Consider the following 473,340-nt stretch of genomic DNA (forward strand, 5'->3'; position numbering starts at 1 on the left):
AGGAAACAGGAGTTCTCCAACTTTGTTCTTTTTCATAACTGTTTAGGCTGTTTGGGGATCCTTACGATTCCACATGAATTTTAGGATGGACTTTTCTATTTCTGCAAAAAAATCATTGGGATTTTTAACAGGAATTGCATCAAATCTGTAGACGACTTTGGTTAATATTGTCACCTCAACAATATTAAGTCTTCCAATCCATGAACACAAGATGCCTTCATTTATTTACATCCTCTTTGATTTATTTTAACAATGCTTTATATTTTTCAGTATATAAGACTTTCACACTGGGTGCAGTGGCTCACGCCTGTAACCCCAGCACTTTGGGAGGCCAAGGTAGGCGGATCACAAGGTCAGGAAATCGAGACCATCCTGGCTAACACAGTGAAACTCCGTTTCTACTAAAAATACAAAAAATTAGCCAGGCACGGTGGTGGGCGCCTGTTGTCCCAGCTACTTGGGAGGCTGAGGCAGGAGAATGGCATGAACCCAGGAGGTGGGGCTTGTAGTGAGCCGAGATCGCACCACTGCACTCCAGCCTGGGTGACAGAGCAAGGCTGTCACTTCCTTGAAGTGAAAAAGACTTTCACTTCCTTGAATAAATTTCTTCCTAAGTATTTTATTCTTTGATGCTTTTGTAAATTGAATTATTTTCTTAATTTCCTTATCAATTGCCAATTATTAATGTATAAAATGCAACTTATTTTTTGTGTTGCTTTTGTATCCTACAATTTTGCTGAATTCATTGTTTGGTTCTAACAATGTGTGTGTGTGTATGTATATGTGTGTGTGCACACATGCACATGTATCTTAAGAATTTTCTACATATAAGATCATGTCATCTGTGAACAGAGATTCTTTCACTTCTTTTTTTCCAATTTAGATGCCTTTTGTTGCTTTATTTTTTCCTAATTGCTGTGGTTAGAACTTACAATACTATGGCGAACAAAAGTGATATAAGCTGGTATTATCGTCTTATTCCTGATCTTAGGGAAAAAGCTCTCAGTCTTTCACCATCGAGTATGATGTTAACTGTGGGTTCTTCACACATGGCCTCTATCACATTAAGAAGATTTCTGTCTATTCCTAGTGTGTTGAGTGTTTTTATCATGAAAAGGTATTGAAATTTGCCCGATGCATTTTGTATATAAAGTGAGATGATTGTGTGGGTTTTTTCCCCTCCATTCTATTAATGTGAGGTTTACATTATTATTATTTTTTTTCCCCAAGACGGAGTCTTGTTCTGTCGCCCAGGCTTGAGTGCAGTGGCACCGTCTCAGCTCACTGCAACCTCCACCTCCTGGACTCAAGCAATTCTCCTGCCTCAGCCTCCCTAGTGGCTGGGATTACAGGTGCCTGCCACCATGTCCAGCTAATTTTTGTATTTTGGTAGAGACAGGGTTTCGCCATGTTGGCCAGGCTGGTCTTGAACTCCTGACCTCAAGCAATACACCCACCTTGGCCTCCCAAAGTGCTGAGATTACAGGTGTGAGCCACCACACCCAGCCTTAATTGATTTTTTAATACATTGAACCATCCTTGTATTTCAGGAATAAATCTCAGTTGATCAAGATGTATAATCCTTTAAAATTTATTATTGATTTTGATATGCTAGTATTTTTTGAGTCTTGGCTGGGCACAGTGGCTCATGCCTGTAATCTCAGCACTTTAGGAGGCCAAAACAAGAACATCACCTGATACCAGCAGTTTGAGACCAGCCTGGAAAATAGGCAACATAGCAAGACTCCACCTCTATAAAAAAATTTTAAAATAGCTGGATGAAGTGGATGCGTCTATATTCCCAGCTACTTAGGAGGCTGAGGCAGGAGGATCACTTGAGTCCAGGAGGTCAAGGCTGCAGTGAGCCATGACCATGCCACTGCACTCCGGCCTGGGTGACAGTAAGACCTTGTTTCAAAACAAAAAAAAAAATTTTTAAACCGGTGGCTCAAGCCTGTAATCCCAGCACTTTGGGAGGCCGAGACAGGTGGATCACGAGGTCAGGAGATCGAGACCATCCTGGCTAACACGGTGAAACCCCGTCTCTACTAAAAAAATACAAAAACAAACTAGCCGGGCGAGGTGGCGGGTGCCTGTAGTCCCAGCTACTCGGGAGGCTGAGGCGGGAGAATGGCGTGAACCCGGGAGGCGGAGCTTGCAGTGAGCTGAGATCCGGTCACCGCACTCCAGCCTGGGTGACAGAGCGAGACTCCGTCTCAAAAAAAAAAAAAAAAAAAAAAAAAATACAAAAACAAAACAAAAATAATAAAAAAACAGAATCTCATTATGTTGCCCAGGCTGGAGTGCAGTGGCTATTCAGAGGCATGATTGTGTATACTACAGCTTCTAACTTCTAGGCACACAGATGTGTGCCACTGAGCCTGGCAATTCACTAGTACTGTTTGTTTGTTTATAGACATAGGGTATCACTCTTGCCCAAGCTGGAGTATGGTGGCATGATCATAACTCACTGCAGCCTCAAACTCCTGGGCTCAAGTGATCTTCCTGCCTCAGCCTCCCAAGTACCTAGGACTACAGGCTCACACCTGGCTAATTTATTTTTATTTTTATTTTTTATTTTTTAAGAGAAGAGGTCTTACACTATGTTGTCCAGGCTTGTCTCAAACTCCTGACTTTAAGCAATCCTCCTGCCTTAGTCTACCAATGTCCTGAGATTACAGATGTGAGCCACTATACCCAGACTTGCTAGTATTTTGATGAGGATATTTGTATCTTTATTTGTGAGGGATGTTGGTCTGTAGTTTTCTTGTAGTGTGTGCCTGGCTTTAGGATTCGAATTTTGCTGGGTTCTTAGAATAAGTGAGAAAGTTACTTTTGGAGGCCGAGGTAGGTGGATCATCTGAGGTCAGGAGTTCGAGACCAGCCTGGCCAATATGGTGAAACCTTGTCTCTACTTCAAAAAAAAAAAAAAATTAGCCAGGCGTGGTGGCAGGCACCTGTAATCCTAGCTACTTGGGAGGCTGAGGCAGGAGAATTGCTTGAACCCAGGAGGCGGAGGTTGCAGTGGGCCAAGGTCATGCCATTGTACTCTAGACTGGGTGACAGAGCAAGACTCTGTCTCAAGAATAAGTGAGAAAGTGTTCTCCTCTCTTTAGTTTTTTGAAAAATTTGAGAAGGTTTGGTGTTAATTCTTTAAATGTTTTGTAGAATTCACCAGTGAAGCCATCTGGTCCAGGGCTTTTCTTTATTGGTAAATTTTTGATTACTGATTCAATCCCATACTCTGTTCCTATTTCTTCATTAGTCTGTTCCTATTTCATAAGTCTGTTCCTATTTCTTCATTATTCAGTTTTGGCAGATCATGCATTTTTAAGGAAGTTGTATATTTCATGTAGGTTATCCAACTTGCTTGGGTACAGTTGTTCACAGTATTCCCTTATAACCCTTTTTATTTCTGTAAAATTAGTAGTAATGTCCCTACTTTCATTTCTGATTTTAGTGATTTGAGTCTTCTTTTTTACTAAGTCATTCTAACTAAAGGTTTGTCAATTTTGTTGATCTTTTAATAGACCCATCTTTGGTTTTGTTGATTTTTCTCCATTGTTTTACTATTCTCTATTTTTTTTTTTTTTGTTCAAATCTTTATTATTTCCTTCCCCCTTAGACTTTTGGGTTTAGTTTGCTCTTCTTTTTCTTTTCTTTTCTTTAATTTTTGTTTCTGAGAAGGGGTCTCACTCTGTCGCCCAGGCTGGAGAGCAGTGGCATGATCTCATCTCACTGTAACCTCCACCTCCCAGGTTCAAGTGATTTTCTTGCCTCAGCCTCCAGAGTAGCTGGGACTACAGGTGTGTGCCACCATGCCTGGCTAATTTTTAGATTTTTAATAGAGACACGGTTTCACCATGTTGACCAGGATGGTCTCAAACTCCTGACCTCAAGTGATCCACCTGCTTCAGCCTCCCAGAGTGCTGAGATTACAGGCACAAGCCACCGCACACAGCCTGCTCTCCTTTTTTTTCTTTTTTGAGATGGAGTTTCAATCTTGTTGCCCAGACTGGAGTGTAGTGGCATGATCTTGGCTCACTACAACCTCTGCCTCCTGGGTTCAAGCGATTCTCCTCCCTCAGCCTCCCAAGTAGCAGGGATTACAGGCATGTGCCACGACACCTGACTAATTTTTGTATTTTTAGTAGAGACAGGGTTTCACCACATTGGCCAGGCTGGTCTTGAACTCCTGACCTCAGGTGATGCCCCCTCCTTGGCCTCCCAAAGTACTGGGATTACAGGCATAAGCCACTCACTGTGCCTGGCCTTTTCTATTTCTTTAAGGTATAAAGTTAGGTTATTTACTTAGCTCTTCCCTCTTTTTTAATACATTTACTTACAACTATAAATCTCTCTCTCAGCACTGTTTTTACTGTATCCCATAAGTTTTAATATATTTATGTTTTCATTTGTCTCAAGGTATTTCCTAATTTCTCTTGTGATTGCTTCTTTGACCCATTGGTTGTTTAAGACTACATTGTTTAATTTCCATATATTTATGAAGTTTCCAGTTTTTCTTCTGTTGATTTCAAATTTAATTCCATTTTGGTTGGAAAGATACTTTGTATGATTTCAATATTTTAAAATTCTTTAATTTTCTTTATTTTAAATTGACAAATAATAGGCCAGGCTTGGTGGCCCATGCTTGTGGTCTCAGCTACTCAGGAGGCTGAGGACTGCTTAAGGCCATGAGTTTGAAAGCAGCCTAGGCAACAGAGCAAGACCCCACACCCCATCTAAAAATAAATAAATAAATAAACAAATACAAATTAGCTGGATGTGGTAGCATGCACCTGTAGTCTCAGCTACTTGGGAGACTGAGGCAGGAGGATCACTGGGGCCCAGGAGTTCAAGGCTACAGTGAGTTATGGTTGTTCCACTGCACTCCAGCCTGGGCAAAAGAATGAGACCTCCATCTCTAAAAATAATTATTATTATTGTATATATACATGGGGGCTACATAGTGATGTTTCAATACATATATAGTGATTAGATCAGGGTAATTAGCATATCAATCATCAAACATTTATCATTTCTTTGTGCTGAAAACATTCAATATCCTCCTCCTAGCTATTTGAAACTATATATTATTAACTAGAGTCATCCTACAGTGATATAGAACACTAGAACTTCGTCCTCCTGTTTAGCTGTAATTTTGTATCTTTCAACAAAACTCTCCCTTCCTCCCACCCTTCCCAGTCTCTAGTATCCTCTCTTCTAGTTTTTACTTCTGTGAGATAAACATTTATTAGCTTTCACATAAAAGTGTGAACATATTCATTTATTATACTTAATAGAAAGTATTTAACTTTCTGTTCCTGGCTTGTTTCACTTAGCAAAAGGTCCTCCAGTTCCATCCATGTTGCCACCAATGACAAGATTTTGTTCTTTTTTATGGCTGAATAGTAGATACATATATATATATATCTCACATTTTCTGTACCTATTCATCTGTTGTTGGACACCTAAGTTGATTCTATCTCTTGGCTATTGTGGATAGTGCTGAAATAAACATGGGAATGAAGACGTCTCTTTGATATACTGATTTCCTTTCCTGTGGATAAATGCTCAGTGGTGAGATTGCTGGATCACTTGGTAGTTCTATTTGTAGTTTTTTGAGGAATCTCCATACTATTCTCCAAAACTAGTTTAAATTCCCACCAACAATGTATAAGAGTTCCATTTTCTCTACATCCTTGACAGTATTTGCTATTTTTCAGTCTTTTTGATAGTAGACATTCTAACTGGGGAAAAATGATATCTCATTGCAGTTCTGATTTGCATTTATCTGATGATTAGTGATGCTGAGTATTTTTTCATATATTTGTAGCCATTTGTGCGTCTTCTTTGGAAAAATGTCTATTCGGATCATTTGCTCATTTAATCATAGTGAGTTTTTTTTTTTTTTTTTTTTCTGTTGAGCTCTTTGGGTCCTTCACATATTCTGGATATTAATCTCCTATCAGATGAGTAGTTTGAAAACATTTTATCTCGTTCTGTAGGTTGTCTTTTCACTCTGTTGATTGTTTTGTTTTGTGGTTTTCTGTGCAGAAGCCTTGTAGTTTGATATAATCCAATTTGTTTATTTTTGCTCTTGTTGCCTGTGCATTTGAGGTTTTATTTATGTTTTCCTAGATGAATGTCCTGAAATGTTTCCCCTGTTTTCTTCTAGCAGTTTGATAGTTTTGGGTCTTATGTTTATGTCTTTGATCCATTTTTATTATTAAACAGATTTGCCTATAGAGTGATAGGTGGGGTTCCAGTTCCATTCTTCTGCATGTAGATATCCAGTTTTCCCAGCACCATTTATTAAAGAGACTGTCCTTCACCCATGAGTATTCTTGGCACCTTTATCAAAAATCAGTTAGCTGTAATATGGATTAATTTCTGGGATTCCCTATTCTGTTCTGTTGATCTGTTTGTCTCTTTGGGTACCATGCTGTTTGGGTTACTACAGCTTTGTAATATATTTTGATATCAGATAATGTGATTTCTCCAGCTTTCTTCTTTTTGCTCAGAATTGCATTGGCTATTTGGGATCTGTTGGAGTTCCAAACGCTTTTTAAGATTATTTTTTCTATTTCTGTGAGGATGCAATTGGTATTTTGATATGGATTGCATTGGATCTGTAGATTTCTTTGAATGGTATTGTCATTTTAACAATATTCTGCAATCTATAAGCATGAGATGTCTTTCTATTTGTATCCTCTTTAATTTCTTTCATCAGTGTTTTTCAGTTTTCCTTGTAAAGAGAGATCTTTTATTTCCCTGGTTAAATGTATTCCTAGGTGTTTATTTTTTGTAGCTATTGCAAATGAGTTTGCCTTCTTGATATCTTTTTCAGCTAGTTTGTTGTTGGTGTATAGAAACACTACTGATTTTTGTATATTGATTTTGTAACCTGCAAATTTACTGAATTTTTTCCCAGTTCCAAGAGTTTTTTAGTAGTCTTTAGGTTTTTCTGTATATAAGATCATGTCCTCTGCAAAAGACAATTTGACTTCTTCCTTTCAAATCTGGATGTCCTTTATTTCCTTCTCTTGTCTAATTGTTCTAGCTAGGACTTCTAGTACTATGTTGAATAAGAGTGGTGAGAGTGGACCGGGCATGGTAGCTCACACCGGTAATCCCAGCACTTTGGGAGGCTGATGTGGGTGGATCATTTGAGCCCAGGAGTTCAAGATCAGCATGGGCAACGTGGTGTGACCCTATCTCTACAAATAATAATAATAATAATAATACAAAAAATAAATTGCTAGGTGTGGTGACATGTGCCTGTAGTCCCAGCTACTCAGGAGGCTGAGGTGGGAGGATCACTTGAGCCCAAAAGTTCAAGGCTGCAATGAACTATAATCATGCCACTGCACTCTAGCCTGGGTGACAGAATAAGACCCTGTCTCAAAAAAAGAGAAAAAAAAAAGATGGTGAGAGTGGACATCCTTGTCTTGTTCAAGTTCTTAGAGAAAAATCTTTTAGCTTTTCTCCATTCAGTAAGATGTTAGCCATGGGTTTGTCACATATGGCCTTTATTATGTTGAGATAATATCCTTGTATATCTAATTTCCTAAGAGTTTTTATTGTGGGCCAGGCACGGTAGCTCACAGCTATAATCCTAGCACTTTGGGAGGCTGAAGCAGGCGGATCCCTTGAGCCTAGGAGTTTGAGACCAGCCTGGAAAACGTGGCAAAACCCTGTCTCTACAAAAAATACCAAAAAAAAAAAAAAAAAAAATAGCCAGGTGTGGTGGCAAGTGCCCATAGTCCCAGCTACTTGGGGGGCTGAGGCAGGAGGATCGCTTGAACCTGGAAGGTCAAAGCTTCAGTAAGCCAAGATCATGCCACTGCACTCCAGCCTGGGTGACAAAGTGAGACACTGTCTCAAAAAAAAAAAGGGGGGTTTTATTGTGAAGGGATGTCTATCAGATGCTTTTTCTGCATCTATTGAGATGATTATACAACTTTTGTCTTTCATTCTATTGATGTATAATGTTTATTGAGTTGTGTATGTTGAACCATCCTTGCATTGCTAGGATAAATCCTACTTGATCATGGTGTGTTATCTTTTTGATGTACTGTTGAATTTGCTTGCTAGTATTTTGTGGAGGATTTTTGTGTCTGTTCACTAAGGATATTGGCCTGTAGTATTCTTTTTTGTTGTGTTCTTTCTGGTTTTGTTATCAGGGTTATCCTGACCTCATAGAAGGAGTCAGGAAGAATTCCCTCTGTTTCAATTTTTTAAAATAGTTTGACAAAATTGGTTTTAATTCTTTAAAACTTCAGTAGAATTTAGCAGTGAGGCATTCTGTTCCTGTGTTTTCTTTTGCTTGGAGACTTTTTATTATTGATTCAATCTCATTACTTGTTACTGGTTTGTGCAGATTTTATATTTCTTCTTGGTTCAATCTTGATAGGTTGTATCTGTCCAGGAATGTACCCATTTTCTCTAGGTTTTTAAATGTATTAGAATAGTTGTTCATATTAGTCTCTAATGATCCTTTATATTTCTGTGGTATCTGTTGTGTTGTGACAACTCCTTTTTCGTTTCTTTTCTTTTCTTTTTCCTTTTTTTTTTTGATATAGAGTCTCACTCTGTTTCCCAGGCTGGAGTGCAGTGGCATAGTCTCAGCTCACTGCAACCTCCGCCTCCCAGGTTCAAGCAGTTCTCCTGCCTCGGCCTCCTGAGTAGCTGGGATCATAGGCTCATGCCACCATGCCTGACTGATTTTTATATTTTTAGTAGAGACAGGGTTTCACCATGTTGACCAGGCTGGTCTCAAACTCCTGACCTCAGGTGATCTACCTGCCTTGGCCTCCCAAAGTGCTGGGATTACAGGTATGAGCCACCATGCTAGTCCTGTTTCTAATTATTTTATTTATTTGGGTCTTCTCTCCCTCATTTTTTTGTTTTTGTTTTTGTTTTTTTTCAGTCTAGTTAATGGTTTGTTGATTTTAGTTTTTAAAAAAAAAAAAACTTTTTGTTTAACTGATCTTTTGTATTTTTAGTCTCAATTTTGTTTATTTCTGGTCTGATTTTTTTTTCTTCTATTGATATTGGGCTTGGTTTGTTCTTACTTTTCTAGTTCCTTGAGGTATATTGCTAAGTTGTTTATTGGAAACCTTTTTACTTTTTTGATGTAGGCATTTATCTCTATAAACTTGCCTCTTAATACTGCTTTTGTTGTATCCCATAGATTTTGGTGTGTTTCTATTTTCATTTGTTTCAAGGAATTTTAAATTTTCATTCTTAATTTCTTCCTTTACCCCTTGGTCATTCAGAGGCATGTTGTTTAATTTTTGTGCATTTATATAGTTTCAAGTGTACCTCTTGTTATGTCTACTTTTATTCAATTGTGATCAGATAAGATACTTGATATATTTTGATTTTAAAAAAAATTTTGAGAACTATTTTGTGTCCTAACATATGGTCAGTCTTGGAAAATCCAATCCATGTCCTGATGAGAAGAATGTATATTTTGCTGCTGTTGGGTGAAATGTTCTATAACTGTCTGTTAGGTCTATTTGGTTTATGGTACAGTTTAAATCTGATGTTTCTTTGTTGATTTTCTGTCTAGATGATTCATCTAATGCTGAACATGGGGTGTTGAAGTCCCCAATTATTATTGTTTTGGGGTCTATCTCTTCTTTGGTGTTGGGTGCATATTTATTTACAATATTCTCTTGCTATATTGATCCCTTTAGTACTATATAATGTCCTTCTCTCTCTGTCTTTTTCTTTTAACAGATTTTGACTTGAAGTTGTTTTGTCTGATGTAAGTGTAGCTATTCCTGCTTGAGTTTTGTTTCTAATTGCATGGAATATCTTTTTCCATTCCTTCCCATTCAATCTATGTGTGTCTTTAAAGGTGAGATTAATTTCTTGTAGGCAGCATAGAGTTAAGTCTTGTTTTTTTTTTTAATCCATTCAGCCAGTCTATATCTTTTAAATGGGGGAATTTAATCAATTTATATTCAAGGTTACTATTGACAGGTGAGGACTTATTCTTATAATTTTATTGATTGTCTTCTTTTGTTTCATATATCCTTTGGTCCTTACTTCCTCTGTTATTTTAGTGATTGAGTGGTTTTTTGTAGTGATAGTTTGATTCCTTCTCCTTTTTTCTTGGTATATCAGCACTACCAGTGAGTCTTATATTTTTCATGTTTTCATTATGGCGATTATCATATTTTCATTTCCAGATGTAGGACTATTTTGAGCACTTCTTGTAAGCTGGTCTAGTGATGAATTCACTTTGTTTTTGCTTGTCTGTGAATGACTATTTCTCCCTCATTTTTGAAAGATAGTCTTGCTGGGTATAATATTCTTGGCCAACAGGGTTTTTTTGTTTGTTTGTTTCCTTTCAGTCCTTTGAATATATCCTCCCATTCTCTCCTTGCCTATAAGGTTTCTGTCAAGAAATCCACTTTTAGCCTAATGGGGACTCTCTTGTACATGATCTGCTGCTTTTCTCTTGCTGCTTTTAGAATTCTTTCTTTGGCTTTGACTTTTGATATTTGACTAGAGTGTGCCTCAGAGATTATCTGTTTGGGGTGAAATATATTATTTTTTGAGATGCCTGGACCTGGATGTCCATCTCTCTCCCAAGACTTGGAAAAAGTTTTCTGCTATCATTTCATTAAATATGTTATCCTCACCTTTCCCCTTCTCTTCTAGAATGCCCATAATACAAATATTTGTTTACTTAATGGTGTCCCACAAATCCTGTAAGCTTTCTTCATTTTTTTTTCTTTTCTTGTCTATTTTTGTTATTTCAAAAGACTTGTCTTCAACTTCAGCAATTCTTTCTACTGGTTGGTCTAGTCTACTGTTGATGCTCTTAATTGTATTTTTATGTCATTCATTAAATTATCTAGGATATCTGCTTCATTCTTTTTTATAACTGTCCATCTCTTTGGTGAATTTGCCCTTCAAATCATGAATTGTTTTCCTGATTTCATTGAATTGTCTCTCTGTATTATCATGTAGCTCAGTGAGTTTCCTTAATATTATTATTTCGAATTCCTTTTCTGGCATTTCATATATTTTCCTATGATTGGAGTCTGTTGCTGGAGAATTATTGTTTTCCTTTGGAGGTGTCATGTTTCCTTGCTTTTTCATGGTTTATATATCCCTACATTGATTTCTACGCCTCTGATACAGAAGTTGCCTCTTCCATTTTTATGGAGTTGGTGTTGTAGGGAAAGATTTATTTGTATGAATGAATCTTGGGCTGTTGGTTTGGTGGGGTGCATTGATTTCTAGGTGGATGCAGTAGTAGTATAGTCTCCATGTAGTTGCTTCAGCTGTAATCCATACTAATGATGCTTGTGTGTTTCTTAGTGGCCTAGGCTGAGAGAGTTTGTGGTGATTGTGGTGCAGCTTTGCCAAGTATGGGCTTGCCAGGCTGTTTCTCAGGTTGGAGGCATGTGCATGCACACAGTGGGTCAGCCAACTTGGAGTCTGACTCATTGGGATTGGGGGTATGGGGCTGTTACACTGGCCAGAAACACAGGCACAAAGTTGGTTGGCTGGCCTGGGGTCTGTTTCTCAGGCCTGGGACATAGCATGGCAGCTTGGTTGGCCTGGGGTGTGTTTGCCCAGAGTAATCCGCAGGGTTGTTTTGTAGGCTTGGGACATGATCACAGGGCTGCTCAGCTAACCTGGGTGCAGGTCTGCTGGGCTGGCCCACAGGGCTATTTCTCAGGTCCAGGACATGAGCCCTTGGCTGATTGGCCAGTCTAGGGATATGTCTGTCAGGGGTGGCCCATAAGGCTGCTTCTCAGGGGTGGGCATATGACTATTTGGCTGGCCTGGGTGCATGTTTGCTGAGGGTGGCCCACAGGGCTGTTTCTCTGATCCAGGACTTTGGTGCTGCTTGGCTGCCCTGGGAATATGTCTTACAAGGGTGGCCTACAAGGCTACTTCTCAGGCCTGGGATGTAGGCACAAGGCTGCTTGGCTGATCTGGTGGTGTCTGTTGAGGGTGGCCCATGTTACTGTTTTCTTGTCCAGGACTTGAGTGCATGGCTGCTTGGCTGGCCTGAGGGCGTATTTGTCAGGAGCAGGTACAGGACTGTTTCTAAGTCTCATGACACAGCTGCACAGCTGCTCAGCTAGCCTGGGGGCATTTTTGCAGGGGATGGTCCGCAGGGCTGTTTTGTAGGCCTGGGATGCGGGCACAGAGCTACTTGGCTGGCTTAGGGGTGAGTCCACTGAAGGTGTCCTGTGAAGCTGCTTCTCAAATCTGGAATACTGGTGCAAGGCTGCTAGGCTGGCTCAGGGATGTGCCTAACTAGGATGGCCTGTAGGGCTTTTTCTTAGGCCACAGACACAGCTGCATGGCAGCTCAGTTGGTCTGCAGATGTGTTTGCTAGGGACAGTCCATGGGGCTACTTCAAAGGCCTCAATCACAGGCACACATACAGCTGTTTGGCCAGCCTGGGGTCATGCCTTCTAGGAACACCCCATAGGACTGTTTCTCAGGCCTTGATTGTGAGAATAAGGCCTTTGGGCAGGCTAGGGGTGTGTCTGTGGGGATGGGAGCTCTGCAGGGCTGTTTCTTGGGTCCTGAGTGTGCGTATATATGCATAGCTCCTCTGCTGGCCTAGGGGTGTATCAGCTGCTCAGGAGCCTCTCCTGCTTGGGGGAGAGCATGCCACAGTTTGGGCAGGTCAAGGGAAGGTTTGCCCTGCATGAGACTGCCAGGCTGATCCTCCAACTGGAAGTACATTGGCAGGGGTCGGTTTCCCTGCTATGCAGGGTCAGAGTCACAGCCAATCCTGGGCCCAGGCTCCACACAGCTGGGGTTGTGGCATTCAGCTACCATTGTGGGCTTGGTGGAATGAAGAGGGAGTCACAGTGCTGGAGAGGTGCAGTGGCTACTGGTGCCCCCAGGGCAGGAAGCACACCAGAGGTGACTCTCATCTCAAGATGGTGCCATGCTGCAGCAGCTTGGTTCACAGAGGGTTGGGGTGGGGAGTGCACACATTGTGTCCCTAATCTGGGGCAATGCAGCTGCATGAATTCCTGGCAGTTCTCCAAACTGGACTCAGGGCTGTGAGGCCTATGGGATTCTCCTGTTGTAAGGACTGTAGGTGTTTCTGGTGGCAAAGGGGGCTGGTGGAGATCTTCTGCTTACCTTCTCCCCACAACACCAAGTCCCTAGTGACTCTGAGCAGATCCCATCTGGGGAATGGTTGCCATGTGGAGTAGGGGACAAGGTTGCAGTGGCCGGGTGCCTCCATGCTGTCCTCCTGAACTTCCAGTCACCAAAGCTGCATCTCCCCTCCCCTGCTGCACTCTAGTGCTCTCCTGTCAACACTCCAGTCAAATCTCAGCTCTCAAATCTTGTTTTGTAGCCTAAAATGTGGTCTATTCTGGAGAATGTTCTGTGTACACTTGAGGAAAATGTGTATTCTGTTAGGTGGAGCGTTCTGTATGTGTATTTAGGTCCGTTGTTTTATAGTATTGTTCGAGTCCTCTATTTCCTTAGTAACTTTCTGTCTGGTTGTCCTATCCATTATTAAAAGAGGGATACTGAATTCTATACCTCTTACTGTAGAACTGTATACTTCTCCCTTCGATTCTGTCAATATTTACTTTTTTTTGCATTCTGGTGTTAGGTGCATATATGTTTATACTTGTTATATCTTTTTGATGAATTGACCCTTTTATCAATATATACTGTCCTTTGTCTCTTGTAACAGTTTTTTTTTCACTTGAAGTCTACTTTGTCTAAAATTAGGACAGTCACCTCAAATCACTTTTGGTTACTTGCTGTTTGCATGGAATATCTTTTTCTATCCTTTCATTTTCAGCCTCTTTATCTTAAAACTACAGGGAGTCTCTTATAGATAACATGCACTTGGATCATGTTTTTTTTTTAATCCATATTTGCTAATCTCTGCCTTTTAGTTGGAGAGTTTATTTACATTTAAAGTAATTATTGATAAGGATTTACTCTTGCCATTTCGCTATTTGTTCTGTATATATTTGATAACATTTTTGTTCCTTATTTCCTCCATACTGCCTGCTTTTGTGTTTTTGTTTTTGTTTTGTTTTTCGTTTTTTGTTTTTTTGTAGTGACACATTTCTATTCCGTTCTCATTTAATTTGTGTATATTCTATAGATATTTTTTTGTGGTTACCACGGGGATTACATATAACACATTAAAGTTACAACAATATAACTTAAATTGATACCAAGTTAATCATATACAAAAAACCCTATTCCTATTTAGCTCTACCCATCCATTTATGAATGTCACAAATTATATCTTTATGCACTGTATGCCCAATAACATAGATTTGTAATTACTTTTCAGGTGTTTATCTTTTAAATCCCTTAGAAAATAAAAAGTAGAGTTCCAAAACAAAATTATAATAATATTTTATAGTAATCTTTTGTATTTGCCCATGCATTTACCTTTCATAAAAATCCTTCTGTCTTCATGTGGCTTTGAGTTGTTGTCTAGCATTTATTCATTTCAACCTGAAGAATTCCCTTTAGCATTTCTTGTAGGGCAGGTGTAGTGGCAATGTACTCCCTCCATTTTTATTGATCTGGGAATGTCTTAATCTCTCAATTTTGAAGAACAGCTTTGCTGGATAATTCTCAGTTGATGTTTTTAAATTTATAAATTTTAAAATATATATATATATATATATATATATATATATATTTTTTTTTTTTTAACAAGAAAATCAAAGATGCCATCAGTTGATTTTTTTTTTTCCTCTTTCTTTCAGCACTTTAAATGTATCATCCTAGGCTGGGTGTGGTGGCTTACACCTATAATCCTAACACTTTGGGAGGCCGAGGCAGGCGGATCACTTGAGGTCAGGAGTTTGAGAACAACCTGGCCAACATGGTGAAACCCTGTCTCTACTAAAAATAAAAAAATTGGCCAGGCATGGTGGCATTCACCTGTAATCCCGGCTACCAAGGAGGCTAAGGCAGGAGAATCGCCTGAACCTGGGAGGCAGAGGTTGCAGTGAGCCGAGATTGCACTGCTGCACTCCAGGCCTGAGGAACAGAGCAACACTTTGTCTCAAATAAGTAAATAAATAAAAATCAGTCAATCAATCATCCCACTGCTTCTGGCCTGTAAGATTTCTGCTGAGAAATTGGCAAGACGATCTTATTGAGGCTTATCCCAGCTGCCTCAAGTTCCTGCAGCGACCCGAACAGCCCTGAGGCATGTAGAGTAGACATACCAGGGGGACCTGAGCTTCCTCCTGTGCCCACAGGTCCGATTGTGTCTCCACTGCTCACCTACATGCTCTATTCTCCCATTACATTTCATGTACAGAACACGAGTTCAAAGATAAAAATTTTAAGAACTTCAAGACAGTAACAGCAGAACATTAAACCAACCACGGGGCTTTTCTGGGGGGGATGGCACCCATGAAGCTGACCCTGGCTGGGACTAAAACTCAGCTATCCCAATTCACAGCCCCACATACTCTCTATTCCAGAAGCAGCAGAGCCGCTCTTCAATTGAAATCTTAAGTGGGACACATGATAACCACATGCTTATCTCAATAGATGCAGAAAAGCCCTTAACAAAATTCAACAGCCCTTCATGCTAAAAACTAAACAAACTAGGTATTGATGGAACATATCTCAAAATAATAAGAGCTATTTATGACAGACCCACAGCCAATATCATACTGAATGGGCAAAAACTGGAAGCATTCCCTTTCAAAACTGGCACAAGACAAGGATGCCCTCCCTCACCACTCCTATTCAACATAGTGTTAGAAGTTCTGGCCAGGACAATCAGGCAAGAGAAAGAAATAAAGGGTATTCAATTAGGAAATGAAGTCAAATTGTCCCTGTTTGCAGATGACATGATTGTATATTTAGAAAACCCCATTGTCTCAGCCCAAACCTCCTTAAGCTGATAAGCAACTTCAGCAGTTTCAGGATACAAAATCAATGTGCAAAAATCACAAGCATTCCTATACACCATTAACAGACAAAAAGAGAGCCAAATCGTGAGTGAACTCCCATTCACAACTGCTTCAAAGAGAATAAAATACCTAGGAATCCAACTTACAAGGGATGTGAAGGACCTCTTCAAGGAGAACTACAAACCACTGCTCAATGAAATAAAGGAGGACACAAACAAATGGAAGAACATTCCATGCTCATGGATAGGAAGAATCAATATCTTGAAAATGCCATACTGCCCAAAGTAATTTATAGATTCAATGCCATCCCCATCAATCTACCAATGACTTTCTTCACATAATTGGAAAAAACTACTTTAAAGCTCATATGGAACCAAAAAAGAGCCCACATAGCCAAGACAATCCTAAGCAAAAAGAACAAAGCTAGAGGCATCACACTACCTGCCTTCAAATTATACTACAAGGCTACAGTAACCAAAATAGCGTGGTACTGGTACCAAGACAGATATATAGACCAATGAAACAGAACAGAGCCCTCAAAAATATCACCACACATCTACAACCATCTGATCTCTGACAAACCTGACAAAAACAAGAAATGGGGAAAGGATTCCCTATTTAATAAATGGTGCTGGGAAAACTGGCTAGCCATAGGTAGAAAGCTGAAACTGGATCTCTTCCTTACACCTTATACAAAAATTAATTCAAGATGGATTAAAGACTTAAATGTTAGACCTAAAACCATAAAAACCCTAGAATACCTAGGTAATACCATTCAGGACATAGGCATGGGCAAGGACTTCATGACTAAAACACCAAAAGCAATGGCAATGAAAGTCAAAATACACAAATGGAATCTAATTAAACTAAAGAGCTTCTGCACAGCAAAAGAAACTACCAGCAGAGTGAACAGGCAACCTACAGAATGGGAGAAAATTTTTGCAGTCTACCCATCTGACAAACGGCTAATATCCAGAATCTACAAAGAACTTAAACAAATTTACAAGAAAAAAACAACCCCATCAAAAAGTGGGCAAAGGATATGAACAGACACTTCTCAAAAGAAGACATTTATGCAGCCAACAGACACGTGAAAAAATGCTCATCATCACTGGTCATCAGAGAAATGCAAATCAAAACCACAATGAGATACCATCTCATGCCAGTTAGAATAGCAATCATTAAAAAGTGAGGAAACAGATGCTGGAAAGGATGTGGAGAAATAGGAATGCTTTTACAATGTTGGTGGGAGTGTAAATTAGTTCAACCATTGTGGAAGACAGTGTGGTGATTCCTCAAGGATCTAAAACTAGAATTACCATTTGACCCAGCAATCCCATTACGGGGTATATACCCAAAAGATTATAAATCATGCTACTATAAAGACACATGCACACGTATGTTTATTGCAGCACCATTCACAACAGCAAAGACTTGGAACCAACCCAAATGTCCATCAATGATAGACTGGATTAAGAAAATGTAGCACATATACACCATGGAATACTATGCAGCCATAAAAATGGATGACTTCCTGTCCTTTGTAGGGACATGGATGAAGCTGGAAACCATTATTCTCAGCAAACTATCACAAGGACAGAAAACCAAACACTGCGTGTTCTCACTCAGGTGGGAAATGAACAATGAGATCACTTGGACACAGGGCTGGGAACATCACACACCGGGGCCTATCAGGGATAGCATTAGGAGAAATACCTAATGTAAATGATGAGTTGATGGGTGCAGCAAACCAACAGGGCACCTGCTTGCCTATGTATCAAACCTGCACATTGTGTACATGTACCCTAGAACTTAAAGTATAATTTAAAAAAAAAAAGAACAATATTGAATTTTGTCAAATACTTTATCTGCCTCTATTGAAGTAATCATGTGTTTTTTTTTCCTCTTTTTTTCTGGTACTATGGTAAATTACATAGATTTAATTTTGAATGTTAAACCAATTTTGTATGCCTGAGATAAATACAACTTAGTCATTTGTTTATTGTTGGGCTAGACTTGCTAATATTTTATTTTATTTTATTATTTATTTATTTACTTATTGTTGTTGAGATAGGGTCTCTTCCTGTCGCCCAGGCTGGAGTGCAGTGGTGCAATCTCGGCTCACCGCAAACTCCACCTCTTGGGTTCAAGCAGTTCTCCTGCCTCAGCCTCCCGAGTAGTTGGGATTACAGGCACCCACCATCACGCCTGGCTAATTTTTGTAATGTTTTAGTAGAGATGGGGTTTCACCTTGTTGGCCAGGTTGGTCTCAAACTCCTAACCTCAGGTGATCTGCCCGCCTCAGCCTCCCAAAGTGCTGGGATTACAAGCATGAGCCACCATGCCCTGCTGCTAATATTTTTTTAAGGTATTTTGCGTCTGTGATCATGAGAAATATTGATGGGTAGTTTTTTTTTTTCCTTTGAATGTCTTTGGTTTTGGTATTGGTGTAATGCTCATCTCTTAAAACGAGTGGGAAGCTTTCCATTCTGTATTTTCTGAAGCAGTTTCTATAGAATGGGTATTCAACATGTTTGATAGAATTCACCAGTAAAGTTATCTGGACCTCCGCTTTGCTCTGTGGTAATATTTTAAATTATTAATTCAATTTCTTTACTTGATGCAAGGCTTATTCAGACTTTGTTTCTTTGTGAGTAAATTTGTATATGGACTTTGTAATTAGTTTCTTTCAGTAACTGTACATTTAAATACATTGTCAAATTTATTGGCATAAATATGGTAATAATATTCCATTATTGCCCAGGTACAGTGGCTCACACCTGTAATCCCAGCACTTTGGGAGGTGGAGGTGGGCAGATCTCTTTAAGCCCAGGAATTTGAGACGAGCCTAGGCAACACAGCAAAACTCCATCTCTACAAAAAAATAAAATAAAGAAGTGCTCTTATTTTTTAAAAATTCCATTATCATCCTTTTAATGTCTGTAGACTCTGTAGTAATGTCTCTTTTCCCATGCCAGATACTGGCAATTTGTTTCTTCTCTCTGTTCCTTACCAGTTTAGAAGTTTGTCTATTACATTAATCTATTTATGAAATCAACTTTTATTGTAGTCCTAGCTACTCAGGAGGCTGAGACATGGGGACCACTTGAGCCCAGAAAGTTCGAGGCTAGACTGGGCAACATAGCAAGACCCTGTCTTGAAAAAAAAATAAATCAACTTTTGGTTTCATTTCTCTATGGTTTGTCCATTTTCAATTTCTTTCATTTCTGTTCTTTGTCACCATGCTTCTGCTTACTTTGAGTTTAATTTGATCTTTTTCTAGCTTTTAAAAAATAGCTTTATTTAGATATAATTCACATACCATACAACTTACCAACTTAATGTATACAATTCAATGGCTTTTAGTATATTCACAGAACTGTGCATCTACCATCATAATTTTAAAACATCTTCATTACCCTAAAAAGAAACCTTATACCCCTTAGCTATTATCTCCCAATTTCTCTCCTCCATTCCAAGGCTACCATTAACTACTTTCTGTTTCTATAGATTTGCCTTTTCTAGACATCTCACATATAAGGAATCATTCACTGCATGGTCCATGATGACTACCTTATTTCTTCACTTCTTTTTATTAGTCAAACAACATTCCATTATATGGTTTTTCTAGCTTCATAAGGTGGAAACTTAAATAATTTTGAATGTTTCTTCTAACATGGATATTTAGTATTGTAAACTTTCAGCAAAGCACTACTTATTTTCAACCTACTTTGGGTTTTTCTATTAGAATGCACAAATTTTAAATCTTTTTTTTTTACTATGCCATAAACATTAAGTTTATGTTAAGTAGTGTTTATGGTATAATACCAAAAACATTGATTTGATAACTAGTGAATGCTCTCATTGTCTTTCACATCTATTTCATAATTTCCATTTGAGTGCCTGAAGCTCATTCTTTAGTAGATTCCTTTTCAAGGGATTATAGAAAGAATATTTTCTGAATTCCTGCATGTTAATAGATTTGTCTGTATGCTTTATACTTAAAGGTTAGTTATGCTGGATATAAAATTCTTTGTTCACATTTTCTTTCCTTGACTATCTTAAACATACCTGTTTTTCTTCTGGAATAAAGTGTTGCTGTCAATATCTGATAATCTAATTTTCTCTTCCTTGTAAGTCATGTGCTTTTTTTTTTTTTAAAGACAGAGTCTCACTCTGTCCAGGCTGGAGTGCAGTGGTGTGATCTCAGCTCACTGCAACCTCTGTCTCCTGGGTTCAACACATTCTCCTGCCTCAGCCTCCTGAGTAGCTAGGATTACAGGTGTCTGCCACCATGCTTGACTAATTTTTTGTATTTTCAGTAGAGACAGGGTTTCACCATGTTGGCCAGGCTGGTCTTGAACTCCTGACCTCAAGTGATCCACCCACCTCGGCCTCCCAAAGTGCTGGGATTACAGGTGCGAGCCACTGTGCCTGGCCCAGTCACATGCTTTTACTGCCTAAATCCCCACAGGATTTTCCTCCTCTTTAAAATCTGGTAATTTTGTAAGAATCAATTCGTGTTGGTCATTCTGACTCAATATTCTTACATATATAATATGCTCTTCAATATGTGGTTTTTAAATGCTGTTGTTTATGAAAGTTTTCTTAAAATAAAATTTTTAAGCTTTGTTCTTTTCCTTGGTTTTGTTTTGGACTTCCTATTATCTATATGTTAAATCTTTTTTGAGACCCATTGGAGGCTCTCACTCCTTCAACCAGCCTGGGGCTGGAGTGCAGTGGTGTGATCATGGCTCACTGCAGCCTCAATCTCCTCAGCTCAGGTGATTCCCCCACCTCAGCCTTCCAAGTAGCTGGGACTACAGGCATGTGCCACCCACACCCAGCTAGTTTTTTGTAGAGATGGGGTTTCACCATGTTGCCCAGCCTGCCTTTGCTTATTTTCAATGTCTGTCTCTTTGAGGTCTTTTACTTCTATTTTTTCTCTTAATTATCCTGTTTTTCACCTTTAAGATTTTTGCTAATCTCTTCATCTGTAGATGGACACTTGGGTGACTTCCACTTTTTGGCTATTGTGAATAATGCTGCTACAAACATGGATGTACAAATATATTTTCAAGTTCCTGCTTTCAGTTATGTAGGGTATAAATCAAAAAGCAGAATTGCAGGACCACATTGTAATTCTGATTAATTTTTTATTGTGATTATGTATGTATTTTTATTGTGATTATGTTTGGATACATATTTTATTGGGATTATATGTATCCATACATAATCACAATAAAATTATACATAATCACCATAAAAAAATCCGAATTTATGTATGTACATGTTATACATACATAATCACAATAAAATATGTATAATGTAAAACTTATCAATTTAACCATTTTAAAGTGTACCATTTTGTGGCTTTTAGTACATTTACATTGTTATGCAACCATCACCACCATCCATCTTCAGAACTTTTTCATTTTCCCCAACTGAAACTCTGTACCCATTAAATACTCACAATTCCCCTCCCCCAAGGTAAACATCATTCTTCTGTTTCTATGAATTCAATTACTTTAGGTACATCATATAAGTGGAATCATACAGTATTTGTCCTTTTGTGTTTGGCTTATTTCACTTACTATGTCTTTAAGGTTCATGCATGTTAAAGAAACTTTAGAATTTCCTTCCTCTTTTAGCTGAATAACATTGTATTATGTATGTGTATATATCACATTTATCCATTCACCTATGTACAACTTAATTGCATCCACTTACAGTTATTGTGAATAATGCTACTATGAACATGATGTACAAGTACTTCTTTGAGTCCCTGTTTTCATTTCTTTGGGGTATACGATTCCGGAGGTGGAACTGCTGGATATGTTAACTGTATAATTTTTTGAGAAGCTGTCAGGCCACTTTCCACAGTGCCTGCACCATTTTACATTCCGCCTAGTAATGCAAAGGTTCCAATTTTTCCACATTCTAGCCAACACCTGTTATTATCTATTTTTTAATAGTAATAATCTGAACGTGGTATTATAGTTTTGATTTGCATTTCCCTAATGACTAGTGATACTGAGCATCTTTTCATGTGTTTACTGGATGTTTGTATATTTTCTTTGGGGAAATGTCCATTCAAGTCCTTTGCCCATTTTTGAGTTGTTTTCCTATTGAATTACAAGGATTTCTGGGCTGTCTATATGTGTCTTTATGCCAGTACCAGTTTTGATTACTGTAGCTTTGTAGTAAGTTTTGAAATCAGGACTTGTGAGACTTCCAATATTATTCTTTACCAAGATTGTTGGCTGTTCAGAATGCCTTGAGATTCCTTATTTTAGGATGGATTTTCCTATTTCTGCAAAAATCTTCTTAGTCTTTTCTGTAGCTGTAACAGAATACCTACCACTTGGTAATTTATAAGGAAATTTACTGGGCTTACAATTCTGGAAGCTGGGAGGGCATGGTGGTGGCATCTGGTGAGGGCCTCATGGTGCTTCATAACAGGGTGGAAAAGTGGAAGGGGAAAGAAGTGTATATAAAAGAGACAGGACACAGGAAGATGAACCACTTCATGACAACATGCTCTTGGAAGAGTCTCAACTAACCGTCTTCTCATGGGAAAGATGTTAATCCATCTTAATTATCTCTTAAGACCCAGGCTCCCAAAACGATTACATTGGCAATTAAATGTAAACATGAGTTTTGGTGGGGACAAACCACATGCAAACCATAGCACCCTCATTGGGGTTTCCACAGGGAATGTTTTTCCATCCCCTTACATTGTACCTGTGTCTCTAGATCTAAAGTGAGTCTTACAGACAGCAGGTAGTTAGCTCCTGGGTTTTTTTTTTTTTTTTTTTTCTCGATCCATTATGCCAATCTATATCTTTTGATCAGAGGGTTTAATCCATTTAGTCACTGATGGGGAAGAACTTCTCTGCCATTTTGTTTTCATGTCTTAAGATTTTTTTTTCAGACAGGATCTTGCTGTTGCCCAGGCTGGTGTGCAGTGGCACAAGCACAGCTCACTGCAGCCTTGACCTCCCAGGTTCAAGCAATTCTCCCACACCAGCCTCCAGAGTAGCTGTGACTATAGGCATGTACCACCAAACCTGGCTAATTTTTTGAAAAGATGGCGTCTATGTTGCCCAGGCTAGTCTTGAACTCCTGGTCTCAAGCAATCTTCCTGCCTCAGCCCAAAGTGTTGATATCAGGTGTAAGCCACTGCCCCTGGCAGTTTTTTTTTTTTGGCCTCTATTACTGGCTTCCCCCACCCTTTTTTGTAGTAAACACATTTTTGATACCCTTTTGTCTATATTCAATACATATTTTCTTTGCAGTTATGAGGATTACATCTTAATGTCGTAACAATCTAATTTGAATTCTAGCCTGATGTTGAAGTGAATTTTTCAATTCAGGTACTGTATATTTCAGCTCCAGATTTCGTTTTGTTCCTTTTCTGTCTCTTTGTTGATATTCTACATATCATTTCCCTAACTTCTTCTGGCTCTCTGTCCATGCTTTTCCTTTAGCTTGTTGAGCTTATTTAAGACAGGTGTTTTAAGTATTTGTCTAATATCTGTGTTTCTTCAGAGACAGTTTCTGTCACCTTTTCTCCCTTTGAATGGGCCACATTTTCCTGTTTTTGCCTTGTGGTTTTCTGCTGGAAAAATGGGAATTACAAAAAAAAAAATCATCTCTCCCAGTTTTTGCAGACTGGTTCCATGATGAGGACAACCCTCCTTCACTAATTAGCAGGCATGTTCTGAGCCTTGGGAGCAGCCTGGGGTGACAGCTTCAAGTCCTGCAGCTTTTCCCAGACATGTTGCCTTTCCCCATGTGAGCGCTCTGTTAAGTGAAACAGACACTCCTTCAGAAGCCCCCAGATGAGTTAGAATGCTGGAAATAAGTTCTGCTCCATTCCCTCCAGTTCAAGGGAGGGAACTGAGCAACACTACTGAAAAGTTCTGGTTTTCACTGAGATTAGAAGTTTATACTATAATGTAAATAACACTGCTTTCTTTATCTAGAAAGACTTGCTACAAAGTCAACTGAATTAAATGAAGGAGGTACTTACTGATGTAGTTTATTTTGATGTAAACGCCTTTGTGGAGAAGAAACCCCATGGCAGCTCATCTAGAAGCCACACTGACTAGCACTGTTTCAGAGCACTTTCAATATTCCCTTACTTGAACTTTTCATGGACTATTTTCCCCATAGTTGCAGAAATAAGAAAAGAATGTGGGAAAGATAGCACTGATTATTTTTAGTACGGACTACTTTTTTTCTCTTACAAGTCAAAAGGTGTTTCACGTAACAGAACCTCACTTTTTTGCCTTTTAAAAGCAAAGTAAAAATAGAACTAAATTCAACTGTTATGTAAGTTATTTCGTTTTCTCAGACTTAATGATTTAACCATGCATGTATCAAAAGATGACATTAATATTTCTTATAAGTTAACCATTATGTAATTATTATATATATGACTCATGATATATCGAAACCTGTGTAAAACCTACATTGGAATGGAGTTCAACTATACTTATTACTTTAAAGTAGGTATTACAATAATTCTGACTCTTTTTTGGACTTATGTGAATGCCTTTTCTAACTTGAAACACAATCCTTCTCCCTAAAAAGCACTGAAATGTAAAAGTGTACATCAATCTATATTTAAAATGTTCTATTCTGAATTTGAAGTGCTTAGCCTAAAACAGGTTTTAGAAATAAGCCTATTATGAATTGAAAAGACCAACTGACAAAATTGGAGACATTTTCCTTTTTCAGATTTTAGAGCTTATTTCATATGTGATTATCTTGCTCTGTATAACACTACAGTCAGGTGCCACCTAACCTTTCAGTCAGTGACAGACTGCTTATCTGGTGGTGGTCCTATAAGATTAAAATACTCTATACTGTATCTTTTTCTACTTTTAGATACATACATTGTTAGCTCTGTTATAATTGGTTACAGTATTCAGTGCAGTAACATGCTGTATAGGTTTGCAGCCTAAGAGCAATAAGCTGTATCACATAGCCTAGGTATGTAGCAGACTATACCATCTAAGTTTGTGTAAGTACACTCTATGATGTTCCCACAACAACAATCTTCTAATGATGAGGCATTTTCCTCTCATTAAGCAACATATAACTAATTTCAACAGAATAGTGCTACAATGAAAGTTCAACAAGACCTCAAAAGCAGATGATGGAGGACTTCCACTCCTTTTGGTTGCTCCTTTTACTTAACATCTGCTTGTATATAAGTTAGAGTAAGGCATTCTTACCAGTTTTCCTGAGTCGAAATTTGTATTTAACTTAAGGCTACATTTACACAGAAAGTAAACTTTAAAGTCCTCAAATTTAAGAAAGTAGGCAACCAAAAGAACTTTACTGGTCTACTACAGTTAATTTTGCAAAACATCATTAAAGTGATTGAATAATATCCAAGGACATTAGGAACACAGGATTATGAAATTTTATTCTGATAAATCTGCTAACTTATGGTTCTCTATTAACTCATTCCTTTTTGTCTAAGTTACCCAATATTGTTCCCTCTAAAACACTAACTTTTACTATAGTAAAAATAAGCACTGCCAAGAGAAGAGATTGGTCCTTGTGTTGCTGGCTATCTGGATTAAGATGTCATTTTTTCCATTCTGCTTTCTCCTAGCAATCTTTATTTCATACTTCTGTCTGTTCAAGTGATTTATAATTACTTAATCATGATTTGGTGTGTGTATGTGTTTTAGTATCACACTGTTTTTTCAGGGTCTTGCTCTGTTGCCCAGGCTTGAGTACAGTGGCACAAGCATAGCTCACTGCAGCCTTGACCTCCCAGGCTCAAGGGATCCTGCCACCTCAGCCTGCCCAGTAGCTTGGGACCACAGGCATATGCCACCACAGCTGGGTAACTTGATTGTTAGTAAGAGACAGGGTCTTACTATGTTGCCCAGGCAGGTCTCAAATTCCTGGGTTCAAGAGACCCTCCCACCTTGGCCTCCCAGTGTGCTGACATTGTAGGCATGCACCACTGTGCCCAGCCTATATATTTAACAGCAATCCAGTCATTCAATGGTTTAGTCCATTGGGCTCTGCATACAACCTGTTCGTTTTTCAGCTATATGGACTTAAGTGGTATGGAAGTTACATATAGCAGTCAACACATGGCTATGTAAAGATATTTAGATTCTTTTAAGCAGCAAGATTTTTTATACACACACATATTAGTTTATAAATTATATACATATATATGTGTGTGTTGGTTTACTATTTGTAACTTCTCTACACTCTCACACCGTAATAACCATTTTATTTTTATTTTTTCAGATGGAGTCTCGCTCTGTTACCCAGGCTGGAGTGCAGTGGCGTGATCTCTGCTCACGGCAACCTCTGCCTCCCACATTCAAGCGATTCTCCCACCTCAGCTTCCCAAGTAGCTGGGATTATGGGCGCCTGCCACCATGCCCGGCTAATTTTTTGTATTTTCAGTAAAGATGGGGTTTCAACATGTTGGCCAGCTGGTCTCAAACTCCTGACCTCAGGTGATCCACCTGCCTCGGCCTCCCAAAGTGCTGGGATTACAGGCATGAGCCACCATGCCCGGCCAATAACCATTTTATTATAATTTCACTGAAGTAGATGATTGATCACTTCTTTCATTTATTGCATTTACCATTCAGCTTTCCAAAGAATCCTAAAGTCAGTTCATTGTTCTTTTTATAATCTTACTAGGTTATTACCACCTAGTTACCACATTTGCTTACCCCACTGTTAAGATGTTCTGGTGGATACTTCAGTTAACTCCATATTTGTGATAACTCCCTAAAGTTAATGAGAATAAAATTAATGAATGATGAAACTTCCAATATGGAAGAAAAGGCTTAGGGTTGGTGGGGAAACCAGTTTCCACATTTTCCACATTATCCAAGGTAGTTCCAGCCCTCCTTTGTGTGAAAGTTCAGCATTAAAAGAAATACAGAATTGTAGTAATGGAACTAAAAGCTTCATACTGGATTTTTCCCTCTCTTTTCATTTGGAAAGAAGAATAATTGGTAATTATAAAACTTTAAAGGTTACTGTATGATCTAATTCTGAAAGAATTTACTAATTCCCACGTGGGGTTCCAAGTTGAATATAATGAAATTTGTAAGATTATGGAATATGTAATTTCCTTCTGAAAGATACTTGTATTCTACTTTCTATAACACACATGGCAATAAACGGTATTTTACATCCTTTGAACCCCTATATTCTACATTTTTGAGTTTTTTGCTTCCATTTACTTTACTAAAAAAGTTTTTAAAAAACCATCAATGGTCACAAAATCTGAGTGGATGAAAGTGCTGAACTTAATTCTCCATATTTCTAAAATACTTATGTTGGAACAAAGGCTAGTCAGAAGAAAGGAACTTCAGAGTTCACTTTTAAAATGGGTAAAAACACCCACTTTCCCAGAGAATCAAACCAAATTCTTCCTTCAGTATTTAAATACTACATAAAGGATAAGGATAAAGAACCCTTGTGTGAACTAGGATTCACAGTAAGTAATGTAAATAGTCTAAAGCATCAATTAACATACTTCATTAAGCTCACAGCTTTGTATCACCACACATTTTTTAATTGGAGAAAGTCTTAAGTACCATTATTGTAATAACTTTTCTTTTTTGAGACTGAGTCGTTCTGTCACTTAAGCTGGAGTGCAGTGGTGCAGTCTCAGCTCACTGCAACCTCTGCCTCTTGGGTTCAAGCTATTTCCCTGCCTCAGCCTCCCAAGTAGCTGGGACTACAGGTATGCACCACCACACCCAGCTAATTTTGGTATTTTTAGTAGAGATGGGATTTCACAATGTTGGCCAGGCTGGTCTCGAACTCCTGGCCTCGGGTGATCTGCCTGTGTCAGCCTCCCAAAGTGCTGGGATTGAAGGCATGAGTCACTGTGCCTGGCCGGTAATAATTTCATAACCACAGTAAAGTATTTTAGAGCTCTGTTTGAAGGAAACACATTTGGACTCATGAAATATCTGAAACTTCAGAGAGCCCAAATTTTTCTTCCTTAACCATATGACATTAGTGTGAGTGGAAACCAACAGTATAAACCTAAGCCCTATGTGTGCTAAAGAAATAACATAAGTTAACCTGTTACTGCCACATCATACATTTGGATTTAAATACAAAAAACACCACACAGAAAACAAACATTTTTTTAAAAAAGATTTAAGATCATAAATAGGTCATTGTTGTCACAACACATTTCAGAATCTTAAAAAAACAAACATTTTGGCTTCCTAAGAAAAAGACTTTTAAAAAAAATCAATTCCCTCATCACTGAAAGGACTTGTACATTTTTAAACTTCCATTCTCCTAAGGCACAGTATTTAATCAGAATGCCAATATTACCACCCTGCTGTAGCAGGAATAAGAGGCAAGGTATTAGCACTAAGAAAAACAGCAAAATTTCTAGACAAAATCATCTGTCATTTTAAAAAAGGGATTAAAAAACAGACTAAGTGGTGAGTATTTTAGTTAAGAAGGCCCAGTGTTGTTATGCAGGACTTTGTTTAAAAAAAAAAAAAAAAAGGCCGGGCGCGGTGGCTCAAGCCTGTAATTCCAGCACTTTGGGAGGCCGAGGCGGGCGGATCACAAGGTCAGGAGATCGAGACCACAGTGAAACCCCGTCTCTACTAAAAATACAAAAAATTAGCCGGGCGCGGTGGCGGGCGCCTGTAGTCCCAGCTACTCAGGAGGCTGAGGCAGGAGAATGGCGGGAACCCGGGAGGCGGAGCTTGCAGTGAGCCGAGATCGCGCCACTGCACTCCAGCCTGGGCAACAGCGTGAGACTCCGTCTCAAAAAAAAAAAAGCGAAATATTTTAACTCAAGTAGGTTTAATTCACCACAGAAGAGCTATGAGAAAAGAGAGGGGGCTGGTAAAATACAGTATACTTTCTTTAAAAAGGACTCGGGAGGAAAAAAATCAACTTAGAAGATCATATGAAACATCACATGGAACCCAGTTAGTGTCCTAGTTTATTACTAGTCTTCAGATCCAGAAAATAGAGTAAGACACTAGGTAAACAGAACACCTAGACACATCTGTAAGGCATTTGTTTCCTCTCACACGGCCCATTCTAGCTTAACACCCACCGACTGAGATGTAATAAAACAGTAAAATTGGATGCTCAAATTATATTTTTATCTAACCAAAAAGTTCTTTAAATATAAAATTCCTCACTTTAAACTCTCTTGTCTTCTGTGATACCAACAGAACTTTAAGGTTGTACATATGCAATATGGTGATTTAGTGTTACTTTTAAAAGAACCCACAAAGTAAGCGATTGTCCACAGATGAAACACGGGATGAGGTTCATGACTGAATCAATCATGGAGTGTTAGTCAATTGTAAACTCCTGAAAGTTAAGACTAGGAAATGTGTATATCAGACACATAAGAGTACAACAATAGGAGAGGAAGGGAAGCCTGTTGGTCATTCCAATTCTGACAAGGTGCAAGGTCTTCGAAATTCTTGTCCACGTTCATGGAGCCATTTATTGGATACTGTGAGAGAAAAGTAATATATTAATTTCCCCCCTTAATCTAATCAGTATTTAATTAGTGTTTTTTTTTTTTTTGGAGACGGAGTCTCGCTCTGTCGCCCAGGCTGGAGTGCAGTGGCCGGATCTCAGCTCACTGCAAGCTCCGCCTCCCGGGTTTACGCCATTCTCCTGCCTCAGCCTCCCGAGTAGCTGGGACTACAGGCACCCGCCACCTCGCCCAGCTAGTTTTTTTGTATTTTTTAGTAGAGACGGGGTTTCACCGTGTTAGCCAGGATGGTCTCGATCTCCTGACCTCGTGATCCACCCGTCTCGGCCTCCCAAAGTGCTGGGATTACAGGCTTGAGCCACCGCGCCCGGCCTATTTAATTGGTTTCTAAAAGCTAGGTCTATAACAAAGTTTCAACATGGGATAAAAGTTCAACACCAAAACTGGATAAAGGCAGATGCTACTTAAAAACTTGGCTAAATGCTGAAAACACAGATTTTATATACCTATATACATATGTGTACACACTTGTGTTTATGTACATACATGTATGTATACACATATGTTTATATTTGCAAGTCTATGTACATCTCCTAAAGTTTCCAATGTTCAATGTGAGGCTTGAAATGAGACACAAATGGACTTAAGATACAGGTACAGATAGAGTAGAATATTGCTTTATGTACTGTTTTCAAAGTACAACCTCCAAAATACAAAGACATTTTAATAATGAACACAAACTTTCCACTCTAAAGGAACAACCCTCTAATCAACCATTGCTATTGTATGCTCATTAAGTTTCCAAAATACCTTTAAAAAATGTATACCATGTAAAAATGTATCCCAAAAGGAGTTAATTTTCTATTTTTTTTTGTCTCCAGTACCATAGAACCCAATCAAAATATCTGAAGCAGAAACTTTAATTCTTAACTCCTTTTTCCTTTTTCAACCCTTGTATCTACTCTTTATTCATCAAACCCTGACAATTTTCCTTATGTCTCTCTCGAATCTATTTGCTCTCCAACCCTTTCACGGATGCTTTAATCCAGGCTGTTGTCATCTCCCACTTAGACAACAGAAAACAACTTTCTAAACTCTCTCTCACCAACTAGCCTTTCCTCATTCTAGTCCAGTGGTTCTTAAACACTATAATCATGAAGGGAGATTTTAAAATCCTGATCAGGCCTCACTCCTTAACTTTGTTATGTCTTTATGTAACCACTAAACAGGTGGCTAGTAACACAGACTGAAATGGCTACATGGGGCTAATTAATAGATATTAAAGCTAATTTCACCTGTTTCTTTTTTTTTTTTTAAATGTAACCATTCCTGCACTTGCATGTCCCTGAAAGTGAGTGCGTCTTTAAATTTTGCACATTAGGTGCTACTTGAGCCTCATATTAGAACCTGGTGTCTAACATGTTTGGAAAACTGCTGTTCTATCTTTTGGACCAAATTTAAAGAATAAGCTTTGAAGAAGGCTCCCCAAACTTAGGCAGTCACCATCTTCTGTTTACGTTTTTGTAATAATATGTACTACATTATAATCCATTAGTATGTCTCAATCATATTATTAACCCTTTGAGGGGAAGATATTGTCTTATTCAATTTTGAGTTAGACAATGTTTCTTAGGATAAGTGAAAATAGAGTTAAAAATAAAATCTGTCATCAAAATTCTGATTACAAATTTATATTAAGATTAGGCACTTGTTTGGTTGAATCCTGTACAATGCTAAAATCATATTAAGCAAACATTGTGGGGGCTTTTGTTTTTAAGACACAGATAATAGTTTCAAAATAGAAAACAAAAATTACATTCTCTTCACAGAATATATGAAATATTTACCCCATTTGTTGCCAACTAGCACTGGACAGGCTGCATGCCGTGTACTATAATCTCCTTCTCCACTGGCAAACAGATTATACCAGAAAACAGCAGTTCCCTATGGAGAACAATTCACAATTATCCCCAAGTATACAATGCCAGGTAATCGCTTTCGGCAGTGATTACTTTTTTTTTTTTTTTTTTTGAGACGGAATCTTGCTCTATCACCCAGGCTGGAGTGCAACCTCTGCCTCCTGGGTTCAAGTGATTCTCCTGCCTCAGCCTCCCAAGTAGCTGGGATTACAGGCGTGCACCACCAGGCCTGACTAATTTTGTATTTTTAGTAGAGACGGGCTTTCACCATGTTGGTCAGGCTGGTCTCAAACTCCGGACCTCAGGTGATCTGCCCATCTCGGCCTCCCAGAGTGTTGGGATTACAGGCGTGAGCCACTATGCCCAGGCGCTTTCTTAATTTTTCCTTTGTTCCTGTGGAAGAACTCCTCTAAAGCAGCATTTTATCTTCCTCTAATATAATTCTGAAAATATGGTTATATCACTTTAAAAACTGTTTTTGATCATATGAAAAATACCATAAAAATGCTTGACAACAAAAGTATTTGCCAAAACAAAGCTAACATATCTTATACATAGCAAGATGGAGGGGAAAACAATACAGAACCCATTTTAGAAATGAAAAAATTAAATACTAATTCCTGGTCATTCATTACCTCTACACACTTGTGGCAAAGACCATAAAAATACCTCTAAAAATGTAATTTGGCCAGGTGCAGGGGTTCAGGATCACTTGAGCCCAAGAGTTCAAGACCAGCCTGGGCAATACAGGGAGACACTGTCTCTACAGAAAATTGAAACATTAGCTGGGCATGGTGACATGCACCTGTAGTCCCAGCTATTTGGGAGGCTGAGACTTGAACCCAGGTGAGCCATATTTGTGCTGCTGCACTCCAGCCTGGGCAACAGAGCGAGAACATGTCTCAAAAAAAGAAAAGAAAAAGAAAAAAAAATGTAATTCATTAATTAGACCATGAATACTAGTGCATCTCTTCCTTAGGGAAAAAATTAATAAACCAAAAACAAACCAAACAGGCTTACTTTTTTGGGCCAAACACTAGCTCCAACTTCAGGAAAAACAGTGGCTCCTCCTGCAGACACATCACTCATCTATAAGAAACAAGAGGGTGTTATCGAAAGCGCTGGTAGAATAAAGTAAAACACGCCATTATAAAGACTTGATATTGGATACTAGAATATTGGGAACATATGGACTTGTTCTTATATAGCGGGGTTGGTACATGCTACTCAGTTTTTAATGAATAAAATGCCATTTAGGTTTATACACATAAGTAAAAAAACTAAAAGCAAAGGAATGATTAACAAAAAACCGTCAGATGGGAGAGTGGGGATATAATTTGAGATAGGAATTTATTTATAGCCAGAGGGAAAAAGAAATGACTTAAAACTAATAAATCAATACAGAGATATAAATATGTATTTTATTGTATTAGAATGTAATCTCCATGGAGGCAGGAATTTTCGTCTGTTTTGTTCATTGCTGATCATTAGTGTCTAGAACAGTAGTACCTCAAGAACAGTAGGTGCTCAAGAAATATTTAAATAAATGTAAAAAATAACGAGAAAAATAAACTAAAATCAGTTTTGCCATTTCTTATGGTAGGGAATCAAACATATTAAATAAAAGTGAGAAAGTTAAAGGATTATATAAAGATAACCTAGAAAAATATGGAAACCTTTTAAATTAACCAAAGAATCACATAAAACAAGGCAAAGGAAACATGGATCATAAATATTTTTTTTAAAGCAACATAAGTAGAATGCATAGACTGATTAGATCACACAGCAAAACCCAACTATATGTTGTATCAGAGCTGCATCTAAAACAAGTGACTTAGAAACAGAGAACACAAAAACGTAAGATTTGGGGCAAATGCTATCCAAGGAAAACAGGGTATGATCTTAGTATGAGACACAGTTTAAATCAAGGTAAAAAGCATTAAATGAGATAAAAGGTATTTTACAATGATAAATATATAACTAATAATAAAGAACTAAGAACACTTAACCAATGAAAAAATTAACTTTGGCTGGGCGTGGTGGCTCACGCCTATAATCCCAGAACTTTGAAAGGCCAAGGCAGGCGGATCACGAGGTCAGGAGATCAAGACCATCCTGGCTAACACGGTGAAACCCCATCTCTACTAAAAATACAAAAAACAAAATTAGCCAGGCATGGTGACAGGCGCCTGTAGTCCCAGCTACCTGGGAGGCTGAAGTAGGAGAATGGCCTGGGAGGCGGAGCTTGCAGTGAGCTGAGATAGTACCTACCACCACTGCACTCCAGCATGGGCAACAGAGACTCTGTCTCAAAAAAAAAAAAAAAAAAGAAAAGAAAAGAAAAAACTGACTTTGAGGAAATTAAAAAGTTGTGCATGAGAGAAAAGTAATTTGAGATATTCTATGTGCCCCTCTGGGGAGGTATTTAAATAACGGGAAAAATGATAATCAATTAAAATGCTATGTAACTGTTTTAGAAAAACAGGAAGGCTGTTTACATTAAGAGGGAGAAATGGATAGTGGGCCAAATAATACAGCATCAATATTCATAAAACAAAGAAATACAAGGAGAACCAGGAACACATAAACACTAATGGCTTTTAAACATCTGAAAAGATGCTCAACTTCTATAATAAAAGAATGCAAATTAAAGCCACAATAACTGCTAATTTGATAAGTGAAAGACACACAGATCAAAAAGTCTGACAAACATACTTCACAAATATATCCCACTTAAAATTGGGATATAAATTGGTACAACCTCTAAGGAGACTCACCTCTAGAAAATATGCAAGCCTTCACAGCATGAATTTGTGCACTGTACTAACCCTCTCCTGGTTTTCCCTTTGTGATATTTCTCTTTTCTATAATGTACCTTGCCTCCTTTTGGAAACAAGATGGAATTGTGAGAGGAATACAAATTGGGAATTGGGGAGAAAAGGAGGCATATGGAGAGGAAGGAAACAGGGAAGGTGGCAGGGAGAGAAGAAGAAAATAGACTGAACAGAGAGAGATTTTGGCAGGGAGTGAGATACTACAGACAGCAAAAAAATGTAATTCAAATAGGGCTAAGGAATGGAAAGAGCAATGAAATAACCAAAATTAAGTATAGATATATATATAGGTGTTTTTTTTTTTTTTTTTTTTTTTTTGAGATGGAGCCTCACTCTGTTATCCAGGCTGGAGAGTACAGTGGCGTGATCTTGGCTCACTGCAACCTCTGCCTCCCAGATTCAAGCGATTCTCGTGCCTCAGCCTCCTGAGTAGCTGGGACTACAGGAGTGTGCCACCACGCCCAGCTAATTTTTATATTTTCAGTGGAGACGGGGTTTCACCATGTTGGCCAGGCTGGTCTTGAACTCCTGACCTCAAATGATCTGCCCACATTGGCCTCTCAAAGTGCTGGAATTACAGGCATGTGTCACTGTGCCTGGCCTAAAATATCTTTAAGTTAACAAAGGTTATGACATTATGGCAGATTGCATTTTCCAAATATAATACATCCCAATATGTCCCATCCTACATGCTATTCTTATGTGACACTGACATTTGTCTGCAGTGGTAGGGTCTATGTGCCCTCTCCTTGAAGCTGGGCAGACCTTTGTAATTGCTGTAACAGAATACAGCAGGATGACATCTGTGACTTCTGAGGGTAGGTCATAACAATACCATGTACTTTTGCATTGTTCTTTTGGGATGCTTCGTCTTGTAATCCAGTCACTATGCTGTGAAGAAGCTCAGCCGCATGTATTGGCCAGAATTTAGGCATTCTGGCTGACAGCCAGCCTCAACCTTAGCCTTCAAGATACCCCAGTGCCAGACATTTGATGGCAAATGCATGTCAGATTTGGAGCAGGAACCATGAGTTAAGCCCAGTCAACCTCATAACTGTTAGAGATACATTAAGAAAATCATTGTTATTTTAAACCACTCAGAAAAGAGAGTTTTGGAGTGATTTATTTGGGGTAACTAGAACAAACACTATAAACAATTTTAAAAATTGAATTATGACCATACTGTTTTAAAAGTTTGAGGTAGGGCTTCTGGGGACTGTAATGTGCTATTTCTTCACCTTAGTACTGAATACACCAGAAGTGTTCACTTTGTGAAAATTAATCAAGTTACAATACTTAATTTGTGCACTCTTCTGATATACTTCAATAAAAAAATGGAATTCAGAAGTTTACTGAAATAATGTGTATGTACAGAAATTCAAATATAGAGAGATTCTTATATGCACATATTATATGTGACTAAACAGAGAGCCTATATGTCAAATTATTAATGATTATCTGCACGTAGTGGCACTATAAATTTTAAGTTTGTCCAAAAGTTTCTATAATGAACATCTATCTTACAGCCTGAAAAAGTTGCAAATGCAAAAAAATTCTTAACTCCCTTTACTCAGTTATAAAAATGTTAAACTAGGATGGTGAATCAGAGCTACACAGAACAAACTTAACACATTAAAATGAATCATGTGATCAAATCCCAACTTAACCTAAAAATTTTAGTGACAACTTACATAAAACAGCCATGTAGCAATTCTATTTCCTGTCCCCAGCTCTTTGAAAGCATCTGGCTCATCTTTCTGTGAATAAAAACACAGCAAATTCAATGGTATAAAAATTCAGTAATACAAATACTCTAGTGGCAACTAAACATCAGTAGTAACATCCTGAAGATTATGCCAACAACCCCAAAAGTTTCCCTTGTAATGTCCAGTGCACTATAAACATCAGGCACTCTTTTTGTAAAGATGGAGTCTTGCTATATGGACCAGGGTGATCTTGAACTCCCGGCCTCAAGCAATCCTCCTGCCTTGGCCTCCCAAAGTGCTAGGATTACAGGTGTGAGCCACTGTACCTGGCCTCAAATACTTGCTCACTGAACTTGTATACTGGATACTTTAGACAAGATTACAGGATAAAAGGCAGACTTATTAGCCTAAATGACAGCCATTATTTGCTGACTACATATTATTTTAAAAATCAATACCCACAATTTTGGCTTCCAAAAAAATACGATGTGACAGCCATCTCTTAGCTACATTCCTGAAGCTTAATGTACCTTGAGACTTACTTTGAACTCATGACCTACTGAAATATTTCCTAGTATTATTTTTCTTTTTTTATTTTTTGAGACAGTCTTGCCCTGTCACCCAGGCTGGAGTGCAATGCCATGATCTCAGCTCACTGCAACCTCCACCTCCCGGGTTTAAGCAATTCTTCTGCCTCAGCCTCTCAAGTAGCTGGGACTACAGGCATGCACCACCATGTCTGGCTAATTTTTTTGTATTTTTAGTAGAAATGAAGTTTTGCCATATTGGCCAGGCTGGTCTTGAACTCTTGACCTCAGGTGATCCACCCACCTTGGCCTCCCAAAGGGCTGGGATTACAGGCATGAGCCACCACGCCTGGCCCCTAGTATTATTTTTCTAATAATGCTAGTAAAGTGACTTTCAGTACTATAATCAAGCTAGATAATTAATATCTAAATATTTATATCTAAATTAAAATACAATACAACCTCTTGGCATTTCTCCCAGAAAAATAAAAATGTATTTTTCATACAGAAACATATACACATCTTTATTTGTAATAGTCAAAAACTAAAAACTATCCAAATATCCTTCGATGGGCGAATGGCTAAACTGTGGTATATCCATAACATGGAATACAGGTTGAGCATACCAAAAGTCCAAAATTCAAAATGCTCTGAAGTTCAAAACTTTTAGTGCTAACATGACATATGTGGAAAATTCCACACATAGTACTCCCTGAAGTAGCTCCCCTATCATACACACTATGCCCTAGCCAGGATGGAAACACACAGTTCCCCATAAGGCTCCTGCATCACAAGAGATTTATTTTCAAACCCATTCTTTCTTTACTGAAGGTGTAATCTTTGTGGAGATTTAGATTTTATGCTGGGGTCTCAAATTCAGCAGCCTACACTGTGGCAGATCTTCCTCTTACAGAGCTGTTTATTCCCAAAGCTCTAATTCCTGCAGGCACAGACCTCCAGCCTCTGTGCTTTGTCCCCCCCTCTTTAATTCTCTAGGTTTGGGATCACCTTTGTTCAGTTTCCCTTTTGGAATACCCTTTACTTTCTTCCAGGTTTGCCAATGCATTTAAAAGTATCTTAAGTGATTTTATTGGGTATCTAGGTGTTTTTGTTTTTGTTTTTTTAAACTGCTAAAAAGGTTTCACAGAATATCTGCCACACCATATTTCCATAAATTCCAAATAGGCTATGAATTTTTAATGTTAAAAGAACAGAATTAACATGTTGACAAAGAATCTCTCCTTGGCCAAACTACTCAGGCTCCTCTGAACTTTCTTCTCAAGTAGGCCCTGACTTTGGGCTTCTAGTATTTATCTCTGCATTGTCCAATTTGAGCAAGAACCCTGCTAAGTCAAGTGAGCCAGAATCCCCCATCCTTGCCATGTGATCACCCTCAAAATCTAACTGGGTTCTTCATCTTCCACTATCCCCTGGGTGATGATCACTCTGCCCTGACTTCAGCAAGGATCTCGTTAGGACAGTTTAGCCTGAATCCTCCCTTACCTCTTAGTAATTTTCCATCTACTAACACCCACTCTTGCTCATTGGCTATAAATTCCAACTCTTCCTTGTTGTATTTGGAGTTGGGCTTAATCGCTCTCCCTTACTGAGAAATCCCACTGCAACTGCCGTGGTCCCTATACCTATCGCAATGGTCCCCTCTTGAATGAAGTCTGGTTACCATCTTTAACAAGTGTGAAGAATAATTTTTTCTTTAACAATGTAATGCGGCCAGGCAGAGTGGCTCACGCCTGTAATCCCAGCACTCTGGGAGGCCGAGGTGGGTGGATCACCTGAGCTCAGGAGTTCAAGACCAGCCTGGCCAACATGGTGAAACCCCGTTGCTACTAAAAATACAAAAATTAGCTGGGTGTGGTGGTGCGCATGCCTGTGATCCCAGCTACTCGGGAGGCTGAGGCAGGAGAACTGCTCCAACCCAGGAGGCAGAGGTTGCAGTGAGCCAAGATCACGCCACTGCACTCCAGCCTGGATGACAGAGTGAGACTCTGTTTTTTTGTTTTGTTTTGTTTTGTTTTGAGACAAACAATGTAATGCATAAGCCTCAGTGAATTTCTCCATTTCTTTTTTACTTACCCGTGCAAAGTCAAAATGGGGTTCATACTGTCCTCCAACTCCATAATTTGCTACCTGAAGGAAAGACACAAAGCATGAAAGAAAAGAACTATAAAGATTACTATTCAAAAAAATCTATGAACCTCATTTTTTGGACTTTTATAGACCATGGTCAGGTATTTACAGAGAAATGAAAACTATTTAAAATCAATGAGAGTTCCTATGAAAACAGGGATGAAAAACAAAAGACAGCTACTGTATATCTATAGATATAGATCTTTATAGCTATAGATCTATATATATTTATATCTATATATATGTACCCCTCCCCACCCCCCCGCCAGAGACAGGCTGAAGTGCAGTGATGAAATCAGAGCGCACTGCAGCCTCAACCTTTGGGGGCACAAGTGATCCTCCCACTTCAGCCTCCTGAGTAGCTGGGACTACAGGTGCATGCTACCACACCCAGCTAATGTTTAAAAATTTAATACATAAGCTAAAATTTGAGATTTCTATTATTTTGTTTCACTAAACACTTTCCTTTGGAACTTAAATAAAAAAAATGTTTTCCAAAGCCCCAAATGCTGGCGAACTTGCAATCTACTTTAATAAAATATCTTTTCTTACATATTTTTTCCCTGCTAAAAAAGGAAAGAAGTTAACACCAATTTAATTATTCCTGCCGAGGGGCCCTAACAACTTCAGTTGCTTATGACAATGTCCCAGTGTGACGCAGCAAAATGTAAGAAAAATATTTGGTCTGAGTTCAAGTTCCAGCTCTCTTAATTACAATGTAACTTTGGATATGATCTCAGTTTTCTTATTTGTTAAAATGAGAATGATACTTAACTCTTTCCCTCAATCACACAACACAATAAAGTGCTGACAAAATCAAAGGAGAACATAAGTAAGAGTGTCAATGGTGAAACTGGAACTACTGCTGGAGTGTGTCTTGCTCTGGGGGCCAGCAGCCACAGCACCCCTTCATCCCTGAAGCTAAGCCAGGAATGAAGGCCTAAGGCCTATTTGGAAGCCTGACATTCCCAAGCAGAGATGCCAGCAGCTGTTATACCCTTTCCGGTGGGGTCAAGGGAGATGGAACTGCTCTACCCACCCCTCCTCCAACTCCCTGAGGCAGGAGCTGGAGCCGTGTACTCCCTCCCAAGAAAACAGTACTTTGGCAGAACACTGCATCCCAGGGAAATGATGCCTGGGCCACCCAGAGCAGTCATGTCCCCTCAGCCTGAGCTGAAACAGCACATCGCCCTTGTGGAATTGTTGCACTGGCCAAGCTGAGCAGCTGTACATCCCAGGGCTGAAGTAGTACCCAAGGACCCAGGGAAACAGAGCAGTGGCTAAGCTGAGAGATGTGCCCTGCAGGACAAATAACTCTAGTACCCTGCTTCCCTGGAGAGTCTGCGCTGCTGAGACAATTCTCTTTCTGGTGAGTGAAGTCATTGCTGTGCTGCTCTCTGCCCCACAGGGCCCAAACAACAGGCATGGTTGGCCATTCAGGGGTGCTTGTTCCTGCTGTACCTGGCCTCAGAGTCTGGGATCCATCTGAGCCCACCAATCCAGGTTCTGGAGTGACTACTACATGGTGCCTCATCCCCAGGGATAGGAGTTGCCACTAACCCTATTGGCTCAGGCTCCTAAATCATAGCCAAACCCTGCATCCCAGACTCAAACCTCCAGAGCATCCTCTCTTCCCTAGAGTTGGGCCAGGGCTGTGCCCAGTCCTCCAGGGGTAGACTCACAGCTACATACTGACACTCTTTTCCCAAGCAGCTAGAGGGTGCCTCAGAGTCACAGATCCTGGCACTATAGGCAACCTACATCCAACCCTGCCATGAGAGTGACCCTATACCCTAAGACCCAGGTGTTACAATAGTATGTGAGACCCTGAGACCAAGATCCTAGCCCCACAGCCACTCCAAACGCTAGAACCTGGATTGCAGCACTATGGCAGCTGCTTGAAGGATATGTCAGACCTGCCACAAGAAGACTCCCACTGGCTAAAACTCCCTACTGTGCAGAAAACAAGAATGGAAGGATTCCAAAAGCTCTTGCCACTGAAGATACTAACAATGTACTCCACAGCGACCACCACCACAAACTTCTCCAGCCTAGGCTGCTGAGGCACCCACAGTTATTGTTGACAATGAATACAGCTGAAGAAGCTACAAGAGACTACACTACTGAACCTACCTGGAAACACAGTCACCACACCCTTCCCAAACAGTCCAACTGAAGCGGAAAGTTTAAAAGAGCCAGTTGTTCCACTAGATGCAAAGACATCAATGCAGGAAACAAGAAACATTAAAAAGCAATGAAATATGACACTGCTGAGAATGCAACTCTCTAGTTACAGGCCCAAATGAAAAGGAAAACACCTAGCTAGAAAAAAATTCAAATAATGATCTTAAGGAAACTCAAACAGATAAAAGAAAATACAGATATATAATTCAATGAAATCAGGAAAACAATTCATGATATGAATCAGAATTTCAAAAAAGAAAGATATCATAAAAAGAACCAAACAAAATTCTTGCAGCTGAAGAATTCAATGAATGCAGGAGGCTGAGACAGGAGAATAGCTTGAACCTGGGAGGCGGAGGTTGCAGTGAACTGAGATCTCGCCACTACACTCCAGCCTGGTGATAGAGCGAGACTCCATCTCAAAAAAAAAAAAAAAAAAAAAAAAAAAAAAAAAAAAAGCTGCACCAGCACACTTGATTAAGCAAAACGATGTCTGAACCTGAAGATACATTGTTTGGTATTACTCAGGGGGAAAAAAGGAAACATAATGAAAAAGGACAAAGAGCGCTTACAAGACTTATGGGACACCATTAAACACTTGTATTACAGGAGTTCCAGAAGAAAAGATGGTAAAAGGCATAGAAAACCTATTTAATAACAGCTGAAAACTACCCAAGTCTGGGGAAGAGAGAAGGGTATCCAACTCCAGGAAGTTCAAAAGTCCCTAAATAGATTCAACCCAAAAAAGTCCTCTCTGAAGCACATTTTAGTCAGATTGTCAAACATCAAAGAATTCTAAAAACAGCAAGATAGCTAGATTAACAAAGAAAAAGAAAGATCCAAATAAGCACAATCAGAAATAACAAAGGTGACATTACAACTGACCCCAAAGAAATATAAAAAGTCCTTAGAGATGATTATTAACACCTCTATGCACACAAACTTTTATAAAAAGCCTAGAAGAAATGGATAAATTCCTGGAAATGTACAACCTCCCAAGACTGAACCAGAAAAAAACTGAAACCCTTAACAGACCAATAAGGAGTTATGAAATTGAATTGTAATTAAACAAAACAAAACAAAACAAAAAACCTACTGACCAAAAAAAGCCCTGGACTGGATGGATTCACAGCCGAATTTTACCAGACATACAAAGAAGAGCTAGTATCAATCCTACTGAAACTATTCCAAAAAACTGAGAAGGAAAGACTCCTCCTTAACTCATTTTATTAAGCCAGCATCATTCTGATACCAAAACTCATCAGAGACATGATGAAAAAAGAAAACTTCAGGCTGATATTCCTGATGAACATAGACACAAAATACTAAAAAAAAATTAGAAAACAAAACCTAGCAGCACATCAAAAAGTTAATTTACTACAATCAAGTAGGCTTTATTTGTGGGGTGCAAGGTTGGTTCAATAAATATAATTCACCACATAAACAGAATTAAAAACCATATGATCATCTCTGCAGATGCAGAAAGAGCTTTCAAAAAAATTCAACATCCTGGCCGGGCACAGTGGCTCACACCTACAATTCTAGCACTTTGGGAGGAAGAAGTGGGTGGATCACCTGAGGTCAGGAGTTCAACACCAGCCTGGCCAACATGGTAAAACCCTGTCTCTACTAAAAATACAAAAATTAGCTGGGCATGGTGGCAGGGGCCTGTAATCCCAGCTACACAGGAGGCTGAGGCAGGAGAACTGCATTAACCCAGGAGGTGGAGGTTGCAGTGAGCCAAGATCACACACTGCACTCCAGCCTGGGCAACAGAGTAAGACTCCATCTCAAGAAAAAACAAACAAACAAAACCAGAAATAACAGATACTGGGCAAGGATGAAGAGAAAGGGGCATGCTCATACACTGCTGGTGGGAATGTAAATTAGTACAATCACTATGGAGAACACTGTAGAGGTTCCTCAAAAAACTAAAAATAGATCTACCATATGATCCAGCAATCCCAATGCCAAGTATATATCCAAAAGAAAGGAAATTAGCATGATGAAGAGATACCCGCATTCTCATGTTTATTCACAATAGCTAACGTATGGAATCAACCTAAGTGTCCATCAACAGATGAATGGATAAAGAAAATGTGGTGCTTATATATAATGAAACACTATTCAGCCATAAGAATGTAATCTTGTCACAGGGATGGAACTGGAGTTCATTATATTAAATAAGCCCAGCACAGAAAGACAAATATCACATGTTCTCACTTACATGTGGGATTTCTGCATTTCCAACTGAGGTACATGGTTCATCTCATTGGAACTGGTTGGACAGTGGGTGCAGCCTATGGAGAATGAGCCAAAGCAGGGCGGGGCATTGCCTCACCTGGGAAGCACAAGGGGTCACGGAATTTCCCTTTCCTAGCAAAGGGAAGCCATGACAGATTGTACCTGGAAAAATGGGACACTCCCGCCCACATACTGTGCTTTTCCCATGGTCTTAGCAACTGGCAGACCAGGATATTCTCTCCTGTGCCTGGCTCAGTGGGTCCCACACACATGGAGTCTTGCTCACTGCTAGTGCAGCAGTCTGCTGGCTGCAGGAGGGGCGTCTACCATTGCTGAGGCTTGATTAGGTAAACAAAGCAGCCAGAAAGCTCAAACTAGGCGGAGCCCACCACAACTCAGCAAGGCCTACTGCCTCTATAGACTTCACCTCTGTGGGCAGGGCAAAGCTGAACAAAAGCCAGCAGAAATTTCAGCAGACTTAAACATCCCTGTCTGACAGCTGTGAAGAGAGCAGTGGTTTTCCCAGAATGGCATCTGAGCTCTGAGAACAGAAGACTGCTTCCTCAAGAGGGTCCCTGACCTCCACGTAGCCTAACTGTGAGACACCTCCCAGTAGGGGCCAACAGACACCTCATACAGGTGGGTGCCCCTCTGGGACGAAGCTTTCAGAGGAAGGATCGGGCAGCAATATTTGCTGTTCTGCAGCCTCTGCTGGTGATACTCAGGCAAACAGGGTCTGGAGTGGACCTCCAGCAAACTCCAACAGACCTGCAGCTGAGGGACCTGACAGTTAGAAGGAAAACTAACAGAAAGGAATATGTCAACATCAACAAAAAGGTCATCTACACCCAAACCCCATCTGTAGGTCACCAACATCAAAGACCAAAGGTAGATAAAACCACAAAGATGGGGAGAAACCAGAGCAGAAAAGCTGAAAATCCTAAAAATCAGAGCACCTCTTCTCCTCCAAAGGATCACAGCTCCTCGCCAGCAACAGAACAAAGCTGGATGGAGAATGACTTCAATGAGTTGACAGAAGTAGGCTTCAGAAGGTCGGTAATAACAAACCTTCTCCCCACTAAAGGAGCATGTTCTAAGTCATTGCAAGGAAGCTAAAACCCTTGAAAAAAGGATTAGACAAATGGCTAACTAGAACCAACAGTGTAGAGAAGACCTTAAATGATGGAGCTGAAAACCATGTCACAAGAACTTTGTGACGCATGCACAAGCTTCAATAGCCGATTGGATCAAGTGGAACAAAGGGCATCAGTGACTGAAGATGGAATTAATGAAATAAAGTGAGAACACAAGTTTAGAGAAAAAAGAGTAAAAAGAAACTAATAAAGCTTCCAAGAAATATGGAACTATCTAAGAAGACCAAATCTACATTTGATTGGTGTACCTGAAAGTGACAGGGAGAATGGAACCAGGTTGGAAAACACTCTTCAGGAAATTATCCAGGAGAATTTCCCCAACCTAGCAAGGCAGGCCAACATTCAAATTCAGGAAATACAGAGAACACCACAAAGATACTCCGTGAGAAGAGCAACTCCAAGACACGTAATTGTCAGATTCACCAAGGTTGAAATGAGGAAAAAGTGTTAAGGGCAGCCAGAGAGAAAGGTCAGGTTACCCACACAAAGGGAGGCCCATCAAATTAACAGCGGATCTCTCGGCAGAAACCCTACAGGCTAGAAGAGAGTGAGGCCCAATATTCAACAATCTTTTGTTGTTGTTGTTGTTGTTGTTGAGACGGAGTCTCGCTCTGTCACCCAGGCTGGAGTGCAGTAGCCGGATCTCAGCTCACTGCAAGCTCCGCCTCCCGGATTTACACCACTCTCCTGCCTCAGCCTCCCAAGTAGCTGGGACTACAGGCGCCCGCCACCTCACCCGGCTAGATTTTTGTATTTTTTTAGTAGAGACGGGGTTTCACCGCGTTAGCCAGGATGGTCTCGATCTCCTGACGTTGTGATCCACCCATCTCGGCCTCCCAAAGTGCTGAGATTACAGGCTTGAGCCACCGCGCCCGGCCTCAACATTCTTAAAGAAAAGAATTTTCAACCCAGAATTTCATACCCAGCCAAACTAAGCTTTGTAAGTAAAGGAAAAACAAAATCGTTTGCAGAGAAGCAAATGCTGAGAGATTTTGTCACTACCAGGCCTGCCTTACAAGAGCTCCTAAAGAGAGCACTAAACATGGAAAGAAGCAACCAGTACCAGCCACTGCAAAAACATGCCAAATTGTAAAGACCATCGATGTTATAAAGAAACTGCATCAATTAACGGGCAAAATAACCAGCTAACATCATAATGACAGGTTCAAATTCACACATAACAATATTAACCTTAAATGTAAATGGGCTAAATGCCCCAATGAAAAGGCACAGACTGGCAAACTGGATAGAGTCAAGACCCATCAGGAGACCCATGTCATGTGCAAGACACACACAGGCTCAAAATAAAGGGATGGAGGAAGATCTACCAAGCAAATGGAAAGAAAAAAAAAAAAAAAAAAAGCAGGGGTTGCAATCCTAGTCTCTGACAAAACAGACTTTAAACCAACACAGATCAAAAGAGACAAAGGAGGCCATTACATAATGGTAAAGGGATCAATTCAACAGGAAGTGCTAACTATCCCAAATATATATGCACCCAATACAGGGGCACCCAGATTCATAAAGCAAGTCCTTAGAGCCCTAAAAAGAGACTCAGACTCTCACACAATAATAATGAGAGACTTTAACACCCCACTGTCAATATTAGATCAACAAGACAGAAGGTTAACAAGGATATCCAGGACTTGAACTCAGCTCTGCACTAAGCAGACCATTATAATAGACATCTACAGAACTCTCTCCACCCCAAATCAACAGAATATACATTCTTCTCAGCACCACATCATACTTACTCTAAAACTGACCACATAACTGGAAGTAAAGCACTCCTCAGCAAATGTAAAAGAACAGAAATTACAATAAACTGTCTCCCAGACCACAGTGTAATCAAATTAGAACTCAGGATTAAGAAACTCACTCAAAACCATACAACTACATGGAAACTGAACAACCTGCTCCTGAATGACTACTGGGTACATAACAAAATGAAGGCAAAAATAGATGTTCTTTGAAACCAATGAGAACAAAGACACAACGTACCAGAATCTCTGGGACACATTTAAAGCAGTGTGTAGAGGAAAATTTATAGCACTAAATGCCCACAAAAGAAAGCAAGAAAGATCTAAAATCGACACCCTAACATCACAATTAAAAGAACTAGAGAAGCAAGAGCAAACGCATTCAAAAGCTAGCAGAAGGCAAGAAATAACAAAGATCAGAGCAGAACTAAAAGAGATAGAGACACAAAAAACCCTTCAAAAAAAATCAATGAATCCAGGAGCTGGGTTTTTGAAAAGATCAACAAAATTGATAGACCGCTAGCAAGACAAAGAAGAGAGAAGAATCAAATAAATGCAATAAAAAATGATAAAGGGGATATCACCACTGATCCCACAGAAATACAAACTACCATCAGATAATACTATAAACACCTCTACGCAAATAAACTAGGAAATCTAGAAGAAATGGATAAATTCCTGGACACATACACCCTCCCAAGACTAAACCAGGAAGAAGGTGAATCTCTGAATAGACCAATACCAGGCTCTGAAATTGAGGCAATAATTAATAGCCTACCAACAAAAAAAAGTCCAGGACAAGATGGATTCACAGCCGAATTCTACCAGAGATACAAAGAGGAGCTGGTACCATTCCTTCTGAAACTATTTCAATCAACAGAAAAAGAGAGAATCCTCCCTAACTCCTTTTATGAGGCCAACATCATCCTGATACCAAAGCCTGGCAGAGATACAACAAAAAAAGAGAATTTTAGACCAATATCCCTGATGAACATCGATGCAAAAATCCTCAATAAAATACTGGGAAACTGAATCCAGTAGCACATCGAAAAGCTTATCCACTGCAATCAAGTTGGCTTCATCCCTGGGATGCAAGGCTGGTTCAACATACACAAATCAATAAACGTAATCCATCACATAAACAGAACCATCACAAAAACCATATGATTATCTCAATAGATGCAGAAAAGGCCTTTGATAAAATTCAACAGCGCTTCATGCTAAAAGCTTTAAATAAACTAGGTATTGATGGAACATATCTCAAACTAATAAGAGCTACTTATGACAAACCCACAGCCAATATCATACTGAATGGGCAAAAACTGGAAGCATTCCCTTTGAAAACTGGCACAAGACAAAGATGGCCTCCCTCACCACTCCTATTCAACATAGTGTTGGAAGTTCTGGCCATGGCAATCAGGCAAGAGAAATAAAGGGTATTCAACTAGGAAATGAAATCAAATTGTCCCTGTTTGCAGATGACATAATTGTATATTTAGAAAACCCCATTGTCTCAGCCCAAAATCTCCTTAAATTGATAGGCAACTTCAGCAAACTCTCAGGATACAAAATCAATGTGCAGAAATCACAAGTATTCCTATCCACCAATAACAGACAAACAGAGAGCCAAATCATGAGTGAACTCCCATTCACAATTGCTTCAAAGAGAATAAAATACCCAGGAATCCAACTTAAAAGGATGTGAAGAACCTCTTCAAGGAGAACTACAAACTACTGTTCAACAAAATAAAAGAGGATACAAACAAATGGAAGAACATTCCATGCTCATGGATAGGAAGAATCAATATTGTGAAAATGGTCATACTGCCCAAGGTAATTTATAGATTCAATGCCAATGCCATCCCCATCAAGCTACCAATGACTTTCTTCACAGAATTGGAGAAAACTACTTTAAAGTTCATATGGAACCAAAAAAGAGCCCATACTGCCAAGACAATCCACTTCTTCTTTTTGGCCAGACCTGGATGACAGTTTATTACTTAAAATTGAAAAGAGGCCAGGCATAGTGGCTCATGCCTGTAATCCCAACACTTCGGGATGCCAAGGCAGGCAGATCACTTGAGGCCAGGAGTTCGAGAACAGCCTGGCCAACATGGTGAAATTCCATTGCTACTGAAAACACAAAAATTAGCTAGGCATGGCGGCATGTGCCTGTGGTCCCAGCTACTTGGGAGGCTGAGGCAGGAGAATCACTTGATCCCAGGGAGCGGAGGTCACACTGAACCAAGATTGCACCACTGCACTCCAGTGAGACTGTCTCAAAAACAAAAAACAAAAAACAAAAAAGGTTGAAAAGAAGCAAAAGCAAAAGTATCACCTTTCTAATGAATTTATGAGCTGCATATTGACTGCATCTGTCTTAGAATTTTGCAACCAGGCCAGGCACAGTGCCTCACGCCTGTAATCCCAGCACTTTGGGAGGTCAAGGCAAGTGGTCCGGAGTTCTTGAACTCTTTGAGGTCAGGAGTTCAAGACCAGCCTGACCAACATGGTGAAACCCCGTCTCTACTAAAAATACAAAATTAGCTTGGTGTAGGGGTGCATGCCTGTAATCCCAGCTACTTGGGAGGCTGAGGCAGGAGAATCGCTTGAACCAGGAGACGGGTTGTAGTGAGCCGAGATCATGCCACTGCACTCCAGCCTGGGCCACTCCATCACAAAAAAAAAAAAAAATTGCAACCAGAAAGGCTATAATAAAGGCATTGGTTTCTTTAGTGCATATTTTGATAATTAAAAAAAAAAAAACTAATACGGAAAAGGGAACTCAAATATTTTTTAAAGTATTTTTCTATAGGAAAAGACTAAGGAATAGACATAATGCTGACAAAGGGGAAGACTAAGCTGTTTCTTTTCTCTGGTTTATAGGCCTATGCTTATTTATTTATTTATTTTTTACTATTGAAACCAAATGAGATTATTATACATTGATTTTATGTTTATTCTCTATAACTAACATTCCTATATATACCTGTTTACTACAGATATTCTGAGTCAAGTTGTGATTATGACAGAGTGAAGAAGAATTATTTTGAGACAGCTGCTTTTGATGACAAATGATTTATAGACATAAAAGTAACAGTAGAAAAAGAGAAGTGATAAAGTCAGTCCTATGTTTCACTATTACAAATAAAGGAAAAGTATTTGCTTAAAAATAAATAAATGAATAAAAAGAAAAAAAAAATTATTTCTTAAAACCCACCCTGGCCACTTGACAGGCAAACTGAGGTCTGGGGGATAGAAAAAAAAATTACAGTGTACTTAATATTAGTGATATGTATTTTTCATTTCCCTAGACATCTATACTCAACAGGGAGAGTTTTCATGTTTTAATAAGAAATTTAAAAGTCACAGAACAATCATAATTTTTCCCATTATTAAAATCACTTTGCATGGTTGCAGCTTGCAGGTCACTTTTTAAGGTCCCAAACTATCATGCAAATTGAGGACTACCTGTTCAGTGTAAAGGAAATCTCCTCTGAAGCATCTCTTGAAGAGTAAAAATGACTTAAGGATAATGTGATTACCTACCTGTAATTCCTCTGCTGTGGAAACATCTAGTCCTGTTAGATCCTGTATTCTCATATTAATTCGAGACACCACAGGGTTTTCATAGCCAGAGAGCCAGGCACTAAGAATAAGAATAATACTAGTTTTATTGATAATGTTTCATTACATGGAGACTAATAGCTGTTATTTTGAAAGCCATAATATTTAATAAATAGGACAATAAACCTTTACTGACAGCATTTAGTTCATTTTCTTGCTTACTATCATCTTTATGAATGGATAATGTAATTTTTTTTAATGTCACATTCTACTGTTAGAGGTTGGGAAGGAAAAAACTAATTAAATTTATCATAACACTTCTATGAAAACAGTTGGATTAATGTAAGGAGGCTACATTGAAAGCCACCTACATTGAGAACTTCAAAAAATTCTTCAAAAAACCATACCAAACAAAACAATGTTCCTTCCAGGTAAGGTATAGGAACTGACTATGGTGGAAGTCATGGGGTCTTTAGCTTGATCTACATAATGCTAATATTTTGTAAGAAAAAAATTCTGCTTACTGCCTAAATTTTGAAAAGGTACCCAAACACACCTACTGAAGGATGGACAATTATAGCCGTTGGTAAGGATGTGAAGAAACTGGAACCCTCATACATTGCTGATGGGAATGTAAAAGGTGCAGCCACTTTGGAAAACAGTTTGGTACTTGCTCAAAATGCTAAACACAGCTACCAAATGACCCAGCAATTTACTTCTAGGTATATATCCAAGAGAAATTAAATCTTATGTCCATACAATAACTTGTACAGAATTTTTTATGGCATCATTACATATAATAGCCAAAAAGTAGAAATAACCCAAATATCAATTTATCAATGGACACATAAAATATGGTATATCTATAAACTGGAATATTATTGTGTCACAAAAAGGAATAAAGGTACTGGTGAGGCACAGTGGCTCATGCCTGTAATCCCAGCACTTTGGGAGGCCGAGGTGGAAAGGTCACTTGAGGCCAGGAGTTTGAGACCAGCCTGGGCAACACAGTGAGACCTCAACTCTACAAAACATTTTAAAAATTAGCTGGGCATGGTGGTATGCACCTGTAGTTCCAGCTACTCTGGCAGCTGAGGCAAGAGAGCCGCTTGAGCATAGAAGTTTGAGGCTGCAGTGAATTATGATCACACCTCTGCACTCCAACCTGGGCAACACAGTGAGACCCTGTCTCTACATACCTGGATGGAACATCATATTAGGTCAAGCCAGATAAAAAGGCCACATGTTATATAATGCCACTTCTATGAAGTATACAGAAGAGGCAAATCCATAGATAATAGAAAATAGATTACTGGTTGCCAGGGGATGGGGCTGGGGGGAATGGGAAATGACTCCTAATGGGTACAGGGATTTTTGACAAAAATGTTCTGGAATTAGACATTGGTTATAGTTGCACAAGGCTAAAAACCACTGAAATGCATACTTTAAAAGCGTGGATTTTATGATATGGGAACTACATCTCAATTTTAAATGGTACCTCCAAATTCAACTATATCCCTTTTTCACATATGCTTTTAACCAGTCAATCAGTCCTTCGCTTTCTTCACTTCTCCTCTCACTGAGCTTTGATTCCATAGCTCATCATTTATAACAACATTCTTTCTAAATGCCTAAACTCAACTGTCTGGCAAAAACAATCCTGGATAAATCTCTTTTCTCCAAGCTTATATCTGTGTCACCAAACCCTACTGGAGAAAGTCATGAAATAGGGCAGATATGTCCCACTAAAAATTCACGAATACCACCTTCAAATGGGCTCTTCACTTTTACTTCCTCTTCCACTCTGTACCCTAACTCACTTCAGCCTCTCCCGTCACTCAGTAGATAATGTATCTCCTACTTCAGAGGAAATAAACACCTTTACAATTAAAAATTATTTCTCCAACTCTGTATATCCCTCCAGTGACCAATCTTTCTTTTCCCTCTTCAAGCTAACTTTGTCAGATTCCTAATCTCTGAACTCACTGTACTCTAGCTTTAGTCACTTATATCACTCCCTCAAAATTGCTCTTGCTAATGTTACCCATAGCCCTATTGTGCTTCTCAATCTAATGACATTTTTTCAATTCTCATTGTATTTGTTCCTTTGGTAACATTTGTGACAACACTCATCCTTTTGGAAACTCTCTCAAACAATCATTCTCCAGGCATTCCTCCAGTGTCTCAGGCTGGTTTGTCTTGGTCTCCTAATTTACAGCCTCCAACACTATATTCTGCCTCCCTCTCAGGACCGCAGCAACATTTCCTCAAGAATGTATTTCCTCTAGCCCTAAGGCTAGTGAGTATGCTCTTCTCTCTGCCCAGAATATTCTTTTTCATTTTTGCAAAATTAAGACTTTGGATATCACCTTAGTTACCACTTGTTTAGAGGAGCTTTCCTTTACTTCTCCCCCCCTGCCAGACGAAGCCAAAGCTTCCAGAGGCAGACAAAGGAAGCGAGCAAGCGTGAGAGAGCGAGCAAAAGACAGTGTGTGCGCGTTTCTTTAACAAGAGGAAGACATGGAGAAGAAAGAAGTTTTTACTAATCCAACATGAAACTAACACGACAAACAGGGTGGATTCTTAGATGAATCTAAGGTTTATCCCATATTACTAAAATTACTTGCTTGGTGATCTCTTGCAAATTTTTTGGGACTGGCTGAGTATTACAGAATTCCTCAGTGTAGCAAAAATGGGACGAATCAGTGTTACTGTTGTAAAGAATACAGCTGCTTAAGTATATTAAAAATTTTTGGCCGGGCGCGGTGGCTCAAGCCTGTAATCCCAGCACTTTGGGAGGCCGAGACGGGCAGATCACGAGGTCAGGAGATCGAGACCATCCTGGCTAACACGGTGAAACCCCGTCTCTATTAAGAAATACAAAAAACTAGCCGGGCGAGGTGGCGGGCGCCTGTAGTCCCAGCTACTCGGGAGGCTGAGGCCGGAGAATGGCGTAAACCCGGGAGGCGGAGCTTGCAGTGAGCTGAGATCCGGCCACTGCACTCCAGCCTGGGTGACAGAGCGAGACTCCGTCTCAAAAAAAAAAAAAAAAAAAAAAAGAATTTTTTTCTTCTAATTCTGCCCCAAGTTCCTGGTAGCACTAATCTGGTGTATGTCAATGTACCTGTCTTTCCTGCCTGGCACTTTTTGATGGATGTCTGAACTTTATAAGGAACCAACCAACTACTGACTTGATTTTTACAGGTAATTGCAATGCTAAATTGGCAAGTATTCTAATAAAGCTTCGAACTAAATGCCTCATGAACAAATTGTTCCTATTCCGTCCTAGAACCTATCACCCACAGAGAACCTGTCTTCTGATATCTTTAACTTCCCTCCCTGCTACCAACAACTTTTAAATATCTAGTCTTACCATTTCCTCTTGTACTTTGGTGGAATCATCGTCCTTCAGCCTTATAGAGGCAGACTTTCTATCTAGGCTTTTGATACTATCCTTTCTAACTCTAGATGCCTTACTCCAGCAGTTATTGCCTCCCTTTTATCTTTAATCTCCTCCTTGTCAATGCTTGCTTATTGAAGTCTCCTGCTACCAAAAAAAAAATACCTTCACTTTAGCCATTCTAGCAAATTACCACTCCGGTCTTTCACTTTACTCCTTTAAAACTGCAAAAGCAAGAAATGCTTATTACATTCCACAAATGGTCATGGGACACTGGTTATCTACACGCAAAGAAAGAAGCTGGACTTCTGCTTCACATTATATTAAAAAGAATTACTCAAGATGGATCAAAGACCTAAATGTAAAAGCTAAAATTATAAAAACTGTGGGAAGAAAACACAGGAGCAATCTTTGTGACGTTGGACTAAGCAATGGTTTAGCTATGACATCAAAAGTACAGGCAACAAAAGGAATAAACAGGACATTATCCAAATAAAAACCTTTTGTGCTTCAAAGAATAACATCAGGAAAGTTAAACAGGATAGGCATGGTGGCTCAAATCTGTAATCCCAGCACTTTGGAAAGCCGAGGCAGGAAAATCGCTTGAGTTCAAGACCAGTCTGGGCAATCTAGCAAGACCCTGTCTCCACAAACAAAGTTTAAAAATTAGCCAGGCATGGTAGTGTGTGCCTGTAGTCCTAGCTACTCATGATGCTGAAGCGGAAGGATTACTTAAGCCCAGGAGTTCAAGGATGCAGGGAGCACAATCACACCACTGCACTCCAGCCTGGGCCCCAGAATGAGAACCTGTCTCTAAAAAAATAAAAATAAAAGTTTGTGGTAAAATATATGTAACATAAAATTAGCCATTTAGACTATTTTTTAAATTATGGTAAATATATATAATAGAAATTTTACCATTTTAATTATTTTAAGTGTACAATTCACTGGTGTTAAGTACATTTACAATACCTTGCAACCATCAGCACTATCCATTTTCAGAACTTTTTCATCAAAACCAAATAGAAAACTGTACCCATTGAATAACAACTCCCATCTCTCCCTCCCCAAAACCCCTGGTAACCCTCTATTCTACGTTCCGTCTGTATGGATTTGCCTATTCTAGGTCTCTCCTATAATAAGAATCATATAATGTTTGTCAATTCTAGCTTATTTCACTTAACATGTGCTTTCTTTTTTTTCTTTTTTCTTTTTTGGAGACAGGGTCTCACTCCAGTTGCCCAGGCTGGAGTGCAGTGATGCAATCTTGGCTCACTGCAGCCTCAACCTTCCAGGCTCAGATGACTCTTCCACCTCAGCCTCCCAAGTAGCTGGGACTATAGGCGTGCACCACCAAAATTTTTTGTATTTTTAGTAGAGACAGGGTTTCATCATGGTGACCAGGCTGGTGTCAAACTCCTGGACTAAGGCAATCTGCTTGCCTCAGCCTCCCAAAGTGCTGAGATTACAGGTGTGAGCCACCACACCCAGCCAACATGATTTTTTCAAGGTTCATCCATGTTATAAGCAGGGTATCAGAATTTCGTTTCCTTTTTTAAGGCTGAATAATATTCTGCTATCTATATATACCACATGTTTATCCATTCATTTGTTGATAGACATTTGGGTTGCTTCTAACTTTGGGCTATAGTGAATAAATGCTGTTATGAAGATTGGTGTGTATCTGACTCTTTGCTTTAAATTCTTCTGGGTATGTACCTAGAAATAGAATTGCTGGATCACGTGGTAACCCTAAACTTTTTGAGGAGCTGGCAGACTATATTCCACAGCAGTGACACCACTTTATATTCCCATTCCTCACTGCCTTTTAAACTACTGCTTTTAGGAAAAAAAAAAAAAAAAAATCTAATAACCTCCCAGCACTTTGGGAAGCCAAGGCAGGAGGATCGCTTGAGAACAGGAATTCAAGACCAGTCTGGGAAACATAGTGAGACCCTGTCTTTACAAAAAAATAAAAATAAAAAATGAACAAAGTGTGGTGGCACATGCCTATAGTTTCAGCTACTTAAAGGCTGAGGCAGGAAGATTGCTTGAGCCCAGGAGTTCGAGGTTGCTATGCCCATACCACTATACTCCAGCCTTGGCAACAGAACGAGACCTCATCTCTTAAAAAAACAATGGAACAACAACACAAACCTTTAATTCCAGGAGTGGCCATGAAAGTCTACCAATTAAGTACTGGTTAAATAATAGGTTATTTCTAATTTTTCTCTATTATAAACAATATTGTAACAAAAATGCTGTGTCTATATCTTTGCACACTTGTGGGAGTATCTCTGTAGGATAAATTCCTAGATGTGGAATTGCTAAATGACTTTTACATTTTGATAAATGTCAAACTTCCCTCCAAAACAGTTGCAATGATTTACACCTACCCATTTCATAAAACCCTTGCCAGTTTCAATCCTTGTATTCTCTGACAATCTTAGCAAGGCAAAAATATTTTAATGGTTTAAATTTTTTAAGTTTTTATTTGCACTTCTTGTTATATCATAACATATCTCGGCCAGGCGCAGTGGCTCACGCCTGTAATCCCAGCACTTTGGGAGGCTGAGGCGGGTGGATCTCTTGAGGTCAGGAGTTCGAGACCAGCCTGACCAATATGGTGAAATCCCATCTCTACTAAAAATACAAAATTAGCTAGGTGTGATGGTGCATGCCTGTAACCACAACTACTTGGGAGCCTGAGGCAGGAGAATTGCTTGAACCCGGAGGCGGAGGTTGCAGTGAGCCGAGAGCACGCCACTGCACTTGAGTCTGGGCAACAAGAGCAAAACTCCATCTCAAAAAAAAAAAAAAAAAAAAAAAAACCCTCAATGAAGGGTTTGAGTCTTAGCAGTTAAAGCCAATGTTGATTGTAGGTTAAAAAACAAAAAACTGTCAACCTGTCATCTTAATTGTAGTTCTGTTGTAATCACTACAGAGGAAAATGAATTCTTGATGCATGGGAAGTTATTTAATTTGGCTTTCATGTAAAATCCCCTCCAAAACATAGTAACACTCCCTTTTTTTTGAGATGGGGTCTGGTTCTGTCACCCAGGCTAAAGAGCAGTGACCCTATCTTGGCTCACCTTCCACCTCCAGGGCTCAAGCAATCCTCCCACCTCAGGCCTCCCAAGTAACTGGAACTACAGGCATGCACCACCATGCCCGGCTAATTTTTGTATTTTTTGTAGAGATGAGGTTTCACCATATTGCCCAGGCTGGTCTCAAACTCCTGAGCTCAAGCAATCTACCTGCCTTGACCTCCCAAAGTACTAGAATTACAGGCGTGAGCCATCACACCTTGCCCAAAATATATTAAGACTTTCCTTAGTTTAAGAACTATCTTCGGCCGGGCACGGTGGCTCAAGCCTGTAATTCCAGCACTTTGGGAGGCCAAGACGGGCGGATCACGAGGTCAGGAGATCGAGACCATCCTGGCTAACACGGTGAAACCCCGTCTCTACTAAAAAAAATACAAAAAAACTAGCCGGGCGAGGTGGCAGGCGCCTGTAGTCCCAGCTACTCGGGAGGCTGAAGCAGGAGAATGGCGTGAACCCGGGAGGCGGAGCTTGCAGTGAGCTGAGATCCGGCCACTGCACTCCAGCCTGGGCGACAGAGCAAGGCTCCGTCTCAAAAAAAAAAAGAAAAAAAAAAAAAAGAACTATTTCAAGTTATTCATCTGGATCCCATCCTTAACAAACCATTACTGCTAATCTGTCTTCATTATTATAGACATATCAGGTTATCTAAAAACTCAGCTCTGAATTTACATTGTAACATTACTAAAAATTCAGTGGAGATCATTATACTGTAATGTATTTTAACTGTCCATTCTTCTAGGACCTGGAAGTCTTACTCCTGTGTTAGATTAAGTCTTAAGAAATCCAGAGGTTTTTCTTTCTAGTACTCAGTGCTTTAAAACCATTTGAAGATCATTTATCTTTCCTATAACTGTAATTGAAAATGTAAACTAATTATACAGTGTTTTTCCCCATAAAACACAATTTAGTGCCAGGAGAAAAAAGAACTATTTCTTCAGATAACTTTATATGTGTCCTTTTTTTTCCATTAAAAATTAGATAGCCCAAAGTATCTTCCTTTTGGCTTTAATGACAGGACCTGAGGCCAAAGCTGCACGTTCAATTAGAGTAACATTTCTATGCTTTTTTCCTTTCTATTGAGTTTCTGCTGTAAAAAAAAAAAAAAAAAAAAAACTTTATGCTTTTGTAAAATATCACTAGAATGCACACAGTAAGGGAGCAACATTCTTACACAGCAAGACTACACTTCTAATATGTGAGTAAGGAAGGCACACTGAAGTAGACAAGACCGTTTTGGAGGTTTTGGAGATTGTTACAAAACCTCCAAAGAAAAATGTCAGTAATATAATTTGAACATGATCACTACCCTTCTTCTTCTAACCCGACACATCCATAAAAATATTCTATGATTAGCTAATCTAAAACCACTATATTTTATTTTTTTTACAAAGGCAAAAGATAAGTCACACCCTAAAATGCCAGTAACAGAGTACAAAATTTCCAATAATTCTTCTCTAGGTGCTTGGTTAACAAAGGCTAATAATCTAGACTGGGAATTCATCCAGTCCCTTTGCTTCTTAGTGGGAAAATTATACTATAACACTGTACATCCACCCATTTCAGTTATCTCAGTCTGAGTACCACAGTTCAACCCATTAGAGGGCAGTGTTGTTAAAAGTTATGCCGTTAAAAAAAAAAAAAAGCTGAATAACTCAAAACTTTTTGTATTTGTTTATATATATAATACTCTAACACTAATTTGCTCCTTAGTAACGAGGTAAACAAAATCATAAGCCAAAATATCATATTTATGATATATTTAAGGCCAGGCATGGTGGCTCATGCCTGTAATCCTAGCACTTTGGGAGGCCAAGGTGAGAGGATCACTTGAGCCCAGCCAGGAATTCAAAACCAGCCTGGGCAACAAAGCAAAACCACATCTCTACAAAAATACAAAAATTAGCTGGACATGGTGGTGTGCACCTGTAGCCCCAGCTACTCAGGAGGCTGAGGTGGGAGGATTGCTTGAGCCCAGGAGGTGGCGGCTGTAGTGAGCCATGATTGTGCCACTGCACTCCAGCCTAGGTGACAGAGTGAGACCCTGTCTCCGAAAGAAAATAAAGTAAAATTATTTTTTATGTTACATTTATGATATCATAAATACCATATTGTAGGAAATAATTACTTCAGAGAAAAAAAATGAAAATCACTTCCCCACCAGAATCAAAAAAGTTTTTCTACCACTCTAAATAGATTATTGTTTATTTGCATAGGTTGTTATTTATATTACTTTAACTAGACTTTATGAGTTCACTTAACTATCTTTTCAGGGCACAAAACTGAATGTTTACATTTCAAAAACTTCAAATTCCATTTCTCTGCTCTAGTCAAAATTATTAGCTTTTCCATTTACAAGCTGTAGTAAATTCTTAGAGTTTTTGTTTTTTAATACCGGAAAAGACAGAGATGATTTGCCAAAAGTTAACAGATGGTCAGTAACATAAGTAAAGCCTTTTTTGGCTGGATACAATGACTCGCGCCTGTAATACCAATACTCTGGGAGGCTGATGTGGGAGGATCACTTGAGCCCAGGAGTTTGAGAACAGCCTAGGCAATATAGTGAAACCCTGTCTCTACAAAAAAAAATTTAAAAATTATCCAAGCATGGTAGTGTGCACCTGTATTCCCAGCTACTCAGGAGGCTGAGGTGGGAAGATCACTTCTGCCCAGGAGTTGGAGGGAGCAGTGAGCTATGATCATGCCACTGGACTTAGGCCCAGATGACAGAGCGAGACCCTGCCTCTATTTAAAAAAAAAAAAAAAAAAAAAAAGCGTTTTGTTTTATGGGGTTTTTTGTTTGTGTTTTGAGATGGAGTCTCGCTCTGTTGCCCCGGCTGGCGTGCAGTGGCACAATCTCAGCTCACTGCAAGCTCCACCTCCTGGGTTCATGCCGTACTCCTGCTTCAGCCTCCCGAGTAGCTGGGACCACAGGCACCCACCACCACACCTGGCTAATTTTTTGTATTTTTAGTAGAGACGGGGTTTCACTGTGTTAGCCAGAATGGTCTCGATCTCCTGACCTCGTGATCTGCCCACCTCGGCCTCCCAAAGTGCTGGGATTACAGGCATGAGCCACCGTGCCTGGCCTGTTTTATGTTTTTTAAATAGCAAAGGAGTTCCAAAAATATCTTGCCAAAAAAATTCTATTTGCTAAAATGCTGGAACAAATTATTACTTCCACTGAAGGTGATGTCATCGCTTAGACAGTTCTCTAAATACAGATATTTGAAATTCCTTTCTAAATCATTCAAAATACAGATGTTCCCAGGCTACAAGGGATTAAACTGACTGACATCAGAACACAAATTTTCTTCCATTTGGCAACTGAGATACCTTTTTTCCTTTTTTTGAGACAGAGTTTTGCTCTGTCACCCAAGCTGGAGTGCAGTGGTGCAATCTCAGCTCACTGCAATCTCTGCTTCCCAGGCTCCAGTGATCTTCCCATCTAAGCCTCCTGGGTAGCTGGGACTACAGACATGCAGCACCACTCTCGGCTAATTTTTTTCTTTTTAATTTTTTGTAAATAAAGACAAGGTCTAGCTATACTGTTCAGACTGGTCTCAAGCTCCTGGGCTCAAACCATCCTCTCACCTCAGCCTCCCAAAGTGCTGATATTACAGGCATGAGCCACCATGCCTGGCCTTCTAATGCTAGTAGCTAAATACCTTCTGCTGTGATTTATAATATGTAAGAATGGTTGTACCTTTCTCAAAAATTCAATAAAACTGCTTGAGCCACAAAACTAGAATATTTAAAAAATAGGTTTGAAATGTTTAGAAATATTTAGTTTTTTTTTTTTTTTTTTTTTAAGTGTATAGATCACTTTCCTACAGTGATTTATTTTGACTTATTGGCAACAGTCCATTGACTGTGGGCTGGATATTTCTTCAAAAGGGCCATTGTATATATAGAAAATTTCCAAAAAACAGTCTCCCAAAACATTGAATTCATGAAATTTTTTTTTTTTTTTGAGAGGGAGTCTCACTCTGCCGCCAGGCTGGAGTGCAGTGGCACGATCTTGGCTTACTGCAATCTCTTCTCCCGGGTTCAAGCCATTCTCCTGCCTCAGCCTCTTGAGTAGCTGGGATTACAGGTGCGCCACCACACCCAGCAAATTTTTGTATTTTTAGTAGAGATGGGGTTTTACCATGTTTGCCAGGATGGTCTTGATCTCCTGACCTCGTGATCCACCTACCTTGGCCTCCCAAAGTGCTGGGATTACAGGTATGAGCCACCACTCCCAGCTGTAATTTTGTTTTATATGCTTCCTAGAAGCATGCAAATCTAGAGAATTTAGCTATTTACAAACTTTATGACAAAAAATGTGTAAAACCATGCAATAATCTGATAAAATCTGTAACCATTTATTTTTTATTTTTTTAAAGGGATTTTTGTAGATATGAATTAGGTTCTGTAACAGAATGGCAAATTAGCTTAATGTAAAAATCGGGTTAATTACAATGTTCAGAAGCACTGTAAGTCACATATCAAAACATGTCTATGCAAATTAGTTTCTGCAAATCCTTACTATTAGTGTTCCTTAAGGATAACTGCTCCTGTGATTAAAATGAAAGCATATTATGGCAAATTTAAATTTTCTTCATGTCTTCTAACGGGGTTCAGGACACTCTACCCTAAAATACGGCACTGTATCATTTGAGCAGAAGCAGAAGGTCTCTCTGACCTTCTCCTATTCTTTTCCCCTTAAGCAGACCACAAAAGAATTCTCTGGGCTGGGCGTGGTGGCTCACACCTGTAATCTCATCACTTTGGGAGGCTGAGGTGGGTGGATCACGAGGTCAGGAGATCGAGACCATCCTGGCTAACATGGTGAAACCCATCTCTACTAAAAATACAAAAAATTAGCCAGGCAGCGGCGGGCACCTGTAGTCCCAGCTACTCGGGAGGCTGAGGCAGGAGAATGGCGTGAACCCGAGAGGTGGAGCTTGCAGTGAGCCAAGATCGCGCCACTGCACTCCAGCCTGGGAGACAGAGTGAGACTCCGTCTCAAAAAAAAAAAAAAAGAATTATCTGACTTTCCTCTCGAGCAGTATAAGACTTTCAATCCAGAAGTATCCTCTCTCCACCTGGAGGAAAGGAACATCCTTATCCTGAGACACAGAGATACCAAGAAGTATCTGAACAAACAGGCTTTGCTAATTTCCCCCTAGTTTATTACCATTAGATCATATCCTCTTTGTTCGTCATACTTCTGCATGACTATCCACTCATCAAACCTAGCATAAAAATACACAGGTTTCCTCCTCTGGGGAGAGGGCATTGCTAAACAGAAAGCAGCAGAAACCTTGGCAGAGGTAAATGCCCCTGTCTGACAGCTTTGAAGAGAGCAGTGGATCTCCCAGCACAGAGGTTGAGATCTGACAACAGACAGACTGCCTGCTCAAGTGAGTCCCTGACCCCTGAGTAGCCTGAGAGACAACCCCTACTAGGTGCGGACCGACACCTCACACCTCACACGGCGGGGTACACCCCTGAGACGAAGCTTCAAGAGCGAGAATCAGACAGCAACACTCGCTGTTCCGCAATATTCTATCTTCTGCAGCCTCCACTGCTGATACCCAGGCAAACAGGGTCTGGAGTGGACCTCAAGCAAACTCCAACAGACCTAAAGCTGAGGGTCCTGACTGTTAGAAGGAAAACTAACAAACAGAAAGGACACCCACACCAAAACCCCGTCAGTACGACACCATCATCAAAGACGAAAGGCAGATAAACCACAAAGATGGGGAAAAAGCAGTGTAGAAAAGCTGGAAATTCAAAAAATCAGAGTGCATCTCCCCCTCCAAACGAACACAGCTCATCACCAGCAAGAGAACAAAGCTGGACGGAGAATGACTTTGACAAGTCAAGAGAAGCAGGCGTCAGTCGATCAAACTTCTCAGAGCTAAAAAAGGAACTACGTAATCAGCACAAAGAAACTAAAAACCTTGAAACAAGATTTGACCAATGGCTAACTAGAATAACCAATGTAGAGAAGTCCTTAAAAGAACTGACAGAGATGAAAACCGTAACATGAGAACTACGTGACAAAAGCACAAGCTTCAGTAACCAACTCGATCAACTGGAAGAAAGAGTATCAGCGACTGAAGATCAAATGAATGAAATAAAGCAAGAAGAGAAGTGTAGAGAAAAAAGAGTAAAAAGAAATGAACAAAGCCTCCAAGAAATATGGGATTATGTGAAAAGACCAAATCTAAGTCTGATTGGAGTGCCTGAAAGTGACAGGGAAAATGGAACCAAGTTGGAAAACACTCTGCAGGATGTCATCCAGGAGAACTTCCCTAACCTCGTAAGGCAGGCCAACATTCAAATTCAGGAAATACAGAGACCACCACAAAGATATTCCTTGAGAAGAGCAACTCCAAGACACATAATTTGTCAGATTCACCAAAGTTGAAATGAAGGAAAAACTGTTAAGGGCAGCCAGAGACAAAAGTCGGGTTACACACAAAGGGAAGCCCATCAGACTAACAGCAGATCTCTCGGCAGAAACTCTACAAGCCAGAAGAGAGTGGAAGCCAATATTCAACATTCTTAAAGAAAAGAATTTTCAACCCAGAATTTCATATCCAGCCAAACTAAGTTTCATAAGTGAAGGAGAAATAAAATCCTTTACAGACAAGCAAATGCCTAGAGATTTTGTCACCACCAGGCCTGCCCTACAAGAGATCCTGAAAGAAGCACTAAACATGGAAAGGAACAACAGGTACCAGCCATTGCAAAAACATGTCAAAATGTAAAGTCCATCGATGCTAGGAAGAAACTGCATCAACTAGCGAGCAAAATAACCAGCTAATATCATAATGACAGGATCAAGTTCACACATAACAATATTAACCTGGCCGGGCGCGGTGGCTCAAGCCTGTAATCCCAGCACTTTGGGAGGCCGAGACGGGCAGATCACGAGGTCAGGAGATCGAGACCATCCTGGCTAACATGGTGAAACCCCGTCTCTACTAAAAAATACAAAAAAAACTAGCCGGGCGAGGTGGCGGGCGCCTGTAGTCCCAGCTACTCGGGAGGCTGAGGCAGGAGAATGGCGTCAACCCGGGAGGCGGAGCTTGCAGTGAGCTGAGATCTGGCCACTGCACTCCAGCCTGGGAGACAGAGCAAAACTCCGCCTCAAAAAAAAAAAAAAAAAAAAAAAAACAATATTAACCTTAAATGTAAATGGACTAAATGGTCCAATTAAAAGACACAGACTGGCAAACTGGATAGAGTCAAGACCCATCAGTTTGCTGTATTCAGGAGACCCATCTCACATGCAGAGACACAGATAGGCTCATAATGAAGGGATGGAGGAAGATCTACCAAGCAAACGGAAAAACAAAAAAAAGCAGGGGTTGCAATTCTAGTCTCTGATAAAACAGACTTTAAACCATCAAAGATCAAAAGAGACAAGGCCATTACATAATGGTAAAAGGATCAATTCAACAAGAAGATCTAACTATCCTAAATATATATGCACCCAATACAGGGGCACCCAGATTCATAAAGCAAGTCCTTAGAGACCTACAAAGAGACCTAGACTCCCACACAATAATAATGGGAGACTTTAACACCCCACTGTCAATATTAGACAGATCAACGAGACAGAAAGTTAACAAGGATATCCAGGAATTGAACTCAACTCTGCACCAAGCGGACCTAATAGACATCTACAGAACTCTCCACCCCAAATCAACAGAATATACATTCTTCTCGGCACCACATCACACTTATTCCAAAATTGACCACATAGTTGAAAGTAAAGCACTCCTCAGCAAATGTAAAAGAACAGAAATTATAACAAACTGTCTCTCAGACCACAGTGCAATCAAACTAGAACTCAGGACTAAGAAACTCAATCAAAACCACTCAACTACATGGAAACTGAACAACCTGCTCCTGAATGACTACTGGGTACATAACAAAATGAAGGCAGAAATAAAGATGTTCTTTGAAACCAATGAGAACAAAAATACAATATACCAGAATCTCTGGGACACATTTAAAGCAGTGTGTAGAGGGAAATTTATAGCACTAAATGCCCACAAGAGAAAGCAGGAAAGATCTAAAATGGACACCCTAACATCACAATTAAAAGAACTAGAGAGGCAAGAGCAAACACATTCAAAAGCTAGCAGAAAGCAAGAAATAACAAAGATCAGAGCAGAACTGAAGGAGATAGAGACACAAAAAAAAAACCCTTCAAAAAATCAATGAATCCAGGAGCTGGTTTTTTGTAAAGATCAACAAAATTGATAGACCGCTAGCAAGACTAATAAAGAAGAAAAGAGAGAAGAATCAAATAGACACAATAAAAAACGATAAAGGGGATATCACCACCGACCCCACAGAAATACAAACTACCATCAGAGAATACTATAAACATCTCTACGCAAATAAACTAGAAAATCTAGAAGAAATGGATAATTTACTGGACACTTACACTCTCCCAAGACTAAACCAGGAAGAAGCTGAATCCCTGAATAGACCAATAGCAGGCTCTGAAATTCAGGCAATAATTAATAGCCTACCAACAAAAAAAAGTCCAGGAGCAGACGGATTCACAGCCGAATTCTACCAGAGGTACAAGGAGAAGTTGGTACCATTCCTTCTGAAACTATTCCAATCAATAGAAAAAGAGGGAATCCTCCCTAACTCATTTTATGAGCCATCATCATCCTGATACCAAAGCCTGGCAGAGACACAACAAAAAAAGAGAATTTTAGACCAATATCCCTGATGAATATCGATGCAAAAATCCTTAATAAAATACTGGCAAACCGGCCGGGCGCGGTGGCTCAAGCCTGTAATCCCAGCACTTTGGGAGGCCGAGACGGGCGGATCACAAGGTCAGGAGATCGAGACCAGCCTGGCTAAATACGGTGAAACCCCATCTCTACTAAAAAATACAAAAAACTAGCCGGGTGAGGTGGCGGACACCTGTAGTCCCAGCTACTCGGGAGGCTGAGGCAGGAGAATGGCATAGACCCGGGAGGCGGAGCTTGCAGTGAGCTGAGATGCGGCCACTGCACTCCAGCCTGGGCGACAGAGCGAGACTCCGTCTCAAAAAAAAAAAAAAAAATACTGGCAAACCGAATCCAGCAGCACATCAAAAAGCTTATCTACCATGATCAAGTGGGCTTCATCGCTGGGATGCAAGGCTGGTTCAACATATGCAAATCAATAAACATAATCCAGCATATAAACAGAACCAAAGACAAAAACCACATGATTATCTCAACAGATGCAGAAAAGGCCTTTGACAAAACTCAACAGCCCTTCATGCTAAAAACTCTCTAAAAATTCGGTATTGATAGAACGTATCTCAAAATAATAAGAGCTATTTATGACAAACCCACAGCCAATATCATACTGAATGGGCAAAAGCTGGAAGCATTCCCTTTCAAAACTGGCACAAGACAGGGATGCCCTCTCTCACCACTCCTATTCAACATAGTGTTGGAAGTTCTGGCCAGGGCAATCAGGCAAGAGAAAGAAATAAAGGGTATTCAATTAGGAAAAGAGGAAGTCAGATTGTCCCTGTTTGCAGATGACATGATTGTATATTTAGAATACCCCACTGTCTCAGCCCAAAATCTCCTTAAGCTGATAAGCAACTTCAGCAAAGTCTCAGGATACAAAATCAATGTGCAAAAATCACAAGCATTCTTATACACCAGTAACAGACAAACAGAGCCAAATCATGAATGAACTCCCATTCACAATAGCTTCAAAGAGAATAAAATACCTAGGAATCCAACTTACAAGGGATGTAAAGGACCTCTTCAAGAAGAACTACAAACCACTGCTCAGTGAAATAAAAGAGGACACAAACAAATGGAAGAACATTCCATGCTCATGGATAGGAAGAATCAATATTGTGAAAATGGCCATACTGCCCAAGGTAATTTATAGATTCAATGCCATCCCCATTAAGCTACCAATGACTTTCTTCATATAATTGGAAAAAACTGCTTTAAAGTTCATATGGAAGCAAAAAAGACCCTGCATTGCCAAGACAATCCTAAGCCAAAAGAACAAAGCTGGAGGCATCACACTACCTCACTTCAAACTATACTACAAGGCTACAGTAACCAAAACAGCGTAGTACTGGTACCAAAACAGAGATATAGACCAATGGAACAGAACAGAGCCCTCAGAAATAATACCACACATCTACAGCCATCTGATCTTTGACAAACTTGACAAAAACAAGAAATGGGGAAAGGATTCCCTATTTAATAAATGGTGCTGGGAAAATTGGCTAGCCATAAGTAGAAAGCTGAAACTGGATCCTTTCCTTACTCCTTATACGAAAATTAATTCGAGATGGATTAGAGACTTAAATGTTAGACCTAAAACCATAAAAACCCGAGAAGAAAACCTAGGTAATACCATTCAGGACATAGGCATGGGCAAGGACTTCATGACTAAAACACCAAAAGCAATGGCAATGAAAGTCAAAATACACAAATGGAATCTAATTAAACTAAAGAGCTTCTGCACAGCAAAAGAAACTACCATCAGCTTCTGCACAGCAAAAGAAACTACAATCAGGCAATCTAGAGAATGGGAGAAAATTTTTGCAATCTACTCATCTGACAAAGGGCTAATATCCAGAACCTATAAAGAACTCAATCAAATTTACAAGAAAAAAAAAAAAACATCAAAAAGTGGGCAAAGGATATGAACAGACACTTCTCAAAAGAAGACATTCATACAGCCAACACACACATGAAAAAATGCTCATCATCACTGGTCATCAGAGAAATGCAAATCAAAACCACAATGAGATACCATCTCACACCAGTTAGAATGGCAATCATTAAAAAATCAGGAAACAACAGGTGCTGGAGAGGATGTGGAGAAATAGAAACACTTTTACACTGTTGGTGGGACTGTAAACTAGTTCAACCATTGTGGAAAACAGTGTAGCAATTCCTCAAGGATCTAGAACTAGAAATACCATTTGACCCAGCCATCCCATTACTGGGGATATACCCAAAGGATTATAAGTCATGCTGCTATAAAGACACATGCACACGTAAGTTTATTGCAGCACTATTCACAATAGCAAAGACTTGGAATCAACCCAGATGTCCATCAGTGACAGACTAGATTAAGAAAATGTGGCACATACACACCATGGAATACTACGCAGCCATAAAAAAGGATGAGTTTGTGTCCTTTGTAGGGACATGGATGCAGCTGGAAACCATCATTCTCAGCAAACTATCACAAGAACAGAAAACCAAATACCGCATGTCCTCACTCATAGGTGGGAATTGAACAATGAGATCACTTGGACACAGGAAGGGGAATATCACACACCGGGTCCTATTGTGGGGTTGGGGGAGGGGGAAGGAATAGCATTAGGAGATATACCTAACGTAAATGACAAGTTAATGGGTGCAGCACACCAACATGGCACATGTATACATATGTAACAAACCTGCACGTTGTACACATGTACCCTAGAACTTAAAGTATAATAATAATTTTTTTAAAAAGTTAGAAAAAATGAATAAGACCTACTGTTTGATAGCACAACAGGGTGACTACAGTCAATAGCAAGTTAACTCTAAAATAACTTAGAGTTTGCAACTCAATGGATAAATGCTTGAGGGGATGGATACCCCGTTCTCCATGATGTGATTATTTCACATTGCATGCCTGTATCAAAACATTTTCTGTACCCCATAAATATATACATCTACTATGTACCCATAAAAATTAAAATTTTAAAAAAAGTTTAAAACTAAACTGTCATCTACTTGTTATTTTTCTTACAGATGTAAATTTGATTCTTGTTAGTTCAATTTGTTTTTTTTCTTTTTTTTTTTTTTTTTTTTTTTTTCTTTTTTTTTTTTGAGACGGAGTCTCGCTCTGTCGCCCAGGCTAGAGTGCAGTGGCCGGATCTCAGCTCACTGCAAGCTCCGCCTCCCAGGTTCGGGCCATTCTCCTGTCTCAGCCTCCTGAGTAGCTGGGACCACAGGCGCCCGCCACCTCGCCCGGCTAGTTTTTTGTATTTTTTAGTAGAGACGGGGTTTCACCGTGTTAGCCAGGATGGTCTCGATCTCCTGACCTAGTGATCCGCCCATCTCGGCCTCCCAAAGTGCTGGGATTACAGGCTTGAGCCACCGCGCCCGGCCTAGTTCAATTTGTGTTGAGCTAAAACTAGAAACTATCTTTTATTTGTAGAAATGAAAGAAAAATGAAAGTTTATATTCATCCTGGTTTTTAAAAAGTTAGAAATGTTCATTACAAATACCTCCCCAAAGTGTTCTAGAGAGGATTTAATGGGATAATCTAAAGTTTTCAACATAATTCTTGAATAATATGAGTTTCTCAATAAACGTTTAAAAAAAAAAAAAAACGGTTTCCCTGTTTCTTTGGGTTCTTATTTTTTTCCTATGTCTTTTCTTTTTTTGAGACAGGGTCTTACTCTGTCACCCTGGCTGGAATGCAGTGTTGTGCTCGTGGCTCACTGTATCCTCAACCTCCTCAGGCTCAGGTGATCCTCCGCCCACCTCAGTCTCCCAAGTAACTGGGTCTACAGGTACATGCCACAACACCTGGCTAATTTTTTTATATTTTTTGTAGAGATGGAGTTTTACCATGTTGCTCAGGCTGGGGTATTTCTAAAGGCTTCTTGTCATGTCAATTTTGTATTAAATAAATTTGTATGCTTTTCTCTTGTTAATCTGTCTTTTGATATAGGGGTCTCAGGTACGAAGCTAGTGATAGGCAAGAAAAAAACTTTTTCTCTCTTACTGGGGCAAAAGGGCAGGTGGTGTTATACAGCAGAGACAAGAAACCAAGACATATGTATAGTAATGTTTAAGGTTAATATATAAAAGGCATGTGGTTCTGCCCAAAAAAGAAAAAGGAAATGCTCAATCAATGCATTTGGTCCAGCCTCATCTTTCTGTCTTTTTGAAGACAGCAGTAATCTTCAAAATTTCTCTGAGTACCTCCTAAAATGCTTGTTAAACATCTATGTTCGCCTTTGCATAATTTTTTTAGTTGACAACTAAAATTTTTCATAATTTAGTTTCAAATGATTTAATTGTCATATTGAAAATGTCAGTAATTTCTAAAAAATGATTACTTTAAAAATGTATCCACTGCAATCTAAATACCATAATGATTTGCTATCCATCATCATCCACTTAAAATATGTGAACAAAATTTTTTTTAAATACTTGGACATTTTACATCTTTTTTTTCCTTGATGGTACATTTTCATTCCATTCTTATCCTAGAACAGTGATTCTCAACAGGGGTGGAGTCACTAGAGGTAGTGGGAGGTATTTTACCTATCAGGGGACATTTGACAATGTCTGGAGACATTTTTGATTGTCACAAATTAAGGAAGGGTGCTACAGGCATCTAGTGAACCACAGATGCTATTAAACATCCTACAAAGCTGAAGATAGCCCCCAACAACAAGAATTATCTGACTCAAAATGTCAATAGTACTATTGAAAAGGTTAAACCTTGTCCTACAGTGACACATTTTTATGCCTGAAAATCTTTTATCACATTATACTTCTCTATATTAAAAATATTTATACAATTAACAAAGATATGAATTTCCTAAAACAAAAAGCCTGTGTTAAAGTCCTATAACAAGGCTGTGTTAAAGATAGCATCTTCTGGATTGTTACTATAATTATTATTCACATGTTAATCTAAATAACATGACTAAACAATCAATATCAAATATACATAAGTGAAAATATATTAAGATGTTCCTAATGCGATGGATGGGGTTTATGTTTGTTGTATTTCATTAGTTATTGTGTCTGTGGATAAATACTCTAATTGTTAGAATAAAAATTCAGCACAAAGATATTTCTATTTTCATGAGAGCCGAGAAACCTTCACATGTAGATGGAAAAGGAGTTCTATTGTAATAATGTCACTCAATTCTGTGAGCTCTAAGTTACACAGTGAGCTCTTTTTAAAAAATTATTTTAGTGATCAATCAACTAACAACCCAATAAGATTCTCTTTAAACATTGTTAAAAGCAAGGAACTTGCAAAGGCTTTGTTATATAGTCATTCAAGGCACTTACTTACACAATACCTGCAGCTACTGGGTGACCCTGAGATTTTTAAACCCCTGCTTTACTACAGAGTCCAAAAGAGGCCTTGTTTAATGAAGGGTATTTGGGAACTTCTCTTAGTTCAATATGAGAACACATTTCATTTATCAAAGTTTGGGGAGCCTCAACATTTTGTAAGTTAATGTTACTTTGGAAAACCTCTATTAACTGCCCATAACCATGTTTATTAGTCCATCATGAAAACTCCAGCACAGATATTATCAAGTATCTATGCTTAATCGCCTACGTTAGAAACGATATCATGGGTTTTCAGAAAATTAGATTCCCAAGAAAGAAATGGTCCAAATATGACTGAAGTTCTCTCCATTACTCCCTTACCTCTTAGACACTCTGTACTGTGCTGTGGTCAATTTTCCAGTCTCAGGGTCATGTACTGTAGCTCGGCTCAGCTACAAAAAAAGAGAAAGGACAAGGACTTACTCCAGTAGCAGGCAATTTTGGGCTTTTTGTTTGTTTTGTTTTGCCAAGCCACAGGTGATTGGAAGGGTTCAGATTGGTCTGGATGGTGGGTAATGGTCTCAAATCCACAAAAACATTTAGAAAGGTGGCAGTAAGAACAGCCACTTCCAAATCAAGAGAAAATGAGTTGACAGATTTTTGTTGTAGATTTATTGTCCTTTCACTTTTTTTTTTTTTTAAATCATTTGAAGCTGTATGTAAATGATTTATAGCACTGGGTTTCACAGAAACTTTCTCAGATCTAGAAGTTATTTAAATATTTTGAAAAAAAAATAGTAGACTCCTTAAATTCATTTTTTAAAACTCTCACTGAGATAAAACTGTTTTCAAATCTCTCTGGCAAAGTAAAAGGCAACTAAGTTTACAACTAATTTCTGGAAGACTGAGCTCAGAAGTGTAATTCTGTTTTTCCTACTGCCAACTTTTGAGTCAGCGGATTTTTTTAAATAAAAAACTCCAATGGGAGGAATACAGATTACTACATAATGACAATGGTATTTTACAAGATGTATGAACAAATGCCAACACAATCACCATGAAGGAGGATGTGAATCACTGCAGTATTTATGAATGAGAGAAAACTGCATAGGTGAAGACTACCACTCCCAGATGCAGGAGGCTGCTGCTTTATTTCCCCTTTTGGCAACAAAAGGGAAAAAGAAAACAAGTATCAGGCCACTTCCTGGATATTTGACACCTGATCTGAAGAAAGATAAAAAGCATATTAATTCCCGAAAAATAACATACCAATTAAAGATTAAAAACAGAACTTCTAGTGAAGGAGAAAGACCTGTGAAACACAAAGCAGTTTACCCATGCGTATCCTGTGGTGGTAACTTGAGCTGGTGACTGAAAATGACCTACTTCCCTTAAATGAATAATTCCTGTAGGATGTACAAAACACTCATTAGAGGGCAAAATATGCAGCATACACATCTCTTACCTTTTGCTAATTCTGTAATGTACCGTCTCCAAGTCTCCTGTTATTGGGTTTGAAATGGTGGCTCGCCTCAGCTGTGAAGCCAACCATCAAAATAGTTGCATTACAAGACAAAAAACTGAATCACATTTACCCAACCAGTCAGAATTCTGGGGTTTTTACAAAGGAGGCTAAAAAGAGAAAATAACTCCATACACTTCCAGTCACCTTGTGCTGAGCCTTGAAAGACGGTTAGTTTTTTAGGTTTTGGGGTTTTTTTTCCTCAATTTTTTGTTTGTTTTGCATAGATGGAGGACATACAAACAAAAGAGATTGGAAATTAAATTTCTTTCAATGGTGAAAGGACATGACAGTGAGAAAAAGAGACATTTCTGAAATTTGAAGTCTAATTTACAGTTAAAAGAATGACCATCTGGGGGTGGGGAGAGAAGGGGAAAAAAAAGAAGAATGGCTATTTGCAATTAATGATCCATTCCAAAATCTCTGACTTTAATTTTTTTTAGTGATGAAACTGTTTGCAAAGGTTAATGTTTTAAATTCATTTTAAGGTCAATCTTTTGTCCCTTCCAGATATCCACTTATTAACATATATAGTGAAATAATCTTGGACTGAGAAAAAAGGCAGAGGAAAAGAACTCACAAATGTTAAAAACAGTAAGAGGAGACAGCCTAGATAATAATTTCAATTTTTTTTTAATGGAAGGATGATTCTGAGGTTGTAAGAGCATGAAATTTTATTGCCATTAAATTTATTGACCAAAAACAATCCAAATTGAGGAATCTCCAGAATATAACTTGATCTCCAAGCTGAAATGAATTAATTACCTTGGATGGCATCAATAATACATATTAATGTTAGACCAATGTTTTGCATTTATAATGTAATCTTTGGCCAAAAAAAAAAAAAAAAAGAAAAACCACCAATTTGGAGAAGGAGTAAAACTCTAAAAGAAATTCTAAGTTCATTTTGTAGTATAGATATCCCAGATAATTCAAACCTTTGATATAATAAGGGTTAACAAACTATGGCCACAGACCAAATTCAGCCTGCTGCCTGTCACTGGAAATATAATTTTACTGTAATATAGCCACACTCTTTCATTTACATATTTTCTTTGGCTGCTTTTGCACTATAATGGCAGAACTAAATAGTCACAACAGAGATCACATGGCCTCCAAAGCCTAAAAAATATCTAACATTGACCTTTATGGAAAAAATCTGCCAACTCCTTTGTAGCAAGAGAGCAAGGCATGCCTAGAATTTATTCAACAATCTCTTTATGAAAGTGATGGCAGCTTGTACTTTACTATCAAGAAGACCAAATATGTTTTAAGAACAAGCTGATGGGGGAAAAGGCAAGAGCATAAAGGGTAGTCTTTTCCACATTCTCACTAAAGAAGAGTTTTCATGCTAAGCACTAAGCTTACAGATTGGGTTTACATTAGATTCTTTTTCTTTTAAGATAAATTATGTGGGTTAAAGTCAGAAAACTATCACCATTTCAAATTAACATAATGCTTGTGCCCAATTATATCCTGTTATAATAGTAATAATGGTGCCTAAAAGGGAATAAAAATACTTCCACGGTATTCTTTCAATAAAAATATAGAAGTTATGAAGAAGCTGGGCTTTAAGTAGCCTCTGAGATTAGAACTCCAAAATATATAGAAAAGTTTATCAGGAAGACAGTGAAACACAAATTTGTTAACGGTGAATAAAAATCTCATCAATAATTTTCATAATTCAGTGCTTAAAAACCAGCTGAAGGGTACATTACTTGTGTTTATAACAAATGGAAAAACTGGCATAAACAGAGCATCATTAGTAACTCCATTATGCTGAGGCAACAATATCTTTACAAAATCTGTGGCGTTATTAGTATATCAATTATCCTATTTTCTTACAAAGAAAAATTGATACAAAGGTACAGTATATTGAGGAGAAATTAAAAAAAAACATTATTTACCCTTGGTTTTGCTAGGTCTTTGACGATTTCAATTTCTGCATCAGAAATAATATCATGGAAGCGAATAATACGAGGCTTGTCCCATTCATCCTCCTGTTTAGCTGGAGCTAGAATAAATTTAGGATTCCGGTTTCCATCATGGTAGCGGCAAAAGAGTTTTTTCTGTCTCCGAGGGGTCTAAAGTTAAGAATATGATGAATATATTAGAATAATAATACTTTTAATATCTATTCCTATGCAGATAAGAGACAATAATCATGCTTGCATATACAGAGTATCTTTGGAAAAATATACAAGAAGCAGTACTCTGCAAATATTTTGCCTCAAACAGGATGTTCAGAATTTTAAATACAGTATTAATGATGATTTTCTGGGTGAGAGAGGCAAAGTCTTAAATAAGTTCAAATGTTTAAATATGAAAAAAATAATGCCATGTTTCTGAAAATATTAAATGCCCGGCATTGCTCTAAATGGCACAAAGTAACTGGCAAGCCCCCAGAGACAAAAAGTTTCTAGAAGAAAAAAAAAACTAGGTTTTCCTAAATACTTTACAGTTAAATGCTTGTGGCAAAAAAAAAAAAAAGGAAAATTTTAAGTGCAAAATCAAAAATTGACAGCTCTGAAAAAGAAAAAATTAAACAAAGATCCCAGATGCTTTTATTAGGCAGTATAAAAATAGAGCAGTCAACAAAACAAATTCCCTTCAATCATCTATGTATTATATTAATAAGTTATTTTGTTGCCTACTTCTCTTAATTAAACAAGTATGTCAGGCCTGGCATGGTGGCTCATGCCTATAACCCCAGTACTTTGGGAAGCTGAGGTAGGAGGATCACTTGAGCCCAATGAGACCAAGACCAGCCTAGGTCACACAGCGAAATCTCATCTCTACAAAAAATTTAAAAAATTAGCCGGACATGAGGGCACTTGCCTGTAGTCCCACATACTTGAGGGGCTGAAATGGGAGGACTGCGTAAGCCCAGGAAGTAGAGGTTGCAGTGAGCCATGATCATGCCACTACACTCCAGCCTGGGTGACAGAGCAAGATGCTGTCTCAAAAATAAAACAAAACAAAACAAGTATGTCACATAAGCAGGAATATGAGTAGTTTGTTTCAATTATTATACTAATAATATACTAAAACAAATAATGATTTATGTTTATTCTCCATGCACTTTACCTAGAGTCAAAATCCAAGGCTTTAATTTTTACTAAGTCTTTTATATAATGATGAGATGAATTCAGCTATTCTGAGAAAAAGAATTTTTTGTTTTTGTTTTTGTTTAGACAGAGTCTTGCTCTGTCACCCAGACTGGATTGCAATGCCTTGATCTTGGCTCACTGCAGCCTCTGCCTCCTGGGTTCAAGCAATTCTCCTGCCTCAGCCTCCCAAATAGCTGAGATTACAGGTCCCTTCTACCATGCCTGGCTAACTTTTTGTATTTTTAGTAGAGATGGGGTTTCGCCATGTTGGCCAGGCTGGTCTTGAACTCCTGACCTCAGGTGATCCACCCGCCTTGGCCTCCCAAAGTGCTGGGATTACAGGCATGTGCCATCGTGCCCAGCAAGAATGTTCTTTTGATCTTAGGCAAAGTTGAGTACGTGTTACATTAACAGACTGGCAAATTAGCAGACTCTTGTTTTATATCTACAGTTTTGTTCCCTAAGAGTTATTAAGAGCAATAAAAATTTCTGCTTATTATGGAAATTTGAACACTAGATATTTGACATTACAAAACTTGTGAATTTTTAGGTGACAATGGTATTGTAGTTATTTTGAATTTGTATCTTTAAAAGATACATACTAAAATATTTAGTAATAAAACAGAAGAGAAAATGTTTAATGAGTGGACGGGCACGGTGGCTCACGCTTGTAATCCCAGCACTTTGGGAGGCCGAGGCGGGCAGATCACGAGATCAGGAGATCGAGACCATCCTGGCTAACACGGTGAAACCCCATCTCTACTAAAAATACAAAAAATTAGCTGGGTGTGGTGGCAGGCGCCTGTAATCCTAGCTACTCAGGAGGTTAAGGCAGGAGAATGGCATGAACCTGGGAGGTGGAGCTTGCAGTGAGCCGAGATCACACCACTGCGCTCTAGCCTGGGCAACTGAGTGAGACTCCATCTCAAAAAAAAAAAAAAAAAAAAGAAAAGAAAGAAAGAAAAGAAAAGAAAATACTTAATGAGTCTAACAGTGTCACTATCTTTGTATTTACTCATTAGCTGAAGCATATCCTCCTAGGACTCCATGAACCTAGCTATCAAAAGTGTCCCATAGGTATTGTATACTTTGCTGTTAGTGGTTAAGCTGTCAACAGTCATCAATATCAAAATGTAAAGCCCCGCTTGAGTTTACTAGTAGTAAAGAAAAGGTTAAACGCTTTTCAAATGTTTACACTTAAAAGTACTTACTCCGAAAATTCATTAACTCTTTCTATGCATGCCTGCGTTCAATTGAAAACTAATACCACATGAAATTCCTTTTCAAAAGGTTCCATAATCAATTAATATTGAGAAAGAATGTATATCATATCACAATGCACATTATCATAAAAAGGTTCTGAGAAGTCTTGAGGCTAAACAAAAACCTACGTTCAACTTTAACAAATGTTCCCCAGACTTTGTTCTTTTTTGCTTTTGACCTAATATTTATTAAGATCTTTGGAACTGGAATTCTGAGTTATAAATACATAAATATAAATATACAATAAACAAAGAAATATTAAAGATTTATTTAATATTTTATTCATTTAAAGATAAAGATAAAGACAAAATCTGTTAAAAACTTTCTGCATTTTGAGTATTAAATAGACTAAAGCATTTCACTAAGCAATCTTGTCAAGGTTAACTAGGAGCAAAACTACAAGGGATTCTTGTATAGATGAATCTGTTGTATCTCATAAGATGCATAGAGTAGTGTCATTATCTCTAAGACTGCTGAACAGAAGGGTGCAGTGGCTCACGCCTGTAATCCCAGCACTTTGGAAGGCTAAGGTGGGAGGATCACCTGAGGTCAGGAGTTTGAGACCAGCCTGGCCAACATGACAAAACCCCGTCTTTACTAAAAATACAAAAAAATCAACCAGGCTTGGTGGCGAATGCCTGTAGTCCCAGCTACTCGGGAGGCTGAAGTACAAGAATTGCTCGAACCCAGGAGGCGGAGGTTGCAGTGAGCCAGGACTGCGCCACTGCATTCCAGCCTGGGTGATAGGGTTTCTGTCTCAAAAAATAAATAAATACATACATACATACATACATACATACTACTAAAATCTCTCTTGCATTAAATGTAAGAAAAACTATCACTTCCTTTAAACTTATTTGATCCTTCACCCTTACCTGATCCTTCCAGGGTGAAGGATCAAATGAAAAAGGTAATACTGCACAAACATATGTAATAGTATATGATTCACAAGCTTTATTTCAAAGCTATTTTACTAATAATTGGAACATATTAAATGTGGCACCCACAGAGAGATAATGGTATACCATAATTTTCTTAAAAAAGTTTTTTAGGCCGGGCGCAGTGGCTAACACCTGTAATTCCAGCACTTTGGGAGACAGAGGCAGGTGGCTCACAAGGTCAGGAGTTTGAGGCCAGCCTAGCCAACATGGTGAAACCCCATCTCTACTAAAAATACAAAAATGAGCTGGGTGTGGTGGCAGGCACCTGTAAACCCAGCTACTCGGGAGGCTGAGGCAGGTTAATCACTTGAACCCAAGAGGCAGAGTTTGCAGTGAGCCAAGATCACGCCACTGCACTCTAGCCTGGGCGACAGGGCGAGACTCTGTCCCCCAAAAAAAAAAAAAAAACTTTTTTAGAGACAGGGTCTTATTCTGTAGCTCAGGCTGGAGTGCAGTGGTGTAATCATAACTCACTGTACCCCTGAACTCCTGGATTCAAGTGATCCTCCCACCTCAGACTCCTGAGTAGCTAAGACTACAAGTGTGCACCAGCATGCCCAGCTAATTTTTAAATTTTTTTGTAATGGGGTCTATGTTGCCTAAGCTGACATACTGTAGTATTTTATGCAGCCATTCTGATTTTTATCACATAGGCTTAAATATAAAATGACTGATTCTCTCCAGAACTGTGTACAAACACATACACACACACATTCACATACACACAATTGGCTTTTCCACTTTACCATTTTGATACCCTCCCCACGGCACAGCATTTCGTACTTCTGTCTCTCTGGCAGGTAATCCACAGCAACCCCTTTTTTCTTTGGTGTAGTTTTCTGATCAGATTGGTCATCTGAAGCAGACTTATTGACATCTTTTTCTTTAGCCATTATATACTCAAAATATTTTAAGTTACCATTAGCTCTCTGATGTTCAGGATCTATTAGAAGAAAAACAAAGCATGTCCACGGGTAAGTTCACACTTGTTCAAGCATCAGAATACAGTAATATAAAAATAGGAGACATTATAATTTATCTTCCAAACCAGGTTGCTTCTGTGAGTGAAAGGAGGCACTAATGAAAATTATTATACCAAAATAATAGGTATTAAGTTACTAATGCCCCCAAGTAAATCAGGACATACAGTCACCTATATAAAAACAGTTCCGGGCCGGGCCTGGTGGCTCACGCCTGTAATCCCAGCATTTTGGGAGACTGAGGTGGGTGGATCACCTGAGGTCAGGAGTTCGAGACCAGCCTGACCAACATAGCGAAACCCCATCCCCCCTAAAAATACAAAATTAGCCGGGCATGGTGGTGGGTGACTGTAATCCCAGCGAGTCAGGAGGCTGAGGCAGGAGAATCACGTGAACCCGGGAGGCAGGGGTTGCAGTGAGCCAAGATCGTGCCATTGCACTCCAGCCTGGGCAAAAAGAGTGGAACTCTGTCTGAAAAAAGAGTTCTGGAGACAGAAACAGTCACTTATTTAAAGGTGGCAACTGGTGCTTTTACTTTGAGAATTTACTAATCAGCTAAAGGAACTAAGTTCAATTTGATGTCAAATGAATTTTAAAATCTTACTCATCCTACTTATTTTAAGCAATGAAAATGATTTTTCTAAGACTGAAAATAATCACATGAGGAAGACAGGGGATAAGCAATTCAAAAGCAACCTTTACCACAGATACATTATAAATGTAGCCTACTTCTAAGGGCCGAATGAAGTTCAGTCCCAAATTTCTAAGTAAGAAGGAAAAGGGAAACTAAAGATATAATTTTCAAATAAGCTAGAATCCACTAACTGCCTCAGAATTGCTAGTCATAATTTTCAACTACCTTTTAGTAGGAGAAAAGAAGACTAAGCTGCCCATCTGAGAGGGAAAAAAAAAACTAAAGAACCACACACATAAAAATAAAAAGGCAGAAGAATATATAGAGACTTCCATTGTGACAGTAAGTGTTTAGGCTACATAGGCTTAGATTGTAAAATATTTCTTGTCCTTCAGAAACTGCTCACAATAAATGTTACGATATTCAATATTAACCTGATTTTGTAAAAGCAAAGGAAACGTGTGTGCAGGGAAGAGGAGTATACACTAAAAGGAAATAAATTTGTAGTAGGTGTCTTTGAGTGACTGGCTTATAGATGACTCTTCTGTATCTTTTTCTGTTTTAACAAATTTTCTATAATGAGTACAAAGCATATTTTAAATCAAGAGGAAATATCACTGGAAAATACTGAAAGGAAAAAAGATTACTCAAACCAATATCTTAATTTATTATCACCCAACTAAGAAATAACCCAATTATCCAAAGTTCATTTTCAGCACATCAATCCTTTTGAGCTGTTTGATTCTAACATACGCATATTTTCGTATTTTGTAAAAATAATTTTTAAAGTTTTAAAACTTCATTATATACCAAAGGCCACCTAAACTTACTGTCATACAAATTCTGGACTCCATCTCCAGAGATTACAATTTAGTACATCTAGGGTAGAGATCAAGAAATTTTCATTTCTAACAAGTATCCAAGTAATTCTGATGCATGTGGTGCTTGGGCCATACTTGAAGAAACACTACATCTTTGTTCAAAGTACTACTGATAAAATTCTCCTAAGATATATTTTTCCAACATTTGAATTTGATAAATACATTTTGAGCCCATCTATTTTAAATCACTTTATTTTAAAATATGAAATGCAATAAAACAAAACACCCTTCAAAGGAAACTGATTAACATTTAAAATGGCAACATGGTAAACAAATATTTTTGACTGAGTTAGTTACATTAGCTTCAATTTTGAAATTCCTGGAGAATATAGAGCAGAGAAACACAACCACTGTTGCAGCACTATTAGGTGAGAAAAATCAGTCATCATTTACTTTGAGAAAAAAGAAAAAGAGGATAATGTATGTTTAACAAGTAAAGCTCCCGACTTATAACAAATGAGAAAATACCAGAAGTATATAAATGGGGAGACACACATAGAAAATATATCTCTCTCAATATAACTATAACCTTAAATTAGGCCCAGATAACATACCTAGTTCAAGAAGCTTCTTTGTGAGCACAAGTGCCTTATCCAGGTCTCCCTGCTGATATACCGCATAGCTCAAATAATCTAGAACAGATACTTTATCTATGGTAGAAATCTCGCCTTCGTCCAGTTGCCTTAGGGCTTGTTCCATCCACAGTTCTGTATGGTAATAATCTGCTTCTGTATAGGCCACTTTGCCCAACTCAAAGCAGTCCTCAGCTGTTAGAAAAGATTTGTGTTTCACTCCTATGAAAAGAAAATACAGAGAACTTTAGGAATCTTAACACTACTGTCTTTATTTAGGACTACACAGCTTTCAAAATGCTGTCTCACTTCCATTTGAAGTTCACAATAATCCTCTGGATAAGCAAAAATTACCCTAATTTCATAAACAAAGGAACAATCTATAATATAACGTAGACTGACAAGAATCACACAGCTGGTAATAGGGGACACGGAACCTACAGAACCCAAGACTGAAGTTATCAGCCATCATACCAAAATGAAACATCCATTAAGTTGAAACATACTATTTTCTAACGGTAGGAATTACCATATGAGAGAGAGAGAGATATATATATATATTTTTTGAGACGGAGTCTTGCTCTGTTGCCCAGGCTGGGATGCAATGACACAATCTCAGCTCACTACAACCTCCGCCTCCCGGGTTCAAGTGATTCTCCTGTCTCAGCCTCCTGAGTAGCTGGGATTACAGGCATGTGCCACCATGCCCAGCTAATTTTGTATTTTTCGTGGAGACGGAGTTTCTCCATGTTGATCAGGTTGGTCTCGAACTCCTGATCTCAGGTAATCTACCCACCTCAGCCTCCCAAAGTGCTGGGATTACAGGCGTGAGCCACCACGCCCGGCCACCATATGAGATATATCTATCGGGCCGGGCGCGGTGGCTCAAGCCTGTAATCCCAGCACTTTGGGAGGCCGAGGCGGGCGGATCACAAGGTCAGGAGATCGAGACCACAGTGAAACCCCGTCTCTACTAAAAATACAAAAAAATTAGCCGGGCGTGGTGGCGGGCGCCTGTAGTCCTAGCTACTCAGGAGGCTGAGGCAGGAGAATGGCGTGAACCCAGGAGGCGGAGCTTGCAGTGAGCCGAGATCGCGCCACTGCACTCCAGCCTGGGCAACAGCGTGAGACTCTGTCTCAAAAAAAAAAAAAAAAAAAAAAAAAAAGAGATATATCTATCTCACTCCTAACCAACAATCTGGGCAAGAGATGAATGTACGGAAGGAGAGGTAAATATATCAACTAGATTCTTTCTTTTAAACAGCATTAATATGTCATTTGAATACCAGAAATTCACTCATTGAAAAATTACAGTAGTTCTTAGTATATTTACAGAGTAGAGCAACCATCACAACAATCTAATTTTAGAACATTTTCATCACTCCAAAACGAAACCCTGTAACCATTAACAGTCACTACCCATTACCTTCCCCACCCTGCCCCAGCCCTAGACGACCACTAATCTACTTTCTGTCTCTACAAATTTGCCTATTCTGGACATAATGCTACTGTGAACATTTGTGTATAAGTATCTATGTGAACATGTTTTCATTTCTTGAGTATATATATATGAGTGGAACTGATTGGTCCTATAGCAACTCTATGCTTAATGTTTTGAAGAACTGCCAAACTGTTTTCCAAAGTGGCTACAACGTTTTACATTCCCACCAACAAGATATGAAATTCCAATTTCTCCACATCCTTGCTAATACTTGTTATTGGCCTTCTTTTTTATTATAGATGTTCTGGTGAGTATGAAGAGGCATTTCATTGTGGTTTTGATTTGCATTTCCCTGGTGACTGATGATGTTGGGCCTATTATCGTGTGCTTACTTCCATTTGTGTATCTTCTTTGGAAAAAATATCTTTTCAAAGCTTTTGCCCATTTAAAAAATTTGGTGGCTAGGCATGATGGTTTCACACCTGTAATCCAGTGTTTGGGAGGCCAAGGAAGGAGAACTGCTTAAGGCTAGGAGTTTGAGATGAACCTGGACAACGTAATGAGATGCTCATATCTAACAAAAAAAATTTTAGAAATTAGCCAGACATTGTGGTACATACCTGTAGTCCTGGCTAGCTGGGAGGCTAAGGCAGGAAGACTGCTTAAGCCCAAGAGTTCAAGGTTACAGTGAGCTATTACTGCACCACTGCTTGCACTCTGTTAGAGTTCTTTATCAAGACAGAGTCTCGCTCTGTCACCCAGGCTGGAGTGCAGTGACGCGATCTGAGCTCACTGCAATCTCTGTCCCCAGGTTCAAGTAATTCTCCTGCCTCAGCCTCCCAAGTAGCTGGGATTACAGGCGTGTCCTACCATGCTGGCTAATTTTTGTATTTTTAGTAAAGATGGGGTTTCACCATGTTGGCCAAGCTGGTCTTGAACTCCTGACCTCATGTGATCCACCTACCTAAGCCTCCCAAACTGCTGGGATTACAGTTGTGAGCCACTGTGGGTGCCTGGCTCAGCTATATGACTTTTAAATATTTTTCCCATTCTATGTGTTGTCTTTTCAACTCTCTTGATGGTGCACTTTTGAAACTGTGATGATGAAGTCCAACTTATTAATCTTTCAGCACTTGTGCTTTTGGTGTTATTTTGTCAACTTGCTTCTGCAGTGAAACTTCCATTTTAAGAAAAGGAGGTATTTGATAGTTCACACGAGATAAAATATAAATAGAAAACACTTCAGAAAATACTTAGTCTCATTCATCACTGAAGAAATAAAAATTAAAACCACCACAAATAAAAATATTTTAAAATAATGGCCTAGATTTATTGAGGTCTTACTATCTGCCAAGTATTTGTCACTTATTTAATCCTCAAAGCCATCTTACTACAGATGAGGAACTAAAATAGAGGTTAACTAATATGCCCAAGGTCACATGTTTAAAAGCAAGAAATGGAATCGGTTCAATACAACTCCAGAAGTTTGTGCTCCTGATGTTGTAACATTAAACAGCAAAACCTAATAGTGGATGGAAGCAGCAATATAAACTGGCAACTTTGCTTTTAAGAAATTCAGCAATATGAGGAAAGAAGAATTTAAACTCTGTGACTTAATACTACTATTTTTCAGTTATTTCATTGAGATTTAGTACTAGGGATTGGGGACCTTCCTGTATAACAGATTTTTGTGGCTGAACCATATTATAGCTAAAAACTGTAATAAGCTAAAAACAAGGAAATAAGGAAACATATAGGCAGATATATCAATTTAATGGGATAGCATTTTTCATTAAGAAAGATAATTTCAATGATATAGAGAAAATGATAAGACATTTAAAAATAGAAAATATGAACAAATAAGATACCCCAGGCCAGTTGTGGTGGCTCACACCTGCAATCCCAGCACTTTGACAGGCCGAGGCAGGTGGATCACCTGAGGTCAGGAATTTGAGACCAGCCTGGCCAACATGGTGAAACCTTGTCTCTACTAAAAATACAAAAAAATTAGCCGGGAGTGGTGGCAGGCACCTGTAGTCCCAGCTACTCGGGAGGCTGAGGCAGGAGAATGGCGTGAACCCTGGAGGTGGAGCTTGCAGTGAGCCGAGATCGCGCCACTGCACTCTAGACCTGGGCGACAGAATGAGACTACATCTCTTAAAAAATAACAACAACAACAACAAACCACACACAAAGACAAAAAAACTAAAGTCTAACTATGTCTACTTGGAATTCTAGAAGAAGAGAATAGAAAGAATATAGATAAGATAGTATTTAAAGAGATAATGGTAGAAAAATTTCCAAAATTAAAATGCATGAAAGTTCAGATTCAGGAAACAAAGAATTCCAAGCCAAACAAAGCTCATTTGAGGGCGTCTTAAGAATGTGTTTCAAGGAGGAAAATTCCAAAAGGAAAGTCTAATGAGGTACAATAAACAATGATGAACAATGAAAATGGTATACATAAATGCCAGTCTAAATTAAAGAAAGGGCCAGGCACAGTGGCTCACACCGGTAAATCTGAGCACTTTGGGAGGCAGGTGGACTACTTGAGCTCAGGAGTTCGAGACCAGCCTGGGCAATATGGCAAAAGGCCATCTTTACTGAAAATACAAAAAATTAGCCAGGCATGGTAGCGCACGCCTGTAATCCCAACTACTGGGGAGGCTGAGGCATGAGAATTGCTTGAACCCGGGAGGCAGAAGTTGCCGTGGGCCAAGATTGCACCACTGCACTCCAGTCTGGACAACAGAGCGAGACTCTGTCTAGGGAAAAAAAAAAAAGGTGAATAAAGACAACATTGATGGGGTGAAACTAAGGGAAAAAAGAAAGGGGATGGTCACGGGACGCGCTGCAGCATGGTGGCAATCTTTAGGTGGCTATTAAGAAATAGGATGAATACGGCCAGGCGCGGTGGCTCAAGCCTGTAATCCCAGCACTTTGGGAGGCCGAGACAGGCGGATCATGAGGTCAGGAGATCGAGACCATCCTGGCTAACCCGGTGAAACCCCGTCTCTACAAAAAATACAAAAAAACTAGCCGGGCGAAGTGGCGGGCGCCTGTAGTCCCAGCTACTCGGGAGGCTGAGGCAGGAGAATGGCGTAAACCCGGGAGGCGGAGCTTGCAGTGAGCTGAGATCTGGCCACTGCACTCCAGCCCAGGTGACAGAGCAAGACTCCGTCTCAAAAAAAAAAAAAGAAATAGGATGAATAAAGTAGAAACTGACGGGTGTGAAGACAACAGTGACTCCATCTTGCATGCTAATCTACCATGTTTACTTTTGATTAACCTCAGTCCCACAAATGCCTGCTGATTTCTACTTTACTTGCTGTCCTTAGTGTAAGAACATGTACTTACTATAAATCCTGCCTTTAGAGCAAAGCAACCTTGATGTTATCACAAAAATTATAGGCTATGACACACATAGCATTCTTGCCTGTTCTGGAGCTTGCCTTTGTCCCTATAGAGCATGTACACCCTTTCCCTATGGCATTTAAGTCATGGGTCTGGGGACTAATGGTGCAGAGATCTACCTGTCTTGCTGCTGCCCAAGACCATGCTTCCATCTATAAGTTTCCCAATAAATCATCCTTTACTGACAATAAGTAAAAAAAAAAAACTGTAGAAACTCCACAAAATAGAGTAATAACATGTACCTATAAAAAGAAATGAGGATTTCTATACATGATATGAAGTAATGACTAGGGCATATCAATATCAATAAATTAAAGCACCAAAGTACATAACAGTATTTACAGTATGCTTTTTGTTTTTTTTTTTTGAGACGGAGTCTCACTCTGTTGCCCAGGCTGAAAGTGCAGTGGTGCAATGGCTCACTGCAACCTCCATGCCCCCGCTGGGTTCAAGCAATTCTCCTGCCTCAGTCTCCCGAGTAGCTGGGATTACAGGCGCCCACCGCCATGCTCAGGTAATTTTTGTATTTTTAGTAGAGATGGGGTTTCACTATATTGGCCAGGCTGGTCTCAAACTCCTAACCTCAGGTGATCCACCCACCTTGGCCTCCCAAAGTGCTGGGATTACAGGTGTGAGCCACCACACCTGGCCAGTATGCTATCTTTTGTTTATGTTGACAGAACATAGGAGTAGACATACATTTGCTTATATTTTAAAAAACTGGAAATAGTAAAACTAACAAAATGGTCACATAGAAAAAAGAAGGGAATAGGTTGAAAAGTACAGGAATGAAAGTGAGATTTCTGTTAATGTATCTTACTAGTCTAGTTTGGACTGTCAAAGAATTTAAAAGTTTTACATAATTTAAAACAATAAATTGGCTGGGCATGGTGGCTACAGCCTATAATCCCGACACTTTGGGAGGCCAAAGCAGGACGATCTCTTGAGCCAGGGAGTTCAAGACAAGCCTGGGCAAAAGAATGAGACAATGTCTTCATTTAAAAAAAAAGAAAAGAAAAGAAAAAAAAGCCTGGGCGCTATGACTCACACCTGTAATCCCAGCACTTTGGGAGGCCAAGGTGGGCGGATCACGAGGTCAGGAGATCAAGACCGCTAACATGGTGAAACCCCGTCTCTACTAAAAATACAAAAAATTAGCTGGGCATGGTGGCGGGTGCCTGTAGTCCCAGCTACTCTGGAGGCTGAGGCAGGAGAATGGCGTGAACCCGGGAGGCGGAGCTTACAGTAAGCTGAGATCACACCACTGCACTCCAGCCTGGCGACAGACCAAGACTCCATCTCAAAAAAATAGTAATAAAATAAAAAATAAAATTAAAAAATTTTTAAAATTAAAAAAATTTAAAAATTAGCCAGGTATGGTGGCACATGCATGCCTGTAGGTCTAGCTTTTTGGGAGGCTGTGGCAGGAGGATCCTTTGAGCCCAGGAGTTCAAGGCTGCACTGAGCTACAATCATGCCCCTGCACTCCAGGCTGGGCAATAGAGCAAGATATTCTTTCTAAAACGAGCAAACAAATGAAAATAATGAATCAAAAGAAAAAACGAGGACAATCCCTAAAAATCTGAGGAAATGAAATAAATGAACCCAACTGTGTAACATTTTAAGGGCATAGCCACAAAGAGAAATGAATTACCTCAGACGTCTTTAAAACAAGATTTTGACTGATCATATCTAGAGTCATGTATTTTAAGGATATAAAGTGCAAAAAAACTGTATTCAGTAGTCTTAATGTTATTAATAGTATGACTAAAATAGTATGAGTTAATAGTATGAATAAAAGAATAATCATGTTAATATCCTTAGGAACCAAATTTTCAAAAGAGATAGAAATATAAACCCTGTGGTTTTCAATTTGAATTAAACAATATAAACTTCATATTTCCCGACTCTGTTTATGACAAACTTGACAGCAATAATCACCCCTAGAACCTAGCCAGACTCTGCAGCTTAAATATCATCCCTGTTCAAAGGAATCAAGCCTTGCCAGGCAAGGGGTGGCACACCTGTAGTCCTAGCTACTCAAGAGGCTGAAGCACAAAGATCACTTGAGCCCAGGAGTTCCAGGCTGCAGTGCACCACGATCACATCTATGAAGAGCCACTATACTCCAGCCTGAGCAACATGGCAAGACCCTATCTCTTAAGGGGCGGTGGCGGGGGAAGGACCAAGGCTCATTAAAGAAATGCCTGGTTGCTACTCTGGAGTAGAAAAGAAACCTGGAAAAAAACTGTGCTAGAAAGCAAGGAAGTTTCCTCTCTATCAAAGATTAATAACATAGTCAATTCAAAGAAACAAGCCTATCTAAAGATGCTCTCCACTGGCCTAAAATGGGATAATCTGAGATCGAAGTAATACTGAATAGGCTGAAATACAAAAAAATAAAATAAAATCCATGGGTTCATGGTATGTCGTGAAAATTATATATCACTATTAAAAATGGCTAGGACACTAACTCATTACTCGGAAAACTGATAAAGAAGACTAATTATAGACTTATCCTGCCTTTCCTATATACAGTTCAGGGTAACCAAGAGGTTCATGAAGGAACGTTCGTTCCTGTTTATAGACTTCCAGTTAATAAAAGTAAAAGGAATAATGGAATGAAAAAAATCACCATTTTGTAAACCCTAATGAAATAGTGGTTCTAGGCAATGATCATCAAAGGTTGCCAAAACCAGTAGATAAAACTTAAGGAGAACTTTATATGGAGGGATCAGGCTCTCATCACCTGAACTCCACTCATCAATCAGCATCATAAAAAGTGGGACAGGACATTAGGTGTTGGTTCATGCAGTTCAACAGAAAGTCCATAGCACCACCTATGGAGTTAATTTTAAAATTTAACTTGAATCTAATCGAGCCTCAAGTTCTAACCAATGTGTAGGAAACATAGACATTAAAGGAACATGTTAACCACCAAGTAGTCAACTCCAGAATGTGGAACATTCCACGTAACATATGACTAGGCTTCCTCAGCTAACCAATATCATAAAGAGAAAGAAAAAAGAGAAAAGGGGATAAAAGGGACTTAACAGACATCATAAAAAAAAATACAACTGTAAAAAGACAACTTTGAGATCACCAGAGGAACAGTATTGACTGGGTATTAAATTATATTAAGGAAATATTGTCAATTTGTTAAGCAGGGTGACAGTAAGTGGTTATGTTACTTTTTTAAAAAGACCAGCTGGGCGCAGGTGTTTTATACCTACAGTCCCAGCTACTTGGGAGGCTAAGGCAGGAGGATCACTTGAGCCCAAGAGTTCAAGGCTGCAGTGAGCCATAATGGTACCACCACTGCACTCTAGCCTGAGCAATAAAGTGAGACCCTGTCTCTAAAAAAAATTAAAAATAAATTACAAAGACCTACTTGAGGCCAGGAGTTCAAGACCAGACTGGGCAACATAGCAAGAGCCCATCTCTACAAAAAATTTAAAAATTAGCCAGGTGTGGTGGCACGCACCTATAGTCCCAGCTGTTGAGAAGGCTAAGAGAGCAGGATGGCTTGAGTCCAAAAGTCCAAGGCTGCAGTGAGCTATGATCATGCCAATGCACTCCAGCCTGGGTGACAGAGTGAAATCTTGCCTCGAAAAAAAAAATTTTTAATAAAGACATGATCAGTTAGATACGCGTGTTGAATTATTTATGGATAAAATGACATGATGTCTAGGATTTGCTCTTAAAATACTCCAACAAAAACAAAAAGAAAGGGTGGAAGGAGTAGATAAACCAAGAATGACAAAATGTTTAAAACATCTGGAGCTTGGTGATGGCATAGGTTCATTATGTTATTACCTTTATTTTTGTGTGTGATATTTGATATTTTCCATAATAAAAGAAGTTTTATAAATAATGAAAAAAGGAGAAAGTCATGTCCTACAGGGCTCTTTTTATGTTATTATACAGAAAATCACATAGTTCCCTGACACTATAAAAAAAAAAATGACAGGTATGTGAAAAAATAACAACAAGCCTAGACAAGAAAATACTACTTATCCAAAAACATTTCTCTCAGAATATACAGTTCTGAGACTAAGTCAATATTATACTAGTAGTCATGATTCCAGAAGAGTAGTTTTTAAAAGAAACTACTGGTCAAAGACAGACTAGCCTACATTTTCTCTGATAAAACAGATAAAACTGTATACATTTTTTAAGTGTCTGATAACATCACAAAGAAAACTGGTAGAGAAACAAACACATTGGTGGCTTCTTTAATAAATTTTGATTGAATACACTTCAAAGAGTCACTAAAATGGCCAGAACCAGACTTAGCTATAACCTATCCAGTGGTGGTCACATATGTTTTTAAAAAGATGCTAACAGAAAAGGAATTCATGAGAAATAAATCAAAAGGAAGTAAAGTTATGGGCACGTTTTGTTAATGATCAGACATTTGTAAACTACAGAAAAGCATGCCCTCGTCTGACAATGAGCTGTTGAATTCCAGTATCAAACAGAGTCCAAGCTTGGAGGTGTAGGCACTGGAGGATCACATGACCCAATATAATCAAATATTCAAATCAATCACCTCCATTTGCATTTTTTTCTGGCCTCCCATTAGTCACTTACAGACAGTAACTGATTATCAGTATACTGCTAAAATGAAGATGAAGACCCACATTTTGATGTTTTTCCCTTAAATAAGTCTCTATCCCGCCTTCCACTCTAGGAAAGGATACTATCTTAGTGCATTTGTGCTCCCATAACAAAGTAACAGAGGACTGGATAATTTATTAAAAAAAAAAAAATGTATTTCACACAGTTCTAGAGGCTGGGTAGTCCAAGATTCAAGGCACCAGCGAGTTCAATTGTCTAGTGAGGGCTGCTCTCCTCTTCCAAGATGGCACCTTGTTGCTGCATCCTCCAGAGGGAAAGAATGCTATGTCCTCACATGGTGAAGGTGGAAGGGCAAGAGAGCTAGGGGTTGCATAAAGCCTCTTTCATAAGGGCCTTAAATCCCATTCCTGTAGGCCCCACCTCTTAATACTATCACACTGGCCATTAAATTTCACCACCTAAATTTTGGAGGGACACATTCCAATAATAGCAGATGCTAAGAAACTAACTTCTTAATAGTTTAACATGACTTAGTTCCAGAAACGAAAGATGCATATTAAATTTTGACAATGCTATTATTTTTTCAGTTACGAGAACCAGTAAACTGAGAAGATGAGCTCATAATGCAGCAATTATAAATGTTTCTCTTAGGGACATGCAAAACACATGAGACAATAGTATGCCATTAATCCATTCAGATAACACCAGTAATATTTTTTTACATAACCGGGTATTCTGGTAACATTATTTGAACAAACATGGCAGAGATAGTAGAATATCTTTAGCTATTCTGCTTTGGTAAAGTATTTCTGCTTGTCTTACCTACTGCTGTATTAACAACATTAAAGGCAGACTGCCTGGGAATCTGATTTTTAAAATAAATGAAAAGTAATGCAGTATTTGAAAAGGAAGACTGTTTCCAAAGTAGAGAACATGAGAATAAGAAGTAAATAGGCAAGAAAACAAAGAAGAAAGTGAAATAAGGAAAGTGGTATGGGCAGAAAGAGACTGTAAAAAGCTTCATATAAAAAGCAAACCGGGCCAGGCACGGTGGCTCACGCCTGTAATCCCAGCACTTTGGGAGGCCAAGGCGGGCGGATCATGAGGTCAGGGGATTGAGACCATCCTGGCTAACATGGTGAAACCCCGTCTCTACTAAAAATACAAAAAAAATTAGCTGGGCATGATGGTGGGCGCCTGTAGTCCCAGCTACACGGGAGGCTGAGGCAGGAGAACGGCGTGAACCTGGGAGGCAGAGCTTGCAGTAAGCCGAGACTGTGCTACTGCACCCCAGCCTGGGCGACAGAGCAAGACTCCGCCTCAAAAAAAAAAAAAGCAAACTGAATTTGATGAGAAACAAGTTGTAAATTCCTTTAGTTCAAAGGAAGAGGTAGGGATGACAGACACGAACATACCAAATTGAATATAATAAATCAAACTGAAAGTAACACTAAAAACAGTCCTTTAATTTACTGTCACAGTAGAAACTATAATATCAGGCCAGGTACAGTGGCTCTTGCCTGTAACCCCACCACTTTGGGAGGCTGAGGGGGGTGGATTGCTTGAGCTCAGGAGGTCGAAACCAGCCTGGGCAACATGGCAAAACCGTGTCTCTACAAAAAATGCAAAAATTAGCTGCTTGTGGTGGCACGTGCCTGTAGTCCCAGCTACCCGGGAGACTGAGGTAGGAGGATCACCTTAGCTTGGGAGGTTGAGGCTGTAGTAAGCTGTGACTGTGCCACTGCACTCCAGCCTGGGCAACAGCAGAGTGAGATCCTGTCACAAAAAAAATTTTTTAAATAAAGAAAAGAAAAGAAAGAAAAAGGAAACTATAATATCACAGGCACTATAGGAAAAACATTACTTAGAAATACATTTTTAGCCAGACGTAATGGCTCATGCCTGTAATTCTAGCACTTCCGGAGGCTGAGGTGGACAGATCACTTGAGGTCAAGCGCTGGAAACCAGCCTGGCTGACATGGTGAAACCTCATCTCTACTAAAAATACAAAAATTAGCCAGGCATGGTGGTAGGCACCTGTAATCGCAGCTACTTGGGAGGCTGAGGCAGGAGAATCACTTGAACCCAGGAGGCAGAGGTTGCAGTGAGCCGAGTTGCGCCACTGCACTCCAGCCTGGGTAACAGAGTGAGACTCCATGTCAAAAAAAGAGAAAAAAAGAAAAAGAAATACATTTTTATGGTTCATCCGTTAAACTGAGAGAGACATGTAATTCAAAAATTCTTGCACTTCACAAGAACACTCAATGGATCAAAACTTAATTTGTAAGGGAGAATTATGTTTAAAATGCATATACTTAGAAGTTAATGTCCCACCTCTGAGGCAGTGTGGTACACTCATAGCTGAGTGAGCTCCAGAGATGTCTGGAGAATCTGCTGCTTGCTGCAGTTACCTTATTAACTTACCAGGACAGTGATGCAAGTGACCAGAAGGGTGAACATTCAACTTTCACATGAAGCAAATTGAATTTTATATGTAAGACATTTTCTATTACTGACCCCCACCCCCTAAAAAAAAAAAAATCACAGCTTTAAAAAAAAGCATGATATCTTTGGCAGATACGGATCTATTCAACAAATCAGGGTTGGGAACAAACAATCTGAAAACTAAAGGAAGTCCTTAAGAACTATAAGGACAACACTGATGTCGAAATGTATATAACCTATCAGATTTTACATGAAAATATCAACAAAGCATTTCAACAGGTAGGCTCAAAGCGGCAAAAGAAACAGATGAAACTAATCAAGCAGTGATGTGGCATCAATATAAATCCACTAAGCATTTCTCTTTTTTGTTTGAAGAAAATTTAAAATACATGCCATCCTTCCTCCCTCACCCCCACCATTTCACACCCAAATTGCTAAAATTTTTAAAGTCTGACAAAACCAAGAGCTGGCAAGGATATGAAGAAATGGGAACTCTCGTACAATGCTGGTGAGAGTATAAATACACGCTCTGGAAAACAATCTGGCCACATCTGGTAAGCATGATGAAAAACCAAATACCCTATGATTTCTTATACCCTAAGAGAAACTCTTGCACATAAGTACATGGTCACAAAAAAATCAACAAGGATGTATCAAACCTCATTTGATAAAGCAAAAAATTGGATAAAATATAAATGTACATCCATCCCCAGAAGAATGAATAAATAATGTTATACAATACCATATAAGCAGTAAGATGAATGTGATCAACATAGATAAATTTACTAAACATATTAGGTTAAAAAAAGGTTGTAGAAAGATACATAGGGTGTGATGCACTATTCACGTAAAATTTAAAAACACAATACAATGGACAATATATGTGATAGTTTATAAAAAGATGACAGGATACACACCAAGTTCAGAACAGTCATCAGTTCTAAAGAAGGGAAGGTGCACAAGAAAGCCTTTGAACACATCTGTGATATTTGACTATTAACAATAGAAAATAATCTGGGTTGGGGGAGCCTAAAAACTCTTATGCTAGCATTCATGCTATTATTTTTACCACTTATAGGATATAATGTGATTAAGAAATTTCAGTCATTTTACTTATAAGTAATTTGCATGAAAGGAAAAGTCAGTAAGAACTAGCCCAAAACTGTGATAAAAGAGGGAAAAAAGTTAACAAGGAGGTAAAAAGTAGCTGAGAAAGAATGAATATTGCCCCTAAGACTAAACACAGTGAAATCAGGGTTAAATAATATTCAAGACCATTTTGATGAGAATATAATCATGTTTTAAACAAAACACAGAGAGTAATCTAAATAACGTTTATTACCCACCACCACACATTTGGGAGGCTAAGGTGGGATGTTTTCTTTTTTGCTTTTTGTTTTTTGAAATGGGGGTCTCACTCTGTTGCCCAGGTTACAGTGCAGTGGCGTGATCACAGCTCACTCCAGCCTTGACTCCTGGGCTCAAGTGATCCTCCCATGATATGGTTTGGCTCTGTGTTCACACTCAAATATCACCTTGAATTGTAATAATCTCCACCTATCAAGGGCGGGACAAGGAAAAGATAACTGAATCATGGGGGCAGTTCCCCCATGCTGTTCTTGTGATAGTGAGTTCTCATGAGATAGGATGGTTTTATAAGCACCCGGCATTTCCCCTGCTGGCACTCATTCTCTCTCCTGCCACCCTGTGAAGAAGTGCTTTCCACCATGATTGTGAGTTTCCTAAGACATCCCTAGCTATGCGGAACTGTGAGTCAATTAAACCTCTTTTTTAAAATAAATTACCCAGTCTTGGCTATTTCTTTATAGCAGTGTGAGTACGTCCCACTTCAGCCTCCCAAATAAGGACTGCAAGCAAGCGCCACCACACCCAGCTAAGTTTTCATTTTTTTGTAGAGTCAGGGACTTGCTATGCTGCCCAGGCTGGTCTTGAACTCCTAGCCTCAAGGGATCCTTTCCACCTTAGCCTCCTAAAGTGCTGGGAATATAGGCATGAGCCACCATGCCAGCCCTAGTTTGTTAAATGGAACCTATCCAGTTGATGAAGCCAGAAATTCCGATCAAGCACATCATCAAATTCTACTATTCTACTCCAATAAGTAGCTTGATAATCTATCCACTATCACCTCTTACTTAAATATTTGCAACAGCCTCCTCCCTGGTTCTTTGTCCCTTGGCCCCAACCCAATCTCCATTCGGCAGCCAGAATGGTATTTCTAAAAGGAAAAATCATAAATTCCCTTTACAAACTTTTTAATAGCTCCGCACTGCACTCAGGACAGTTCAGTCTCTTCCACATGGCTTACAAAGCTCTCCAAGAGATGGCTTCTGCTTACCTCTCTAGTCTCAGCTCTCACTACTCTCACAAACCCAAACCCCCATATCCACCTGGTGCATTCACCTCTTGCACTCTACATTAAGCCATACAAACTACATGTTAGTTATCTGAATATGATATGCTCTCTCCTTTTGACCTTTCTACATGTTGCCTCTGTCTGGAACACTTCTCCCACACCCATTACGCATTCCTCTCTCCCTCTCCCCCATTTTTCTGGCTAATTCCTTATCCATTGGATCTCAATTTTTTTTTTTTTTTGAGACGGAGCCTCGCTCTGTCGCCCAGGCTGGAGTGCAGTGGCCGGATCTCAGCTCACTGCAAGCTCCGCCTCCCGGGTTTACGCCATTCTCCTGCCTCAGCCTCCCGAGTAGCTGGGACTACAGGCGCCCGCCACCACGCCCGGCTAGTTTTTTATATTTTTTTAGTAGAGACGGGGTTTCACCATGTTAGCCAGGATGGTCTCGACTGCCGGACCTCGTGATCCGCCGACCTCGTGATCTGCCCATCTCAGCCTCCCAAAGTGCTGGGATTACAGGCTTGAGCCACTGTGCCCGGCCGGATCTCAATTTTTTTAACGTCATATTTTCCAGGAATTCTTCCTTTACCATGTCTTACGAGGTTCAGCAATAGGTTTCTTTTGACGTGCTCACATGGTGGTATCCTGAATTTCTCTCATCCAAGCACTCATCTTACATCTGTAAGAACGTTAAATACCCTAATGGCAAGGATAGTGTATGTCTTGTTCATTATGTGTGCTCAGTACCTAACATAATAGCTGGCACATATTATTTAATATCTATTAAATGTTTTAAACCTGAAGCCAATTTTAAAAATAAGGTTATAATCTTATCAAAAGTGTTATAATGTATAATATTAGTAGAAACTGAAAATAAAATTTGCAAATTTGTACATTTTTGGAAGTTCAAATTAATGGAATTATATTCCAGCTTAACATAAATTTTATTTACTATTATAACATGTTTAGTTTTTACCAATAGATACCTTCATCTCAAATAAAGGGAGATGAGCAAGAAAATATTTTGATAAACTGATTTTTCTTGCTGAGAAAATCAATTACAGCCGGGCGCGGTGGCTCAAGCCTGTAATCCCAGCACTTTGGGAGGCCGAGACAGGTGGATCACTAGGTCAGGAGATCGAGACCATCCTGGCTAACACGGTGAAACCCCGTCTCTACTAAAAAACACAAAAAACTAGCTGGGCGAGGTGGCGGGCGTCTGTAGTCCCAGCTACTTGGGAGGCTGAGGCTGGAGAATGGCGTAAACCCAGGAGGCGGAGCTTGCAGTGAGCTGAGATCCGGCCACTGCACTCCAACCTGGGCAACAGAGCGAGACTCCGTCTTAAAAAAAAAAAAAAAAGAAAGAAAGAAAATCAATTACAGTATGAAGACAGAGACAACATATTTTATTTCTGCAGCTGACAATGACAGGAGATACTAGTGTTAATAAGTCACAAACTTTGAAAAAGTGAGGGATGGCAGAAGTAAATTATCATGAAAGTAACTAACTTAAAAAGAGGACTTTGCCAAAAAATAGGTAAGAAAGTAGGATGTTCCACACTATGGAACACTTTAAACATATGTGGATACCCAAAACATCTTGGCTTTTAATTATTTAACATATAAACTTTGACTATCAATTCCCTTATAGCTTTACATACAAAGCTTACGAATAGTATTAGGTGTTCTGAATAAAAACATTTGGTAAAATGATAGTTTCTTTACACACTAAAATTGCCTACTTAAGTTAGCCTCTATCAATACAAGTTTTCAGAGTAACAAGCTGGAAGCCTACCTATAACTATTAAGCCCTAAGAGAAAGGGAAGGTGATTCTTTAGTCTTCAAAGGCTATGAAACAAACTACAACTTAAAATCTTAAAATGCAAAAGTCTTTTTTATACTAACATTGTCTTAATGGACTCAACAGAGAAGCTAGGTGATGGTATTTTATAGAATGGAAGAATGATCTTACCTGGAAGATTACCCTTTGAGATGGTATCTGTATCCAAATTGTAGGTATCCTGGAGACGTAACAGAGCTTTGGCTGCCCCAACCTGATCTTCATCATTAGGAAAGTACTGTCTCTGAATGGTTAGGTTAGAGATAAAGCCTTGAAATAGATAAATAAAAGAAAAAAAGAATGTAAAATCTCATTAATTTCCCATAAAGAGACTTAATAAGGACTGTTCAAAATCTATTTTATTATTTTCTACCATACCATGAAAAGTTCTACATACTCAACAAGAAAAACTTAAATACACTGAATGAGACTTGGCACACTTCTAACTTGTTTAATCTTCCAAAAGCCTAGTATTGTTTAAGAACTGTAACGCTGTTATATAAATTATATCTGTATTACCAGGTAAAGATCACCTAACATAATAGTTATGAGTTTTTAGTTATACCAAGAAAACAAAAGTGCATCCACTAAGTTTGGGAAATGAACACATTTATGGGTTTGAAAATAACATTCACTGACAATCATATTTCCAGATAACAGATGGTAAGTAAAATGTGTGCTCTTAAAGTTGTTTTCTTCTTCCATGTATTACACATTATATAAATATGTAAATATATAAAGTTTGGTGGAATTCTTCAAGGACAAGGAGGCGATATTAATTATATATTTAAGATCAACAGCTAAGCTAGTTTACTAAAATATATTTAGATCAGTTTAATTATTAAACATGGTGTTGATCCACCAAAATTTACAATATATAAAGCTAATCTTAAAGAGGATTTACATAAACTACAGCAAAAATCAAACTAACAAACCAATTACTGATAACTATATAACCTCAAGGAGAATGGATGCTAAACACTCCTTAAGAAACAAAGTAGTTTAAAATTTTAATATAAGTATCATTACTTGTGAATAAAAATTAGGTATGAGACTTCCCTCTCGTACTGATTAACTTATAAGCAACTATATGGTTTTTCTGTGAGACAGAGTCTCACTCTGTCATCCAGGCTGGAGTGCAGTGGCACGATCTCAGCTCACTGCAACCTCCACCTCCCAGGTTCAAGCAATTATCATGCCTCAGCCTCCCAAGGAGCTGGGATTACAGGCATGTGCCACCACACCCGGTTAATTTTTGTATTTTTAGTAGAGATGGGGTTTCACCATGTTGCCCAGACTGGTCTCCAACTCCTGGCCTCAAACGATCCACCTGCCTTGGCCTCCCAAAGTGCTGGGATTACAGGCGTGAGCAACTGTGTCCAGCTGACTAAGTATTTTGAACAGCAAGACACCAGGCTTTTTTTTTTTTTTTTTTTGAGATGCAGTCTTGCTCTGTCACCCAGGCTGGAGTGCAGTAGCACAATCTCGGCTCACGGCAACTTCTGACTCCCGGGTTCAAGCGATTCTCCTGCCTCAGTCTCCCGAGTAGCTGGGATTAAAGGTGCCCACCACCATGCCCAGCTAACTTTTATATTTTCAGTAGAGACGGGGTTTCACCATGTTGGCTGAGCTGCTCTCGAATTCCCAACCTCAAGTGATGTGCCAGCCTCAGCCTCCCCAACTACTAGGATTACAGGCCTGAGCCACCGTGCCTGGTTGAGACCTGGCATTTTTATGTAAATGAAAATGTACAAATGAACAAATAACTAGAAGAGGGCTAGAGTTTATATCAAGCATATTTTTATGCTGTTTTGTCTCTTTTTAGAGACAGAGTCTTGCCATGTTGCCCAAGCTGACGTGCAGTGGCTTTTTATTGGTGTAATTCCATTATTAGATCAGCATGGGAGTTTTGACCTGCTCTGTTTCCAACAATATTTTTAGTTTTATGACCAACTCTCAGTCACAATTTCTATAGGGAATTTCACTAGCAAGTTTTACAAATTTTATAAAAGGCTGTAATATTTCTTATGCTACAAACAAAATTCTAAGAAAAATTAAAAATATATAGCATTATAGCATTATAGAAATGACTACTACAGATTAAAACAACGAAGTCCCAAGGTTCACATTATAAAACAACTTAGTTCATTACTTGAGAATAAATATGTGGATTTCCTTTAAAAAATGTGTTCAGGGGCCAGGAACCAGGGCTCACATGTGTAATCCCAAGCACTGTGCGAGGCTGAGGTGGAAGGATCACATGAGGCCGAGAGTTTGAGATCAGCCTGGGCAACATAGCAAGACCTTGTTTCTACGAAAGAAAAATTTTTTAATTGGCCCAGCGTGGTGGTCTATGCCTGAAGTGCCAGCTACTGAGGAGGCTGAGGTGGGAGGATTGCTTGAGCCCAGGAGTTCAAAGCTGCAGTGAACCATGATTGTGCCACTGTATTCCAGCCTGGGCAACAGTGAGACCCTATCTCCCAAAAAAAAAAAAAAAGGTTCCCAAGGTATTATATAGTACAGAAAATAATCACGGACACTTCCCTCTCACAGTAAAGAAGTATTCACAAGTACTTGCCATATTTTTTGTTTCAAGGCTTCCTGACCCCTGTGCATAACAGTCACCGCTTACAAACACTGGTAAGTACCCTTGGCGTATTTTATCTACATAAGTAGCTCAGCTCTTTTCCGTCTCTTTTTCTTTTTTTTTGGGGGGGGGTATAATTCCCTTTACCTCCTTACTGAAGTCCAGATTTAGTCTTCTACGTCTGTTATTAAAGTATCTAAAACATTTCAACACTCCAACTACAATTGCATCACTTATTCACTATTACGGTTTGCAGCCTCAGTTTGATTGTCTACATTGAGCAAACTACTTCTAAACTTCAAAATACTAGATAGAACACAGCTAATATTTCTCTTTATAGTAACACTCCCAACATTTTTAAAAATTGCAGATACATACTTTTTTAAAATTTGAAGGTAATCCTAAAATAAAAATGATTACCCTCAGAAACGAAGCTATATGCCAAATAATCTATTCACTTTTGCAGATTTCAAAACAAAAGTCAACAATAAATGAAATTACTTCTTTTTTAGTCAAAGAATTCAGGATTTTGACTAAATTAACTCTATTCAAACCAAATGCATCCAGGCAAAATCCAGTTATAACACTGAACACTTGGTTTCCTGGGAACTGAATTTATCACTAATTTTATTATTTCTACAGATGGTGGCAATATTGCCTTACTCAGGAATCTCTTCAGACTTACCATCTGACATATCCTTAAGGACCAGATTCTCCAACTCACTCCACTCAGTATTCAGACGTTTCATTAATTTGAATGCATTTACTGGATGACCAACAAATCCTTCTGGATCTTTTGTCGCTGTACTAGTTAGCCGATCTAACTTCTCTGCCCATCTACAGATGTAAAACATAAAAACTGAGAATAGGTATATTTCATAGGGAAAAACACAATTTAGTGAAATGCTCAGAAAAAATAATGACTAGAAGTTTTTGAGTTAAACTATACCTATAGTTTCTTTTTAAAGTAAAATTAAAAGGTCTCTTTAAAAAGCAAGAGCCTCTTGGCAGAATCAATACAACTATAGGACTTTTTGTTTTAATTTTGTTTCTCCCAAATGGTTACAGTAAATGGAACCTCCCTGTCTTAGTAAAAGTTGTGACCGAATCCCTCTAGTAAAAGTCTAAAAATTCATTTCCTCATAGGTTCCAGGGCCAAATAACTGATTATTACAAACTACAAATTAGCCCAACCCAAATTCAGTTACATGTTCATTTAAATCAACTTATACTAAGTCTTTACATCCAGTTTCTAGAAACTGTATCTTAAAACAAAAAAACTGAACACTCAGCTTAAACAAAAGACAGGAATTCTCAGGTCAGGATTAACTATGAACATGAGTCAATTAAATTCATATTTGAGAAAAACTGTATCGGCCGGGTGCGGTGGCTCAAGCCTGTAATCCCACTTTGGGAGGCCGAGACGGGCGGATCACGAGGTCAGGAGATCGAGACCATCCTGGCTAACATGGTGAAACCCCGTCTCTACTAAAAATACAAAAACTAGCCGGGCGAGGTGGCGGGCGCCTGTAGTCCCAGCTGCTCGGGAGGCTGAGGCCGGAGAATGGCGTGAACCCGGGAAGCGGAGCTTGCAGTGAGCTGAGATCCGGCCACTGCACTCCACCCTGGGCGACAGAGCGAGACTCCGTCTCAAAAAAAAAAAAAAAGAGAGAGAAAAACTGTATCAATTAAATAACACTAACCATACTTATCACTATAATCTCTACAGTGGAACCATGGAAGTAAAGGATAAGGAGAATTGGAAAATTGCAGCAGCAGGTGGGTTGACTAAGAGGTTAGAGGAGGATAGAAGATATTAGCAATACTTTTAAAATTATCAGTCAGGCTGGGTACAGTGGCTCACACCTGTAATCCCAGTACTTTGGGAGGCCAAGGCGGGCATATCACCTGAGGTCAGGAGTTCGAGACCAGCCTGGCCAACATGGCAAAACCCCGTCTCTACTAAAAATACAAAAATTACCCAGGCATGGTGGCGCACACCTGTAGTCCCAGCTACTCGGGAGGCTGAGGCAGGAGAATCACTTGAACCTGGAAGGTGGAGGTTGCAGTGAGCCGAGATCATGTCACTGCACTCCAGCCTGGGCAACAGAGCAAGACTCTGTCTCAAAAAAAAAAAAAAAAAATTATTAGTTAACTTCCCATATCCATCCTTTTTTTTTTTTTTTTTTTTTTGAGATAGTCTCTTGCTCTGTAGCCCAGGCTGGAGTGCAGTGGCACAATCCTGGCTCACCGTAGCCTCCACCTCCCGGGTTCAAGTGATTCTCCTACCTTAGCCTCCCAAGCAGCTGGGATTACAGGCATGTGCTACCACACCCAGCTAGTTTTGTATTTTTAGTAGAGACAGGGTTTCACCACGTTGGCCAGGCTGGTCTCAAACTCCTGGCCTCAAGTGATCCACCCTCCTCGGCCTCCCAAAGTGCTGGATTACAGGCATGAGCCACCGCACCTAGCCAATATCTATCCATATTCTTATCTCAACCCATATTCTTCCATGTGAAAGTTGGCCCAAGTCTAACTTGTTCTCTATACTCCTATTTTAGCCACTTCAACTGGCTTTGTAAGGTTCAAAAATGGGTTTCATTTGTACTTAAAGAATATTTTAGCTCGAGAAAGAAAACATCCAGGTTTAGTCAGAGTCATAATAAGTAAACATTTTGCTTACTTTTTTATTTGTTCTAACTTGTCCTCTTCTGCCTTAATATAATCTTTCAGGGAAGTCACCAGATCTTTCTCAGTATGAATCAAATCAGTCATCTGACCTAGTAGAAGGGGAAGAAGGTTATCAAATACTCATATCCTTAACAGGTATGTTAAGAATAAGAATGATTAAGACTGTTTCATGCTATGAGACAATTTAACTGGCATGAATCAGATATGCTGGAGACGATCTTTTCTTCCTTTTTTACCAGATAAACCAAAATAAAGCCAAAAACTTCTAATCAAGAGTTCCAGTTCTGATTTTCAAGCCACTTAATTTTGCAAGCTTTAGACTGTGCTGGCAAATTGTCTTTACATCTACAAATGTATTTTTAAATTGCAAATCAACACTACTTTCCAAAAATTAATGTTTCTTCACCTTTACTTCTTTATTTCTCGAACCCTTTACCTTTGTTTTTGAGACTAATTAGAATTAAATTTTTATTTAATAAATAAAAGCCACACTAAAAAAGCTTCAAATAATCTGTTTATGTATAACAGGATGCAAGAACCCATCATTTTATATACTGGAATCAAGAGTCATAAGTATATACTTATGGGCCAGGCGTGGCGGCTCACGCCTGTTGTAATCCCAGCACTTTGGAGGCCCAGCCAGGAGAATTCCTTGAGACCAGGAGTTGTCTGGCCAACATGGGAAGACCCTGTCTCTATTCAAAATAATAATGATAAAATATTTTTTAAGTTATAATACAAAAAATACTGGTGTTCACAGTAGATTCTTAAGTGGAAAAAGCAGATTAGATACATATGCAGTATATTACTTGTATATCTGTGCATTAAGAATAAGTATATGCATTAAATTATTTTAACCTGAATATGTATCATTTTTATAATTAAAAAATTAAAGAAAATATCAAATTATTTTAAAAGGACCTTTTAAAGGGGCAGCAAATAAACCTATACTCTGGGAATACACTGTGTTTGTTTTTGCTGATTTTAAAACACTAAAAAATGGAAATTAAAAAATGCAAAACCAAAAAAATCAACAAGTAGTAAGACTTACCAATTGAAGTAAAAAAGCCTGGATGAGCCAAAGACTGGGGAAGCAGAATTCCTATAATTAATATATACCAGATCATCTTGGAAGACTTAATTTTACAGGATCACACACCTACAACAGAAATAGAGAAATGCAGCCATTACTTAAAAAATACAAAAGGAGGGAAGGAAAAGTTCCTTATCTATTATTTCTATGAAAAAGTAAAAGATTCCAAGGTTGCCCATAAAATTGATGTTATTATCAATTGTGTAATAATTTAATAATAGCTACTATCTTGTTTTTCATATAATTAGAGTACTGCCATGACATTTCTTTTTTGTGGTTTTATTCTGTTTTTTTTCTTTTTTTTTGAGATAGAGTCTCTGTCGCCCAGGCTGGAGTCCAGTGGTGCGATCTTGGCTCACTGCAACCTCCGCCTCCCAGGTTCAAGCAATTCTTATGCCTCAGCCTCCCAAGTAGTTGGGACCAAAGGTGTGTGCCACCATACCTCGCTAACTTTTTGTCTTTTTAGCAGAGACAAGGTTTTGCTATGTTGGCCAGGTTGGTCTTGAACTCCTGGCCTCAAGTGATACACTCGCCTCAGCCTCCCAAAGCGCTAGGATTATAAGCATGAGCCACTGCACCCATATTAGAAAAGAATGTATGTTTGTTATCACCTGATAATTTGTGCTTAAAAATTCATGCTGAGTTTGTTCTCCTTAGTCACTATTACAATTAGAGTAAATGAATAGCAGGTGGCTTTTTTGTATAGCCTGAAAAATAAGTTTTCTCTGTGATTTGGACCTATCCCATGAATTTCCCATAAAAATATACCAACTTATCTATTTAAATATTAAATATTACCAATACATTTTCAAAATGTTAAGACTATATTTTAAAGGAAAAAGATGTCAGAGCTGATTAATCCTTAAAATTCCTAATTTGTTTCATCTTTTTCATATATATATATATATAAAATATATGTATTTTTTAGACAGTCTCAAACTCCTGACCTCAGGTGATCCGCCCGCCTTGTCCTCCCAAAGTTTTGGGTGGATGGGCTGGTGCGTGAGCCATAGCACCCAGCCCATCTTTTTCCTATAACTTAACTTTTTAGAATAAATTCAATCAAAAGTTGTAGATTTGGGGGCAATAAAATGTTCTAAAATTGACTGGCCAGGCACAGTGGCAGGTGCCTGAAGTCCCAGCTACTTGGGAGACTGAGGCAGGAGGATCACTTGAACCCAGGAGTACAAAGCCAGCTTGGGCAAGATAGTAGGACCCCATCTCTAAAAAACAAATGAATAAATGAAATAAAATTGACTGTGGTGACTGACTGATGGTGGAATGACTCTGTGAAAGTACTAAAAACCATTGAATCATGAATACTAAATGGGTGAATTATAAGGTATATGAATTATATTGCAATGACACTGTTCTCTTGGTTTGGTTTTTTAAGAGACAGGGGTCTTGCTACGTTGTCCAAGTTGAACTCAAACTCCTGGGCTCAAATGATCCTCCCACCTCAGCCTCCTGAGTAGCTGGAAATACAGGTCTGCACCACTGTGCATGTCTTTTTTTTTTTTTAAAGTTATAGAGAATCCAAAATGAATAAATAGCCATGTCCATTTAAACAAGTATTTTCTCTCAAAGGACCCAGACTTTAGTTTTGTTTCTCTTATCAACTGTGTTCTATGTAAAAAAAACAAAAACAAAAACAAAAACAACTTAGCCTAAGACATCTCTGTGGCCTCTATTCTTTCTTTTTTAAAACCTGGCAGCAAAGCCCATTTGTGTTTTTGCTCTATATCCATGGTAGCACTATCTTTTCTAGTGAGGATTCTTCACGGCAAATGAGGATATAAACTAACCAACAGAAAGGCTTTACCTCACTTTCCCAGATGCCCTGCTAGCACTCTTCTCTTCACCTTCTCCCCTACAAACATGAACTTTGTCTTTCTTATTACTTTACAGGAGAATAAGTTACCATTACAATATAGTTTGCTCCAGTAACAGGCTCCCATTGGTTAAACTGACTTGTCAACCTGTTCCTCTTTGTGCAGGCCCCTCTGACTCGTCTTCCTGTGTGACATGAGCTAAACCAAAAGGCTCAAGTTCAAACTGAAAGCTCCCCATTCTACAAGAGCTAAAAAATAACCCCACTGTCCCCCTAACTTGAATCTCAATAAAAACAGATCACCACAAAAACTGGAAGTACTCCTTAGTCTCCTCCCTCGAGTTTGCGGCAAACTTCCAGATATTTCCAGAACCACAAAGTAATGAAATACACTGCTCTTTTGGCTACGTTACAGTGATTTGGGGAAGGCTTCTAGAATGTAGCAGATGTAGACACTTCCTATCCTGGGCTCCTGCCAAAGCACAAGGCTTTTTGAAAAGCCTGAGCTGTCTGAAGAGTCTAGAATTTTCCATTTAAACAGATTTTTATTCTAATTTTCTTCATGGATAAATGCTATTTGCAGAAAATACAAATGTTTTCACTGTACTAACAGAAGGCTAATCACAAATGTTATCTAAACTTTTAACTCTGATAAGAGAGTTTAGATTTGTCAGAAAACAGGTTATTTTGCCATTGTTAAAATATATTGTCACTAAAGTTTTTTGTCATCTCTCATTGTCCTTAAATCTCACAAGGAATTAAAAACCATTAGCCTACAGAAATAACTAAAAATAACCAGCTTAAGATAGTATTTTTCTTCACATAGCATGAAAATATTTTAAGAATGACAGAGCCTATGTAAAAATTCAAAACAATCATAGAAAGAATAAGTATCTTTACCGTACATCATGTTTCAAAATAAATTCTAGATGGATTACATAGTTATAATCAACAAAACAAAGTAAAACAAACAGCAACAACAGAATAGTTATCAGATCTCTAAAAGCAGAGAATTTCTAAACTTAAAAATAAGAAAATGCCCGGGCACAGTGGTTCACACCTGTAATCCCTGTACTTTGGGAGGCCAAAGCAAGAGGATCGCTTGAGCTCAGGAGTTTTGAGACCAGACTGGGCAACATAGCAAGACCTCATCTCTACAAAAAAAAAAAATCAAAAAATTAGCTGGGCATGGTGGCATACACCTGTGGTCCCAGCTACTTGGGAGGCTGACGCAGGAGGATCACTTGAGACCAGGAGGTTGAGGCTGCAGTGAGCCATGATCTTGTCACTGCTCTCCAGCCTGGACAACAAAGTGAGACCTCATCTCAGGAAAAAAAAAAAAAAAAAGAGAGAGAAAGAAAACAACCTATCAAAAGCCAGATGGAATTTGAATACACAAAATAAGCTTATGTGTGGGAAAAAAAAAAAAAAAACACTTTAAAACTCAAACTAGAAAATCATTTAAAGAAAATAGAGCACTTTTAAGGAGCTCATACAAATCAATAAGAAAACCACTAAGATGTTAATAGACAAGTGGATAAAGAACTTGGAACTCACAAAAAGGAAAAGTTGTTAGCTCAACAAAAAATGCTCAAACTTATTAGTAATTAATGACATAAAATAAGACACCATTTTTGCCCATCAAGTGAACAATTAACAAGCAAAATTATTTAATGTTGTTATATGCCAAGAAACTTAAAATGAACACATCCTTTAACTTGTAGAGTTAAATGAAAAACCAAGATTTAAAAATTATCATACAACCCTGGTGGAATCTATACTGACTAAGATTATGTTTTCATTACCACAACACAAAGTTATAAATTAACATTGGTCAAAACAAAGAAAAAATTAACATCATAATATGGTCAAAACTATGCAAGAACATATGCAGAGGAAATTCACCAAAGTGTAATTGTCTCTGGTTAGCAAAACAGTAGATAATTTTCTTTTTTTTTTTTTTTTTGAGACAAGAGTCTCATTCTGTTGCCCAGGCTGGAGTGTAGTAGCGCAGTCTACTCACTCTGGCTCACTGCCACCTCTGTGTCCCGGGTTAAAGCGATTCTCCTGCTTCAGCCTCCCAAGTAGCTGGGATTATAGGCATCTGCCAACACGCCCGGCTAATTTTTGTATTTTTAGTACAGACGGGGTTTTGCCATGTTGGCCAGGCTGGTCTCGAACTCCTGACCTCACGTGATCTGCCCGCCTCAGCCTCCCAAAGTGCTGGGATTACAGACGTGAGCCACCACGCCCAGCTGATAATTTTCTTTTATATCTCTGTATTTTCCAGACCTCCTGTGATACATTTTTATAGTAACAAAAAAATTAACTTCGTACAAAATAATAAACCTAAAGCCTTAACTCTTATATTAAGATACCCTAAACCTTTTAAGAAGTAGTTAATTACTCTCTAACAAAAGAGTAACTAACAAATAATATAAGGTTTTGAGCATATTCCATTTTCTAGTTCTATAAGCCTCTACATTTCACTTTCTTTTTCAAAGATACTTAAGCCTAAACTGGGTGCAGTGGCTCATGCCTGTAATCCCAACATATTGGGAGGCTAAGGCGGGAGGATCACTGGAGGCCAGGAGTTTGAAACCAGCCTGGACAACACAAGGAAACCCCAATTCTATTAAAAAAATTTTTTTTAAATAGCCAGGTGTGGTGGTAGTCCCAGCTACTCAGTAGGTTGAGGCTGGAGGATCACTTGAGCCTGGGAGGTAGAGGCTGCAGTGGGCCATGAATGGGCTACTGCACTCTAGCCTGGGTGACAGAGACTCTGTACCCATAAAAATAACAGCAAGGACAGGTGTGGTGGCTCACGCCTGTAATCCCAGCACTTTGGGAGGCCAAGGTGGATGGATCACCTGAGATGAGGAGTTCAAGGACTAGCCTGGCCAACATGGTCCCTGTCTCTACCAAAAATACAAAAATTAGCCGGGCGTGGTAGCAGGCGCCCGTAATCCCAGCTACTCAGGAGGCTGAGGCAGGAGAATCACTTGAACCCAGGAGGCAGAGGTTGCAGTGAGCCGAGATCGCGCCACTGTACTCCAGCCTGGGTGACAGAGCGAGACTCCGTCTCAAAAAAAAAAAAAAAAAAAAAGTATTGTTTGTACAATATGCATTTTAGATTTCTTAAACTTAAATATAAATTATTAAGTGAAGTAAGGCAAACAATTCCAAATTCAGCAGTTTTCATGAAACTTCATTCAAGACTAATTGTGTTGTTTCGGAGACAGGGTCTGGCTCTGTTGCCCAGTCTGGAGTGCAGTGGAGCAATCACAGTTCACTGCAGCCTTGACCTCCAGGGCTCAAGTGATCCTTCCACCTCAGCTTCCTGAGTGGCTTGGACTACAGGCTTGTGCCACCATGACCGGTCAATTTTTTAAATTTTCTTTTATTTCTTGTAGAGTTGGGATCTCCTTATGTTGCCCAGGCTGGTCTCCAACTCCTGGACTCAAGCAGTCTTCCCACCTGAGCCTCCCAATGTGCTGGGATTACAGGTATAAGCCACCGTGCCCAACCCAAGAATGAATTTTATACAGCAGTTATACTACTTGAAAAATGATTATTTGAGGGAAAAAACTGGCATTCTCTTTAGAAAATGACCGTTATATACAAAGAATAACCAATCACAGGAAAAAATTTTAAAAAGTTCATTTGCAACAGCAACACTTAATTACCTGGGAATAAACAAGAAAACTTTAAATTTGCCCTAAAATTAACACATTAAGACCATTTTGAAGTTTAAGACAATAAACTGGCCAGGCTTGGTGGTTCATGCCACCGAGGTGTATGTAATCCCAGCACTTTGGGAGGCCAAGATGGAAGGATCACTTGAGTTCAAGAGTTCAAGACCAGCCTTGGCAACATGGTGAAACTCAATCTTTACAAAAAAATACAAATATCAGCCAGGCATGGTGGCATGCTCCTGCAGTCCCAGCAACTCAGGAGGCTGAGGTGGAAGGATTGCTTGAGCCCAGGAGGCAGAGGGTACTATAAGCCATGATTGTGCCACTGCACTCCAGTCTGGGCGACAGAGTGAGTCCATCTCATTAAAAAAAAGAAATTATCTTCATAACTTTGGATTAGGCAATTAATCATAACGCTTAGGCAACAGTTTCTTAGATATGACACCTAAAGCACAAGAAGCCAAAGAAATAAACAAATTGAACTTTGCCAAAATCTAAAACTGCTGTGCTTCAAGAAAGTGAAGACAACATAAAAAAGTATTTGCAAATCACATTTCCGATAGTATCAGGTTTAGTATCCAAATATATAAAGAACTCAGAACTCAATAATTTTTTTTTTTTTGAGACAGAGTTTTGCTCTTGTTGCCCAGGCTGGAGTGCAATGGCACAATCTCAGCTCACTGCAACTTCCACCTCCTGGGTTCAAGCAATTCTCCTGCCTCAGCCTCCCGAGTAGCTGGGATTACAGGCACAAGCCACCACGCCTGGCTAATTTTGTATTTTTAGTAGAGACGGGGTTTCTCCATGTTGGTCGGGCTGGTCTTGAACTCCCGACCTCAGGTGATCTGCCCGCCTTGGCCTCCCAAAGTGCTGGGATTACAGTTGTGAGCCACCGCACCCGGCCAGTAATTTTTTTTAATGGGCAAAAGATTTGAATAGACATTTCTCCAAAGAGGCAAGTACATGAGAAGATGTTCAACATCATTCATCACTATGAAAATGCAAATCAATTCCACAATGAGATACCACTTCACTGCCACTTTGATAGCTACAGTAAAAAATGACTAGTGGGTACAGTGGCATACACCTATAGTTCCATCTACTTGGGAGACTGAGGCAGGAGGATCACTGGAGTCTAGGAGTTTGAGCATGTAAGTGCACTATGATTGCACCTGAGAATGGCCACTGTACTCCAACCTGGGCAACACAGTGAGACTTCATCTCTTTAAAACAAAAAGTGACACACAATTACAAGTATTGACAAGGACAGGGAGAAACTGGAACTCTGATACATTGCTGGTAGAAATGTAAAATGAGGCAGTTGGTCTGGAAAACAGTTTAGTTCCTCAAAAAAGCTAAACAGAGTAACCATATGGCCCAGCTATTTCACTCATAGGTCTATACCCAAAAGAAATGAGAACACATGTCCACACAAAAACTTGTGCATGAATGTTCATGGCAGCAGCATTATTCATAATAGCCAAAAGGGTGGAAATAACCTAAATATCCATTAGTGGGTAAACAAAGTGTGGTTCTATCCATACAATGGAATATTATTTGGCTATAAACGGAAATGAAGTACTGATATATGTTATAACACAAATGAAACTTGAAAATATTAAGTAAAATAATCTCTAGAGACAAAAAGTAGATTAGTGGTTGCCCAGGGCTAGGCAAGGGACAATCGGAGTGACTGCTATTGGGTCTGGGGTTTCTCTTTGGAGTGAAATAAATGTTTTAAAATTGATTGTTGTGGTAACACAACTGTGAATATATTAAAAGTCACTGAAATGCATACTTCAAAGGGAAAATTGTATGGTACAAGAATTATTACTCAATAAAGCTGTTTTTAAAAAATTAAAAAGAGCCGGGCGCGGTGGCTCACGCCTGTAATCCCAGCACTTTGGGAGGCCGAGGCGGGCGGATCACAAGGTCAGGAGATCGAGACCACGGTGAAACCCCGTCTCTACTAAAAATACAAAAAATTAGCCGGGCGCGGTTGTGGGCGCCTGTAGTCCCAGCTACTCGGGAGGCTGAGGCAGGAGAATGGCGTGAACCCGGGAGGCGGAGCTTGCAGTGAGCCGAGATCGCGCCACTGCACTCCAGCCTGGGCGACAGAGCGAGACTCCGTCTCAAAAAAAAAAAAAAAAAAATTAAAAAGAAAACAGGCTAGGAGCGGTGGCTCATGCCTGTAATCCTGGCACTCTGGGAGGCCGAGGCAGGCAGATCACTTGAGGTCAGGAGTTCAAGACCAACCTGGCCAACATGGTGAAACCCCATCTCTACTAAAAATACAAAAATTAGCCAGGCATGGTGGCATGTGCCTGTAAATCCCAGCTAATTGGGAGGCTGAGGCAGGAGAACTGCTTGAACCCAGGAGGCAGAGGTTGCAGTGAGCCGATATTGTGTCACTGCACTCCAGCCTGGGCAAGAGAGTGAGACTCCATCTCAAAAAAAAAAGGAAGTCAACCTAAGTTCTCATTTCACTTGGGTAAATACCTAGGAGTGGGAATGTTGGGTCATATTACAAGTGTATATTTACCTTCATAAAAAACTGCCAAACATTTCTCCACAGTAGCTATACTATTTGCCCTCCCAACAGCAAAGGAAGAAAGTTTCCATTGCTCCACATTCTTACCAGCATTTTGTATTGCCGTTTTTCCTTACTTTCTCTTAATATCTTAATTTTCACAATAGGCATATAGTGGTATCTCATTATGGGTTTAATTTGCAATTCCACATTACTAATGATGTTTAATGCCTTTTTTTTTATTTTTGAGACAGAGTCTCACTCTGTCACCCAAGCTGGAATGCAGTGGCACAACCTTGTCTCACTGCAACCTCCGCCTCCTGGGTTCAAGTGATTCTCATGTCTCAGTCTCCCAGGTAGCTGGGATTACAGGCACGTGCCACCACATCTAATTTAATCTTGTACTTTAGTAGAGACAGGGTTTCGCTATGTTGGCCGGGCTGGTCTTGAACTCCTAACCTCAGGTGATCCGCCCACCTCAGCCTCCCAAAGTTCTGGGATTACAGGCATGAGCCACCATGTCCGGCCTATGTTTAACACCTTTTGGGGTGTTTATCTGCTGTTCATACACCTTCCTGCATAGTGTCAACTCAAATCTTTTGCTCTTTTAAATTAAGTTGTTTACTTACTGAATTTTTTTTTAATAGAGATGGGGTCTGTGTTGCCCAGGCTGGTCTCAAACTCCTGGACTTTCAAGCAATTCTCCAGTCTTGGCCTCCCAAAGTTCTGAGATTACAGAAGTGAGCCACCATGCCCAGCTTTGAGTTCCTTATACAGTCTATTTTTGGTCAAATATGTGATGGGGAATATTTTCTCCTAGTCTGTGAAGTCTTTTTATTCTCTCAACAGAGTGTTTGGAAGAACAGAAGTTCTTAATTTTGATGAAGTCTAATTTATCAGTTCACTCATTTATGAATCATGTTCTCGGTATCATGTTCAAGAAATCTCCGCCTGACCCATGGTCAAAAAGTTTTGTCCGGCCGGGCACGGTGGCTCATGCCTGTAATCCCAGCACTTTGGGAGGCCAAGGCGGGCGGATCACGAGGTCAGGAGATCGAGACCATCCTGGCTAACACAGTGAAACCCCGTCTCTACTAAAAATACAAAAAATTAGCCGGGCGTGGTGGCGGATGCCTGTAGTCCCAGCTACTCGGGAGGCTGAGGCAGGAGAATGGTGTGAGCCTGGGAGGCAGAGTTTGCAGTAAGCCAAGATCCTGCCACTGCACTCCAGCCTGGACGACAAAGCAAGACTCTGTCTCAAAAATATATATATATATTTTTTTCCTATGTTTTCTTTCAAATATTTTATAGCCGTACATTTTACTTCACAATCTATGAACCTTTTAAAATAGAAATGGGTCTCACTCTATTGCCAAGGCTAGTCTCAAACTCCTGTGCTCAAGCAATCCTCCTGCCTCAACCTCCCAAAATGCTGGGATTACAAATGTGAGCGACCAGACCCAGCCTATGAACCATTTTGAACTAATTTTTGCATAGAGTGTGAAGTACAGATTGAGGCTCTAATAAAGAAAAAGATTTCATTTTGATGTTTGAGTGCGGATTGCTTTTAAGTCCCACACCTCTCTCCCTTTTGTCCCACATCTGGGTAAGTCTGTAAGAAAGCCCAGGTATTCCCTCCCTTGGTATTGGTGTGAAGTTGAAACCATGTAAATACCACACATAGGAACCATCAAACAATTTCCACCTTTTGGTCACAATGAAAACCAAAGCCACCCACCCTGTTTCACTTTTGCTTCATTCTGGACTAAACCTAAGTCCCTGACCTTGAGGAATCCTTTTGCTGTTTACTGTGTAAGTAAACTTTATTTCATATCCATTGGTGGATTCATGTCATTTGTCCCCATATTCATATGAATTCCTGGGCAAGGGACTGCCCAGTGTCCAACAGTGGATACTTGGTGTCCAAATAAAACAAAGATTCTTTTTTTTCTTTGCATATGAATATTCAACTGTTCCATACTATCCTCTATTGAATTGCCCTTACACTGTTTCAAAATTAACTGACAATTTTTGTGTGACTGAATTCTCTATTTTGTTCAATTGATCCGTATGTCTATCTTTTCTCCAATGATAGTTCTCGGCTATTCATTCTTGGGTTTTACTGAAGTTCCAAAAATCAAAGAACTTTGATTCCTGTAATGGAAATATCTGGAGAAACTTGTGTTTAACTGACTCTGCAGAGATGAAGGCCAAATTCTCATATGTACCTATAGCATTACTCAAATACTATTCTTAGTACAAAAAAGTTAAATATATTCTTATCTCTGAATATGAGCTATTCAGACCAAGGCCACTCAGGTCAAAGTAAAATACTCAAAAGCTAGCTTTAGCAGTCCCTTTCCTCCTAACAAATGGATTATTGCTCTGAGGCCCAGGTATACTCAGCTTCATCCCTCCCAAGGCTATTCTGCCAAAATTCCACTTTTATTTACCCCAGTCTACCCCTTCTCTTTCTAGCCTTCAATTCTCTCTCTATTCTAATGCCAGATCCAAATTTCTCAAGTTAAGGTAAAGACAGACAAAATAAGACCATATATACTACAATAGGGATAAATGAATTAGTGGTTGTAGAGGATGTGAATCTAGATATGCATTGCCATTCAGTGCTACAGATTTAATATCTAGTAAAATGTTAGCCACATGATGATACATCATGTACTTTTTATGACCTACTTCTCCTATGAAACAGTTCTCATCATTCTTGATTCTCCTACAGTCTACTGGGCATATTGTAAATGCTTTTTTTTTTTTTTTTAAAGAGACAGGGTCTTGCGCCATTACCAGGCTAGAGTGCAATGGTGCTATCATAGCTCACTGCAGCTTCCAACTCTTGGGCTCATGCGATCCTCCCACCTCAGTCTCCCAAGTAGTTACACTACAGATGTCTGCAACCTCATGCCCCATTAATTAAAAAAAATTATTTTTGTAGAGAGATGGGGTCTCACTATGCTGACCAGGCTGGTCTTGAACTCCTGGCCTCAAGTGATCCTCCTGCCTCAGCCTTCCAAAGTGCTGGGATTACAGGCATTAGCCACCATGCCTGAGCAACATAGTAAGACCCTGTCTCTAAAAAAAAATTTAAATATAAATTTAAAAATTAAAAAATTGGTTCAAGTTTACTGTAGTTATACAGGTTGATAAAAATAAACCACTAAATTACAGTCCTCTCTTTGCACTACTTATAATGGAGAAACAGCTCAAGTGTCCAACAAGAGAGTAAGGATGACCAGGCATGGTGGCTCACGCCTATAATCCCAACACTTTGTGGGGCAGATGGGAGAATCACTTGAGGCCAGGAGTTCAAGACTAGCCTGGTCAACAGAGCAAGATCCCATCTCTACAAAAAATTTAAAAATTAGCTAGTCATGGTGGTGTGCACCTGTACCCCGAGCTACACCCGGAGGCTGAGGCAGAAGAAGGATTGCTTGAGCCCAGGAGTTCAAGGCTGCAGTGAGCTATGATCACGCCACTGCACTCCATCCTGGGCAACAGAGCAAGATCCTCTCTCTTTAAAAAAAAAAAAAAAGAAAGAAAGGTTGAGTGTACTAATTCCACATAATATTACTATTTAAGAAAGAAATGAATAAACAAAAAAAATATGGACACATTTTTATGAAACACTAAACATGAGGAAGAGGAAGTCCCAATATAGTCCCCATTCACTAATGACAACTAGGTAAGAAGTCTGAATCTCTATAATGTATTTTTAGCAAATATCAAACCAAATATACTAACAGTCATACTGATCATCCAAAGGAAGACAAGGAAAAAGAATGTTTTTCATCACACAGAGTTTAAAAACTGCTGAAGTAACCTAAATGAGAGTCCTTTTGAATTGACGAAGCTTTTGTTTAGGTACAATACTTATTCAGCTAGAGAAAAACTAATGACAGGGCAGCTTCATAAATACAAATAAATTTTGTTGAATAGAAACACAAAGCTTTGGCCGGGCACGGTGGCGTGATCACACCTGTAATCCCAGCACTTTGGGAGGCCGAGGCGGGCGGATCACAAGGTCAAGAGATTGATACCATCCTGGCTAACACGGTGAAACCCCATCTCTACTAAAAATACAAAAAATTAGCTGGGCGTGGTGGCGGGCAACTCTAGTCCCAGCTACTCAGGAGGCTTAGGAGAATGGCGTGAACCCAGGAGGCAGAGCTTGCAGTGGGCCGAGATTGCGCCACTGCACTCCAGCCTGGGTGACAGAGCGAGACTCCGTCTCAAAAAAAAAAAAAAAAAAAATATATATATATATATGCACACACACATATACTCATTTTATTTGGATTTTTTATATATATTCATATATTTATACACACACAACACATTATGGTTTAATTACAAGATTCAAGATCTCACTGCAAGAAAAGCAATAAAGCTTAATGCCAAGAGCCTGTGCAATTTATTTTTGTTTACTTCCAAGCCTGTTCCACTTTCAGAATGGAAAACCAAAGATAAGTTACCATATATAGGAGGGAGCATACAATGTGATGATATACTTTCACAGACTACACAATTTAGCAGTTTAACAATTCTAACAACCTATTAACTTTTGCTAAAACCCTTTTGGCAAAAATGTATTAGGGTCACCCACATATACAAGTCCAGTCAGACTTACCCGCCCAAATCAATTTTCAGAAATATTCAATACTGCCTCAAGACACCTAGATACCCTTAAAGAGTAGCTTCACATCTCTTACTTTTTAGGGGTTCTTGTAAGAGAGTTCATGGATGGACTTGAGTGGGGGAGCAGGAAGTGACATATAACATTCCATGAAGGGTGTATTTGCATTATCTGACCTAGGACCACAGATTCCATCAGATTCTAAAAGGATTTCATGACCTTAAAATAGTTTGAGAACCACTATTATGTATCTCACAGGTCAATCAAAGAGCAATAATTATATCCTAGTTGATAACTGGTTACTAAGTAAAATAAAGCATTCCTTCCACAGAAAGGCAGGCTCACAAGCTTTATGGCTGTCCCAGCTCTTGCTGCATCCCTGGAATAAATGCCGTCTGAACTTAATTGCCCTACTGAAAAATACTGCTTTTCAGTATACAACTTCCTCTGCAGTAATAGAAAAAGTTAACGACTGCTTGCCGAAAAGCCAAGATTCATCCCCAACAACCCAGACCACACAGGCAATATAAAACTTTTTTTTTAAATTGTCTTTTGCACTAATTTTTTTTGGCATAATTAAAAGTTGTACACATTTTTCATCTGTTTTACCATCTAAGTTACCAAAACACAAAATGGTCAATGTAATTATCCTTCTACCAAAGTCCTGGTTTTCAGTACTTCAAAATGAAACTCATTTCAAAATGTCAATAAAAACAGCACTACCCATTTAAAAGAGAAATGATCCTTTTCCTAGTTAGTCTATGTAAATCTAAGAGGCATTTGCCATCAGCTATCAAAAACAATGGCAGGACTTAAGGCACAACGTCTCAAAACCAAAACTGACTATGACTTTTATTAAAGGTAAGTGATAAAATCTCTGTTTCCCACATAAAGAAAAAGGCAAAATTTGAAGTTCACGTTTCAGATTCTTAAATTACGCTCACAAGATTAAAAAAAAATCACGGGGTATGTATTCACATTTCAAATCAAAACAAAATATAGTTGAGGTTGTTCACGTTCAGCTTCTTGAATACATCCTCTTAGGATACCCATTTTCTCCATAGAAACTTGATTTTAAAAATCCCTTTAAATGTTTAAATTAACTTCCAATGTTCCTGCTTTGCAGACTGAATTTTTCATCTGATTATTTTAGGAAAAGACAAGCCTCATTCATAAGCTATGTCTAAACCTAAAAGGGGAAATACGTTTCTAACCAGAACTTTAAAAAAAGGAGAGTAAAAAATTGATGAAAGAACACTGCTGCCACGTCTTTGCCCCTCCCCCACTTCACGTAGTGGCTATTTCATCCCCTCCGAGTGCATTCCAAGGGAAAGTCCAAGAACCACCGCTCTCGGAGAAACCAGAAACAGTTAAGTGGAAATTGGCAAGTCTCTTTGGCCTTTTAGATCAATTCCTACAAGAGGATCTAGCTGCTTCTTTAACCCTTTTTTTAAAGAAAACAGTGCAAAATTCCAAGAGTCTTCACTCAATCCGGAACGCATAAGATGTTAGCATCTAAACATTGAATTTGTATTCAACAGATTAGATTATTTAGGAGAAAGAGACTCATAGTTATCATACCATCCTTCCTCCCCATTGAAACATACATCCGGGGGCCAGCCATGTAATCCAACTCAAAATCCTCACACAACCATGTAATTTGTTGGACTGATGTGGACTTTTAAAAGCTGCAAATTCTCGGGAGACAGAGCCAGAGAGACACAGAGACAGAGACTGAGAGAAGAGCTCTTATCTCTTTTTTTAAAAAGTTGTGGGGAAGAAGAGGGAAGGAAGCTTCCCTGACGACGAGGTGACCCGAGAGCCTACTTCCTCGGTGCTAGGAGCACAAAACTCGGCGCCCCGGGCTACGTCTGGCTGCTAATACTGCACCGCTGCGCGCAACAGATGAGTTCAGCCGGAACTTTCTGGGGAGGTCCCCCCAGCTCCCGGCGACTTTCGATAGGGCAAAAATGCCTGGCGCGTTTCGGATTCAGCTCCAAGCCTTAAAATCCGCTCTCCACCGCCACTTGCGAACCATCTCCGGCTGTGGCGGTCAAAAACCCACGCCCCGCGCTCGCATTCCCCTTAGCCTCGTTAGGGAGGACCAGGTGCAGGGAAACTTGGAAAAAAAAAAAAAAAATCAACAGGGTGATTCCTCCCCGGGAAGGAAAATTCAAGAAAGTCCTGGTCCCTGGGGCGGGGACTGAGGCTGCAGCAGCCCAAGCGGTCCGAGGCGCACTGAGGACGGAGGTGGAAAGGGGGGCACGAAGGAGCAAGGTCGCTGGGAGTCGCGTGGCGCAGGGAGAGGGGCCGAGTCTCCCGAGGGGAAGGTACCGAGGCTGCTGTGGTAACCTGAGGAACCCCCGGCCCAGAAGTCCCACCACAGCTGGGAGGAATGGATCGCCGCAGCTGTCCAAAAAGGTCCACGGCTGCCCAGTGGCCTCAGCCTCAGTCTCCCGGGTCGAGGGAGCGTCTCACCTGGAAAGTGGGACAGGAGGGCGGCGCGCTCTTCAGTCCCCTGTTGCCTCCACTCGGAGCGGCTACTTCCTGCCCTCAGCCCGCTGGCGGCGCAACTGGGCAGCAGAGGGAGCCCGTTAGCCCTTTTATAACCTCTAGGCCGCGACAGCAGCGCCAGGGAGGAGGCGACTGCAGCCCTCGCTACGTGAGCTCGATCACACCGGCGCTCCGGCGACTGCGCAGGCGCCAAGCTCGGGCCTCCCTGCTGCCCCCACCCGTGGCCGGCCCGTGGAGTCTGAGGCTGAGAGGAGTGGGTGGGACCGGCCGCCGTGGTGTGGGTCAGCGGGCCTGGGATGTAACGCGCCTGCGCAGGGTTCTCGCCCCGCCAGCGTTACCGTAGTTACCACGGGGTTTCCCCGCTCCTGTTCAGTTTGCCTCTTTGATTTCAGGGTCCGCGTCAGGCCTAAGCGACGAGGCCACCAGCCATAAAGTATCTTAAAATTGAGAAGAGGAACGTGGGAGTGTAGAAACTAAAGAAGAATTTTTATAGGGTGGAAAATTGAGATTCTGTCTTGGTAGCTCAGCTGTCTTGTCCCTAAAGGCTTTTTGCTTTGCTAAACTCCCTCTCACATCTCAGCACTCATTTTATACTAACCTTGCTCTATCTCCTACCTTTATACCTTATCAGTAGATAATAGACTGAGAGCTCCAGGGTCAGGTTATCTGAATTCAAATCCTGCCTCAGTCCTGTGTGTAACACTAGGCGTTAACAACGTCTCCGTATCCGTTTACTCATCTGTAAAATAGGAATGACGATACTATCCATCTCGTAAGCTTCTTGTGAGAATAAAATGAGGTACGTGCCTCACACACAGAAATGACTTGGTAAATATTAGATTCTCCAGTAACATTAATTTATATAAGGCACCCAATGTTGCGTTTGATCTTAGTCTAACATTTGCCTTAGTTATAAAGTAACCCCAAACCAAGGGTTTCTTTATATCTCCCTGTACTATGAGGGAGAATACAATGAAGGAGATAATTTTTCCCTTGTCAGTGAAACAGAAAAATGAGTTGCTAAGACTTGTTATTCATTAAGAATTGTGGTTTCTAAAGTTTTCCATGTATGCTAAAAAGTATAGCAATAATTAACATTTGACTCAAATGCAGGAGGTGAGGTTGATTACGTAGCTACAGAAAGAGAGAGAGGGTACTTCGGGAGCACGAGGCAACTAAAAAGTAGATATAATGATGTCTAAATCATTATATCTGAATCATTACTTCTGAAAGTATAGTCAGGGAATCCATAAGGTCAAAATTATTTTCATACTAAGACTTCATTTGCCTTTTTCACTCTAGTAACAATACAGTGAGGTCTTCCAGAGACTACATGTCTGTGATATTGCAACAGATTGAATGCAGACGTGGATATGAGAATCTTCTATTAGCCCACTGAGGAGATTTGCAGAAATGTAAAATAATGCCATTCTTCTCACTAAATTCTTTTGCTTTGGAAAATAGTTATTTTTCATTAAAAATATGTTATTAGGCCAAGTGAAGTAGCTCACACCTGTAATCCCAGCACTTTGGGAGGCCGAGGCGGGAAGATACCTGAGCCCAGGAGTTCAAAATCAGCCTGGGCAACATGGCCAGACCCTGTCTCAAAAAAAAAGTTATTTATTTTATGTTAACATATATCAGGTTTATTGTTGTTTTAAATGAATATTTTACGTTTGTTTTAATTCCTAATATAGTAAATGTTGATAAACGTGATCCACATAAAAGCTTTTTGGAGTCCTCAATACTTTTTAGGAGTGTAGAGTAATTATGAGACCAAAGAGGCAGGGCGCGTGGTGGCTCACGCCTGTAATCGCTGCACTTTGGGAGGCCGAGGCAGACGGATCACAAGGTCAAGAGATTGAGACCATCCTGGCCAACATGGTGAAACCCCGTCTCTACTAAAAATACAAAAATTAGGCTGGGCGCGGTGGCTCGAGCCTGTAATCCCAGCACTTTGGGAGGCCGAGACGGTCGGATCACGAGGTCAGGAGATCGAGACCATCCTGGCTAACACGGTGAAACCCCGTCTCTACTAAAAAAATACAAAAAACTAGCCGGGCGAGGTGGCGGGCACCTGTAGTCCCAGCTACTCGGGAGGCTGAGGCAGGAGAATGGCGTGAACCCGGGAGGCGGAGCTTGCAGTGAGCTGAGATCCAGCCACTGCACTCCAGCCTGGGCGACAGAGCGAGACTCCGTCTCAAAAAAAAAAAAAAAAAATACAAAAATTAGCTGGGCGTGGTGGCACACACCTGTAATTCCAGCTACTCAGGAGGCTGAGGCAGGAGAATCATTTGGACCCAGGAGGCAGAGGTTGCAGTGAGCTCAGATCGCACCATTGCACTCCAGCCTGGGGACAGAGTCAGACTCCATCTCAAAAAAAAAAAAAAAAAAACCTGCCTCAAATGGAGCTGTAATGAACATATTCACTGGCTCTACATGGAGCTGACTCTGAAAGTTGACAGTTTACTCAGTAATTAAAATGGCCGTAGACTCTGCAGCAGATTTACTGTGAAGCTAAGGAGGCTTCAACTTTAGGGGCCGTCATTTGCACTAGCCCTTTCCAAGTCCCTGGAAGGGTCCCTAGTAATATGTTTACACTGTCCTATGCTTTTGTAAAATTTGTAAAAGTAATGTATTTTAAACCACAATCTTTAGTCCTTAGTGACTTTCCTCCACCATGTTTCCCTTTGTCTAGTGTTGGAGTGGCAAGCAAACATTTTTGAAATTTAGCTAAAGGGAAGTTGAGTTAGGAATACATTTGGTTCGAATTTACTGGGATATATTTTTATAACCCACAGTCACTTCCATGTGTAGTTAAGATATTGCCAGCTGTCCCAGTGGCTTCTAAGAATACTCCAATTGCCCATTGTGCTGATCCACCCAGCATTATAAAACAAAGGTGCAGGGCCAGAACTCTTAAAGTTATTTTAATGTGTCCAATGTTCTAGCATCAAAAGCTATGTGGATAGTAGAAGAGAAGCAGGGTTGAAATTTTGGGAACCTGAAGCTAATCTGTGGGAAATTATTCCAATTATTGGATGTATAGAATTGTAAAGATTTAGCATTTATCAGCACCTAGCCAAAAAAGTTTTTTTTTTTTTTTTAAGAGACAGGGTTTCACTCTGTCACCCAGGCTGGAGTGGAGTTGCATGATCATAGCTCACTGTAACCTCCAACTACTGGGCTCCAGCAATCCTCCCACCTCCCAAGTAGCTAGGACTACAGGCATGCACGACCACGTCTGGGTTTTCTGTGGGGTTTTGTTTTGTTTGCAGAGACAGGGTCTCACCATGTGTCCAGGATGGTCTTGAACTCCTGGGTTCAAGCAATCCTTCCGCCTAGGCCTCCTAAAGTGCTGAAATAACAGGCGTGAGCTGTGGGGCCCTGCCCAAAAAAGAAATTTATATTTTTTTCTCAGAACTTGATGAGGACATCCACAACAAACTGTAGTTTAAAGAAATCTGATGGGTCCTGAACTCTTTAAGTCATATATAAAATAATCTATTGGAAGCGGATGTGGTGGCTCTCCCAGGTAATTCCAGAACTTTGGGAGGCCCAGGTGGGAGAATCCATTAAGGCCAGAAGTTTGAGACCAGCCAGGGCAAGATGGTGAGACCTTATCTCTACAAAGAAAGTTTTTTTAATCAATTGGGTGATACGTGTCTGTAGTCCCAGCTATTCAGGAGGCTGAGGCTAGATGATCAGGATATAGGATGCAGCAAGCTGTGGTCTCACTACTGCACTCCAGCCTGGGCAAAAGAAAGAGACCCTGTGTCTAAATAAATAAATAGCTTATTGGAGATTTTTCCAAACTGGACAACAAGCCTAATAATGTATATGACATTACCAAGAATGAGTTGTGAACTTTAATCAATCACATATGCTATGTGAATTAGAAGAGAAAGAGAGTCTGGGTTAGTAATCCAAGATTCATAGAATAAATATTTATAGAGCCGGGCGTGGTGGCTCACGCCTGTAATCCCAGCACTTTGGGAGGCCGAGGTGGGCGGATCACAAGGTCAGGAGATCGAGACCATCCTGGCTAACACAGTGAAACCCTATCTCTACTAAAAATACAAAAAATTAGCCGGGCGCGGTGGCGGGCGCCTGTAGTCTCAGCTACTCAAGAGGCTGAGGCAGGAGAATGGCGTGAACCCGGGAGGTGAAGCTTGCAGTGAGCCGAGATCGCGCCACTGCACTCCAGCCTGGGCGACAGAGCGAGACTCTGTCTCAAAAAAAAAAAAAAAAAAAAAAAAATTTATAGAACACCTACCTTCTGTGTCAAAGGCACTACCTACTGAGCTGTGGAAGATCAAACTTTAATTAGACAATCTCCACTTTTAAGGAGCTTATAATCTTTGTTGAAAAGAATTAAAACCTGTACTGTGGCAACAGAAATTCACTCATCCATAAATAATTGCCTGCCCATATAAGCCAGACTATGCTAAGTGCTGGGTACATCATTCCTGCTGTTGTAGAATTTGGAGTCCTTTGAAGGAAACTTACAACATAAAAATGTATGTTTCAGCTGGGCACCGTGGCTTACGCCTGTAATCCAAGCACTTTCGGAGGCTGAGGCAGGTGGATCACCTGAGGTCAGGAGTTTGAGACCAGCCTGACTAATATGGTGAAACCCCACCTTTACTAAAAATACAAAAATTAGCCAGGCATGGTGGTGTGCACCTGTAATCCCAGCTACTCCAGAGGCTGAGATAGGAGAATTGCTTGAACCTGGGAGGCAGAGGTTGCAGTAAGCTGAGATCACACCACTGCACTCCAACCTGGGCAACAGAGCAAAAAAGAAAAAAAAATGTATGTATGTATGTATGTACAACATTAAAAAACGCACACACACAAATATACATACATACACATTTGACAAGTGAAAATAATAAGGAAACCAGGCGTGGCTCATACCTATAATCCCAGTACTTTGGGAGGCCAAGGTGGGTGGATCACCTGAGGTCAGGAGTTCGAGACCAGCCTGGCCAAATGGCGAAACCCCCGTCTCTATTAAATAAATAAATAAATATATACATATACACAAAGAAAAATTAGATGGACATGGTTGCGCATGTCTGTAGTTCCAGCTACTTGGGAGGCTGAGGTGTAAGAACCACTTGAAACCGGGAGGTGGAGGTTGCAGTGAGCTGAGATCATGCAGCTGCCCTCCAGCCTGGGTAACACAGTGAGATTCCATCTTTTAAAAAAAAAAAAAAAAGGCTTGGCATGGTGGCTCACGACCGTAATCCCAGCACTTTGGGAGGCCAAGGCGGGTGGATCATGAGGTCAAGAGATTGAGACCAGCCTGGCCAACATGGTGAAACCCCGTGTCTACTAAAAATACGAAAATTAGCTGGGTGTCGTGGGCTCGTGCCTGCAGTCCCAGGTACTTGGGAGGCTGAGGCAGGAGAATCACTTGAACCCGGGAGGCAGAGGTTGCAGTGAGCCAAGATCATGCCACTGCACTCCAGCCTGACAACAGAATGAGACTCCCTCTCAAAAAAAAAAAAAATATATATATATATATGTATATATATGGCCAATAAGCATGTTTGGTGGGGCACAGTGGCTCACACCTGTAATCCCTGCACTTTGGGAGGCCAAGATGGGCGGATCGCCTGAGGTCAGGAGTTCGAGATCAATCTCGGTGAAACCCGGTCTCTACTAAAAATACAAAAACAAAAAACAAAAAAAATAGCTGAGTGTAGTGTGATCATACTAATCGTATGATAGGAGAATCACTTGAACCCTGGAGGCGGAGGTTACAGTGAGCTGAGATCGTGCCATTGCACTCCAGCCTGGGCAACGAGAGCGAAACTCCGTCTCAAAAAAAAAAAAAAAAAATGAAACCATCAGGGTGCTATGGGAAAGAATAATGCAAGGGACATGGCTTAGATTGATATCACAAGAAAAGTATCACTATAGAAATGACATTTAAACTGAGAACTGAATTAGCTAGATGAAGTGTGTGAATTTAGAGAGAGAGAATATTACTGTGTATCTTTATATGTGAGGTCCATGTAGCCACACACACACACACACACACACACACACACACACACAACTTGGTGCATTTGAGGAGCTAAAGAAACTCAACGTGGCTGCAATGCAGTAAGGAAGGAAGGAACCCATATGAGAGGAGATTGGAGAGGTATGCAAAAGCTAGGTCATGCCGACCTGTTAAGTACTGTAACAAGTACAATGGGAAAGCATTAAAGTATTTCAAGCAATGGAGTAACCTTATGTTGTTTACCTTTAACAGAGAAGAAACTCAATGTAAGAGGATGGATTTACCTGTGAATGCCATGTCAGCGGACATGTGGATGGGCCTTGGGAGTAGAAGTGATAAAGACTTCTTCCTTGCTTATGAACAGGAACATGACAATCAAGACATAAGGGATTCTAGAATGTAGCTGAAACCGGAAACGATTCTAGTCATTAACAAGCTGGCACTCTGGCATTGAGGGAGATGGCGGCAGTGAGGTAGCCAGACCACCTACGTCATGTGGCCTCAATGGGGATGCTCACTGTGGTAGGCAGAATAATGGCCCCTCAAAGATGTCCACATCCTAATTTCGAAAACCTATGAATATGTTACCATACATGGCAAAAGAACTTTGCAGATGTAATTAAAACTGGCAAAATAATGGTATCGACAACCAAAATAAGAATACTGGGACTGAGCACAGTGGCTCATGCCTGTAACACCAGCGGCTTGGGAGACCAAGGTAGGAGGATCACTTGAGCCGAGGAATTTGAGACCAGCCTTAGCAACTTGGCGAGACTCTGTCTCTACAAAAAAAATAGAAAAATTATCTAGGCATGGTGGCGCCCACTTGCAGTCTCAGTTGCTGGGGAGGTTGAGGTGGTAGGGTTGCCTGAGGCTGGGAGGTAAAGGCTGCAGTTAGCTGTGATTGCACCACTGCACTCCAACCTGGGCTACAGAGCAAGATCCTGTCTCAAAAAAAATTAAAATAAAAATTGGGAAATTGAGCTGAGTCTGTAGAGAAGCTAAAAAGTTTGATTTTGAATCTTACTGGGTTTGAAATGACAGATGCTCTCACAGGGTTGAAACACAATCTTCCAATTGACAGGTTTGTCCATATGAAGCAGATTTCCATATCACATTGTTCATTCACTCAAGAAATATTTGTTGAGCACTTGCAATGTGCCAGGAATTGTATTAGGTATTAGAATTATATTGGTTAATTTTAGTTTGTGAAAAGTTATGAATACCATGACAGGTGTAGCAGATTCCATTTTCTCCTTTTCCATTTTCTAGTATCTTTCCTTAGTAATATATTCACTATACATTATTCTTTCAATATCAATAGTTTGAGCCCTGAATAGTAAATATTTTCTAGTTCTATAATTTATTGTGGGATATCTAACAGCTATTCTATCAACCATAGAAAATATTTATAAATTTTAAGAATATTTTACTCAAAACAATAGGCTACATTTCAGAAGAATGCTTCTGCTTCTAAACAAACAGAATCTGAGTTGGCTATATGAAAGATTTGTAGACCTTGGCTGGTCCATGCATTCTTCCACCCAAATGAACTTATCAAGAGCTCAAACAAACCAGGCAAGAATGCCAGGAATCTCAGTTTTCTTTGGTGAAGCAAAACTCAGAGTTTAGAACCTAGAGTTCATTCAGTCACAAAATTACAGAAGTTGGTAGAAAGTATAACTTCTTATTTGGAAGGAACAGTAGTTGAATCAGTGAACCCAGATTCTAGTCCACCATTAACGGCATCTGAGTGAATTCTTTTAACTTTTATGCAAAAATTTCTTCATTCACCAAATGGCCATAATAATATTTGCCTCACCATCCACACAAAGACATTATAAAAGTCAATTGATGTTATTTTGAAATTTCTTGGAAAAGTGTGAAGTACCAGATTAATATGAGTAATCATCATTGGATACTGTATGATATACGATTGTGTGGTATTTTATTTTGTTGTTGTTTGTTAATCATAGAGCCAAAGCTGGTAAATTTTAGACCTGTTTCAGTGACTTTGAGAAAATAATGAAATGAAAAAATAATTATAACCAATCTTAATGCAAAGAGTAAAGGAGAGAGAGATATACTTGTGGTATCTATAATTAGTCTAAGGTTAATGTTTGTTCTTAAGTCAATCCAGAAGTGAAACATCACTGCTTCATATCCTGTATCAATTTAAGAAATACTTTGTTGTTGTTGTTGAGTCAGAGTCTCCCTTTGTCACACAGGCAGTGGCACCATCTCAGTTCACTACAACCTCTGCCTCCCAGGTTCAAGCGATTTTCCTGCCTCAGCCTCCCAAGTAGCTGGGATTACAGGCACGTGCCACCAAGCCCAGCTAATTTTTGTAATTTTAGTAGAGACAGTTACAACATGTTGGCCAGGCTACTCTCAAACTCCTGACCTCAAATGATCCACCTCCCTAGGCCTCCCAGAATGCTGGGATTACAGGCGTGAGCTACCGAGCCTGGCCAATTTAAGGAATACTTTTAATGGAACTACTGTGGCAGATTGGTTGCATTAATAAATCCAATTCTTCTCCACTTTCTGTATTCATGTCTGTGTAGTAAAAAATAAACCTTGCCCCAACAGTTATATAAAAAGATGCTCAACATCATTATCATCAGAGAAATGCACATCAAAACTACAAGATATCAGTTCACCCCAGTTAAAATAGCTTTTATCCAAAAGACAGTCAATAATGAATGCTGGTGAAGATACAGAGAAAGAATTCTCATACACCATTGGTAGGAATGTAAATTAGTATAGCTGGATCACTTGAGCCTGGGAGGTTAAGGCCGCAGTGAGCCGTGATTGCGCCATTGCACTCCAGCCTGGGCCACACAGCGAGACCCTGTCTTTTTTTTTTTTTTGAGACAGAGTCTCACTCTGTTGCCCAGGCTGGAGTGCAGTGCAGTGGCACAATATCGGCTCACTGATACCTCTGCTTCCCGGGTCCCAGTTCAAGCAATTCTCCTTCCTCAGCCTCCCGAGTAGCTGGGATTACAGGCACGCGCCACTATACCCAGCTAGTTTTTGTATTTTTAGTAGTGATGGGGTTTCTTCATATTGACCAAGATGGTCTTGAACTCCTGACCTCGTGATTCCACCTGCCTTGACCTCCCAAAGTGCTGGGATTATAGGCGTTAGCCACTGCGCCCGGCCAAGATCCTGTCTTAAAAAAAAAATCCCATAAAAACCAAAATCCTGTTTCCATTATCAGTTACTCCTCATTATCTTTGAACACTACCTCGTCCCCATCCCTAGGCACTTTTTATCTCATAGATTTGCCTATTCTGAATATTTCACGTAAGTGCAATCACAACCCTAGGTATATTTCATATAAATTGCCCCCATTCCTAGCCGATCACTAATGTGCTGTCTCTATATATTTGCCTATTATGAACATTTCATATGATTACAATATGTACTCTTTTGTGCCTGGATTATTTCACTTAGCATAATGTTTTCAAGCTTTATCCATATTGTAGTATATATAATTCCTCTTTGTTGCCAGAAAAATGTCATTGTATGGTTGGATATGCCACCTTTTCCTTCTCCATTTATCAGTTGATAGTTATTTGGGTTATTTGTACTTTTTTTGGTTATGGTGAATAATGCTGTCACCAAAATTAATTTACAAGTTTGTGTGGACGTTTGTTTTCAATTCTCTTGGGAATATAAACCCAGCAGTTAAATTGCTGGGTCATTTGGTAACTCTATATTTAACTTTACGAGGAACCACCAAACTGTTTTCAAAAGCAACAGCACCATTTACAGTCTTACCATCTGTGTATGAGGATTCCAATTCCACCACATCCTCACCACTTCTTGTCATTATCTGCATTTTGATTGTAGCTATCCATTGGGTATAAAATGATATCTCATTATGATTTGATTTGCATTTCCCATGCAAATCTTTTCATGTGCTTATGGGTCATTTTTTATCTTCCTTGAAGATATATCTATTCAGATCCTTTGCTCATTTTTAAATTTGGTTGTTTATCCTTTTATTACTGTGTTGTTTAAGTGTTCTTTAGATATTCTAGATACAAGTCCCTTATCAGATACATGTCTTGCAATAATTTTTTCCCAATTCTATGAGTTGTCTTCTATATTCTTCATGGTATTGTTTGTAGCACAAGAGTTCCTAAAATTTTGATAATGTCTTATTTTTCCCTTTGTTGCTTGTGCAAAAGAAGCCAAATGAGGTTTTAATAGAAATTGCATTGAATCTGTAGATCAATTAGGGGAATATGCCATTTTAACCAAATTAGGCCTTCCTATTTATGAACATGGGATTTTTTCCATCATTCCAATATTTTCCAATATTTATATTCAATTTCCCTACCTCACACCCAGACAGAGATACAATCCAGATCTAGAGTATGGTGGTCAAAAGCACAGATTATTTCTTAAGACAGATTTAGGTTAATATACCATCCCTTCTACTGATTAGCTGTGTAAATATGGACAAATTACTTATCTTTTTTATTTTTTTTTTAGATGGAGTTTCGCTCTTTTACCCAGGCTGCAGTCTAGTGGTACAATCTTGGCTCACTGCAACCTCCGCCTCCTGGGTTCAAGTGATTCTCCTGTCTCAGCCTCGCGAGTAGCTGGGACTACAAGAGCATGCCACCACACTCGGCTCATTTTTGTATTTTTAGTAGAGATGGGGTTTCACCATATAGGCCAGGCTGGTCTCAAACTCCTGACCTTGTGATCTATCTGCCTTGGCCTCCCAAAGTGCTGGGATTACAGGCATGAGCTACTGCGCCTGGCCTACTTAATTTTTCTAAGCCGTATTTTCTCATCTGTAATGTGCAATTTTTTTTTTTTTTTTTTTTTTTTTTTTTTTTTTTTTTTTTTTTTTTTTTTAGACAGGGTCTCTCTGTCACCAAGCTGGATGGAGTGCAGCGGCATGATCTCGGCTCACTCCTGGGCTCAAGCAATCTTCCTATCTCAGCCTCCTGGGTAGCTGTGACCACAGGCTTGTGCCACCATGCCCGGCTAATTTTTGTATTTTTTGTAGAGATGGTGTTTTGTCATGTTGCTCAGGCTGGTTTCTTGAACTCATGAACTCAAGCAATCTTCCCACCTCAGACCCCAAAGTGCTGAGATTACAGGCGTGTGCCACCACACGCATCCTAAAGTACAAATTTTAATGCGGATTTCATAGGATGTGAGGATTAATGACAAATGTGGGACACTTAGCATAGTGCCTGGAACACAGCAAATGCTCAGTCTGAGCTATTTTTATTATTATAGCACTTAACAATTACTACAAAAAATAGTTATTTTGACTTTTAAAATTATTAGAGCCCCAGTTTCCCCTTAAGTGTGTTTCTCCATCTCCTTAGAATCCATTGACTTTATATCTTGTTTCCCTACAATCTTCTGTGTCTTCTTTAAGGATAATGAACCAATCTGATTTATTTATTTATTTATTTATTTTTTTGAGACAACGTCTCGTTGTGTCACCCAGGCTGGAGTGCAGTGGCGCAATCTCAGCTCACTGCAACCTCTGTCTCTTGGGTTCAAGCGATTCTTGTGCCTTAGCCTCCCAGGTAGCTGGGACTACAGGTATGCGACACCACACCTGGCTTAATTTTTGTATTTTTAGTAGGGTTTCTCCATGTTGGCCAGGCTGGTCTAAAACTCCTGACCTCAAATGATGTGCCCGCCTCAGCCTCCCAAAGTGCTGGGATTACAGGCATAAGCCACCGTGCCCGGCCTAATCCGATCTCATCTTTGATCACCATGCTCTTTCCTAACCTTTCCTAAAACGTGCAAGGCACACTCCCACCCCAGTGCCTTTGCATATGCTCCTTTTGCTCTGTCTACAAATCTCTTTCCATAGCTATAAACTTGGTTTATTTATCACCTTCTTCAGGGTCTTTGTTTAAATATTATCTTAACAGTGAGGCTGACCATCCTATATAAAATAGCAAAATAATCCCTCTACTTACCTTGCTTTATTTTTCTTCGTAAGCTTTATAGCCACATGACACATTGTATATTTACTTGTTTGTTTCCCCTTCTAGAATGTAAGTTACACGAGGACAGAGATTTTCATGTTTTGTTCCCTGCTGTATCCTATCTCTATATCTCTATATCTCTCTAACAGTCCTAGGCACATTGGGTACTCATTAAGCACATGTTGAATGAATGGACTTCTTCTCTTGGCTAAGTGCGGTGGCTCACACCTGTAATCCCAGCACTTTGGGAGGCCGAGGCGAGTGGATCACTTGAGGTCAGAAGTTTGAGACAGCCTGGCCAACATGGCAAAACTCTGGCTTTACTGAAAATACAAAAATTAGCCGGGCATGGTGGCATGCACCTATAATCCCAGCTACTCGGGAGGCTGAGGCAGGAGAATCACTTGAATCCTGGAGGAGGAGGTTTCAGTAAGCCAACATTGCACCACTTCTCTCCAGCCTGAGCAACAGAGTGACTCTGTCTCAAAAAAAAACAGTGTTTTCTCTCATAGGCAAGTAACCTTAGTAGTAAAATGAGAAGAGAGCAGCACCCAAGTAGTTCTGCTGAGAGGTGAAGCCAGCTGGACTTCCTGGGTCGAGTGGGGACTTGGAGAACTTTTCTGTCTAGCTAGAGGATTGTAAACGCACCAATCAGCACTCTGTAAAAACACACCAATCAGCACTCTGTGTCTAACTAAAGGATTGTAAATGCGCCAATCAGCACTGTGTCTAGCTAAAAGATTGTAAATGCACCAATCAGCACTCTGTAAAAATGCACCAATTAGCACTCTGTGTCTAGCTAAAGGATTGTAAATGCACAAATCAGCACTCTGTAAAATGGACCAATCAGTACTCTGTAAAATGGACCAGTCAGCAGGATGTGGGCAGGGACAAATAAGGGAATAATAGCTGCACCCCAGACAGTAGTGGCAACCTGCTCAGGTCCCCTTCCACGCTGTGGAAACTTTGTTCTGTTGCTCTTCACAATAAATCTTGCTGCTGCTCACTCTTCGGGTCCATGCCACGTTTAAGAGCTGTAACACTCACCACAAAGCTCTGCAGCTTCATTCTTGAAGTCAGCGAGACCAAGATCCCACCAGAAGGAACCAATTCCGGACACACTGCTAGGAGACTGCTTCCAGTCAAATGGAATGTTCTTCCTCTGATCAAGAAATGAATCCTACCATAAATTCAAACATATCTATACATACCTATACAGAGTCCCATCCTTTTAAATTGGAAGAACTTTATGAAATTTTAGAGCTAGTTCTAAAGTGTGCAGAGAGAGAACTAAGACATACTAAGGTTGAAAGGTATTTAATTCCCACCCCTACTTCATCCTCTCTCCAGCCTCATAATATATGCCTTCTGTGTACGAGGGTGGACTTAATGACTTTATCTTTTTTAAATTAAAAAACGGATCTAATACTAGTTTACTTTCTCCAAGGATACAGTAGTTCTCTTGGTAATAAGATCTTAGATGTTCATGCTTTTGACAATCATGGTTAACTTGCAGTTGGAGAACACGGCGGCATGCCTGGTAACTGAACTACAAGTCCCAGAGTGCATCTCTACGAGGATTCTGGGAAGTGTGGCAGAAGCTGCAATGGTCCTTCTGGGGAACGGAAGCCGTTGAACGTGAACATTTGGTTTCCTCCTTTGTGCTGATTCCTGAGGAATAGGAAGGTGCCCCGAAAAGAATTCAGAGTGAGTACAGTGAAACAGAAACCTGCTCAGCTTCTAAGTGCAGGAAGGACTTCACAGGGAGGCATGATCAGAACTTGAAAAAAGGTCGTGGTCACAGCATTTTAACATTTTAGCTTAATCTCTTCCTTTTTGCAAAAACCACGGATATAACCATAGTTTTGCCTCATAAGTGTGGAGCTACCTCAGTAACCACAGCTAATAATTTTCTGATACTTTTTTGGAGAGTCATTTAAAAATGCAACTTGCTAACTTCTCACATTGTGCCTTAATTTTTATTTTTTTTTTAAAGGGAGGAAAAAATATTCTTTAGAAAGCAAACTATAAAGCAGGTCAGTGAGACCTTCAAAGTTGTTTCCCCGTGGTTCCTCAGTTCTCCATATTTCCCCATCCCATGGAGGTCCACAGTCGTGGAGAAATGGACTCTAAAAAGAGCTCTTTTTTTTTGAGGCGGAGTCTCACTCTGTCGCCTAGACTGGAGTGCAGTGAGGCGATCTCCGCTCTCTGCAAGCTCCGCTTCCCGGGTTCACGCCATTCTCCTGCCTCAGCCTCCCGATTAGCCGGGACTACAGGCGCCCGCCACCACGCCCGGCTAATTTTTTTGTGTTTTTAACGGAGATGGGTTTTCATCGTGTTAGCCAGGATGGTTTCGATCCCCTGACTTCGTGATCCGCGCGCCTCGGCCTCTCAAAAGTGCTGGGATTACAGGCGTGAGCCATCGCGCCCGGCCTAAAAGAGCTCTCTTAAATACTAGGGAACCTGGCCTCTTCTCGGTGGAAGTAACCACTAGATTCAAGATGAGCTTTTTTGTCACGCTCTAGTGCTTAATTAATCTTTCTTCTGGAAAGATGAACAGGATAAGAAACATGTGTGAATCATTTGTTATGGGGGGTTCAGAGAAACTATTAATGTTAAAGCACCTTGCCTCATCATTTAGTAGCTGGGTAAGACTGCTATTACCTTTCATCTCTATCAAACATTGTACTTTTAACAACATGAATAGCTCTGTGACCATCAGCTCATGAATCAGCAGGCCATGATAATCTACAACTGGCTAAGCTTAATTTAGTAGCAGAAACTAGGCAAAACATCTGGCAACAGTTCCCAGGGTCCAAGAAACTCACCAAATGAATTCCCTTTGGCTCACGGAATATGGTGAGGTGTTTTGGGGTAACAGTGGCATGGAGGTAGCCCCATTAACCAGTTAGTCTCAGGAACTACTATTTTATTAGGCTTTTCTTTTGTCTTAAAAGGAGTAAGTACACATGGCTTTTTTTTTTTTTTTTTTTTTTCAGTACAGAAAAATGAATAAAGCAAAAATTACCGGCACCGTTTTCAATCTTTATCGTCATCCCACTCCCCCAAATTAGTCACTCTTAACAGTTTGGTATGTATACTTCTAGTCATTTGAAAAATATAAATAAGGCCAGGGGTGGTGGCTCATGCCTGTAATCCCAGCACTTTGGGAGGCCGAGGCAGGCAGATCACCGGAGGTCAGGAGTTCGAGACCAGCCTGACCAACATGGAGAAACCCTGTCTCTACTAAAAAATTACAAAATTAGCTGGGCGTGGTGGTGCATGCCTGTAATCCCAGCTACCTGGGAGGCTGAGGCAGGAGAATCGCTTGAACCCGGGAGGTGGAGGTTGCAGTGAGTCGAGATTGTCCCATTGCACTCCAGCCTGGGCAACAAGAGCAAAACTCGGTCTCAAAAAAAAAAAAAAAAAAAGAAAAGAAAGAAAAATATAATTAAATACATATAATTTATGTATATTGGTATGTCTGTGTCCTTTTCTTTATAAATTAATTAGGTCATGTTAACCAACTGTTCTTGTTTTTTCTCCAGCTTTATTAAGGTATAATTGACCAAAAAATGTATATATTTATAGTTTACAATGTGATATTTTGATACAGGTATGCATTGTGAAATGATTAAATCTAGCAAATTAATATATCCATCACCTCACATAGTTTGTGTTGAGAACATTTAATATCTACTTTCTTAGTAATTTCCAAGTATACAATACATTATGAACTATAGTTACCACACCAGCACAATAGATATCCAGAATTTATTCATCCTCACTGAAACTTTGTACACTTTGACTAGTATCTCCTCCATGTCCTCCTTGCTTTTTTTGTTTACTTAATAATATATTCTAAGTATCTCTCCCTGTTACTATATATATTTTTTCACTGTTATATTATTTTCTATTTGTTCTTTTTCTTTTTTTTTTTTTTTTGAGACAATGTTTTGCTCTTGTCATCCAGGCTGGAGTGCAATGGTACGATCTCGACTCACTGCAACCTCTGCCTTCTAGGTTCAAGCAATTCTCCTGCCTCAGCCTCCCGAGTAGCTGGAATTACAGGCATGTGCCATCACGCCCACCTAATTTTGTATTTTTAGTAGAGACAGAGTTTCTCCATGTTGGTCAGGCTGGTCTTGAACTCCTGACGTCAGGTGATCTGCCCGCCTCGGCCTCCCAAAGTGCTGGAATTACAGGCGTGAGGGACCGCACCCAGCCCTTCTATTTGTTCTTAAGTCACGTATTAATCCATTTTATCATAATTTTCAGCTAACATTCTTGTACATATCCTTTCCTTCCTAGGGTAAATTTCCTAAACATGGAATTGCTGAGGAAAAAGGCTTATGATTTGACACTTTAATAGATATTTCCAAATCAACCTGTAAAAAATCATACGAGTTTACATTCTGAGTGGTGTATGAACCAGAAATAATGACTTTAAATACATTTTTTCTAGTATATCACACTAGTTTTGGGGTTATTAAAGTAGGAATAATACTTTTAACAACCTCCTAGAGTGCTTTGCAACCCACATATTGCATACTGCCTTCTGTGAAAGCTGGCTATCTATTTGTTTTCTCTCTCCTGCTAGAGTTCCTTGAGGGCAGGGATTTCCATCCTTTATATTTTTGTGTTCTTTAAGGGACCCTGAATAAAGTCAGTACTCAATAAATACTTTGTTGAATGTCATTTGCTAAATATATTTTACTCATGGCTAGGACATAGATTGTAGCCAAAACTGTCCAAGGATTCATCATCAGTGATTCATAATTATGCAACCAAGAAGCAGGACTAAATTTTAGATGTTCTTCAGTCATTTAGTGTCAAAGCTTGCTTTCCTCAGACACAGTGAAAAGGGTGGTTGGTTATTTAACTGTAATGAATTCTTGACTTTTTTTTACTGCCAATGTGAAAGGTACTTTTCATGGGGAATAAAATACTGATACACAATTTAAAGGGACCATCTCTGCCAGAATGGATTCTTTAGTTACCGTTTTTTTTTTCTTTCCCAATGAGCTACAGAAAAATAGAAAATATCTTGGATCCATGTGAATTTGCATAGCTGCCTTCTGTAAAAATGTCCTAATGCTGTGACTTTATATATTCTTATCTTTTTTTTTTTTTTTTTTGAGACAGAGTCTTGCTCTGTCGCCCAGGCTGGAGGGCAGTGGTGCTATCCCAGCTCACTGCAACCTCCGCCTCCCAGGTTCAAGCAATTCTCCTGCCTTAGCCTCCTGAGTAGCTGGGATTAGCGGGCGCCACCACGCCCAGCTAATTTTTGTATTTTTAGTAGAGACGGGGGTTTCACCATGTTAGTCAGGCTGGTCTTGAACCCCTGACCTCGTGATCTACCCACCTTGGCCTCCTAAAGTGCTGGGATTACAGAAGTGAACCACTGTGCCCAGCCCTATATATTCTTGTCTACAGGATTCCTTCTACTTCATTCTTATTCTAGGTGGGTAGAACAGGTTTCAGTTTTCTAGATGACGAAAGAAGTACTGAAATGTTGAGATCCCATAGCTACTTAGGGGTAGAAATGCAATTTAGAAACAAGATCACCTGACTCCTATTGAGTTTGTCTTTCCTTAATATTACAAAGTGATCCCATCCTGGCATAAAATATAACCCTCTTGGCAATTCATTACTTTAAATTTCATATTATGACTTTTTTTTAAAACTCCTGTTTTTTTTCCTAAGGACCTGACAATGTTCCTGTATTGTGGAATAGCTTGCAGGAGAAAATTTTTTTGGTGCTATAGGCTGCTGTCAACCTATGTTACTAAGACACGGTGAGTTTTAGCCAACCTGAGCTTTGATTATTCTGTATGGCCCATTAAATTATTGTGATATTATGATTTTACATATATAATTAGGTTTATGATTATTATATATACATTATATATTATGTTTGTGTGTGTGTATGTGTGTATATATATGTGTGTATATATATATTCATCTGTGTTTTCTGGCTCATAATTCCTATGGCCCTTATTACAGTCTTTTGTTATAATGTGGGGCACTTTAGACCTCAGGGGCAGGCCTCAGGAAACAAAATCTCTTGTACCTTCTCCTGTCCTCCTTTTACCTGCCCATGGCAGGACTCTAAATCTGATTGTGGGTCCAAAGACCCTAATTCCAGAGAGGGTTGTGCCCCATACTCTGGAGGAAGGAAGGCTGCACAGAGAGGCCAAGGAGAACCTGAAGAGACAGACATTGCTGGGTTTCCGGTCAGTCTGTTAGTATGAAATCATAACCATTTTGTCCAATCACATTTCTACATGGTTGTCAATCATGCCTATGTAATGAAGCCTCCATAAAAACCCAAAAGGACAGGGTTCAGAGAGCCTCTGGATAGCTGAACACATGGAAGTTCCTGGAGGGTGGCGCACCCAGGGAGGCATGGAAGCTCCACACCCTCCCCCCACATACCTGGCCTAAATGCATCTCTTTATTTGTATCCTTTGTAATATCCTTTATAATAAACCAGTAAACATAAAAAAAGTATTTTTTAAATTTTTTTAGAGATGGAGTCTCACTCTGTCAGGCTGAAGTGCAGTGGTACGATCTTGGCTCACTGCAGCCTTGATCTCCTGGGGTCAAGTGATCCTCCCACCTCAAACCCCAAGTAGCTGGGACTACAGGCACATGCCACCATGCCTGGCTAATTTTTGTATCTTTGTGTAGAGACAGAGTTTTGCCATGTTGTCCATGCTGGTCTGAACTCCTGAACTCTGGCAATCCACCTGCCTTGACCTCCCAAAGTGTTGGGATTACAGGCATGAGACACCACACCTGGCCAAAAAATTTTAAACTAAATATCCAATGATATCTAAAATATCTCACACACTTGAATATAAGTTCTATTAAGATCAGACTTTGTCTTTCCACTGTGGTACCCCTACTTCATAAAACAGTGCCTGGCACATGGTAGGCACTAAAGTACTGTTGAATGAATGAACAGTAAGGGAGAAATTAAGTAAATTAAGGTACTATAATAGAATAATAAACATGTTAAAACTATATTGTTCTATACCTGTCACTTCAGATGAGAAAAACTGTATGGAATAATATTTCATGAAGTTTCCTGTAAATAAGGTAGATAACCCCACCCCCTCTCCCCAAGAACTAAACTTCAGTGAAAGGTAGAGTAGGAAATAAAAATCTACAATAGCACATGAAGATGATAAAGACTTTTTTGTCTCAGCCTGGAGAAATTAGAAATCTGTGAATTTGAAATCACTAGACTGCTTTCATACACTTTTGGGGGTTAAATTTATACTATCTGTGTGGTGTGGTCCTAGAACCCTTAACCTAAGAAATAATTTTTTTTTTCTTTTTTTTCTTTTTGAGACAGGATCTTGCTCTGTCACACAGGCTGGAGTGCAGTGGTATGATCATAGCTCACTGCAGCGTCAACCTCCCAGGCTGAATCAATTCTCCCACCAAGTAGCTAGGATCACATGCGAAGCTACTTGTGCACCACCATGCCTGGCATGCGCATATATATATATATATATTTTTTTTTTTTTTTGAGGCGGAGTCTTGCTCTGTTGCCCAAGCTGGAGTGCAGTGGCACGATCTCGGCTCACTGCAAGCTCCGTCTCCTGGGTTCACACCATTCTCCTGCCTCAGCCTCCCGAGTAGCTGGGACTACAGGTACCCACCAGCACACCCGGCTAATTTTTTGTATTTTTAGTAGAGACAGGGTTTCACCCTGTTAGCCAGGATGGTCTCAATCTCCTGACCTCGTGATCTGCCTGCCTCAGCCTCCCAAAGTGCTGGGATTACAGGCGTGAGCCACTGCGCCCGGCCAATATTTTTTTTATTGTTTGTAAGCTAGGGTCTTGCTATGTTGCCCAGGCTAGTCTTAAACTCCTGGGCTCAAGCAATCCTCCTGCCTCTACCTCCCAAAGTGCTGGGATTATAGGCATGAGCCACCATGCCCAGCCTAAGAAATGAATTTAAGTAGTAACCTTGGACTGAAAATACCCCTGGGGCACCATGTAAACACAAATATAAAACTCCTTAGGAAGTATATACTCACAACCAGTGATTCCTACATATAAAGCCCTACCAAGCATGAGTGCCCAGTCCAAAATTTAGAGGCATATAAAGGCTGGGTGCAGTGGCTCACACCTGTAATCCCAGCACTTTGGGAAGCCAAGGTGGGCAGATCACTTGAGGTCAGGAATTTGAGACCAGGTTGGCCAACATGGTGAAACCCTATCTCTACTAAAAATAGAAAAATTAGCCAGGTATGGTGGCGTGTACCTGTAGTTACAGCTACTCAGGAGGCTGAGGTGGGAGAGTCACTTGAACCTGGGAGGTGGAGGTTGCAATGAGCCGAGATCATGTCACTGCACTCCAGCCTGCGTGATAGAGTGTCTCAAAAAAAAAAAAAAAAAATTAGAAGCACATAAGCATAAAATCCTACATGAACAAGGGTGAACAAACAACAAAATTGTGACACTTGTTTCAGATGTTGGATGTTTAGGTTGCTTGTACTCCTTTAACAAACTACAAGAATTTTTTTTTTTTTTTTTTTGAGACGGAGTCCTGTTATGTTGCCAGGCTGGACTGCAGTGACATGATCTTGGCTCACTGCAACCTCTGCCTCACCAGTTGAAGTGATTCTCCTGCCTCAACCTCCCGAGTAGCTGGGACTACAGATGCATGCCACCACACCCAGCTAATTTTTGTATTTTTAGTTGAGACAGGGTTTCACCATGTTGGCCAGGATGGTCTCTATCTCTTGACCTTGTGATCCACCCGCCTTGGCCTCCCAAAGTGCTGGGATTACAGGAGTATGCCACAGCGCCCAGCCAAGAATAGTAACATGATTATTGAATAGAGTTTAAGTATGTTAAAGTGATTAAATAGGCCGGGCGCAGTGGCTCAAGCCTGTAATCCCAGCACTTTGGGAGGCCGAGACGGGCGGATCATGAGGTCAGGAGATGGAGACCATCCTGGCTAACACGGTGAAACCCCATCTCTACTAAAAAAAAAACAAAAACAAAAACAAAAAACTAGCCGGGCGAGGTGGCGGGTGCCTGTAGTCCCAGCTACTCAGGAGGCTGAGGCAGGAGAATGGTGTGAACCCGGGAGGCGGAGCTTGCAGTGAGCTGAGATCCGGCCACTGCACTCCAGCCTGGGCGACAGAGCAAGACTCTGTCTCAAAAAAAAAAAAAGTGATTAAATAAATCTATTTAAGAATGAATAGGCTGGGCGCGGTGGCTCAAGCCTGTAATCCCAGCACTTTGGGAGGCCGAGACGGGCGGATCACTAGGTCAGGAGATCGAGACCATCCTGGCGAACACGGTGAAACCCCGTCTCTACTAAAAAATACAAAAAACTAGCCGGGCGAGGCGGCGGGCGCCTGTAGTCCTAGCTACTCGGGAGGCTGAGGCAGGAGAATGGCGTAAACCCGGGGGGCGGAGCTTGCAGTGAGCTGAGATCCGGCCACTGCACTCTAGCCCGGGCGACAGAGCCAGACTCCGTCTCAAAAAAAAAAAAAAAAAAAAAAAAAAGAATGAATAAAAATAATGAGGCCAGGCACGGTAGCTCACACCTGTAATCCCAGCACTTTGGAGGCCAAAATGGGTGGATCACCTGAGGTCAGGAGTTCGAGACCAGCCTGGCCAACATAGCAAAACCCCATCTCTACTAAAAATACAAAAATTAGCTAGGTGTGGTGGCGGACACCTGTAATCCCAGCTACTTGGGAGGCTGAGGCAAGGGAATCACTTGAACCCGGGAGGCAGAGTTTGCAGTGAGCCGAGATCACGCCACTGCACTCCAGCCTGGAAAACAAGAGCGAAATTCTGTCTCAAAACAAAAACAGAGAAAAGAATAAAAGTCTATCAATAAAGAATATGATGTGAAAATGTTTACATATGTTTAAGAAAAAAGGCTACAAATTAGTAGGTTTGATGGATTCTAAATATATATGTATTGATATGTAATATTAATCACTTAAGAGAATTCCAAGGTGTAAACAGTGATTATCCCTGAGTGGTGGGATTTTGATGATTTCCTTTTAAAAAAATTGACAACTGTATATTCTGATTATTAAAGACTATTTTTTACTGTTAAAATAAGGAAAAACTTTGTTTTAAAATAATCTAAATATTTTCAGCTTTGATCATCGTAGCAATTTCCATACTATTATAACTGAAAAGGGAAAATAAATTTTTGAAAATAAGAGTTCCTGATCCAGAGGAGTGTAAGGAACTTTTGGATCTCAATTCCAGTTCCAGTAAGGCCTTGGGTCTAAGACCTTAACCTGGGTGTTTTTGTAGGTGTTTTGCTTTTTAGGGTCATCAGGGCAAGTACAGGTTGTACCACTCTTTCTGTTCTTTTACGATGGCAGCAGTGTTTGTTCTATTGTTTATATTTGGTAACTTCTGAGTGACACATGTCTCTCCTTTGACATGCATTGAGTCTTTGCCCCAGGAGGCTACAGTGACTCATAATAAGTTTAAAAATATCACAAGTCTTAAAAGATCAGGTTTCTTTTGTCTTCTATTTATAAAGAGCTCATTGTAACCCCTTTTATCACAGTCAGAATAGGTTCTGAAAGATACCACTAGGTGCATTTGTCTTTTTGCTTTTTATTTTCATGTTGAGCCAGCTCTGCCTACTAGTATTACAAGAGTTCTCAGATCCCACAGGAAATATCTGCAAACTATTTTTCCAACTTGACAAAAGCAGCCAGTTTTTACCTGAGTGTCTGTTTTAGGGCTTTTGACAGGCAAAAATGGCTAACCCCAAGGCCCCAGGGGAATCTGCATTCTGTCCCTGCTATTCACAAGGATTTGAAGGGAGAGACTCAGCCCACCCTTAATGAAGGTACTGGAAAAGCCTGGTACTTACCCCATTACTATTGCCTTTTTTTGAGAAACCAAGAATAGGAGGATGTTCCCTTTTTCCACATTTTCATTTTGGCTACTGAAAATACTATGGCTGGGCACGGTGGCACACGCCTGTAAATCCCAGCACTTTGGGAGGCCGAGGGCAGATCACTTGAGGTCAGGAGTTCGAAACCAGCCTGGCCAACATGATGAAACCCCACCTCTACTAAAATACGAAAATTAGCTGGAGCATGCCTGTAATCCCAGGTATTCGGGAGGCTGAGGCACGAGAATTGGCTGAACCTGAGAGGCAGAAGCTGCAGTCAGCCGAGATCATGCCACTGCACTCCAGCCTGGGTGACAGAGTGAGACTCTGTCTCAAAAAAAAAAAAAAAAAAGAAAATGAAAATACTATCCTTATTAAATAGGTTAAGTATAGGTTTCATCAGTGCTCCCTTTGTCTTTTTTTTTTTTTTTTTTTGAGACGGAGTCTTGCTCTGTCACCCAGCCTGGAGTGCAGTGGCGTGATCTCTGCTCACTGCAACCTTCGCCTCCCAGGTTCAAATGATTCTTCTGTCTCAGCCTCCTGAGTAGCTGGGACTACAGGCGTGTGCCACCATGCTCAGCTAATTATTGTATTTTTAGTAGAGACAGGGTTTCACCATATTGGCCAGGCTGGTCTTGAACTCCTGACTTCGTGATCCACCTGCCTTGGCCTCCCAAAGTGCTGGGATTACAGGTGTGAGCCACTGCGCCCGGCCAGGTGCTCTCTGTGCTAGAGATAAGGAGTTAATGGTATCTACTTTGGGATCTAGATGTTTGAAATAAGGGTACATTGAAGGTAAAATTTGTTCTTTATCTTCCCTAGATTGAATGAGGGTCACTGAAGATACAGTGTTTACTCTTTGTCTGCTGTGAAAGTCTGTTCCCATCTCTAGGTATTTTGTGGTTGATGTTTTATCACTGTACTTGTTTTCCTTTCACTCCACTGCATGTAAATTCTTGCCTCACAGTGTAATATTGGCAGAGTACCTTGAAGGTCAATTCAGTAAATATTTATTACCCTTGAAGTTCAATTCAATAAATATTTATTGAATCGAGCCATTCAATATGCTAACTACAGAGATACAGAGCTGAGTAAAGCATACATTCCCCTTAAGGAGATCATAGTCTCTCAGAGGAGACAGACAAATGAACAAATAAACCAATAGTGCAACCACAGAAGCATAGGTGAGGTACACAGTAAGACAAAGGAGGGAATGAATGATTACCTATAGCCACCTCAAACCCTTTTTGGAGCAAATTAGGTTGTAAATAAATAAAGGGAAATAACCATGGTAGGAGAGGGATGCAGCGGCAGCATTCTCAAAGATGAACGCTATACAGGTAACTAAGGGTGGTTTTGTAATGGTTTATTTCCCAAATACAGGTATTTATTTGAACTGAAGGAAGATGATGATGCATGTAAAAAAGCCCAGCAAACAGGAGCGTTTTACCTCTTTCATGGTCTGGCTCCTCTGCTTCAGACTTCAGCACATCAATACCTGGCCCCCCGACATAGCCTGTTAGGTAAGTCCAGAGTGGACCAGTGATGTTGACCAGCCTGTGGCCACTAAGCAGAATTCAGCCCATAATGAATTCTAAGAAAGATCCTTGAACTTTGGAGTCTAGATTTTTCAAAAAGCTTTTGAGTCTCGTGCTTGTATAACTGCTTCTGCCAACTAATAATTTATTTTATGAACTCTAGTTGTCCAGTCAAATATTATTTGTTGATGAAATGAACCACTAATGCCTTAAACCAGGGGTTGGTAAAACTGCTGTCCAAATTGTACCTGCTACCTGTTTTGTAAATTAATTTTTATTGGAACATAGCCATACTCATTCATTGACATATTGTTTATAGCTACTTTTGCACTACAATGCAGAGTTGTGACAGAGACTGTATGACTCACAAAGCCTAAAATATTTAGTATCTCTTTCCAGAAAGTTTGCCTGTCTTTGCCTTAGAGCAGTGAATTCCAGCCTCCACTGAGGTATACACTGTTATGCTAATTAAGAGTTCTATCATGGCCGGGCAAGGTGACTCACACTTGTAATCCCAGCACTTTGGGAGGCTGAGGCAGGAGGATCACGAGGTCAAGACATTGAGACCAACCTGGCTAACAAGTCTCTACTAAAAGATACAAAAAAATTAGCCGGGCGTGGTGGCAGGCACCTGTAGACCCAGCTACTCAGGAGGCTGAGGCAGGAGAATGGCATGAACCTGGGAGGTGGAGCTTGCAGTGAGCCGAGATCGTGCCACTGCACTCCAGCCTGGGCAACAGAGAGAGACTCTGTCTCAAAAAAAAAAAAGAGTTCCATCATAACTTCATTTTTATTAGAAGGGTCAAGATTAAACGTGAATTAAAATAAATTTGCTTTTAGAACTCTTTTAACATATATAACTAAAGATATCTAAGCCACTGGGATTTGTCATTCAAAATGCAAACTTTGGCTGGGTTGGGTGGCTCATGCCTGTGTAACCCCAGCACTTTGGGAGGCTAAGGTCGGTGGATTGCTCAAGCCCAGGAGTTCAAAACGAGCCTGGGCAACATAGTGAGACCCTATCTCTACCCAGGAACAAAAAATTAGTCGAGCCTGGTGGTGTCTCAAAGACAAAACAAAATGTGAACTTTCAGTTTTATAGGAGTCACTATATACTGACTAACTTCTGTATTGCCAGTGAATTTCCCCCATAGGTTAGAAGTTGGAGTACTTGGATAGGTAGTTTCTAGCAGTGCAGAAGAATCTGAGGACTCCATCAGAAGGCACTATACATTATTTAGAGATTTAGCAATGTTTATGTTGTATTATGATTTTTTTTTGTGTTATGTTGTATTATGAACAAATAAATATGAGTCCATCATGAACAAGTGTATAGGATTTCTCCCTACACAGCACTCATCTCTTAGAGATTGGCATCTCAGATGAGTATTTTACTCTACTTTGGTCTACAAAAGTAGCACATTCTGGAGGTTAATTACAGAACTGGTTTGGTCTTTAACTGCAGCCTTGAACTCCTGGGCTCAAGAGATCCTCCCACCTCTGCCTTCCAAGTTTTTGGAACTACAGGTGTGCACTTCACTGCACCCGGCTGATTTTATTTTTTGTAGAGACAAGGTCTTGCTGTGTTGCCCAGGCTGGTCTCAAACTCCTGGCTTCAAGCGATCCTCCCTGCCCCCCAGCCTTGGTCTCTACCATTTTAAGTGTGACACTTATTTTTTTTTCAATGACTTAATAAGTTAACTATCATGCATCTTACTACTAGGGGATATTTTCCTTTCATGATACAGTCATAGAGTAACACAATGTTATACAAGAATTCCTTCTTTGGTCTAAAGTCCTCAGATTGCTAAGGAGAAAACAGGCCTGGAAAGGTTAAACGGTTAGACCAAGGTTACATAGCTAATTAGCTGCAGCTGGAAGCCAAGTATACCTACTTTAAGCTGAAGCAGACGATTTTCAGTGAGTCTAATATGGCTGTGGTGATTTAATAGAAACCTTTGTGTTTTGCTTTTCTCCTTTCTGTTTCTTAGAGTTGGAAAGGCTCCTGGGTAAATTTGGACAGGATGCACAAAGAATAGAAGATTCTGTGTTGATTGGATGCTCTGAGCAGCAGGAGGCATGGTTTGCTCTGGATCTAGGTCTGGATAGCTCCTTTTCCATAAGAGGTACATAACATTATTCCTAATGGGTACTTCCCAGTGGTCTTCAGAATTTGGGATTTCACGTAATGGTAAAATTTAAAGGAAAATTTGGGGAATACGAAAGGCTATCAACTTTCTATTTTTTTAAAAAGGACATTAAAAATACTGTCATCTGCTATCATCATTTAAATGAAAATAAAGGATATTTTAATACCTTCTAAGTTAGGTGATGGGTACATGAATGTTTATGGTATTAGTCTCTGTACCATTATACATTTTATTTATTGAGACAATGTCTTGCTGTCGCCCAGGCTGGAGTGCAGTGGTACAATCACAACTCACTGCAGCCTTGCCCCCCTGGGCTCAAGTAATCCTCCCACCTCAGCCTCCTGAGTAGCTGGGACCATAGGCATGTACTACCATGCCTGGCTAATTTTTAATTTTTTTTTAAATAGAGATGGGGGTCTCCTTATGTTGCTCAGGCTGTTCTCAAATTCCTGGGCGCAAGCAATCCTCCCTCCTTGGCCTCCCAAAATGCTAAGATTATAGGTATGAGCCACCACACCTGGCCTATACATTTTATATATATATATATTTTATATATATATATATATATATATATTTTTTTTTTTTTTTTTTTTTTTTTTTTTGAGGCAGAGTTTCACTCCTGTTGCCCAGGCTGGAATGCAATGGCACAATCTCGGCTCACCGCAGCCTCTACCTCCCGGGTTCAAGCGATTCTCCTGCCTCAGCCTCCCTAGTAGCTGGGATTACAGGCATGTGCCACCATACCTGGCTAATTTTGTATTTTTAGTAGAGACTGGGTTTCTCCATGTTGGTCAGGCTGGTCTCGAACTCCTGACCTCAGGTGATTTGTCTGCCTCAGCCTCCCAAAGTGCTGGGATTACGGGCAGGAGCCACGGCGCCCGGTCACATTTTGTATATTTCAATATTTCATAAGAAATGTTAAAAAAAACTTATGACGTCATTCTTATTTCTTTTATGAATACAGGTGAATAAAAATGTTTCCATAGAGTAGCTCTGGGTCCACAGACCTGCAGTTGGGAACCACTTTGCTATTGGCTCATGGCTCCTGTCAGGCTTTCCTTCTGTCTTTAATGGTCTAGGTATAAATGTAGTGATGCTGGGATGAGGTTCAGATAGGAGCCATGAGGTCCCACTTCATCTCTTTTCCAAGGATAAGCTAATGCAAATGTTCTTGTTGCCGCGAAGAAGATCTTGAGACATACTATGTGCTAATGTTTCCCAAACTAGCCTGAATATAAGAATCACCTGGTGCTTGTTAAAAAATAGAGATTGCTGGGCCTCACTCCATGCCAGCTGCTTTAAAATCTCCAGGTAGGGGCCTGAGAATCTTGCTTTTTAAAAAAATTTTATGTATATATTTATTTATTTTGAGATGGAGTTTTGCTGTCACCCAGGATGGAGTGCAATGGTGCAATCTCGGTTCACTGCAACCTCTGTCTCCTGGGTTCAAGTGATTCTCCTGCCTCAGCCTCCCGAGTAGCTGGGATTACAGGCACCCGCCACCAAGCCTGGCTAAGTTTTGTGTTTTTAGTACAGACAGAGTTTCATCATGTTGGCCAGGCTGGTCTCGAACTCCCGACTTCACGTGATTCACCCTGCTCGGCTTCCCAAAGTGCCGTGCCTGGCCTTTTTTAAATTTTAGAGATGGGGTCTTGCTGGAGTGCAGTGGCTATTCACAGGTGTGATCATAGTGCACTGTATGTAGCCTGGAACTCCTAATGGCCTCAAGCCATCCTCCTGCCCCCACCTCCTGAGTAGCTGGGACTACAGGCACACACCCCCACACCCAGCTGAGAACCTGGATATATTTTACTTTCTCCAGTTCAATCTCAAGAGGCAAGTTTGGGAAACACTATTTTAACAGGACAGACTGGAGAGAGGCCCTGAAGCAAAGTTTGTCATTGTTTAATTTCATTATCTTTTCTGATTTTCTAGCCTCCTTACACAAACCTGAAATGGAGACAGAGCTCAAGGGGTCTTTCATTGAGCTGAGAAAGGCTCTCTTTCAACTCAATGCAAGGGATGCCTCCCTGCTGTCCACGGTAGATTCTGGTTTCTCATTCTGCAGGAAATTTAGTAGGGCACTATGTGTGGGTAAATCCACGTGTAAATCCAAGGCTACAGTGACGTTTGATTTCTTCTTTTGCAGATTCTAGTCCTTTCTACAAACACTGGCAGGACAATGTGTTGTAGGAAGACTGCTTATTCTCCCTTCTTTTGCCCTTGTTTTTGGCAGAACCACTGTCAAGATCATTGTCTCCTAAAGACATGCAGATCTATGGCAATAGGATCTGACAGCCTCATAAACATTTTTAATGACCCACACAGCATGACATACAGCATCATGTTTTCCCTAAGAGAAATTACTTTACATTGCTTTAATGACTTGCCCTCACAGGTTTAGATTTCACTTGCTAAAGTATTTTGATTGTGCATTTAATTTAAAAAGAAACTTCTAAATATTTTTTTAGTTGCAAAAAATTCCAACTTTACTGGGGAGGAAAACATTTTAGGATGTTCAACTATACTGGGAATGTTTTATTTTTAAGCTGGTTAGTGAATACATGGGTGTTCATTTTATTACCTTATATACTTTATATGTTTTAAATCATAATACATTTAAAAATATGCTTTCTTTTATTCAGATTTCTGATGCTACAGGAATATATTCAGTTAGTTTACTTGTCCTAAAATTTAAACAGTAACCATTTAAATTACGTGGGCTGGAAAGAGATTGGCATTTCCCTGTGAGTTGTTCCAGATAGTAGGCCCAGTGCTGTTAAAGATGAGCCCCGCATTCTCTACAAATGAAACCAGGCCCATATTTGTGTCCCTAGGCTCAAGCTCTTCTCCGCTGGCATGATGCTCATCAGTTCTGCAGCAGAAGTGGGCAGCCCACCAAGAAGAACGTGGCTGGCAGCAAGCGTGTGTGCCCTTCCAATAATATCATCTATTATCCACAGGTAAGTATTGCTGTAAGAGGACAGTAATCCAAGAAGACTGTGCACTGCTTTGTCCTGGGGAAGAAAGCCTGTGCAGTTCCTTAATTATACATTGCTTTAGCTCATTGGCAGGCCCCCAAGTGCCAGCATCTCAGTTTCCATTCCCCTTTCCTAGATGGCTCCTGTGGTAATCACACTGGTGTCAGATGGGACCCGATGCCTGCTTGCCCGCCAAAGCTCCTTTCCCAAGGGAATGTATTCTGCCTTGGCAGGTTTTTGTGATATAGGTAAGGAGTTAAAGGGATATACAGGTGACACTGGAAGATACACAATCTTACTAATACAATCTTCTCTGTCTTGTTGCTATGGAGTTTGGATTCCCAAGCACATTCTTTTCTATCATGTCAAGAAAACTGCCTTCTGGCATTATATATATATATAAAATTTCTGGCATTATAAACACACACACACACACATATAAAATTTTTTCCTTTCCTTTTTTTTTGAGACAGAGTCTCACCCTGTTGTTCAAGCTAGAGTGCAGTGGCACAATCATGGCTCATTGCAGCCTCAACCTTCTGGGCTCAAGCAATGCTCCCACCTCAGCCTCCTGAATAGCTAGGACTACAGACGCAGGCTATCATGCCCGGCTAATTTTTAAAAATTTTTGTAGACACAGCATCTCGCTGTGTTGCCTAGGCCAGTCCTGAACTCCTGGCTTCAAGTGACCTGCCTGCCTTGACCTCCCAATGTGTTGGGATTACAGGTGTGAGCCACACTATTTTTTTAAGCAAATTTTCAAACATAGGAGATTGTTGAAAGAATTATACAGTGAACACCCATACACCTACTACCCAGATTCTATAATTTTTTTTCCTCTTCACATGTAGGCATTTGTTTGTAGGGAGGCCACAAGCTTCGTGCCTCTCATCACAATGACCCCAGATTCCTGTTGGGTGTGTTATAAACAGAGGAGCCATTCTTTAGGCCCCCTGCTCTGAGCACACCCCTAGATTCCATAAATTTTTACTACACTTTATCACAAAGCTATTCATCTATCCATTAATTAATCTATCTTATTTTTTGATGCACAGATTTAAGATATTAGTACACTTCTTCCTATTTCAGCAGGCATAACATTAGCTAAAATTCAGTATTTATTTACAGGTTGGTTTTTTTCTCTAGTCTATTGGGGTCAAATTTGCAAATGGTGAAAAGTGGAATTTTATGAAAGCTGAGGGCAGTAGTCCCTCCTACTGTCACCCTTACTTTGCATTATAATAACTAACCTAGCAGGCTTAAGCACTGTGGTTCAACACACAGCTCTGGACCTGATTCTTATTGTTGGAATGACTGGGAGTTTTAGGACACTCCCAAGAGCATTTCATTGAAACTTTGGAGCCAGTGTTGTGTGCCTTTCTCAAATGGGCTGTCTGTATCACCCTTCTAGCTACAGGGCTGTCCTGAATTAATCTGAGTGCTTGTAGGTGAAAGTGTGGAAGAGACCATCCGTCGAGAAGTTGCAGAAGAGGTGGGATTGGAGGTGGAAAGCCTGCAGTACTGTGCATCCCAGCACTGGCCCTTTCCTAGCGGCTCACTCATGATTGCTTGCCATGCAACTGTGAAACCAGGGCAAACAGAAGTAAGTTCTTATGTTTCCCTTATGCTGTGATAGTTCTTTTGCTTCGTCTAATCTGCTCATCAGCAAGTACTTATTAAGCACTTGTCTAGTCCAGCATCATCTAGATTATATAAACATTTGTAAAATATGATTTAGGGCTGAGCATGGTGGCTCATGCCGGTAATCCCAACACTTTGGGAGACTGACGTGGGCGGATCACTTGAGGTCAGGAGTTCAAGACCAGCCTGGCCAACATGGCAAAACCCCATCTCTACTGAAAATACAAAAATTAAGGCTGGGCGCGGGTGGCTCATGCCTGTAATCTGAGCACTTTGGGAGGCTGAGGTAGGTGGATCACAAGGTCAGGTGTTCAAGACCAGCCTGGCCAAGATAGTGAAACCTCATCTCAACTAAAAATACAAAAATTGGCTGGGCGTGGTGGCAGGCGCCTGTAGTCCCAGCTACTTGGGAGGCTGAGGCAGGAGAATTGCTTGAACCCAGGAGGTGGAGATTGCGGTGAGCTGAGGTCGAGCCATTGCCCTCCAGCCTGGGCAGTGGCAAGAATGCATCTCGAAAATAAATAAATTAATTAAATTAAATATGATTTATGCCCTCAAGGAATTTGCAGCCTATTAAAGGAAGCAAATAATCTCCATTCTTCCTTGCATATATGTCAGTCATGAGATAATTTCTTTTCTTTTTTTTTTTTTTTTTGAGACTGAGTCTTACTCTGTCACCCAGCCTGAGTGCAGTGGCACAATCTCAGCTCACTGCAACCTCCGCCTCCTGGGTTCAAGTGATTCTCCTGCTTCAGCAGAGAAGTATATACCCTTGAAATTATCAAACCATCATCACTATCAATGCCATAAACTTATCACCTACAAAAGTGTCCTTCCACCTTTTATTTTTCTCCCACCCCACTATTGTTTTTTTTATTTTGTGGTAAAAGCACTTGACGTGAGATCTATTTTCTTAGCAAATTTTTATGTGTATAATATAGTATTATTAATTGTAGACCTTATGGTATACAGATCTTCAAAACTTATTTTGCATGACTGACACCTTGTACCCTTTGACCAGTGGCCACCCCCGCCATTTTCCCCTCTCTTCAGCCCCTGGCAACCACCACTCTACTCTCTGCTTCTATAAGTTTGCCTATTTTAGATTCCACATATAAGTGAGATCATACAATATTTGTCTTTCTGTGTCTGGCTTATTTCACTTAGCATGTCCTTTGGACCCATCTATCTTGTTGCAAATGCAGGATTTCCTTCCTTTTTAAGGCTGAATAATATTCTATTCTATGTATATACCACATTTTCTTTATCTATTCATCCATTGTGAATAATGCTGCAGTGAACATGGGAGTGCAGATACCTCTTCAAGATCCAGATTTCAGTCCCTTTGGACATATATCCAGAAGTTGGTTGCTAGATCAAAGGGTCATTCTATTTTTAATTTTTTGAGGAACCTCCATATCTTTTTCCATAGTAGGTGCACCAACTTACATTCCCCCCAACAGTATACATGGGTTTCCTTTTCTCTACATCCTTACCAATACCTGCTGTCCTTTGTACTTTTTTAATAGTAGCCATTAAAGAAGGTATAATAGTAGCCATCAAAGAAGGTATGAGGTTTTCATTTGCATTTCCCTGATTATTAGTGATGTTGAGCACCTTTTCACACACCTGTTGGCCATTTGAATATCTTCTTTGGAGAAATGTCTATTTAGATCCTTTGCCCATTTTTAAGTTGGCTTATTTATTTTTTGGTATTAAGTTGTAGGAGTTCCTTATATATTTTGGATATTAACTCCTTATTAGATATAGGGTCTGCAAATATTTTCTCCCATTCTGCAGGTTGTCTCTTCACTCTGTTGATAGATTCCCTGACTCTGCAGAAGCTTTAGTTTGATAGAATCCCTATTTGTCTATCTTTGCTTTTCTTGCCTGCGCTTTTGGTGTCATATCTAAGAGACTGCTGCCCAGTCTAATGTCTAGAAATTTATTCCTTTATGTTTTCTTCTAAGAGTTTTATTGTTTCAAGTTTTACATTTAAGTCTTTAATCCATTTTAAGTTGGTTTTTGTATATGGTGTAAGATAAGGGTCCAATTTTGCATGTGGATATCCGATGTTCCCAACACAGTTTTTTTTTTTTTTTGAGACGGAGTCTGGCTCTGTTGCCCAGGCTGGAGTGCAGTGGCCGGATCTCAGCTCACTGCAAGCCCCGCCTCCCGGGTTCACGCCATTCTCCTGCCTCAGCCTCCCGAGTAGCTGGGAGTACTGGCGCCCGCCACCTCGCCCGGCTAATTTTTTTTGTATTTTTAGTAGAGACGGGGTTTCACCATGTTAGCCAGGATGGTCTCGATCTCCTGACCTCGTGATCCGCCCGTCTCGGCCTCCCAAAGTGCTGGGAATACAGGCTTGAGCCACCGCGCCCGGCCCCAACACAGTTTTTATGAGACAATTTATCTTTTATTGTCAGGACTTAAAGAGTGTCTTACATATAGTAGGCACACAATCAGGCATCATTTAATGACTGACTGCAGGATTGGTCTTACTGCTCAAGTCAGTTAGGATGCTGGGAACTAAAAATAGAGTCTCACTCTTGTCGCCCAGGCTGGAGTGCAGTGGCACAATCTCAGCTCAGTGCAACCTTTGCCTCCCGGGTTCAAGCAATTCTCCTGCTCAGCCACCTGAGTAGCTAGGATTACAGGTGCCTGCCAGCATGCCTGGCTAATTTTTGTATTTTTATTAGAAATGGGGTTCCACCATGCTGGCCAGGCTGGTCTCAAACTCCTGACCTCAGGTGATCCTTCCACCTCAGCCTCCCAAAGTGCTGGGATTATGGGCATAAGCCACCATGCCTGGCTAGACATTGTCTTATCCAATGTCATCTTGCACTTCCCTGACCGATGGTCTCTGCCTGCCAAAGTTTGCCTATTGTATGTTTTGGTTTTTATAGAATCTTTTATAGAATATCTAATCTATTTCAGCTTCCTCAGCATGAAGTTCACGTTACTTTGCTTCTTGCAAAGATGAGACTATGCTTTTGACTATCGTTAACCCTTATCCTTTAAAAAAAAAAACAGTGGCTGGGCACGGTGGCTCACGCCTGTAATCCCAGCACTTTGGGAGGCAGGTGGATCACCTGAGGTCAGGAGTTCTAAACCAGCCTGTCCAACACAGTGAAACCCCGTCTCTGCTAAAAATACAAAGAAATTAGCCGGGTATGTTGGTGGGTGCCTGTAATCCCAACTATTCGGGAGGCTGAGGCAGGAGAATCATTTGAACCTGGGAGACGGAGGTTGCAGTGAGCCAAGATCACATCATTGCCCTCCAGCCTGGGCAAAAAGAGCAAAACTCCATATCAAAAAAAATTAAAAAAAAAGTAATATTTGTATGTTCTTTTTTAATTGAAAAATTTATACAATCAATAGAGACACAAGGAAAAATAGGTATTATTCATAATTTATTCTCAATGTTAACCACTCTCAACATTTTAGTATTTGTACTTCCAGGATTTATTTAATATATCTTATCTTTTTTTTTTTTTTACTATGTTAAAAATATATTTAACTCTCATTTCTTAATTATGCCTCTTTTGCTTCTGGGCAGTATCTAGAACTGACTTTCATCTAACCTGGAGATCCCAGGTATTATCTTCTAAGATTGCTTAGTTCTAGAATCATTTTCTGACCTTTGGCTATAGTATTCTAAATTTTGTAGCTCCTGATCTTACATCCTTTTCTTCCTTATGTCTTTCAGATCCAGGTGAACTTGAGAGAATTAGAGACAGCTGCCTGGTTCAGTCATGATGAGGTAGCCACAGCCCTGAAGAGAAAGGGCCCCTATACTCAGCAACAGAATGGGACTTTCCCATTCTGGCTGCCCCCTAAGTTAGCCATCTCCCACCAACTGATTAAGGAGTGGGTGGAAAAACAGACCTGTTCTTCCCTGCCTGCTTAGCCCAGACCAAGTAACTTAGATCGCTCCTTGGTATTCCTGAGGGACAAACTAGAGATCAGTTGACAAAGAAGTGACAAAAGACAAGCTACAGGACCTCAGAAGGGCAGGGCAGAGGGTGAGCCTACAGTAAGACACTTCTATCAGCAGTGTTAATGGAAGAAATTCCTACCAATGGGCAATCAAAAAAGCCAGTGTGAGAAGAAAACTGATGAGCTGTCAACTGTCAAAACTCAGGGGGAAGGCGGAAGCATTAGTTTGGATGTAGGCCCTTGTTCAGTCATTTTCTCCAAGGCCTTGGAAACAAACATCTTTTGGCATATGGCTTGTTAATGTTGTGTTTACACTAACTGCCAAAATGTGCCTGTTGTAAGTTTGGTTAAAACTTTTATCTTAGTATTGAAAATATATAGCAAGTTTCAAGTCATTACTGAGTTACTTGTTACCCTTACAGAATTAAGAAAAATAGCACAGTATAACATATTTAAATTCATGTACAGGTGCATTCTAGTTACATGTACATGGTAGTTAAATAAAAGTCATAATTAAGTCATTATGACTCAGAGTACTTTATAATAAACCAGATGCCATGAGGCTCTGTTGAGGTAGTAGAATCTCAATGGGACTCCAGAGAGTAAGTCTTTTTTGCTGTTTTCAGCTCTGTCACATGCTCAGTTCGTGACCCAGGGAAAAGACTCTCGCTTTGCCATGCCTGTTTTCCTAAATAAAACAGTTGCTGGCATTTGCACATCCACAATGTGTTGATTAACTTTAACAAAGGGATTGGTGGAGATAAACAGATGCCAAACCTGACCTATTTCTTAAACTTTATGGAATAAACTAAATTTAGGATTTCTCATCATTCATATATGATGCCATAAGGGAGAAGAGATTATTTGGGGAAAATAAAATGTCCACACCTTTGTTCTGATGTCTTTTTCTGTTCTATGAATTGAGAAAATTTTACAAGGTGAGAATTTGGGGGTAGGGGAAAGGATCCCTATTGGTGACAATTAAACAATTAAGTCCAGGTTTCAAGTCAGTGGAACAACTGAAGCAATGTGCAGGAGAAATGTTAGAGGTCTTGCTGAAAAGAGGAAATAATCATATCTTCAGAAGATTCTAGGCACTAATTTGTGATTAAAGACACAAGCTCCAGAGACCCTAAGGTTATTTACACGTCAAAGTCCCATAGGACTAAGTTCCAAAGTCCCATAGGACTAAAGAGATTCTAGAACTAGAAAAGTTAAAGCACTGAATTTCCTTTTGATCTCAAAAGGTCATTGCTCTCTCCACAGCCAGCAAACCATCACTGCTTTGGGGAAATCAAAGTGCCTTCATCAGGAAATGTTGAGGGATGATATGTGATGGGACTTGATTGTCTTGTTAGATTGGCAGCTTGCCTTTACCTGGGCTGAACCCAGCATGCAGAAGGGTAAAGCACTCACAAAAGAGAGGTTCTGAGATTTCTTCATATCTTGCAGTTAGAAGAAAACAGTTCAGGGTCCATGTGTATTACCATCTCCCAATCTTTTCTATCTCTATGTGGGTGTGTTTGTGAGCACATGTGTACACATCCCCAATCTGAAAATACTGATAGAAAGGGGAGTGTGCGGAGTTCCTGGTTATGAGTTTCCCAAACTTACCATGGAGTAACTGTTTGTTTTTTGATTAATGTGTTTTTGGGAAAGAAAAGATGAGAGTGGCTAGCAGCAGGAGCTGCAACATTGAACTTTGCTTCTCAGTAGTGAGTAGGAAAAGAACTTTGCTGTAGAACTCCAAGGATATCTGAAAGCTGAGGCAGAAAAGAACAGGCTTGGGATACTGAAAATGGCAGATAAATAAAAGAAACTTTGGTATAGGGCCTACCTGACCTGAGAATATATATGTGGGCAATGAATTATGACGGTGCTAAGGATAAATATAACTCATCTGGGTCCATGATGCAGAATAGAAAAACAGGTGAAAGTCAGTCAGCCCTGGTAACCAGAATTTTAAAAATTTTCATTTATATTTTTGCCTGTCTGTTACCCCTTCTCTACCCAATATTTAATCCTCAATGAAGATAAACCTAATGTACCACAAGTGCAATGGGGGGAAACCTTTTTCTCATAGTTGAGCTGGGATGGCATTCTGGACCCCATTTTTAACATGAGAAATGTAGCTTCAAAACAAACAATAAAAATATATTTTAAATAATTATTATTTAAAATGTTAAAATGTTGCACAATATCATCTGATGTGTTACTTTAGTCAATGTGTAACACTTACCCTCTTCCTTAGTTCACTTCAGTGAACACTAGGAAGAGAAAGGATTGGAGTGGGGTATGGTATATTTAGTATTTATTTATTTATTTATTTTTGAGACGGAGTTTCGCTCTTGTCGCTTGGGCTGGAGTGCAATGGTGCAATCTTGGTTCACTGCAACCCCCGGCTCCCGGATTCAAGCTATTCTCCTGCCTCAGCCTCCCAAGTAGCTGGGATTACAGGCACCCACCACCACGCCCAGCCATATTTAGTTTTTATTAGTTTGTGATAGTAAGTTCTCAAATGAGAACTCTACTACACCATTCTCCTAATTCTTCCCTTGGTCACTGGAGAGGGAACAGTATGAATCTATTTCCATTGTTTTTACTTGGATAGGGTAAGATATAGTAAGGGCATCTCTCTGCTGCATGCGATAATAAAGAAGAATCCAGAGACCTAGATTATAAAAACATGGTCAATATATGGAGCTGTCTGTAGAGAAGACTTTTTTTTTTGCTTTTAATGGTGAATTTTATGATATATAGATAATGATTTATTTTAGGAGGAATATGAGAATCATTTTAAGAAACATTTCATCTTAGCAATAGATATATCAGCTATATTAAATATCAAACCAATTAATTAATTAAAACAATTAAGTACAGTATCAGGTATGAAATGTCCAAAATAGGCAAATCCATAGAGACAGAAAGTAGACTAGTGGTTTCTAGGGGCTGGGAGTAGAAGGGAATGAGAGACTATTAGTGAGTATGGGGTTTCTAATATTCTAGAATTAGATGGTGGTGATGGTTGCACAATTTTGTAAATATACTAAAAACCCCTGAATTGTATAAAGGGTAAATTTTTTGGTATGTGACTTATATCTCAATATAGCTGTTATTTACAAGTAAATAAGTTCTATATCTTGCTTCAGGTACATACATACATGTAAAAATTCACTGACTGTACACTCAAGATTTGTGCACTTAACCATATGCATGTTATGCCACATTAAAAAAATTGAAAAGAAAAAGTGAATGAGTTATCAAATCCAAATCTGTCAGCTTGAAATTTTGATCTGAGGATGAATAGCAGTAAGGGAGAAATTTAAATATTTAGAATTACTCCAAGGGTATATTGTGGTAGGCCATGTCCTTAGCACAAAGTGTGTGAATTTCATCTCAAAGTTGTCTAGGGGTTAGATTCTACCCTGCCGAGTTCAAAACCTGTGTGTAACCCACAGCTGAGATCACAAAGACTTGTGCCAAGAGGGCCACAATTCTCATGTAGGAGAAGTCAATCTGTAAAACTTGTAATGAAGAAACATTTTTACTAAATGAGTAATCTAAACTAGAAATGAACAGAATCATATTCAATATTTATTTAAAAAGAGAAAAGAGAAGCTAAATGTGCTGGTTAATTTTTCATTGGCTTACTTGTTGGTCTGTGATCGGTGTTGTCAGGCAGCTGCACTCCCATGCTTTGTAAAAGATTGGAAGCGGGTCCTGCCAGTCCAGCTTGGGAGCTATAGGATTCCAATATATTTGAAACCAGGTTCAGGTCCACATCTACTGGTGCCATAACAGATTCTCCTGTATCAGAATCTTCCTGATCTGAATTGTTGTCAGTAGTCTGGGATACAGGTTCCTTATTCATGGAGGGAAAAGAAAATTATGGGATAATATATCATTAGGTTGCATGGTGGTTACAATAAAAAGATAACTAAGCCACAATGTAAATTTGCATTCCAAATTAAAAAGGAAACTTCTTATCCTTGGTGATATAAACTGAAAATGAAGTCTAATAAGTTATATGGCTTAGCACAGATATTAACACTTGGTTCTAAAGATTATAAGACACTTCTCTCCAGGAAAGATTCCTGCAAATCAAATAAATCGCATGTCTATTTTGAAATAGCTCAAGGGCTAACAGAATTAAGAAGGTACATTTATAACTTGTCTAAGAGTCTTAAAAGAAAGAAACATAAAAGTGAGTATTAAATGAAACAATAATGTAAATTTTCTTCAAAATGAAAGAAGCGAGTGTTCCTTTCTTTCCCAGTGAAAAAGCTTAAAAATGAAAACACAAGGCTTTGTGTTTGCAACCACAAAGACTCTAAATTGTTAGTTGGGCCTCTGATTCCACAAGCTGGGGAAAGGATTTGAAAGATTACAGCTCGATAGACTTTTATGTCCTTGCTACCCAAAGTGTAGTCCATGGAGCAGCAGAATCTCCATCGCTTGGGGCTTATTAGAAATGGAAAATCTCAGCTGGGAGCGGTGGCTCACACCTGTAATCCCAGCACTTTGGGAGGCTGAGGTGGGTGGATCACTTGAGGTCAGGAGTTTGAGAGACCAGCCTGGCCAACTGTCTCTACTAAAAATACAAAAATTAGCCAGGCATGGCGGTGCACACCTGTAGTCCCAGCTACTTCAGAGGCTGAGGCAGGAGAATCGCTTAAACCCAGGAGGCAGAGGGTGCAGTGAGCCAAGATCGCACCACTGCACTCCAGCCTGGGTGATAGAGGGAGACTTCCATCTCAAATTAAAAAAAATAATAATAATAAAATAAAACAAAGTGATTTTAAAAAAAAAAAGGAAAATCTCAGGCTTCATCCCAGGCCTACTTAATCAGAATCTATGTTGTAACATGATCCTTTGGTTTATATTCACATTAAAATTTAAGAAATACTGCTGCTTTAGATAAATCTAATGTATAGTTTCTACTAGATTTTGACAATTCTGGAAGTGATTATAGTTTTAAAAGTGGTTTAGATGACCAAAGCAAGGGGAATTAACATTAATTAAAGGCCTATTGTAGGTTTTTCTGCTGTCTAATTTGGTTCTCATGTTAATTCTATGACGAGGATTACTGGTTTATAGACACATTGACAGTGGACAGCTGAGGTAGACTTCAAACCCTCACCCATAAGACTCCAGGGTCCTTGCTCTTTCCATAATGCCTCTGTTTAGGATTAGACAGTGGTGGCATTAAAAACTAGGATGAAAACATAAATGGAAGGTGAATTCTAAATTTGGCTCTAAATTAGGGAAACATACAAAATAAACTGTCAAAACTGGAAAGTTATTTGGATGTTTAAGATCCTTTCTATTTATTTACTTATGTTATTTTGTTTTAATCCACTGTGGCCCAAGGCACAGTCTCAAAAGGTCTTGAGAACATGTGCCCTCTCTTTTTTAAAATCCATTTAAGCTGTAGTTTTTTAAAACTACTTTTGAAGAAAAATCTATTTAAGAAGTTGTAGTGTACAATCGCATTCTAATTTGAGCATATTATATGACCTTTTATTTTAAATCCTGATAGATAACATAGAATAAGTAATATAATGAAGCTTATGTTTAGGCAAATTAAGTCTATGATCCTTTATCCTACCAGAGTTAGGAAAACAATTAACATTCTTATTTATTTCAAATCTCACACACCAAAAAAAGAAAAACTATGATAAAATATGGTTTTAGCTATCTGACATACTAGACTCAGAAAGAGAAAAAGGTTAAAAATACACATACCACTTGCTTTCTAGTGGTGAAACTTTTGCCGATGCAGGTGTGTGCTAGTTCCTGGTCCATCTGGGCCATATATGACTTGAGATTATCAAGAGTTCCTTTCAGAGAAGCCTCTTCGCCAGGTTCGTGTGTTTCGAAGTCCAAGTCATCATCACTATCTAAACATTCAAATTCTTCCTCATCCAGATCATCAGAATCTGACTCATGAGGCCTTGGCCCTACATAGCCCCCAAGAAAGAAAGAGCCACTTGGTAATTATTATTATTATTACTTTTTAGTTACTACACATCTCAAAATAATTAGAATGTTACCCACAGAAAAAGACACATAGTCTACTTCACAAAAATCCCTTTTACAAATGGTAATGCTGTGCATTTAATGTTGTAGAATATGTGTGCATTTAATGTTGTAGAAAAGCGTACAGGCTGAGTCAAAAGATTTAGCTTTAAAAAAAGTGAATTCAATTAATTAAAGTATTTTTCTTAAAACATTTAAAAACTACCTAATAAATGAATACATTTTGATGTAAACATTCAAGCCATACAAATATTGTCTCAAATCTCACACTCTCCCCAGAGGTAAGCATCTTTTAGCAGTTTCTGGGTATCCCGATCTTCATCTCTGCAGTTCTGTATATATATACATATTATAATGATTTTTTAATTGAGTTATCTTTTTCTTATTGATTTGTAAGTACAGTAATTCCAAAAAAGAACAATATAATATGGGAGCCAAGGTAAAACCCTATTTAAACACACAGCATTCAGTCACTCTCAAATATTTAATGAGGCCAGGCGCAGTGGCTCACACCTGTAATCCCAGCACTTTGGGAGGCCGAGGCGGGCGGATCACGAGGTCAGGAGATCGAGACCACCCTGGCTAACACGGTGAAACCCTGTCTCTACTAAAAATACAAAAAAATTAGCTGGGTGTGGTGGCGGGCACCTGTAGTCCCAGCTACTCAGGAGGCTGAGGCAGGAGAATGGCGTGAACCCGGGAGGCAGAGCTTGCAGTGAGCCGAGATCGTGCCACTGCACTCCAGCCTGGGTGACAGAGCGAGACTCTGTCTCAAATAAAAAAAAAAAAAATTTAATGAGCAGCTACTATATATGTCAAGCACTGAGCTAGGCAGCCTCTACAAAATTATTCATGGGTAGTAATTCATGGTTGAAAGCAACTCAAAACCAGGAAGAGAAAGCAAATATTTTGGCTTCTGAGATATCTAATAACCCAATGCTCTAGCAACAGCTATACGACTTACAGTTTCAAAATGAAAGTCAACATCACACCATTACTTACCTAAAATCTTATCAAAATAATTAAGAAAAGAATCTGCATCAAAAGTTATTGGAGCTTCAGAAGGTTCTCTGCAATATTAAAGGACAAAGACAATTTATTCTAAATACAACTGTTTGAAACTTTTCTAAAGTAGTGTCATTCTTAGGAAAGCTACCAAAGATAGAATTTCTAAGGAGGCACAGCAAGAAAAATTGTAGTTTAAGTTTTAAAAATTCTTGAGTTTATTGGCCTTGAAGGACAACAGAAATGGGAAAGTCTGATAAATGAAAAGTAAAAATAGCATCTTGTTTATGTACATTTAGCTTATGCTGATTTAGGGACCTACCCACTCTCTAGCCCCAATAAGATATCTAGCATTAGCAAAACCATTATTTATTTGAGTTACTTTAAATAAAGCCTGTTCTTTTAAGAACTAAAGCTTAAAAAATAAACAAGAACATATCTTCCCTTATCCCTGCTTTCTTAAAGAGAGAATACCAAATATAAATTTAGATCTTTCATCAGGTTCAAGAGTATCAACACTAATAGTGATATATGTGATACACAAGTAACAATTATTATTATTATTATTATTTTTTTTTTTTTTGCTCTCTCTGTAGCCCAGGCTGCAGTGCAGTGGCGCGATCTCAGCTCACTGCCAGCTCCGCCTCCCAGGTTCACGCCATTCTCCTGCCTCAGCCTCCCAAGTAGCTGCGATTACAGTCGTGCGCTACCATGCCCAGCTAATTTTTGTATTTTTAGTAGAGTTGGGGTTTCACCATGCTGGCCAGGCTGGTTTTGAACTCCTGACCTCGTGATCCACCCGCCTTGGCCTCGTAAAGTACGGGGATTACAGGTGTGAGCCACCGCGCCCAGCCTACAAGTAATAATTCTATCTACCTGTTTTTCCTGTTACTTGCCAAATGTAATTTCACATTTCTGTTATTATTTCTGCCTTTGAGTTTTCAATATCCAATCTGTTTGCAGGGCGGGAGATCAGAGGTCTGAACTTGTTGAAAGCTAAATGTTGAGCCCATAAAGCTACTAAAGAGTAAAGTATATGGTTTCCCTGTGTGGTTCTGGATGATGGTTTTTAGGGTGATCTTTCTGGCTTATTTCAAGGATTGCAAAGGATGAGACTTCTAGAAATCTGACTTCAGATAAGTAAGTTATCACCATACTAGGCACAAAAAAGAAAGAAATCTGTACAACTCATTTACTCAAAAAAAAAAAAAAAAGTGGAAATGGCAATGACTATGACTTCAACATTTGGGTTCTAACTATTTATATATTTATACTTTAACACAAATTACCGAGGCAGCTCTGCTCCCTTGTGGGTTGAGACTTTGGATATGAAAGCTTTCATGCTCTCTGAGACTTGAGTTAAGTCATAGTTCTGCTCCTTCTCCTCCTTGGAAATAGACTCTGATTCTTTTTTGCCAGCAGCTTCCTGCAGCAGCTGGTCCAGCTGATCTGGTGAGAGATCTAACCACTGGTCATCTGAAAAAGAAGAAAGCATGATATTGCCATTCTACATTCACATGATAAGTCCTCTTAGGAGAGGATCCTGTGAGACTTAGTAGAACATTTTAATTTTTTTTTTTTTAACCCTTCCACTGTATCCTGGTCCATCACTTACCATCCTCTGGAGGAAGATTAGCTGCTTCTTTCTTAAGGTCTTCTATATCAAATGGTATTGTCTGTAATAAGGTTAAGATTTCTTCACCAGGGCTCATAGCAAGAGAACTATGAAAAATAAAAAACATGAGTATTTCTTCATAAGAGAACCTAGAATAGTAATCATAAATACATAGTATTTTAAAGTTGGAAGGGATTAGCTAGTCTAATTTGGGGAGTTTTTTTTTTTTTTTTTTAAAGAGATGGGGGCCGGGCGCGGTGGCTCATGCTTGTAATCCCAGCACTTTGGGAGGCCGAGGTGGGCGGATCACGAGGTCAGGAGATCGAGACCATCCTGGCGAACATGGTGAAACCCCGTCTCTACTAAAAATACAAAAAATTAGCCAGACGCGGTGGTGGGCGCCTGTAGTCCCAGCTACTTGGGAGGCTGAGGCAGGAGAATGGCGTAAACCCGGGAGGCGGAGCTTGCAGTGAGCCGAGATCGCGTCACTGCACTCCAGCCTGGGCGACAGAGCGAGACTCCATCTCAAAAAAAATAAAAATAAAAATAAAAATAAAAAAAATAAAGAGATGGGGTTTCATTGTTGCCCAGAATGGACTTGAACTCCTGGGTTCAAGTGATCCTCCTACTTCAGCCTCCCAAGTAGCCGGCACTACAAGTACATGCCAAAACACCTGGCTCTAATTTGTTTGTTTGTTTGTTTTTGACAGAGTCTCACTCTGCCACCCAGGGTGGAGTGCAGTGGCACGACCTCGGCTCACCACAACCTCTGCCTCCTGGGTTGAAGCAGTTACCATGCCTCAACCTCCCAAGTAGCTGAAACTACAGGCATGCGCCACCACGCCTGGCTAATTTTTGTATTTTCAGTAAAGATGGGGTTTCACCATATTGGCCAAGTTGGTCTCGAACTCCTGACCTCGTGATCCCCCTGCCTCGGCCTCCCAAAGTGCTGGGATTACAGACATGAGCCACCATGCCCAACCTTCTAATTTGTTTTTAAGCATATTTTTAGGTTACAGATCCCTTTTTCTCAAAAAAAAAACTTTCACCAGGAATTCTAAAATATAGAAGAGCTCAAAGAAAAATGGCCTTAATTAAAGTGGAGGATAGGCCAGGCACGATGGCTCATGCCTGTAATCCCAGCACTCTGGGAGGCCAAGGAGGGGAGATCACTTGAGGTCAGGAGTTCACTTGGCCAACATGGTGAAACTCCGTCTCTACTAAAAATACAAAAATTAGCTGGGCATTGTGGCACACGCTTGTAATCCCAGCTACTCGGGAGGCTGAGGCAGGAGAATTGCTTGAACCCGGGAGGTAGAAGTTGCAGTGAGCCACCCCAGCATGGGCAATAGAGCAAGACTCCGTCTCAATAAATAAATAAAATAAAATAAAAATAAATCAAGTGGAGGATAGAGGCTCAGAGATCTACACAATGTGCCTTCCCTTTTGGCTCTGAAGCAGGCTCCATGGAACATCATTATGAAGCCACTGATCTCGTATAATTCTTTCTATACATATATGTATAGACAGGGTCTATATGTATATATATGTACATAGAAAGAGTTGTATTATATTAATAGTACATATACATATAAAAGACGTACTAAAAATACATAAAGACATACATATAACATATGTATTTTATATATAAAGAAAAGAAGATCCAGAAGGAAAGTATCAATTAAAATTTATCTAGCATGTATTAAATGCTATGCTAACACTTTAAATACATTTTCTTATTGAGTCCTCTCCTCATTATTATAGAAGGTAATAATCCTGTTTTACAGATGAGAAAACCAGAGCCCAGGGAAGTTCTATAACTTTTGCAAAGTCTGTACTACCCAGGAGGCAGAGGTTGCAGTGAGCCAAGATCATGCCATTGCACTCCAAGCTGGGCGACAAGAGAAAGACTCCATTGGGTGGGGGCCGTGGCTCACGCCTGTAATCCCAGTACTTTGGGAGGCCGAGGCGGGCGGATCATGAGGTCAGGAGATCGAGACCATCCTGTCTAACACAGTGAAACCCCATCTCTACTAAAAAAAAAAAAAAAAAGCCAGGCGTGGTGGCGGGCGCCTGTAGTCCCAGCTACTTGGGAGGCTGAGGCAGGAGAATGGCATGAACCTGGGAGGTGGAGCTTGCAGTGAGCTGGGATCACGCCACTGCATTCCAGCCTGGGCTACAGAGCGAGACTCCATCTCAAAAAAAAAAAAAAAAAAAAAGAGCAAGACACAGTCAAAAAAAAAAAAATCCTCATTCTTTAAGACTTAACTGAAATACCTCCTCCCTGAAGCCTTCCATTATCTTTCTTTTTTTAACTTCTCTGCTTCAACCTTTGTGAAAGTTTATTACCTTCTCACTATGACTCTCTTTAGCATTTGATATTCCACAGTGATTTTTATTTTGCCTTTTGTTATGATTATTTGGGTTATTCTTTTCTCTCTCCTAGTAATGTTTACATATTAATAATACAGAGTAGAGACAGTTCCCCATCACCTATGTGATTTTGCAAGATATGCAAATGTTTATTCAATTAAAGCAAGTCCTTTATACAACTTGATCTGGTCCATTCTTAATAGACAGGGTGCCATCAATTTATGTAACAAATCATGTCAGCATTATGTCACTCACTCAACACATAAGTATCTCTGTGCATAGTTTCTTTTTTTTCTTTTTTTTTTTTTTTTTTTTTTTTGAGACGGAGTCTCGCTCTGTTGCCCAGGCTGGAGTGCAGTGGCCGGATCTCGGCTCACTGCAAGCTCTGCCTCCCGGGTTCACGCCATTCTCCTGCCTCAGCCTCCCCAGTAGCTGGGACTACAGGCGCCCACCACCTCGCCCGGCTAGTTTTTTGTATTTTTTAGTAGAGACGGGGTTTCACCGTGTCAGCCAGGATGGTCTCGATCTCCTGACCCCGTGATCCGCCCGCCTCGGCCTCCCAAAGTGCTGGGATTACAGGCTTGAGCCACCGCGCCCGGCCTCTTTTTTTTCTTTTTCTAAGACAGGGTCTCACTCTGTCGCCTAGGCTAGAGTGCGTGGCATGATCACAGCTCACTGCAGCCTTGACTCTTGGGCTCAAGCAATCTTCCTACCTCAGCAAGTAGCTGGGATTACAGGCATGAGCCACTGTGCCTGGCTATTTGTTTGTGTATTTTTAATTTGAGTAGCTGGGATTACAGGTGCCCACCACCTCATCCGGCTAATTTTTTGTACTTGTAGTAGAGATGGGGTTTCACCATGTTGGCCAGGTTGGTCTCAAACTCCTGACCTCAGGTGATTCGCCCACCTCGGTCTCCCAAAGTGCTGGGATTACAGGCGTGAGCCAATGCGCCTGGCCTATTTATTTATTTTTAATTGACAAAAAAGGGTATAGGTTTATCATGTAACTTAAAAATATTGTAGAGATGTAATCCCAGCACTTTGGGAGGCTGAGGAGGGCAGATCACAAGGCCAGGAGATTGAGACCATCCTGGCCAACATGGTGAAACCCTGTCTCTGCTAAAATACAAAAAGATTAGCCGGGCGTGGTGGCATGCGCCTATAGTCCCAGCTACTCGGGAGGCTGAGGCAGGGGCATCGCTTGAACTGGGGAGGCAGAGGCTGCGGTGAGCCGAGATCGCGCCACTAAACTTCAGCCTGGCGACAGAAAGAGACTCCGTCTTAAAAAAAAAAAAAATACTGTAGAGAAAGCTAATGTTTCCTTTGATGACCACTGCCACCCATCCCAATCCATTGTCTTGTTCCCCAGAGGTGACTGCTTTCTCAAGTACTCTTCGGCGCTTTTCTTTCTCTCTGTGTGTGTGTGTATATATATATGTTTCTATTTATTGTATTTGCTGTCTGTCCTTTTGCTGGAATGTTATTCCCCTAAATACCTGAATGCCTCACTTCTTCACTTCATTCAGGTCCCTTCTCAAAGAAAACTTCCTTAGAAAGGCCTAAGGAAGTTTAATCTTCTAGAAGAGCAGTCTCTACCCCTGTATCCCCACTCACTGCTTTTTCTTCATAGCACTTACTACCATCTAACATTGTATAATGGCTTGCGGTCTTTCTCCTACGTTAGCATGTGAGCTCCATAAGGACGAGGACACTTTGGGTTCATTTATTATATTCCCAATGCCTGGAATAGGACCTGGCACATAGGAGGCACTCGATAAATATTTGTTGAATAAATGAATATATATGTATCTATAAATAATGTATAGTTTTGTTTTGTTTTGAGACAGAGTCTTGCTCTGTCACCTAGGCTGGAGTGCAGCGGCACGATGTCGGCTCACTGCAACTTCCGCCTCCAGGGTTCATGCGATTCTCCTGCCTCAGCCTCCCGAGCAGCTGGGACTACAGGTGCATGCCACCACGCCCAGCTAATTTTTGAATTTTTAGTAGAGACAGGGTTTCACCATATTGGCCAGGCTGGTCTTGAACTCCTGACCTCGTGATCCACCTGTCTTGGCCTCCCAAAATGCTGGCATTACAGGTGTGAGCCACTGCGCCCAGATTGTATAGTATTTTGTGTATTTAAAATTTTTATATGTGTAACATCCACATGGTATATATTTTATTCTTTTTCATTTTAATTTTTAATTTTTGTGGGTACATAGTAGGTGTATATATTTACAGGATATATATTTTGATACAGGCATGTAATGTGAAATAAGCACATCATGGAGAATGGAGTATACATCCTCTCAAGCATTTATCCTTCAAGTTACAAACAATCCAATTACACTCTATGTTAAATGTATAATTAAGTTATTATTGACTAGAGCCACCCTGTTGTGCTATCAAATAGTAGGTCTTACTCATTCATTCTGTTTTTTTTGGTACCCATTACCGTACGTATTTATAACTTGCTTTTTTTTTTTTTTTTCACTGACATTGTTTTTGAAATCTATTCATTTAGATCAGGGGTTCCCAACCAGGGAAAATTTTGCCCCCTAGGTACATCTGGCAATGTCTGGAGACATTTTTGGTTGTCATTATTGGGGGATGAGGGAGAAGTGCTATTGATATTTACTGGATAGAGGCCAGGGATGCTGTTAAATGTCCTATGAAGCGCAAGCCAGTCCCTCACAACAAATTATCAGATTTAAAATGTCAGTAGCACTAAGGTTGAAAAATCCTGGCCGGGCGCGGCGGCTCAAGCCTGTAATCCCAGCACTTTGGGAGGCCGAGGCGGGTGGATCACGAGGTCAGGAGATCGAGACTATCCTGGCTAACATGGTGAAACCCCATCTCTACTAAAAATACAAAAAACTAGCCGGGCGTGGTGGCGGGCGCCTGTAGTCTCAGCTACTTGGGAGGCTGAGGCGGGAGAATGGCGTGAACCCGGGAGGCGGAGCTTGCAGTGAGCCGAGATCACGCCACTGCACTCCAGCCTGGGAGACACAGCGAGACTCCGTCTCAAAAAAAAAAAAAAAAAGAAAAATCCTAAATCAGATATATGTAAATATAGTTAATCTCTGGTTAACTACTAGATAGGCTATCATATAAATAAACTGCAATTCATTTATCCATTATTGATGGATACTTCGGTTGCTTGTAATTTTTCACTATTACAATCTCTAATAAATTGGGAGAAAGTCTATGATATTATGTGTAGGAGCTAAAAACAATTCTGAACTGAGAGATAGAGAGCAGAATAATGGTTGGCTGGGTTCTGTGGCTCACACTTGTAATCTCAGAACTTTGAGAAGCCAAGGCAGGAGGATCTCTTAAATCTAGGAGGTCAAGATTGCAATGAGCTATGACTGTACCACTGTACTCCAGCCTGGGCAACAGAGTGAGACTCTGTAAAAATAATAATAATGAAATAAAAAAGGTAGAATGATGGTTACCAGAGGCTGGGAAGGGTAGCAGAGAGCGGGGGGAAAAGAGGGAATAGTTAATGGTTACAAAAATTAGTTAAATAGAAGGAATAAGAGCTAGTGTTTGCTGCTCTGCCTATGGAATAGCCATTCTTTATTTCTTTACTTTCTTAATAAACGTACTTTCACTTTACTCTATGGACTCGCCCCAAATTCTTTCTCGCACGAGATCCAAGAACCCTCTCGTGGGGTCTGCATCTGGACTCCTCTTTAGTAACATCTTCCTGGCAAATCCCAAAAAATATTTTTAAAAAAATTAAAAAGAGCTAGTGTTTGGTAGCACAAGAGGGTGACTACAGTTAATAATAATTTATTATACAGTTCCAAATACCTTTAAAAAATTGAATAACTAAGAATTTTCCCAACACAAAGAAATAAATGCTTGAGGTGATGGAAAGCTTAATTACCCCGATTTGATCATTATACATTGTATGCCACATGGACATTATACATGTAATCACGTGTACCCCATAAATATGTACAACTAGTATGTAGCCACAATAATTAAAAATAAAAAATTAATGACTGGGTGCATTGGCTCACGCCTGCAATCCCGCACTTTGGGAGGCCAAGGTGGGTGGATCACCTGAGGTTAGGAGTTTGAGACCAGTCTGGCCAACATGGTGAAACCCTGTCTCTACTAAAAATACAAAAATTAGCCAGACATGGTGGTACGTGCCTATAGTCCTAGTTACTTGGGAGGCTGAGGCAGGAGAATCACTTCAACCCGGGAGACGGAGGACTGCACTCCAGCCTGGGCGATTAAGTGAGGCTCTGTCTAAAAAAATAAAAATAAAAAATAATAACAATAAATGAAAAAAAGTGAAAATGAAAGGTAAATCTAAAATAAAAGTCTACGATATTAATTCAGCTATTTTTTAAAAACCACAAACATTGGAAATTCAACAACAGGTCTGGAGGGAGATGGAAGTTTGGTTTTAAATTGTTTAAAATTTATCCTGGTGTGCAGAATGGGAGCCTCTCCTGCAACATAAATTAAAATGTTGGAGGACATTTAAGCTACTTGTAATTTTTTCCCCAACAGTAAAAAACAGTTGAGTAAATTATGGGGGTACATCCATTTGCTGGAATATTGTGCAGCTTTTTTTTTTTTTCTTTTTTTTTGAGACGGAGTCTTGCTCTGTCACCAGGTGCAGTCTCAGCTCACAGCAACCTCTGCCTCCTGAGTTCAAGCAATTCTGCCTCAGCCTCCCAAGTAGCTGGGACTACTGGCGTGCGCCGTCGTGCCCGGCTAATTTTTGTATTTTTAGTAGATACAAGGTTTCACCATGTTGACCAGGATGGTCTCAATCTCTTGACCTCGTGATCCGCCTGCCTTGGCCTCCCAAAGTGCTGGGACTACAGGCGTCAGCCACTGTGCCTGGCCATATTGTGCAGCTTTTAAAAATGATGTTTATAAAGACATAATTTTTCCATAATTGCCATGGAAAATGTGATATCATAATGAGTAAAATTACACTGAGGAGGATGCAAAATTTCTTTCGTTGTTTTTTTTTTTCTTTTTTGAGGCAGAGTCTCAGTCTGTCATCCAGGCTACAGTGCAGTGGTGTGATCACTTGAGTCCAGGAGGTGGAGGCTGCCAGCCTGTGTGGCAGAGTGAGACTCCATTTCAAAACAATAAACAAGTAAGAATAATAAATAAACAATAAATAAAAAATAAAAAGAACTACCTAAATACCAATCTTTGTAGTAGGAGTCTTATCAATAACTCACCTTTCTGGCCGGTTTACTGAGAGCTGGAAGTAATTCTCTGCCATTTCTAGCCTTTCCCGGTACTGAACAGAACCTTCTATCAGTCCCTTAAAAAAAAAATGGTCTTCAGAACATTGCTCACAAGTCGTCATGAAAAAAATGTGTTCACCAGCAACTTTCAGGCAGGCAGCAAATAGTCTACTACTCAGGAATCACGTGTCCCAAGTCCTAGGCCCTGATTTGTCATTAATGGGCCTGTTTGAGCTCCAATTTCTTCAAATGAGGGGACTCGGCTAGATGTAGTGATTCCTAATCTTTTTCACCATTAAGGGCCTATTTCCAGTTTGGAGAGTTTTCTACCATTTTCTTTTAAGATATAATTGGTTGGGTGTGATGGTTCACACCTATAATCCCAACACTTTGGGAGGATGAGGTGGGCAGACTGCTTGAACTCAGGAGTTCAAGACCAGCCTGGGCAACATGGTAAGACCCTGCCTCTACGGGAAAAAAAAAAAAAAAGTTAAAGATATAACTGATTAACTAGTAATTCACAAAACAAAGTACAGAAAGTTTGCCAAGTAGAATAAAAAATGGCAAAATCCCACCACTACTATCATTTGTGTTTTCTAAATGCATATTTATAGTGATAGTCATACTTAGTATTTTACATTTTTTAAGAATATACTGGCTGGGCACTGTGGCTCATGCCTATAATCCCAGTACTTTGGTAGGCGAGCTGGAAGGATCACTTGAGGACATGAGTTTGAGACCAGCCTGGGCAACATAGCAAGACTTCGACTCTACTAAAAAGAAGAAAAAAAAAATCATTAGCTAGGCATGGTGGCACATGCCTATAGTCTCAGCTCTTTGACAGGCAGAGGCAGGAGGATCACTTGAGCCCAGGAGTTCAAGGCTGCAGTGAGCTATGATCCTACCACAACAATCTGGCTTGCATGACAGAGCAAGACCCTATATAACAACAATAACAACAACAACAGTAATAGCCGGGCATGGTGGCTCATGCCTGTAATTCCAGCACTTTGGGAGGCCAAGGCGGATGGATCACCTGAGGTCAGGAGTTTGAGACCAGCCTGGCCAACATGGTGAAACCCCATCTCTACTAAAAATACAAAAATTGGCTAGATGTGGTGGTATGTGCCTGTAATCCCAGCTACTCAGGAGGCTGAGGCTGAGGAGAATCCCTTGAACCTAGGAGGCAGAGGTTGTAGTGAGCCGAGATTGTGCCTTTGCACTCCAGCCTGGGAGGCAAGAGCAAAACTCCGTCTCAAAAAAAGAAAAAAACAAAAACAAAAACAAAAACCACCATATATATGCTACAGTATCTTAAGTACTTTTTGTATTGCTATGACATCTTTATCATCATCATATTCTTAGGGACTTTTCTACTTCTTGGATATTTCCTTTAAAAAGATTATTCAAAGTGAAGGTTCCAAGTCTGAACCTTTCTATACCTCTTGGAAGACACTACCAAATTACTTTCCAATTAAGATTCTACCAATTTGCAATGTTACCAGCAAGGTATAGGAGTATTATTTTTACCATACTCTTGACAGCACAGAATATCATTCATATCCTTTTGTACATACATGAAAGACATTCTTCATTACTATGTTCATATGTGTATCTTTACTACTTGTGAAGTTGAATATTTTAAGAGAAATTTACTAGATATCTTTTAATAATTTTTAAAATCCACACCTTTGCTAATTTTCCTATCTGGTGTTTTTGTGTTTGCATTATCAAGTTTTTGCAAGTTGTTTTATCTGGTACAAATAATCACTTTCATCATTTAGTACCAACAGTATTAATTCTCCTCTAATACTGGAAACAGTTCATAGACACCTCCTTCATTAGCACCTGAATACCACTGAACTAGAAAGGTCTGCTTTAACTCTAGCTTCCATAATTATGTCACACATTTAAATATGGACTATAGGACTTTAAGTCACTGGCTTGATTTTCCCTGGATTGTATACTTACAAACAAATACTTTCCAAGTCCTACCTTAAAGTAATCATTCTTTTTCAGACTTGCAAGGAAACTGGCCCAGAGTGGTGAGGCAGTCACAGGGGATTTCTTGCAATCAGAAAAATGTGGGCTACATTTGGAGCATAAGATCTCAAATCCATGAGCCTAGATGAGACAGGTAGAATTTTTGTTACTAAGTTCCTTTTTTTCCCATATCTTATTATAACACATTACTTTCTTTCCACTGAGCCACACTCTAGAACTAGGTGACTGGATACATGGGCATTTGGACAATTATAACACTTTTTGAATTTTATGAAAAATATAAACTTATTCCCAAGTTTCTCAATCATTATAGATTACTAAAAAATAAAAGGAAAGAAAATGATATGCAACAAAGATTCCTGTTCTCTTCAAAGAGATTCCTTTTCCTGCTGATTACAAAACCAGAAATTTACATTTATTGTTTGATTATGAAAAGGGTTACAAAAGGTTTCTTGTCCAATAGAAATTATACATAAATTGAACATGATCTCAGACATAGTAAAGGGAGGAAATCACTTCATTCTAAAAGTCTTTTGATTAAAAAAATATAATAGATGCACATGGCTAAATGTGATGATCAGGGAGCTTCCCTGATCAAGCTAGACAACACCGTTACCAACTTCTTGCACATCCTTTCAGAAGTAACCTACACACTGAAGTAGGTATGTGTGTGCCTCTCTGTATGCATAGCTTTCTACTCCACCCCTTTTATTGCTCAATGGACACATACACACTATTTGACACCTTGCTTTTGACACTTAACCATATACCTTGGAGATCACTTACATGAGCACACACAAATTCATCCATCTTACTTCATGGCTAAAGCATAATTTATTCCCCTACTAATGGACATTTAAGTAGTTTCTAATCTCTTGCTACTATGAACAATGCTGTCATGAGTATGCTCCATATATGTCCTTGTATATATGTAAAATACATAGAGAATCATTTCCTAGAAGTGAAAATGCTGATCAAAAGGGTTTGTGCATTTTAAATGTTGATGGATACAGATGGTCCCCAACTTATGATGGTTTGACTTAACACTTTTTTGACTTTATGATGATGTGAAAGCAATATGCATTAGGTAGAAACCTTACTTAAAATTTTTATCTTTCGCAGGCTAGCAATATGCATACTCTGTCATGATGCTGGATACACAGTGGCAGCAAGCTGCAGTTGGCAATGTGATCACAAAGGCAATCAACCAATACTGTACTCTACACTATACTGTATTCAATAAATTACAAGACATATTCCACAGTTTATTATAAAATAGGCTTTGTGTTAGATGATTTTGCCCAACTGTATGCTAATGTAAGTATTCTGAGCCCATTTAAGGTAGGCTAGGCGAAGCTATGATGTTTGGTGGGTTGGATGTATTAAACATATTTTTGACTTATGATATTTTCCATTTTTGATGGGTTTATCAGGAATTAACCCCATTGTAAGTCAAGGAACATCTGTTTTGCCAAAATGTTCTCCTAAGGGATACAATCAACTTATATTCCTATCAACAATGTCTGAGAGTGTTTTTCTCTGTATATTCTCAACAACCCAGTATGTATTATCAAGTCATTTGATACTTGCTAATAAATGATGAAAAACACTATTTTGTAGCTTTAAAGTACATTTCTTTTATTATGAGTAAGATTAAATATTTTTCGTGTGTTTAACTTAAAGGTCACCTGTATTTCCTTTCCTGTGGACTATGTTCATAGTTCCTGAACATTTTAAAATTAATTGGCTAGTATTATCTTTTTCATATTGACTTAAAGGAACACTTTATATATTAGAGAAGTCAGCTTTTTTTCATTTAGATTGCAAATATAACACTTTTTCCAGATTTGCTAACTTTTGACTTTATTTATGGAGTTTTTCTTTCCCGTGCAGAAATGCTTAATTTTTGCAAAATCAAATTTATCAGTCTTCCCTTCATAGCTTCTGGTTTCAAGTCATGCATAGAAAGGCCTTTCCTATTCAAATTATAAAAGGCTCTTTTTTTTTTTCAAATTTTATACTTTTAATTTTTATGTTCAAATATTTGATCCAATTGGAATTTATTTTGGTATAGGTGTTAGGGAATCAACTTCAATTTTTCAGGTGACTTTACACTTGTCCCATCATCACTTACTAAGTAATCCATTTTTTTCATTCTAAATTGAAATGCCACATTTTACTGCATTCTTACATAAACGGTGTATTTCCGGACTTTTTATATTGTGCCACTGTTCTATTAAAAGCCCATTTACATAAAAAAAGAAAACAACATGTTCTGGCTCAATATTACCAATTTCATGCCCAATTCATGGGCTCGGTACTGGGGATCAGATGGAGGGGGCAGCCTGTATCCACTCCGCCGGTCCGGCACAAACCTTTGTTGCACCAACTGTGCATATAGACATTTAGTGAATGTGACCTGGGCATCAAGACACAAAATACATGAGTCTTTTCCTGAAATTAAAATTGTGAATATCACTTCACAGTTAAATATAATAAGAAGTCCATTTATAAGCTTCATCTTCATATGAAATGCAAAGAAAATTCAACCTATTCACTGCCTACTTGTTTTTCGTAACAGCTTTATTGAGATACAACTCACATACCATAAAATTTACCCTACTGCTGGCCAGGCATGGTGGCTCACACCTGTAATCCCAACACTTTGGGAGGCCAAGGTGGGCAGATCACCTGAGGTCAGGAGTTTTGAGACCAGCCTGGCCCATGGTGAAACCCCATCTCTACTAAAAATACAAAAATTACCCAGGCATGGTGGCGCATGCCTATATAATTCCAGCTACTCGGGAGGCTGAAGCAGGAGAATCACTTGAACCCATGAGGTGGAGGTTGCAGTGAGCCGAGATTGCTCCACTGCTCTCTGGCCTGGGCAACACAGCAAGATTCCATTGAAAAAAAAAAAAAAAAATGTACTCTACTGCCTACTTTTTAGTAATCACTAGTAAAATTCTTATCATTAGTTATATTATACAGCAATTAAATGGGTGGAAGATAAAGATAATTCATTTTTTTTTTCTTTTTCTGAGACAGGGTCTTGTTCTGTTGCAGAGGCTGGAGTGCAGTGGAGCAATCATGGCTCACTGAAGCCTCAGGGATGGGGTTTCACCATGTTGGCCATGCTGGTCTCAAACTACTGACCTCAGGTGATCTGCCCACCTCGGCCTCCCAAACCTCCTGGGGTCAAGTAATTCTCCTGCTTCAGCCTCCCAAGTAGTGGGGATTACAGGTGCCCACCACCACAGCTGGCTAATTTTTTTATTTTTTGTAGAGATGGGGTTCATTATGTTGCCCAGTCTGGTCTCAAACACCTGGGTTCAAGTGATCTACCTGCCTTGGTCGCCCAAAGTGCTGGGATTACAGGTGTGAGCCACCATGCCTGGCCAAGAATAATTCTTAATTCCCTGGAAGAGATGAAATGTTTTATTGTCAAGAAGGAAATAATTAGGCCGGGCATAGTGGCTCATGCCTGTAACCCCAGCACTTTGGGAGGCTGAGATGGCTGAATCACTTGAGGTCAGGAGTTCGAGACCAGCCTGGCCAACATGGTAAACACTGTCTCTACTAAAAATATAAAAATCAGCTGGGCGTGTTGGGAGGTGCCTGTAATCCCAGCTACTCAGAAGGCAGGAGAATCACTTGAGCCCAGGAAGCAGAGGTTGCAGTAAGCTAAGATTGCTCTACTACATTCCATCCTGGGTGAGAAAGTGAGACTCTGTCTCAAAAAAAAAAAAAAAAAAAAAGGAAATAATTACAGAAATAGAAAAATATGGTCAAAAATAGCTATGAAACATTGAGTATAAAATGGGGAGGCAGGTCTCTTGAAAATTTCCTTCACTGGGTGCAAGAAAAGAAAAAAATGTGTATAGTTTGAGCATCCCAAATGTAAATATCTGAAATCTAAAATGTTCCAAAATCCAAAACTTTTTGAGTCCCAATGATATGCTCAAAGTTTTGAGATTTCAGAATTTTCAGATTTGGAATGCTCAACTAGTAAGTATAATGCAAATATTCCAAAATCCAAATAAATCTGAAATCTGAAATACTTCTGGTCCCAAGCATTTCAGATAAGGAATATTCAACCTATATTAACACGCTATGAAGAAACAGAATATTTCCTTTTTCTTTCTAGAGAACAATTAAAGTAATGTTTCATTCACTGAGCACTGAGAAATGTAAAAAGAGAAAAATAATAATGTTTCAACTCTGTTTCCAGTAAGAGAAACTAAATGACCAAGATAGAAATCTTACCGATGTCATTATTCGTGTTTCAGGCAAGAATGTCTTGAAAACACGACAGGCTCGCAGGTCAATAGGGTCTCGTAGGTAAAATGCCTGGACTGCTGCAGACACCAATCTGGGGCGCTGCTTTAGCACTGCCACAATGCCAGCTGGAAGGAAGCAGTGTGCTCGATGAAGGGAGACCTGAATTTTTTCTGGGTACCTGGGACAGGTAACATAATTACTTTCATTTTACAGTATATAAATACCTAGAATTCTTATACCATTCACATTCTTTTTGACATCTTCTCTTTGTTCATCGAGAGCAGTATGTAGAGAGTGACAAGAGAGATGAAAAAAGATACTGTATATACACTTAATACTATAAGAAAGAAGAGAGGGAAAGAAAAAAGTAGGAAGAAATGGAAAATAAAGAAAAGGGATTATGGTAGCTCAATAAAAACAAAACAACTTTGGGAGGCCGAGGCGGGTGGATCACTAGGTCAGGAGATTGAGACCATCCTGGCTAACATGGTGAAACCCCGTCTCTACTAAAAATATAAAAAATTGGCTGGGTGTGGTGGGACATGCCTGTAGTCCCAGCTACTCAGGAGGCTGACGCAGGAGAATTGCGTGAACCCAGGAGGCGGAGGTTGCAGTGAGCCGAGATCACACCACTGCACTCCAGCCTGGGTGACAAGAGCAAAATTCCACCCCAAAAGCAAAACAAAACAAAACAAAACAAAAAAACCAATTATACTTTGGAATAAACATAAAATCAGAGTTTATTTTTCTAAAATAATGGTGCAAAGTATGCTGAAGCTAAAAGAGATTTTTATTTTTTATTTATTATTATTTTTGAGACAGAGTCTTACTCTGTCGCCAGGCTGGAATGCAGTGGTGCAACCTCGGCTCACTGCAACCTCCGCCTCCCTGCAACCTCCACCTCCTGGGTTCAAGTGATTCTCTTGCCTCAGCCTCTCCAGTAGCTGGGACTACAGGGGCCTGCCACCATGCCCGGCTAATTTTTTGTATTTTTAGTAGAGATCACGTTTCACCATGTTGGCCAGGATGGTCTCGATCTCTTGACCTCGTGATCCACCCGCCTTGGCCTCCCAAAGTGGTGGGATTACAGGCGTGAGCCACTGCACCCGGCCAAAAAGATTTTTAGTATTGTTAATACCTGAATGGTGCTTACTATTTAATAGGCACCCAAATTTGAATGGATGAACTAATATGTTATTAAGCTAAGACTTTCTTTTCTGAATAAAACTTCAGCTTTAAATAAAGCTGACATAGGTCAAAGAATTCTGACATAGGTCAAAGAATCCCATATATAGACCCAAAACAACAGAAAAAACCTGAGCACCTTGTTTGGGCTCCATTAGGTTTCTACTTTTTATTTATTTATTTATTTATTTATTTTTTTGAGACGGAGTCTAGTGGTGCGATCTTAGCTCACTGCAACCTCCGCCTCCCGAGTTCAAGCGATTCTCTTTGCCTCAGCCTCCAAGGTAGCTGGGATTACAGGAACCTGCTATCACGTCCCGCCTTTTTTTTTTTTTTTTTTTTTTTTGTATTTTTAGTAGAGATGGGATTTCATTATGTTGGCCAGGCTGGTCTTGAACTCCTGATCTCATGATCTGCCCTCCACTTAGCCTCCCAAAGTGCTGGGATTACAGGCGTGAGCCACCGCTCCAGGTCCAGGAAGTTTCTATTTTTAAAGGTCTCAAATTTTTTACCCATGGATATAGCTAATACTTAGCCACAATATCTAAGGTGTATAAATGCAAAAATATTGGGACAAGATTGTAACACTTCTGAATGGGAATTTAAAGATGTATCTATTGCCCCCGTTTAAAATCTCTAAGTTTAATGTATTAGTCTATTCCATAAAGAAGAATGAAGACAAAATGAAAATTAGCATTAATCTAGGTGAAAGATATTTTACAGTCAAAGAAAGACTGATCAACTCCAACAGAGCTTTAAGGAAAACAAACAAAAATCAAAGAAAGACTGAACTACACAAAACCAAAAGGTTCCTTAATTAGCAATGTAAGTGATATTTTTCTTACCCTCTGATGCGCCTACTCACAGCAGCTCGTATAGATTCTGAAGCAAGTATTTTTTCTGGATGTGCTGCGATTATATTCAATGCTTGTGGAATTGTTGGGGGTGTGGTGGGTAACCAAGATTCCGCTCCAGGTTTTCTTGGTGCAGGAATAATACACAATTCTCCATGGTGGAAAAATACCTGCGAATGGTACATTTTAATTTTCATAGTGGGCACTGGCAAACTGTAGGTACATATGAATGTAATGCAGCATGATTTCATCTCTACAAATTTTCTAAACTTGCATATACTTACCCTATTGGTGCTATTATCAGGATCCAACCATTTAGGGAGAAAGTCAGCAGCTTCTATTAACAAGAATTCACCATCATTGTCTTCAATCCTAATGCAAGAAAATTTCCAATTTTGCATTCAAAAAGCACATATCTGCTAGTAACCAGAACAGTTTTATTCTAATACATTTTCCTCTTCATCTTAGTAAATATTTGAATAGGTACTATGTGCAGATGGCTATAAGAAAGCAAAATGTTTAAGATAACATTAAGCACTGAAGGAGACAATAAGATTGTAAGGAGGAGTTGAAGGTAGAGATAAGGAGAGAAGATAAGCAATTTACATAAAGAAATATTAGACAAAAATATGAAAATATACAAAGTACTATAGGGTTCCAAAAGCAAAAAAAACATATAGCTGAGATTAGAAAAGCCTTCATGTAGGAGGTGTTATTTGGGCCTGAAAAGTTTATTATTTCTGACTCATTTGCATTACTTTTTTTCTTATTTTTGAGACGGAGTCTCGCTCTGTCACCCAGGCTAGAGTGCAGTGGTGTGATCTCGGCTCACTGCAACCTCCACCTCCTGTGTTCAGGCGATTCTCCTGCCTCAGCCTCCCGAATAGCTGGGATTACAAGTGCCCACCACCATGCCCAGCTAATTTTTGTATTTTTAGTAGAGACAGGGTTTTGCCATGTTGCCCAGGCTGGTCTCAAACTCCTGACCTCAAGTGATCCGTTCGCCTCAGCCTCCCAAAGTGCTGGGGTTACAGGTGTGAGCCACCATGCCCGGCCTGCAACACTTTTTAAAATTTTACTTTTAAAAATAGGTTATACATTCACATGGTTAAATTTTTTAAAAAATATATTAAAATTTACATGGCCAGGCATGGTGGCTCACGCCTGTAATCCCAGCACTTTGGGAGGCCAAGGTGGGCGGATCACCTAAGGTCAGGAGTTCAAGACCAGCTTGACCAACATGAAGAAATCCCGTCTCTACTAAAAATACGAAAAAAAATCAGCCAGGCATGGTGGCGCATGCCTGTAATCTCACTTACTCGGGAGGCTGAGGCAGGAGAATTGCTTGAACCTGGGAGGCGGAGGTTGCGGTGAGCCGACATCGCACCATTGCACTCCAGCCTGGGCAACAAGAGCAAAACTCCGTCTAAAAAAAAAAAAAAAAAAAAAGTTGCAAAATGAAAAAGTTTTCCTCCTACTTTTGTCCCTATCTGCTCAACCCTACATGCATCACTGCTGTTTCTTGTATATCCTTCTAGAGTTTGCTTACACATAATCTAGCTATATAAATATATATTTATATTTTCTCCCTGTTTTACACAAGACATAGCATGTTTTCTATACTGTTATATACCGTTCTAGCTCTATACTTCTATTTTTATTATTTTATTTTATTTTTGAGACAGAGTCTCACCCTGTCGTCCAGGCTGGAATTAGTGGTGCAATCACACTCACTGCAACCTCTACTTCCTGGGCTCAAGCGATTCTCCTGCCTCAGCCTCCCGAGTAGCTGGGACCACAGGTATGGGCCACCACACCTGGCTAATATTTTGTATTTTTAGTAGAGATGGGGTTTCACCATGTTGGCCAGGCTCGTCTGGAACTTCTGACCTCATGTGATGCTTCTGCTTCAACCTCCCAAAGTGTTGGGATTACAGGCGTGAGCCACCGCCCCAGGCCTACAATGTATTGTGTTCTTGAAACTTGCTAAGGCAGTAGATTTTAAATGTTCTCACCATACACAAAACAATAAGTATGTGAAGTAATGTATGTTATGAGCTCAATTCAGCCATCCTACAATATATATATATATTTCTTTTTTTTTTGAGATGGGAGTCTCGCTCTGTTGCCCAGGCTGGAGTGCAGTGGCCGGATCTCAGCTCACTGCAAGCTCCGCCTCCCGGGTTTATGCCATTCTCCTGCCTCAGCCTCCCGAGTAGCTGGGACTACAGGCGCCCGCCACCTCGCCCGGCTAGTTTTTTGTATTTTTTGTTGTTGTTGTTAGCCAGGATGGTCTCGATCTCCTGACCTCGTGATCCTCCCGCCTCGGCCTCCCAAAGTGCTGGGATTACAGGTGTGAGGCACCGTGCCCGGCCAATATATATGTATTTCAAGACAACATGTTATACATAATAAATATACACAATTTTTATTTGTCAATTTTAAAAATAGCCTTCATGCAGTGGTTCACACTTGTAATCCCAGCACTTTGGGAGGCTGAGGCGGGTGGATCACTTGAGGTCAGGAGGTTGAGACCAGCCTGGTCAACATGGTGAAAACTTGTCTCTACAAAAAATACAAAAATTAGCCAGGTGTCGTAGTGCACGCCTATAGCCCCAGCTACTCAGGAGGATGAGGTATGAGAATCGCTTGAGCCCAGGAGGCAGAGGTTGCAGTGAGCCGAGATTGTTCCACTGCAGTCCAGTATGGGCAACAGAGTGAGACGCTGTCTCAAAAAAATAAAATAAAATGAAATAAAATAAAGCACAGTGGCATGTGCCTGTAGTACCAGCTACTCGGGCGACTGAAGCAGGGGGATGGCTTGAGCCCAGGAGTTCAAGTCCAGCCCGGGCAAAACAGTGAGACCCTGTCTTTAAAAAACTAAATAAATAATAAGTAAACTTAAAATTTTTAAAATTTTAAATAAATGTATTTAAAGATAAAGATAAAATGAGTTATCACTTAGATTTACATCCTGAAGTATTTAAGGATCAAATGAGAGCCACAGATCAAATAATGATGACCATGAGTTGGTAATTGTTGAAGCTGGATAATGGGAACATGTGGGTTCATTCTCTCTACTTTAATGTATGCTTAAAATTTAAATACTAAGTTTTCAAAGGTTTTTTTTTCCCCCTTCTCTTTTGTTCTGTTGGGAAAGAGGTTGGTTGGGTAAAAAAAGATCAGAATTTGGGTGCTGACTAGGAAAACTAGGATAAAATATAAGTGGGCGGAACGCCCTCTGCTGGCAATACGTGGTAATTACAGAAAACTCGGGTCCCATTTTTAACGGTGTTACCTACTTAGCTTCCTATACGATTGTTCACTGACTTCTCTTTAAATTGTTTCTGTGTATGAGTTCTCAAAAAATATAGCTATGGTCTAGTACAGGAATACACATTTAAAAATATGTGAAATATGTATGTATGTGTATGAATGGAATTTTATTTTTCAAAGATTCATAAGGAATTTAATGGTGATTACTTCTGGGAAGCAGAGCAGTAGAACCCTTTGTATCATCTGAATTTTGTTTACCACATGTATTTGTTTTTTCATAATTAGAATTTTAAAAAGAAAACCTAAAATAAGTAGGTTTTATTTGAAATCTTTTGGAAGTTGAACTCTTTGATACTACCTTAATTCTTTCTCAAGAAAAGGAAGTCACAAGAGAAGAGAAAGAAAATACAGATAAGGCTGGGCATGGTGGCTTATGCCTGTAATCCCAGCACTTTGGGAGGCCGAGGTGGGTTGATCACCTGAGGTCAGGAGTTTAAGACCAGCCCGGCCAACATGGTAAAACCTTGTCTGTACTAAAAACACAAAATTAGCCAGGCATGGTGGCACGTGCCTGTAATCCCAGCTACTTGAGAGGCTGAGGCAGGAGAATCGCTTGAACCCGGAAGGTGGAGGCTGCAGTGAGCCAAGATCACACCACTGCACTCTAGCCTGGGCGACAGAGCAAGACTCTGTCTCAAAAAAAAAAAAAAAAGCACAGATACTTTTCAAATCTGTACAATTTCCAGCAGACTACAGGAGAAAAATAAATTACTAAATATATAAAAATGTAGTCACACTGTTTCAGTAATAGAATTCTTTTAGAATAATTAAAATAACTACAATACCTTGCTACTAACTCTGGAAATTCCTTTGTGATCTGCTTTATTACATAAACAATAAACCATTCATCCTCAATATTATCCCCAAACTTTGTCACGCCAAACATATGAGCAGGAACACTTCCTAAAAACAAGAGAAAAGCAACCATGTAACCAGATAAATTTGTTACTGCAAATAAAATGCACATAATCATTCAATTGAATAAACATTCATTGACTGATTGCTCTAAGTACTAGGGAGCAGGGGTTGCACTCCTGAAGAAGAAGCCTACTCCTGAGGAGCTCAGGGTAAAACAAGACAACCAAATGATCTCAAAACAAGATAATGAACTCTAGAACAGGGGTATGCAGTAAGGCCTATGTGAGTATAAAGGAGGGGATATCTGTGCTATGCTTGCCTGGAGGAATGACAAGAGGTGAGCTTTCCAGAAAAATAGAAAAGCATGTACAAAGGCACAAAGGCATGCTGTACAAAGTATGTATGTATAGAGTATTCTGGGAATACCACGACGCTAGATTTGGATGGAGCACAAGTTTTCAAACATGTGCACTATTCACAAATACATGGAAACTAAACAACACACTCTTGGAATAAAGCACAGGGAAATTAGAAAATATCTTGGGACGAATGAAAATGAATGCACATCATACCAAAACTTTAAGGAATTCAGTGAAAGCAGTGCTAAAAAGGAAGTTTGTAGGTGTGAAAGACCTCAAATCAACAACCTATACCTCAAAAAAACCAAAACAAAACAAAAAATAAAAACTAAACCCAAACCTAGCATACGGAAAATAATAAACATTACAGCAGAGATAAATAAAATAGAGACCAGAAAAAATAACAGAAAAACAAAACAACTGAGTTGGGTTTTTTTGAAAAGATTGACAAACTATTAACTTGATTAACCAGGAATAAGAGCAAATACTCAAAAAACTAAAATCAGAAATCAAAGAGGAGACAGTACAACTTATGTCATAGAAACAAGAAAGATATAATTCTATGAACAATGGTATACCAGTAAGTTGGATAATGTAGAAGAAATCGACAAGTTCCTAAAAATACACAACCTGTCAAGACTGGATCATGAGAAATACAAAAATCTGAACAGATCTATAACTAGTAAGGAGATTGAATCAATAATCCAAAAGCTCCTAACAAAGAAAAGCTGGCTTCACTGCGGACCTCTTCCAAACATTTAAAGAATTTGACATCAATCCTCAAAATCTTCCAAAAAAAATAAAGGGGAGGGAATTCCCAAATCCCTTCTGAGGCCAGCATTACCCTAACACCAAAGCCAGACAAAGACAATATAAGAAAACTGTAGATCAATATCCTTGATGAATATCAATGCAGAAATTCTTAACAAAATATCAGCAATCTGAATTCAACAGCACATTAAATAGATTATTCACCATGACCAAGTGAGATTTATTCCTGAGATGCAAGGATGGTTCAACACATGAAAATCAATGTACAGTAATATCCCACATTAACAGAATGAAGGTCAAACAAGTGCATTACAGAGTGTCTCAAGAGTTGCCATGGCAAACAATAGGTAGAAGAACAGCCCAACCAACTCTTCTTCTCCCCACCCCAGATCTCAAGTTTCTTCAACTAGAGAATACAATTAAAGTAACTGTTTTTGTCTATATTAGACTTCGATTTAAATTTCATCTTGAAGCAATGGGAACTACTGAAGGATATTAAGCAGGAGAGTGACACAATCAAGTTTGTTTTACAAACGTAATTGGCAACAGTGTGAGGAACTAGAAAGACAGGAACCAGAGAGGTAAGTTAGGAGGCTGTTGTTTTTTAGATGTAGAGATAAAGAGGGCCTACATTGAAGCCAAATAGATGTAGAGAAGGGGTCATATTTTAGAAGCATTCAGGATTTAGCATCTGACTGAACATGGTGAAGTGAGGAACTGATTATGATTTTGAATTACTGACTAGCTTGGATAACTGGGTGGATGGCAATGCCATTAAACAAGATAAGAAAACAGTAAAAATGGTTTTCTAGAGACAGAGAAAGGGTTGGTTTTAGATGTGCTGCACCAATGTGACAGTGTTCTTGTCAATAAATATCATATGTATGTCAATGAATAAGAGTTCAATAAAATTAACAGTAGGGAAGAGATGTAGCAATTGCTAGCCAAAAGATAAGAGATAAGCACTAAACTGAGAGTATCACAGTGATGTATACTTGTGATGTATACATGGGGGTATCTTGTGATGGTATCACAAGATGCCAGGCTCCTGATCCTAAATAAGACCTCACATAAGTCACTGTGTAAAGAGAGACTTGGTCACCTACCCATGATTTATTTTCATAAAACTATAAGAAATGACAGAACTGTAGTGTGACCAGTTCCCCACCAGGCTACTTAAGGGTATATGTCTGCTGCTTAAACTTCGAAGGCCAGCTGGCAAGCCAAAGCCATCATGCCCAGCAGAGGAGCAGGTCCTGAGAACCCAAACATTGCAGGGCATAGCTGGGAACATACCAAGGAAAACGGTATCATTGCATATACGCAGTAGGCAAAGAGCCAAAAAATTAGCTTACAAGCAGCTTAAAGATGGGAGGTGGGGCAGATTTCTGGAGCTGTCCTGATGCTGCCCAGGAGTGTCCTGTCTGTAAGTCCTAATAAACTCATCTACTTGCTAAGACAGACCTGTCCGAGTGATTCTTTGGTCTCTCCGCTCCCTCCTACTTTAATTCTGGGTTTTTCTCATAACAGGACAGAGTGCCGTATTTTGCCAGAGGTCAGATCTCAAGCACCAACAACACAGGGAAGCAATGAAGAAACCTCAAAATGCTTATAAGTGGCAAATATTGGCCATAAAGCCCAATTATTTATCTTTATAAGCCGGGCAGAGCCACTCAGATCCTCCCCAAAATGGCTATATGAAACAAGGCAGCCTACTCAACACATCAACATAAGGAATACTGAGTAACAGCAAAAAAGGAACCATAATTAAAGCCAGATACCTGAAACTGTTTAGTATAGATACTTAGATACATTATGCATAGTATAGCAACTAAAGTTCAAAAGAATAGCCATGAGTTTAATAATGTTTAGTATATGCTAATTCCTAAGGCAGATTTAGAAAGTTTTCATTAATATGATTTTTTTTAAAAACAAAGCTTTATGGCTAACTGATTATAGACAAGTATTACTTACCTAAAAAGTTTAGTGCATTAATCTCTTCCTGCCAACACTGAATGAAGTGTGGACTATTACACATACACATCACTGTTGTCAGGATAACATTAAAAGTCACACTAATCCACACAAGTAAAAGAGCCTTACCTTTCCCAGGTTTATATTTGAGATTGAAAGGCTGATTCTGCCAGATGTAGGGGACCAGCATAGGTGCAAACCGAGTCATTATTCTCTCAATATACTTCTGAAGAACCTCTTCGTGTTTATCTGAGTCCCTTGATTCATCTGGTATCAGGAACAGGCAGTACTCCACTGTGTCTTCCATTGTAGCAAGCTTCATGGTTTCTTCCATTCTTCTTTGAAAACTACATTTAAAGTTCCAAAATATAAACCACATAGAACAATGCAGAAGTAACATCTGAACTCTTTTAGATGACTCTATGAACACTGTTTTCTAAAATTTAGTTAGGCCGGGCACAGTGGTTCATGCATGTAATCCTAACACTTTGGGAGGCTGAGGCAGGCAGATCATTGGAGGTCAGGGGTTTCAGACCAGCCTGGTTGACACGGTGAAACCTCGTCTCTACTAAAAATACAAAAATTAGCTGGGTGTGGCGGCAGGCACCTGTGATCCTAGCTACTCAGGAGGCTAAAGCAGGAGAATCGCTTGAACCTAGGAAGCAGAGGTTGCAATGAGCCGAGATCATGCCATTGCACTCCAGCTTGGGTGACAGAGCAAGACTCCATCTAAAATAAATAAATAAATAAATAAATAAATAAATAATAAATAAAATTTAGTTAGCCACATACCATCATCATGGTTTTTGCCTTGACCACACACCACCTACAGTAATATTTATTTAATGTTTTAAACTTCATTTATGTATTTATTTGAGTTGGAGTTTCACTCTTGTTGCCCAGGCTGGAGTGCAGTGGCATGATCACAGCTCACTGCAACCTCCACCTCTTAGGCTCAAGCCATCCTCCTACCTCAGCCTCCCAAGTAGCTGGGACCACAGGTGTGTGCCACCATGCCCAGCTAATTTTTTTGTGTATTTTCAGTAGAGGCAAGGTTTTGCCATGTTGTCCAGGCTGGTCTAGAACTCCTGAGCTCAAGCAGTTCTTCCGCCTTGGTCTCCCAAAGTGCTGGGATTACAGGCATGAGCCACTGCACCTGGCCTAATATTATTTTTAGTGACACTTTACACTTAAAACTTTATCTTTAAAATTACGTTACAAGGAAACCTTGATATAATACAGTGAATAGAAATCCAGTATCACATTCCCCAATTAATACGTATGTAAGAATAAAATCTTTATTTTTTATATTTTTCCTATTTTGGAAGTAAAGAATGAAATTTTTAATGTTTGCCCTTGTACTAGCAGTGGTATGTGTAACATATTTCGAGAAACACTGCACTAATATCCACTGTTTACATACTATATCAAAAACCCCAGTTCTGCCACTAATTAGCTGTGCCACTGTGGACACTTCACTTTCTCTTTCTGGGTTTTTTTCTTTAATTTAGGATAAGTTATCTACCATCTCTAAAATCTCTCCCTGCTTTAAAATTTTGTTACTTAAACTCTAAAGCATAATCTATCTTGCTCTGCAGAATGTACATTTCTCTCTTTTATGAACATTGTATGGTGTAGAGAACTACAAAACATTCGTGTCCTGTCATCTTACCTCTGTCCTAAATTTGCCCCTTTTTCAAGTCTCATGGGATGGTAGGTATATCTTTCTTTTCTGCTTTTTTTTTTTTTTTTTCCTGAGATGGAGTCTCGCTCTGTCACCCAGGCTGGAGTGCAGTGGTGAGATCTCAGCTCACTGCAACCTCTGCCTCCCAGGTTCAAGCGATTCTTTTGCCCCAGCCTCCCGAGTAGCTGGGACTGTAGGTGCCTGCTACCACGCCAGGCTAATTTTTGTATTTTTAGTAGGAATGGGGTTTTACCATATTGGCCAGGCTGGTCTCGAACTCCTGACCTTGTGATCCGCCTGCCTCGGCCTCCCACAGTGCTGTTTTTTTTCTTTTTTAATTTTGAAGAGTACATAGTAGGTGTATGTATTTGTGGGGTACATGAGATATTTTGATACAGGTATAAAATGCATTATAAGCACCTCAAGGTAAATGAGATATCCATCGCCTTAAGCATTTATCCTTTGTGTTACAAACAATCTAATTATACTCTTTTAGTTATTTTTATTAAAAAAAATTTTTTTGTAGCTAGGACGTGCTCTCATCTGAACTTTTAGTTATTTTAAAATGTACAATTAAATATTATTTACTACAGTTACCCTGTTGTGCTACCAAATACTAGTTTTCATTTGCTCTATTTTTTTGTACGCTTTAACCATCCCACTCCCCCACCAACCCTCTGCAACCCTTCCCAGCCTCTGGTAACCATCCTTCTAGTTGCTATCTCCATAAGTTCAACTGTTTTCATTTTTAGCTCCTACAAATTAGTGAGAACATTTAAAGTTTATCTTTCTGTGCCAGCCTTATTTCACTTAACATAATGATCTCCAGTTCCATCCATGTTGTTACAAATAACAGAATCTCATTTTTTCTTTTTAATGGCTGAAAAGTACTCCACTGTGTGTATGTACCACATTTTCTTCATTCATTTATCTGTTGATGGACACAGGTTGCTTCCAAATCTTGGCTACTGAGAATAGTGCTGCAATAAACATGGGAGTGCAGATATCTCTTTAATATACTGATTTCCTTTCTTTTGGGTAAACACCCAGCAGTGGGATTGCTGGATCACATAGTAGCTCTATTTTTAGTTTCTTGAGGAATCTCCAAAACTGTTCTCCATAGTGACTGCACTAATTTACATTCTCATCAACAGTGTTTTCTCCAAATCCTTGCCAGCATTTGTTATTGCCTGTCTTATGGATAACAGCCATTTTAACTGGGGTGAGATGCTATCTTACTGTAGCTTTGACTTGCATTTCTCTGATGATCAATGATATTGAGAACTTTTTCATAAACCTGTTTGACATTTGTATGTCTTTTTTGAGAAATGTCTATTCAGAGCTTTTGTCCAATTTTTAATCAATTATTAGACTGCTTCCTAGAGAGTTGTTTGAGCTCCTTATATATTTTGGTTATTAATTCCTTGTCAGATGGGTAATTTGCAAATATGTTCTCCCATTCTGTGGGTTCTCTCTTCACTTTGTCGATTAATTCCTTTGCTGTGTAGAAGCTTTTTAACTTGATGTGCTCCCATTTGTCCATTTTTGTTTTGGTTGCCTCTGTTTGTGGGGTATTACTCAGGAAATCTTTGCCCACTCCAATGTCCTAGAGAGTTTCCCCAATATTTCCTTTTAGTAGTTTCATAGTTTTAGGGCTTAGATTTAAGTCTCTAATCCATTTTGACTTGATTTTTGTATATGGTGGGAGGTAGTGGGTCTGGTTTCATTCTTCTGCATATGGGTATCAGTTTTCCCAGTACCATTTATTGAAGAGACTATCTTTTCACCAATGTATGTTTTTGGTACCTTTGTTGAAAATGAATTCACTGCAGACATATGGATTTGTTTCTGGGTTCTCTATTCTGTTCCTCTTTTTATGCCAGTGCCCTGCTGTTTTAGTTACTATAACTCTGTTGTATAATCTGAAGTCAGGTAATGTGATTCTTCCAGTTTTGTTCTTTTTGCTCAGGATAGCTTTGGCTATTCTGGGTCTTTTGTGGTTCCATATAAATTTTAGGATCTTTTTTCTATGACTGTGAAGAATGTCATTGGTATTTTGACGGAGGTCGCATTGATATTTCTTAATTTCCTAGGGGTTTTCCTTACTTATCTCTTAATTTTCTAAGGGTTTTCCTAAATAAGAGTACTAGTTTATTCTTGCTGCCAGGTGATGCTTGGTAAAGGAAGGAACCGCAGTGGATGCACCACCCTAACTCCACGATTCCAATCTTACTCAGCTTTCTAAGAGATTCATAAGGAACCTACTTCTTCTGTCCAGACACCCACTCACCACAGTCTGGCCAAATCATCATTTTGCCTTTCAACGCAGAGGGACAGACAGTAATTTTACCCATTCACCCCATAACGCCAAACACACCTCATCATGCAGAATTTGGTGTCAGAACTTGAAGGGACTCTATGATCACTACTCAGGTGAATGCCTCACTGTACATATGAGAAAACCCAGAGCACAGAAAGAGAAGCGACTAAGCAGCAGGGGCTTGACTTGGAGTCTAGTGCTCCTTATCCAGTCTAGGCTCCCTCCTGCCATCTAACAAAATGAAGCCAATTTATCTTACGGTTCCAGGGCCTCTCCTGCGCGTCTCTGCTGTGGCACCTTTCCTTAGCCGCCTCTCCGACTCCGAGAGCTGATCGAGAGCTGATCGAGAGCTGCCACAGGCCGCCGAAGCCTGGATCAGGCTCTGTCCCGACGCCTGCCCGGGACCTGTGGCCAGCAGAAATCCTGAAAGCCTGAAACCCGCTCAGTCCCCGGAACCTTGTGTGTCGTCACTGCTGTGCGTCGGTGAGAGCATTCTGCGGGTGCCCGGGTGCCTTCGTCACTTCCGCCCCCGCGGCAAGGCGGGGAGGTCGGAGAACTGGAGAGGTGGGGACACTGGGGAGGTGGCGGCTCGGAGTCTAGGCGACGGGGCAAGACGGGGCCGGTAGGTGGCGGGAGGGGGCCGGGCCGGAGCTGGCGGGAGGGCCAGGCCCGGAGGCCCCCACCCTGGCGTGCCCGCCCCGGCCGCGGCTGAGGAGGAGGAGGAGGAGGAGGATGATCTCCAGATACAGTAGGAAGACGGTGCCACAGAGCTTGGAGCTGTGAGTGGACTGCTCAGCCACCCCAGCCGGGGCGGGCCGCGGGCGCTCTGGGGACCCTCCTTGACCAGTCCTTCGTTCCTTTCCTTTCCCAGGGCTAGGGAGAGATTTTTCTTCGGAATTCTCTCCTCTCTGCCCTGCTGGACGCTGCCCCTTCTTCCTCCATCTCCAGCTGAGGGCGTGTCGCCCTTGGTCTGTAATTCCTGAACTCAGGCACTGGGTCCGCTGAAGCATTTGTAGCATCCGCAGTGCTTCAGGTCCCATTGTTAATGGCCACGATAGCTCGAGAAGTTATTAATAGCTTAATAACTAAGCTATTAAGGCTTAGTTCCTGAGGGCTCCAGGAAAGTGCTCACTTGACACTGTGCAAAGCTATTTACATACATTTGCTCACTCCTATCAATGATATCAGTTTGGGAACATTATTTTGCACATTCTACAGATAAAGATCCCAGAATTAAAGGTTGTAGCATGCCAAAGATCACACAGCTTGAAGGTGGTAGAGCTGAGAGGTACAAACCTGATGTCGATCTGATGCTGAAGCCTGTGGTCATAACCATCACACATACTGCCTCCCCACCTCTGCAATTAAGCACCAGAATCCATAAAGATCAGTTTTGCTTTTGAGACTTTAGAGAGCAAATATTTCTGGCTTTAAAAAGATCCACCCCCACGGCCGGGCGCTGTGGCTCACACTTGTAATCCCAGCACCTTGGGAGGCTGAGGCGGGCGGATCAGTTGAGGCCAGGAGTTCGAGACCACCCTGGCCAACATGGCGAAACCCCATCTCTACTAAAAATACAAAAAAAAATTGGCCAGGCGTGGTGGCAAGCGCCTGTAATCCCAGCTACTTAGGAGGCTGAGGCAGGAGAATCACTTGAACCTGAGAGGCAGAGGTTGCAGTGAGCGGAGATCACGCCATCGCACTCCAGCCTGGGTGACGAGTGAAACTCTGTCTCTAAATAAATAAATAAATAAATAATAAAAAAGATCCATCCCCTACCCTGATTAAAGTGTTGTATAATAATTTAGAAAGTAATAATAGTGTCAAACATTTATTAATGCTCTACACTTCCAAAAGGGCCTTCACTAATAATTTTTTTTTTTTTGGAGACATGGTCTTGCTCTGTTGTCCAGGCTGGAGGGCAGTGGTGCAATCCTTGCTCACTGCAGCCTCCACCTATAGGCTCAGGTGATCCTCACAATGTAGCCTCCCGAGTAGTTGGGACTACAGGTGCACACCACCACAACTGGCTAATTTAAACAAAATTTTTTTTTGGTAGAGACAGGGTCTCACTATGTTGCCCAGGCTGGTCTCAAACTCCTGGACTCGAACAATTCTCACACCTTGGCCCCCCAAAGTGCTGGCTTGAGCCACCATGCCCAGCTGACTTCACTTTTTGATCTTCTTAACAACTCTGTAAAATGAGTATGATTATCTTCAGCCTCTCAGGAGGTGAAATTATATCAGAAATGTTACACATTTTAAGATTATATAGCCAAAAAACTCAGGAGTTGAGCTTGGGTTTTAACCCCAAATTTCAATTTTTTTTCCTTCATGGAACTATATAATTTTAGCAACCATAAATATATTAATTACATATTAACTATAAGTGAATTTATTAATTAAATATTAACTTTTTCTCTTCATTTAGCTATGTAATTTTAGCAACCATAAATATATTAATTATTAAGCGTTAATATGTATTAAATATTAACTAATTAAATTTAATTAAATGTATTGATTAAATATTGTTAATTATCATACACATACATGATAATTGCAAGCATGATATTTTGAGTCATTCTTGAGTTTGTGACCAGGCTCTCTTCCAGCCACGTGACTTAGGCAAATTACTACATCACTGAGCCTTCATTTCTGTAATATAGGAATAAGACCTTATCCAAAAGCTTATTTAAAATGATGGTGTGGGCTCCCACGCCTGTAATCCTAGCACTTTGGGAGACCAAGGCGAGTGATTGCCTGAGCTTAGGAGTTCAAAACCAGCCTGGGCAACACGGTGAAACCCCGTGTCTACTAAAAATGCAAAATATTAGCTGGGCATGGTGGCACATGCCTGTAATCTCAGCTACTTGGGAGGCTGAGGCACGAGAATCACTTGAACCTGGGAGGCAGAGGTTGCAGTGAGCCGAGATCACGCCACTGCACTCCAATCTGGGTGACAGAGCAAGACTCTGTCTCAAAAAAATAAATAAAAATAAAATAAGAATAAAATGATGGTGTGGAGCTTGACACACATACATTCTCAATAAATGGTATTTTCCTTGTCCCTTCCCACTTTTACTTGGGATACAATAGGCATACAAAGAAAATAAGTCTGAAACCTCTCTTTGCCTTTTAGAAGCTTATTATTTATTAAGGAACAAGATATCTACATGGTAGCAGTTTAGTTCCTAGTAAACTCTTTGGGAACTAGGAAGAAGAAACAGTCATCTCTTAGATTTGGAATGTGTTGTTTCTACTTAAACAGTCGTTTCTCAATAAAGTGACTGAGGTTTAGCTGAAAATCTGCTTTTATGATTAATTCCAACCATTCTGAAAGTTTAAAAAAAATCTTGTATGGAAAAAAATGATAGGCACTTATTGGGCCAGAATTATTATTAACTAGGATAGTTATACCAGTTTTCTTTCTGTTTTTTTTGCTTTTTGTTTCTTGTTTTTTGAGACAGAGTTCTCTGCCACACAGGTTGGAGTGCAGTGGTGCCATCTTGGCTCAGTTGCAACCTCCACCTCCTAGGTTCAAGTGATTCTCCCACCTCAGCTTCCCAAGCTGCAGGACTACATGCTCAGCTAATTTTTGTATTTTTTAGTAGAGATGTGGTTTTGCCCCAGGCTGGTCTTGAACTCCTGAACTCTAGCGATCTGCCTGCCTTGGCCTCCCAAACATCTGGGATTATAGATGTGGAGCCACCGCACCTGGCCTACTTGTTCTTGATTGTTGATTTGATACTCCCTATAAGGCCCAAAAGATGATTCTGTAACTGGAGTCAAGATGAAGTGAATAATGAAGATAATGAAGATAAAATGTATCTGAATGGGAGCAAATTCAAAGCAATTTTTACTTTAGATGTTATAATAATGATAACTTGCTTTGAAGCAGTAACTTTAGTTTTCTACCTAACCATTAAAAATTATAATTGTTGAAGAGAGTTTGGGAAAGGAATGATTTTCAACATACAGCTTAACATTTTTTAATGAAAAATTTCAAACATAAACATATAGAGAATAGTATCATGAACTACCTGTCACCCCACATTCAACAGTTAACAAAGTTAAAATGTTTGCTTCATCTATCTTCCTTATCCTTTTGTCTTTTCTTTTTTTTTTTTTTTTTGAGAGGGAGTCTTGCTCTATTGCCCGGGCTGGAGTGTAGTGGCGCCATCTCGGCTCACTGCAAGCTCCGCCTCCCGGGTTCACACCATTCTCCTGCCTCAGCCTCCCAAGTAGCTGGGACTACAGGTGCCCGCCACAACACCCGGCTAATTTTTCATATTTTTAGTAGAGACAGGATTTCACTGTGTTAACCAGGATGGTCTCGATCTCCTGACCTCGTGATCTGCCCGCCTCAGCCTCCCAAAGTGCTGGGATTACAGGCGTGAGCCACCGTGCCCGGCCTCCTTATCCCTTTCTTAACTTCTCTGTGCCTGTCTGTGAAATAAGGAAAGCAAAACCGCAGATACTGCCATTTCACCCCTATATATGTCATTATGTATCTCTAAAAATTATGGACATTTTTGTATGTAGTCATAGTGCTATTATTAAATTTAATGATATTTCTTTATCATCTAATTGTCAATTCATAGATTTCCCTGGCAGACTAAAAAAATGTCTTAAGTCTCTATTTCATAGCTTGAATTTGTATTTATGATCCTTTCCACTTTTTCAAAGACACACTCTTGGTTGTAGGATCACTGAATGAGAGACATACAGATGACTCTGCACAAATTGATCTCCACTATTTGAGAAATAATTTAAAGTGCGAGCTCCACTGACTGGACTCTTAGCTTTATCTTTATATAGAACAATGGTACAATTCACTAAAATCTCCAACTCTTCATTTCCTTCTAGAGGCCTTCCTCTGAGAGCCAGACTACTAGGATTTGAATCTTGGCTTCATCACTTACTAACCATGTGACCTTAAGCAGGTTACTTAATCTTTCTGTGCCTTAGTTTCCTTTGAAATAAGAGTATTTGAGATTTATGACATACATTTGCATATTAAAGACCTGGAAGACCTCTTGTAAAGACCTGTGTAACTTTGTTTAACCTATTACAGTTGCTAAATTTATTTGACTACAGAATTTTGTGAGGAAAGTCTACCGTAGATTACTAGGAACATATATTGATTGACCCCATAGATTACAGGAACATATAATGATTGACCCCATAGCTTAATCCAGTGCACACATTGGAGTCTCTAGAGCAGCAATATTCAATACGAATATGATAAAAGCCACATATGAAATTTAAAATTTTCAGGTGGTCACATTAAAAAAGAAAGGTGAAATTGGCCAAGTGCAGTGGCTCATGTCTTGAATCCCAGAACTTTGGGAGGCGGAGGTAGGAGGATCATTTGAGGCCAGGAGTTAGAGACCAGCCTGAGCAACATAGCAAGATCCCCAGCTCAAAAAAAAATTAAAAATTAAATAATTGGCCAAGTGTGGTGATGAGCACCTGTAGTCTCAGCTACACAGGAGGCTGAGACAGAAGAATCCTTTGAGCCCAGGAAGTCAAGGCTGCAGTGAGCTATGACCACACCACTGTACTCCAGTTTGGACAACACAGCAAGACCCCATCTCAAAAAATAAAATAAAAGTGAAATTTTTTTACCTTTTTAATTTGAAATAATTATAGACTCACAGGAAGTTGTAAAAATAGTACTAAGAGTCCCATGAACCCTTCACTCATCTTCCCCCAATGATGACATCTTATGTAACTGTGGTATAATTTCAAAGCCAGGAAACTGACATTGGTACAATACTGTTAACTAGACCTACAGACCTTATCCAGTTTTTACATCCGCTCCTATGCATGGGTATATGTGTACATAGTTCTTTCTATGCAAGTTGGTCCCATTTACAGATTACTGCAAATATGACTATAAATCAAGATAGCTGTTTCATCACCACCAAGGAACTTCACTGGGTATCCCTATCCCTTTATAGTTATATCCACTCTTGTCTTCATCCATGGCAACTATTAATCTGTTCTCTACCACTATAGTGTTGTCCAATATACCATTATATAAATGGCCCTTAAACAATGCAGGGGTTAGGGGTATCAACCCCCTGTACAGTAAAACATCCACGTTTAACTTTTGACTCCCCCAGAACTTAACTACTAATAGCCTACTGTTAACTAGAAGCCTTACCAATAACATAGTCAACACAAAAATAGACTGGTAGTTACGCATATTTTACACATTCATGACATACCTTTTTCTGAAATGTTTTCAATATTTCTAGGTTACATGGTTCATCTGTTGAGTTTCTTCAAATTGTTGCAAATCTCCAAAAAATTTTCCAATATATTTATTGAAAAATTCTGCATATAAATGGGCTCACACAGTTTAAACGTGTGTTGTTCAAGGTAAACTGTAGTATTTAATGGTTTTTTGTATTGGCTTTGGCTTTTTGCACTAAAAAGCATGGTGCTCTTGAGATCCATCCAAGTTGTTGCATGTATCAATAGTTTATTTCTTTTTATTGCTGAATAATATTCCATTATGTGGAAATATCAATGTTAAAGGACATTTGAGTTGTTTCCAGTTATTTTTTTCAATTGTAAATAAAGCTGTTGTGAACATTTGTATACAGATTTTTGTATGAATGTAAGTTTTCATTTCTCTAGGCATAATGCCCAAGAGTGCAACTGCTAGGGCTCTGGGTAAATGCATATGTTTAGTTTTATTAGAAACTGTCAAACTATTCCAGAATGGCGATACCATTTGACATTCCTGCCAGCAATGTATGAGACATCTGGTTTCTCCACATCCATGCCTGCATTTTTTGTTATCATTATTTTTAATTTTAGCTGTTCTAATTGGTGTGTGGTGATATCTACTACATTTTCAACTTGTAGTGACATTAATTTTAAGAATATATTTTGTTTAACCCAATATATCCAAAATATTATCATTTTAATATGTAATCAAGATAATATAATTAGGCCGGGCGCGGTGGCTCATGCCTGTAATCCCAGCACTTTGGGAGGTCGAGGTGGGCGGATCACGAGGTCAGGAGATCGAGACCATCCTGGTTAACACGGTGAAACCCCATCTCTGCTAAAAATACAAAAAATTAGCCGGGCGTGATGGTGGGCGCCTGTAGTCCCAGCTACTCGGGAGGCTGAGGCAGGAGAATGGTGTGAACCCAGGAGGCAGAGCTTGCAGTGAGCCGAGATCACGCCACTGCACTCTAGCCTGGGCGACAGAGCAAGACTGTCTCAAAAAAAATAAAAAATAAAAAAGATAATATAATTAATGAGGTATTGCAAATTCTTCTTGAAATCCAATATGTTTTACACTTAAAACACAATTCTCACTAGCCACATTTTAACCACTGGTGGCTACCATATCAAACAGTACAGTTCCAGAGCAGAGGAAGTAGGTGACTCTAACATCTAGATTAAATTATTGAATTGTATGTTTTTTTTTATAGAGGAAATATAATTTTGTTTTGTGTTTCATAGGAAAGGAATAACAAAACATGCTCTTAACCATCGTCCCCCTCCTGAGAAACTGGAGGACGTTTCCCCCACCAGTGACAGTCATGAGAAAGACACAAGTTCCCAAAGGTAATAACACTTTTGCATTTGCTCATGGCAACGGTTTTGTTTTTTGGCTTAGGATTGGTGTCAAGCCTGGTGCTACTGAAAACAAAGCAAGAATTTTTGTCATGTTTTCAGTACCATTTAGTTTTCATTCTGAAACAGCTAATGAGAACATCATACATATTTTCATAACCTTTGAGAGGTAGTATTATAAAGTAGTTAAGAACATGGATAATCTGCCATGGGATTAGAGTGAAAAAACAAACAAACAAACAAAAAATAGAACATGGAGCGCGGTACTTATAATCCCAGCACTATGGGAGGCCAAAAGGTGGGAGGATCATTTGAGCCTAGGAGTTTAAGACCAGCATGGGCAACATGGCAAACCCCATCTCTACAAAAACAACAACAACAACAAAAAAAACATAGCCAAGTGTGGGGATGTGCACTTGTGGTCCCAGCTACTACGGAAGCTGATGTGGGAGGATTGCTTGAGTCCAGAAGGTCAAGGCTGTGTTTACACATATAATTAGGCTGGGCGCAGTGGCTCATGCCTGTAATCCCAGCATTTTGGGAGGCTGAGGTGGGCGGATCATGAGGTCAGGCCTCTGTCTTGGTTCACTGCAAGCTCTGCCTCCCGGGTTACACTTAGTGGTGTAAACACTGTGTTTACTTACTATACTCCAGCCTAGGTGAAAGAGCGAGACCTTGTTTCAAGAAAAAACATAAATTGGTCCAGTGCAGTGGCTCACACCTGTAATCCCAGCAGTTTGGGAGGCCGAGGCAGGTGGATCACAAGGTCAGGAGATCGAGACCATCCTGGCTAACATGGTGAAACCCCGTCTCTACTAAAAATACAAAAAAATTAGCCGGGCATGGTGGTGGGTGCCTGTAGTCCCAGCTACTCGGGAGGCTGAGGCAGGAGAATGGTGTGAACCTGGGAGGCAGAGCTTGCAGTGAGCCGAAATCACGCCACTGCACTCCAGCCTGGGCTACAGAGCAAGGCTCCATCTCAAAAAAAAAAAAAGAAAGAAAAAATACAAATTAAATAAATATTAGAGCAAGATTATAAAAAACAAACAATAAAATAGCATAACATAAATAAAAAAGAACATGGACTCAGGAGGAGTCCAACATCTGATTTTTAATCCTGGTCCTGTAAATTATTAGCTGAGTAACATTGGGCAAATTACTTACCTGATAATAGTATATCTTATAGCAGCAGTCCCCAACATTTTTGGCACCAGGGACCGGTTTTGTGGAAGATAGTTTTTCCATGGACTGTGTGGTGGGGTGAGGGATGGTTTCAGGATGATTCAAGTGCATTACATTTATTATATACTTTATTTCTATTATGTTTACATTGTAATATATGATGAAATAATTATACAACTCACCATAATGTAGAATCAGTGGGAGCCTTACAGCTTGTTTTCCTGCAACTAGACAGTTCCATCTGGGGATGATGGGAGACAGTGACAGATGATCAGGCATTAGATTCATTAGATTCCCATAAGGAATGCACAACCTAGATCCCTTGCATGAGCAGTTCATGCTCCTGTGAGAATCTAATGCCACCACTGATCTGACAGAAGGCAGAGCTCAGGTGGTAATGTGAGCCATGGGGAACTGCTGTAAATACAGATGAAGCTTCATGCACTCACCCCCTACTCACCTCCTACTCTGCAACCCAGTTCCTAACAGGCCACAGACCAGCATTGGTCTGTGGCCTCAGGGTTCGGGACCCCGTCTTATAGGATGTTGCAAATATTAATGAGATAATGTATGTAAAACTTGGCACAATGCTTGGCATGTAATAAACGCTGAGTAAATATTAGCTGTAGTTATTTTAAGTAATAGAACAGGGAAGATGGTTCTTCAGTCTCTCAGAACTTCATTAGTGTCTGAGATGCAATGTGTGATAAAAAAAAAATTGTATAATCATAGGCTGGGTGTAATGGCTCACACCTGTAGTTTCAGCACTTTGTGAGCCCAAGGCGGGTGGATTGCTTGAACTCAGGAGATCAAGACCAGCCTGGGCAATATGGCAAAACTCTGTCTCTAACAAAAATACAAAAAAAAAAAAAAGAGCTGGTCACGGTGGCTCACACCTGTAGTCCCAGCACTTTGGGAGGCCGAGGTAGGCAGATCACTTGAGGTCAGGAGTTCAAGACCAGCCTGGCCAACATGGCAAAACCCAGTCTCTACTAAAAATACAAAAATTGGCTGGGCATGGTGGCTCACACCTGTAGTCCCAGCTACCCGGGAGGCTGAGGCAGGAGAATCACTTGAACCCAGGAGGAGGGGGTTGCAGTGAGCCGAGATCATGCCACTGCACTCCAGCCTGGGCAACAGAGTGAGACTCCATCTCAAAAAAAACAAAAACAAAAGTACAAACAAAATTAGCCAGCCATGGTGGCACGCACCTGTAGTCCCAGCTACTTGGGAAGCTAAAGAGGGAGAATCACTTGAACCCAGGAGGCAGAGGTTGCAGTGAGCTGAGTTTGCACCACTGCATTCCAGCCTGAGTGACAGAGCGAGACCCTGTCTCAAAAAATAAAAAATAAAAAGTGCCATACAAGATCAGATACTACTATTAGCATTTTTGAAATGTCTTTAGTTGTCAAGAGTATGTTATAAGCTGGGTACGGTGGCTCACGCCTGTAAATCCAAGTACTTTGGGAGGCTGAAGTGGGCAGATTGCCTGAGCTTAGGAGTTCAAGACCAGTCAGGGCAACATGGTGAAACCCCTTCTCTACTAAAATGCAAAAATAAGCTGGATGTGGTGGTGCACACCTATAGTCCCAGCTATTTGGAGGCTAAGGCAAGAGAATCATTTGAATCCAGGAGGCTGAGGTTGCAGTGAGTCAGTATCGTGCCACTGCACTCTAGCCTGGGTGACAGCATGAGATTCTGTCTCAAAAAAAAAAAAAAGAGTATGTCATAGGTGAGATGAAGTATTCATTGTAAACTATGACTAGAATTATTTGGAATGACGCCATCAATTCTATAGGAATTAGGACTTTTCCATGATGCTCGAATTTCAAGCTCTTCATTTATTTTTGCCTATGTGGATATATTTGTACACATGTTTATCACCTAGTAAGTTACTGAGTAGTTAATGCTACAGAAACTTGAGGACATATGAAAAATTTTCTTTTTTCTCTCCTTTTGTGCCTTTAGCAAGTCTGACATCACAAGAGAATCATCTTTTACATCAGCCAACACTGGGAATTCACTGTCTGCTTTTCCAAGTTATTCAGGCGCAGGGATATCTACTGAAGGAAGCTCGGACTTCTCCTGGGGATATGGTGTGAGTTGTATGTTATCAGTCTGATGGAGTGCTTGGGAGACGATTCTGGGAGTTAGGATTTGTCAGTATATTTCATTCTTTCACTCTCCTGCATTGTTTCTTTACATTTATCATACTTCATAATAGCTGTAAAGAAGCATCATTCCTCATCTTCTTTCAGTATTTGCTTTGTTTTATTTTTTTTTTTTTTTTTTTTTTTTTTTTTTTTTTTTTTTGAGACGGAGTCTGGCTCTGTCGCCCGGGCTAGAGTGCAGTGGCCGGATCTCAGCTCACTGCAAGCTCCGCCCTCCGGGTTTACGCCATTCTCCTGCCTCAGCCTCCCGAGTAGCTGGGACTACAGGCGCCCGCCGCCTCGCCCGGCTAGTTTTTTTTTTTGTATTTTTTTAGTAGAGACGGGGTTTCACTGTGTTCGCCAGGATGGTCTCGATCTCCTGACCTCGTGATCCGCCCGTCTCGGCCTCCCAAAGTGCTGGGATTACAGGCTTGAGCCACCGCGCCCGGCCTTGCTTTGTTTTATTGATATAGTAGTTGAGCCTTAGACATGCTAAGTGTTCAACTTAAACAGTTGCAGGTTGGTGGGGCGCGGTGGCTCACGCCTGTAATCCCAGCACTTTGGGAGGCCAAGGCGGGCGGATCACCTGAGGTGGGGAGTTTGAGACCAGACTGACCAACATGGAGAAACCCCGTCTCTACTAAAAATACAAAATTAGCCGGGTGTGGTAGCGCATGCCTGTAATCCCAGCTACTCTGGAGGCTGAGGCAGGAGAATGGCTTGAACCCGGGAGGCGGAGGTTGCTGTGAGCCGAGATCGCACCATTGCGCTCCAGCCTGGGCAACAAGAGCAAAACTCCCATCTCAAAAAAAAAAAAGAAAACAGTTGCAGGTTAATATGGATTTGGGCTCTGGGTCTATTCCTTTTGCCATGCTCAGTCCACTAATGTATGTCTTTACCACTAATGTTACCTTGTTGTTTAAAATGTTTTTGAAAGTTTATTATTAAGCCATTATAGCCTGGGAAAATATTTATGATATATTGGTAATGAAAACAAACAGGTTATAAATCATATGTGTAGTGTCACTCTAATTTTGTTTTATGTATATTCTTGCCTATATTAGTGAAAAGGACGAAGAATATTTACTCAAAATATTGTTCAGTTATTAATTAGGTGATGAGATGAGTGATTTTTACTTCTTTACTTATTTTTGGCTATTTCCCATTATAAAATGTTATTTTTAAAAGACCAACAACCCTAAAAAATTTTTAAACACAATTTTTATGCATAATTTTATCACCTTGATGCAAGATGCAATAGACATTTTTATTTCTTGTGGTTTTTCTTTTGGAACCTAGTCTCGCTCTGTTGCCAGGCTGGAGTACAGTGGTACGATCTTGGCTCAGTGCAACCTCTGCCTCCCGGGTTCAAGCCATTCTCCTGCCTCACTCTCCTGAGTAGCTAGTACTACAGGCATGCATCACCATGCCCAGCTAATTTTTGTCTTTTTAGTAGAGACGAGGTTTCATCATGTTGGCCAGGATGGTCTCTATCTCTCGACCTTGTGATCTGCCCGCCTCAGCCTGTCAAAGTACTGGGATTACAGGTGTGAGCCACCACTCCCAGCCAACATTTTTATTTCTATATCTTTTTTTCAATCTGTGTTTACTTTGGCTTAGTTATAATCATGATGTACATGTAGTATTATGCTGTATTTTTTCACCTAATATTTTATAAACACTTTTCCACAATACTGATTTTATACAATATTATTGTTAGGATCTTTCTTTCTTTCTTTTCTTTCTTTCTTCTTTCTCTGTCACCCAGGCTGGAGGATAGTGGCACTATCATAGCTCACTGCAGCCTCAAACTCCTGGGCTCAAGCCATCCTTCTGCCTCAGCTTCCTGAGTAGCTGGGACCACAGGTGCATGCCACCACACCCTGCTATTTTTTTTAAGAGGTGGGATCTGGAACTCCTAGCCTCAAGCAGTTCTCCCACCTCAGCCTCCCAATGTGCTGAGGTTATAGGCATGAGCCACTGCACCCAGCCAGAAACCTGCTTTATTTTTTTTTTTAAACAAAAAGCCTGCTAATTGTTAAAACCTATTTACATTACACCGAGTTATTTTCTAATCATTTTGAATGTATATATACTTTCCTTATATAGTTGTATGATACATGTACATACTATTTTGTGGCCTATTTTTTTCATTTACCGTCATTTCATATAGACATTTACTACCTCCACACTGGTCAATCTGAATGTTATATAATATTTTCCTGTCTTAATATATCATAATTGGATCTTTCCCTTATTATCTGATGCTTGGGTTTTCACGGTTTTTTTTTTTTTCCATTCAATAAATATTTATTGAGCATGGTTGTTTTCCCTGTACTTGGCCTTGGGAATATGGGGTGAGTGAGACTTACATTATTCAATGGTCTAATGAGGGAGATTTTCAAAAGTAAGTACAAAAGGTGATAAGCGCTCTAAGGAAGATGATAAGGTGCTGAAATAGAACATTATCAGGGGGATTCACTTTAGATAGGGATCTCAGGTAAGGTAGACCTGAGACTTGAAGACAGAAGAGCTAGCCATGTGAAGAGTGAGGAAAAGACTTTTTCAGACAGGTAACCAGCAGCATATGCAAAAGCCCAAGGAGAAGAGCTTCATGTTTCCAAGGGAAAGTTTTTGGTGTATTCTTGGAAGTGATAAAAGGTCAGGATGGTTGGATGATGGAAAACCAGGGGGAGGAAAGCACAAACGAGATCAGAGAGGTAGGCGGGACTAGATCATCAGGGCCCTGCAGGCCAAAGAATTTAAACTGTATTCTAATAATTAGATGCCTCATCCGGAAGATTTAGTGTACTGACTATATATTTCCATTAGGTCTCTCTATATTATTATTAGTATCTCTTTATAACTTATAAATGTCATACAGATGTTTCCCATATCCTTGCTTTCCTTTTGGCATTTATAGACTAACAAGTTTTTAAAATATATTCACATGTAACCATCTTACTTTTCATCTTCATTTCTTCACTAGTCAGGATTTTATCTTTAGAAAAATTGAATGTTGGCCGGGCGCGGTGGCTCAAGCCTGTAATCCCAGCACTTTGGGAGGCCGAGACGGGCGAATCACGAGGTCAGGAGATCAAGACCATCCTGGCTAACACGGTGAAACCCCGTTTCTACTAAAAAGTACAAAAAACTAGCCGGGCGAGGTGGCAGGCGCCTGTAGTGCCAGCTACTCCAGAGGCTGAGGCAGGAGAATGGCTTAAACCCGGGAGGCGGAGCTTGCAGTGAGCTGAGATCCAGCCACTGCACTCCAGCCTGGGCAACAGAGCCAGACTCCGTCTCAAAAAAAAAAAAAAAAGAAAAATTGAATGTTATGATATTCTTTTTTATGGCTTAAAACAAAATCCATCACTTCAGGCATTTATCCTTTGAATTACAAACAATCCAATTGCACTCTTTTAGTTATTTTTAAATGTACAATTAAGTTATTATTGACTATAGTCACCCTTTGTGCTATTAAATAGTAGGTCTTATTCATTCTATTATTTTTGTACCTAATAACCACCCCATCTCCCCAATTCTCACCCCCCACTACCCTTCCCAGCCTCTGGTAATCATAAATTTCATTAATTTCTACCCTGATCTTTATTATTTATTTTGAGTTTGGTTTGCTCTTGCTTTGCTTTTCTAGTTCTTTTTTTTTTTTTTTTTTTTTTTAGATGGAGTCTCGCATTCGTCACCCAGGCTAGAGTGCAGTGGTGTGATCTCGACTCACTGCAAGCTCCACCTCCTGGGTTCATTCATTCTGCCTCAGCCTCCCAAGTAGGTGGGACTACAGGCACCCGCTACCACGCCCAGCTAATTTTTTGTATTTTTTTTAGAAGAGATAGGGTTTTACTGTGTTAGCCAGGATGGTCTCGATCTCCTGACCTCATGATCCTCCTGTCTTGGCCTCCCAAAGTGCTGGGATTACAGGCATGAGCCATTACACCCAGCTGCTTTTCTAGTTCTTTAAGATGTATCATTAGATTTTTCATTTGAAGTTTTTTCTCTTTTTTGATGTAGGCACTTACAGCTATAAATTTCCCTCCTAGTATTGCTTTTGCTGTTTCCTATAGGTTTGGATATGTTGTGTTTCTAGTATCTTTTGTTTCAAAAATTTTTCCGTCTCCTTAATTTCTTCATTGACCCACTGGTCATTCAGGAGGATCTTGTGTAATTTCCATGTAGGTTTGGATATGTTGTGTTTCTAGTATCTTTTGTTTCAAAAAATTTTTCAGTCTCCTTAATTTCTTCATTGACCCACTGGTCATTCAGGAGGATCTTGTGTAATTTCCGTGTGTTTATAAGTTTTCAAAATTCCTCTTATTATTATTATTATTATTTTTTTTTTTTTTTGAGACGGAGTCTTGCTCTGTCACCCAGGCTGGAGTGCAGTGGCCGGATCTCAGCTCACTGCAAGCTCCGCCTTCCAGGTTTACGCCATTCTCCTGCCTCAGCCTCCCGAGTAGCTGGGACTACAGGCGCCCGCCACCTCGCCCGGCTATTTTTTTGTATTTTTTAGTAGAGACGGGGTTTCACCGTGTTAGCCAGGATGGTCTCAAACTCCTGACCTCGTGATCCGCCCGTCTCGGCCTCCCAAAGTGCTGGGATTACAGGCTTGAGCCACCGCGCCCGGCCAATTCCTCTTATTATTAATTTCTAGTTTTGTTCCATTGTGAGCAGAGAAGATACTTGATATTATTTCAGTTTTTTTGGTCTTAAGACTTGTGTCGTGACCTAACATGTGGTCCATCCTTGAGAATGATCCATGTGCTGAGGAAAAGAATGTGTATTCTACAGCTGTTAGACGAAATGTTCTGTAAATATGTTAGATCCATTTGGCCTATAGTGCAGATTAAGTATGATGTTTCTTTTTTTTTTTTTTTTTTTTTTGTCTCGCTCTGTCACCCAGGCTGGAGTGCAGTGGCGCGATCTCCGCTCACTGCAAGCTCTGCCGCCTCCCAGGTTCACGCCATTCTCCTGCCTTGGCGTCCCAAGAAGCTGGGACTACAGGCGCCTGCCACCACGCTCGGCTAATTTTTTTGTAGTTTTTAGTAGAGATGGGGTTTTACTGTGTTCGCCAGGATGGTCTTAATCTCCTGACCTCGTGATCCACCCACCTCAGCCTCCCAAAGTGCTGGGATTACAGGCGTGAGCCACCACGCCCGGCCAAGTATGATGTTTCTTTGTTGATTTTGTCTGGAAAATCTGTGCAATGCTGAAAGTGGGGTGTTGAAGTCTCCAACTCTTATTGTATTGGTACCTATCTCTCTCTCTAGCTCTCATAATATTTCCTTTATATATCTGGGTGCTCCAGTGTTGGGTTCATATATATTTAAAATTGTTATATCTTCTTACTGAATTGATCTCCCTTTATCATTATATAGTGACCTTCTTTATCTCTTCTTATAGTTTCTGTCTTGAAATCAATTTTGTCTGATACAAGTATAGCTACTTGTGCTCTTTTTTGGTTTCCATGAGCATGCAATATCTTTTTCCATCCCTTTATTTTCAGTCTGTGTGTGTCTTTATAGGTGAAGTGTGTTTCTTGTAAGCAACAGATCAATGGGTCTTGTTTTTTCATCCGTTTCCCCAGTCTGTGTCTTTTTTTTTTTTTTTTTTTTAATGGAGTTTAGCTCTTGTAGCCCAGGCTGGAGCACAATGGCACAATCTCGGCTCACTGCAACCTCTGCCTCCTAGGTTCAAGTGATTCTCCTGCCTCAGCCTCCTCAGTAGCTGGGATTACAGTTTTGCACCACCATGCCTGGTTAATTCTTGTATTTTTAGTAGACACGGGATTTTGCCTTGTTGGCCAGGCTGGTCTCAAACTCCTGACCTCAAGTGATCCACCCACCTTAGCCTCCCAAAGTGTTAAGATTACAGGGGTAAGCCACTGCACCCAGCCTTGCTGCATGACTTTCTAGGTTAGAAAGCAACACAGCTTCTGGCTGGCTCTTTCCATCTCTCTCTTCTGAATGGTGGACTTCAGAATCCAGCCATCATATTGCAAGGAAGTTCAGACCACATGAAAAGGCTCATATAGAGAGGAATTAAAGCCCCAGTTGAGAGCCAGCATCAGCTGCCAGACATGTGAGTAAATGAGCATTAAGATGTTTTCAGCTCCCAGCCTTTGAGTCTTCTGACTAAGGCCTCAGATATTGTGGAGCAGAGATAAGCCATTCCTGCTGTGATCTATATAAATTTCTGACCCATATAAATCCAGAGAGATAATACATGATTATTGTTGTTTTAAGCCGTTAAGTTTTGCAGTAATTTGTTACACTGCCAGAGTAACTGAAGCACTCCTCTCATGCTGCTTAAGGTCATAAAAACTGCTTAGGCACTCTCTTACCTCTCTTGGGCTCCTGTCGCACACCAGGCCTTCCTCCTGTACAGATACCCACCTGTTGTCTCTAGCTCCCTGCCTGGGGACAATTTTCTGACTGTGTAAAAGTGAACTAGAGTCCAAGCAAAGCAATGGTGGTCCCACTGTGCTGAGGAGCAGAGACCACAGTTCAGGGCAGAAGAAGAGAAGAGAACCAGAAATTAATTAACGGGTGAATATAAAAGTCTATATTTTTTGTCTGATTTCTTTAAAGGACAACTGACTGATTAAAGCAAAATATATGCTTGTATTTCATATGTGTGTGATATATAAAGTGTGTGCTGAAATGTGTCTAAAATGTATAAAGAGGGAGTTTATATTTGTAAAAGTAAATATAGCTCAAATAATGGGTGACTATAAGTGGAATTATACTTCTATAAGGTTATTACATTTGTGGATTATTGTAAAATTATTCAAGAAATTAAATGGGCCAGGCACGGTGGCTCAAGCCTGTAATCCCAGCACTTTGGGAGGCCGAGACGGGCGGATCACGAGGTCAGAAGATCGAGACCATCCTGGCTAACACGGTGAAACCCCGTCTCTACTAAAAAAATACAAAAAACTAGCCGGGCAAGGTGGTGGGCGCCTGTAGTCCCAGCTACTTGGGAGGCTGAGGCAGGAGAATGGCGTAAACCCGGGAGGCGGAGCTTGCAGTGAGCTGAGATCCGGCCACTGCACTCCAGCCTGGGTGACAGAGCCAGACTCCGTCTCAAAAAAAAAAAAAAAAGAAATTAAATGATATAATTTTTACACAGAGAAAGCTCTAGGCCCAAGTGAATTCTCTTATCCATTTGTGGAAGAAATAACATGATGCAAACTTTTTTCCAAAAAGTATAAGGAATACTTCTCAATTCAGTTTATAATAAGGTCAGCAGAGTCTTGATGCTAAAACCTGAGAAAGACAATGTAATAACAGAAAATTATGAAGTGGGACTTTTAGTATCAGAGTAAGTAGCTCGGCAAATACTCCTCCCCAAAAGCAACAATGAAACTGGATAAAATGGTAAGGTGCAACTATTTAAAGGGTTTGCAAATTGACAAAAAGCATATAATAAATAAATAAGCAATTATTCATGAAAACCAGTAGAACTTTGGGTTAAGAACAGTGAGAGTCTATTCAACTACAGAGGGACAAGCTGTGAAAATTAGCAGCTTCACTGTTGGAGAAGGCTCAGTAGGTTTGGAGTGAACCTGGAGAGACCCTAGGCCCAACAGCATGTAGGTAACAGTAGTAAACTTGATGGGAAGAACAGTTGCTCAGATAGCTTGAGGTTTTAGTCCTGGCTGGGACAAACAATGGATTGGCAAACTATCCAGGAATTTATTAAGGATATCTGGGAAATAAGACGGTCACAGGAGGCCTTGATAAGCTTTCCATACATCCACGCAGGACTGACCAAGCTATCTACATATCCCTAGCTGAACGTGAGTCAGCTTGCAAGTGCAGAGAAGCAAGAGGGCATCCAGAAACTAAAAGCAGATGCAAAAACTGCTTGAATTTGAACTAAGACAAAATAAACTTTAAAAGAAAAAATACTATTAGAAACAAAGAGGGACATTTTATAATGATAAAAGGGTCAATTCAGGAAAATAGAGCAGTTATATATGTAACATCTAATAACCAAGTCTTAAAGTTCCTGAAGCAAAAAAATAACTGAATGGAAAGGAGAAACACTGTAGCAATTATAGCTGGAAACTTTAATACCCAACTCTCAATACTTGTAGACCACCTAGACAAAAAATCAGCAAGGATATTAAATACCTGAACAATACTATCAACCAACCTGACCTAACTCACATCCTACCTAGTGACAGCAGTATAGATACTCTTCAAGCACACATAAAACAAGTTTTTTTAACTATAAAAAGATGTAAATTATACAAGGTATGTTCTCCAACCACCTTGGAATTAAATTATAAATCAACAACATACATTTGGGATATCCTCAAATATTTGGCAATTAAACATCACTCTTCTAAATAACACGGGTTGAAAAAGGAATCTATAAGAGAAATTAGAAAATATTTTGAACTGAATGAAAAGGGAAAAGCAAAATATCAAAATTTATGGGATGCAGCTAGGAGGAAATGAATAGCTTTAAATGCCTACAGAAAAACAGGGAGGTCTCAATAATATAAGTTTCTACCATAACAAACTAAAGAAAACAAACTAAATCCAAAGCAAAGCAGAAAGAAGGAAATAATACAGATAAGATAAAAATTAATAAAACAAAAAAGAGAAAATAAAGTCAAAAGTTGTTTCTTTGGAAAGAAGTCAGTAAATTGACAAATCTTTAGTTTGTTTGATCAAGAAAGAAGAGAGATTGACATGATCAGGAATGAAAGAGAGGGCATAACTCTACAGAAAGTACTAAGAGAATTCAGTAAACAACTTAATGCTAACAAATTAGATAACTTAGATGTAATGGACAAATCCCTACAAAGACATAAATTAACAAATTGACTTACACAGAAATTTAAAATTTAGATAGAGCCATACCAATGTAATTGGGTTATTTCTATCTATGTAATTTCTATTTAAATAAACTAAATTAATAATTAAAAATCTTTCGACTGATCACAGTGGCTCCTACCTGTAATCTCAGCACTTTGGGAGGCAAGGAGGGAGGATCACTTGAACCCAGGAGTTCAAGACCAGCCTGAGCAATATAGTGAGACCCCCATCTCTACAAAAACTAAAAAATTAGCCAAGTATGGTGGCACGTGCCTTTAGTCCCGGCTACTTGCGAGGCTGAGATGGGAGAATCGCTTGAGCCTGGGAGGTCAAGGCTGCAGTGAGCCATGGTCACACCACTGCACTACACTGGGCAACAGAGTGAGTCTGTCTCAACAAACAAACAAACAAAAAATCTTCCCACAAAGAAATCCAGGCACAGATGGGCTAGTAAATTCTATCAAATATTTAAATTCTAGTAAACTCTATCAAATATTTAAAGAAGAAATAATAACAATATTTCAGACTCAGAAAATCAAGGAACATTTTCCAATTCATTCTATGAGACCAGTAATACCCTGATACCAAAACCAGACAAAGACAAAAAAAGAATTCTTTATATAAGAGATTCTAAGGAATAGAAAGAAAAAAAGAAAAAAATTAGAACTGATATATGAATTTAACAAGGCCACAAGGTCCAAGGTCAATATGTAAAAATCAATTTATTTCTATATACACTTAAATATTTAAGAAGAAATAATACCAATCCCTCACAAACTCTTTCAGGAAAGAAAGAACAGTTCCTACCTAATTCATTCTATGAAGCCAGTATGACCTTGATATCAAAGTCAGTCATCACAAGAACACTACAAACCAGATGCCTCTTGAAATTAGACACAAAAACTTTATTAGCCAACCAAATCCAATTACATAAAAGGATTATTTACCCTGACCAAGTGGGTAAATAGGATTTATCCCAGGAATGCACGACTGGTTCAACATTAGAAAAACAACTCTTCATCTGGGTAGACAGACGTTGAAAAAAAGAAAAACAACTAATTTAATACATTATATTAATAGAATAAAGGACAAAAATGACATGATCATCTTAATAGTAACATAGAAAAAAAACATTTGACAAAATCTAACACCCATTCATAATAAAAAAAACACTCAACATACAAGAAATAAAAGAGAATTTAATCAACCTGAAAGGCTGGGCATCTACAAAAAACTTAGAACTAACGTTATTATATGTAGCAGGAAAAGACTGGATACTTCCCCTTAAGATTTAGAACAAGGGAGGCCGGGCGCGGTGGCTCAAGCCTGTAATCCCAGCACTTTGGGAGGCCGAGACGGGTGGATCACGAGGTCAGGAGATCGAGACCATCCTGGCTAACACGGTGAAACCCCGTCTCTACTAAAAAAAAACAAAAACTAGCCGGGCGAGGCGGCGGGCGCCTGTAGTCCCAGCTACTCGGGAGGCTGAGGCAGGAGAATGGCGTAAACCCGAGAGGCGGAGCTTGCAGTGAGTTGAGATCCAGCCACTGCACTCCAGCCTGGGTGAAAGAGCGAGACTCCGTCTCCAAAAAAAAAAAAAAAAAAAGATTTAGAACAAGGTAAGGATGTCCACTCTTGCCACTTCTATTCAGCATTGTATTACAGGTTCTAGCCAGTGTAAGACAAAGAGGCATTCAAATTGAAGAGGAGGAAATAAAAATGTCTTTATTCACAGATGTCATGATGTAAAAAAAAATCCAGAAAATTTACATTCCCTCTATTACCACCCCCCAAATCTAGTAGAACTAATAAATGAGTTCAGTTAGGTCACAGTATACAAGAGCAATTTACAAAAATATGGTTTTCATACAATGCGATATTTTTCAGCTGGAAAAATGAAAGAAGTTCTGATATATGTTACAACTTGGGTGAACCTTCAAAACATGCTAAGTGAAAGAAGCCAGACATGACACATCACATCTTGTTTGATTCCATTTATATGAATTGCTCAGAAGAGCAATTCCATAGAGACAGAAAGTAGATTATTGGTGGCCAGGGACTGGGCTGAGAGAGGAATGGGGAATGACTGCTAATGGAAACAGTTTCTTTTGAGGGTGATGAAATATTCTAGAATTAAGATATTGGTGATAGTTGCACAACTGCGAATATACTAAAAACACTGAATTTGACAATTTAAAAGGGTGAATTTCATGGTGTGTGAATTCTATCTAAATTTAAAAATTTGTATTTCTACACATTGGCAGTGAACAATCTGAAAATGAAAATTTAAAAATCACAATAGAATAAAAAAAGTTCTTAGCAATTAATTTAACAAAAGCAACACAAGACTTGTACATTGGAAATTTCAAAACATTGCTGAGAGAAATTAAAGAAAATCTAAATAAATGAAGAGACTTCCATGTTCATAAATTGGAAGACAAAATAATAATATGGCATTTCTCCCCAAATTAATCTATGTATCAGTGCACTCTCTATCAAAATCCTAGGAGACATTGTTATAGAAATTGATAAGCTAATCCTAAAATGTATATGAAATTGTAAAGGATCCAGATTAGTAAAAAAAAAAAAAAAAAAAATTGAAACAAATAGAAAATTAGAGGACATATATTACCACATCTCAAAACGTAATATCAAAACATTAGTCAAAACAGTGTGGGCAGGGCGTGGTAGCTCACGCCTGTAATCCCAGCACTTTGGGAAGCCAAGGCGGGTGGATCACCAGAGGTCAGGAGTTCGAGACCAGCCTAGCCAACATGGCGAAACCATGACTCTATTAAAAACACAAAAATTAGCTGGGCACGGTGGTGCAGGCCTGTAGTCCCAGCTACTCTGGAGGCTGAGGCAGGAGAATCACTTGAACCCAGGAGGCGGAGGTTGCAGTGAGCCAGGATTATGCCACTGCACTCCAGCCTAGGCGATAGAGCAAGACTCCATCTCAAAACAACAACAACAACAAAAACAGTGTGGTACTGACAAAAATATGGTCATATAGTCAATAGAACAGAATTGAGAATTCAGAAATAAACTCTTACATTTAGGATCCATTGATTTCTGACAAAGGTACAAAGGCAATTCAATAGAGAAAGGATTTCTTTTTCCTAACAAATGTTGCTGGGACAATTGGATGTCCATGTGCAAAAAGATGAATTCACATCATATAAAAATTTTACTCAAAATGAATTATAAACTTAAATATAAGAACAAAAACTATAAATCGTTTAGAAGAAAATGTATAACCAAATCAAGACCTTGGATTAGGCAACAAGTTCATAAATAGGACACACCAAAAGCATAAGCTATGAAAATGGATAAATTTAACTCCTTCAAAATTTACATATTTTTTGCTTTCACATACCTCATTAAGAAATGGAAGGACACTAGCCTGGCCAAGATGGTGAAGCCCTGTCTCTACCAAAAATACTAAAAATTAGCCAGGTGTGGTGACGGGCACCTATAATCCCAGCTACTCTGGAGGCTGAGGCAGAGAATCGCTTGAACCTGGGAGGTGGAGGTTGCAGTGAGCCAAGATCACACCACTGCACTCCAGCCTGGGTGACAGAGAGAGACTCCGTCTCAGAGAAAAAAAAAAAAGAAAGAAAGAAATGAAAGGACAGATCACAGATTGGGAGATTCCAATATCTGACTTGTATCCAAAGTATATAAAGAGCTCTTAAAACTGCATATTAAAAAGAAAAAAAGAAAAAAGGCTAGGCACAGTGGCTCATGCCTATAACCCCAACACTTTGAGAGGCTGAGGCCAGCAGATCATTTGAGCCCAAGCATTTGAGACCAGCCTAAGCAACAAAATGAGACCCCCATCTCTAAAAAGTAAATAATAAATAAATAGATAAATAAAAAGGAAAAATAAAAGCTGAAATAATGGGCAAAAGACTTGAAAAGACATTCCATGAAAGAAAAATACATAAATGGCCAAGTAGCATGTAGAAAGATGCTCCATATGATGAATTATAGAGAAAATGCAAATAGAAAACTGGGAAGATAGACCACTCCACATTCACAAAAATTGCTAAAATTAAAAAGACTGACCATACCTAGTACCGGAAAGGATGTGGAGCAGGTTTAACGCTCACACATTTCTGATAGGAGTGCTAAATTGTATATCTATCCTATAAAATAGTTTAGTAATTTCTTTAAACATACATTTATTATGTGACAGCAATTTCACTGCTAGGTATTATCCAAGAAAAATGAAAACATGTCTAGAAAAAGACTTGTACATGAATGTTTATATCAACTTTATTCATAACAAACAATATAAACAAATACTGAAAATAACATAAATGTCCCTTAACAGAGGAATGAATAAACAAATTGCAGCATAGTCTTAAAACAAAATACTTTTCAGCAATAGAATGTAATGAATAATTAATATATGCAATAACATGAATGAACCTCAAAAAGATTCTCCTGAATGAAGACAAACACAAAAAAGTGCATCCTGCACAATCCCAATTATATGAAGTTCTATACCAGACAAAACTAACTTACAGTGATAAAAATAACTCAACATTTTGGAAAACTTCAGCTGCAAAGGAATGTGAGGAGAAATGTTTTATATCTGGAAAGGAATGGTAGTTACTAGGTGAATATTTTGTCAAATCTCATTGTGCTGTACCCTTAAATGTGCGTTTTGCTGAATGTAAATTATTCCTCAGTAAAGTTGATTAAAATTTTAAAGTCCTCAAAGAGTTAAAGGACAAGATAACATCTATTTAAATTATTAGAGGTTTTTAAACAGAGCAGGTAAAGCTATTAACAGGCAAATATGAAGAACCAGTTAAACATCTTCAAAGTGAATAGCATTTGAAATATCTCAACATATAAAGTAAGCTGGACCCAGTGAAGCAGATAGTAGCGAATTGAATGCTAGAACTAAGAAAATCACCTAGAACCGGGGAACTAAAGACAGAATTTGAAGAGTAGTTAGGAGATATGGAGGATGGATTAAGAAACTACAATATATTTCTGACAGAAATTTTAGAGAATAAGAAAGAGGCAGTATTCAAAGAAGTAGTCACTGATTTTTTTTTTTTTTTCAGACCTGAAGAAAGATATGTTTGAAAAGCCTATCAGGTGAAAGACAATTTTTTAGAGAGGGGTCTTGCTATATGATCCAGATTGGAACACAATGGCTAGCCACAAGTGCCACCATGGCCCAGTACAACCTCAAACTTTTGGGCTCAAGCAATCCTCCTAACTCTGCTTCCTGATTGATTCACTGGGACTACAGGTGTAGGCCACCATCCCCAGCTTTGGACAAATTAAAAAAAAAAAAACTCCCAGATAGATAGATACAATTTTTATTGGGTAGGGGTTGACTTTCATGTTTAGGGTGAAAATACATTATTTTCATCTTATACTTTTAAAAGAAGATACGATTTTTCTCCCACTGGAACACTGGAATGTAAAAGGATGTGTAAATTTAGATGTAGTAGAGGGTAAGCAAGGAATCTGAAAAAATGATCAGATTTGCATTTTGTAACCATCCCTCTGACTGCTTTTTTTTTTTTTTTTTTAAGAGATGAGGTCTCACTTGGTTACCCAGGCTGGAATGCAGTGGCACAATCATGGCTCACTGCAGCCTCGAACTCCAGGGCTCAAGTAATCCTCCCACCTCAGCCTCCTAAGTTGCTGGGACTATAGGCACAGACCACCATGCCTGGCTAATTTTTTATTTTTGTTAGAGATGGCTGTCTTGTGATGTTGCCCAGGCTGGTCTCAAACTTCTGACCTCAAGTGATCGTCCCCACTTAGCCTCCTGAGTTGCTGAGATTACAGGTGTGAACCTCCATGCCCAGCCCTCTGACTATTCTGGGTTTTTTTGTTTGTTTGTTTTGAGACAGAGTTTCGCTCTTGTTGCCCAGGCTGGAGTGCAATGACACGATCTTGGCTCACCGCAACCTCTGCCTCCCGGGTTCAAGAGATTCTCCTGCCTCAGCCTCCCAAGTAGCTGGGATTACTGGCATGCGCCATCATGCCCAGCTAATTTTGTATTTTTAGTAGAGGCAGGGTTTCTCTATGTTGGTCAGCCTGGTCTCGCACTCCTGACCTCAGGATCTGCCCATCTCGGCCTCCCAAATTGCTGGGATTACAGGTGTGAGCCATCCCCCATCCCCGACTTTTTTTTTTGAGACGGAATTTCGTTCTTGTTGCCCAGGCTGGAGTGCCATGGCGCAATCTGGGCTCACTGCAACCTGTGCCTCCCAGGTTCAGGCGATTCTCCTGCCTCAGCCTCCCGAGTAGCTAGGATTACAGGCGCCTGCCATCACGCCCAGCTAATTATTTGTATTTTTTGTATTTTTGTAATTTTTGTATTTTAGTAGAGACAGGATTTCACCATGTAGGCCAGGCTGGTCTGGAACTTCTGACCTCAGGAGATCCACCCACCTTGGCCTCCCAAAGTGCTGGGATTATAGGTGTGAGCCACTGTGCCTGGCCTGACTATTCTTTTTTTTTTTTAATTATACTTTAAGTTCTAGGGTACATATGCACAACATGCAGGTTTGTTACATATGTATACATGTGCCATGTTGATGTGCTGCACCCATTAACTCGTCATTTACATTAGGTATATCTCCTAATGCTATCCCTTCCCCCCACCCAAAACAGGAACTGGTGTGTGATGTTCCCCTTCCTGTGTCCAAGTGATCTCATTGTTCAATTCCCACCTATGAGTGAGAACATGCGGTATTTGGTTTTCTGTTCTTGAAATAGTTTGCTGAGAATGATGGTTTCCAGCTGCATCCATGTCCCTACAAAGGACACGAACTCATCCTTTTTTATGACTGCATAGTATTCCATGGTGTATATGTGCCACATTTTCTTAATCCAGGGCCTGACTATTCTTAAAGGGTGGACTACAGAGGGCAAGGACATAACATAAGTTGTCAATTGCCAAGTGAAAGATGCAGTATACAAAGTAATATACACAGGATTTTCTGTCTACCTTTTCTTAAAAATGGTAGAACCAGGCCAGGTGTGGTGGCTCATGCCTATAATCCCAGCACTTTAGGAGGCCAAGGCGGGTGGATCATGAGGTCAGGAAATTGAGACCATCTGGCTAACATGGTGAAATCGTATCTCTACTAAAAATGGGAAAAAAAAAAAAAAAAATTAGCCGGGTATGGTGGTGGGTACTTAGGAGGCTGAGGCAGGAGAATGGCGTGAACCTGGGAGGCGGAGCTTGCAGTGAGCAGAGATCGCTCCACTGCACTCCAGCCTGAGCAACAGAGCAAGATTCCATCTCAAAAATAAATAAATAAATGAAAATATATAGAGACTTTTTTTTTTTTTTTGAGACACAGTCTCACTCTGTCACCCAGGCTAGAGTGCAGTGGCACAATCTTGGCTTGCTACAGCCTGTACCTCCCAAGTCAAGTGATTCTTGTGCCTTAGCCTCCCAAGTAGCTGGGATTACCGGTGTGTACCACCACGCCCGGCTAATTTTTGTGTTTTTAGTAGAGACGGGGTTTCACTATGTTGGCCAGGCTGGTCTTGAACTCCTGGCCTCAAGTAATCCACCCATCTCAGTCTCCCAGAGTGCTGGGATTACAGGCCTGAGCTACCATGCCTGGTCTTTTTTTTTTTTTTTTTTTTTTTTTTAAGGCTAGTCAAGTGAAGCAATAGGAGTGGAGAGGAAACAAAGAAATCCGTAAGTGGTTGTGATCAATTAGCTGTAAACACCACTGTACTTGGACCAGCCTAAAAAACAGACATTTATCTAAATTTTCTTTAAATATGAATGGAGAAGATACCTGAAAATTCCAAGATCTGAAAACTCACTAATTTAATTTTTCTTTCATGGAAACACAGCAGTATTTCAAGTAGACTAAACATTTAAACAAAACAAGTCTTACTGCTTTCAATCTTTACAATTTTTTTTTTTTTTTTTTTTTTGAGGCGGAGTCTCGCTCTGTCGCCCAGGCTGGAGTGCAGTGGCGCGATCTCGGCTCACTGCAAGCTCCGCCTCCCGGGTTCCCGCCATTCTCCTGCCTCAGCCTCCCGAGTAGCTGGGACTACAGGCGCCGCCACCACACCCGGCTAATTTTTTTGTATTTTTTTTTAGTGGAGACGGGGTTTCATTGTGTTAGCCAGGATGGTCTCGATCTCCTGACCTCGTGATCCACCCGCCTCGGCCTCCCAAAGTGCTGGGATTACAGGCTTGAGCCACCGCGCCCGGCCAATCTTTACAATTTTTAACAGAGAGTGAAGCTCACCTAAATATTTGGGGGGAATATTTTCTTTTAGGAACTTGATCAAAATGCCACTGAAAAAGTCCAGGCAATGTTCACAGCCATTGATGAACTCTTGTATGAGCAGAAGTTGAGTGTGCATACCAAGAGTCTACAAGAAGAGTGCCAACAGTGGACAGCCAGCTTTCCTCACCTCAGGTACTGAAGCCCTCCAGTGGACTTGTATTCATGGATAATACTAAAATTTTAAAAGTAGATTTTTTTTAAAAAAAGCTTGTATTCTAAAATCTTTCTGAGCATGACTTTAATGAATATAAATAAGGCCATGTGGTATAAAGCCTCAGCTAAGAGAAAACTTAAGTTGGTAGAAGTTTCTTAGAGTTTCCATAACTAACAATATGTGATCCTAATGAAGTAAAACTATTTCTACAACAGCAGCTGAGGTCTAGTATCTGGGTACCAAAAAGCCCTTCTTTTGAACAGGATGGTCAGAAAATGTAACTGTTGTATACAATTAAATTCTTACATATACTTGAAACTAGACAGAGGCTGTTCAAGAGCTTCCTTCAGAAACTGCAATAGTACCACTTATTGCACATACTCAAAATTTATAAAGCTTCATGTTCTTAAGAATGTAATTCATAGTTTTCACTAATTTGACTGGGCCTTCATCCCATTTTGGCTGATTTAATGAGGACTATTATGAAGCATGAAGGGCAGATTACAGATGTTTGCTTAGATTTCTTGGATTTTTTTTTTTTTTTTTTTTTTTTGAGACGGAGTCTTGCTCTGTCACCCCGGCTGGAGTGCAGTGGCCGGATCTCAGCTCACTGCAAGCTCCTCCTCTCAGGTTCACGCCATTCTCCTGCCTCAGCCTCCCGAGTAGCTGGGACTACAGGCACCCGCCACTTCGCCCGGCTAGTTTTTTGTATTTTTTAGTAGAGACGGGGTTTCACCGTATTAGCCAGGATGGTCTCGATCTCCTGACCTCATGATCCGCCTGTCTCGGCCTCCCAAAGTGCTGGGATTACAGGCTTGAGCCACCGCGCCCGGCCTTTTTTTTTTTTTTTTTAACACCAGGCTATAGGTTTATCTTTTCCATCTCCATTCTATGGAAGAGATATACCTGTAGTAAGGCTCTGGATTTACATTTTCTCATTCTTAATCAGTATCAGACTGTATACTGGACTTTTTATGTAGAGCCATCAAATATGTTCAAAATATATCTAGATTTTGTATGTATGCCAGTGAAAGTGCTTAATTGTGTGTGTGTTTCTTCATTTTGAAGGATTCTAGGTAGGCAGATAATCACTCCAAGTGAAGGTTATAGATTGTATCCTAGATCCCCTTCTGCTGTTTCTGCTTCATATGAAACAACCTTGTCTCAAGAAAGAGATTCTACTATGTGAGTATTCCATTATGTAAGTATTTCAATGTGCCCTAATATGCAAGTATTATATCCTACCAGTTGTATTAAGGGATTAAAATACTTCTTCCTACTTACTGGTATTTAGTAAAGCATAGCAAATTCTGTAAGATGGTCCGTAGTCTTTGTGTATATTAAAATTTTATTATGTAATTTTGTTCAAAAAGTTATACCTTTCTTGGAGTGTATTAATCTGTTTTCTGTTGCTTATAACAGAATACCTGAAACTGGGCAATTTATAAGGAAAAGGAAGTTATTTCTTACAGTTCTGGAGGCTGAGAAGTCCAAGGTCAAGGGGCAGGATCTGGGAGGACCTTCTTGCTGGTGGGACTCTCTGCAGGGTCCCAAGGCAGTGCAGGGACTCACATGGCAAGGGGGCTGTTCATGCTAATATGCCAACTCAGGTTTCTCTTTTTTTTTTTTATAAAGCTACCAGTTCCCCTTCCACGATAATCCAATAATCCATACATGGATTAAACCATTCACGAGGACAGAACCCCCGAGATCCAATTACCCTTAAAGGCTCCACTTCTCAACACTGCCAAATTAGGGACTAAATTTCAACATGAATTTTGGAGGGGACAAATATTCAAACCATATAATAGTGCTTAAGGATATTCTTGTTATTCAGGTCTCTATATCTATATATATTTACATACATCTATAAATATGGACACTTCCTTCTTGACATACATGTGTAAATAGAATGGTTTTTTAAAAATGTTGAAGTCTAAGAAAAAGACTTTTAAAACTTTTTAGAAAAAATGTTGAAACTGATTTTTTAATAACATGTAATATTAATTACAATTTAATATCTTTAAAGAAATTAAACTTCAAAGTACTTTATTTTTTTTTTTTTGAGATGGAATCTCCCTCTGTCACCCAGGCTGGAACAGTCTTGGCTCACTGCAACCTCTACCTCCCAGTTTCAAGCATTTCTTCTGTCTCAGCCTCTCGAGTAGCTGGGACTGCAGGTGCACACCACAACGCCCGGGGTTTCACCATACTGGCCAGGCTGGTCTCGAACTCCTGACCTCGTGATCCACCCGCCTCAGCCTCCCCAAAGTGCTGGGATTACAGACATGAGCCACCACACCCAGCCTTTTTTTTTGAGATGGAATCTTGCTCTGTCACTGAGGCTGGAGTGCAGTGTGCAATGGCACAATCTCAGCTCACTGCAACCTCCGCCTCCCAGGTTCGAGCAATTCTCCTGCCTCAGCCTCCCAAGTAGCTGGGATTACAGGCGCCCACCACCATGCCCGGCTAATTTTTGTATTGTTGGTAGAGATGGGGTTTCACCATGTTGGCCAGGCTGGTCTTGAACTCCTGACCTCAGGTGATCTGCCTGCCTCAGCGTTCCAAAGTGCTGGGATTACAGGTGTGAGCCACCATGCCCAGCCCAAAGTAATTTTTTAATGGCAAGATCTTTTGAACACCTCAGACTTTTTAAATAGTAGCAAAATAAACCTAAATAGGATTACTTTGAAACCTATACATATACTTAAATCTACTGTAAAATATAATATCATAGTTTTAATTCATTTAAAAAATTATTCGTATACTTTTTCCCATGGCTGCAGTTTTACTTATTCGATACCTTCCAATAGTTGTAGTAATACTTACTTTTGGAGCCTCCTTGAGTCTGTGGTAATCTCACCAGACCATAAAGTAAAACATTACTGTTAGGGTTATGGGATCTGGGTTATCAACTGATTTTTGGTCAGATAATGATATTTGTTTGCTGTTCCTCAAGTGATCTAAACTCAAGCTGCTGGTCATTAGGCATTCTTTTTAAATTAAATCTCATGCATTATATCGATAAGTTTACTCCTTTAATATAATATAAAAAATTTTACAGCCTAATGTCACCCACAGAAATGATGTATTCTTTCATTTTCTCTGATCAAAATTATATAACTCATATTCTGTTATTAGGATATACCGACCTGATCTGTTAATGTAAAGTTTATATGTGCCTTATTTTATAATTATCAATGGTAAGTTCATTTAGAAATTTAATCTTCAAGGAAATAAGAAATCAAGTCTGAGCAGTTAGTCATCCTTTTTAGGACATCTGACTATATCACCATTCTGCGACATATTGCTAATACCCTTTCCTTTTTACTTGCTACCACCAGTGTTGATTAGTCTTCCTATTTTTGGTTCTCCTTTTTGCTGGGATATTTGACTTACAGTTCTCAATACTTTTCTTTACTTACACAAGTAAAACAAATACCTATTTACACTTTACACACAGACATATACTTAGAAGAAACAAATTATCCAGGTATATTAGCACACCACTACTTATTGGAAGCCATAAAAAATTAAACAAAATCCATGATATTTACTTCTTTCATGTAACAGCTACTTTGTTCATACTTTATATTTTTATTCTTGAGTACCATTATGAACTCATAGCATTTCAAAATATTTATATATTTACTTAGCAATAATTAGTATTGATGCTGTAATTGTTACAAGTTAGCCACTTAAAGCTAGTACTTTTGGTTTTGTTTTGACTGTATCTTTGCTTTCTGGTACAGTAGGATGTGCCAGGCCCATCCTTAACTTTTTCTTCCTTTAACATCTAGAATCAGCTGAACTTCAAGGAGACTTACTCCTTTGAGAGGCTAATACAGTTGTATTAAAGAACCAAGTTGGGTGGTGAGGGTATGTAAGTTGTGCTACTGCTATTTTGCCACTTTATTTTATTTATTTATTTATTTTTCAAGAGATAGGGTCTTGCTCTGTCACCCAGGCTGGAGTGCAGTGGCACAATCATAGCTCACAGCAGCCTTGAGCTCCTGGCCTCAAGCAGTCCTCCCACCTCAGCCTTCTGAGTGGCCAGGCTATTTTGCCACTTTTTGCTGTGAGAGGTATGAAGAAAATGTGTCATTAATTCATTTTGATTTTTCAGTTTAACAAATCAGGTTATCATAAAATATAAGGTTTATCAACTGTTAAGACTTTCTATAAAAATAACATTTCAGATTATATCCATTCTTGCCCTCTCCAGCATATTCTCCACATTAAATCAGATTTTTTTTTTTAATTCAGGGTTGATCCTTTCTGTCTCCCACTTAAAAACTTTCAGTAGCTTTCCACTGAATTTAAGATAAAAATCTAAAATCGTATCATCAGCTGGCCCCTGCCTACTTCTCTAAGACATCTATCAGTCTCTCTCTCTCATTCATTAATCCTTCCAACACTGGCTTTCTTTCAGACCTCAAATGCACGAAACTAGGTATTTGGTTCAGTTCTCTAGGAGTTCTTGGCCAGAAGAAAGTGGTAGAGTAAATAATATAGTAATACAGCATCTTCCTGTTTGTATCTCTAATACCTAGGACAGTGCCTGTAACATGGTTAGCAGTCAACTTGCTGCTTCCTCTTCTTTTTGGTTTTGTTTTTTGTTTTTTGAGACAGGGTCTTACTCACTTGTACAGGCTGGAGTGCAGTGGTGCAATCACAGGTGACTACAGCCTTGACCTCCTGGGCTAAAGCAATCCTCCTGCCTCAGCCTCCTGAGTAGCTGGGACCACAGGCGTGCTCTACCACATCTGGCTAATTTTTGTATTTTCAGTAGAGATGGGGTTTCACCATGTTGCCCCGGCTGGTCTTGAACTCCTGAGCTCAAGTGATTTGCCCACCTTGGCCTCCCAAAGTGCTGGGATTACAGGCATGATGCGCCATGCCTGGCCACTCTTTTTTCTTAACTAAGTAAAAGCAGATCATATTTACATTTTTAGAAAAACTACACAAAAATGAACTAATGTATACATTGACATTATGGTTGCAAAACAAAGTAATTAATGTCTAGGTCAAAATGAAGTTCCTCAGCACTGTAAGACAGGGTGAGAGAAACAAACACACAAAAAGAAGAAATTCCAGCCAGGCACAGTGGCTCACGCCTGTAATCCTGGCACTCTGGGAGGTTGAGGCAGGTGGATCACTTGAGGTCAGGAGTTTGAGACCAGCCTGGCCAACATAGTGAAACCCTGTCTCTACTAAAAATAAAAAAAATTAGCCAGGTGTGGTGGCACACGCCTGTAATCCCGGCTGCTTGGGAGGCTGAGGCAGGAGAATCCCTTGAACTTGGGAGGCAGAGGTTGCAGTAAGCTGAGATCACATCACTGCACTCCAGCCTGGGCGACAGAGCGAGACTCTGTCTCAAAAAAAAAGGAAAATCCAGGAACTTGTGGCAACATACAGGGGAAATACAGGCCAAAAAAGGATCCCGAAAAGATGAGTTTGAAGACATTTCCACTTGAGAAAAACTATGCATTCTGCTACTTCAAGTTAGCTAAGGGGCTTATTTATACTTAGATATATATCCCAACAAAAAATAACTAACTATAATATCTAATGAGTTGCTAAAGTACATGACTACATGCTGAATTATAACCCTTTGAAAATCATTAAAAGAATGGAGAACCCAAAAATAAACCCTTGCAATTATGGCCAAATGATTTTCGACAAGAGTGCCAAGACTTCCTGGGTAAAGGACAGTCTCTTTAACAGATGGTGTTAGGAAAACTGGACACCCACATGCAGAACAACGAAGTTGGACCCTTACTTATGCCATATACAAAAATTAACTCAAAATGGATCGAAGACCTAAATGTAAGATGTAAAACTGTGCCAGGCACGGTGGCTCAAGCCTGTAATCCTAGCACTTTGGGAGGCCGAGACGGGCGGATCACGAGGTCAGGAGATCGAGACCATCCTGGCTAACACGGTGAAACCCCGTCTCTACTAAAAAAATACAAAAAACTAGCCGGGCGAGGTGGCGGGCGCCTGTAGTCCCAGCTACTCAGGAGGCTGAGGCAGGAGAATGGCGTAAACCCAGGAGGCGGAGCTTGCAGTGAACTGAGATCTGGCCACTACACTCCAGCCTGGGTGACAGAGCGAGACTCCGTCTCAAAAAAAAAAAAAAGATGTAAAACTGTAAAACTCCTAGAATAAAACATAGGGGCAAGGCTTCAGGCCATTGGATTTGGCATTGATTTCTTGAATATAACACTAAAAGCACAGGCAACAAAAGCAATAACAGACAAATGGAACTACATCAAATATAAACACTTCTGAACATCAAAAGAATGAAAAGTCAATATATGGAATGGGAGAAAAGATTTGCAAATCATATCTGATGAGGAGTTAATATCCAGAATATATAAGAATCATCTATAACCCAACAACAACAAAAAATAGTAATCCAGGCTGGGCATGGTGGCTCACGCCTGTAATCCCAACACTTTTGAGAGGCCGAGGCGGGTGGATCACCTGAGGTCAAGTGTTCAAGACCAGCCTGGCTATACATAGTGAAACCCCATCTCTACTAAAAATACAAAAATTAGCTGGGAGTGGCAGTGTGCACTTGTAATTCCAGCTACTCAGGAGGCTGAGGCAGGAGAATTGCTTGAACCCAGGAGGCAGAGGTTGCAGTGAGTTGAGATCGCACCATTGCACTCCAGCCTGGGCGGCAACAGTGAAACTCCATCTCAAAAAATAATAATAATAATTCAATTGAAAAAATGGACAAAGGACTTGAATAGACAATTCTACAAAGATATGCAAATGGCCAATAAGCACCTGAAAAGATGCTAGGCAGGAAGGATAGCTCTTGGCCACTTGTTCCTTCCAATCATCCCAGAGGGCCTTGGCAGTAATCACTTTTTTAGAGATGCGGAACTGTACTTCCTAATGCCTACACCTGGAAGGACTGGTTCCAAATTAAACTCTTTGTGTAAATAAAAAACCTAGCAGTCATTTTATCCTCCATGAATGTGGGAGAAGAATAAAGTTATGTCACACAAGAAAACACATCTCTATTTAAATATAACTACCAGGGCAACACAGTATTAGGTAAGATAACTGTTATTCTTTTTGTTTGGTTGTTTGTTTTAGGAGACAGGGTCCCACTATGTTGCCCAGGCTGGCCTCAAACTCCTGAGTTCAAGAGATCCTCCTGCCTTGGCCTCCCAAATAGCTGGGACTGTAGGCACATGCCACTGTATCCAGCCTATTCCTTTGTTAAATAAATGAATTACAGACATTATATAAATTAAAGGTTATTTTCCAGATATAGTAATCTCCAAAGTCCAATGATTTAAAAGATTCCTTTGTTAAAAATAACATATGCAGTTTTTCAGTCAGATGCTAAGTAGTTTTTCACATCATGTCTGGTGGCTTCGTGGATTATAACAGCAGAGAACATGGCGGCCCACAGAGAATGGACCCTGATGGTGTCATCGAGAGCAACTGGAAGGAGGTTGTTGATAACTTTGATGATACAAACTTAAAGGAGTCTCTTCTTTGGGGTATCTGTGCTTATGATTTGAGAAGCCTTCCGCTATTCAGCAGAGACCTATTATTCCCTGTATTAAAGATCCAAAAGATGGCCGGGCACAGTGGTTCACACCTGTAATCCCAGCACTTTGGGAGGCCGAGGCGGGTAGATCACCTGAGGTCAGGAGTTCGAGACCAGCCTGGCCAACATGGTGAAACCCCATCTCTACTAAAAATACAAAAATTAGCTAGGCATGTTGGTGGGTACCTGCAATCCCAGCTACTCGGGAGGTTGAGGCAGGAGAATCAACCCTTGAACTTGGGAGGCGGAGGTTGCAGTGAGCCAAGATTGCGCCATTGTACTCCATCCTGGGTGACAAGAGCAAAACTCCATCTCAAAAACAAAACAAAACCAAAAGTACCCGAAAGTTATTTCTGGCACTTGGAGACTATACGGGAGCAACATGTCATGCCTGCATTGGTGGAACAGATGTTCAAAATGAATGCAAAAACTGCAGGCTGAAGCACCACATATTGTTGGTACACCAGGGAGAGTATGTGATATGTTAAACAGAAGATACCTTTTTCCAAAATGGATCAAAATGTTAGTTTTGGGCCGGGCGCGGTGGCTCAAGCCTGTAATCCCAGCACTTTGGGAGGCCGAGACGGGCGGATCACGAGGTCAGGAGATCGAGACCATCCTGGCTAACACGGTGAAACCCCGTCTCTACTAAAAAATACAAAAAACTAGCCGGGCGAGGTGGCGGGCGCCTGTAGTCCCAGCTACTCGGGAGGCTGAGGCAGGAGAATGGTCTAAACCCGGGAGGCGGAGCTTGCAGTGAGCTGAGATCCGGCCACTGCACCCCAGCCTGGGCGACAGAGCAAGACTCTGTCTCAAAAAAAAAAAAAAAATGTTAGTTTTGGATGAAGCAGATGAAATGTTCAGCCAAGGGTTTAATGATCAAATCTATGAGATTTTCCCAAAAATTAAATATAAGTATTTAGGTTGTGTTGCTTTCTGCCACGATGCCAACTGATGTGTTGGAAGTGACCAAAAAATTCACTAAAGATCCAATTCAAATTCTGGTGAAAAAGGAAGAATTGAACCTTGAAGGAATCAAACAGTTTTATATCAATGTTGAGCGAGAGGAATGGAAGTTGGATACACTTTGTGATTTGTACAAAACACCATTAAACAGGCTGTTATTTTTCTCAATACAAGGTGCAAGGTGGACTGGCTGGCTGAGAAAATTCATGCCAGGGACTTCACAGTTTTTGCTCTGCATGGTGACGTGGACCAGAAGGAGAGAGATATTATCATGAGGGAATTCCGATCAGGGTCAAGCCCTGTTCCGATCACTACTGACTTGTTGGCACGTGGGACTGATGTCCAAGTGTCTTTGGTTATAAACTATGATCTACCTACCAGTCATGAAAACTATATTCACAGAATTGGCAGAAGGGGTCGATTTAGTAGAAAAGGTGTGGCTATAAACTTTGCTACTGAAGAAGACAAGAAGATTCTTCGTGACACTGAGATTTTTCTACAATACTACAGTGAAGGAAATGCCCATAAATGTAGCTGATTGTATTTAATTCCTGGGATGAGAGAGTTTTATATGCAATGCTCCCTGTTGTCGAATAGACAATTACAATGTGCATTGTGCTTCTTTCTTTAGGAATATTTGAATCTTGTCTCAATTCTTATAACAGATCAGAAATACAGATTTTGATAGCAAAGCAACATTAGTCGTGAGCTCTGGTGAGGAAAGTCATTGGCTTTATCCTCTTTAAACTGTTAGGATAGGTATAAAAGAAAAAAAATTTTCTTTCTTCGAAATTTATTTCCTAGTTCTGTAGAAATAGTTGTATTAGATGTTCTGTATTATTTAATAATATATTTGGGGACTAAAATATATAAGTGCTGTATAAAGTCAGCCAATTATATTAAAGTAGTATATCTGCCCTTATTGTGTTTGTCATTAGCCTGAGTAGGAAGGCCTTTAAAATTGATTTTTTTAGAAAGCATTCAAATGCATTTTATTTGGTATTGTATTTATTGCAATCAAGTATTTAATTAGTGCTAAGTGTGAACTGGACCCTGTTGCTAAGCACAAGCAAGCAATCATATCCTAAGTAGGGTTAGATTCACAGTAAAATTGCCATATTGCACATGTCTTAATGACGTTTGAGTGTTAAATAAACTGTATATTCACTTAAAAAAAAAAGAAAAAAAAAGGAAATAACGGCCAGGCGTGGTGGCTCACGCCTATAATCCTGGCACTTTGGGAGTGTGAGGTGGGCAGATAACCTGAGGTCAGGAGTTTCAGACCAGTCTAGCCAACACGTTGAAACCCCATCTCTACTAAAAAGACAAAAATTAGCCAGGCGTGGTGGCGCACTCCTGTAATCCCAGCTACTGGGGAGGCTGAGACAGGAGAGTCGCTTGAACCCTGGAGGCAGATCTTGCAGTGAGCCAAGATCATGCACTGCACTCCAGCCTGGGTGACAGAGCAAGACTCTGTCTCAAAAAAAAAAAAAAGAAAGAAAAGAAAAGAAAAAAAAGAAATAACATTTACAAAGACAACTTTATGGTTGTAGAATACTATCTTATTTTTTGCTGCAGCTTTAGGGGAAATGGGAATATTTTTCCTTCTTATCTAGCTAAAATTTCTTCTAATAGCAGTTATAAAGGCCTATAGTTGTTAGAAATTCCTATTTGTTTTTCAACACAAAGAATTCCATTAGTTACCACTGACTAAAAATATAATTGGTTATTAGTATAAATGGAATAATACAATAGCAGAATAACATAATGGAATGTTGGGTATACATTCCATATGTTTGATAGCTTTTTTTTTGTCACCCAGGCTGGAGTGCAATGGCGTGATCTCTGCTCACTGCAACCTTTGCCTCCCAGGTTCAAGGGATTCTCCTTCCTCAGCCTCCCAAGTAGCTGGGATTACAGGCGTGAGCCACCATACCCGGCTAATTTTTTATATTATTATTATTTTTTTTTTTTAAAGGAGAGACGGGGTTTCGCTGTGTTAGCCAGGATGGTCTCAATCTCCTGACCTCGTGATCCGCCCACCTTGGCCTCCCAAAGTGCTGGGATTACGGGTGTGAGCCACTGCCCCTGGCCTAATTTTTGTATTTTTTAAGTAGAGACAGGGTTTCACCATGTTGGCCAGGCTGGTCTCAAACTCCTGACCTCAGGTGATCTGCCTGCCTCAGCCTCCCAAAGTGTTGGGATTAGAAGCATGAGCCACTGTGCCCAGGCTGTTTGATAGCTTTTAATTTTATTATAGTAAAAAAAAAATTACTGTCACCACTATTTTATACAAGAAAAATATTAACACAAAAAAGCATGAAGTACATAATCTCAAAATAATGATAATCCTTTTTAAGAAAAGATTTGGCAATATTACTAGGTATTATCACTAATATTACTAAGTATTTCACTAATTTTGGTGTGGAACAGTAAAAATTTTGTCATGGATTGGCATAAATCTGCTGACTGGAATTTGGGAACCATTGTTTTAGAATTTTAGAACAGAGACTTAAAGAATCTTAAATCGGCCGGGCGCGGTGGCTCAAGCCTGTAATCCCAGCACTTTGGGAGGCCGAGACGGGCGGATCACGAGGTCAGGAGATCGAGACCATCCTGGCTAACATGGTGAAACCCTGTCTCTACTAAAAAATACAAAAAAACTAGCCAGACGAGGTGGCGGGCGCCTGTAGTCCCAGCTACTTGGGAGGCTGAGGCAGGAGAATGGACTGAATCCGGGAGGCGGAACTTGCAGTGAGCTGAGATCTGGCCACTGCACTCCAACCTGGGCGACAGAGCAAGATTCTGTCTCAAAAAAAAAAAAAAAAAGAATCTTAAATCTCCAACTTAAAGATTTTTAGAAACAGTAGTATCAGCTGATTTAGACATATTGGATCTCCAAATCGATTCCCTCCCTCCCTCCCTCCCGCCCTTCATCCCTTCCTTCCTTTTTTTTTTTTTTTTTTTTTGTGAGAGAGGGCCTCACTTTGTCACCCAGACTGGAGTACAGTGGCGCAATCTGAGCTCATTACAGCCTTGATCTCCTGGGCTCGGGTGATCCTCCCACCTCAGCCTCCTGAGTAGCTGGGACTACAGGTGTGCACCACCACATCTGGCTAATTTTGTATTTCTTGTAGAGACAGGATTTCGCCTTTTGCCCAGGCTGAGCTTCTCTTATCTCTTACCATCTCCATCCCAGTGCCACCTGCCATGGTCAAGGATCTTATCTGCTTACCAACTCTTGCCTAAGAGAAGTTTACTTCTTTTTATGTTAAAGAAGTCTGGAGGAAGGCAATGTAAAGTGGTGGCATGGTGTTTTCAGGGACTAAGACGCTTCATCTTTCTGTCATATCATGTTAGCCCACTATGTTTTTTCTGAAGTTTTCTTCATGGTTCAAAATAGCTGATAGAGCTCCAAACGTGATATTCACTTTCCAGGTAGCAGAAAGGAGGAAAGACAGCAGGGCCAAATGGTATTCCTTGCAGTCACACCAGTTCCCTTTAAACAGCCTTCCCAGAGTCCTACAAAATAATTCTGCTCATATTGCATTGACTATGTCTGGCTGCAAGGTGACTGGGAGATGCAGTCTTTGAGATGGATATGTTGTTTCCATGAATTGGGATGATTTTACTAGGAAAGAAGGAGAGAATGGATATTGAGGGGCATGTAGCATTCTCTACCATGTATGTATATGGTTTTTATGAAATTATATATTTTGTAATCTATACTTAATATTTTATTGTGGACATCTTCCATTTTTCCCAATATTAACGTAAGGACTTTATTCCATTGCATGAATATATCACTATTTAAGAAACTCATCCCCAAATCCTCTATTTTGAAACAGTTTGGCTAGTTTCTATTTTTGGCAATTATAAACAATTCTATGATCATAATTCTTTTTTTTTTTTTTTTTTTTTTTTTTTTTTTTTTAGATAGGGTCTCCCTCTGTTGCCTAGGCTGAAGTGCAGTGGCACAGTCATGGCTCATTGCAACTTCTGCCTCCCAGGCTCAAGTAATTCTTCTACTTCAGCCTCCTGAGTAGCTGGGACTATAGGTGCATGCCACCATACCTGGCTAATTTTTGTACTTTTTTGCAGAAATCAAGTTTTACCATGTTGCACAGGCTGGTGTTAAACTCCTGGGCTCAAGCGATCCACTCGCCTCAGCCTCCCAAAGTGTTGAGATGACAGGAATGAACCACTGTGCCCCACCAATCATAATTCTTATAGCTAAATCTTACAGGTCATATCCTTAAAGGAAATCCCTACAAATGAAACCATTGAATCAGAGAAAATGTGTATTCTAAAGCTCCTAATACATATTTCCAAAACGTCTTCCAGTAAGATTTTCCCACCAGCCTTGTTTAAAAGTGCCATGGGTTTATTTTATGTATGTATGTAGGTATGTAGGTATGTATGTATGTAGGTATGTATGTATTTTGTGACAGTGTCTTGCTCTGTCGCCCAGGCTGGAGTGCAGTAGTGTAATCTCAGCTCACTGCAACCTCCACCTCCCAGGTTCAAGCAGTTATCCTGTCTTAGCCTCCCAGGTAGGGATTACAGGCATATGCCACCACACCTGGCTAATTTTTGTACTTTTAGTAGAAATGGGGTTTCACCATGTTGACCAGGCTGGTCTTAAACTCCTGATCTCAAGTGATCCGCCTGCCTTGGCCTCCCAAAGTGCTGGGATTACAGGCATGAGCCATGGGCCCAGCTGCCATGGGTTTATTCTGTTTTCCTAGTTAAAAAAAAAATACTTAAGGCACAAAAAAATATAAAGAGCAATACAAAGTGTAAATTGGTTATATTTAACATTTGATTAAACTGAGATCCATTTTTTAAGATTTTTTTTTTTTTTTTTTTTTTTTTTTTTGAGACGGAGTCTCGCTCTGTCGCCCAGGCTGGAGTGCAGTGGCCAGATCTCAGCTCACTGCAAGCTCCGCCTCCCGGGTTCACGCCATTCTCCTGCCTCAGCCTCCCGAGTAGCTGGGACTACAGGCGCCCGCCACCTCGCCCGGCTAGTTTTTTTTGTATTTTTAGTAGAGACGGGGTTTCACCATGTTAGCCAGGATGGTCTCGATCTCCTGACCTCGTGATCCGCCCGTCTCGGCCTCCCAAAGTGCTGGGATTACAGGCTTGAGCCACCGCGCCCGGCCCATTTTTTAAGATTTTATTTCTCAGATTCGATTGACTTTCTCCAAAGTAAACCCACTGAAACAAATGAGTCATCACATATTTATTGAATGCCTAGGAAGGAAGAGAAATTTAAATATTAATAAGATAAGATCCCTGCCCTTAAGGAGCATATATTTTGGGCAATGATGGAGTTACTGAAATAAGGATATAACCTCCTGAGATATCTTAAGATGTAATTAGGAATGTGATTATTCTTAGTTTTTAAAAAACTTGTTTGTTAGCTTGTTATCGTTTAGATATTTGTCCTTGCCTAAATCTCTTGTAGAATTATAATCCCCAGTGCTGGGAGGTGGGGCCTAGTGGGAGGTGTCTGAGTCATGGGGACAAATCCCTCATGACTTGGTACGATCTTTGCAATAGTGAATGAGTTCTCATGAGATCTAGTTATTTAGAAGTGTGTGGCACCACTCCACACACACACTCTCCTTCTCCTGCTCTGGCCACGTGATATGCCTACTCCTGCTTCACTTTCTACCATAAGTTAAAGCTTCCTGCAGCCTCTCTCAAAGCAGATGCTAGCACTATTAGCACCATCCTTCCTGTACAACCTGCAGAGCTATAGGCCAATTAAGACTCTTTTCCTATAAACTACCCAGTCTCAGGTATTTGTTGTTGTTGTTGTTGTTTGAGATGGAGTCTTACTCTGTTGCCCAGGCTGAGGTGCAGTGGTGTGATCTCGACTCACCACAACCTCTGCCTCCTGGGTTCAAGCAATTCTCCTGCCTTAGCCTCCTGAGTAGCTGGGACTACAGGTGCGTGCCACCGTGCCCAGCTGATTTTTGTATTTTTAGTAGAGATGGGGTTTCACTGTGTTGGCCAGGCTGGTCTCAAACTCCTGACCTCGTGATCAGCCCGCCTTGTCTTCCCAAAGTGCTAGGATTATAGGCGTGAGCCACCACACCTGGTTAGGTATTTCTTTATAGCAATGCAAGAATGACTTCATACAGAACACTGATACCAAGGAATGGGGTATTGCTATAAGGATACCTGACAATGTGGGAGTGACTTTGAAACTGGGTAATGGGCAGAGGTTGAAAGATTGGAGGGCTCAGAAGACAACAGGAACATGAGGGAAAGTTTAGAATTTCTTAGAGACCAGTTAAATGATTGTGACCAAAATGCGAATAGTGAAATGGACGATAAAGTCCAGGCTGACAAGGTCTCAGAAGGAAATGAGGAACTTATTGGGGATTGGAGCAAAGGGCATGCATGTTATGCCTTAGCAAAGAACTTGGCTGTATTGTGTCCATGCCCTAGAGATCTGTGGAATTTTGATCTTGAGAGTCATGATGTAGGGTACTGGGTAGCAGAAATTTCTAAGTTGCAGAGTGTTCAAGAAGTAACATGGCTGCTTCTAACACCTGTGCTTAGATGTGGGAGCAAAGAAATGACTTAAAGTTGGAATTTATATTTAAAAGGGGAGCAGAGCATAAAAGGTTGGAAAATTTGCAGCCTAGCCGCGTGACAAAGAAAGAAAAAGCTTTTTGGCATGAGGAATTCAAGCAGGCTGTGGAGCAACAATTTGATAGAGATATTTGCATAACTAAAAAGCAGCAAAGTGCTAATAGCCAAGACAATGGGAAAAAGGCATTTCAGAGACCTTCATAGCAGCCCCTCCCATCACAGGCCCAGAGGCCTAGGAGGGAAGAATGGTTTTGTGGGGCAGACCCAGGACCTTGTTGCCTTGAGCAGCCTTGGGACACTGCTTTTTGCTGGGGCTCAGCAGGGCCCAGTTACAGCTTGACTTGCCACTTTAGAGAATGCAAGCTGTCCTGATCTCAAGTGATCCATGGTGAAACCTGTCTCTACTAAAAATACAAAAATTAGCCAAGTGTGGTGGCGGATGCCTGTAATCCCAGCTACTTGGGAGGCTGAGGCATGAGAATCCCTTGAGCTCAGGAGGCAGAAGTTGCAGTGAGCCGAGATCATGCCACTGCAGTCCAGTTTGGGTGATTCAGTGAGACTCTGTATCAAAAAAAAAAAAAAAAAAAAAAAAAGGGTTGCAGGCAAGCTGTAAGCCTTGGCAGCTTCCATGTGGTGTTAAGCTTGCAGGCACTCAGAGGGCAAAGAGTGAAGGCTTGGCAGTATCTGTATAGATTTCAGAGGATGTATGAGAAAGCCTGGGTGCCCAGGCAGAAGCCAGATGCAGGGGTGGAGTCCTCACAGAGAACCTCTACTGGAGCAGTGCAGAGGGGAAATAGGGGGTTGGAGGCCCCACACACAGTTCCCACTGGGGCACTGTCTAGTGGAGCTGTGGGAAGTGCGTCACCATCCTCCAGACCCCAGAAGGATAGATTCACCTTGCACCCTCTACCTAGAAAGCTGCAGGCATTCAGGACAGGTGCTCACGCCTGTAATCCCAACACTTTGGGAGGCTAAGGTGGGCAGATCACTGGAGGCCAGGAGTTTGAGACCAGCCTGGCCAAAATGGTGAAACCCCGTCTCTACTAAAGTACAAAAATTAACTGGGTGTAGTGGCGCTCACCTGTAATCCCAGCTACTCAGGAGGCTGAGGCAGGAGAACTGCTTGAACCCAGGAGGTGGAGGGTACAGTGGGCCAAGATCCCACCACTGCACTCCAGCCTGAGCGTAAGAACAAGACTTTGTCTCTCAAAAAAAAAAAAAAAAGAAAAAGGAAGCTGCAGGCATTCAACTCCACCCCGTGAGAGCAACCTTGGTGGCTGAACCCTGCAAAGCCATGGGGTAGAGCTCCCTAAGGTCTTGGAAGCCTACCCCTTGTACCTCCTTGTGGGACATCAAGGGGCTCTAAGAGTTAATGACTCCCCTACTGGGTTTTGAACTTGCATGGGACCTGTAGCCCCTTTCTTTTGGAACAAAAATGTTTAACGCCTATACTCCCATTGTATCTTGGAAGTAAATAACTTGTTTTTGATTTACAGGCTCATAGGTGGCAGGGATGTGCCTTGTCTCAGATGAGACTTGGGACTTTGGACTTTTGAATTAACACTGGAATGAGTCAAGACTTTTGAGACTTTTCGGAAGGCATGATTGTATTTTGCAATGTTAGAAGGATATGAGATTTGAGAGGAACCAAGGGCAGAATGCCCGCATCTCATATTGAATTGTAATCCCCCATGCTAGAGGTGGGGCCTGGTGGGAAGTGTTTGGGTCATGGGGGAGGATCCCTCATGGCTTTGTACTGTCTTTGCGATAGTGAGTTCCCATGACATCTGGTCATTTAAAAGTGTGTGACACCTCCCCTCCCACACACATTCTCTCTTGCTCCTGCTCCCACTTAACATTCCACCATGAGTAAAAGCTTTGTAAGTCCTCTGCAGAAGCAGATGCCAGCACTATGCTTCCTATACAGCCTCCAGAACTGTGAGCCAATGACATCTCTTTTCTTATAAATTACCCAGTCTCAGATATTTCTTTATAGCAAGGCAAGGATGACCTAATACACAGCTATAGCTGTTTGCATCTAAAAAGACAGCAAGCAGCATCAGATAGTCCATAGTACATGTAGGCAGAATAGTTCTATGACCAGAATTTAATCTTCCTGTTCTGAGAAATGGTAGGTTATTGAGGCTTAGAATAGGTATTGCCAGGGCAAGGGGTGTTTGAGCCAAAACTCATGTAACTGTGTTGCCATAAGAAATGTTTATGTTTAGATAATTAATATTTACTTCTTCTTTCCTCTCCAAGATTTGGTATAAGGGGAAAGAAGTTACATTTTTCATCTTCTTATGCTCATAAAGCATCTTCCATTGCCAAATCCTCCAGCTTTTGTTCTATGGAAAGAGACGAGGAAGACTCTATAATCTTCTCGGAAGGAATAATTGAGGAATACCTAGCATTCGATCACACAGATATGTGAGTATTGTGTCTTTTAAGCTTTTTACTCCCCTCTTATTTTGTGTATTAATACCTATTTTTTCTAAATGATGCTACCAATGTATACAATTAAATATATGCCAGTTTCTGTTATTTATTTTCTCAGGTATCCAGAATTTATATTCTTATTGCTTCCATATACTAGACTTCCTTGTGTATTTTATACCTTCACACATCATTTACCTGTTCCTGAGATTAGAGATTTTAAAATAAGTTTATTTTTTCCCCACATAGTTTGATTTTACCCTTTTGCAAATTACCACCAGTGGGAACTTTTAAAACCTTTTAAAAAAGCAGTTGAAGAGAAATGAACTTTGTTTACATAAATCCTGTTTGAAAAAGGTATATACAGGCCAGGCACGGTGGCTCACACCTGTAATCCCAGCACATTGGGAGGCCGAGGTGGGCAGATCACTTCAGGTCAGGAGTTCGAGACCAGCCCGACCAACCTGGTGAAACCCCATCTCTACTAAAAATACAAAAATTAGCTGGGTGTGGTGGTGCATGCCTCTAATGTCAGCTACTTGGGAGGCTGAGGCCAGAGAATCGCTTGAACCTGGGAGGCAGAGGTTGCAGTGAGCTGAGATCACGCCACTGCACTCCAGCCTACGCAACAGAGCAAGACTCCATCTCCAAAAAACAAAAAAGAAAAAGTTACAAACAGTTTGTTTAAAACCTTATGGTTGGCACAGATTTTATAATTAATGTCTATTTATATCTATTCTTACTATATTCTAATAGTTGTCCTATCACATAGATATGATTTATCTTCTTTACAGGATAGGTGAGAATCAGAGTAGTTAATGATCTGTCTAAAGTAAAGCTAAAACCAAAATCTTACTCATCTGATTCTCAATCCAGTCTTCGCTTCACTATTCCTTGCTACCTTTCTGAAACATTAACCTGTTAAACTATTCCTGTAAGCCTTTAAAAGTCCCAGATTTGATAGTCACAGCAGCATATTTGAAAATAAGTGAGAATTTCTCTTTAGGATGTGCGGCTGTGGTTAGGTCTAGTAGTTAGTATTGCGTCACATGATTCTGGATGCATTTTTTTTTTCCCATTGTATTTTTTCCCATTGTATTTCCTGCTGAGCCATGTTCATTCACGTATCACTCATGTGCACACAGCCCTAGGGCCAGCTAAATATAAGCCAGGCTTCTATACGTAATACCACTGAGCTAGAATTGGAAGCAGGTTCTTTTGGTTTTTTCCAAAGACTGCCCCCTTCCCTTTCACTTCTCCTGTATCAAATTACTTCTATTTTCTATTTATTACTTCTAGTTGGCTTGTTTCACATTACTTCTATTTTCCATTTTTCCTCAAATCAAAATGAATTTTCAGGTAATACACGGATGATTTTAGAAAGGCAGCCTTCCCTTTAGAAATACCTCTAAGATGTTTTATAAAGTGACAGAGTAGTTGAATGTTTAGAATGTTCCTAATTGAAAAGATTGAGGGTTGAAAAATAAACCAAAACACTTATGGGAAATTAGAGTATACAGTAATTTCAGCAAATGATTTTAGTACAAATGGAAAAACCATCTGGAAAAAAATATAAGGTTCCAAATTTATTCTTTCCATAAAAATAAACTTCACACATTAAAAAAATTAAATGTGGCAAATGAAATCATATACATTTAGAAGAAAATATAACATGGAAGACTGTTTTTAAAAAATATAATTTGAGAATGAAGGCCTTTTTAACCATAACACAAAACCTACAAGTCACATAAGAAATTCTTAAATAACTACACAATATGAAATTTCTGCCTAGACAAAAACCTCATTTCTATGATACAATGCTGCTGTGAAAAACAAATTTAAAAAAATAGAAAAAAACTAATTTCTGCAGTAGGAATTGAAAAAATAAACTCAAAGTCAAAAAACAAATGACACACTAGGCAAAAATGTTTGTTGTTCATTCACGGATAAAGAGTTAATTTCTTTAATATGTACGTCAATAAGGAAAAGACTAAGGACAAAACAAGCAAATAATATCAATATAAAAATAAAATGGATTTTAAACATAAATGAAATTCAACTTCGAAATTAGAGATATAAATTAAAACTATAATTAGGTACTTTTATCTTTTAGATTGGCAGAGAACAAAAGATAAAGAAGTTTCATCATTCCTTGAGTAGGTAAACAGGCATATTCTTTCACCATTGGGCCATCTGACCTCTTTAGAGGAAATTTGGCAGTATCTTTTAAATTGAAATGCACATACCCTTTAACCCAATAAGTTTATTTATAGGAATTTATCCTACACACATAATCACTTGTGAAGCCAAAGAACTGTGCATAAGGATATTAATTACAGCATTGACTATAAGAGCAAAAGATTGGTTGGTTGATCAATAAGAGGCAAGTTAAGATACAGTACATACAATGGAATATTCCGCAGCTGTTTTTTAAGAGGCAGATTAATATGTTTTGTTTTGTTTTGTGTTTTTGAGACAGAGTCTCACTCTGTCACCCAGGCTGGAGTGTAGTGGCGCGATCTCACTCACTGTAAACTCCACCTCCTTGGTTCAAGCAATTCTCCTGCCCCAGCCTCCTGAGTAGCTGGGATTACAGGCGCCCGCCACCTCGCCCGGTTAATTTTTGTATTTTTAGTAGAGACGGAGTTTTGCCATGTTGGCCAGCCTTGTCTCAACTCCTGACTTCAAGTGACCCACCTGTCTTGGCCTCCCAAAGTGCTAGGATTACAGGCGTGAACCACCGAGCCCAGCCTGGATTAGTATGTATTGATAGGGATCAAGGACCAAGACACATTGTTAAATAGAGAACAAGGGGCAGTAGAGTGTATAATGTAACTTTCTCTGGAACAATGTATAATATTTGCTTCTGGGGATGGGGACTGGGGGACAGAAATGTAGGAGACATCTTTTTCACTATATATCCCTCTGTACAATTTGAATTTTTCTCATCACATGGATGTTATCTCCTCTAAAAAGAAATATAAATTTAAACACAATTAATACTGCTCACCATACTCCCCCACCTAATGCCAGGCCAACTCTTCTTAGGGAAGGCAGAGATGAGAGTCTGTAGCTAGGCTGCATAAGCCTTGTTGCACCCTTCTTTCCTGCCTACATTTTCCTAATACTTGAGATCTCTGTTTCCCTAGGGGTAACTTTCACTGTAGAGACCTGGAGTTATTTATTCCTCTTCTAAGCCAGCTTCAGAATATGTTTTGTCTTAGTTTATATAATACATCTAACTTAGGTGAGCACAACTACCAGCTAGATTTTTTCCCCCAGAACTCCAGGGCTATTGGTATTCCTGTCTGGAGAAGCAAAGATAACTTGGCTAACTGAGACTTTCTGGGCTACAGACACAACTGTCCCCAGAAGAGCCTCAAGAGAAGCTCCTGTGCTGTTTTGCTCCCCTCCTTTTCCTTTCTAACCAATTACCAAATGTTTATTTGGCTTAGTAAAAGTATACTAATTTTAATCATTTAGGTGGAATGTTTCTCTAATGAATCATCGCCTCAAGTATAATAATTACACAGCATCATGACACTGCCATGCACATCATTAAATATCACATTAATATTAATCTAAGGGCCAGGTGCAGTGGCTCATGCCTGTAATCCCAGCACTTTGGGAGGCCGAGGCAGGTGGATTGAGGTCAGGAGTTTGAGACCAGCCTAGCCAACATGGCGAAACCCCATCTCTACCAAAAGTACAAAAATTAGCTGGGCATGGTGGCAGGCTCCTGTAATCCCAGCTACTTGGGAGGCTGAGGCAGGAGAATTACTTGAACCCAGAAGATGGAGGTCACAGTGAGCCAAGATCGCGCCACTGCACTCCAGCCTGGGCGACAGAGTGAGACTCCATCTCAAAAACAAACAAACAAACAAAAATTAATCTAAGTTTTCTCCTGTTACAACAAAAATTATTTCCGGGTGCTTAATCATCATAACTGCGCAATTAACAATGCTCATTCATTTAAAGCTAAAAAACACAAAATCAGTAGTTGGACCTTTGGAATGTTCCTAATTGAAAAGATTGAGGGTTGAAAAATAAACCAAAACACATATGGGAAATTAGTGTATACAATAATGTTGCGGGAAGTCAGGGACCCCAGAGGGACCGGTTGAAGCTGTGGCAGAAGAACATAAATTGTGAAGATTTCATGGACATTTATTAGTTCCCCAAATTAATACTTTTATAATTTCTTATGCCTGTCTTTACTGCAGTCTCTGAATATAAATTGTGAAGATTTCATGGACACTTATCACTTCCCCAGTCAATACCCTTGTGATTTCCTATGCCTGTCTTTACTTCAATCTCTTAATCCCGTCATCTTCTTCGTAAGCTGAGGACGATGAATGTCGCCTCAGGACCCTGTGATGATTTGTGCAGTGTCAGCTGCACAAATTGTTTATAGAGCATGTGTGTTTGAACAGTATGAAATCTGGGCATCTTGGGAAAAAAAACAGGATAACAGCAATGTTCAGGGAACACCAGAGATAAGACTTCTGGCCACCGGACGCAACAGAGCCATATTTCTCCTCTTTCAAAAGCAAATGGGAGAAATATCGCTGAATTCTTTTTCTCAGCAAGGAACATCCCTGGGAAAGAGAATGCGCCCTGAGGGTAGGTTTATAGGCTCTTCTAGAGACACTTGTGTCTGTAGCCCAGAAAGTCTGTTAGCCAAGTTAACTCTGCTTCGCCAGACAGGAACACCAATAGCCCTGGAGTTCTGGGGGAAAAAATCTGGCTGGTAGTTGTGCTCACCTAAGATAGATGTATTATATAAACTAAGACAAAACAAATTCTGAAGCTGGCTTAGAAGAGACGCCTTAAGGCGTGCTGTCTTTTATGGTCCAAGCCGAAGGGATGAAATAAGCCCTGGTCTCCTGTAGCGCTCCCAGGCTTATTAGGACGAGAAAAATTCCCGCCTAATAAATTTTGGTCAGACAGGTTGTCTGCTCTCAAACCCTGTTTCCTGATGAGATGTTATCAATGACAATGCGTGCCCGAAGCTTCATTAGCAATTTTAATTTCGCCCCATACTGTGGTCCTGTGATCTCGCCCTGCCTCCACTTGCTTTGTGGTATTTTATTACCTTGTGAAGTATGTGATCTCTGTGACTCACACCCTATTCCTGCACTCCCTCCCCTTTTGAAAACTGCTAATAAAAACTTGCTGGTTTTACGGTTCGGAGAGCATCACGGATCCTGCAGACATGTGATGTCTCCCCGGGACACCCAGCTTTAAATTTCTCTCTCTTGTGCTCTTTCCCTCTATTTCTCAAAGCAGCTGAGACACCTAGGAAATAGAACCCACGTAACTATCGGGAGCGGGTTCTCCCAATACAATAATGATTCTCAGCCTTCTTTTTCTTGTTCTAGTTTTTGGCAGAATAGTGGGATAGAGTCGGGATAAAAGGGGAAATGCAATCTCTTATGTTGAGAACTGCCTTAGTTCCCAAGACAGCTTCATACATGTGCTCCACATGCTGGGCAGGCAGCAGGGCAGGCAGGGTGGGAGCACCAGTCATTCCTAAGAAGCACAAAGGACAGTGGTGAACACTCAGTGAAGAATCATCATGAAGTTTTTCCCTCTTGCTTCTGTTACAGGAAAGAGGGATTTCATGGGAAGAAATCAGAAGCAGCTACAGAGAAACCGAAATTAGGGTATCCTCCCATTGCTCCATTTTACTGCATAAAAGAAGATGTCCTTGCTTATGTGTTTGACAATGTATGGAGCAAGGTTGTGAGCTGTATGGAGGAGTTGACACGTAGTCACTGGGAAGGATTTGCCTCTGGTAAGGATCTTTGTGAAAACAATGTAAAGATCAATTGTTTATGATTTCTAAACCCTAACCAGTCTATTAGATGATATGCTTCATAGTGCAAAAGGTGGGTATGGGCCAGGCACAGTGGCTCATGCCTATAATTCCAACACTTTGGGAGGCCAAGGGGAATGATCACTTGAGCCCAGGAGTTTGAGACCAGCCTGGGCAACACAGTGAGATCCCATCTCTCTAAAAAAATTAAAAATTAGCCAGGCATGGTGGCATATACCTGTAGTTCCAGCTATGCAAGAGGCTGAGGTGGGAGCATCACCTGAGCCCAGGATGTCAAGGCTGCAGTGAGCTATGATTGTACCACTGCACTCTAGCCTGGGCATAAGATGAGAGACTCTGTCCTCTCACATACCACAACATGTCTGACACCAGTGGGTGGGATTTTTCCCCCACAACCCAAGCAATTCTGACACCACATTCTCCAGCAGACACCAATGGAGTGTCCTGTAATTCAATTCAGTTCTGACACAATCTACCAGGAGATACTGTCAGATCCCACAAATTAAGGGCCCAGTCCCACAAGACTACCCCCAACTTCAGATGCCAGTTGCAGGCTCCAAGTTGTGACCGGAATTTCTGACCTACCGCTATTTAGGGCTCTCTGAACCTAGTCCTTTAGGGTTTTTATGGAGGTTTCATTTTGTAGGCATGATTAAATTGTTGGCTATCGCTGATTAACTCGACCTTCAGCCCCTGTCTTCTCCCTAGAGGACAAGGGTTGGGGCTGAAAAAGTGAAAATGTTCCAACCTTCTAATAACATGGTTGGTTCCCCTGCCAACCACTATCTCCCTACCCAATCCTCAGACTATCCAGGAGTCCCTAACCACCAGTCATATGATTAGCATACAAAAAAACACTTACCACTTTGGGTATTATAAGAGTTTTAGGGCTGGTGTGGTGGCTCACGCCTGTAATCCCAGCACTTTGGGAGGCTGAGACGGGCGGATCATGAGGTCAGGAGATCAAGACCATCCTGACTAACACGGTGAAATCCCATCTCTACTAAAAATACAAAAAAAATTAGCCTGGCGTGGTGGCGGGTGCCTGTAGTCCCAGCTACTTGGGAAGCTGAAGCAGGAGAATGGCGTGCACCTTGGAGGCGGAGCTTGCCATGAGCCGAGATTGCGCCACTGCACTCCACCCTGGGTTGACAGAGTGAGACTCCATTTCAAATAAAAAAAAAGGGCAGAGACCAAATGTATGTTTATTATCATCTCATGATATGGTATGATATGACCATATATTTAGTCTCTGCCCCGATTTCAGATCACAGTAGGTCTGACTTATGTTTGTATTTCCCACAGAAACTAACAGGTATTCAGCAAATATTTGAGAATAAGTAGATAAATAAAAAGGCCTAGTCTATGATGATTAGACAGAGCTTGCAGTTTCTCTTTGAATATAATGATTTACGAAGAAAAATCATGTGCAAGTAGCATGTTTTTTAAACTGTTTTATTAAAGCATAATAGATATATAATAAACTACACTATTTTTTTCTTTTCATTTTATTTTTATGTATTTGAAGGGTCCAAGTGCAGGTTTCTTATGTGCATGTATTTCTTAGTGTACCCATCACTCTCAAATCGTGAATATTGTACTCAACAGGTACTTTTTCAACCGTTGCCTCCCTCCCACCTTCCCACCTTTCGGAGTCTCCAGGGTTTCTTATTCCACTCTGTACGTCCATGTGTACCCATTTAGCTCTCACTTATAAGTGAGAACATGTGGTATTTGACTTTCTGTTTCTGAGTTAGTTTGCTAGGATAATGGCCTCCAGTTCCATCTATGTTGCTGCAAAAGACATGATTCATTATTTTGTATGGTCAAGTAGTAGTCCATTTTATTTATCCAGTCCTCTGTTGATGGACACTTATGCTGATTCCATATCTTTGCTACTGTCAATAATGGAGCGATAAACATATGAGTGTGAATAAATATGTATTTTTTGAGACGGAGTTTCACTTGTCACCCAGGCTGGAGCTCTGTGGCGTGATCTTGGCCCACTGCAACCTCTGCCTCCTGGGTTCAAGCGATTCTCCTGCCTCAGCCTCCCAAGTAGCTGGGATTACAGGTGCACACCACCACACCCAACTAATTTTTTGTACTTTTATTAGAGATGGGGTTTTGCCTTGTTGGCCAGGTTGGTCTTGAACTCCTGACCTCAAGTGATCCTCCTGCTTCAGCCTCCCAAAGTGCTGGGATTACAGGCATGAGCTACTGCACCTGGCTGTAAATATTTTTTGATAATTTCTTTCTCTTTGTGTATATACTCAAGAGTGGGATTGCTGGATCAAATGGTAGTTCTATTTTTAGTTCTTTGAGAAATCTCCATGCTTCTTTCCATAAAGGCTGTACTAATTTACTTTCCCACAAACAGTGTATAAGTGTTCCCTTTTCTCCGCGTCCTTGCCAACATCTGTCATTCTTCATATGGTCGTTGGATACTTATATGTCTTCTTTTGAAAATGTCTGTTCACGTCTTGTTTCTCTCTCTGTTTCTGTCCCCCTTCCCCCGCACCTCTCTGTCACCCAGGCTGGAGTGCAGTGGCACAATCACAGCTCACTGCAGCCTTGACCTTCTGGGCTCAAGTGATCCTCCTACCTCAGCCTCCTGAGTAGCTGGGACCACAGGTATGCACCACCACAACTGGCTAATCTTTTGTATTTTTTTTGTAGAGACAGGGTTTAACCATGTTGCCCAGGCTGGTCTCAAACTCCTGGGCTCAAGCCATCTGCCCATCTTGGCCTCCCAAAGTGCTGGGATTACAGGCGTGAGCCACCATGCCCAGCCTGTTCATGTTCTTTTTCCCCTTTTAAATAGGGTTATTGTTTTCTTATTGAGTTGAAATCCTTGTAGATTCTGGATATTAGTCATTTGTCAGATGCATAGTTTGCAAATATTTTTTGCCATTCTGTAGGTTGTCTGCTTATTTTGTTATTTCTTCTGCTATGCAGAAGCTTTTTAGTTTAATTGAATCATTTGTCTACTTTTGTTTTTGTTGCTTTTGCTTTTAAAGACTTGGTCTTAAATTCTTTGCCTGGACAATGTCCAGAAGACTTTTTCCTAGGTTTTTTTCTAGGATTGTTATAGTTTCAGGTCTTGGGTTTAAGTCTCTAATCCATCTTGAGTTAATTTTTGTATATGGTGAGAGGTATGGGTCCAGTTTCATTTTTCTGCATATGGCTAACCAGTTTTCCCAGCACCACTTATTTAATAGAATCCTTTCCCCAGTGTAGATTTTTGTTGACTTTGTCAAAGATCAGTTGATTGTAGGTATATGGCTTTATTTCTTGGTTTTCTATTCTGTTCCATCGGTCTGTGTGTCTATTTTTATACCAGTACCATGCTGTTTTGATTACTATACTCTTGTATAATTTGAAGTGAGGTAATGTGATTCCTCCAGCTTTGTTCTTTTTACTTATGATTATTTTAGCTATTTGGGCTCTTTTTTGGTTCCATATGAATTTTAGGATTTTTTTTTCTAATTCTGTGAAAAATGGCATTGGTAATTTGATAGGGATTGTGTGGAATCTGTAGACTGCTTGATCTGTACAGTCATTTTAACAATATGGATTTTTTCAATGAGCATGGGACGTTTTTCCATTTGTTTGTATCATCTATGAATTCTTTAGTCAGTGTTTTGTAGTTCTCCTTATAGAGATCTTTCACCTCCATGCTTAAATGTAATCCTGGATAGTTTACTTTCTTATAGGTATTATAAATTGAGTTGCCTTCTTGATTTGGTCCTTGGCTAGATCATTATTGGTGTATTGAAACCCTACTGACTTTTGGATCTTCATTTTGTATCCTGAAACTACTAAATTTTTTTTTTTTTTTTTTTTTTTTTTTTTTTTTTTTTTTTTTTGAGACGGAGTCTCGCTCTGTCGCCCGGGCTGGAGTGCAGTGGCCGGATCTCAGCTCACTGCAAGCTCCGCCTCCCGGGTTTATGCCATTCTCCTGCCTCAGCCTCCAGAGTAGCTGGGACTACAGGCGCCCGCCATCTCGCCCGGCTAGTTTTTGTATTTTTTAGTAGAGACGGGGTTTCACCGTGTTAGCCAGGATGGTCTCGATCTCCTGACCTCGTGATCCGCCCGTCTCGGCCTCCCAAAGTGCTGGGATTACAGGCTTGAGCCACCGCGCCCGGCAAAGTTCTAACTAAGCATCCCTGGGTGGGCACGAATAAATTTATTTATCAAATATAAGTTTTTTGGTAGAGTCTTTCAGGTTTTCCAGATATAAGATCATACCATCAGCAAACAGGGCAATTTGACTTCCTCTTTTCCAGTTTGGATGCCTTTTGTTATTTTCTCTTGCCTGATTGCTCTGACAAGGACTTGTTGAATAAGAGTGGTGCAAGTGGGCATCCTTGTCTTGCTCTAGCTTTAGGGAATGCTTTCAGTTTTTCCCTGTTAAGTATAATGCTAGCTATGGGTTTGTTGTATATGGCCTTTATTATGTTGAGGTATGTTTCTTCTATGCCTAGTGTGTTGAGGACCTTTATCATGAAGTAATGTTGAATTTTATCCAGTGCCTTTTGTGCATCTATTGAGATGATCATTTTTTTGTCCTTAATTCTGTTTATATGATGTATCACATTTATTGATTTGCATATGTTGAATCATCCTTTCAACTCTGGGATAAATCCCACTTGGTCATGTTGTAGTGTCTTTTCGATGTGCTGTTGGATACAGTTTGCTAGTATTTTGTTGAGGATTCTTGTCTGTATGTTCATAAGGGATATTGGTCTTTTCTTTTTTCATTGTGTCCTTGTCTGATTTTGGTATCAGCTGTACTGGCCTCATAGGGGCCATAAGCAAGAAGATGTGAGGAGTACAGTCCACTTAAGTCTTGGTCTCACAGCAGCCTATACCAGGGAATCAGGTATTGTCCTAGGTATGCATAGGAGAGCATGGCTTCCCTGTCCCTCCTCTACCAGGTGGCAGCTACAGCAACATCAACTCAAACTTGCTCAAGGATAGGGTGCAGCCCAGTATTAAATTCTCAAAATGTACCTTGGGCCTGCCACCAGGGAGGGTAGAGCCCCTCAAACTACATATTTAAAGTGTGTTATAAGTTCTGACCTATGTATATACCCATAAAACCGTCACCACAATCAATATAGTGAACATATCCATCACCCCCAAAAGTTTATGCCTTTTGTAATCCCTTCCTCCTGCCCTTGCCTATCTCTGCATCTCCAAAGTGATTATCACAAAAAGAGTGATCTGCTTTCTGCCACTGTAGATTAGTTTGCATTTTGTAGAGTTTCATGTGGGTGGAATCACATGTACTCTTTGTCTGGCTTCTTTCACTCAGGATAATGATTTTGAGATTCATCACTGTCATTATGAGTATCAAGAGTTTATTCCTTTTTATTGCTGAGTAGTATTCCATTGTATCACAATTTGTTTATCTGTTGATGGCCAATTGTATTCTTTTCAGCTTTGGGCCATTACATGTAAAGGTGTTATAAGCGCTATTGTACAAGAAATTGGGGGCATACATATTTTTTTTACTGGGTAAATTCTTCATAGTAGAATGGCTGGCTTATAGTTAGATATACATTTCACTTGTTAAGAATTGTTTATGTAGGTTTTCTGTGCTGCTTAACAAACTGTCACAAACAGTGGCTTCAAACAACATACCTCATATATTTGTGAGTCTGAAGTCCAGAAACAGCTTAGCTAGTTCTCTGTTTAGGGTTTCACCTGGCTGCGATCAAGCTGTTGGCCAGGGCTGGGCTCTCATGTGGAGACTCAACCAGAGAAGAAGCCACTTACACTTTTGTGCATTCTTAGAAGCATACAGTTCCTTATAGCTGTAGTATTTATGTCAGCTTTATTCTTCAAAGCCAGGAAGAAAGACTGAGAGCTAGTGGACTAACAAGACAAAAGCCTATATAATATAATGTGATCATGGGAATGACATCCCATTACCTTTACCATTATCTATTGGTCTGAAGCAAGTCACAAGTCTTGCCCACACTCAGAGTGAGGAGATTACACGTAGGCATGAACACCAAGAGGTAGGAATCATGCATGGGCCACCTTAGTGTCTGTCTACTACATGCCTCAATGATTCATGTTCTTCCACATACTAAATACATTCACCTCACTCCCAAGGTTTTCAAGAGTCCCATCCCATTGTAGCATCAGCTCAAAGGTCTGGAATTTTATCATCTAAATCAGGTCCTGGTGTGGATGATGTTCCTAGATGTAATCCATTCAGTACAGGTTCTATACACAATTTCTCTCCATTTGTAGATCTGTGAAACTAAAGAGACAAGTTGTCTGACCCCAACACACCCAGCATACAAGAGTGGGACAGGCAAAGGATAACAGTTATAGACAGTACAGTTAAAAGGAGCAGGGAATGGAAGGTTAAAAAAAGGGTTCACAGCAATTCTGAAATCCAGCTGGGTAAATATTGGAAGTTCCATGACTAAGTTTCAAGGGACTAATCCTCTGCAGTTCTTTGCTCCATTCTCAGGGTGCCTGGTTTCACCCTCTGAATCATCTTTCCTTTTTTCATGAATGGCAACATGTGTTTATAGCTAAGTGGTTTTATCAGTCTGTTTCTTGCCAGTAGAATTTTGGGGGTCTGACAACTTTATTCCACTTTGTAGTGACTCTGTCCCTTTAGTCCAAATTGGCAGTTTTTCTGTTGAAATAATTTTCTCAAAAACTTTCTGGCTCTTCATGGTATCAGTGGGGTTTACCAAATTAGACAAGAGCCACATCTGTATCTTTTCAGATCATTTCTTCCCTATCTTAGGGTCCTGCTTGAACGGCTGGCTGAGAGACAAAGCCCTTATCTGTGGTTTAAGAGGATTTTCGAGATCAACCCTTGATCTCTTGAAGGGACCCTTTGTGTGGGCGAATACTCTAACCTTTTGATCTTTCTGAGATGTTAGTAAAAGGCTGTCTACTCGCACCTTTTTTTCTCTAGATCACTCTGGCCAGTATTAGCATCTTTTACCCTCTAGAGAAACCGAGAATTTTCAAAATCATCAAGTCCTGGTTACTTTTTGTTGATCAGCTTTCCCCTCAATTTTTCTCTCTCATCTTACATTTTATTATAAGCACCAAGAAAAAACTTGGGCCTCACCTTCAACACATGGATTGGATCATCACTTAGAAGTTATGCTTTCTACAAGACCACAGGAGACCATTTCACTAAGCTTTTTGCCACTAAATAACAAGTGTCTCCCTCCAGTGACCAATAACATGTTCCAGGTCTAGACTTCTGCTCTCAGTCTGTTCAGAGCAATTTATGCATTTTTTATCATGCTTCTCAAAATTCTATCAACCTCTATCAATAAATAGTCAAAAAGGAAATTAAGAAATGAATTCATTTACAATAGTATCAAGAAGAATAAAAGAAATAAATGTAACCAAGGGAGTACAAGACTTCCACACTGAAAATTATGTAATATTATAGAAATAAATTAGAGGAGACCTAAAGAAATGGAAAGACATCGCATGTTTTAGGAGTGGAAGGCTTAATATTGTTAAGATGTTATTACTCCCCAAATAGATCTACAGTTTCAGTACAATCCCTATCAAAATTCCAGCTGCCTTTTTTGTAGAAATGGGCAAGCTGATCCTGAAGTTCATATGGAAATGCAAGAGACTTTGAATAGTCAAAACTGTATTTATAAAGAATAAAGTTAGAGGATTCACACTTCCTGATTTAAAAAGTCACGACAAAACTGCAGTAATCAAAACTGGTTGTGTGAAACTGGCATAAGGACAGACAAATAGATCAATGGAATAGAATCAAAAGTTCAGAAATACACCCACACATATGTGGCCAATTAGTTTTCAAGGGTACCAAGATCATTCAATGGGTGAAGAATAGTCTTTTCAACAGATGATGCTGGAACAACTGTATATTCACATGGAAAAGAATGAAGTTGAATCCTGACTTCATACCATATACAAAAATCAACTCACAATGGATCAAGAACCTAAATTTAAGAGCCAAAATCATAAAACTCTCAGAACAAAGGAGTAACTCTTCATGACCTTGAATTTGACATGACATTGTTAGATATGACACCAAAAGCATGAGCAGCAAAAGAAAAAATGATAATTTGGACTTCATCAAAATGTAAAACTTTGTGCTATAAAAGACATTATCAAGAAAGCAAAAGACAACCTGTAAAATGAGAGAAAATATTTAGAAATCATATAACTGATAAGGATCTAGTTAAAGAACTGCAACTCAATAATAAAAGCAATTTTATTTTAAAATGAGCAACTAGTTTGGATAGATGTTTCTCCAAAGAAGATATACCAATGGTCAATAAGCACATGAAAGATGTTGTCTTTGTTCCCTAATGACATCGTTAGTCATTAGGGAAGTGCAAATAAAAACGCAATGAGATACCACCTCAATGCCACTAGGATGGCTATGTGTATATATATTTTTAATTACATTTTATTTCTTAAAAGAAAAATAACAAGTGTTAGTAAAGATATGGAGAAATTGGAACCCTCATACATTGCAATGGGAATATAAAATGCTGCAGCTATTGTGGAAACAATTTGGCAGCTCCTCAGCATGTTAAACACAAAATTGTCAAAAGACCAAGAAAATTCCACTCCTAGGTATATAAAAAAGAGAACTGAAAACAAATGTCCATACAAAAACTTGAACATGAATGCTTATAGCAGCATTATTCATAATAGCTAAAAAGTGGAAACAACCCAAATGTCCATCAGCTGCTGAATGAACAAAGTTTGGTTTATCCATGTGTCATGGGATGAATTATTTCCCCCCTGAAATTCGTATGTGGAAACCCTAACCCCCAAAGTGACTGTATTTGGAGACAGGGCTTTTAGGGAGGTAATTCAGGTTCTGAGGTCATAAAAGTGGGCTCCTAATCCAATAGGGCTGGTGTCCTTATTAGAAGAGGAAGGGACACCAGAGATCTCTTTGTACACACACGTGGAGAAAAGGCCATATGAGGACAGAGAAAGAAGGTGGCCACCTGAAGGCCAGGACAGCACCTTGATCTTGGACTTCTGGCCTCCAGAACTGTGAGAAAATAGATGTCCATTGTGTAATCCATCCAATCAGTGCTATTTTGTTATGGCAGCCCTAGCAGACTAGTACACCATGCAATGGAATATTATTCAGCCATAAAAAGGAATTAAGTACTGATACATGTTACAACATGGATGAACCTTGAAAATATGCTAAATGAAGGAAGCCAATCACAAAGCATGATGTATACAGTATGATTCCATTCATATGAAATGTCCAGAATAGGCAGAGCCATAGAGACAGAGTTTAGTGGTTGCTGGGGGATGGATGAAGAGGGACATTGAGAGGTACCGTGTTTCTTTTTTTTTTTTTTTTTTTTTTTTTTTTTTTTGAGACAGAGTCTCGCTTAGTCGCCCAGGCTGGAGTGCAGTGGCGCGATCTCGGCTCACTGCAAGCTCCGCCTCCCGGGTTCACGCCATTCTCCTGCCTCAGCCTCCCGAGTAGCTGGGACTACAGGCGCCCGCCGCCTCGCCTGGCTAATTTTTTGCATTTTTAGTAGAGACGGGGTTTCACAGTGTTAGCCAGGATGGTCTCGATCTCCTGACCTTGTGATCCGCCCGCCTCGGCCTCCCAAAGTGCTGGGATTACAGGCGTGAGCCACCGCGCCCGGCTGGTACCGTGTTTCTTTTTGGAGTGATAGAAATTTTTTGAAATTACATAGTGGTAGTGATTGCACAACATTGTGACTATATTAAAAACCACTGAACTGTATACTTTAAAATGGTTAAAATGATGAATTTTATGTTATATGAATCTTAAAAAAATTTTTTTTAATTCTTTCAGCCTGAAAAATGTCCATTAACATTTCTTGTATGTGGGTCTGCTAGTGATGAACTGTTTCTTTTGTAGATGTGAAAATTTCTTTATTTTGCTTTCATTTTTGCAATGAAATTTTATGAACTCTATGTGAATAGTTTGCCTTCTAGTACTTTTAAAATGCTGTCCATTTCTTCTCGCTTGCATTGTTTCTGAAAAGAAATTTGTTGTCATCCTTATCTTTGTTCCTGTGTGCATGTATTTTTTTTTTTTTTTTTTTTTCTGGCTGCTGTTAAGATTTTCTCTTTATCACTGATTTTGAACAATTTGTTTTTTTTTGTTTTTTTTGTTTTTTTTTTGAGACAGAGTCTCACTCTGTCGCCCAGGCTGGAGTGCAGTGGCCGGATCTCAGCTCACTGCAAGCTCCACCTCCCGGGTTCATGCCATTCTCCTGCCTCAGCCTCCCGAGTAGCTGGGACTACAGACGCCCGCCACCTCGCCCGGCTAGTTTTTTTGTATTTTTTAGTAGAGACGGGGTTTCAACTTGTTAGCCAGGATGGTCTCGATCTCCTGACCTCGTGATCCACCCGTCTCGGCCTCCCAAAGTGCTGGGATTACAGGCTTGAGCTACCGCACCCGGCCGATTTTGAACAATTTGATTATGATGTGCTTTAATGTAGTTTTCCTCATGTTTCTTCTGCCTGGAGTCTGTTGAACTTCATAGATCTATAGGTTTCTTTTCATTGTTTGGAAAGCTTTTGGCCATTATTTCTTCAGATTTTTTTTTTTCTGTCCCTCATCATCCATCAGGACTTCGGTCACTCATAAATTAGTCCATTTGATCATTGATCCCTCAGGTAACTCATGCTTTATTTTATTTATTTATTTATTTATTTTTGAGGCGGAGTCTCGCTCTGTCGCCCAGGCTGGAGTGCAGTGGCGCGATCTCGGCTCACTGCAAGCTCCGCCTCCCGGGTTCCCGCCATTCTCCTGCCTCAGCCTCCCGAGTAGCTGGGACTACAGGCGCCGCCACCACGCCCGGCTAATTTTTTTGTATTTTTAGTGGAGACAGGGTTTCATTGTGTTAGCCAGGATGGTCTCGATCTCCTGACCTCGTGATCCGCCCGTCTCGGCCTCCCAAAGTGCTGGGATTACAGGCTTGAGCCACCGCGCCCGGCCAACTCATGCTTTAAAAAATTTTTTTTGTATTCTTTTTTTTTCTGTGTGTATTTCATTCTGGGCAATTTCGATTGTTATGCCATCAAGTTCATTAATCTTCTATAATGTTGAATCTGCTCATTTAGTGTATTTCATGTGAGATATTGTCATTTTCATCTCAGAGTATGATTTGAGAGAGACATATATATTTTCCATGTCTCTATTTGATGTTTTGAAAATGTGGAATAACTTGAATATCTGTATTAATTCTAGGTTGGTTTCAGTTGATACTCTCTTCATTATGGCTTGTATTTTCCTGCCTAGTGATCTTTGATTAGATTTCAGACATTGTGAATTTTACCTTACTAAGGGATGAATTTCTTTTTATTACTGCTTCTTTTCTTTTTTTTTTTTTTTTTTTTGAGACGGAGTCTCACTCTGTCGCCCGGGCTGGAGTACAGTGGCCGGATCTCGGCTCACTGCAAGCTCCGCCTCCCGGGTTCACGCCATTCTCCTGCCTCAGCCTCCCGAGTAGCTGGGACTACAGGCGCCCGCCACCTTGCCCGGCTAGTTTTTTGTATTTCTTAGTACAGACGGGGTTTCACCGTGTTAGCCAGGATGGTCTCAATCTCCTGACCTCGTGATCCGCCTGTCTCGGCCTCCCGAAGTGCTGGGATTACAGGCTTGAGCCACCGCGCCCGGCCCTATTACTGCTTATTTTCTTGAGCTTTGTTCTGAAATGCAATTAAGTTACTTGCAAACAGTTTGATCCATTCTGGTCTTTCTTTTATGATTTGTTAGGTCTGGAGCAATGTTCAGTCTGGAGCTAATTATTACTCACCTGCTCAGGCAAGATCTTATTCTGCCCAGTGCTCCATGAATTGAGTTTTTCTGGTCTGGTGGGTAGGAACAGGCAGTATTCCTTGTTTCATGTGAGTAGCAGGTACTGTTCCTGTCTTTCAGGTTTTTGTTTTGTTTTTGTTTTGCTAGCCTCAGGTGGCTTCTTCTCATACGTGCACTGATCAGTACCTTTTGAATGCTCAAACAATGCCCCACCCTCTGCAGATATCATGGGTTCTCTTCCTGTGTATTTCTCTTCTCTAAGATACTCTGTTCTATGAATCCGAGCTGCCTTGGTCTCTGGACTCTCAACTCAGGGGAGTCCACCAGGCTTGTGCCTCAGTTCCCACTCTTTATGCCATATCTTGGAAACTTTTTCAAGGCAATTGCAGGTCCAGTCTCATTTATCATCTCAGGGTTTACTAACTTTCATTATCTGATGTACAGTGTCTTGAAAGCCATTGTTTCATTGTTTTATTGGTTGTTTTAAGCAGGAGAGTAAACCCAGTTCATGTTACTCCATCTTGGCTGGAAGCAGAAGTCCAACATTTTTAAACTTCTTATTTAATCACAGCTTGCCAGGAGTAAAAGGGAAAAAAAAGTTTTTATTGAAGTGTAATATACACATAGAAAATTATAAAGTAAGTTTACATCAAGTAAGCTTGAGGATTTTTTTGTCTCTACAAAAAATAAAAATAATTATCCAGGGTGTGGTGGTGCATGCCTGTAGTCCTAGCTACTCAGGGGACTAAGGCAGGAGGATCCCTTAATCCCAGGAGTTTGAGGCTGCAGTAAGCTATGACTGTGCCAATATACTCCAGCCTGGATGACAGAGCAAGACCCTGTCTCTAAAAAGAAAAACAGTATACTTGTATGACCAGCACCTAGATCAAGAACAGACTGTTGCCAGTACTCCAGAAGCCCTTCTCATGCTTTCTCTCAGTCAGCTACTTAATCCTGCCCCCACAAGAGTAACCTCATCCTGACTTCCGACAACACAGATTAATTTTGCCTGTTTTAAAATTTTGTAAGAATGGATTCATACAGTATATACCCTTATGCATCTGGTTTCTTTTATTCAATATTATGTTTGTTAGATTCAGTTACATTTTGTTCGCAACAAGTTTATTCCCATTGCTTATAGTGTTCCATTGTATGACTATATCACTCCCTACTGTTGATGGATATGTGGGTGGTTTGTCTAGAATATAATACTATTATGAATATTTTTGTATATGTCTTTTGATGAACTTAAGTACTAGATACATATGGGTAGAATTGCTAGGTCAGAGGATATGCTATTCTAACTTCAGTGGATACGGCCAAAAGAATTTTCAAAGTGGTTATACCTACTTACAGCCTCTCCAGTATTGTGTGAATTCCAGTTGCTCCACATTTGCCACCCTTGATGTGTGGTCTTCGTGGGTTTATTTTTAAGCCACTATGTTGTATGTGTGTTAGGTTTTGTTTTTGTTTTCTAAAGCTTGTATTAGAGAACAGGACTAGCATTCTCTTTAAAATGAACCAGTTTATATTATATGAGGTTAATTTTTTTGAGACACGGGACAGGTAGTAATTAAAAGTCCAGAGTAGGCCGGGCGTGGTAGCTCAAGCCTGTAATCCCAGCACTTTGGGAGGCCGAGATGGGCAGATCACGAGGTCAGGAGATCGAGACCATCTTGGCTAACGTGGTGAAACCCCGTCTCTACTAAAAAATACAAAAAACTAGCCGGGCGAGGTGGCGGGCGCCTGTAGTCCCAGCTACTTGGGAGGCTGAGGCAGGAGAATGGCGTGAACCCGGGAGGCGGAGCTTGCAGTGAACTGAGATCCGGCCACTGCACTCCAGCCTGGGCGACAGAGTGAGACTCCGTCTAAAAAAAAAAAAAAAAAGTCCAGAGTCATACCCAGACTCCCATAATAAACAACCCTGGTAATAAACAAAGGAACTCCTGGTTTCAGTATATCAACCACCGTGTACCAGATAAAATCTTATTTCACCTTTCACAATTTACCAGTGTTGGGCTGTGAATTAATATTCTTTTATTTTTCTGTGCATTCATAAAGATTATTTTATTGTATTATAACTGTAATTTTGAGACTAAAGTCTAAAAACAAGACATTATGAAATGGAGCTGGAGGATCTCTAATTGGCCTTTAGTAGGTTGACTGAAATACCTTAAAACAGGGGTCAGGAAACTACTGTCTATACAGAGGCCGGTGTATAGTCTTTGACTATACAAGACTATGGTTCGTCTTTGACAACCATACAGTCTCTGTTGCAACTACTCAACTCTGCCCTTGTAGCATGAAAGCAGTCATAAATAAGATGTAAATGATTGGGCTTGGCTGTGTACAGTAGTATATACTCAGTACATATGTTCGCCAAAAGATATGTGCAAGAATGTTCATAAATATCACTATATGCTAGAAAACATACATCAGAAACTACCCACATGTCCATCAACAGTAGAACGTGATATATTCATACAATGGAATATTATACCACTATGAGAATAAACAAATGATTATTACTTTTTTTTATTCTTTTTTTTTTGAGACAGAGTCTAGCTCTGTTGCCCAGGTTGGAGTGCAGTGGTGTGATCTTGACTCACTGCAACCTCTGCCTCCTGAGTTCAAGTGGTTCTCCTGCCTCAGCCTCCCGCATAGCTCTGATTACAGAAGCCCGCCACCACCCCCAGCTAATTTTTGTATTTTTAGTAGAGATGGGGTTTCACCATGTTGGTCAGGCTGGTCTCAAACTCCCGATCTCAGGTGATCCACCCACCTCGGCCTCCCAAAGTGCTGGGATTACAGGTGTGAGCCACCGCGCCCAGCCACAACGTTATTTTCAAAAACAGGCATTCGTATGGGTTTTTTTTTTGGGGTGATAAAAAGTTATTTAACTAGAGGTAAGAGTTGCACATCATGATGAATGTAACTAATGCTGCTGAATTGTATACAGTCATGTGTGGCATAATGACATTTTGGTCAACGTTGGACCACATATATGATGGTCTCGTAAGATTATAATGGAGCTGAAAAACTCCTATCACCTAATGACATTGTAGCTGTCATAAAGTCAAAGCACAACTCATTACTGATGTGTTGATGTGTTTGTGGTGATGCTAATATAAACAAACCTACTGCACTGCCAGTCATATAAACATACAGTGTAAACAATTATGTACAGTACATATACTTCATAATAAACGATTATATTACTGGTTTATGTATATACTATATTTTTATCATTATTTTAGAGTGTTCTCCTACCATGTTTTTTAAAGTTAACTGTAAAATAGCCTCAGGTAGGTCCTTCAGGAGGTATTCCAGAAGAAGGCATTGTTATCACAGGAGATGACAGCTCCATGTGTATTACACACCCTTTGAAGATCTTCCGGTGGGACAGGATCGGTAGGTGGAAGACAGTGATATTGATGATCCTGACCCTATATAGGCCTAGGCTAATGTGTGTGTTTGTGTCTTAGATTTTAACAAAAAGATTAAACAGTAAAAATTAATTTAAAAATAGGCAAACCTCATAGAATAAGGAAATAAAAATATTTTTGTACAGTTGTACAGTGTTTTGTGTCTTAAGCTGTTATTTCAAAAGGATCAAAAAGTTAAAAAAATAAATTTATAAAGTCAAAAAGTACAACTAAAGGTAATTTATTGAAGAAAAAGAAATTTTAAAAATTGTAGTATAACCAAAGTGTACAGTGTTTATAGACAGTACAGTAATGACCTAGGCCTTCACATTCACTCACCACTCACTCAGTGACTCACTCAGAGCAACTTTCATTCCTGTGAGCTCCATTCATGGTTAAGTGACCTATACCAGTGTACCATTTTTGTCTTTTGTACCATAATTTTATTGTACTCTTTCTATGTTCAGGCTTGTTTAAATATACAAATACTTACCATTGTGTTATAGTTGCCTCCAGTAATCAGTACAGTAACATGCTGTACAGGCCTGTGCCTAGGAGCAGCAGGCTAAACCATTTAGCTTAGGTGTGTAATAGGCTGTACCACCTAGGTTTGTGTGAATACACTCCGACATTCACACAACAACAAAATCATCTAATAATGCCATTCTCAGAAGGTATCCCTGTTGTCAAGTAACATGAGTGTAAAATGGTAAAATGGTAAGTTATGTGTATTTTACCATAATAATTTTTTTTTAAGTAGTAGGCCCGATTTGACCCATGGGCTATAGTTTGCCAACCCTGCTCTACAACATGATCCCCATGAGAAGCAGTGTCATATAATGATTGAAAGTACAGACTTTGGGCCGGGCGCGGTGGTTCACGCCTGTAATCCCAGCATTTTGGGAGGCCAAAGTGGGTGGATCACGAGGTCAGGAGATCAAGACCATCCTGGCTAACATGGTGAAACCCCGTCTCTACTAAAAATACAAAAATTAGCCGGGCGTGGCATTGGGCACCTGTAGTCCAAGCTACTTGGGAGGCTGAGGCAGGAGAATGGCGTGAACACGGGAGGTGGAGCTTGCAGTGAGCAGAGCTTGCGCCACCACATTCCAGCCTGGGTGACAGAGCGAGACTCCGTCTCAAAAAAAAAAAAAAAAAAAAGATACCGACTTTGTTGCCAGACAACCTGGGCTTGACCACTGGCTCTGACACTAACTTTATTTAGATTCTTGGCTAGTTGCTTAACTTCTTTGAGCCTCAGTTTATCTATAAAATGAGTATAAATACTAATATATATTTCATAGGATTGTTTAAGAAATAAACCAGTTACATGAAAGTATATAGAGTAGTTCCTGGAATATTTAAGAGCTCAATAAATGTTAGCTATTGTCATTACTTTTTATTATAATAACTGGAATTATAGGAAGAGAACACTTGCAGTTTTGGCTTTGTTACAGACCAGTTGGTTCATTGTTGTTAGAACAAACTGACAGGTGCTGGTACAAACCTATCTCTTTTTTTTTTTTTTTTTTTTTTTGAGGCGGAGTCTCGCTCTGTCCCCCTGGCTGGAGTGCAGTGGCGCGATCTCGGCTCACTGCAAGCTCCGCCTCCCGGGTTCCCGCCATTCTCCTACTTCAGCCTCCTGAGTAGCTGGGACTACAGGCGCCCGCCACCGTGCCCGGCTAATTTTTTGTATTCTTAGTAGAGACAGGGTTTCACTGTGGTCTCGATCTCCTGACCTTGTGATCCACCCGCCTCAGCCTCCCAAAGTGCTGGGATTACAGGCGTGAGCCACCGCGCCCGGCCCCTGTCTCTATTATTAGAGCAACTTTCCCAACCGTTGTGTGAGGAGAAAAGCCTAACTGCATGCAGGTTTGCAATATATACAATAGGGCTACACGGTCTGTGAACTGTAACCTCAAAGTGTATAAAACTCTGGTGAAATGTAATCATATATTTATAACTTGTTTTTATAATCATTTTAACTTTTAATCAAGATAGTTTTACAGTCTACATTAATGAAGAAAAATATTTTGTATTTTTATTTATTGAAACACGGTTTCACTCTGTTGCCCAGGCTGGAGCGCAGTGGGGCCATCAGAGCTCACTACAGCCTCAATCACTTGGGCTGAAGCTGTCCTCCCACCTCAGCTTCCCAAGTAGCTGGGACCAAGGGCATATGCCACCATGCCCAGCTAATTTTAATTTTTTTTTTGTAGAGATGGGGGTCTCCTTATGTTGCCCAAGCTGGTCTTGAACTACTGGCCTCAAGCAATCTGCCTCAGCCTCCCAAAGTGCTGGGATTACAGATGTCAGCCACCATGCCCAGCCTGCTTGGTCATTTTTATGGTGTCTTGTTCTTAGTCGTATTTTCTATTTCTGCTTTTGTTTTACATTCTACATCTGTCAATTCCAATTTCTGAAGTCCTTACTGATCTGATTATGTTGTTTCTGCTTGCTTTTTTTCAAGATGCCTTGTTTCTTCGTGGATGTGATTCTTAACAGTGTAAATGGATGGAGGTTTCTAATCTCATAACTTTACCTGTGGGAATTGAGATCTGGATTAATGAAGGTTTCCCTAGAGCTACGCTGTCCAATAGAGTAGACACCAGCCACGTTTGGCTGTAAGTTAATCAGTTCCTCACTCCCTAGCCACATTCTAAATGCTCTATAGCTACAGGAGGGTGGTGGCTGCTGCCACACTGGACAGCACAGTTGTAAAACATTTCCGTCAGCTCCAAAGGTGTGTGGGACAACTGTGCCCTAGAGATCTTTTTCTCCTTCCACCAGGTACCAGTAGGCATCATCAGCCTGGGAAACCACTTTCAACTAGTCTTGGGTGGAGGGGTTTTTTGAACCATGCAGGTGGTATAAAATTGGGCTGCAAAGGTAAGTGAAGCCTTGTTTGAGATTATGAATTCTCAGGAGAATTGAGAGGAGAGATCTTTTTTCACAATACTGTTGCTGTGGGCCAGAAGATTATCCATGGATAATATATTCTGTTCCTTTGCCCAGATGATGAGAGTGATGTTGCAATTACCAGACCCGATTCAGAAAGTTCATGTGTGCTGAGTGAACCACATCCTTTGGTGTTACCACGAGTGCCACAGTCTAAGGTGCTGTCCATTACCTCAAATCCGGTAAGCCTCGGAGGGATCAGTTGGAGACCACAGGGCTACTCTCACCAGAGGAAATTTGCTCAGAGTTGTTTGCCTTACTTGTATGATTTCTGACTCAATATGTTTTAGTAGAGTTATGTGTTTATCATAATAATCCAGTGACTCTTTGCATTGGTCAGTTTCAGTTTAAAATATTAATAGCAAATTAGAGTTGATAAATACTTCTCAGTCAGCTCTTCTGAGGAGGCATCCATAAGTTGTGCAACCTAGAATCAACCACGTGGTCAGCCTAAGTCTGTTTTGGGAAGAGTGGAGGATACCCTTATGATAAAAATGACTCATCTTAGATTCTCACAGCCTTGACATTGTCCTTGGAATGTCTCCTTCCTTTTGAGTTTTTCCTTCCTTTTTCCATCAACTTGGCCCACCCTGTTTTTTTGTTTTTTGTTTTTTTTTCCCCCCAGTTTTTTGAGAGAGAGTCTTGCTCTGTCACCCAGGCTGGAGTGCAGTGGCGTGATCTCGGTTCACTGCAACCTCCACCTCCCAGGTTCAAGCAGTTCTCATGCCTCAGCCTCCTGAGTACCTGGGATTACAGATGTGCACCACCACACTCGGCTGATTTCTGTATTTTTAGTAGAGACAGAGTTTCACCATGTTGGCCAGGCCCGACTCAAACTCCTGGCCTCATGTGATCCGCCTACCTCAGCCTCCCAAAGTGCTGGGATTAAAGGCATGAGCCACCGCACCCTGTCCCTGTTTGTTTTTTAGAGACAGGAGTCTCACTGTGTTGCCCAGGCTGGTCTCAAATTCCTGGGCTCAAGCCACCTTCCCACCTCAGCCTCCTGATTAGCCACCATACCCAGCCTGTTTTTGTTTTTTAATATTTAAATCTGTTAACTTTTTTGCCTTTTGGATGTTTAGTACTCATAAACCAGGTATAAACATCAAACAAAAACAAAGAGAAAAGCTATTTCAAGTGAGTCTGAACAAGCACAAAGATAGTATTTCTTGCAGGAGGCAGATGAGGTTGGTCTTATCCCTGTGTAATGATTTATGTATCTCAGTTCCTACACAACAGTTTCCTGGTGTTACTTTTGGGGGAAAAAAAAAAAGAGAAAGGTGTTGGTATATTGGCCAGATGTTGTGCAGCTGGATTTACAAAACAGGTATTTAAAAAGAAAATTAGGCCAAGGTTGGCGGGTCACTTGAGGCCAGGAGTTCAAGACCAGCCTGGCCAATATGGTGAAACCTTATCTATACTAAAAATACAAAAATTAGCTGGGCATGGTGGCAGGCACCTGTAGTGCCAGCTACTCTGGAGGCTGAGGCAGGAGAATCACTTGAACCTGGGAGGCAGAGGTAGCAGTGAGCCGAGATTACGCCACTGCACTCCAACCTGGGTGACAAAGCAAGACTCCGTCTCAAAAAAAAAAAAAAAAAAAAGAAGAAGAGAAAATTAGGAGGGCTCGTAAGTCATCACACCAGGGATGAACCAGGTAAATTAATGTTCCCTTCGTGGTAGTAAAGCACTTCTGCATGTTGAACTGTTGTGGCTGTGGTTTAGTAACTTAAGCCCTGAATAGTTAGACATTCTGGTCACTGATGACCTACGGAAGGAGAAGAGTTAACTCAAACATTCTGAAGAGAAAGAGGAAGGAAAATACATTCTGTGGCAGCGGAGATTGCCAGAAAAGGCAATGAGCTGATGACCTGAGAAAACAAGCAGGGCTCTAGGGGGGCAATGCCAGTCAAAGAAACATTACATCCTGCTAAAATTAGAACAGATAAGCTTACCTCCTAGTACAGAGTCTTTAGGATTTAGATTTTCATTGAGGGGTGACCTGCCCCACAGGTAGTGAAAGAGAAGGACTAGTTTGCAGAGTGCAGGATTATGTGATGATGAAAGAGATTAAGTTAGAGTTTCCCCTTATTATTTTCTATTATTGTTCCATATTTTGTCTGAGTTTTCTCTTATATTTTAATGTAAACAATAACAACAACAAAGGTCCTCACTCCCCATGAGAGGGCTACTGTTTTCATCCAGATTGATCAGGCTTCCCCTACCTGCTGTCATTTAGGAATGGAGAGGAAAGGAGGGACCCTATCACATGGACAGTTGACTTGGGGCCCCAGCTAAGGGCCCCAAGATGTTACAAAAATTAAAGCATGGGGAAAAAGTATAACCAAATTGGAAATATTAACTTTTGGCAAAGTTGGAAAACCAAACAGGTGTCTTCTCCAACCGATCATGAGTACTGTCTTCTTTCAACATGTAGATGAGTCTCTGTCAAGCAAGCAGTCATCAGCCAAATGTGAATGGTCTTTTGGTTCATGGGATGCCTCTACAGCCAAGAAATCTCTCCCTAATGGACAAGCTCCTGTAAGAAGTTCAACATTTTCAGACTATACAGTGTAAAAGGGAAATAGAGGGAAAGCAAAATCAGTTTCAGTATGCATGTACTGAGTGCCGACCAAGCAACCACAAAAACTCCTGTGGAGTAAAACATCCAAGGGACATGTTCTCCACCATCAGGGGGCTGATAATATAACTGGAAAGAGAAGACATACATGGGTAAAAAGACCCCTAACCATATGCGGCACTTTTGTAACTGAGTGCCATGTGTGTGCTGTCCAGAATGAGTGCTATGACAGCCCCAAAGCATTCTGGTGTAAGTGTAGGTTTTGAACTTGTCCTTGAAAGATGGGGCTTCAGATAAGCAAAGGAGAGCAGCAAGGGAATTCTAGGAAGGAGGAATGATATGGGGAAAGGTTTGGAGATAAGAAAATACAAAATACTTTGGAAAGATCATTTTTGAGATAGAAGAATGGAAGATAGGTCAGAACTTTAATGCTTGTGATCAAAGATAGCTGACAATCTTCTAAAATTAATAGGCCATGGTGTGGTTAGCGGGAAAGAAGTGACTATGGAACTAATAATGAATGTTAGGACCAGATTGTGGAGGGTTTTGAGTGCCGTGGTTTTGGGATCATCCATGTTATGTATGACCTCCTCCCTTGCTGAGGAGTATTCTTTTTTTTTTTTTTTTTTTTTTGTGAGACGGAGTCTCGCTCTGTCGCCCGGGCTGGAGTGCAGTGGCCGGATCTCGGCTCACTGCAAGCTCTGCCTCCCGGGTTTACGCCATTCTCCTGCCTCAGCCTCCCGTGTAGCTGGGACTACAGGCGCCCGCCACCTCGCCCGGCTAGTTTTTTGTATTTTTTAGTAGAGACGGGGTTTCACCGTGTTAGCCAGGATGGTCTTGATCTCCTGACCTCGTGATCCGCCCGTCTCGGCCTCCCAAAGTGCTGGGATTACAGGCTTGAGGCTGAGGAGTATTCTGTTGTAAGAATACACACGATTTATCTACCTGCTCTCCTGTTAATTAACACAGGTCATTTCCAGGTTAGAGGTATTACGCATAAAGGTACTCTAAATATTCTTGTATAGGTCTTTTTTGTGGTTTTACAGTTTCGTTTCTCTTGAGTTGATACCTAGAAATGAAAGGGTCCTAGGACAGGTATATGTTCAGTTTCATAGGAAACTGCCATATGGTTTCCCAAAGGAGTTGTACCATTTTACACTCCTTCCAACAATGTATGAGTTTTGGTTTGGGAGCACATATATTTAAATCAGGAATCTGAAAGATCGATTTCACAGCAGTGTAAATGGATGGAGTGGAAGGAACTGAAGGTAAGGGGTCAATGCAGGAATCCACGCGCGAGCTACTAAGGGTCTGCACTTGTGCAGCCACACAGGGTGAGAAAGGAATGAGCTATTTTGGGAGATATCGTCAAATAAGTGAAATTCTATAGAAATAGAGGAATCAAAGTTATCTCAGATTTCAAGCTTGAGAGAAGCCTGTGTTAGAAAAGATGGGTTTCTTTTGGGGTGTGTTTTCAGTGATGGGCCATCTCACTGGAAATGTGGAAGAGGTCGGATCTGGAGACTGATCTAAAAGTCACCTAGCTAGAGATGACAATCAAATCCAGAAGTTCATAGAACAAAATAAAGGTGAACATAGGGCAGCTAAAGCCTAAACCTTTTGTAATTAGAAAGCAGTTAGGGTGTGTTTAAAAAAAAAAAGAAGGCATAAGTGAATTGCTACAGAGGCAGGAAGACCAGAACAGTCTCCAGGTTTAGCCCTATTCCTTGATGGGGAGCATCCCTTCATAGTCCTCCAAGCACGGTGCCATGTTTTGCACTAGAGGACACCAAAGTGGACTGAAAGGTTGAGGAACTTGCTGAAAGCTGTAGGAGCAAACGGCAGAGCTTAGCTGCTTTATTCACTTTTCTTCCATTTAATTGTGCAGATACTCTTAGATGTCTTAAAATAGTCACTTGCTTTAAAAAAAAAAAACACAAAATACACCTGAATCTGTAGGCCAGTATTTAAGCTACTGAACTGTTTAGGTATGGTATTTTATTTATTGGATGACTTACAGAAGAGGGTTGTAGTTCAGTTATTGATGCAGATGGGGCTACTGTGGTCCCACAGCTCTGGCTCTGGGCAGCACAAGACCCTTTGCCCACTCCCAGCTTTCCAAGGAACCCAAACTCAAATCCCTGCCAGCTCCAACTTGCTCAGCACTTCAGTCTCTACAGTGGGAGCCACACTGGTGCCACAACTGCTCCCAAGCAGCAATATCTGTCTTTCAGTTGTCTTTCTGGTGACAATCTTTCAGCACAAAAGAATGCCTCAGACAGAGTAAGAATCAGCCTGTGGCAATTTTTGGGAAGCATTTTGTAGTAGGTGTCCTTCAGGCTTGCCTTCACTGGTGACTAAAAGTGACTGTGATGACAGGTGGATAACGGACTTGCTTTCCCAAATGTCCATTCTAGTAAATTATGATTGAAATAATGAATAGATTCTCACACCTTAGCTAGAGTACCATCTGGAAACTAGTGTTACTTATTGAAAGGTTTTAATTTTTGCTTTATTTCCCCCTAAATGTAGTTTCTAGTCTAAGGCTTTTTACCCCGTGAGTCTTGTCTTCCTGACATAGTGATCTTTACTTCATTGTGGGTTTCTGATTTGGCTACTAGAGATCTTGATGACAAACTACTTATGAGGCCTGGGTCCAGTACCATCCTTTCAACTCGAAATTGGCCAAATCGAGCTGTGGAGTTTAGTACATCATCTCTGTCATACACAGCGCAGTCCACCAGGAGACGCAATCCACCGCCACGAACCCTTCATCCGATCAGCACGAGCCATTCACGTGCTGGAACACCAAGACCTATGGAAGAAATCCTCAGAGGAGCCCGAGTGTAGGTTTCAAAAGCAGAACTTCTGGAAACCGTGGTAAAACTAATTCAGTTTACATACAGAGTTAATTTAAACATAAGACTGAAATCTGTGCCTAGAAACTAATCATTAAGTAGTCTTATGACAGATTGCCCATGGGTTTAGATCCAATAGAAAATTTTTTAGTGGGGTTAAAATTTATTTTATTTTTTAAGGTAGAGTCTCACTCCTGTCGCCCAGGCTGGAGTGCAGTGGCATGATCATGGCTCACTGCAGCCTCAACTTCTGAGCTCAAGTGGTTCTCCCACCCCAGCCTGCCAAGTAGCCGGGACCACAGGCGCGTGGTGCCACCATGCCAGGTTTATTTATTGTGTTATTAGTAGAGACAGGGGTCTTGTCATGTTGCCCAAGCTGGTTTCAAACTCCTGAGCTCAAGCAATCTGCCTGCCTCAGTCTCCCAAAGTGCCGAGATTACAGGCGTGAGCCACTGCACCCAGCAGGGGTTAAATTTTAATGAAATAGATACTGAATCTTTCTGTTGATCTAGCTAAAGAGTTCTATGTCTATTTGTAAAAATAAAATGTTGGCTAGAATACTATATTGGGGTTACAAAAGGAATAAAGAACCTATTTATTTAATCAAACATTTTCCGTGGTGGGAACATATTTAGTGAAATTCACTCCAAAATAAGTTAATTCCCCTTTAAGGTTTTTCTGCACCATTGGGATCCGTTTATTCCATTGACAATGAAAACTTTATAAACCTCAGATAAGAAGTTGCTTACATACCAGGAAAAATATCCCTTACCACTTCCTAGGAAGTGACACTAAAATTAATCTCCTTTCCCACCCTTCATTCACTACACACTCTGAGCCTCATCATGCAAAAAATACCTAGGAACCAATTTTAAACATATAATTCTTTTAGCTGTTGATTCACAAAATGTCTTAGGATGATTAGTTTCTAAAAATATCCTCAAAGGTATGAAATAATAAGGCCACAGCAGTGTTTTCAATTCAGCTTCCAAGTTAAGCATTATTATGTGGATGTAGATATATCTATACCAACAGAGCTATAAATTCATTCATTTGGGGATGAGTAGTCTTGATGTATGATTAATCTCTCATTCCTTCTTACAGTACTTTTTTTCAAAGTTGAAAAGTAAGTTGCTTTATTACTTCTGGGGCATGAAATTATCATTCAGTTTCAATTACTGTCTTAAGGATGAGGAATACTGCAAGCTGCTCCAGATCCTACTGAAGGGAATGAAGGTTTAGGAACTCTACCCGAGAACTATGGTTATTAGGGAGAAGGATAACCAGAAGGTCCAGAACTGTCAAGAATTCCATCATCAGCTGGGAATTTACAAATCTAAATCAGCAGAGAAGTGCAATACCAGATAAGGACAAATGTTTTATTCCAGTTCTGTGGGAGAGAAAAGGTCAGCTTCTGTTGTATACCCAGAGTATAGAGCTTCAAAACAAAATCAGAAAACACTATTTTAAAAACTAATTTTCCAAAAATCCTGAGATCTCTACTTAAAAACATAGGCAGCCTAAAGCTTTCTGTGCACATTAAACTCATCTGCTTCATTTATCTGATTTCTAATCAATTTGCTGGTATTGTTATAACTTCATGGTTTCATACCTTGGTGTTTGTTGGTGGTATCTGCAGCCCAGTGGCAGCCGACTCGCTCTCCTCTCCCTCACCAATGCCCCTGAGTCGAAATAACCTGCTACCACCTATTGGCACAGCTGAAGTGGAACATGTGAGCACTGTGGGGCCACAAAGACAGACGGTATGTTTCTTTCTTATTGCCTCTCCATGTACTTACCATACAACCTCATGGGCAGTAATTCTGCAGGATCTGTGCCCTGGATCTTGATTTATATTGTGTTTTGTCAAAAGTACAAACAGTGTGATAATTTATGACATGGAATTGGAGCTGTTTGGCCTGCACTTATCATATCTGCCATGGTCAATAGGGTTTTTAACTACATACCACACTACGGATAGTTTTCACTGTTTCTGTAACTTCTGTCTCCTCTGCAGAAACCCCATGGCGACTCTACTCGAGCTCAAAGTGCGGTGGTGGATGAACCTAACTATCAGCAGCCACAAGAAAGGCTCCTTTTGCCCGACTTTTTCTCCAGGCCCAACACAACTCAATCATTTTTGGTAGAGTGACATACTTCCTAGAATGGTCTTGATAGTTGGGGAAAGAAAACGTGGGGGAATACTAGTTTGGCAGACTTAAGACTTTATCTAGAGGCTTAACTCAGAATAAAAGTTGAGTTTCCAACAATAAAAACAGTGTTATAAATACATTTTGTTCAAATTCTCACTAGTCCCTGATGCCTATTCTTTAATGTCTTATACAGAAATCACAAATTCTAAGCAATTTAACACTTAGATATGTCTGACCACAAGCAAGAATATTAAATCCCAGTGCATATCAGATAAGCATAACTTCATTGTGTAACCCTTTTCTTCTGGAATTACATCAAAAGTGGTCTCAGATTATGATGAATCCTGATGGATGAGTGGGTTGGGACTTTTAATAAAAAATTTTTTTCAGAAGCAGGCTCTTGCCATGTTGGCCAGACTAGACTTGGAACTCCTGCACTCAAGCAATCCTGCCTTAGCCTCCCAAGTAGCTGGGACTACAAGTGCACACCACTGCACCCAGTTTAGGACTTTTTCTTTCTACTGGTGTTTTAAATGCTGATACTACCTACCATTTATTGTGCATTTACTAGTCTTATCAGCAATGGGGTCATGCACTGACCTTCCCCATTTGTAGGCTGGGAGCTCGACCCCACATAATCTGCTTTGTGGCAAGAGCGCTTGGAGAGCCTGGGGAAGTAACCAGGGACCCCACATCCTGGAAGTTTTTGGGATGGTGGTGTTTACAGCACACTTGTCCCAACTCATGACCCCTGAACCACAGCAGGCTAAAGCACTACAAAATTTTTCTTCTATGAGAAGAGTGGTAAGGATAATCAATACCAAGACCTCTGTATTCGTTTCTTAGGACTTAAGAAATGACCAACAACTAGGTGCCTTAAAACAGCAGAAATTTTTTCCTCACAGTTCCAGAGACGAAAAGTTCAAAAATCAAGGTGTCAGCAGAGCTATGCTCCCTTTGCAGGGTCTAGGGAAGAATCTTTTTGTCTCTTCCTGGATTCTGGTGACCACCTGTGATCCCTGGTGTTCCTTGGCTTGCAGCTGCATCACTCCCAATTTCTGTTTTTTTTTTTTGAGACAGAGTCTCGCTCCGTCACCTAGGGTGGAGTGCGATGGCGCGATCTCAGCTCACTGCAACCCCTGCCTACTGGGTTCAAGCAATCCTCCTGCCTCAGCCTCCCCAGTAGCTGGGACTACAGATGCCCAACACCACGCCCAGCTAATTTTTGTATTTTTAGTAGAGACGGGGTATCGCCATCTTGGCCAGGCTGGTCTTGAACTCCTGACCTCAAGTGATCTGCCCACCTCAGCCTCCCAAAGTGCTGTGATTACGGGCGTGAGCCACTGCACCTGGCCTTTTTTTTTTTTTTTTTAAGACAGGGTCTCACTCTGTTGCCCAGGCTGGAGTGCAGAGCACAGCTCACTGCAGCCTCAACAGCCTGGGCTTAAGTGATCATCTCACCTCAGCCTCCTGAGCAGCTGCGACTACAGGCGCATGCCACTACGCCCTGCTGAATCTTTTATTTTGTAGAGATAGGGTGTTACTATGTTGGCCAGACTGGTCTCAAACCCTGAGGCTCAAGTGATCCTCCCACCTCAGCCTCCCCAAGTGCTGGGACTACAGGCATGAGCCACACACCCAGCCTGCCTCTGTCTTTACATGGCTTTCCTCCCTGTGTGTCTGTGTCCAGGGTTCCCTCTTCTTATAAAGATACTAGCTGCTGAATTTAGGGCCCACCCTAATCTAGTGTGACTTTACCTTGATTCATCTGTGAAGACCCTATTTCCAAACTTGGTCACATTCACAAGTTCCAGGTGGGCATAAATTTTGAGGGAACACTGTTCAACCTAGTAGACCCCATAAGGTTGACTTAGGGAGAAACTCACCAAAAACAAGAACAAAAAGGAAACATGAGCATTTCTGATTCTTGGGGTTCAGTGTGAACCCCAGAAAGTTTGAGAACTACTGAATTTGCCTTCTCATAATCTGATATAGGACATTTATTAAGTAGTACTTAATGATTGTATTACACAGCTAGATTCTCTCAAACTTTTTTTTTCTTGAGACGAAGTCTCCCACTGTCGCCCAGGCTAGAGTGCTGTGGTGCAGTCTCAGCTCACTGCAGCCTCTACCTCCTGGGTTCAGTCGACTCTCCTGCCTCAGCCTCCTGAGTAACTGGGACTACAGGCATCTGCCACCACACCCAACTATTTTTTGTATTTTTTTAGTAGACAGTGTTTCTCCAAGTTGCCCAGGCTGGTCTTCAACTTCTGACCTCAAGTGATCCCCCTACCTTGGCCTCCCAAAGTGCTGGGATTACAGGTGTGAGCCACCACTCCATTCTCAGCCAAACATTTCATTTTTTTAAGAGACAAGTGTCTCACTACATCACCTAGGCTGGAGTGTAGTGGTGCAATCAGCAGCCTCAAACTCCTGGGCTCAAGTGATCCTCCCACCTCAGCCTCCCAAGTAGCTGGGATTACAGGTGTGCACCTCTGCACATGGCTAAAAATGTTTAATTTTTTATTGCTTTAGGAATAAAACCGAGCAGATGAAAACATTTCAGTCTTCTCTTTAGGTTTATAACAAAAAACAAAGTAAAAATTACTTACCATTTCTCTCCCCATTTGCTGTCATAAAAAAGGAGATAGTTGCTCAGTTTATTAAGAATGCTAGCTGTGAGACAGGCACAGTGGCTCACACCTGTAATCCCAGCATTTTGGGAGGGTGAGGTGGGCAGATCACCTGAAGTCGGGAGTTTGAGACCAGCCTGGCTAACGTGGTGAAACCCATTTCTATTAAAAATACAAGAAAATTAGCCAGGCATGGTGGTGCACACCTATAATCCCAGCTACTCAGGAGGCTAAGCCGGGGAGGCGGAGGTTGCAGTGAGCCGAGATTGCGCCATTGCACTCCAGCCTGGGCAACAGACCGAGAAGACTCTGTCTCCAAAAAAAAGGAATGCTAGCTGTGAGTCCTGGGCCTGGCACTACAGACTAGCACTTCGCTCCTTGCTGTTTTCATCTAGAATAGGGGCCAGTAAACTACAGTTCCTGGGCTACTCACTCGGCCTACCACCTTGTTTTGTAAATAAACTTTTATTGGAACAGTGCCACCAAGCTCATGTGTTTTTTTTTTTTTTTTTTTTGAGACTGAGTCTGGCTCTGTCGCCCAGGCTGGAGTGCAGTGGCCGGATCTCAGCTCACTGCAAGCTCCGCCTCCCGGGTTTACGCCATTCTCCTGCCTCAGCCTCCGGAGTAGCTGGGACCACAGGCGCCCGCCACCTCACCCGGCTAGTTTTTTGTATTTTTTAGTAGAGACGGGGTTTCACCGTGTTAGCCAGGATGGTCTCGATCTCCTGACCTTGTGATCCGCCCGTCTCAGCCTCCCAAAGTGCTGGGATTACAGGCTTGAGCCACCGCGCCCGGCAAGCTCATGTGTTTATGTGCTGTCTATAGCTGCCTTCATACCATAACAGCAAGGCTGAGTAGTTGCAACAACCACCCTATGGTCCACAAAGCCTAATATAATAACTATCTGGCCCTTTACAAAAAATAAGTTTGCTGACCCTTGATCTCAAAAATACAGGGGCTTCACCAGAAAAAAACTTCCTGAAATCTCTTGATTTCAGTGCTCTCTCAAGGGAACTACTGGGGGATGTTTTTAATCCATAAGCCCCAGCAGGATGTCATATATAGCTTTATCTGATATTTGTATTTTAATATTTTAGTCATATCTCTACAATTTTTAATTCCTTGAGGTAACTCTGAAATGTCTGCATTTCATAACGCTAAAAAGTAAATGTAAAGTTAAATTTCAGTATGGTGGTAAAGTCATAAGTATTTCAATGTTGCTGAAAAGGCTGGTTCTGTTTTAAATGAAGGCATTCATTTAAAATATATGCAGCAGCCAACAAAAAGAAATCAGACAAACTCCCTTAGAAGCTAACTGAAATATTAAACCATACGGATTATTTATAAATGCTGATTTTCTTAACGGCATAGTAATAACATTGAAGAATATGCAATTTTTACGATAAATGGCTTTGTGGGCATCTGGCTTGGGATTTTCTACTTGAAATTCAACACAGTGCACTCAGCTGACTTTTCCCTCAGGTTGGTAGTCTATGCCTTTTACACTGTTGATTTCAAGGTTTTCCTGTGAACCTGATAAATATTATCCTTTGTGAGAAGCTGCATCCTAAGAAGTGTCTCCTCTTTTTCTCTTTTAGCTGGATACACAGTATCGTCGCTCGTGTGCAGTTGAGTATCCACATCAGGCCAGACCTGGCAGGGGATCTGCAGGTACAGGTGGAGCCACGGCCCTTATTTACTACTGTGTGGTTAAGACCCAGCCTTTGTCTTTTTTCCTACATCTGTTTCCCCTTCTTTCAGATTTTCTTGGATTTATTGTTTTCTCACATCTTCGTAAATCACCTAAAATTCATTTTGGAACATGAGGTATAATAAAAAGCTAGGAGGGTTCTATTGCTCAGAGCCAAAAAGTTTCAATTCTTGTTTTCTTCACACCATGTAAATTAACTTCTCACTACTTTCGTAAACTGCTTTGTTTTTTTGTTTTTTTTTTTTTTGAGACGGAGTCTCGCTCTGTGGCCCAGGCTGGAGTGCAGTGGCGCGATCTCGGCTCACTGCAAGCTCCGCCTCCCGGGTTCACGCCATTCTCCTGCCTCAGCCTCCCGAGTAGCTGGGACTACAGGCGCCCACAACTGCGCCCGGCTAATTTTTTGTATTTTTAGTAGAGACGGGGTTTCACCGTGGTCTCGATCTCCTGACCTTGTGATCCACCCGCCTCGGCCTCCCAAAGTGCTGGGATTACAGGCGTGAGCCACCGCGCCCGGCACTGCTTTGTTTTTTAATCTAAAAAGTTTAACCCAAATTAGTCCTTATTATAACGTTCAAAATATTCTTTGAGAACATGGCATGGCTTTTGTTATGTAAGCAAAAGTCATATTCCTATGGATTAAACTGCTTTGATTAGTTAATCTGTTAGGCCAAGGTAAGAAAAGAAATTCTAAACCATCAGGATATGCTAAGTCTGATTCTATCCCATTAACTCTTTTTATCTTTAAACTATACTCTGTAGATATACTAACAAAGAAGTGATGGGAGAAAATTGAGGGATTTTTTTTTTGGGACAGTCTCACTCTGTTGATCGGGCCAGAATGCAGTGGCACGATCATGGCTCACTGTAGCCTTGAACTCCTGGGCTCAAGGGATCCTCCCACCTAAGCCTACCACAAGGGGCTATAAGCAGTGCCACCATGCCCAGCTAATTTATTTTTTGTACAGACAGGGTCTCACTATGTTGCCCAGGCTGCAGGATGTCTTAATTCTTCCTGTGACAGTCTTACCACCATCAGGGTCATTCTTATATATGCTTAAGGTAAATTTATAAGTAATGAACAGTTGAGATGTTTCCTGTTAATAAGATTAATCAGCAACTACAGTAAAAAACTAGTCTGCCTCAAACCATCTTTGTAGTCCAAGTGATTTCCCAGCTCAGTTCCCGGTAGCACTGTCTGGTAGAGTCTTTGAATGCTTTCGTCAGATTCTGCTTTCAGATCTGCATTTGAACTATCATTTCAGCTACATTGAAAGTCAGGTATAACTGGCCGGGTGTGGTGGCTCACACCTGTAATCCCAGCACTTTGGGTGGCTGAGGCGGGCAGATCACGAGGTCAGCAGATCGAGATGATCCTAACACAGTGAAACCCCATCTCTACTAAAAATACAAAAACTTAGCCAGGTGTGGTGGTGGACACCTGTAGTCCCAGCAACTTGGGAGGATGAGGCAGGAGAATGGTGTGAACCCAGGAGGCAGAGCTTGCAGTGAGCTGAGACAGTGCCACTGCACTCCAGCCTGGGCCACAGAGCGAGACTCCATCTCAAAAAAATAAAGAAAGGTGTAACTAATGTTAACACTGAAGTGAGTAAATCAGACATCTTGGTTCTTTTTAATTAGTGGGCTCTTCTGCAAAACTAGTTCACTGCTTTCATACCTTAAGAAAGTCCAATTCATAACTGGAGCAAAAAAGCCCTTAGCTATAAACTTGAGAGTTATTATCAAACCTAGACTGCCTACTAATGTTACTCTATGTCATCTGACAGGTCCTCAGTTACATGGGTCTACAAAATCTCAAAGCAGAGGCGGACCAGTCTCTCGAACCAGGCAGGGACCATAAGGCAAATGAGAAGAACCTGTCAGGCTGCAGGAAACACGAGATTTCATGAAGCCATATTCAGTCATCAAGTGATGTAGAGCTTGTATAGAAGATTGACTAGAAACCATCTTCATGAAGGGTGATTTTGGCACAAGTGACTGAAGAACAAAACAGCACAGCCACCAAAAATGACATGCGTGTTTTTTCTATCTCCAGTTACTGTCTCTTTCAGCAGAAATTAACCTATTCCATTGGAAAGAAAAGTTTGTACCCAAAGATGCAACAATGAGTAATAGCCAAATCACTGCTCATGTTGTCTCTTAACAATGATCAGTTCAATCATATAGGATTTGATGAGCTCACACATACATAAAAAGCAGCAAATGGTCAGTGACAATATCACTGGCTTCAGAATACTTCAGCTTGTGTTCATTTCTGGAGAGGTATACTCAGTTTTAAGTCATTTTGCTAGCAAAAATCTGACCTCATCCAACAGACGTCATTCCTAAAACTCTCTTTAGATGTCCTACCCTATTAACAGATTAAAATGGAAGGGGTGTGTAACTAAAGACATAAATGTTAAGCATTAAAGTAACTTCTGTAATAAAGTATATTGCATATTTTTTTAGATAGGACAGTTCAACCTTATGATGCCTACCTGATGCCGGGTTATGCTTATTTTCTTCCTAAAGTAGGTTACTGGTCATATCTTTTTTCCAAATATTAAATGCACCTTGCCAGATATTCTCCTGCAACTCTAAGGAAAGGAAGTCAAAAAATAATTTGTAGAATCTACTATTGGGCCAAAGTATAATTCCCTAAAAGTTTAAGAAACCCTGGCAATTAATTCAGCATAAACATATCCTATAAACAGCAGGAGAGGTTCAGCTTTCTGACTTTACTGTGGACCTAAGGGCATTCATGAAAGCAGCAACAGTTTTAACTATGGCTTAAATTTATTTTAAATTTCACTAAATACAAATCTTGATTGTCATGCCAGTTTTAGATCTTATTAATTTTCAGAATGGATAAATTCAATAATCATAAATTACAATAACTTTTTTTTTATACCAAGGTGTTCTAATGCCATCATATGAAGACAGATGCTTCAAAGAACCTGCACTAAATTATATTTTTAATACAATTAAAAACTATTTTTAACCTATTTGTAGTCACAAACTGAAAATGTGTCTTTACCTTAGAGCTAAAGGCTTACTTTATGCATATGGCATATTTAATAGTCTAAAAATAAAACATTTAAACAGTTCCTAAAAAAGTTCCATATATTCTCATACCAACTCATCTAAATAGAAATGAAAATCTCTGTATTGTTCTCACAAACCATTACCAAAAGTTCACTATAACAATTAGATCGCCCGGGCGCGGTGGCTCAAGCCTGTAATCCCAGCACTTTGGGAGGCCAAGACGGGCGGATCACGAGGTCAGGAGATTGAGACCATCCTGGCTAACACAGTGAAACCCCGTCTCTACTAAAAAATACAAAAAACTAGACAGGCGAGATGGCGGGCGCCTGTAGTCCCAGCTACTCGGGAGGCTGAGGCAGGAGAATGGCGTGAACCCGGGAGGCGGAGCTTGCAGTGAGCTGAGATCTGGCCACTGCACTCCAGCTTGGGTGACAGAGCCAGACTCCGCCTCAAAAAAAAAAAAAAAAAAAAAACAATTAGATCAATATGGCTTGCCTTTCAAAGTTAAAGAGTCAGAAAGGGGCCTCTAAGAAGTCATTTAGCCCAATTCCCTCACCTTGTTTTCCCTCAAAGCCGGTGCAATTTTTTTTAAACCAAAAAACTGGACATATTTAATACATACAGTTTGACAAGTTTGTATTTCACTCTTTGTTTTGATGTAATAACTTTTATAAAAGGAGACAGATGTTCAGACAAGCTCAGTGAAAGACATTCAGCAATCAGTGGCAGGACTACAACACACATCTCTCTATGCTAGGGAAACCAAGCTCTCTATTATAAAGCTGACAGGGGCTATTGTTTTCCACTTTTCTCTCATCCTAAACACCATTCGCATTTATTCTAGGTCACATTTTTACTGGGATCATTTACAAAGCCCCCAGAACTTAATCATCATGTTTTACTTTTTTTATTTAATCATATACAACTCTTACAAAAATGCTTGAAGTAATTTAACACCCGTACATCAGTACAAAACCTGGCTGAGTAAAATGAAGAGAGGGTCTATTCAAGATCATTAAGACCAAATGTAAACTGGGAAGTATGTGGAAGACAGCTGTCCAGCAAGTATTTGGAAGATGTTCTAGCTGGGTAGAGAGCCTAATCTAACAGACACGCACACTGCAGAAAACAGCATGAACAGAACCACATCTTAGATAAGAGTTCTGTGTACCGAAGATCTATGGAGGCAAGTGCTGTCAGGAAGGACACTACCTCCCTCCGCCCTCCCAACCGTCACCACCAAGTTCCTTCTGGTAAGACCTCACACAATGTCAAGTGCTTTCTAGGAAATACTAAGATGCTTGGTCTAGTCAATCTGAAAAATTCAGGCTGGAAAGACACCTTTTCTCAAGAGTTGACTTTTGCCTTCAAATCTTGCCTGCACCTTGCCTACGATGGCATCAATTTACACCTAAGGACCTTTGAAGAGAAAAATTCCATTATTTCTTTTCTTTCTTGAGAGATTTTTTCCCTCCTCCTTTGGAAGATTTGCAGTACTTTGCTTCCATCTGAGCCAGAAAATTGTCCATTTCCTTTTGCCGATCCTTTTGTCTGCTCTGTTTGAGAAGTTAAAACACAAGCTTTCACAACATTATCCATAGACAGAAGGTACTTAGTGGATGCCAGGCGCTGGAAAAGTGGAGTAACTACTAATGGGTAGGAGTTTTTTTGGAATGGTGAAAATGTCCTACACAATTGGTGTTAATAATTGTAAAACTTTGTAAATACATTAAAAACCACCAAACTGTACACTTTAAAAGGACAAACGGATGGTATGCGACTTATGTCTTAAAAGAAGAAAACAAAATACAACATTCCAAAGAAAATATTAGCAATAGGAATCAGATCATTAAAGATGTGGCAACAAACTGCCAAGTTTACCTGAATGGCTGCCTTCAGGCTATCCACGCCTTCATCAAGCCCCAACTCCTTTCTGCTCATTTCTGCTTCTTTCGCCTCTTCCTGAGCCTGAAACAGAAACTCACATGAGACTCAGGGCCACCAGAAAATGCTTAAAATACATTCTCTTTCCCAAAAACAAATCTATAATACTGTTTCAATTTGAGGATTATATGAATAGACAAAATGAACAGAATTACATAACTATGTCATTCATTAAAAGGCAACAATGCTGATAGCAAGCATAGATCCTCCGATTCCAATTACCATTTGTTTTTTCCCCAATTCTACTTACTAGAGGTAGGAAGTACTTTGGCACTCATAAATCACATGGTGATAAAAGGGAACATGAGGCCAGATATGGTGGCTCACACCTGTAATCTCCATACCTTGGGAGGCCAAGGTGGGAGGATTACTGGAACTCAAGTGTTTGAGACCTGCCTGGTTAACACAGCAAGACCTCATCTCTACAAAAAATAAAAGAAATGAGCCTGGTGTGGTGGTATGTGCTTGTAGTCCCAGCTACTAGGGAGGCTGAGGTGGGAAGATGGCTTCAGCCTGGGAGTTCGAGGCTGCACTGAGCTGTGATCATGCCTCTGCACTCCAGCCTGGATGATAGAGTGAGATGCCATCTCTTAGAAAAAAGAAGGAAAAAAAAAAAAAAAGAAAGAAAGAAAATGATGCAATTGCCAGGATACAGGTACTTCCAATTCCTCCCCTGGAAACCCAATTTACTACATGGGACTGGTGGTGCCTTGTGAACAACCCCAGTTTAAAATGACTTCTGGGTAGTCAGAAGAAACAACATCAATAAACTCAGTTTTAACATTTACTTACCTGATTTCAAAACAGCCTTCCTTTGCCAAGTGTTCCTAGAGCATTGTTTACAAAATACCACAAGCACACCTTAGGGTAACAACTATAAGATGCCCCAACACCCCTTGTGAATTTTCTAACTAGCAATTAATGCTATTAATACTGAGGATGATGATACATTAGAATCCCCATCCCAATAAGACACCCATTTCCTTGTATTCAAATTATCTCTTTAAATTCAGCATCCCCCTAAGGTTTGTTGAACAGTCTCTCAAAACTATGCCATTTTTCTCCTCAAACTCTAGGGAAGTTTCTCAAGTTAACAGTCTACTGTGAATGCAGCTGTGCTCAGTTTCATCTCAGGAAATGAACAACTTAAGATTTGACTGTCAGCTTGAGTCTTAGCAGGTGTAGCCTATGAACCAAAATGCTCTTGATATACACTCCACTGCTCCCCTCAGCTCACCAGAAAGGTCAGCCTCTTATTTAGGCAAAACAGGCCCTTTGAATTTTCACCGGAATCAAAAACGTCAGCTTTCTCTCCGCATGCATCTCCTATGTAAAAGCTGCAGAAAAGTTCCTGAGGGCACTCATGAGGGCAGCAATGGTTCTAAAAGTTGTGAGCTCCTTAAGAGAATCTAATGCCTGATGATCTAAGGTTTCATCCTGAACTACCCCCCCCAACTCTCCTCACCCCCACTGTCACTGAAAAAACTGTCTTCCACAAAACAGGTCCCTGGTACCAAAATGGTTGGGGACGGCTGAAGTTTTTCTTTAAAAAAAATAAAAGAAATTCTGTGTTCAACTCAAGAATCAAACTCTGGGCAAAGGCCCAAAAATCTGCACTTTTAACAAGACAGTCTCTGTCATTCTCTTTTTACCCCCTCAACCGAGTAAGGATCACTGCCCATCCTGTGTACCTGGGTTCCACTAACTTTATCTCCTGAGAAATGCCTCAGCAATGCTATAAGAATTGGCCCAGAAGAAAAAAGATTTCAGCGCTACTTTACTATGGTAATTTTAAACAATCTATGCAATAAAAATCATCTTAAGCACAACATACTAGAAAAAGGTTTCTCTTGATGAACTGGTAATGCCCATTTTATTAGATCAGAACTGTTATCAAGTTAACCCTAGTCCTTACTTCTGGAGTTTTATATTTACTTCCACTGCTGTAAATACCCTCAAATCCTTTTTGGAAGCAGTCAAAATATAAATCAACAGTATTCAAAATCTTACCCTTCTTTTCCTTGCATTCATCTTTTGTTTCGATTCTTTGACAAAGGCATTATAGGATGGGATCTCTCCGGCGTCAATAGCCTGCTGAATGATACTCCTTATCCTAGGTTCCTCTGTGTACTGCACGCAAAGCACAGACTCCATGATCTGATCCATGTCACCCTTGAAGTCCAGATAGGCCTGTTTAATATCGGCCAGCTCTTCTTCCGAACCTTTGTATGTCTTTTCAAAAGCTTGAATGTCCTCTAAAGATATCTGATAACAAAGGAGATTTGCTTTAACTTTGAGGATTTTACTTTAAATAAAAGATACATTAGTAAAACTAGAGTTAGGTGTTGAATTGCTGCAATGCAACAGTTGCTTGAGTTGAAATTATTGAACCAAATTTTCTATGCTTTAAGCTTTTCCGGAGTCCTCCTTTTTAAATCCAATCTTCGTATCTGCTAACTAGGGACCAGAGAAGTTTCCAACGGTGAAAGGAGATCCAGAATCAGGACTTACATTTGGATATGTAAAATAAAGAACATCCTGCAAAAAAAAATAAATCTGCCCTTTTCAGTGCAACAATCACATTAACAGGAAATTTAAAGCCTGTTTCAGTAAGTGTGCGTGTATTTATATTTCAAGGCCAAACTCAAAAATTCTAATTCCTACAAAATTAACACAAAATACAAGATCTTAGAGGCAGTCAATAAAGGTTTGTTGATGGATGGTAATAGCCATAAAGAAATCTCCAGAGTCCTTTACCTTTTTAAAGAGTAGCCGCCAATACGCCTCCCAGTCTCGGTCTTGGGTGAGCACAGGAGAGTCCTCGTCCACTGTTCCCTGCTCATCGTACACTGCTCTCTGTTCTCTGTCACTGAGAACGGAATAGACTTTTCCCAGGATCTGAGGGAAGAGAGTATCCGTAAATCGCCCCTGCTCCTCCTACCGAAACCGCGGCGCGAGAAATAAAGATCAGAAGGCGGCGCCAAGCGGAGCTCAGCGCGCTCCCCCGGGACGGGGCCCGGCGGCCAAAAGGCTGGAGACATCCTGGCGGCCCGTCGGCCTCGGGGCGTGACCCTGCATACCTGGAAGCGACGGGTGGCGTCCTCTTTGTCGCCCTCGCCCACCCGGTCCGGGTGTACCTGCAGGGACACCTTGTGGTAGCCTCGTCGGACCTCGCCGTCGGAAGCCTCGCGTCGCACACCCAGCACCCGGTAAAGGTCGGCGGTGCCGAACACTTCCTCGCAAAGCTCCAGCAGCCCCATGCCGGGCAGGGATACGACCTCAGAGGGAGCAGCTGCTGCCAACCGTGCCGGGTACAACCCAGGACTGCTTCTTTTTCCCGCCCAAAATGCCCAGGGCGCCTGCGTCACAAGCACTGAAGGGGCGTGACCACCCCCCCCCGCCCGCGCGCATCCGCGCTTTACGGCGGCCGCAAAACGAGCCGTGACGAGGCAGGCGCAGGCCCGAGTAAATAACACTGGCGCGTGGAGTCGGAGTCCTAGGCCGGCCGCGCGCAGGAGCCAGGTCTTCAAGGAAGTGATGTTGCTCGGTTCTCTCCTCCCCTTGCTCTGGAAATCTGGCGTCCGTCTTACCTTTTAGTGTCCCAGAACAGCTTTTTCAAAAAGTTCATATATTAGCTTGAATTTACAAACTGCTGGCCTATTTTTTAAGTAGAAAATGGCCAAACATCAGCATTCAGCAATTTCACATGGTTCAACAGATTTTTTTTCAAAAATGTTCCCGAAAGGAACAGGTAAAGCTGTAGGCCCAAATAATTTTGCACCCCACTGGTTGGAAATGCTGGGGTACTTTCCCTCTAGCCCTGCAGGAAAAACTCTATACTGAAACCCAAAAAGCACAAAACACAAAAACTCTTACCTAACAGGACTTTCACCTTACACATTGGTGGAGGTAACATGACCCAAGCCCCCGTCTTAATAACAAACTGCTGAAGCAAAGGCGCTTTCTTTTAATAATCTGTGAAGTTCACAGCTGGGTTTGAACATGTTGGATCCCAGGTGGCAGCAGGGTAGGCTGGAGCAATCATCCAAGAGATGGTGAGAAACTTGGGCCTGGAGACCCAAAGCAAGGCTGAAGCTGGGGATAAAACTTTGGAAGTAGGAGAAGCTCACAAAGGAAGTATGCGTATACATGTATTAGACAAAGGATAAACAATGCTAAGTGAATACCCGAGTTGGCAGAAAAATACCTTATCAAATCTTATCCTGACTGATTTAGCATTTTTCAGAATCATTCTGCTCTGCCAATAAGTTTCTGCAAAGCCTCAAACTCTCCAGGATACATTAATATCTTTTAAACCTCCCAGGGTTGCCATGATTTTCAAAGCATTTCTCTTTCCCACATCCAAGATCAAACTCAGCTGAAGTCAGTTCCTCTCAACCTGCCCTGGCATCAAAGTCTCAAAGCAAGCAGGGGCCAACCAGCAACAACCCCGGGGGGGGGGGGGGTTGCCAACCACAGAATTTAAGATGGCTGGTAATCGTTCTCAGAACATAAAACACAAAATAAGTGGGCACATTGACAGAACCTCCTCTATAAATTTCCTGTATCTTAGTCACATAACAGAGTTAAGACATCTGTCTTTGCTCATTTTTTTCCCCTCTATGGACAACATAATATGTTGGGAAGGGCTTTCCAGGAGGGCACAACTGGGGTATGAATCTTACAACATAATATGTTGGGAAGGGCTTTCCAGGAGGGCACAACTGGGGTATGAATCTTACATCACTGGGCAAGTTTCCACCTCTAGGCCTCAGCTTCCCTATCTGTAAAACAGAGATAATCCTACCTGCCTTCATGCCTTACAATCGTCACGAATAATCTTGTACACAAAAGGCCTAGGACATATGTAGGTGCTTTACGATATTATCTTTCTTCCAGTTTCTCATATTTTTTAAGGTACTCAAATACATCAATTTTAACATTTTTCTATATACACATTTGCTACTGAAAATTGAAATACCACATTGAAATACTCTTTTATTGCAACTAAAATTTTCAAAAAACCAGAAAATCAAATTAATTATTATGCTGTAGTCAAATTATGTAATGTTTTCTTTTCTTTTTGAGACAGGGTCTTACTCTGTCACCCAGGCTGGACTGTGGCGGAACAATCACAGTTAAGTATCGGCCTCCTGGGCTCAAGTGATCTTAACTGCCTCAGCTTCCCGAGTAGCTGGAACTATGTGTGAGCACCACCACACCCAGCTAATTTTTAAATTTTTTGTAGAGATGGGGTCTTGCTGTGTTGCCCAGGCTGGTCTCAAACTGGTCTCAAGTGATCCTTCCACCTCAGCCTCCCAAAGTGCTGAGATCACAGGTGTGAGCCATTGCCCCAATGGTATCTTTATATTATTTCCTCACAAGTTACTTCAAATTCTTGATGTTGAATTTCATCTCACTGACTTCAGGCTTTTAAAACACATGGGAATGCTTGAGACCTATGGATAGTTGTGAGTCAAATAAAAAAGTAGAGCTAAAGTATACTAAAGTTATTCAAATACATTCAAACTGTAAGATCCCTTATAAATTACTGGCATCAAGGTAGGAAGGAAAAGATACAGGAAGTAAAATGCATCACTCATCACAGGTTGTCAAAATTATTGGTATACAGTTTATCCTAACACAGAGCAAGTTTCTTAACCGTCTCCATAAAACTACCAGCAAGAAAGAAAAGTACAAGAATAAGGTTCACAGCTGAATTGGCTTGGTGTCCTAATTCCCTATTCCAGTATTCTCAGAAGGATCCCATCTATGATATATGCAGAAATCACAGCCACATTTGAATGGTTCAATCTTGATTCATTCTGAACTCCCTTAAGCCCAGCAGTTTCTCATTCTTAAAAGGTAGGTTATTAAACCCCAAAAGCAATTTTCATAACAAATTTACATTTGTATATTTAAGAATATGCATTAAGGCCGGGAGTGCTGGCTCACGCCAGTAATCCCAGCACTTTGGGAGGCCAAGGTGAGCGGATCACAAGGTCAGGACATCAAGACCATTCTGGCCAACATGGTGAAACCGCATCTCTACTAAAAATAAAAAAGTTAGCTGGGTGTGGTGGCACACACCTGTAGCTCCCCAGCAACTCGGAAGGGTGAGGCAGGAGAATCACTTGAACCCAGGAGGTGGAGAGTACAGTAAGCTGAGATTGCACCACCGCACTCCAGCCTGGCAACAAAGCGAGACTCCATCTCAAAAAAAAAAAAAAAAAAGAATATGCATTAAGCAAGACAATATAAATCTCCAATTACAAAATCAGTAAGAAAGGTAACTGTTCTTACACTTGCAAGATGAACATGAAGATTTGAACAAGCCGTGAATAGTCTGGCTGGGGGTTTTGAAGCAGGATGTCTTGGAAGCCAGTAGATTGTAAAGTTGTCCAAGAGACCCAGAGCCCCACTCAAAAGTCCAATCCTCCCACAGTCACTGTCTATCCCAAGACAAAGTCCAAAAAAGCTAATTAGTACCCACATCCAGCGCTAAGTCACACAAGAATAAATCTCTCCATGGGCCCTGTGCAGGTCAGGCCAGAAGAGCAAGGACAACTCAGGATACTCCATTTATTGAACTCCAAATCTAACAAAATTAAGATCTCTGCAGACTGTTTCAAGAGAACCTTGACTTTGTTCCCACTGCTATGCTCACTAAAGTCAGCTCACTTATGTTTCTGTAGCCTCTGTATCTGTAGCTTCTGCATCTGTTTTCTGAGAAGCTAAGAGGACTTCACATGCCCGTTTCCTTCGCAGTCTCTCAGCATTTGTGATCATCATAGGATGCAGAGGGAAAAAGCCAGCAAGACCTAAAAGCAACAGATTTTTCACTTATTATAACACCGTATAAGCCAATACTTCCCTAGGAACTCTGTCTCACAGAACTGAGGTCTGAGATCTGACCCAGTGCATGGATGCAAACCATGCTCCTCACTTGCCAAACTCTGTACTGCTTCTCCCCGGCAAGGAGACAGTGGATGTCTACTTCCTAATAATATTCCCCTTACTTTAAAAAAGATAAACTGACAGATGACCATTCAAAACATACTATTCCCATTTTTAGCATAAAATACCAGTCACCCAAAAAGTCTTACAAAGGAGTCCACAAAAGGGGCCTCCAGATTCAAAATGCCAATTAGATCACAACTTCAGCTTCCACTTCAGTCCTGAGCAGTGTAGAGGGAATGAAAATAATTCTTTTTTTTTGAGATGGAATCTCCCTCTGTTGCCCAGACTGGAGAGCAGTGATGCGCTCTTGGCTCACTGCAACCTCCGACTCCTGGGTTCAAGTGATTCTCCTGCCTCAGCCTCCCCAACAGCTGGGACTACAGGCGTGTGCCACCACGCCCAGCTAATTTTTTTTTTTTTGTAGAGACGAGGTTTCACCACGTTGGCCAGGCTGGTCTCGAACTCTTGACCTTAAGTGATCCACCCGCCTCAGCCTCCCAAAATGCTGAGATTACACGCATGAGCCACCATGCCCCGCCAAAAATCATTCTTATACCCACTGTCCTGGAGCTGACTTCAGTTTAAAATCCCCTTAATAAGGTAAGACCAGAACTGAGTTACCCAGAAGCTTTTCCATAGGCTTAGTGAGGTGGGCCCCGCAGCCAATCCAATGACAGATCCTGTCTAGGTTGAGGGCAACGATTTTTTCTCCATGACTGTTGGGCAATGGATCATAGGATCCCAGCTGCTCTACGAAACGGCCATCCCTGGGACACTTGTTGTGAGCAACCACAATGCGGTAGAAGGGCCGGTTGGTGCAGCCACCCAGGGCAAGGCGGATGGTTAAGTGGCCCCCACGGTAGGACTTGTAGAGGAGAGGACCTGTAGAAAAGCAGGTGGTTAGGATACACAAAAAAAAAAAACAGCACAGAAAGGGCAAAATGACACAGACAGCACAGTTCCCTTTTTCCACTGAAATGTCTCACTTCCAATCTATTCCTGTCAATTCAGTTTAGATGCTATTCTTCTTTGTGAAACCCCTCTTGGCCACTCCAGCCAGCAATGACCTCCTCCTCATACCCAAACCCACTCGGCATGGGCTTCCCATTCACTAGGCTCTGTGACCTTGTGCGAACCTTAGCTGCTTCAGTGGGGTGGAAATTTTTCACCGGTGATTAAGTGGGGAAAAAACTGAGAGGAGGATCAAATGTAAGGCAGTGTGGCTGCTTCAGGTTCGGGTTGCCTCCATCGCGCCTGGGAGAGCACCGCCCGACCCGGCCCCGAACTCCCGAGCCCCGTGACCGCCCGCTACGTCTCGCGGGGACCCGATGACTCACTGAGGTGGACCATGGCGCCGCCGGCATACGGCTCCTCGGAGCGCCCCGCTACCCGCACGCACCAGCTCTACGGCCTTAGCAAGGCAGAAGACAGATAGAAACAAACTGCAGGCCGCACCGCCAAGACGTCCAAAGCCCGAAAACCTTGACTCCGGAAGCGGATGGTCCACTCGCCCCGCCTCTTCCGCTTGCCGCCCTACACTTCCCACAATGCAACACGGTGACCCCTAACGTACCTTAAACTGCTGCAAAAGAGACGTTTCTCGTGGTGTCTTGTGGGCGTGACGGTGCGATCCCTCTCAGGCTTCTGAGTCTCTGCTGGAGTCAGAAGTTTTGGGCGAATCCCAGGCGCTCCAAGAGAAATGCTACACCATCCATCCATCTTGCAGGCGTTGCTGCCCAGGCGCAACGCTGAGAAGGCAAATACTAAAGGGCGCTGTCCTTTCCTCGTGGAGCTCACAGTCCGCTGGGGAGACCGTGAGATGACAGCGGAGAAACTAGGGCGATCAATAGTACTCGGTGCAAGGAGAGCGAGCAGAGAAGGCAGACTTAATGCTTGCTGAGGAAGACTTCACAGAGGAGGTAGTGTCAGAGCTGAGACTAGAAGAAGGATTATAAGTGACTAGAGTTTACTTTATCCTTCTCGTTAACTAAAACTAATTTACCTCTCACCTTTCCTCCTATTGTCATCCCACCCCTGTCGAGGCAATCACACCTTAAAAAATAAAGGAGAGGTTATTCCTGCTTTTGCCGTGCTGTGATCCAGGGCAGAGGTGAAGTATAATTTTTTTTTTTTTTTAAACATCTGTAGCCCTAGAATATGGTCTCAGTGATGAGGGTAATGGTGTCTCCTTGGAGCCCTAGTGGTTTAGATCCATGAAGATGCCTGTGAGAACGTGTCAGTAGTGAGAAGGTGTCAATAGCTCCACCTTCAGCAAAGACCTCTCTATTCAGCTTTTTTCGTTTATTGTTAGTTCCAAAGGGCTAACATGCTCTTTGCCCTAATACAGTGACCCAGCATAGCAGTCTTCCTCCAGGGCCACCTTTGAAAATGATGCCTTAATTCTTGTATTTCAGTTAACTGAACCTGGCCAGAGACCTTAGCACCAGACTTCCTCCAGGAGTGATCCAATAAGCTTTCATCAGAAACCCTAATAATGACCCCACTATACCTTAATTTTATTATATGTATATATATGCCATATAATTATAGCAATTACACTATAGTTATTTATATAACTAAATACCTACATATAATTCAGTATACGTTAACTCCAGAACCACACTGATGAATTTTGAGTTTCATATCTTCATTTTTTATTGTGACCCAGTTTCTTGTCAACCAGTAAAACATCCAGTAACACAGCCAATGGAAATAAATGAATGGGTCTCTGTTTATGGTGAAGATTCTTTCGTTCTCCAGCTCCAGACTTGATATGGTGAAACTCTCTGGGAAGGAAAGGAACTCAAGAGTCCCATACAGAAAATTGTTCAGCTGGAGGGGTATCAGAAAGATGGATTTCCAAAGCCAACTGTTTCCTGTAGTGTGTGGATCTCTGCAAGCAGAGCCTCATCTTTCAATTTCAGCTACATGAAAGAGAAAGAAATGGAAATATATATGTCATACGTGATATACTTTATGTGGCTTTGAAGACCCCGCTTTTGTGGGGCTACAGCTAAAGAACATAGTTCCCGGGGATGGAATTGGCTCTTCCTCTTTCCCTACTTCGTGAAAACTCCAGTAGAAGACCTTAGAACCTTGTCCTGGTTACATGGATATGTTTACTTTGTGAAAATTCATCAAGCACTTTGAACAGTCATGATTTGTACATTTTTTTGTAAGATAACTTCATTAAAGTCTACTTTTTTATTTTTAAAAAGTGTTCACATTATTACCAGCATCTCTTGGCTAATGCATAGTATTCCCATCTGGCAAGTGATATCAGGGAATCAGAGACAGAAATCATAGGCTTATATTAGATCTGGTTTTAGTGTTAGAATCTAGAAATGTAGTAGAGGCATCTAGGAGCCTACTGAATACCGATTTTTTCTTAGTAACAAAATCTTAATTTCTTTTCAAGGCAGCAATGCAATCAGCTAAAAAGCCACATTTTCCTGCTTCCCATGCAGCTAGAGGTAGTCATGACCAATTGTGGCCCAATTAAATGTAAACTAAAGTCATTGGGTAGGACACCTGGAGAAGCCCTTTATTTAGGGAAAGTCCTTTAAAGGGAAGTGAAGTAGCATGGCCTCTTTTTCCTTTTTCCCTTATTGTTCTTTAGCTTGCCTGAGACATGGATATGATAGCAAGTTACACTGGCTGTCTTGCAACTATGAGGGATAGAAACTGCATGCTACAATTAGTGCAGCACAAAGATAGATGTTGGGTTCCTTGATGACATTGTGGAGCTGTGGTATGAGCCCTGGACTTTTCATTAGATGAGAAAAAACTAACTTGTTTAAACCACTGTCTTTCAAGTCAAGTTACTTGGAATTCATAACTAATAGAACAGGCCAGGCATGGTGGCCCCCACCTGTAATTCCAACACTTTGGGAGGCTGAAGTGGGTAGATCACTTGAGACCAGGAGTTTGAGACCAGCCTGGCCAACATAGCAAAGCCCTGTCTCTATTAAAAATACAAAAATTAGCTGGACATGGTGGCACATACCTGTAATCCCAACTACTTGGGAGGCTGAGGCACAAGAATCGCTTGAACCGGGAGGTGGGGGTTGCAGTGAGCTAAGATCGTGCTACTGCACTCCAGCCTGGGCAACAGTGCAAGACTCTGTCTCAAAATATATATGTATATGTAACTGATAGAACAGACCAGGGGTTGTTCATGAGCCAAATCCAGCTCATTACCTGTTTTTTATTTGTTTGTTTTTGAGACGGAGTCTTGCTCTGTCGCCCAGGCTGGAGTGCAGTGGCATGATCTCGGCTCACTGCAAGCTCCACCTCCCGGGTTCACACCATTCTCTTGCCTCAGCCTCCTGAGTAGCTGGGACCACAGGTGCCAGCCACCACACCCTGCTAATTTTTTTGTGTTTTTAGTAGAGACGGGTTTTCACCGTTAGCCAGGATGGTCTCCACTTCCTGACATTGTGATCCAGCCACCTCAGCCTCCCAAAGTGCTGGGATTACAGGCGTGAGCCACCATGCCCAGCCACTACCCGTTTTTTTGTAAGTAAAATTGTACTGGAATACAGCCATTCACTTATGTATTATCTATAGCTGCTTTTGTACTACAAGTGCAGAGTTCAGTAGTTGCAACAGACTATTTGGCCTACAAATCCCCCAAAATTTCCTATTTTGCCCTTTACAGAAAATGTTTGCTGACCCCCTAGACTAGACCAACCCCTACATATTACACGAGGAAAATGAAGCCCACAATATTAACACAGTAAGTTAATGGCAAAACCAGAATCATAATTCAGGTTGACTGACTCCCAGGCTACCTTTCTATTAACTATTATATATTCTCTCTAAAGAGTTGGAAGAAAGATCACCCATGATAATACATAGGTTATTATTACAAACCCAGCAGCCCCACAACAATGGCAAAGATGCTAAGAAAAGCCTCTAGAAAAATATTCACATTATGAAAATCCTGAATTAAGCCAGTACCTCCCTCCTAATTTCCCACCCTCAACATGGGGCAGGCAAATGACAGAGGCATCTGTGTCATACCTTAATCATGTACTTGTAGGCCTGCTCAGCTTCTAATTGCCGCCCAACCTGAAAAAAAGGACAGCAGCTGGTGATGATGACAGGTCATAAACATTATGGTAAGGAAAATACATTGCCTCAGTTAAGGCAGAGGCACCTACACCTAAGGCAGAGGCTTCTACACCTTCCAGTTAAAACTTCTGAATTCAGAGGGAAAGCTAGCAAATGAAAGATGGTAGGGAGAAAAAGGTTTTTAAAAAAAAAAAAAAAAATCCTCCTGGCTGGGCACAGTGGCTCATGCCTGTAATCCTAGCACTTTGGGAGGCCGAGGCGGGTGAATCATGAGGTCAGGAGATTGAGATCATCTTGGCTAACACGGTGAAACCGCATCTCTACTAAAAATACACAAAATTAGCTGAGTGTGGTGGCACGTGCCTATAGTCCCAGCTACTCGCAAGGCTGAGACAGGAGAATCGCTTGAACCCAGGAGGTGGAGGTTGCAGTGAGTTGAGATTGTGCCACTGCACTCCAGCGTGGGTGACAGAGTGAGACTCCATCTCAAAAAAAAAAAAAAAAAGGAAAAAAAATTCCTCCTTCATTTTGAAAAGCTTAAAGATAACCTGGCCTCTCACCTTTTTGAAAGCACCATGAGTCATTTGTTCCTCTTACGATTGAAGCCATTCTGTTAATAATAATTAACACTTACCAGTCCATACTATGTGATTTACATTGTTTTCATTATTGATATTGTTTTTAGTGCTTTAAGTTCATTCTTAATCCTCAAGACCTAGGAGATAACTACTGTTATTTATTATTCCCAGTTTACAGAGAGGATAAGTAACTTGTGAGGGTTATGAAGCTAGTAAGTAGAGGAGCCAGGTTTAAAACAATGCAGTTTGACTCCAGAGTCCAAGTTTTTAACTACTACATTACTCTGTCTCTAGGAATTAGAAAAAGTAGGTATCAGAATTACTTCTATGAAGATCTGGATATGAGATAAGAACACTACTCCCCCCAGTTGATATTATTCTTTGCATGAAGCACTCCTCCAGAAGTTAAATGAGATAATATGAATCCACTATTCTACTTATTGAGTTTGTCACATAGTAACTAACTTAGAGTATCCAAAGTCACTTAGTAAAGCTTAAATATGTAAGAACCACAGAATGTTCAGGTCTGAAGGGGACCTGGGGAATATCTAGTCCAATTTTCTGACTAATGCTAGTCCATATGAAAGTTTTACTAGTTCACAAAACTTTCATACCCTAAACCCTTACTTCCTACAAATCAATACTTTGAAATGTTCCCACCTGAAGTTCACTGAATTGCCAGCAGCATTTTCCAGCACACCTTCCCTTCCTACCACTATTACTTTGTTTCCCTCCTGCCACAAGGAGGCAGAGGCCCAAATGATGTGAAGATCCAGAATAGCCAAAACAATTTTGAAAAATAATTTTTCTGCTATCATGAACACTGCTGCAGTAAACATACTTGTACTTATCTTCTTCTTCTTCTCCTTCCTCTTTTTGTTTTGAGACAAAGTCTCACTGTCACCCAAGCTGGAGTGCAATGGCACGATCTCAGCACTCTCGCGATCTCAACACTGCAACCTCTGCCCCCTGGGTTCAAGCGATTCTCCTGCCTCAGCCTCCTGAGTAGCTGGGATTACAGATGTTATACATATCTTCTTGTATTTTTCTTAGGATTATATCTAGCTATTGCATTGCCAAATTGTAGATACTAATATAACTAAATGATGCCACATTGTACTTAAAAGTGGTTGTGCCAATTTACATCCAATTGCAATTATGAGAATCTTCATCAGTGCTTGTTGCAGGAAGTCAGGGACCCTGAATGGAGGGACCAGCTGGAGCCATGGCAGAAGAACATAAATCGTGAAGATTTCATGGACATTTATTAGTTCCCCAAATTAATACTTTTATAATTTCTTACACCTGTCTTTAGTGCAGTCTGTGAACATAAATTGTGAAGATTTCATGGACATATATCACTTCCCCAATCAATACTCTTATAATTTCCTATGCCTGTCTTTACTTTAATCTCTTAATCCCGTCATCTTCATAAACTGAGGATGTATGTCGCCTCAGGATCCTGTGATGATTGCAGGGATTCACAAATTGTTTGTAGAGCATGTGTGTTTGAACAATATGAAATCTGGGCATCCAAAAGGAACAGGATGGCTGCAATTTTCAGGGAACAAGGGAGATAACTATTGGTCCTCACTGCCTGTGGGGCCAGAGAGAACAGAGTCATATTTCTCTTCTTACAAAGGCGAATAGGAGAAATATCGCTAAATTCTTTTTCTCAGGAGGGAACAGCCCTGAGAAAGAGAATGCATTCCCAGGGGTATGTCTCTAAAATGGCTGCTCTGGGAGTGTCTGTCTTATACGGTTGCAGAAAAGGGATGAAATAAGTCCCGGTCTCCTGTAGCGCCCCCAGGCTAATTAGGATTAGGAAATTCCTGCCTAGTAAATTTTAGTCAGACCAGTTGTCTGCTCTCAAACCCTGTCTCCTGATAAGATGTTATCAATGATAATGCGTGCCCAGTGGAACATGAAATTTCATCAGCAATTCTAATTTCGCCCTGGTCTTGTGATCTCGCTCTGCCCCCATTTGCCTTGTGATATTTTATTCCCCTTGAAGAATGTGATCTCTGTGACCCACACCCTATTTGTACAGCCCTCCACTTTTGAAATCCATAATAAAAACTTGCTGGTTTTGCAGCTCATGGGGCATCACGGAACCTGCCGACATGGGAGGTCTCCCCCGAACACCCAGCTTTAAAATTTCTCCTTTTGTACTCTTTCCCTTTATTTCTCAGACCGACCGACACTTAGGGAAAATAGAAAAGAACCTACATTGAAATACTGGGGGCTGGTTCCCCCGATAAGTGCTAATACCATACTTAAATTTTTGCCAATCTGATGGCTGTGAATTTCTGCCACATCATTATTCTAAGTTGCATTCTTATGCTTACTAGTGACACAGAGCTTCTTCTCATACATGTATAACTTTTACAATCTCCACATTAGCAAACTGCATATTCCTATGTTGTCCCCCATGCCCCTCCCCCTCCTTTTTTTTTTTTCTTTTTTGAGACAGGGTCTGGCTCTGTCATTTAGGCTGGAGTGCAGTGGCACAATCACAGCTCACTGCAGCCTCAACCTTCCCGGCTCAAGTGATTTTCCCACAGTTTTAAAGTTGGAAACTCAGGTATAAAAAATGACACTAAAATAAAGTTTAAGGACTTTATTATAAATATTTGCAGAATTTATAACAGAGGATTAGCAGCCAGGTTATATAAACAGCTGCTACAATAAGGAAAATCTCTACAATCTGATTTTAAAATGGGCACAGGGCTGGGTGCAGTGGTTCATGCCTGTAATCCCTGCACTTTGAGAGGCTGAGGGGGAAAGATTGCATGAGCCCAGGTGTTTAAGACCAGCCTGGGCAACATGGTGAGACTCTGTCTCTATAAAAAATAAAAAAAGTAGGCGTGGTGGCACACATCTGTTGTCCCAGCTACTTGGGGGGCTGAGGCAGTAGGATCACTTGAGCCCAGTAGGTCGAGGCAGCAAGTGAGCTGTGTTCCTGCCACTGCACTCCAGCCTGGGTACCAGAGCAAGAGCCTGTCTCAAGAAAAAAGAAAAAAAAAGGACTCAGATCTTAGATCTTTAGGGTTGGGCACAGAGGCTCATGCCTGTAATCACAGCTCTTCGGAAAGCTGAGGCATGAGGATTACTTGAGGCCAGGAGTTCAAGACTAGCCTGGGCAACATAGTGAGACTCTGTCTCTACACAAAATAAAATAAAATAAATTATCCAGGAGTGGTGGTGCATGCCTGTAGTCCCAGCTACTCTGGAGGCTGAAGCAGGAGGATCCCTTGAGCCCAGGATCATCCCACAGCACTGCACTCCAGCCTCAGCAACAGAGCAAGACCCTATCTCTTAAGAAAAAAAACTTAGGTCTTTAAACCAGTTGGAATTGTGTGTGGTGTGTGAGGTAAGGAACTAATTTTTTTTTTAATGTGGATAGTAGCCAGTTGTCCTATCACCATTTAGTGAAGAATCCATCTGTTTCTCATTTTGCAGGTGCTATATAGTGTCTTTATAAAAAATAGCTATATTAAGGCATAACTTACATGCCATAAAATTCACTAATTTTAATGTTATGTTGTGCAAGCATCAACACAATCCAGTGTTAGAAGACTCCTACTACTCCAAAAAGTTCTTTCATGCCTGTTTGCACTTACTCTCCATCCTCACCTTTGGCTCCAGGCAACCATTGATCTATTTTCCTTATTTCAAGTAAATAGAATCAAATAATATATAGTCTTCTGTGCCTTGCTTTTTTCACTTACCATAATATTTTTGAGGTTTATCCATATTATTACATGAATCAGAATTTCATTTTAACTGCTGAGTAGTACTCCATTGTGTAAATATTCCTCATTTTGTTTACCCATTCACTGATGGACATGTAAAATGTTCCCAGTTTTGTGCTATTATTAAATGCTGTGATAAAAATTCGTATACAAATTTTTGTGTGGACATATGTGTTTGTTTCTCTTAGCTAGATATAGAGAAGTAGAATGGCTGGGACATATGGTAAATATATGTAACTTTTTTAGAATCTGACAAACTGTTTACCAAAGTGTTGTACCAATTTACAACCCTATCAGTAATGTATGAGGATTCCAGTTTATCACATCCTTGTTACTACTTGGCATTGTCTATCTTTTTTTTGTTGAGACAAGATCTCATTCTGTCACCCAGGCTGGAGTGCAGTGGTGCCATCACAGGGGCTCACTGCAGCCTCAACCTTCCAGGATCAGGTGATTCTCTCATCTCAGCCTCCCAAGCACCTGGGACTACAGTCACCCGCCACCACACCTGGCTAATCTTTGTATTTTTTTAATTTTTTTAATTTTTTATTTACTGTATTAGTCAGTTTTCATGCTGCTGATAAAAACATACCAGAGACTGGGCAATTTACAAAGGAAAGAGGTTTAACTGGACTCACAATTCCAAGTGGCTGGGGAGGCCTCACAATCATGGTGGAAGGCAAAGAGGAGCAAGTCACGTCTTACGTGGATGGCAGCAGGCAAAAAGAAGCTTGTGTAGGGAAACTCCCGTTTTTAAAACCATCAATCTTGTGAGACTCATTCACTCCAGGAGAGCAGTGCAGAAAAGAGCCACCCCCATAATTCAATCACCTCCCACCTGGTTCCTTCCACAACAAGTGGGAATTGTGGGGGTTACAATTCAAGATGAGATTCGGGTAGGGACACAGCCAAATCATATCAGATGGGGTTTCACCATGCTGTCCAAACTGGTCTCAAACCCCTGGGCTCAAGCAATTTGCCTGCCTTGGCCTCCCAAAGTGCTGGGATTACAGGCATGAGCCACCATGCCTGGCTTATCTTTTTGATTTAAGCTATTCTAGTGGGTGTGTAGTGTGTTGTCAATCTGCATTATTTTAAGGGGTATTTAAAATTTTTTCTGACAATTTCAGATTAAATAAAAGTTACAAAAACAGTTCTCTCTTCCTTCTCTCAGGAAGGAATACATGTACTGTATACATATACAAAATATATGTAAACATATACAAAATATATGTATACAGTAGTCCCCCTTATCTGAGGTTTTGCTTTCCACACCTTCACTCACCCAAGGTCAACCTCAGCCCACCAAGATCTGAAAATATTACATAGAAAATTCCAGAAATAAACAACTCATAGGTTTTAAAATGCACACTGCTGTTATGAGGAGCGTGATGAAATCTTGTGCCATCCCTCCCAGGACATGAGTCATCCCTTTGTCCAGTATATCCCCACGTAGACGCTACCTGCCAGTTAGTCACTTCATAACTCTCTCCATTATCAGTTCAGCTGTCACGATCTCACAGTGCTTGTATTCAAGCCACCCTTATTTTACTTAATAACGGACTCAAAGCACAAAAGTAGTGATGCTGGCAATTTGGATATGCCAAAGAGAAGCCATAAAGTACTTCCTTTTCATGAAAAGGTGAAAGCTCTTGACTTAATCAGGAAAGAAAAAAAATTGTGTGCTAAGGTTGCTGAGATCTGTGGTATGAACTTATCTTTTATCCATGAAATTGTGAAGAAGGAAAAATAAATTGTGAATATTTAGTAGCACCTGTGGGCTATTAGAAAAAAAATTTAATAATTATTTTTGAAAATAAATTCATGCATAGTATATATAGGATTCAGTACTATCCTTTGTTATAAGTATCCACTGGGGGGGTCTTGGAACATATCCCTGGGGTACAAGGAGTGATTACTGTATGTGTGTGTGTATAAAAGTTAGAAAAATATAGAAAAGTTAAAAATAAGGCCGGGCGCGGTGGCTCAAGCCTGTAATCCCAGTACTTTGGGAGGCCGAGGCGGGTGGATCACGAAGTCAGGAGATCGAGACCATCCTGGCTAACATGGTGAAACCCCGTCTCTACTAAAAATACAAAAAACTAGCCGGGCGTGGTGGCGGGCGCCTGTAGTCCCAGCTACTCGGAGGCTGAGGCAGGAGAATGGCGTAAACCCGGGAGGCGGAGCTTGCAGTGAGCCGAGATCGCGCCACTGCACTCCAGCCTGGGTGACACAGCAAGACTCCGTCTCAAAAAAAAAAAAAAAGAAAAGTTAAAAAAAAATAGAAAAGTTAAAGTATATATGTGTGTGTATATCTATATAAACACACACCTAACTTTTCCTGAACATTTGCAAGTAAATTAGAGATATGATTTAATTTTAGTACTTTAGGGTGTGTTTTCTAAAATCAAGGATATTCTCCTATATAACCACAGTACCATTATCACAATCAGGAAGTTAGTATAGATAGAATACTATTATCTAATCTACAGACCTTATCAAGATTTTTCCAATTGTTCCAATAATATCATTCATTCATTTCTTCATTCACTCATTCACTTCTTTGAGACAGGATCTTGCTGTATCGCCCAGACTGGAGTGCAGTGGTGTGAACATAGCTCACTGCTGCCTCGACCTCCTGGGCTCAAGCAATCCTCCTCCCACCTCAGCCTCCCAAGTAGCTGGGACTACATGGTGCCGTCATGCCCAGCTAGTTTTTTTTAATGTTTTGTAGAGATAAGGTCTCACTATGTCACCCAGGCTGTTCTTAAATTCCAGGGCTCAACTGGCCTCCCAAAGTGCCAGGAATACAGGCATGAGCTACTACGCCCAACCCAATAATGTCCTTTACAAGAAAATAAAATCCAAGATCACGCATTGTATTCATTATTTATGTCTCCAGTTTCTTTTAATCTGGAATAGTTCTTGAGTCTTTGTGTTTCATGATATTGGCATTTTTGTTTTAAAAATACAGAGCGCTATTTTGTAAACTATTCCTCAATTCATGTTTGTCTGATGTTCCCTCATAATCATATCAGGTTATGAACATTTAACAGGAATACCATAAAAATGCTGTGTTCTCAGTGCACCATATGAGGAAGCACAAGATGCTTATCTCAATACTTGTGATGTTAACTTTATTACATTGCTATCTGCCAGGTTTTTCTACTTTAATGTTACTATTGTCCCCTTTGTAATTAGTAAGTATTTTGTGAGGAGATACTTTGAGACTATGAAATAGTCTCTTACTCCTTGAACTTTTCAACCATAATTTTAGCATACACTGATGACTGTCCACTGAATCTATTGTGATGGTTTCCAAATTGCGATTTTCCAATTCCATCATTCTTCATACATTTAGCAGTTGGCCTTTGACCGTAAGCTTTCCTTTCTCTCACCACTTATTTGTTTAATTATATCACAGTGGGCTCATAGATTCTTATTTGTAATCCTTTTCTACAATTATATATTTGGATGCTCAAATTATCCTTGTTTTAGCCAGCGGGAGTCCCCACTTTAAGCTAGTTCCTGTTTCTTTTATTTTTTCCCTATGCCATTTTGATATGTGCCAGTCTTTCTTTCAACATTTTTTATTTTCTGACTCAACAAGACATCTCAGACTCATCTTTCACTTTCCGGGCACTAGTTCTGGAATTTTTGGCCATCTTCCAAGAAGCCTCTGGTTCCCTGACAAACCCTTTCCTTCTAAAGTGGACAAATGCCCTATTTCTTAAATGGATTTAGAAACCAAGACCTGAGCATTAGATGTGCTTATGGCCCCTGCCACCACTATTTATTTTTGAGACATAGGTATTTAGACACATATGAATATATTTCTATAAATACACATATATTTCTACCTATTTATACCTGTATCTATTTAATCTATCAAACAAGGAGCTCTTATCAGTATCTCCCATTCTAATTCACCACTACAAGGTTATTCTATCCTTCTTGTTTCCACATTTGTAACTTCCTTTGAAGCACAGTGAAAAATGTGGCTCCCATTATCCACAACATAATTATTTGTTAAATCATAGAATACCTAGTAATTTCAGAACTGCTAACTCATGCCTCTGCAAAAATGAAGCCTAAAACTATACTTTATATGTGTATAAAGGTTTTTTTTTCTCTTTAGCCTGATACATAGTATGTATTAGTCTACATTGCAAAGAATGTTTTCAAAAGTACCACGAGTTAATTATTTTTCTGCATTGTCAGTGTAATTACGTTATTCACTTGAAATACAATTTTATTTGGTTTTGTTTGTACGTAATTATGTGGTCTCCCCATTTCTTGCTGATTTTCTTTTTTAAAAAATACATGAAATATTAGCATGGTCCCAAAAGTCAGAACTCTACAAATAGGGACAATCACAGTGTCATTCCCCTCATTTCCTCCCTCCTCTACCCATGCCCACTCATGTCCTGTAGAATCTACTCTCATTAATCTCTGGTTTATCCTTCCTGTGCTTCTTTTGGCACTAAAGAAGAGATTCGTGTATATTTTCTTCTTTTTCCTTCTTTCTTTCTTTTTTTTTTTTTTTTTTGAGATGAGTCTCGCTCTGTCGCCCAGGCTGGAGTGCAGTGGCCGGATCTCGCTCACTGCAAGCTCCGCCTCCCGGGCTTATGCCATTCTCCTGCCTCAGCCTCCCAAGTAGCTGGGACTACAGGCACCCACCACCTCGCCCGGCTAGTTTTTTGTATTTTTTAGTAGAGACGGGGTTTCACCGGGTTAGCCAGGATGGTCTCGATCTCCTGACCTCGTGATCCGCCTGTCTTGGCCTCCCAAAGTGCTGGGATTACAGGCTTGAGCTACCGCGCCCAGCCGACATTGATTTTTATATTGATCTTTTATCCAGCAGCTTTGTCCATCCACTTCTTTGTGTTAATCTTCATTGACTACATTTATATTATTCAAAAGTCAAAAGGATATAATAAAGCATACATTGAGTTTTGCTTCCACCTGTCTCCTTATACACCCTGTTCCCCAATGACTGCCCTGTGTAGTAACCATCATTGTTAGTTTATTATCTACCATTTCAGTACTGAACTCTTTTATTACATATTTCGGTTTGCTTGTAGATTTTCTTGGGTTCCTACCTAATCCTTTTACCTTCAATTTCTTTTATGTGTGTATGTATGTGTGTTATTGCCTTAATGGAACCTCCAGTATAGTTTCAAGTAGAAGTGACAATAACATTTTCCTTATCTTGTTCCTGACGTCAAAAGGAATGCTTCTAACTTTTCACCATTTCATATAATAGTTTAGATTTTGGGACATGTAGTTTCAGATTTTAAAAAAGCTAGTTTGTTTTTATAAAAAGTCATGAATGGGTATTAACTTTAGCCAATGATTTAGTTTTTTTAATAATTAATAGAATAAGAATAGCCAATGATTTTAATTTAGTTTCCATTTTGCTGCTAATATTATTTGTGTCTTCCCATTTTAAACAAAATTCTTAGTCATGCAAGAGGTTTGTCTGTTCACTAGTCTCTGCAAAAAACAGCTCATAATTTTGTTAATCCTATTATGTCTTTGTTGAAATTTTCATTTATTTCTACTCCTTATCATTTTCTCAATTATTTCTTTGGGTTTCCTTACTTTCCCTTTACTACTTTATTTATTTAAATAATTAATTCATTGATTTTCAATCTTTGTTCTAACATATGTATTTAATGCTATAAATTATCCTCTATTTATTGCTTTAATTTTATCCCATAATTCTAATATATATTGGCTTTGCTTTTATTCAGCCTCATTTCAGTTACTTACTGAAGTATAATAAACCAATCCAAAACTTAATGGCTTAAAATACAATATGTTATTTCTCAAAATTCTACAGGTAATTTGGACTGTTTTGCTGGTTTTCCCGGAGATCACTCATGCAGCTGAGGTCATATGACAATTTGGCTAGGACTTAAGGATCCAAGAAAACCTTACTCAAATAGCAGTTAATGTTGGCTGTTGGCTGGAGTGATTCAGTTCTCTTCCATGTGGACTCCTATAGCCTTCTATAGGCTAAACTGGGCTTCTTCACAGCACAGTGGTCCCACAGTTTCAAGAGAGCAAGAGTGGTAGCTGAAGGCTTCTAAAAGCCTAACCTCTGATAATTCACACAATGTCACTTCCATCTTATTCTACTGGTCAGGGAAAATCACAAGTTTAGCTTAGATTCAAGGGGGTGGAGAAATGAGAGACTCCGTCTCTTGACGGGAGTGAGTGGCAATATAACATTGCAAAAGATGTGGACATGACAGCATAATTAAATGGGGACCATTATTATAAAAATCTACTACAAGGCCTAATTTTCTACTGCTGTGTATAACACCCATTTATCATATCACATTTTCCATAGATCAGAAGCCTGACATTATTCAACTAGTTCTTTGCTTAGGGTCTCACAAGGCCAAAATGAAGGTGTCATCTGTGCTGGGTTCTCATCTGCAGGCTCTGGAGAAGACTGTACTCCCAAGCTTATTCAGGTTGTTAGTAGAATTCAGTTCTTTGTGCTTATAGGTTCCTATAAGGTCCCTATTTCCCTGCTGGCTCTCAGCAGGGGCTGCTGTTAGCTTCTGGATGCCACCCACATTCCTTGACATGTGGTCCTTCTCCATATTCAAGCCAGGGATGCTATACTGAATGATTCTTATGTTTCAAATCTGACTTCCTTTCTGCCCCCATCACCAGAGAAAACTCTGCTTTTAGAAGATTTACCTGACTGGGTCAGGTCCACCCAGATAATATCTGTATTTTAAGGTCAACTGATTTGGTATTTTACTTACATCTGCAAAATCATTTCACAGCAGTACCTACATTAGTGTTTAATAGATTAATCTTACGGGAGGGGGCCATCTTTAGACTTCTGCCTAGCACAGAAGACTTCATATTTGAAGTGTCACAAGGTTTCTTCATTGACTTATTAATTACAAGCATGTTTTCAGTTTCCAAAGGTATATGAGTCCTTTTTTTTTTGTTTTTTTTTGAGACGGAGTCTCGCTCTGTCGCCCAGGCTGGAGTGCAATGGCCGGATCTCAGCTCACTGCAAGCTCCGCCTCCTGGGTTCATGCCATTCTCCTGCCTCAGCCTCCCCAGTAGCTGGGATTACAGGTGCCCGCCACCTCGCCCGGCTAATTTTTTTTGTATTTTTAGTAGAGATGGGGGGGTTTCACCATGTTAGCCAGGATGGTCTCGGTCTCCTGACCTCGTGATCCACCCGTCTCGGCCTCCCAAAGTGCTGGGATTACAGGCTTGAGCCACCGCGCCCAGCCCAAGTATATGAGTCTTTTGGGCTTTATTTTAGTTGTTGATTTATCATTTCACTGCCATGTGATCTGTATGTATTTGTTGAACTCCTCTTTCTGGTTTTGCATGTGGTCAACTTTTATAAATAACTCATTTGAACTTGAAAAGAATATGTGTCCTCTCATTGTTAAGTGAAGAGTTCTGTATTGGTGTTTGAACTCAAACCTGTTGAATGGGTTATACATCTGTGTATATATATATCCTATTTTTTTCCTATTTGACTTATCAATTTCTAAGAGAAGCATATTATGGTCTTCCATACTGGCCCTTTTAGTTTAAAGATGAGAAAATTGAGGCCCAATAAAGTAAGGTGACTTGCCTCAGATCCTAGAGCTAGTTAGGGGAGAGCTGGGGTAAGAACTCTTTTTATTTTCTTTTATTTATTTATTTATTTATTTATTTATTTATTTATTTATTTGAGATGAGGTCTCACTCTATCACCCAGGTTGGAGTGTAGTGGCACAATCTCAGCACCCTGCAACTTCTGCCTCCCAGGCTCAAGCGATCATCCCACCCCAACCCTTGAAAGTAGCTGGGACCACAAGCTCTCCACACCATCCCTGGCTAATTTTTTGTAGAGGCAGGGTTTTGCCATGTTCCCCAGGTTGGTCTCAAACCCTGAGCTCAAGTGATCCACCTGCCTCAGCCTCCCAAATTGCTGGGGTTACAAGTGTGAGCCACTACACCCGGCCAGACCTCAGGTATTTTTAAAATATTGATATTTGGAATATTTACACTAAACAGAAAATCTAGTAATTTTTGTTTTGTTCATTTCACTTATAATAATACTCCCCATCAATTTGGTGTCATATTGGCCAGTGGAAAACTGAGGGCTGCTCTCATTATTCCCAATGTGGTCTTAGACTGATATGCAAGTTATTTAAGTCTAACTATGGGAGAGTTACTTTTAATAGGTAAAGCACCTACCATGAACTCCCACATTACCCTCCACCCAATATCCCCTCTAAATCAAGGACAAGCACCCTCAGCCAGCATTTCAATGGGAAGAAATGATTCAGAAACACTAGTAGAACATCTCCTTCATCAATCTTTGACCTAGTTTATGTTGTGATACAAGATTGCTCCTATTTTTAGAACTTCCTTTCCAGAGAAACACACCTAACTATATTATTTTTAAGCATGTTTCAAGTAGATCCTGCTCAGACTTGGCCCTTCCTTTGTCATCAGCATAATCATTACACCTAGAGCTTATCAGATTTCAGCTACCATGCATTAATAGCCATCTGCTGCCCCTTGCTTACTTGACCCCTCACCTCTGTGCTCTAAAAGGGCATTGTGTAAGGATAATAAACACTCACTTTCAGGCAGACCAGAGCCAGATATGCCCATACTTCAGCATTGTAGTTGTTCAGTGCATTGGCTTCAGAGAGAGCATCCTCAGCCTCTGTGAGCTCCTCCAGCTTGGCAGAAAAATGAGACATGTGAGTTAGCTTAGCTGAAACCACTATGTCCCAATAATACTGGTGTACACGACCTATAACAATGGTTTTCAACTTTTTAATATTTTTAGCATCAGAACTCTTTTCTGCAAATGAAATCTTATGTGGTGGTTCAATATACGAACCAATTAAAAGTAGAAGAGCTCTGATTAAAAAGCCAGGTTGGGGATTCTGGAACCCTGCCTAGTAAGCTCTTAACTTATACCCCTTTCATCCTTCCCTCTACAGCGGTCCCATCAGGACATCTATAAACCATGGAGCTTCAGGTGCAAGGTTGGAAATTCACAGGAACTCAACTCTCATGTGTGCATCATTCAGTGATTTATCCACATACTGTGGGCTCTCAGATACATTTATAGCTTTTTAAATTTACATTGTGCATCCTTTTCCTGAGGTAAAAGTCTGATTTGCCTGTTGAAATACTATTGTCCAGAAAGCTTTCTTTCCCCTAATATCAGTTATTAACAGCCCAATCCCGACCAATCAGTGCAGTATTCAGAGACTCTAGGGTGCACTCTGAGCTCTGGGCACATGGAAATTGTTGCTGCTTCCTAACTGTGAGTTTGCTTTGTTGCTTTGTAAAACATTCCAAAAGGTTCTCCCTTCTCCAATGAAGTAGCTCTTCTCTTTTCTTTTCTTTTCTTTTTTCTTTTCTCTTTTCTTTTTTCTTTCCTCCCCTCTCCTCTTTCCTTTCCTCTCCTCTCTCTCCCCTCCCCTCCCCACCATTCCCCTCTCTTTTCTTTGTTCTTTTTTCTTTTCTTTTCTCTTTTCCGCCTCGCCTCACCCTGCCCCGCCCTGCCTCATCTCACCTCTCCTCTTTGACAGAGTCTCGCTGTGCTGCCCAGGCTGGAGTGCAATGGCGTGATTTCGGCTCACTGCAACTTCTGCCTCTCAGGTTTAACGGATTCTCCTCCCTGAGCCTCCTGAGTAGCTAGAATTACAGGTGCCTGCCACCACAGCCGGCTAATTTTTGTATTTTTAGTACGGATGGTGTTTCACCATGTTGGCCAGATGGTCTTAAACCCCTGGCCTCAAGTGATCTGCCCACCTTGGCCTCCCAAAGTGTTGGGATTACAGGTGTGAGCCACTGTGCCCAGCCCACTTTTTCTGCTTTAAAATAATTAAATAATGGGTTTCTAGGCTGAAGACAAGATGAAGAATGGCCTTTCACCCACGTCCACACTTTGAAGTCTCTAAGACATTGATTTACTATTTAATCAACCTACATTTGCCAAGGATTTGCTCTGTGTCAGGCAGTATGCTAGATGCTGGGAATAAAAAAATAAAATCCTGTAGTCCCAGGTACTCAGGAGGCTGAGGCAGGAGGATCAACCAAGCCCTGGAGGCAGGGATTGCAATGAGCTGAGATTAAGCCACTGTACACCAGCCTGGGTGACAGAGCAAGACCCTGTCTCAAGTAAATAAATAAAATACAGTATCTGCCCTCAAAGAGCTCACTGACGGATGTGTGAAAAACAAAACACAGGCCGGGTGCGGTGGCTCATGCCTGTAATCCCAGCACTTTGGGAGGCTGAGGTGGGAGGATCACCTGAGGTTAGGAGTTTGAGACCAGCCTAGCCAACATGGTGAGACCCCGTCTCTACTAAAAACACAAAAATCAGCTGGGTGTGGTGGCACACACCTGTAATCCCAGCTATTCAGGAGGCTGAGGCAGAAGAATCACTTGAACCCAGAAGGCGGAGGTTGCAGTGAGTCGAGATGGCGCCACTGCATTCCAGCCTGGGTGACAGAGCTGTAAGAAGATACCAATACTATACTGTTAAGTAGAAAAAAAGGTTACAAAGGAGTAAATATTTACATTTTATACATTAAAATTGCTTTCATATATATGAAAAAAAGACGGGAGAAAAATGCATTCAATGTTAACAGTAGTTATCACCAACTTGTGGAGTTATGGATACTTTAATGTTTTCTTCATATTTTGTATCTATTTGCTTCATATTTTGTATCTGTATATGTTTTCTTCATATTTTGTATCTGTCTATTTACTTTTAGAGATGAGGTTTTGCTCTGTCACTCAGGCTGGAGTGCAGTGGCACGATCATGGCTCACTGCAGCTTCTAACTTCTGTGTTCCCACCAAGCAATCCTCCCAACTCAGCCTCCCAAGTATCTGGGACTACAGGCACATGCCACCATGCCTGGTTAATTTTTAATGTTTTAGTAGAGATGGGGTCTTGCTCTGTTGCCCAGGTTGGTTTCTCTCAAACTCCTAGGTGCAAGAGATCCTTCTGCCTCAGCCTCCCAAAGTGCTGGAATTACAGGTGTGAGCCACTGCTCCTGGCTTCTTCTAAAGTTTCTATAATGAACACATATTATCTTTATGGTTGAAAAATAGCAATGAGGGGCTAAGTGAGGTGGCTCATGCCTGTAATCCCTGCACTTTGGGAGGCTAAGGCAGGTGGATCACTTGAGGTCAGGAGTTCAAAACCAGCCTGGCCAATATGGTGAAACCCCATCTCTACTAAAAATACAAAAATTAGCCTGGCATGGTGGTGGGCACCTGTAATCCCAGCTACTCAGGAGGCTGAGGCAGGAGGATCACTTGAACCCAGGAGGCAGAGATTGCAGTGAGCTGAGGCAACACCATTGCACCACTGCACTCTAGCCTGGGAGACAGAGCGAGACTCCCTCTCAAATAAATAAATAAATAAGTGAGTAAGGTATTCAAAGAAAAGGAGAGGCATGGAATCAATAATATACCTGAAGAAATTAGGCAGGAACAAGACGATGTTTGCCTCTTTGAAGACTGGAGGAAATGAGAGAAGGTTAAGTAAAGAGTTTTTAGGAGAAGCAGAGCAAAAGCTTCTACCAGAAGCTACAGCAACTCCTCCTCCATATTGAAGGGTCACAGTGCTTAGTGTCAATCAATTTCTTTAATTGACTTGAATAGATTCTTCATCTCCCATATCACCTTTTTCTTACAGATAATATCACAAAAGAGTGTCTATACCAAATAACATGAATTTTTTTTATTATATAGCTTCTTGGTTCAGGTTTTTCTGGGATTTTTTTAAAAGATCTTTTATTTTTCTAGTTAGAGTTAAGTGACCTTCAGTTCACTGAACACCTGTGAAGAACAACTTTTCATTACAGCAGACAGCCCTGATGGCTATTCCAACGTCATTACAAACTTCCAGGAGGCTTGGAAGGCCAAGGAATCAAGGTCAGCTGTATGCACAGCCCTAGTCTCAAGCCTTCATCCTCTTACCCGATAGCAGGCGATTCCCAGTCCTAGCCAGGTAAGGCATGAAGGTGATCTCTTACAGGCTTGCATGTAGGTTTTCTTTGCCTTTTCATACTGTAGAAAGAAAGCACCACTAAGCTACTGTTCCAGAAGCTTCAAACCCCGTATTGCTGGGATGATCACAGGATCTCTGAAGTTGCTCTCCAGAACAATCTAAGTTAAGTAAGACCTTTAATTGTACTTTTACATCTACCTTAAGGGAGTTATTGCAAGAAGATTGGTGAGAGGAGATGGATAGATCACATGAAAGGGCAGACTTTCACTTGGAAGTAGTTCCAAAGACATTTATAGTCTCTGTAAGAGTTGAAGCAAGGAGTTACACTGCGGGGGAAACCATCATGATTATCTGAATTCCACCTCGACTTCATGGATTACCCTCTTTCACTTAAATGCAACATCATGTGGTGGCATGACAAACATACAATCTCTGGACTAAAAGGTGTACTTGATATAGCCTCATCATTCTGGAAATCTATTCCCTTTGTTGTAAAGGATCTTAGAATTTTAGAAAAACTCAAAAGACAAACTTTCAAAGGACATATCCCTGAAGGGACAATTTCTTGTCCTGTATCTCCAACATGAGATGCATCTATAGCTGAGCCTCAGCAAACAGCCTAAGACCTGCTTGCCCAGGTTCTGCCTAAGTCAGCAGTGCTCTGAAGATGCAGCTTTCAACGACAACAGAAAGAGAACTTTTCCTTATATACTTCACTACAGTGGGATAGGGATTTCTGTCAAGCCTATGTGAGCTTTCCACTACGTCATACAGCACTGTAATTTCTTGTTGCTGTTGCTGTTTAATATTAAATAAAAGGACAACTGGGTGTTCTGACAGGAAAAATACAATAAAGTCAAAACAAAAGCAGGGGAGTCAAAAGGCCTTTGGCAGAATGTTAACTGTTATAGTGAGATGATGGGTCCATGGTGGTTCATTCTACTATTCTGTTTGCTTTGTATGTATTGAAATTTTCCATAAAAGAAAGGTTTTTTTTTTTTTTTTTTTTTCAAAGAACTCGGAATATTTCCCAAAATATGGGGAGGGGCTGCTTCCATGGTCAGGTCAGAGTGCCCTATGGAATGGGGTTAGCTTCAGCTAGATTAAATAGAACCCTTTGTGTTAAGGAGAAAGTTTGGAGATAAGTCCTTTTGAAGCCCATGATACCTTCTGTTAGGTAAGTCAAGCTAAGGATGTTTCGACTACTGAGAATACAATTTTAGCTAACATAACATTTACTGAGTTCTTAACTGTTTAGTAGCATAACGGTTAAAATCACAAACTCTGGTTTCAGCCTGCCTGAGTTTGAATGCTGCTTCCACTAATTACTGGTTGTCTGATGTTGGGCAAGTCACTTTACCTTTGGATGTAAAAGTGTCATTATTATAATACTATTTTAGTCCACACAGACGGATATTAATGTTTGAATTACAATCAAGTCCCAGACCATGGGGTTACTCCCCATCCTCTACCCCTCACCTCTTTCTCTTCCAGATAGATGAGCCCCAGCCGCAGGAAGATGAAGTGCATCTCAGAAGCATCCACTACAAAGCTAATGGTTCGTTCATAGCATGCTTTGGCCTCAGAATGATTTCCATTCAGAAAATAGAGATGGCCCTTCAGGCCCCAGACATTGGGGTTCTGGGAAAGTGAAAAACAAAGAGTACATGGGATAAGGTAGCATTTAAAAGTACCTTGATGATCTTTGTTTAACATTTAAATTTAGATAGATTAAGTCCATTTCCTTTCTCTTTTCTTTTTCAGATCAACTGTTTTCTTTTTCTAAGAGCATTCAGAAACATAACCATTTAATTGTACTGGAAGACATTTTTCTAGGTCTGCCCTCAGATTTCTTTCTTGCAGTCTTCAAAGCCATTTTGGGTGTGGAGTAAATATTAAGAAAAACATTCAAGCATAACCCCGATACTGTTCACATGAGAAAAGAGAAGAAATATAGAAAAACTGAAATAAACACTATCAGCTAAATATATCCTTTTCTCTGCCCTTTGCAAAACTCATGATTACTTTATTTTTATTTTTTTGAGACAGAGTCTTACACTGTCACCCGGGCTGGAGTGCAGTGGTGCAATATCCACTCACTGCAACCTCCGCCTCCCAGGTTCAAGCGATTCTCCTGCCTCACCCTCCCGAGTAACTGGGAGGCATCACCACCTTTAAATAAAGCCCCTTCTCCAGACTCAAGAGGCTTTAGCAAAAGTCATTACCAGGTAGTCCATCTGGGCTGCTTGTTGAAGGTATTCCTCTGCCTTGGCAAAGTCCTTCTTAAGAATGTGTGTCTGGGCCAGCACCAAGTAATATTCACAGCTGGGGCCTCCTTGAGGGCATAACAGCTCATGTGCAAGCACTCTGTGCACATACTGCAAGGAAAATCAGATTATAAGGAGCATATAAATGGCTGCATTGTGTCTTTTTTCGGTTGAAGGATTCTGCCTCTAATAATAAACAACAAGAAATGTATTACAGAATGAAATAATTATCCTCAACTTCAAAAGGTAAAGGGTGAATTACAAACATTCTGCACTTCATAGTTTCATTACCAGCTATTCACCTAGTCACCAAATGAAGACATTTCCAAGTGAATAACCTGCAATACTGTATAACTCTGGTCTTGCTAGTCATCATACTAGGTGAGTGTTAGACTGTATGTATTATGCAGCAGACAAAGGCACATCATCAACCACCCCATTTACAAAGGAGGTAATATTTTCAGGCAGTTGACATTGTAAGGAAACTTAAGTGAGGTAAAACTGCCTTTCTAACAATCTAAACTTGAAATCTTAGAAACATAAATGTGTGTTTTGGATCTACCTCCAAACATTAGTTATGTTTACCAGTTTTGTACTTTGGATCAATTTTTTTTTTTTTTTTTTTTTAGAGACAGGGTCTTGCTCTGTCACCCAGAGCTGCTTACTGCAGCCTCCTGGCCTCAAGCAATCCTCCTGCCTTGGCATCTCAAAAGTGCTGGAATCATGGGGGTGAGCCACCATGCCTGGCCAAATCTTTGCTTTTTACACTTTGTAAGACCTACAAATTTAACAAAGTTAGATATACTTCTTAAGTCGAAGGTAAATCCTTCTTTTTATCTCCCACTGTTCCCATCTCAGTCTATAATGTAGAAAATTCTACATTACACTTACACCTTTTTAGGAGAATACTAGAGGGAACGCAGCTATTTTTTCTACCTGCCTTCTGGGTCTCTGACCCAGGGGTGCTAATGACTTATTTAGCTGTGGAAGAAGAGAGTCTGTTTCTATTTTGGGGAGGGTTAATGTGTTAAAGGCTCCTGCTTAATGTGGCTCAATCCCACCCAGTTGATAATTCTTGTCCTTTCTTGAGTTTGCCTGCCCTCGAGTAGGGCATGCACTTGGCAGGATCAAAACCAAACACCCTTGGCTCCTGCATCTTGCTCTCTCCTACTGCTTGCTCATGAATATGTTTCTTGCTTCCCATGTGATAGGCAGACCTCCTAGGATGCTCTTCTTCTCTGAGAGGAGACTTCAGTTCTTCAGCTGCTGTACCTGTGACTGCATGGGTAAGTCAATTGTGGGACCAGTTACGTTCTCCAGCCCAGTTTTACCCATAAAAATAAGCTAATATTTTTATTCCCTGATATAGTACTATGTATGTTTCTACTTGGATCAAACCTAGAAGGGAAGAAGGGAATTATTTGGCTCCTGTGAACCCCCAACACTCACAAAATGAATTCCCATAATAAAGTGATATCAGGCAACATATGCCTTAGAGTCTGATTTAGCTCTGTTGGTATTCTACAGGGAGCAGAACTTGCAGTGAGGTCTTCTGCTGCCATGTGCAAAGAGTGGTTCATGTTTGGATGTTCTTCCCGTTGGGCTTAAAGTATGCTCTCAAAAGCATATTTGATTTCTGTTTCACAAATATCTAAGCTTGAAAGATACCATTATGGATAGAATAAGGAGTTTGCTAAAATCTTTCCATCTACTTGCCCTTTTCCAAATATTCTGACCTGCACAGCCTTGACTTTCATCAAGAAATGTATGGTCTCCATGAAGATGGTGGTAGTTTGAGAAACACCATAATGAAGGCCGGGATGCAGAAAAGCTGATGAATCTTGACATTTTGATGCTTCTGAAAATATTACATTAAAAGGATTGAAGATTGGATATAATAGAAAAAGTGTCAGAAATTCAGACACACTCTTCCAGGCGTGGTGGCTCATGCCTGTAATCCCAGCACTTTGGGAGGCCAAGGCAGGTTGATCATGAGGTCAGGAGTTCGAGACCATCCTGGCCAACACAGTGAAACCCCATCTCTACTAAAAATACAAAGATTATCTGGGCATGGTGGCACGTGCCTGTAATCCCAGCTACTTGCGAGGCTGAGGCAGGAGAATCCCTTGAACCAAGAAGTCGGAGGTTGCAGTGAGCCAAGATCGCGCCACAGCACTCCAGCCTGGCGACAGAGCAAGACTCCATCTCAAAAAAAAAACAAAAAAAGAAATTCAGATACACTCACGTAGCAGAGAGTCTTCTTATCTAATACATGAGAGGGATCATAATCTAGAAAGCAATTGACTGCTCTCTAGCAATGGTCCCCAAAAAGGAGAACTCAAAGGTTCTCAAGGTAAATCTACTTGTGGTTCCAAATGCAAGAACAACTAAATAAAAAGGTTTTAAAAAGTATTCAGATCTTCTTGAATGTGAAACACAGTTTGTAGATGTTTTTTAAAAATGAAGAACTGTTAGGAAATCATAGGTCTGTAGTTGGCTACTTCTGTGAGCTAAATATAAAATCCTTGCTGGCCGGGCGCGGTGGCTCAAGCCTGTAATCCCAGCACTTTGGGAGGCCGAGACGGGTGGATCACGAGGTCAGGAGATCGAGACCATCCTGGCTAACCCAGTGAAACCCCGTCTCTACTAAAAAATACAAAAAACTAGCCAGGCAAGGTGGCAGGCGCCTGTAGTCCCAGCTACTCAGGAGGCTGAGGCAGGAGAATGGCATGAACCCGGGAGGTGGAGCTTGCAGTGAGCTGAGATCCGGCCACTGCACTCTAGCCTGGGCGACACGGCAAGACCCCGTCTCAAAAAAAAAAAAAAAAAAAATCCTTGCTTACTGAGAGAGTTACACCATTGAGTTTGGATTTCAGAGCCTAGTTATCAACTTCAAACAAGTCAGGATTGCCATTTCATCATAAGAGTCTTCATTTTTGTCTAGCTTATGCCCCTCTTCCAAGTGGAAATCTTTATTTCTAGTTACCTTTCTTTGTTGGTATCTCCTTGATAAATGTGTTAGATGGTTTTTGGTTTATACTTGGATCCCAAGTTTGTGTAGTCAAAATGGGTTCTTGTGAATCAGACTGCAGTTTGGAGGATTCTTCAAGAAATTTGTCTAGAATAGATAATGCAGCTCCTGGTCCTAAACAGATTAAATTTTAACAAAAAATAAAACTTCTTACATTGGGTATTTAAAGGTTATTGTAAGAGATACATTTTGCAAAGCATAAGAAACATATTCCCTAAATATTTCATGAAGGACAGACTTGTTTGGTAGACTTGTTTATATTTTTGAATAATTTAAAGAGTACAAACTAAACTGACAAAACAGTTTTGTCACTGTGACCCCCCAGTACAACTGTGCTGCTAGTCCAAGTCATGATAGTATCAAACAGATCCCTATTTTAAGTTATTTAAATAAATAAATCTTTTTATTTAAACATTTGCATACAGATCTTTGCAAGGATATGTTTGTTTCAGTTGGGTTAAGATCTAGGAGTGAAACTGCTGGCATGTGTATGTATGTTTAAGCTTATTTCAAAACTTGGCAATTTTGTCCTCACTTTAGTAGCACATATACTAAAATTGGAACAGCACAGAGAATAGCATGGCCCCTGCACAAGGATGACTCACAGACTTCTGAAGCAATCCACATTTTAAATGGATGTAACAAAATATCACTCCACAAATACATACAAATACTATACATCAATAAAAAAAATAAGGGGTTGGGGCCAGGTGCGGTGGCTCACACCTGGAATCCCAGCATTTTGGGAGGCCAGGTGGGTGGATCAGGAGGTCAGGAGATCGAGACCATCTTAGCTAACATGGTGAAACCCCATCTCTACTAAAAATACAAAAAATTAGCCGAGCATGTTGGCGGGCGCCTGTAGTCCCAGCTACTCGGGAGGCTGAGGCAGGAGAATGGCGTGAACCCAGGAGGCGGAGCTTGCAGTGAGCCCAGATTGTGCCACTGCACTCCAGCCTGGGCGAAAGAGCAAGACTCTGTCTCAAAAAAAATAAATAAATAAAAATAAGAGGTTGGGCAAGGTGACTCACGCCTGTGATCCCAGCACTTTGGGAGGCTGAGGTAAGAGCACTGCTTGAGCTCAGGAGTTCAAGACCGGCCTGAGAAACATGGTGAGACCTCATCTCTACTAAAACAAAAATTAGCCAGGTATGGTGTTGCACACCTGTAGTCCCACGCTTGAGGGACTGAGGTGAGAGGACTGCTTGAGCCTTGGAGATAGAAGTTGCAGTGAGCCATGATTTTGCCACTGCACTCTGGCCTGGGTAACACAGAGAGACTCTGTCTTAAAAAAAAAGAGAAAAGAAAAATAACCTTTTAAAATTGCCATTTATTGGAAGGCCATGTAAGTATATGAAAAAAAAAAGAAAAAAATTACCAGTTTTCTCAAGTGGTTGCACCATTTTGCATTCTTACCAGGAATGTTTGAGAGTTCCAGTTACTCCACATCCTTGTTATAAATTTATCTTATCAATCATTTTAATTTTAGCTATCCCAGTGGTAAATTACATTGATTTTCAAATGTGAAACTGATCTTACAACCTGCTTAAATATATTATCTTTTCTATATGTTGCTGAAATTGAGTGGCTATTTGTTAAGAATTATTGTGTCTAACCTGGTGTGGTGCCTCATGCCTATAATCCCAGCTATTTGGGAAGCTGAGGTGGGAGGATCGCTTGAGGCTAGGAGTTTGAGACCAGCCTGGGCAACATAACAAAACCTTGTCTCTTAAAAAATAATAATAATAATAAAATTAAATAAATAAAGAAGTATTGTATCTAGGCTTATGAAAGTTATTTGTATGTACTCTTCTTTCTTTGGGATGACTTTGTCTGGTTTGATACCAGGGTGATTACTGTTCTCAAATTATGAGTTTGGACGTGTTCTCTTTTTCTCTATTTTTTGAACATGTGGTATGATTGAAATTATTTCTTCCTTATTTAATAAAATACACTAATAAAGCCTTTTGGGCCTGAAGTTTTCTTTGTGAGAGGTTTTTATTACGCACTTAACCTCCTTAGGAGATACAGGGCTATTCAGATTGTTTCTTCCTGAGTATGCTTTGTTAGTTTATGTCTGTCAAGGTATTCATACATTTCATTTAGGTTGTTAAATTTGTTGGCATTAAGTTGTTAATAACTTCTCCTTATTATCTTTTTAATATTTATAATATTTTCAGTGATGTCCTCTCTCTCATTTGTGATATTGGTAATGTGACTTCTTTTTTTCCTGATCAGATTTATCTGTTTCATTGATCTTCTGAAAGAAACAGCTGTTGGTCTCATTGATTGTCTCTATTTTTGTCTGTTTTCTATTTCATTGATTTCTATTCTGGGCTATTATTTATTTCCTTTTACTTATTTTGGGTTTAATTGGATTTTCTTGTTCTAGCTTCTTAAGGTAGAATCTTAGATCATTGATTTTAGACGTCTCTTATTTTCCAATATAAGCATTTATAGCTATAAACTTTTCTCTAGAAAATAATTTAGCTAATCCCACACATTTTGATTTGTTTTGCCATCATTACGATTAAGTTCAAACTATTTTCTTTTTTTTTTTTTTCTTTGAGACACAGTCTCGCTCTATCGCCCAGGCTGGAGTGCAGTGGCGCAATCTCCATTCACTGCAAGCTCCACCGCCTCCCAGGTTCACGCCATTCTCCTGCCTCAGCCTCCTGAGAAGCTGGGACTACAGGCGCCCACCACCACACCTGGCTAATTTTTTTGTATTTTTAGTAGAGACGGGGCTTCACCGTGTTTGCCAGGATGGTCTCGATCTCCTGACCTCGTGATCCGCCCGCCTTGGCCTCCCAAAGTGCTGGGATTACAGGCATGAGCCACCGCGCCCGGCAAGTTCAAACTATTTTCTAATTTCCTTTGTGATTTATTCTTCGACCTGTGGGTTGATTATTTATTTATTTAGATCCGTATGTATTTATTTATTGAGACAGACTCTCACTGTCACCCAGGCTGGAGTGCAGTGGCACAATCACAGCTCACTGCAGCCTCGACCTCCCATGCTCACATGATCCTCCCATCTGAGCCTCCCTAGTAGCCAGGACTACAGACACGCCACCACACCGGGCTATATATATATATTTTTAACTTTTGTAGAGACGGAGTTTTGCCATTTTGTGCAGGCTGGTCTCGAACTCCTGGCCTCAAGTGATCTGCCTGCCTTGGTGACCTGTGGGTTATTTAGAAGGGCATATTTCCAAAAACTTGAAGTTTTCCTATATGTCCAGTGATGAGATGGTAAATGTTTAACTATTGGCTGTCAGGGGTGTGTGTGGAGCCTGGTTTGCTGATTTCCATGATGTAAATTTTCCTACCATGGCCAATATCAAGCTACCGATGTCATGTCATTGAATATAGAGTTTCAATCCCATTACTGGGTATATATCCAAAATAAAATAAATCTTTCTACCAAAAGGACACGTGCTTGCAATATTCACAATAGTAAAGACATAGAATCTAGCTAAGGTGCCCATCAATGGTGGTCTGGATAAAGAAAATGCAGTACATATACACCATGGAGTACTGCACAGCACAAAAAAGAACAAAATCATGTCTTTTGCAGCAACATGGATGCAGCTGGAGGCCATTATCCTAAGCAAATTAATGCAGGAACAGAAAACCAAATACTGCAAGTTCTCACTTATAAATGGAAGCTAAACACTGGGTACTTGTGGATATACAGACACGATTCTAGCGAAAGAAAAGGTGGGGAAAAGGGGCTGACTGGGTTCTCCCCCAGCTCCTCCTAATGAAGAGAACAAAAAGGCCAGGGATCCCCCAAAGCCAAACAAGCTCATGGATCAACTGATCCTTGCTGAGGCTGGGGAAGGCTGAGGAAGGCTGGAGAACGAAGCAGCCATGTAGATGGTCTGAGCCACATGCAGAGAGGAGGAGCAGAGGGGAGGATTGGGCAGCTGGCCTGGCTAGCTATCAGTGTGGAGGGGCGAGGCCAGGGCCAGCTTACCCTGAAAATCCCCCTCACACGTATCCAAAACTGCACCACTCATATTACACAGCTGTAAGAACACAATGATAGGATTCGGAGAAAGGAATGAACATGACAAAACATGTATGTCACACACACACACACACACACAAACTATGCCAATATTACAGTCCCAGGCGGGCCACACCAAACCATGATGGATTCCACACTGGCTCACAGACCTGAATGTATGGGACAGAACAACAGTCTACTACCAAAAGGATGTTAAAACAGGGCTTGCATGGGCCTCCCTGTAACTGGGATTACAGGCGCGCACCACCACACTTGGCTAATTTTTAAATTTTCAGTAGAGACGGGGTTTCACCATGTTGACCAGGCTGGTCTTGAACTCCTGACCTCAGGTGATCTGCCTCCCTCAGCCTCCCAAAGTGCTGGGATTACAGGTATGAGCCACTGTGCCCAGCTAATAAGTTATATTTTTATTTGCATTCAGTTCAATATATTTTCAAATTTCCCTGTGACTTCATCTTTCATTAGAGGAATATTTAGTAATGTATTGATCATTTCTAAGTGTTGAGAAATTTTCCTGTTATCTTTCCTTTTTTTTTTTTTGAGACAGAGTCTTGCTCTGTTGCCCAGGCTGTAGTGCAGTGGCCCAGTCTCAGCTCACTGCAACCTCCGCCTCTGCTGTCCAAGCGATTCTCCTCTTTCAGCCTCCCAAGTAGCTCAGATTATAGGTGTGCACCACCACACCCAGCTAATTTTTGTGTTTTTAGTAGAGACAGGGTTTTGCCATGTTGGCCAGGCTGGTGTCAAAACTACTGACTTCAAGTGATTTGTCAGCCTTGGCTTCCCAAAGTGCTGGGATTATAGGAGTGAGCCAAGAGCCACCACAACTGGCCAGATTTTCCTGTTATCTTTCTATTGATATGACATAGGGGTGAGACACACCCAAATGTAAGTATGAATTTGTCTGCATCTCCCTTCGGCTCTGATAGTTTTTGCTTCATTATCTTGCAAAGCTGTGTTGTTTAGTGTAAACACACTTAGAACTGGTATATGTCTCCTTGGTGAATTAACCCTGTTATTGTTATTTAATGTTTCTCTTTGTCTCAACTTATTTTCTTTGCTCTGGAGTCTTCTTTGTCTAATATTAACATAGCTACTCCAGCTTACTCTTATTGGTTCATAAGCTCTTATTGTTTATCCTTTTATGCTTAATTCATATATATTACTATGTTTGAGGATTTTTGGGGACAGGGTCTCACTATGTTTTCCAGGGTGGTCTCAAACTCCTGGCCTCAAGCGATCCTCCCACCTCAGCCTCCCAAAGCACTGGGATTACAAGCATAAGCCACTACATTCAGCCTATATCATTATATTTGAAATGAGGTTCCTGTACACAACATATAGTTGAGGTTTTTAAAATTGCTATTTAAAGCCAGTCTCTGTCTTTTAATTTGTATGTTTAGACAATTTCCATTGAATGTAATTATGTTAGTTTCTTATTGCTGCTGTAACAAATTACTACAAACTTAGTGGCTTAAAACAACACAAACATATTATCTTATAGTTCTCAAGGCCAGAAGTCTGAAATCAGTTTCACTGGATTAAGGTCAAGATTTGGCAGGGCTAGCTCCTTCTGGAGGCTCTAAGGGATAATTTATTTCCTTGTCTTTTCAGCTTGTAGAGGCTACCTATATATCTTGGTTTGTAGCCCCTTTCCTCCAACTTCAAAGCCAGAAGCATAGCATCTTCAAATATCTTTCTCTGGCCCTCTGATTCCGTTATCACATTGTCTTTTTTTTTGTCTGTGACTTCTCTCACATCTCTCATATAAGGACCCTTGTGATTACATTGGACCTACCCAGACAATCCAAGATAATCTCCCCGTTTCAAGATTCTTGACCACATTTGCAAAGTCTCTTTTGCTATATAAGGTAACATTCCCCGGTCCCAGGGATTAGGACATGAACATCTTTTAGGGAGCCATTGTTCAGCCTACCATAGTATTTATCTATATTAGGGTTTAAGTTTGCCATTTTATTATTTGTTTTCTATTTGTTCTCTCTGCTTTTTATTCTACTATTTTCCTTTTTCTGCCTTCTGTGAATTATGTGAACATTTTTTAGTATCCCATTTTGACTTATCTATAGTGTATTAGAGTATATCTGTCAGGCCTCTGAGCCCAAGCTAATCCATCATATCCCCAGTGACCTGCACGTATACATCCAGATGGCCTGAAGCAACTGAAGATCCACAGAAGTGAAAATAGCCTTAACTGATGACATTCCACCATTGTGATTTGTTTCTGCTCCACCCTAACTGATCAATGTACTTTGTAATCTCCCCTACCCTTAAGAGGGTTCTTTATAATTCTCCCCACCCTTGAGAATGTACTTTGTACGATCCACCCCCTGCCCCCAAAACCTATAAGAACCAATGATAATCCCACCACCCTTTGCTGACTCCTTTTTCGGACTCAGCCCGCTTGCACCCAGGTGAAATAAACAGCCATGTTGCTCACACAAAGCCTGTTTGGTGATCTCTTCACACGGACGTGTGAAACATTTGGTGCCGAAGACCGGGTCAGCCGGACTCGCTGTCCTCATCCTCACTCCGTGAAGAGATCCACCTACGACCTCGGGTCCTCAGACCAACCAGCCCAAGGAACATCTCACCAATTTTAAATCGGGTAAGCGGCCTCTTTTTACTCTTCTCCAACCTCTCTCACTATCCCTCAACCTCTTTCTCCTTTCAATCTTGGTGCCACCCTTCAATCTCTCTCTCCTGTTAATTTCAATTCCTTTCATTTTCTGGTAGAGACAAAGGAGACATGTTTTATCCGTGGACCCAAAACTCCGGCGCTGGTCACGGACTCGGGAAGGCAGCCTTCCCTTGGTGTTAAATCATTGCGGGACGCCTCTCTGATTATTCACCCATGTTCCATTGGTGTCTGATCTCCACGGGGACGCCTGCCTTGATCATTCACCCACATTCCGTTGGTGGCAAGTGAATTGCGGGGATGCCTGCTTTGGCCGCTCACCCACGTTGCAGCCCAGGGCTGCTCCCCACCCCCTTTTCCGTGTCTCTACCCTTCCCTTAAAACTTGCATCCTTCACTATGGGCAACCTTCCACCCTCCATTCCTCCTTCTTCTCCCTTACCCTGTGTTCTTAAGAACTTAAAACCTCTTCAACTCTCGCCTGACCTAAAATCTAACCATCTTATTTTCTTCTGCAATACCGCTTGGCCCCAGCACAAACTCGACAGTTGTTCCAAGTGGCCAGAGAATGGCACTTTGAATTTGTCTATACCAAATTATTTTGCCTATCCACCCTGTGGCGCCCAACCCATGTACTCTTTTGTCCTCAATACCTTCCTCCACAACTCACTACTCCATTCTTGATCTTAAAGATGCTTTTTTCACTATTCCCCTGCACCCCTCGTCCCAGCCTCTCTTTGCTTTCACTTGGAGACTGACCTTTACACCCATCAGGCTCAGCAAATTACCTGGGCTGTACTGCTGAAAGGCTTCATGGACAGCCCCCATTACTTCAGTCAAGCCCAAATTTCTTCCTCATCCATTACCTAGCTTGACATAATTCTTCGTGAAAACACACATGTTCTCCCTGCTGACTGTGTCCGGTGCATCTCCCAAACCCGAACCCCTTCTACGAAACAACAGGATTTAAATCTTAATTACCATACAATGTCGACCAGACCTAGGAGGAGCTCCCTTCAGGACAGGATGATAGATGGTTCCTCCCAGGTGATTGAGAAAAAACCCCAATGGGTATTTAGTAATTGATATGGAGACTCCTGTGGAAGCAGAGTTAAAAAAATTGCCTAATAATTGGTCTTCTCAAATGTGCGAGCTGTTTGCATTCAGCCAAGCCTTAAAGCACTTATAGAATCAAAAGACTATCTCAATCCTGACTCAAAAGGTTAGCTACACCCTCTCTGAAATGAATTTGCATAAGAACTGTTGTTTATAGGAATGCATCTTGATGGGGCAGTTGGTTTGTTATGAAATACTCAGGAGCCCAGTTCAGCTCTAGGAGTCACCCTGAGTGCACAGGCAATATTGGACACGCTGGTAAGGGACCACCAGAATCCAGCAGCCCAGACCCCTTTCTTTGTGGTCAAGGCGGGAAAACAGGTGCAGGATTGCTATATCGGGAAGCGTAACTAATCCGATAAGCAGAGGTCCATGGGTGGTTACGCACCCTGGAAAGGAACTCACCCCTGAGTGCAATGGCAATGTTGGCCACGCTGGTAAAGGACCACTAGAATCCAGCAGCCTGAACCCCTTTTTTTGTGGTTAAGAGAGGCGAGAAAACAGGTGCAGGACTGCTACATCGGTGAGCATAACTAATCCGATAACCAGAGGTCCCTGGGTGGTTATGCACCCTGGAAAGGAATAAGCATTAGGACCATAGAGGACGCTCTATGGCTAATGCTCATCGGAAAATGACTAGGGGTGCTGGCATCCCTATGTTCTTTTTTCAGATGGGAAATGTTCCCCCCAAGGCAAAAACGCCCCTAAGATGTATTCTGGAGAATTGGGACCAACTTGACCCTCAGACGCTAAGAAAGAAATGACTTATATTCTTCTGCAGTACCGCCTGGCCACAATATCCTCTTCAAGGGGGAGAAACCTGGCCACCTGAGGGAAGTATAAATTATAACACCATCTTACAGTTAGATCTCTTTTGTAGAAAAGACGACACATGGAGTGAAGTGCCATATGTTCAAACTTTCTTTTCATTAAGAGAAAATTCGCAATTATGTAAAAAGTGTGATTTATGCCCTACAGGAAGCCCGCAGAGTCTACCTCCCTTCCCCAGGGCCCCCCTGACTCCTTCCCCAACTAATAAGGACCCCTCTTCAACCCATTCGGTCAAAAAGGGGTAAATAATGAGGGGATAGACAAAGGGGTAAACAATGAACCAGAGTTCCAATATTCCCCGATTATGCCCCCTCCAAGCAGTGGGAGGAGGAGAATTCGGCCCAGCCAGAGTGCACGTATGGTTTTCTCTCTCAGACTTAAAACAAATTACAATAGACCTAGGTAAATACTCAGACAACCCTGATGGACTCCTTTCCTTCCTAGGCATGGTTAGGTATTTCCACCTTTGGATACCTAGTTTTACCATCCTGACTAAACCATTATGTAAACTCACAAAAGCAAACCTAGCTGACCCTATAGATCCTAAATCCTTTCCGCACTCTTCTTTCCGTTCCTTAAAAACAGCCCTAGAGGCTGCCCCAACACTAGCTCTCCCTAACTCATCCCAACCCCTTTTCATTACACATAGCCAAAGTGCAGGGCTGTGTGGTTGAAGTTCTTACACAAGAGCCAGGACCGTGCCCTGTAGCCTTTCTGTCCAAACAACTTGATCTTACTGTTTTAGCCTAGCCCGCATGTCTGCATGTGATGGCTGCTGCCACCCTAATACTTTAGAGGCCCTCAAAATCACAAACTATGCTCAACTCACTCTCTACAGTTCTCATAACTTCCTCACACCTGACACATACTTTCTGCTCCCCGGCTCCTTCAGCTATACTCAATCCTTGTTGAGTCTCCCACAATTACCATTGTTCCTGGCCCGGACTTCAATCCAGCCTCCCACATTATTCCTAATACCACACCTGACCTCCATGACTGTATCTCTCTGATCCACCTGGCATTGACTCCATTTCCCCATATTTCCTTCTTTCCTGTTCCTCACCTGATCACACTTGGTTTATTGATGGCAGTTCCACCAGGCCTAATCGCCACATACCAGCAAAGGCAGGCTATGCTATAATATCTTCCACATCTATCATTGAGGCTACTGCTCTATCCCCCTCCACTACCTCTCAACAAGCCGAACTCATTGCCTTAATTTGGGCCCCCACTCTTGTAAAAGGACTACGCGTCAATGTTTATACTGACCCCATATCCTGCACCACCATGCTGTTTCATGGGCTGAAAGGTTTCCTCACTTCGCAAGGGTCCTCCATCATTAATGCCTCTTTAACAAAAACTCTTCTCCAGGCCTCTTTACTTCCAAAGGTCTATACACAGCAAGGGCCATCAAAAGGCATCAGATCCCATCTCTCAGGGAAACGCTTATGCTGATAAGGTAGCTAAAAAAGCAGCTAGCGTTCCAACTTCTATCCCTCATGGCAGTTTTTCTCCTTCTCATCCAGCCACTCCCACCAACTCCCCCGCTGAAACTTCCACCCATCTCTTCCCATACAAGGCAAATGGTTCTTGGGCCAAGGAAAATATCTCCTTCCATTCTATTCTGTCGTCATTTCATAACCTCTTCCATGTAGGTTACAAGCCGGTAGCCTGCCTCTTAGAACCTCTCATTTCCTTTCCATCATGGAAATCTGTCCTCAAGGAAATCACTTCTCAGTGTTCCATCTGCTATTCTACTACTCCTCAGGGATTATTCAGGCCCCCTCCCTTCCCTACACATCAAGCTCAGGGATTTGCCCCTGCCCAGGACTGGCAAATTGGTTCTACTCACATGCCCAGAGTCAGGAAACTAAAATACTTGGTCTGGGTAGACACTTTCACTGGATAGGTAGAGGCCTTTCCCACAGGGTCTGAGAAGGCCATCGTGGTCATTTCTTCCCTTCTGTCAGACATAATTCCTTGGTTTGACCTTCCCACCTCTATACAGTCCGATAACGGACTGGACTGTATCAGTCAAATCACCCAAGCAGTTTTTCAGGCTCTTGGTATTTAGCAGCCCCTGGTTTTACCTCAAACTGCCACCCTTAAGTCTCTCTTTAAGTGGATAGAAGATCTTCAGTAACAAAGTACACTCCAATACTTTCAACCTGATGAAGTCCTATTCTTTACTTTTTTTTTTTTTTTTTTTTTTTTTTTGAGATGCAGTCTCACTCCGTCACCCAGGCTAGAGTGCAATGGCCCAATCTTGGCTCGCTGCAAGCTCCACCTCCCAGATTCACACCATTCTCCTGCCTCAGCCTCCTGAGTAGCTGGGACTACAGGCGCCCACCACCATGCCCAGCTAATTTTTTGTATTTTTAGTAGAGACGGGGTTTCACCGTGTTAGCCAGAATGGTCTTGATCTCCTGACCTCGTGATTCGCCCGCCTCGGCCTCCCAGAGTGCTGGGATTACAGGCGTGAGCCACCGTGCCTGGCTATTCTTTACTTTTATACTTACCCTTATTCTCATTCCTGTTCTTATGCCACCATCTACCTCTCCCCAGCTGTCTCCACCACACTATCAATCTCAGTTACTCTCTCCTAGCCATTTCTAATCCTTTAACAAACAATTGCTGGCTTTGCATTTCTCTTTCCTCCAAAATCATCGAGGCCTTGACTTACTTACTGCTAAAAAAAAGAGGACTCTATATATTTTTAAATGAAGAGTGTTGTTTTTACCTAAATCAGTCTGGCCTGGTATATGACAACATTAAAAAAAAAAAAAAAAACTCAAGGATAGAGCCCCAAAACTCGCCAACCAAGCAAATAATTACACTGAACCCCCTTTGACACTCTGTAATTAGATGTCCTGGGTACTCCCAATTCTTAGTCCTTTAATACCTGTTTTTCTCCTTATTCAGACCTTGTCTTTTGTTTAGTTTTTCAATTCATACAAAAACTGCATCCAGGCCATCACCAATAATTCTATATGACAAATGCTCCTTCTAACAACCCCACAATATCACTCCTTAACCTCAAAATCTTCAGTTGAATCTCTCCCACTGTAGGTACCCATGCCGCCCCAATCCCACTCGAAGCAGCCCTGAGAAACATCGCCCATTATCTCTCCGTACCACCCCCAAAAATTTTCGCTGCCCCAACACTTTACCACTATTTTGTTTTATTTTTCTTATTAATATAAGAAGACAGGAATGTCAGGCCTCTGAACCCAAGCTAATCCATTATATCCCCAGTGACCTGCACGTATACATCCAGATGGCCTGAAGCAACTGAAGATCCACAGAAGTGAAAATAGCCTTAACTGATGACATTCCACCATTGTGATTTGTTTCTGCCCCACCCTAACTGATCAATGTACTTTGTAATCTCCCCGTACTTTGTAATCTCCCCTACTCGTAAAAGGGTTCTTTATAATTCTCCCCACCCTTGAGAATGTACTTTGTGAGATCCACCCCCTGCCCCAAAAACATTGCTCTTAACTTCACTGCCTAACCCAAAACCTATAAGAACCAATGATAATCCCACCACCCTTTGCTGACTCCTTTTTTGGACTCAGTCCGCTTGCACCCAGGTGCAACAAACAGCCATGTTGCTCACACAAAGCCTGTTTGGTGATCTCCTCACACGGACACGTGAAACAATATCTAACTGTGGTTTGTTTTTTAGTGGTTCCTGTTAAGACAGAGCTGCAAACTATAGCCTACGGGCCATATTTGGCCTGCCACCTATATGTATAAAAAAAAGTTGTTTTAGGACACAATCACATCCATTTTTAAATGCATTGTCTATGACTGCTTTCACATTACAGTAGCAGAGTTGATTACTTATGACAGAGACCAGATGGCCCACTTTCAAATTACTGTTTTAAAAAATATTTTATACTTGCACCTTGTAAGAGAGTTTGCCACACCACTTCATGCTGCTTCCATTACTGCAAATAGAACATTAGTTTTATAAATGTGACTTCCGCTGATAGAATGGAAACTAAATTACAAGAGGTAGGTAAATTAGATACATAAGAAACTGAGACAAATTAAATGGAACACATGTACATTGCTCCATTAGTGATATATGGAAGTAGAGAAATACAATATTGGGTTAAATGAAGGCAGGCAAGAGATTGGGCTATTTTGAATTACCAACAGAAGAATGTGTTGGACATGGGCTATGAGTCTAGATGAAGAAGATGGAGACTTACGGTTAAACAGGGTAGATAGGTTACATATATATATTTCCTTATTCTTATTTCGAAAATCTCACTAAAATGAGAATTTAAAATGTATAAACTACAAAGATGAAGAAAACAGCAGAGGAAAAATCAACTACAAGAAATATCAAAAAACCTTTGAAGGACAGAAAAGTAGATGGGAAGGACTTCTGCTTCTGGCAATTATTGACTGGGTCATTCAGACCAATTTCCCACTGAGGGCAACCAGAAAAGGTGAACAAAATATATGTTTTAAAAACATGCTTGAATATACCAGAGAGCTAACAAGATAGACTCTCTAAGCTCAAATCTAGGAAATGCAGAAACCCAGGGTTTCAGCTCATCATTTGAAACTACACTTTTTTTTTTCTTTTTGAGATGGAGTCTCACTCTGTCGCTGAGGCTGAGTGCAGTGGCACTGTGTTGGCTCACTGCAACCTCCATCTCCTGGGTTCAAGCAATTCTCCTGCCTCAGACTCCCAAGTATCTGGGATTACAGGCGCCCACCACCATGCCTGGCTAGTTTTTATATTTTTAGTAGAGATGGGGTTTCCCCCAGTCTGGTATCGAACTCCTGACCTCAGGTGATTCACCCATCTCAGCCTCCGAAAGTGCTGGGATTACAGGCATAAGCCACTGCGCCCGGCCTGAAACTATATTTTCTTGCAGGGGTATACGAGTCTCAAGCATGACACTGGGAGTCTGGCAGGCTCCACTTTACTTTTGATTGACTCTCAAGGATGTGTATGGCAGACACTGGTAGACAATGACCACCAAAAGGAATTTGAGTTGAGACACCAAAGAGCTACACTCTAAAGGATGAAACTGAAATAGGCCTTCACAGGAATTATAAGTCATCTTCAAATCCTCTTGATCCCTCAAACTGAATTAGTTTACCAACAGAGTGTCCTATATATGATTTAAAAATAACGAGACACACAAGGATACCTGACAATACGAACCAAAACAAATAAAAAGGAGAGAAAATATAAGTAGTGCCACAGGAGGTGGTGACACAAACTTTACAGTTGCCAAGGCCAGCTTGGTCATGGAGACCCTAACCCAGCGGCACTAGACGAATTAAAGACACACACACACAGAGATATTGAGTATGGAGTGGGAAATTGGGGCTGACAGCCTTCAGAGCTGAGAGCCTTGAATAAAGTTTTACCCACATATATATTGACAGCAAGCCAGTGATAAGCATTGTTTCTATAGATTATGGATTCACTAAAAGTATGCCTTAGGGGAAACAAAGGCATGGGCTCTGGCTAGTTATCTGCAGCAGAAACATGTCCTTAAGGCACAGATCACTCATGCTATTGTTTGTGGTTTAAGAATGCCTTAAGTGGTTTTCCACCTTGGGTGGGCCAGGTGTTCCTTGCCCTCATTCTGGTAAACCCACAGCCTTCAGGGTGGGGCGTCATGGCCATCACAAACATTTTACAGTGCTGCAGAGATTTTGTTTATGGCCAGTTTTGGGGCCAGTTTATGGCCAGATTTGGAGGCCTGTTCCCAACAATAGTCACTGTGGTCAAGAAAATAAAGATCAGATTAAGAATTTAATCAGAACAGTAAACTATAATAAAAGTGATGAAATGGGAATTTCAGAGCCTATTGCTCCTACACTACAAACCTGTACAGGCTGTTACTGTACTGAATACTGGAGGCAACTATAATACAATGGTAAGTATTTGTGTATCTAAACATAGAAAAGGTACAGTAAAAATACAGTATTATAATATCACAGGACCACTGTCACACACGTGATTCATCATTGACTGAAACGTTATGTGGTACATGACTACATTTTTATGTGTATGAAAAAAAGATCCTTTGATTATGTAAGAAAATATTGTTAATCCTAGGTGATAGAGGCAAATATATTTTTTCTATTTTACTATTTATTAATGTGTATTGTAGAATAAACTTATTTTATGCATGCATGGCCTCAATATGTTTATTACTCATACTTTTCTTAGGAAGCTACTGGAGGATGTGCTCCACCAAAATGAGGAAGCAAAGTATGAAAGAGGAAGGCACAGAATCCAAGAAACGATGCATCTTGAAGTTAAAGGAGATTTTCAGAATCATAGCAAAGGAACGTCCCAGGAGAAGAGTTACCCATCAGGCCTAGAGGGTAAGCACTGAGAACTGAAGAAGGAAGATAGAAGGCTTTGGAGGAAGAAGTATCTCTAGGGGGGAAAAATGGACTGATGCATTTTAACGTATCTCTCTCTCTCTCTATCTATCTATTTTTTTGAGACGGAGTCTTGCTCTGTTACCCAGGCTGGAGTGTAGTGGTGCAATCTCAGCTCACTGTAACCTCCGCCTCCCAGGTTCAAGCGATTCTCCTGCCTCAGCAGGAGTTGCTGGGACTACAGGTGCTCACCACTACACCCAGCTAATTTTTGTTTTTTTAGTAGAGATGGGTTTCGCCATATCGGCCAAGCTGGTCTTGAACCCCTGACCTCAGGTGATCCACCCGCCTCGGCCTCCCAAAGTGCTGGGATTATAGGTGTGAGCCACCGTGCCCGGCCAAACATATCGAAAATATGGATGGGCACTTGACAATGCTTTTGAAGCATGTGGGGAAGAAGGCAAAAGGAACACAGAACTCTTAAGTTTTCTGAATAAATTAGGCAATTATTAGTTCTTGGAAAAATAAAGTTATAAAAGAACAAAAAAATACAGAAAGTGGATCAGCAGAGAACAGTATGTTTATAGAAATAATAATATAAACATTGATATTGATGTGTCTTACCTGTCTAATATATCTCAGGTTCTGTCAATGCCATAGTCTTCTGGACCCTCAGGTACATGCTCTGTATCAGGCACTTTGGCAACTGCTTCTCTATGAGAGGCCCAGTCACAGTCCTGCTGATAAGGCTGACTGCCAGCACTTGGGTTCATGGAGGCCTACTACCTAGGAGCTACTTATTTCTTCACCAAAGAGAGCCAGGCCCTCCCCGACCCCTTGGTTGGACAGTTAGTTCAACCAGTCACATAATCTGAGTTCCTGGCTCTTCTCACCACTTCTGGATGGGAAAAAATTCTATACTTTAGGGTATGGCATATGACTTCCCAAGCAGGTACCAAGAGGACCAGACTATAAAACTTAGAAGTATGGGTGCAATTAACTCCACAGTTGATTAATTTTGACCAACGGAAGAGAAGAGACAAAAGAACAGATTCTCCTTCCTTCTTCCCTCCCATATTATTCAGATTCATGGTTTCCCTGTATAGCCTGAATGCTTGGAGATGTCCCATAAGACTGAGCAAGTTTACCTGCAAAGCAACCAGTTGCATTCTTTGCAGTTTATCATAATGAAATGGCTAATGTAGACATAAGGTGTCACCTTATATTGGTTCATAGCCTTTGTTGCCTCTCATACCATTTTTTCTTCACCCTGCCTGTACAGAAATTAACTCTTCTAATTAAAGTATTAGCATTAAATTCTTGACTCAGGCTCTATTTTACATTAAATTCAGGCTAATAGAATTGATTTTACAACAAAAAATTGATATGAGTACGTAAAGATGATGAACATAAACTGAAAAAGAGTAACATTTCAAACTCAAAAAAATAAAGAGAAACATTTAAACTTTAGAAGCATAAATCAATGATTTAAAGAACATATATAGAGAAGAGTAACAAAACCAAAGCTGGTTCTTTGAAAAGATTATGTTAGGCCTTTGTCAAGACTTACCAAGAGAAAAAGGCAGAGGATGCAAATAAACAAAATGCAAGTTGAATGGGGTAAATAATTACTAACAAAATCCATATTAAAAATAACAAGAGGCTGGGCGTGGTGGCTCATGCCTATAATCCCAGCACTTAGGGAGGCCAAGGCAGGCAGATCGCCTGAGGTCAGGCATTTGAGGCCAGCCTGGGCAACATGGTGAAACCCTGTCTCTATTAAAAACACAAAATGAGCCAGGTGTGGCAGCACATATCTGTAGTTCCAGCGACTTGGGAGGCTGAGGCAGGAGGATTGGTTGAACCTGGGAGGCAGAGGTTGCAGTGAGCCAAGACTGCAACACAGCACTCCAGCCTGGGTGACAGAGCAAGACTCCATCCCAAAAAAAAAAAAAGACTTGTAGATGAATGTCCATAGTACTTTTATTTTAATAGTTCCCAACTAAAAACAACACAGATATCTATCAACAGGTGAATGGATGAACTAATTGTGGTATATCCATACAACGGAATACTACTTAGCAATAAAAAGGTATGAAGTATTGATATAAGCAACAACATGTTTAAATCTCAAAGTAATTATGCTTAGATAAAAAAAGAGTACATACTGTGTGATTCTATTTAATTCTGGAAATTCTAGAAAATTCCAGGTGTTTTCTAGAATTCAAAAATTTTAGAAAATGCAAACTTATCTATGGTAATAGAAAGCACATCAGTAGTTGTTTGGAAATGGGAGCAGGAGAAAGAGATGCCCACAACTGGGCATGAGGAAAGTTTCAGGGACAATGAATATGTTCACTATGTTGATTGTGGTGATGTTTTCTTGATTGTGCACATATGTCAAATTTTATCAAATTGTACATATTAAATATGTGCAATTTTTGAAATGTCAGTTACACCTCAAACTGTTAAAAAACGTAGGCACACAAAATAATAATGCACACATGCAAGGAACACACAAACAAAAACACACATACCACACATTAGAATGGCTGATATCCTAAAGTGGAAGAAAAGAGAATCACAGAACAGTGGGGGAAAGGGAGTACATAAATACATTTGAGAATCGTAAGAGAGGGACTTCATGTGGTAGAGAGAAAAGTGAGGGGGGGAAAATTAAATATACTCTGTTAGAATGGTACTCCTTTTAAAGACAGTAAATTTTCTAAGATTAAAACAATTGAATCTCAACAGTAGAAACTTCAGATCACTAATTATATGAATGAGGAAATATTTAGAAGTTAAGAGTTTTTCCTGGTATCCCTGAAATAACTTAAACTCCATGTATTCATTCATTTGACAAATATTTACGGAGTGCCTACCATGTGCCAGCTTCTGTTCTTAAGGCCAGTACTTTTCTTTTTATTTTTTAAATTTTGTTTTAGAGATGGGATCTTGGTCACTCAAGTTAGAGTGCAGTGGCATGATCACAGCTCACTGCAACCTTGAACTCCTGGGTTCAAGTGATCCTCCCATCTTAGCCTCCCAGGTTGCTAGGACTACAGGTGTGAGCCACCACACCTGGCAGTAATTTTTCTAATAGCCACTCATCACCTCTATTCCCTGGCCCTACCTGCTGGGGCTTCCACCTTGATTGCTGTTGCAGAACCATTTGTGATTCCCCAAGGACCTAAACTAGATTCTCTCTTCCCTCTTTCCTCAATGTCTTCTACAACACCAGCGCTCTTTTGCTTTGTTACTTGTGCCTGAAGCATCTGTGCCTGAAGCTGTTTGGAGGCCTCATGAAATGCCATTTCCATTCGAATATCATTGTTTTGAATTTCATAGTACAAACCTGGGGAAAGAAAAATGTTGAAATAAATATGACTATTTCCCCACTATCATATACTAAAGAATTGTATTTCACTTACTTTTTCCATATTTTACCAAAGTTTAAGAACTACATGATGAGCCATTGAAGAAGAGAAAGGAAAAAGGGAGAATCTTATAATGGGGAGAAAACACATTCAGATTACAGGAAAATATCTACCAAGTAAAGTCCAGGCTACAACATTAGTTGGTTCCAAGCAAGTAGCATCCTCAAAGAAAATTTCTGCTTGCTCATAGTTCTCCAACAGGACAGCCAGGACACCACACAGCAACAAGCTGAGAAAAGATCACCAACATGATTAACAACATGGTCCCATGTCACATTTATGGAACCAAGACAATTTCATGTAGAAACTTATCTGTTCCTTCCCACTGATTCCTCATCTCCTTTCCACCTATACCTGTGGATATGACTCTGGTTGAGGGAAAGGGCTTTCCGAAAACACTCTTGTGCTTTGATGTTGTCTTCAGTTAGGAGGCAGAAGGCACCATAGTCCAACCAGTGATCCAGATTCTGGGGCTCACGGACCAATCTCTATGCATCAGGAGAGCCAAGATTATTTGTGATACTATGTCCTATTTTTATGCATACAACATCACATGGTAAACATGATAAATACTGTAAGTTCTATGAAAGCAGAGATTGTGACTTCTTTTTTGCTTATCACTGAATCTCAAACGCCTAGCGCAATCACTGTTCTGGCCTTTAGTAGGTGGTTGAAAAAAGTATTAATATAATTAAAAATTTGAATCATCAAGCTATTTATTCCTAGTGTCAGTATTCTGGTCACTTTAAACTCACCTTGGGAGCCTAAAGATTCATTGTATTGTATATCAACCATATATAATAATTTCTGCAGTAATCTTCAAATGGCAAATATAAGTTTATCTACAAATCTGAAAAATTCACTTCATGATGAGTGAAAACTATAAAAATTGCTTAAAGAAATTTAAAAAGACATAAATAAATGTAAAGACATTCCATGTTCATGGATTGGATGACTTAATATTGTTAAGATGCCAATCCTATCCAAAGCAAGCTGCAGATACAAGGCAATCCCTATAAAAATCCCAGTGAAATGCCTCAAAATTCTCAAAAAGTTAAACACAGAATTACTGTATGTCCCAGCAATTTCATTCGTAAGTATATAGCCAAAATAATTAAAAATAGGTACTCATACGAACGCTTATGTACAAATATTTTTGAGTTTTGAGAGTGCTTTATATTCTGGATACAAATCCTTTGTGATACATATGTTTTATAAATATTTTCTCCTAATCTGGACTTTTTCTTTTCTTTCTCTTATGACCTCCATAGAGCAAACATTTTCAACTTTGATGAAATTCCATTTTATCACATTTTTCTTTGATCGATCATGTTTCGGTGTCATGTCTAAGAACTCTTCCTGATTCCAGGTCAAGATTCTGTCCTATGTTTCTTCTAAAAGTGTTATAGTTTTATGTTTTACATTTAGATATATGTTCCATTTGGAGTTGATTTTTGTAAAATGTTTAAGGTTGAGGTTTATTTTATTTTTTGCAATTGTTCTAACACTATTTACTGAAAAGACTATCCTTTCTCCATTGAATTTCTTTTGTCAAAAGTTGAATGACCTTATTTGCGGGGGCCTATTTTTGGACTCTATTTTATTGTTCTATGTGTCTACACTTTCACCCATCAAGTTGGATTTTAAACAATCAAAAACAACTATTTATTATGCCCATATTTCACAAATAATACTAGCAATCACTGTGAAGATGTTTAATTACCTCTTTATAATATGCTGCTGCCATCTCAAAGTTCTCATTGACTTCTGCTTCAAATGCAAAGAGTCGAAGCTGTTCACTGCTTGTAAAAATGGTTGCAATAGTGCCTTGGACATCATCTGGCATGGTCTTGTCAACGTCAAGATGTTAGGTAGACAAAAATGAAACAATTACAAGTACAGAGATTTCATAAGCATAAATCCAATATGAGATCCAGTCATGACAACTAAAATGATACTGATTGACATCTATAATGACAGTCTTGCCAAAAAAGTAAAAGAATAAGAGTGAACCAGGAGAGAAATGTCAAGGGTGAAAGAGAAGCTCAGGTATCTGAATACCAACAGTCTGAACTCATGGAAGTAAGTAAAAATTGCTTAGGGCAGAAATGACTGCCTCAACCCTCAGGGCATTCATAGTCCCTGTGCAGGTCACCTCTGAACTCAAACAGCTTCCTTCATTTTCTCTAGTGTATATGACAAATATTATCTTTTTTTTTTTTGCATCATGACATGAAAAAGGTTGGCAAGCCCTGGCTAGGGTCTTTAAATGTGAAGAAAACAGGATATTAAGGGTAAAGCTTTAGAAGACAAATCTATAGTTTTATTAAGAAATATGGACTGATAGATCCTTCAAAGGAAACAAAAAGGTAGGAGGAAAACCAGAAAAAGAATATATCCTACACACACAGATTGGGAGAGCAGGTCTGGTGTAATTAGGAATCTCCTGAGTCAGAAGCTATGGTCAAGAAAGAGTCCACAAAATTATTTAATTAGAAGTCAAAATAACATCAGTGACTTTAATAAGGACAACTGCTAAGAAATGTGGACAGTAAAGCCAAATTTGAGATAGGCCAAAGAGAGTTTCCGACCATTGATTAATGCTTTTGTCCTGTTCTTTTTAGTTTTGATTATCTTGAGCCCCAAATCCCTGCAGCAATGCACTTCTGCACCCAAAACAGAATACTCTAATATCCCACTCCCAGATCCAACATTCCACGTCTTGTCTTCCACCTTTTTGTTACTTAGTGCACTGAAAACTGCTGACTTTATTTCCTTCAGTTCCAATAAGCTCATCACTTCCCAAATGGATCAGTCTGAACCTCATGATTACCCACTCAGGCTACTCTCTCACCAGCATACTTTCATCTCAGGCATCCTTGTCCCTCTCCTGCATTTGTCCTGAAAATTCTCAAATTAAAACAATCATACAATCTGACTTCTTCATTCTAAAACAAGAGCAGCTAACTGGTCCTAAGGAAAACTGCATAGACACAGAGACTGGTATCTAAGCTGCCACAAACTCTTGTGGCATTCAGTCTTAGCTGGAGACCTTTAATACCCTTAGTAATCTATGTATTTGTCTTTGCTTAGCAGCATATTCCATAATGCTACGCAGTATCTAAGTTTTCTTCTCTTTCTTCAAGTTTTTCATTCAATCCTCATCCCCTTCACTTTCAGTAAAGACCTTACTTCACAGAGATAATAGAAATCATTAAGTAAGAAATCCCTCAACTATTACACTCCCTAGCTAAATTATTTATTTCTGGATCTATTGTATCACTTTCTTTTCAGTCTCAGAGAAAGAAGTGTTGCAGCCTTCTCTGTTTCTTTTTTTTTTTTTTTTTTTTTGAGACGGAGTCTCGCTGTGTCTCCCAGGCTGGAGTGCAGTGGCGTGATCTCGGCTCACTGCAAGCTCCGCCTCCCGGGTTCACGCCATTCTCCCGCCTCAGCCTCCCAAGTAGCTGAGACTACAGGCGCCCGCCACCACGCCCGGCTAGTTTTTTGTATTTTTAGTAGAGACGGGGTTTCACCATGTTAGCCAGGATAGTCTCGATCTCCTGACCTCGTGATCCACCCGCATCGGCCTCCCAAAGTGCTGGGATTACAGGCTTGAGCCACCGCGCCCGGCCGCCTTCTCTGTTTCAAAGTTAATCCTTCCATTTAAAGTCTTGGCCCTTTCCCAGGTGTATACCCTGAGCCTGCCATCAATTATCCCCTCTTTCCTCAATTTTCAGCTTCTCCCACTCTGCTGACTTTTTCCCAAACCTGTGCATGTGCTCAAGTCTTTTTCATCTTAAAAAGAAAATCCCAGGCCAGGAGCAGGTGGCTCATGCCTATAATCCCAGCACTTTGGAAGGCCATGGCTGGTGGATCGCTTGAGTCCAAGAGTTCGAGACCAGCCTGGGCAACACGGTGAAACCCCATTTCTACAAAAAAAAATAGAAAAATTAGCTAGGCATGGTGTGCACCTATAGTCCCAGCTACTTGAGGGGCTGAGGTGGCAGGATTGCTTGAGCCTGGAAAGTTGAGGCTATAGTGAGCCACAATTGCACTGCTGCACTCCAGCCTGGGCGAGAAAGAGAGAAAAGGAGAAAGAGAGGGAGGGAGGGAGGGAGGGAGGAAGGGAGGAGAGGGAGGGAGGAAGGGAGGAAGGGAGGAAGGAAGGGAGGAAGGGAAGAAAATCCCTATAACTTCTAGCTACTACTTTTCCACTTTTTTCCTTCATCATCCAACTTGAATTTATATTCATCTGTTTCTTGATTGCTCATTTACTCCTCAATTCATTATAATTTGAATCCCCCCATTAGCCCAATAATACTGCTATGTAAAGGTTAACAATAACTTCCTTATTGTCAAATCCAATGAAGACTTCAGATTTGTTTTTCTTGAATTCCTAGGAGGATTTGACAATGTTGACTACTTTTCTTTAAAATTCTTTTCCTTTGGCTTCTGTGACACCATTGTCTCTGGCTCTTTGCCTCTTTAACAATCCCACTTGTCTCCTTCAATTTTTCATTCATTCCTTAAATGTTGTTATTTCCTAGGGTTCTACTGCCAGCTGTCTTCTCTCATGTTTTTCTCAGGCAGCTCATCTATGACCATAGCATCCATATATCATGGCTCCCCAAATCTGATCTCTAGCTCAGATCTCTATCTTGGGCAAAACCCCACTAGAGCCTATGTTCAAAAGTGAATTCAGTACCATCTGCCTCCCACCAAATTTACTCATAATTGCTTTCCATGTCCTGGTTAATGTTTTTCTTTTCTTTTTAGTATCAACCAAGGACTGAATGGTATCAATCACCCATTGAAACTTAACTTAAACTTTTTCCTCCTTATTATGCAATAATCAACTAATATCACAGTTTTGTCACCTCTAACTCATCCTCCATAGTGCTATCAGAGTGTTTTAGCAAATGTAAACCCGATCGTATTATACCTCAGTGTAAAATAATTCAATGTATTGTTCCTAACTACTAGTGAGGAAAAAGTCAAAACTTCTTTTTCTCAAGCTCTACTCTCAATTGCTTTTCAAATCAAATCATCCATGCCCAAGGCAGGACTGTTCTCTTAATCCTTTGATGCTGGACACTCCTGTCCTACCCTCCTCCAGGAAGACAGAACAAAGTGAAATAAGAGGTGATGGTGGTAGAGAAGAAAAACAAGGAAGAAAAAAGTAAATAGAATAAAGAATTTGAGGAGGCGGCCGGGCGCGGTGGCTCAAGCCTGTAATCCCAGCACTTTGGGAGGCCGAGACGGGCGGATCACGAGGTCAGGAGATCGAGACCATCCTGGCTAACACCGTGAAACCCCGTCTCTACTAAAAATACAAAAAACTAGCCGGGCGAGGTGGCGGGCGCCTGTAGTCCCAGCTACTCCGGAGGCTGAGGCAGGAGAATGGCGTAAACCCGGGAGGCGGAGCTTGCAGTGAGCTGAGATCCGGCCACTGCACTCCAGCCCGGGCTACAGAGCAAGACTCCGTCTCAAAAAAAAAAAAAAAAAAAAAAAAAAAAAAAAGAATTTGAGGAGGCACAGATGGTTAGACACTACCAGGGGACAAAAAGACTCCAACTTTGTCACTGGTTTCAAATAAACTACCCCTGAATACATACAAAAATAAGCAAATTAAGGCAAGATGCAAGACTTACAAATATAAACAGAAAAGTGGGTGGGACAGCAGACCACCAAACAGAAAAGCCATGTTTGAAGTGTCACTGTCATTTGGGTATAATATCTGAAAACTCATAATTTTTCTTGCTTTTATGATCTTCAATAAAAAATTAAGAATTGTACCTGTTCACAGAATAAACAGAATGGTAATTTTCATTTCACAATTTATGCAACCTATTTTATCTGCTTTTGACAATTCCATCACATTTTTTAAAGTTGTGAAATTTATTTTTCTAGGAAAGTGAAAGAGCATATCTCCTTGTTTTTTTCCAAAATTAGTCTTAAACTAATGAGGCTTAGGCAGTTTCTTACTCATCCTTGTGTTTTCAGTGCCTAGCACAGAGCAGACACTTCAATAAATATTTGTTGAATAAACAAAGGAAGGAATCATTCATAGAAGACTCTGATGCTCTACAGAGAAAAGAAAGTGCTCTCAGTTCTTGACACTTACCTGGTTTAGGGCTACATGCATCTGATCTACTAAGAACACATAGAGCTCACTGATAAATGTCTGGAGTTCCTCCTGACTTTCAAATGATGTTGTCTTCAAGTATTTCTCTCTCACAATCTTTACCACAGCATGCTGCAAGACATAGATCACCCATCTGATAATACAGTCCAGCACTATGCTGATAGCATGGGTCTCTCTAGGGCTTTCTGGTCTAAAGCTGATCAAAATTTCAGAAGGCGATTGATTTCTCCCTTGGTGGGTGGTATTGGCTCTCCAAATTCCCCCCAATCAATATACTCTGTATGATTTCTTCTTTCCTTAACATCACCATCATCACTAATTGAAGTAACACAAAGTTCATACTATATGAAGAGCATCATAAAGCTGAAGAAAATCTGAGCATTAGGTTTAGGCATTATGTCTCTCATGGTGACCATATGGTTCAAAGGGGAAAGGGAGAAAGGGCTGGGCTGAGAATCCAGAGAATGGAATTCTGGTTCTAATGCTGCCACTGTACAACTTCATAAATTATTTTATGCTTTGGTACCTCAGCTTTCTATTTATTAAGAGGATATGTAGTTCTGGTATTATTATTTTACTTTAGAAGATGATTGAGAAGCCAAAGAGAGATAACAAGTATAGAAGCTTAAAATGCTGTACAAATATAAACACAGCATGTTGCTATAGCCAGGACAGCTTCTTTTTTCCCCACTAAGGTAACATTATTGCCAGGTTTTATAATCCATGCATTATATTATTTAATTATCATAATGACCTTATGTGATAATATTAACCTCATCCTTGTTGCTAGGTAAAGAAACTGAGGCACAGAGAGATAAAGTCACATTTCAAGGTCACCCAACTAGTAAATATGGAACCAAGAGTCAAACTGAGACATGAGTACACCACCTGCTGAGAATACCCTCTTGCTTCCATGAACATTTGTTGTTTTTCGCTCTATGACTTCCGTGTTCTTTCTTTATATCTGTTTAGTACAGTGCAGGACACATAGTAAATGTGTGTACAAAGGCACTGTAGTGTAGCAGTTAAGAATGTGAGTTCTGGAGCCAGACTGCCTGAATTTAAATCACAACATTGATCTTTACTATCTCTGTGACTTTGGACAAATTCCTTAGCCAAATAATATTGCATTTTCCCATCTATAAAATGAGCAACACCTACTTTATAGGATTGTTATAAGGATTAAATTAGTAAAATATGAAGCATTGATAAATATGCCTGGAAAACAGCAAACATGTAATAAATGTTAGCCATTATTATTCAATAAATGATTATTAAGTTAACTATTTCTCAAATCTTAGTGATTCTATAAATTAGGGAAAGATTTGGAGTTTTTTGTTTTTGTTTATACATTCTGAATTTTAAAAAGTAAAATGTAATGCCAGTAATTAAATGTATCCTAACTCAAGACATGCTACTGTAGTCCTAATGATTAAGGCCTCCTTTCTGATAACTGTCTCATCTTCAATTTTAAAACTAAAATTAATTTTTTTAGAGAGATTTGAATGGGAAGCAAGAAGAATTAATTATGGAGTCAGTACCAGACAGAGTTCCTGCCTCCTATAGTGACAATGAAATCTGGTCCAAAATCTGGCCCAGCCTCAAGTAAATAATTAGTTTCTTAAAAGCCCTCATTCAGGATATTTGTAATAATTTATTCCAAGACTGCAGGAATGGAGCTTCTCCTGACACTCTATCATAGAGAACTTAGCTCTTTGCCCCAACCAAGAAAGGTAAGAGTATAGCTGAACATAATCAGAGGAGAAAATGTGAACTGAGTATGTGGAGAAGTTGCTCCATAAAAACCCATGGAGTAATTAAACAAGTGAATGTTTTACCTTGAGTTGTTCTTTGAAAGCAAAGTATTTTCCAGAGCAATTAAGTTCATAGCTGAGCTGGCACTTCTGCTCCTCCAAGGTTTCACTATCCATATCACTCTCCAGTTTGGCCACCTGTTTTCCAAACATTCTGTAGTACTCATCTAGAATGGCTCTAGAAATATTCTTGATCTGTGTGTGGTAGTCACTCACTGCCTAAGAAAACACAAAACATCTGGTAGACACCTCAGAGAGGTCAAGAGCATGGATTGGAAGTCTAAAACTGAATTTGGTTTTGTGTCCCATGATACTTTGTTTGTTTGTTTGTTTTAGAGACAAAGTCTTGCTCTGTCACCCAGGCTGGAGTGCAGTGGTATGATCGAGGGAATTCCCCCTTGAACTCCTGGCCTCAAGCGACCCTCCTGCCTCAGCCTCCCTAGTAGCTGAGACTACAGGTGCGTGCCAGCACACCCAGTAATACTTTAAATGTAAAATGCCCTTTTCTTCCCAGCTTAGAGACTACCAGCCAAAGATTAAACACTGTATGCTATATGCCATCGATCACAAATGCAACCAGCAATGAAAATACGTAAGGCTTCAAACAAGTTTTCACCCCTTCTGGAAGACATATGAAAGAGTCCATGCAATTATCAAGTGCATGCACTCAATATCTTATTACTTATCGTTTCATCTTGGCTTTGGCACTTGCCTTCTGAGCTCCTCCTGTCCGACGGGTAAGAGGAGGCCTTGGAGGAATCATTTCCTTGACCCTGTTATCAGGAAAGAATAAAAATAAAAAACAAAAAACATTTTATTATCTACAGATGTATATTTTCTTACATCTTACCCTCAAAGTGTCTGGGTCGGGGAGATCTGAGGTCTCTTCCCCCACTGCACTTGAGCACTGTGCTATTTTATAATGTAAAACCCTAGATGTGAACCACAGCAAAGTATATGGCTATGGATCATACAGGAGGGAGGTCAGGAAGCAGCTACTCAGGGAGTATCTAAGTTGTATTTTTGGTTAATTTGAGCCCTGGCTTTACCCTTACATATTTAAAAACTTGTGGCATATAAGGGCTGTTTGGGGTTTTGGAAAGAAATGGGTATCAACATTTTAGAGGCACTCAGTAGCATCTCTGAAAACAGAATGATTTGGAAATCCGAGTGGAACAGGCAAATAAAACCTCTTCTTTCCTCCCCGTCTACAATAAAAGTGTACTCTTGGCATAATTTATAGGACTGCATTAAATTACAATAATGCTATCAAACCTTAAGGTGAGTAAAAAACCACATTTTGTCAATGTCAATCTACTTATGCCAAAACCTCTACCTTCTGTTTTCAGAAGCCCTTATAAGAACCTAGAAGGAATTAAGTTATAGCTCTTCTCCCTTTTAGTTTCAAGTTCTTGCTAAATATATTACACTACCTTGAAGTTCACAATTAAACTCACAAAATCTATTTTTCTTACTAGGTCCTATGTAATGATACACCTCTGTTCATAATTACTAATATTAATTCTATTTATTTAAATAGGTAATCCATTTATATTATTCAAAATCTAGAAGGTATGAAACTGTATAGCAAAATATCTCCTTCCAACCTTATTGCCCAGCCTCCTAGTTTCCTCTCCAGAGACAATGTTATTCATTCATTCAAAATAGATACTGACAGGCCAGGCGTGGTGGCTCATGCCTGTAATCCTAGCCCTTTGAGAGGCCGAGGCAGGTGGATTGCCTGAGCTTAGGAGTTCGAGACCAGCCTGAAATCCTGTCTATACTAAAATACAAAAAATTAGCTGGGTGTAGTGGTGTACTCGGGAGGCTGAGACTTGAGAATTTCTTGAACCTGGGAGGAGGAAGTTGCAGTGAGCTGAGATCGCACCAGTGCATTCCAGCCTGGGCCACAGGGCAAGACTCTGTCTCCCAAAAAATAAAAAAATAAAAATAGATACTGAGTGCTTACTGTCCATCAGGTAGTTTTCTAGGTTTGGGAATAGAGCATTAAACAAAATAGACAAAAACTCTTACTCTCATGGAGCTTACATTCTAGTAGGGAAAGAAAGACAATAAATAAGATAAACAAACAAGATAAATATGCTAGTAATATGTCCCATAGAGAAAAATAATGCAGGAAGGCAGACAGACTCTATTGGGGATTGAGGGTGGTGGAATGCAGGAGCATATTTCACCAGGAAGGCCTCGCTGAGATGATAACATTTGAGTAAAGACCTGAGGGAAATGAGGAAGCAACTGATGTAGTTTGGGTATTTGTCCCCATCCAAATCTCATGTTGAATTATAATCCCCAATGTTGGAGGTGGGGCCTGGTGGGAGATGTCTGGGTCATGGAGGTGGATGCCTCATGGCTTGGTGCTGTCTTCATGATAGTGAGTAAGTCCCTGCAAGATCTGGTCATTTAAAAATGTGTGGCACCTCCCCCAACTCCCTCCCTGCTCTCTCTCTTTTGCTCCTGTTTTGACAATGAAATATTATTTGGTAATAAAGATATTAAGTATCAATATATGCCACAATATGAATAAACCTTAACAACATTAGATTAAATGAAAGAAGCCAGTCACCACATATTTTATGACTCCAGAGTTGGCAAATCGATAGAGAAAAAAAGCAGATAAACGGTTGCTTAGGCTTGGGGGTTCAGGGTGGAGGAGTTGGCACAATGGTTGAGAGAAAAAGGAGAATGACTGCTAATATACATGGAATTTCAATTTTTGGGGTAATGATAGTATTTATAAAGTTGATTATGGAATGGCTGCACAATTCTGTGAGTATACTAAAAGCCACTGAATTGTACACTTTATTTTATTTTTATTTTTCTAAGTTCACATCAGACAGCTAATATGATGATGTCACAACAAGGCTTGAGGGAGGCACAGCTCATGCATGAGCATAAACACCCAATCATCACGCTTATGAACTACAAAGGGATCAGAATTGGATACTTTAAATGGGTGAACAAAATGAAAGAAGAGATGATGGTGGTAGAAAAGTATATGGTATGTGAATAGTATCTCGATAAAGCTATCATTAGAAAATAAAAAGGAAGAAATTGAAGGGTAGAATGGTAGATGTAAGGAAACTTACATCTAAGTACATATTACATCTTACATGTAAGTCCCAGATGAGGGACTACTATGGCTTGGACCAGAGAGTATGTGAGAATTAGGAGAGGTTCAGCTTGAAATATAAATGTGGGAGCCATCAGTGTACTGATGTTATTTAGAGCCGTGAGACTAGATAGAAACCAAGGAAGTAAGTATAGATAGATAAGGTGTTCAAGCACTGAGCTCTGGGGGACTCCAACATTTAGATGCTGGAGAGATAAAGAAGGCCAGGGAGGGAGGAATAAAGCCAGGAGAGTATAGCATCCTCACAACCAAGTGAAGAAAGTTCCTCAAGGAGGGTTGGGTAGTTAAATGTTGATGACAGATCAAAATGACCCCAAGAACAGACCGCTGGATTTAACAATGTGGTGATCAATGATGACCTTAATAACAACATTTATCTGAAGACAAATTATTGGAAGTGAGTTACCTGATCAAAGAGTTAAAAGATCCATGAATTTGTATTTAGATAGCATTACCAAATTGCCCTCCACTGGAATTTTACCAGTTTATACTTGAACCAGCTTATATGAGAGGACCTGTTTCCAAACATCCTCAACAACAAAATAAATTATCAAGCTTTTTTTATTTTCAGCAATTAAAAAACAAAGTACTTCAGCATAGTTTTGAGTTTCTTTTATTGTGGAAATAGTTGAGCTTCTTTTCATATGTTGAAGACTGCTTTAAATTTAGGCATATTCTTTTTTTTTTTTTTTTTTTCTTTTTTTTTAGACGAGTCTTGCTCCGTTGCCCAGACTGGAGTGCAGTGGCGTGATCTTGGCTCACTGCAAGCTCCGCCTCACAGGTTCATGCCATTCTCCTGCCTCAGCCTCCCGAGTAGCTGGGATTACAGGCACCCGCCACCGCGCCCAGCTAATTTTTTGTATTTTTAGTAGAGACGGGGTTTCACCGTGGTCTCAATCTCCCGACCTCATGATGTGCCCGCCTTGGCCTCCCAAAGTGCTGGGATTACAGGCGTGAGCCACCGCATCCAGCAATTTAGGTACATTCATATACAGTGACATAGATTTAGCAGTTTGGTATAACATGCCTCAGGCTCAGCCTGCAACCAAAGGCAAATAATCTTTCATAAGTATTGAGTATAATTTTATTTTTTATTTTTTTTTTTTTTTCTTTTTGAGACAGGGTCTCGCTCTGTTGCCCAGGCTGGAGTACAGTGGCATGATCATAGCTCACTGCAGCCTGGGTCTCTAGGCTCAAGCAATCCTCCTGCCTTAGCACCCCCACCGCCCCCCACCACTGGGTAGCTCAGACTACAGGTGTGCACTACCACACCCAACTAATTTTTTTATTTTTAATAGAGATGAGGTCTTGCTATGTTCCCCAGGCTGGTCTCAAACTTCTGAGGTCAAGCAATCTTCCTGCCTCAGCCTCCCAAAGTGCTGGGATTACAGGTGTGAGCCACCATACCCAGCCTAAGTACAATTTTCCATTGTTGCCATTCTTTTTTTTTTTTTTTTTTTTGAGATGGAGTCTCACTCTGTCACCCAAGCTGGAGTGCAGTGGTGCAACCTTGGCTCACTGCAAGCTCTGCCTCCTGGGTTCATGCTATTCTCCTGCCTCAGCCTCCTGAGTAGCTGGGACTACACACACCCACCACCAGGCCTGGCTAATGTTTTTGTATTTTTAGTAGAGATGGTGTTTCACTGTGTTAGCCAGGATGGTCTCGATCTTTTGACCTCATGATCCACCCACCTTGGCCTCCCAAAGTGCTGGGACTACAGGCGTGAGCCACCACGCCCGACCTATTGCTGCCATCCTAATTAGCTCTTGCTCTATAATTTTATCACTTGGCCTAGCTTGGAGAAGAAATGCCTTCCAATTCCCTACAGACAAAAAAAACCCTTATTGCTAATAAATGTTTCTCACAAAAAAGTCCAAGAACATTTAAACATTGATAAACCACAGTTTTTAAAGTACTATATAGAGTACTTTATATGCTATAAATGGATAAAAAGTTTCAGGATGTAAAAGTCATAAAAATTGCCGGGCGCGGTGGCTCAAGCCTGTAATCCTAGCACTTTGGGAGGCCGAGACGGGCAGATCACGAGGTCAGGAGATCGAGACCATCTTGGCTAACACGGTGAAACCCCGTCTCTACTAAAAAATACAAAAAACTAGCCAGGCAAGGTGGCGGGTGCCTGTAGTCCCAGCTACTGGGAGGCTGAGGCAGGAGAATGGTGTAAACCCGGGAGGCGGAGCTTGCAGTGAGCTGAGATCCGGCCACTGCACTCCAGTCTGGGCGACAGAGCAAGACTCTGTCTCAAAAAAAAAAAAAAAAAAAGTCATAAAAATTGCTTCTGCATTTGTTGTAAAACTGTCATTAAGGATACTGTTATACTGTCACTCTGTATTCCCCTATGTAAGAGCCCAAATTAGAAACCTGTTTTAGAATTTAATGCCAGGAATAAATGTGGTCTTTTTTGTGACTAACATGCTTCTCCCTTTATGATTAGAATTATAGAACTTATAGGGCTTCCCTTTTTGTTAGACAGCTCAGATTTGATGCTTATTTATGAGAGCTGTATTTAATGAGGGCTTCCTTTTCCATCATTTTGAGTTTTTGACTATTTCTAGATTATCAGTTTTATTTTGTATGTCATTTATGATAAATATTATCAGATTATTTTTGGAAGGGCACTATGCAAAGTTTTTAAAAACTCAAGAACACTCAGGTATAAAAGATGAATGTTCCATTATTAGCAGGTAATTCTCAAAGCAAACTTCCAAATTATTAATAATTATGTGTAAAAATGTTTCACTACACAATTTACAATGTGGATTAAAATTAAAATGAGAAACTTTTCTCCCCATCAAAATAGCAAAAATAAAAAAGTATTGTGTTGGTGAATATGTGAAGAAACAGTAGTCTCATATATCACTTATAGAACTGTAAATTTTTTGGAAGGCAATTTGAGGATATTTATCTAAAGTCTTAAAAATACATGTAATAAATAGTCTCCAAGGTAGAAGCCGCTATTTCCTTTCAACATTCTCTGAGTATAATGCTTCTCACATCAAGAGGTAAAGTCTAGATGTCAGCAAAAATGACAGGGCAGGTAACTCTAAACTCCCACCCCTCCAGATAAACTTAATTTTTAAAAAAACCCAGAAATTGAAACTGTCAGAACCAACTTGTTAGAATGTTGGGAAAAAAAGGTTTACAGTAATGAAGAGAATGCTGAATCCAGAAAAAGGCAATTCTAAATCAGCAGGAAAGTTTTGTGACATTTTTACTTGCTCTTGCCCCACTGCACACTGCATCCCCAGCTCAGCAGCACTCTCAAAGGTGGCAGCCTGGATTTCCAGTGTGGCACACTGGTCCCTGATTCTGGAGGGAGCGGAGCAGACCTTATTCTCAAATTACTATGTTTGTTCTAACTTTTCTGGGACTGCCTGAGAGACCGGTGCAAGGCACTCATCTCTGTTTCTCCTAACTCAGTGTGGAAAAGCACTGAAACCTATACAGGGTAGAAAAGTATTGTTCAAAAACATTGTAAGGTTATCGAATCCCCACAGCTGTTTGGGGCAAAGCATTATGGTTGAGACATACAATAGACCACCTAAAGTCTGAGAAGAAAAGCTGGAGAGTTTCTTTGGAAATTAGAACATTCAAAAGTACTTGGGTGTACTGGGGAATTCAGAAAGCCACATGTATGCCCAGGACAGGATGTATGCTTAAAGTTGACCAGAGAAGACCCTATGCTTTCACCACTGATTGATCTACAGGTTCAGTATAAGCAGGAAGTAAAGGCTGAGGCAGAAATATAAATGGCCTGGTTAAGTGTTAAAAGAATGCCTCAGCACAGAGCCATCTGTAAAGATTGGCACAAAAAATTTTTTGTTTTGTTTTTGTTTGTATTTAGATCCTGGCATTCAAGGAAATCTGTCAAAACACTGGCTGAACACAAGTTATACCTTAAACAGTAAAAAGCAGCCAAACCTAATGAAGGGAAAAGTTTGATTTCCAAAATTCCCATATGATAGTATCCACATGTCCAGTTTTCAACAATGATAAAATACAAATAGTACAAATAAATAAAAGTATGACTCTTTCAAAGAAAAAACTATAGCAATTCTCCCTAAAGAAGCCCAGCCATCAAACTTACTACACAAATACATTAAATCAACTTTCTTATACACACTCAAAAAGCTCAAGGAAGCCATGGAGAAAACAAAGAGAAAAAAGGAAAGCAATGTATGAACAAAATATCAGTAGAAATAGAAATTATTTTTTAAAAAACACAAGAAGTCTAGAGCTGAAGAGTACAATATTTGGAATAAAAAATTCACTAAAGGGTTCAACAGCAGATTTGATCAGGCAGAAGAAAGAATCAGTAAACCTGAAGACAAAACAATTGAAATAATTCAGTCTGAGGAACAGAAAGAAAAAGAATGAAGAAAAGTGAACAGAATTTAAGACCTATAGGATGCCATCAAGCTGACCAGCTACACATCATGGAAGTTCTGGAAGAAACTTCCCCCTTTCTAGAGAAGAAAGGGGGAAGAAATAATTTTGAAGAAATAATGGCCCAAAACTTCCCAAATTTGGTGAAAGACATGAATCAACACATCCAAGAAACTTAATAAACTCCAAGCATGAAAAATTCATATATCCACACTAAAACACACCATAGTCAAATTGTCGAAACACAAAGACAAAGAAAAAATATCAAAAACAGCAAGAGAAGTGTGACTTGTCACATACAAGTGATGCTCAATAAGATTAACAGCTGATTTCTTATCAAAACCATGGAGGCCAGAAGTCACTGAGATGACATATTTAAAGTCTGAAAGAAAAAAAAAATTGATAACTAAGAATTCTATATCCAGGTGTCTCATGCCTATAATCCCAGCACTTTGGGAGACTGAGAAGGAATGACCACTCGAGGCCAGGAGATTGAGACCAGCCTGGGAAACATAGTGAGACTATGTCTCTACGGAAATTACAGAAAAAAAAGGTAAAAGAATTCTATATCCAGTAAATTATCCTTCAAAAGTGAAGAAGACATTAAGACAATCCCAGGTTAACAAAATTAAGACAGTTGATAACAGGACCTACCTCATAAGGAATGCTAAAGGGAGTCCTTCAGGCTGAAATGACAAGACACTAGTCACTAACCTGAAGCCAGATGAAGAAATAAAGAACACTAGTAAAGGTAAATATGAAAGCCAGTGTTAATGTATTTTCAACTTGTAACTCCTCTTTCTCTTCTTTTTTGATGACAAATGCATAAAATAATAATGATAAGTCTATGTTAATAGGCACACAATAGATAAATATGTAATCTGTGACAGTAACAATGTAACCGGGGAGGGACAGGAGATGTATAGGAGCAGAGTGTACAGTACTGAAATTAAGTTTGTATTCAAACTAAGCTGTTACAGGTTTAAGATGCTAATTGTTGTCTCCAAGTTAACCACTAAGACGACAACTAAAAAATATATACAGAAAAGGAAAGAAGAGGGAAATCCAAATGGTATACTGCAAAAAATCAGCTAAATATAAAAAGGCAGCAATAAAGGAACTGAAGAACAACAACAAAAAAGACATGCAGACAACAAACAGATAAATGACAGAAGTAAATCCTTCTTTATCAGTAATCACATTAAATGTAAATGGATTAAACTTTCCTATTAAAAAGCAGACACTGGCAGATTAGATTAGAAAAACTCACACAGAATCCATCTATCTGCTGTCTACAGATACTCCCTTTAGATATAAGGACAGAAGGAAGTCAAAGGTAGGATAAAATCAGATATTCCATACAAATAGTAAAAAAGAGCTGAGATAGCTATATTATTGTCAGACAAAATAAACCACAAATAAAAAGAAGGTACAAGAGACAAATAAGGACATTAAATATTGATAAAAGTTTCAATATAGCAATACAATACAACATTTATAAATATATACAACAGAACCCCAAAATTTATAAAGCAAAAACTGACAGAATTGAAGGGAGAAACTGATAGTCCTACAATAATAGAGACTTCAACACTCTACTTTCAATAATGGATAAAACAACCGGACACGAGATTAATAAAAAAATAAATGATTTAAGCTGGGCATGGTGATTCACGCCTGTAATCCTAGCACTTTGGGAGGCTGAGGCAGGCAGATTGCCTTAGCTCAGGAGTTCGAGACCAGCCTGGGCAACACAGTGAAACTCCATCTCTACTAAAATACAAAAAAAAAAAAAATGCTATAGTCCCAGCTGCTTGGGAGGCTGAGGCAGGAGAATTGCTTGAACCTGGGAGGCAGAGGTTGCAGTGAGCTGAGATCATGCCACTGCACTCCAGCCTGGGTGACAGAGTGAGACAAAACAGAAGAGAAGAGAAGAGAAAAGACAGGAAGACAAAAAGACGGAAGTGATTTGAACTACCCTATAAACCAATTAGATCTAACAGACATATAGAGAACATTCCACTCAGTAACAACAGATTACACATTCTTCTCAAGTGCACATAGAACATTCTGCAGGGTATACCATATGTCAGGCCACAAAACAAGTATCAATAAATTTTAAAAGATTGAAATCATGGCGAGCATCATGGCTCATGCTTGTAATTCCAGCAATTTGGGAGGCCAATGCGGGCAGATCACCTGAGGTCTGGAGTTCGAGACCAGCCTGACCAATATGGAGAAACCCTGTCTCTATTAAAGATACAAAATTAGCCAGGTGTGATGGCACATGCCTGTAATTCTAGTTACTCAGGAGACTGAGGCAGGAGAATCGCTTAAACCCAGGAGGCAGAGGTTGCCATGAGCTGAGATCACACCATTGCACTTGAGCCTGGGCAACAAGAGTGAAACTCTGTCTCAAAAAAAAAAATAAAAGATTGAAATCATATGAAGCATATTTTCTGATCACAAAGAAATAAAACTAAAATTGAGTAACAGAAGACTTAAAATTAAGAAAATAAGAATATTAAATAACTGAAATAAGAAAATTTAAGCAACACACTCAACCAATGGTTCAAAGAAGAAACCACGAGGGAAATTAAAAAAAAATAAAATCCTTTAGACAAATGAAAACAAAAACCAAATAAAAAGTTATGAAATGCAGTGAAAGCAGTGCTCAGAGGGAAATATATAGTTCTCTACACATACACTAAAGAAGAAGAAAACTCAAAATCAATGACATAACTGTATACCTTAAGGAACTAGCAAAAGCGGGGCACACTATGCCCAAAGCTAGCAGAAGACATAATAAAAGAAAGAATGAATATTAGAGTAAAAACAAATTAGTGGATAGAAAAATAATGGAGAAAATCAATAAGCTTTAAAAGTTGGTTTTTCAAAAAGATCAACAAGATTGACAAACTTTTAGCAAGATTGACTAAGAGAGAAGACATGAAAGTGGAAACATTACTACCAATTTTAGAGGGATAAAAAGGAGTATTAGAGAATACTATGAACAATTGTATGCCAACAAGTTGAATAACCCAGATGAATGCACAGCTTCCTAGTAACACACAAGCAAAACACTATGGTACAATATAAACAGTTCTTTAAAATTACATATATGTATATGTAACGTGCATGTGTGTGTTTATGTATGTGTAACATGGGGGGCTTTAAAATAACTCCAGAAGGATAACACCAAGGTGTTAAAAGCAGTTATCACTAGGTGAGTAGAGATCTGGATGTTTTTATTTTTTAATTTTTTAAAATTTTAATTTAATTATTACAATTTTTTATAGAGTTGGGGTCTCACTATGTTGCCCAAACTGGTCTCAAACCTCTGGGCTCAAGTGATCCTCTCGTCTTGGCCTTTCAAAGTGCTGGGATTGGACTTTCAAAGTGCTGGGATTGGCCGGGCACGGTGGCACAAGCCTGTAATCCCAGCACTTTGGGAGGCCGAGACGGGTGGATCACGTGGTCAGGAGATCGAGCCCATCCTGGCTAACACGATGAAACCCCTTCTCTACTAAAAATACAAAAAATTAGCCGGGCGCAGTGGCAGGCGCCTGTAGTCCCAGCTACTTGGGAGGCTGAGGCAGGAGAATGGCGTGAGCCTGGGAGGCAGAGCTTGCAGTGAGCCGAGATTGTGCCACTGCACTCCAACCTGGGCGACTGAGCGAGACTCCATCTCAAAAACAAACAAACAAACAAAAAAACAAAACAAAAAAACACAAAGTGCTGGGATTACATGAATGAGCTACCACACTTGACTTTGGGTATCTTTATATACTTTCTTGTTCATCCGTATTTCCTATAATTTTTTTTTTGGAGACAGAGTCTTTCTCTGTCTCCCAGGTCGGAGTACAGTGGCGCAATCTCGGCTCACTGCAACCTCCGCCTCCCAGGTTCAAGCAATTCTCCTACCTCGGCCTCCCGAGTAGCTGGGATTACAGGTGCATGCTGCCATGCCCAGCTAATTTTTTGTATTTTAGTAGAGATGGGGTTTCACCGTGTTGCCCAGGCTGGTCTCAAACTCCTGAGCTCGGGCAATCTCCCCGCCTCGGCCTCCCAAAGTGCTAGGATTACAGGCATGAGCCACCACACCCAGCTTCCTAAAAATTTTTATAATAAGTATGCAATGCTTTTGTGATAAGGTAACAACAATAACAACAACAACAAAAACTTCATCTAGAAAAAAACCAGATAACTCCTGCTTAGCCCAAGGGAAATTACAATCATGGGGACAATCTGACTTTCTCTTATTTACACCCAAATTGTACAAAACTAGTATAAGCACCATAGCTACAAACCTTCTGGCTAGCTCCTCTGGCATTCGCTTTGGAACCAAAGCTTTGTCCAGCTGAATTTCCAACACAATGTATGTCCCTGCTTCTACATATTGCTGTAAAGACATTATTTTCTTATTATTTCCAGAAAAAAAATATATTTATGAAAAATTTAGTAACATAAGATGATGCTCACAATAAGTGAGAAAACTGCATATATAACTACATATACAGTGTGATCTCAACTGTTTTTTTTTTTTTTTTTTTTTTTTTTTTTTTTTTTTTTGAGACGGAGTCTCACGCTGTTGCCCAGGCTGGAGTGCAGTGGCGCGATCTCGGCTCACTGCAAGCTCCGCCTCCCGGGTTCCCGCCATTCTCCTGCCTCAGCCTCCTGAGTAGCTGGGACTACAGGCGCCCGCCACCGCGCCCGGCTAATTTTTTGTCTTTTTAGTAGAGACGGGGTTTCACTGTGGTCTCGATCTCCTGACCTTGTGATCCGCCCGCCTCGGCCTCCCAAAGTGCTGGGATTACAGGCTTGAGCCACCGCGCCCGGCCTGATCTCAACTGTTAAAATACTTTTCACACAGAAAAATAACTGGAAAGAAATAGAGCAACAGTGGTTATCTCTTAGAGGAAAGGATTTTCAATTTTATTCTTGGAAGCTTCTACAGTGTAACAGTGCTTCAGCCCTGTTTAACTTGTTCTCAATACTTTCCCAGGAACTGTTTTAAGTGAATGCCATCCTCTCTGCCAGCAACTTTCTTTCAGGTGGGTCCTGCAGAAAAATTCTCTTCATAAACTTCTTACATTCCCACTCACAGTCTCCTCATTACCATCTACCAACTCCAGCTGCTGGACAGCTCTACCCAGATTTTTGCCAGCATCCTAAATACATGTCCAAAATTTAATTTATTATTTCCCCAATGTCAATCTCTCTTGATTTTTCTCTCAATGGTGTTGCATCCTTCCAGAAAGTGAGGCTTGCAACCTGAGTTATCCTTAACTTTTCTCATCAATACCCCCAAAGCTTCCCAATTGCAAATTCCTTGCCTCTGCAGGTTTCTGACTTTCTTTACTGCAACCCCTGCCCTAAATAAAACTGTCATCAACACTCATCTATACTACAAGAAAAGCCTGCAGCTCTACCCCACCTTCAATCTCTTTTTTTCATACCCTTGCAAGAATTCTGACCTGAAACACACATGAGGTCTTATTTCTATCTGACTTTAAAACCTTTGATGTGAATCTCCTAGAAGAGGTTCAAGAATCTGTCATCAGCTATACAATAAAGTCCAAACTTTTAAATAAGCCTTTCAAGTCTTTCCATTACCTGATTCAGCCTCTTTCTTCTTTCCTAACTCTTTATAGAATCTTTCCTTTAATTTATCTATATACCATACACTGTAACTAACTGACACACCCTAAATTCTGCTCTTGCAAATTCTCTGTGTTGTTCTCTCTCAAGCTGCTCCCTGTCTCTGAAATGCCTCTCCCTCCATCTTCTTATGGCAAACAGGTCTCTTCATCTTTCACTACTTAGTATGGATATCACCTCCTCCATGAAGCCTTCCCTTAGACTTCCCCATCCCAATATTTGCCTCCTCAGAGCCCACACAGAACTTTTATTTGTACCCTTATTATAGCACTTATCAAAATTATATACTATGGTTATCAAAATTATATACTATATACCAGTCTGTTTCTCCTACCAGATGCTGAGTTTCCTGAAGGCAGATGAATAAATGCTGCAGAAGATGCATCTCTGCATCCCTTATAATGTTTAACATAGTAGAATTAATAAAAGATATAATATTTTAATGCTGGAAAGGACCTTAAAATTAACCTGGCACCAGTTCATTTTACAGAATTTCAACAAGACAAAGAAATTTGCCCAAAGTCACAGACAACTAGTCATGGGCAAATATGGAATGATAACTAACATCCTGCCCGAGCATTTTCCACTGAAAATGCCTTGCTTAATAAAGGTCTGGTTAACTTAAACTTAATTTTCCAAACTTTATGCACAATTACCTGTCCTTCAGGATTGTGACTTAGAGGGGGTTCACCTTCCAAAGGAGTATCTGAGCTCTGAGATTTTATACTAGGTGCCTGCTGAAAGAAAATGAACACACTTCAAAAACTGAATTCCTACATGGTCTTCATAGTGACAAGAACAACGATCTCTACATTGCATCAAAATGCAAACTAACTGCAGCCATAAAAAAGAATGAGTTATTGTCCTTTGCAGGGATGGATGAAGCTGGAAACCATCATTCTCAGCAACTAACACAGGAACAGAAAACCAAACACCGCATGTTCTCACTTATAAGTGGGAGTTGAACCATGAAAACACATGGACACAGGGAGGGGAACATCACAAACCCGGGCCTGTCAGGAGGGCCAAGGGGAAGGGACAGCATCAAGAACAAATACCTAACACATGCGGGGCTTAAAACCTAGATGGCAGATTAACAGGTGCAGCAAACCACCATGGCACATGTATACCTATGTAACAAACCTGCACATTCTGCACATGTATCCCAGAACTTAAAGTAAAATTTTTTTTTAAAAAAGCAAACTAACATTGATACAAGTCACCAAGTGAGTAATCAGTGAAGTCTCTGGAATGTAATCTAACAGGCAAAATCATCACCTTCCCAACAACCTACCACATCCCCAGGCCTAGGCCTTCCATCTATATCCTTTTCTTTCACTGGTTTATCTTCTTTCAGATTCTTAGAAACAGCTTGCTTGGACAGCAGAGAATTAATTCCTCCTATTTTATTATTATGAATCAAGTGATGGCCAATATCCCGGAACAAGCTCAGTAAACATTTGGTCTGAAAACGAACAAAAAAAGCAATACATGAGACAAACCTGAAAGAAGTACACGTTATTTTTTTACCATTTAGTTTTCCAAACAATTTCAACATTTAACATCAGAGAGAAAGAAGGGACTTGAAAGACTTCATTGTATTTCCCTCCTTCTAGAACAGGTAAAAACACCACAGAAAGTTAGTTGCCTACTATAGCATTTAAAGGATTTAGAGGAGACCTTACGACCTGGTTTGATTCTGGCATCTCATAACTCTTGTAATCAGAATGCTTTTAATCTTTGACACAGAATTTCAAACCAGGCTGGACATGGTGGCTCACACCTGTAATCCCAGCACTTTGGCAAGAGGATTGTGTGAGATCAGGAGTTCAAGACCAGCCTGGGTAACATAGTGAGACTTCATCTCTACTAAAAACAAAACAAAAAAATCAGCAAGGTGGGGCCGGGCATGGTGGCTCACGCCTATAATCTCAGCACTTTGGGAGGCCAAGGCGGGTGGATCATGAGGTCAGGAGATCGAGACTATCCTGGCTAACACGGTGAAACCCTGTCTCTACTAAAAATACAAAACATTAGCCAGGCGTGGTGGTGGGTGCCTGTAGTGCCAGCTACTCGGGAGGCTGAGGCAGAAGAATGGTGTGAACCTGGGAAGCGGAGCTTGCAGTGAGCCAAGATCACGCCACTGCACTCCAGCTTGGGCGATAGAGCAAGACTCTCTCAAAAAAATAAAAATAAAAAATAAACAATAAAAAAATCAGCGAGGTATGGTGGCACATTCCTGGTAGTCCTAGCTACTAGGGTGGCTGAGGTGGGAGAATCACTTGAACCCGAGCAGTCAAGGCTACAGTGAGCCATGACTGCACCACTGCATTCCAGCCCAGGCTACAGAGCAAGACTCTGTCTCAAAAAAGAAAAAAAAAAAGGCCATGTGCGGTGGCTCACACCTGTAATCCCAGCACTGTAGGAGGCTGAGGCAGGTGGATCATTTGAGACCAGAAGTTCAAGACCAGCCTACCCAACATGGTGAAACCCTGTCTCTACTAAAAATATAAAAATGAGCTGGGTGTGGTGGCATGCACCTGCAATCCCAGCTACTGGGAAGGCTGAGGCAGGAGAATCACTTGAACCCAGGAGGCGGAGGTTGCAGTGACCTGAGATGGTGCACTGCACAGCAGCCTGGGCAATAGAGTGAGACTCTGTCTCAAAAAAAGAAAAAAAATTAAAATTAAATTAACATTAACAGGTTGAATTCACTTCTATACAAGAAATAGTATCTATTTAGTTACCACAGCCCTATCAGTTATAATTGGAAGGATAAGGCAAGTTTAAAGTTCAAAGCAAACTCTTTGTATGGAAAAATTCAAACTATAGACAAATCACCAGAAAAGGATTTTACAACAATTTTTCCCTAAAAATTCTTTTTTGAAATAAACAATTTTTAAATTAAATAACATGGATGATTCTCAAAATAATTCATGTTGAACAAAAAGAACCAGACCAAAGGAGGCCAGGTGAGACGGGAGGGGTAGACAGAGGTGGGCAAAGGAATAATAGAAGACACAAAAATCTTTGGGGGGTAATGTGTGTATGTTCATTATCTTGATTGTTGTGATAGTTTCACAGATGTACAGATATGTCAAAACTTTAATATTGTACAATTTAAATATATGCAGTTTATTTATCAATTATACCTCAATAAAGCTGTTTGAAAACAATCCAACAATATTAATTGTAAATACTAAAAATCACTCACAATCCTGCCACCTCTGTGATAAATACTGTATTTCATAGATTCAAAGACACAAGCTTTCTCAAATTTTAACATCGCTGGGGTATGTTCTATAAAAAGAGTATTTCATATAAGTGGTATCATACAATACATAGTCTTTTGCATCTGCCTTCTTTTACTTAGCATGTTTTTGAGGTACGTCCATGCTATAGCATGTGTCAGTTGGTTCATTACTTTTTTATTTTTTATTTTAGTTATTTATTTGAGACAGAGTCTCACTCTGTCACCTAGACTGGAGTGCAGTGGCACAATCACAGCTCACTGCAACCTCTGCCTTCTGGGCTCAAGCCATTAGCTCACCTTAGCCTCCTGAGTAGCTGGGACTACAGGCACATGCCACCACCCCAGCTAATTTTTGTATTTTTTGTAAAGATGGGGTCTCACCATGTTGCCCAGGCTTGTCTCAAACTCCTGGCCTCACTGATCTGCCCACCTAGCCCTCCCAAAGTGCTGGGATTACAGGTGTGAGCCACCACACCTAGCCCAAGTTTACTACTTTTTTAAAAAAACAGGTTGGGCACGGTGGTTCACACCTGTAATCCCAGCACTTTGGGAGGCCGAGGCAGGAGATTGCTTGAGCCCAGGAGTTTGATACCAGCCTGGGCAAACACAATGAGACTCTGTCTCTACAAAAAAAAATTTTTTTGTTTTAATTAGCTGGATGTGGTGGCCTATGCCTGTAGTCCCAGTTACTCAGGAGGCTAAGGCAAAGGATCACTTGAACCCAGTAGTTCGAGGCTGCAGTGAGCTATGACAGCACCACTGCACTCTAGCCTGGGTGACAGAGAGAGACCCCATCTCAAAAAAAAAAAAAAATTGAGATATTCACATATACACAACATACCCACTTAAAGTGCATGATTCAGTGATTTGGGGATTTTATATCATTAGTAGTTCATTCCTTTTCACTGCAAAATAGTATTCTCTTGTATAGATATACCACATTTTGTTTATCTGTTCACTATCTGCGGACATTTGTATTATTGTGAGCTTTTAGCTACTACAAATAATGCTGCAATAAACATTCACATATATGTCTTCGTGTGAATATAGGTTTTCTTTTTTCTTAGAAATTCCTAGAAATGATTTGTTGGGTTCTATGGTAAGTTTATACTTACTAAAGATATTCTTTTTTGTTGTCGTTGTTATGAGGCAGGGTCTCACTCTTGTCACCCAAGCTGGAGTGCAGTGGCATGATCACAGCTCATTGCAGCCTTGATTGCCTGCTAGACTCAAGTGATCCACCTACCTCAGCCTCCCAAGTAGTGGGACCACAGGCATGCACAAACAACATACCCAGCCAATTTTTTTTATTTTTTGTAGAGATTAGAGATGGGGTTTTGCCATTTTGCCAGGCTGGTCTCCAACTTCTGAGCTCAAGCAATCCACCCATTTCAGCCTTTTAAAGTCCTGGGATTACAGGCTTGAACCACTGCACCTGGCCAGATTTTCTATACAGTTGTCTTTTCCAGTATTGAGAGCTGAATACTAAAATTTCTAAATACTATTGCCAAATTGCCTATTTCTCCTTTCAATTCTGTTGGGTTTTGCTTCAAGTATTATGAGATGATTGTGTTGTACTGCTAAGGGTGTATACACTTATAATTGTCCTGTCTTCCTGATGAATTGATGCTTTAATCATTGTGACATCCATTCTGTCTTCAGTAATATGTATTTCTAGTCTTAAAACTATTTTGTCTGGTATTATTGTAGTTACTCAGCTATTACCCTTTCTGTTTCCATAGTATATCTTTTGTACCTTTTTACTTCAACCTTTTGTGTATTTGAACCTAAGGTGTGTCTACTTTAAACAGTATATAGTTGAATCTTGATTTTTTTGTAAATCCAATTCAATAATTTCTATCCTTTTATCGGTGTGTTTAGACCATTTACATACAATAATATTGTTGAAATACTTAGATTTTTATTTTCCATGCTATTTGCTTTCTATATATCATCTGTTTTTTGTTGTTCTGTTCTTCCTTTAACTACCTTATGTTAAGCAAATATTTGTGATATCCCACTTAATTCCTTTGTTGAGATATATATATGATATACACATAAATATATGTCCAGAGCTGCGTGGCCCGGCCATAGCGATTAATAACTGACGATTGATGCCTGAGCTCTATACATTTCCACTCTATACCTCCTCCCTAGATTTACCTTCTTCCCTGTACTGATATCTCATACAAAATGGCGCTCTTCCTGGTTCTTCATCACCCATTTTCCCGCGCCCAGGAAAATGAACAACTTACAGCACAGGCGCCATCCCGCGCCCGGGAAAATTACCAACTGACGGCGCAGGCACAACATGACGTCCGACCGAAGAAACCGAAACCTACCTGGCCACGCCCACCGCAGGGCCACCATCATCGCCCTGGCCCAACCTCCGCCCCTGCCGGTCTATATAAGGCATTACACTGCCACCAATAAACGAGACTTGATCAGGATACTGTCTTGTCTCCATTTCTCGTGTCTCTTGTTCCCCCAAGTTCCCACTCCCTCTTCTAGGGCCTACATTGACGATCCCGCGGGTCGGGACACGTGGCGCCTCAACGTGGAGCCTGGAAACAAGGGATTCCGTGAGGAAGAGGACGCAAAAGAACAGTCGACCGTCAAGGTGAAACTAAACTCCTCCGATCACCGCGGGAACCTGCCGCGTCAGAATCGAAGGTAAGTGACGCGTCCGAAATGGGACAAGAATTAAGCCAACATCAAATCTATGTAGGACAATTAAAAGAGGCTTTAAAGATACGAGGAGTAAAGGTTAAAGGTAATGATTTGTTTAAATTTTTTGATTTTGTAAAAGACACTTGCCGTTGGTTCCCACAGGAAGGAACTATTGATATTAAAAGATGGCGTAGAGTAGGAGATTGTTTTCAAGATTATTATAATACTTTTGGGCCAGAAAAAATTCCTGTGACCGCCTTCTCTTATTGGAATCTCATTAAAGATTTGATAGATAAAAAGGAGGTCGATCCACAAGTCATGGCCGCGGTTGCTCAAACAGAACATATTCTAAAGGTTAGTTCCCGCTCTAACCTCACAAAGCCTCCGCAAGATACGGAGGAGGATCTCATTTCCCTTGAGAGCGATGATGAGGAAATCAAGTCTCCTTCTGTAACAGATAAAGAAATGTTACACAAAAACAAACAGAAAAAATATCCAGTTTTACAAACACCTCAAAAAGAGGAAGAAACTAATAAGCCTGATCAATCAGACATAAATTGGGATGATTTAGAGGAAGAGGCGGCTAAATATCATAACCCCGACTGGCCTCCCTTTACTCCACGCCCGCCCCCATATAATGGGACACGTAATGGGGCTTCTGCGCCCATTGCTATGGCAGTAGTAGATCCCAAAGAAGAATTAAAACAAAAAATTGCTCAACTAGAAGAACAAATTAAACTTGAGGAGTTGCATCAATCATTGATTAGGCTCCAAAAATTAAAAACAGGAAATGAAAAGATACCTAACCCAAATGTTATGGAGGGTTCCCTGCGCCCACCTCAGCGGCCTGGACAGCATGTTCCAAGAGAGGGGTTAGTTGCTAGCTGACATAGAGAAGACTCCTCCCCCAAAGACATCTTCCCAGTTACTGAAACCACAGATGGGCAAGGACAAGCTTGGAGACATCATACTGGGTTTGATTTCACTATCATAAAAGAGTTAAAAACTGCTGCTTCTCAATATGGGGCTACTGCTCCATATACTCTTGCAATAGTGGAATCTGTAGCTGATAACTGGCTCACCCCTACAGATTGGAATACCTTAGTCAGGGCAGTTCTCTCTGGGGGAGATCATTTAATTTGGAAGTCAGAGTTTTTTGAAAATTGTAGGGACACAGCTAAAAGAAACCAACAGGCAGGAAACGGCTGGGATTTTGATATGCTAACTGGTTCAGGTAACTATGCAGACACTCAGGCCCAAATGCAATATGATCCTGGCTTGTTTTCACAAATCCAGGCAGCCGCTACAAAAGCCTGGAGGAAACTCCCTGTTAAAGGAGACCCCGGGGCCTCACTCACGGCAGTCAAACAAGGACCAGATGAGCCATTCTCAGATTTTGTACATAGACTCATGACCATGGCAGGTAGAATTTTTGGAAATGCAGAAACGGGTGTAGATTATGTTAAACAGTTGGCATATGAAAACGCCAACCCCGCCTGCCAAGCGGCAATCAGACCTTATCGAAAGAAAACAGATTTAACAGGATATATTCGCCTTTGTTCAGATATTGGGCCCTCATATCAACAGGGTCTAGCAATGGCCGCCGCCTTTAGTGGTCAAACAGTAAGAGACTTCCTCAATAACAAAGGTAAAGATAAAGGGGGATGCTTTAAATGCGGTAAAAAAGGACACTTTGCAAAAGGTTGCCATGAAAACCAAAATAAAAATCCAGAAACAAAAATTCCAGGCCTTTGCCCAAGGTGTAAAAAGAGGAAGGCACTGGGCCAACGAATGTAAATCTAAAACTGATAGTCAAGGAAATCCTTTATCATCTCAGCAGGGAAATGGGGTGAGGGGCCAGCCCCAGGCCCCAAAACAAGCATATGGGGCAGTCAGCTTTGTTCCAGCCAGCAGCAACAATCCATTTCAAAACTTAGTAGAGCAACCCCAGGAAGTGCAGGACTGGACCTCAGTTCCACCTCCCACACAGTATTAACACCTGAGATGGGACCACAAACCTTAAATACAGGAATATATGGGCCTTTACCACCTGACACTTTTGGGCTACTCTTGGGAAGAAGTAGTGTCACCATGAAAGATTTACAAGTCCTCCCTGGAGTTATCGATAATGATTATGAAGGAGAAATTAAAATTATGGCCAGAGCTATTAACAACATTATTACTGTCCCTCAAGGGGTTAGAATAGCACAGTTAGTTTTGCTACCCTTAGTTAAAACATAATAATATCCAACACTCCAACAGGAATACAAAAGGTTTTGGATCATCAGATATATATTGGGTGCAACCAATTATAAATCAAAAACCCTCTCTAACCTTATGGTTAGATGGTAAGGCATTTACTGGGCTAATAGACACAGGGGCCGATGTAACCATCATTAAACAAGAAGATTGGCCCTCTCATTGGCCTACCACAGAGACTTTAACTCACCTGAGAGGAATTGGACAAAGCAGTAATCCTAAACAAAGTTCTAAATACCTAACATGGACAGATAAAGAAAACAATTCAGGCCTCATTAAGCCATTTATCATCCCTCACTTACCTGTTAATCTTTGGGGACGAGACCTGCTCTCCCAAATGAAAATTATAATGTGCAGCCCAAATGATATAGTTACTGCACAAATGCTAACTCAGGGATACACCCCTGGTAAAGGTCTTGGAAAAAAGGAAAACGGTATTCCACAGCCTATGCCGGTCTCAGGACAACTTGATAAAAAAGGGTTTGGAAATTTTTAGCCCAGGCCACTGACATACCTGCACCCCAAAAGTGCGCTGACCCCATTACTTGGAAGTCAGATGAGCCCGTTTGGGTAGATCAGTGGCCTTTACTTAATGATAAGCTAAGTGCTGCCCAACAGTTAGTGCAGGAACAACTGCTAGCAGGACATATTACAGAAAGTAATTCCCCTTGGAATACACCCATCTTTGTCATTAAGAAAAAGTCTGGCAAATGGAGACTCTTACAACATTTAAGAGCAGTAAATATCACTATGGTCCTTATGGGTGCCTTACAACCGGGACTGCCCTCACCAGTTGTGATTCCTCAAAAATATTTTAAAATCATTATTGACCTTAAAGATTGCTTCTTTACAATCCCCCTTCATCCTGCTGATCAGAAAAGGTTTGCCTTTAGTCTTCCATCTATAAATTTTAAACAACCAATGAAACGTTACCAATGGAAAGTCTTACCTCAGGGTATGGCCAATAGTCCTACCTTGTGTCAAAAATATGTAGCCGCTGCTATAGAACCAGTCAGAAAAATATGGACACAAATGTATATTATACATTATATGGATGATATTTTAATAGCAGGAGAGATTGGTGAACAAGTCTTACAGTGCTTTGCCCAACTCAAACAAGAGTTGACAACAGCCGGACTGCAAATAGCCCCAGAAAAAATACAACTACAAAATCCATATACCTATCTTGGTTTTCAAATTAATGGACCCAAAATCATTAATCAAAAGGCCGTTATACGTCGTGACCATCTAAAAACTTTAAATGATTTCCAAAAATTACTGGGAGACATAAATTGGCTTCGACCATACTTAAAACTTACCACAGGAGAGTTAAAACCTCTTTTCGATATATTAAAAGGAGACTCTAATCCGAAATCCCCCAGGTCCATTTCAAAAGAAGCATTAACGGCACTCCAACGGGTAGAAAATGCCATTACAACACAATTTGTTACCAGTATTGATTATTCTCAGCCATTAATACTCATTATTATTATTTTTTTTTTTTTTTTTTTTTTTTGAGACGGAGTCTCGCTCTGTCGCCCAGGCTGGAGTGCAGTGGCGCCATCTCGGCTCACTGCAAGCTCCGCCTCCCGGGTTCACGCCATTCTCCTGCCTCAGCCTCCCGAGTAGCTGGGACTACAGGCGCCCACAACCGCGCCCGGCTAATTTTTTATATTTTTAGTAGAGACGGGGTTTCACCGTGGTCTCGATCTCCTGACCTTGTGATCCGCCCGCCTTGGCCTCCCAAAGCACTGGGATTACAGGCGTAAGCCACCGCGCCTGGCCATATTCATTATTTTTAACACAGCAATAACCCCTACTGGTTTATTCTGGCAAAACAATCTCATTATGTGGGTACACCTGCCCTCCTCCCCCAAAAAGGTTTTGTTGCCTTATTATGATGCCATAGCTGATCTAATTATCTTAGGAAGACAAAACAGTAGAAAATACTTTGGAGGCCGGGCGCGGTGGCTCAAGCCTGTAATCCCAGCACTTTGGGAGGCCGAGACGGGCGGATCACGAGGTCGGGAGATCGAGACCATCCTGGCTAACACGGTGAAACCCCGTCTCTACTAAAAAAATACAAAAAACTAGCCGGGCGAGGTGGCGGGCGCCTGTAGTCCCAGCTACTCGGGAGGCTGAGGCAGGAGAATGGCGTGAACCCGGGAGGCGGAGCTTGCAGTGAGCTGAGATCTGGCCACTGCACTCCAGCCTGGGCGACAGAGCGAGACTCTGTCTCAAAAAAAAAAAAAAAAAAAAAAAAAAAAAGAAAATACTTTGGAATAGAACCCTCTACCATTATACAGCCCTACACTCAATCACACATCCATTGGCTGTTACAAAATACAGAAGCCTGGCCAATTGCTTGCGCTTCTTACACTGGCACAATTGACAACCATTACCCACCTAACAAACTCATTCAATTTTGCAAACTTCATGCGTTTGTATTTCCTCATATTACCAGTAAGGAACCTCTCAATGACGCATTACTAATTTTCACTGATGGATCTTCCACAGGACTCGCTGCTTACACCTACAATAATACAATTGTCAAATTCCAAACCACTTATACATCAGCTCAGCTAGTCGAATTACAAGCCATAATTGCAGTATTATCAGCTTTCCCTTGTCAGCCACTTAATATTTACACAGACAGCGCCTACCTGGCTCGTTCAATACCCCTCTTAGAGACCGTGCCTCAAATTAAACATATTTCAGACACAGCTAACCTATTTCTACAATGTCAACAACTTATTCAAAAAAGGACTACTCCTTTTTTCCTTGGACATATTAGAGCACATTCAGGATTACCGGGACCTTTAGCACAAGGTAATTCAACAGCTGACATGGCAACAAAAACCATAGCCACAGTCACTACAGACAATTTACAACAAGCACAAAAAGCACATGCCCTACATCATTTAAACGCCCAGACCTTAAGACTTATGTTTAAAATTACTAGAGAACAAGCCTGACAAATAGTTAAACAATGTGCCAACTGCATAACTTATTTACCTGTTCCTCATCTAGGAGTTAACCCTCGAGGACTCATCCCCAACGAAATTTGGCAAATGGACGTTACACATCACTCAGAATTTGGCCAACTAAAATATATTCATGTATGCATAGACACCTATAGTGGGTTCATTATTGCAACTCTCCAGACAGGAGAGGCCACCAAACATGTCATAACTCATTTATTACATTGCTTTTCCATCTTAGGTATACCCAAACAAATTAAGACAGATAACGGTCCTGGTTACATAGCCAAAACTTTCTTACAATTCTGCAGCACCCTACAAATTAAACATATCACAGGCATTCCCTACAATCCCCAAGGACAAGGTATAGTAGAAAAGGCCCATCTGTCATTAAAAACTACTATCGAAAAAATAAAAGGGGGGAGCTGGTACCCCGTGAAGGGTACCCCCAGAAACATACTTAATCATGCCCTCTTTATCCTTAATTTTTTAAATTTGGACAGTCACGGAAAATCTGCTGCCGACCGTTTCTGGCATCCTGAATCTCAAAAACAGTTTGCAATGGTTAAATGGAAAGATCCACTTGATAATTCATGGCATGGCCCTGACCCAGTTTTAGTTTGGGGAAGAGGCTCAGTATGTATTTTCTCACAAAAAAATGATGCAGCCAGATGGCTGCCCGAAAGATTGGTAAGACAAATGAATCATAACCATTGTCAATCCAGGGAAAACAATCCTCCCTGAGAAGTTTCTTCCCTTTTGTTTTTCAGAAAATGAAGCCCAACATGAGATTCTTTTGGAAAATAATCATTTTATATAACATAGTGACAGTCTATGCAGGTTTTGATGACCCTCGTAAAGCAATAGAACTAATACGAAAGCAACACGGCCAGCCTTGTGACTGCAGTGGGGGACAAGTATCTGAACCTCTGTCAGACAGAATCTTCCAAGTGACTTGCTCGGGCAAGACAGCTTACTTAATGCCAAACCAGCTATGGAAATGTAAGTCAACCCCAAGAGACACCTCCCCTAGCGGGCCGCTCCAAGAATGCCCCTGTAGTTCTTTCCAGTCCTCTGTACATAGTTCTTGCTACACCTCATATCAACAATGCAAATCAGGCAATAAAACATACTATACGGCTACGTTACTAAAAACACAAACTGGAGGTACCAGTGATGTACAAGTACTAGGATCCACCAATAAACTTGTACAATCTCCTTGTAACGGCCAAAAAGGACAGCCTGTTTGCTGGAGCACTACAGCCCCTATCCACATCTCTGATGGGGGAGGTCCATTAGACACCGCAAGAATTAAAACTGTTCAGAAAAAAACTAGAAGAAATTCATAAAGCCCTGTATCCTGAACTTCAATATCACCCTTTGGCCCTGCCTAAAGTTAGAGATAACCTTATGATCGATGCTCAAACTTTTGATATCCTTAATGCCACTTACAACTTACTCCAAATGTCCAATACAAGCCTTGCCCACGATTGTTGGCTTTGTCTAAAAATGGGTCCCCCTACTCCTCTAGCTATACCTAACTTTTCATTATCCTATGTCAATTACTCGGGTGAGTCCTTGGTCAATAACTCCTGTCCAATTATCTCTCCCCTCTTAGTTCAACCAATGAAGTTTTCTAATTCTTCTTGCCTCTTTTCACCGTCTTACAATAGCACTGAAGAAATCCATCTAGGCTACGTTGTATTCAACAACTGTACCTCCATAATCAATGTCACCAGCCCCTTGTGTGCTATAAATGGCTCGGTTTTCCTCTGTGGAAACAACATGGCATATACTTATCTACCCACAAATTGGACAGGGCTTTGTGTTCTAGCCACTCTTCTCCCCGACATTGATATCATCCCTGGAGATGAACCTATCCCCATCCCCGCTATTGAGCATTTTATATATAGACCAAAGCAGGCCATACAATTTATTCCCTTGTTGGCCGGACTGGGAATCACCACTGCATTTACAACAGGAGCTACAGGCCTAGGAGTCTCACTAACCCAATATACTAAATTATCCAATCAATTAATTTCCGATGTACAAACCTTATCCAGTACTATACAAGATCTACAAAATCAGGTAGACTCATTAGCTGAAGTAGTTCTCCAAAATAGAAGAGGTCTAGACTTACTAACAGCAGAACAGGGAGGGATCTGTTTGGCTCTACAGGAAAGATGCTGTTTTTATGCTAACAAATCCGGGATCGTCAGAGATAAAATAAAGACCTTACAAGAAGAGCTAGAAAAACGCAGAAAAGACCTGGCTGCCAATCCGCTTTGGACTGGACTCCACGGACTTCTCCCTTATCTCCTACCATTTTTGGGTCCTTTACTTACCCTTCTACTCTTTCTCACTCTTGGGCCTATAATCCTTAATAAGCTTTTGGCATTCGTCAGAAGACAAATCAAGGCCTTCCAGGCCAAGCCTATACAGGTCCATTATCATCGCCTTGAGATGTCTGAACATGGTGAGTCTTATCTGCCTTTATAAGACCACCGCCCCTGTGAGCTGAACTGGACAGTCAATGACGGGTAAGAGGACACCACCCCCAACTGAGCCTAAAACAGGAGGGCCGCCCTTGCTGCTGCCTAATCCCATGACGGGCTTAAAAGGTGGGGATGAGTTGACCCAACCTAAGACAGGCGCAGTTCCCGAGGGGTTATCTCTCATCATGAAATAATAAAAAAGGGGGACCTGTCCGGAGCTGCGTGGCCCGGCCATAGCGATTAATAACTGACGATTGACGCCTGAGCTCTATACATTTCCACTCTATACCTCCTCCCTAGATTTACCTTCTTCCCTGTACTGATATCTCATACAAAATGGCGCTCTTTCTGGTTCTTCATCACCCATTTTCCCGCGCCCGGGAAAATGATCAACTTACAGCGCAGGCGCCATCCCGCGCCCGGGAAAATTACCAACTGACGGCGCAGGCACAACATGACGTCCGACCGAAGAAACCGAAACCTACCTGGCCACGCCCACCGCAGAGCCACCATCATCGCCCTGGCCCAACCTCCGCCCCTGCCGGTCTATATAAGGCATTACACTGCCACCAATAAACGAGACTTGATCAGGATACTGTCTTGTCTCCATTTCTCGTGTCTCTTGTTCCCCCAAGTTCCCACTCCCTCTTCTAGGGCCTACATTGATGAGCCCGCGGGTCGGGACAAATATATATGTATATATAATATGTATGGACATACACACATATATATGTGCATATGTATATGTATACACACACAATTTTCTTAGTGGTTACTTAGGGATTACAACATACATCCTAACTAATCACAATCTATTTCACATCAATACTATCTTAATTCTGGTAAAATACTGAAACTTTGCTCCACTATAGCTCCATTCTATCCTCCTTCCTTTATGCTATTATCATATAAATTAAATCTATATGTTAACCCAACAATATAACGAATACTTTATCCAATCATGTGTTCTAAAGAAGTTAAGAGTAAAAATGAAAAAGATCTATTTCTAAACTCCTTTATATTAACTTATATTTAACCATTTCAAGTATTCCTCATTTCTTCTTATGGATTCAAGTTAGCAACTGGTATCACTTCCTTTCAAGCTGAAAGACTTCCTTTAGTATTTCCTGCAAGGCATGTTTCCTAGCAACAAATTCTTTCAGCATTTATCTGGGGATGTCTTTATTTTGCCTTTGTTGTTTTTGTTTCTTTTACTGAGACAGAGTCTCACTCTGTCATCTAGGCTGGAGTGCAGTGGCATGATCTTGGCTCACTATAACCTCCTGCCTCAGGAGTTCTCCCGCCTCAGCCTCTTGAGCAGCTGGGATTACAGGGGCACACCACCATGCCCAGGTAACTTTTGTATTTTTAGTAGATACAGGGTCTCATCATGTTGGCCAGGCTGGTCTCAAATGCCTGACCTCAGGTGATCCACCCACCTCTACCTCCCAAAGTGCTGGGATTACAGGCATGAGCCACCGCACCCAGCCCTGCCCTTGTTTTCGGTTGGTAGTTTTTGTGTATGTGTGTTTTTCTTTCAGAATTTCACATATGTTATTCTACTGCCTTCTGGTTTCCATTGTTTCAGATGAAAAAATCAGCGGTTAACCATATTGATTCTCCCCTGTAAGTGATGAATTGTTTTTCTCCTGTTGCATTTGTGATGTTCTCTTTGTCTCTCTCCTTCATTTGACTATATATAATGTGTATATTTTGGGTCTCTGTGTGCTGATCCTAACTGGGATTTTCTAAACTCCTTGGATCTGTAAATTAATGTTTTCATCAAATGTGGGATATTTTCAGACATTATGTCTTTATACTCTTCCCTGTTGGGACTCTTATTACATATTTGTTGGTTGCCTTCCACCAAGATTGCCATTTTGATGTAGTTTGGCTCTTTATCCTCTAGAAATCTCATGTTAAAATGTGATCCCCCTCCAGTGGGTGACAGCGTGAGAAGACCATGTCTCAAAAAAAAAGGAAGAAAGAAAAAAAGAAAAGAAATGTGATCCCCAATGTTCTAGGTAGGGCGTGGTAGGAGGTGTTAGGGTCATGGGGTAGATCCCTCATAAATGGCTTGGTGCTATTCTTGAAGTAATGAGTTCTCACTCTGTTAGTTACAAAGAGATCTGCTTGCTAAAAAATAATCTGGCACCGCTCTCCTCTCTTTTATGCTATTTCTCTCACTATGTGACATCCCTGCTTCCCCTTTGCCTTCCATCATGATCGTAATGAGACAGAGTAGGGATGGGACTTGGCATTCAGCTCACCCCCAATGGATAATTCTTTCATGCATTCTTGAGCTAAAGGTAAGGGTGGGGAAGGCAGAGCAGCCCCAAACAAGAAGGCCTCAAACTCCTTAGTTTTTCATGCATTAGTACTTCTCAGCTTGTTGATGCTTTTGGTCAATATCAAGGATGGTGAAATGACTTTTTGTCCATTTGTCTAGCTTTATGGTTGCTTTTGTGGGGAGATGATTTGTCAACCTCCTCACTTGGCCATAGCCAGAGATATTTCCTTTCCAATGTTTTCTATATATTTTAAAAATTACTGTAAAAAAATGTGAATATATTTATATTTTGACTTTCATTTAACAGACTATCATTTACATTCTCTCATGTTTTAAAATTTTTCATGAGGATAATTTTTAATATATGCACAATATTCCCCTATCATATGTGTATAATAAAAGTGACAGCTAAAATTTTCTGTGTGCCAACTACATTCCTAGTACTTTATATATTTCATCTCATTTAATAGGTAAAACAATTCTAGGAAACAAGTATTGCCTCCATTTTACTGATGAATACAGTAAATGTGAGACAAATTTAGTCACTTGCCTGAAGTCATCCAGCTAGTAAATGGCAGTTCCAGAATTCAAACTCTAGGGTGCCTGAGTGGGTTATCAAACCTCATAACTTTTCTATTATGATTCACTGTTTCCTTCAGATTCACCAAGAGTATCTTCATGTAGAAAGGTTTGGATACATTTCCAATTATTCCCTTGAAATAGTTTCCTAGAAGTAGAAGTCCTATTGGAAAGGATATAAGTATTTCAAGCTTTTGAATACATATGGACAATAAATTTTTTTGCAAAAAGTTTTTACCAATTTACGCTCCTACTAGCTCCTACTAGCAGTGAATGAAAGTTGTTTTACTGAGATTGAGCAAGGATTCTCTTTTTAGAGGCCTGTGCTCCCCAAGCATGGAAATAATGGAAAATTCTGAAGTTCCTTCAAGAGACATTCTAGGCACCCAGCTAGCCCCAGAAATAAATAAGTAACTTAAACAAGAAGGTAATAGTAGCCTAAAACAATAGCCAAGGAAGTTAAAGTTCAAAAGATGTTTGCTTTATAGAAACTAAACATAACGTCTTAACATATGTCCCTGAGTTGTCTTTCTGAGCCTCAGAAAGAACCACTGAAGGAACCACTGAAAGGATCAGATGGCCCTCAGATCAGCTAATGGATCAGCCCCCAGCTAAGAGGGAAGTGAAGACTGAACTATATGGTCCTTTGTTCTAAATTTCTTTCTGGGGTGCTTGGAGAAAGTCACTCCCCTTAGCCAGTTAACATTTTTCTACTGACCCCACATTTTTAAACAAAGCCTCTCTTCCTTAACAACTGCAAATCAGAAAATCTTTGAATCTATCTACCACTCTCAAGCCTCCCTACCCCTGCCTCAACATATCCTGCCCTTTTAAGCTTAAACCAATGTGTAACTTGCATATATTGAATTATGACTTTGCCTGTAGCTTCTGCTTTCCTGAAATTTACCTCTGCCTTTAAAAATCATTGCCTGCAAGCCATCAGGGAGCTCAGGATTTGATAATTTAGCTGCCTGGTCCTCCTTGCTTGACACCCTGCAATGAAAGCCTTTCTTTCTGTCACTGCAAACCTTGGTGCATATATGTGGTTTTACTGTACTAGGTGAGCAAACATCAGTTTGGTTCTATAACATTATCACACCTTTGCCACCAATGGGCATTATCATATTTTAAAGAATTGTTGAACTTTTCAAGTAAAATGATAACTATTGTTATTTAAATTAATAATTCCTTGATTAATAAATAAGGCCAGATGTCTCTTCTTATATCTATTGGCCACTGACACTTCTTTTGTGAACTGCTATTTCATGTATCTTGCCCATTAAGAAAAAGTTTGTTATTCTTCTAGATTGAAAAAACTACTATATTTCAGGAATAGTAGCTATCTTTCAGGAAACTACTGTATTTCAGAAACAGTAGCTATCTTTCTGATGTGTATTCAAATATTTTCCCTAGTTCTTCAGTTACATTGTAATTTTATTTATGAAGGTTTATTTTATATATAGAAACTTGACGTTTTTGGTAAACAAAATACTTTATTTCATACTTTTCACTGCTTTCAAGCCTAGGAAGTTTTCTCTTACTTCATATCTTTAATACTCATTTTTATAGTCTTCACATTTAACTTTATTTAATAAATTCATTTGAAATTTATTTTGATCTATGTTATATGCAACACTTGCATTCTTTTCTCCCATTTTTTTATTTTTAATTTTTTTTGAGACAAGGTCTCACTCTGTCACTCAGGCAGAGTACAGTAGCACGATCACAGCTCACTGCAGCCTTGACCTCCTCGGCTCAATCGATCTTCCTACCTTAGCCTCTGGAGTAGCTGGGACTACAGGAATGTGCCACCATGTTCTGCTAATTTAAAAAAATATTTTTTTTTTTTTTAGAGATGGGGTCTCACTATTTTGTCCTGGTTGGTCTTGAACTCCTGGGCTGAAGTGATACTCCCACCTCAGCCTCCTGAAGTTCTGGGATTACAGGTGTGAGCCACCATGCCCAGCCTTCTTTCCCACTTAACTATCTATAAAGCATTAATAATTATCCTTTTTTGTGGGGAAAAGAAAGAGATCAGCCTGTTACTGTGTCTATATAGAAAGAAGTAGACATAAGAGACTCCATTTTGTTCTGTATTTGTGATGCTGTTAATCTGTGACCCTACCCCCAACCTTGTCCTTTGCAAGAGACATGTGTTGCGGTGACTCAAGGTTTAATGGATTTTGGGCTATGCAGGATGTGTCTTTGTTAAACAAAATGCCTGAAGGTAGCTTGCTGGTTAAAAGTTATCACCATTCTCTTAATTTCAACTACCCAGAGACACGTACACGGCCAAAGGTCGCAGGGACCTCTGCCTAGGAAAGCTAGGTATTGTCTAAGGTTTCTCCCCATGTGATAGACTGAAACTATGCTGCCAAAAGGTTTATGGAGATGTTTGCATATGCATCTCAAGGCACAGCATTGTCCTTTGAACTTATTCATGTCACAGAGGTTTTTGTTCATATGTCTTACTGCCGATTTCCTCTTTTTTCTTTGATCCTATTGTCCTGCCACTCCCCTGTCTTTAAGATGGTAAAGATAATTATCAATAAATACTAAGGGAACTCAGAGACCGGCGCCGGCCTGGGTCCTCTGTAAGCTGAGCGCCGGTCCCATGGGCCCCGCTTTTCTTTCTCTATACTTTGTCTCTGTGTCTTATTTCTTTTCTCAAGTCTCTCGTTCCACCTTATGAGAAACACCCACAGGTGTGGAGGGGCAGGCCACCCCTTCATCTGGTGCCCAACGTGGAAGCTTTTCTCTAAGGTGAAGGTACGCTGGAGCGTGGTCATTGAGGACAAGTCGACGAGAGACTCCCGAGTACGTCTATAGTCAGCCTTGCGGTAAGCTTGTGCGCTCGGAAGAACCTAGGGTAACAATGGGGCAAACTAAGAGTAAATATGCCTCTTATCGCAGCTTTATTAAAATTCTCTTAAAAAGAGGGGGAGTTAAAGTCTCTACCAAAAATCTAATTACGCTATTTCAAACAATAGAGCAGTTTTGTCCATGGTTTCCGGAACAGGGAACTTTAGATCTAAAAGATTGGGAAAAAATTGGCAAAGAATTAAAACAAGCAAGTAGGGAAGGTAAAAACATTCCGCTCACAGTATGGAATGATTGGGTCATTATTAAAGTAGCTTTAGAACCATTTCAAACAGAAGAAGATAGCGTTCCAATTTCTGATGTCCCTAAAAGCTGTGCAGTAGATTGTGAAAAAGAGGCAGGGATAGAATCCCGGAAAGGAAAGGAAAGTTCACACTGTGAATGTGTATCAGAGCCGGCTATGGCTCGGTCAACGCAAAATGTTGACAATAATCAATTACAGGAGGTAGTATATCCTGAAACGTTAAAATTAGAAGAAAAAGATCCAGAATTAGCAGGGCCATCAGAGTCTAGACCACGATGGCCAACTGCTCTTCCAGCAGCTCAGATGCCTGTAACTTTACAACCTCAAATGCAGGTTAAACAAGTACAAACTCCAAAAGAAGATCAAATAGAAAAAGATAGAGTCTCTGTCATGGCAATGCCAATCCAAATACAGTGTCCACAATATCAGCCGGTAGAAAATAAGACCCAGCCGCCAGTAGCCTATCAATACTGGCCGCCAGCTGAACTACAGTATCAGCAGCCCCCAGAAAATCCGTATGGACAGCCAGGAACATTTCCAGTGCCACAGGGCAGGGTGCCATATCCTCAACCGCCCACCATGAAACTTAATCCTACAGCACCGCCTAGTACACAGGGTAGTGCGTTACATAAAATTATTGATGAGGCAAGAAAACAAGGAGATATTGAGGCGTGGCAATTCCCAGTAATATTAGAAGCAAGACCACCTGGAGAAGGGGCCCAAGAGGGAGAGCTTCCTGTAGCTGAAGCCAGATATAAGTCCTTTTCTATAAAAATGCTAAAAGAAATGAAAGAAGGAGTAAAACAGTATGGACCCAACTCTCCTTACATGAGAACATTATTAGATTCCATTGCTCATGGACATAGACTCATTCCTTATGATTGGGAGATTCTGGCAAAATCCTCACTCTCACCCTCTCAATTTTTACAATTTAAGACTTGGTGGATTAATGGGGCACAAGTACAGGTCCGAAAAAATAGGACTGCCAATCCTCCAATTGACAAAGATGCAAATCAACTATTAGGAATAGGTCAAAATTGGAGCACTGTTGACCAACAAGTAATAATGCCAAATGAGGCCATTGAGCAAATTAGGGCTATCTGCCTTAGGGCCTGGGAGAAAATCCAAGACCCAGGAACCGCCTGCCCCTCCTTTAATACAATAAGACAAGGCTCTAAAGAGCCCTACCCTGATTTTGTAGCAAGACTTCAAGATGCTGCTCAAAAGTCAATTACCGATGAGAATGCCCGTAAGGTCATAGTGGAGTTGATGGCATATGAAAACGCCAATCCTGATTGTCAATCAGCCATTAAGCCATTAAAAGGAAGGGTTCCCGCAGGATCAGATGTAATCTCAGAGTATGTTAAGGCCTGCGATGGAATTGGAGGAGCTATGCATAAAGCTATGCTTATGGCTCAAGCAATCACAGGAGTTGCTTTAGGAGGACAGGTTAGAACATTTGGGGGAAAATGTTATAATTGTGGTCAAATTGGTCATCTAAAAAAGAATTGCCTAGTCTCAAATAAACAAAATGTAACTATTCAAGCTACTACAAGAACAGATAAAGAGCCACCTGGCCTATGTCCAAGATGTAAAAAGGGAAAACATTGGGGTGATCAATGTCGTTCTAAATTTGATAAAAATGGGCAACCACTGTCGGGAAACGAGAGGAGGGGCCAGCCTCAGGCCCCGAAACAAACTGGGGCATTCCAAATTCAGCCCTTTGTTCCTCAGGGTTTTCAGGAACAACAACCCCCACTGCCACAAGTATCTCAGGGAATAAGCCAGTTATCACAATACAGCAATTATCCCCCGCCACAAGCGGCAGTGCAGCAGTAGATTTATGCACCATACAAGCAGTCTCTCTGCTTCCAGGGGAGCCTCCTCGAAAAATCCCCACAGGGGTATATGGCCCATTGCCTGAGGGGACTGTAGGACTAATCTTAGGAAGATCAAGTTTAAATCTAAAAGGAGTTCAAATTCATACTGGTGTGGTTGATTCAGACTGTAAAGGCGAAATTCAATTGGTTATTAGTTCCTCAGTTCCTTGGAGTGCCAGTCCAGGAGACAGGATTGCTCAATTATTACTCCTACCTTATATTAAAGTTGAAAACAGTGAGATAAAAAGAACAGGAGGGTTCGGAAGCACTGATCCGGCAGGAAAGGCTGCATATTGGGCAAATCTGGTCTCTGAGAGCAGACCTGTGTGTAAGGCCATTATTCAAGGAAAACAGTTTGAAGGGTTGGTAGACACTGGAGCAGATATCTCTGTCATTGCTTTAAATCAATGGCCAAAAAATTGGCCTAAACAAAAGGCTGTTACAAGACTTGTCGGCGTAGGCACAGCTTCAGAAGTGTACGAAAGTACAATGATTTTACATTGTTTAGGACCAGATAATCAAGAAAGTACTGTTCAGCCAATGATTACTTCAATTCCTGTTAATCTATGGGGTCAAGATTTATTACAGCAATGGGGTGCGGAAATCATTATGCCCGCTCCATTATACAGCCCCACGAGTCAAAAAATCATGACTAAGATGGGATATATACCAGGAAAGGGGTTAGGAAAAAATGAAAATGGCATTAAAGTCCCAATTGAGACTAAGAAAAATCAAGAAAGAAAAGGAATAGGGTATCCTTTTTAGGGGCGGCCACTGTAGCGCCTCCTAAACCCATTCCATTAACTTGGAAAACAGAAAAACCGGTATGGGTAAATCAGTGGCCGCTACCGAAGCAAAAACTGGAGGCTTTACATTCATTAGCAAAGGAACAATTTAAAAAAGGACACATTGAGCCTTCATTCTCACCCTGGAATTCTCCTGTATTTGTAATTCAGAAAAAATCAGGCAAATGGCGTATGTTAATGGACTTAAGAGCCGTAAATGCTGTAATTCAACCCATAGGGCCTCTTCAACCCGGGTTGCCCTCTCCGGCCATGATCCCAAAAGACTGGCCTTTAATTATAATTGATCTTAAGGATTGCTTTTTTACCATTCCTCTGGCAGAGCAAGATTGTGAAAAATTTGCCTTTACTATACCAGCCATAAATAATAAAGAACCAGCCACCAGGTTTCAGGAGAAAGTACTTCCCATGTTAAAAAACATTTATTATCTTGTTTTGCTGTAATGGGAGTTCCAGAAAAAATTAAAACTAACAATGGACCAGGTTATTGTAGTAAAGCTTTCCAAAAATTCTTAAATCAGTGGAATATTACACATACAACAGGAATTCCTTATAATTCCCAAGGACAGGCCATAGTTGAAAGAACTAATAGAACACTCAAAACTCAGTTAGTTAAACAAAAAAAAGGGGGAGACAGTAAGGAGTGTACCACTCCTCAGATGCAGCTTAATCTAGCACTCTATACTTTAAATTTTTTAAACATTTATAAAAATCAGACTACTACTTCTGCAGAACAACATCTTACTGGTAAAAAGAACAGTCCACATGAAGGAAAACTGATTTGGTGGAAAGACAACAAAAATAAGACATGGGAAATAGGGAAGGTGATAACCTGGGGAAGAGGTTTTGCTTGTGTTTCACCAGGAGAAAATCAGCTTCCTGTTTGGATACCCACTAAACATTTGAAGTTCTACAATGAACCCATCGGAGATGCAAAGAAAAGCGCCTCCACGGAGACAGAAACACCGCAATCGAGCACCATTGACTCGCATGATGAACCAAGTGATGATATCAGAAGAACAGATGAAGTCACCACGCACCGAGAAGGCGGAGCTGCCGACCTGGGCACAGTTAAAGAAGCTGACACCGTTAGCTGGAAAAAGCCTAGCTAGCACAAAGGTGACACAAACCCCAGAAAAAATGCTGCTTACAGCTTTAATGATTGTATCAACGGTGGTAAGTCTCCCCATGCCTGCAGGAGCAGCTGCAGCTAATTATACCTACTGGGCCTATGTGCCTTTCCCGCCCTTAATTCGGGCAGTTACATGGATGGATAATCCTATTGAAGTATATGTTAATAATAGTGTGTGGGTACCTGGTCCCACAGATGATCGTTGCCCTGCAAAACCGGAGGAAGAAGGAATGATGATAAATATTTCCATTGGGTATCCTTATCCTCCTATTTGCCTAGGGAGAGCACCAGGATGTTTAATGCCTGCTATTCAAAATTGGTTGGTAGAAGTACCTACTGTCAGTCCCACCAGTAGATTTACTTATCACATGGTAAGCGGAATGTCACTCAAACCACAGGTAAACTGTTTACAAGACTTTTCTTATCAAAGATCATTAAAATTTAGGCCAAAAGGGAAACCTTGCCCCAAAGAGATTTCCAGAGAATCAAAAGATTTAGTTTGGGAAGAATGTGTGGCCGATAGTGCAGTGATATTAAAAAACAATACATTCGGAACTGTTATAGATTGGGCACCTAGAGGTCAATTTTACCACAATTGCGCAGGACAAACTCAATTCTGTCCCAGTGCACTAGTGAGTCCAACTGTTGATAGTGACTTAACGGAAAATTTAGACAAACAGAAGCACAAAAAATTACAGTCTTTCTACCCTTGGATATGGGGAGAAAAGGGAATCTCTACTCCAAGACCAAAAATGATAAGTCCTGTTTTTGGTCCTGAACATCCAGAATTATGGAGACTTACTGTGGCTTCATACCGCCTTAGAATTTGGTCTGGAAATCAAACTATAGAAACAAGAGATTATAAGCCATTTTACTCTATCAACCTAAATTCCAGTCTAACAGTTCCTTTACAAAGTTGTGTAAAGCCCCCTTATATGTTAGTCATAGGAAATATAGTTATTAAACCAGACTCCCAAACTATAACTTGTGAAAATTGCAGATTGTTTACTTGCATTGATTCAACTTTTGATTGGCAGCACCGTATTCTGCTGGTGAGAGCAAGAGAAGGCGTGTGGATCCCTGTGTCCATGGACCGACCATGGGAGGCCTCACCATCCATCCATATTTTGACTGAAGTATTAAAAGGCGTTTTAAGTAGATCCAAAAGATTCATTTTTACTTTAATTGCAGTGATTATGGGATTAATTGCAGTCACAGCTACAGCCACTGTGGCAGGAGTTGCATTGCACTCTTCTGTTCAGACAGTAAGCTTTGTTGACAATTGGCAAAAGAATTCCACAAGGTTGTGGAATTCACAATCTGGTATCGATCAAAAATTGGCAAATCAAATTAATGATCTTAGACAAACCGTCATTTGGATGGGAGATAGACTCATGAGCTTGGAACATCGTTTCCAGTTACAGTGTGACTGGAATACGTCAGATTTTTGTATTACACCCCAAGTTTATAATGAGTCTAAACATCACTGGGACATGGTTAGACGCCATCTACAGGGAAGAGAAGATAATCTCACTTTAGACATTTCTAAATTAAAAGAACAAATTTTTTTTTTTTTTTTTTTTTTTTTTTTTTTTTCTGAGACAGAGTCTCGCTCTGTCGCCCAGGCTGGAGTGCAGTGGCGCAATCTCGGCTCACTGCAAGCTCCGCCTCCCGGGTTCACGCCATTCTCCTGCCTCAGCCTCCTGAGTAGCTGGGACTACAGGCGCCCGCCACCTCGCCCGGCTAATTTTTTTTGTATTTTTAGTAGAAACGGGGTTTCACCGTGGTCTCGATCTCCTGACCTTGTGATCCGCCCGCCTCGGCCTCCCAAAGTGCTGGGATTACAGGCGTGAGCCACAGCGCCCGGCCAAAAGAACAAATTTTTGAAGCCTCTCAAAGTCACTTAAATATTGTGCCTGGAGCTGAGGCATTAGATCAAGTGGCAAAAAATCTTTATGAATTAAACCCCACGACTTGGATTAAGTCTATTGGAAACTCTACTGCAGTAAATTTTGGAATTATGTGTCTCTGTTTAATCGGCTTGTTTTTAGTGTGCCGGACCAGTCGAAGAATCCTGCGTCAAAATCGAGAGAACGAACAAGCCTTCATCGCCATGGCACATTTATATAGAGGAAAAGGGAGGGAGAACGTTGCGGGAAGTCAGGGACCTTGAACGCAGGGACTGGCTGAAGCCACGGCAGAAAAACATAAAATGTGAAGATTCCATGGACATTTATTAGTTCTCCAAAATTAATACTTTTGTAATTTCTTATGTCTGTCTTTACTTTAATCTCTTAATTCTATCATCTTCTTTGTAAACTGAGGAGGATATATGTCACCTCAGGACCCTGTGATGATTGCCTTAAACTGCACAAATTGTTTGTGGAGCATGTGTGTTTGAACAATATGAAATCTGGGCATCTTGAAGAAAGAATAAGATAACAGCAATGTTCAGGGAACAAGGGAGGCAACCTTGAACTGGCCGCCGGTGAGCCGGACGGAACAGAGCCATATTTCTTCTCTTTTCTTATGCAAATAGGAGAAATATCACTGAATTCTTTTTCTCAGCAAGGAACACCCCTGAGAAAGAGAATGCGCTCTGAGGGTAGGCCTATAAACGACCCCCTTGGAGGCGTGCCGCCTTTTACGGTTGAAGCCGAAGGGATGAAATAAGCCCCGGCCTCCTGTAGCGCTCCCAGGCTTATTAGGACGAGGAAATTCCCACCTAATAAATTTTGGTCAGACAGGTTGTCTGCTCTCAAACCCTGTTTTCTGATAAGATGTTATCAATGACAATGCGTGCCCAAAATTTCATTTAAATTTAACACCATCCTGTGATCTCATCCTGCCTCCACTTGCTTTGTGATATTCTATTACTTGGTGAAGTATGTAATCTCGGTGTCATGATGACAATGGTGGTTTTGTTGAAAAGAAAAGGGGGAAATGTGGGGAAAAGAAAGATCAGCCTGTTACTGTGTCTATATAGAAAGAAGTGGCCGGGCGCGGTGGCTCACGCCTGTAATCCCAGCACTTTGGGAGGCCGAGACGGGCGGATCACGAGGTCAGGAGATCGAGACCATCCTGGCTAACACGGTGAAACCCCGTCTCTACTAAAAAATACAAAAAACTAGCCGGGCGAGGTGGCGGGCGCCTATAGTCCCAGCTACTCGGGAGGCTGAGGCAGGAGAATGGCGTGAACCCGGGAGGCGGAGCTTGCAGTGAGCTGAGATCCGGCCACCGCACTCCAGCCTGGGTGACAGAGCGAGACTCCGTCTCAAAAAAAAAAAAAAAAAAAGGCCGGGCGCGGTGGCTCACGCCTGTAATCCCAGCACTTTGGGAGGCCGAGGCGGGCGGATCACAAGGTCAGGAGATTGAGACCACGGTGAAACCCCGTCTCTACTAAAAATACAAAAAATTAGCCGGGCGCGGTTGTGGGCGCCTGTAGTCCCAGCTACTCGGGAGGCTGAGGCAGGAGAATGGCGTGAACCCGGGAGGCGGAGCTTGCAGTGAGCCGAGATCGCGCCACTGCACTCCAGCCTGGGCGACAGAGCGAGACTCCGTCTCAAAAAAAAAAAAAAGAAAGAAGTAGACATAAGAGACTCCATTTTGTTCTGTATTTGTGATGCTGTTAATCTGTGACCCTACCCCCAACCTTGTCCTTTGCAAGAGACATGTGTTGCGGTGACTCAAGGTTTAATGGATTTTGGGCTATGCAGGATGTGTCTTTGTTAAACAAAATGCCTGAAGGTAGCTTGCTGGTTAAAAGTTATCACCATTCTCTTAATTTCAACTACCCAGAGACACGTACACGGCCAAAGGTCGCAGGGACCTCTGCCTAGGAAAGCTAGGTATTGTCTAAGGTTTCTCCCCATGTGATAGACTGAAACTATGCTGCCAAAAGGTTTATGGAGATGTTTGCATATGCATCTCAAGGCACAGCATTGTCCTTTGAACTTATTCATGTCACAGAGGTTTTTGTTCATATGTCTTACTGCCGATTTCCTCTTTTTTCTTTGATCCTATTGTCCTGCCACTCCCCTGTCTTTAAGATGGTAAAGATAATTATCAATAAATACTAAGGGAACTCAGAGACCGGCGCCGGTGTGGGTCCTCTGTAAGCTGAGCGCCAGTCCCCTGGGCCCCGCTTTTCTTTCTCTATACTTTGTCTCTGTGTCTTATTTCTTTTCTCAAGTCTCTCGTTCCACCTTATGACAAACACCCACAGGTGTGGAGGGGCAGGCCACCCCTTAACTTTTTGTTTTTTCTTGAGATGGAGTCTCGCTCTGTCTCCAGGCTGGAGTGCAATGGCACAATCTTGGCTCACTGCAACCTCTGCTTCCCAGGTTCAAGCGATTCTCCTGCCTCAGCCTCCTGAGAAGCTGGGACTACAGGCGCACCACATCATGCCCAGCAAATTTTTGTATTTTTAGTAGAAACAGGGTTTCACCATGTTGGCCAGAATGGTCTCAAGCTCTTGACCTCGGCCTCCCAAAATGCTGGGATTATAAGTGTGGCCTATAAAGTATTAATATTTTTAATGGCTACATATTTCATCATTTTTATTTACTATGATTTACTAAACATTCCTCTATTAGTAAACATTTAATCTCATTTTTAGTTTTTGCTATTATAGGTTTCAAAAAGTTTTCATGAATATGAGATGTTTGAACCTATTAAATTATGTCCTTAAAATAAATTTCTGGCCGGGCACAGTGGCTCATGCCTGTAATCCCAGCACTTTGGGAGGCCAAGGTGGGTGGATCACCTGAGGTCAGGAGTTCGAGACCAGCCTGTCTAACATGGTGAAACCCCGTTTCTACTAAAAATACAAAAAATTAGCCGGGCATATTAGCGTGCACCTGTAATCCCAGCTACTTGGGAAGCTGAGACAGGAGAATTGCTTGAACCTAGGAGGCGGAGGTTGCAGTGAGCCGAGATCGCGCCATTGCACTCTAGCTTGGGCAACAGAGCAAGACTCCATCTCAAAAAATAAAAATGATAAATAAATAAATTCCTATAAATGTGGCTTCTAGTTCAAAAGATACTGATGTAGAAACAGTTTATTACTCAGTTAGTGTACAACTAGATGACGGGGTTTTCATAAATTTATTATTGAAAAATAGCTGTCCTAATAACAGTGACATAATAATACACTTTTGTTATTGTTGTGTTTTACAAAGCCTCATTTTCTCTTAGGAAGCAACATGATAAAACTGACTTCTTGCTTTAATATATGATTTTAACATTTTTACACCTAATAATGGAAAAAAAACATATTCTAGTTTATTAATTACCACATGGATTTCAGTTTTTCCATATTTAACAACAATAGACTTTTTTTTTTTTCTTTTTCTTATATATATATTTTTAAGACAGAGTCTTGCTCTGTCGCCCAGGCTGGAGTGCAGTGGTGCAATTTGGGCTCACTGTAACCTCCGCCTCCGAGGTTCATGCAATTTTCCTGCCTCAGCCTTCCGAGTGGCTGGGATTACAGGCAGCTCCAGCCACCACACTCTGCAAATTTTTGTATTTTTAGTAGAGACGGGTTTTAGCCACGTTGGCCAGGCTGGTCTCCAACTCTCAGCTGCCTGCCTCAGCCCCCCACAGTGCTGGGATTATAGGTGTGAGCCATCACACCCAGTCACACTTATAATGCTGAAAGTTTTTTTTTTTTTGAGACGGAGTCTCGCTCTGTCGCCCAGTGCACTGGAGCAATCTCGGCTCACTGCAAGCTCCGCGTCCCATGTTCACGCCATTCTCCTGCCTCAGCCTCCAGAGTGGCTAGGACTATAGGTGCCTGCCACCACACCCGGCTAATTTTTTGGATTTTTAGTAGAGATGGGGTTTCACCATGTTAGCCAGGATGGTCTCGATCTCCTGACCTCGTGATCCGCCCACCTCAGCCTCCCAAAGTGCTGGGATTACAGGCGTGAGCCACCGTGCCCGGCCTATGCTAAAAGTTTTATACCCAAATTTATTGAGGTAAAATTTAAGTACAATAAAAATAAACCATACATATTTAAAGTATATAATTTCATCAATTTTGACATATGTGTATACCTATGAAACCATCACCACAATCAAGATAACCATCATTTCCATATCCCTAATATTTTCCTTTCATTCCTTTGTAATCCATCTCTCCTTCTATCCCTGTTCCCAGGTAACCATAATCTGCTTTTTATCAATATAGATAAATTACTTTCCCAGAATTGCATATAAATGTAATTATATAGAATGAACTTTTCAAGACCCTGTCTCTATATAAAAATTTTTTTTTTTTTTTTTTTTGAGACGGAGTCTTGCTGTGTCCCCCAGGCTGGAGTGCAGTGGCGCGATCTCGGCTCACTGCAAGCTCCGCCTCCCGGATTCACGCCATTCTCCTGCCTCAGCCTCCTGAGTAGCTGGGACTACAGGCGCCCACTACCGCGCCTGGCTAATTTTTTGTATTTTTAGTAGAGACGGTGTTTCACCGTGGTCTCGATCTCCTGACCTTGAGATCCGCCCGCCTCGGCCTCCCAAAGTGCTAGGATTACAGGCGTGAGCCACCGCGCCAGGCCAAAAAATTTTTTTTAAATAGCCAGCCACAGTGGTGCACATCTGTAGTCCCAGCTATTCAAAAGGCTGAGGCAGGAGGATCCCTTGAGCCCAGGAATTTGAGGCAGTAGTGAGCTATGATTGCACCACTGCACTCCAAAGCGAGACCCACATCTCTTAAAAAAAAAAAAAAAAAGTACTCTCTTTTCTCCCTTTTGTCTAGCTTCTTCTATTTGGCATAATGCATTTGAGATTCATCCGTGCTGTTGCATGTATCATTAGCTCATTTCTTTTTATTGTTGAGTAGTATTCCATTGTACAGAGGTACCACACAATTTGTTTTTCTATGTTCTCTGTTAACCTGTTGATAGAGATCTAGGTTTTCAGTTTTTGCCTTTTCGTTATCCTAAATTTTTTAAGGTCCAATGCAGAGTGACTATAAAGCTATATATTTAATATCCTAGTATACCAACTGGTTCTAAATATCAGTTGTAAAGATGTATATGCTAAAGATGTAAGTAAACAGATATATAAAGGATAAATTACCATGATGCTTTTTATGCAATTTTTTCTTACCTTTTCATGGACTACACTGTCCAGGTAAGGGTAAACATGAAAAGCTCCCCGAATTCTCTTCACACCTGGATACAACAATGGGACCATATTAACATAAGCCACACCATGAAATGAAAGCTGACCTTCTTCATCAGTCTAAAGGAATAAAACCAGAGAGTTATTAGTGCTATAAGCAATATAATATAAGGTACGGAGCTCTGACTCAGCAGTTCAAAGGCCTGGTTTTAGAAACTAACTCTACTACTTAGCCAGTTACGTGACTTTGGATCAGTTACATAAGACATTTTGGGCCTTCTTTATCATGAAAATGGGTTCAATAATACCATAATCACTGAGAAAATGCATATAAACAGTGTTAATAGTAAAGGCAGTAGTTGCATCAATACAAACTCAAATTAATTGATAATATATATATTCAACCAAAAAGTCAATTTCACCATGTGGCTTCCTAGGAGAAAGTGAAGCTTTATAAAAACAACAACAATAACAATAACAAAAAACTTAAAAGGAATCAGAAGCTATGGCTTTTAGCTTTAGTTCACAGACTCATACAAATAAAAGGGACCTTACAAATTATCTGGACCAGTGATGACAAATAGGCTTTAACTTATATCTAAATTCTCATTAATTGGTGGAGGTGTTTTAGCATAGTTGGTTGAGAAAAATTATCTGCATTTATCTTGGTTCAAAAGGAAAGAGTGCTTTGATTGATCAGCATTATCCACCATGGATGAAGGCGGATGAATGACAGTCTCCTGTCATGCATTTACCATACTTGATTTCATCTAAACTTTCATTGCAAAGATGAAGAACATGTTAATAAATATATTTTAACAGCGTTTTTTAATGGTTGTATGGTTTGCCACAGAAAATTTTTATAGGGAAAAAAATCAATTTTGTGAAAGAAAATAAATTCCAAGCATAAAAGTAACCTCTTTGATTTCACCTATTATAATAATTGGCAACTAGATTAAAAAGTCCTATGCTCGGCTGGGCGCAGTGGCTCACGCCTGTAATCCCAGCACTTTGGGAGACTGAGGCAGGTGGATCATGAGGTCAGGAGTTCGAGACCAGCCTGATCAACATGGTGAAGCTCTGTCTCTGCTAAAAATACAAAAATTAGCCGGGCGTGGTGGTGTGTGCCTGTAATCGCAGCTACTCAGGAGGCTGAAGCAGGGGAATCACTTGAACCCAGGAGGCGGAGGTTGCAGTGAGCCGAGATTGCACCACTGCCCTCCAGCCTAGGCAACAGAGTAAGACTCCATCTCAAAAAAATAAAAAAAAAGTCCTATGTTCATGTGATAACAGATAGTTTAGAAATCTAAGGAAAGTTTGCCAATACTTATATACAACAAAGGGAGAAATGGTTACATAGTGATAGTATTTTTATTATGTGAAAAGTCTATGTTTAAAGTCAGCCAAACAATTTAGATACTTATTAAATGTCTGCTATTTGCCATACATCATGCTAGGTACCATGGAGGATACACATCAGCCTACTACATGACCCCTACTCTCAGGGAGTTTATGAACAAGCAGAAAAGACCAGACATGCACAGGTAAAACAATAGATAACATGTACTAGGCTCATCAAAGCTAAGCCTTTTAAAAATAGTAGTATATCTAAGATTCCTATTACACTAATTAGCAGGCTAAAACATTTTAAGTAGGCAAGTTTAACCTATGGTAAAACTATTGTGAAGGGCTAAAGAGAAATAGGATATCTGGTAATAAAGCCTAGAGAGTTTTTAGTGAACAACGGGGAACTAGGGTGGCCAATAATCCTGGTTTTTCCCAGGACAGAGGAGTTTCCTGGGACATGAGACTTCCAGTGCTAAAACAAGTGAAGTTCAGGGCAAATCAGGATGAGCTAGTCACCCTTGGGAGAACAGCTATATTAATTCACATTTTCTTTTGGTATCAGAATTGAAGCAGAATAACAGGTCGAGTCTGATTCCACATTTCTTATATAAATAGTTTTGAGGGGGCATATTTACCTTTTCAGTTTTGCCAGCTTTCCCTTTGGGTACAGTGACCAGAGGAACTCTTGTGATCTCTACAGGCCAAAGCCGGCAATCGGCAATTCGCTTCTGAAAACTGCAAATCAAGAATCAGTCCATTAGCATTATATGTAAAAATAAAGTCAGTATAATTTAGGTTAAAGGGAAATATTCTCTTTTATTAGGTAATATAGAGTATACATATATAAAAATAGCAGGGCTGGGCTCAGTGGCTCATGCCTGTAAATGCCAGCACTTTGAGAGACCAAGGCAGGCAGATGGCTTGAGCCCAGGTGTTCAAGATGGTCTGAGCAACATGGCAAAATTCCATCTCTATGAAAAATACAAAACATTAGCTGGGCATCGCAGTGAATACCTGTGGTTCCAGCTACTTGAGGAGGCTGAGGTGGGAGGATGGCTTCAGCCCAGCAGGTCAAGGCTACAGTGAGCCGTGATGGCGCTACTGCACTCTCACCTGGGCCACAGTGAGACCCTATCTCAAAAAAAAAAAAAAAAAAAAAATTTAAATAAAATAAATAAAAATTTCTTACTGGGTTGGTGGTTTTTAAAACTTTCCCAAACCTATAACATTCCAAAAATAATTCTGCTCAACTTCTAGTGAGGCAAATTGAACACTTTTAGAGCAATTTAGCAATATGAATCAAAAACCTTCAAAAATCCATAATCATTCACTATAAATTCTACTTGTAGTGATTTATTCTAAAGAAATAATCAGACAAGTTTACAAATGGTATAAAATTGGTTATTTCTACTATGAAAATACTATCCAGTTTCAGCTCCAACACAGTTTTGAAGTAATCCCACCAGTCCTCGCAACAAGAAAAATGTTGACCGAATTGAAATAAATAACATTTCTTAGATCCATCATAGAATTGAGGTCACAAGGCTTTTGCCTTCTGCCATCCTGAAATTGAGAAAGACAGGAAAATACAGAGGATCACAGCTGCAGTCAGCTTAAAGACAGCAGAAGCCAGTGGTGCCAGCAACCAGTAGAAATAGTTTAATGATAATTTTGACAAATTGTTGGAGACTGAATGTAGACTAGCTGGGAGTGAAAAACTCCAGGGGGCCCACTGTTAAGGGTCCCCATACTTACATAAGTTTTAAATCCAGGAGCCCCACCAAGTTCTCACAGTGAAGATGGAAGAAAAATACCCTCATATTTCAGGCAGGGAGAGAAGAAAAGTAACCATTTTGAAATATGGCCGCAGCATTCTCCCTATCAAAGGGTTGATCTTTAAGGGAAACTACTTTACCAGATCCTTATCTGATCTCAGGGAAGGGCATTTAGACAACTCCAACCTATCTAGCTTCCACAGGGATAGGAGGAAAAAAATTATGAAACACTTCTGAAAGTCACAGCCCAGGGACCCAAACCTATTTACTGAGACTTCATCACAGGTAATAGAATACTTCTCCCCAACAATTTGCCACTACATCAACAGAGTTTCAATATAATAACAATGAATTACAACTGAGAGGGCTACACACCACTCTATTAGAGAAGTTCTTGGGCAAATCCAAAGACAACAGGGGAGGTGGGCGGGGAAAGGAAACTGAAGCCTCTGGCACTTACAACTATAGCAAACAAGAAACACAACCCAGCTCCTAACCAGATTAACATAATACCTCACACTAAAAATACTAGTTACCTCAATTCCTATTACCCAATATATAATGGCTAGCTTCCAAATTAAAAGGCTATAAAGAATGCTAAAATGCAGAAAAAATATAGTCCAAATAGACAAAGCTACTATAAGACCTAGACTAAGATATGACATAGATTTTGGAATTATCAGATAGGAAATTTAAGTAAATATAATTATATTAAAGACTCTTAAGGAAAAAGTAGGCAACATGCAAGAACAGATGGGTAATGTAAGCAGAGATGGAAACTCTAAGAAAGAATCAAAAGGAAATGCTAGATATCAAAAACACAAACAAAAATGAATAATTCATTTGATGGGCTTCTAAGTTGACTGGACATGGCTAAGGAAAATAAAATCAGTGAACGTGAGTATATGCGAATAGAAACTCCCCAAACTGAAATGCAAAGGAAAAAAAATGAAAACAAAAAATCATAACAGAATATCCAAGACTTGTGGAACAATTTAAAAAGGTGTAATTAGGCATAACGGAAGAAGAAAGAAAAGAGCAGAAGAAATATTTGCAGTAATAATAGCTAAGAATTTTCCAAAATTAGCTGACAGACACCAAACCACAGATCCAGGAATCTCAGAGAACACCAAGCAGAATAAGGACAAAAACAAACAAACAACTATATCTAGGCATATCGTTTTCAAACTGCAAAAAAGAAAATCTTGAAAAAAAACCAGAGGAAAAAACACTTTACCTATGGAAGAACAAGGGTTAGAAATACATTGGACTTCTCTTCAGAAACCATGCCAGCAAGAAGAGAGTAGGGCAAAATATTTAAAGTTGTGAAAGAAAAAACCACCAACTTAGAATTCTGTACCTACTAAAATTATCCTTCAAATGTGAAGGAGAAATAAACCCTTTCTCAAACAAACAAAAATGAGAGGAGTTTCTGGCCACTAGACCTGCCTTACAAGAAATGTTAAAAGTTTTTAGAGATAAGGAAAATGACATGGGTCAAAAAACTTGTATCAACATAAGAAAGAGCATCAGGAAAAGTCATAAATGAAGGTAAAATAAATTTGTTTTTTTATTCTTAATTGATCTGATAACTATTTGTTCAAAGGAATAATGACAACAATGTATCCTCAATAAAATATTAGCAAATCAAATCTAACAATGTGTAAAAAGAGTTATACACCATGACCAAGTGGGGGACCAGGGGTATATAAAAACTCTCTAAAACATCTGCTCAATTTTTCTGCTCGATTTTTCTATAAATCTTAAGCCGTCCTAAAAAATCAGATATTCTTTTTTTTTTTTTTAAGTCAGAGTTGTTCATTCAGATTGTATATATATTGGTAATCCCTCAATTGTCATCTCTAAAGACCAGGTCATTGTGACAAAGACTGATAGTTACCTACACAATATGTGTACCTGTTCTTTACTAATTAAATCTTGATTTAGCCTGGGTGACAATGTGTTCAACTAAAACATTTTATTGTCTAGCCTTCTTGCATCTAAAGGTTGGCTAATGAGACATAAACAGAAGTTGCCAGATTCCAGGAAGGTTCCACAAGAGGGGTTAAGACAGCCAGCATGTGTCCTTTTTTATAACCATTCTCCTCTTCCAAATTTCTGCCAGAAATGTGAGTGTGCAAGCTGGAGCTCCAGCAGCCACCTTTGCACCATGACACAACCTTGTGGATGGAAGTCACATAGTAAAGAAGGTAGAGCAAAAGGAAAGATGGAGCCTGGATATCTAATAACACTGTGTAATCATCATACATACCAATTCTGGACTTTTTTTTTTTTTTTTTTTTGAGATGGAGTCTTGCTCTGTCACCAGGCTGGAGTGCAGTGGCGTGATCTCAGCTCACTATAACCTCCGCCTCCTGGGTTCAAGCGATTCTCCTGCCTCAGCCTCTCGAGTAGCTGGGACTACAGGCAAGCACCACCATGCCCAGCTAATTTATGCCCAGCTAATTTATGCCCAGCTAATTTTTCTATTTTTAGTAGAGACAGGGTTTCACCATGTTGGCCAGGATGGTCTCAATCTCTTGACCTTATGATCCGCCCGCCTTGGACTTTCAAAGTGCTGGGATTGCAGGTGTGAGCCATTGCACTCAGTCGACTTTTTTTTTTAAGAGACAAGGTGTCACTCCATTGCCCAGGCTGGAGTGCAGTGACTCAATCACAGCTCACTGCAGCCTCAATCTCCTGGGCTCAAGCAATCCTATCACCTCAGCCTCACAAGTAGAGACTACAGGTGTGTATCTGCACCAAACTAATTTTGTGTGCGCATGTGTGTGTGTGTGAGCCAGGGTCTTACTTTGTTGCCCAGGCTGGTCTTGAACTCTTGGCTTCAAGAGATCATCCTGCCTCCCAAAGTGCTGGCATTATAGGCATGAGCCACCAGGCCCAGCTCAGACTTCTTTTATACAAAAGAGGAATAAGCATTCACCTTGCTTAAACCACATTATTAGCTGTTTCTGTTATTAGCAGATGAACACAACGTCACTCTAATATATAGATGTGATAAATGAAAGTCTCAATCTAAAATCACCTTAACTCAAATATAAATAAAATTAACAAAAGTAACATTTCTTCCCACCTACAAGCCTTTGTGGGTTAGACATATTTCCTTCCTCTTCTTACCTGACCACTGCAGAAGGATCAAGGTAGCAGCGACTTTCCAAGTCCCAAATAATCCTTTTCTTTATGCACTCTGCTTGATTCCTAAATTCACTGTCCTGTAAAATATAAGATAAAGACTTCTGTTCTCTCTATCTGTGCCATGATTTCATTCTGCTCCATCTATAGGGCATTCTTTTAATGGATTTGTTCACAATACTTTTCTTACGACTACTATTACTACTATAAGTATGACTACTATTGCAACTACTACCACCACCTTAAAATTATGAGTACTTTATTAATAAAGTATATAAGATAAATTACATATATAATAGTTACATTGATCCGGTACTAAGATCCAAATACTGACTAAGATAACCCTAATCAATGATTCTCAAATCTAGATGTACATTAAAATCATCTGGATTTTTTTTTTTTTTTTTTTTTTTTGAGACGGAGTCTCGCTCTGTCACCCAGGCTGGAGTGCAGTGGCCGGATCTCAGCTCACTGCAAGCTCCGCCTCCCGGGTTCACGCCATTCTCCTGCCTCAGCCTCCCGAGTAGCTGGGACTACAGGCGCCTGCCACCTCGCCCGGCTAAGTTTTTGTATTTTTAGTAGAGACAGGGTTTCACTGTGTTACCCAGGATGGTCTCGATCTCCTGACCTCGTGATCCGCCCGTCTCGGCCTCCCAAAGTGCTGGGATTACAGGCTTGAGCCACCGCGCCCGGCCCTTTTTTTTTTTTTAAATAACACCTGGACCCGGTGCAGTATCTCACACCTGTAATCCCAACACTTTAGGAGGCCAAGGCAGGAGTACTGCTTGAGGCCAGGAGTTTAAGACCAGGCTGGGCAACAAAGTGAGACCTCCATCTCTAAAAAAATTTAAAAATTAGCCGAGTGTGGTGGCATGAGCCTGTGGTCCCAGCTACTCACGAGGCTGAGGCAGGAGAACTGCTTGAGCCTAGGAGGTTGAGGCTACAATGAGCCTCAATAATCACACCACTGCATTCCAGCCTGGGTAACAGAGTGAGACCCTGTCTCAAAAAAATAAAAAACCAAAAAAGCAAAAAACACCTGGCATTGGTACTATTTTAAAAGTAAATTCTTACATAGTTTACCTGGGTTAAGGCTTGGCCATTGTCATTGTTTTCAATACTTTCCTGGTGACTGTAATGTGCAGCCAGGACTGAGAATTAACAATCTAATCTAAAACATAAAATATAATCTGAATGTCTAAAATAAAATGTCTGATCTAAATTCAAATAGAAATCTAAGAAAAGTATGAATTTTCACTAATCACAATGATGAGAAAAGATACTGCGCAGTGTTTTTCCAATATTCCTAGCCTCATCTCTACTATTTTATATATTTAGAGTCAGACAATGAAAAATAATTCAACCATCCTTATTTTACAAATTATTTTATTAAATGTTTCCATCAGTGGATTATCAGCTCATTCAAGAAACATCTGCAAGTGTGTTATACTATTTTCTATGCCCTTGACAAATTTGTGGTAATTTATATAATTAATAATAAGTATATTAAAGTATGTCCATACAATGTCACATTATACAGCAAGTACAAATAAAGAAAAAGAATGAGACTGCTTTTTATGTAATGTGCAAAAATCTCAAAAATACACAACAAAGTAAAACAAAGCAAGTGCATATAGTGTGTTTAAGTATGTACTCTTTACATTTGTGTAATAAAAATGATGGGGAAAGAATATATGTATGTATTAGTGTATGCATATATATATGATTAAACACAACTCAGTTTTAAAAAATGAAAAACCGGCAGGGTGCAGTGGCTTGCGCCTGTAATCCCAGCACTTTGGGAGTTGGAGGTGGGCAGATCACTTGAGGTCAGGAGTTTGAGACCAGCCTGGCCAATATGGTGAAGCCCTGTCTCTACTAAAAATACAAAAATCAGCAGGGCATGGTGGCATGCACCTGTAATCCCAGCTACTCAGGTGGTTGAGGCAATGAGAATAGCTTGAACCCAAGAGGCAGAGGTTGCAATGAGCTAAGATAGCACCACTGCACTCCAGCCTGGGCGACAGAGTGAGACTCTGTCGCAAACAAACAAACAAACAATAATACCTTGAGATAAAGGAAAAATAGCAGTGTCTTCCCAACAGATTCTAGTTCTGAAAATAACAAGACTTTGAATACTTCCTGAAAATCTGGACTTCTAAAGATAAGAACTTTTATCGGCCGGGCACAGTGGTTCACACCTGTAATCCCAGCACTTTGGGAGGCCGAGGCAGGCGGATCACCTGAGGTCAGGAGTTCAAGACGAGTCTGGCCAAACATGGTGAAACCCCATCTCCACTAAAAATACAAAAATTAGCCAGGTGTGGTGGCAGGTGCCTGTAATCCCAGCTACTTGGGAGGCTGAGGTAGGAGAATCGCTTGAACCCAGGAGGCAAAGGTTGCAGTGAACCAAGATCACGCCATTGCACTCCAACCTGGGCAACAGGAAGGAAACTCCATCTCAAAAAAACAAAAAAAGAAAAGAACTTTTATCCCTGATGTTTATTATGCTGATGTCTGAAGATATTTTATAACCTTTGTATATCTGAGAATCAAGTGAAGAAACCTGCAGTTTTGCCATCATGAATAGACTAATGTAAATGGGGTAACGTTGGTAATTTTGTGTTGCTTTCTTATAAAAACATTTGACCTTGAACAACACAATTTGAATTGCCCACTTATATATATGCGGATTTTTTTTTTTTTTTTTTGAGACAGAATCTTGCTTTGTTGCCCAGGCTGGAGTGCAGTGGTATGATCTCGGCTCACTGCAGCCTCTGCCTCCCGGGTTCAAGCGATTCTCATGCCTCAGCTTCCTGAGGAGCTGGGATTCAGGCACACACCACTATACCGGCTAATTTCTGTGTTTTTAGTAAAGACGGGGTTTCACCATGTTGGCTGGGCTGGTCTCAAACTCCTGGTCTCAAGTGATCAGCCCGCCTTGGCCTCACAAAGTGCTGGGATTACAACCACTGCACCTGGCTCATATGTGAATCTTTTTTTTTTTTTTTAGACAGAGTCTCACTCTGTTGCCCAGGCTGGAGTGCAATGGCACCATCTTGGCTCACTGCAACCTCTACCTCCTGGGTTCAAGTGGTTCTCCTACCTCAACCTCCCGAGTAGCTGAGATTACAGCTGTATGCCACTACACCCAGTCAATTCTTGTATTTTTAGTAGAGATGGGGTTTCACCATATTGTCCAGGCTGGTCTCGAACTCCTGACCTTGTGATCCACCCGCCTTGGCCTCTCAAAGTGCTAGCATTATAGGCATGAGCCACCACATCTGGCCACGTGGATCTTTTTTAAACCAAACATGGATTAAAATACAGTATTTGCGGGATGAAAACCCACATATATGGAGGGCCAACTTTTCCTATACATAGTTACTATAGGGCTGACTGAAGGACTTGAGTATGCACGAATTTTGCTATTTGCAGGGGTCCTGGCAACAATCCCCCAAGTATACCAAGGAATCACTATACTTTTTTGTTTGTTTTGTTTTTGAGACAGAGTCTCGCTCTGACACCCAGGCTGGAGTGAGGTGGCACAATCCTGGCTCACTTCAACCTCCGCCTCCCGGTTCAAGTGATTCTTGTGCCTCAGCCTCCCAAGCAGCTGGAATTACAGGTGTGTGCCAACATGCCCAGCTAAGTTTTGTATTTTTAGTAGAGACAGGGTTTCATCATGTTGGCCAGGTTAGTCTCGAACTCCTGATCTCAGTGATCCACCTGCCTAGGCCTCCCAAAGTGCTAGGATTACAGGCATCAGCCACTCCGCCCAGCCAAGATGACTATACTGATTTTTTATTTGGTGAGTCAGTCCTGAAGTCTGACTCCCTTTCACAATTTCCAAGGAAACCTTTTCTTTACTTTTCTAAATGCTTCTGTCTCTGAGTCTTCCTTTGACTTATGTATTTCCTTTTATAGACATAAGAAAGTATCTAGAAGGAAACACAAGAAACTGTAACAAAGGTGATGACTGTCACAGAATCCTTGGTCTGTTGCTTTTCCAGCAGAAAACCTCTGTGGCTGGTGGCACCTTTGCCCAAATTTTGGTTGGGCCTGGTAGGCTCGTTTCACTCACTTGGCCTGGCAGGCTATGCTAGGCTTGCATACTGGCCAGGATCCCACGCCTGCCAAGGGTGAGCCAGGCATGGAGCATTGAGGGGTGTGTGAGTAAGCGATCATGGGGTCTGGCCATTGTGCACAGCCAGGCATGCTGGCTGCAGCAGAGCCAGAAGCTCCAGGCACCACCACAGGTGGCAGCTCCCTGTGAGGCTGCGGCTGAACCAGGCATACTGCAAGCAGCTTCCATGGCTGGCACCAGGGAATGTGGTGGTGCTCAGAAGCTTGGAGACACCCAGAAACTGAAGAACCCCTGGTGTCACAGCCCTGGCTCAGGGAGCTCCTAGGTCTGGGCTTCCCAAAGGACCACAACTCTTCTCTCTTCTCCCCTTTTTGTCACCCACAATGTGATGAGCAAGGGACATGTTTCAGCCCTGTTTGTGTTACAGCTCTTTCAGCCCCACCATTCCGCAGGTCCTGAGTTCTTGTTTTGCATCCAGGAAGAATGAGGTACACAGACAAGTGGAGGGTGAGTAAGGCAAAGAGGTGCTTTACTGAGCAACAGAACAACTCAGAGGAGACTCACTGAGTAGTGGTAGCTCCTCTCTGCAGGCAGGTAGTCCTGACAAGTGTCCAGCTCTCAGGAGAGGGGAGACCCACAGTGGGTAGCTCCTCTCCACAGGCGGGACGTCCTGACGAGTGTTCAGCTCTCAGCAGAGAGGAGACCAACAGTGGGTAGCTTCTCTCCACAGGCAGGTCATCCCATCCTTTGCCTGAGTCTGGTTGAGTCCTGGGTTTTTATGGGCTTCAGAGGGGAGGAAGTGGATGCTGATTGATCCATGGGAGGCCATGGGTGGGGCCAGAAAAGTACCTTAAGTTCTCATCCCTGTCCATGGGAACTAGCAGCCTGGCCCCCAGACCTAAGGCAGTCCCTGGCCTGAAGGTGGGGTTTCACTGGGGACCTGCCCCTTTTCGCCCAGGAACCTGTCTGCCTCCTGCTGCCATCCACAGTGCCCTGGCTGTTCATGCTGAGGGGTGCCTGCAGGCCCATGCCAAGCTGCCCTCAGTGGCCCCTTGGACTTTCTCCCATGCTCATGGGTGCCCAAAGTCTGGAGGGGGATCAAGATGGCCGAGGGTTGGTTTGTCAGCACTGCCCTGAGTACATGCACACCTGGCCAGGTTGTGACAGCACCGGGCTCGGCCACAACTTTGCTCTGAAATTGGAGCAGGCACCAGTAGTAAGCAGAGGCCAGGCATCAGGAGCAGGCACTTCCAAGCCTGTGGGGGCAGGAGGGCTTCCCAGATTCCGAGAGTGCAGCGATGCCTGGGTATGCAGCTGTGGCTGGGCAGCTGCAGCTGCACATGGGAGGGAAGGGCTCCCACTTGTTCCCAGCTCCTGCCAGCTCCATGGAGCGTGTAGGCCCAGCCAGGACTCCCCCACTGCAGCCAGCATCATGGCAGGAGCTGCTCCAGACTGGCTACTGCTGCCATCGCTACTAGGGTAATGAGATGGGGAGGAATTAGAAGGAAGAGACATGACTAGAGGGATACTTTCACTGCATAGATCTTCATTTTTAATTTTGACAGTAACTGATAATTACCTATTCATAAGTCAATAAATTTAAAATAAAATAAAGAGTATATGTGATATAAATTATTTTGTTTTCTGGACTTAAGAAGTCAGAAGATATCTGAATCAGAATTAGATATGTGTTTTATTTTGGCATGTAATTATTTTGACAGGTGACAAATGTATATAAATCAGAGTAATTCACAAAATGTTTTATCATCTGTCAGTACACTAAGTTTATCACAAAAACCCGTATATCAGGCTCTCACCTCAGGATGGTTGAGTTCTCCTTCTTCTTCTTCATAGGGACCACCAACAATGAATGCATCAGGAATGTTATTAGCTCCTGGAGCCAGAATGTTGGCAATTGGCCACTTTTTGGGCCGGGGAACTGGTTCTCTTTCCCCTCCAAGCTTCAGAGTTCCATTCTTAAATAAAATGGGATAGTCCTTCTACAGAAATAAATACCATACGTCAGGAAAGTTTATAAAGGACTTTGAAATGGACAAGAAGATTAATCAAGTCTTTTCAATGGAATGCTGAGTGTTGTCAAACATACCCCACTATGATTAATCTGATTCTAGAGAGCGGCCTGTGCCTTTCATTGTCTTTGCACTATTTTACAACTCTGTAACCTATAGACATTTGATAATAATGCAAATTATTCTGGTTCATAAATATGCAGATATAGTTTGTCCAGTGGCAATGTAACTGATTATTTCCCTGAAGCTAATGACAAGTTTTGAATTATCGGCAAATTCATTTCAGCATTCCTGATGCCTGTATACTCCTTTGAACTCATTGTCACATTTTACTGATTCCCTCACTAATAAGTTAAATAAAATCTTGGACCAACTTTTGTGTTATTTTATACGAGAGTTGTGTTTATACCTGTTTAAAAATTATCCTTTAGAAAACAAACTAAAATCTGGCAAGGGGCTAAAAATATAGGCATTTTCATGTCTTATAACTTATCCAAAGAATACTTGCAGTAGAAAATTGGTAAAATATATAAGTAGGCAATCTATAGAAGGGGAAATTAGAACATCCAACATTTAAAAAAAAACATGCTACATTTCATTAATAATCAGTAAAGTGCACATTAAAACAATGAGGTAACAGCCAGGCAAGGTGGCTTAATGCCTATAATCCCAACACTTTGGGAGATAGAGCCAGGAGGATCACTTGAAGCCAGGAGTTCAAAACCAGCCTGGGCAACATAGCGAGAACCCTACATCTACAAAAAAAAAAAATTAAAAATTAGCCAGATGCAATGGCATGCACCTGTAAACCCAACTACGTAGGAGGCTGAGGTGAGAGGATTGCTTGAGTCCAGAAGTTCAAGGTTACTGTAATCTATGCTTGTGCCACTGCACTCCAGCCTAGGTGATGGAGTGAGACCCTGTCTCTTATTAATAGATAGACAGAGAGATATATAGATAGACAAAGGACAGGAACAAGAAGTTTACTGGAAAAGAAAACCAAATGGCCCTTAAATTAAAAGAAAGTTCTATTTCCAACACTATAGCAAACTAAAGTACAACAGATCCTTTATCAGCAACAAACACACAACAAACTAGATAAAGTAGAACAGCAACAACAACAAAAAGTTATATTTTATCACATAGCCAAGGTCAAAAGAAGTAAATGAAAGTCTAGGCTGGGCACAGTGGCTCATGCCTATAATCCCAGCACTTTGGGAGGCCAAGGCGGGCGGATCACAAGGTCAGGAGTTTGAGACCAGGCTGGCCAATATGGTGAAACCCCGTCTCTACTAAAAATACAAAAATTAGCTGGGCGTGGTGGTGGGTGCCTCTAGTCCCAGCTACTCGGGAAGCTGAGGCCAGGAGAATCGCTTGAACCCAGGAGGCAGAGGTTGCAGTGAGCCGAGATCATGCCACTGTACTCCAGCCTGGGCAACAGAGCGAGATTCCGTCTCAAAAAAAAAAAGAAAGTCTAAAAGTGCCAGAACTGGCAGCAGCAGCAACTCAATACCCAAGGTATAAGCTCATGAGCTGATGCTGTGCCAACCTAGGAAATGTCAGACCCAGACACTACTATACAGAAGCAAGCATGGCCCTGTGCCCAGGCAGGACAGGAAGCTGGAACTAAGGCTGCTGCATTAAACTAGGACCTGGGCGTGGTGGCTCATGCCTGTAATCCCAGCACTTTGGGAGGCTGAGGCATGCAGATGACCTGAGGTCAGGAGTTCGAGACCAGCGTGGCCAAGACGGTGAAACCCCGTCTCTACTAAAATACAAAAAATTAGCTGGGCATGGTAGCGGGCACCTGTAGTTCCAGCTACTCAGGAGGCTGAGTCAGGAGAATTGCTTGAACCCGGAAAGCAGAGGGTGGAGTGAGCCGAGATCATGCCACTGCACTCTAGCCTGGGTGACAGAGCAAGACTCCATCTCCATCTCCAAAAACAAAGCAAAAAAAAAATCTAGAACCTGGAAGGGCAACCTTTCATCAAATATCAGAATAAAGGAGCCGTTTTCAAGTTTAAAATGATGCAAGAAACATAAAAGAAAAAAATTTAACTATTAAAAAACTTTTGTATACCAAAGCAACGACCCAAATTAAAAATAAATAATAAACCAGAAATAAACATGATAAACTATAAATTGACAAACTTTCAAGAAAACATTATTTTTCTCTACATATGAATTTGTTTGTTTTTTTTGAGACAGCATTTCACTCTTGTTGCCTAGGCTGGAGTGCAATCTTGGCGCGATCTTGGCTCACTGCAACCTCTGCCTCCTGGGTTTAAGCGATTCTCCTGCCTCAGCCTCCCCAGTAGCTGGGATTACAGGCACCCACCACCATACCCGGCTAATTTTTTGTATTTTTAGCAGAGATAGGGTTTCACCATGTTGGCCAGGCTGGTCTCGAACTCCTAACCTCAGGTGATCTACCTGTCTCAGCCTCCCAAAGTGCTGGGATTAGAGGTGTGAGCCACCACACCCCAGCCAGAATTTAAAAAATCAGTAAGAAAAATACTAAGACCTCCAGAAGAAAAAAAAAATAAAAGGCACTTTCAATTATCAAAATTAGCAAAAACAAAGAAAAAATTTTCAATACAATCCCAAAGTTGGAGAGAGGGCAATGCACAGATCTGCCTCATATAGCTATGTGAGTTGTTCCCTGGAAGGGTGATCAGCCATCTCATTTGCCTAGGACTGTCCCAGTTGTGGTACTGAAAGTCCCATATCCCAGGAACCTCCTAAGTCCTCAGCAAACTGAAGAGTTGCTACACAACTTTAGTGGGTCATTCACATACACGGCCCTGGAAATAAGACAAGTGAAAGTGTTAACTGAATAGAAGTCTTTTAGCAAGCAATTTAGAAATCTCCATCAAGAGCTTAAGAAACTCCATATCCAATCATTCCTATACCTGGAAATGTGGCCTAAGAAAATAATCTGGAATTAAGAGAAAGTTTTGTTTAATAAAGCACATTGCACAAAATCTGCAAAATGTACACGCAAAAATAATCTGTATAGAAATACACCAAAATTGGCCATTTTAAATGTCTTACATATTTTCTACCATACATTTATATAAATTATATTTAATGCACAATATATAATAAATATGTAAATCCTAAACATTAAAATCTGTATATAAAATAGAGATAAACTGTATTTTTCAAGCCTAAAATAAATCTCAGCTATTAGCAGTACAATGTTTTGAATGAAATCTTAGAGGTGAGGAAGAGATGACCATATGAGTACAGACATGTTTGAATCTCTATAAACATCTGGCAGTAGGGCTTTACCTCTCCAAGTGATGGAACTTGCAGACCGACCATGTAGTTCTGCCCAGGACCTGTTGGAATGAAGGATTCAGGCACAGAGTAAGCAGCCTCCAGCGTGACCTTTAGTAGATTGCCCCCTGAGATCTGGGCTGTGGTCAGTAAAGGCTCTGCCACTAATACTTTAACTTCAAGACTGCACTGCTGTAAAAGAATAAAATCATGCAACATTTTGAAAATTGCCAGAGATCTTCCTTTTTTGCATTACCTCATTTGAATCTCATATTACTGTTCAAGATAAGAAGGTAAAGCTTAATTATTTCCATAAGTTGAAATCATGTTCTCTAGGTCCCGTGAGTTGGAGATAGAGCCAAGAAGAGAATCTATTCCTAAACTGTTCCCTTCCCACTCTACCATATTGAGGTAAAGTATATATATAAATACATATAAAACAGGAATTGTAAGAGTCTATTGAAATGTTGGCCAGGCATGGTGGCTCACTCCTGCAATCCCAGCACTTTGGGAGCAAAGGCAGGTGGATCACCTGAGATCAGGGGTTCAAGACCAGCCTGGCCAACACAGTGAAAACCCATCTCTACTAAAAATACCAAAATTAGCCAGGCGTGGTGGTGCACGCTTGTAGTCCCAGCTGCTGGGGAGGCTGAGGCAAGAGAATTGCTTGAACCCAGGGAGGCAGTGAGCTGAGATCGTGCCATTGCACTCTAGCCTGGTCAACAAGAGTAAAACTCCATCTCAAAAAAAAAAAAAGGTCGACAGAAGTTGCACATGAGTAAGTGAGATTGGGTGCTTTTTTGCTAGTCTATATTTTATTATTATTATGGTAATTTTTAAATTAAATTAAATTAAATTTGAGACAGAGTCTCGCTCTGTTGTCCAGGCTGGAATACAGTGGCACAATTTCGGCTCACTGCAACCCCGCCTCCTGGGTTCAGGTGATTCTTCTGCCTCAGCCTCCTGAGCAGCTGGGAGTACAGGCGCACACCACCACGCTCAGCTGATCTTTGTATTTTTAGTAGAGACGGGGTTTCAACATATTGGCCAGGCTGGTCTTGAACTCCTGACCTCGTGATTTGCCCGCCTCAGCCTCCCAAAGTCCTGGGATTACAGGCATGAACCACCGCACCCGGCCTATTTTTGTAATTTAAATGTAATGCTTTGTAATAAGAAAATATTTTTTTTCTGATAGATATGTATATATTCCACATAAATAGGTATAGACATATATGTGTATACCTCTGACATTTTCACTCAGGATACATACAAAGTAGGTTTTAAATGTGTATTGAGGCTGGGCAAGGTAGGCTCTCGCCTGTAATCCCAGCACTTTGGGAGGCCAGGGCAGGCATATTACCTGAGGTCAGGAGTTTGAGACCAGCCTGGCCAACATGGTGAAACCCCATCTCTACTAAAAGAGAATATACATAAAAATTAATCGGGCAGAGTGGTGGGTGCCTGTAATCCCAGGTACTCGGTAGGCTGAGGCAGGAGAATCGCTTGAACCCAGGAAGTGGAGGTTGCAGTGAGCCGAGATCATACCATTGCACTCCAGGCTGGGCAACAAGAGCAAAACTCCATCTCAAAAAAAAAAGAATGTGTATCGAATGCTAGGCACTCTGCTCCATCACTAGGGATATAAAGACAAAGAAGACATAGTTCCTTTCAACATAGAACTCATGTCATAGTGCCAAGATTTATGCGAAATCTATACTAGAGACCTGTACAAAATGCTGCAGTCAAGGAAACCAAGGAGGGAGTGAATAATTATTTGGCTGGGTTGACATTTATAGGATAAATAGGCATTTACAACCTGGATTAGCAGAGGAAGGAAAGAAAAAACCATTCTGGATAAGAACAGTTTTTGTGGGCTGGTCCAAAGGTAGTGAGTTATTTCAACTGACTGTTTGCAGTCAGTTACAGATCAAATTCTTTGTTCTATTCTTTCCCGTGTCTCACTACTGCACTTGGCTGGTCTTAGGGGGCAAAAACAGTCTATGTAAAGAGGGATTGGAACAGTATGGTATCTTCCATTTAGGTATATGTAAGTAATTCAGGATTCTGGAACTTGAAGTATTAATATAAGGAAAGGAGTAATGAGAGATGAGGTTGAAGGGGGAGGCTTCCATTATAAAGGATGCTGTATCCCTGATAAGCAATCTGGACCTTAACTTGTAAGCAGCGGGTGAATCCATGAACTACACAGTACTAAGTAGGGGAAGAGATAAGATCAGATTCACTTTTAAATCATTGTGCAAGCCATGGGGAGGCTGAACTAGAGGGAGGTAAAGGTAGGTACAAGGCTATTTGTAACTATCCAAGTGAGAGATAATAAGGCAATAAAGAGTAGGAATGAAGCCAAAAAGAAAACCTAAAGACACTTAGAAGATGGAAAAGGCAGGATTTGGTGAAAGGCAGATTTGAGGATTGGCTGTAGTTAGGGTCTGAGGGAACAGTCATAGATATAATTTAGGTTCTATGTTCCATGATTTCATGGATGGGTGATGCCACTAGTCAAAAAACTAAGATAAAAGGAAGAGTAGGTTTCAGGGAAGATACTGAGTTCCGTTTTGGAATGTTGAGTTTTAGGTGCCTATGAGATAACATTATAGAGGTATACAGTAGGTGCTTATAAAGTTTGATATTCTAGAATTCCAGAAAGGGGTCTGGGCTAGAACTGTTGGATTAGAAATTTTCAGTGAGAGGCATGCTACCATGCCCTAAAGTATATGAGGTGCTTTCATATACTATTTGATCCATCAGGACATAGCTCAAGAGTTATTTCCATGGTTAAGCCTTCCTTGCCTCTACCCGTGGACAAAGTAACTGATACCTGCTCTATGCCCATGTGCCTCGCTTCACCATTTAACCACACTGGGTTGTAATCTATGATATGTATATTGTGGGCTTTTCAAAGTAGGACTCCGCCTTATTATCTTTGTCTCCCAGAATCTAACACTAAGTGTGCTGTGAGAAGAAAATGCCCGGCTGGGCGCGGTGGCTCAAGCCTGTAATCCCAGCACTTTGGGAGGCCGAGACGGGTGGATCACGAGGTCAGGAGATCGAGACCATCCTGGCTGACATGGTGAAATCCCGTCTCTACTTTAAAAATACAAAACACTAGCCGGGCGAGGTGGCGGGCGCCTATAGTCCCAGCTACTCGGGAGGCTGAGGCAGGAGAATGGTGTGAACCCGGGAGGCGGAGCTTGCAGTGAGCTGAGATCCGGCCACTGCACTCCAGCCTGGGCGGCAGAGCGAGACTCTGTCTCAACAAAAAAAAATAAAATTAAATTAAAAAATTAAAAAAAGAAAATGCCCAATGCATTACACTTAACTGAACTGAACCTTAATAGCAGACAGAATTGTTACACTGAATGGCAGGCTGAAATGTTGAGAGCTAAAACTCTGATTACCTTAGCACTTGATCTAGGAGTTTCTAAGGGTGAGCCTTGCACAGGGTGCAATGGAACTGTTGTTTGAAATGAACTCTGTCCTGCAAAAAGAAGCCCAAGTTGAGCCAAAGAAGAAAGGGTTAAGTTGGGATGACTGCAGGCAGAGATAAATGTGCCCACTTTACCCCTCAAATGCCTCAAATTCATTGAGGCTAATTTCTATATCTCTCTGGGGCTAAGTTTTTATGAGCTTTGCCATTTCTGCTTTTGGGCAAAGCACACATCTGACCTTCCAGTAAGGGAAGAAGGTCCACCACCGCCTGACCAAGAATTAAGGTCTTCTCTTCTTTCTGTTTCTTTTCCTTTGGTAAAACTTCAGTCACAGTTACTAGAAAAATCAAAACAAAGAAAATGAGACATTTAAAACATCCACCCGATAACCAAGGTGCAACACACAAAGCATTGGCAAAGATATGTACGTTAAAAAAAATTAACTTGAAAGTAAAGAAGGCATCAACATCAGTGACTTCTGGTGGAAAATACCGGACCACTTCAGAGACTTTTGAACATTTTGCCTGCAAGTTATAATAAGAAATAGGTTTTAGATCATAATCATGTACATGCATGTGTATAAAAGTAACTGAGGCTGGGCGCAGTGGCTCACGCCTGTAATCCCAGTACTTTGGGAGGCCGAGGAGGGCAGATCACCTGAGGTTGGGAGTTCGAGACCACCCTGACAAACACGGAGAAACCCCGTCTCTACTAAAAACACAAAATTAGCCAGGCATAGTGGCCCATGCCTGTAATCCCAGCTACTCGGGAGGCTGAGGCAGGAGAATCGCTTGAACCTGGGAGGCGGAGGTTGTGGTGAGCCGAGATCAAGCCATTGCACCCAGCCTGGGCAACAAGAGCAAAACTCCATCTCAAAAAAAGAAAAGAAAAAAAAAGTAACTGATACATATGATTATATAACAAAGCTTCATATAATATTAATCTTTACTAGGTCAAAATCCTTAGTTATTTTCTATTCTATTTCATATAGAAGAAATTACTGGTCATAATGCCCATCAATTGATCTTACGAATGGCTAAAAAGTCACAATCTGAAGTTTGAAAAACACTGCTCTAGGGTGGGCGAGGTGGCCCAAGCCTGTAATCCCAGCACTTTGGGAGGCCGAGGCAGGCGGATCATGAGGTCAGGCGATTGAGACCATCCTGGCTAATACGGTGAAACCCCATCTCTACTAAAAATACAAAAACAAAATTAGCCAGGCATGGTGGCGGGCGCCTGTAGTCCCAGCTACTCAGGAGGCTGAGGTAGGAGAATGGCGTGAATCCGAGAGGCAGAGCTTGCAGTGAGCAGAGACTGGGCCACTGCACTCCAGCCTGGGCGACAGAGCGAGACTCTGTCTCAAAAAAAAAGAAAAAGAAAAAAGAAAAAGGAAAACATTGCTCTAGATCCCCTATATTGCCTACCATAAGGCTTGACACATTTTGGAGTAATCCTGTAGCACGCAGAGTATGTACAAAGTTTTTCACTGCAGCATTACTCTGTGTGCTTAACACTTATTATAACAATTTCAAAATTTCAAATACACAAAGTAGAATAGTGTAACAACTATCCATATAACCATAATCTAAATTTAACAATTTTTTTGCTTCATCATATGTAGCTTTGTTTGCTCAAATACTTTTATCATATTTTCTTTTTTTTTTTTTTTTTTTTTTTTTTGAGACGGAGTCTCGCTCTGTTGCCCAGGCTGGAGTGCAGTGGCCGGATCTCAGCTCACTGCAAGCTCCGCCTCCCGGGTTCACGCCATTCTCCTGCCTCAGCCTCCTGAGTAGCTGGGACTACAGGCACCCACCACCTCGCCCGGCTATTTTTTTGTATTTTTTTAGTAGAGACGGGGTTTCACCGTGTTAGCCAGGATGGTCTCGATCTCCTGACCTCGTGATCCACCCGTCTCGGCCTCCCAAAGTGCTGGGATTACAGGCTTGAGCCACCGCGCCCGGCCTTTATCATATTTTCTTTGTTTGCTGAAGTACTTTTCAAATAAATTACAGACATCATGACATTTTACTCCTAAATACCAAAATACACAAATCCCAAGTAAGATATTTTCCTAGAAAACCACAATCACTTTACCACATTTGGCAAGTGTGTGATAATAGCATTAAATAATTCCTTAATTCATCTAGTGTCCAGTTGATATTTAACATTTCCCAATTATCCCCAAATTTATTTTATAGCTGGTCTGTTCAAACCAGAATCCACTCAAAGACCACGTGTTGCATTTGGTTGTCATGTTTCTTTTCATTTAGACCAGTCCCCCCTTTCCACATACTTCTTCTCTCAAACATTTCTCTCTTTTGTTGAAGACACCAGGCCAATAGTTATACAGAATGTTACACGTTCTAGATTTGTCTCGTTTTATTCCTCATAGCATTTAATTTGTTTCTCATTTCCTGTGTTTCCTACTTGGGTTCAGTTTCAGCGTTTTCAGCAAGGATAATAGAGTTTGATAACATATTTACCTATGTGGTATGTTATCAAACTCTGTGACCTTTGTAACCTGACAGATGAAAATAGCATCTAAGCATAATTTTATTTTTTTGTATTAGAATCAGGTTGAAATTTTTTCCATATATTTAAGTACCAGTTATAGTTTCTTTTCCATGAACTTTTCATATTCCTTTCATATGTTTTATATACTTTTCCATTAGATTCTTGCTCTTATTAATATGCAAGAGCTCTTTAAAGGTAAATTTGCCTTCTGTCTAGAAATGAATTGCAAATTGTAATCCAGTTTGTAGCTTGTCTTTTGCAGTTGCTAATGAATATATATATATATTATTTTTCTGTGGTTTCTACAGTTGTGAAATACTTACAAAGGCTTCATCTCTCGATTATTTTAATTCCATGATTTCTTATGGTAGTTACACGATTTAATTTTTTACCCACATTTTATCCAGCTGGTATTTATTTTGGTAGTTTGTTTGTTTTTCAAGACCAGGCCTCACTTTGTCACCTGGGCTGGCATGCAGTGGTGTGATCTCAGCTCACTGCAACCCCTGCCTCAAGGGCTCAAGTGATCCTCCCACCTCAGCCTCTGGAGTAGCTAGGGCTACAAGTGCTCACCACCACACCCAGCTAATTTGTGTGTGTGTGTGTGTGTGTGTATATATATATATATATATATATTTTTTTTTTTTTTTTTTTTTTTTTTTTTTCTGAGATGGAGTCTCGCTGTGTCGCCCAGGCTGGAGTGTAGTGGCGCAGTCTCAGCTCACTGCAAGCTCCACCTCCTGGGTTCACGCCATTCTCCTGCCTCAGCCTCCCAAGTATCTGGGATTATACCCGGCTAATTTTTTGTATTTTTAGTTGAGACAGGGTTTCACCGTGTTAGCCAGGATGGTCTCGATCTCCTGACCTTGTGATCCGCCTGCCTTGGCCTTCCAAAGTGCTGGGATTACAGGTGTGTGTGAGCCACCACGCCCAGCCCCAAAGTGTTGGGATTACAGGCATGAGCCACTGCACCCAGCCACTGTTTTTTGTTTGTTTGAGACAGAGTCTCGCTCTGTCACTCAGGCTGGAGCGCAGTGGTGTGATCTTGGCTCACTGCAACCTCCATCTCTCAGGTTAAGTGATTCTCCTGCCTCAGCCTCCTGAGTAGCTGGGACTACAGGCATGCTCCACCACCCCCAGCTAATTTTTGTATTTTGAGTAGAGATGGGGGTTTCACCATGTTGACAGGCTGGTCTTGAACTCCTGACCTTGTGATCCACCCACCTCAGCCTCCCAAAGTGCTGGGATTACAGGCTTGAGCCACTGTGCCTGGCCCATTACATTTTTTTAATTCAATTGAGATCTTCCAGTTCTTGGAATGACTTACGGCTTTCAGGTGAAACCCGGACTTTTCCTGTTGTTATGAATCTCTGGATCTCACTTACACCTTCTGTTTTCAGCTGGCGTTTTCCAACACCACCCCAACAGAAGAAGGAAGGAGATGCTGCCTCATTACTGCCAAGTTGGGGGTGGAAGTCTAGGTTCCCTACTCAGCCTCTGCTGACACCTGATGTGGGCAGTTCCTCATTACTGTTGAGCAGGGGAATTGGAGTCCTGATTCCTTACTTGGTTTCCACTGATACCACAGTGTGTGTGGATTCATTACACCTGGGTGATGGTGAAAGCTCTGACTCTAAACTAGGCCTCCTCTGATACCACTCCAGTGGGAAGCAAAAGGGCACCTTGTTACTGACAGTTTGGGAGAGAAGTGCAAGATTCTTGTGGTCTCCACTAACATTATGAGGGGTGGGAAGGGGAATCATTACCAGAGGGGATAAAAGTCCTGGTTCCCTACTTGGTCTTCTCTGACATCACTAGGGTAATGGAGAATCTCATTTTTGAGCTTTGTGAGAGTGGAAGTCTAAGCTCTCCACTCAGCTTGATTGAGGGTGGGGGCTACAGTTTTTTTTCCTATGGTTTTTAGCTGGAGTAAGGAATTACTCTCTAAAACTTTTCTGTCTTATTAGGCTGCCCCTTTCATAGTCTTTTGGCTAAACAGAGCAGACTTTTATCAGGCTTGCTTTCTTTTTCTTTTTTTGGTCTGTGCCCATTGGTGTCTCCAGGTTGCCACCTTCTTCAGCAAGAAGTATGAGATATATAAGGCAAAAAGAAAACCCAAGGAACTCACCACTGTGTCATTCCCCAGGTCCCAAGTTTCCTTCTCTCCACCTTTCAGAGTCTCTTATTTTTATATATAATGTCCAGGGTTTGTAGTTGTATTCAGTGGGAGGAATAGAGAAAAGTACATCTATTCCATCTTCTCAAAAGTTTTGCTTTTAATCCTTTTTATTTCTAATTAATGCGCTTAAGATTATAAATGTACCTCTAAGTACAACTTTAACTATATCCCACGAATTCTGATATTTAGTGTTTTACTGTTGATCTCTTCCAAATGCTTTGCAATTTTTATTATGACTTTTTTATTTGTCCCATAAATTATTCATAAGTATGTTTTTAAATTTCCAAATAGTATTTTGGCTATCTTTTTGTTATTGATTTCTAATTTTGTTGATTGTTACATTTTGGCAGAAAAGGTGTCTGTATGCTATTGATCCTTTGATCTATGGTAGGACTTGCTTTATCGCTTAGAATGTGGCCAACTGCTATCATAAAAATGCTCCTCCTGTGTTTTAAAAACATATATATTCTTTAATGGTTAGTACAAGCCTATGATTATTCCTAGGGAAGACTTTTTTCTCTACCCAGGATCTAGACAGAGATGCTTAAGCAGATTTTATTTTCCTGTTCCATACTTTTTGAGATCTTAACTTGTGATGGGGAGGTGATCTCAGTCTCTATTCCCCCATCAACAGCAGCCAAAGGTTTTCTGTCCTTCTGAGAGCATTAAAACCCAAGCCCCTAGGTTTTGGAGTACTGCCTTCTCCCTGCACACTTCCACTAACACATACACACCAACAGCAGCTGTTCAAGATTTCCAGGTTTCAGTTCCTGCCTTGCTTCTGGAAACAAAGGAAGTGCCCTTTCTTTCTCATGATTTTAGTTACATGTTTAAAAGAATGTTTTGGTTCTGCTTTTCCCATCCAACATGATAGGGAAGAAGGCAATCAGGACATTGATTTTTAGAACCACAAGGACTTACAGAACACAGGTTTGTGAGCGAGGTCATCTAAAGTGATTCCTCCTTCAGGATTAAACTCAAAACTGCTAGTGAAGTTGTATTTTGCACTTCCTTCTGGAGAAACAGTAATTTTTGCAGAGTCTCCCAGAACCACTTGATTGAATTCTGCCCGAATAAAGGTAACTGGAGTATCTCCTTTAAAACCTTTCTGTTGGCAGAAACACACCACTTTACAATTATATTTAAATAGAGAATTTTCCTACACATCTGGCAACCCATTTTGATTTGGGCTAAATAGCATTTTTCATTTTTTCCTAACAAGCAACATCACAAATACAAAAGGAATAGGTAGAAAAATAATTAAACAAATCTAGTTTTACTTAAATGCAACATTCCATTTAAGTGCTGTTATGTTGGAGTTTTGAAAACAACATTTATTGTGTTTCACCTGATAATAGAAGTATACTGAGGAACATTTTTAAAAGAAAGAAAATTAATTACCTGCAATCTTACTGTAACATGTAAGCATTATTAACATTTTAGAATATATTTTCTAGCGTTTTGTTGTGAATATATGGATGTGCACGTGTATACCCATACACACACACATAGATACAATTTTTTTTTTTTTTTTTTTTGAGGCGGAGTCTGGCTCTCTTGCCCAGGCTGGAGCGCAGTGGCCGGATCTCAGCTCAGTGCAAGCTCCGCCTCCTGGGTTCACGCCATTCTCCTGCCTCAGCCTCCCGAGTAGCTGGGACTACAGGCGCCGGTCACCTCACCCGGCTAGTTTTTTGTATTTTTTAGTAGAGACGGGGTTTCACTGTGTTAGCCAGGATGGTCTCGATCTCCTGACCTCGTGATCCGCCCGTCTCGGCCTCCCAAAGTGCTGGGATTACAGGCTTGAGCCACCGCGCCCGGCCGATACATTTTTATATATGCATTTTAAAACAAAGTGGAGCTCATTAATTACATCCTCTTTGAAATGATCTTTTTAAACTTAATATACTGAATATTTTCCCATTTCATTATACTCCTAATTTTTAGTACATCACATTGTTGTTGTTGTTGTTTTAATTAATCAAATAGAATTAATCACAAGGGAAACTCTGGAAGAATTCAGATCCTTGTCAGGAGAAAGGGAAAAAATTATATGTGAACTGCTGTCTAGGGAAACTAAAACCACTGTTTCTTTCATCCTATTAAATTTAGTATTCAAATTGCCGAGTATTTGAGACACACAGTAATGTGACTTGGAGATCACAGACTAACAATAAGGAACACTGAGGCGGAATGCCACTGCTATATAAAGCCAGGAGGTTTGGAGGTAGAGAATGAAGCAAAATTCCATTACTCCTGCAGGTACTCCCAAACTAAGGATTTTGTAAATTTCCAAAAGTAACTTTACCAAATCATATCCCTCTGTCACGGTGATCTGCACGAGTCTGCCTGTTGATGGCACTTGCTCCATATCACCAACTGGGAAAAGTCCCTCTGGTTTTCTTTGGTCTCTGTAAACAGAATGAATCAACCTGTCCCCTCATGTACCAGAGCTGCAAAAGTACCCATATTCCATCATAACCAATACCAGGGAGAACCTAAGGAAATACCATAGTCCAGCACTGTTTTATTCCCCACATCCAACCTTTGCTGCTGGACAGGCAGTGCTTTAGGGAGCTGGTCACAAGGATGATTTCACTGGTTAGCACTAAAAGATGTTTATACAGGTAACTAACCCATTAAGCACAAAGTCTCACAAGACAAAGTAGGAACACCTTGACCTCCCATACCCTACATCAGGGGTCCCCAGCCCGAGTCATGAACCAGTACCAGCCCGTGGCCTGTTAGGAACCGGGCCGCACAGCAGGAGGTAAGCAGCAGGCAAGCAAGCAAAGCTTCAATTCTATTTACAGCCATTCCACATCACCTGCATTACCACCTGAGCTCTGTGTCCCGTCAGATCAGTGACGGCATTAGATTCTCACAGGAATGTGAACCCTATTATAACTGAGTACATGCAAAGGATCTAGAATCAAATGCCTGATTTGTCACTGTCTCCCATCACCCAGAGATAGAACTGTCTAGCTGCAGGAAAACAAGCAGGGCTCCCACTGATTCTACATTATGGTGAGTTGTATATTTCATGATATAGGCTGGGCGCAGTGGCTCATGCCTGTAATCCCAGCACTCTGGGAGGCGAGGCGGGTGGATCACGAATCAGGAGTTCGAGATCAGCCTGTCCAATATGGTGAAACCCCATCTCTACTAAAAAATACAAAAATTGCCGGGCGCGGTGGCTCAAGCCTGTAATCCCAGCACTTTGGGAGGCCGAGACGGGTGGATCACGAGGTCAGGAGATCGAGACCATCCTGGCTAACACGGTGAAACCCCGTCTCTACTAAAAAATACAAAAAACTAGCCGGGCGAGGTGGCGGGCGCTTGTAGTCCCAGCTACTCGGGAGGCTGAGGCAGGAGAATGGCGTAAACCTGGGAGGCGGAGCTTGCAGTGAGCTGAGGTCCGGCCACTGCACTCCAGCCTGGGTGACAGAGCGAGACTCCGTCTCAAAAAAAAAAAAAAAAAAAAAAAAAAAACCAAAAATTAGCTGGGTGTGGTGGCATGTGCCTGTAGTTCCAGCTACTTGGGAGGCTGAGGCAGGAGAATCACTTGAACCTGGGAGGTAGAGGTTGCAGCAAGCTGAGATCACACCACTGCACTCCAGCCTGGGCGACAGAGTGACTCCGTCTCAAAAAAAATACATAGGCCGGGCGCGGTGGCTCACGCCTGTAATCCCAGCACTTTGGGAGGCCAAGGCAGGCAGATCATGAGGTCAGGAGATCGAGACCAGCCTGGCTAACATGGTGAAACCCCATCTCTATTAAAAATACAAAAAAATTAGCCAGGCATGGTAGTGGGCACCTGTAGTCCCAGCTATTCTGGAGGTTGAGGCAGGAGAATGGTGTGAACCCGGGTGGCGGAGCTTGCAGTGAGCCGAGATTGCGCCACTGCACTGCAGCCTGGGCGACAGAGCAAGACTCCATCTCAAAAAAAAATATATATATATATATATATATTTTAATTATTATATATTACCATGTAATAATAATAGAAATAAAGTGCACAATAAACGTAATGTGCTCAAATCATCCCCAAATCATCCCCGCTGCCCCCAGTCTGTGGAAAAATTGTCTTCCACAAAACTGGTCTCTGGTGCCAAAAAGGTTGGGGACTGCTGCCGTACATCCTTCACAGTGTTCTCTGGTAACCTTTTTTTTTTTTAATCTGCAAAGCTCCCTTCAAACATTATTTAACTTCTCAGTTTTACAAAAATATATTTTGAGAGCAGGAAAGAAGCAACCACATAAAATGGTAGTCCATTGGAAAAGGTCTTAATATATATACCTTATTTAGTCAGATATACTGTCAATTTTACAATACTAAGGGCACAAACAATTTCAAAAATAAATTGGATATTTGTTTTTTAGAAAAGGTCTTTTCTCTCTCCTTCCTTCCTTTTTTTTTTTTTTTTTTTTTTTTGTTTTTGTTTTTGTTTTTTCAGGCTCTCACTCTGTCACCCAGGCTGGAGTGCAGTGGTGCGATCACAGCTCACTGCAGCTTCAACCTCCCAGGCTCAAGTGATCGTCCCACCTCAGCCTCCTGAGTGGCTGGGACTATAGGCATGCGCCACCACGCCCAGCTAATTTTTGTATTTTTCGCAGAGACAGGGTTTCACCACACTGTCTAGGCTGGTCTCGAAGGCTAGGCTCAAGCAATTCGCCCACTCAGCCTCCCAAAGTGCTGAGATTAAAAGGCATGAGCCACTGTGCCTGTTGAAAAGGCCTTATTTTCTAACTCAATTCAAACGTTTACTGAGGACATACTATGCTAAGTGTATTTGGTGATACAAAAGAGAAAACGACATCTTACAGCCTTCAGACTTTATCATTATCCTGCCTCTTCTCAGCTACTCCAGCATTTTTCCAGACACCTAAAAGTCTCAGATCATTTGTTCAACAACATATTTCTGGGCTGTTTCAGGGCTTTAGTGGCACTGACAACTTCTTTGTCAAATGTACTTTTTTTTTTTTTTTTTTTTTGAGACGGAGTCTCACTCTGTAGCCCAGGCTGGAGTGCAGTGGCCGGATCTCAGCTCACTGCAAGCTCCGCCTCCCGGGTTCACGCCATTCTACGGCCTCAGCCTCCCAAGTAGCTGGGACTACAGGCGCCCGCCACCTCGCCCGGCTAGTTTTTTGTATTTTTTAGTAGAGACGGGGTTTCACCGTGTTAGCCAGGATGGTCTCGATCTCCTGACCTCGTGATCCACCCGTCTCGGCCTCCCAAAGTGCTGGGATTATAGGCTTGAGCCACCGCGCCCGGCCAAATGTACATTTAAAATGCCCTTTTGTATCAGTCTTCTTTCCTTTTCAATAATATGGCATTAGGCCTTCATTACCCTTCTGCTAGACTGTAACAAAAGCCTCCTAACTGGTGTCTCTGACTCCAGTTTCTCACTCTAACTCATCCCGCTTCTGTAAGAACTGCTCATTGAAAAAAACTTTGTTAAGCTTGGCACTGTGGTGGGTGCTGAGGATACAAGAGATAAGATGTGAACTCTCTAACCTCAAGAAATTTAAAATCTAGTGAGGACGAGAGATGTGTAACTAGACCAGGAGTCATAATCTGTGAGACAGGTGCTCTGACAGAGGAAAAGAAGGGAGGAGTGAAAGAAGGAAAGGGAGGGAAGAAGTGCTCTGACAGAGGAAAGGAGGAAAAGGGGGGTGGAAATTTATTTTTTCTTTTACAAATATAAAGAATGTGAGAAGTAAGGAAATTAACTGATTATAGCCAGTGTACCAAGTGTGCTTCACATTTATTATCTTAAACGTAGCCTCCCTTCTAAGTGATTCTTAAATCTCTGTTTGAGTGAAAAAAACTGAGCTTCAGAGAAGTTTGTTATCATACCAGCAATCATACAGCAAGGAAGTGCTGCATGAAGCTGGGACCTAGCTGGATTTGAGAATACGTGTGCATGCCAGGAAAATCTTGGAGGAAGTACCCTGGAACTATGTCTTAATAGAGTAAAGGGAAGGATATTCCAAGAAAGGCAACAGATTTTAAAACGTTCAGAGGCAAAACAACACACATAGCAAGTAGCAAGTAGCTTGCAGCGGTGGTGTAAGAAGAAATAGGGAGAAAATGAGATGAGACAAGCAGATAACTACCTTATTAAAGTACAGATCTGATCATACCACTGTCTTGTTCCCTCTCACCTACCAAACAAAGTTAAACTGTAACACTACAGTTTAACTGTAGTTAAATGTAGTACTACATTCAGGGCTTTCTAGGATCTTGCAGTGCCAGTCAACTCCCCTCTTCTAGCTTATGCTCTTGCTTAGTATTTTTCAAAGATCACCTGCATTTAGTCACTTCTGAACCTTTGCATTTTTCCTTCCCCCTGGAATGATCTCTCCCTTTCTACTCATTCCGTCTCTACAGCAAATCCTACTCATCCTTTAAAATCCAGCTCAAATGCTTCCTAGTCCATGAAGCTTCCCAGTCGGAAAAACCTGCCTTTCCTCTGAATTCATTTAGCACTTTACACGTCTCTTGTGGCATTACCACAAGCTGTCCTGTTTATGAAGACTGGGTATTCAAAGGACCTTTCCTACTTAGTAACTATGTGCCCCTGGGCAAAAGCCTAACTTCTCTAAGCCTCAGTTTCACCTTCTGTAAAATGGATAACTTCCAACCTGTTTCACATTGTGAATACCCCCTAAAATATTAAAGCTGTTTGAGCTATGAAGCACTGCACAAATGATATTATTAATATGCAGCGTTTGTCCTGAGAGCTCAATTACACCTTCGAAGGCATGTGACCTTCACGCATATTTACGGGCCCCGAGTGCCTGGCACCATGTCTTGTACACAAGAGGCGTTCGCGTCGTCTTTGAACTATGAATGCAAGAAATAGGACTAAAGTTATGATCAGGGCAGCTAGGGTGGGGACTCTTGTTGCCCCCGGCAAGGCACGCATTTCTTGTCATCTGCTCGGAAGAAGCTACAAGGGGAGAGTCCAGTGAGAAAAAGGTTGGACGAAAGAGGCGATGTGACTGGGTCTGGTCTGGGGGACAAGCGCAGTCCGCGCGGAATCAGACCTACGACGAGAAGCGGTTAAGGAGGACCTACGTCCGCGCTACTGTGGAGGTCGCCGGGCTGGGGCTGGAGGCAGAGTCCGCGCCTGGCCGGGCCAGCGGCTTTTCGGTCTAAATAACGGGGTTTTCAGCCTGGACTTAGCTGAGGGAGCAGAAGATCGGGGTGACGGCTGTGGTGTGGCCGCAGGACCGGGGTGGGGAGGCCGGGAAGAGAGGGTTTCTTCAGGAGGGACCGCTGTCTTACCTGCAGCAGCCTCAGTTATGTTTTTGACAACTATAGCAACCAACTACCTCTCGCGAGAACTTACTTTTGGCAATCGCAGCAAGTTTATTCCAAGACTCGCGATAACCCTCTGGGGACTAGAGCAGGGAGCGCGACCCTGAGCTTCTGCGCCTGCGCCCTAGCGCCGGCTGTAGCCCTGTCATTTCGAGTCCCTGCTGTTTCCGCGGATGCTTTACCTTGGCGAGCGTTTGGGTTAAGTGCACAGGTTTCCATCTTTACATTTTGCTTTCTGGACTCTTTTATTTCAATATTTCTCCATAATAGTAGGGAAAAAAGCATAAGGAAGTTTAAAGAAAAAGGCCTTTATTAAACTGATTTGAAAACATCATTTAAATATTTGTGCGTGAAATATGCAATATTTTAAAAATGAGCCTGTCACGCACTGTTGATGAGAGTGCAAAATGACCCTGCTTCTAGGTGCTCAATATTTGTACAATAAACAGACCTGAAGTTTATGATGTTAATACAAACTTTTAATATTCAAAATTTAACATTAAAGAGCTAAAATAGCAAAACACAATAGCAACAACCTGGAAACAACCCAAGTGCCCGTCGACGGAATAGTGAATGAGTGGACCAATAAACTGTGGCATATTCACAAAGAGGCATATTACAGGCAGTCAAAGTTAATGAACTGCACAACGCAGATGAATTTTAGCAATATGTATACTTTAAATTGTTGCAGTATTAAGAGCCAGCTTGAAGGGACTCCCTTGGGCCAAATGAGGGACAATTTGAGCATGAAGTAAACAACACCATAACGGATTACAATCCATTGAATATGCAAGTCCGTGTTGATATAGAGAAACAGGAAAACTCCTTCGAAGTAGGATGCCAACACAGAAGTGTAGCAAGAAGGATGGAAATAGAGAACTACCATTTGACAACTACTGAGGAGGATGACTCAGGCAGGAGTGTTCAATGGACGCTAAGGCTGGTGGGTAGATGTTCTGTGAGGCATAGAATACTGGGGTGATTTTGGAATGCTTCTCCCATGGAATACTACTCGATTTCAGAGGGGAAAACAGTGAATGGAAGCAACCAACATGATCAGGTGATCATGGTTAACATCATCAGTGTTGGGAGGAGTCTACATTGTGAGCCTCCTGATGAAACACACTAAAATCCACAAAGTATCCCTTTTGGTTTTCCTACCATCAAAGGAACTCAGGTTGTAGACCATCCAAGGACAGGAAAGACTGGGAACTGTCTCTGACTGAGGTTATATGGCAACTAAATGCAATATGTATCTCTGTATAGCATTCTGGACCAGAAAGGAAAACAACATTGTTAGGACAGTTGGCAAAATGTGAATTAGCTCTGTGCATCACATACCACCGCGAACATGCCCGATCTCGTCTGAACTGGATGGTATGTTGTACCAATATTGAATCCCTGATGAGGAAGTTTGTTTGTTGTTAGGTAGGAGAGTGTCCCTGTTTAGGGGAAAATAAACACTGGTGTGTTCAGGAGTGATGAGAAACTATCTCTACAATTTGCTCTCTTGACTCTCAAAAGGTCCAGAAAAAGACTAACAAGGGATACATACACATGTACACACACATATGCACATGCATGCACACATGTACGCATACACACACAGTGAGCAATGAAACAAGTGCAATAAAGTGTTAACTATTTAGGAATCTGAGTGCAGGGGACATGGGACTTCCTTACACGATTTGGGCAACTTTTCTATACATTTGAGATCATTTCAAAACAAATTATTAAAATATATACATACACATAGCCACTCTACCTGGGAAATTCTTTGCTTAGGATATAGAGTTACCAGAGTCAAAATTTAAAATTTTTGTTTATGTGAATAAAGAAACATTATAAATACTAAAAGAAATACTTTTTGGAACTTGCAGTGTTACAGGTAATAAAGGTTCTCAAAATAAAACTACTGTGGCACTACTGAGTAAGGATTTCTCTCTGGATTTTTTCCCAAGTGAGGGTTTTGGGTGAATTTGCACTGAGGCAGCTATCTCACTTGCAAATGACACACTTTTTCTACATAATAAGCTGGGTTAGGCCGAGTCTTTAATAGGGAGCTGTTCTTCCAGAAATCGCTCATGATCTTGATCTACTTAGTACTTTGCTTCAAGGTCTTAGGCAAGCAAGGATAAATAACAGATGTCACTTCTTTAAACATAATTAATCTCCATTCAACTGTAGGGTACCTGAGAGCAAGGGCTGTATGTTACAATTTTCTTTTTTCTTTTTTTTTAAGACAGAGTCTCACTCTGTAGCCCAGCCTGGAGTGCAGTGGCACAATCTGGGTTCACTGCAACCTCCACCTCCTGGGGTCAAGTGATTCTTGTGCCTCAGTCACCGGAGTAGCTGGGATTACAGGCACCCATCACCACGCCCGGCTAATTTTTGTATTTTTAGTAGAGACAGGGCCATGTTGGCCAGGCTGGTCTTGAACTCCTAACCTCAGGTGATCCACCCAGCTCAGCCTCCCAAAGTGCTAGGATTACAGGCGTGAGCCACCATGCCTGGCCTTTTTTTGTTTTTTGTTTTAATTGAGACAGTCTTGCTCTGGAGTTCGGTGGCATGATCTCGGCTCACTGCAACCTCCGCCTCCCGGGTTCATGTGACCCTCCCGCCTCAGCCTCCCGTGTGTGTGTGTGTGTGTGTGTGTGTGTGTGTGTTACTCTTCTTTTATTCTCCTACAGTGCTTAGCAGTGGCCACTCTATTTGAAAGGCATTCAATACTTTTTGACTGATTTAAAACATCCACTTGTGTATGGAAAAAGCCCTCTTTAGTGGTATGGAAAATATAATAGTACTGGAATCATAATAAAATCATCTACATATGCAAACCAATTTCAGGGGAAAAAAACTATAAAAATCTCTTTCTAATAAAATTCAAATGCCTTGGTCTGAGTTTCAAAGGCCTCCACTAAATGATGCACTAGCTCAACAAATTCCTTTCTCATTACTCCAAAAGACATGTTTCTAATTAGCTAATTTGTTACTTCCAAAGTCAACATATTTCTGACACTCAGTAAAACAATCAAATGTATTGCTTATCCTCAAATTGATCTACAGATTGAGAGCAATCACAATTAGAATCCCGACTTTTTTTTTCCAGAAATTAACAAGCTGATCCTAAAATTCATATAGAAAAGCCAAAACAATCTTGAACCAGAAGAACAGTCGGAAGACTCACACTTTCCAATTTCAAAACTTTCTACAAAGTTGCAGTAATCAAGTAATGAAGACAATAATAAAGGCATAAAGATAGCCATATAGATCAAAAGAATCAACTGAATTGAGAGTTCAGAAATAAACTCTTACATTTATGGTCAATTGATTTTTAACAAGAGTGCCAAGATGATCTAATGGGATGTGGGAGGGAGGGCAGTAATATAGTCTTTTAAACAAATGGTACAAGAAAAAACAATGTCCACATTCAAAGAATGAATTTGGACCCTTACCTAACACCATATACAAAAAATAACTCAAAATGAACCAAAGACCTAAATGTAAGAACTAAAACTATAAATTTGAGGGTTTTCTATTTCTGTGAAGAATGTCATTGCAATGTTGATAGAGACTGTGTTGAATCTGTAGAGCACTTTTGAAGTATGAACATTTTAGCAGTGTTAATTATTCTAATCCATGAACATAGGATACTTTTTTTTTGTAGTAATTGTGAATGAGATTGCTTTTTTTTTTTTTTTTTCCAGATAGTTCACTATGGCATATAGAAATGCTACTGATTTTTGTATGTTGCTTTTGTATCCTGCAACTTTACTGAATTTATTACTTCTAGCAGTTTCTTGGTAGAATCTTTAGGGTTTTCTGTGTATAAGTTCATGTCATCTGCAGACAGGAAGTTTGACTTCTTTCTGTCCAATTTAGATGTCCTTTGTTTCTTTCTCTTGCCTAATTACTCTGGCTAGGACTTCCAGTACTATGTGACTAGAAGTAGTGAAAGTGGCTATCCTTATCTTGTTCCAGATTTTAGAGAAAAAGCTTTCACCATGTCCTCATTAAGTATGTTAGCTGTGGGTCTGTCATACATGGTCTTTATTGTACTGAGGTATGTTCCTTCCACATCTAATTTGTTGAGAGTTTTGTATTGTTTGGTCATGAAGGGATGTTGAACATTACCAAATGCTTTTTCCACGTCTACTGAGATTATCATATGGCTTTTATCTTTTGTTCTGTTAGTGTGATGTATCACAAAAATTGACTATCCACATGCAGAAGAATAAAACTAGACCCCTATCTCTCACCATTTACAAAAATAGCCTCAAAGGGGATAAAATATTTAAGCATAAGACCTGAAACTATTAAACTATTAGAAAAAAAAACAACACAGGAAAAAATGCTTTTGACATTGGTCTGAGCAAGGAATTTTTGGATAACCCTCAAAACACAGGCAACAACAACAACAAACATAGACAAGTGGGATTACATCAAACTAAAAAGCTTCTGCACAGCAAAGGAAACAATCAATAGATTGAAGAGACAGCATATAGAATGGGAGAAAATATTTACAAACTATGCATCTGACAAGGGGTTAATATCCAGAATATATAAGAAACTCAACACCAAAAAAGAAAAAAAAATGCAAAAAACAAAAACTCCCACAAATAATCTGATTTTAAAATGGGCAAAAGATCTAAATAGACGTGGCCGGGCGCGGTGGCTCAAGCCTGTAATCCCAGCACTTTGGGAGGCCGAGACAGGCGGATCACAAGGTCAGGAGATCGAGACCATCCTGGTGAACCCGGTGAAACCCCATCTCTACTAAAAAATACAAAAAACTAGCCGGGCGAGGTGGCGGGCGCCTGTAGTCCCAGCTACTCAGGAGGCTGAGGCAGGAGAATGGCGTGAACCCGGGAGGCGGAGCTTGCAGTGAGCTGAGATCCGGCCACTGCACTCCAGCCTGGGCGACAGAGCTAGACTCCGTCTCAAAAAAAAAAAAAAAAAAAAGATCTAAATAGACATTTCTCAAAAGAAAGTATACAAATGGCCAATAGATTTATGAAAAAATGTTCAACATCACTAAACATGAGGAAAATGCAAATAGTGTATCTACACAAACATAGATAGCATAGCCTACCACATACCTAAGTCATATAGAGTATATCCTATTGCTTCTAGGCAACAAACAGGTATGGCATGTTACTATACCGAATACTGTAGGCAATTTTAACACAATGGTAAGTACTTGTGTATCTAAACATAGAAAAAGTACAGTAAAAATATGGTATAAAAGATAAATAGTACACCTGTAGAAGGCACTCATAATGAATGGCACTTGCTGGCCTAGAAGTTGCTTTGGGTGACTGAAGGAATGAGTAGTGAGTGAATTGTGAAGGCCTACGACATTACTATATACTACTGCAGACTTAATAAACACTATATAATTAGGCTACACTAAATTTATTTTAAAACTTTTAAATAATACATTTACTTTAGCTTACTGTAACATTTTTGCTTCCTAAACATTTTTTTTTTCCCTTGGAGTTAGGGTCTCGTTCTGTCACCCTGGCTGGAGTGCAGTGGCATGATCATGGCTCACTGCAGCCTCAATCTTCTTGGGCTCAAGCAAACCTCCTGCCTTTTTGTATTTTTTTGTAGAGATGGGGTTTCACCATGTTGCTCAGGCTGGTCTTGAATTCTTGGGCTCAAGTGATCCACCTGCCTCGGCCTCCTGAAGTGCTGAGACTACACGCGTGAGCCACTGCACTCAGCCTAAACTTCTTAACTTTTTGACTCTTATAGCTATACAAAAATATTTTCTGTACGCCCTTATAAGTTTTTTAAAAATTATTTTTTACAGGCCTTCTACAGGTATACTATTTATCTTTTATACCATATTTTTACAGGTGGCTCACGCCTGTAATCCCAGCACTTTGGGAGGCCGAGGCAGGTGGATCATAAGGTCAGGAGATCGAGACCATCTGGCTAATATGATGAAACCCTGTCTCTACTAAAAATACAAAAAAATTAGCCGGGTGTGGTGGCGGGCACCTGTAGTCCCAGCTACGCAGGAGGCTAAGGCAGAAGTATGGCGTGAACCCAGGAGGAGGAGCTTGCAGTGAGCGGAGATCATGCTGCTGCACTCTAGCCTGGGTGACAGAGTGACTCTGTCTCAATAAATAAATAAATAAATAAATAAATAAATAAATAAATAGTTTTTTACTTTTTGAGCTTTGTTAAAAACTAAGACACAGGTCAGGTGTGGTGGCTCTGGCCTGTAATCCTAGCACTTTGGGAGGCTGAGGTAAGAGGACTGCTTGAGTCCAGGAGTTACCAGCCTGGGGTGACATGGTGAGACCACGTCTCTTCAAAAAACTTAAAAATTAGTGTGGTGTGATGGCAAAAGCGTGTAGTCCCAGCTACTTGGGACGCTGAGGCAGGAGGATCGCTTGAGGCCAGGAGTTCAAGGCTGCAGTGAGCAATTATTCCACCACTGCACTCCAACCTGGGTGACAGAGCAAGACCTCAAAAATAAAAAAAACAAAGACACAAATACACACATTAGCCTAAGTCTACACAGGCTCAGGAAAATCAAGATGACTGTTTTCCACCTGCACATCTCATCCCACTGGAAGGTCTTCAGGGGACTAACACACATGGAGCTGTCATCTCCTAAAACAATGCCCTCTTCTGGAATACCTCCTGAAGGTCCTACCTTGGGTTTTTTATAGTTAACTTCTTTTCAATGAGTAGATGGAATATACTCTAAAATAATGATAATAAGTCTAGCATTAGTAAGTACTAAGTGATAGGAATTTTTCAGCTGTGTTATGTTATGGAATTACTGTCATATATGTAGTCTGTTGTTGACTGAACCTTCATTATGCAGTGCATTGTTGGTGAGAATGTAAATTGGTACAGCCACTGTGGAAAATAGTAGAGGGTTCCTAAAAAAATTAAAAACAGAACTACCATATGAACTAACAATCCCATATATCCAAAGGATATGATATCAGTATGTCAAAAAGATGTCTGCACACCCATGTTTATTGCAGCACTATTCACGATGGCCAAAACATGGAATCAACCTAAGTGTCCATCAACAGATGAATGAATATGTGGTAAATTTACACAATGGAATACTATTCAGCCATAAAAAAGAATGAAATCCTGTCATTTGGAACAACTTGAATGAGCCTAGAGATCATTAAGTGAAATAAGCTAGGCACAGAAAGACAAATACTGCATGATCTCATTCATATGTAGAATCCTAAATTTTTTTTTTTTTTTTTTTTTTTTTTGAGGCTGAGTCTCACTCTGTCACCCAGGCTGGAGTGCAGTGGCAAGGTCTCGGCTCACTGCAACCTTCACCTTCCAGGTTCAAGGAATTCTCATGCCTCAGCCTCCTGAGTAGCTGGGATTACAGGCGCATGCCACCACACCCAGCTATTTTTTGTATTTTTAGTAGAGATGGGGTTTCACCATGTTGGCCAGGCTGGTTTCGAACTCCTGTCTTCAAGTGATCCACCCACGTCAGCCTCCCAAAGTGCTGGGATGGATTACAGATGTGAGCCACTGCACCTGGCCTTAAAATGTTGATCTAATAAAAGTAGAGAATAAATAGTGGTTACCAGAGGTTGGGAAGGGGAGGGAAGAGGGAGGACAGGGAGAGGCCAGTCAATGGATACAAAGTTACAGTTGATAGGAAGAATAAGTTCTAGTGTTCCATTGCTCTGAATGGTGATTATAGTTCATGGTAATGTATTACATATTTCAAAATAGCTAGAAGAGAGGATTTTGAATCTTCTCTTCACAAAAAAGATGACTGAGATGATGGATATGTTAATTACCCTAATTTATTACATATTGTGTACATGTATCACAATTATACTGTCCCCATAAATATGTACAATTGTATCAATTAAAATGTTTTAAGTCTTGAAGAAAAAATAATTTAAAAATTTTGTACATCAAAAGACACCATCAAGAAAACAAAAGCCAACCGATGGAATGGGAGAAAATATTTTGTGACTTGTGTATCTGGTAAGAGTCTACTATCCAAAATATATAAACAACTTTTACAACTCAACAGAAATACAAATTACCCAAATTAAAAATGGGCAAAGTATTTGAACAGATATTTTTTTAAAGAAGATATGCAAATAATCAATAAGCACAAAAAATATGCTCATTAGTCACAAGGGAAATGAAATGAAAATCACAATCAGATGCCACTTCATATCCACCAGCATGGCTATAGTGAAAAACATAGGCAATGATAATAAGTGTTGGCGAGGATGAGAAGAAATTATTAACCAGGTTTGTTCTGCCCGTGCTGGGTAAACCAATCACTGTGATGACACATTTTGCAAAAGAGAAAAGATTTATTCACAAGGCAGCCCAGCAAGGGGGCAGGTAAATAGTTCTCATATCTGCCTTCTGAAAATAAGGCATAGGGATGTTTATGGGTTAGAGAAGCAGGGTGGTCTAAGGCATGGGGAAAGGTGATTGGCAGTGGGGGAAAATGAATCATCCAGTGATCTGCACAAGTGTAGTCAGGATTCATGGCACTTCATAGGATGACTGTTCAGAAAATGGTGACATTAGCATCATCTGAAGGTGCAGTGTTTAGCCTGTGATGTCAAAAGGCTACCTCTTCGGCATTTGCTCAGGCCTGGTTGAAGGGTCAGTGGTTGCAACCAGTTTGAACTGGAGAGGAGCTGCCCCAAGTTCCTGAAAAGCAACTTAAGTGACCGTTACCATGGTGACATGTTATTTATAGATTATATAGGAAGCCAGCAAAGGTTAAATGGTGTGGTCTTCAGCTACATAGAAAAAAACAAAAGGCAAATGACCAAATTGCAGGGCAGACTTTTTGTGGATCTAATCAGATTAACCCCCAGTTTCAAAACTTTATTGCTGATAGGATAATAATATGGTACAGCCACCTCAGTAAACAGTTTGGCAGATCCTCAAAAAGTTAAACACAGGCCGAGTGCGGTGGCTCATGCCTGTAATCCTAGCACTTTGGGAGGCCAAGGTGGGTGGATTGCCTGAGCTCAGGAGTTCGAGATCAGCCTGGGCAATACGGTGAAACTCCGTCTCTACTAAAACGCACACACACAAATTAGCCAGGTGTGTGGCGGCATGTGCCTGTAATCCCAGCTACTTGGGAGGCTGAGGCAGGAGAACTGCTTGAACCTGGGAGATGGAGGTTGCAGTGAGCCAAAATGGTGCCACTACACTCCAGCTTGGGAGACAGAGCAAGACTCCGTCTCTTAAAAAAAAAACAAAAGTTAAACATAGATATACCATATGATCTAGCAATTCTTTTTATTTGAGACAGAATTGTCTCACCGTGTTGGCCAGGCTGGTCTCGAACTGTTGACCTTGTGATTCACCTGCCTAGGCCTCCCAAAGTGCTGGGATTACAGATGTGAGCCACTGTGCCTGGCCTAATTTTTGTATTTTTAATAGAGACAGGGTTTCACCATGTTGGCCAGGTTGGTCTTGAACTCCTGACCTCAGGTGATGATTCAGCAATTCTACCCCTAAATGTATAGCCAAGATAGTTGGGAACATAGGTCCACACAAAAACTTAAACATGAATGTTCACAATAGCATTATTCATAATAGCCAAAAGGTGAAAAACACCCAGATGCCCATCAACTGATGAATGAATTTTTTAAAATGTGATATAACTGGTCAGGCCTACGTGGCTCATCCCTGTAATCCCAGCACTTTGGGAGGTCAAGGCAGGCAGATCACTTGAGACCAGGAGTTTGAGACCAGCCTGGCCAACATGGTGAAACCCCATCTCTACCAAAACTACAAAAAATTAGCCGGGCATGGTGGCACACACCTGTAATCCCACCTACTCAGGAGACTGAGGCAGGGGAATTGCTTGAACCCAGGAGGCAGAGGTTTCAGTGAGCCAAGATCGTGCCACTGCACCCCAACCTGGGCAACACAGCAAGACTCTGTCTGAAGAAAAGAAAAGAAAAAGCAATATAGCCAGCCACAAAACAGAATGAAGTACTGATTCATGCTATACCACAGATGAACCTTAGAAACAGTATGCTAAATGAAAGAAGTCAGACACAAAGGGCTACATATTATAAGATTCCAGTATTAGGAAAGTCCCAGAATAGGCAAATCCAGAGACAGAAAGTAGATTAGTGGCTGCCAGGGACTGAGTAGGAGGGTGAGGAATGAGGAATGACCACTGATTGGGTAAGGGGTTTCTTTTTTGGGGTGAGGAAAATGTTCAAAAATTGATTGTGATGATGATTGCACAAATTTGTGAATATGCTGAGAACCACTGAATTGTACACATTATTTTTTAGAGATGGGGGCCTCACTTTGTCACCTAGGCTGGAGTGCAATGGCACAATCATAGCCCACTGTCACCTCGAACTCCTGTGCTCAAATGATCCATCCTCCTGCCTTGGCCTCCCAAGCAGCTAGAACCACAGGTACGCACCACCACACACAGCTAATTTTTTTAATTAATTTTTTGTAGCAACGGGGTCTTGCCATCTTGCCCAGGTTGGTCTCAAACTCCTGGGCTCAAGGAATCCTCCTGCTTTGGCTTCCCAAAGTGCTGGGATTATGCACAGCTGAATTGTACATTTTAAAAGGGTGAATTGTATATATGAATATATGGCTCATATTTTTAAAAGCTTAAAAATATGTTGCTTGGGAAAGGACTCTGGGAAGATGGCAGACAGAGTAGGAAGTACCAGAAATCTTCCTCCCCACCGAGGTTGTCTGAGGTAACTATTTTGGAATTCTGGAGTCTACTGAAGGTTTGCAACTTCCAGAGGAAGACCTGGATGGCAATTTGGACTATTAATTTCTTTTTTTTTTTTTTTTTTTTTTTTTGAGACGGAGTCTCGCTCTGTCGCCCAGGCTGGAGTGCAGTGGCGCGATCTGGGCTCACTGCAAGCTCCGCCCCCGGGTTCTCGCCATTCTCCTGCCTCAGCCTCCAGAGTAGCTGGGACTACAGGCGCCCACAACCGCACCCAGCTAATTTTTTGTATTTTTAGTAGAGACGGGGTTTCACCGTGGTCTCCATCAACTGACCTTGTGATCCGCCCACCTCGGCCTCCCAAAGTGCTGGGATTACAGGCGTGAGCCACCGCTCTTAGCACAGTAGCAGCTACCCATCCTGTGGGAGGCGAGTGTGCATTTGTTCCTGTAGGAGCCTGCACATAGCCTGTGGGAGCCAGGGTAGGCAAAAAAGGATCCTATCCTCCAAATATGAGATATCTGTGCTGATTCCTGAACACTGCTTCTGATCACAGGGGTACAGACAAAGAAGCAGGGGCCATTGCTGCACCTCCCCCAATTGTTGCAAGCCTCTCCCTCGTCAGGTGAAGTGACTTTCAGGGGATTGAAAGGTCTGTCTTTACCCCTACCCTTCATTTTTCTCTTTTTCTCCCTTTGGGGTGCAGACATTAAAGACAAGGACATACATATATGGGGAAAATCAGAAAGTGGCAACCCACACCTAGGGAAAGGTACAGGCTCAAAAAGACCTGAGAAGACCTTAAGTTTATACCTCAGTATGGTCCTTGGCACAGAGACAGCATACAACAATTAAAATAAATAAATAAATAAATAAATAAATAAATAAATAAACAAATACAGTAACAAAAAATAGCAAACCCTGGGGAAAGGAGAGAATCCAATTTTCAGAGTTACCATATTATTAAACCCAAATGTATAATTTTCAATGCAGAAAATCACAAGGCATACAAAGAAACAGGAAACTATCCCCAATCAAAGGCAAAAATAAACAGAAACTGTCTCTAAAAAAAAGACCTGGTGACAGATCTATTACACAAAAAAATTTAAAAACCTGTCTTAAAGGCTGGCTGTGGTGGTTCATGCCTATAATTCCAGCACTTTGGGAGGTCAAGGCAAGAGGATCACTTGAGGCTGGGAGTTCAAGAGCAGCCTGGGCAACACAGTGAGACCCTGTCTCTTAAAAAAAAAGAATTTAAAAATAAGCCAGCCAGGTGCAGTGGCCTGTGTCTGTAGTCCTAACTAGCCACTTGGGAGGTTAAGGTAGGAGGCTCACTTTGAGCCCAGGAGTTGGAGGCTGCAGTGAGCTTTGATTGTGCCACTGCTCTCCAGCCTTGGTGACAGAGTGAGATCCTGTCTCAAAACACAGAAACAAAAAACTGTCTTAAAGATATCAGGCCAGGCGTGGTGGCTCATGCCTGTAATCCCAACACTTTGAGAAGCCAAGGTAGGCAGATCACTTAAGCCCAGGAGTTTGAGACCAGCCTGGGCAACACAGTGAAACCCTATCTCTACTAAAAAATACAAAAAATTAGCTGGACGTGGTGGCACACACCTGTAGTCCCAGCTACTCGGAGTCTGACATGGGAGAATCAACTGAGCCAGGTAAGTTGAGGCTGCAGTTAAGCTGTGATTGTGCCACTGCACTCTAGCCTGTGTGATAGGAGTCCTCACTCAAACCCTGTCTCAAAAACATAAAATAAAAGAGATGATCAAAAAACTAAAGGAAGATATGGAAAAAGTCAAGAAAATGATGTATGAAGAAAATGGAAATATCAATAAAGAGACAGAAAACCTAAAAAGGAACTAAAAAAATTCTGGAGCTGAAAAATACAATAACTGAAATGCAATAATTCACTAGCAGGATTCAAAGACAGATTTAAACAAGCAAAAAAAGAGCAAGTCAACTTGGAAACAGGACAATGGAAACTGAGTCTGAAGAACAGAAAGAAAAAAGATTGAGGAAAAGAGAACAGAGCCTAAGGGACCTGTGAAACACCATCAGGTGGACCATCATACACATTGTGGGAATTCTAAAGGACAAGAAAGAAGAAGAGAAAATATTTGAAGAAATAATGGCTTAAAAGCTTCCTAAGTTCTGTGAGACATGAATATAAACACCCAAGCAGCCCAATGAACTCCAAGTAGATGAACTTAAAGAGAGCCACATTAAGACACATTTTAATCAATCAAAGTTTCTTTTTTTTTTTTTTAAGACGGAGGCTCACTGTAAGCTCTGCCTCCCAGGTTCATGCCATTCTCCTGCCTCAGCCTCCCAAGTAGCTGGGATTACAGGTGCCTGCCACCACGCCCGGCTACTTTTTTGTATTTTTAGTAGAGACAGGGTTTCACCGTGTTAGCCAGCTTGGTCTTGATCTCCTGACCTCGTGATCCGCCTGCCTCAGCCTCTGAAAGTGCTGGGATTACAGACGTGAGCCACCGTGCCTGGCCTTTAATCAAACTTTCTAAATCCAAAGAGAGAATCCTGAAATCAGCAAGAGAGAAGTGATTTACCACATACAAGATTTTTTTTTTTCTTTTTTTGAGACGGAGTCTCGCTCTGTCGCCCAGGCTGGAGTGCAGTGGCTGGATCTCAGCTCACTGCAAGCTCCGCCTCCCAGGTTCACGCCATTCTCCTGCCTCAGCCTCCCGAGTAGCTGGGATTACAGGCGCCTGCCACCACGCCCGGCTAATTTTTGTATTTTTAGTAGAGATGGGGTTTCACCGTGTTGGCCAGGATGGTCTCGATCTCCGGACCTTGTGATCTGCCCGCCTTGGCCTCCCAAAGTGCTGGGATTACAGGCATGAGCCACCGCACCCAGCCTAGATGTTCTTAATAAGATTATCAGCAGATTTCTCATCAGAAAGAATAAGATGATATATTTAAAGCGCTAAAAGAAAACAAAAACTGTCAACCCAAGAATCCTATATCTGGCAAAACCATCCTTAAAAAGTGATGAGGAAATTTACATATTCCTAGATAAAAGCTGGGAAAGTTCATTACCACTAGACCTGCCCTACAAGAAATGGTCAAAGAAGTCCTAGTCCTGCAGGATGAAATGAAAGGAGACTAGACGGTAACTTGAAGCCCCATGAAGAAATAAAGATCTCAATAAAGGGTAAATATATGGGCAATTATAAAAGCTAGTGTTATTGTAATATTAGTCTGTAACGATACTTTTGGTTTTCTACATGATTTGAGACAAATACGTTAAAAAAAACTAAATGCTAGTATGACTGTAATTTTGGTTTGTAACTCCAAATTTTGTATTCTATGTAATTTAAGAAACTAATGCATTTAAAAGAATTAGTTTATGTTTTGGAGCACACAATGTAAAAAGATGTAATTTTGTGACATCAACCAAAAGGGTGAGTGTTATTACTTTAGGATGTTAAATGTAATCCCAATGGTAACCACAAAGAAAATAGCTATACAATATACACAAAACAAAGGGAAATGAATTTAAATGTTTCACTACAAAACAACTAAACACAAAAGACAGTAATGCAGGAAATGAGGGACAAAAAAGCAATAAGCCATATGGAGAACAAATAGCAACACAACAGAAGTTCTTATCAGTAATTACTTTAAATGTAAATAGATTACATTTCCTTTTTTTTTTTTTTTTTTGAGATGGAGTCTTGCTCTGTAGCCTAGGCTGGATTGTAGGGGCATGATCTCAGCTCGCTGCAACCTCCACCTCCTGGGTTCAAGCAATTCTCCCACCTCAGCCTCCTGAGTAGCTGGGATTATAGGCACATGCCACCACAACCGGCTAAGTTTTGTAGTTTTTGTAGAGACGGGGTCTCACCATGTTGGCTAGGCCAGTCTCGAAGTCCTGACCTCAAGTGATGCACTGGCCTCAGCCTCCCAAAGGGCTGGAATAACAGGTGTGAGGGATTAAACTTTCTAATCAAAAGACAAAGACTGGGCCGGGCTCGGTCGCTCACGTCTGTAAATCCCAGCACTTTGGGAGGCTGAGGTGGGCAGATCACGAGGTCAGATCGAGACCATCCTGGTTAACATGGTGAAACCCCGTCTCTCCTAAAAATACAAAAAATTAGCCGGTGTGGTGGCGGGCACCAGTGGTCCCAGCTACTCAGGAGGCTGAGGCAGGAGAATGGTGTGAACCCGGGAGGTGGAGCTTGCAGTGAGCCGAGATCATGCCACTGCACTCCAGCCTGGGCCACAGAGCGAGACTCCATCTCAAAAAAAAAAAAAAAAAAAAAGACAAAGACTGGCAAAATGGATTTTTAAAAAATCCTTGGGAGGCTGAGGTGGGCGGATCACAAGGTCAAGAGATCGAGACCATCCTGGCCAACAGGGTGAAACCCCATCTCAACTAAAAATACAAAAAATTAGCTGGGCGTGGTAGCACACACCTGTAGTCCCAGTTACCAGGGAGGCTGAGGCAGAATCGCTTGAACCCGGGAGGAAGAGGTTGCAGTGAGCCAAGATTGCTCCACTGCACTCCAGTCTGGCAACAGAGTGAGACTCCGTCTCAAAACAAACAAAAATCCAACTTTATGCTGTCTACAAAACACTCACATTTGATCCAAAGACACAAACAGATTAAAAGTTAAAAGACGGAAAAAGACACTACATGCAAATAGTAACCAAAAGACAGCAGGGGAGGCTATAGTAATATCAGACAAGATAGACTTTAAATCAAAAGGTTATAGGGGCTGGGCATGGTGGCTCATGCCTGTAATCTCAGCACTTTGGGAAGCCGAGGCGGGCAGATCACCTGAGGTCAGGAGTTCAAGACCAGCCTGGCCAACATGGCAAAAACCTGTCTCTACTAAAAATACAAAAATTAGCCAGGCATGCTGGAGGGCACCTGTAATCCCCACTACTTGGGAGGTTGAGGCAGGAGAATTGCTTGAACCTGAGAGGTGGAGGCTGCAGTGAGCTGAGATTAGGCCACTGCACTCCAGCCTGGGCAGCAGAACAAGACTCCATCTCAAAAAAAAAAAAAAAAAAAAAAAAGAAAGGTTATAGGGGACAAAGTATATTATATAATAAAAAATTAAATACTGCAAGAAGATATGACAATTATGAACATCTACACACCTAATAAGAGACCACCTAAATATATGAAGCAAAAACTGATAGAATTAAAGAAACAGTTTTACAACAGTAACTGGGGACTTCAATACCCCATTCTCAATAATGGATAGAAAAATCAGCTATAAGGAAAAAGATAACTTAAATAGCACAATAAACTAGATCTAATGGACACATACAGAACACTCCATACCTAACAATGGTAGCATATACATTCTTCTCAAGTACACATGGGATTTTCACCTATTAGGTTGGGTATTATCAAAAAGGTAAGACATAGCAAGTGTTGGCAAGAATGTGGAGCAAAGCGAACCATTGTACACTGTTGGTGGGAAGGTAAATTGGTACAGCCATCATAGAAAACAGTATGGAGGTTTCTCAAAAAATTAAAAATAATATGATACAGCAATACCACTTCTGGGTATGTATCTGAAGGAAATGAAATCAGTGTCATAAAGAGGTATCTTTACTCCCATGTTCACTGCAGCATTATTCACAATAACCAAGATATGGAAACTACTCAAGTGTCCATTGATGGATGAATGGTTAAATAAATTATAGTATATATACACCATGGAATATTATTCAGCCTTAAAGGAGGAAATTCTGGCCGGGTGCAGTGGCTCACGCCTGTAATCCAAGCACTCTGGGAGGCCAAGGCGTGTGGATCACCTGAGGGTCACGAGTTCAAGACCAGCCTGGCCAATCTGGTGAAACCCCATCTCTACTAAACAAAAAATTAGCCGGGAGTGGTGGCAGATGCCTGCAATCCCAGCTACTCAGCAGGCTGAGGCAAGAGAATTGCTTGAGCCCAGGAGGCGGAGGGTGCAATGAGCTGAGATTGCACCACTGCACTCCAGCCTGGGGAACAAGAGTGAAACTCCATCTCAAAAAAAAGGAGGAAATTCTGCCATTTGTGACAATGTGAACTATAAACTTAGAGATCATTATGCTAGGTGAAATAAGCCAGACACAGAAAGAGAAATATTATATGCCATTTATATGTGGAATCTAAAATAGCTGAACTTAAACAGAGTGGTGGTTGTCCAGGTGAGAGGTGGGGAAAATGGGGAGATGTTGGTCAAAGGGTATAAACTTTCAGTTATAAGATGAATAAATTCTAGAGGTTTAATGTAGAGCATGGTATCTATAGTTAATAATGTATTGAACACTTAAAATTTGCTATGGTAGTAGATCTTAAGTGTTTTCACTACACACGAAAAAATGGTAACTATGTCAAGGTGACAGATATGTAGTTAGCTTGACCTTAATTGCAGAATCATTACGCAAGAAATGCTGATATCAAAACACCATATTGTACACCTTAAATATATGCAATTTTTTATTTGTAATAACTCAATTTAAAAAAGAAAACAACTGGAAAAAAAGTAGGCTATGTATCTTAAGCATATAAACATTTGACCCTTTCTTAAAAGGTGCTACAGGTAATACTCATCTATTTTCTATGTGGAAAGTGTTTATGAATACAGAACCAATTTATGCAAAATAAGATGCAAATTATTCTAGATGTAAAGAGATGAAATTTTTTTTAAAGTACACAGTTTTGACATACTGTCCACTCTATCAAGCAGACCTAGAGGGATTCTGGAAGGCAGAGCTTTCAGCAACCTTCTAAAAAATTATGCAATGTTATTACACGGAATCAGAGATTGCTGTGATTTTTATTCAATTTGACATCTTGATGAGAATGAAAGTAGTAAGAATGAAGGTTTACAAACATTGCAATATTACTGTATCATTGTGATATGGCTTTACATTGATTATATGTAGAGAACAAAGTAACATTAGATTTAAGGCAATAACAACATGTGCAAACCAAGCACATTACCCTGATACGGTCCTTGATAGAAAGCTCTTTTGGTTAGCTGATGTTTGATATTGCTGCATGCAGGTCATTGCTCTGAAGGATAAGCTATGAATAGAATTTTTTTTCATTAAAAAAAAAAAAATCCCTCCTACTGGCCCACAATAGCCAGAAGAAGTCTTCGGTAATCTCCACTCGTGTCACCTGCAATCATTGTGCCCAGAGTCTTCTGATACATCTGAGCAAACATCTGTTTTATTTGTACAAGGTCAATCTGCATAAGAAACAATATTTCTGTTAGAAAAGCAACTGTGATAACTGATATTTATTAAAATTCTTTTAAAATAATAATATCTTAATAATAATCAAAGCTGAAGGAGGAAAACACCAAGTGACTGACATTTTATGGCTGGCACTCATACCAATGCTAGCACTACCCAATGAAGGTCTGATTCACAATTCTGTAAAATACTGGATAAGGGTAGTACTAGTTTCATCTATTATTCCAAAGATACCAGTCATTTAAAGACATTTGATAGGATGACTATTACCAAAACCAAAAAATAGTCAGATGTCATGAAATGGGAACACTTGTACACTGGTCGATGGAAAAGTAAAAGGGTGCAACTGCTATGGAAAATAATATGGTAATTCCTCAAAGCAAAACAAAAAAACTCCCAAAGAATTACAATATGACCTAGAAATTCCACTTCTGGGTATATTCAAAATAAGTGAAAGCAGACTTGAACAGGTATTTGTACACCCATGTTCATAGCAGCATTATTCAGGTAGAAACAAACCAAGTCTCACAGATGAATAAAAAAAAAAAAAAGGTGGGATACACGTACAATGGACTATTTATTACTCAGTCTCAAAAGGAAGGAAATTCTGACATGTTACAACATGAATAAACCTTGAGGACCCTATGCTAAGTAAAAGATGACAGTCACAAAAAGACAAATATTGTATGATTCCACCAATATGACGCACCTAGAGTAGTCAAACACAGGGACAGAAAGTCACATGGTTTGTTGCCAGCAGTTGGGAGAAAGAAGAATGGGGAGTTACTGTTTAAGGAGTATGGATTTTCAGTTTTGTAAGTTGAAAAAACTTCTGAAGGTGAATGGTAGTGATGGTTGCATAACTATGTGAATGTACTTAATGCTACTTAAAAATGGCAAATTTTTATGTTATGTATGTTTTTTTTGCTTTTTTTTGGTGACGGAGTCTCACACTGTTGCCCAGGCTGGAGTGCAGTGGTGCGATCTCGGCTCACTGCAAGCTCCGCCTCCCGGGTTCCCGCCATTCTCCTGCCTCAGCCTCCTGAGTAGCTGGGACTACAGGCGCCCGCCACCGCGCCCGGCTAATTTTTTGTATTTTTAGTAGAGACGGGGTTTCACTGTGGTCTCGATCTCCTGACCTTGTGATCCGCCCGCCTCGGCCTCCCAAAGTGCTGGGATTACAGGCTTGAGCCACCGCGCCCGGCCTATGTTATGTATGTTTTATCACAACTTAAAACATCCTGCTTAGAAAATTTAAGTTAAAGAACAAAGTTTCTTTCAAAATACCATATTCTGGTTGTTTTCTTTAAAAATAATCTACCTTCTTTGCTATAACTTAGGGTTTTTGGCCAGGTGCGGTGGCTCACACCTATAATCCCAGCACTTTGGGAGGCCAAGGCAGACGGATCATCAGGAGTTCGAGACCAGCCTGACCAACATGGTGAAACCCTGTCTCTACTAAAAATACAAAAAAATTAGCGGGCGTGGTGGCACACACCTGTAATCTCAGGTACTCAGGAGGCTGAGGCAGGAGAATCGCTTGAACCCAGGAGGCAGAGGCTGCAGTAAGCCGAGATTGTGCCACTGTATTCCAGCCTGGGTGACAGAGCGAGACTCCGTCTCAAAAAAAACCCCCCCCACACACACACACACAAAACCCAAAAAAACCCAATAATAATAATAATAATAATAATAATAATAATAATAATTTAGGGTACTTTTTTTAACACTGGATCTCTGTCACCAAGGCTGGAGTGCAGTGGTGTGATCACAGCTCACTGCTGCAGCCTTGACCTTCTGGGCTCAGGTGATCCTTCCACCTCAACATCTTGGGTAGCTGGGACTACCACGCCCCGCTAATTTGTGTGTGTGTGTATTTTTTGTAGAAATAGGTTTCACCATGTTGCCCAGGCTGGTCTCAAACTCCTGGGCTTAAGCAATCCTCCTGCCTCGGCCTCCCAAACTGCTGAGATTACAGGAGTGAGCCACCACACCCCGCCATGTTTTCTTTCAATTAAAAGTTCAGGTTGGGTGTGGTGGCTCACACCTGTGATCCCAGCACTTTGGAAAGCCGAGGCGGGTGGATCACTTGAAGTCAGGAGTTCAAGGCCAGCCTGGCCAATATGGTGAAACCCCATCTCTACCAAAAAATACAAAAACTTAGCTGGGCACGGTGGCGCACACCTGTAGTCCCAGCTACTCTAGAGGCTGAGGTGAGAGAACTGCTTGAACCCAGGAGGTGGAGATTGCAGTGACCTGAGATCGCACCTCTGCACTCCAGTCTGGGTGACAGAGACCGTGTCTCCAAAAAACAAACAAACAAACAAACAAAAAGGCACAAATGTCATTTCTTCTGAGAAAACAATAATTTTTTATAAGTGCAGTAAATATATAAAGTAAAATTTAAAAAAAGAGGCTATATTTAAGGGTACAATGATGAATATTTTAAAAACTTTATTACTAATAAAGGATGCTAAATTTAAATAGTGTTGATATCCAATAGGATTAATCTACATAGGCTTTTCATATAATTTTTATATAAGCAAAATGAAAATCAAAAGATAAATGTCTAACTTCCCATCAATTTGTATTCTCCATTGACCTTCTCAAGTAGTAAAATCTGTTAGTATTATCTTCATTAGGGCAGAGTGGCCTATTTCACTAACACAAGCTTCTCCCACAGCATGAGGAAAGTGAATTTTCTGTTCTTTATACCACCTCTTTTAGGTGACAAAGAGAGCTCTTTCTTACCATTTTTGAGGGATTGACAACCAACTGGGGAACTTCTAAGAAATCAACATTGAACATGGAGTAGACTCGACAAAAAGAGAGAGGCCTGCCTCACCTCACTTCGAGTGACCACAATCCTGACCAGGGTGGAGTCATCTGTGCCAGCACCTTTCATAGCATAGTAGAGCCTCTCAGCAAAGAAGGCAGGGCGGTTCAGGGCACACTGCACTGCAAGTTAGAGATGGTTGAGACATGGAATCATGATCTGACAAGAAGTGTACCCCTCCAGCTTCATTTATCACTTCTAGCCCGCCTTTGATTATTTTCTCTGTAATCATCTCAGAAGCATGAGGTGAGTTAAGGATGTTCAGATGTTCTCCTCCTTGATTTTTTTTGAGAAGGCTCTCTGTCACCCAGCCTAGAGTGCAGTGGTGCAATCATGGCTCACTGCAGCCTCCCAGACTCAGGTGACCTTCCCACCTCAGCCTTCTGAGTAGCTGGGTGTGAGCCACTGCCCCTGGCCCGACATTCCACTGTTAATACCAATGTGTTACTAATACTCCCCTTAGTCCTAATATCCATGAGAATGAAACTTTCACTTTGTTAGACATCTGTGTATTAGACCACCAGAAACTGGTTAATTTCAAAAAGGAAATGAGTCTCACTGGGCTGAGTACCTGAAATACCTGTTTTGAGGACTCAAACTGCTTCATGGTGATACTGTGAGTTCCTCAGGGCTTTCCCTTTCTCTTTAAAGGAAGTGCTACAACTATCAGGTATTCTTGCACAGTTCTCAAGAAAGGCCTACAGATGAAGGCCAAATAATCCCCAAAGAGCCCTGCTTGATCACAGCACTACCACTCATAGGAAATTGCATGTAAAAATACAGGATTGTTTCTGGGGGCTTGTCCAATAAAGAAAACAAAGAACAAAAAACAAACCCCAAAGGATTAGGAGGTCACCTACTGCCTAAGCAGATTCCACTTGGACTATATTATCAACATTTAAAGGGAACAACTATTCAAAGCTCCCACTCATTTAAAAACAAAATAAAGCAAAGCACAAAAATATCTTACAGATGGTCTTCAAACCACTTTCCACATATCCGGAAAACTCACGGCTCACACTGCTTAATAAATCTCGATTAGCCATCTGCAAACAAAATTAAAGGGTTAAATATTTTTTTTAATCTTAAAACAGAAGCCAAATCTTCAGAAGAAAAGCTCATACTCTGGAATAAGCCTCCATGGTAGCTCTCAGCTGAGGAAAGCTTCTTGTGGCAAGGATCATGTTAAAGCAAGATTCATCGGTCCCTAGTCTCCCCTCACCAGCTTGATAGAGACGCTGGGCATCTTCCTGAGCCATTTGGTGGTTTACACTCTGGTTCTCATCACGATTTCCCTGCAAAAGAGAAAGGCAGAAATTGGAAGAAATAAATAAAAGTTCCACTAAAACACTTTTTTCCAATCTAATTCACTTTTGGATTTAAAGAGACAATTTATTTTATTTCATTTTTTTGTTTTTGTTTTTTGAGATAGGGTCTTGCTCGTCACTCAGGCTGGAGTGCAGTGGCACAATCACGGCTCAGTGCAGTATCGACCTCCTAGGCTTAAGTGATCCTTCCACCTCAGCCTCCCGGGCAGCTGGAGCTACAGGCACAAACGACCATGCCTGGCTAAGTTTTTTATTTTTTGTAGAGGCAGGGTGTCTCACTGTTGCCCAGGTGCTGTTCTCTAACTCCTGGGCTTAAGTGATCCTCCTGCCTTAGCCTTCTAAAGTTCTGGGATTATAGATGTAAGCCAATGGGCCTGGCCTAAAGAGATAATTTATTAAAGATTAATCCATAATGTCTGTCATGCATATCCTTCATTTCTATGTATGGAAATACAACTAGTAATTTATTATACTGTCAACTGGATTTTATAATATAAGATCATGGTTTAATGAGGTTATGTTAAAAACGAGGGCTTTTGGGAGCTAAATTAAACCCAAATGTTTAAACAAAAATATCTCTACTAGGAAATATAAACTACCACTCAAATGAAGAAACAGTTCTCTTAGCTGGAATTTAAGACCAATATGCACTGTACTGAGTTCTACTTTGTATTCATTCACGCGACTAAGAGATATTAAGCACTTTCTTTGTGTCAGGCACTATGTTAGGTGGTAGGGACACAGGAGAGACAGGGTCTCTGCCCTCAAGAAATTTAACTCTAGGGCAGGAGGGAGGGAGGGTGTAATATGGAGGCTTCATAAACTTTCTTTTCTTCATCTGAGTATATTTTTTTAAGAGACACGATTTCACTATGTTGCCCAGGCTGGAGTGCAATGGCTATTTGCAGGCATGATCATAGCCTCAAACTCCTGGGTTCAAGTGATCCTCCTACCTCAGCCTCCAGAGTAGCTGGGAATATAAGCTCACACCACCACACTCAGCCATCTAATTATAATCTTAATATATAGGTATTTACTATAAATACATGCATAAAAATGACACATGAGCTTTACAGAAGAAGCTACAAATAACTCACTTTCTGCTAGACTGTGCCTATTTGTATACCAACTCTTCCCTGGAATAGGAGAAAAGGAAGGAGGAAGGAAGTGTTTAAGCTTAGATGGGCAGTTGGTTTCTCTCAAAAACAGAAAGACAAACCCAAACAAGAAAAGGTTGCCTTTTAAAGTCTCAGGGACCATCTTAGGAACAAGATGGAAAGATGCTCCTTGCAGCTGAAGAACTGTCTTCTGAGCACCTGGCACAAGGAATATGTAGAGGCACATTCTACATGGGCGACTGAATATAACACAGGAAAAAGTACTCACGAAAAATTTCCCCGATTATTGCCTTTGGATTCACACACACTTTCCTAGGAAGTTACTCCTCTACTCATGCCCTGGAAAAGGTAGGGCTGGGCCTTGAACTCTGCATAGAGACTCAGCACCTCATGTAAAATCTTAATACTCGTTTTTTAGTATTGTCTGTTTTCCTTCTTGTTTCTTTTAAATCCTAACCTACTTCCCTTCTCTGTTACTCTGATGTAGGTAAATTCAATTTCCTTCAACCCATTTACTTTGCTTTCTCATTTCCATGTCCACTCACTGTTACACACTATCCTTTCCACACCTACCTCCCTTTTTATTTTTTTAGATGGAGTTTTGCTCTTGTTACCCAGGCTGGCGTGCAATGGCAGAATCTCAGCTCACTGCAACCTTCACCTCCTGGGTTCAAGCGATTCTCCTGCCTCAGCCTCCCAGGTAGCTGGGATTACAGGTGCATGCCGCCACTCCTGGCTAACTTTTTGTATTTAGTAGAGATAGAGTTTCACCATATGGGGCAGGCTGGTCTCAAACTCCTGACCTCAGACGATCCACCCGCCTCAGCCTCCAAAAGTGCTGGGATTACAGGCGTTAGCCACCACACCTGGCCCCTCCCTTGGCTCTTTAGAGCCCCTCCTCTCCTTTAGATCCCTCCAGATGGTCCAATCTTGTGCACTTGCACAATAGCCAGTAACTCTTGATATTGAATTAGCATGCTAGTCATTTACATAATCTCTTTCAAATACACCTTCATCATCTCATTCTAAGTGTGCTTCTTTTCTTTTTTCTTTTTTGAGGGCAGGATCTCACTCTATTGCCCAGGCTGGAATGCAGTGGTGCGATCACAGTTCACTGCAGCCTCAATCTCCTGGGCTCAAGTGATCCTCCCACTCAGCTTCCTGAATAGCTGGCACTACAGGCACATACCACCATGCTTGGCTAATTTTTAAAAATGTTTTTTGTAGAGATGGTTTCTTGCCATGGTGCCCAAGCTGGCCTCAAACTCCTGGCCTCAAGCAATCCTCCTGCCTTGGCCTCCAAAAGTGCTGGAATTACAGGCGTGAGGCACCATGTCTGGCCCTAAGTGTGTTTCTAATGCCATTCCAAATACATTGGAGTATTTTCTGTCAATTCTCCAGCATATCTGGGGAATCAAAATAAGGAAGGTGCTAATCACAGTTATTACTGGGAACCCTAAAACATTTTTCTGCATTTCTGGGTCTCCTCGCAGAGTCCTCACTTCCTGTAGCACCTCTATGGCAGTCCTACACGTCTTCACTTGATGGTACGGCATAATGGGGCAGGATAGTGATAAGCTCAAGTGTATACTTTCATCCCCATCCCAGCCACAGAGCCTCGTATTGGTTTCTGATTCCATACAACCTTAGAGGTTAAATCTCTAATTCCTTACAAAAGCCAGATTTACAGGAATAAATCTCAACAGTAACTACAAAGAAATCTGTACACTGGTTTCTGTGTTGTCCTTCTGAAAGATGACAATATTGCAAGGTGGCTAAATATTAAAAGGAGTAAAGAATGCTCACTGGCAAAAGACTTTTAAAGTATGTTCCCTCTATCAACGCACAAGCATTCATACTGTACTTACCTGGCACATGGACACAAGTAAACGCTCAAAATGTCCTGATGTATCTGACCTAATGTCCTTTTCAAGGTCTCGTCCAAATTCTGACTGATAACATCTGACAATTTCTCGGATTTCCTGATTTGTTCTTGTGCACAAAATCTCAATCAATACACGTTCCTGAGTTCCTGCTCCCTACATGAAATGAAGGGAGGATTATACAAATAAAAATGAAATTTCTGCAAGTAATTAAATCTTAACTGCTTCATCAAATATTACTTTGTTCTCTAGAACTAAAAACTATATATTCAGATGGATGACGGGAAATAAAGAATTGCTTTAATTACCACTGTAAATTCAGAACTGCCATAATTTGTACGGTCTTACCTATGAAATAGGACAAAATACTCACAACAAATGACATACAGTACCTGCATTGCTTTCCGTAAGCTCCAGGCATCGTAATACGTAGGAGGCATGAAGAGGGCCAGAATCAGTTCTTCCATATTTCCACTTAACTCTGATTTGAGATCTTTGATTAAATCCTATTTAATTACAAATACAAGCTAAGTATATGTGTTCTCCAAATTTTGTCACTTGAGTGTAATGTATGTACAAGCAGATCTATTTTATTCATTCTATCAATGAACATTTAATAAATTCTTATTCCACTCTACGAGGTACAAAAACAAGGGATATATGAAACAAAGAATTATTCAAACTAACAAAATGATAAACAGATATTTGCTTAGTAAAAGAAACTGTTCTTGGTTCTATGAGGAAGTAGAAACCTTTATGATCTTGTTCTTATTTTTTTGTTGTTGTTGTTATTTTTTTTGAGACAGAGTCTTGCTCTGTCACCCAGGCTGCAATGCAGTGGTGTGATCTCGGCTCACTGCAACCTCCGCCTCCTGGGATCAAGCGATTCTCCTGCCTCAGCCCCCTGAGTAGCTGGGACTACAGGCGCATCCTGCCACGCCCGGCTAATTTTTGTATTTTTAGTGGAGATGGGGTTTCACCACGTTGGCCAGGCTGGTCTTGAACGCCTGACCCCAATTGATCCACCTGCCTTGGCCTCCCAAAGTGCTGGAATTACATGCATGAGCCACTGTGCCCAGCCAATCTTGTTCTTATTTGGAAAGATACACATCTAAAAAATAATAATAATAATAAGGTAACCTGTACTCTAGCACTGGGTAAGTAGCATAGAAATAAGTAACAGAGAAAGTTGAAACAGAAAAAGTTCAAAGTCAGCTAGACAGCTCAGAGAAGAATGTAAAAATTAGCACGCAAAGAGGAAGGAGAAAGGTATTTCAGGTAAGAAGGAATACCACCAAGGAACACAGAAGCGGTTCCCAGCCTTGACTCTTCATTACATTCATTTGTGGAGCTTTAAACAAAACAAAACAAAACAAAACAAACCACTGACGTCCAGGACTAAGACTCAGAGACTGTGTATTTTTAAGTTTTAAAGGAAATTACGATGTTCAGTTAAGGTTGAGAATCACGCATATAGAGGCAAGAATGAGCAAAGCTTGTTCAATGGAACAATAAGACAACTGTTTTTGTTACAGAGGAAGGTTTTCTTTTTTTTTTTTTTTTTGAGACGGAGTCTCGCTGTGTCTCCCAGGCTGGAGTGCAGTGGCGTGATCTCGGCTCACTGCAAGCTCCGCCTCCCGGGTTCACGCCATTCTCCCGCCTCAGCCTCCCAAGTAGCTGAGACTACAGGCGCCCGCCACCACGCCCGGCTAGTTTTTTGTATTTTTAGTAGAGACGGGGTTTCACCATGTTAGCCAGGATAGTCTCGATCTCCTGACCTCGTGATCCGCCCGCCTCGGCCTCCCAAAGTGCTGGGATTACAGGCTTGAGCCACCGCGCCCGGCCCAGAGGAAGGTTTTCATAATAGATGAGTTAAAACAAAGTTGTAACTAAATCTTGGATTATTACATTGAATGCCAAGCTAAAGAATGTGGACTTGATTCTGTTTGCTGGGAGGAACCACTGGAAACTTTTCTGTCTTTTTTTTTTTTTTTCCTTTTTGTGGAGAACGGGGTCTCGCTATATTACCCAGGCAGGTCTCGAACTTCTGGGCTCAAGCTATCCTCCCGCCTCTGCCTCCCTGAGAGCTGGGATTACAGGCGTGAGCTACCGCACCCGGCCATGGAAACTTTTCATGCAAGAAAATGGCACTGATGTAGCAATAATATTCAGAATGGATGACGGTGACAAAGAAGCTATAGATGAAAACATTTAGGCTACTGGAATATTTAGTTAAGAGGTAATAAAGTCTTGGACTTGAGTGATAACAGTGGAAATGAGAAGAAACAAAGTAGACAAAAGAAACATTTTAAAGGGCCACTTTATAGATTAGATCAATAAAAACTAGTAAATAACCAATTGCTAGGACAAAGCATACAGAACACTCTGACTGATAAAGAAAAACATGGAATCAAAGATGACTCTATAGCAGGCTAGAACAGTATTTTACTAATTAGGAAGTTAAGAGGTGGCTAGTGGTATGGAAATCAGATTGTTAGTTTTAACTCTAAAGCAATATATAAGAAAACTCGAGATAGCATTGTACAGCCTAGATAAAACATTCATAACATGGCAAATATCTTTGTGAGAAAAGTGAGTCTGATGTTGAAGCTTAAGGAGATCTAGGGTTTATGTTGCATAAACAGTCACTGGGCTGGGCAGACAGGGAAAGGCAGAATAGAATAAGCAAGGTGGGACTAATCAATGGACCACTACACCATTCTGAAGAACATAAACTAGATGCAGAGAACATTAGGACATTTTTAGGATTCCTATCTAAATGACAAAGCAGGTCGGGCGTGGTGGTGCAGGCCTGTAATCCCAGCACTTTGGGAGGCCAAGACAGGCAGATCACATGAGGCCAGGAGTTTGAGACCACACTTGCCAACACGGTGAAATCCCGTCTCTACTAAAAGTACAAAAATTAGCTGGGCGTGGTGGCAGACACTTATAATTCCAGCTACTCGAGAGGCTGAGGCACGAAAATTGCTTTTGCCTGGGAAGTGGAGGCTGCAGTGACCGGAGATCGTGCCACTGCACTCCAGCCTTTTGAGACTCTGTCTCAAAAAAAGTAAAAAATAAAATAAAATAAAATAAATAAATCAATAACGCAAAGCAGTGTGCTATCCATGTTTTCCCATTATATCTGAGGAATAGTGGCATTTTTTAGCCATAGAATCTTGTTGGATTTAGAAACTGATAATCCATTCAACAAATATTAAGTGGCTACTTGCCATTATACACTTGGTACTGTAATACAAAGATGACTATGACCATGGTTTGTCCTATGGGAGCTCAGTTTTTGGGGGTGGGCCATGAGATTAGTTATAACAGAGGTTTTACAAAGTGCTGTGTACTTAATACTACAGTATTAAGAAGAAGCTAAATTCTGTCCAGACTAATGAAAGAAACTTCACAGAGTAGCTGATATGTAAGCCAAATCTTAGAGAAGTTGGCCATGAAAAAAAGAAAAGGTATTCAAGGCCAGAAGAATGGCATGTACACAACACAGAAGCATAAAAGATCATGGTGTGTACACAGAATGGCAAACATTTCCATATTATTATTTTTTTGATATAGGGTCTTGTTCTGTGACGCAGGCTACAGTGCAGTAACACAATCACAGCTCACTACAGCCTGACTTCCTGGGCTCAAGCGCAATCTTTCCACCTCAGCCTCCCAGGCAGCTGGGACTACAGACATACACCATCACACCCAGCTAATATAATTTGGTGTCATTGTTGTTGGAAATGAAGTCTCCCTATGTTGCCCAGGCTGGTCTCGAACAGCTGGCCTCAAGAAATTCTCCTACCTTGGTCTCCCAAAGTGCTGGGATTACAGGCATAAGCCACCACGCTCAGCCCATATAATTTTAATATAGGACATGTTTAGAGAAAGGGAGAGAAGCACAAGACGAAGAATAAACAAGGGCTATGTAATAAGCCTTGAATCCCACTGTAACAGGCAGAAGATTGAGAACCATCCTCTTGATCATGATTGTAGTCGTGATCTACTTTCTACTGAATATCTATCACATGTGTGACCGGAGTAAGGTATAATTATGAGATCAAGGACTACTCTAGAATGAAAAAGCCTTTAAAGAGAAATAGGCAGGGCGCAAAGTGCTATAAACCCAGCACTTTGGGAGGCCTAGGCAGGCACATCACTTGAGGTCAGGAGTTTGAGAGCAGCCAGGCCAACATGGTGAAACTCTTTCTCTACTAAAAATACAAAAATTAGCCAGGCATGGTGGTGTGCACCTGTAGTCCCAGCTACTTGGGAGGCTGACGCAGGAGAATTGCTTGAACTTGGGAAGCAAAGATTGCAGTGAGCTGAGATCGCACCATTGCACTCCAGCCTGGACACTGCAGTGAGACTTCATCTCAAAAAAAAACAGAGAAATATATAGGGAATACAGTACTCTTGAGGTCTCTGAAGTCTAGTTGTCCCTTTTTTGCACCCCAGGTACTAATCAAAATATAGTATCCAATCTGACATGAATGCAGAGTCTACCGGCCACTGCTGGTGCTCACTCCAGGAAAGAAAAACATACCTTGCCATAAGAGGTCTTAAATGCTGCTTTAATTTTTTGCCTCTGATCATTGGAACGGTTGGCCACCACATCCACAATTGCCTGCTCGTCTGTCCCTGGAAGAACCACACATGTTTAAATAAGGACAAAGTATGTGCTAGGTGCTGCTTGAGGTCATCTTTTTTTTTTTTTTTTGAGACACAGTTTGTCACCCAGACTGGAATGCAATGGTGCGATCTAGGCTGACTGCAATCTCCACCTCCCAGGTTCAAGCAATTCTCCTACCTCAGCTTCCCGTGAAGCTGGTATTACAGGCATGCACCACCACACCCATCTATTTTATTTTTTATATTTAGTACAGATGGAGTTTCGTCACGTTGGCCAGGCTGGTCTTGAACACAGGTGATCCGTCCACCTCAGCCTCCTAAAGTGCTGGGACTATTGGTGTGATCCACCACACCCAGCCTGAGGTCATCTCTGAGAATGCTTACAAGGAACTAGACATCAGATTAAATTCAGGTACGTGCACCCAGGCTGACACATAAACTTGGTTTATGAGATAAGGTTTATTTTTACTTTAGAATTGATCACTTTAACTTATTAACAAAGACAAAAATTTGTTTTCCTTACCAAAACCCTTCATTGCCTTACGAAGAATTTCTGCATCTCTCATAGCATCAAAGTTGGCAGCTGGTCGGATAGTTCCTTGAGTGCCCTGAGTCATTGCAGCAGGCTGAAAATAAAAGACATAAAATCTGAGTCAGCATTTCCAGAAAATTTCTAATGAGGAAACTTAAAGACTTCCCCAGACATCAATCTTAAGTAAGAAGGCCAGTGTTTGGGTTTTAGGGCAAGGATATGAGCATTTTATTACCAGGGCTCATTCTGGAACAGACAGGAAAGACCTATCCCCCTTCAGGACAGATTTTTCTCCTGCCAACAGATAGCCAGACACCAAACTTCCAGGAGACAAGATGGCCAAACTTGTGAAATTAAAGTCACAATCTTCTTATGGTTTCCTTTTTGGTAGAATAGGAAGAAAAAAGGAGATTGATCCCTGAATAGTGTGAGATGAGCAACAATGTTTGATTTAAAAACAGAAGAATATAAAATGGCTTTAGTGAAGTAGAACATGAGTGCCCAGTGAGATTTCAAACCAGCAATATAATTTTAGTAATATCTCTTAATTTCCTATATGGACCCTGATTATTACACATGAAATAAGTCTATATGAAAATAAAAAATTGCCATTTGGTAAATACTATGGTAGTAACTGTTTCAGGCAAGAATCACCAATGGGTGCTAAAATTAGGTGGCAAAAGTATAAAGAAACAGGATATTTGCATAGCTTACAACATTACAGCAGAGAAACCTTGCAGACACCAACTTAAATGATCAAAATTAATTATCACCAGTAATGGAATAAGTCAACAATAAGTACCTCCTGATATGATGCACTGGGGGCACAAAATCATTTCTGTGGTACTCTTGCCAAAAAGGCATGACCTGGATTTAACCATGAGAAAATATCAGACAAACCCAAATTAAGAAATATTTTACAAAATAACTGAGTGTTCTTCAAAAGCATCAAGGGCATGAACAACAAAGACTGAGGAACTATTTCAGATTAAAGGAGACTTAAGAGACATGACAATAAATATAACACTGCATTCTGGATTTGATCCTGAACCAGAAAAAGGACATCATTGACACAACTGGTGAAAATGAAATAAGGTCCATAGGTTGGGTAACAGTACTATATCAATGTTATTTGCTGATTTTGATCGTTCTATTGTATTTATGTAGGAAGTTAACATTTGGAGAATGTGAGTACAGGGTATATACGAATTATTTGTACTATTTGCAAGCCTAAAATTATGTCAAAATTAAAAGATAAAACAATTTAAAATACAAAGCTATGAAATAACTCAATAGTTTTTCCCTATTTTTTATTTTTTACAGATAGGGTCTCACTCTGTTGTTCAGGTTGGAGTGCATTGTTCAGGTTGGAGTGCAGTGGCACAAACATAGCTCACAGTAACCTTGAATTCCTGAGCTCAAGCAATCCTCCTGTCTCAGGCTCCTGAGTAGCTAGCGCTACATGCATGTGCCCAGCTAATTTCTTACTTTTGTAGAGACGGGTGTCTTGCTATGTTGCCCAGGCTGGTATCGAATTCCTGGCCTCAAGTGATCCCCCTGCCTTGGCCTCCCAAAGTGCTGGAATTACAGGTATGTGCCCAGCCCAGAACAATTCAAGAAGTTTCTTTGGGTATTCAAGTCAGGGCTTAAGAGGAATGGGATGAAGATGATGCTCCACTACTTTTTAAAAAAATTTTAATTGTAACAACACATTTCTTGTATGTCTGAATGTTGACCTAAAATAAAGATTACTGTTGTAAAATAAGCGTTTTTACCACAGAAAACACACACACACACACACACACACACACACACACAATTAATTCAGTATCTCCAAAATATTATCATTTAAACATGCAATCAATACCATTTCAAAATAAAAGGTGATTCAACTGCTTTTTAGACAACTGAAACTGTTTTTAAAGTTATACACATTGAATACAGCAGTACGCCAGCACTTGTAGGGGCAAACAACCGAGGAGATGAGAACAAGCCCCATCTTTCAGCAGCTTTTCAAGATAACACTTTTATGGGTCAATAGCTCCTCCCACTCACATATATTTTTACTCCAACATTTTCTTCTACTAGTAAGCCTTAACATCCATCCTCTACTAGTTTCCAAGCTAGGGCTGTAAGCAGAGAACTAACAAATATACCTATAGTGGTTTTAATAGAAAGCTAAAATTATTCTACTTGTAGCAAATATTCAAGTATAAAGAATTTTTATGAGCCTTCATGTCTCAAGAAATTAAGTTTCCTTTGATGTAACCACTGTCACTAAAATCCTAAACAGGACAGAAGCCATTGTTTCTAATACACTGGACTAGATAAACTAACGCTCACTGTGTATCGTCTGATGATTCTCATTTTCTGTGATTCTTTTCTGTAAAAAAAAAAATAATAATATATATATATACACACACACATATGTATTGATTTCATATTTCATCTGTGGGGGAAATTTTTTTTGATGTATTCTCTGTTGAAAGTCTAAGTTGGAAGTCAATTTTCAAGAATACTGTCATCTTCCAGGCATTAAACTGAATTCAAAGAAAAGAAATCAGGATCTGGGCTGGGTGCAGTGGCTCATGCCTGTAATCCCAGCACTTAGGGAGGTCGAGGCAGGTGGATCACAAAGTCAAGAGATTGAGACCATTCTGGCCAACATGGTGAAACCCCGTCTCTACTAAAAATACAAAAATTAGCTGGGCGTGGTGGTGCACACCTGTAGTCCCAGCTACTCAGGAGGCTGAGGCAGGAGAATCACTTGAACCCAGGAGGCAGAGGTTGCAGTGACTCAAGATGGCGCCGCTGCACTCCAGCCTGGCAACAGAGCAAGACTCTGTCTCAAAAAAAAAAAGAGAAATCAGGATCTGTGTTCTTGAGGTTAAAACTCTAGGGGAGAGTTCTCAGCACAATCCATTACCAGAAGTTCCAACATTTGCCATTCTTTTTTAATGCCCATTTGATTCCAACCTTCTTGCTGAAAAACTATCATAGAGCTGGGTACAGTGGCTCACACCTGCAACTCCAGCCATTTTGGGAGGCTGAGGCAGGAGGATCACTTGAGTCCAGGAGTTCAAGACCAGCCTGGGCAACACAGCAAAACCTTCATCTCTACCAAAAATTAAAAAATTAGGTGGGCATGCTGGTGCACAACTGTAGTCCCAGTTACTCAGGAGGCTGAAGGAGGAGGATCACTTGAGCCCAGCATTTCGAGGCTGCAGTGAGCTTTGATCATGCCACTGTACTCTAGCCTGACCTGAGCAGCAGAGGCCCCGTCTCAAAAATGAACAAACAAATGAAACAACAACAATCAACAACAAGACTATCAGAGAATTAGAGAACTGGATCAATCAGGAGGGATAAAGTGGCCCAACTTCCCATCTAAGACAAAAAATTTTTTTGCACCTTCCTTGATACACACAGACACATCCATACTCACATCAACCAAAATCTGCCTGTGGACTTTCAGTGACAAGAAGCTCACCCCTCACAGGGTAGCCTATTTCACTTCCATCTTAAAGTTCTTCCAAAATCTAACACTCTACATTCTGTTAACTTCTACCTACTGGTTTTAGTTCCAGCTTAAGGTGGTAATTGTTACATAAAATAAGTTGCATACGAGACTAACGAAGAAAAGAGAGAAGAATCAAATAGATGCAATAAAAAACGATAAAGGGGATATCACCACCGATCCCACAGAGATACAAACTACCATCAGAGAATACTATAAACACCTCTATGCAAATAAACTAGAAAATCTAGAAGAAATGGATAAATTCCTAGACACATACACTCTCCCAAGGCTATACCAGGAAGAAGCTGAATCCCTGAATAGACCAATAGCAGGCTCTGAAATTCAGGCAATAATTAAGAGCCTACCAACCAAAAAAAGTCCAGGACCAGATGGATTCACAGCCAAATTCTAACAGAGGTACAAAGAGGAGCTGCTATCATTCCTTCTGAAACTATTCCAGTCAATAGAAAAAGAGGGAATCCTCCCTAACTCATTTTATGAGGCCAGCATCATCCTGATACCAAAGCCCGGCAGACACACAACTAAAAAAGAGAATTTTAGACCAATATCCCTGATGAACATCGATGCAAAAATCCTCAATAAAATACTGGCAAACCAAATCCAGCAGCACATCAAAAGCTTATCCACCACGATCGAGTGGGCTTCATCCCTGGGACACAAGACTGGTTAAACATACGTAAATCAATAAATGTAATCCATCACATAAACAGAACCAAAGACAAAAACCACATGATTATCTCAATAGATGCAGAAAGGGCCTTCGACAAAATTCAACAGCCCTTCATGCTAAAAACTCTCAATAAATTAGGTATTGATGGGACGTATCTCAAAATAATAAGAGCTATTTATGACAAACCCACAGTCAATATCATACTGAATGGGCAAAAACTGGAAGCATTCCCTTTGAAAACTGGCACAAGACAGGGACGCCCTCTCTTACCACTCCTATTCAACACAGTGTTGGAAGTTCTGGCTAGGGCAATCAGGCAGGAGAAAGAAATAAAGGGTATTCAATTAGGAAAAGAGGAAGTCAAATTGTCTCTGTTTGCAGATGACATGATTGTATATTTAGAATACCCCATTGTCTCAGCCCAAAATCTCCTTAAGCTGATAAGCAACTTCAGCAAAAGTCTCAGGATACAAAATCCATGTGCAAAAATCACAAGCATTCCTATCCACCAATAACAGACAAACAGAGAGCCAAATCATGAGTGAACTCCCATTCACAATTGCTTTAAAGAGAATAAAATACCTAGGAATCCAACTTACAAGGGACGTGAAGGACCTCTTCAAGAAGAATTACAAACCACTGCTCAACGAAATAAAAGAGGACACAAACAAATGGAAGAACATTCCACGCTCATGGATAGGAAGAATCAGTATCGTGAAAATGGCCATACTGCCCAAGGTAATTTATAGATTCAATGCCATCCCCATCAAGCTACCAATTACTTTCTTCACAAAATTGGAAAAAACTACTTTAAAGTTCATATGGAACCAAAAAAGAGCCTGCATGGCCAAGATAATCCTAAGCCAAAAGAACAAAGCTGGAGGCATCACATTACCTGACTTTAAAGGCTACTCCAAGGCTACAGTAACCAAAACAGCATGGTACTGGTACCAAAACAGAGATATAGACCAATGGAACAGAACAGAGGCCTCAGAAATAATACCAAACATCTACAACGGTCTGATCTTTGACAAACCTGACAAAAACAAGAAATGGGGAAAGGATTCCCTATTTAATAAATTGTGCTGGGAAAACTGGCTAGCCATATGTGGAAAGCTGAAACTGGATCCCTTCCTTACACCTTAGACAAAAATTAATTCAAGATGGATTAAAGACTTAAATGTCAGACCTAAAACCATAAAAACCCTAGAAGAATACCTAGGCAGTATCATTCAGGACATAGGCATGGGCAAGGACTTCATGTCTAAAACACCAAAAGCAATGGCAACAAAAACCAAAATTGAGAAATGGGATCTAATTAAACTAAAGAGCTTCTGCACAGCAAAAGAAACTGCCATCAGAGTGAACAGACAACCTATAGAATGGGAGAAAATTTTTGCAATCTACTCATCTCACAAAGGGCTAATATCCAGAATCTACAAAGAACTTAAACAAATTTACAAGAAAAAAATCAAACAACCCCATCAAAAAGTAGGCGAAGCATATGAACAGACATTTCTCAAAAGAAGACATTTATGGAGCCAACAGACACATGAAAAAATGCTTATCATCACTGGCCATCAGAGAAATGCAAATCAAAACCACAATGAGATACCATCTCACACCAGTTAGAATGGTAGTCATTAAAGTCAGGAAACAACAGGTGCTGGAAAGGATGTGGAGAAATAGGAACACTTTTACACTGTTGGTGGGACTGTAAACTAGTTCAACCATTGTAGAAGACAGTGTGGTGATTCCTCAAGGATCTAGAACTAGAAACACCATTTGACCCAGCAATCCCATTACCGGCTATATACCCAAAGGATTATAAATCATGCTGCTATAAAGACACATGCACATGTATGTTTACTGCGGCACTATTCACAATAGCCAACACTTGGAACCAACCCAAATGTCCATCAATGATAGACTGGATTAAGAAAATGTGGCACATAGGCCGGGCGTGGTGGCTCAAGCCTGTAATCCCAGCACTTTGGGAGGCCGAGACGGGCGGATCACGAGGTCAGGAGATCGAGACCATCCTGGCTAACACGGTGAAACCCCGTCTCTACAAAAATACAAAAAACTAGCCGGGCGAGGTGGCGGCGCCTGTAGTCCCAGCTACTTGGGAGGCTGAGGCAGGAGAATGGCGTAAACCCGGGAGGCAGAGCTTGCAGTGAGCTGAGATCGTGCCACTGCACTCCAGCCTGGGTGACAGAGCGAGACTCCGTCTCAAAAAAAAAAAAAAAAAAAAAAAAGAAAATGTGGCACATATACACCATGGAATACTATGCAGCCATAAAAAAGGATGAGTTCATGTCTTTTGTAGGGGCATGGATGAAGTTGGAAACCATCATTCTGAGCAAACTATCACAAGGTCAAAAAAACCAAACACTGCATGGTCTCACACATAGGTGGGAATTGAACAATGAGAACACTTGGACACAGAATTGGGGAATATCACACACCGGGGACTGTCGTGGGGTGGGGGGAGGGGGGAGGGATAGCATTAGGAGACAAACCTAATGTAAATGATGAGTTAATGGGTGCAGCACACCAACATGGCACACGTATACATATGTAACAAACCTGCACGTTGTGCACATGTACCCTAGAACTTAAAGTATAATAACAATAAAAAAAAAATTGCATACATACATGTGCTTTACTTTTAGTGTTTTATGTTTAAAAATCATTCATATTCAGTCATAAAATGATTTCCCTAAAAATATAAGCATGCTTAAACTACAATCAAAATTTTCATAACAAAAGTGATTACAGGTTTATAATATGATTGGCAAACAACTTCAACAATGAAAAAAAGGACTGAAAGCAACTTACATGACTGTATCAGCAAAGCACCTTTGTATAAGAGAGAGACCACTGGTCTAGAAGGCAGAAGATATAGACTAGAATCTTCTCAGCTTTGTCCTTCACTAGTTTTGTGGCCCTAGACAAGTTTCTCAACCTCTCTGGAGCTCACATACCTCAAAGTGAGCTTAAAAAATCACTAAGGTGTTCCTCTTCCAGTACTAGAATCCTTCTCCTACCCTAGCCTAAAACAAGCTTGAAAATGCTAGATATCCATGAATATCCAATATAGAAATTAATAAGAAAATCAAAATAAAAGTAAGCATAAAAGTATGCTGCTTATTATGTTCCTAGTAACTTGCATAGGCTATAAAAAAATTAACAAGGCAATTTAAGAATAAAATTTGGGATTAAAATAAGAAGCCAGGCCATGCGCAGTGGCCCATGCCTGCAATCCCAGCACTTGTGGGAGGCCGAGGCAGGTGGATCACCTGAGGTCAAGAGTTCGAGACCAGCCTGGCCAACATGGTGAAACCTCGTCTCTATTAAAAATACAAAAAATGTGCCAGGTGTGGTGGCGTGCACCTGTAATCCCAGTTACTCCAGAGGCTGAGGCAGGAAAATCACTTGAACCTGGGAGGTGGAGGTTGCAGTGAGCTGAGGTCGTGCCACTGCACTCCAGCCTGGGTGACAAGAGTGAAACTCCGTCTCAAAAACAAATAAATAAATAAATAAATAAGCAGCAGCCATACATAGTAGGGCAAATATTTAATATATGGGAAACTCTGCAGCTACTGAGAAAATCCATTCAACGGACTAACTGGCTACCATGTCTAAAGCCCTACCAACCATTACAGGAACATAAAGATAAAATAGATACAGTTGAGCCCTTAAGGAAGTAATGAGAGACAAGTACATGAGAATCAGAAACAAAGGCACACATATAAAGGACCTAGTGATTAGTGAACATTAGAAAACCTTACTCACTTCACTGCTATAATCCAAAGAAACAGGAGAGAAAACAGGATAGGAAGGAAAAGATTCTGTATTGATCTGAAAAAAGAGTGAAAAGTTATAAAGGTAAAAATGGGAAACAAAACCACCCTACATAAATCACTGTCAGAAATACCAATCCCCAGCCACCCAAATTCATAGGTATAACTGCTGGTAAGGGCAGGGAAAAGGAAAAAGAACTAAAACCAAGAGCCCAGGTGAATTTCTAGGATAAAGTTGTGAGAATCATTACCTATGAGATTGGACCTATGCTTGTCTTCTCAAAGTCATCAGGACACTATTAATGCAGATGGACCAAAGAAAGTATGGAGCCTATTAGAAGCAAAGACTTTAGTCTTCCATTACAATAATGGGCCATTTCTTCTGACCCATGGAAACCTCAGCAAAGGGAAGGTTCCTTCTTTATCTAACTACCTAGACTGAGCTTAAAAGGTAGGAACAAAATACCTGACTAGGGTAAGTAGGTTGTCCTCCAGGATACTGAGAAGGCATCTGTCCTCCAGGAAAGCCACCTATATGTTAAAAATAATAATAATACAGCAACAGGTCTTATATGTTTTAATTTTTCAAAACAGCATTGATGACTATGAATATGGAAACATACAAGAACATTTACACTATGATATTCATGAGGATAATTTTTTAAAAATATAATTTACTGAATCTAAAACCAACTTTGGTCATAAGAACCTTTTTAATATTCCACGTTCTACAAAAGATCCTCACAAATAACACTTTTTCACACTTGAACCAGATTAAATTCTGATTCCATCTGGAATGGTTATCATAATATAGTTCTGGGGGTAGTTTCACTAGTGGTACAGGAGTGGGCAGAGAAGTTCCTGAAGGCTTCCTTTTTGGCTTTGGGACAGATTTTTTTAATAGAAAAAGTGTGACTTTATCTCTATTTTACTGATTAAACTTTTCCATCAATGTAATACATTTCATAAAACCATTATGTTTAAAATTATTTATGGAAATATCTAAACATTTATTGCAGATTACCTCAAATAAAAACTAAGTTCTCTCAATGGTGATTTTAAAATTCAAAATATCATGATACTGTTTTTGTCTGGACAGCTGGTACCTACCAGGTAGTGGGACCTGTGCTGGACCACCTCCATAAGATTGTGAAGGTGGCTGTGGGTAGCCAGAAAAGCCTGCTCCACCTGGTGGGACTCCAAATCCTTGGCCTGGAGGAACTAGAGAAAAGAACAGGTCAATAAACTATAGTACAGTTCTCATGACTGCAGGAAAAACCTTAGAAAAATGTCTATTGTTAAAAGTGGAAAAAATATGCTATTAATGCTATAATAGCAGTCCCTTTTCATCTAGATTCAAAACTTCAAATTATCCAGTAAAAAACAAGTTTTTAAATTTTTATCTTATTTATTTATTTATTTTTTTGAGACAGAGTCTCACTCTGTTGCCCAGGCTAGAGTTCAGTGGCGCAATACCGGCTCACTGCAAACTCTACCTACCAGGTTCAAGTGATTTTCCTGCCTCAGCCTCCCAGGTACCTGGGATTACAGGCATGCGCCACCACACCCAGCTAATTTTCATATTTTTAGTCAGACGGGTTTCACCATGTTGGCCAAGCTGGTCTCAAACTCCTGGTTTCAAGTGATCCAACCACCTCTGCCTCCCAAAGTGTTGGGATTACAGGTGTGAGCCACCGCACCAAGCCAAAATTTTACTTTATTACTTTTCCCTACTAACTTAAAATACAAAAATGCTAAGGTTTTTTTGTTGTTGTTTTTTAGGGGTCTTTTTTACCTTTGAATAAAGCTGACCTAAAGGTCACAGTCTTGCTAATTGAAATGTCTTAATCAGGTCTTAAGACTACAAACAAGCAAAGTGTTACATATTGATCCTTTATTGCCATGAAATTTATTCCAAGTCCCTTCACAGTGGAATTTTTGAAACTGCTCCCAGCTTTCATGCCCCCAGAGAATCTTCATCCCTCCATCTTGCCAGCTAGGTCAGAGCGACTTGACCTCACACAAGACAAGCAGGAATGAAGAGGATAAAGGGAGAAGGAAAAAGTGCTACAGCAATCTCAATCATTACTAATTCCGCAACCCATAACTCACCTCCGGGATAGGATGGAGCTCCCCCTGGCTGTGGGGCACCAGGATAGCCTCCAGGGGCTGGATAACCTCCAGGCGCAGGGTAGCCTCCAGCTCCTGGGTAGCCACTACTTGGCACTTGTGGGTAGGCACCTCCCCCCATTGGAGGAAAGCCACTAGGATAAGGATACTGACCAGAAGGGGGAAAAGATGACTCCTGACCTGCAGGCTGAAAAATCAGAATAATTTTTAAACAAATGCGATCATAGAGAACTATGACCCATCTAAAAATAAGGAACAAACAGAGGTTATTATTAAGGTCTAGCTCATTCTTTCACTTTTTAAAAGTCTCATTAGAAATCCTGGAATCTTGGCCGGGCGCGGTGGCTCAAGCCTGTAATCCCAGCACTTTGGGAGGCCGAGACGGGCGGATCACGAGGTCAGAAGATCGAGACCATCCTGGCTAACACGGTGAAACCCCGTCTCTACTAAAAAATACAAAAAACTAGCCGGGCGCGGTGGCGGGCGCCTGTAGTCCCAGCTACTCGGGAGGCTGAGGCAGGAGAATGGCGTGAACCCGGGAGGCGGAGCTTGCAGTGAGCTGAGATCCGGCCACTGCACTCCAGCCTGGGCGGCAGAGCGAGACTCCGTCTCAAAAAAAAAAAAAAAAAAAAGAAATCCTGGAATCTTATACTAGTTTGTCAGTATCCCAGTTTGTAAGGACACTTGTTTGTCAGAATTCAGTTAAATTTAATTCTACTTGAGTCAGGCAAGAGGGGTCTGCTTCTCTATTTGGGAGTCAGAACAGGGTTCTTTACAAACCTCAAGGTTTTAAGAAAAAAAATTAAAAACCTCATTAGTTCCTTCATTTTCCCAGCATCTACAAATATAAGAAAAATCCTCCTCTATACCCTAAACAGAGGAATTTGAGGCTCTTTTGCAACACATCTGGATCTGTTACATAATATTTAAACATGAAAAAGGTAACCTGTATATCACATCACACACAGGATGTGACATTTTGGACCTCACAGTTCAGTGCAGTAATACGTAGAGAGGCAGAGATTGTTGCATATTCACTGAACTATTTCTCCCCAGGCCACAAAGCTATACAGACTACATTTCCCAGACCCCCTTGCAGTTAGGTCGGACCACATGAATGAATATCAGTGAATGAACATAGACAGAAGTGACATATACCACTTTCTAAATCTGTCCCCTAAAAACCTCTGGCAAATCCTCCATGTTCTCTCTCTTCCTTCATCTGCCACCCACAAGCAGAGGATCCAGCAGAGGACTCCAAAGTGCTAGAGGATGGTAGGATCAGAATAAGGAAGGAGCCTGGAAACCCAAAACACTGCATGAAACAAAGCCTCGTCCCACCCACCCCCTATCCACTACTGACTTCCAGGAGACTGAAGAAAGAAATACATTTTTTTTTCATTGTGTTAAGTCACTGAGATTCGGGAGTTGTCTGTTTTAGCAATTAGCCTACGCTGACTGAAATAGTTACTAAAGTCCTGTTTAATACATAGGGACTTGGGAACATATCCATAATTCTCATCTCTCCTGTGATAAATTCACAAGAGCTATATAATCACTTTGCATAAGGATAAACATATCACAAACTTGTATAGACCCCTCTTGCTATTCTCCCAGGGTTAGATAGCAGCCCCACAGTTATGAGTATAAAACTGAAATGTGGGCAGGGCTAAGTGGCTCATGCCTGTAATCCCAGCACTTTGGAAGGCCGAGGTGGGTGGATCATGAGGTCAGGAAATCGAGGCCATCCTGGCCAACATGGTGAAACCCCATCTCTACTAAAAATACAAAAACTAGCTGGGCGTGGTGGCATGTACCTGTAATCCCAGCTACTCAGGAGGCTGAGGCAGGAGAATCGCTTGAATCCCGGGAGGCAGAGGTTGCAGTGCGTTGAGATCGCACCACTGCACTCCAGCCTGGTGACAGAGCAAGACTCCGTCTCAAAAAAAAGAAAAACAAAAAACTGAAATGTGGCCGGGCGTAATGGCTCACGCCTATAATCCCAGCACTTTGGGAGGCCAAGGTGGGCAGATCATTTGAGGTCAGGAGTTTGAGACCAGCCTGGCCAACATGGTGAAACCCCTTCTCTACTAAAAATACAAAAATCAGCTGGCCATGGTGGTGGCACCTGTAATCCCAGCTACTCGGGAGGCTGAGGCAGGAGAATCACTTGAACCCAGTAGGCATAAGTTGCAGTGAGCTGAGATCACACCACTGCACTCCAGCTTGGGCGCAGAGCGAGACTCTGTCTCAAAGACAAAAAATAAAACGAAACAAAAAAAACCTGAAATGCACAATTCTTACTTATGGCTCAGCTCTTAGTCCTCAGAGTAGTATAGCTATCAACAAGGTGGAACTTAGTAGCACATTTATAAAACGTACTCCAAGTCTAAGAACTATAAATCCACTGCAATTTATCTCTGGGTCAAGCCAAGCCATTAATTATTTTAAACATTCTAACACAAAGGTTAAGACGCAGTGATACTATGACTCAAGGGTATTAAAAAAAAAAAAAAAAAAGAACCAGTGATTAATGGGATGGATTTTGCTTACATCTGTGTTTTATTGGCTCATACAGCAGTTAACATTTTTTAAAACTAACTCCTAAATTTTGAAACTTTGGACAATTTCATATAGAACCCAAGTTTCTGGCTTTACTTGAAAGGCTGGAGTATCTAGCAAAGATAAGTGTGCCTCCCACCATGGCTACACAGGGCTGGTGCTAAGCACCTGCCAGCTTTCAATAGACAAAGCAAGACCTCTCTAGTTCCCCACACAACCGCCTTCGCTCACTTGCTCTACTCAGTACCTGTGAGCATCTGAATTTACGACCCCTGCTCTAGCATATCGGTAAGATCTGACATGGCCAGTCCCAACCACCACCTGTTTTAAGGATGTGAGGTATTAAGTGGCAATACTTACAGGATATCCAGGGAAAGGTGGGTAGCCTGTTGGGGGATAGCCTGGGTATGACATTCTGTAAGAACAATAAAAAAGGTCCTCTGTAAGTTTTTTGTTTTTGTTTTTGTTTTTTTTTTTGAGACAGTGTCTTGCTCTGTCACCAGGCTGCAGTGCAGTGGCATGATCTCGGCTCACTGCAACCTCTGCCTCCCAGGTTCAAGCGATTCTCCTACCTCAGCCTCCCAAGTAGCTGGGACTACAGGTGCACACCACCATGTCCAGCTAATTTTTGTATTTTTAGTAGAGAAGGGGTTTCACCATGTTGGCCAGGATGGTCTCAATCCCTTGACCTGGTGATCCACCTGCCTCGGCCTCCCAAAGTGCTTGGATTACAGGTGTGAGCCACTGTGCCCGGCCTGTAATTTCTTATAATGGTTAAAGCCTTTGAAAACATATAGATATATACACACACACACCCCACACACACACACACAGGGTTTTATGCAAAATATTTCTCTTTTCAAAAGAGTCTGGCATAAAATTAAAGTGTGGATATTAGGGATATAAGCAAAGCTTATTAAATGCTTATTTCATCATTCACACCAATGGAATCAGTACAGCCTAGTAAAGTTTCCAACTTTGTCATGACATACAATTTTTGTCACATCTCAATTCTACCACTACTATTATTTATGAACTATTCTTCTTTTCTCCTTTTTTTTTTTGGAGATGGAGTCTTGCCCTGTTGCCCAGGCTGGAGTGTAGTGGCGTGATCTCAGCTCACTGCAACCTCTGCCTCTGGGGTCCAAGTGATTCTCCTCCCTCACCCTCCCGAGTAGCTGGGATTACAGGCGTCTGCCACCATGCTCGGCTATTTTTTTGTATTTTTAGTAGAGATGGGTTTCACCATGTTGGCCAGGCTGGTCTTGAATGCCTAACCTCAGGTGATCCGCCCACCTCGGACTCCCAAAGTGCTGGGATTACAGGCATGAACCACCTCACCTGGCCAAGGCTTCACTTTGGAAGCAGAAAGCAGTCCTCACCAGATGCCAGCACCTCGATCTTGGACTTCCCAGCCTCCAGAACCACACCCAGCCAATCTATTTTTCTTTAAGCCAATTTTTTACTTCCGTTTATTTTTAAAGTATGCTTATTATCAGCACACTTTTAAATATCACCATACTTTTAAATGGAAAACTTCTAAATGGAAAACTTCAGTAGTTTTCTTACTACAAACAGAAGGTAATATTAAAATAAATACTTAGCTATTACAATAAAAAGTCCTTTCTAGGTGCCACAGAAATCCCCTCATATGGTGATATAACCACATTATGGGAAACAACGGTACAATGGTTAGGAGTTAACATTCTGGAGTCACATATACGTGGATTAAACTCTAGCTTTCTTTTTTTAAACTTTTTATTTTTGAGACAAGGTGTTGCTCTGTCACCCAGGCTGGGGTATAGCGGTGCAATTACAGCTCACTGCAGCCTCGACCTCCTGGGCTCAAGTGATCCTCCCACCTCAACACCCCCTGCTGTAGCTGGGACCACAGGTGCGTACCACCATGACTGGTGAATTTTTGTATTTTTTTGTAGAGATGGGGATTCACCATATTGCCCAGGCTGGTCTTGAACTCAAGTGATCTGCCTGCCTCATCCTCTCAAAGTGCTGGGATTACAGGCATAAGCCACAGAGCCCAGCCCGAAATTACTGTTTTAATGACACTTTGAAAATTATTCCTGTGTAGTTATGCTATCAATTTGACACATATTAGGTCCATTTGTTTCATTTTGCTTTTGACTTTTAAGGTTTTAAAATTTTTTGATTTAGTTTTATAATTATATAAAACATTTTCTGGATTCTAAAGTCAAATCTACAAAACAAGATATGTTCAGAAACCTGTTAAATTCTAACCCTGTCCCTTACTATCTCCTACATATGATTACTTTTACAGTTTATCTACCTATCTTTAAGTACATAAGCTGATATGTCTATATTTGTATCCCCATTCCATTCTTACATAAAACATACTGTTTTTTTGTTTTTTTGAGACTCACTCTGTCGCCCAGGCTGGAGTACAGTGGCATGATCTCAACTCATTGCAACCTCCATCCCTTAGGTTCAAGCGATTCTCCTGCCTCAGCCTCCCAAATAGCTGGGATTACAGGTGACTGCCACCGCGCCCAGCTACTTTTTGTATTTTTAGTAGAGATGGGGTTTCACCATCTTGGCCAGGCTGGTCTTGAACTACTAACCTGGTGATCCACCTGCCTCGGCCTCCCAAAGTGCTAGGATTACAGGCATGAGCCACTGCTCTTGGCCCATACTCTGTTTCTTTACTGGCTTTTTTCTCTTATTATGGCTATCATCCATAGTCTTCAATCCTTTTTAAAAACAATAACATAGGCCAGGCACAGTGGCTCATGCCTGTAAATCCCAGCACTTTGGAAGGCTGAGGCAGTAGAATCTCTTGCGGCCAGGAGTTTGAGATCAGCCTGGGCAACAAAGAGAGACCTCATCTCTACAAAAAGTAAAATAATTAGCCAGGCATGGTGGTGTGCACCTGTAGTGCCAGTTATTCAGAAGCCTGGGCAGGAAGATCACTTGAGCCCAAGACTTCAAGGCTGTAGTGAGCTAGGATCGCACCACTGCACTCCAGCCTGGGCAACAGAGTGACACCGTGTACCTTAAAAAAAAACAAACAAAAAACACAACTACATAGTACTTCAGTGTGTGGCTACATCATGGCTTATTTAATGGCAGACATCTGAGTTATTTCTACTCTTTTAACTATTAGTCTTGCAACGAACAGCCGTGTACAGGTACCTCTCTGTATATTTTGCCAATATTATCTTTGGGGAAGATTCCTAGAAATGGCATTGCTGAGACAAGCGGTAAAGGTGAATGTGATACTGCCCAATTCCCCTCCACAGGGGTTGTACCAATTTGCATTTTCACCAGCACTGCCAACAGAATTTTCCATCTAACATCCTGGATTTCTAGCTGTGTGAATATGGGCAAGTTACTTAGCTTCTCAAAGGAAGTTACTTAGCCTTTTTAGGCCTTATTTCTTCACCTATAAAATGGGATGTGAACATACCTACTTAAGGATGTTGTTGTAAGAATTAAGTAAAAGAATATAGGCAAAGCATTTAGCAGTGCTTGGAATAAATTAAGTCCTCAATAAATGTTAACTGCTATGATCATAGAGAACTGTGATACATAACACAAGAATATTAAAAAATAATTAGCACAAAGTTTGGCTTTTATTCATTCATTATAACACTTTCAGTATATTTACCTTCTCAATTTTATTAGACTTAGACTAATTTTAAAATTAAAATGCTTTCTGATGGAAAAAGAAAGTAGGGTGGTAGAGTGTGGTTAGTCTGAGATTAAGGAGGCATTCATATATTATCTATTCTGTGATAATAATGGTGATCAAAAGTTGATAGTCTTATGATCAGCAAACATAACACTGGAAATATCTTTTAAAAACTGCAGTCTGTACCAGAAAGTTTGAAAGTTACGTTCTTCAAAAGGTACTCATTTCCATTTGGAAAAGTAAACAATAACCTGCACATCAAGTGATGTTAAGACATTACTATTTTTTTAGGTGTGATAATGGTATTATGATTTTCATCAAGTATTCTGATCTTTTAGAGATATACACTAAATATTTACAGACAAAATGACATGTCAGGGATTGTGTCAAAATAATATGCAGGAATATTATATATAATATAGTGCAGGAATTTAGACATAATAAGCAACCAGGAGTTGATAACTGTTCACGCTGGGTGATGAGTACATGGGATTCATTACACTCTCCTGTCCATTTTTGAAAAGACGGCTCATGTAAAATAAATGGAGCTAGTGTGGTTAAAAACAAATATCCCTATATATATACATATATCTTCTGCATTTGAAGAAAACACTATTAACCTAAAGCAAATGCAAATAAACAGAGAAAAAACAAACATTCAAAAGAATACCCTCTTAGCCTGATCAAATCTAAAATACGGTCAGGCGCAGTAGCTGACGTCTGTAATCTCAGCACCCTGGGAGGCCAATGCCGGTGGATCACTTGAGGTCAGAGACCAGCCTGACCAACATGGTGAAACCCTGTCTCTATTAAAAATACAAAAATTGGGGCTGGGCATGGTGGCTCACGCCTGTAATCCCAACACTTTGGGAGGCTGAGGAGGATCACAAGGTCAGGAGACTGAGGCCATCCAGGCTAACAAAATGAAACCCCGTCTCTACAAAAAATACAAAAAATTAGCCAGGCGTGGTGGCACACACCTGTAGTCCCAGCTACTTGGAAGGCTGAGGCAGGAGAATCACTTGAACCCGGGAGGCGGAGGTTGCAGTGAGCCAAGATTGCACCATTGCACTCCAGCCTGGGCCACAGAGCAAACTTCTGTCTCAAAAAAAAAAAAAAAAAAAGAAAAAAGAAAAGGCTGGGTGCGGTGGCTCACGCCCGTAATCCCAGCACTTTGGGAGGCTGAGGCAGGTGGATCACCTGAGGTCAGGAGTTCGAGATCAGCCTGGCCAACATGGTAAAACGCTGTCTCTACTAAAGATACAAAAATTAGCCAGGCATGGTGGCATGTGCCTGTAATCCCAGCTATTCAGGAGGCTGAGGCAGGAGAATTGCTTGAGCCGAGATCACGCCACTGCACTGTAGCCTGGACAATAGGGCAAAACTCTGTTTCAACAACAACAAAAAAATCTAAAATACTATTAGTGATCAGATATAATATACCTGGCAAATATATCTATATAAAGTCAGTAATCACTTTTTTGGCATCTACAAGAAAACATTGCTACAAGTGGAGAGTGAATGATCAAAGGTTTAAACTAGGTTTTTTATTTGTTTGTTTTTTTGTTTTTTTTTTTTTGAGACGGAGTCTCGCTCTGTCACCCAGGCTGGAGTGCAGTGGCCGGATCTCAGCTCACTGCAAGCTCCGCCTCCCGGGTTCACGCCATTCTCCTGCCTCAGCCTCCCGAGTAGCTGGGACTACAGGCGCCTGCCACCTCACCCGGCTAAGTTTTTGTATTTTTAGTAGAGACGGGGTTTCACTGTGTTAGCCAGGATGGTCTCGATCTCCTGACCTCGTGATCCGCCTGTCTCGGCCTCCCAAAGTGCTGGGATTACAGGCTTGAGCCACTGCGCCCGGCCTAAACTAGGTTTTTAAAGGTGTTAGACACAGATAGGCAAGAAAATAGAACAATGTTATTTGCAAGGCAAAAGGTGGGATGTAACTGTGAGGTGGAGGATCACCAAAATAGACTACGGAGCAGATTAAGACAGAAGTCAGTTAGGAGGACTTCCCTATGTGTAGAATAAAATACTCATCATTCTCCACCACACCACTCTTAACATCCTTTATCTGTCAATAGCACCCCTACTTAAATTACCTAATACTCCAGAATAGTAAGAAACCCAGTATTTTTATCTTCTTTTTTTTTTTTTTTTGAGACACAGTTTCGCTCTAGTCGCCCCAGCTGGAGTGCAGTGGTGTGATCTCAGCTCACTGCAACCTCCACCTTCTGGGTTCAAGCGATTCTCCTGCCTCAGCCTCCTGAGTAACTGGGATTACAGGCGCCCACCACCACGCTGGCTTATTGTATTTCAGTAGAGAGGGGGTTTCACCATGTTGGCCAGGCTGGTCTCGAACTCCTGACCTCAGGTGATCTGCCCACCTCGGCCTCCCAAAGAGCTGGGATCACAGGCATAAGCCACCATGCCTGGCCAAAACCCAGCATTTTTCTATCCATCCTTTGAAATGCCTCTCTTGTAATTTCTGTTCTCATGGTCACATACTTAGACCAAGTTTCATCACTTGATGCCTATCTTACTAAAACTCCTTCTCTGTTTATATTCTTGCTTATACTCTCTCACCCTCCCAATTTTCTCAGACACTGTCACTAAACTTTCCTAAAATGCTACTCTTTCAGCAAACTGCTCTTCAGCTCAAAAATCATCAATGACTACTGCTAGAGTATCAGATGAAAATTAATTGGCCTGATATTCAGGTCTCCTTAGTACTGGCTCCAATTATTATTATTTTATATATATATATATATATATATATATATATATATATATATATATATATATACTTTTTTTTTTTTTTTTTTTTTTGAGACGGAGTCTCACTCTGTCACCCAGGCTGGAGTGCAGTGGCCAGATCTCAGCTCACTGCAAGCTCCGCCTTTCAGGTTCATGCCATTCTCCTGCCTCAGCCTCCCGAGTAGCTGGGACTACAGGCGCCCACCACCTCGCCCGGCTAGTTTTTTGTATTTTTTAGTAGAGACGGGGTTTCACCAGGTTAGCCAGGATGGTCTCGATCTCGTGACCTTGTGATCCGCCCGTCTCGGCCTCCCAAAGTGCTGGGATTACAGGCTTGAGCCACCGCGCCCGGCCTATTATATATATATTTTTGAGATGGTTTCTTGCTCTATTGCCCAGGCTGGAGTATAGTTGCGTGATATCAGCTCACTGCAGCCTTGATTTCCTGGACTCAGATGATCCTCTTATCTCAGTCTCCCAAAGAGCTGAGACTACAGGTGCACATCACCATACCTGGCTAATTTTTTGTATTTTTAGTAAAGACGGGGTTTCGCCATGCTGCCCAGGCTGATCTTGAACCCCTGGGTTCAAGAGATCCACCCGCCTCAGCCTCCCAAAGTGCTAGGATTACAGGCATGAGCCACCGCATCCAGCCTCTATTTATCTATTTAATTCATTTCTTACCAACACCTAACCCGTGTCAATGCAAAATCTCTAACACTTAAACTATTCCCAGCATTCCTTTGCTTAAGCCATTCTTATCATTAACGGACTTGGCCCTCAACCCTGGGCTTACTCACCCCTCCTATCTAGCTCAAGTCTTCTCTCTTCCTTCTTTGAACAACGAGGTTGACTAAAATAGTGTTTCCCAATGTTTTCTTTTTGAGACAGTTTTGTTCTATTGCCCAGGCTGGAATGCAGTGGCACAATCTCGGATCACTGCAGCCTCGCCTCCTGGGTTCAAGCGATTCTCCTCCTTCAGCATCCCAAGTAGCTGAGACTACAGGTGCACACCACCACACCTGCTTAATTTTTGTATTTTTAGTGGAGACAGGGTTTCACTATGTTGGCCAGGCTGGTCACAAACTCCTGACCGCAAGTGATCTGCCTTCGTCAGCCTCCCAAAGTGCTGGGATTATAGGCGTGAGCTACCGCGCCTGGTCTCAAACTTTAATGTATATATGAATCCCTAGGGATCTTGTTAAAATAGAGACTTCAATTCAGTAGCTCCAGGATGGGGCCTGAGATTCTGCATTTCTAAAGCTTTCAGGTGATATGGCTTCTGCAGGTCTGTGATTCACACTCTGATACCAGAATACTTCGGGATTTCTGGATCTACACCTAATTTTCTAAATTTGTAAATATATGTTTTGGCACTTCTCATCAATATAGCTATAAATGATTCATATTTCTTTTATACCAAGATGCCAAATAAACCCAACTCAAGTCAACGTTTATGAACGTCCACTGTGTAATAAGCACTGTCCTAGGTGCTGATAGAAAGATTGAGAATAAGTATTCAGCCTTTTGAGTACACGGTATAGGAAAATGAGACAATATAGTGTCTCTTATGACAGGAACACAGGATAGAAGCTAAAAATGTGCTGAATTGAGAATAAATGGACATAGATTGAATCAAGGCTGTAAGTCAATAAGAAACATAAAATGATACAAAAACTGACCCAGTCAATTCTAAATTGTCATTTGGGATCCCAAAGGGCTGGATATAAAAACAGGGACAGGCTAATTGTTTTTTGCTTTTTTCTTTTCTAAGCCTGGTTTGTATAAAGAGTAAAGGAGAGGCAAAAGCTCTAAAGAATGGTCAGATAGGCTGGGCACAGTGGCTCACACCTATAATCCCAAAACTCTGGGAGGGGAGGGAAGGGGGAAGGGGAAAGGTAAGGGAAAGGAAAGGACAAGACAAAACAAGGAAAAAGAAAAAGAAAAGTAGATAGACAAAGGACAAAAGGGTCAGGGTCAAAATAAAGGGAAAAAAATCTGAAATTAATTTATGAGATAAATTAATAGTAATTTGAAAGGCAATAAGCAGTTATAGTACCAAAGACTTCATAAGCAATTTAAATTTCTAAGTCTCAAGAAATTGTTCCAGTGACAAAACCTATATCTAAATTCTTTAGCTACTATCCTAAATCTTACCTTTGAGAGCCTGAAGGAATTATGTCAACAAAAATGAAAATAAGGCAAAGATTATCTGTATATAATAAAAATTAAAGCAATTTTAAGAAAGTGAATTTTGGTACATTTTGAAAAACAATTATATAAAAGACTAGAATGCAATTCCATTTCCAGGAATGTACCTTATAGAAATACTTGCACAAGGACAAAATTATATATGTACAAGGCTATTCACTGCAGTATTTTTTTAATAGGAAAAGGTTAAAAACCACCTGAACGTCCATCAACAAGGGACAGGTGTCATCCCAGGGATGCAGGAATGATTTAACATACACAAGTCAATAAATGCGATGTATCACATAAACAGAATTAAAAACAAAAACCATATGATCATCTCAATAGATGCAGAAAAAGCATTCAACAAAATCCAGCACCCCTTTACAATAAAAAAACTCTCAACAAACGAGGTATAGAAAGGACCTAACTCAAAATAATAAAAGCCATATACAATGACAAAGCCAACATCATACTGAATGGGGAAAAGTTGAAAGCATTCCCCCTAAGAACAGGAACAAGACAAGGACGTCCACTTTCACCACTCCTATTAGAGGGAAAGCAAGGGAAAGCAATAAAGTGCATCCAAATTGAAAAAGAGGAAATCAAACTATCACTGTTTGCAGATGTTATGACTATATACCAAGGAAATCCTAAAGACTCCAACAGACTCTTAGATTTGATAAATGAAATCAGTAAAGTCTCAGGTTACAAAATCAATGTACACAAATCAGTAACACTGCTATATACCAAAAACGTCCAAGCTGAGAATCAAATCAAGAACTCAATCCCTTTTACAACAGCTGCAAAAATAAAAAATAAATAGAATACCTAGGAATATGCTTAACCAAGGAGATGACAGATCTCTACAAGGAGAACTACAAAATACTGCTGAAAGAAATCATAGATGACACAAACAAATGAAAACTCATCCCGTGCTCACGGATTGGAAGAATCAATATTGTGAAAATGACTATACTGCCCAAAGCAATCTACAGATTCAATGCAATTCCCATCAAAATACCAAGATCATTTTTCACAGAAGTAGAAAAAACAATCCTAGCATTTATATGGAACCAAAACGAGCCTGAATAGCCAAAGCAATCCCAAGCAAAAAGACAAATTTGGAGACCTCACATTACCAGACTTCAAATACACTACAAGCCTATAGCTACAAGAACAGCATGGTACTGGTATAAAAGTAGGCACATAGACCAATGGAACAAAATAGAGAACCCAGAAATAAAGCCAAATACATACAGCCAACTGCTCTTTGACAAAGCACACAAAAACAAAAGTTGGGGAATGGACACTCTATTTAATAAATGATGCTGGGAAAACTGGCAAGCCACATGAAGATGAAACTGGATCCCTATCTATCACCCTATACAAAAATCAACTCAAGTTGATAAAAGATTTAAATATAAGACCTGAAACTATAAAAATTCTAGAACATTGGAAACAGTCTTCTAAACACTGGCCTAGGCAAAGAATTCATGACTAAGACCCCAAAAGCAAATGCAGCAAAAACAAAAATAAATAGATGGGACCTAATTAAACTAAAAAGCTTCTGCACAGCAAAAGAAATAAACAGAGTAGGCCGGGCGCGGTGGCTCAAGCCTGTAATCCCAGCACTTTGGGAGGCCAAGACGGGCGGATCACAAGGTCACGAGATCGAGACCATCCTGGCGAACCTGGTGAAACCCCGTCTCTACTAAAAAATACAAAAAACTAGCCGGGCGAGGTGGCGGGCACCTGTAGTCCCAGCTACTCGGGGGGCTGAGGCAGGAGAGTGGCGTGAACCCGGGAGGCGGAGCTTGCAGTGAGCTGAGATCCGGCCACTGCACTCCAGCCTGGGTGACAGAGCGAGACCCCGTCTCAAAAAAAAAAAAAAGGCCGGGCGCGGTGGCTCAAGCCTGTAATCCCAGCACTTTGGGAGGCCGAGACGGGCGGATCACGAGGTCAGGAGATCGAGACCATCCTGGCTAACACCGTGAAACCCCGTCTCTACTAAAAATACAAAAAACTAGCCAGGCGAGGTGGCGGGCGCCTGTAGTCCCAGCTACTCCGGAGGCTGAGGCAGGAGAATGGCGTAAACCCGGGAGGCGGAGCTTGCAGTGAGCTGAGATCCGGCCACTGCACTCCAGCCCGGGCTACAGAGCAAGACTCCGTCTCAAAAAAAAAAAAAAAAACAGAGTAAACAGACCACCAACAGAATGGGAGAAAATATTTGTAAATTATGCATCCAACAAAGGACTAGTATCCAGAATCTACAAGGAACTGAAATCAAAAGAAAAAAAACAATTGCATTAGAAACTGAGCAAAGGACATGAATAGACATTTCTCAAAAGAAGATATACAAATGGCCAACAAACATGAAATAAATGTTCAACATCATTAATTATCAGGGAAATGCAAATTAACCACAATGAGATACCACCTTGCTTCTACAGGAATGGTCATTATTAAAAAGCCAAAAAAAAGGGCCTGGCGCGGTAGTCCACATGTGTAATCCCAGCACTTTGTGAGGCCGAGGCGGGCAGATCACCTGAAGAGGTCAGGAGTTTAAGACTAGCCAGAACAGCATGGAGAAACCTGTCTCTACTAAAAATACAAAAGTAGCTGGGCATGGTGGCACATGCCTGTAATCCCAGCTACTCAGGAGGATGAGTTAGAAGAATTGCTTGAATCCGGGAGGCAAAGGTTGGGGTGAGCCGAGATGGCGCCACTGCACTCCAGCCTGGGCAATAAGAGCAAGACTCAGTCTCAAAAAAAAAAAAAAAAAAAAAGTCAAAACACAATAGATGTTGGTGTGGATGTGGGGAAAAGGGACCACTTATTACACTGCTATACAGCCTCTACAGAAAACAGTATGGAGACTCCTTAAAGAGCTAAAAATAGATCTACCCTTCCACCCAGAAATTCCATTGCTGGGTATCTACCCAAAGGAAAGGAAGTCATTATATGAAAAAGACTTTTGCACATGTATATTTATAGCGGCACAATTCACAACTGCAAAGATGTGGAATCAACCTAAGTGCCCATCAACTGAGTGGATAAAGAAAATGTGGTATACATAAACCATGGAATACTACTCAGCCATTAAAAGGAACAAAATAATGTCTTTTGCAGCAGCTTGTATTAAGCTGGAGGCAATTTTTCTAGGTGAAGTAACACAGGGGTGGAAAACCAAAAGCCGTATGTTCTCACATTATAGGTGGAAGCTAAGCTATGAGTATGCAAAGGCATAGGTATGAAGTGTTATAATGGACTTTAGAGACTGAGAAAGGGGTGGGTGAAAGGGGGCTAGGAATAAAAACTACACATTAGGTACAATGTACATTACTTGGGTGACTAAAATCTCAGAATTCACCACCATATAATTCATCTATGTAACAAAACACCACTTGTACTCCAAAAGCTGTTGAAATTTTATCTTTTATTTTTTTTGGAGATGGAGTCTTGTTCTATCATCCAGGCTGGAGTGCAGTGGTGTGATCTCCATTCAATGCAACCTCCACCTCCCAGGTTCAAGCGATTCTCCTGTCTCGGCTTCCCAAGTAGCTGGGATTACAAGCACGTGCCACCACACCCGGCAAAATTTTGTATTTTTAGTAGAGACACGGTTTCACCCTGTTGGCCAGGTTGGTCTCGAACTCCTACCTCAGGTGATCCACCCACCTCGGCTTCCCAAAATGCTGGAATTACAGGCGTGAGTCACTGTGCCGGGCCACTGCTGAAATTTTTAAAAAGGAGGGACAGGTGAAACAGATTATGGATAGCCATATAAGGAGGTGTTATGTGGTTATTAAAAATGAGGCAGCTTTTTTGTTTTTTTTACCCATATATGAAACCATCTGTAACACATATCAATGAAAAAAAAAAGGCAAAGGGAAAAACTGCATAGTGTGCAGCCATATGTGTAAAAAATGTACTGATTTGGACCTATAGAATATCCCTGAAAGGACACTCAAGGAAGTAGAAAACAGTGACTGCCTCCTGCATGAAGAACTGGGACACAATGGAGAAGACTATTTACTTTTCTCTTTCACTCTTTTTTTTTTTTTTTTTTTTTTGAGATGGAGTCTCACTCTGTTGCCAGGCTGGAGTGCAGTGGTAGGATCTCAGTTCACCGCAACCTCCACCTCCTGGGTTCAAGAGATTCTTGTGCCTCAGCCTCCTGAGTAGCTGGGACTACAGGCGCGTGCCACCAAGCCCGGCTAATTTTTGTATTTTTAGTAGAGACGGGCTATCACCGTGTTAGCCAGGATGGTCTCGATCTCCTGATCTCCTGATCTGCCCGCCTCGGCCTCCCAAAGTGCTGAGATTACAGGCGTCAGTCACTGCACCGGCAAAGACTGACTTTTCAATGTACTTTAGCCCTTAGAATTGTTCATATATCATTTATTCAAGAGGCAGATTTTAAACGTTTTTGTAAAAAGCTAAATAACGCCCAGAGTGACTCAAAAAAGTTCTCAACTTTGCCCAAATGAATAGTCTAGAGTTTTTGTTTTTTGTTTTTTTGAGAGGGAGTCTCACTCTGTCGCCCAGGTCGGTATGCAGTGGCACAATCACGGCTTACTGCAAGTTCCGCCTCCCGGGTTCATGCCATTCTCCTCCCTCAGCCTCCCGAGTAGCTGGGACTACAGGCGCCTGCCACCACGCCCGGCAAATTTTTTGTATTTTTTGTAGAGACGGGATTTCCCCGTGTTAACCGGGATGGTCTTGATATCCTGACCTCGTGATCCACCCGCCTCGGTCTCCCAAAGTGCTGGAATTACAAGCGTGAGCCACTGCGCCCGGCCTTGTTTTTTTTTTTTTTTTTTTTTTTTGGGGGGGGGGGACAGTCTCTCTGCGGATCAGGCTGCAGTGCAGTGGCGATCTCAGCTCATTGCAACCTCCGCCTCCGGGGTTCAAGTGACTCTCCTGCCTCAGCCTCCAGAGTGGCTGGGATTACAGGCGCGCACCACCACGCCCAGCTAATTTTTGTATTTTTAAGTAGAGACAGGGTTTCACCGTGTTGGTCAAGCTGGTCTCGAACTCCTCCTGACCTCGTGATCCTTCCGCCTCGGACTCCCAAAGTGCTGGGATTACAGTCATGAGCCATCGCACCCGGCCTTCTTTTTTTTTTTTTTTTTTTAAACATTCTCTGCTGTTAGCAACCACTTTTAAAAGGCTAGAAAATCATTTTTGGTTTTCCAAACCATCTCCACCCAGTGAGTCAGTCAGTAAGAGGGCTGGGTCTCACCGTTTCTCACAGATGGCATGAAGCCCAGGAAACCAAGAGGCAGCTGTTGCAAATTTATGGGGGAAAAAAATACACGAAACAGGAAGGGTGACTGAAGATAACGCGCAACAGCGAATACAATTTTGCAAAACCGGCCTCTAGGTCTGGTAGGATCATTTAAATCAGTCAGCGATTTGGAGAAAGAACGTGGAGGCATGGCTAGTCCTCTGCACGGACAGGTAGGTAGTCACCCACCAGTGAGGACTGAAAGTTTGCAGTGTCCAAAATTATCTCTTCTACCTATTTAGGACTTGAAACTCTTTCCTTGCCTGGAAGGTAACTCATTACACTCACATCATCTAATTCGGACACATTTAGCAGATTAGCTGGCTATCAGCTGGCAAAAATTATGGCATTTACGGCAGCCGGAAGATAACAGCGTCATGTCTGTCACTTTAGGGTGGACATCAGCCATCTACCTCTGCACCTTGGTTTCCTTGGGCAGTTTTTGCACAGGACGAGCTAATTTCAACACACATTTGCTGCTGGTCGGGGAACAGGAATTAAATATGGACTGCTATCCTAGAAGAGCTTCCAAGAACTGTAAACGAGAACCAGTGTACAATCTTGGCCTGGCGCATTCTGTCCTACGCTTCACTAAGCACAGTAAAAATTTCCCAAGTTTCCCTAAATTCGCTGTGTCACCGGAAAGTACAGCCACCACCAGCCAGATGGCTTTCAGCACTGCCCGTGCGTTTCCCTACTCAGCCTCCCGCAAGGCGGCTGGGCCACGCTCCGGCCTCAGCCCCTCCACCTGACCGAGGGCGGGGCGCCACTGGTCCCTGGGATTTCCAAACCGACCGAAGGGCTTCCCGTAAGCCGCGCCGGCCGCCTCACCCACGCCACCCCAACACACCCTGGCCGGCAGCCCGGCTCCGAGAGGCGCACACCGGGTCGCCGCCACCCGGGAGGCCCACACGGCCCTTCAGACGCGCCCCACCAGCTCCGGGACAGCGGCGCCCAGAGCAGGCCGAGGGCAAGACCACCGAGGCGGACAAGGTGGGAAGGGGAGGGGGCGCCGCTCCTCACCTGACCCCGGCAGCAGCGTCACAGCCCAACCCGGTCGCCCGCAAGATGGAGCCGGGGGCGGGCCCAGGGAAGGCGGGGCGTCTCGCGAGCCCGTTAGGATCGCTGCTGCAGCCGGGAACGCCCCCGAAGCCGGAGGGGGCGGTGCGGGGAGCGGGCTGTCCCTGAGTCCCGCCCCTAGGCTCCACCTGAGAGAAAGACTCTCCCTTCGTGTGGCCCAGTGGATTTTTAATCACATTTATCTGTCGCAAGGACCCTGCGCCAATCCCTTTTAAGGCTGCCTCAAGTCACCTAGGAAGTTGCAGCAGTCCTGGGGGTATCCGGGGCCCCTTCAGTGGTGGGCAGTAGAGAAGGGCTGAGACAGGGAGGCTGGTGCAGCCTCTCCGCCTTTGAAATGCCGTTCTCCAGGTATTTTCTGGGGACAAACACAGCGTTTTTTGTTAGCCTCCTGTGAAAGTAATATTTGTGGGAAATCTTAGTTGGAACTGTAGATGAACTAATCAAAATCACTCCCGAAGGGAGTTGTTAGGTGGTTGTAGGCTCCCCTCGTGGGCTTGAGCATTAAACACACATTAGCATTAAACATTCGAGGCAATTACAAGGGCTCAGATCAATATTTTAAACTCGTTAAGGAATTTATATTACAGAGCAAAAACCAATCAGCTACCTTTTAGAGTGGTAAAAGGTAGTTTCTGGGTGTGGTCCCTGGAACGCATCATCATAATACTGGAAACGTGTTAGTAATGCAGATTATTGAACTCCACCTTAGACCTACTGAATCAAACTCCCGGGATGGTGCCCAGCAATCTGTTTTAACAAGTCCTCCAGGTGGTTTTGATGCACACTAAAGTTTGCACATCTGATGCACATCAACTTATTCCTCTATACACTTTTCTACCCAAAAGCTTCCTCATGGGGGTGGAATAGAGTGGACTACGATTTTAAATGGGAAGAGCAAGCAAAATATACATGGCTTCCAAATAAGTGTGTGGAGTGAAAAGTATTTGAGGAAGGTCACTGCCTGATTTAACAGTGGTAGACAAAACTGCACAACTCTCTGGGTGACCAGCATTAATTCCCTGGCGCCCAAGTCTGTCTACCTGGAAAATAACAGGACTTTCTGTCCTACCTACCCCAGAGACCTTCAGGATTTAAGCATTGCCTGAGAAGCCTACTCTGTTCATTCTACAGAGTTCCCTTTGTGAGCTCATTCCAAACCCTCCCTCTGCCTTAATTACCACAATAACAGGGTATTTGCCAAACCTGTTATTTCCAGTCCACTTTCCTGAGCTGCAGGAATCGTCCAATAGTCTACCATGACATTTGCCATTTCATCCTTTCAATTCATCCTTTCTTCCTGGCATAAAAGGCGTTCCAGGATCGGAGACCCTTCCCTCCTGCAACCTCTGCTTAGAAAGCACTGCTCGGCCGGGCGCGGTGGCTCAAGCCTGTAATCCCAGCACTTTGGGAGGCCGAGACGGGTGGATCACGAGGTCAGAAGATCGAGACCATCCTGGCTAACACGGTGAAACCCCGTCTCTACTAAGAAATACAAAAAACTAGCCGGGCGAGGTGGCGGGCGCCTGTAGTCCCAGCTACTCGGGAGGCTGAGGCCGGAGAATGGCGTGAACCCGGGAGGCGGAGCTTGCAGTGAGCTGAGATCCGGCCACTGCACTCTAGCCTGGGCTACAGAGTGAGACTCTGTCTCAAAAAAAAAAAAAAGAAAAGCACTGCTCATCTTTTAACAGTTATTCATCTAATTAGACTTGTTTCCAAGGTTGCTCATCTCCCTCTTGCTCCAATAAACTCTTCCTGATCTTTTTTGGAGTCAACTGGACCTTTTTTTTTTTTTTTTTTTTTTTTTTTTTGAGACGGAGTCTCTTGCCCAGGCTGGAGTGCAGTGGCGCGATCTCGGCTCACTGCAAGCTCCGCCTCCCGGGTTCCCGCCATTCTCCTGCCTCAGCCTCCTGAGTAGCTGGGACTACAGGCGCCCGCCACCGCGCCCGGCTAATTTTTTGTATTTTTAGTAGAGACGGGGTTTCACTGTGGTCTCGATCTCCTGACCTTGTGATCCGCCCGCCTCGGCCTCCCAAAGTGCTGGGATTACAGGCTTGAGCCACCGCGCCCGGCCTCAACTGGACCTTTTTAAATTTTTTAATTTTTTGGAGACAGTGTCTTGCTCTGTCACCCAGGCTGGAGTGCTGTGGTGCGATCTAGGCTTACCGCAACCTCTGCCTCCTGGGTTCAAGCAATTCTCATGCCTCAGCCTCCTGTGTAGCTGGTAGGCATGTCACCACGCCCAGCTAATTTTTTGTATTTTTAGTACAGATGGGGTTTCGCCATGTTGGCCAGGCTGGTCTCAAACTCCTGGCCTCAAGCGATCCACCTGCCTCAGTCTCCCAAAGTGCTGGGTGTATTACAGGCATGAGCCACCATGCCTGGGTCAACATCTCTGAAGGCCATTGTATGTCCCAGAGTTCATGTGAAATAAGAGGCATCATGCTTCTAATGTGAACATCCCACTGTGTCAGTCTGTTTTTTTGTTTGTTTTTGGTTTTTTGAGACAGAGTCTCATTCTGTTGCCCAGGCTGGAGTACAATGGCACTATCTCACCTCATAGCAACCTCTGCCTCCCAGGTTCAAGCAATTCTCCTACCTCAGCCTCCCAAGTAGCCGGGATTACAGGCGTCCACCACCACGCTGGGCTAAGTTTTTTTTTTTTTTTTTTTTTTTTTTTGAGACAGAGTCTTGCTCTGTTGCCTAGGCTGGAAGGAGTACAGTGGCACAATCTCAGTTTCCTGCAAGCTCCGCCTCCCAGGTTAACACCATTCTCCTGCCTCAGCCTCCCGAGTAGCTGGGACTACAGGCATCTGCCACCACGCCCGGCTAATTTTTTGTATTTTTAGTAGAGACGGGGTTTCACCGTGTTAGCCAGGATGGTCTCGATCTCCTGACCTTGTGATCCACCCGCCTCGGCCTCCCAAAGTGCTGGGATTACAGGGGTGAGCCACCATGCCTGGCCTTCACTTTTCTTAATTACTAACTTCTGAACACAGTGGTCTTTGGTCCAAACATACCAAGCTTGTGACCAAATGCAACAGAGATTCTCAGGACCTTTGCACTTGCTATTGCTTCTACTGGGAATGTTCTCCATGGTGTCATCTCAAATGTCTCCTGGCTGGGCGAACTGGCTCATGCCTGTAATCCTAGCACTTTGGGAGTCCCAAGGCAGTCAGATCACTTAAACCCAGGAGTTGGAGACCAGCCTGGGCAACATGGTGAGACCCCATCTCTACAAAAAATATAAAAATTAGGCATAGTAGTATGCACTTGTAATCCCATCTATGTAGGAGGCTCACAGGGGAGAATCACTTGAACCCAGGAGGCAGAGGCTATAGTAAGCCAAGATCTCGCTACTATACTCCAGCCTGGGTGACAAAGCCCGACCCTGTGTCAAACCAACAAAAAATGTCATCTCCTCAGAGAGGTACTTCCTGAACATTAGTAGCTGCCACCAGCACAACCACCACTACCAGCTATGCTCATTATTTAATTTTCCTTATACCACTTAAAAGCATCTGAAATTCTGTGTTTATTGTTTTTGTCCCCAACTAGAATGTAAGCTCCTTGAGAACAGGGATATCTTTAGAGCCTAGTAGTGAGTGTTTGATAAATAATTGTCTGATTGACTACAATAGGGTCTCCAAAACCCAAGCCAACTACTTCATCTGGTGATCAGCCAAATATAGATTTATTTCCAACACTGGAAAAAACTGGCTCTGATAGATCTACTGAGAGAACCCATGTGTTACCCTAAAGGATTTTCAAAGGTAGTTTTGAAAATATTTTTTTCATTTCATATGCTGACTTTAGAAAATATAACTCCATTATATTGTCCTTGCTTTTGTCAGTCTCCTATTAAGGGCAGAAGCCATCTTAGAATCAGCATTTGACAATAAGCTAGGCATTTGGACTTTTATGTACTATCACCACCATTCTACTAAATTGGATGTTTTTGTGCCACCTGTTACTGTGTAGTTTCTAATTATATTCTGGCTGACAGATACATCACCCTTCATCCATCACAATCAGCAAACAAATCCTATAGATTTTACTTTCATGTTCTACCTGCAAAATGTCACTACTTATTTACTTTACTTGTAGTTAAAAATTACCTCTTGCTCTCTATACCTACTGATATAATCTTAGCTGACACCTACATTATCTCTTGTCTGAACCATGACAGTAGTGTCCTAACTGGATTTTCCATTACCAAACCATCTTACACACTACTGCTAGTTCAATCTATGTTACTGAGCAAAATTCAAAATGGTATTTATCAAATAATAGCTACTAAGGACATACTATTTGCTAGGTACTGTGTTAAGGATTTCAATATCCTTATTTTTTACATTCTCTAAGATTAAAAAAATTTGGTAACAGCTTTACTGAAATATAATTCACCCATATGTGTACAATTCAGTGATTCTTAGTACATTCAGAGTTGTGCATCTATCACCACAATCAATTTTAGAATGGTTATATCCCATACCCTTTACCCATCACCCCCAATACCCCTATACTCCCCCTCCACATGTAGCCACTAATCTACTTTGTCTCCATAGACTTGTCTATTCTGAACATTTCACATAAATGCACTTGTACAGAATGTAGTCTTTTGTAACTGGCTTTCATATTGTAGCATGAATCAGTATTTCATTACTTTTATGGTCAAATACTATTTCCTTGTAAGGATTTACCACATTTTCCTTATCCATTCATAAGCTGATGGATATTTTGGTTGTTTTCATCTTTTGGCTATCATGAATAACGCTGCTATGAATATTTATATACATATGATTTCATTTCTCATGGGTACAAACCTATGAGCAAAACTGCTGGGTCAAATGGTAAGTCAATTTTTAACTTTTATTTATTTATTTATTTATTTTT

At 40.7% G+C, this 473,340-nt stretch overlaps 9 protein-coding genes, 1 long non-coding RNA gene, 3 other non-coding genes and 1 pseudogene across 36 annotated transcripts; 6 read left to right on the forward strand and 8 right to left on the reverse strand.

Annotated features, from left to right (window-relative positions):
• Nucleotides 1–28,889: 28,889 nt before the first annotated feature.
• On the reverse strand, nt 28,890–130,778 carry LOC105466027 (prolyl 4-hydroxylase subunit alpha 1). Of its 3 annotated transcripts, none has more exons than XM_071068776.1 (15): nt 130,673–130,778; nt 102,372–102,479; nt 101,313–101,409; nt 99,315–99,466; nt 96,175–96,312; nt 79,929–80,168; nt 77,626–77,822; nt 73,473–73,649; nt 71,509–71,579; nt 49,437–49,540; nt 38,496–38,545; nt 35,860–35,925; nt 32,355–32,423; nt 31,263–31,359; nt 28,890–29,430 (listed from the first exon to the last, which is right to left on the reverse strand). In XM_071068776.1, the coding sequence occupies exons 2-15, from the start codon at nt 102,445–102,447 to the stop codon at nt 29,360–29,362; spliced, it is 1,605 nt and encodes a 534-aa protein (XP_070924877.1). In that variant the 5' UTR covers nt 102,448–102,479; nt 130,673–130,778; the 3' UTR covers nt 28,890–29,359. The 3 variants fall into 3 exon arrangements, with proteins under 3 accessions (XP_070924877.1, XP_070924876.1, XP_070924875.1); XM_071068775.1 differs by lacking the exons at nt 71,509–71,579; nt 130,673–130,778 and adding exons at nt 70,425–70,495; nt 117,596–117,824; XM_071068774.1 differs by lacking the exon at nt 130,673–130,778 and adding an exon at nt 117,596–117,823.
• Nucleotides 130,779–131,033: 255 nt separating this feature from the next.
• On the reverse strand, nt 131,034–189,163 carry LOC105466029 (ecdysoneless cell cycle regulator). 4 transcript variants are annotated; one of them, XM_071068766.1, is made up of 15 exons: nt 188,928–189,140; nt 184,794–185,011; nt 181,488–181,605; nt 177,651–177,738; nt 177,358–177,536; nt 175,313–175,505; nt 173,337–173,465; nt 171,038–171,166; nt 169,034–169,119; nt 161,439–161,545; nt 161,113–161,299; nt 159,821–159,888; nt 158,525–158,739; nt 156,431–156,641; nt 131,034–131,296 (listed from the first exon to the last, which is right to left on the reverse strand). In XM_071068766.1, exons 2-15 carry the CDS (start codon nt 184,996–184,998, stop codon nt 131,175–131,177), a joined length of 2,037 nt encoding a protein of 678 aa, XP_070924867.1. In that variant the 5' UTR covers nt 184,999–185,011; nt 188,928–189,140; the 3' UTR covers nt 131,034–131,174. The 4 variants fall into 4 exon arrangements, with proteins under 4 accessions (XP_070924867.1, XP_070924869.1, XP_070924868.1 ...); XM_071068768.1 differs by lacking the exon at nt 173,337–173,465 and having other exon boundaries at nt 188,928–189,142; XM_071068767.1 differs by lacking the exon at nt 131,034–131,296 and having other exon boundaries at nt 156,352–156,641.
• LOC105466028 (nudix hydrolase 13) lies at nt 131,223–173,056 on the forward strand. Of its 10 annotated transcripts, none has more exons than XM_071068781.1 (10): nt 131,223–131,332; nt 135,332–135,423; nt 141,914–142,053; nt 144,060–144,194; nt 146,154–146,260; nt 147,056–147,181; nt 147,336–147,447; nt 148,648–148,802; nt 152,550–152,603; nt 171,062–171,148. In XM_071068781.1, the coding sequence occupies exons 2-10, from the start codon at nt 135,341–135,343 to the stop codon at nt 171,089–171,091; spliced, it is 942 nt and encodes a 313-aa protein (XP_070924882.1). In that variant the 5' UTR covers nt 131,223–131,332; nt 135,332–135,340; the 3' UTR covers nt 171,092–171,148. The 10 variants fall into 10 exon arrangements, 9 of the variants coding, with proteins under 9 accessions (XP_070924882.1, XP_070924885.1, XP_070924884.1 ...); XM_071068784.1 differs by lacking the exon at nt 171,062–171,148 and adding an exon at nt 141,353–141,422 and having other exon boundaries at nt 152,550–153,671; XM_011714850.3 differs by lacking the exon at nt 171,062–171,148 and adding an exon at nt 132,625–132,716 and having other exon boundaries at nt 131,227–131,332; nt 152,550–153,671.
• Nucleotides 148,043–148,170, reverse strand: LOC112423922 (small nucleolar RNA SNORA11). The gene has a single exon (XR_003014528.1). It is a non-coding gene; the product is annotated as a small nucleolar RNA SNORA11 (small nucleolar RNA).
• Nucleotides 189,164–189,268: 105 nt separating the features above from the next.
• Nucleotides 189,269–272,918, forward strand: LOC105466024 (family with sequence similarity 149 member B1). Of its 3 annotated transcripts, none has more exons than XM_071068772.1 (14): nt 189,269–189,447; nt 196,157–196,261; nt 199,421–199,550; nt 216,735–216,877; nt 217,968–218,084; nt 234,388–234,477; nt 240,093–240,280; nt 258,575–258,699; nt 260,955–261,058; nt 263,720–263,944; nt 265,596–265,719; nt 265,974–266,099; nt 270,341–270,413; nt 272,238–272,918. In XM_071068772.1, the coding sequence occupies exons 1-14, from the start codon at nt 189,401–189,403 to the stop codon at nt 272,309–272,311; spliced, it is 1,671 nt and encodes a 556-aa protein (XP_070924873.1). In that variant the 5' UTR covers nt 189,269–189,400; the 3' UTR covers nt 272,312–272,918. The 3 variants fall into 3 exon arrangements, with proteins under 3 accessions (XP_070924873.1, XP_070924871.1, XP_070924872.1); XM_071068770.1 differs by having other exon boundaries at nt 189,270–189,447; nt 234,310–234,477; XM_071068771.1 differs by lacking the exon at nt 189,269–189,447 and adding an exon at nt 195,006–195,055 and having other exon boundaries at nt 234,310–234,477.
• On the forward strand, nt 223,034–226,925 carry LOC105466023 (eukaryotic initiation factor 4A-II-like; annotated as a pseudogene).
• Nucleotides 272,919–274,386: 1,468 nt separating the features above from the next.
• On the reverse strand, nt 274,387–278,699 carry LOC105466025 (DnaJ heat shock protein family (Hsp40) member C9). The gene is made up of 5 exons (XM_011714842.3): nt 278,520–278,699; nt 278,197–278,337; nt 277,450–277,704; nt 275,377–275,463; nt 274,387–275,051 (listed from the first exon to the last, which is right to left on the reverse strand). Exons 1-5 carry the CDS (start codon nt 278,697–278,699, stop codon nt 274,935–274,937), a joined length of 780 nt encoding a protein of 259 aa, XP_011713144.1. The 3' UTR covers nt 274,387–274,934.
• A 19-nt stretch (nt 278,700–278,718) lies between these two features.
• On the reverse strand, nt 278,719–283,944 carry LOC105466026 (mitochondrial ribosomal protein S16). 2 transcript variants are annotated; one of them, XM_071068788.1, is made up of 3 exons: nt 283,737–283,944; nt 283,021–283,281; nt 278,719–279,029 (listed from the first exon to the last, which is right to left on the reverse strand). In XM_071068788.1, exons 1-3 carry the CDS (start codon nt 283,747–283,749, stop codon nt 278,719–278,721), a joined length of 585 nt encoding a protein of 194 aa, XP_070924889.1. In that variant the 5' UTR covers nt 283,750–283,944. The 2 variants fall into 2 exon arrangements, with proteins under 2 accessions (XP_070924889.1, XP_011713145.1); XM_011714843.2 differs by lacking the exon at nt 278,719–279,029 and adding an exon at nt 282,008–282,260 and having other exon boundaries at nt 283,737–283,916.
• Nucleotides 283,945–283,967: 23 nt separating this feature from the next.
• Nucleotides 283,968–285,616, forward strand: LOC139356013 (uncharacterized). Its single transcript, XR_011607360.1, has 2 exons — nt 283,968–284,318; nt 284,814–285,616. It is a non-coding gene; the product is annotated as an uncharacterized lncRNA (long non-coding RNA).
• LOC105466224 (cilia and flagella associated protein 70) lies at nt 285,030–410,511 on the reverse strand. 5 transcript variants are annotated; one of them, XM_071068764.1, is made up of 28 exons: nt 410,449–410,511; nt 405,463–405,565; nt 404,079–404,265; nt 398,703–398,801; nt 398,435–398,514; nt 395,031–395,210; nt 391,524–391,706; nt 385,605–385,699; nt 381,327–381,426; nt 379,330–379,464; nt 350,045–350,215; nt 349,407–349,484; nt 347,400–347,491; nt 336,242–336,306; nt 335,558–335,748; nt 333,699–333,830; nt 329,298–329,423; nt 327,929–328,062; nt 327,688–327,803; nt 327,271–327,492; nt 309,089–309,247; nt 307,839–307,960; nt 306,061–306,213; nt 305,315–305,476; nt 303,805–303,894; nt 300,433–300,534; nt 287,425–287,472; nt 285,030–285,323 (listed from the first exon to the last, which is right to left on the reverse strand). In XM_071068764.1, the coding sequence occupies exons 2-28, from the start codon at nt 405,523–405,525 to the stop codon at nt 285,243–285,245; spliced, it is 3,366 nt and encodes a 1,121-aa protein (XP_070924865.1). In that variant the 5' UTR covers nt 405,526–405,565; nt 410,449–410,511; the 3' UTR covers nt 285,030–285,242. The 5 variants fall into 5 exon arrangements, with proteins under 5 accessions (XP_070924865.1, XP_070924862.1, XP_070924864.1 ...); XM_071068761.1 differs by having other exon boundaries at nt 349,407–349,487; XM_071068763.1 differs by lacking the exon at nt 410,449–410,511 and adding an exon at nt 410,239–410,441 and having other exon boundaries at nt 349,407–349,487.
• LOC112423916 (U6 spliceosomal RNA) lies at nt 309,661–309,764 on the forward strand. The gene has a single exon (XR_003014522.2). It is a non-coding gene; the product is annotated as a U6 spliceosomal RNA (small nuclear RNA).
• LOC112423925 (small nucleolar RNA U13) lies at nt 338,382–338,485 on the reverse strand. The gene has a single exon (XR_003014531.1). It is a non-coding gene; the product is annotated as a small nucleolar RNA U13 (small nucleolar RNA).
• On the forward strand, nt 371,782–373,200 carry LOC112429126 (endogenous retrovirus group K member 5 Env polyprotein-like). The gene is given in 2 exon segments (XM_071068778.1): nt 371,782–373,031; nt 373,033–373,200. Coding segments are annotated over 2 exon segments (1,065 nt in total). The 5' UTR covers nt 371,782–371,999; the 3' UTR covers nt 373,066–373,200.
• Nucleotides 410,512–427,976: 17,465 nt separating the features above from the next.
• On the reverse strand, nt 427,977–468,471 carry LOC105466022 (annexin A7). Of its 3 annotated transcripts, none has more exons than XM_071069740.1 (14): nt 468,391–468,471; nt 453,824–453,878; nt 450,884–451,088; nt 449,882–449,992; nt 449,238–449,302; nt 448,764–448,829; nt 440,746–440,848; nt 440,137–440,231; nt 435,977–436,090; nt 435,570–435,740; nt 432,380–432,550; nt 432,226–432,301; nt 431,265–431,377; nt 427,977–428,412 (listed from the first exon to the last, which is right to left on the reverse strand). In XM_071069740.1, the coding sequence occupies exons 2-14, from the start codon at nt 453,875–453,877 to the stop codon at nt 428,290–428,292; spliced, it is 1,467 nt and encodes a 488-aa protein (XP_070925841.1). In that variant the 5' UTR covers nt 453,878; nt 468,391–468,471; the 3' UTR covers nt 427,977–428,289. The 3 variants fall into 3 exon arrangements, with proteins under 3 accessions (XP_070925841.1, XP_070925842.1, XP_070925843.1); XM_071069741.1 differs by lacking the exon at nt 468,391–468,471 and adding an exon at nt 465,756–465,775; XM_071069742.1 differs by lacking the exon at nt 448,764–448,829.
• Nucleotides 468,472–473,340: the final 4,869 nt, after the last annotated feature.

The sequence above is a fragment of the Macaca nemestrina genome, chromosome 9, assembly GCF_043159975.1.
Source record: "Macaca nemestrina isolate mMacNem1 chromosome 9, mMacNem.hap1, whole genome shotgun sequence".
Classification (NCBI taxonomy): Eukaryota; Metazoa; Chordata; class Mammalia; order Primates; family Cercopithecidae; genus Macaca; species Macaca nemestrina.

What these genes read in the sequence shown, in the direction of transcription:
- LOC105466224 (XM_071068761.1), bottom strand. Translation starts at nt 405,525, where the DNA reads ATGGAGCAAGTGCCATCAACAGGCAGACTCGTGCAGATCACCGTGACA. An exon ending in GGAGATACCAACAAAGAAAG is followed by an intron (nt 307,961 to 309,088) that starts GTAACTAGAAAT and finishes TAATATTTTCAG; the next exon opens with AAGCATCAAAATGTCAAGAT. An exon ending in TGAAAGTCAAGGCTGTGCAG is followed by an intron (nt 306,214 to 307,838) that starts GTCAGAATATTT and finishes TTTTCCTTGCAG; the next exon opens with TATGTGCACAGAGTGCTTGC.
- LOC105466027 (XM_071068776.1), bottom strand. Translation starts at nt 102,447, where the DNA reads ATGATCTGGTATATATTAATTATAGGAATTCTGCTTCCCCAGTCTTTG. An exon ending in CCTTAAGGATATGTCAGATG is followed by an intron (nt 96,313 to 99,314) that starts GTAAGTCTGAAG and finishes ATCTATTTCAAG; the next exon opens with GCTTTATCTCTAACCTAACC. An exon ending in CCCATTTTGACTTTGCACGG is followed by an intron (nt 35,926 to 38,495) that starts GTAAGTAAAAAA and finishes TTTTATTCACAG; the next exon opens with AAAGATGAGCCAGATGCTTT.
- LOC105466022 (XM_071069740.1), bottom strand. Translation starts at nt 453,877, where the DNA reads ATGTCATACCCAGGCTATCCCCCAACAGGCTACCCACCTTTCCCTGGA. An exon ending in CACCTTTCCCTGGATATCCT is followed by an intron (nt 451,089 to 453,823) that starts GTAAGTATTGCC and finishes CTGATTTTTCAG; the next exon opens with CCTGCAGGTCAGGAGTCATC. An exon ending in CCATGGAGGCTTATTCCAGA is followed by an intron (nt 432,302 to 432,379) that starts GTATGAGCTTTT and finishes TTTTGTTTGCAG; the next exon opens with ATGGCTAATCGAGATTTATT.
- LOC105466024 (XM_071068770.1), top strand. Translation starts at nt 189,401, where the DNA reads ATGATCTCCAGATACAGTAGGAAGACGGTGCCACAGAGCTTGGAGCT. An exon ending in GCATTCGATCACACAGATAT is followed by an intron (nt 234,478 to 240,092) that starts GTGAGTATTGTG and finishes CTTCTGTTACAG; the next exon opens with GAAAGAGGGATTTCATGGGA. An exon ending in TGGGGCCACAAAGACAGACG is followed by an intron (nt 265,720 to 265,973) that starts GTATGTTTCTTT and finishes TCTCCTCTGCAG; the next exon opens with AAACCCCATGGCGACTCTAC.
- LOC105466025 (XM_011714842.3), bottom strand. Translation starts at nt 278,699, where the DNA reads ATGGGGCTGCTGGAGCTTTGCGAGGAAGTGTTCGGCACCGCCGACCTT. An exon ending in TGAATGCAAGGAAAAGAAGG is followed by an intron (nt 275,464 to 277,449) that starts GTAAGATTTTGA and finishes TTTCTGTTTCAG; the next exon opens with GCTCAGGAAGAGGCGAAAGA. An exon ending in GCCTGAAGGCAGCCATTCAG is followed by an intron (nt 275,052 to 275,376) that starts GTAAACTTGGCA and finishes CTTCTCAAACAG; the next exon opens with AGCAGACAAAAGGATCGGCA.
- LOC105466029 (XM_071068766.1), bottom strand. Translation starts at nt 184,998, where the DNA reads ATGGAAGAAACCATGAAGCTTGCTACAATGGAAGACACAGTGGAGTAC. An exon ending in AAACACGAATAATGACATCG is followed by an intron (nt 173,466 to 175,312) that starts GTAAGATTTCTA and finishes CTTGATGCCCAG; the next exon opens with GTCACATTCACTAAATGTCT. An exon ending in TCAGTAAACCGGCCAGAAAG is followed by an intron (nt 161,546 to 169,033) that starts GTGAGTTATTGA and finishes TATTTTTCATAG; the next exon opens with TTCTCTTGCTATGAGCCCTG.
- LOC105466028 (XM_071068779.1), top strand. Translation starts at nt 135,341, where the DNA reads ATGTTCCTGTATTGTGGAATAGCTTGCAGGAGAAAATTTTTTTGGTGC. An exon ending in ATGCCTCCCTGCTGTCCACG is followed by an intron (nt 146,261 to 147,055) that starts GTAGATTCTGGT and finishes TTGTGTCCCTAG; the next exon opens with GCTCAAGCTCTTCTCCGCTG. An exon ending in ATATCATCTATTATCCACAG is followed by an intron (nt 147,182 to 147,335) that starts GTAAGTATTGCT and finishes CCCCTTTCCTAG; the next exon opens with ATGGCTCCTGTGGTAATCAC.
- LOC105466026 (XM_071068788.1), bottom strand. An exon ending in GCCTATGGAAAAGCTTCTGG is followed by an intron (nt 279,030 to 283,020) that starts GTAACTCAGTTC and finishes GGACACTAAAAG; the next exon opens with GTAAGACGGACGCCAGATTT.